The following is a 487587-nucleotide window of genomic DNA, read 5'->3' as shown; positions in this document are numbered from 1 at the left end:
GATAGTGAATTACGGGCAATTTTGTTTTTCACTATTGCAACGCTACCTGTTCCCCATAGGACAAAATGGGGAGTTTGTTTATAATATGTTATATACCTAACTGACCCGGGGAATTAGGTAGGGAAATACATTTTAGTATTCCTAAACTCAGAATCTAAAGCTGCATCTTTTAGTGAAGGTGATTTTTACATTCTGTGTTTGAAAACACCACTTTTAGAAAGCAGGTATTTTCTTGCTCAGTCATCCCGTGTGCCTCTGCTGGAATGTGGATTGCCTGTCTGGGTTTTGGATGACAGAAGGCTGGGGGGCCAGAGGGGCTCCAGATAGTCTAGGTGGGTCAGGAAAGGACTGAATAGACCTGGGCTGCAATTGGGGAAGGAGGAGGAGATTTCCTTGCACCTCAAAGCGCCTGGTCTGCCTCTGACAATGCCGTCTCCACCTCCTGGCAGGAAGTCACACCAGAGAAGGCAGAACTGGTTCTGGCTGGGCACAGACACACTCTGCCTAAGAGATCAAAGGATTTGGGATATAAATATTGGGGCCAGACCCCTGAACTTTAGAACTCTTTTGACAAATAAGACTGCCAAAAAAAGAGCCGGAGAAGCTGTGAGGGGGAACTACTACTTTGCTGTGTGCTTTGCTGTGTTGGGCTGCAGTGGCTGCTTCTGTCTTGGGCAGTGAAAGGACTGGACTGAACTTTCTGCAATCTAATTTGTGAGTTTCTCATAGGGCTTGAGGTAGAGATTGCCCCCTGTTCAAGAAATCTCAGGAGCAGCAAAGACTTCATGAACATCCATAATCTTGATTTTCTTAGCATTCTGAAAACAATGCTTAAGAAATAAACAGCCAGCATTTATTTTGCAACAGCAGTCACATAATTATATTTCCACTGACCCTTATCATGTGGATGAAGATTAAATAGAATTCAGTTTGAGAAATTGTCAAGTTATATCTACAGAGAATCTTTTAGTTACTCATATCTTGGGGATGAATATTCTGTAGAATTTAACTCTAGTATATATCCAGTTATTCCTACCAACAACCTATTATATTACTTTAGATGACTGTGACTTAGACAGATGTTTTCTTTGCAATATTTGTGACATGAACAGAACAATTGATTCATTAGCCCTGAAGAAGGGACTGCTGTTGTGAAATACATGTTGGCTGTTTGTGAAGAACTGTTTTGATGAAGTTATAAAAATCAAGATTAAAATGTATTGACATTCATGAATAAAAAGGACTTTTTATTAAAAAAAAGAAATGACAAGAATCATGATTATGTTGTTTCCACCTCTTGGGGAACGAATGATGGGCTGGTTTACTGAAACTGTAAAAAATCTGCTGGGCAGGTAACCAGCACGTCTGGGAGGATAAGCGCCGGAGAATAATCTTGCTTACCAGTTTAGTGTTCACGCTTCCTAATATAGAAACAAAAGTGCTACAACTATGAGCATTTGACATTATATAGGGTAAAATAATTATGCTGAAGAATGTGTTCGAGGTTTAGATGAACGTTCCTGTTTGAAAGGGAGAAAGGTAAAGAGCAGCAATTGGGAAAGATCTTTTTTGGGAGCAGAATGTACTCTAAGTCTGTTTTGATCTTTGTCAGGAGGGTCTTAAACATTAGTATTGGAGGGAAGCTGGGGCAAAGGCACACAAGGGTTTAGCTTAGCATTCCAAAATAAGCAATGTGTTCTATGCTGCTAAATAGGATGGTTTTATAATCTTGAATGTGCAGTTCCCAGCACTTTGTTCACAACATACAGCCCTTTATTTGTAAAACAAAGAGTGCTGGTGCCCAAAGCTTCCCACAGAAGCTTGTGGTCAGTACAATTAAACGATGACATGCCGAATATTAAGGCTGGGCAGGGTTATATCCACCTCTGCCTCTTTAATTCACCACCAGACACTACCTGCCCATTTATCTTATTTTTGCTGGTTTCTGCTTTCACCCTTTGTGACAGTGTTTCCATCTTTCTATTCCTCCATTATTATTCTTTCTCTGTTTTCCCGTCTTTTGCTCTAGGGGTAGGTCTGTTCCAAAAAAATAAGTGCCTACACCCAAAAATTAGTGGCAGTGGCCCCCATCGGCTCAAATTAGCAGTAGTGACTGGCATTACTCATGGTGGTGGGGGGTGATGGGGTTTGCGAGGGGGGGTTGCGCGGGGCAAGGGGGGTCACGGGGGGGGGGGGTAATTTAATAATTACAAAAAATGTTTTACTGTCCTTCCCACCGGCTGGGTCCCGCATTTCCTCTGCTCCTGCTCTCCTATCTCCGGCAGGAACAGGAAGCAGGCAGCCAGGCTCCCAACCCTAAGCCAATCACAATGCTGCAAGAAGCACTGTGATTGGTTGGGACGTCGCTCACCCACTGGCTAATGGCCCGGCCATGTTCTCCATGCAGCCTACATGGAGAAGGGCAGAGTGTACATGACTGGTTTGGTTGGTCCCAGAGGGCTGACCAAACCAGTCATACGCACCCAGGAGTGGGCACACCACTCTTCCCCTGCCCATCCCCGCCCACCCGCAACCAAACCCTTCCGCTTTCTCGCAGTGCGAGAAGCAGCAACATAAAATGGTAGTTATTATCATTTCATGTTTCTGTTTCTCGCACTGCAAGAAAGCAGTGGGGCGATGCTCCTCTGCCCAAGTGGAGGAGCCGCCCCAAATTAGGCACTGACAGCATTAATTCCTGACCTGCTAGGAGCTTATTCCCGGGAAACTCTCTATTCCCATTTATATAAGAATAGGACTATGCTTTGCTTGCCCTACAGCACCCATTAGCCACTGTTCCTCCTAATGTTTAATGTAAATTGCAGTTTGATATTGCTATTCGACCGTGGAATATTTTAAGTCGTAAATGTTTATGCTCTGCCTGCCTCACAGTAATTGTTCAAATTTGGGGTAAATTAATTTGCATATGATAGTGGTACAATTATTTCCATTTATCTGTATCCTATATACATTATGCACTTTTTACAGCATTTTACATACCATGGCCGCTGCCACAATGTCTCAACCACTTTTTTTTTTTTTTTTTTTTTTTTTTTTAAATGAGTTGGCAAAATCCGCCCTTCCATGGAATCAATGGGTGCGATTTTTTGAACCCTACGTGATTACCATTGGAATCTGTAAAGTTTTCACCCCTATGGAAACAGCACAAATTGCTCTACAATGTATGAATGGAAGGAAGAAAAGTGTAAAACACTTCACCTTTCCTGAGTGAAGTGGAAGAGGATGGAGAAGCAGCACAATTAGATATTTTTCGGGTCATATCTATGGTGCAAATCTTTTCAGTAGCAAGTTTTAATGCATGACCGTGAGAGCAAACATTGCAACACATCAACAACAGAATAACCCCCCTCCCCTCCCCGCCTCAGGAATACTCCCTATAGAATTCCTATGCTATGTGGCACAAAGTGTATCCAATGAAGACTTCATAGGTGTCCCTGGTGTGTTGCGTGGGTTCATCTATATCTATCAGCTGCACGAGTCTCAAGTATTTGCAGCAAGTCAGCTCCTGGAACTCCTTAGAAAGGAGAGCCAGGTAAGGGTGCCGAAGCTCCCTTAAGGAAGCACTCAGAGCAGAAGGGTTAAGGTGAGCTTTTCCATTCCCAGAACATGCCAGAGCCGGCGACACCATCCATGGTGTGTTGGAAGTGCATCAGAACCCCAATAAGTGAGGATATTTTGAAGGGCCGCCCCCAATGCCAAGCCTATCTGTTGGCCTCTACAAGACTTAAGCATGAAGGTAAGAACATTAGGGAGTCCCAGGATGACATACGCTGGAAATTGGGGTGATTGAGTGTCAAGGTGAGTCTCAAAATTGTTGTCCAGTATTGTGTAAGTTTAGGGCATTCCCAAAGTAGATGAACTAGTGTTCCGGGGTAAGATACCAGTATGTGGCGGTTTTTGTAGCTGTCTATATACTATCTGCATTGTGCGCTGTATGTCGTGATCTGTAGTACACATCCTCCTATTCAATAGTTGTGAGTGGCCCCCCCAATTCTAGCTCCCAGCGCTTCTGTCCCGGCGTCTTAGGCGCAGAGGATGTGTGTTCTAGCATGCCATATAGGTTGGTAATACGGGGTTTATCGCTAGTTTTTGTGAGGAGTCATTTTTCAAGTGCAGTAAGTGGCCACTGTGCCCCCAACACGCACATCTGGATGTATCACCCAGTGTCTAATTTGCAGATATCGCGTCCTCTCCAACTCCAGGAGCGCTCAGTCCTCCTGCAAGCTCTCAAGGAAGAGTGGGCCCTCCTTGTCGAAGAAATGTCTGATAGAACAACAGTCGGCACTCTGCCAGTGGCGAAATGTAGCCTGGCCTAGGCCCGCGTAAATGCTGCATTGTTAACAATTGAGGTCAGCAGGTAGGGGACTGTGGAGAGTCCCTTGTGTAAGGCAAGGGCGATCCCACACTCCCAGACAGGATTTAGTGTATTGGGGCGGGTGGGTGCACTTGTCAGTGCCACTCAGTCTGCATGAGCGTGCCTCCTTGCATAGTCCAGTTTGAACCAGCTCTGGGAGCCATTGGCTCCTACTCTGGCGCAAAACTGGACAAAGGACATGGGAGTATCCTTCCCCCTGTCCAAACCCTCCCCTGAATCGTCCCAACCCTTTCCTTAGGGTACTTAAGGGCTAACATGGGTGTAGGTCGCTAGATTCGTCGTAGGACATGATTCAATTCAGACACCACTTCAACTTCTACCATCTGGGCACTCTGCACTTTGCTGGACTTTGTTTGGGCTCGAATTCATCTCCCTTCCAGTCTGCTGAATCCTCTGTACCTGTGCACCATAGAGGAACATTCCAAGGCCTGTGGGCATACAAGCCACCTGAAGGAATCTCCCTTGGAGTGAAGGAGTCACGTCCCTGCATCTGCAGGCACCGCAACTAAGCTGACCTGTCTGGTGATCCAGAGCTCCCACGGACTCTGAAAGGCACAGCAACACAGGTGGTGGTTCTCCATATCTCTTGAGGTCAGTATCCCTCATATGAGTCGCAGAAACCGAACCGCTGTGCAACGCGTCGACTTGCGGTTGCAAAGGCCTGTGGGTCCTGTTAAGAGTCACCTTTGTTTCTTTTGGGCTCCCCTGATTGTTTGGGGCCTGCCATGACTCCCCTGCTTGTGGTGAGTACCCTGGACCTTGCTGGTCCCGACATTGCACCTTCTTCGACATCCACATTGTTTGCAGTTGCCAAGGCTTGTTGCTGCTCCCGACGGACACTGACCCCTCAACTCTCGACATCCAACGTGGGACAGCTCATGCATGGCTCCTGGCCTTCCACAGTGTCGCCTGGTCTCTACAGCTGCAGAGTCAAGTTCACCATCAATTCTCCTGCATCTCCCAACATCGGTGGGCATTCGTCTTCCAGGTCTTTGGGTCACTCCTGAGTGAAATAGACTCTGTTCCCTCTGCTTGTAGGTACTCTTCAACTTGAATCCATCTTCGGATTCCACCGTAAACTTTCTCCTTCTACAGCAGCGGCATTTCCCTGAAATCCTACACTGGGTTAGACAGCGGCTTCCTACACCACTTCACACCTATGCACCCAGCTTCCCTGGTGTAGGTAACGTGGGTACTAGGGTAACCATGGGTGGGGTGGCTCTGCAACCTTCTGTCTTCCACTGGGTTTGTTCAGGGTCCACTGGGAAGGGTCCTTAATCTTTAAAATTGCAACCTCGACTTACATATTGAGTTGTACGGAGAACATGGTCGTATTTACACACCGCACATGATCTGCGTGGGGTTCCTAGTCACTCACCTTGGGAGGTTCCTTGGGTCCCCAACACTTCCACGTCCTCTAGGCATTGTCCTGACATGAGTCGTGGTTCTTAGACCACTTTCTTAGGGTATGGTTTGACACCCCCTGGGGTCCACTGTGTAGTCTGTGCTATTTACGGGATTTCTGGGCAAAGTATTCTATGCATTGTGCATAATCTCCAGGTAGGAGATATTTGTATGTGTTAGTGAGTATTTTAAAATGAATACAAATTTTTATAAATACATTGTGTGGTTCTTTTTCACTTAATCTATACCTATAAGATTGCATTCTCGTAAAACAAGCTTCTTTACACTCCTTCTGGACTAAGCCTGACGGCTGCTCTCCACAGCTACCACTTAGAGAGCTTTCTGCGGTTGCCTAAGACCTCCTAAATCACCATAAGGGTTGTCTGGACTTGTGCAGGGTGTCCACTTGCATAAGTGTATATCATATACCAGCCCAGCCTCTCGCACCATATGTGCTAGGAGGACATTTGTTGCTAGGCCAGAATTAAGACCAGGACCTTATGAGCTTGTCCTCCCAGGCACATTCTCAGTACCCCAACATGACATCACTGTAACAAAGAGACCTGAGAGCTGCCAGGCTGACCCTCCAAATTCAGCTGGAAAAGTTCTAGCAGTAGAGGGATGGTAAGTGTATATTAGTATGTATCATTTAAGTGCATTTGCATTTTGCCAGTGATGTCCTTTCGTGTGCTTACTATGAGCTTTGATATAACTTTCCATATTATATTTAACAAGTAGTTTTTTTTCTGGAAGGAAAGTTTGTGGAGGTAAGCTTTGCTAACATGCATGTTTATCAAGTTTGGATTGACTAATCAGCTGATCTTGGCAGAATGGAAACCCTGATATTCAATTCAGTACTACTTCTCTTTTGCCAGTTCGTGTACCTGTACTTTACATCTTAAAGAAGATTTAATTGTTACCTTTTACCTTCAAATATCCCAAAATTAATTATTCGTTTGTGAAATAGTTGTTTCAAAACACATAAACCAATTCAACATCATTTGCAATGCTTGTTTCCAAGTTTTAAAACTCCACTCTCACGTTAGCAATGTGTTAATAACCTACATTTTCAACCTTTTAAAGTGGATTGTTTACAGAAAACAGTTCTTAATTCAATCCTTTCTCCTCCTTTAAATGGTGGGTTCCACAGAACATTTGTGATTCTTCTTGTTTAACTATTTATAATTACTAAAATGTAAATATGAAACCATAGTATAGAGAGACTCCACAATGTCAGCACTATGAGGAACAAATCCCTTTTAGCAAAAGCTATGCAAATATACATTATTGACCCAAGAATTTAGGTCTCTCTTTGTTTTCACATTACTTCTCAGTGCCTCAGGCTTGGCAAAGAAGATCCCAGCAGGACTCAGGGTAAGAAACAAGAAACCTTGATTGGGAGGTGGGCATGAAGCCTTTCAAACACCAGTGAGGAGGAGGAAGCAAGAAACAGCAGGGATGGTGCGTCCACCCATTGAGTAACAAGATCTGTTGCCAAGAGACTCTGAGCACAGGCTGAAAAGCCAACTGGGGGAGCAGAAGAAATGGACACCAGTGGCCAGGAGGAGGTAAATTGTGGGTCTCCTCTTGGCCTTGAGCAAGACCAACTTGTGGTGTCCCAAGAGCAGGCCCACACAACATCTGGTCCTGGACACAGCCTCTCTGTATCTCCAAAGACCTCCATTTCATCTGGGCCTCCAGCTGCACCCTGTGCCCAGGCGGTAGCACCCCCTTCTCATAGAGCACCCAGAACAACTAGAGTTGAGGGACACCTCTGCCCGACACCCCACACACTCTTGTGCAACCCACTGTCTTTCCTCGAGTATGTGTCCTTGGTTGCTCAAAGTGATCAGCGACTTAGCTGGGATTCCTTTTTCTCTTTGGATGGTGGTCTGCATGCTTATTCCTGAGTGGGTTTCATGCAGGCTGAAGAAGTTGAAGAGGAAAACAGATCCTCTGGTGTGACCAGTGCATATATTGTTGGACATGAATGGGTGTCAGTTGTATTGGATTGGTTACACATGTATGTAATTCTTCTATTCCCTTCCATGCAGAGGTCTCCACTCTGGTAGGAGAGGTTTGTCAATGTGTGCAGAGGTCTCAGCTATCATAGTTGGAGGTTCTGCAAAGTTTGTGGAATGTAAAATACATTCATAAATCCACTAGCAGTAAGTATACAGTCGCATTTTATGTTTATAAGACTCCACCCCCTTAATTCTGGAGTTGGAGACATGCAAAGTTACTACAAAGTGGAATAGCAAACTTACATGTGTAAGTAAATTACTCTCAAGTGTAAGTTGCTATTGTGAATAAACCCCTAAATATTTACCCAGTGCATTAAATGGCACACAAAACATAAATGGGCGTTCTCTACTTCATCCCCTATAATAGCATAGAGACTATCCTACAGTATGTTTTTGCTGCTTGCTCTCACCTTTACTCATAAAATGGGCAATCCATGTTTTAGAGAATCCTCTCACCATTTCTATAACAACAAACATATTTTGTGTTTGAGAACCCCCACCTACCTGGCCACAAAAAAATCTAAACAGAAACTTCTTATTTCAGAGGTGAAAGCAAAAAAGTGCTCCTTTTGTGTCTCTAGGGTATCCTTCCACTAGCTTGTAGCAGAGTCTCAGCCCGATAGTGGTGCGAATGCCTCCTGCAGATTTTGCTTGGTTGTCCATATGTCCATACACTGGTTCACTGCACAAATTACGCATACATACAAATTAAACACACACGATGTGGCTGACATAACCTAAAGTTTCCTTGACTTTTCCTTACAAATGATTTTTTTTCAACAATCGAATTCCTTTTCTTCATCTAACAGGGTCATGGTATTGAGATATCAGCATTCATGGGCAATGCCACATTTTGGTTCTTTATTTGTGTCTTGACTTGGAACGTCACTGGAGTTACAAGGAAAGTAGTAACACCAACAAAGTTACCTCCTAATGAAGAGCTATCTCCTTTTTACATTTCCTCAGGGTCACAATGAATTGTTAAATCCATAATTTGGTTACAATCCATAGGAGCACTAGTAGCCTCAGGAGCAAAAGCAAACATGGATAGCTGCCTAGGAGAGTAAATTCTGTCACATGCATTTATTCGCCTTTGCAACTTGGAGAAAGGGATTAGTCAGATATGTTGCTTTGTTAGATTCCCCCCTCTGCTTTGTTTGGCCAAACCAGCTCCTCATATACACTAATTTCGCATATGCTAATGGGGGACACTTGGGCCCATATTAGTGATAGAGCGCACTGTCTTTGTTTGTGCCACGGCGCACCTTTAAACAACTGAGCTGGGGGCAAACAGGGGCAATGCACCCTACTGCAATGAATGTGCTGCCCCGGGGCACTGCATTCAGTAAAATACAGAGCAGCTGTTTCAAAGCTGCTCCATGTTTCACCGTGCAGGTGGCAACCCACTTGAACTTTGAAGAGGAGATAGAGATCTCCTTGCAGGCAGATGCCGTGAGTGACTACACCAGCCTGCAAGTGGATTTCTGGGGTGGGTTCACCTTTTTGTGGCACACTATCAGTGCACCTCCTAAGGGCCTCTATGACCCAGTCAATAATACAGCGTAAAGTCAAAGTGATTCCCTCATTTTCATGCAGCTACGCCCCCTTGCAAATGACTGAAATACCTCTGAAGCTAGAGCTGGCACTATATGTGCTCCAGCCCTATCAGTATTACAGAAGGGGGCTGCGAAGCACCTGCAGCCCCATCTGTAATCCCATAGTGCACCCCTCCCACCCCCCAGAGTAAAAAGCATGCACACATGCCTGTTGCGCCCCCGGGCCCTACCTCTATTATGGCCCCTGTGTGGCTCATCACTTTCAGCGCCTACCTCATCTCTTGTAATTACATCTCTTCTGTGTGTAAATAGCATAAGTATGGCACAGGCATTTACATCACAGTTCAGTACCAAAAAATGACAAATATGTGAACCTGGCCCCAATTCCTTTGCTAAACACACATACAATTGCAGAGAAAATATAAAAAATCTTTTCACGCAACCACCAATCATCACTGAATGAGCATTCGTCCTCTTCTGGCTCCAGAAGTCCCCACTTATTTAAATAATGAAACTGTTGACACAAATTTGTACCATAAACTTTTTTGAAATATTTTTACTGAAGACATAGTCATACAAAATTAGAACACATATTTGCACATATAAATATCGCATTAAACAAGACATTGTTTGCATCAAAGAAAACAAAGACTCCTCTAAGAACCAGACTGGATGATAAACATAATCATATAAAATGCAAGCCCATGTAACTCCAGCTTGTGTTTTATTACAACTGACCTAAGGCTTAATCTAATAGTGGAATCAAATGAAAATAGAGGAATACACATAAGTTAGTTTGTTTCTTGTCTCCAGTGAGGCTTCTTAACCCTTATGAAACCCTGATCTACATTTGGACCTATAACCCTTGTGCTGCGTATCAAAGGTTTGTTTCTGACCAGTGTCAAATGGACGCCACTCATTTTTTTCTTCTTTACATTTTACGGCTTATCAAATTCACTTTATATTTGATTGACAGTGTGATCGGTGTTGTTTTTTTTTAATAATATCGCACTTGTGCGAATATTTTCCGATTGTATTGTAGTCTTCCATAAATATAAAACTTCCGTTTTTGTTTGGCCTTTCCATAATATGCTCCACTTTCATGAGCTATACCATCAGTCGCTGTAACATCAGTCGGAGATCATGGTTTTTCTGTAGCTCGGCCTAGTTTAGAATTCAAAATACAACGTGCACGCAGCGCAGGCTGTTGGGTATGAGGAGGCGCGCGCGCAGTGTGATGGTGCCTTTAGTAAGGGTGGGCGGAATTTGCGAAAATGCCTTTCGCAAAATTTCGCAAAATGGCAAAAAATCTCCGCTAACACGCGAAATTTCGCATGCTCGCGGAGATTTTTGGGCAGATTAATGCGTTACTGAATTTGACCTTCAACTCGGGCACCTGCTTTATTTATATCTGTAAGTGCTTCCTGTTGAGGTTTAATTTTTGTGACAGGAGCATCGTGCCAGAAGGAATCCTGCCCTGCATATTTATCCAAGAAGATGCCACCGTTTTGTGCAATACCTCTACTCAACTGGAGTACTTTCCACTGGCTAATCAGTAAGTGCTACCTCGGTGGGTAAATGTATAGTGCTTTTCCTACACTACAGCTGCGTAAAGGGCCAGAAGAGTTGTCTCCAGCGACCATCTGTGTCTGTAACTTTGGCCACCGCGCCGATGGGCGCCGGGGTCCCTCGAGTGAGCTGTCCATCATAGTGGGGAAAGGGCGGGAAGACGTTGCACACCGCTGGTGTATGGGCTGGGGCCAAACGGGCGGGGCTTCTATGCATTTCACATGCCTCTTGTTTATAAAGGTCAGAGACCGACCAGAGCAGCAGAACAGAACCTCCTGGTGTCAGGAACTACACTGGGATTGCGCTCGAGAAACTCATGGATGCACAGAGCTCCATCAAGGATTACAGCAAATTGTTGACGGTAGATATGGGGAGAAAGCACAACTGCCTAGCCTCCACCATGCTCACGAATCTTTTGTGCTGATTAATGCGTTACTGAATTTGAGCTTCAACTTGGGCACCTGCTTTATTTATATCTGTAAGTGCTTCCTGTTGAGGTTTAATGACGGGAGCATCGTGCCAGAATGAATCCTGCCCTGCATATTTCCGTTCCGCCGCGGATCGCGGAAGTTTCGACATTTTCGCGTTCCGCGTGGAACGCGAAAATGTCGAAATTTCGCAAGTTCCGCGAGCAGAAAGGAATTTGTCGCCCACACTTAGCCTTTAGCAAAGGAGACAGAGCGGGTAAGTTCCATGTTCTTTCCACTTGATGGCTCGAATAAGCCACTCGCCATTGAATGAGTTCCTGGCCGTTTATATAATTTGTTTCCTTTTTTTTTAATAAATAAAACTGAAACTTTGCCTCAATTTATCTGGACACCATAACTGAATGTATTTTTCAATCTGAAATGTAACACTTTCATGCAATAACATCATCCAGTTATCATCAATTTTATTCAAATTATTCACAAATATTTTTGTACATTGAAAACTATTTTCGATGCGTTCGCTCTAAAACATATCTTTTAGATTGCTCAAAATCTTCGTTGCCTTGGGAAAGACATTACTAATTTGTATTTGTGATGCTTGCCGTAAAATAGAGACCCTGTTGGAAAGCGTGTTGAGGGCCCCTAGCAGGGCCCCCTTTCCTTTGCGGCCTCTGGTTGGGGGCCGTGCCCCCATTAATCCCTGCACCAAAGTGCCTGCCACGGGGTGCAGGGATTAATACAACCTCACACTTCCCTATGGGAGCATGTACTACGGCCAGTTTACGGCCGTAAAACATCCTTCCAAAGGGTAATGTGGGGATGCGACCGCAAAGGTGCGGTCACATCATAATTAGGCAGTTGGGATCGCCGACCGGAGGTTGATTGGTTCTGTTTCCGCCAAGGTGTCGGTCGCAGGAAACTCCGACCAACATCGTAATAGGCCCCTTAATGTGCTCACTAAAGGTTTTGCAAGAATAGGCACCTTCTAAGTCGATATAAGACTTTTTTTGCTTTAAACATATCTGGGGGAACCACTGTAAACATTTACTAGAATTATTGTTCAAGGCAGAACACAAAGTAAAAGCCAGGGAAGTGTGTATTTTTTATATAGCATGATATGGTGAAGTACATTTGGGCTCATCAAAATAGCATAAAATCTACTGCTTTTACGCAGTGCTTCCTACCACTTTCCTGTAGTGTCAAATGCCCTCATTACCAGTTGCACGGAACTGGTGGGGTGCAGACTCCACACAAGAAATTAACATTACAATGTAAAAACTGCCAGTATCATGCATTTATGGGTTCTTCCACCAGAATGGTAAATAACTGCACCTATCCGGTTTTACAAGGTGGAACTCAGCAGTCTTCCCTGTTCTGGGGTTTGTTCTGATCAAGTGCTAAATATGAGCTGGGAGGCAGGGTTGGGTGAGAGTGGACAGAGGGCGGTTGAGAGCTTAAGGTAGAAAAGGGGAAAAAGGTGCCACTGCGAGGAGCATTACTTGTTCCCACCATGCTAAAAAAATACACACACACACAGAGGCACAGAGGAGGATAGACGCTTGGTTGCTGCTACAGGCAAAGCCTCATGTGATTTTACTGCCAAATTAATTATTATTGGGTCTGGTGTTTCCACATACAGGAACATCATCACGACAAGAGGTATCCTATGCAGGGGCGGCTCCTCCATTAGGGCGGAGGAGCGTCACCCCACTTCTTTCTCGTAGTGCGAGAAACATAAAATGTTAAAACTACTATTTTATGTTTCTGTTTCTCGCACTGCAAGAAAGCAGAAGGGTTTGGTTGGGGGCGGGCAGGTGGGCTGGTCTGCTCTAGGGCAGGGGAGGAGTGGCTTGCCCACTGCTGAGGGCACTGATTGTTTTGACTGATAGTCATGCGCACTCTGCCTTTCTCCATGTAGGCTCCCCATAGGCATCTGGCTGGTCGGCGTCCCAACCAATCACAACGCTGCCATTGCAGCGTTGTGATTGGCTTTGGGAAGGGAGTCGTCCTGCTTCCTGAGGCAGGAGAGCAGGAAAATGTGGGACCCGTGGACAGGTGTGTTTTTTTACTTGATTAACCCCCCGTGACCCTCCTGCGCGAACAAACTCCCCCTTTCTCCACACCCACGATTAATGCCAGCTGCTACTGATCCTACCCAGAGATATTGCTCTGCCTGACTCCTAATGAAAGGCTAAGTGCTGTAAATAACAGGACTTAATAAAACTTGATTTAACAGTACTAAGTTTACAGACTTCAGAAGAATGGAAATTTAAGTTGTCCATGCCGAGACATCTTGTCAAAGGTGAAAATAAGAAATACTCCCTTGAGTGACAATTTGGAGTTAGATTCGACACCAGGTTTGTTTTTTACAACAGTGATGGTGGCCAATACTTGTGTGGGTGAGGATGTCATGATCATAAAGCCCTGTCAATTATGTCTTTCTCCTGGTTACTTATAGTTTTTGAAGCACATAGATGTGCCTTTCGCAGGGAGGTAAACCTTGAAAATAATCTACACTTATACCGAGACCTCCTCTACGTGATTTTGAGGGGGATCTGCAAGTCTGTTCCCAAACTTGTGTCCAGTGTATTTCAAACCTTTGGGAATGTCCCTGCAATACTTAGTGGATGTTGACTAAATGTGCCATGCCATTCCAGGGTTACACATGCTTTATTAGAGATATTTTCCAGGAGCAAGTGACACATACTGCGGAATTATTTTTTGCGATTTAGTGATATTTATCTATAAACTGTTCCCTGAACATGATAGATTCTGATATATATCGATATCTCTATCTATCTCTCTATGTATCTATGTATCTATATATATATTTATATTTAACAGTTAGCATATCCAGTTTAAAAGGATACCATATATGTATGCATTTTGACACAATGTAAATTCACTGTGAAATTAATAGAAACCCATTTTTTAGAACCCAGAAAATTGAAAACCCCATTTGACGTAGAAACGCAATGACCGAAATAATTGTGGACCTCAGAGCAAATTCCCATTATGGGACACATTATTAAAATAAATTGGAAAAAATAGGTAAGGCATGTTTACATAGGCCGCAAAGAGAATGGGTTAAGAAAACAAATGAGCATATGGAAGGGCCTCTTCAAAAAAGTAGAGCATGCGTAGGCGCAAAATATTTTTTTTTACACCTGAGTGAAATTTAGGGATGAGGCATGTATTTACAAAATGGGGGGGAATGAGGGGATAGGTTTGAGGTAGAAGAAGCATGTGTTTGAAAAAGCAATTGAAAGAGGGAAGAGGATCACTTGTAGGGGTAGGGGGGCACTCCCTGCCAGAACAGCAATTTAATAAGAAAAGTGAAATGTCACCCAAGGATAAGACATTGAAAGTTACAGGGTAAAGGGATAACATATCAATGCAATCCTTGTAGAGAAACCAACAGAGTGACCCATGGTTGGGCATTTACACATTATAGAAAGACATTATAGAAATGTACGTGTACTTAATGGGAAATGCCATTCATCTTCAATACATTTTATTAAACAATTGGGACGAGATGGTTTATCATTACTGGAATTCTATGAGTTGGTTTTTCAAACACAGCCAAATATTTCACATGGTTAGGGTATGACATTACACACGTGGTAATACAATAGGAGAAAAAACTCATGTATGCAGTCATCACAATAAACCTACAAAGATGTCGATTCGTCCACATCATTGAGGTGTGCAATCTTTGCTATATTTTTTCTGATAATATTCCAGCACACAGCAGACCGTGATGCGCCCACTCCGGTTGTTAGAGACAATTCGCTGCTAATTTCTTCAACGCTGGAAATGTTAATGAAATTGGAGGAATGTCACATGGTGCTCACTTTGATGGGAAACAACCAAAGAGCCAATATATAGCCAATATTCTGTAACATGATTGAAGCAATCTGCTTTAATTCTTAAAAAGCTAATTCAAAGTGCAAAATCTTCAGGTCAATATATTATCTTCAGAATAAGCTTTAATTAAGGTTTGAATCACACACAAAAAATTGCACCTAAAAGGAGTACTGCACACTCGAAAAATACAGAAATGCAATTTCTACATGTATTTAATTTGTAAAATGACACCAGTGTTATTAACTGTATGCAGTCTACATACTACTTATACAAAATATGTAAACATGTTGCTTATAGCTACATGCAATTGTCAATATTAATTGAATTAAACATGTCCTAAATCACTGACAAATTAAATTTAACAAGATAATGGTCTTAACCAAATACTTACACATTTGATGTTGTTGTGAGTGCCAGTTCTGTAATTCGTGTAACAATGAGCATCCCTAAAACTTAACCAAATGTTCAAACACTAACTTAGACAATACAGAGATGAGTGAATATCCCCCGCTGCAGTGACCCAAGCTGCAAAAATATAGGCCATCAGGGGGCATGGCTACTCAAAGACCAGCATGGCCACATTCTAGCCAAAGTGCATGCCCGTGTTGCCTAATCTGGTCATACATACTTTTATGTAGAGTCGGGGGCTGCTGTATGGAATGGTAGGTGACTCGTGAGATAGAGAGAAGACAAGATGGTTATATTACTCAGTTCCTAGGAGGACTTTCTGGGAAAGAAGAGATGCCTCCTCTGGTCCCCTGCAGGTCTCAGTGCGCCTGCAAGAACGCTTACTAGAGAACAATAAGCGCATTGCAATGCAGGTGTGTGGAATCTCCTGACGCAACCGTCTGAGAGCAATGCGTTGAAGGATGTGTATCTGGTAATAACAACCAAAAGTAACCAGGGTCAAAAAAGCAGGAGCTAAATATTGCAATGAACACGCTTAAAACGAAAAAGCACACTTGTGAATAATACCATCGATATTGAATCCCATCAGCCACTATGAATAGCGTTTATCATCATCTAGGATTCAGCCATACACACAACTCTGGTGCTAGAGACACATGTGGTGTATGGGACCAAGAGAAGGCAATCAAGTTCATGGAATTCGCAAACCTTGGTAAGACATGATGTCGCTAACAAAGGATTGAAAGTGGCAGATGGTATTATAGCAGTGCAAAAACAATCAAAGAGTGCAAAAGTTAAAAAAAACTACTGGGTCAGTCCCATAAGTTTATTCATTCCTGACCGAGTGGTGTGGTTAAAAAACAGTGCAAGAAACAGTTTGAAATAATAACTGCTATTGTCCTAAAGGTGGTCTACATGTTTCAGCCATAGTGATTAAATATCAATCAGGCTTTCGTCAGGACCAGATCTCAAAGCTACTGCTGCATGGTGTGAAAATCCAAAATGAAAAGGAAAAAATACGACCTACTTGGATGGAGGTATTAGGACACTCCCGAATATACGTGGAGTGCTTAGCAAATCCTGAAATAAAGAGAAAATATCACTAACAGAAATTGTGATGGAAAACAACAGCGTGGTTCACAGACTTTTTCTCAATGTTAATATGAAAACACTGTTAGCGTGCAAAAGCTCATATATTGGTTTCACTAAATAAAGTCAAAACAATCAATGTAATAAACCAGTTGAAATTTCAAACTTGATGTCACCAACAAAAAACCCAAATTTGGTTGAAAGCTTACCCCTCAGTGTAGGGGGTCACGCCTCACCCCACCTGGCATCCGCTCAGATGAAAGAGGCCCCGCTCTGTATCAAAATAAACGGGTATGGTAATGTATAAACCAAGCAAAAGTTGCTGGTCAACTAAAATCGCTACGCTGTTATCCTAACGATAGGAGCATGGCAGGGAACAGACAAGTGTCTAATGAGTAGAAATTGGTCTTGGCTATGAGTGTAATAAGCCAAATTGCGGGAGCGCTCGTCAATTATCGCAACCCATAGAAGCACCGCTAAATGTGCCTCAAGTTGAGTGATTTAAAACTCAATGTGGAATAAGGAGCGGTCAATAAGAATAGATGCTATGTAGACAGTGTGAACTTATTAAGCAAGAGCAAAACACACACAACGCATCCATTGAGCGCTTACCTATCCGTCGGTACCTCCGGCTGAAATGAGCTGGACGGGGAGGCACCAGCGCTGGTGTCGTGCGCACGTAAATAGACGCGCGTCTCTGTAACGTAGGCAACAGAATCTGCAGGGGCTTCTGGTACTTGAAGTAGTATAACAGAAGTAGATCCCAAGTCAAATAGAAAGGTGCGATAGTATTAAAAGCTCGTAAAGTACGAGAATTAATACTGGACTGTGAACAGGGACTTTTAATACTTAGAAATAAGCCACAAGAGAGAAAACCTCGGTTCAGTTGCAACAACGACAATATCCTTCACATCTTGTGAAGAAAGCAATGAAGAGAGCACTGAATAACAATCGTGATGCCTTGTTGGAGCCTCCTGTAACTAAGACACCCTTGTCTAGACTCACGTTTGTGCATACTTTTTGTACTCAGACAAATAAGATTCAAAGAAGCATACGTAGACATTGGTCGAATTTGAATATCGGCAAAGGCACTCTTCCTAGTCCTCTTTTTTCTTACAAAAGAGGTACTAATCTTAGAGATACACTTGTGCACACTCGACCAAAAACTATCCCATCTGTTAGAACTAACACACTATGGGACTTACCGAAGGTGCAGGGACATTTCCCCTGCGGTACTTGCACTGCCTGCCCACAGACTGCACCCACTAAAGAGATTGACATCGGGACACAGAGACCTTGGACTCTAACCAAACATACTAATTGCAACTCAGAACGAGTTATATATCTGATCACTTGCCCCTGCTCATTGAGGTATGTCGGTATGACGACTCGTAAGATAAAGCTTCGCATCAATGAACACAAGAGTACCATCCGCTGTAAAAAACAAGCCACCAAATTGACTCAACATTTCCTTAATCTGCAGCATAAAGCAGAGGAACTTCAATGGACGGTGTTAGAACAGCCGTTCATTCCCCCACACGTCAGCGACATTGCCCGATTCCTTTTCAAAAAAGAACAGAAATGGATTTATTTACTTCATAGTGATACACAAGGGCTAAACGATGATATACCGTGGACTAGTTTGTGAAACTTGTGAGTCACACTTTTGTATTCCTGGAACTGTTGACACCACCAAAGATTGCCTCTGTATTTAAGTGTTTTGACAGAGAGACTTTCACATGCACCAGTCAGCTTTGCGTTTGCTTTTCAAACATAGACATAGGTCCTCATCGATCTACATGCTCTGTCACCTAGCACTCTCACTATCTAAAGAGATACACACTAGGTACACTGTTGAGTTCATTCCGGCCCGCAATGACATCTCTATACTCTGCAGGTTTTCTCTCTTGTGGCTTATTTCTAAGTATTAAAAGTCCCTGTTCACAGTCCAGTATTAATTCTCGTACTTTACGAGCTTTTAATACTATCGCACCTTTCTATTTGACTTGGGATCTACTTCTGTTATACTACTTCAAGTACCAGAAGCCCCTGCAGATTCTGTTGCCTACGTTACAGAGACGCGCGTCTATTTACGTGCGCACGACACCAGCGCCGGTGCCTCCCCGTCCAGCTCATTTCAGCCGGAGGTACCGACGGATAGGTAAGCGCTCAATGGATGCGTTGTGTGTGTTTTGCTCTTGCTTAATAAGTTCACACTGTCTACATAGCATCTAATCTTATTGACCGCTCCTTATTCCACATTGAGTTTTAAATCACTCAACTTGAGGCACATTTAGCGGTGCTTCTATGGGTTGCGATAATTGACGAGCGCTCCCGCAATTTGGCTTATTACACTCATAGCCAAGACCAATTTCTACTCATTAGACACTTGTCTGTTCCCTGCCATGCTCCTATCGTTAGGATAACAGCGTAGCGATTTTAGTTGACCAGCAACTTTTGCTTGGTTTATACATTACCATACCCGTTTATTTTGATACAGAGCGGGGCCTCTTTCATCTGAGCGGATGCCAGGTGGGGTGAGGCGTGACCCCCTACACTGAGGGGTAAGCTTTCAACCAAATTTGGGTTTTTTGTTGGTGACATCAAGTTTGAAATTTCAACTGGTTCATTACATTGATTGTTTTGACTTTATTTAGTGAAACCAATATATGAGCTTTTGCACGCTAACAGTGTTTTCATATTAACATTGAGAAAAAGTCTGTGAACCACGCTGTTGTTTTCCATCACAATTTCTGTTAGTGATATTTTCTCTTTATTTCAGGATTTGCTAAGCACTCCACGTATATTCGGGAGTGTCCTAATACCTCCATCCAAGTAGGTCGTATTTTTTCCTTTTCATTTTGGATTTTCACACCATGCAGCAGTAGCTTTGAGATCTGGTCCTGACGAAAGCCTGATTGATATTTAATCACTATGGCTGAAACATGTAGACCACCTTTAGGACAATAGCAGTTATTATTTCAAACTGTTTCTTGCACTGTTTTTTAACCACACCACTCGGTCAGGAATGAATAAACTTATGGGACTGACCCAGTAGTTGTTTTTAACTTTTGCACTCTTTGATTGTTTTTGCACTGCTATAATACCATCTGCCACTTTCAATCCTTTGTTAGCGACATCATGTCTTACCAAGGTTTGCGAATTCCATGAACTTGATTGCCTTCTCTTGGTCCCATACACCACATGTGTCTCTAGCACCAGAGTTGTGTGTATGGCTGAATCCTAGATGATGATAAACGCTATTCATAGTGGCTGATGGGATTCAATATCAATGGTATTATTCACAAGTGTGCTTTTTCGTTTTAAGCGTGTTCATTGCAATATTTAGCTCCTGCTTTTTTGACCCTGGTTACTTTTGGTTGTTATTGTATGTAGGGTTAAGGGATTAGTAACCTTTGGGTCGGTAAATATAATTCCCTTTGGCCCCCCTTTCAAAATTTGTTGTTGTAACTGTGTATCTGGTAAGCCACAAGCATGGCATATGGTCCAGACCGCAGAGGAGTGGCAACTGATTTGGGACATTGGACAATGAGGTGGAAACTGGATGACCCAACAATGATGTGCCTCAAAGTGCTAAGCAGGAAACTAAATAAACAAGATATATTATCTGAAGGGTGAACTGGTAGAGAGTTGGACTAAATACTGTTATTCAAATGCATGGAGCACAGAGCACATAAAGAGGAGCCAATCTTGTGGCTCCACCTAATGTAAAATACTGGTGATCCTCAAAAGAACACGATTATTGATGACGGCTACCTCTCCGAACCTTTTTGGGGTTTGAAAGGAAGATTGAGCTGATTTCTTGCTGGAACTTCTCTGCTGGTCACTCGACATAATAAAAAACAATGGGAAAAGATACATATACATAGCAATAGACAACATTGAACAGACTGGAGAAGCATGCTTTCTCAGAAATACAAAGGAGAAGTGAGTAACGACACATTCCTTGGACAGGAAGCAAGGGACCAACAAAATGAGTCCTCACTGAGAGATGTGCTTCAGACGGTTACCTCCTCCTGGACAGTGCTAGATCGTAAATAGACACACAATCACTGAGGTGACCTGTTATGGGCAGATTTTAAGCAAATAAATAAGAGAATGAGATCTATTGAGATGGGACTCTGAAAAGGTGTACCTAATTCAATGAAAGGGCTTTGTGAAACAGCTGATGAGTGATACCCAGGGCTGGACTTGCCTTAGCGGGCACCGGGCGTTTCCTTGGTGGGCCGGAAGGATGGGGTCTGGTTTTGGACCGGTGGGGGCCGGTTTCGGCCCCTTGTAATAAAAGGCCATGCAGCAGCGCCACAGCAGCGGTGTTCCCACCAGGACCCCCAACCGGTTGGACCTAATTGCAGGGGCTGGTGTGTGATCCCCATCTGCCATGGGATACCCCAGTTATGCAGTAGGACATGTAGGGCTGCAGAAAGTAGATCTAAGAGCAATAAAGTTCACTTTTATTGGAATTTCAAAAAATGTGGAAGATCCATGTAGTGGCAGCATTAGGGCATTCATCCCTTTCAACTGAAAGGAGCTGAGGCTCCCTGGAGGGCACATTATCCATAATGGAGAGTCCTTGCAGCTCCCGTTGAAGGCAAGCTGGGAGCAGTCACAGTATAATTTTGATCTACCCCAGGCGCTTTCATGGCTAGCAATTCATGCTTTGTTTATCTAGTTGCATGGCAGCAGTGGTATGGGTTGTTGTGCCAGTAGGAAAAATGCCCCCCTACTGAACAAGCATTTGCAATGCAATCAGTCTCGCCATCATGCATTTAGCTATGCAGCACATTAGCCTGGGTGCTGAAACATCTACTGTTCTTTAACATGGAGGGAAAGTAAGCACCAAACTGCGTGACATGCCAGGTATGGGAACACATGGAGAGCAATTTTGCCTTTCAGCGGGACACGGCATAGTCCAAAGCTCTGTTTTTAATATGAAAGCAGGGCCTTCGGTGGTCATATATCTGAAAATACAGGATTTGAAAAAAATATTATTGTCTACGGGTGCTCCTGGAAGACAATTTCTATGGACTGGTATCTAGAGAATGCTTAAGTGATTCTGGTATTGTACTGACCTGTGCTGATCGTTTTCTATCAAAAAAATTAAATAGAGGCAGTTGCCAGAAATTTTTTAAAAAGAAAGTCATTCAGCAGAAAGCAATTCTGGTATTTTACTGACCTCTGCTGGTCGTTTTCTATCAAGACAGTTAAATAGAGGCAGTTGAACAGAAAAAAAGTCCCTAAGCAGAAGCAGACAAGTCCTAGGGCTGATCTCCGCAGCCCACAAAGTACATACACATTTAAGTATATACTAAAGAATATAGTAAAGTATATACTAAAGTATATACAAGAGGTCTTGAATGCTCGACCTAAAAATGACCATAGTTTGAATGCAGAGGGTCCGAATGCTACTGTACCTGCTGCCATAATTATAGCTGTTCCCCTTATTTATTTTCCTGTTCATATTTGCTTTGATGCTATATCATATCTTTTTACAGATATTTTCATTGGTCTGCAATTATAATGTAGGCCCAATATATCACGGAGGTCTGTGAGCTGAAACAGGACTCTTTACCTGCAGCCAGCTCTGCATCTGTTCATCAGATGACAGTCTCCGGGTGACATGGGCCTATTCTATATGATTATTCAAAGGTGACTATGTCCTGGAATTTACACAAGCAGCCCAAAAACACAGCATTGATGTTGTATAAAATTGACTGCCGAGGGCTAATCTCAAGTACATGATGCTATTTCTTGCGGCATTGAGGCTAGTTAGGTACATAGATCCTGGATGGACCACATTAACCATGTGGAGTTAATGCCCAAGGAATGTGGATTAACTGTGTGGACCCAGTTTGTCCTCATGGAATTCCCAATTCCATGGGGATTAACACACACATTTACCCCCTGTTTTGAACATATGAGAACTGTTAGCAGCGGTGCCAGTGTGGGCTTCGGGGTGGGTGATGGGGACTAGAGGATGGGGTGGGTGGGTTGCAGTGGGAAGGATGTTGCCTGGCAGTGCTCCCCCCAGGCCTTAGAGAGGGTTCGGTGGCAGCCAGGGCTGGAATACAGTTGCAGCCCAATCCCAAAGCGACATTACCAGCTGAATTTTCCAGCTAGTAAAATTGTGTCTGGTGTTCCTGCACCCTGACAATCTGGGAACCAGAACACTGGGCCACTGGGACGCGCTAGAGGCAGCACTTAGGTATTGTTTAGCATCGAGCGCCTGGCAAAGGGCTCCACTCTACTCTCTGCCTCCTCCCCACTGATGCACGCATGCTAACGCTGCATCATCGGTAACTTAGCGACCGCCTGTGGACTTAATGAATGTTTGGCAGTGCTAACTGTTTTTAATTGCTCTAAAGTCACGTTTATTTAAAAAAAACACTAAATTTTGCATTCACCATTGCTTTTTATGTACTCACCACGCTAGTCAGGGTCAAGGGTCACACGAAGGAGTGCCTCCCCGGTCCACCACGGAAAGTTCTGATTGAGTGAAGGGAGTGTTGCGCTACTGGAAGTGACGCGTAGTCACCAGATCAGCTGGTTGCTGCCCGAAACTACAAAGTTGGATGCCCTGGTCGATGCCCAGCAGACGCGCTAGAGGCAGCACTTAGGTATTGTTTAGCATCGAGCGCCTGGCAAAGGGCTCCACTCTACTCTCTGCCTCCTCCCCACCGATGCACGCACGCTAACGCTGCATCATCGGTAACTTAGCGACCGCCTGTGGACTTAATGAATGTTTGGCAGTGTTAACTGTTCTTAATTGCTCTAAAGTCATTCTTCTTCGATCCATCGTAATTCAGACATTCAGAACTTAAACGATGTAGAGTAGTATCTTGTATGGCATAATAACCGGCAGATGGATTGAAGAAGAATGCCTCATTTCTGATATATTTTAATCTAGAGATATTCTCTCTCACCAAATATAAGTGAGTGGTTAAGTTTATATAAATTATCCGAGTGGGATTGTTCAGCCTGAGAGAGCTCTACATATGCTCTACACTATTGAGGCCAATTGTTGACCGACTATTCAGGAGCCCTGACGAAGTTCCCCCTGGCAAAGAATTGGGAACGAAACGCGTTGGCTGTGTGCCAGTTTTGAACAATTTGTTGAATAAAAGGACTTTTTGTATGGAATAAGCGATTCACTTCACTGACTCTGAAACGAGTGCACCTTCCAATTATTTTGTTTTGGCTAATATCTAACTATCGACCAATCTCATTACTCCCTCTTCATTGCAAATTGTTGGAAAAACATATCAACACTCACTTTTCTGCATTCATTGAATCCTCCGGCTGTCTTGACCACTCACAGTCAGGATTCTGCCCTCGACATAGTACAGAATCAGCCCTGGTTAATGTCATAGATAACGTCAGAATGCAGGCGGACGCAGGCCGAGCAGTAATTCTTATACTGCTCGACCGGTCCGCAGCATTCAACACCATCTCGCACCAGATTTTGCTGGAAAGACTGCAAACTATAGGCATACAGGACACCGCACTAGACTGGCTGCGGGACTTCCTCAAAGGAAGAACCCAAACAGTAAACTTAGGACCGTTCAAATCCAAGACCACATCGGTAACCAAGGGCGTACCACAAGGCTCCTGTCTCAGCCCCTCTCTATTCAATGTATATGTCGCCCCACTTGCTGCACTCCTGAGAAACATAGGGTTCACTCCAATCTCCTATGCAGATGACACTCAACTTCTCCTAACCTTTGACAAAGACTCTCCCAACATTAAAATATTTTTTCGGAAGGCATGAAAACTATAACATCATGGATGAGCAACAACTTCCTGCAGCTTAACGCAGGAAAAACTGAGATAATGCTCTTCAAGGACGCAGTTACAAGCTGGGCTCCGAGCTGGTGGCCAGAAGAATTAGGCTCGCCTCCATCCCCAAAATTAGTGATTAAAAACCTAGGGGTCCTAATAGAGAGCAAACTCAACCTGGACGAACATATAATTGCTACCAAACGAGCATGCTTTCATGCCCTTGGCTTACTCCGCAAGGTCTTTCACTTCCTCCCCGCTTCCACTCGGAAAACACTGGTACACGCTTTAGTACTCAGCTGTCTGGACTTCAGCAATGCTCTGCTAATCGCTGCCAGAGAATCCTCCTTGAACAGCTTACAGGTGGTCCAGAACACAGCAGCTCGTCTGGTAGCCAGTGCACTTTACCGAACCCCCTCCCTTCCCCTTCTCCGTAAACTACACTGGTTACCAATACGCAAAAGAATTCAATTCAAAATCTGCTGCATGGTGTTCAAAGGCCTAAACCAAATGGGACCGTCATATCTGGCAGATAAACTAGTCAGACACCGCCTTCACATACCTCCTTACCATTCCACAGATAAAACAAACCAGACTAAGAGGCAAACCATTCTCCTACCTAGCCCCTCAACTTTGGAACTAACTACCTTTGGACATTCACCTCTGCAATAACTACCTGACCTTTAGGAAAAACTCAAAACATCATTTTTCTAAACACTTAAATCATCACCTCTAGCCGTCCTCAGCGCAGAGATACCCCATCTGGGGTGATTCATGTGCTCTACAAATGACATAAATAAATAAATAAATAACTAAATGAACTACATTCCTGTAGGCCTAGACCACACTGATTGTAATTAAGGCCAAGGCACAAAATAAATGCAGGATCAAGAGGGTGGCAAGTTTGATGAACAGATGGGGGCGCTAGAGGGCGCACAAGCAGAATGGCCGCACTGATGTGAGGCTCCTGCTGCCTGGAAGAATAATCCTTCATTTATCCTCCTAAATCTACCGCTCCTATGGCGAAAACCGCGTTAGGCTGCTGCTGTTGCTGGAGTGGTCTCCCGGTGGACGTTTGAAGCCTGTGTGATCGGAGGCGGGGAAGATATTGCCGTCTGAAGTCGGACCCGACGCTGGGCTATGAGGTGGTGGAGCGAGGTGTTGGGTGTGCAATCCACGCCAGCCCGGGGCGCACCACGAGGCTTGCGGGCCCAGACAGCGGTCCGGAGCTGAGGCACCCTGAAGGAGGAGTTGCTGCGAGAAGCGGAGGACTCGGAGATAGCACGGGACGCTGTACGGGTTGCAGTCCTCTCCCCACCCCCCGTGCCTATGTGTGCAGATCTGCCGGATGCAACGGCCCGGTGTGGCGAACGACCCCGGGATTGAACCTATGGCAGCTTGCTGACTGCTGCAGGACTCGGAGAAGCGGAGTTTGGCAGCTGGGGTGAACTGGGTACAGAGTGAAGGCGCCTCCCCCCCCCACCCCTCCATGTTGAGGTCGAGACCGGACGGAGTGCTTCAGGGCGCATCATCGAGTCGGTGTGGTGGCTGAGGCCTACAAGCTCTGAGACCCCGGGAGAGCCCGCCGTGTGGCTAGGCCATCAGTGGACGAACCGGCGGGTGGCCTGGCATAGCGGAGAGCCGAGGTGACCGGATGTGAGGGAGGCCGGATGCCATATCATACTGCGAAGCACTGAGGAGGGAGTACACGCCTCCACTTGCGGTGCAGTAAGGAGGCATACAGAGGAGTCGGTGGGGCGTATGCTATGTTTCTGGGACCCCTGCGCATCGCAAGTGTATGGAGGTGATACTACTATGGCCGTGTGACTGTTTGGAACGTGGGGGACCCTGGAGGGCTGGCCCATTGCGCCTTCTGGTGGGTGCTGTTCGGTTGCTGCCGGTCCGGCTGCCCCTTGGATGGTGAGGCTCCGTGGCTGCTGCGAGGCTACAATAGTGGGCGAGCGTCCATTGGGGGATCGCAGCGGTGGCTGTCTCCCCCCCCCTGCCTTCACTTCCGGTCTGCGGATACTGGACGGGCGCTTGCTAGAAGCTGCTGGCTCCTGCGGTGGTGGCGCTTTGCTCCAACTGTAATCACTGACCCTGATTCAACTTGTGCGGTACTTGTGGCTCGCCCCTCTGTCTGCTGCTGTGGGCACACGTTATCAGCTCCCGATGGGTAAATAAGACAGCCGACAGCCTAAGCTGTCCTTTGAGGTCCCTGCGGCTAAGAAGGGTGCCCGTAATGCCCAGGATGCGGGTAGATCTAATGACTCGCCGGACGATGGGGCAAGTACTGACCCTCCGACAGCGGACTTGCGGCAGCTGATGCAAGAAATGAGGCAGGGCTTTGCTACTGTCGTGGATAAAGTGGATCGGCTGTCGTCTAGAGTGGACGCATTTGCGCAGAAACTAGACTTACATGAGGAACGTCTTACCGAAGCGGAACGGAGGATATCTGATCACGAGGACACCACTGCATCACATGATGCGCAGCTCACGAGGATGGATAACGTATTAAGGGTCATAGCTGCAAAGAACGAGGAGTTGGAAGCCCGCAGCCGGCGTAACAACATACGCGTGGTTGGTGTGCCGGAGTCCACCAATACCGGGCGCATGGAAGACTACATAGAAAGGATACTCCTAGCCTCAGTGGGGGGTGAAGCGTTGTCCAAGCAGTTCATCGTTGAGAGAGCGCACCGCGGCCCAAGCCTGGCGCTCCACCTCGGCCCATAATTGCCCGACTTTTGAATTACCGCGACCGGGATGCAGCGCTGCGTGCCGCGCGCACGAATAAGTCACTATCATGTGAGGGGGTCAGCTTCACTATCTACCCGGACTTTACACCTATCGTACAGGAACAGAGGCGTAAATTTCTCGAGGTCAAAAAGAAACTGCGGGCCCTGCAAATTGACTATGCACTATTATACCCGGCAAAACTGAGAATCACGCACCAGGCGAAACAGCATTTCTTCACCAACCCGCAACAAGTAGAAGATTTTTTGAAGACCCTTAGGGCTGCGCGGACTGTGAGACATGACGGTGATGCAGATGACCCTGTGGATAATAACTAGTTGGGGAGCCGAACACTTTTGTTAGTTGCCCGCTGCACTGGCAGTCTGGGGCAATGTTGGCAACGCAGCAACGCACCTGATGGATACGCAGCAATGCCGGCGCCTCTATGCATGAGACTGCTATGGCCGGATCTAGGACGGTGGTCGGTAACGTATTCCAGGCACCTCTCCCCCCCCCCCCCGCTTCTCTCCCCCGCTGGTGGGATGGGACGGGCGGTGGGGAGTGGCTACGGGTGCCCTCTTGATGTACCTTATGGGGTGTACCCCACTGAACACATTGACTCTATTGCTCACGTTGAGCTGGTTGAGGGGGTTTTTGGGTGGGGGGTAGGGTTGGGATGCTGGCAAGTTGGGGAAGCTTCAGTGGGTGGGGGGTGGGTGCGGGATCTTAATGGTGTTTCATGTCTCCGTCGGTTTTTTTGGACTCTCTGGGATACCCTCATTTAGATTGGTGACAAGACTCTGTCATGTACATGTATTACAGATAATATTTGTAGGAGTATACTCGAGTTACTTTAACTGGAGAGGGGTTCTAGATGTGTCTTGGGTAATGGCAAGACTTGTAGTATGCTGGGAGATCATCTTGGTACAGATATGCAGGACTCTTGGTACTGTGTCTTATCTGAGGATGTCGATCTCAAGGAGTGTTGGGTGTGATGTGTTGATGGATGCAGGGGGCTTTATGAGGGTCTCGTGGGTTGGGGAGTGGGGGAGGGTTTTTTTTTGCAATGTTATTAATATGTTTAGCACCACGTATTTTACAGTATTCCTATATTGGGAGTTTGCGTGTCTGTATGCTGGGGAACTGCAGGGAGAGCACCTTCTAGAACTTGAGATGCATACACACATCTGCAGGAGATTGGGCGGCACTACATACAGGGCTGCGGGACATGGAGTGCGCTGTTGCATTAGACGACGAGCACTGCCGAGCTCTCGCATGTACACACAGGCTAACGAGATGCCGGGTGAAATAATGGTGAAATGTGATTCCTTTTGCTGCGGACATGGGTAGAGCAGTCACTGATTTAAATATATTGACTTGGAACATGCGAGGTTTTGGGGACCCCAGGAAAAAGAGGCAGATACTCTCTTATCTGGATCGCCATAATGTCCACATAGCTTTCCTTCAGGAGACGCATATGCGACCGCAGGCTAATCACACATTTGCTTGTCGCTGGGTGACGTGTGCATTGTTTTCTTCCTACTCCTCATACTCTAGGGGTACGGCGATTTTGGTGAAAAGAGGGGTGCCCTTGGTTATGGAGGGAACGTACAGCGATGTTGTGGGGTAGGTTGGGTGGTGTAGCGGTTGCCCTGATTTGCTGTTATGGCCCCAACGTAGATGACCCGCAGTACTTCGCGAACCTCAATGCGACCATCGTGGGCTTAGGCCCGAGGCGCCTCATCTGGGGGGGGGGACTGCAATACCACACTTGATCCACAAAAAGACAGATCTCATCCGGCCCCGCATCACTGCACCAGAGCGCGCACGATGTTTTCTGAAATACTAGCTGAGCACACACTGATCGACACGTGGAGATGCCTCCATCCCGATACTCGAGAGGGCACGCATTTCACGGCACAGGCCAGATCCTGGGCCCGGCTGGATTATGTCTTCATTTCACCCCCCTTCTATACAGCGCTGACCAAAGCGGAGCATCTACCCAGAACCCTGTCAGATCACTCGCCAGTCCGCGTCACACTGCGAGCGGCTGACCTTGGCCCCCCAATGACAGCCTGGCGTATGCAGCCACGGATGCTGCTCGATGTGGTGTTTCAGGAAGAACTGCGGGAAGAGTGTCTAGATTTTTTTAAACGTAATAAAGACTCGGTAAGGGCAGTGGAAACTATATGGGATGCATTTAAAGTGACTCTAAGGGGCATCTGCATCGCCAAAGGCTCCGGTGTGCTGAAAAGTATAATAGCACGCTTGCAAACGCTGGAAACAGAGCTTAAGTCATTGGAGGCGTCATTGGCTGACGTACCTAATGACTCTACACTAGCACTTATACGCGAAAAGCTGACGGAATACACAAGCGAGGCCACTAGGGAAATAAAGTTTAGAGGTAAACACTGGGTTGCCAGATGCTATGGGGAGGGTGAGCGGCCGGGGAAAGCTCTGGCGGCGACGATCCGGTTGACACGGCCTCCCACCACTGTTTTCGAAATCACGGATGCGGAAGGGAGAGTCTATAGAGACACCACGAATATCCTTAATGCATTTGTGGAGCATTATCATCAACTATATATGTCAACTAGGACGGGGGATTTGCAATTACAGGAGTACCTGGAGGATGTATCCCTGGGGTGGCTTAGTGATGCCCAAAGGGAGTTCCTGAGCACCCCCTTTACATTGGACGAAGTGCGAGAGGCAATCATGCACATGCGATCGGGCAAGGCGACGGGCCTAGACGGGATACCAATAGAATTCTATAAGACTTACATAGAGTTTATGGCTCCTGTCTTGCGCGAGGTGTACGAGGATGCCCTGGAGATGGGCCACCTGCCCCCATCTATGCGTATGGCCCTCATTACGTCATTACTTAAACCCGGGAAACCTGCAGATAACTGACTCCTATAGACCCCTCTCATTGCTCAATTGTGATGTGAAGATACTGGCGAAATTAATTGCTACTCGTATCAGCCTGCTCCTCCCTAACCTGGTTTTACCCGATCAGGCGGGGTTTGTACCCGGCAGGGCGACTTCCCATAACCTGCGCACTTTTTTCTCGATCCTCAATTCCGTACACGAGGACCTACCTATGGCTGCCGTTTTTTTGGATGCCTCGAAAGCTTTTGACTCCCTCGAATGGGATTATGTCTTTAAAATATTGGAACGTATGGGGTTTCCACTCATCTTCATCTCGTGGATCAGACTTCTGTATACGTCGCCCAGGGCCACGGTGCTGATCAATGGCACTCTTTCCGCGGCATTCCCTATCTCCAGAGGTACCCGACAGGGTTGTCCCTTATCGCCCCTTCTATTCGCTATAGCCATGGAGCCGCTTGCAGCAAAACTTCGGCAACATCATAAAGACAAGGCATTGAGATGCTTTCAAAGGCAGATTTTAATCTCTATGTACGCTGATGATATTACTCTGTATATACGAGACCCCAGCAATAATCTCAACCCGATTCTCAGAGAGTTCATCCGATTTGGTGAGCTCTCAGGGATTCTGATTAATTGGAACAAATCGCGGATCTTCCCTCTTACGGCAGCTACTGAGCGTTTCGAGCTGGACTACCCCCTCGCCTGGAGTGAGGGAGACTTTAAATACCTGGGTATCCACATAGAACGGGGCAAAGATGAATTAATGAGAGCCAACTATGGAACGACGATGACTCGTATCTCTGACTGCATTACCAGATGGATAACGCTCCCCCTCTCGATGGCGGGACGAGCCTCATTGATTAAAATGGTAATCTTACCTCAGTTGCTGTATTTGTTTTTAAATATACCCTTTCCTCCGGGCGGTTACTTCTTTCGACACCTCCGTACAGAGCTCATCAGACTGGTTTGGGGTGGGAAGTCGCCTAGACTCAAGTGGGAAGTCCTCACTAGGCCCTACACTCAGGGCGGGTTTGGCGTACCTAATTTTGAGCTATACTTCCAGGCGGCACAGGCCCACTACGCATATTTCTGGATACACCAACCGAGATATATGCCCCAGCTTGCTGCTGAGCATTGGCTTGCGCACCCGGTCCCCATAGAGGGTGCCTTGTATATCCCGCTGCGGGGAGCGGATGTAATGGCCACAACGGTGGCGAGTACAGTGGCGGCGTGGAATCGAATAGTTGCCAAGTTAAAGAGTGCTATGCTGTATGCGCCGCTTCTGCCCCTGGTCTATCATCCAAGCATGCCCCTGTTGCAGGAAGGGGGGTTTCGGAAGTGGTCTGGCTCTCTAAACGTTAAGACGTGGGGAGACCTATACCACAATGGAACGTTCCGCACAATAGAGCACTTATGTGGCGTCACCCAACCATCGCCTCTGGAGGTTTTCTTATACCTCAGACTCCGGCAGGGGATTAAGGCATTAACGCCTGACTTCCCGAATGAGCCCCAAGCTGTGGCTCCCTTACAGCGTATCCTTACAGACGAGGCCCCTGCAAAGCTGGTCTCTAGGATCTATAGATCGGTACACACACTTGTAATTGCCCCGCCACTGGCGGCCCGGGGGAACTGGGACCAGGAATTGCAGGCTCCCCTAACAGACAAGCAATGGGAGTTCTGCCTGCAGCAGATGGAACGAATTTCCGCAAGTAGTAGACTCAGAATAATACATTATAAATATATCCACAGAGTGTACTACACCCCGGCCCGGCTTTATAGATATCGCCTTCGTGAAGATGACAGATGCGATAAGTGTCGCGCCCCTATGGCGGATTTTCTTCATCTGGCGTGGGCATGCGAGGCAGTGAGCCATTATTGGAGTGAGGTCTTTGAGGCTCTCTCCATAATGATTAATTCAGAGATTGTACCCTCACCTGTCCTTGCCCTCCTGGGGTATGTAGAGCCGATACAAGCTGCATACCGTAAATTCGTGGCACTCGCCTTCCTACTTGCCAAACGGCGAGTCGCATGTAGATGGGGTAGGGGGAGGGCCCCCAAGTTTAAGGACTGGCTACAGGATCTTACTTATTGTCAGGAACAACTTCATACATACTCTGAACTCTTACCACCTACATCGAGGCCTGCAGATATATGGGCTCCGTTGCACTGCTACTTATTAAGGGCGGGGAATACTGGTGAGGCTGGGTCGCCTACATAATTTCATGCTGTAGGGGTTCACTGATGACGGCGATCCAGAGGGGAGAGTGCCCCTCCCCCTCCCAATTACAATGAGACACTCCGGGTGCTTCGTGCCTTGAGATTGCACCGTGGTCCTCCCTGTGCTGCATGGTATGATATTTCTGATAGGGGGGGGCTGGGTGAGGATGGCCTTGGGAATGTCACAAGATGACAGTACAGATTTGTTTTATGGATAGGGTCCGCATTATCGTTGCCTACCTACTATTATATCCTATGTACGTTATATTGCTCTTTGATGTGAGGTGAGCCCAATGCCTGCCATATATACGGTGCTGTATGTTCATGTTCTAAATAATTAAAATAAAGTTTAAAAAAAAAAAAAAAAAAAAAAAAAAAAAAAGTTTGATGAACAGATTGATACCACCAGTGAATGACAAGACTTCAACAGTCGCATAGCAATGACAGATACATGGGGATGCGAAGGTACACTGGTGATAGCACTGTATCTGCCACCCAGACTACAACATGGGGCTTTAGATAAAGTGGAGGTCCACAATGCTGGAGGTGCCGGTTGAGATGTTTATTTATTTGTCCCCAGAATGGTGGTCCATTCATGTACTGATACCTTTCTAGAAGCCCATGAGACCATGCTCTGCTACTAGTGACATTAGGGGACCAAAGTGAGTCACGTGTGCAATTATGCAAGTTAAAATGTAGTGGAAGAATAGTTTGGACAAACGTTAAAGGACATACTAACTGATAATAAAGGATCTCCCTCACCAGGTAGACTCTGCAGATGCCCCAGAGCACTGCCAGGCTAAGAGGGAGTCCAGCATTCTGCATTGTAAACTAGTGTTGTTAAACTGAACCTTTTAAAACATATTAATACCAATGGGCCCTGAACTGCCCTCAGCTTCACTGCAGGCTCCAATAAGACTATAATGCAACTGCTGCCTTGGGCGTGTCATTTGTAAATTGCAACCCCCGTGTCCATACCTGTGGCGATTAGGCTCAGAAAGAAAGAAAACCAGCATTGGCAATGCAAATAGGTCTCAACCACAAGACAAGAGCTATCAGCATTGTCAATGTTTAGCCATGTTGTACTGCAGTGCAGCTGCGGTGCAGCATGGCTTAAACAAAAAAGCATTTGCAAAGCCAATAGGTCTTGTTTACAAGATGTAGTGGCTTTGGCTATGTTTTTAGCCATGTTGTACAGCTGCCCAGCTGCTTTGCACCATGGCTCAGAGTAAAAGAAAAAAGTGCTATGATGTGGCCAGGGTTCGATGTGATTTCTTCACAGAGAAACAATTTCATGGAATACCATTACTGAGTCCTTTCTACCCCAATAATACACCCTCCCTGAACCATAACATCACTCACTACCCCTAACTTCACCCATACCTGGACCCTAAAAACTCCATTCTATGCTGAAAGCCCACCAGTCACATACCCCTTAAAACACCCAAACTTCAGTCCTCCCTGAATGCTATGGGCCTTGAACAACAGCCATGCATGACCCATAAGAACTCCTCATCACCTAAACTACTCAGCCTTGAACCCTAAAAAACCTCTCCTACATCTAAACTCGAATCATCTTTCAATCCTTAAAACATCTCACCACCCTATACTCTACCCCATCCTAAACCCTAAAAACTCTTCACCACTCCAGCCGCTACCCATAAATAAATCTTAAAAAGCATCACCAGCCCTAAACTCTGCCCATCCATAAAACTTAAAACCCCTCAACACCCTTACACGTCATCCATCCCAAAAACCTAAAAAGGCCTCACACACCTAAACACCACTGATCCGTGAACCCTAAAATCCCCTCACCACCCCTGCACTCCACCCACCTCTGAACCCTAAAAAACCTTTTCTATGCTCAAACTCCAGTTGTTCCTGATCTCTAAAATCCCTTCATCTCTGTAAACATTACCCATACCTGAACCCAAAGAAAACCACAGTGGTCCTCAATTCAACCCAAGTTTAATGTAATTTTGGATTTTTTCTTAACATTATCTTTCCTTTAACATGTTTCCTTTAATTTTAGATTTTTTTTGTATTTCCTTAAAATAGTCTTTCCTCAAAATAGTTTTTCCATGATTTGGTTTCTTCGAATGTGGTTTCTCAGTTTTCGTTTTCCATTATTTAATACACATCATGCGGTCAGTATTCATGGTGTGAGAGTTTTTTTATTTTTACTTTCAGCCATGTTGCAGAGCAGCCATACTGCTGTACAACATGAGTATGGAAACATTGACAAAGAAAAAAAAAGTAATATGACACAACCAGCGCTGGTAGCATTATAGTACTTTTTTTTTTACTTTCAGGCACTCTATGCTGCTGTACAAAATGGCAAAAAACTTTGACAAAGCCAATATCTCGCCTAGACAAGACCTATTGGCTTTGTCAATGCTTTTCCCTTTAAAAAAATATATACATTGTTTTTGATTGCCGCGCTGTTGTACAGGATGACTAAACAGTGACAAAGCCAATAGCTCTTGTGTTTTAGGTAAGGCCTATTAGCTTTGCCAATGCATGTTAATGTTTCTGAAAGTCATTGGTAGATTAGCATGTCCAGACCCACTATCCATCGAATTAGAAATACATATGCGGTAAATATTTTTGGAGTACAGATATCCTTACCCAAAGTACCGCTTCTTGTCATCGAAACCCAAGGATTTTCCAGAAATTCCAGACTGTTTTTTCAGGAATTTGGGAAGTCGCCGTTCCAGCAAAAGAATTGTAGCAGCAATCTGCATAAAAAAACAAAGCATGCATGTATTCAAGGCTGCTTCAGGATCATTTTTAGTTAACTTTCAGTCATAAATCTGAGAGTGATATAAGGGGTTTTAGACAGAATATTCATAGGTTATGATTAACAAAGACTTTCTAGGAAAGAAGGAGTATCAGGTCCAAAAAAACTTTTCTAATGAATCATAAAAGTAAAAGTAATATGTAAGAGCATAATTATCGGGGCCCAAAGTTTTGCTCAAATGTCCACAGTCAGTGCCATGGAATGTCAGAGTGACGAATACCAAGGTTGCCTACTCTTGATTCCACCTCATGCCGCTTTCTTCCCCCACCAGACAGTCCCTTCCCCTTTATCACATTCTTGTAGGTGTTTTTATTCTTGCTTTCTTGCTGGCAACAAGAAAGGAAGTGGCATACTAAACAAAATACACAAAACCATGCCACCTTCAAAATGGCACTCATCCAGTACCACTGCCTCCTGAGAGAAACAAAGAAGAATGCTCTAGCAGACTGCACAGAAGCCAGCACAAACCACAGCAAGGAACTCTTTGCCATCGTGAAGGAGTTCTCCAGCCCTGCAGTCACTGAGAATGAAATCACCCCATCCAAAGAGCTGTGTGAAACCCTAGCATGGTGACCCCCCTCAATCTAGATTCCGAGCCAATTATAGCACGAGACAGCCTGATCGCAGCACTTGATGACATCAGCCCCCCCTAGACAGCAGCAAAACAGCAGCCCTAATCCTACTGGACTTGTCAGCGATCCTTCCCGATTGTCTCCCACCACATCTTGATCAACAGGATCCACCAAATCAGAATACAGGAAAACACCCATGAATGGATCGCCACATACCTCACCCGAGGAACCCAGAGAATCCCCCTCCCGCCATTCCCCTCGGAACCCAAAAAGATAATCTGCAGCATTCCACAAGGTCATCCCTCAGCCCCACCCTCTACAAAACACGTTCATGACTCACCTTGCCAACACCATCTGATCACATGGACTGAACATCATCTCCTATGTCGATGACACCTAGCTCATCCTCTCGCTGTCAGAAGACCCCTCTGTCACCAGAGCCACCTTCCACAGATGTACTTTGAGTGTCACCAACTGGATAAAGGACAACTGTCTTAAGCGCAACATGGACAAAATGGAAGTCCTCATCTTTGGGAAAACCACCTTGCTATGCATCGACATTTGGTGGCCTTCTGAACTCAGCCCTTCCCCTTCCCCGCCAAACCACGCCCGCAACCTCAGCATCATCTTGGATAGGAAGATATCTGTGCAGAAACAGATAAATGCATTCTCATCTGCCTGCTTCAACCTTCTACGCATGCTCTGTAATAATTTCAGGTGGCTCCCAATCAACACCAGAAGGATCATCACTCAGGCTCGTGTCACAAGCAGGCTGTACTGCAGGAAAACTCTCTACGTAGGAATCACTGCATGCCTCCCGAAGAGACTACAGATAAAATAAAACTCACCAGCAAGACTCATCCTCCCCAGACAGACGCCCCTCACCCCACACCTCAAGAAGCTACACTGGCTCCTGATCCAGTAGAGAAGCCAGTTCAAGATGCTGACCCATGCATAAAAAGCCCTGCACAACGAAGGACCAGCATAAATCATCAAATTAATGACCTTCCACCAACCGACCAGACACCTGTGATACACCTCCCTTTTCTTCGCAGACACCTGCGATCCGCCTCTCTCTTCTTTCTAGTAGACACTCCCCAGATCTGCAGAGCCAAAAGCGGAGGGCACAAATTCCCTCGCCTGGCAGCCAAAGCCTGCACGACCTTCCCCTGCACCTTAGGAATGCCGCATCGCTTCAAGGTTTCAGGAAATGACTCAAGATTTGGCTGTTCGAATGAACAGAGCACTACAAAGCATCTAGCAACCCCAGTGCCTTCAGACCCCCATGGGTGATTTGTCATGCTTTATAGATCCTGATTTATCACTGTTTTTCCATCTTTCTCTTTCTTTCCCACTTTTAGTCAGAGTTTAATTTTGAAAAATGAGTGCTGGTGCCCAAAAATGAGTGCCGGTGTGTCCCAAGTGAAGCACTGTACAGACACATACTCAAGCCACCGACTGTTTATGGCAATATGAAATCCACATGGATTTAAATAAATGGTCATATTTTTTTTTAAAGGGTTGGCCTATTGGTGATGCTTCGCAGGTGGGATATCTTTATCTTTCAATTAATTTTACTTAAAAATGTAACATGTTTTCCAATACACACCTACATTACTATGCAATTTGGCTACATTTTGATAATCCCTTTTATCTGAAAGATACCTGCTTTGTACGAACACAGATATCTCATTTGCTTTTCACATATAATTCTTAGCAACATACATCATCAAAATATTTTCAATCAATTAAATACATTACAATTATTTCTTTTCAATCTGTTCCGCTTGTATCCCTGTTTAACACTATTCTTACACACTCCTAAAATCTCTTCCACACACTTACATTGAGGCCATTTTGCCATCATCACTGTTATATAATTTTTTAGTTTGCAGAAGTTGCAAATTTCTTTTTCAATAATGTTTTTGAAAAGTGGACATCCCATACAGAGTGTCCGAGGAGAGCGGGGGGGGGGGTGGAATGGGGGAAGCAAGAATGTAAATTTGCTTGACCACTCGCAATGTAAGAATGTTTTGGGTAGTCATAAAGATTTAGGCATATGTGCAATAGGTACGATATGCACAAACAGGTTTATTAAAATGCCCATAAATCACCATGGCCTGTAAATACTGACTTCACCAGGCTACCATGCCTGTGAGGACAGCAAATTGTTGTGAGTCGTATTTTGCGAACTACTTGTTTAATATGCATGAAGTAGGTCGAATTGCAATCCACTAAGAATTGGTATAGAACATCGGTTGGTTCGTAAAATACCATTAGATGTACTAAATGACTATGTGCAAATTGCAACCACTTTTAAACAATACAATGTCAGTACAACTGGCCCCTAGTTGTTGGGCAGGGCAGTAGCAGCAGGATTGGAGTCCCAATGTACATCATCACACAAACTGTTAAAGGATTCTGACAAAGCTCTCCTTACAGTCCCTCGGATCGGGAAATCCTGTTCAGGAGGTAGATCCTTCTCATACCTTGCCCCCTTGTATTGGAACCTGCTACCCACCTACATCTGGGAATGTACCGATCACCTTCTGAAGACTGAGCTGCTTCTGGTCTATGTGTTCCAACTTTGCCTGGGTCGTATGCTGTGCCCAGATGACCCTCCCGGGGGCATTTGTATGCATTCTAAGTTAAATTAACATAACGTTCAACACAACCATGTTATTTAATATGTTATCATTGCTCGATGTTTCCTTACCGCACATCAATAGCATGGAACAGAGTGCCGAAAGTATCTTTAACAGGGACGAGATAAGTCACCACCAGGTACATTGAGCATGACATGTAACTTTGTTGTCAACTGAAGTGCATCAATATTTCTAGTAGGTATCAGTGGCCTTTATCTGTAGGGTTTCTCTGGGAAACATCTCCATGGTCCAGAGTCAGAGGGACCAGCATGCTGGGGAACAGTATGAACACTGTGGTCTGAACCACAAGTGTTTTGACTCCACAAGCCCTACTACACATACCTTAACCACGAATGTGCATGGTTAAGGTAATGCGCAGTAGGGCTTGCAGACGGATGGAAGAGATCGCGGTGAGGTAAATGGGGCTGTGGGGTGGGTCGGGTAATTTGGTGGGCTGGGGGGTGGGTCAGGGTTATTTTAAATGGGCCTGGGGGGTCGGGTTGTTTTGTGGGGTGGGGTTGTTTTGCGTGGGGCTGGGGGGTGGGTCAAGATACTTTTGTAGGCTGGGGGATCTCAGGTTGTTTTGTGGGCTGGGGTGAGTCGGGGTTTTTCAAAGTGGGGCAGGTGGTAGGTTGGGGTACTTTTGTGGGCTAGGTGGGGTTGGGTTGGTTTGTAGGCTGGGAGGTGAGTCGGGAATGTTCTGTGGGCTGGGGGTGGGTCGAGAATGTTTTGTGGGCTGGGGGTGGGTTGGGAATGTTTTGTAGGCAGGGGGTGAGTCGGGGGTGGTGTAGCTACTGACGGATGTAAGCAGGAAGAGATCCGCGGTGAGGTGAGTGGGGCTGGGGGGATGGGTCGGGGTACTTTTCTGGGCTGGCGGGGTCGGGGTAGTTTTGTAGGCTGAGGGTTTGGTTGGGGATAGTTTTGTGGCCTGAGGGGTCAGGGTAGTTTTCTGGGCTGGGTATGGGTGGGGTTGTTTTGAGGGGGGATGGGGGGTGGGTCAGGATACTTGTATAGACTGGGGGGTCTGGGGTTGTTTTGTGGGCTGGGGGTGGGTCGGGGTTATTTAAAGTGGGGCAGGGGTAGATCAGGGTAGTTTTGTGGGCTAGGTGGGGTTGGGGTTGTATTGTGGGCTGGGAGGTGGGTTAGGAATGTTTTGTGGGCTGACAGGTGGGTCGAGAATGTTTTGTTGGCTGGAGGTGGGTCGGGAATGTTTTGTAGTCTGGGGGTGGGTCAGGGGTAGTGTAGCTACGGACAACGGAATCAGGAGGCAGGAAGAGATCTGTGGTGAGGTGAGGGGGCGGGATTGGGGTACTTTTGTGGTCTGGGGGTTAGGGTACTTTTGTAGGCTGGGGGGTTGGTCAGGGGGTAGTTTTGTGGCCTGGGGGGTCGGAGTAGATTTCTGGGCTGGGGGTGAGTCAGGGGTAGTTTTCTGGGCTGGGGGAATCGGGGCTAGTCTTCAGGACTGGGGTGTTGGTGGTAGTTTTTAGGGCTGGGGGAGTTGGAGGTAGTTTTCAGGGCTGAGGGGATTGGAGCTAGTTTTCAGGGCTGGGGGGTGGGGCTAGTTGTCAGGACTAGAGGGATGGGGCAAGGTTTCAGGGCTGGGGTCAGGGGTAGTTTTCAGGGCTGGGGGGTCAGGGGTAGTTGTCAGGGCTGGGGGAGTGTTGAGGTCGTTTTTTTAAAATTGGGGGTTAAGGTATTAGGCCTCAGAGCAGAAGGAGGGGAATGGGTAGTTTTTAGGGCTTAGGGGAGGACGGGCAGTTTTTAGGACTGGGTCAGGGCTGGCCAGGGTCAGGTTAAAGGACAGGGTTAAGGGACAGGGTTTTAGGCAATACGGCAGGGGGAGGACACAGTGTGGGGGTTGAGAGGGGGTAGGCTTATTTGTAATTCAGGGCTGGGGGGAGGGGGTCGTTTGTACCCTAGGGCGGTGGGGAGGGGGGGTGGTGACCTTAGCCACGCTTACCCCTTTACAATGCATGCCTTTACCATGAACATTTGTGGTAAAAGCATGCGTGGTAAAGCAATGCGTGGTTAAGACGCGGTTGCTATTCAGACCACGTGGTTTAGGAATGCGGGGTTGTGAAACTTATTGTTCTGTCATACAACCCAGCATGTCTCATGCTGGACTGGATGTGACTTCACCTTCCACTGTGCCCCAGCATCAATCAGTCTCCTTAGGTTTGATGCGGATAAAGCCACACCTTTCCCTGTCCACAGTGCTGTCCTGGAGGTCAACAGCCATGAGATTCCATGCCAGTCTAGTAGCTGCACTCAAACCAAGTCCAGATGTTCTCAGGTGAGCCAAAATGCCAGCAGTGTTCTTAGAGGAACATTCTCAATCATGCCAGGAAGAGCATCTTGTATTTTAGCCCCATCTCCCAGTTCATTCTTGGCCACATTGAGTGTGCATCTTTGCTTCTTACTGCGTGGTTAAAATCAGGGAGAAAACAGAATCTTAGCTTTATCATGGGATAAGGAAAGCAGTGATCTTGCAGTCTGCAGGATTACATCCCTATCGCTGTAGCTTAGGAGTCATGTCATTATTGTGCTGGGGAATCTCCAGGTTTTGGCAAAGGGGACAGTGCCCTGTGATTCTCTTCCACAGAGAGAAAGGCAGAGTGGCCTTTGGGTTTGAGTACACAGGGTATCACGTCTTCAGCAGAATTGTTTACGCTTGGGTCTTTTTTTCCTCTGGGACACCTACTGAGCGTGCTTTATTGCTCCGAGAACAGCCTTCTTCATCTTCAACTTTTGATGCTAGGAATCTGGACTCACCTCGCAAGCACATAAGAGCATTTTTGACAGTTGAGTTGTCATATCATCTGATGGCGATTGTGCTTTTCTTTCCCACTGTGTCCACACATTAATACAACTCTGGAAGTCTGCTTGTTACGGATTTATTTCTATGCAAACAGTGCCCACCTATTGTTATGGGGTTGTCTTTGTATCTTGTGCCGCTAATAATGATTCAAGGAGTGAGGGTGCAGATTCTAGAGCTGCCCATTTTTCTGCCCACCTTTTGGTATGTGCAACTTATCAATACAACCTAGTTCAGTGGGTGAACTACTGTTGAATCTGTAGGTATGTCACTGTTTTGGAGACACCATGTGACAGAGCCCCCTCAAAAGCCAATCAACAATTCATTGTAGCACAAAAGGGTGCAGACAAGTGCAGAAGCAGGAGTAAGCACAACAGCCTTTTTGGGAGCAATGTATCCACAGGGGATCCTCTGCGGCAAGCATAGGTGGGTCCTGCTTTGGCTAGGGGCATAGTCCACCTAGCAGGGTGGCAGATTTTTCCCAGGTGCTTTGTTAAGTCCACATTAGTTGGCACAGTAGTGCAACAAGTGGGCCAGCTCCGGCTACATCGCAAGTTCTGAATCCACATAGGGCCAAATTAGTCATCAGGCAGTTTCCCCCAGGCCCACAAGACCACCCAGATCATTTATGGCCTCCCCGTCTGTCCACCAGAGGAGGCCAATATGAGCAGGCACAAAACATCTCTTCCACAGCACTGTCTACAAGTCAGGTCACTGTAGAGCCACCGATCTGGCCTCATCAACTGGCCCTGAACAATATATACAGGCCAGGACCTGAGTCTCCATCATCAGTGAGGTGGTCTCCTCTAGTGCAGCCATGTCCCCATGACAGCTGTCTGGGTCATGCCCACCCAATTAGTATGGATCGGTGTTCAGGTCGCCTGTGCCCAGAGTTCGCAGTGAGAGGAGGGGAAGAGGGCAGCACTATCATAGGCATCATTCATCTTCATCCGAATGTGGTGATCAGCCTTGAGCAGCTCAAGTTGTGTCCCAGTAGCCTGCATGTTTCCCCTGATCTCCTGGGGGGCAAAGAGTGACAGGATGATAGAGATGGTCATGGCCCATTCCGGCGAAATACCCCCTACAATGGCACCATCACTGTCAGAATTCAAGGTTTGTCCCTGTTGCCATGCCTTTGTGATCTAATTTCAATTTTGCTACTACTGAGCAGTCTATAACTTTAAGAAAAAGCTCCACCCCTAAAATGGGCACCTTCTTGTTTTCTTGGCCGGATTTGGGGGTTTCTAATTATTGCTCTTGTCCATTGGCTCAAATAGTACAATTCTTTTCTCACGGCTGTTCTTTACTATGAAAAAATACATCAGTGTTCTAGTACCAGGCCTTTCGTACCTGTGTTTTCCATAACTCCTCCCTTTCTTCCGCCACTCTCCAGTACGTGTCATCCATCATGGCAATGAGGATGTTCAGTAGCAGCAGGTAGACCAGTATCATGTAAAGGCTGTACACGATGTAGGTGATGGTCGGGGAAGCGACGTCACTGGGCACAGGCAGATCAATCAAGCCCATCATCAGTTCAACCACAGTGTACAGCGTCATCGAGTAGTTCTCAAAGTACAAGTACTGCGATAGGTCCAGTGTCTGAAATATCATGTAAAAGGCTGTTGGGAGAGAAAAAACAAATAAACAAGATGGAAAGAGCAAATAAACAAGATGGATAAAGCAAATAAACAAGATAAGCATTGCTAAACACTGACTTGCTAAAAAGAATTGTATGCGTTTCCTATCTTCTCCCTTATTTCCATTGGTCGCAAATGTTGCTCTTCAAGTCAGTATCCAGCTAGCGTTTCATTACTTACTAATAATCACCCAGTATTATAGAAGTGCATGCGATTACAAGGACCCCTAATTTCTACTCATTTTTATAAATTCACATGCAAGGACAGGCATTCTGTTTGTTTTAACATTCATTTAAAAGTGGAAGGAGCGCACTCTAATTAGTTCCATTACAAAATCCCGGTAATCGACGCATTCCTTTAAAGTCGTAGAGGCAGGATCTGTTTTGCATAGTTCATTGAAAAGTTTTGTTTACCGCTAGGATTCATTCATGGAAAGAAGGGCGGGCATATTAACGTTCTGTCCACTTGTTTACAGATGACAGTGCTAACAGTGAGGGCTCTTTCCAGGTTAGTTCATTTGCTCAACATGTAGGGAACACTTTATGCGTTCATTTATTCTTTCTTTCATATCCATAAAGTGGTAACAAATATTTCTTACTGCCACAATCGAAAACAAGCATTGGTAAAGCCAGTATATCTCGAGCTGGCTGACACCCTTTCGGCTGTCAGTGCTACTATTGCTTTGTCAGGTTTTTGCAAAACTTTGTTGTTGGGAAAACTGAAAACACCGCCTGAAAATTTTTATTTTTTTAATCTCGAAAAGCACACATTGCCATAGCAGTCCCTGGCATCAAAGGGAACTACTTTGAGTGTGGATGCGCTTCTTGTGAAAGGCAAGTATGCCCCCACTCACAGTCAAGTTAGTCAGTGGCTGACTGGGATGGACCCTTTGCCCTCACTGTATAGTGGGTGGAAGAAAAATTTGAATGACTCATTAACAGACCAATGGATGGAGAGTGCCGGTTGAAAGCCGATCTAGGCAAGTAAATTATACATATGTGTTCAGTAAAAAACAAAAGGCCGTGGCTAACGCCAGATCTAAACACCTTGACTTTTTGAGTGAAGCAAACATTGGACACGGACTATTCTCACTCACGAATACTTAGGCAGTAAGGGTATGCCATTTATTTCTATAAAGCACTTTACACCCAGGTGGGTTTCATGGCGCTGATAGACGATACAAGTACTAAGAAGCAGAAACAGGCAAAAAATAATTGCAACAGAGGTCAAATGAAAAGTTTGTAGGGCTAAGTGAGACGGGAGGTCAGGCAAACATCCATCCGAGTGTTCTTAAACCAAAGTTAAAAAATAGGTTATGTGGGCTGCTGAGTAAGGGCACACCATGGATGGTAGATGTGGTGCAAAAAAGTCAGAAAGGCTGTGATTAAACCGAATACAGACCACTGGGGGAAGCATTTTGCTTTCCAGTGACGTGAAAAGTACAGTTGTCTTTACCTAGTTTTAGATGTCCAACAATAAGCAATCCTGAATGTTTCTTTGTTTATGATGACAACTTGGGTTTTGAGACGTATCGTGACATCATTCACCGAATGGTCCCTGTAAATGTCACATAGGCAATTCAGATAACCCTAAAAAAAGTGTGTTTCCATCATCTAGTCCCATATCTGCCAGTGCAGTAACTCCTCAGAATTTTCCCTTCTACGTTAAATGCCAGTTAAATGTTAAAAAATCAACTCTAAGGTGAACATGATAGAGGACAGTCTTTACATTGTGCTCCATTAGTGTTCCATGTTATACAAATTTAAGTTAGGTTACATACTACTGGGTGACTCAGCAATCTTTAAAGTAGGTGGTCAGAACATGTGCAAGGTCTCTCGAGAGACACACTGAGGATTAAGTCCGGAGAGAACGTGGGAGCTTGAGATATCTAAGTAAGTCCACAGATAATTGCAGTATTGACTCAATGGTTATGTCCAAGCAGTTCCTTTGATTGTTTACCACACTGTCTCATGTGTTTGATTATGTAAATAACTAATATAAATTATTTGAATAAAAAAATAAATATTGACAACAGGTTGTAGATGCGCTGCTTTTACCATTTCCACCCTCAAAAATGATTTTTGAGATAAAACAGTGCTCAGCCCCTTTGCCACTAATTAAAAAAATAACTACACATATGACAAGTAGATTGCTTTAGTGTGGTAATCGTTCGCCTGTGAGAATACACACAGAATTGCTGGCTGGATACTATGCAGCTAAAAATTCACTTCAGTTGAACCCAGTAAATTGAGAGATGCTCAGTTCTTGGACATTGTGGGCCCGATTCACAGAACTAACAAGACAAAATCCTAAACTTACTACCATTTTGGTATTCACAGAAGGCACTTACTCATTTCGGTATTCACAGAAGTTAGGAGTCCTAACTTTAGGACTCCTAAATGCCTTCTGGCCTTCTGTGAATACCAAAAGTCTTAAAGTTAGGATTTTTCTCAGTTTAGGAGTAGTAAAGTTAGGACTCCTAACTTTAGGACTCCTAAACTGAGAAAAATCCTAACTTTAAGACTTTCGGTATTCACAGAAGGCATTTAGGAGTCCTAAAGTTTGGACTCCTAACTTCTGTGAATACCGAAATGAGTAAGTGCCTTCTATGAATACAAAAATGAGCAAGTGTCTTCTGTGAATACCAAAATGAGTAAGTGCCTTCTGTGAATACCAAAATGGCAGTACGTTTTTGCCTTAAGTTAGTTCTGTGAATCGGGCCCACAGTTACCATTTTCAGTTGGAAAAATACATGCTGGCGTGGGCTTTTCAGTCTTAAAACCTTTCAAGAGAATTCCTCTGTACACGGCCTTCCCACATTGGGCAGAAGGGGTGATTGCACAATATCTATCAAGAACACACCTTGCAAATGGAGAAGCTGCTGCCTAACTGCTTAGTTTGAAACTGGGGAACTAGATTAGAGTCCCTGCATTGACTCAACATACTGTGACATTTGACAAATCACTTTGTGCCATATTTATCAAGGTTTTGCATCTCCTTTGCGCCGCGCAATGGGGACGCAAAACCTAACTGAGATTCATCAAGCCACGCAAGTCCAACTTGAGTGGCCCTGCTTGGCTTGATAAATCTGGGGTAAGGCTAGGCCGAGCAAATCACTGCCTTGCGTATCTCTGCCCTAGGGAAGCATTCCATGGATGAAGCATGGGTGTTACCACGCACCCACCCACAGGTTTTGGCGCATTCACAGATTTACCATAAGTGGTAGACATCGGGATGCGTCAAAATGTTATGCCTCCCCAGCTGAGGCGTACAATGAGAAATATCTTTATTTCTCCTTCTTTTTCCTTTTCCTACGTGTGCTGCATTCGCAGCACAGATAGAAAGAGGAAAATGCCTCCCACGTGTCCCTTCCTACACAAAAACAATTCTGTCTACAAGTAGGCACCCTCGAAGCATGACGCAAGGGTGCCTGCATTGGCGCTAGGCAGCCAAAAGTGCACCAGTGCTAGGAAAAGACAGGAATTTGCCGTATAATGTTAAATACAGCACTTTCCTGGCCTTTCACGCAGCGCAGCTAGGAGGCTTGCCGCGCTGCTCAGCAAGGTGGCTTGCTGCGCTGCGCTGCCTGAACAAATGATAAATATGAGCCCTAAACTCTCCATGCATAAAAAAAAAAACTCTAATGCTCATATAAATCGTACTTCGGCCTTTTGTAAAAGGTTGCACTGTATAAGACTGTAAAAAAAAGAAAAAGAACTAAAAACTTGGTCTGCCTCAAGAAAAAAATGATGCTAGAGAATACAGAATGCGCAACCCACAAAAAAACATATCCTTCAGTATACCAGCCCTGCTGCAGAAAACATTTATCTCAAGTGTTGATAAATGTGCACTGGTTGCCAGCGAGGTAGACAACACATTTAACTCACAAAGATGTTACTATGAAGAGTAATCCTGGTTTACTCCTGAATTCCAAGTGTAGGCCAGGAATACTCTTGACTTTAATGTGGCTTGCTTTATTCTTTTAAATTGGGCATTTTCATATGAACATTGTATACATTTAAGTCACACAATTGATAATATGATTTTTTTTTAAAACGCGATTAAGTAGCCATTATTGGTAACACTAAAAGTAGGGGTTCTACTTGTCCTATGAAAATATTCACAATAAAGATCGAGGCATAAAAAGTAGAAAAATGAAAAAGCTAGTTACAATTAACATGTGATGCAATGTCATAAATTTGTTGTAGAAAACATGCAAACCCACACAGAGGCATAGAAGCCTTTGATCGTTCAGAATTATTTTTACAGAGCGGGATTTGAAGAACCTGGGGGTAAAAAGCAATGGGATAAATACAAAAGCCTAGATTAGAAGCGTTGTGCCGCATTGCACAACTCTATGCTGAAACCGCAAGTCTTTTTAAATTGATGAGCTGAGCACCACGCTAACGACCTTGAAATATGTTAGCCAATGGCACCAATAATCTTTTAGAAAACATCCATTCAGTGGATTACACGTCATCACGATGGTAAACGAGAGGAACCTTTCAGTTGAATATTTTTTTTTGCTGTTTTTTTTATTTCTTAAAATTGTTTCGTTACATTAGTTTGGAATTTTATTCGGGACCAACAAAATACATTTTGAATTGAACATAACACTTACCAGACGCAAAACCAACGACGCATATAAATACTAAAGTACACCACTGCAAAAGATCAGCAAAGATGATCTATAGAAAATAGGAAAATAAAAAAATAGATTAGTTGTATTCTGTCAAACAATCAATGATCTTCAGAGGCCACTTACAAGCAAGAATTCCTGAAAAGTGCATTCCACTTGAGCATGTGCACTCAAAACATTTCCCAGTACAGAGACATCACCAAGGAAAGATAAAACAATTGGCCATGCATTCATATGAGTTAAAGGGCTTGGTAATTGATGGGTGAGATTGTGTGTTTGTGTCAGGTTTAATGGTCGTGCGATTCACTGAATGCATGTGGTCTGTGAGTTGGTACATGTGGATAATGGTGAAAACACGGAGGGGGAAGCATTTCTCACTGATTCAGAGTGTATACTCAGGGCCGGACTGGGATCGCAAACCAGCCCTGGCAATTACGTCCGACCGCCCCAGAGGGAGTGAGGGGTGTGGCGGGAACACCGCTGCTGCACTTTGGTTGCATGGGGCTCATTTTGCAGCACCGATGCAAAACCGGCCCCCACAAAAAAGATGGACCCCCACAGGTACAAAACCGGCATCCACCCTTCCGGCCTACCGGGAAAGAGCTGGGTGCCCGCTACGGCCAGTCCAGCCCTGTGTATGCTGTCTGCAACTTATCTACAGCAACAGGAGTTAGTAAAAGAAGGGTGCATAGCTTCATTCTGCACCCCTTGGTGCTTTCAGGGTCAGCACCATGAATGGGTGGGTAGGTGCAGGGCAGACTTGTGCCTCTGTCCCTAAGACACTGAACTGTCTAAAAGGTACACACTTCACTCTGCACAGGACTGTATCCATGAATCATAATACAAGCATTAGCAATGCCAATAGGTTTGCCTTTAATTGAATGTATGGTAATGTGAAGCATTGCTAGTAGATAGTATGGGAATGGATATGTATTTGTATGGAAGTAAATAACTGTGAAATATTATTGGTGTAGGTTAAAAGGTCAATGGACAATTGCACGGTCCAGCCAGACCTAAATGTAAGGCAGTGACTGTCCTCCTCCTCTCTGAGCTGCTGCCAGAGAAAAAGACCATGAATTACCTGATTTTTCTACAACACTTTAACAACATTACAGTGTCTAATGGGTGCCCCTAAAAGTTCAAGTTCAGGCACTTGGATAAATAAATATTATGCTCACACCTGTATGGAAAGTAAGCACTTTTTTGTGTGGAACAACATCTGCTTAATCAAAACATGTGCTCCTGGCTCCGAACATGTGGCAGAGCCATATCTCTTCTCCTGGTGATTCTGACAGTGCTGTCTGGCAACCGCTGCTTTGTCAAGCCAGACCATAACAATGTCAGTGGCCAATTAGTCCTTGTGGGTAGGGATTCTAGTGAGTCAGCCCATTGATAAAGCTGAACATTTTAGACAATTTTAACCTTACACAGATGTTAAAATGTACCTTAACAATAACATAGAGAATGCTTAATTTTTTTTTTCAAAAGTAGGAATATGTGCATTTCTTAAATATATAAAAACAAACGTGCAGATTTTTATTCGGCAGAAAGCTCCCCTTTTCATCGTCCTTACACGACTAGGCCTCATTTTTACTTTCCTTCTCCTTATTTCTCTCGCTTCTCATTCCCTTTAATAAAACAATTCCTTTGGGAACTACTGATTTATTCTAGTATTTAACTGTAGTACGTGCCATTGTCAGAAAATGTGCAGTTTCAGGAAAATGTATTTCTTTCTTTCCTCACACCATATGATTTAATCGTATTAAATCAAGATAACTGCTAATGTACTGTAATAAATACAAATGTTTAATAGCATTAAGACTTGTTGAAGAAAACGTTTCATATGATCGAACCAGGACATTGCGAATAGAAAACGTGGGACTTTGAATAACTAACAGAATAGGCTTATTGAAGGTTCTTGTGAGACCCTTCTCCAAAAGAATCTACAGTGTAAAGCATGAAGCAGTCACCAGGTAACTTTATGTCAACTCAGATGCTTTCGGTGGGAACTGAGAGAAGAGGCAACGGATCATCGGAAGATCCTTCTGCATTGGCTTGAAATTACTTGAGCACCCGTTTTTGCAACATATGTATGTGCTTTCTATATAGTACGTGTTCCTAGCTAGAAAGTGAATGCATTCTATGCACACCTACCCTGCCATGCACTTTAGCACCTTGTTGTGCTATCCTGGATTACTGTAAGCTACTGCTAACAGTGATTTCTTGTTTTCTTACCCCTGTGAGGAGTCTTTCTATCTTTATGCTAAATCATCGCTACTGCTGTGATTCATTTCCTTTTAACTCAGATTAACGGTTACTAATGCAACTGTGGGGAACTCTGTGTCATGCTTCACGGTCCAGCCCTTGGGTGCAGTGGGTATTTAAACGTCGAAGGGCGTACAGACGCCGCTTCGCGTTCTAGCTCTGAGCCCCAGTTCCGTCTTTCTCTTTGTTGCCTGACTTCCGGTTTCCTGTATTTCCTGTTTGCCAGTGTGAAGCCGTGGACGAGTTGCTTCGGACGCGTCCCGGCTCCGGGATTACTCCAGCCATCCCCGCTGGCGTATCGTAGAGGCGCTCCTTCCATTCTGAGCGGCCAAGCTTGTGGACGCATCTTCCACCACGGCGTCCCAGCATATTTTTGCCTTCCCAAGTAAGGTCTAACTGTTAATCAGTTGTGCGGGGTTATCCCGTCACCCGTCTCTCCTTTCCTCGGAGGTTGAGGTGGGCTGTTTGCTATTTCTCGTTAGCCGACAATTGTTGATTCCCTTCGGCTAAAGTCGTGTTATGTTATATGTAAGCCTGTTAGGCTCGACCCTTGCTTATAAGGCTTGTGTTGTGTCATGTTGTGTGTCAGCCTGTTATTCCAGACCCAGGCTTGTATTGTGTTTATGTCTCCTGTTGGAGTGACTCCACGTCCTGTGCCTTAGTTGGAGTCAGACCCGGTGTCCTCACACCCTTTCTCGCATCACGAGCCTCCTTGGCGCATCCACTACTTGTCCCTACCCTATGTTTTCTTACTCCCGCATCAGGCTGTCTAGGGTGATTGTTGCGAGGACCATTGAGCAGACGTTTAGGTTTTCCATCTACCCACTTTAAAGTCACGGTACGAGACCTTCCTACACTTTGTATACGTATATGAGGAATCACACCTTTACCTCTTTTATATTGCCTATCTTTATCGTTCTCAGACTAAAAAGTGACTTACACATTGTACATCTGAGTCCTCCTCTGAGAACCGATCATAAGGGGGTCCTACAGAGGTATACCTACTTATTCCTGTAGGCCATATCCAGGAGGCTGACCCTAATAGCCGGTAGGTGTGTGGATGGGAATGAAGTAAGAGATAGTTGCAGGGTAATGCTGTAGTTGTATTCATTTACCTGCCTTTGTATTACAGTGGAGAGGCTCGTTTATTCCTTCCTAATAAGAACAAACACCTGTCTGCTGTCTCGGCTGCCAGAATCATCCTTCAAGACCTGCCTGTGTTTCCCCATCTATCCTTGTTTTGTTTCCCTGTTTTCCCCAGCGTGTCCTTCGTACTCTAGTGTTTGATAGAGTCGGAGGATCGTGGGGGACGACTGTGGACTTTCTCCAAGGTTCCAGGCGTTCCTGCAGAACATTCGCAATCATTACACTCTGAAGAGTTTACCAGAACTGTTCTTAATGAGGAGTTTGATGTCTTGCAACTATTAGCTTGATGCTCTAACACCCTTGCTCTTTTCCCCAAAAAAATCTTAATAGGTTTCATTCCAGGTTAGGTTCTTTTAGATTAAGCTAGGGACTGTTTCCTTTATGGAACATTTTTTTATTTTCCAAGCTCCCGCTAACCAAATTTTTCTTGACATTTCTGTAACTGGATATATCAGATTAATCTGAATAAAACACAAAAACTATTGCTAACCCCTTAAGGATAAATAAAGCTTTTAAAACTTTACCAAACCTCTCATCATTGACTGAACTCTTAACTGCTGTAAGATGATGAATTTTGATCTGTGCTCCATTCTAACATAGTGGCAAAGATTTGTCGATCGAGGGAGAGAGTTGGCGTGGAATTGGAGATCTCTGTTGTAAATTAAGGGTTAAACTGTCTATAAATTTCCAAGCTATCACCATCAATTCCCACAGCAAAGCTTGATAATGGACTTGACTCTAGGTCCAGGCTAAGACTCTTTACTTCTAGCTTCAATCTACCTTTTTTTTAATGTAAAAATCTGCAGTCACTTGTAAGAAATTGTGTTAGTGGTGGGGGGGGGAACGATGCTTAAGCAGCAACCACAATCCATGTCAAGGTGAAGTCACAAGCAAACCCCAAATTAACCTCTGCTCAACACTTTGGTAGATTGACACAGAGCAGTCAGGCTTAACTTAGAGGCAATGTGTAGAGTATTTATGCAGCATTAATCAGTAATAAATTAACAACACTGCACAAAAGAATTCCCACATCAATTTAGAAAACTAGATAAAAATGTAATAAGTAAATCAAGGCCACAACAAAAAAAATCCAATCTGTGGAACTGGCGATATGCAAGTTGAACGATTTCAGTGAAAAAAGCCCAAAAAATACCAAGCACCACAATCCTGGTTGCAAAGAGATGCATAATCCCAGGTTGAAGATGCGTTCCGCAGCAGAGGAGATGCGAGTTCTGGAGGAGGAGATGTGTCGTGCAGCGGCGGTTCTGGGGAGCTGCAAAGTGTGATGTAATGTCCTTGTATGGCGATGAATTGCCCAGCGGGCGTTCTGGTGGCTGCGTCAGGTGAGATGAAGTCCTTGTGTGGAGATGCATTGCACAGTGGTGATTACGATGGGCTGCAATGGGTGATGTGAGGTCCTTGCATCAGGGAAGTTCACATACCTGAGGCGATGCGTTGTTTCCAAGGGTGATGTATCGAGCAGCAGAGGTGGTGTGCAGTTTCTGCGGGAGATGCGTTAGTTCTGCTGAATCCACAGATGGGCTGGCAGAGCATCTTCAGGCCCACTTTCAAGGGTCCAGGACAGGTTGGCAACACTTGGGAGGACAGGACTCTCAGATGGCAGAGTCTAGATGCTGGGCTCAAGGTTCTTGGAATCCTAGTCTGTCCCTGACACTTCTAATCAGGTTTGCCAGCCAACTAGCCATTGAAGTCACTCTGGGGTCCTGAGTTAAGAGATGCAGGCCCAGTCCTTCTCGTCCAGGAATGAGGGCAGCAGATCAGCACAGCAGGGCAGCCGTCCAGCAGAGTGCAGTTCTTTCAGCAGCACAGCAGTCCTCCTTCCTTTCAGAATCCACAGGACAAGAGGTGTACTGAAGAGTTGGGGTCTGAAGTCCAATATTTATACGTGGTGCCCACTTTGATGTAGGATCAACTTATAGAGGTTTCTATGCCCCAAGGTGCTTGGAATTTTTTGCCTTCCTGCGATTGCCCCAGATTGTCTGGGATCACAATAGAATAGTGTCAACCCCCTTTGTGACTGTGCTCAGGTATGGCCTTTGTGATGTGGAAGTTTGGTAGGTGACAGCTCCTCCCCCTCATTATCTCAGGGTGACTCATCCTGCAAACACCAAGCTTCCCTTTGTGTCACTGTCTGGGAGCAATACAGAAAGACTGACTACCAGCTACACCTAGTCATGTGACCCAGGATACAGGCAGCAGACACCAAATGGCTGGGACAGGAAAATGGCAACTTTTTTTAAAGTGGCCTTGGCGGAATTGTTATCAAAAATCCAACCTTACCATTAAAGAGGGCTTATAAATACATTTGCAATGACACCAACCTCAATATTTCTACCAGCTTCCAATTGAAAGTTATCCCTTATTAAATCTTATAAGGAAACCCATTGTTATCCTATGGGAGAGATAGGACTTGCAATAGTGAAAAAGGAATTTAAGAGTTTTTCACTACCAGGACATGTAAAATGAAGACGTTCATGTCAAACCTTTTAAATACACTGCATTCTGCGTTCTGGGTTGTCCAGGGCCTACCCTGGGGTGGGTGACTCATATGTATTAAAAAGGAAGGCTTGGGCCTGGAAAAATGTTTATTTTCCCAGGTTGAAATGGAAGTTTAAATCTGCAAACACAGGTTGCAATAGCAGGCCTAAGACATCTTTACAGGGCTACTTAAGTGGGTGGCAGAGTCAATGCTGCAGGCCCACTAGTAGCATTTAATATACATAAATGTAAATGTCAAGGTACTTATAGAGCGCACTGCTACCAGACGGCCTCCTTGCGGTGTCGCCTTTTGCGGTTTCCTGGCGCTGATACTCATACCGCTGTGGAACCCCTCCTGGCTTTCCCTGTGAAGTGTCCACTCCTGGGCACCCCCAGGGTGAAGCCAGGCATCCTTAGCGCTGTTGGGGCCGGTGTGGAGGCTAAGCAAGCTATTGCCCAGAGTTGCAGCGTGGGGCCCGTGATTAGAATAGGCACAGAGGCGAGAATAGACAGGTCCGAGGAAATTGAGCCCGAGCTCCACCGAGGCCCTTCAGTAACTGAAAACATCATCACCGCATCCCAAGAACTCTACAACACCCCGCAAATGTCTTACAAGACATGATCTCCACCATTTACAAACACTTCGAGCCCCAATCTAATGCCTTCGATATTGTTAGCCTCGAGGCTCCCACGGATGCAAACTCTAACCAATGAAGCACTGCCTGGGACCAGCTCACCAGTCAAAGCACCACAGCCATTATACACTTTGTCCTCTCAGAAGCACCCATGGACCCCTACAACATGTTCAACCTCATGGAAACATGCAGAAGTCAAAGCCCTCATCAAGAAACCATCCCCTGACCTCAACTAGCTCAAGAACTACCAGCCCATCTCTCTGCTCCCCTTCCTTGCCAAAGTCCTCGAAAAGACCATCAAACACCAACTCACAGAATACCTGGAGTACAACAATCTTCTGAACTCATCCCAATCCAGATTCCATACAAACCACAGCACCAAAACTGCCCTGACTGCAGCCACTGATGACATCAGAAACCTCCTAGACCAAGTGAGAGGCCGCCCTGATCCTCCTTGACCTCTCAGCAGCCTTCAACGCTGTGTCCCATCACACCCTGATCAAGAGGCTTAGTTAGATCTTAATCTAGGAGGATGCCCTCAAAATGGATTTCATCCTTTTTCACTGGAAAAACCCAGAGAATCTGCCTACCACCTTTCACTTCGAAAGCCAATAACATCATGAGTGGTGTCCCTCAAGGTTCACCCCTCAATCCTACTCTGTTCAATGCCTACATCACCCCCCTGGACAACATCATCAGAACCCACGGACTGAACATCATATCCTACGCAGATGACCCCCAACTCATCCTCTCTCTATCCAATGACCTGTCCACCACGGGGCCAACATCCGCCTGTGCATGACCATTGTCGCCATCTGAACTCCCACCAACTCCCACAGGCGATGCCCGGCACATCTGCATTGTCCTGGTTAGCAAACTTACCAGGAAAATCCAGATCAACTCAGTCTTTCCCCCTACTTCCTCAGTTTTTGCATACTCCGGAAGGTCTTTAAATTGCTTCAAGTTAGCACCAGATGTACCGTCACTTATACCCTCTTAATTAGCCACTTGGATTACGGCAACGCAATGGACAGAGGAATCACCACACGCCTCCTGAACAGATTATAGACCACTCAGAGCTCAGCAGCCAGACTCACCCTCGACCTCCCCAAATGGACCCACACCTCAAGAAGCTCCACTGACACCCCGTCCATAAGAGATGCTCACTCAAGCCTACAAGACCTTACACAATCAAGGACCAGCATGCATCAACCACCAACTGAGCTTCCACCAGCCCTCCAGTCAGCTATGCTCCGCCTCCCTCTACTTCGCTCACACCTCTCATCTGCTCAAGCAACAGTTGAGGATCACCCTTCTCCTACCTCGCTGCGAAGTCCTGGAACGGCCTTCCCCTCTACCTCCAGACCTCACCCACTCTTCAGGAATTCAAAAAGGGACTCAAGGCCTGGCTGGTAAACTGATTCCACCCAAGCAGCATGGCTCTCAGCACCTGGATACCCTAACGGGTGATTAGCAGTGCTATAGAAATCTGTTTGATTGATTGATTGATTGAGCTTGGCTTCTTGTTTTAAAAAAAAAGAAAGGTTTTCCATATATTTTTCAAATACTGGTGCTTTGCAAAGTATTTTGCATAAAACATTCCGTATACAAATAATTCCAACAATGCAGATGTACTGGCATCGTTCATCTGAGAAGAGGAAGAGCTGCAAGAGCTTGGCAAGGTTTTGAAACTATTACCTGTATCTCACTTACAAGGTTTCATCCCACTGCGGTTTAAACTCTAGATTGATTTATGCATTCGGTCTTAGTACTAAAGAGTCCTTAACTTGCTGACGCTTATGTTCTATATAACTACAGGTAAGACTATAGTCAAAGTTCTCTTTTTAAAGAATATTGTTTTATCCTCTTATTGAATCATAAGTAATGTCCAGTGTTTGAAACACTCACTTCAGATGTTTATATGCATCCTGCAGTTATAGTTTCACGTCCAGCAGGGTTGACTCTTTTCTTCGTTCCTCTAAAGTTAATACACTAAGTGCCAATGATTTGCTTAACAGTAATATCTATTATTGTATTTCTTATAAGTAGGAAACACCTGGCATAAAGTGATATTATTTCTATATTAGAGTTCCGCGTGACTGTTCATAAAAAAAGCAATTTACAGTGTAATCAAGATCTCTATAATTCTAACTGTGCTGTCAAGAAATACTATTTTCTATACTTTAAATATATCACTTCTATTTTATTACACTCTTATTCAAATTCCTGATACATTTCAAAGTTAGTCTTGCCAGACAATTATAGGGTCCTTATTCACAAGACCACAATGAAAAGCCATGTTGTTGCTCCTCTTGGATTAGTACCATCCTTGAAGTGAATTTCTCAGTTTTTGGAAGCCCCGAAGAATTCCAGGAACATAAGGAAATCTATGGTAGAGATAGAGTTCCTGGATTACTCATACGCATAAAACAAACTTAAGAAACTGTAAATAGACGCACAACTCTGCGTGATTGTTAGCTATTCTGTGTTCAATGTAAGGATTGTCCGCCCCCTCTTCCACAATTTGAGAGTTTGTACATATTCACTCAATTTATCAGGGCTGCCTGGCAGGTCCCTCACAAAAAGCCCACTTTCACATCCCTAATTCTAAATTTGCAAATGTGGACTATCCGTTTTACTGGCAGATTTTTCACTTTCAAAAATGCACTGTTGAATTCAAATTTCCAGACAACCGGATTCTCTGAATCGGGTTGTGGAAGATCTCATTTGTGTATCAATGTTTACTACAGGAAGGCGAAAACCATTGGAGATCTACCTCTGATGTAAAACCGTTTAGTACCAGAAAGGGCTGAATCCAGCTGCTCTACAGCATCTGACAAGATAGGTTTTTGAACATAGTTTAGGGGCACATCCATTTAGAGGTACACCTTGGTGGGGGAAGGATGCCCCTCCACAGTATACAATAGGTCATACATCCCCCCCCCAGTGTACAAAAGATAATCCACTCACTAATCAATATCTTTGTGTGTGAGTGAATACCCACTATTATGTATTTTAGAATGAGTTTGCTGTGTCTTGGTATACCTCTTATTGTTACTTCTGCCCTACTCCTGAATTCAAAGAGTAAGGCAAGAACACTTATAGATTACCACTAGAATTCATGTATAAAGCCAGGAGTACTGCAAGAGAAAGGGCCACATGTACAAAGGGTTTTAGAGTTCACAAACTATCCAAATCCTTAATCAGAGGGTTTGTGACTGTTAAACCCTTTTTCCTATGTACTAAACACATTTAGCATTCACAAAAGCGTTTATGAATTGCTAAATGTGTTTACAAATGGATACCGATTTGGTATTAGGAAGGGGTGTGTTGTTGGCGTCCCTTACAAATACTGAATCAGTATGCTATGGGTAAATGTTTTGCAACCGTAATGCCACCTGAATGTTTTTCTACTGGCACCACCGCTATTTTGATGTCCCTCATGGTACAAAAATATGCAAAATAACCTAAGCCGAAATTTTTATCCTTTTTCTGTACATACTTCAAACATCAAATATGAATAAAAAGAACTTTTGAAATTTGTTCTACAGAGGTGTTACTGATCCTTGACTAATAATTATTGTAAACAAAGGAAGAACAGTCATATTACAAATGAATACCCACAATTTTAATTAGTCATATTTAGTATCACGTCCCATCCTTTTCAGACTCCTAAGATCTCTTGGAAAGGCAGTAACCCTAAATTAAACTAAACCCGCTTGCAAAACATTGATATTTTACCAACACCTCAAAGGAGGCAGTAACCAAATCGCAAAGGGGGTGGGTTCCCTTCCCCAATGGAAATGTACAAACAAGCATTGGCATAGCCAATAGGTGTCGCCTTTGGGACCTTATAAGTGTTTAGCCATGCTAGAGTTGCATAACTAAACACTTATAAGGTCCCAAAAGCGAGACCTATTGGCTATGCCAATGCTTGTTTTAACTGCTGCAATCTATTGAAGTGTCACATCAAAGCGGCAGTGCGGCCGCGAAAGTGATCGCAATCGCGATCAAACATCAAAGCGGCCGCGAAAGTGAAAGTAATCGCGGTAAAGCCCCGCGCACTGCACTTGGAGCCCTCACAAAATGTCTCACCAGACCAGCGCAAGCGCTGGGTCAGGCGAGACCTAAAAACGATTGTTGAAAAATATGAAGTGGCCCAGGAAATCACTACCAACTGTTTGACAAACTTAAAAAAAAAATCCTTCTTAAAAGTAGCTCTGTTTCCTTTGATAAAAACTGACAGCATTTAAAATTAAAGGTTTGCTTTATTTAACTGCTATCAGACATGTTGGTCTGCTGACACAAATTAGATTTTTAAGAATCCAACTATTAGTACATAGGTTGTTATTAAAAATCTTTACCAGTTGCAAAAATACTTAGCAGCCAGATATTCGTACATCTAGCCCCTATGTCACACCCAGTCAAATCAGGCACGATAATGCGCCAGCGCCAAAACGATGGGCTTGATTGCCCCATCTGGTACTAATCTCTAGGCAGCTATGCATGTTACAGGGTTCGGGTGAAAGCGAGTATCTGTGTGTGCATATCATCTAAGCATAACCAGTGCTTAAGCTGAGCCGGTGGTTTCTGGTGCTCAGCACCTGAACTTAATTGTCAGCCCCGGGGCCTGTGACAGCCTGCCACAAGGTGGCACTGTCTGGCTAATTTATAGCTGCCCACAACAACAGTTAGATATTAACTCAATATACGTTAAAATGAATATTACCTGCCACCCAAGCCATTCTTGTAGCTTTGGGGGCCTTAAAAAGTCTGAATTGTCACACATGTAGGACTTTCATGGTTAGTAGTTGTGTTGTTACTGTTATCATTGGCAGGACTGGCAGGGGAAATTTGTGGCACAAGGTGCAGTGGCCTCCTGACGAGAGCCTTGGCACTTAGGTTTTTGCAAACTAAGCACTGAGCATAACATGAGGTAAAATGACAGAGACTGAATGATGTCTCTGGGGCGTCACTAGGCAGGAAAACGCTAAGTGGTCTTGTCTTCCTCCATCATCTATTTCTGTCTCTATATATGATAAAATCAATGTGTGCCATCAAAGACAGATAAAGGCAGTGTAGGCCAGACCTACAAAACCCATGGAAATCTATGCAGGCATAAGAGGATGCCGAGGAACGGGGGACATTTCTGACTCTGGAGAATTCAATAAAGCCTCAAATATGCTTGTTGGACATTAAAGAATTTCGAAGATTTGCAGGCGTATGTCTCTTTACCCTACTGGTATGCTTTCAGATTTCCTGCTAAGATGAACATTTGTTGAGAAGTGTTAGTGGAAAAGCGCACACGCGCCTTTATTTCGATTGCCCCTTTTTCCATCAGATGGAAAGTATTTTTCCATGCGGATTAATGTCATTCCATATGCCAACTTTCTTACTCGCGAATCCTTGTGATTCGCAATTAGGGAATCGCAAAATGCTAGTTACATACATCTGGCCCTTTGACTGTATTTTCTCTGTCTTGCTTGCTCCAATATAAAGCCAGGAGTGCTCCTAAATTACTATTGGAATTCAGTAGTAAGTTGTGAGTACTACAAGAGTGAGAAAGCGCCTATGCATAGCCAACTTTGCGAGTCAGAACCTGTGACACACATCCAGGATGTGAGACATCTCCCAACTACATCATTGGAATAACTGCTGAACATCTGGAACTTCCAAGTTAATTCTTTGCAGACACGTTTGGAATTTACTAGAGCATACTCTGCAAATCCTGATTAGTTGAACCTGAATGTAAGAATTCTATGTTAAATCCCATCTTTTCTGTGCTCATACCTTTCACATATGTATGCTAATCATTACGGGCCAGATTCACAGACTGCATTTTGTAGTACAATAATAGGGCTCCCGGTTTTATGGTATTTATTTTTTTAACATTTCCATCTGCATTTAGCCATATTTATTTTTTAGACATCTTATTGGTATTTGTCCATATTTATTTTGTGTTTTAAGACTAAATGGAGTCATAAGATTGTATATTTCCACATTTATTTAACTTATAAACATGCACTCATACATTTACGCCTGCCACATTTTACAAAGTTAAGAAGCCCAATATAGCAATAAAAAATATAGCAATACATATATGTTAGCATAGGCCTATATTTAGGAGAATCTCAAACACTTTTTAGGTCTCGCCTGAGCCAGCGCATGCGCTGGTCTGGCGAGACATATTGAGAGGGCTCCAAAAAGTGCTACCAGGCCAGCCTAGAGCTACAGTGCATGTGCGCGGGCGCGCGCGCCGCGTTTTACCACGATTACTTTCACTTTCGCAGCCGCACGGCCGCTGTGATGTTTGATCGCGATCACTTTCACTTTCGCGGCCCCACGGCCCCTTGGCATAGTCAATAGGTCTGGCTTTTGGGACCTTATAAGTGTTTAGTTATGCAACTGTTGCATGGCTAAACACTTATAAGGTCCCAAAGGCGAGACCTATTGGCTATGCCAATGCTTGTTTTACTGCCCATGCTGTCCGTCTGCTCAGCTGCTGTCCTGGAAAGCATGAAAGCCAGCACCGAGAGTCACCCACAAGAAGCAACATTTTCTGTATTTTTTCCACTTTTAAAATGAAATATAGACAGAAAACACATTGTTTTCTGTCTGTGTTTATCTGTAAAATTCAGTAAAAACTGAAAACTGGGAGCCTTATACATAAAGTAGCACAACAGCAGCACGACTCACGTGCTCCACTATGCAATTCATAAACCCACTGCCAGAGTTCTCTGGCTCTCTTCTGTGAGAAAATCTCCGCCTCGGTGGCGGAGGTCTCTGCACATGTCCGTATACTACTTAGCATTAAACGTAAGAAGGACTGGGGCGGGTGGGAAAAGGTGGAATAAGTACTCAAAATAGGGTTTTATCAAGCGAAATATACGGAGGATGTTTGGGAGGGACATGTTCATACAAAACACATACCCAGAAAAAAGTAATAATGGTTCTAATTACAAAAACATACACTTCCATAGTTACTTTAGCCCTAAAAGTGGACAAAACGGGCTTATATATACTCCAGCCTTGGAGAACGCCAAGCATAATACATGGACAGCCACTGGTACTGCAATACACTCCTACATTGTTAAAATAAATGATGAGAAGCTGGCCACGAGTGGGGGCTTAAGAGACAGTGGAAACAGTGGAGTGTTAGAGCTTCTTAAAACACAATAGTTTTCAAACTAAACAAGTTTTAAGGCGGGGGATGGGGAGAGGAGAGAGAGGGAGAGAGAGAGAGAGAGAGAGAGAGAGTTTTTATCACTGTGGGTATGTAAAAATCCAGGGTGAAATCCGACAGATATGCTTCACCTTACCGGGCTGAAAGCACCTGTACCCAACTATATACTTCAGAATAAATTTTTCGGGGGGGGGGGGCTAACACCCCAAACACCCCTCCTGAAGCTAGGCCCAGTATGGCACACTGCCTGTTAAACTAACTACTGCTGCTTATCTTTAACTATTGCTAATATCCCTTCATAGATGTAAAGTTTAAGGTGTTCAATGAATCATTTGTTTTTAGGTTCAAAAGAATGTTCTGCTATAGGATTTTATCAAACACAGAATTATCTCACACATTTATTTGCAAGACGTTTAATGATTTTGCAGCATTTGTAACATCCCACTTACAGCACTCTTTCCAAGTTTAAATGTGGCAGCCTTCTCTTCCACAGAACCAGTCTAGAAGAATGGTTGTAACCCACACAGATTTGTTTTTGTGTTCTAAGAAGGGCATGCAACATGGCACTCACCTTTTGTATCATGATTGAAAACTGGCCCAGCATCCTGAATCCTCTGGCGAAATAAATGCAGTTGCACCACCCTATAATCAGGGCGATGGAAAGCGGGATATCTACTGCTTCACACTGAATGCAGCGCAGTATCACAACAGTGAAGATCAAAATGGAATACAGCACCCTGGAAAAGTTAAGATAGAATTCTGTTAACTCTTACATTTAGTTTTTCAACAATGCATACATGAGTTCAAAAACAACAGACAAGAAGCACATAATGTTCAGGTTCTCAGAATGCATGAGTGCACTAGATGTGTCATATGGGAAACATCCTTTAGGACAAAGCCACTACCACGCTGTGCCTTCACAGCGCCAGCAACAGAACGAGCGCGTCTTAGGCCCGCATTCGTTCTACACGCAAGTCGTTACTATGACCTGCCTTGGAGGGAGGCATTGGTGGAATGGGGTTGGAATTAAAGTCCAACACCGTCCCTGCTGTTGCGCAGAACTGGAGTTGGAATAGTAAATTAAACTATTACGAAATCCAGCACCCCCCTGAGGCAAGTTGTTGTAATGACTTGCGTGCAGAACGAATACGTGCTAAAGAGGCGTCGTTCTAATGACAGCGTTACCAAGGCATGCTTGACAAACGCATGCGAAATTCCATCATACATTTGTGTCATATACTTGCATTATATGCAGGGTCACTGCACATTCCATGTACTTATTGATTTGTTAAGCTTGCCACATAATTCACCATCTGCTACATAACTTTCAGGTTTCAACCAAAAATGATTTTACGTCAAACAAAAAGTATCCTAGGTTAATAACAACATGGCATAAAAAGCCCAACACAGCTCCTAACATGTTGCAAAAGTTAACTGATTAACTTCTATTTGTTCATTATTTTATGCATGAATTAAATATGGGGAGATATTGCCCAGATGGTGTTATTAGTATTGTTAATGAGTGATCCAGTTATCCGTTATATGGTTTAGTGGTTTCGCAATTCACCAAAAGGGTGAAATATTTAGCACACTTTTAGCTGGCGGTTACCTCACTGATGTTATCACTCATAACATGAATCATCGTCTGAACAAAACACACGTGGTGTGTTTTTTTTTTAGCATAATCCATCCCCAGGCAGTACACTGTGAATTAAAGCCAAAAGCAGTGACTAATATGACAGCGTTTATGTACTGATGAATGTGCTGGTTCTAGATTAATGTATACAGTGCTGAAACAGGTTAGTCAGTCTTTACTAGTGTGTAAAAGTATAAGGTTTTAAATTTGTGATTTGCATTGCATGCATGCTTTCTTTAATTATGATATTTACCTGTCTTCAATCATAATTGCACTTTGTTTTTATCCGTACCCTTTTGTAGGAACGTGCCCTTTTTAGGTCTCGCCTACGCTGAGCGCATGCGCTGCATAGGAAAAATACCTTTTGTAATCGACACAGCTTTGCAGGAAAAAACGTGCACACGTTGCATTGCTTTCAATGGCAACGCGTGCATGTTTGGCGATTCCCTTGCGGGAGCGAGCTCTGGCGCCATGTGTTAGCAATCATCGCTCCTGGCGCTGCTCGCCCCCGCAAGGGAAACGCTTTCACTTTTGCCGCCACTTGTGTTTTTTTACTTTTAGCGCGAGGCGCACACGCTTGTACTTTAGCTGTCTGACCCCGCTCCTCACTCTTCCCTCAGTTTCCTGCTCTCCCCACTCTTATCTTTCCGTTTCTCACTCCTAATTCTATCTTTGTCTTCACTCTCGCCATTCCTCCACCTCTCTCCAGCCGCTCTCCCCCTGTAGCCCTCTGTCTCTCAGGCTCTCTTAGAGTGCCCCCTGTACTCAGTCAGAAGGCCAGCTCTCTGCCAGGGCTGTGTTAGCGCACAGCCAGGAGCAGCGTTACTCCCGGCTCAAGTCTGCGCTAACGCAAGAGAACAGTCTCGTTTTTCTGCCGGTTTGTGCGTTATGCGAGCTGACACTCTCCCCGCTGCATTTTGATTAAGGATGACAGTTTATATAAACCTTAAGGTTGGGCCATTCATTCCCACTGACAGCTCATAAAAGGCACCTACCCCTGCAGAAATAACTCGTGATGCATTAGTGCTAGGCGAGCTGTCACAGGAGGCGCTACATCGCATCACTCAAGATTTTCGTTTCCATACCGACTTTGTCCTTTTGTGTCTTAAATCAGACAGGCTGTCATAACCAGCATCGTTCCCTTCCCGGTTCCTCCTGTTGTTGCCACAGAAAGAAATATTAGCATAATCCTCAGATACAACAGAATATCTTTTCACCGGGGAACAGATGAGGGAAGATTGAGCTCTCATCACAGACTTGTCTCGAATAGTCTGGAATGGTACACTCAAACGGGGTGATAACACTGTGGGATCCCCCCCCAGGAGGCGAGGTCTGCAGTGTTTCTAGCCTCATGCACCCAGTGCTCCGCAGTGCCACCTGTCGGTGAGGTGCAGGTCTACCAGACCCGGGGCCTCGTGATGAGATTGCATGAATTAATGAATGAATGAAAAAAATATTTAATAAAGCGCACTGTGGCCAAGCGGCTTCCTGGCACTGAGAGCTCTGACCATCAGTCACAAGAGACAGCCCAAGGGATTTAACAGAAATACGCCTGAGAGAACAGAAGGGTTTTCAGCGCTTTGCGAAAATGGGAATAGATGGGGATAGAACGCATGGATAGGGGAAGACTGTTCCAGAAACGGGGGGCCAAAACAGAAAATCGGGTACCTCCCGTTCTGGACTTATGGAAGCGGGGAACATTGAGGAGGGCCAAAGTGGAGGAACGAAGAGTGCGGGTGGGGATGTGAGAAGAAATAAGAGAACAGATAAAAGCCGGGGCAGAGCGGGCATAAGCCCGAAAAACAAGACAACCCAATTTAAAAAGAGATCTCTGATGAACAGGAAGCCAGTGAAGGGATTTGAGTTCAGGGGTGATGTGATGAGTTTTGGGAAGGTGGAGGATGAGACGGGCAGCCTGGTTCTGAATAGCTTGTAGGCAACGTGTTTCATAGGCTGGAATGCCCACATACAGGCTGTTCCCGTAATCAAGGCGGGAAGTGATCAGGGCCATGATGATGATTTTGAGGGCATCAGAGGAGAAAAAGCGAGAGATTTTTCGGATGAGCCGAAGAGATAAAAAGCAAGAAGATACAACAGAACTAATTTGGGCGTGCATGGAGAGGTCGTGGCTAACCCTAATACCCAGGGTCTTAACAGAAGAGACAGGTGCAGGAGAGGGACCAAAGGTAGGGGGCCAGAAGGCAGAAGACCAAGGACTAGATGAGCCGCCCGTCAAGACCAGCTCGGTCTTGTCCGGGTTGAGTTTAAGATGATTAAAGCTCATCCACTCGGAAATGAAGACCAAGGTGGAGCGAAACTTAGAAAGGGACAAAGAAGAGGAGGGAAGATCAAAGACGAGTTGGAGGTCATCTGCGTAATTATACACAGAGACCCCCAGATCGAGAAGAGAAGTAATAAGAGGATATATGTAAAGATTGAAAAGAAGAGGGAAAAGAGAAGAACCTTGAGGGACCCCACAGGAAACCAGGCGGATGGGGGCAGAAAAACCGGACAGATGAACCGCTTGAGAACGTCCCGTAAGAAAGGACGCGAGCCAGGAGAAAGCGGAGCCCTGGATGCCCGCTGCGCTGACACGGTCGAGGAGAATGGAATGGTCAACCGCGTCAAACGCAGCGGACCGATCGAGGAGGACCAAAGCTTGAGCAAGAGAGGAGTCGGCCTTTGATTTCAGCTCATCAAGAACTGCGAGGACCACCGACTCCGTGGAGTGGCCCGGGCGGAAGCCCGCTTGATGGGAAGCCAAGAGATGGTTCTCCTCGATGTAAGTGGAAAGGCAGGAGGTGACATGACTTTCCAGAATCTTGCCAAGGTAGGGGAGAAGGGAAACGGGCCTAAAATTAGAAGGAAGGGAGGAATCTAGACCAGGCTTTTTGAGGATGGGCAAGACAATAGCGGATTTAAAAGATGAGGGGACTAAGCCCAGAGAAAGGGAGGCATTGAGAAGGGAACGAGGGGGAGTGGGGCAATTAGTGAATAGCGCTCTCAAAATGCGTGCCGGGGCACAGTCGGCCGGAGAGCCAGACTTAATATTAGTGAGCAAAGTAAGAAATGAATCTAGAGAAATTGGAGAAAAAGAGTCGAAAAAAGAAGAAGGCACAGGAGGAGCAGGAGAAGAGGAAGGAGGGGGTACAGAGGGAATGTTGGATTTGATCTTAACGATCTTCTTAATGAAGAAATCGTTAAGTGAGGAGCAGAGGTCCTGAGAGGGGATGAGACTAGAATTGGTGCGATCTGAGATCGCCAAGTCATGAACCAAAGAGAAAATCTCCTTGGATTTATTGGCAGAAAGAGCAACTTTCTCAGATAAATACTTGGTTTTGGCCGAAAGAACGGCTCTCTTGTATTCATGTAGGAGACGTTTATATCATTGCAGACATGGATTGGCTAGTTTTGCTTCGCCTCTAGTGCACTCGCTAATTTTGGGTTACTTTATCTGCTCTTCTGTTAAAGGCCTATGCATAGTTAAAGTTTTAGAACCATGGCCTAACTGAACCACAATGTACGAGGCTGGCTGTTGATGCCTACTATTATCTTGCTTTAAAAGTATCGTACACTTTATACAGCGAATACTGGTGTCTATTCTGTGTGTGCTCTATACCCCCGATACACTTCAGGAATAAAGTTGGGAAAAAAAGAAACATGGTCTCCAAACCACTAAAATAATAGTTTGCTTATAAAGGGGAACTACTATGCCACATGTTCTTATTGTTCATTAAATTTTGTTTTTTAAATTGGAGTGTGGTGGTGATGCTCCTGTGTTGGCACGAGTCCACGATTTTACCACACAGCTTAGCATAGGAGTCGGAGGCTAGCCTCAGTAGATCTCTGGCTCACAGAGCACTTCCATCCATCCATCCATCCTCGTATGCTCCTGTGCAGGAATCTAATGACGTTAGAAAAGTTAATTCTGTGCAACACTGTGGATCCAGACGGTTTTTGTTCGTGTCAAGCAAATAGCTCATAATGGAAGGTTCTTTACAAACGCACAGAACATATCTCATGCTCGGATAAAAGGGGCCCCAGCTCTTGGTCGAACTTGAAAGCCAAGTGCATATGGCAGGAATGGCTGCAGAACCAGGACTTATGGGAGGGCATCTCTGTTTAGTTTAACTCTCCATGCAGACAATCTGCCCACTCTGGAGGCTGCCATACTTAGTAACATAATGGACAGCTAATCTAATCAAAGGCCATGTTTCCTATTTTTCCTGGTTTTTAATAGCTGTACAGAGGAAAATAGATTGTTTATTGTCTCTTTATGTGAAAACTTAATTAAAACAAGCATTGGCATAGCCAATAGGTCTCGCCTTTGGGACCTTTTAAGTGTTTAGCCATGTGAGGAAATATGAATTTTGTGATCAGTTATGTCCCCTATCGTAGACCCCAACGGCTCCATGTACATGCTATAAGTAAATGTATGTTCCCTCCTGCTCCAGTTTTGAAGACGCAAATATATGTGCGTCCACCATCAACATGTCCTCTTTCAGATCCGCCATGAATGGGTCAGATATTCCATTCCTAAGTATGAAAGGCCACCGACTTTATATGGTTCACTTTCCACATTTTACAGATTCAGGCGAGTAGGCCCGAATTCTGTCATCAAGCCTTTTCCTGCCTTCTGCCTCTGAAAGCTCCAGTCTGAGCCTGCATCTGTGACCATAAACTTTGTCCTACTCCCTGCGCGGCTAACGGTGCCTGATCCAGCCTATTGCCTGCCAAAAACTGTATTTCACCTTCGAGATTATCTCCTTCGCTCCTCATCCGATGCATTCCTGTCTAGTAGTTTAGGTAAACATTCCTCCAGCTACCGTGCAAAGGGGCCAGGCCTCGCTGTCCTCATGCAAGTAATTCATAGCCCCGTTACCATGGAATATTCCTACCCCCTCGCATCTCATGTAGACACTTAGACGCTTGTACACGCAATAACAGTCAGTATAGAATAGATTCTATCCTAGAGACCTTTCCTTTTGGATAACACAGTTCTTTAAACATAGGATATTAGATATGATTTGGGATTAGGTTGACATAACCCCAGACTTCTGTCTCCACATGTAGAGCTAAATGTCAAGTCCCCTTCACCCTCTAGTTGCACGTCAATCACACGTCATGCGGCTGCGCGCGCATCTCTGCCGAATATTTCTGCTGACATTGCAGGATTCTTTTATGGATCCACCCACTTATGACATCATGTTTAATGACGTATTTTAGTTACACCCATGTTTACGCCTCTATTAGTTACGTATGTACAGTTTATCTGAATTATCAGCTGTCACGCCTCTTGTATCTGTTTCACTGTAAAGTATTTTCTATAAAACTGCCTATCTGCCAATAATATATGCCCCCTTCCTTCCTGAACTTTCGTGGTGATGGAATAGAAGGCCCACAATTCGAATTGTATTCCTTTGTATAGGAATAAAGCCTTTTTAAACCTCTAATACCACGGATTCTGCCTCTTATTTTTACTGAGTTATTCTCACGAAGACTTTACCGCATAAAAAATAGTACCGGTAACGAAATATTTACCACATAAATTGGCGCCCGAACAGGGACACTTTCTCATCTCACGCGCCGGCGGTGCGTTGCAGGCCCGGTCTTCTGCCACAGCTGAACGGACAAAAACGCGTACCCGCAGGATTTCCTGTATCTCCCTCCGGCCAAGCGGGAGCGACTGAGGCTGCGATCAACACCCAGACGAGGCGGTGAGAAGTGCGAAGTATCCCGACCAGAGCCTAGCTGAGAGAGCAAGATCCGAGGTATACAGAGTCCCACCGAGTTCCGAAGTTCCGAGTTCAGTCGAGTCGAGTCCAGTCCGGTCCAGTTTCAGTTCCGTTCCGAGGCCTTCCGTTCCGAGCTACCCGGTGAGTACCATTACCGGGGAGGCATTTTACGTGCACATAGTCTGTGCCAGTCAAGACGGGTTTGGGTACACAAATCCGGTCTGCACTGTTTCAGCAGTGTATCTGTACTGTTTAGCAGTATATATAGTATGTCTTGCATATAAATAAGTATTATCTAGTGTCAGTATTATGTCAGTAACTAGTTTTCTATTAGTTATCATTGTTCGTTAAAACTGTTAAATGTTAAAATGTTTTAATACGTTCTATATATTGTGGTGTGAATGACTGTTCATTATTGTGTTCATCGTATAAAGTGTGTTCTAGAAACAAGATCTAAAAATGCCGCTCTTTTCGAAACTAAGACAGATCAAAACTAGAAAAGGTGTACTCGAAGAAGCTGTTCCCATTCCACCTAGGGATACTCCAGGATACTTTATGTATCATAAGCATGGTCTAGATGCCGTATTATTTCTTGATTTATGGGTGGACTAAACAAAAGAATTACCAGAGAACCAGAGATGGCCCGCAGCAGGGACCTGGGATGCAGATTGCATCATGAGAGTAGAAGAAGAATTATGGAAAAAGAAAGCCAGACAGTCACAGAAAGATGCCATTGAATTATGGCGTAAAGAATCATACAGACGTACAGAAAAAGCACACAGACAGGAAGAGAAAGGTAGAGAGAATTCAAATAAAACCCGAGAAAATCTATTACTTGAGGAAGGTACCCGAGTAAACTCAGAACAAATAGATAGACAAAGAAACACTCTTATGAATGGTATGTATCCTCTTCTGGCCGAAGGGTTACCTAAGGCTACCCCGGAAATACCAAAAGATTTAACTCCTCCATTGCTCCCGATAAAAGCACATCCCAAAACACATCCCAAAACAGCAAAGGACGTTTTCCTTTCCTCCTATTTAGATGACGTAGCTCCCGAGTATGCTAATGCCATACCGCACATACCGCGTGCCGATGGTGTTCCACACCAAGAGCATCCGTCTGTATCCCCGCAATTACAAACTCCTACACAAGTTCCCACAGGTCCGTCCGTTTCTACAGTTTTTCCCGCATCTACAATCTCTATCCTACGCCCAACGAATCCTTTCGTGCCTAGCACCTCAGACGGTGCTACAGGAGGTACGACAGACATGTTTGCCACCCCGCCGCGAAATAAACAGACTCTTAGAGATTTAGCACTCCAACGTACACCCCAATTAGCGACATCCGACATGTTTAAAGAACAACTTGTGGATTGTATATACGACCCAGTACCAGGTAGACAGGATAAATTGCTCATATCATCACTACGTATAAGACGAGCTACATTATATTTAATGACAATACCAGGAATGGGTGATCACCTAGACGAAATATATCGCTTTGTCCACACAGGGCGAGGTCCAGAAAGTATTAACGAAGCTATGGAATATCAGAAAGTGGATGTCCAAAGACAACTACTACGTTTTTTCATAAATTGTGTAATTAGGAATCAAGACAGGCCCGGGGCAGATCACGATACCATGCAAAGACTTGTCAAATGGGGTCAGAACATATCAGAAGAGAAACACGATAGACAGGCGTGTATAATTGCCATGAGTCGAAAGATCCGCAAGGAAGTAGAACGAATACATAAAGAAAGACGAGAAACAGACAGAGTGGAATCAGAAGAGGAGGAGGAGCAAGAATCAGAACAAGTCGAGACAATAGCTTATGTAGGTAGAGGAAGACCCCATAATAATAATACTAGAGACTTTAACGACCCGATACGTCCAATACGTCCAGAATATAATAGACATTTTCCAAACCCTATGTTAAATACAAAATCCCCCGAACACCTATTCCAAGCCGTTGATAAATTACTCCGAGATCGAAGAGGGTACCATATGCTCGATTCCATGGACGAACAAGAATTAGCTAGGTCAGCAGTACGATGGGCTGACAGTCCCAGCGACTACAATGATGATGTACTTGCACACACGTTTCTGAATCTTGACCCGTACGAACAGCGTTTAGCTAGTATATACATGATTCAACACCTCCTTATATTGTATAAAAGCCAACACTCCGATCCAGGACCCTTACCTGACATATTGACAGAACTGCTCACGAATATATGGAGAGGGTCAAGTACTGATTTGATTAAAGAAATTCTAGAAATTCGAAACCAATATTTAAATTTCGTATGCCCAGAACACGTTCCAGTTCCCATTATGGGAAGAAAAATGTATCACATAGATAGACAGAACCCGTTACGCGAAGTGCACCCAATTAGAGGTGCCGGTGATAATTTTACACGCGTATTTGTGTACACGCCTATAACTAAATTAGAATTATTAGAAATGAAGAAAGTAGTACCCAGCCATGACAAGGACCCAGCAGGTTTCCACCGTGAAATAAAAGACATGTTACTCATGGGAGAGTATACCTATCCCGACATTATGAAAATATTAAAAGTCCTATTACCCGCCGGTGTTTATGAGAAACTCAAAGAAAAGGAATGGGAGGTGGGAGACCAAAAGATAGATTGGACAGCATTAGAAAACGAAGAAAGGGCCCGAGCTGCAGGAGCAGGGCTTGGGGAAAAGACTACAGCACTAGCAGGACTACTAGTACAGGTACTGCCACGTTTATTAACTACGAAAAAGGAAGACTGGGGTGCAATCTCAGCCTGTAAACAAAAGCCAGACGAAGACACTAGTGATTTCTATTCCCGATTTGAAAAATGTTTTGGTATAAATAGTGGCATAAAAGCCAGTAGTGAGTCATATCCACATCTGTTCGTGACAAAATTAGTTGAAAATTCTCTGCTACAAGTTAAGAATAGAGTATTGAAATTCGAAAGTACCTGGCAAGGTAATACCCCATCACAGATGTTACAGATGTTACAATATCATCACAATAGAATTAGAGAAGAACAAGAACACGAACAAAGACGTATGAAAGATACAAAAATGAAAATGCTTGTTGCTCAGTCAGTCCCAGCCGATGGTCATCATAAGGGTAATTCCGCAGGTCCTACGAAAGGGACATGCAACTATTGTAAACAACCAGGTCATTATATACACGATTGTCCAGTCCTGAAACATAATATTGCTACAGGTAAAACTCAGGAGAGACCACGTCCACCTAGACAGGATCAGAATCAACAACAAATCCCTCAGCATGCACAACCTAGGTTAGCTCCGCAACAATTAGCTCCGCAACAGGGAGCTCCACAACAGACCATAGCACCACCACAAGTGCAGCCTGTTTCTGCAACACAAGCAACAACACAACAGATGTATCAGTATGCACAAGCAGATTATCCCGATTATCAGCGATACACATGAAATAGCCTAAAGAGGGAAGTTGGCTTACCCCTTATAGAGGTTCCTGTAGACCAAGAGGGACCTTATGTACATAGTGAACTATTAGGGGAAGACAGAAAGTTTTTACTTGATACAGGGGCAAGCAGAACAACTATAAGACGCAGTGAAGTTCCAGGGGCACCCCTCTCAGGCTCACAAAATATTTCCCTTGGATTCTCAGGAAAACCTATAATAAATGACGTGACACAACCTCTTCCACTTACGATTGGTCCATTGACACGTACTACAGATTTATTGCTTACTAAATCATGTCCAGAAAACTTGTTAGGTATAAAAACATTGAAAGCTCTAGGAGCTATAATATGTTGTTCTCCGGAAGGAGTACGACTATTTCTACGTGACTTCAAAGGTCACTACGTGTCCAGAGACATGGATCACCGACTGCAGAATTTACCTACACATTTATGGGCACAAGGCCCCACTGAGGTTGGTTGCATGAATATTACACCATATCGTGTCACACTAAAAACAGGAGTAATACTACCACGAATACGACAATACAAGTTACCACCCGATGCTGTTGTGGCTTTGCTGCAAATCATTGACGAGCTCATTGTACAAGGAGTGGCTGTCGAAACCGACTCCAATGTGTGTAATTCCCCGATAATTCCGATTCTTAAAAGAACGGATCCAAAAGCACCACCAGTATATCGATTAGTTATTGATCTGCGCGAATTAAATAAATGTATTGTACCACAATACCCCGTGGTCCCAGATATCTCTTCATTACTAACAACTATTGACTCAGAAGCAACGTTCTTCACTGTAATTGATCTCAAGAATGCTTTCTTTAGTGTCCCAATCGATCCGGAAAGTCAATATTTGTTCGGATTCAGTTTAAATGGACGAAGTTTTAAATTCACACGCGCACCTCAAGGATTTACAGAAAGCCCCAGCATCTATAGCCAAGCACTGAAACGAGAACTTGACAGTATCCACATGCCAGTTAACACTGCCTTGCTTCAATATGTCGATGATCTGCTGATCACCGCCCGAAGCGAACGTGAATGTGAAAAAGCGTCACTGACGGTTTTGAAATTTCTGGCCGACAAGGGGCACAAGGTGTCCCCTTCTAAGCTGCAATTCTGTGTCCAGCGAGTTGTTTACCTTGGGCACTCGCTGTCCAAGGAGGGAAGGCAGCTTACATCCGACCGCATCCAGTTAATCGCTAACATGCCACCACCCAAGACACAAAAGGAGGTACGGGCTTTTATAGGCCTCACTTCATACTGTAGGCAGTGGATCCCTCAATATGCATTTCTAGCAAAACCACTCATCCAGTTGACAACACAGGAGGCAGCCACATCGACTGTCCTCCCTTGGACTCAAGAACATACACACGCCTTTGAAAGTTTAAAGAAAGCTTTATGCCAAGCACCTGTTTTAGCAACACCATGTTACAGCAAACAGTTTACACTCTTTGTTACAGAACGCGAAGGTACTGCTTTGTCAGTACTCACTCAGGAACAAGCAGGATCACACAAACCATGTGCTTATTTCTCTAGTACATTAGATCCAGTAGCTCAGGCTCTTCCTGCGTGCCTGAAATCGGTGGCAGCAACAGCTTTAGCAATCAGACAAAGCGATGCCATAGTATTAGGACATCAATTGACAGTACAAGTACCACATGCAGTAGAGGTTCTCTTGAACCGCACACAAACACAACACTTGACTATAGCGAGACTCACCGGTTACGAACTGACATTGTTTCAGCCACACATAGAAATCAGACGTTGCAATACGTTAAATCCTGCCACACTGTTACCAGTGAGCGGAACAGATCCATTGGCACATGATTGTGTCGAAGTCATTACTATCACGACGAAACCCAGACAAGACTTGACAGATATCCCTTTGTCAGATCCAGACTTGACATTGTATGTAGATGGGTCATGTATGAGAACAAGTACAGGAGAGTTAGTGGCTGCTTACGCAGTCACAACAGACACTGAAGTCATTGAAACAAATCGTATTAACACTTTGTCAGCTCAAGCAGCAGAGCTCATCGCTCTGACACAAGCCTGTATTCAAACCAAAAATAAGAAAGTCAACATATACACAGATTCACGTTATGCATTCGGAGTCGTCCATGACTTCGGCGTACTGTGGCGAGAGAGAGGTTATTTAACTTCTCACGGTGCCCACATCCAACACGGACCCCTCATTCAAACCCTATTAGACGCGATTCATCTACCTACTGCAATATCGATTATGAAATGCAAAGCCCATACAAAAGTTACCGATAGCATTTCTCAGGGTAATGACCTAGCTGACAGAACAGCTAAACAGACTGCTCAGAATCAGACTCTCACAACTGACATGACAAAGACAATAGTTCCGACACTAACACATTGCATGACCGTTAAGGATCCCGCCCTTGATGTAATTGACATACAGACACATGCTACACCAGAAGAAATAAAGAAATGGACTGAATTAGGAGGGATCCAAACGGATCAAGGATGGATGACGAAGGAAAAATCTATATGGTTTCTTCCCGACTCAATGGTTCAAGTTATCATTAACACAATACATAGCCCAGCACACCTAGGAGAGAAAGCTATGCTAGACAGCATTCAACACATTTGGTTCAACAAGCACTTGCGAGCAGCAGCTAAACAAAAAGTTCGTACCTGTATGATATGTTGTCAGTTTAATCCAGGTAAAAGCATCCCCGTAGAGCAGGGTGGATTTCAACCTCCTAATCATGCTTTTGAAGTCCTCCAGATGGATTATATCCAGATGGAACGATGTCGAGGATTCAAATATGTTCTCGTAGTTGTCTGTGCTCTTTCCCGTTGGACAGAAGCATACCCGGTTTCAGATTACACTGCCCCGACTACTGCCAAACAGTTAGTTCGAGAATTCTTCCCACGGTACGGTTTACCACGTGTTGTCTACTCAGATAACGGCCAGCCGTTCTCATCCGAACTAATGAAACACGTTTCCCTTTTGTTAGGCTATCAATGGAAATTCCACTGTGTCCGGCATCCCGAGGCCGCAGGTCTTGTGGAACGCCATAATCAAACTCTGAAAATTAGATTGTCCAAAATATGTAGGGAAAAAGGTGTCGACTGGATAGTAGCCTTACCAGTTGCGCTCTTTTACATGAGAATGGTAGCACATTCTCGAACTGGGCTATCCCCGTACGAGGTGATCTTCGGTAGACCACCAAATATGTGGGGGACGCCTATACCTCGCAAAATAACTGATGTTGACTGTAATATGCTGACAGATTACCTGGCTTCCTTGATGTCTGCACTACAATCTTGTCGTTCACAGGTAAGCGCAGCTTTTCCCGATAATACTGAGGTGAAGCCCCATGACGTGGTTCCTGGTGACCTGGTTTTGGTCAGGAATTTCGACCGGAAGACCCAACTGGATCCTAGGTGGAAGTCGCCTAAGTTGGTTCTACTGACTACAAGGACTGCCGTGAAGATTGAGGGTCGCAAAGGGTGGTTGCACTCGAGTCATATCAAAAAATTTTATGGACTACCAACCAGTGTGATTACTCAACCCTGTATTCCCTCACAGACAGACTCAAAGCTCCCCTTGGTTGAATTAACCAAACCAGAACTTTACAAACTAAAATTGAGGTCTAGTAAGTCAGACAATTTGATTGTTTAAGTCCTCTCCAAGGTGAATCGGTTGAATTTGTCTCTGACATGTATCCTCTAGACCGGAATAGAGAAAGAAATCATCAGATGCAGCTCAAAAAGCATGCGTATTGTAAATCACTTCGTAGTCACTGCACAGTAACATTATTAATTTTGTTTTTTCTAAGTCTTCTGATCATTATTTTTAGCATACTATTGCATATGTATTACCCTATTCTTAAGCGTGCTTACAACATAACTGCAGAACATTCTTTTAGCGAATTACCTCCGCATGAGTTGTCATATAGATTTGCGCTGCGCAACAACACATTCATTAGTATGTTACATCATTCCCATCAGACCAGCAATGCCACAAATTGTTGGATATGTGGCCGACTCCCTCCCTATCAAAACTATAAGGGAGTTTTGCCCCTCTTTCCATATCCGTTCACACACAATGGCTCCTGTGGAGCATGGTTTAGTTTGATTAATTCCCTAGATTCAAATTCCGCAGTTTATCAAGACAACTGGGTTTGGGGGAAACCTGAACATAGTTTTACTTAAAGTCTGCTACCCTAACAAGGAGGGACTCCCCAAAAGAACAGGAACTGATCTAGAAAATGAAGTATATGGATTAGGTAATTTTACACTTAACCTCATGATCCTGAACGTTGAATCTGAAGCTACACCAATCTTGCCCGCCATGTCAGTATTCCCAGTAAAAGGGGAATTATGTATAAGAAAGAATGGTTCCATACACATGGGCCACAGTAAATGCACCACTGTAATAAAATTCAGTGATCAAGGCAAGTCTACATTTAGAGCTTCCCATCATTCCTACTTCATATGTGGCCAGACCGCATATATATGTCTACCTCTAGATTGGGATGGTACTTGTTACATAGCATTCCTTCTGCCACCTGTTTTCCTAGCTCCTCCTGATTATCATAGAAATACTCATTTAGTACACAATAGACAACAGAGAGATCTCCCAATTGTCGATTACACTGAAACAGCATGGGAAAAATACACAGATTTCAATAAAGGATTCTTTCCCTATATAGGCACAGTCACTAATAGTAAGCTGATATGTAGATTAACCAGAACCCTTGATGCAGTAGTGAATGAGACTATTTCCGCCTTAGGCAATTTAACAGAAGAGCAGTCTGCTATGCGGATTGTTGTGCTTCAAAATCGTCTTGTCCTTGACGTCATCCTGGCCGATAGGGGCGGAGCTTGTAGGGTCATCGGATCAAGTTGTTGCATTTTCATACCAGAAAATTCGCCGTCAGTATATAAAGCCATAACCCGCCTTCATAAGATTATAAGCCAGATACACCAGAGTCCAGGCACCTGGACTTGGTCCGGTTGGTTCTGGGGCGTGTTGTCAGCCTGGGGATGGAGAATTCTATCCTTCCTAGGTATTGGCTTTCTCATACTATTCAGTTGCTGCTTATGTCTACAATGCGGGCCAGCGATTTGTGGTCTGTGTGCCACATCGTGTATCCCACATCCACGTTTTCATTCAAGATCCCGGAAGAAGAAAGAAGAACAAATGATGCTATATGAACAGATCGATGGATTAATGAAGATCGATATCTCCTGAGGGTCCGTAGGGGACAAGGAGGGAATGAGGAAATATGAATTTTGTGATCAGTTATGTCCCCTATCGTAGACCCCAACGGCTCCATGTACATGCTATAAGTACATGTATGTTCCCTCCTGCTCCAGTTTTGAAGACGCAAATATATGTGCGTCCACCATCAACATGTCCTCTTTCAGATCCGCCATGAATGGGTCAGATATTCCATTCCTAAGTATGAAAGGCCACCGACTTTATATGGTTCACTTTCCACATTTTACAGATTCAGGCGAGTAGGCCCGAATTCTGTCATCAAGCCTTTTCCTGCCTTCTGCCTCTGAAAGCTCCAGTCTGAGCCTGCATCTGTGACCATGAACTTTGTCCTACTCCCTGCGCGGCTAACGGTGCCTGATCCAGCCTATTGCCTGCCAAAAACTGTATTTCACCTTCGAGATTATCTCCTTCGCTCCTCATCCGATGCATTCCTGTCTAGTAGTTTAGGTAAACATTCCTCCAGCTACCGTGCAAAGGGGCCAGGCCTCGCTGTCCTCATGCAAGTAATTCATAGCCCCGTTACCATGGAATATTCCTACCCCCTCGCATCTCATGTAGACACTTAGACGCTTGTACACGCAATAACAGTCAGTATAGAATAGATTCTATCCTAGAGACCTTTCCTTTTGGATAACACAGTTCTTTAAACATAGGATATTAGATATGATTTGGGATTAGGTTGACATAACCCCAGACTTCTGTCTCCACATGTAGAGCTAAATGTCAAGTCCCCTTCACCCTCTAGTTGCACGTCAATCACACGTCATGCGGCTGCGCGCGCATCTCTGCCGAATATTTCTGCTGACATTGCAGGATTCTTTTATGGATCCACCCACTTATGACATCATGTTTAATGACGTATTTTAGTTACACCCATGTTTACGCCTCTATTAGTTACGTATGTACAGTTTATCTGAATTATCAGCTGTCACGCCTCTTGTATCTGTTTCACTGTAAAGTATTTTCTATAAAACTGCCTATCTGCCAATAATATATGCCCCCTTCCTTCCTGAACTTTCGTGGTGATGGAATAGAAGGCCCACAATTCGAATTGTATTCCTTTGTATAGGAATAAAGCCTTTTTAAACCTCTAATACCACGGATTCTGCCTCTTATTTTTACTGAGTTATTCTCACTAAGACTTTACCGCATAAAAAATAGTACCGGTAACGAAATATTTACCACACATGCAACAGTTGATATTGTTGCACCAAGGATATAGTGCTGCATAACTAAATACTTATAAGGTCCCAAAGGAGAGTGCCACCCATCTTCCCCCAACTTATGGACATTGGCATCTATTTGATTAACTATAGTATTATGTCCCGACCCACTATGTGCTGGCATGAACTGTGGTCCACAGATGAATTGCAATCATTTAGATTCGCGTTTAAGGTGCTTCTAAAACTTCTGGGTTGTGAGAAGATTCCCTGGTTTGCCTATATTGAGTTAGGTTTGCCTTTTTTCTGGGATACCCCGGATACAGTTAAGCTACTTCCTCACTGCTTGATCAAAGACAGCCTAAAGGAGCATCTGAAGCTGAGGGAACTGAAATGAGTAAAGACGGGGAGCCTGACAGACTCATTTTTGGATATTAAGTTCACCCCTACGTACGAACTGTTTTTTGACATCTTCCCAGAATGTACCTCTGCAAATATATTTAAAATGGAGGTATGGGGTTTTGCCTGTGAACCTTTTCTGTGCGAATTGGGATGTGGAGTTCTGGCAAGTCTCCATCCTGGAACTCAGCTGAAGAAACTCTGCATCACTTTGCCTTTTTCGGTCCTGCTTAGGCCAAGCCACGAAAACAATGGTTAAAAACTGTGTGTAAACTCCTGGGTTTTCGACAATATGAGCCTGCATAACACATTTTGCATTTTGACATGAGAGAAGTGATTGTCATTGCAATTACAACATTTTTGCATGCTGCTTGGTTCACCTGCATTCTTAGCGGTAAATGTTGAAGCGTTGATATGTTTTGTTAGCAATTTCCTAATTGGTATGACCTCTTAAGTATAGCTCTATTTAGGGGTGGGTGGTAAACTCTGCTCCACTAGTAGAGTTTTTCCATTCCGCGCTCCGCTTGGAGCACGGATTTCCTTAAAACTCCACCAACTGCTGGTGGAGCAGTGTTTACCAGTGCGCGCTCACCCCTACTACTGTTAGGGACCGCCAGAAGCCAAACTGCAATTGCCCAGAAGTGAAAGCATGATGAAAAGTCCTCAGAGACGTTCATGCTAGAGTAAGCCACAACGTCACTGCTTTGAGCCACATCATTGCGCATGCTTCCACTGAAGACTGAGCAGTGATGTTGTGCCTGACTCTAATATAAACGTCTCTGAGGACTTATCATCATGCTCTCACTTCTGCGCAGTTGCAGTTTGGGCTCTCTAACAGTAGTCGACAGGAGGAAGAAAGACTCAAGGCTACGGTTCTCTGTGATCGGGGAAGCTGCTAGGGTTGAATACGTATGGGGTGCTGCTGAAATTTCAATCATGGCTAAATAACTGAAATTAAACATGCACAGCCGAGGATCGCACACCTGCAGCAGAAGTAAAGTTTAGATATTGCTTTCTGGCTGCCAAAAGCACTGCAAACCGTAACCTGTGTGTTTTTATCCCATTCTACTGTGTGGTCACCGAGAGCAGCTGAAAACCAAAAGGACTTCTATGCTGCGGGCTGATTGTTACATGTTTGTTGTTATTGTGGTATCTGCTGTCTAGTGTCTGAATCCTTTTCACAGAAGTATCTTAACAGTATGTAAGCAGTGTGTGTTGTAGATTGTTGATATATTATTTAAGTGCAGTGGTTAAATGTGCATTATTTGGCGGTGTGCGCCTTCTTTCTGAAGGTGTTGGTGCGTGTTTACAGCCGCGCGCGCATTTGTAATCCTGAACATACTGCCTGGTTTGGAGATTGTAGTCGCCTAGTCCCCTTCTCTACTGGCAGAGTCAAGGCAGGAGACACAGGCTTGGAAATATACCCCGATTAATCACCAGGAGTTCAGAGTGAGCCGCACATTTCCAACCTTCACTTTACGCTGTCCCCAGAAGCCCAACGGTGTTTCCAGAATCCACACTTAGTGCCTTCAATAAACCCCATTCCCTTAAAATTTTGCGTTGCAATTTCCAAGAAAAGTACCAGGCAGTGAGAAGCTTCACGATATTGTATGGCACGATGATTACTTAGAATACGTGCACGTTTGTCCTCCACATTCCTTCCCTCCTGCCTGGTAGTTCGAACTTTTTCTATACCTGCACCATTTAAAGTTGGAGTAGGCTGCTTTCAAGTGCGTTTAATGCAGAGCAGATACGATAGCGAGGCCCAGGAAATCAGCAAGCTTCGCCCTGGGATAGAGTATTTTCAAGAGGGGAAGGAGGGATTAGATTTTGGGTGAGCTGGACTTCACATACAGGATATTTAGTGATCCACTGTGTCTGTTTGCTCGGAGCTGTCCCCCACACAGAGTGGGCCTCCTGGTTCACAGGCAGAGGAGGTTTTCGCAAGAATGGCTCCTCCTTTTCTCCGTGCATGAGTCCCTTGCTGTGGCGGCGTTGACATCCTTGCACGCCTCTGAAGCCTGTCAACAAAATACCCTAAGATATACACTTCTCCCCTACAGACAGGCATTGAGCTTTGCTGTGGAAACCAATAGATTCATTAGCAAGTGTGCTGTTGTCAACTGGAAGTTTTATGTGAGATATGATTTCAAACTATCTCCCCTTTTATGCTACCAATCCAGTTTCCATAGGAGAGTGCAGAGCTCACGTTCAACATCGTCAGACTCTTCAACTGTCCATGTCAAGGGACTTCCGGTTTCTTAACTGAGCCACCTCCAGTCCACTCATTCAAATCAAATCAATGCATCGCTTCTGAAACGTTCAAAAGAGGACATGAGGAAGATGTCTATCTGAGGTGGCCACTGGCTGCCTTGCTTAGTTTTTGACACTTATTATTTACACAAAGGAAAGCCCAGGTAAGCAAAGGCATAAACATGACCTTTTTGAAGCCATGATCTGTGATCCTTTTAAGCAAGGGCGTCCCCTATTGGCACCTCAATGATACATTTCAAACATTAATTGGAATCTGCAGAAGAAACAACAAATGTCTCAATCCCTTCCGCTTGAAGGTTGCCTACTCATCCTGCTCATGAAACTCTGCGGATTTGGTGGAGTTTTCCAGTAAGAGGTGGGTCCCGTGCTCCCCATGCCACTGGAGTCAAGCTAGCCTGGCTGATAAGGGGTAATACCCCGAAACTGGTCCAAGGATGCTTGTTTCTGGTCCAGGGAGGACCAAAAGGAGGTGCGCCAGGTAAGGAAGTCCAGTCAATCTTGCTTTTTCAAAACCTTTATTTGCGTTTTTTTAATCAATTATCATTCCTTATTTACATATATTGCTCAGCCAACGGGTTTCGTCCATAAACTGTAGGAACTTCATCAGGGCTTGATCATCTATGTCAGTAAGTTCAGTCTAAACAGAAAACTCAACGTATCCTATTACTTCCTTTACAGTATCGATTTGCACACATCGATACGGTAAAGGAATGAGTAGGATAAGTATCAGTGTATCTGGACACGGGCACGGTGATGCCTTGGGAAAATCCCTAATCTATCAGCATACTGAGCTGGAATAAGGATATTGAGTTTTCTGTTTAGACTGAACTTACTGACATAGATGATCAAGCCCTGATGAAGTTCCTACTGTTTATGGAACGAAACGCGTTGGCTGAGCAGTATGTGTAAATGAGGAATTATAATCAATGGAAAAAGTGCAAATAAAGGTTTTGAAAAAACAAGATTGACTGGACTTCCCTACCTGGCGCACCTTCTTTTGCTTTATAGAATGAAAGTGGACTCAACTTAGTGGATCACAACATAGAAGTGGAGAGAGTATTTATCAATGGCAAAGGAAATACCAACACAGTGGGCATGGAGCAGGAATCATTCAACAATGAGTCCCCTGTGGCTACCATTCCAAAGATGCAAAAACCTCCTGAGAACAGTGATTGCATCAAACATATGTATCTGTGAGGGAATTAGAAGCAAGAGAGGCTAACAGACAGAGAAAAAAAGACTATAACAATTGAATAGGAAATGGAGCAGAAGACATTATAAAGCTCAGGGGCCCTGTGTAGTCATAGTGATAGCCTTGTAGCCCCTGACTAAGGGAAGCTGAAAAAATAAAGCATTTGTTAACAAATAAGATGATACTTTGCTTAATTGAGGTGAATCAATGTCGCTCAATGTTGAGAGATTATATCCTTTTAGCCATGATTTGACCTGACTTGAGGGTGTTTATACATGCTTTTATGGCCTATATTCGCCGAATAAAGACTGACTGATATACTTTTTAAATTATCGTTTTACTTATAAAGAGAAAAAACACTACTGGGATTCCCTTAAGCTAGGAGATCAAAAAGAAAACACAGAAGGACAACACCATTTATAAAATGATAAAGTTTTGAGTGCATTCGGTATTTGTGGAAATAATAATGTCTAGGTTGGGTGGCACAGACTGCATTCTTATGGGACTTGATGCTATGACTTTGCAGCTGGGCGATCCATAGAAATTCTAAGAAACTTCTGTTGGTGGCTGGTACGTCTTTCCTGTGGGAGCCCACCTCTTCTCCCACTGCCCTCCTGAAAATAAAGGATAAGGGGAAAACACATATGTAAAATACTGGCATTAAGTTTGTCCAGTCTTTCTCCTGTTTTGACTCTCATAAAGCAGCATTTATATTGGTTGTCTCTCTCTTTACCCTATTTATTCATGTCCCTTAAACCCCTTCGATATTTTTAAGAGACCAAGGGGCATGTTATCAAGGACGGCGTTAAAAATTATCGCCGGTTTAGCGGCAGAAAACTGCCGCTAAAGCGGCGATAATGGGCTTGATAGTATGCCCTTGAGAATTCCAATAGAAGTCCATGTTCTGATGTGAACATGGGCTTCTACTGGGATTCTCCAGAGCATATTATCAAGCCCATTATCGCCGCTTTAGCGGCAGTTTTCTGCCGCTAAACCAGCGATAATTTTAACGCTGTCCTTGATAATTTGCCCCCTCAGTTTCTCCGACATTTGTTGTGTCTTACCCCCTCCTGTTGATTGTAAATGGGCCCCTGTTCTCCTTGAATACTTTTCTCTCACCTTCTCCCCTCAGTATTTTCAAGGCTTCTTTAAGGTTTCTCCCCTCCTTTCAAGTTGGTTCCTTGCCCCAGGTTTTGTTTGAGAGCTCCACTACCCCACACCACCCCCTTTTATTCCTGGGTCTATTTCCCATGGCAGGACTGAGAAGTCAAAAAGTGGGACCATAGTTCCTTCCTCTTCCTCGGTTGTGCACATTTGGACCGTAAGCTTCCTTCTTCAGGCCTGCATTGGTTTCTGTAGTTGGTTAGCGTCTTTTGGTGGGTTGCTCCTGTGCGGCAGATTCTGGGTTCCGGGCAGCCTTCTCCTCTGCCTCTTCTGGATTCACCCCCTGTTCTCATAGAAATTGATTTTTATAGTCTTTTTTTCTCTGATTGTTCATCCCCTCCTTCTCCATTGTTTCCTCTCAGCAGTCTTTTTCCCTTTTTGACAACCTGCCTTATTTACCCTTTTCAGGTGATGTCTGCAGAGGAAGGCAGAATGGCATCTTGGGACTTCAGGTAAGTCTTTGTCAAACCATATTATTATTGTAAGGTTGTAAGCCCGAATCTCTTGAAACCAGTGAGGAGTCTCTTGGAATCTAGATGTACAATTAGCATCTGATGTGATAAGCAAGCCAAGGGCGTAATCTCTGAATGATTTAGCAGGATTACAAGGATCCAAAAATTACAACAACAGCAATGATGGATTGTAAGGTCTAGATTGACTGAGCTGATCAGAGAAAATTGAAAGGCTCTAAGGTAGTTAGAGTGCAGTAAAGACTCAAACATCTAGAAGGTGAACTTAAAGGAGAAAAAGCTCAGGGTCTTCCAGTAATCTATATTTGAGCTTTAGAAGGAGGCAGAAACACCAGAAAGTGCCTAGCACAATGGGTACCACCACTAGAAAGGGGACAGCAAGATAGTGTAGAGTGCCTTCTCACCTTGGTAAAATGGTTGCAGAAACAAGTCACAGAATAATTCAAAAACATCTGAGTTATGTCATTCACATCTGTATAGAGCCACGTTCTTTACATGGGCGACCTTACTGCACATCTAACAAGTCCATCAATTGGACTGAAGGAGCCATTGTTTGATAGAGCGTGCTGTTTAGTTTTGAGTGGTTAGAATAACATTTGACGTGTTATGATTCGAAGTGGTTTGTGAGAGTCAATGTGGAAGTAAAGTAAAGTTTGTCCAATATAGGTTACATGTGTATGCGTGTTATGAGGAGATCTTGGCCCATGTTTCTTAGGGCTAGCAAATACAGTCCAAGACTCCAACTCCAAACCAGTAACAAATTCCATGTGTGGGTTAGACCATTGTCCTAATCTATAACAAAGGCAAAAGATATGTCAGTCATTAAATGTATTTAGGGTAGGGCATTGGGGCTTGTTACAATTAGAGACGTGGAAAGAGAATTCAGTTTTATGAAATGAAATATAGTATGTCCAGTGATGTAGCAAAAAGATCATGGGTCCTGAAGCAAGCAAGAAAACTAAGTCCCAATCCCTTAGCTTGGTAGCATAAAATCACCTATAGTTCGGGTGCAGTGGACACCCCAGACCCGTAGGCCCTGGTGGCACTATGCTTGCTGCACTCTAGTTAGTCATGCACCTGTTAATGTCCTAATTATTGGGATAATCATGGCATTGTGCTTTAAGGCTACTGTATGCTGCGGTCTCCAGGGTGAGGTCACCCCAAGGTTCTCTCAGTAGTCTAAGGTGTAAGACAAGGCTGTGTCTTGGTACTAAAACTTTTTAACATCACTATAAATGGTGTATAGGAAAAATATTTGAACATACAAATTGATGCTATATCGCTAGAACGGAAGCCGAACCCCATTTTGTTTCTTTTTCCAAAGAGGCTGTGTTAGTTATTCAAGCAAATATGGGCCTCCAATATATTTAAAATTATTTTTTAGAGTCCTGCAAATCAAAAGAGTTGACTTTGAGTTCAACAAAAACAAAGCTGATGACAATAAACGCCAGCACAAATCATAAACCGTCAAGTGCTGTACACAGAAGTGAAATCAGAAAGAGTCCTGTACTATGATTATTTAGATGTCCTATTTAATTGAAAAGGAGGATGAAAGTTAAAAAAGAAGAGTAAACGCATAGGTTTATAGGTAGAGTTCACGTGAAGTAGGACACAAGGCGGAATGGTTGAATGATCCACTTCAGAAGGCTATGAAGTGTGATATTCAATAGGAGTGTGAGGGCATGAAAGTGCAGCCAAATGGGTAGGGACGATTTAAGACATGGACAAAGTAAGCAATTGTCCATGTCCCCACCTTTCAAATACCCCAGGAGAGTTAACATGAAATTAAATATTACTTTCCTTCATGGAGCTTGAATTAGAAGAACTTGGGTAAAAAAGTGGAACTTGTTAAGATCATGGGCTGCCGAACTATTTCTTGCCCAGGGCCGCCTACATCATTAAGAGAACACTGCAGTGGCCAAAGTTGCTGACTTCGAACTAGGTTTGAATCCTGAAGATCCTTTGATTTGGAGCAAATCACTTAATCTCACTGTCCCTAAATAAAGTGCATAATGAAGACTGGTGCTAATGTGAATAGATGAAGGAGCCAACCTTTGGTGGCATTGTAAGACAGTTCAGAGCCCATAAGTGGAACCTTATAGACGTACACCTTAATCTCCATAGTGGTATATACAGTAAAAGCCTTGTTGGTATAGAAGGCACGTTGGGGGATCTACAGGAATATCAGTCAACAGAATAATACCCTTTATTTTTATTTATCTGCAAAGTGGTTTGAGATGCTGCCATTTAGTTCTTGTTTTGCTTGTTTGCATTTTGAAAGTTTGAGGTTTAATAATCTCACAAGTCCAAATGGCTGGAGATGATCTCTTGGATGGACTTTAGTAGGCTATCAGGTCATCGTCCTGTATTTTAATCATCATTAGGAGCTGCTCTTCCTTTTTTAGAGTTTTTATTCTATTTTAGCCGACCACCCTCATGTCTTTTACCCCTTGATGTAATCTTAGGCAAAGAATGGTTTACATTCATTGGATTGTTTCCCCTGCAGCACAAAGCACGAGCACGGAGTAGTGAGTGGCACCAGCTGCGTGCAGAGGCAGCGAGCAGAAGCAGTCCCGTGCCATCAGCGCTCCTCTAGCCCTTATGGTCCCTAGGGCCCCAACGGCCTGAACCTGAGCGGCCCCAACGGGAGCAGATCTCACCTGCAGGAGTGCTTTTGGAGTCTTTTTGGAGTCTCGCTGAGCCTGTCGCTGAGTTGCCTGAGTCGGTCGGAGCCGCCATGCCTGCCGTGAGTGGCGGTGAGTGCAGCAGCCATAGCGGGAGCGAGGGCAGGTGTAGGCACAGTGGGAGAGTCCTTGGCGCACAGGACGGTGGCAACGGTGGCCAAATAGTGTAGCCAGTGACCCGCTTGCGTGCCTCACGCGCTAACTCGTCTTGCCTTTGCTTCCCCACGCACCTGCTCCACAGGGGGCTTTGGCTACTACCATCGTACACCTACAGCCTTAGCCCTAGCAGTGCTTACAGTGCCTACAGAGACAGTGAGGAGGCCAACAGTTGACGGCAGAGGACGTGTTGCAGTAGTGCAGCAGTGGGGTTGCATTGTTGCACTGAGGAGACGGCGGTGACCTCTGCAGCAACAATGAAGCGCAGCTAGAAGAGCGGTCAGGAGTGACTCAGTACTACGTACAGACGAGAGCACAACATAGTACAATTCACATAAGTTATTGTACATCTTGCCACGTGCTCTCTGCCCTGCTCTGCTCAGTCGCTGGTCTTTACTCCCAGCACAGGTTTTGCTGGGAAAAAAGTTGGGACTAAGCCACGATTAAGCCAGGATTAAGTTGGGACTGCAACAGGTAGTCGCTGTACGCAGAAGCACCACTGCACAACAGCATATACTGTTAAGCCTCAACTAAGAACTTGAAAAAACAAATCAAACTGTAATTACAGTCAGCCAGCCATGGAGGATGAGATCAGGCAAAGTCAGACGAACCCCAAAGCAGCCCCAACACCCCCAAAAACTTAAATGGTGCAGAAAATTTCTAGTGCCAACCAAGGGGACAAAAACAAAAAACAAAATTTAACCCTAAAATGGAATAGCAACAACCTACAGAGCCCACTAATCTCTCCAATCACAACCTTTACAGGAATCAGGAGGGGAGAGGCACAACAGAAATAAACAAGGCCTTCTTGTTCCTGAAAAACCCTGATGCCACACTTTTTTCAACTCCACGAGCCCTGCTAGGTCTGCCTGCCCCTCTAACTCCTCAAAGAGCGATCCAAACAAAAGGATCAAACGTCATTCCAGCTGCTCAGACATCCTTGGGACTAATAGTCCCCACTCTGGATCAAACGGACCCAAGTGGTCAAGACCTAAATCAGGACCCTAGTAAAAATAAAAGACAGTCATACAAGGAAATGGAAGAGAACAACCCGACGAAAGAAACTACCTCGGCAGGGGTTGGCAGAGGGGAAAAAAAAGCACCAGCAAACCAGACGGAGATATTCGCAGAGGGCCTGGGAAACCTGAAGGCAATAGCTACGACTCCTCCTGTCAAAGGCAGCAATTGGAGTAAGGAAGGAGAGAAGCAAGGCGTGAGGTCCAGCACACCAGTATCATACACGATCCAGAAAACCGCTTCAAGTATTACTCTAAAACCCACATCCCCCTGTACACTTATAAAGCCACCTGTTCCTAATCTAGCACTGAGAATTGAAGGCCAGATACACAGGACAAGTGCAGTCCAAGCTAATGACTTGGAAGACTTAGACAATTCATGGTTGAAGCTCCTAAGCTCCACATCAAGCCCAACATCAAACAAGGAGACACCACAAGATCCAACCAAAACTGAGATATTAGAGGCCAACAAATCCCCCCAGCAAAACGAAGGGAAGCAGACCAACCTGGTGGAAAATCCGGATAAAAATCTGGACAAAATCGGAACGGTAATGACATCAACCCAGAACACCAGTCAAATAGCTTCTAGTAATAGCTTGTCAAATGTCAATGTTCTAAATAAAATACTGTGCTCAAATGTGCCCATTTCCAAACAGAGGGTGAACCAGATTTCTGATACTGTGCAAAAATGGCTCCTCACTGCCATAGATGCTTGTCTTCCTCTCTCAAAATATAGGGTCAATAACCACCGCCCTCCAGCACCTTGGTTTACTGACACCTTAAAAGTCGAGAAAGCCAAATGTAAAGTGCTGGAACGCAGATGGAGAAACAAGTATGCTTTCGAATCTAAAATTATATATAAAAAGGATAAAAAAACATACCATAGTCTCTGCAAATCAGCCTGTGCTGAGTATGTTTCCACTACCATTTTGGATGCTCTAAACTGTTCCAAAACCCTTTTTAATATGGTAAAAGAGCTCGCTGGCGCTACCGCCTTGGCCAGGCCCCCCCTCTTAATAAACAGAAATGTGATGATCTAGCTCTTTTTTTTATCCAGAAAGTCGAAAAAATCTACTTGGATATTGCTAGTGTACAGGGCAATAACCCTCCTTTGCCGCAATTTACCAATTCTCTATTAACTGCTCACGTACTACCTCCAACGGACTTTATTCATCCTGACCAGGTTACGCCATTTTGTACCCATTTAAATAACTTAAACACCTGGCTCCTACTTAATGTGGCCTCTTTTAAAAGACTTTTAGAAAGTATCAAATCTGGATCTCCTAAAGAACCCCTGCCAGTCTCTGTGCTAAAGCAACTTGAACCATCATCCCTGCTTGCCATCATGGACCTACTAATATGTCCTTGCAGGAAGCCATAGTTCCATCAGACTGGAAGCACACTATGGTGATCCCTCTTTTAAAAAAGGCTAATGCCAATCCTGAGATACTTTCAAACTACCGGCCCATTTCGTTATTATCGTTTTTTTCTAAGATCTTGGAGAAACATATTCACATTCAACTTTCTACCTTTGTTGAATCCAGTAAGCTCCTCCACTCGTCACAATCTGGCTTTCGAGCTGGTTTCTCCACAGAGACCACGTTATTAGGGGTACAACAGCACAGCAACAGCACAATCAAAATACACGCTTGAACAAAGTCTCTGCGCCTTTGTCCCAATTATATACAAGCTGAGCCTCCTTCCAACTCTTTTAGAACAAATTATAGCACTCAGACAATTAAGTCTGCCACACTCCAAGCCCAAAGAAGCTGAAAGTAAACCACAACCAGCCTCCCTCAAACAGGTGGACAAGGAAAAACAAAAAACGATAAGCATGGAAAAAGCAGGCCCCACTGTAAACTTGCCTGTTCTACTCAATCCAACCAAACTAACAAGAAGACAAAAAAACGTGAAAGGAAAGCAAGGAACAATCAGCAGGCAACATGGAGCATGGAATCAAAGTGTTTCCTATATACAGTACAACTAGAAAAGCAGATTACACATTAAACACTACAAGATCGTCAGACGGCTCAATGGACATATTAACTGAGGCCCCAAAAAAGTGGTCCCTATTTATATCAGGAAGGGAGGAACAAGTCCCCAAGGAACAAAGAGACTCTAATGCGAGTAGCATAGTAGAGCCCACACAAAATGAAAAGGAAAAAGCAGCAAGGACCAGGAAGAGTATAGAACTTGTAGTTCAGAAAAAAAAAAACATCAAGCCTACAGAGCAGTATCCATATAGAGAGTGAAGAGGAACCAAGCCCATTTAAAGGCCCTACAGGAAATCATCAAAGAAGTGAACACCATGATTGTCCACAACTTACTGGGAAAAGGCAACAAGAAGAAACAAATGAATGGCAAATCAAAAAACTCACGCCGCATGGGCTCAAACCTTGCCCTAAACAGGAGAAGCGGAAGGAAGGGACAAAAGGTACGTTATTTGGAAAAGAAGGCTTAAACTCACAACAAAGCAAGAAACAAAGCGAGGCACCAGGGAACAATGACCAGAGCCAGTCGGAACGAACGGGAAACAATCAAGAGAAAATTGCAAATATCAAACAAAGCCTCAATGACTATGTGGGAAAAATCCAGCGAGGCAAGGACACCAAGACCATCCCAAATAAGAACGCCAAGAGCCCACCTCCTAGCTCAGCCACAAAGACCGTTTTACCACACGGAGGCCTTAGAGTCAGCATAAATAATAAGGGGGAAGCCGCCCTTTGGGATGGTGCACATGCAACCTTTGGAAAGGAACTAACACCCCAAAGTAATTTCCTCGGCGTAACTGGGAAAGAGAACAACCAGGCCAGCAGGCCACCACTAACAATTACACTACAAGAAGTCGAAATGAGCAATAAGCCTAATGGCGGCAAGTGTAGAATACAAATATCTACCCTGACAGTAACAAACCAAGAAGTCAGTAACAGCAGCAGAACAGGGAAGTATGGACAACAACTACAACAACTACTATTAACACCAGAGTATGATTCCCAGGGGTTGCATGACACCTTAAATAGGGGCAACATACTCAAACTGATTGCAACTATCCCCGGGCTAAAACATCTAAATTTAGCCCACCTACTTTCAGTGGAATTCTGCAAGGCAGGACACAACAAGACCATGGAGCAAACTCTCACGACATGCAAACGGAGGAGATCGTTCAGCTAATTATGACCTTTAAACAACAATTTGACACATGGGGCTTAAGGCTCTCGAGACCAGTCAAACCACGGTACCCAGGCCCACTAATGGATACATCGGTGGAGAAGGGAAACGTGGGGTATACCCCGGCGACAAAAGAACAGGTTCATTTAGTCCTCCAGAATGCAAGGGGGCACAGCCCACCAACAGTAAGTTGTAGCATGGAAAAATCCGGGGAGGAAGCAAGTACTGAACCCGTCATGGATCACTGGAGCTGGCTAGCAGGTACGCTGAACAACCTTGACAACAGACAAAGAACAACAGCCAAGACACCTTTCCCCTTATCTCATGGAATATAGCCAGAGCCAAGAAATGGCTAGAAGACGGCTGGCCCCTTCAAAATTGGGCATCACGTGACATAATCGCCTTACAGTAGACCACAATGATTGTAACAAATACAGTCTAAAGCCCATATGCTAGAACATGTACAATGTCAAATTAAACTATAACAATAATAAAATGATTACACGCGAAGCCTTTTGCCACGTAGGAATCTTTACACAGTATTTTGTGACCAAAACAGCGGTTCACAACCGGCACTTTGGGAGAGTTATTTACTTTCTATATATTTTTTAAAAAACGGGAACCATACGGCCGGCAAGTTATTGGATATTTAGAAATATGGTGTGTTTGCACATGTAGGCACGAAGACGATGAATGGTCCTTAAACATAAGGCGATTACTAACGTGTGTAATGAGATTTTAACCAACCCAATGGCAAAGATTAATCGACTATATTAATATATTTGGAAACCGCATTATATGATATAAGGAGTGATTAACAACGGCAACCAACCAGTACCTATAACAAGAGGGACGTTATTGTAGTCTTGATAAAGATGGAGTATTAGTTAAAACCATCGAAACGCGTCGACGCTATCTTTGACACAATCCGTATGAATAGCTTTTCTTTGAGACACATTACGATTAGATTGTTCTTAAGAAAAGTTTCTTGAAATTTTAAAAACGGATGTGTTACAATAATGACAAAATAAAATGTCTGTTTCTGTCTCTCTGTTAAGTGTATGGGTTCAGAATAGGAATCAGATAAAATTGTTTTATTGTGATGATTATATCCTATATTGGTATTGTTGTGCATTAATTTTCTAACTTCATAGGTTTGTATAATGTGATATGTAACGGTGGGATTATACTTGCTTTGGTGTTAACAAAACCCAAAAATTTTATATTGTCATTTTATATAAAAAAAAAAAAAAAATTTTTTAAATCATTTTAATATTGTTATAGTTTAATTTGACATTGTACATGTTATAGCATATGGGCTTTAGACTGTATTTGTTACAATCATTGTGGTATCTATTTTAGTTCTCTACCAGGGAATTCATCTTTTTATTTTATACAAAAATGAAAAGTCCCCATACAATCAATACCTAAAAAAAGCATTAGGTGAGCTTTGGGAAACCAACCTACCCTACTCAGCCTTTAAGCAAACTATAAATAAATCAGCAAAATTTCATTCGCTGCTAGTTGATAAAAATACTTTCAGTACGAGAAAACACTCTTGAATGGTAATGACTAACTAGAAGACACTCTCCCCAGCACCATATTTAATTATCACGTTCTCGGCCTACAGAAAGCTACAACTAATGGCCTTGCGCCCAGGCAAACTGCCGTCCATTGCGGACGAGCCATCTTGGGTCTACAAAGGGTCGAAAGAATGTAGACTATGTGGGAGCAGCAAAGAGGACCTTGTCCACCTAGTCTGCCTTCTGTCTAAATGATCACAAGCACAGGCCACTTTATTAAAACATAGCAAAACCAAAGGGAATGATGGACGGAGTGTTGAACATTGCAAGCACTCACCCCCAATCAACTGATCTGGGTTTAATACATCACCGTTCTTTAGCCCACTCTGCCACCCCAGTTCAGACATGGCCATCTGCAAATCAGTCTGACCCTGTGCCTCATGGGAACAGTCCAGCCCGAACTGCCAAGCCATGTCTTCCCTGGACCGGAGACAAGCTTCCTAGGACTGGTTTCTGGCATTTCAGCCGTCTTCAGCCAGGCTTGCTTGAATCCATTGGCAAAGTGAGCAAGGGACTCACGTCTGAGCATACCCTGACCCATGAGTGTTCCCATGAGGGACAGGGTCAGACTGATTTGCATATGGCCATGTCTGAACTGGGGTGACAGAGTGGGCTAAAGAACGGTGATGGATCAAACCCAGATCTGTTGACTGGGTGTGAGTGTTTGATTGGTTCTGATGCTCCGTCCATCGCCACCCCCTTTTGTACCGCTTTGTCCACCATAAGTTGGCAGGGTATGCTCAGACGTGAGTCCCTTGCTCACTTTGCCACTGGATTCAAGCAAGCCTGGCTGAAGACGGCTGAAATGCCAGAAACCAGTCCTAGGAAGCTTGTTTCCGGTCCAGGGAAGGCATGGCTTGGCAGTTCGGGCTGGACTGTTCCCATGAGGGACAGTGTCAGACTGATTTGCATATGGCCATGTCTGAACTGGGGTGGCAGAGTGGGCTAAAGAACGGTGATGGATCAAACCCAGATCTGTTGACTGGGTGTGAGTGTTTGATTGGTTCTGATGCTCCGTTCATCACCACCCCCTTTTGTACCACTTTATTAAAACATGCCATGAACATTAGAGGTATAAGGACTTGCAGATGGGCAATTATAGCGGGCTTCGATCCAACAGACACTTCTTTGAACTGCCAACTAATAAAGTTCCTCCCCATTCATGCTCAAGCATTAAAAACAGAATCTTGTGCATTGTTCCCGAACACCAAATAAGACGGACTGGTCAGTGGCAGATCGTGTTTTCCGAACACAAGGGAGAACAATGTAAGAACACTGGGAGGAATATTTTTTAATTTTCATATAGCGGACTACGTGTCAAACAATGCTCCGGATTCACTTACTGCACACTACGTACTTTGAAAACGTCTGCATTTTATTAATAATTAAATCGACTGAACTATGATATTTCTATATAAACTTGAGTGTAATAATTGTTAAACAAAAGATTTTTATGACTTTTAGGAGAACAAAACTTTTATTGCAGTTCTACATTTTAGTAACTGTATTGTTATGGTCTTAATTAACTGAAACAATAAAAAAAAATGACCTTTTTTTTTTTACCATTCATAGTGTCAGTTGCAGAAGTCAGAAAACTCAAATTATAATACATAACCATCGGATGATGGAGATAGCGTCAAAATATTATCAAATAATGACTCTTTCCCACATCATCCACTTAATAAAACAAAACTAAAACAACAACAATCAATAAGGAGTAAGGAGCCACAATGCAGCCAGCTCTAGGATCATTTCAAATTCAAATAATTAACCACTCCCTTTATTTCAAAACCCTGCATTGCTCCTACTATTGGGTAACATCCCCCAAACAACCTGCTGGTCTAAGAGGGTCAAGGTATTGTTACTCATGTGTGGTATTTTGCAACTCAGTATCCAACTTTTGAAGTTTTTTTGGCTTTGTACAAAAGATAACATTTACATAACCTGATCATTTAACGTACATTAGTAAAGAAAATGGTCCTCCTACAGATATATGTCCAATGTAGTGTTTTGGTCCAATTTTGATGAGATGGGGAATCTGAAAACAAGCAAGATATTTTGTTAAGATATCAGTGTGAAACGTTTCTGACAATGACAGATCTGGCTTTGTACCTTCAATATTCTTTTAATCAAGTATTTACCTCACAGAATAGTATTATGACAGCTCCAACTATAGTTATCAATTCTCCAGTTAGTCTCAAATAGTCTTCTTTTGTTACATATGACGCCTAGAAAAAATGTTGCATATCATGGTCAATATGGCAAAAATTACTTAAGGCTGAATCTTAAACAATACCCCACTTAAACTAGATATTACAGCTGAAAAAAGGTCTCCAGACTAAAACATAAGAAATAAACTGACATCAGTCTAGATGGTGAACCAACCACTGGAATATGTGTCAAAAGTTACTGTTTCTAATATATATCATTAGTAAATTTCCTTGATGATACAGAAGTCATGTTACAAGGTTTGTATGCTGTGCAATGTCCTTCATTTTCAATGGCACCTAGGAGCTGACTGGATGATTATAGAATAGTGATGAGTTGGCTCAAAGTGAGGGTGCTCCCATAGGTTGTGTGACCCACAGCGTTCAACCTGTATCTATTTTCTTCTATCCCTGGGTAGGTTGTGCTGCCCTGTCATGTGAGCACAGACCTCTAGTGTTTTAAATTTTGTTTTTTACATGTCATATTGACATTTGAATTCTGATATGTTCATCCCCCCCGTGATGGCGGACTTCTGTTGGTGTATTATCAGTACCAAACAAATCAGTGAGTTGGCAGAAATTAATGTCCACACCTGTGAAAATATAAGATGCCTATGTATTTTCAGTGGTAATTGGTGTGCGCGTCAGCATCATCAAACACCTTGATTGTATGATCACCGATATTATGTTTTGTTGAGTTGGCTGCATGTGACTTTTTATTGAGTTGCTTGAATGCTCCAATTGGGGTGCTGTGTGTATGGGCTGACCAAGAGCAGGCCTCTTGGTTGTCTTTATCCTCCATAGTCAGGCAGTGATGGTAAGTGACCAATATTAGCACCATAAGTAAGTGTGACAAATTGTTGCTTAGGGCCCCTGCAATTTTAGCCCACTCAGGTAATTGTATATACTCATCAGCATATTCAGAATTTTTAGATAGATAAGTAAAACTATTTAAAAAGCTTTAAGTAGATGAAATGGAAGCAAAATAATGCAAAGATAAGAGATCCATTTTTTATAGGATGGTGAATGATAGAGCAAATGTACACCTGAGATAGCAGGAATGAAAGCAACATAAAATGCCTGAATGAACAGAGGAAAGTAATTACAAAAATGTACACAAAGTAAAAGATGTAGCTTCAAGACTGTGGTTATGTGGGATATGCACAATATCCCACATGGGCTATATTGTCCTTAAGTGATGCCGATCTCCATATTTTAACTAACGATTTCAGCGAAGTCTGAACTTAAATGGCAATAAGTATTTTAATCTCAATGGCCTACTTCAGCCAATGTTGGGGGTATAGAAAACATGTAACCATCGCTGAACCATTGACGTCATGACCTCTAAGAAGCTTTCGCAAACTGACAAACAGATAGAGGATTGACCCAATTACTTTTCTCAGTAGAAAGATACCAATCCTGCAATTTTGATACTCCCAACTTTAGAAAGTATTTTACTGTACATTTATCTTAATGCTTGTAGAATGTCTCATTGGGTAAATATTTGGCACTGGCATCTAGAATACCATGCAGTTCATTATTATAAATCCCATCATGGTCTTCAATCCTTCTGAGGTGGTTAAAATAAATACTATCCATTTGGGTAACAGTAACACCTGTCCTTTACAGTTCTTAGAAACGGCAGAAGTGCAATTTAAAGGTCTATATATAAAAACAGGCTATTATTAGGGTTATGTTATTGCCTGGCAAGGATAAAAGCTAGCAGGAAACGTATTATTGGACATCGTACAGAAACAATGATGATACAATCAAAAAGGCTGAGATTTACTAAATGAAAATTGTGATGGACCTAACAGTGGCAGATAGCCCTGAGACGCAAGTGGAGGGTTGTCCACGAAAGGCTGAATTTATGGACCAATCAGGATGGAAATGGTGCTTCCAGACTAATTTAAGATCAGAGGAACAAGATGGTATTGGTGGTGATGGTATTGGTGGAATTATACTTTTCATATTAAGGGATCAGGGAGATTAAACAGGGGTTTACTAATACAGATACTGCTTACTAGGTAAAAAATCACTTACACTTGAACAATAATGTTTTGCAGCCATTGTCATTTAACGTTTGCCAAATCCTGAGCACCAAAGGGAAAAACAACAATCTTATGGCTTAGAAATTCTACTAGACTGTCTAGAGCTCATTAGCTCTATGTAGAGGATGAACCACCTGACTCAGGCTTAGGTGCAGGATCTGGGTGGGATGGTGAAACATGGTAGGTTTGGGTTTGTACCTTGAGTTTGGGGTAGTGCAGCTCCTAAATGGTTACATTTTACAGCAAAAAGGTTTTAATGTGTTACATTTTCCTTTCCTAGGTTGAGCCTAGCGGCAGCATGCACACGCTTCTCGCGCTGCAAGACTGCTGTAGTAGAGTATGGAAGAGAAGCCAGCGCCCACTCTCTGCCCATATTTTTCATTGGCTTGTGTTATTGTCTTTCGTAAATGCTGCCTTCGGATTCATTAATAGGCTTGTTAGTCCCTCCTTAGTACGTCTGTGTCTTCATTTGTAACCTCCCATGGCTACTGGCTCCTTTACTTCAGTTCTTACACAGGACCTGTTATTTAGTCTGTAAGCACTATTTACTTTATTGAATTTCTCTTATTATAGGCCAGACATGCGCTGATTCAGCTGAAACCACTTGTGTTTTTTAAGCAGCATAGCTGTCCCCATAACACTATTTAGAAATGATTTGCAAATGAAGTCATGTGAATTCCAGGTAGCACATAATCGTGTGCTAATGGGATGAAGCTGACAACAGCACATCTGTGTCACGTGTCATCTGCACTAAGGCCACCTGACAGGGTTTCATTAACAACACCACCACCAATACCACCACCTCCACCACCACCACCAATACCATCACCACCAATACCACCACCAATACCACCACCAATACCAATACCACCAATAGCAATACCTACAATACTACCACCACCAATACCACCACCACCACCAATACCACCACCATCAATACAACCACCACCAATACAACCACCACCAATCCAATACCACCACCACCAATACCACCAGCACCAATACCACCACCAATACCTGCACCAACACTACCACCACTAACAATGCCACCACTATCACCACCACCATTACCACCATCACCAATACCACTACCACCAATACCACTACCACCAATATCACCACCACCACTCCTACCAATATCACTACCACCACCACCAATACCACCACCACCACCAATACCACCCCCACCACCTATACCACCACCACTATCACCACCACCAATACCACAACCACCAATTCCACCACCAATACCACCACCAATGCCACCACCACCAACACCACCACCACCAATACCACCACCACAAACACCAATACCACCACCACCACCAATACCACCACTGCCTATATCACCACCACCAATACCACCACCAATACCAATACCACCACCACCACCACCAATACCACCACCACCAATACCAATACCACCACCACAAATACCAATATCACTACCAATACCACCACTGCCTATATCACCACCACCAATACCACCACCAATAATACCACCAATACCACCACCAATACCATCACCACCAATACCACCACCACCAATATCACCACCACTAATACCACCTCCCCCAATACCACCTCCCCCAATACCACCTCCACCAATACCACCACCACCAATACCACCACCACCAATGCTCCACCACAAATACCACCAATAGCAATACCACCACCAATACCACCACCACCACCAATACCATCACCACCACCAATAACATCACCACCAATACAACCACAATACCACCACCACCACCAATATCACCACCACCAATATCACCAAAACCAATACTACCACCACCAATACCACCACTGTTAGACCTGTCAGCCCTAGTGTGGTCTTACCCCATTTGTTTCCCTTTTCGCCTCATTTTTGCCACCATCTTTTTGTTGGACCTAGGCCTCTGGGCGCCTTACCACTGCCAAACAGTGCTGAGGGGCAGGTGCTCTCCCCTAATAATATGGCTGCCACAGGCCCCTGCTACTGCGGAGTGGCCATTGTACATACAAGCACCAGTAGTTAGGATCAGGCTGGGATATACTGTTACTGTATCCTTGCCGTCCCGCCTTTTTGTCACATAGACAGACATGGTAGAAGCCCCTGGAACCTTCCAGCCCAGGGGAGTTATACTTTGCCGCCTTTCAGGAGGGTCACCTGACCTAGGGGTATAAGAGGAAAGGAGGGAAACCTAACTAGTCAGTTGGGGCACCACTGGACCTGGGGGAACCTCTGCCGGAGTATAGGCTGTTAGGCCTAGGGGGGAACCTACACTACTGAGTCTGACTGAGCTTAGGCCCTGCTGTATCCAAGATAGCTGAGGGGCTCTGCCAGCCTGCTGACCTTGCCCAGTGAGTGGGAAACCCAGGAGACCAACTCCAGTGTTCCGCAGGATACCATCCTGCCTCTTGTGCCTGCCAATCCAACCCCCTACCGTTTCTCCCAAGATACTGCAACCAAAAAAACCGCAACCAAGATGTCACTACCACCTGCGCTGGGACTGAAGCGCTGAGGACCCTGTGAGCGCTGCTGCTACTGGGGGATCACCAGGTAAAGCGCTGTGCTTCTAAGTGCTGGGCTTCGATAACCTGCGCCCTGCTACAAGCGCTGTGCTCCCTTAGCGCTGCACTACCCGAATTGGCTGCCCACGCGGCTGCTGGCCTGAGCGAACTGCCCACCCTGCTGTGCGCTGTGCAGCGCGCTCCTGCTGTGTCCCGGAATCACCGCCGCAGCCCCTGCGCTTGGAAGTGTGTAAGCGCTGTGTCCAAAAATCACCGCCGTGGCCCCCGCGCTAAGAGATAACAAAGCGCTCTGCCCAGGATCACCACTGCGGCCTCTGTGCCTTGTACTGAGAAGCGATGTGTGCGAAACTCACCGCCGCGACCTCGGGGTCGCTGCAGAAAGAAGCGCTGTGTCGCGATCACCGCTGCAGCCCGGGCGCCGCTAAGCCAGGAGAAGCTGAGGCCCGAATCACCGCCGCAGCCCAGGCGCCGCGTAAATCAAAGCCGCAGTGATTGAATCCAGGCTGCGCTAGGCCTGCTGCGTGGAAAGGAGGCGTTGCCCAGCAACCAGGGCACCGGCAGCATCATCGGCCGCGCCCCCCTCAGGTTGCTGTGATTGGCTCCCGGGTCTCGAGGCCTACGGAGGCCCTGGGCCTGCTGCCGGCCACACCTGCAAGGATCTGCGAGGCTCCGGGTGGATCGAGGAGTGTCTTTCCGCCCCCTCTACAAGGGAAGCTGTAACTTTGCCAGCTTTAGCAGCGCACCGATCCGCCTCCCCCGGCCGAAGCCCCACGTGCAGAGAGGAGCGTCCTGACCGGGGAGGAGGCGTCCAGCGATATTTGTGGCTGCAACTTCCCCCGCAAAGACCAAGTGGTTAGTGGGGAAACGAGGGGACGGCGCCCCGTTTCAACATCGCGCTGAGTGTGACTGAGGGGGGCAGATGCCTAAAGTGTGCTTCCTCTGACTGCTCCCTCTCTGATTGAATGTAGAAGGCCGGTAGAGATCTGGCCTGATCACCGATTGCATCCCCATTACGAGTTAATCTTTGTGCTACATAGCGGAGGGCGCTGTGTGACCTGCCCTACCCAGGAAGTATTGCCAAAAGTGAGTTCATGCCTACCAAGTGTTCTTGGTGTTGAATGCCCACACAAGGGATGGTACACTATTGAAAGTGCCTTAAGAAATGTTCTCATGTCATTTGCAAACCTGCCTGAAGCTATTTGTTGAATTGAATGTACCTGAATGCATTGAAGCCTATGTGTTTAACCTGCACTGCATTACCTACAGTGATACTTGCAGTGAGAAGGTTGTTACTCCTGCCTTTTTACCTGCAGGAAGTTCTGCTGTTCTGATGTACTTGAAGGAATTTACTAATGTTTTGAAGTGAAGTGAATTTACTGTTGCTCTGAGATTATCTGCCCTATCGACTGCTCTGACTTGAATTAGATAAAGAGTCTTGTTTTATAAAACAGCCTGGTGTGGTGTCTCTTCATTGCGTGCACATTACTGAGTCAGTGTGAGTGTGTGCTGCACAACTGCTTAACACATTGCCTTCGGGTGCCTTCCTGCCTTGCGCCAAGCTACCGTGTCAGAATCGATGACCCCGGTTCTAACAACCACCATCAATACCACCACCACCAATATCACCACCACCAATACCACCACTACAAATACTACCAATACCACCAATAGCAATACCACCACCACCACCAATACCCCACCACCAATACCATCACCTCCACCAATACCATCACCACCACCAATACCACCACCACCAATACCACCACCAATCCTACCTCCACCAATACTACCACCACCAATACCACCACCTCCACCAATACCACCACCAATATCAGCACCACTAATACCACCACTAACAATACCACCAATACCACCACTAACAATACCACCAATACCACCACCGGAAATACCACCACCGGAAATACCACCACTGCCAATACCATCACCAATACCACCACATTACCACCACCAATACCACCCCCAACAATAACACCAATACCGATACCATCATCAATACCAATACCACCACCAATACCACCTCCACCACCAATAAAACCAACACCAATACCCCCACCACAAATACCACCACCAATACCACCACAACCACCAATATCTCCAATAGCACCACCAATACCACCACGATCACCAATACCATCACCACCAATACCAGTACCACCACCACCAATACCAATAACGCCACTAATACTACCACCACCAATACCACCACCATCAATACCACCAATGCCACCACCAATACCACCACCCTCAATACCACCAATACCACCACCACCAATACCATCACCACCAATTCCACCACCACCAATACTAATGCCACCACCAGCAATACCACCACCACCAATACCAATACAACCACCTCAGCAACTCTCGCTCACTAGTAATAGCAGGGGCACTGTACGAGGCCGGAGCTGCAGCAGAAACCATTCCTCCCTCCATGCCTGCCATAAAGCACAACCCGCCCTGAACCAGGGGGTGAAGCCAGGGCCCTACTACAGCTGGAGTGTTTTAGGCTAAAGATAGCAATGACTTCAATTAGGCCAAAGATAGCAATGACTTCACACTGCAGTCGTAAATTGCCCCCCCCGCTGAGCCTCGAAAGTGTAATCACAGAGTGAAATGTGTTGGAGCATATTGTTAGTGTTTATAGCTCGGATCAAACCTAACTCTCACTTCACACATTGTGTCTATGTAATTTACAACACTTACACATCTTCATCACTGCACTATGTATCACTACTTTGAAGACGTCGCAGGCCGGTCTCTTCCTCTGACTTTTACAATCTAACAAGCAGAAAGCTCTTTATTGCAGTGCAATAGGTCTCGCATTTGCGAGAGTTGAAGCTATTAGTATTGTAAATGACAATGCCTTTTATTTATGTTTTAAAATCCAAAACATACATAAAAGGCATTGTCATTTACAATGTCAATAGCTCAAACTTGCATGAATGCGAGACTTATTGCATTGCAAATGCTTGTTTAAATCCTCACTGCCATTCCTAATGCATGTGGCACTGAAGCTACATTTGTCTCAAATATGCTCGCTGGTCTTTAACTAAGTGATGAAAAGCATATGTAAAAAGCCATTTCCCTATCAAGCCAACTTAGATAAAGTTGTTTTTATTATACATTCCATATCAACCTTTTGCCCGGTGTCACATGACTAAAGGTGGGCATTAGAAAAAATTCCATTGTTCTAATTTCAACATAAAAGATGAGGTTTTGCTAATGGGGTTGGTGCTTGTTCTTTCAACAAATGTTTTGAGGACATTCTCAGGAGTAGAACAAGATTAAGAAGTTTCCAAAAGAGAGCCCAGACAAGGGACTAAACGTTCATCCAGACCAACATTGATGGGATAGTCAAAGTCATGAAAGCATCCAGAAGGGAGACATACCAGTCATTTGCCTACATTTATCTGCATTAGGGTTCAATTTGATCCCTTTGATTAACTCTCCTCTGATCTTGCTAAAGAATTTAATTTAGAATTGAGGATCAGACCGGAAGGTGTTAAAAGACTGTCCGAGTCGATGTTTACTCCTCTAGGTGAAGTTGATACCATCACCTATGGTTGTTTAATGCTTCTGAGCAAAGACTAAATCTGCAAGGATAACACATGCCAGCATGCAGAGAAAATTAGGTAACATTGAAAATTTTCCTTTTACCACAAAAAAACAATATTCTGAAGTTTGACAGGGAAAGAGGACACATTTTTAAGGATATCAACATCAAAAAGATCCTAAATTGAAATATGGTTTGTGCTAAATAAACATGAGTAGCACAGAGATGCTATAAATGCATGTACCTTCCCAGAATGGTACAGCAGGCTAATATTTAGAAGTGAATTGGATAATAAAGGAAAATATAATCTATTAATGTATGAACCTTCCCAGCATGCTACAGAGGGCTGATGTGTAGAAGTGAACTGGATAACAAAGGAAAATAAAATCTAGTAAAATGTAATTATTCAAAAGTTCTACTATCAAGATCGTGGGCAATGAAAGTATAACTGGTTTTAGGAATAAAACACATACAGATATGATTTATATAAAGCTAATTGATGGAATGCACTTGAAACACAGAAACATGTTTTGCATAATATCCTATCCACCTCAGAAACTGTTTCAATGATATGTAACCCATTATAATATTACACATTCTGAAAGTACACATGCCGACCTGTACATTTCCATATTTTCTTCTAACATCATAGGTTACTGTTGCCTCTCACTATTACACTCTTCTTTTCATTTTTTTAAAATAGATTAGCTAAAAATAATCCCTATTATCATCTCTAGAGTTTCTATTAAAATATATACCATTGTTTCAATATCTTCCTGCAAAGTAAAAAAAATAAATAAATGTAACTTTCCAAAAAGATCAAATCCCGACACATAAAATAATGTTAAGATGACCACCACTTAGAATGCATCTACTCACTGCAAGGGGTTTGAGTTTCATGATAGTCATGTTATCGCTTTCTTCTGGAGGTATTGGTTCCAATGGGCGGTACATGCTGATAGTAGTAAATATCACAATGTACATAATGTAGCAGCACATCCACACCATGAAGTTTTTGTACCCAAAAGATCTCCATTTCTCATTCAACAATTCCTTCACTGGAGTGACACTGAGAAGTTTCCGGACCTTTAAACAAGAGAAAAGTACTTACAATAATGCAGATTCATCAATGTATGCAAGGCCAAACATTACAAACAGTAGAGTAGTGAATTCTATCATCAACAGCTAAAAACTTGGCTGTAAAAATGGCAAAATATTTGTCAGTTTCTAGCTTGACATACACATACACACACACACACACACACACCCCACACACACCCCATCCGCAGGTCCACCAAGCACTATTCTGCACTCAGGATGGGTGCCGCTCCATGTTGTGGAGGTGGGCCCACATGCTTATCATGCTCCAAGCATCCCTAAGGAAATCACGGACACGGTGTAATCATTTTATTTCAAGCTGACAAGTTTCGGCGTTGGCCTTTATCAATACTTGTTTGAAATGCATTAACACAGCAGGTAGTGAATCGTAAATTCAGCTGGGACACTCCCATTTGTGAAATGTTCATGAGGCAAGAAGGACTCCTACCATCCTGGTGGTAATCCTACGGTTCTGGCGGACATATTTAAAGGTTTTTCCTGTTCATAAAAAATCACTACCTGCTGTGTTAATGCATTCCAAACAAGCATTGATTAAGGTCAACCCCGAAACACGGCTGCTTGAAATAAAATGATTACACCATGCCCCGTGAGTCCCCAGTGATTAGTGATTTCCTTAGGGTTGTTTGGAGCGTGATATATATATATATATATATATATATATATATACACACACACACACACACACACACACACAAACACACACAAAATAGGCGTTCGCCACTAGAGGTTATAGATAGGTTTGGGGTTCCATAAGAAATGCCTTTGACAAACCTTCACAAAGCTTTCCATAAAGTTTCACTGCTTTGGCTAATTTCTTCGTGGAAGGTTTTGGGGTGATCCATCAAGGGGAGGCAGAGAAAAAGGGGATTTGCCCAAAACGTAAAATCCCCATACATTTTCCATAGACTTTTTTGGAATGCAGTATTCCGAAAACTACTGAACGAAGTTACAGCAAATTTGACAGGAGGCTAGATCTTGGTCCGTAAAGCATGCTTTTTGCGATTTGGTGTAAATACATTAAGTCATTTTTTGAGAAATTAAGGTACAAAAGTATTTATTTATCTGGTCGGTTGGGTTTGAGGGACTCTTGAGAGAGTCCAGCTAGCTCAACCTTAAGAGATAGAGCATTCTAATTGGCCTTGGTGGCTTTTTTTTCCTTGGGCCACTTCAATCCAGGAGAGTGAGGCTACTGCATGGAGCAAACATTCTGACTGGCTGAAAACAACAAGAAAGAAAATGTTGTGGCAGCAAGTACAAGACAATTGGGACTTAGTCCCCTGTCCTGTAAATGGTGAAAAAATAGACATAAGGAGGCAGGGTAGGGATACCTTACTACCTTAGACCTTGTGGGTGGGGTCCCAGAGGTAACACCCCAGGGCTAAAATGTATAAATTCCCACTATGCCGCTGTACTTCCACAGCAGAGAAAAAAATGTCTGCCCTAATTTAAAATAAATAAATAAACATGATCCGCAGGTTGGTCAATGCATTTAATAATTTAGGGAAGGGGCCGTGCATGCAGCCACCCTTCCTGAGCTAATTATGACCTTAGGACACCATCCTTTGGCACCCGTTGCAATATTGGAAAGGGAGGGGGCACCCAGCCACCCTAGCCAGGCCAATCATGTTCCCGGGGCCTACATCCCCCAAGGCCCAATAAAAATTTGAAAGGGTATGGGGCACACGGACCTCCTCTGCGTGCCACTTAAGACCCCAGGCACCTCATCCCCTAGGGCCGGTTTTACTGTGGTGTCCTGGGGAATCCACCCCTGGGACACTCTTTCCCTGGCTGCAAGACTACAGGTAGGGAAAATCTGTTTGCCAATACCCAGGCTTCCGCCTGGTGGGAGCTTGAAAAAACAGCTGCTTCCACTATGAGGGAGGTATATGAGGAGAGCCGGCGGGGCCACGGGGGCCCTGGGGCCACTCCTGGGTGGCTTCCAATATAGTGTTTTGTTGGTGTCCCAGCTAGGCACAGGGGCACCGACCCAAGGCCCCAGGGATGTCTCTAGGGACAGTATTGGCTCAGCGAGGGAGTGAACACACCACATTCCCCTTGAAATACTGAAAATCCCCGGGGTATGGAGTAATCAAGGCATTTATTGGCTCGAGTAGGGGGTTCTCATCCCCTCCCCCTAATAAAATAGAAAGGGGGTGGAGCATGCAGTCCCCAGGGCATATAGTGGCCAGGGAGGGGGGCTGTGTACCCCGCCTCACCTAATAAAAAAGAAAGGCCCCAGGGAGGGGGTCCCTGGGGCATTAAAGGTTTTGGGAGAGGGGCCATATGCTCCCCTCCCCAATAATTATAAAAAAGGGTGGGGCCACTCATCTATTATTCATTGTTCTTTCAAGGAGCACCCCATAATGCCCAGTGAGGGCTTTCTTGTTTATAACATGTTGAGATTGGTGGCACCACCGAGACTTTTCTATGTTGCAGGGGGCTGCAAGGAGTGTAGTAGCCCACCTGCAACATAAAAAAGTAAGTCTCCTGAGTCACTAAACTATGACCCCAAGAGAACTTACCATATAGCTTAAAGCGCTCCTAGCTGGAGCACTATGCTCTTCAGCTGAAGAGCAAGGCCCTCTTATGGTTGTTTTCATGATTGCATTTTGTGGGCTGAATTTTTTTTAAAGAAAGACTCAGACATGCTGGTTTTATTAAAAAAATGTGTCTCAGATTCTTTCATTTAACTTGTTTCAGCCCACAAAATGCAATATTAAAAATGTGTTAAAAGAAATGCTGAAAGACATGTTTATTTTTATTGCAACTTTAGTAAACCTTTTTATGATAATCACTGTTATTAAACATCCTCTTGTGTGAATTACTGAAATATACATTAGATTGAAAATATTGGTGATTTTTTGGGGGGAAAGATGAGAGATTGGCTTTACATGTATGGCTACTTTTTATATTTTGGTGTTGTGACTTTTTGACAAAGATAGTAAGTTTGCCTGAGAGTGGCCAGGACCTGGGAGACCAACCACGTGCTGCTCATGCCAGACGGCCTTGCGTTGCATGGGGTTGGCTGCTCGCAAAGGGTTGGCAGCAAGGCCTAACTGCCGTTCAAGCCCTGCAGCCAACCCCACCACCATGCACGGCAGGGTGCTGGCTTTATGTATCAAATATCACTTTATGTAAGAAAAAGATACTACAAATTAACTAAAAAAAAAACAAAGTTTAAAGTACTGTTACAGTTAGAAATTATAATTATATCTTAACATTTAAAAAAAAATCTTAGACATCCACTGAAAAAAACAAAGTTTAAAGTAATGTTATTTTTCTGTGAAAGTGTCAGTGAAAGTCTAACATTTTAAACTAAAAAACACAACAATCCACCACTTGTAGTTATCTTCAGTAACTATAACTCATGCCCTAAAGTAACTATAATTCTCGCCCTCGCCATGCACTGCTAATTAGCGCACACATCACTCATGACATGTTCTATGACTCCACTGATGACATCACTGCAATATCTGAAATGACTTCATTAATGACAAGGCTGTGAATGCGGGGATGCGTGTTATAGTTACTTAAGGGCACAAGTTAACTGTAACTGGTGAATTTCAGTGTTTTGTTTTTAGTTCAAAATGTTATACTGTCACTGAAATTTTCACCTAACCATAACTTTATTTTAACCTTTGATATTCTGCAGTGAATATTTATATATATATATATATATATACACACACACACACACGCATGCGCAGCACATATATAAACACACACAAAATGTAGAGAGCGAAAGCTAGAAATGAAACAAAAAAAGTAGGGAGGTTAGAAAAAGAAATAAAGTACGGAAGAAAGAATGTGTCATGAGTCTTGGATGTTCTGCCAGGGACTTGTGACAAGGCACACAAAAGGTAAAGAATGTTGGTAACCAGTCTACTCAAGATCACACAAGAACTTACAAAGCTCATTAGAGCAGAAAGTCAAGTGGTACTATAGCAAAAACAAATATCCAAGGTGTGCAAGACACATAGATAACAACAATAATAATGATGGGGGAAATCAGTTGAGATCTCCTCACCATAACCTTTCCTTCCCACAATAGCTTTTACAGATACTGATACATCCAACTAGCTAAATGTAGGACAATAAGCAAGGTCTGTGGAACTGATGTCTTAGTTATAAAATCTAACAAATACAATAATCACAGATCACAAACACCTCCTAGTTTGGCATCTTTGCCCAACAATCTTGGTAAATATATCACATTGGGTACAGGGTAATAAAACAAACAGGGAAAGGAAGCAAGTACATTGGGAGCTGGGAACTAAGCAAGCAAGTAAAAAAAGACACGGACTTGAAAAGGATGAACTGCAAAACAGTGCAGGTTCAGGAAACAAAGATGCACTGAAAGACAGTACTGTTCGACTGATAGCGATACATTGTTAAACAGTGCAAATCAGCAAGCATAGGTTTTAAAAGACCACACTAATGATCCCATGCCTCGGATGTGATAAAGCTAGTGCCTGCCAACCACAGGTGTCCTAATTCCTTCAACAACCTTTGGCCTGCAATGGTGTTGGCAGAGCAACTAACGGGATTCTAGGAAATGCCATGGCAGTTTAAGTATGTGGGCTGTTACAGGAACCATCATAGATCTATAAAGTAAGTTACGTATAATTATTTGTGGAAAAAAAAGGAATCCCTTTGTGCATATGCCACATGGTCAGAAAGCCTGGGAAATGTGGTGTTTGGTAGAAAAAGCCAAAACATTAATCAAAAATAAAGGCAAGTAAGGAATATTGCCCAAAAGGATACAGATCTAGCACAAGGTCAGAGCGATTATTCCAGCTTTGGAAAGATCACCAAGTATACCCCTAATGGTAGGCATGACAGCCAATGGAGCGAATCAGGACAGAAACAGAAAAATAAAAACAAGCATTGGCAAAGCTAATAGGTCTCGCCTATTCAAGAGCTATTGGCTTTGTCCATTTCTTTCAGCAATGTTGTACAGTAGCGCAGCTGTGCAGTATGGTGGATGCTGTGCAGCATGACTGAAAGTTTTTTCCTAACTTGCAGCTGCCCTGCTGTACAACATGGCTAAAAGTACACTTCTACTGTCTATAAGCACTGTAAATAATATCAGATGTTACGATTACCCAGTGTAACACTACTGATTTTATGTGATGGAAAACTGAATAGGCCTTCTTGGAATTAAAACACAGCACAGCTTGTTTCAATAGAGAGTGTTTAGCTCATTAAGCCTCTGCTGATCATCTTCCCAGCTTACAAGCACCCAACATGCACAGAAGATCGCATGAAGTGCAGCGCTTAATTTGAGCCTGTGGTGTCCGGTGCTCAGCACTGCAACTTAATTGCCAACACTGGTGCTTCGTGGCGGTCTGGCTAATTTGAAGAAGACCGTTATTATTTCATTCAATATATATTAAAAATGACTATCACCTGCCACCCAAGCCATTCTAATAGCTTTTGGGAGCCTGGAATAGTCTGAAATGTCACACTTGTAGGAGTGTGATGGTTAGTAGCTGTGTTTTAGCTTTCGTTGAAAGCATGGCACGGGCATGTGTGATGATAACTTCAGTGGCCTCCTGACGAGAGCCCTGGCACTTCTTTTTTTTTTTTTTTTTTACAAATCAAGCACTGATGAGATTAAAGCCACCGGTTGTTTTTCTGATTGCACCTTGCAACTGGGACCACATCCCACTCGGCATCCTTCAAATAGAACTATTTCTCCGTACACAAAGACCAGACTGCACCGGTGAGTCCCCTTCTCCCTAAATGCCCCCTATACACCCTGTACCTGTTGATCCCAGCAATAACAAGTAACGTAGGCCCCCTGTATCACAGTGCCTGCCCCACCCCAAACCTAATGCACTCAGGGCTTGACCCTAAAATGGCCGCCAAAAAGACTACTGCATCATAGAGACTGCAAAGACACCCTACATCTCAGAGAGACACACTCATCTATGCCCACCTCCGATGCGCCCCACCAACCTCACTATAATGCAATCGCTGGCCCGCCTATGCGCTACCTCTTTCCACTCAGATACCTCAGCTCTACTTCTTTCTACTGAACCCCACCGACGAGTCACTGACCAACCCTAAAAAAACAAAACAAAAAAAACGGTCTGGTCCACCCAACTCTGCGGCCACACTCATTAATCTCTAATCGTTTGTGACGTTAGCCCACCGCATCCCTTGCTCGCTGCACCTATCTACTTATGCAGCCTGACCACCCGGGGATAACCCAAAGAACTCTGGTGGGTTACGTAACTCGTAATTCAACGGCTAGACAACAGCAACAATCTCGCACCCCTCCAGAAACAAAACTACACAAGCCCCACCGCTCTTACTCTCTTCCTGTCCCCTGAGACCGCATGCTGGCAGCCAACCAACCAACCCATAAAGAAGCGGTCTGACCTCGCTATCAGTCCCATCCTTCACTATAACCCACCCGACCCCGGTGCTAGCGTATCACACCTAGCCCAAAAGGAACTAGCCCCACCGCCAACTTAGATAAAATGCCTTCTACAACGCCAACCCCCTCACCTCGACCTACGTAGAACCGCACGGCCCGAACTCCTTCTCGATCAGTCTCCCCCTCAACCTCTCACCCAAAGCGAAAAAAAACACGCACTGATCAGGCAATTCCCAGAGTCACTATTTGCTGACATATATCACTGCTCCTCCAAAGGTCAAGTAAAAATGGACCTCATTTTTCACACGGAAAGGCCCGACAAGTGGAACTCCATCCTTAGATCAGAACTCCACATTACCAAAACCACCAATACACCCCATAGCTGCAAACTATCATTCTCTATCCCAAACCGCACAATGCGATGTGGGAACACCTCTGTGACCATCTACTCCAGCGGCACAGTCCTGATTCAAGCTAACAATGTCAACCTTGAGGGATTTGACTTCCTCTTCCCTCACTGAGGACTAATGCCATTCACACACATCCCCCCCTCCCATCGCTCCCCTACTTCCCGGACAACCAGTCTCCCCAGTGGAACACCCACACCATTTATGCGCCCAATATCACAAACCCCCCGCTCCATCTCGAGCCACCACCAGCACCTCTAGCACCAAGAAAAAGGCTCCCCCTCCCTTGCCGGTCTGTTCCCTCGAACAGCCCCCCGCGCATAACCACCTTTAAGCAATACCGTTAAACCTCAATACTCCGTCTAAGTCTTCCACCCACCTTCCTATACCCACCTGCAAAAAAAAAGCAATTACCACAACACGACCCCACCCACCACGTGCCTAATCCCATAGCCCTAACTGATAACACAACAACTACCAGAAGACAACACAACATCGTCAGGCCTTCTCCCCTCCAGGAAGAACCCACCCAGAATCCACCCCCCCAACCCCCTCCCCCCAAGAAGAGGAAGGGCGCCGGCTCTCCCTGCTTGAAAGCCAAGTGACTATTATAATACAGGGCTTTAACGAAATCCTAAACAACCTTGCTACACTCCACAATTCTCTATAAACCCCCACTGTACCCCCACCATCGCCAACCACACACACCAAAGGCTCCTCAAGGTTCCGTGACCCATTTGGACCTCATCCCCCCTCTCGAGCCATACACCGAGGCCTAATAGAACTATGGAAGTCCTCTGATGAAGCGAACAAGCTGGCCTCCTCGTATACCACCCCCTCTACTCACATCCCTCAATCCTCGATTCAGGTAATCACTGGATTCAGAAGAGATCACTTCACTCTGAAACCCCGTCCCTCATCAACATCACTACTGCTCCCCTTGGAAACGAACCAAAAAAAACGACACCCCCTACCAAATGCATGCTCATAAACTGCAGATCAGCCATAGAGCCACAGAGCTAGCTGAATCCTTCCTCAACCATGATATAGACATAGCCTTCATCACCGAGACCTGGCTAAATTTCAGCTCTCCTCCAACCATGGATACTCTCATACCCCCGGACTTCTCTATCATCAACAAAGATAGAAAAGACCAAAAAGGTGGGGGTTTAGCAATCGTTCACAACAACAACTTATCCATGACCGAAAGTGATACCTTCAACTATAACTCCTTTGAATGCCTAACCACCAACATTAACTCCAGCAACAACAAATTACTACACTGCCATCTCCTATGCCATCTCCTATACCATCCCCCAGGCAACACCCCCACGTTCACTGAACACCTGTTAGACCTGGTTGCTCACTGCTCTCTCAGAGACAACAACAACCTAATTCTGGGTGACCTCAACCTGCACTGGAATGATAAAAACAGCTCACCAATACAAAACCTGAACAAGCTATTACATACCAACAACCTTACCCAGCACTGCTTAGAAGAAACCCATAACAATGGGGCAACCCTGGATGCCATCATCGCCCAACGTGACGTAATCACAATAGACCACATCCTACCGGTCAACTGGTCATAGCACCACTTAATCCTATTCAACATCACGCAACCGATCATGTGCCAACCTCCCACCCAAGACCCCCCCACATGGACAACAAACCTAACACAGATCAACATAGTCGACTTAGAACAAAAAATAAAAACACCCTCCTGCCCATCTCCCCAGACGGTCTCTCCACAACAGAACTCACATCCCACTACAACACAACTATGTCGTCCATCTTAGACCAACTAGCCCCCTGAAACTGAAAAAAATCCAGGAACATCCCCTCCAGATCCGGGTTCAACAAGGACATTAACTACGAAAGGAGACAACTTAGAGTTACAGAACGTCTATGGAGAAATAATCCCTCCTCTAGCCTCTGCGAGAAACTCAAAACAGCAAGAAGGAATTACAAAAAACATATCAACAGTGAAAAAAACAACTTTTTCTGCACCGTTCTTGACAATGCGAAAAACAGGCCAAAAGAGCTCTTTAACATCATCAGGCAACAAACTTCCAAGACCTCTGCAGTCCAGGCCTCCAAAGAACTGTGTGACAACTTCGACAATTTTTTCAAACACGAAATCACCAAGATTGAGCTATCACTTGACATCAACCTCAATCCCTCCTGCAAAAACTTATCCCCAACAGTTGAAGCCACCACAAGCTTCCTCCCCACAAAAGCATGGATATCCTTCGACCCCGTACCTGAAGCTGAGATTCTCAAACTAATCTCCTCCTCCAAGCCCTCATCCTCGACCCTGTAACTACCCAATTGACCCAAAAACTAAAACTCTCCCTTGCACCACTATGGTGCGAAATCATAAACGGCTCCTTGAAAACCGGCATCATACCAGACTGCCTCAAAGTTGGCCAAGTCACACCACTACTGAAAAAGCCAGGCCTAGACACCAACGACCTGAACAACTTATGACCTGTTTCCAACCTCCCCTTCCTAGCCAAATTCCTCGAAAAGTACGTTCTCCTACAACTGAATCAGCACATTGACAACATCAACCTGCTAGACCTCCACCAGTCGGGCTTCGGAAAAGGCTGTAGCACCGAAACCGCGATCCTTAACATCGTGGATGACATCCTCAAGTCCCTTGATACTGACCAATGCTGCCTACTCATCCTCCTAGACCTATCGGCAGCCTTTGACACGGTTGATCACAATCTTCTTATCAAGGCTCTCAAAGACAGAGTAGGTGCGGACGAGGTGGTCCTACAATGGTTCTCCTCCTTCTTTCACAACCGCTCCCAGAGGATAAAAATCAAAACCTTTACGTCCGACCTACACCCTGTCAACAGAGGTGTCCCCAAGGCTCAGTGCTCTCCCCTCAACTGTTCAACATATACATGGAACCCCTCACCACCGTTCTGAAAAAAGCCAACATCACATTCCACCTATATGCAGATGACACCCAGATCTACTTGGAAACCTCCTCCATTAACGACATTCTAAGACTCAACAACACTCTTAGAGAAGTTTAACAATGGCTATCAACTAACCACCTTAAACTCAATCAAGACAAAACCAAAATCCTCCTCATCTCCAATAAAGAAGAAAACCCTCAAATCGCAGAGAGGCTGAAAGCAATCAATGCTCTCAACGGTAATCTCACCCTGGCTAACTCAGTAAAATCGCTAGGAATCACCCTCGACCAAAAACTAAGCATGACCAAACACATTAAGATCTCCGAAAAGGGGGCCTTCCTCAATCTGAAGCTTCTCAACAAAATTAAACCCTTCATCCCGCCCATGGACCTCAAACAAGCCACCCAATCGCTGGTGTTATCTAGACTTGACTATGGGAATGCAGTCCTCTCCGGTACAGCTCGTTCTCACTTAGCGCCACTCAAAACAACTCTCAATGCTGCTGCCAGAATGGTCACCAGAGTAAAAAATATATGACCACTTATCTCCCACACTCAGAGAACTAAAATGGCTCCCAGTCGAAATGTGTGCCAGCTTTAGAACTGCCTGCCTCATGCACAAAGCCCTGCACAAAGGGAAACCGGAATACCTGACCTCCAAACTCAAGAAAGCCGGCCAGACAAGAAACCTCAAGAGCTCCAACACACTATTTCTCATCCCTTGAAAGTACGCAAACAAAAAACCGCATCACGATCCTTCGCTGGAAATGCACCCAAAATCTGGAACTTCATCCCAGCCGATATCAGGACTATCTCTTCCTTTATAAAATTCAAAAGACTGCTAAAAGTCCTCTACCTCAACCGCGCCTTCCCGAACTTAGAACCAAAATGCACAAGCCTGCACTCTGCAGCCACCAGGCAATGTTCCACCACTAGGGGCGTGGCTTAGCTCTGCATCAAAATGTTGGGTTCTAATTCTGATATGCCGGGCAAAGCAAACATTCTGCTATTAATCCCTCTCTACAGCTCGATATTTGGCAGCATCAGGACATGTACAGCCTGCCAGAAATCCTGCACTCAGCGGTTGTGACTGGGGCTCGCCACAGCGCCTGAGCGGTAAACGTCAGAAGAGGACAACCCGTGCCACCCATGATCCCCGGCTTCTGTGGTCAGTGTTTTTGTATTCCCTCGATAGCGGGGGTGATGCACTACACTATATCGGATGGGGACCGCTGTGATTGGAGGCGGGGGCCACTGGTGGGCACTGGACGTGCCCGGGATGGGCAGTGGTGCCTTTCGGCAGCCCTGTGCATTCTGGGAGAAGTTACGGCCTGCTGACACAGTCTCCAAGACAGTAGACAACGATCCGCATATTCCTTGGAGTGCTGTGCACCTTCCATGGCTGACGCTGGTATGTGGAGGTACCTTGTCTGCTCTTCCTTCTCTCCTCTTGCCCAGTGAGTGCAGTGAATTCAATGTTGTTCTGCCACTGCAAACTTTAGAGGCCTCACCATAGTGTAGATAACTGGGATTGCTATTCTGGCATTGGTAATGCAACACACTGCACACCTGTTGATCTATTTCTTCCTTCATCAGTGTTGTGGGTTGTAAGGAGAGGTGAGGATTGACTTCCCTACAATCTGATGTGCGCACACAGATTCTATCATCTTGGGTCTCCCCTGCCTGGTTGCTATTGCTGCCCCCCTCTTCTTTTGATATATTGGCTATCTGACTCTTCACTTTTAATAATGGGCAAAACAGATGCTAAACAGCTGTGTCTGGCTTTTAAGGTTCAGAGGCAGACATGGCAGCCTGCGACATCTGACAAACAATCGGGTGGTGAGTGAGACATGAGGAGTGATTACCCCAGCCGAGGATATTAAAGCTTTCTTGCTGGATTTGAGAAAGAGCCTCAGAGCCATTGATCACATATTAGTATTACTTACTTGGCACATGGATGACATGAAAGATCGTATAGATAAGCAATACAGGAGACTGGCTAATGCCAAGCAGCGTATTTCTGATTTTGAAGCTGTGCACATGGAACAGGCCAAAACCTTAGAGGCATTGAGGGGGGAGCAACCTAGAGTGCATCTAAAGAATGAAGATTTGGAAGCAAGTTCCAGGCAAAATAATGTCCAAATTCTTAGTATTCCTGAAACCACCGGAATGGGGTGCACTGAAGATTACATAGAGAAGCTACTCATTGCCCTGTTTGCCGCTGACCTCTTCTCTCAGTCCTTTGTGATTGAGCAGGCACATCGATCATTAGCACCTCGGCCGGTCCCAGGAGCCTCCCCTAGGTTCATTATTGAGAAATTCTTAAATTATAGGGACAGGTATCAGGTGCTTCGCTTGGCTCATGAGGCAAAGGAGGTACGTCATGAGGGTATGCACCTTTTCTTCTTTCCTGACTTCACACACTTCGTACAGGATGCTCGTAGAAAGTTTCTTTTGGTTAAAAAGAAACTTCAGGAGTGTGGCATAGCTTATGCCATGCTATATCCAGCTAAATTGCACTTCTACTGTAAAGGAAAGCCAAAGATCTTCACTGAATTCACTGCAACACTGGCTTTCCCACAGACACATCCTCTCTCACAAGGAACCTCCCCCTCTCATGACAATGTCGATAACAGTTCACCAGTAGATGAGGTGGAGTGACTGTTTACATTTGTCACTTTTTCCCATACATGCTGTAAATGCCTGGACTATTATTCTCCTCCATGATACTTGTACACGCCTGGGTTGTCTTCCATGCCTGATGATGCACTATCATTGATTACCTGTCACTTACTACCTTATTGTGTTGGTCATCTTGACTTATTTATGTATGTTACCGCTGAGTAATAATGCTTACACTATGTGTTTCGATTACTTTTTCAAGGAATAGAAAGAGAATAGGATTTCTAAAATTATCTGTATATCCCCAAAGCATTAGCACTGTGGAGAACTGCAAGTCCTTTTGATCGCAACGGGCAGTTTTGAAAATAGACAAACAGTAGAGAATAAAGATCTATAAAGTACATTGGTGGACACTATTAAGTTCAAAAGCAGATGTTAGTAGTGAATGTAGTACGTTTGTGGTACAACCCGCTGGGGTAATCAGACCACTTTACATGGGCTAGCATGAAAACTGTGGTAATCAAAGATTGCCTACTAACCATCAGAACTAAATTAACATTAATATTACCACCTCATACACCATCCTCGCCAAGCTCATAAGTTCAAGGTCAGCAACAGGTAACACTCTCTGCTTGAAAATAAATGTTATTCCATCTAGGGCAACATCTTCTAGGAGATGCACAAAGCTGGCTCTCACGTTTTTTCAGCTTTGTTCAGATGTGACACTTGTCTCCACGTGGGCACTGCTTGTGAAGTCATTCGGTGCAATAAAGTCCTAAGACTTTGGAAGGTTTAGGCTAGAGACCTTGATTTAGTGGGCACTATATGCACATTGTGTGCAATTTTAAAGGGCTGTGTCTTGTGGGCTTGGGCTTACCCAAGCATACGAGGGGTACTTTGGGGGAGACGAGGTATTGGAAAAAGCCAAAGGATTGACTTTTTTTTTTTAAGTAGGTAGCTCCCCTATCCACCTCACTGTACCCAGTCCTTCTGAAGTATGTGCCACACCACTGCAGGCATTAATTCAACTTTAGGGTCAGTATTGAGTTATGGATCTGGAAATTGTATATGCCTTTCTTGTACAAAAAAAGCGATAGGTTTTAATGGCATCATCCCTTGTTTCATTTGCCCTAGTATTTCTCTTTATGAAAGTATAGTTATTGTCTTTTTTTTAGAATGTCTAGAGATCCACTGACCAGAAGTTTTATTCTGATGATATGTTAAAACGAATAGTGCTGTGGGCTGTTCTCTTTTCTTACAATCCTCATATTCATATAAATCCTAAATTTTAGAAAGTCATCGTTGATTCCAAGCAATGAAAAAGCACAGAGGCTTTCACAATAACTACTATCTAATAGAATTTCTCGACACTGTATTATAGTTTTCACTACAAGGTAGTGTCACAAAATTAAAATGTATTCCTGTAAACCCAACATGGAGTCAAGCCAAGACATCTAAAATTGCAATGTTCTGTCTATAAATGTAATTGCCCATGATGCTTCACAAGCACTTTGCAGAAAGTATTTTTGCTGTATGTCACTTGTAGTGCTGCTTTGAACCCGTTGGCCACAGTGAATAGAGGCGAAGTAATCAATTCTAAACAAAGGTCCAAGTTTATAATTATCTGGATCTCTGCAAAAAAATAAAAATTCAAATTAACAAGTAGGGGCATGTTAAATAGAGAAAAACATTCATCTGAAACAGGTCTGGTTTTGGCACCAATTCTTAATTTGTCAGCAGTGCCTTAAACAAGACCAAATTATTTATTCTGCAGTTGTCTCCAGTCAAGCTGAACATTCTGATTTATGTAAATGGAATAGGATAGGACAGGCTGGCCACTTGGTTAAAAAGCTTTTTAGATGCCCTTCTACGAGAACAACAAACAAAAGCATCTAATCTGAACACCTGTTAATCAAAGATAAACTTTATTTGATGAATGAAGCTCCTCATAAAGGGCACATTAATTATTAACTCATTGTGCGAGCTACGTGTTATCAATACTTAACATTTTCTCCAAATTAAGCGTTGGAATAGATTCTTTTAAGACCCCCAGCACTTCAAAATACTTTTTCTTTTCCCACAATAACGTAAACTTATGTAAGTTAATCAAGGTCACTTAGTGGAAAGAATGAAAGACAAGGGAGTTATTGAATGTAACAATCTACTGATCTAAGAAGTTTACTTCCTCTTTGCAATGGCACCCTCCAGGCCATACTTATATTACAGTTATAACGCATGAAAGCATGACCTTTACGGGGAGATTTACCTAGATTGTACGCCGTGTTTGCGTCATAAACGTGAAGCAAAACGGCGCAAAATCTTATTTTCCTAATTTACTTGGAAAATGGAAATAACGTAAAAGTAATGTGAAGCAGCGCATTACTTTGTGCCATGGGGGCGTACCAAGGGTAGTGTATGGGCGTTCCCATGCAACCACCCACGGTTTCTCACGCTAAACCCAATATCCTAAATACAGTAGATTGGGTTTAGCGTGAAAAAATTGTGCCATTTTACACTAGGCGCAAGAAAGGAGAAATGCTTTTATTACGCCTTCCTTTTCCGGATTTGCATGCGTGCTGCACTGTGCAGCACGCATACAAAGTGGGAAAAGCTTTCCCTCATGTCTAGGCATAATATTTTGTACAGGAAGGGTACCCTTCCTGTATAAACCTATGCTAGACTCACACACACACCCTAGCACCATGGTTGTAATCAGCGCCGGCGCAAGGGAAAGAGGAGGAGAGAGACTTATCTTTGAAAATATGGCGCTATCATGCTCCCTTCCGGTCGCACAGCGCAGCACAGCCCTGCGGGAGGCTGCACTGCGTTGCGTGGAGATTTGGTAAATCTTCTGCTTAGTGTTTACAGTGATAATAGCATTGCATTCCCTCCTTTGTTTATTTTTCATAGTAGGAGGAGTATGGAAAATGGCGTTTATTTGAATACATAGATAGGAGAGGAAAATTATTCCATGCCTGTAAACAAAACTTATTACTGCAGTCAAAATATGTGAAGGTTCGATAATTAATAACGATGTCTGTACGACTTTTTGTTACAATAAGTGAGAACCCCCCATTTCCTATCAAATTACTTTCTTTCATGGATCTCCTTTGAAACACTGTAATGCAGTCAAAGTTCACTCGTGTGATATAACAGATTCCACCACTTCTCTACACTTGATGGATTAGAATTAATTTGACCTAATGCAATACACACTCATTGCAGTAGTAATAAACACAAAAATATATTCTTAATGGGTTTTCATCATCTGTACCAAGCATAATGCTCTTAGTAATTAAAACTATATCTAGTTCTAATAAATACAAAATACCAGCCATGACCTAATTCCAAAATTATTTCAAATGTATACAGTCTATAAACATATATAATTCATCATTTATATGATCAAATATAGGGCATTTAAATTTATTTCTAATACAGCATATTGGTTCTTTTAAACTGTTGTACATGTAACCCATTAGCACTAAATGTACTATATCTGATATCCAATTATGTAATATTCTTATCCTTGCATACATCCCTGAAATTAAATTTTAAAAAGATATCTAAAGTGTAAACAGTACCTGAGGGTGTCAAGTTGATAGCATTCAGAGGACATCAGAAAAATGCCAGGAGCACTTAAAGATGGAAAAAGTGTTGCGAACTAAGGCAAAAAGAATAAAGTTTTAAGAACCTTATGAAAGATAAGGGAGTTATCCATACCTGATATATGAAAGGGTAAAGTATTCAAAAGTTTGCAAATAGTATGGCCAAAGGAACGTCCAGCCCTTCTAGCTCTACGAATTTTAGGGACCACCACCCATCTCCTAAATGCAGACTGCAGCAGCCTTTGAGGCATACACCATCTGAGGTGAATTTTAAAAACCTGGGTCCAGTGTTATGTAGCACCTTATGGCCACGCACAAGACCTTGAACACTACGGGGCATATTTACAATAACTGGTGCATCCCTGCATATCAGCAGGGATGCGCAAGTGATTGTGCGTCACGGCTCCGCCACCATGGATGCGCCGTATTTACAATGCGGCGCACTATAGGGCAAAAACGGACAGATGCGTGACGCATCTGTGCCGTAAAGGCAGCGCATTGCTGGAGTTGCGTCGCAAGCGCGACACAGCTCCAGCAAGGCTCTGGGGAATATATGTCGTTACTACGCATTCCGTTGCAACGCATGCCTTTACCACGCATGCGTTACAACGGAATGTGTTTTCCACGCTTTCCCCTTACCCCGATTTTACCTTTACTCCGCTTTTTCTTTTTTGGGGGGGAGACCCCCCAAGCCCCCTTTCTTCTTTTTTTTTTCCTTTTTCCGCAGGTCTCTGCCGACACTGAAAACGGACTGATGCTTTTTTTTGGATTAGGATGACGTTGTTCCGGGATCACGTTGCTTGCGTGGTGAAGATGGTCGTTGAAGCATTACGCGTTGTGAAGACGTTTACGAGGTAAGTGTATCGTTGTAAACGTATTGCGTAGAAAATGCTTCGTGGTAAAGGCTGTTTCCCGGCTCTGGGGTGCCCTATTATTACAATGCTGCGTCAATCCTTACGCCTGCTTCAAGCAGGCGCAGGGTTTTGACGCAGCATGGACTCAAAAGTGACTGAGTGAAATCTTGTAGATTTCACCCAGCCACTTTTAGGACGCGTTCCTGCGACGGAACACCCTTCCCCCCTGCACAGGAACGCCTACTTCTGGTGCAGGGCTTTACAACGTGATGCATCTCCCAGATGCGTCACGTTGTAAATACCCCGCAGCATGGTGCTGGTTTTGTGCCGCCGCTGCGTTACAAAAGTGACGCAACGGCGGCGTAAAAGAGGCGCAAGGGGCTTGTAAATCTGCCCCTACGTGTTTCCTGAATGGAGCCAGTGAAGGGACTGTAAGCCCTCGGACACAGAGAGATGTTTAGGAATGTCCAGGATAAGACATGCTTTGGCATTCTGAGTAACCTGAAGTTTGTCAAGTGACGCCTCATTAATGTTCAGGTAAAGTACCTTACAGTAATCTAGGCATGATTATACCAGTCCCATGACCACCGATTTGTGCAGTTCTTCCGGAATGAACATAAATATTTTTTTCAGAGTTCTGATAATAGGGAAGCATGTGCCAGCTGTGCAACTCACCTGTGTATCAAATGACAAAGTGTCCTTGAAGATGACCCCCAAATTATTAGCCGCCTCTACAGGGGTTGGAAGGTGTCAACAGGATGTCGGCCACAAGGTCCTACACCAAATAAACTGATGTGGTCCAAATACCAGCACCTCTGTTTTTTCTGCATTAAGTTTGAGGGAATTCTCTCTCATCCGACTACTGATTTTGGATATACATTCTTGAACCTGCTTACCACAGAAATATTATTATCGATGGCTGAAACAATAATCTGGGTTTCGTCTGCATCCGACTACACTTGGAAGCTGAAGGAGCTAATCAATGATGCCAGGGAGGAAACTACAGATTGAAGAGAGTGGGGCTGAGTGAGGAGCCTACGACAATCCACACAGAAGAGTAAGGCTCTTATTTACAAGTCCCTTGCGCTGCTGGTGCGTCACTTTTAATATGTGAAAAAGTGACGCACCGGCGGCACAAGGGGATTGTAAATACGACTCTAAAAGCTTTAGTCCTACACTACCCACAGCTTACCACTTGCAATCTATCAACCAGGAAAGACTACAGTCAGCTCAGACCCTTGCCTGCCACGTTTAGTTGAGAAAGTTGTTGTATCAGAACCACTTGTGAAATCGTATCAAAGCCACGGACAGGTCAAGCATGACCAAAACCTCAGGTCCTCCGCAATCGAAGTGTCTCATGATACTGTCAGACGCCACCAGTGTGGATACCATGCTGTGAGCGTGCTCCTGATCCCAGCCTGGGAAGGATCAATGAGATAATGTGCATCGATGAACTCCATAAGTCACTGGTTCAGATGGTTTTCCAGTATTTTAGAGGAGTAGACAATAAGGAAACAGGTGGATATTTTTAAATTCCTCCAGATTAAGATTAGGCTTCTTGAGCAAAGGAGTAACAATTGCTTCCTTCCATAAACTGGGAACTGTCCTGCATCTAGTACTTGGTTGAGGATCAGAGTGAGATATTCAGCTATCATATCAGGGGTTAACTGCAGAATTCTGGGCTGGCAGGGGTCTAGCAAGGAGCCCGATTGAATGCTCAACAGAAGTTGAACATTGAATTGGGCTGCCTAGTTTCTCGGACCATTTGATACATACATTATCCAAGTCACTATCTGCATTATTGACATAGATATAAAACTCGCAAATCTCTACAGCCATTAGTGTTTTATATAATAGTTCAAACAATTTTTATTTAGTCTGACCTAATTCTTTTTTATTTAATCTTACAGCTGCAGACATTTAAAAAAAAAAAGTAACCTGTAACTCAGAAAAATATTTTAAAACCTCATTCTCCTATAACAGTCCAAAAATTGTGAGGCAGGATCAGGCCCATAATAGAAATATGTGCTCATTAAATATTCTGGGAAATGACGGATTATCCCGAAGTGGTGGGTAGCAATTGAATGGTGAAATACCTAAAAGGTTAACCCAGTTATCCCAAGTGGTCATAACCACTTGTTTAACTTTGAATCAAACTCTCTTGAAGTAATTTGGGTAAACATGAGCTAACAAGAATTCCCTTACATTGGATCTGATTCCCAGCTGGAGCATCCTAGAAAACCGGTGACATATTCCAATGATTAGTGTAGACATTTGTTGAGCCATAGTGACTCAATGGTAAATTTTGAAAAATAGAAGTGCTGACCTCCCTCTGAGAATATTCAGTTTCATTACCTATCGCAGTCAGAAGAATAGATCGAAATAAGTAAAGGAATATGGACAAAGTACTAATTTTTATGATACTACGATTCGAGCTATAAAGAATATTCAGCCCATTGTTCTAGCAAAGTTTCATGATATATTTTAAACAACCTCAGTTATTTTGCTGCTGATCTTGTTCCCAGATATGTCACTTCATGTACAATCCTTGAGTCAATAGTCGTTAGCATATAGTTAGAGATGATTTGTATCTTGTCTGAGTATAATTTTTATGCAGATACCTCCTCAAATGTATCTGCCTCAGGTTCTATTGCACCAATAGCTGCTAGTGTGTTGTAAGAGTAATTTGCAACATTATCCTTGTACGTTGAGATCTTCAAACGGATATTTTTTATTATAACACAAACTATGTTGGTATGTCTCTTGAGGATTTGTAAATTTGGGCCGAAACATAGCACAAACAGTAGTGGAAACACTGGACATGACTTGTTTCCTATGTTATAGGGGCGTACTAGAGTTGTTCCCATGGCTACCGCCACGGCCGTTGGCTGTGTATATAGTACTTGAATTTCATCAACATATCCTTTGCTGAACCCCAACTTCTTCATTACCTGCCATAGAGATTGCCAAGACACCCACATTCAAAGGCTTTTTCAGCATCCAGCATTATAATTACTGCAAGTTTGTATAGAATTTAAACTGAATCAAATATAGCTTAAGCGTTATCAATATGCAAAACAGCGTTGCATCCAGGAATAAAGCCATGTTGTTCTGGGCTGACTAGCTGTCCTATTGCAGACTTAGCAAGCCCTATGCATAGTTCTTAACATCAGTATTGATCAGTGTATACTCCATTATCTGCCCTCTGCCTGCCAGATATACAGTAAGCACAAGATGATGGACGGAGTGCTGAAACTTTTCAACCACTCACCCCCAGTCGCAGAGCTATGTATAATCAAATGTTCTTTAGCTCACTGTGCCACCCCTGTTTGGACCCAGCCATATGAAAATCAGTCTTGACCCTGCTCCTCATGGGAATAGTCCAGCTCGAACTGCCAGGCCAGGTTCTCCCTGGACCGGAAACAAGCATCCTGGGACCGGTTTCAGGGTTTCACCCCTCACCTGCCAGGCTAGCTTGAATCATGTGCACAGAGAGCAAGGGATCCAAGTCTGGACATACCCTTGGCCACTTAGGACGAACATAGTAAACACAACAAGAGGATGGACGTAGTACTAAACATTTCAACCATTCACCCCAAGTCACAGAACTGGGATTAATCCATTGTTCTTTAGCTCACTATGCGACCCTGTTTGGACCCAGCCATATGCAAATTAGCCTTGCCCCTGCTCCTCATGGATACAGTCCAGCCAGAACTGCCCGGCCAGGTCCTCCCTGGACAGGAAACAAGCATCCTGGGACCGGTTTGGGGTTTTTACCCCTCATCAGCTAGGCTAGCTTCAATCCAGTGGCACAGCAAGCCAGGGACCCATGTCTGGGCATACCTTTGGCCACTTAGGGCAAACATAGTAAACACAACAAGATGATGGAGTGCTGAAACTTTTCAACTACTCACCACCAGTCACAAATCTGGGTTTAATCCATCGTTCTTTAGTTCACTATGCCACCCCAGTTTGGGCAAGCCTTATGCAAATCAGGCTTGACCTTCCTCCTCATGGGAATAGCCCAGCCCAAACTGCCAGTCCAGGTCCTCCCTGGACAAGAAACAAGCATCCTGGGACCAGTTTAGGGGTTTCTCCCCTCATCAGCCAGGCTAGCTTGAATCCAGTGGCGCAGCGAGCAAGGAACCCATGTCTCGGCATATCCTTGGCCACTTAGGGCAAAAATAGTATATACAACAGGATGATCGACGGAGTGCTGAAACTTTACAACCACTCACCCAAGTCACAGATCTGGGTTTAATCCATAGTTCTTTAGCTAACTATGCCACCCCAGTTCAGATCCAGCCATATGCAAATCAATCTTGATCTTGCTCCTCTTGGGAGCAGTCCAGCTTGAACTGCCAGGCCAGGTCCTCCCTGGACTGGAAACAAGCATCCTGGGACCAGTTTTGTGGTTTTACCCCTCATCTGCCAGGCTAGCCTGAATCCAGTGGCATAGCAAGCTAGCGCCCACGTCTGAGTATACCCTTGACCACGTAGGGCAAACATAGTAAAAACAACAAGATGATGGAAGGAGTGCTGAAACTTTTCAACCACTCACCCTGAGTCACTGATTTGGGTTTCATCCATCATTCATTAGCTCACTATGCCACCCCAGTTTGGACCCAGCCATATGCAAATCAGTCTTGACCCTGCTCCTCATAGATACAGTCCAGCCAGAGCTGCATGGCCGGGTCCCTCCTGGGACAGGAAATAAGCATCCTGGGACTAGTTTTGGGGTTTCACCCTTCATCAGCCAGGCTAGCTTGAATACAGTGGCACAGCGAGCAAGGGACCCATGTCTGAGCATACCATTGGCCACTTAGAGCGAACAAAGTAAACACAACATGATGATCGATGGAGTGCTGAAACTTTTCAACCACTTACCCCCAGGCACAGAGCTAGGTTTAATCCAATGTTCTTTAGCTCACTGTGCCACCCCTGTTTGGACCCAGCTATATTGAAATCAGTCTTGACCCTGCTCCTCATGGGAACAGTCGAGGCGGAACTGTCTGGCCAGGTCCTCCCTGGACCGGAAACAAGCACCCTGGGACCAGTTTCCGGGTTTCACCCCTCATCAGCCAGGCTAGCTTGAACCCAGTTGTACACCCAGCAAGGACACAGGTCTGGGCATACCCTTGGTCACTTAGGGTGAACATAGAAACACAACAAGATAGTGGACGGAGTGCTGAAACTTTTCAACCACTCACCCCCAATCGCAGATCTGCGTTTAATCCATCGTTCTTTAGCTCACAATGCCACCCCAGTTTGGACCAGCCATATGCAAGCAGCAGCATCTCGCTCCCTAAGGTGACATCCGATTTTATGCCTGCAGTCTATTATCTGTCTTCATATATAGAGTCTGCTATAAACAGAATTCCCAGAAGAGATTACATGAAGTGTTTCTAATGATCATAACTGGGTTAAATCTATTCTATTGCTCTCTGTGCTGGTACTCTTACAACTACTTACATATTGACCAGTCAACACAAACATATGACTTTAGAGTATGCCAAGCCACAATTATGGAAGTACTATTCAAGTTCTTTCCCAACTATTTGTGTATAATATGTAGCGTATAATGAGAATAGGATGAATTTTTCAGAAGGACTTGATCAAAAGTTTATCTCACAGAACCATCTTTATGCCCTCCTAAATCTATCTCTACTAGACAGGGGTTGTGCTTAGATAAAATCATGAGGATATCTCAATGTTAGTTTTAGCAATCACGCTAGTTTACACAAATGTAATATCAATAGTGCCTATGATCAGGTGAGAAATAGGTAAACCCTTTTTCGGCCCCTTTATTGACAAACAGAGGTCTCTAAGACTATACACTTGTATATGCCGCTGAATGGAACTAAAAACCTGGTTTATTCTAGATGCTGCTGATTTATTCAAGAAGTCTATCCTACAGCTCATAATGCTCATCTGCCCTGACCTTCACTGCTTGCTGGGGGACTCTAAGTCCCAGGACACCTTGCTCCCAGGAGGAAGGAGCCAGTCGTCGCTGCGCTTAAAAAGCACCATCTTTCCTGTACGCTCTCCAGAACACCCTGGATCCAGTTCCGATGTCCTACTTTAAGGAAATTGAAAGTCTCCAACGGAGCCTTCTCTGGGATGGTAGACCCCGGATCGCATACACAAAGCTGACCCTGCACTGGTATGATGGGGGTATTGGTCTCCCCGACCTTAAAAAGTACTACTGGGCATCCCAGCTGGCGGCGATCAACCACAGGATCTACTGCAGCCCGGAGGATCCCGGGTACGCCATGGATAGGTGGTTGCTTCCAGGGGGCGACTATACTAGGGCTCTCTATGCCAAGCCCGGCAGGTTCCCACTGACTGGCCCCACTGCACATGCAGTCCAGGTGTGGCACGTCGTCAATAAACATTTGGGTTGGGACGGTAAGCTTACGCTGGCCACGCCGCTATGGAGCTCGGAGAAGCTGGGGAGCCTCTGGAAATCCAAAGGCTTTGATAAGTGGGATCTCATCGGGATCACACGGATCAAAGATGTGTGGGAGAGGGACACGATCTTACCATTTGCATCCCTTAAAAAACAGTACAGCATGACGGACACTGAATATTATCGGTATCTCCAGATTCATCACGCGTTGCTGGCGCAGGTCCCTAGCGATGATGCACTGCCTGAGGCCTTCCCGCTTCAGACCAGGGTGTTGGACGGGCACATCCCAGAGAGGACTATCTCCCTAATCTATAGGAAGTTAATCAATAATATGGAGGCCCCCCTGCAGTTGCTTAAGAGCAAGTGGAATAGTGAAGGCCTGGAATTGGACGATGAAGACTGGCAGGAAGCGGTCTCCTCCCCGCGGGTGGTGGCAGCCCCAGCCAGGCTTAGATTAGTGCAGCTAAAACTATTACATAGGACTTATGTAACGGGCCCCGGGTTGGTACGCATGGGACAGGCGGAGAGTGGAGAGTGTAGGAGGGGATGTGGGGACACTGGGACCTTCATGCCCATACTGTGGAACTGTCAGCGGATAGAGGCGTATTGGAGGGATATACATTATACCATGCGTACAGTATTAGGGGTGGAGATGCAGCCAGAGGCGCGACGGTGCTTGCTGAATGTCTGGGAGCCGACTGACCTCAACGCATGGGCTACACTGGCGTTCATGATTGCTAAGAGAAACATTGCGCAATTGTGGGGTGCAGTCCAGCCGCCCCTCCTGGAAAGATGGAAGGAGGATTTAGATTGGTGCATGTTTAGGGAAAAGTCAGTGTTTATTGCCAGGGGATGTCCCGGGAAGTGGAAAAGGGTGTGGGGAGCCTGGAACAAATACAGAGGGGATGTGTGTCCCCCACCCAGCCAGCAGGCGGAGGACGAGGCTTGTGTGACTCCCTAGCCGCAGAAAAACATTGCTTGTACGATATACTGTAATAAGAATTTATTGCCGGAAACCGTGAATGAAGTCGCCTGCTAAGATGTACTTGATGTATCTCAGTCGAATTGGTTTAATAAAAAGAATTTACAAAAAAAAAAAAGCATAATCATTCACCGCAGCGCGGGACGCGCCCGGGCACAGCCCGGGCCAAGGGCAGGCCCGTCCTTGCCAGGAAGAGGCAGGGCCACCCAAATTACATCCCCCAAGCTTTGAAAGTCGACCATCTATATAACTCAAAGGCCAATACAGCTAATGAGTCTCGGAACCCAAAGTCTAACATATCCAAAGTTCCCTTTAATCCAGCTACCCCTCGAGCCCTCATAGATCATGCTCGACCCTCCAGTACATTAATGAGAACACGCCCTCCAGCGAAATTTCTCCGGCAGAGCTATTATCCACGCACCTTCCCCCTGCCGCATAGCCCAAACATTTTCATGGTGAACATCCCTAGGCTCGGCCCAAGGAATGTCCCCGAAAGGGACGATTCCCTAACAAATAAAGTCATACACTGGATTCGCCACATCAGGGGCTGACGTTCAGTGATATGCGAGGACATTATCAGGGCCCGAAGAAGCTCGTCCCCTGCGCAACTACACGACTGCATCAAACTCACTTTGTCCACTGCCGATCTGCCAGAGAATCTTCTTGCATTGGATTATCAAACCTGCCCCCCTGACACCTCACCCATACAGTTTAGACGAGCACAAACAATCTTAGGGGGTGGGACACTTGCTGCCCTAGAGGGAGAGGCATCCCTAGAAGCAGTCAACTGACTACAATATTATCCCCAACCACACAAGGATCAAAGCACTATTCCCCCAAGCATCATGTGTAGCCCTCACAACTTTTCATCTCCCCCAGATGAACATGAACTACTGATAGATAATTCGGGGATGAAGGGCCCAGGCAACCACTCCGATACAGCTCAGAGGACTCAGGAGGCAGGACCTTGCATACCCCCAGATCTCACCGCAATGCCCTATCCCCTAGCGTCTCCCAGCCAACAAACATCGAGCAGCAATATTAATTCTGCCTTGGCCCCAAACCTCCATCAGTTGAAGATGATATCATGGAATGTGGTAGAATTTAATTATAAATTGCTACTCCCTCACTGGAATGAACTGATAGAGGGATTTGATATCTGTATCTTCCAGGAGACCTGGAGTTTGGTCCCACCATACAAATTCGGCTATGTTTGCTTTTGCTCTCCAGCTACTACAATGGGGAGAGGGTGTCCGTCAGGGGGACTGATTATTTGGGTGAATATTGCCCTGGGCTGCCGAATCACCATGCAGCCAATCCTGAGCCCCAATATCCTGAGTCTTACCATCAAGGGCCCCAGGGGAGGGGGCTCTTTAGACCCGTTTAATGTCTATATCAGAGGGACTAAGGGGGGGGGGGCAATCCATCGCCCACTGTTACTCTATTAGAACAAATCCTATATCGCTGCTCGCCCCACGCAAGAATTGGGGTCGCAGGGGATTTCAATTGTACCTTTGAGCCCTGGAGCTCAGAAGGCACGCTGGGGCTTGAGGGAGATGATAGAAATTGGGCTGTCCCCCCGCTCAACATACCCCCTGTCAAAAGATGGACCCACCTAGCAATCCAACTTAATGCGCTCACCATGGAGTTTGGCCTAAGGGCAGCCAATGGTAGAACTCCTTCAGACATCCAGGGAGCAATCACCTTTAACAGAGTTAGCAGCCCTTCACGCATTGACTACATCTTAATTGACGTAAAGCTCTGGGGCAAAATGACTGACATGTTTGTGGGTACCACGACCGACAGCGACCACAACCCCCTCTGTATGACTATGAAGACACTGTGGGATGTACCATGTCACCCTCAGACCATTCGAGCCCCAATCTCTACCACTGATATAATTCCCTCCAATAGCAAAAAGTACCTGAGGTGGCGCGAGGTTTCCTTGCAAGAAAATAAAATAGCGGGCATCCGGGAAGTCCTTTCCATGAACACTTTAGAGCTCCAGGCCGTAGTCGCGGACAAGGCGACTGGGCAGCAGTCCCTATCATCCACTCACGCACAATAGAACAGTTCAGCTCTTACTTTCAAGCACCTAGCAAGCACAGCAAACCGTCCATGCCTCAAAAAAGTCAGCACCCATGGTACACCAAGGACTGCAGGCTTAAAAGTCAGGCCCTAGCAATCAGAAGTAAGAACTGTCCTTTGGTCAAGACAGCAAGAAAGGACTATAGTGCTGCCCTGCGACAAGCAAAGATCGAGTGGGATGAATCACACTGGCAGGAATTGAAGAATGCCAGCCTCGCAAAGAACACCAACCAATTTTGGACATTAGTGAACCGGGGCAATAGCAAGGAATTAGGCACTTCTCCCAATCACATCACAAGCCAAGATTGGCATGACCATTTTGAGAAACTGTATTCTGCTACAGAGGACGGATGTCTGGAGGAGTCAAGCGGCCCCATAGACATCCCTCCAGCAGGAAATGCTGGGGAACCCTTCTCTTTGGCTGAAATAGAAGTAGCGATAAAGAGGATCGTCCCCGCCAAAGCTCCCGGACCAGACGGCCTCCCCGGAGATTTATTTCTCACTGACCCCAGTAGTTGGTCACGGTACATCCAGCTACTGATTAATGCTATAGCCTGTGGTTGCCCAGTGCCAGAATCCTGGAAAGGCACAGAGGTGGTCCTGATCTACAAAAAGGGTGCCAGAGAAGACCCTTCAAACTACAGGACAATAAGTCTGATCGACGCAATGCAAAAGGTGTTAGGTAGGGTGCTCCTACAGAGTATCCAAACGTGGTCAGAAGAGGAAGATGTCCTCTCCCAATACCAGACTGGCTTTAGGGCCAGTACTGGCATGATCAACCATGTATTTAGGCTACTCCTTATATACTGGAAAGTTGTGGTAATTGGCAAGGGCAGTCTCTACCTTGCATTGATTGACTCGAAGACTGCCTTCGATCTGGTACCTAGGATCAGGCTGTGGCAGACCCTTAAAGATATGGGCATCCCTTCCCTAATCCTTAATCTATTGATCCGCCCTCATGAGGGAAACTGCTCAGGTGAGATGGGGGACCCTACGCCAGGTGACGGAACAGATTCCTGTTGGCAGAGGAGTCCGCCGGGGTTGCGTCATGGCCCCCACCCTGTTCTCTTTATATGTGAATGGGGTGGTGAGTTTCCTTCAAGAAGATCCTGCTGATGCCCCAAGCCTATTTGCTGATGACACCTTGCTTGTGTATAAGACTCCAGCCGGGCTACAAAAACTAATGAACAGATATCAATCTTTTTGTGACTCTGGGGGTTTAGTCATCAACACCTCTAAAACAAAGCTCATGGTCTTCAACCCCCACAAATCCTTTAGGAATAACTATGTTGAATGGCAGCCTCTTGGAGAGAGTCAATACCTTCGACTATCTTGGCATCAATCTCTCAGATAAAATGCTCTGGTGGTCCCATTTAGCCAAAATGCTTATGAACCGCAAACGTGTGGTCAGGGCACTAAACAAAGAACATCGTTCCTCGTATAGTAGGCCAGTGGCCCAGGCCCTCGTAGTCTACGATGCTAAGGCAGTTAGCCCAGCTCTGTATGGAGCCGAGCTATGGGGGTTGACAATGTAGATGACATCAGAAGATCTGAGCGCAAGATTTTGAGGGACTTGGTGATGCTCCCCCGTAACATCCCACTAACAACCCCAATGCAAGACATGGGCAGGCAGCCGTTTAGAGATATTGCTAAGCTATGCCCATTGCTCTTCTGGCACACCTAAGGCGTACCCAGAGCTCACCAAATATGCTGCAGCGCTAACAGGGGTGATGAACCTAGATGTGGATCACAGGGTCAAATGGATATCAAACGTTAGAAAAACGATGACATTACTGGGCCTTAAAGATTCATGGGATACCCAAAAAACCCCAAGCAAGGTAGAGATCAAGCGCAAATACTGGGATTGGATGCACAGCCAGGAACTCAGCAGGCCCAACGCGGGGAGGCTAACGGAAGAATTCCTTCATTACAAGACAAGAAGCCTCAAGCCTTACCTGGATATAATCCAGGTCCCACGAGATAGGGCTTTGTGTATCCAATTTAGGCTTGGCACACTCCCAGTCCATGCACTAACATCAAAGGGGTGTTCACCCAAGCATACAATAGAAGGTTGCCCCTACTGCAGAGCCCTGTTGGAGTGTGTTGCCCATGTTATGTTTGCCTGGCCAGCCTACAACATGGCGAGGTCTAGATGTTTAAAACCGATATGCAGAAACATGGGCATCCACAACCATCGGGCTGCTTTGCGCATTCTGAAAACCGACCCAAGTGTACTCTTTGTCTGTGGGGTGGCTACGTTTCTAAGCTATGATTTGATTGTCAGGCAAAAAGCCTTGCGAGGGGTGTTTAATGTTACGCTTAGGGTGACACTGGAGGCCCCCGGGTTGCTCTGCATATACCGAAACCTGAATAAAGAGCTTTCTACTTGTGGGGTAACTAAATCTTAAGCTATCCCTAAACAGTCAGGCAAAAAGCCTTGTGAGGGAAGCCTTAATACTGTAGGCCACACCAGGACATCACCTTAACCCAAGAAAGCCTTTTAGAATATAAAAGCACTGGCACTTCATATAAGCCCGCTGGGTTGCATTGTCATATTTTTTTTATTTTTTTTAAATATCCGTTTTTAATCCATGTATTATTTTAGGTAAGAATTTGTATAATCTCATCTGTACAGCTTTTTAGATAACTGTTTTTATGTTTTGTGGTGCAACATCAAGTCTAAAAATACCGTGTAAGCACGCTCTCCAGTTCAATTATGTATCAACCGAATATTTGTATCAATTTATTCCTTTTTATTCACTGTAAAAACGTTGCACAAGGCTTTTATGATACAAGTTATCGAAATAAAGCAACTGATGATGATTAAAATCTATTAATGCTGTGGAAGAGAATCAAATATATAAGGGTTAGGAGTTATGGTCCATAAACCAGATAAATAGTACACGTCTGCTGTTTTAGCATGATTTGAATTATGACCCTTTATCCATGCCTTTTGATGACATTTCTTTACAGTTGTATACCTCCAGTTTCAAGGTCTGATATTGCAACCTCCATTGTGGATACCTGTTGGGTAGTGCAAGACAGTAAATTGTAATTTATCTGCTTCACTAAATTGCTGTCTTTGTATATGATATGTGCTTCTATCTTATGTATTATCCGTGGTTAATACATAGTTAATATTTCACAAACCAACCTGTGTTTGTAGGGGTTATTCAAACCACACACATTGTTAATTATTATAGAATAGACAATCTATATCAACACATAACATCTGTGCATTTTTATTCTCTGGTGACTGCATTTGTCTAAGTATAGTAAAACAATCATATATCTGAATTCTATCTTCACCTCTGTGTTTTATCTTCATCTTCTACCTCTTTTCTCTTTTCCACACCGTTCACCCTCGCCCCACCTTTGTGGGCTCTACTAATATATCTGATTTTCTGCTGAGTGTAGTGAGCCCAAACCCCTCAGGAAAAATCAACCTATTTGCTTTTGTGGTAGGACAGCACTATATGGCCATAGCACCTCAGTACCCCTGTCAGTCCATATATGTTTTATAAATCAGAATATTTATATAACTCCGTAGACTCAATGCATATCCTCCCTGTAGACCTTGCTAACATCATTCCTACATGAACCATGTGCCATCAATAATAATCTATACTGCCGCCCCTTGAGTTGATTACAAGATCACTCCACATCATATTACATCACCCAAAGTGTGACTTGAGCCCCCAGCGAGAGCGTTCAAATTGCGATTCTGCAGAGTGTGAGTATTTGGATTGGATTTTGACTTGCTAGACCATTGTGAGATCAGATATTTAGCCACATGCTTCTCATTGCATACATTAGTTTTACCATCCCCGATTATGGTTAGCCCTGATGGTTCTCCCAAGTGGTGTTATACATTTCCGCAGCTTCCACCAGTGTTTAATTGTCGAATGGCTAATGTCAGATCTTACAAATAAATTGATGTTACCAACTGTGATGGGCGTATTTAGTTTTGTTCTGACAAATATTACTAGTCTTAGAAATACATTTTGCACACTATAATCCTTGGTTGTCTCTCGTATGACCGAGCTCTACGAAAAGGAAAACAATGTGCTCAATGAATTCATGAATCCCAATCCCAGTCTGGTAGGTCCAGAAATGTTTGCTGAAACACACCCACTACAAAAGTGTGTGTCTTTGTAGACCCTCCTTGGTTCAAAGGATGCATAGATTGGCCCAATCCTGTCAGTTCTCTACAACTTCAATTTTGCCTTTCACAATGTGACTATGTTCTTCCACGCAGTCTTAACTTTTTTTAGACTGTCTCTTTATTCTCAGCCATTCATTGCTACAACTCTGTAATTCAAAAAAGAATTGTACCTACACCATCAGCAATAACATGCATAGCTTTCAGAGTTTTGGCATGATCAAGTTTCACCTTGGTGCACTTGGATTGTTTCCACTCTGTCTTTTTATAATATGAAATATTTGCACAAGATTATGCTCTTGATTATTGAGTGTAGTACCCTGTGGATTTAGTGGCAGCATTGATGGCTCACTATGTGCCACTTCTTTTACTTTCGCAGCCTGCACACCCTGCAGAATCTCCCGTTCAGCAACATTCTACACATTTGATCCAGGTGTTTTGGATCCTTTATTCTTGCCATGGTACTTCTCATCCTGTGAACATCTGTTGCTCTCCAACCTTTGTAAACATTGTTTAGGATCAGAAAGATAAATCCCGTGTTACGATGTACATCTTGGTTACTGAGGTTGTGGTTCAAATGTTTAAAACACCATTGATCAAGGACACTCTTTGCTTTATCGAACTTTGAATATGCCACTTGTGTGACCTGTATAGCAAAAACAGTCAACATTTGGTTTAGTTAGCAGCTTATGTCACCTGTTGGTTGCTCCTCATCTCTGTCATTACATCTTATGCCTAATTTCAACAATGTTCTTTTTTTTTTTGCATTAGTACATTTATCAATATTATTTAGTTCTTTGCAGACACTAATTTGACAACTTTGCAAGTTTACTGCATTTCTGTTCTGATTGGTAAAAATACAATTACTTGGTGTCATAAGTCTAGGTCATGTCCAGGCATGCAAGCTGCCTACTTTGTGTTCCTTCCAATATTACCATTACAGGTACTCAGTTCCATATTGAGTTAATCCCATCCTTATTAATTCCTTTATCACTGCTACTCACAGCTGGAGGACGGGCATTTGCATCTGGCATATCTCTCTGAGTCGTATGAACCATAGTGGGTTTGCTATATAAACACTATGGGCCCTATTTCGATGTCGGACGATACTGGGACCGACCGACCTCCTCTTGGCAGTCCCAACCCAGCAATTAAGATGCGACTGAAAACTGTTCGGTCACAGTCCTATTCTTTACAATGGGGGTATGCATGCCAACTGGAATGCATGCTCTCATGTAAAAAGAAGAGGTGCTGTTGATCCCTGCACACCGTGGCAGGCACCTCAAGGTGCCTGCCACGGGGTGCAGGGATCAACAGGGGGACACCATAGGTGCCCACTCGGCCACCATCTGGAGGCCTTGCACCCATGGGGCCCTGCTGGAGTACCCCCAAAGTGGACTTCCAACAGTCTTTCTGTGTCAGTAAGGCCAGCACAGAAAGGCTGTCGGAATCCGACATTGTAATCCCTCGAACGGAAAGAGCCGCCCTTGGGATTGAAGGAGGCTTACTGAATGGCAGACGGGCTCACCGAGCCCATCGGAAGCCATTTGGAAATCCAGTTTGGATTAATTTCCGATCGATTCGATCCAAATGGGCCAGTCAGAAGGAATCCAAACTGCTGATTACGATGCAGTAGGAATGGCTTCGACGAAGGGTCCGAGCCGTTCCCTACGGCATTGTAATCGGCCCCTATGTCGTCTACCTTTTACGTCAGCGACCCTAGGGTGCAAGCACAGTATTTCCCACCATTATTAGAGATATATTGCTCCTTGGTATCACTCCTCCAGTGATTATATTTGGATTCGGACATATGCAGCGAGCGGTTGGGGCAGGCCCTCCTCTCAGGCAAACCCTAATTATAACCCTCTGTTGGCACACAACCCTTCTTGATGGCCCCTTGGCATGTCCTTGGGATCAGGGTGTGCCCATCATGCCTGTTTTTGTGGGTACTGTTTTTTTCAGGAGTCGGCGACTGAGAAATAAAAAGCATGCCTTTCTTATGGAAACTCTGACATGACTAAACTACACAGTGAAGACAGCCACTTTGTAATATACATCTAACTCACACATTATTTAAATCACTAGTATGGTCAGCTAAGTTGTTGCATCCCATTTTAGTTTCACCAGGAAAATTAGTTTATGTCTACAACAGAAATTGCTGAATGGATCTACACTAAACTTTGCATTAAAGTAGAGCTTTACTCAGAAAACGTGCTTTTGGTTTATTTATGTAAATTCCTTCAGTAGCATTTGAGGTATTAGCATTAAAAAAGATACTGATGGCACTTTAGAGGGTTAACACTTTTTTTATAGCTTCACATACTGAAGGTTGAGTAGTCAATTAAATGTTGCAGGAACACTGAGATGGCATTATACAACCACATGAAACATAGTATCCGTTATGTATTTTTTATATTACTGGTTTATTTATTTTATGTCAGTTAGCTTGAAAATGCTGTTTTCTGTAAAAGGCAGCTAACAATTGACATTGATTGGATGTTTAGTGTTTGTTTATCTTTCTTTAATAAATTGTTGATTTAAAAAAATGGGTTTTGGTGAGCACCAGTTGATTTATGAGATTTGGTGGCAGCAGTGTTTAATGAGCTGTTATGAATTTGTCGCATTTTCCATCTAATTTGCCACATAATTTGCAGTTGTCAAAATAAATGTTGTGTCTCAGTCAAGGGAATGGAATGAATACTGCAAGAGAATATGCCACAATATTTTCAATTCTTACTGCATAATTTTTGATTATCTTGCTGCGTATTTTGGTCCTCTATGCTGCATAACTCTAGCAGCCCTGAAAATAGAAAAGCTCTGGAGAGTGGTTTGGGGCTGCCACCTTTTCCATGTTGCATGGTTACATGTTTAATACCACTGCACTTTATGCAATAAAAGCACCCAAACGTAAAATGTTTGGGTGCTTTTACTGCAAAAAGCTGACAAATTTCAAGCACTTTTCATCTTCGAATTCGGTGAACCACGAGAAACTCTAATTGTGTTTTTTCAGTAAATAGAAAACAATCTGAAATGATTTCTTAGTAATGAGTGACATATTGGCTTCATCCTCATGCAAACAGTCTTTAAAAGACTGCAAAGCTTTAACGCTGCCAATGAGTGTGGGATTATGTGGTAAATTCTGAATCCACAGAATTGTATAATCCTTCTATTTACTCATAACACCAAATCGTATAGTCCAGTATTTCACTGACCATTTAAAAAAACCGTTTACCTATTATGTATTGGGGGGGAGGGGTGGGTGGATTGATGGGTGGATGGGTGTGTGTGTGTGTGTGTGTGTGTGGGTGTGTGCGCGCGTGTGTGTGTGTGTATGTGTGTGTATATATATATGGCGGAGAAACACTGAAAAAACAAAGGTTAAAGGCATGTTATAGTTAGCTGAAAATGTGAGTTAAAACATACCATTTTTAACAAACTATAATTGGTGACTCAAATTCACCAGTTATAGTTATCTCAAGTAGCTATAACTTGTGCCCTAAAGTAATTATACCTCACGGACCCGCTATGTGCAGTCTTTTCATCAATTGTGTAATTTCACATGTTGCAGTCATGTTATCAATGATGTCATAGATCGTGTAATGTGTGATGTAATGGGAAATGAAATGAAAATTAATTTATAGAGCACTCTACTACCCTGGGGTTGCTAGGCGTGAGATGTGAGTGGTAATTAGGAGTGCATGGCAAGGGTGCGAATCATTGTTACTTTAGGGTTATAGCTGCTTGAGGAAACTATAACGGGTGAATTCCAGTTTTTTTTTAGTTCAAAACTTTACGTTCAAACTAAAATTTTCATCTATCCATACATTCCTATAACCTTTGTTTTTTATCCAGTACATTTTTAAGGTTGTTTTTTTTCAAATGTAAAGTAAGATAGAATTACAATTCCTAACAATAACGTCACTTTAAGTATTGTTTTTTTCAGTGAATTTGGTGGTTTTTTTTCAACAGAAAGTAATATTTTATTACCAAACTTAAAGCCAACCCAAAACTGCCTTTGGCCGTTCACTGTGTAGGGTTGAATGCATGGCCCTTCGTCCAAGCCCTCACAAATAATTAACCTCATGCCGCAGGGCCAGCTCCCAGTGAGCACCCTACCCCCGCTGTGCACGGCCTTCAGGAGTGCGCAGCATGGGGTTGGCCACCCAACCCCTTACAAGTACCCCTGCGCCAAACGCAGCATGAGGTTGGTCTTGGCTGTCCCAGCCACAATCAGGCAGACTTACTGACTTTGTCAAAGAGTCACAACACCCAAAAAATAAAAAAGGGCCTACTGGCTTTAATAAGGGGGTGAGTATATATATATATATATATATACTTCCTGGAGGAGAAGTGTATGGTGTTGCATATATATATATATATATATATATTCATTCACCAAATATGCCCTGCATATGAAGACGCACTCCTCCAGCCAGTGATTTGACAAAACCTTTATTTCAAAGGGAACAGGGTTACTTTTCCGTTTGTTTCCGTCCCGCTGCCTGACGCGTTTCAGAGCAATAGTGCTCCTTCCTCAGAGGCAGTTTGCTGGCACACCTCATTCGTGGCATCCACACAGTTCCCTGCTGCATTCCTCATTTTTATCGGCCTCCGGTGTGCCGACCCGTCTTTTTTAACAGTTTTGTTCAGGTGCAGCATGGTACTTGTGGTTTATTTATCACGCCAAAATTATTACCTCCAGTGGTTTGTGTGTCTTAGCAAACATTGAAGAGACCAATGACAGCCCTCCAGTGGGCTACAGGAAAGGAAACCTGTTCCATCAATTTTAAAACCAGCTGCGCCGTCACAGATTACTGAAGGGTTCAGGTAGGACGATCCCTCATTGAATTCAGAGGGCGGTGCGAACTCCGACGGCTGAGCCTGCCGTATGTAAATGTTCACCAAATATGCCCTGCATATGAAGACGCACTCCTCCAGCCAGTGATTTGACAAAACCTTTATTTCAAAGGGAACAGGGTTACTTTTCTGTTTGTTTCCGTCCCGCTGCCTGACGCGTTTCAGAGCAATAGTGCTCCTTCCTCAGAGGCAGTTTGCTGGCACACCTCATTCGTGGCATCCACACAGTTCCCTGCTGCATTCCTCATTTTCCTGTAGCCCACTGGAGGGCTGTCATTGGTCTCTTCAATGTTTGCTAAGACACACAAACCACTGGAGGTAATAATTTTGGCGTGATAAATAAACCACAAGTACCATGCTGCACCGGAACAAAACTGTTAAAAAAGACGGGTCGGCACACCGGAGGCCGATAGAAATGAGGAATGCAGCAGGGAACTGTGTGGATGCCACGAATGAGGTGTGCCAGCAAACTGCCTCTGAGGAAGGAGCACTATTGCTCTGAAACGCGTCAGGCAGCGGGACGGAAACAAACAGAAAAGTAACCCTGTTCCCTTTGAAATAAAGGTTTTGTCAAATCACTGGCTGGAGGAGTGCGTCCTCATATGCAGGGCATATTTGGTGAATATATATATATATATATATATATATATATATATATATATATATATGAAGCTCGATGGGGAGTGTCCCTCGGACGAACCGCACTCGAGCAGCGAGAGGCTCCCCCAAAGCCAAATCACAGGTATGAACAGTCAAGGTCACCAATAATGTTCCATTCGGCCACACACCAGACGCGTTTCAAGTTCACCTCTTTATCAACAGCATGCAGCAGGAAAGCGCTAAGATGGCTCCACCTACCAATTAATTATGCGCGATCACCTGCCTAAATAGGCAACTCTGAATGAGAAGGTGTTGCATCATGGGAGATGAAGTCTTTATTTACAGCATGAATTGCAGCGCTTCAATAATAAATGGTAAAAAGGCTCTGCATGAGCCCCGGTGCTTCCTTGCTGTTCTCATCCTCTTTTCGCTGCCCCACAATGTAGCTCTGACATCCAAGAGCTGCGTGGCCTCCCAGTTAGGGGTGGTGCAGGTTCAGCGGCAGGACGGCCGCTAATTATATGAAGCTCGATGGGGAGTGTCCCTGGGACGAACCGCACTCGAGCAGCGAGAGGCTCCCCCAAAGCCAAATCACAGGTATGAACAGTCAAGGTCACCAATAATGTTCCATTCGGCCACACACCAGACGCGTTTCAAGTTCACCTCTTTATCAACAGCATGCAGCCGGAAAGCGCTAAGATGGCTCCACCTACCAATTAATTATGCGCGATCACCTGCCTAAATAGTCAACTCTGAATGAGAAGGTGTTGCATCATGGGAGATGAAGTCTTTATTTACAGCATGAATTGCAGCGCTTCAATAATAAATGGTAAAAAGGCTCTGCATGAGCCCCGGTGCTTCCTTGCTGTTCTCATCCTCTTTTCGCTGCCCCACAATGTAGCTCTGACATCCAAGAGCTGCGTGGCCTCCCAGTTAGGGGTGGTGCAGGTTCAGCGGCAGGACGGCCGCTAATTATATGAAGCTCGATGGGGAGTGTCCCTCAGACGAACCGCACTCGAGCAGCGAGAGGCTCCCCCAAAGCCAAATCACAGGTATGAACAGTCAAGGTCACCAATAATGTTCCATTCGGCCACACACCAGACGCGTTTCAAGTTCACCTCTTTATCAACAGCATGCAGCCGGAAAGCGCTAAGATGGCTCCACCTACCAATTAATTATGCGCGATCACCTGCCTAAATAGGCAACTCTGAATGAGAAGGGGTTGCATCATGGGAGATGAAGTCTTTATTTACAGCATGAATTGCAGCGCTTCAATAATAAATGGTAAAAAGGCTCTGCATGAGCCCCGGTGCTTCCTTGCTGTTCTCATCCTCTTTTCGCTGCCCCACAATGTAGCTCTGACATCCAAGAGCTGCGTGGCCTCCCAGTTAGGGGTGGTGCAGGTTCAGCGGCAGGACGGCCGCTAATTATATGAAGCTCGATGGGGAGTGTCCCTCGGACGAACCGCACTCGAGCAGCGAGAGGCTCCCCCAAAGCCAAATCACAGGTATGAACAGTCAAGGTCACCAATAATGTTCCATTCGGCCACACACCAGACGCGTTTCAAGTTCACCTCTTTATCAACAGCATGCAGCCGGAAAGCGCTAAGATGGCTCCACCTACCAATTAATTATGCGCGATCACCTGCCTAAATAGGCAACTCTGAATGAGAAGGTGTTGCATCATGGAAGATGAAGTCTTTATTTACAGCATGAATTGCAGCGCTTCAATAATAAATGGTAAAAAGGCTCTGCATGAGCCCCGGTGCTTCCTTGCTGTTCTCATCCTCTTTTCGCTGCCCCACAATGTAGCTCTGACATCCAAGAGCTGCGTGGCCTCCCAGTTAGGGGTGGTGCAGGTTCAGCGGCAGGACGGCCGCTAATTATATGAAGCTCGATGGGGAGTGTCCCTCGGACGAACCGCACTCGAGCAGCGAGAGGCTCCCCCAAAGCCAAATCACAGGTATGAACAGTCAAGGTCACCAATAATGTTCCATTCGGCCACACACCAGACGCGTTTCAAGTTCACCTCTTTATCAACAGCATGCAGCCGGAAAGCGCTAAGATGGCTCCACCTACCAATTAATTATGCGCGATCACCTGCCTAAATAGGCAACTCTGAATGAGAAGGTGTTGCATCATGGGAGATGAAGTCTTTATTTACAGCATGAATTGCAGCGCTTCAATAATAAATGGTAAAAAGGCTCTGCATGAGCCCCGGTGCTTCCTTGCTGTTCTCATCCTCTTTTCGCTGCCCCACAATGTAGCTCTGACATCCAAGAGCTGCGTGGCCTCCCAGTTAGGGGTGGTGCAGGTTCAGCGGCAGGACGGCCGCTAATTATATGAAGCTCGATGGGGAGTGTCCCTCGGACGAACCGCACTCGAGCAGCGAGAGGCTCCCCCAAAGCCAAATCACAGGTATGAACAGTCAAGGTCACCAATAATGTTCCATTCGGCCACACACCAGACGCGTTTCAAGTTCACCTCTTTATCAACAGAATGCAGCCGGAAAGCGCTAAGATGGCTCCACCTACCAATTAATTATGCGCGATCACCTGCCTAAATAGGCAACTCTGAATGAGAATGTGTTGCATCATGGGAGATGAAGTCTTTATTTACAGCATGAATTGCAGCGCTTCAATAATAAATATATATATATATATATATAAGATCTACCATCTTTGTCCAAAAATCACCAATATTTTTAAGCAAATGTATATTTTAGTAAATCACACACTCAATGTTTAATAACCGTGATTATTATTTTAAAAAAAAAAGTTTTAATTAAGAAAAATATCAACATGTTTGTAGGATTTTCTTGTAACACAGATTTTATAGTCACATTTTATGGGCCAATTAATGTTAAAAGAAAGACAGACATTTTGAAGAAAGAAAATCAACCTGACTCTGAGTCTTTCTTTTTACACAGTTCAGCCAACACAATTCAACCTTAAACACAATCATTAGGAAACCATGCACTCCAGCTATAGAGCTTAAAGATCCAGCTAAAAGTGTGTTTTTTTTAAATATGGTAATTTCTCCTGGGGTCATGGATTTAATGACCCAGAAGACTTACTGGCTTTAAAAAAAATATATTGCTAGGAGGCGGCTTCACTCCCTGCATCCCCCACAACATAAAAAAGTGCTTGGTGATACCCCCTTTCCTTCTAGTAACATCACCAAGCTAAAAAAAAATAGAAATAGTACTCACAGGGCATTATGGGGAGTGCCTTCAATGAGCAGTGAATAATAAATGGACACCTGCTGCCTCTCATTTGTTATTCATTTTTTGGGGGGTTTCTAATATTTTTGTGGGTGTCCAGGTGCTCACCCAGGACACCTGCACGTTTAATTTAAGTTGGGATCCGCCAGGGGAGTTCCAGGGCCCCCGAAGCACCAGTCGGTTCCCCAGCTGACAACATTGTGTCTGCCGGCAGGAGCCGGCATGCTTGTTATTAAGTGGATGCTCAACTGACGCACCCACAGCTCCATAGTTAGTTGTTGGCTGTGGGGGTGTTCCAGGGCCGATGTGGCCTCATCCGGCTCCCCTTGCAGGAGCTGTCCACTTTATAAGTGATGGTGGGTTCACCGGTGCCCACCTGGGGCACCCACTATCAAGGTGTCATTGGAGGCCATGGTTGGGGCTCCAAGGCCCCTGTAGCCCCAGCCAGCTCCCCTTGTGGGAGATGAACATTTTAAGTGTTGGTAGGTGCCCCGGTGTTCACCCAGGGAACCCACAATGCAGTAGCCAGTGGAGTCTGCAGGGGAAGTCCCAAGGCCCCCCTACACCCTGTGGCCCCTGTTGACACCCCAGCTAGGCTATACTTGGTGCTGGCAGAAACAGGCACCCACCTTCATGGGATCAGCATCTTGTAACTGCTCCCACCAGAAGGGAGCAAATTGAGTTACCACGCCCGCACTTTCCAAGTCAGGGAACTACAGTGTCCCAGGGGTGGACTCCCTTGGACACTGTACAGTATCAGGTCCCTGGGGATGGGGTCCCCGGGGCTGGTGCTGACACAGGGAGGGAGGCTCGTTGTCCCCCATTAAAAGCAAATATGGCCCGATGGATTAGGGCACATGAGTGGCTCTGGGAGGGGTGGGCATGCCTATCTCCCCTTAAACAAATTGGCTCCATGGGATTGGATCACCAGTAATGTAAAGGGTTTGGGAGGAGGTGGCCACATGCCCCCTTTCAATTTAAAAATAATCCAGCCGTTTGGGATGGGGTCCAGGGGGCTCTGTGAGGGAAGCTGATTGCCCCCTCCCCATTAAAAAGGAAACAGCCCTTGGTAATGGGGTCCCTGGTGCCGTATTCTGCTCAGGAATGGGGGACATGCATGCCATCCCGGGGGTCATTTAAGCAATAAAAATATGGCACCTGCCATTTTGTGGTTTTTTTTTTGCAGTGATCTATTTTGGACTACCTTGTAATCGCAGCATAAACACATGTAAAAAAAAATTGGGACCCTTTTTATGGTCCCTCACACAAGGCCTGGGGGTAGGGTATTGTTTTTCATTCAATTTTAGTACAAGTGACTAACACCTGGAAGTCCAGTAATGACTGTGCCAACAGTTCCTTTAATGTTGCGGACAGCCAATCAGAGTGCTCACTCCCGTGGGACCTTTACTCCTGCGGGAGATATATAAATATATATTCAGATTACACATTCCCATCTTTTGGAGGTAGTAATTTTCTCTACGCTCTGTCATACTTCTAAATTGAGTCCTTTTTGAACACTACTGCTTGTGAAATCTTTATACCAAGACAAGGGATATATGCTAACAGATCTAGAATGTTATCATGTGATTGCCAATTTGAACATATAGCATGGAAATATTTGTAAATTTCTATCTGACCAGCTTTCGTACAGCAAACAATGCCAATGCTCTCACTTTGTAAATTTTCCAACCTGCACATCAGAAGTGGCCATATATGAAATAGCTACCTGTGGTTTTCTACTAGAAGTGATGATGTCCAACACGGAATTCGGATCTGACAAGGTGTCAATGTGTGTTAGGTCATATATGCAATAGGAAATGGTTCCCATTTTCCAGTAGACCTTCTTTTGCCTTTTCACAAAGTAATTAAACATCTGTGAAAAAAAAATAATTGCACATGATTAGATTATTGTATAAACCTCCCACTAAGACTGTTGAATATCTTCTAACTGGTGCATAAGAAAATCATATTCTGCACTGAGCAGTGCCTCCTCAAATGGGCTGTCTTAGTTCTACAAAGAAAAACACAGCATCCTTGGACAACACTGTACTCTAAACAGTCACTAGTCAATGAATCAATGACACAAGCTCCTGCCACAAAATACCACACCAGCGGATCTTAATCTTTTCACTTCTGTGCACCTTAACTGAATCATTACTAGAATCCAGTAACGGAAATAAAGTGCTAGAGAGACAATCTGAGCTCGATTATCAAGTAACTAAATCATGTAAGACTGAAAAAACTGAAGCAGCTGCTGTAGTGCTTGTAGACAGTGAATAATGTGAGTGGTAGTGAGACTCCTTATTCTTATGAAAATGCACACCAGTTGTAGTAATGAGGAAATAGGGTACTAGAGACACACCCTGAGTTCTGTTAGGAAGTAACTGAACAAGGCAAGGGTAGCAATTTCACAACTGATCTCTGACCTTCACTTGCCCCTAACCTCAGACCATACTAGATATTGCCCTCCTCTACCTTTCCAAACCACTTCGGTAACTTTTTCAATTATCTTTATGTGACTCAATTTCCATCTACTCCCACCACTGTCTGGTGTTCAGGAGCATTACATTTAGTACCAGTTACTTACTCTATGGGTTTTATGTCATCATACTACTCAAGAATCAATGTCTTATCAGCACTCACCACTCCAATAGAAAACCTTTGGGAATATATATCCTCTCCACCATATCCACCCTTGCCCAAGCATTAATGCATCTTTCTCAAAACATGGTCCACCACGTGCTTTTTACGGAACTTTGTAAGGATGCCAACTTCGCTACATAAATTAATATGTTATAGAACTATCCCTCAAAAGGATCCACCATGAATTTTCCAGCTCCCCATCTCACTGTACATATTCATTAAGAAAGTACTATTATAACTTTGTTTTCAACAACTTAGTAGCCTGCTCTACAACTTTCTGCTTGCTCTCAAGAGTTTGTAGAGAACACTCTTTCAAGACTGCTCTCAGACTGTCTCTCTCTTGTCTACAAGAGGAAATTGTCCTCTCTGCCACCTTTACATGATTAATCAGAACCATCCATGATTCTTTTTGTTTTTTTCTGACATTTCATACCTATAGCTATAAGTCACTTCATAGCAAGTAGGCTCCACGTACCGATTGTGATTGTGCAAATATCCACTCCTCTGGGTCTCCTTGGGCACACTCATGCTGTCCTGTCAATGGCTATAACCATTCAATCATTGCAAACAGCATGCAGTCTCGCTGTTCTTTCATGTGTTAATCAACATACCCAAATCAGACAGCTACCCTAAGTTAACTTCTATTCAGTAAATCAGACTTTTTCATGTCTACCTTGCTGTGCTTACATTTGATAAGTATATATTGCATGTTCAGTTTAATTATTAATGCTTCTCTATGTGCTGGTCTGTAATTCTGAAGTTATTATTGGAAATCAATTATTTGTAGTTATTTTTTTGTTTGAATTTGTTTATTGCTTTTCACATTATATGTAGTACACATCCATTCAGGAGTTACATTACTGTGCAGGGGTATCTTGCCCCTCTTCCATTTTTTCTCTTGTTTTTAGATCAATAGACAGGTCGTACATATCAATATGTATCCATAGAAACAAAATTCTTTTTTCTTTTTTTTTTTTATAACAGCTTGCAACAGAACATTAATGCAACAAGGATGTAGAACACATTTTTCTCCTATCATGTAGAGAATGTAAGGTCTTTCAGATGGGGCATCGTTCTGAACTATGCTTCCCTGACTATTTGTTGTTGGTCTGCGCGCATGTGCAGTGGACACAGCTGTGCTGCATGTCTCTGCCAAACTACTCACTAACTTATAAATGGTTATTCTGCGTCATGTTGTTGGACCTGGATGTCTGTCAACGGGGATCAATTATTTGTAGTTATGCCAGTTTATCTTTACTTCTTGTACACCATATACTTGTATAGCGCTGTCACCTTAACGTAACGTTTAATGTTGCTGTAACGTAATTGCTTGTGATGGATCTGTACTCTGGACACAATGTTTTATCCTGGCAACTTTCTTTAATAACTAAGCTTAGTGCAATTTATTTTGTGGTCTAACTTATTTTATGTCATCTCTTTCATTTTTTAAAAATCTTTTATGAATTGTAAATTTAAATAAACAAATCCAAATATGTGTGGAGTTCAATAACTTAAAAGCAAATGTAGAAACGTTCCCATTGCTCCCCTCAGAGATCATCAACTATGTTCACATAACATCAATTGAAATTAAATGACAAACACAATCAACTATGTCACGTGAGCTTGCTGCCCTACTAAACAATCTTGTCTCATTAGTGAAACACTTAAAGGAGCTTGCAGCAATACACGATACAGTGACATTTTTCAGTTTATCATACATTATTTAATTGCAAGAACGAACGGATGTTGGACACTCACAGTGATATCTCCTTCGTGAGCTGCTGTCTTCAGTGGGGTGAAGCCATCATTGTTTTTAAGCCTTTCCACAATCTGGCAAGTCTTTTCTGGCACAAGTCCTATTATCAAGTCATACATGCGGCAGACAATTTTTTTATCTGGCTGCAGAGTCAGTACATGGAACACAGTGTTTCCTACAATTATTGAAAAAAAAGCAATTCTGAGCAAACATCTAAATTCATTTGTGATATATATTTCACTGCAAATGCAAGATGAACTGTAAACATATGTAATTACTTGATGTACATAACCATGTGATTCCTTATTAAAAGTTTTCTTTTTTAGTGTGATATGTGTATGGCCATTGGAGTGGAGGTGGGAGATGTGTAGGAAGGAAATTACTAGTCCCATTCCCATATTCTGTGAAAGCACTATTGATATTTTCTTAGCCCCGCCAATCGTGCCTCTTTTGTGTGAGGACTGGCTGAGGGACTCCCTTGGCAACCTAAACGCTCCTTAGTATGTACCCTTGAGGGTACGGTACCAATATATTGTGCAGTAAATAGTGCCTCTCTAAATGTCCGTCCTAAATATTGTGTGCAAAAATATTACTCAACACGGAAAAGCAAGCACACTACCATACTCTGTTTGTCTGCCAGTGATGTCCTTCACATGTCAGTAAGTTAGAAGCTATGAATTGAATGTCGCATGTCACAACCCACATGCGATACTGGTACTGAAGAAAGCCATGCTGACCCAAAGGGCATTTAGACATTATGGCTGAAACATGTTGACCAAGACCGAGAATGTGAGAGTTTGTTGCTTTCTCGAAGCACATCTACCACTGCTTTCAAAATTGCCCTAGGTTAGCACTATTAAACAGGCCTTATTGGGTGGTAACATGGAGTCCATTTTAAATCACCTCTTTTTTTCTCTTAAGAATCATCAAACAAAACTGCTGTGCCGTAATCAGGCAAGGTAGCACACCCTTGATTTGCTAAGTGTTTCAGGTGGGACCTCAGTGATGAAGCATGCCACCAACTACTTTGGTGGGTGAGGGGTCTTTTAGGAAAACTTAAACTTTTTTTCACACGGATGTGTGAATGACATCTCAAGCACACACACACACACATAATATGGTAATGTGTTCACTATTCTTTTTTGTTTGTATTTATGAGAGAAGGTGAGCGGGCTCTCTTCTCACTCTCTTTTGTTGTTATCCTGCTGCACAAATATTTCCCCATTGGTGGTAATAATCAAAACTCTGCACCCAATTGACCATATAATTGTAAACAATATTTAAGACATTCTGATTAAGTCACTCAATATTTTTCTCAATGATATTATGCCATACCACCTCCTTGAGTCGCTTGCCCATTTTACTCATATTTGCCAAATTTATTTATATTATTTATTGGTTTTGAACACCACTTGTACCTTAGGTGGTTGATTTGAAGTACTAATAGAGAGAGGACTGCAGGAGGGAGATGGAGCAGCATAGATGGAAGGCAAACAGATTTCAGACCACATGCTTGGCAAGAGATGTAGGTCTTCAAATAATTGTGCTACATTCTAAAGGCCACAAACGTGAGAGACATACGTCAGGTATACAGTTACTCATGATTTTAAGAAGCTAACCACAGACACCTGATTAGATGATATGGGCAAATAAATTGAGGCAAATACTTGTGTGATGTGCTGTATCTTGTGCACAAGATCCAAGGGGCTTTGAATTTGATCATCTACTTGACATCACTGTAGGTGCATCAATGAAGGGAAGATGTGGGCAGTTCTTTTAAAGATGAGGAACTCTTTTGTGTCTAATTTTTGATTTTGTCAGGAAGATCCCTTTTGGCTTCATTGCAGGAGTCAATGTGTTGTGGAAATATGGATTTTTATGGTCGGTTATGTCCCCTATCTTGGACCCCAACGGTTTCATGTATAAGTCACAAGTACATGTATGTTCCCTCCAGTTCCAGTTATGAAGACGCAAATACATGTGCGTCCACCGTCAACATGTCCTCTTTCAGATCCGCCATGAATGGGCCGGATATTCTATTCCTAAGTATGAAAGGCCACCGGCTTTATATGGTTCATTTATCCCATTTTACAGTCCAGGCGAGTAGGCCCTGATTCTGCCACCAAGCCTTTTCTTGCCTTCTGCCTCTGAAAGCTCCAGTCTGAGCCTGCATCTGTGACCATGAACTTTGTCTTACTCCCTGCGCGGCTAACGGTGCCTGATCCAGCCCGTCGCCTGCCAAAAACTGTATTTCACCTTCGAGATTATCTCCTTCGCTCCTCATCCGATGCATTCCTGTCTAGTAGTTTAGGTAAACATTCCTCCAGCTACCGTGCAAAGGGCCAGGCCTCGCTGCCCTCATGCAAGTAATTCATAGCCCTGTTACCATGGAATATTCCTACCCCCTCGCATCTAGTGTAGACACTTAGACGCTTGTACACGCACTAACAGTCAGTATAGTCAGTATAGAATAAGATTCTATCCTAAGAGACCTCTCTTTTTGGATAACACAGTTCTTTAAACATAGGATATTAGATATGATTTGGGATTAGGTTGACATAACCCCAGACTTTTGTCTCCACATGTAGAGCTAAATGTCAAGTCCCTTTCTCCCCCTAGTTGCACGTCAAATCACACGTCATGCTGCTGCGCGCGCATCTCTGCCAAGTATTTTTGCTGACATTGCAAAATTCTTTCATGGAACCACCCATTTGTGACATCATACCTAATGACGTTCTTTAGTTACGCCCAGTTACACCCATTTTAGTTACGCATGTATGCCTTTATCTCTGTTATCAACTGTTACGCCTCCTGCATCTGTTTCACTGTAATGCCTCTTCTATAAAAATGATTACCTGTCAATAATGTATTGTTCCTTCCTTCCTGAACTTTCGTGGTGATGGAATAGAAGGCCCATAATTCGAATTATGTTCCTTTGTATAGGAATAAAGCCCGTTCCGAATCTCTAATACCACGGATTCTGCCTCTTATTTTATTGAGCTATTCTTATTAATTTTCCGCATTAAATTAAGTACCGGTAATTAAATTATTTACCACATATATGGCGCCCGAACAGGGACACTTTCTCATCTCACGCGCCGGAGGTGCGTTGCAGGCCCGGTCTCCTGCCACAGCTGGAAGGACAACAACGCGTACCCACAGGATTTCCTGTATCTCCCTCCTGCCGAGCGGGGGTAACTGAGGCTGCGATCAACACCCAGACGAGGCGGTGAGAAGTGCGAAGTATCCCGACCAGAGCCTAGCTGAGAGAGCAAGATCCGAGGTATACAGAGGCCCACCAAGTTCCGAAGTTCCGAAGTTTCGAGTCGAGTCCAGTCCGGTCCAAGTTCAGTTCAAGTTCAGTTCCGAGGCCTTCCGTTCCGAGCTACCCGGTGAGTACCATTGCCGGGGAGGCGTTCTGACGTGCACATAGGTTGTGCCGGTCAAGACGGGTTTGGGTACACAAATCCGGTCTGCACTGTTTCAGCAGTGTATCTGTACTGTTTAGCAGTATATCTAGTATGTCTAGTATATAATTCAGAATACCTAGTTAGTGCCGAGTATTATGCTTAGTGACTAGATCCCTAAATGGCCATCATTGTTGTTCATTAAATGTTAAATGTTAAATGTTTTAAATACGTTCTGCATATTGTGGTGTGAATGACTGTTCATTATTGTGTTTTGTTGTATTAAACGTGTTCAAAATTAGGTATCAGATCAGTTCTCAATATGCCGCTCTTTTCGAAATTAAGACAGATCAAAACTAGAAAAGGGGTACTCGAAGAAGCTGTTCCCATTCCTCCTAGGGACACTCCAGGGTACTTCATGTATCATAAACATGGCCTAGACGCCATATTATTTCTTGATTTATGGGTAGACTACACCAAGGAATTACCAGAAAGTCAGAGGTGGCCCGCAACTGGGACCTGGGATGCAGATTGCATCATGAAAGTAGAGGAAGAATTATGGAAAAAGAAAGCTAGACAATCACAGAAAGATGCCATTGAATTATGGCGTAAAGAATCGTATAGACGTACAGAAAAAGCACGCAGACAGGAAGAGAAGAGTAAGGAGAATTCAAATAAAGTCCGAGAAAATCTATTAATTGAAGAAGGTACCCGAGCAAAATCAGAACAAGTAGACAGACAAAGAAATGCCCTTATGAATGGTATGTATCCTCTTCTGGCCGAAGGGTTACCTAAGGCTACTCTGGAGATACCCAAAGACTTGCCACCTCCATTGTTTCCGATAAAAGCACATCCCAAAGGGCATCCCAGAACCGCAGAAGATGTTTTCCTTTCCTCTTATTTAGACGACGCAGCTCCCGAGTATGCTAATACTGCACCACATAGACCGCCTGCTGAGGGGGTTCAACGCCAAGACCCTCCGTCTGTACCTCCGCAACAACAAACTCCGACACAAGTTCCGGCAAGCACATCTGTTTCTACAGCTGTACCCACACCTATGGTTGCTATATCACGTTCAACGAATCCTTTCACATCCAGCACCCCAGGCGGTGCTACAGGAGGTACAACAAACATTTTTTCCACGCCACCCAGAGTAAATAAACTTTCCTTTCAAGAATTAGCCCACCAACGTACGCCCAAACTAGTAACTCCCGACATGCTTAAGGAACTTCTAGTAGATTGTAGATATGACCCTGTGCCCGGCAAAGAGGATGAAATGCTGCTGGCATCATTACGTATCCGACGAGCTGCAATATATTTAGGGAGGCTACCAGGAATGACTACACATTTAGAAAATATATATCACTTTGTCCAGTCAGGGCGAGATTCAGAAAGTATTAATAGAGCCATGGAGTACCAGAAAGTGGAGATACAGGGGGAACTGTTACGTTTCCTCATAAATTGTGTGATCAGAAATCAAGACCGACCAGGGGTAAATCCGGAAGAAATGCGAATTCTTAAAACATGGAGTCGGAATATATCAGAGGGGAGACATGATAAACTACTAAGTATAGTAGCTATGTGCCGAAAGATCCGCAAAGAAGTAGAACGAATACACGAAGAAAGATTAGCGGTAGACCAGCCTGAACAAAACGAGGAGGAGGAAGAATTAGAACTGCCCACAGGACAGTTAGAAACCATGGCCTATGTAGGTAGAGGAAGATCTTGTAATAATACTAGATGCTTTACTGATCCGATACGTCCGATACGTCCAGTTAATAACAGAGATTTCCAAACCCCTATAATAAATATAAGGTCCCCCGAACATTCGTTCCAAGCCGCTGACAAATTACTCCGAGAACGAAGGGGTTATCATATACTAGATTCTATGGACGAACAAGAATTAGCCAGGTCAGCCGTTCACTGGGTTGACAGTCCCGGAAAATATAGTGATGATACACTAGCGCACACGTTTTTGAACCTCACCCCAGATGAACAGCGTTTAGCTGGTATCTACATGATTCAACAACTCCTTATATTATATAAAAGCCAACACTCCGATCCTGGTCCCTTACCTGATATATTAACTGAATTACTCACGAATAAATGGAGAGGTTCAGGTACTGAGTTAATTAGAGAAATACTAGAATCCAGAAAGCAATACATTCTTTTTGTATGCCCCGAACATGTCTCACTGCCCATCAAGGAAAGAACGACGTATTATATGGATAGACAGAATCCCTTACGCGAAGTACACCCGATAAAAGGTGATGACAATCAGTTTAAACGTGTGTTTGTATACACACCCATATCTAAAATGGAACTATTAGAAATGAAGAAAGTGGTACCCAGTCATGACAAAGACATGTTGCTCATGGGAGAGTATACCTATCCCGACATTATGAAAATATTAAAGGTATTAATGCCTGCGGGCATTTATGAAAAACTCAAAGAAAAGGATTGGGAGGTGGGAGACCAAAAGATAGATTGGACAGCATTAGAAAACGAAGAAACAGCTCGAGGTCCAGGTTTAGGGCTTGGGGAAAAGACCAAAATACTACCAGGTTTATTAGTACAGGTACTGCCACGTTTATTAACTACGAAAAAGGAAGACTGGGGTGCAATCTCAGCCTGTAAACAAAAGCAAGATGAAGACACTAGTGATTTTTATGCCCGATTCGAAAAATGTTTTGGTATAAATAGTGGAATAAAAGCAAGTAGCGAATCGTATCCACATCTGTTTGTGACAAAATTAGTTGAAAATGCTCTGCCCCAAGTTAAGAATAGAGTATTGAAATTCGAGAGTACCTGGCAAGGTAACACTCCGTCACAAATGTTACAAATGCTACAGTACCATCACAATAGAATTAGAGAGGAACAAGAACATGAACAAAGACGCATGAAAGACACGAAAATGAAAATGCTAGTTTCCCAGACAGTTCCAGCTGACGGTCATAAAAAGGGTATGACACAGTCCAGTGTTTCAGCAGGTTCTGTAAAAGGGACATGCAACTATTGTAAACAGCCAGGTCATTATGTACATGATTGTCCAGTTTTAAAACATAATATCGCCATAGGTAATACAAAAGAAAGACCACGGCCACTTAGACAGGATCAGAACCAACAAGGAGCCCCGCAGCATGCACAGGCCATGCCAGCTCCGCAACAGTCTATGCCAGCTCCACCACCGCAGCCTATTGCTGCCACACCAACAACGACACGACAGATGTACCAGACTGCACAGTATGACTACCCTGATTATCAACGATACTCATGAAACAGCCTAGAGAGGGAAGTTGGCTTACCCCTTATCGAGGTCCCTGTAGATCAAGAAGGACCTTATGTACACAGTGAACTATTAGGCCAGGATAGAAAATTTTTACTTGATATAGGGGCAAGCCGAACAACCATAAAACGTAGTGAAGTTCCAGGGGCACCCCTCTCAGGCTCACAGAATATTTCCCTTGGTTTTTCAGGAAAACCTATCATTAACGAAGTATCACAGCCTCTTCCACTTACGATTGGTCCCTTGACACGAACTACAGATTTATTGCTTACTAAATCATGTCCAGAAAACCTGTTAGGTATAAAAACACTGAAAGCTCTAGGAGCTATAATATGTTGTTCTCCGGAAGGAGTAAGATTGTTTTTACGTGATTTCAAAGGGCACTATGTGTCCCGAGACATGGATCACCGACTGCAGACTTTACCCACACATTTATGGGCACAAGGCCCTACAGATGTTGGTTGCATGAACATTACACCATATCGAGTCACACTAAAGACAGGAGTGGTACTACCACGAATGCGACAATACAAGTTACCCCCAGATGCTGTAGTGGCTTTACTGCAAATCGTTGACGAGCTTATTACCCAAGGAGTGGTTGTGGAAACCGACTCCAATGTATGTAATTCCCCGATAATTCCGATTCTTAAACGAACTGATCCAAAAGCCCCGCCAGTATATCGATTGGTTATTGATCTGCGCGAATTAAATAAATGTATTGTACCACAATACCCCGTAGTTCCAGACATTTCTTCATTACTGACAGCCATTGATTCCGAAGCAACATTCTTTACTGTAATTGATCTCAAGAATGCCTTTTTCAGCGTCCCAATAGATCCGGAAAGCCAATACTTGTTCGGATTTAGTTTAAATGGACGAAGCTTTAAATTCACACGCGCACCTCAAGGATTCACAGAAAGCCCCAGCATCTATAGCCAAGCACTGAAACGAGAACTTGACAGTATCCACATGCCAGTCAACACTGCACTGCTTCAATATGTCGATGATCTGCTGATCACCGCTAGAAGCGAACCTGAATGTGAAAAAGCCTCACTGACGGTTTTACAATTTTTGGCCGAAAAGGGGCACAAGGTGTCCCCTTCTAAGCTGCAATTCTGTGTTCAGCGAGTTGTTTACCTTGGGCACTCGCTGTCCAAGGAGGGAAGGCAGCTTACACCAGATCGCATCCAGTTAATTGCTAACATGCCAATACCCAAGACACAAAAGGAGGTACGGGCTTTTATAGGCCTCACTTCATATTGTAGGCAGTGGATCCCTCAGTATGCATTTCTAGCAAAACCACTCATTCAGTTGACAACACAGGAGGCGGCCACATCGACTGTCCTCCCTTGGACTCAGGAACATACACAAGCTTTTGAAAGCCTAAAGAAAGCTTTATGTCAAGCACCTGTCTTAGCAACACCATGTTACAATAAACATTTCACGCTCTTTGTTACAGAACGCGAAGGTACTGCTTTGTCAGTACTCACACAGGAACAAGCAGGATCACACAAACCATGTGCTTATTTTTCTAGTACATTAGATCCCGTAGCTCAGGCTCTGCCTGCGTGCCTGAAATCAGTGTCAGCGACAGCTTTAGCAATCAGACAAAGCGATGCCATAGTGTTAGGACACCAACTGACAGTACAAGTACCACACGCAGTAGAAGTTCTCTTGAACCGCACACAGACACAACACTTGACTATAGCGAGACTCACCGGTTACGAACTGACATTGTTTCAGCCACACATAGAAATCAGACGTTGTAATACGTTAAATCCTGCCACACTGTTACCAGTGAGCGGAACAGACCCATTAGCACATGATTGTATTGAAGTTATTACTATCACGACGAAACCCAGACAAGACTTGACAGACGTCCCATTGTCAGATCCAGACCTGACGTTGTATGTAGATGGTTCATGTATGAGAACAAGTACAGGAGAGCTAGTGGCCGCGTATGCAGTCACAACAGACACTGAAGTCATTGAAACAAATTGCATAAACACCTTGTCAGCTCAAGCAGCAGAGCTCATCGCTCTGACACAAGCCTGTATTCAAGCCACAAATAAGAAAGTCAACATATACACTGATTCACGTTATGCATTCGGAGTTGTACATGACTTCGGCGTGCTGTGGCGAGAGAGAGGTTATTTAACTTCTCACGGTGCCCACATTCAGCACGGACCCCTCATTCATGCCTTATTAGATGCAATACATCTACCTACTGCAATATCAATTATGAAATGTAAAGCTCATACGAAAGTTACTGATATCATTTCCCAAGGCAATGATCTAGCTGACAGAACAGCTAAACAGACTGCTCAAACTCACATGTCTGACATGACAAAGACAATAGTTCTGACACCAACACATTGCATGACGGTTAAGGATCCCGCTCTTGACGTAATTGACATACAGACACATGCTACACCAGATGAAATAAAGAAATGGACTGAATTAGGAGGGATCCAAACAGATCAGGGATGGATGACGAAGGAAAAATCTATATGGTTTCTTCCCGACTCAATGGTCCAAGTCATCATTAACACTATACATAGTCCAGCGCACCTAGGAGAAAAGGCTATGCTAGACAGCATTCAACACATTTGGTTCAACAAACATTTACGAGCAGCAGCTAAACAAAAAGTTCGTACCTGTATGATCTGTTGTCAGTTTAACCCAGGTAAAAGCATTCCCGTTGAACAGGGTGGATTTCAGCCTCCTGATCACCCTTTTGAAGTCCTCCAGATGGATTATATCCAGATGGAACGATGTCGAGGATTCAAATATGTTCTTGTAGTTGTTTGTGCTCTTTCCCGTTGGACAGAAGCCTACCCGGTTTCAGATTACACTGCCCCGACTACTGCCAAACAGTTAGTTCGAGAATTCTTCCCACGGTACGGTTTACCACGTGTTGTCTACTCAGATAACGGCCAGCCGTTCTCATCCGAACTAATGAAACACGTTTCACTTTTGTTAGGCTATCAATGGAGATTTCACTGTGTCCGACACCCCGAGGCAGCAGGTCTCGTGGAACGACATAATCAAACTCTGAAAATTAGATTGTCCAAAATATGTAGACAGAAAGGTGTCGATTGGGTAGTAGCCTTACCAGTTGCACTCTTTTACATGAGAATGGTAGCACATTCTCGAACAGGGCTATCCCCGTATGAGGTGATCTTCGGTAGACCACCAAATATGTGGGGGACGCCTATACCACGCAAAATAACTGATGTTGACTGTAATATGCTGACAGATTACCTGGCTTCCTTGATGTCTGCACTACAATCTTGTCGTTCACAGGTAGCTGCAGCTTTTCCCGACAACACCGAGGTGAAACCCCATGACGTAGTTCCCGGGGACCTGGTGTTAGTGCGTAATTTTGACCGGAAGACTCAGCTGGATCCTAGGTGGAAATCGCCTCAACTTATACTGCTCACCACGAGGACAGCCGTGAAGCTCGAAGGTCGCAAAGGTTGGATACACTCGAGTCATATCAAGAAATTTTATGGACTACCATCCGATATAGAGACTAAACCCTGTATTTCCTCAAAGACAGACTCAAAGCTCCCTTTGGTTGAGCAATCGAACTCAGAACTATATAGACTAAAATTGAGGTCCAGTCAGTCAGACAATTTGATTGTTTAAGTCCTCTCCAAGGTGAATCGGTTGAATTTGTCTCTGACATGTATCCTCTGGACCGGAATAGAGAAAGAAATAATCAAATGCTGTTGAAAAGGCATGCGTACTGTAAATCACTGCGTAGTCATTGCACAGTGACGTTATTAATTTTGTTTTTCTTAAGTCTTTTAATAATCACTGCAAGTATATTGTTGCACATATATTATCCTATTTCTAAACATGCTTATAATATAACTGCAGAACATTCTTTTAGTGAATTTCCTCCGCATGAGTTGTCATATAGATTTGCGCTGCGCAATAACACTTTTATTAGTATGTTACATCATTCCCATCAGACTAGCAATGCTACAAATTGTTGGATATGTGGCCGACTCCCTCCCTATCAGAACTATAAGGGAGTTTTGCCCCTCTTTCCATATCCGTTCACACACAATGGCTCCTGTGGAGCATGGTTTAGTTTGATCAATTCCCTAGACTCGAATTCCGCAGTTTATCAAGACAACTGGGTATGGGGAAACCTGAACTTAGTTTTGCTTAAGGTCTGCTACCCTAACAAGGAGGGACTTCCCAAAAGAACAGGAACTGATCTAGAAAATGAAGTATACGGATTAGGTAATGTCAGTATTCCCAGTAAAAGGGGAACTATGTATAAGAAAGAATGGCTCCATACACATGGGCCATAGTAAATGCACCACTGTGATAAAATTCAGTGATCAAGGCAAGTCTACATTTAGAGCTTCTCGTCATTCCTACTTTATATGTGGCCAGACCGCATATATACGCCTACCTCTAGATTGGGATGGTACCTGTTACATAGCATTCCTCCTACCACCTGTTTTTCTAGCTCCTCCTGATTATCATAGAAATACTCATTTAGTACACAATAGACAGCAGAGAGATCTCCCAATCGTCGATTATACTGAAACAGCATGGGAAAAATACACAGATTTCAATAAAGGTTTCTTCCCCTACATAGGTACAGTCACTAATAGTAAGTTGATACGTAGATTAACCAGAACCCTTGAAGCAGTAGTGAACGAAACTATTTCCGCCTTAGGCAATTTAACAGAAGAGCAGTCTGCTATGCGGATTGTTGTGCTTCAAAATGGTCTTGTCCTTGACGTCATCCTGGCCGATAGGGGCGGAGCTTGTAGGGTCATCGGATCAAGTTGTTGCATTTTCATACCAGAAAACTCGCCGTCAGTATATAAAGCCATAACCCGCCTTCATAAGATTGTAAGCCAGATACACCAGAGTCCAGGCACCTGGACTTGGTCCGGTTGGTTCTGGGGCGTGTTGTCAGCCTGGGGATGGAGAATGCTCTCCTTCCTAGGTATTGGCTTTCTCATACTATTCAGTTGCTGCTTATGTCTACAATGTGGGCCAGCGATTTGTGGTCTGTGTGCCACCTCGTGTATCCCACATCCAAGTTTTCGTTCAAGATCCCGGAAGAAGAAAGAAGAGCAAATGATGTTATATGAACAGATCGATGGATTGATGAAGATTGATATCTCCTAAGGGCAAGTAGGGGACAAGGAGGGAATGTGGAAATATGGATTTTTATGGTCGGTTATGTCCCCTATCTTGGACCCCAACGGTTTCATGTATAAGTCACAAGTACATGTATGTTCCCTCCAGTTCCAGTTATGAAGACGCAAATACATGTGCGTCCACTGTCAACATGTCCTCTTTCAGATCCGCCATGAATGGGCCGGATATTCTATTCCTAAGTATGAAAGGCCACCGGCTTTATATGGTTCATTTATCCCATTTTACAGTCCAGGCGAGTAGGCCCTGATTCTGCCACCAAGCCTTTTCTTGCCTTCTGCCTCTGAAAGCTCCAGTCTGAGCCTGCATCTGTGACCATGAACTTTGTCTTACTCCCTGCGCGGCTAACGGTGCCTGATCCAGCCCGTCGCCTGCCAAAAACTGTATTTCACCTTCGAGATTATCTCCTTCGCTCCTCATCCGATGCATTCCTGTCTAGTAGTTTAGGTAAACATTCCTCCAGCTACCGTGCAAAGGGCCAGGCCTCGCTGCCCTCATGCAAGTAATTCATAGCCCTGTTACCATGGAATATTCCTACCCCCTCGCATCTAGTGTAGACACTTAGACGCTTGTACACGCACTAACAGTCAGTATAGTGAGTATAGAATAAGATTCTATCCTAAGAGACCTCTCTTTTTGGATAACACAGTTCTTTAAACATAGGATATTAGATATGATTTGGGATTAGGTTGACATAACCCCAGACTTTTGTCTCCACATGTAGAGCTAAATGTCAAGTCCCTTTCTCCCCCTAGTTGCACGTCAAATCACACGTCATGCTGCTGCGCGCGCATCTCTGCCAAGTATTTTTGCTGACATTGCGAAATTCTTTCATGGAACCACCCATTTGTGACATCATACCTAATGACGTTCTTTAGTTACGCCCAGTTACACCCATTTTAGTTACGCATGTATGCCTTTATCTCTGTTATCAACTGTTACGCCTCCTGCATCTGTTTCACTGTAATGCCTCTTCTATAAAAATGATTACCTGTCAATAATGTATTGTTCCTTCCTTCCTGAACTTTCGTGGTGATGGAATAGAAGGCCCATAATTCGAATTATGTTCCTTTGTATAGGAATAAAGCCCGTTCCGAATCTCTAATACCACGGATTCTGCCTCTTATTTTATTGAGCTATTCTTATTAATTTTCCGCATCAAATTAAGTACCGGTAATTAAATTATTTACCACAGTGTGATGGGCAACTTGAAGAACAAGGCTTATTTGTGGTGAGAGAGCAGAAGGTCATGATCGTTCGAACAAGGAAAAGGTGGAAAAAACTTTGTTTATTTGCAGAATAACTGGCACCTGTGAATCCAGGATGACTCCAGATTTTAGATTGAGCTGGAGGGCAGTGTTGTAAGGATCAGAAAAGCAATACTTATATAGACCTACACAAATACCCACAAGCAATGCTGAAACCTAACTAACTAATTTCAGGATTTTGTGTTAGTTGATTCCACTAACAAGGAAGGTTTTATGGAATTCGCCACAAGTCTTATGCCTTGAAAAAGTCCAGTGTAACAGACGAAACATGTGTTCATTGTAGCTGTCATTTTTAGGACTACCAATGAACTTTACCTTTTCCAATCAAAGAGAAATCGCTCATCCATAATAAAGAAGCAAAAATGAAACCACAATCAAATATTTGGACGAATGTAATTCATACAACTATTCTGAATACTTGTCAGCTATATAGGACTTATGAATGATGTGCTACAAGTTTATCTTGTTAGGAGTTATCCCTTTGTTTAGGTCTTCTGTGCCACTTTTGGTAGCAAAATGAATTGTTTGTGAGCACCCACCAGCTTTATGGTAACAATTATGTTTACTAATCACTAGATACAAATGTGCAACACTATTATACTTACCACTACAATTGTACTAGTTACAAAAACAAGTAGTACAGGAAGAGAGACTGATCTTTGGTTCATACCCTCTTAGATGCCAGTGTTCAGGTATTTTTCATGCTTTGCCATTGCTTCCATGGGTTGTCCTTCATGTCCAGTCCATTTTGTGGATTTTTCAATTGCATCACTTGCATTCCTGTAAAGCTTTTGTGATGGGGCAGGAAGTAGTTCTTTTGTTGAAGTGCAGATTATTATTAAGAGCCAGTGTGGTGTTCCCACAGGCATAATATAGGCTCCCACAGTCACCCCGGTGTGAGGGGGCCCGAACTCCAGGGCCCCCTCAGCAATGTGCTAGGTGGTGGGTAAGAGAGGGAGAGCACCTAAGTGTACTTTGCAGGGGGCCCCCTCAAGTTTTGTTATGCCACTGGGTGTTCTTTGATGAATTTACTTTACTAACAAGATGAAATTTTCATTGCTAAACTGTGGTATTCTTGTTTAAGACGTAGATGCTGTTAGTCGGGTTTGGGGTCTAATCTTGGCATAAAGAAACAGTGCTAATAACTGATGACTCTTGTATTTTCAAAAGTGTTACATTAGTTCTGGTAACCTAGCAGACACATCGTGGTCCTTCTCTTCCTAGAATGCCACACTAACTCAATGCAGACTGTGAAATTACTAAGATGATTAACATAGGCATTGGAGCTGTTGTCCTAGAAACAAGAGCTGAATCTTGATTCCAGTCTCAGTGTGGGTACACTGCACCTGCTCGGACTCACCAATGACATTTCATTTGAAATAAAGTGATGCGTTACCAAGAAAAGTAGACTTCTGTGAGATCAGAACTGCACTAAAATAGTTTCGTTTACAATCTTCCCAGCCTTAAGCTATACCTTTCCCCACTTACAGAAAAGTCAGGTCCCTGAAATACTATGCAACAAATCTCCTGCATTGAATTACAAATGCGTATAGCCCTATTTAGGTTAACTTAATCAAGGACTGGCCATTCTCATCCTTCAGCTGTCCTAGAGAAGTAGGAATGACACAGAGAAGGCTCTGGCCATATTTGATAACAGCATATCATTCAGCAGCCACCAGGTGTCCCAATATCTCATCATAACCAATTTGTCTTCAACACGTCTTCTTCACTACAAACTCCTATCAAGAACATTCAGAGTTATGGAACCCTGCTTGAACACTCTCTGGAGCCACACCTAATAGAACTAATTTTTGCTGAATGTGAAAGTCCATATGAAATATTTTTGATGGTATTTAGATAGATAGATTTGGACAGATATTGTGTCAAAAATATCAAAGACAAAAATATTGTGATCGTAAGTTTCTATAGGTAAGTAAAGTTTTACTATATATAACTCCACATATATGTACCTTGAGGATATAGACATATATATATATATTCACAGAAAAAACCATAGGTTTCAGGGGTGTTATAGTTAGCTGGACATTTCACTCATACAAAACCATAGAAATTCCCCTGTTAGTGTTAGTTCAGCTAACTATAACTCGCGCCCCCGCAATGCACTGCTGATGACGTCACATATTACATCACTCATGACATGGTCAGTGACATCACTGATGACATCTCAAATGACATCACTGGTGACATCATCCATGTGATAATTTGATGCATCTTCTCACACCCTAATATAAGCTTTGATACACCCACTCTAAATTACAGACTGCCATTCTCAAAACCATAGACACTCTAACACCAATAACTACATACCCACTTACTGATTCTTAGGTCTACATACCCATTCACTCACTCACCTGTACAGTCACTCATACTTATGTTCACTCAGTACAGGACTATCATATGCACTCAAACACCACCACTCATCCACAGAGGTACTTACACACCTACTCAGTCATGCAAATAATTAATCACACTGCCATTTACTCACCTATACAGTTATACACACACCAGCTCAATTACTCATACAAATACTAGCACATTCTTACGCTCTTATACAATCAATGATACAAGCACACACTCATCCATACAGCCACTCTCACAATCACACTCACTTATAGCCATTTATGTACTCCAACATACATATATACTGCCTTTCACATATGTAACTACTCACACATGTACCACTGAAATATACATTCACTCACTAACACAACCATACACACACTCACCCACCCATACAGTCCATCACAGATGCACTCTTGAAACCATGCACCCAGTGAATCACCCAGTCACACATCTATGCACACACCCCACCCACACAAACACTCAGGCACCCATACAAATACTTGGACAACTAATCTATAACCCCTATAGACACTCTTGTAGCTATTTGCAAACCCATGCAGCCGCTTACACACCAACAGACAGACGGATACAGACATTCACACAGTTTAGTCACTAACCCATGCATTCAGTAAGATACGTTTAATCACTCACTTATAGAGTCAGTCACGCACCAACAAAATCATCCATTCACACACTTATACACCCACTCATTCTTCAGTATGCCTTTCCCTATATATAATAAACATATTTAAACTTTACAGAAACACACAGACACTGGAGGATGTCATCAGTGATGTCATCAGTGATGTAATTTGAGATGTCATCAGTGATGTCACTGACCATGTCATGAGTGATGTAATATGTGACGTCATCAACAGTGCATTGCGGGGGGCACGAGTTATAGTTAGCTAAACTAACTATAACGTGGGAATTTCTATGGTTTTGTACGAGTGAAATGTCCAGCTAACTATAACACCCCTGAAACCTATATTTTTTTCTGTGAATTTCTAAGGTTTTTTAAATGCTAATTCCTAACTATAACGTGCCTGAAACCTATGGTTTTTTAAGTGAATTTCAAAGGTTTTTTAAATGCTAATTTCTAACTATGCCTACAGAAATAGGACATGTGAAGAAAGAAGAAAAAACACACATAAAGAAGAAAAAGAAATGCAGAAAGAAGCTACAGAAGTCCTCAAAGACAAAGAAAAGTGGCGGAAGAAGGAAGACGTGTAGAAAGAACAAACAGAGGAGGAGAAAAAGTCTTTGATGCAAAATCATCCTGTACCCTCAACTTTTTCAGATGGGTACTGGTGGTAACTGACTCTGACTAACCAGTCCTAGAGCAAGTGCTATGCAAAAAGACACTTATAATACAGTTAAAACACCTACATACACTAGGGAACACTATGCGTTGGGGTACCCCTGTTATTAGCATGACCTCCTCTGTAAGCCCCTAGTATATAATAGGGCAGGGGGATTAAAACTACCTCTTAAAACGCGCCACAGGGCGCGTTTGCACACTGGTGAAGGGGGAAGGGGCTGAGCTGACGTGTGAAAACACGCCCTATGGCTGTTTTAATTTGGGGGATAAAGTCCCCTTGAATCCTGAGTGTCCCTTGGTTACAACCAGCCCATCAGGTATCTCTAGTTAGCACCACAGAGCTGCCTTGCAGAGAAAATGGGCACGGCCTGGACCACCTCTCTGCAACGCAGCACAGTGCTGCTTACTGGAAGCACCTGGTGGACTAGTTGGCCCCTATGGGCCCTCAGGATTGAAGGGAATTATTTCCCCAACTTAAAACGTGCCATAGGGCGTGTTTGCACACGTCACCTCAGGCCCCGTCCCCTCCCTTCACCACTGTGTAAACCCATCCTGTGGCCGTTCTAAGATGAAAAATTAAGTCCCCTTGAATCCTAAGGGTCCCTAGGGTCAAACTACCCCACTAGGTACCTCCAGTAAGCGCCACAGAGCTGCGTTCCAGAGAGGTGTAAAAAGGGGCTTGGCCTCTGAACACCTGTCTGCAACGCAGCTCCCTGGCTCACACTGGAGATACCTGTTGGGCTAGTTAGCCCTTAGGGACCCTCAGTATTAAAAGAGAGTTAATCCCCCAACTTAAAACGCGCCACGTTTGCACAGTGGTGAAGGAAGGAGACGTGGCCTGAAGTGACATGTCTGCAAACACACCCTGTGGGGCGGTTTAAGTTGGGGAATTAATTCCTCCTCAATCCTGAGGGTCCCTGGGGGCCAACTAGCCCACCAGGTACCTCCAGTATGCGCCAGAGAGCTGCCTTGCAGAGAGGTGTTCAGAGGCCATGCCCCTTTTTACAACACTCTGCAACGCAGCTCCGTGGCGCTTACTGGAGGTACCTGATGTGCTAGTTGGCCCCCAGGGACCATCCGGATTGAAGAAGAATTTATTCCTGAACTTAAAACGCGCCACAGGGCGTGTTTGCACACATATCACCTCAGGCCCCGCCCCCTCCCTTCACCACTGAGCAACGCGCCCCGTGGCACGTTTTAAGTTGGGGGATTACCCCCGCTTGAATCCTGAGGGTCCCTGGGGTGGAAGTACCCCACCAGCTACCTCCATTAAGCACCACAGAGCTGCGTTGCAGAGAGGTGTAAAAAGGGGCAGGGCCTCAGAACACCTCTCTGCAACGCAGCCCCCTGGCGCATACTGGAGGTTCCTGTTGGGCTATTTGGCCCCCAGGGACCCCCAGTATTCAAGGGGAAATTGTTCCCCATCTGCAAACGCACCAGGGGGCGCGTTTGCAGAGTGCTGAAAGGGGGGCTGAATAGCCCCCCTTCTTTTTCTAATTTTTTGGCCTTGGGGACCCCATCCCCCAGGGCCTGCCCCCATTTTTTTTTTTATTTAAAATTTGGGAAGGGGGCCGCGTGGCCCCCCTTCCGAGGCCTTAATCAGCCCCGGGGACCCCATTCCCCGGGGCATGGCTTTTTAAAAAAAAAAAAAAATTTGGGAGGGGGGCTGCGTTGCCCCCTCCTCTGGCCACTAAAAGCCCCGGAGACCCCATCCCCCGGGGCGCGCCTTTTTAATTTGTTGTTTTTTGGGGGGAGGGGGGCCATGTGGCCCCCCTCCTGGGCCACTAATAGCCCCAGGGACCCCATCACCCGGGGCTGGCCCTCTCCGTTGTGGGCCGTGGGGGTCCCCAATCCCCCCACGGTCCCGCCGGCTCCCCGCCTCCTGCGGGAGCCGGCATTGCTTTTCCACATGGGGAGCTGCTAAGATGCAGCTCCCTGTATGAAAAAGCAATTTGGTTTGAATTTTGAAAGAGAGAGCAGGTTTCCCTGCTCTCTCTTCCAAAACTGCGGCTCCCGCCCTGCTATAGCAAACTACAGTGTCCAGGGGGTAGGCACCCCGGGACACTGCAGGAGCCGGCCCTGGGGGGTGGCGGTCGCCAGGGCCATCATTGGCTCTGGGGGGGCCGCGCGGCCTCCCTCCCACCAATTTTGAAAGCCCCAGGGGGTGGTGGTCCCCGGGGTTGGGGGGTCCGTCACAGACCCCCAATTTACATATTTAGAGCCCCGGGGAGGTGGCGGTCCCCGGGGCATGTGGGGGGCTTGAGCCCCCCCACTCAGGGTATTTATTTTGTTTAAATACACAAGCCACGGGGGTGGCGGTGCCCGTGGCTGCGGGGGTGCCTATCAGCCTCCCCAGCCATTAATCTTTGAAGCCCCGGGGGTGGCGGTCCCTGGGGCTGGAGGGGCAGAGAACCCCCCCACATATTTACATAAAGTCCCAGGGTGGCGGTCCCCGGGGCTGGGGGGCCCGCGCTTCGTTTTTTTTATTTTTATGTTAATCGCCAGGATCCGCGCACTCAGCGCGGATTTTGCAGATATTTTAAAAAAAGAAGAAGAAAAATGTGGGCCCTGGGGGTCCTTGTGGGACCCCCGAGCAGGCCTAGGGGGTCAGGGTGTTTCTACCCAGCCCCTTTTTGCGTTCTGCGCGTTTTTTTCTTAGATTTCTTGTGCCTCGGTTCTATTATTGACACGATATTCTGTCCACATGATATTTGTGTTTCCGATATTATGTGAGTGATTCATTTTTGATCGGCCAACCTCCCATGCGGACCACCTATAGTTTTTCATGCTTTGACAAAGGCTGCACACCATTCAGAGCTAAATGTCCTACGTTGTCAATCATTAATTCTAACATTTATCAGTAAATTAACATGAAATATTTCCCACTAATAACTTGGATTTCAAAGGTTCCATAAAGATTTTGTGGAAGGCTGTCAAGACATTTTAAAGATATTTAGGGATTTATTGAGCCATGTACCTCACAGGAGTAACCCTCAAAATACATGTTCACTATGGCACATGCTACCAAAAGGTAAAACAAGGATGCCTTAAAGGAGATCTATAGTTTATTGATTGGCGTTGTACCTGGCAAAGGAGTTATGAAAACATTGCCATATTACATATAAATGTCTTTAGCCATGTTTACAAATGCACTGAAAAGTTTTTCTCTTACTGACAGGCCAACTGCAACAATTGAACCCATTCAAACATTGACCACCAGCATAATAGGCATAGTAGGGATAATAAGGGTTGAGTGCATGCATCTATAAGCATTTGTAGAGTGCCCATCTATGTAGAGAACAATGTAGTGTTGAACAAGGTCAGGATCCCTGTGGTACAATTCAGAACTGTTTACAACAAAGCACAGGTTGCAGAGAGGTCAAGTAGGATCAAAATGCAGTAGTCATAAGGGGCGGGCGGACCTTGGATTCTCCACGGCTGAAGTATCGGAGCTAGGCAAAGCCCCGGCTCCGAGGCCTGTGAGGCCGGCGGGCGGACCGGCGGAGAGCTAATTAACGCCATGCTGTTTTAGGAGGGACAGGCGCTGGGGGATAGGCTGGCTAAAGATTGTTGTGCAGTATTGGGGGAAGGAGGGTGCAGCTACTCCTGCCTATGCCAGGGAGGCAAAGGTTTCACCGGGCCCCATCTGCCTGCTAGGGGGTTCACCCATAAGGTATCCAAGGACTAAATGGAAAGAGCCTGAAAAGTACCGCTGCCCACCAAGGAAAGTGACAACGTTTTGTCTTGAGGCTCCGGCACGAAGTGCACGAGGGGTAATTCAGGCTGCAAAGAATACACCCCTGTGGTTGGTGAGCCTGGGCGGAGGAGGCTTTGAGGGTAGCTCATCGTAGCCCCCACGATGCAACGCGGGATCCCCCCAGATCTGCCTGTCGGTCGTGGACCGGGGCCTGGGAGCACTGCGGCTGGCGAGGAGCTGTCCTGGAGTTGGAGCACAGCCGGAGCCCACGTGACACCCCAGACCAGAGGTATCCCCTGGGGTGGAAGGAGGGGGCGCCGGACCTGGTGAGCAACGTCGCAGCCCAAAAAATGAGAAGCACCGAGATAGGGCTGCTGGCAGAGGACGGATACTGAAGTGGTCCCGCGCTGCCAGAGAAACGCAAGGGGTGGAGAATTTCGGCATGAAAACCCGGCACCTGGGACAGGAGCGGAAGGGAGGTATCGTCAGCGGGAACTCCAGCTTCTCTAGCTGATCCCTCGAGGAATCTGCGGGAACCATTTGTGGCGGCCTTAGAAACTCGCCGGAGGCACAGGCTGTCGACGCGCCTAAATGGCGACGGTAGGGAAAGGTCCTAAGGCCAACGCGCAGAAACAGCTTGCCAAATTTGCCTGGTCCAAGGCGGGAGATAAAAGTGAATTACCACTGATGGAGAAAGATGATGGGGGAGCTGCCTCTAAGCAAGACTCGGAACCGACCTTACACGACGTTATGGCAGCGATCGGTGGAGTGCGGGCCTCGCTGGAATCAGTTACGGTGGAAGCTTCTCTTATCAGGGCTGACTTCCGGAAGATGGATGAAAAGGTGAAAGAACTGAAGGTAGTCACCGGCGCATTGCAGGCGGATACATCTGAACTTCAGGCCCAGATTGTCGAATTGCAAAAGAGTCAGGAGAGGATAGTGCAGCAACTTGGCGACTATGAAGGCAGGGCGCGTCACAATAATATTCGCATCCTAGGCGTTCCGGAATGGGCGGAGGGACCGGCAGTGGACCTATACGTGGAGGACTTGCTCACTAAGCACCTCAAGCCTAAAACTTTGCCCAGCTACTTCTCCATTGAAAGAGCCCACAGATTGCCAGGTGGAAGGCCAAAACCAGGAGCACCCCCGAGGCCACTCATCGCCCGTGTATTTAACTTTCCGGATGGAGATATTATCCTGCAGACTGCAAGATCTAGTCCCCCACTAATAGTAGAGAACTATGAGGTGACATTCTTTCCTGACTTTACGGCCAAGGTCCAAGCTCAGAGTCGCAGTTTCCAGGCGGTAAAGAGGGAATTGCGGGACCGAGAAGTGAAATATGCAATGCTTTTCCCAGCAAAGCTGAGGGTGGAATCGGATGGGAAATCATGGTTTTTTGACTCACCGGAGGCTGTCTGGGAATGGATGGAAGGCTGGAACAAAGTGGGTGGGCAAAGACGAGAGTGAGCGGGTAGACCTGGCCTGCAGAGAAGCACCACGGCGGAGGTTCGGAGCACTGGCTCAGCGGCAGAGGGCAGCCAGATCACGGAAAGAGGCTGAAAACCCCTATGACTAATGTGAAGAACTGGCACCCTGTTGGAAGCGCAAGTATGGGGGGGTGACAAGATTTGATCTACCCATCGGTGCCTGACATTGGAGTGGGGATAGGGCTGATCAGGCCAAGATGGGTGGGTTAATCGAAGGTGATTGAGAGAACACTGGGCTATTTGACATAAGTGGATGGCTTAATGTACAACCATTGTGATCTGTTTAAGCGGGGAGGTGGGCTGACTAACCTCATGCATCTTAAGCATTTCTGGGGGGGAGAGAGGCACTCTGCCGTGTTTGGGAGTGGGTAGTTTTAGATCCACGGGCAGGGAGGCAGGGAGGGGGGAGGGAACCAAAAGGTCAAGAAGTTGGGGACATTTGTGTGTTGAGCGTTTAATTGGTATGCATTACAATTCACAGATTAAATTGTGTAAAATAGCCATATTGTACACAGGACCTAAGTTGTTGGATGGGCAGGTACAGATTTTGTATCCGAATATGATACTCCTTAGTTATGGAAATGGTATGAGGGGTGTGTATGGGGGGGATAGAGATAGAGTGCTTTCGGTACTGGCCTGGAATGTCAATGGTGTTGGTGACAAAATTAAGAGAGGAATACTGCAACAGTATTTAAAGCGCCATTCACCGGATGTGGTCTTATTGCAAGAAACGCATCTTGTGGGCCGGAAATCCAAGGCCCTCACCAGGTGGGGATACACACTTCTGGCTCATGCGGACTACACCACGGGTTCGAGGGGAACGGCTGTACTGGTTAGGAAGAGTGTACCTCTCATTATTCACAAGACATGGGCAGACCCAGGAGGGCGATTCGCAGGGGTAGAGGCCCAATGGGATGGAAGGGACATCAATATACTCTCAGTATATCTGCCGCCCGCTCTGGGTAGGATGACATTAGAGGACCTGGGAAGTAGGCTGGCGGGACTCTGGGAGGGCACACTGATCATGGGAGGAGACTACAACATGACGATGGACGACACTATAGATCGTCACCCGCCGAGGTCTAGAGCTACCTCTAGTGTTCTCATGGCTGATTTCACAACGGCAATGGCGCTGACAAATGTGGGTCGAGAGCTTCAACCCACTGGCAGACAATTCACATATTTTTCTAATGTCCACCAGAGTCTATCAAGCATCGATTACTTCCTTACACATGTCCTCGGTTGGTAATTTCGCCTAGTATAAAGTCTTACCCAGAGGTATATCAGACCACTCCCCTGTCTGGGTGGAATATACACATTGGGAAAGACAGGCACGCACTACTATCGTTCTTAAACCGTGGCTCTTACATATACCAGATATTAGGGAGGAGCTACGTAAGCAATCAACTAATTATTTCACCGAAAATGTAGGCTCGGTCGATTCTGCACAAACAATCTGGGAAGCTTACAAAGTGGTTTTGAAGGGGCAAGCTTTGTCATTGAAAACGGGCTATCTAGCTAAAAAACGTGAGCTCCTGACCCAGGTTGAGTCGGACCTCCTTGAATTGGAACGAGAGCACTCACAAAATCCCTCACTGGAGACGAGCCATAGGCTCTTAATGAAGCAAGATGAATACAGGATCAAAACCAGAGAACACATGATGGCTAAGAACCGTGCCACCCAACATAGACTTTATGAACTAGGTGATGGAGCGGGCAGGACATTGGTGTGGCTAGAGAGGCGAGAGCAGGGTTCCAGATGATGCATGCACTGATGACTCAGGGGGGTGAAACAGTGATGCATCCGTAGGACATAGCTGAGGAATTCGCTGCTCATTTGGAGAGGGTCTACTCCCCTCGTCCCATTACACGGCTGAAGAGTCCGTCAGCTCCTCCGTGACAGTACTATACCGATTCTCACGGATGTAGAAAGGAAGTCCTTGGAGGCAGACCTCTTGATCGAAGAAATAAGCAAGGCCGTGGGGCAGATTAAATCCGGGAAGGCTATGGGGCCTAATGGCATACCAGAGGAGTTCTTGAAAGCTACCGCCTCTCTGACTGTGCCACATTTAAAAGCTATGTATGAAGAAAGTCTGAAGGTGGGGAAGCTACCACTAGACCAGAGGCTGGCCACCATTGTGGTTATCCACAAACAGGGAAAACCAGCAGATAGATGCGGCTCCTATCGGCCAATTTCACTGATTAATGTGGTGACAAAAGTGCTGGCAAAAGTTCTGGTGACTAGGCTGGCAACGGTTATTTCATCATTGATCCATCCGGACCAATCGGGCTTTATGCCGGGAAGGTATATGGCCCTTAATATACGACGTCTACATAATGTGATGGCCCGTAGGAACTACATTGAGGAGGATGCGGCGGTGTCATCCCTGTACGCTCAATGGCATTTGATTCTATAGAATGGCCATATCTATTTGAAGTCCTGGAAAAGGTGAGACTGGGCCCGAAATTCATAGCATGGGTAAAGCTTCTATACACGGATGTGCTGGGACAAGTGAGGGTTAACAGTTATACATCCCAAACATTACAGTTAAGGAGAGGTACTAGGCAAGGCTGCCCGCTCTCTTCGCTGATATTCTCCCTTCTGTTGCGGCCTGGGTTCGCGGAGATGTGATGGTGAGGGGGCTGCGGTGGGCGGACGGAGTAGAAGATCACATCTCTTTATACGCAGACGACATACTGTTATACTTAGCCTCCCCGTATAAATCAATAAGCGTAGTCCTTGACATCTTCACGAATTTCGGTAAATACTCGGGGTATGCGATCAATTGGCACAAGTTGGTACTGTTTATGCTGACTTCCGTCTGAATGCACGGTGGCGGTGGCTGAGGAGGGGGTTTCAATATCTCGGGGTTTTATCACATCAGACCCGATCTGTTTCTACAGATCCAATCTGACCACCCCCCTTGGCTCGGTTACGAGCAGATGTGAAGCATTGGAGAACTCTGCCTTTAACACAGGTGGGGCGAGCTGCGCTCTTTAAAATGCTGGTCCTCCCTCGTTTTCTTTACATACTCCAAAACTGTCCACACAGAGTCCCAGACTCGTACTTTAGGGCGTTCGAAGGTGAAATCCGAACGCTGTTGTGGGATGGGAAGGCCCCCAGGATAGCACTGACGAAACTGACCAAAGGCTGGTATGATGGAGGCAATTCTACTACTGGGCGGCGCAGCTAGTGACTGTTAACCATTGGATATATCGCTCACCTGGCGACCCAGCATATGCTCTGGATCGCTACCAAACTGATTGTTCTGGATATCTAGGGGCCCTATATACCAGTGATACGAAAAATAGGGGAATTTTTTTTGGACCAACTCAGCATACACTGGAGATATGGCGCATAGCCAACGCTAGACTGGGATGGGAAGGAGTCCTCTCACAGGCGACGCCGTTATGGTACACCCAGAAATTGGGCATGTTATGTTATCAGCCCGGTTTCGACAAATGGGACCTCATTGGTATCTCCGCGGTGAAGGATTTGGTGAAGAAGGAGCCATGCTTACGTTCGGGGACCTTCAGAGGCAATATCATCTGGCCCAAGGGGAACAGTACAGATATTTACAAATCAGTCATGCGATACGGGCGGCCTTTCCGTCTCTCAAACATATACCACACTCGTCCCCACTAGAAGACCGCTTGTTGGACGGGCCCCTCGTCTCAAAGGCAATATCCCTGACTTACAAGAAGCTAAGTAATAATTTACCAAACACCTTTCCAAAACTCATAGAGCGATGGCAGGATGACTTAGGCCCGATAGATGATGAAGACTGACAGACGGCTCTCATGTCCCCCCCCAAGAGGCGGCCATCACCCTTAGATTTCGGCTGATCAAGCTTAGGGTACTTCACCGATCATAAATCACAGGGGTAGTTCTGGCGAAAATAGGTGCTAGACCTGACGATCTCTGTGTGAGGGGATGCGGACAGCAGGCCACATTCTATCATACGTTATGGAGTTACCCAAAGATTCGTGCCCTATGGGAGGGAGCGTCAACCCATATGCAGACGGCTTTAAGGAAAGAAATAGTATTGAAGCCACAACTGGGTATATTAAACATATGGGAGGCGACTGCCCTCACGGATGTTGAACAGCAATTCACAACACTGGGGTACACATTGGTTAAACGAGAACTGGCGAGAAGTTAGGGGGGAACAGACCCACCGTTCGTCACCCTATGGGCTAGGGAAATGGACAGATGTATGCTTGCAGAAACTGAGGTTTTTAAGATGAGCGGGTGCCCCAAAAAATGGGATAAGAAGTGGTTGCAATGGAATAAGTATAGAGGAGAGCCATGTGTGTCGCCTACAATTGAACTGGAGTTGAATAGACGTGTTGAACAAGAAAGTGTTACTTAATTGCACTGTACATCTATGACTGCCCAGCTGCAATGTTGTGTATCCTGAACATGTCGTCCAACCTTGTATATGTGGCTGTAATTAAAAACCAATAAACAAATTTTTTTTAAAAAGGCAGGAGCAATTATTGCTGGCAATCGGGTAGTCATAGACTTTCTGGAGGGTGTGAATCGCTGTGGAGCAGCAAGATCTAGAGCCAGATTGGTGTTTTTTTTAACAGCTTAGTAATGTTGTTCTTATGTTAATGAAGACAGCCTGTTGTGTTGGAGGGTGATAGTACACTAATTGAGTAGGCCTTCTGTGACAGGATTGGCTGTTTCAGCAGGAGGCGAATTTGTCATGTTTTGAGAGTGCTGAAGTTTGCTTGTCTGAAGAAGCTGTTGGTGATCTTGAGGAGATGTTTGTGGACATCTCCATGGGGGTATTTCATAATGGATGATGGAAGAATGGCATATTTTTAAGTGGTGGCTTTGAGACAGTTGGAGGTGTTAGTGGGGTTGGTGTTTGAGAGGAGGTATAAGGAAAGTGGCTTTTGGGTGAAGCGGTATGAGGATTGGAACGAGTACGATTGGCTGTTTCATGGTGTCATGGTTGGTTCAGATATTAATGTCTTCCCAGCAAAGACATGATTAATAGCATGACATTAGTCAATTGCATATTTGATAGGTGGGTCCAGCATGGAATTGAAGGAGTGCTTAACTGCTACCAAGAGGGGTTTACATCTGTTGTTTGTCTTAGAAATGGTGGTCTTGTATAAGGTGACTTTGACTGTGGTGATAAGGAAGTTGAATGTAGATCTGAGTGTATTGGGTTTGTGGAGGTTGTCAGAGGCTTTGACCCATTTCCACTTGTTTTCTTGCCTTTGCATGAATTGTTGATCTCTGAGAGTGTTTGTGAATACCATGATTCTGATGCTTTGGTTGTTTGCCTTATTGTGTATTGAGTTGTGCATTTAGACCTACCTGGATTTTCGGCACAGTTGTATATGTCAAGAATTATGTTGGCATCTGAGGTAGGCTGTACTGAGTTGGAAAGCCTGACGAGTCTATGGGAAAGATCAATGAAAGAGAGGTCAGTTTGTGTTTATCTTTTTAGTTGAAGTTGGTGCATTGGTGTGCCATGATGGGTAAAGAAAGGGATGGTGAGACTATCTTTACTGTTCCGCTGTATCGGGATTTTCATTGGATGTATAGAGGTTGAATTAGTTTAATTATGATAGACAGAAGCAAGTTGGTAGCCATTAAATTGTACAGTTCCAGATCCCAACCTCTTCCTTGTGGAATGCCGCATGGCATCATCCATGTCTCCCCTCTTTTCAATATATTTGCGTCCTTGCATCATCATTTTCAACTCTCATCATGTCCATTTTTGGAAGCACGAAGATAATATTCATATACACCTACAATGTAGGAGGGATGCAGGTCTAAATTACCATCAAAGGTAACTTGTAATTGCATTCTTTGTTTTGTGGTCAACAATGGATCCATGACTAGCACCAGCTCTGCCAGCAAGTGTGAGTCTCACGGCGGGCCATAAAGTGCAATGGGATGTGCAATTATATTACCTCATGATTTTTCCCTACTTCTTATCTACTATTTCTTGCATTGTTCCTTATTACGTCCTGTGTTATCGGCATGAACTCAACCTCCCCTCGAGTGGGATTATTGCAACAGCACAAATCTCAGCTTCCAAAGGTTCTCATATTCAAGCTGCAGCAGATATAGTGTAAAAGGATGTCTGGTTTTAAAAATTGGTTAGTTAGAACGTATTGCAACAACTCTCCATTCGCTGTAATGCTTAGCAGTACCGAACCTGAAACAATTAAAATTTCTATTTATTGCTTATGAGGCATTCCTTAGAGCAGGTTCTAACTTCATAATTGAAAACACAAGCATTTTGCCTCAACCTTTACTTTACATTCACAGCTTCTGGAGCTTGTACCTGTCTCTGGATGAACCAGACTATGTGTAACTGCTTTTTCTAGTGGGCCTCAGTCCTAGAAAAATGTCATTCTCAAATCACTTTGTAACATTATTTACTTCACTTCAGGACTGTTGAAGGACCAAAGTCAAAAAAGTGACTTGGAGTGTTTGTGAAATGCAAATGAGAATAGACCTTGTACTATCACAACAGCAATCGGCAGAGATACAGCTCTGTGCACAGCTCCTGTTGTGAAAGGCCAATGAAACACTGCATTCCACACTGCATAGCTGTTTAGGACCCTTGGCTGCTTAACGGAGACGAGTTCCTGCTCACTTTTATGTACTGACAATGTGAATTCACGCTGCAGCTTCGCTGCTAAAGAGATGATCAGGGGTCCAGGTGCGATAGATTGACTTGAGTGCCAAAGTCGGTCTGATGGATCAGAACTATGAAAAACGGTTGTGACCCATGTTCCAGTCCAGTTCCTGTACTGTAGACTCCAATTCACCCTTATTAAACCACCCTCATAAGAAAACTTCAGAAAACAGATTTGTGTGCATTATTTCATCACCTGGACAGGTCTTGAGGTGCAAATGTGAATTCAACATTTGTTATGAACATTGGAAAACCTGTCCAGACCATGTGTGGTGAATCTAAGTGTCATTGGTAGATACAGGAGAAAGTACTAATCAATATTAGACATTTTAAGTTTCAGGTTGAAGTTATTGTTTCATATCACAACTATGATTGAAAAAAGATTTCAGAAGAACTGATATTATGTTCCTGGGCAAAGCAATGGTACATGGCAGTAACGACTGCTTTCGGTTAGAGACCTGGGACAAGCAACAAGAGGTATCAATTTTGAGCCGTCTTTGATTACCACAATATCACTAACATTTACTGAGAAATACTATAGTTAGATAAGTCGTCATCAATTCAAGAGAGAGACTCAAAAGGTGCTGCTGGGATTGCCATGATCAACTAATTCACACTCAGGGAAACATTCTGGAGGTAAACTCTCCAGTGAATCGAAAGGTACTTCCTAATGAACAGATACATACAATATGAAGTACATTAATTGAGAACACAATTACCTAAGGAGTCTTGTGCATCCACCCGTGCGTTCTGCTGAAGGAGAACTTTTGTTATTTCTTCATTTCCAACACATGCTGCAAATGACAGTGGAAACTCCCCTGTTTGAAATAAAAGGTAAATGATTTATCAGATTGGAAACTCAATTTAATAATACAATGCCACTTTTTTCAAAATATAAATCAATATACAACATAATGTTCCTTTTCTTGTAAAACAATGTTTTATTATATTGTGAAACATCTATATATTATACCAAGTTACGTAAGGTATGAATGGTTCTTCGTTCCCAATTACAATGGCATACATATATGGCAAAGGAATACCTAATCTCAAATGGCCTCATGCATGGTATAAGGAAAGAAAGACGCACCAATACAGAATAGGAAATACTTTTCCAATCAAAAAGGATACACACACACACACAGATGTACTTCAGTAAAAGGTAGCAAAAGGCAAGCATAAGTTCATTTCAGGGTAAAAAGGTGGAGGCAACATTCTCATTAAGATAGGGACATTCCCTGTGTGGGTAAAAAAGTTAACTATGTTAATGTGCAATTCCTCAGGATTTATTTATAGATGGGTTCCATATAATAGTACATTTTTATGAGTCAATGCTGTAAATTGTTATATTCTTGGAAATCAATGACTGATGTACACATTTTTCAAATACTCAGGGGATTCTTTGTGTACACAAGCTACTTAGACGATGAACTAGTCACGAAATTTCGAAGTGAAAATTCATTTTTGCAATTCACAAAATATTTTTACATTTGTAAATCTATTTACTCACCCATAATATTACACCACTATTTGGTAATATTACTTGATTTCAAATATGCTCTCAGGGATAGGAAAGTGTCAATCTCTGAATGCCTTGTTTTGGCATTCACAAACTCATGAGCTTGTGGGTATTAACAAACTTTTAATTGGCACCTTCTCTTTTTTTTTTTAAATGTTCTCCTGTCAAGGGGAGAAGACAATTCATATCAGGGTGGAGTCGCTTAATTTTAGCTCCACCCTTACACGTCACAGAAACATTGTTTTTACATATACTCTGTATGCCGAACTTTATTAGTGTGAATTGAAGCATTCAAATGTACTCCAGAAGTGTATTCACTGTAGAAAACTAGATCTGAACGTGTGCACATTAATGTTTAGTTTAATCATGAAAATGTGTAGTTCTCATTTATACTTATGTCTCAAGTTTTATTGCATTTATTTAAAGTCTACTGAACACATTAATCTTTTGCAGTTATTTTGAAGTTATATAATGCACACAATCATGCATTTGAAGCGCACATTGAAAATGTTTAACTAAAGTTTGTTTGACTAGGCCTCTATTTCTTAACATGAAATGTATTTTTCCTAGCTCTCCATGTTCTTTTCCTTTGCAGGTGCGTTTTTGTGATTTCATAGCTAGAGAGCGGAGTACTGTGTATAAGAGATAGTAAGGTCTGAGATGAGAAATCTTGGAAAGAAATGGACAATTTAATGAGCAGTAGAAGCCTCCTATTCATCACGTATCCTGAACAAGGGTGCCCAAGGTCAACTTGGTCGTTTGAGCTCTGAGGGATGGGAAAATCAACTGATGTTGCAGATGCACACTGTGAGAAATAGAAGAAATTGGGTTTTTGGTGATGTGTAAAGAAATATGGATACTCCTGGAACTTTTTGGTTTTAATTAGTGTTCACTCTATTAGAATGTAAAACAGATTTCTTTGGACTGTGAGAGGTACAGACCTCTTCATTTCCTTTTGTCCTTACAAGTGTGTCGCTTGATGCTAAACACAGATTTCCCTTTTTAGAAAACTTCTGTTGGTGTTTTTACTCATGCTGATATCTCCCTTCCTCTATTCCCAAATCCTTTGAGACCTTTTATTCTAAACCATCCTCATTCTAGACTTAGAACCTGATTAGATGACTTTAGACCTTATTCAAGCTTAGAAAGGAGAAGCGAAGTTTCTTAAAGGAACACTGATTTGAAATATTTGACCTCTGTATTAATCTGACTTTTATTGCATGCTTTATGCTATTGAGTCGGAATTTGTTTCAACGCTTTAATTTGCTTGTCATAATTTGTTACATTTATCGCACGTTCTTGATTTTTGATTTCATTGGAATGATTATTAGCTTGTAATAAACCTACTTAATTTTAGTTACCTATTCCTAGTCCTTATTGTGTGGTCAAATTGGATAAACAAACTTTAAGTTGTTGAATTGAATTTCGACTCCCTTTTGCCTCTCAGCCAACCAGAAAGATATATCAGGTGAGAAATGGTAACCACTTCCTGCACGCTTCCAAAGGCTATGATTGTGGAACTACCTCCTCAAAATTGACTGGGTGTAGGGCAGGGGGTCTTTCCAAGGAAGAACATATTTTCCCCATGAAATAAAAAAAGAAAAAGTTAGCATGCAGGAATCCACTTTAGGTAAGCATTTACACATGACCTGGTTACTTTCCGGCAAGCTTAATAACTCAGAGTCCTGTTCTTCCTCACCATAATCCAAACCAGGTTATGTTTTGCCTCACCCAGGAGACATATATTACATGTCAAAGCCCCGAGTAATTGAAAACCTTGAGTATATTTAATTGGGCCCTAATTGAGCCCCACCCACAGAAAACCTAATTAAATGTGACAATGACCATAATAACCTCCTGTACTACCCAACAAAGCAACTGGCCTGCTGTTCCCTCCCACTTGGGAAATGAGAGGAGGAAATATGGACTGTGACAAGGATGACAAGAATGACCAGGACTAAGAGTAATGCAGCTAACCAGTAGGTGACCAGGTGATTACCTTCTCATCTGCAGTTCGAGTCCTTGCAAAGTGAGGATGTACCCAATCATTATAAAGGAATACGGAGTGAAGACACAAAAATAGCAGAAGCCAATCGATGCAACGTCAATGTTGTTTTAGTTAAACATAGAAAGATATATTTAAGAGCCCACATAAACCAAACCTCTACAGATGCCGACTTGATACATTTTCAGGAAGAACAAACTTTTCTGGTGGATCTACCCTGAACTGAACCTGGTAGAGTTGCCCTTCTAGGCCGATCAGTCCAATAGATAGCCAACTTCCCCCAACTGTTATTCCATGGGTGATGAAAATAGCATTGTTCTAATGAAAATAAGCTTTTCAAAATAGAAAAAGTGAGACTCTTTGAACATCTAATGACCGCAGTCTCAGCCCCAGAGCCAAGAAAAGAAAGTAATGAAAAATTTAAAACTGAAATCTGGAAATGTGAAAGTCTGAAGAGATCTTGGGAAGGAACTCTCTAGAACCAAAGGGGGTTCCAAAAAAGGACAGGGTAATAAATTACCAGCTTTTGGAAAGAAAACCTCCTCAGAAGCCAAGGGATCCACCGAAGACAGTTCTAGGTCTCAAAAGACCTGGATAACTCCCCACAAGCTTCACATATTAGATGAAGCAAGACCTAAAAAAAAATCCATTTGTAACAATTTTTATAATCTTCCCCAGAACGCAAGTTGTTTGAAACCCCGAACATAAAGTCCAGGATTCAAAATAGGCCCACTGGTGAGCAAAACCTTTAAGGGTACTTAGTCACCTGGTTTCCTGAATAGAAAGAGTGACTTTCCTGAAACAAACAGGCTTCAAAGTTTAGTCTTTCAATCTGCAAACCTTCTCCCTGAGACATTGTCTAAAAGGAAAGGAGATATTTGAGGAGAAGGACAGAGTGGCAATCTCCACAAAGGAGATTTGCACTTCGTGGAACCATAGACCCTGAGGCTACCAGTGAGCTACCAAAAGAAACTCTGCCCTATTGCTCTGAAATTTCCAAAGCAACGACCTCAGGAAGAGAAAGGGTGACAAAAATGCAGAAGCCTCTTTGGCCAGATCAGATACAGGGTGACAACCAGGCCCTGGGAGAAGGTTCCAGGGAACACAACTGAAGGAATAGTGCATCCCCTGTTAGGACAGAGACATGTCCAGTCAACGGACACAGTAACTTTCTGTGATGGTCCAGAAGTGGACTGGGCAGAGACCAAGATAAATTGAAGATGGGCAGACCTGACTTAAGAGATCTGGATGCTCTTTCTCCATCCCTAGAAGGCAGACTTCTGACATGGACTGAAGAAGATTTAGTGCAAAGAGCTTAGATCTTATTATACTTAAGTGAAGAAGAAGGGAGTTCTGAGAAATATCCACTGTCCAGGATCGCATTCAAATGTAACAACTATTGAGGAACTAGACACCACAGCTGAAGCAAAGGCATATAAAGGACATGGAGATGTGTGACAGACAGTAGACTTCATAAGTGTTGGGACATACATTCTGCCGCTGACTGCTTCTCCTAAGACAAGTTTTTAAAATCTTTCAGCAGAGATTGTATTGTGTATTTTATAAACTTGTTGGGTCTCTTTTACACCATGTTCGGGGTCCATATAGTAGGTAGAGCTACTAGGTCATAACTGTAGTGATTGAGGTTGTTTGCTTCTAGTGCCCTGAGATTTGTCCTACAATAGCTCTGCAAAATTGGTTCAAGTACACCCTGACTTCACTTGACGCTCAGGATAGTGAGCATAAGCAGTCCAAAACATTCCTCATAGATAGTGTGGGTGGTAGAGACTCTGAAGTCAAGCAGTCAAAGAATAGACCCAATAAGCAAATGTCCAGCCCATAGAGAAGTACTTTAATCACACCATAATTCAATACTAAACATCATAACCCATGCAGCAAGACAGGGAAGGGATAACATGGATCCTACATTGGGTACCACAAAAGATAAGCTCTAGAGACTTTATATTCCGGCACAGGTGAAGACATATTGCTGTGAAATTGAGCAGCTTTCCTGAGTTCTCCAACAAGGAAGTTAGCCCATTTACTATGACTCTGAAGTTATCTTAAGCAGGTTGCAATATATCTCACAAAAATATTTTAGTCATGTTCCCAATTCAATATTGTGCCAGGCACTGGTGTTACCCAAAGGGAAGCAAACTCAGGATCTCAAAGTGTAGATTTTCAGTCCACAACCGCATGGGGCAAGCAGTCTCACTCACAGTGACATGGGCTCATTCAGGTGGCCATACCTTCTTCTCTCCACTTTGGACAGATGAAACCTGTAGAAGCACAATAGTAAGCACTCTGATTGGGCAGGTTGAACACTCAATGCTGAGTGAATCATTTCTTCTGTCAAGGATGCAGGGTTGCAGTCTTTGAAGTGCAGCAAAGGTAGAGTCAGCCCAGTTATTATGGTCTGGGTCATCTCTGGAGTAGGCACACTGGAAATTTGTAGACTCATATTAGCTTCTAACACAATATAAATGTATGGTGACAGTGGTATACAGAACTGTGTACTCAGTATCCCAAAATTATTGGCTCTGGCACATATGCAGACTTTGCAGGACTAAAACCTTAGATTCCTGTCTTTGGAGAAGTCATCCTTAATGGAAGAGGAAACCTCACACACATATTAGTGTCATGCTTAATCATAAGAGTCCTCTCCCCACCCCATTAGGACAGTCCAACCTGGGCGGACTCAACCGCCTCGAAGACTGACTGGAGAGGAGGGAGTTCTTGAATAAATCTTACTGGACAACACCATATAACTAGGGACCCAGATGGATATTTAAAAATACCTTATTGTCCCTGGGGAATTTCTACCTGTATTAGTGGAACACTAGGTAAGGTTAAAAAATGTATGGTTTGGGTAATAGAGTTTATTGACTCATACCCAAGCATTTGCAAACAGGTTTCTGCTCACTATTGGCAGCCTTTAAGGTCTGGGGCATTCATCAGGGCATGTGGATCCCTATGGGTGAAAAGTTCCTAAACGCTTTTCTTTTTGAACTTGTGAGGTTGTTTCACAGAGAATTCCTTACTTAGGTCCTACCATGCTTTCCTACCTGTTAGTCTTTGCAAACTATATTAGAAAAATACAAAAAATAGAAAGACAACAAAACAGGGTACAAGTATTACCTGATTCTACATATAGGCCCACATGCATCAAGCTAATTTGCAATCGCAAATGTTGCGAATCGCTAAAAAATGACGTTTGCGATCGCAATAGAGCTTCTTCCAATGCATGAATCAAATTCGCAGAAACCCGTAGAATTAGCAATTTAGCGATTTCTTAAACTCCTAATCCGTAATAGCGATTCTGTATTACGGAATCACAAATAAGAAATCCCAAAGTCACATGGAACAAGAATTCGCAAATACAGAATAAGCCAAGAATCGCAAATTGCACCTCCTAAATAAGAAGAAACCATATCAGGTGGTTAAAATTACACATTCAACAAGTCAGGTGTAAAACATCAGCAAAGTACTTAAACAGTCCCAGAATGCATCAGAGTGTCCCACAATGGCAGCGCTCTACGTCATAGCGAGGAGGATGAGACTGAGAGCAGCAGCAGAGAGAAGAAGGATACAGGAGAGAATCTTCAGAGTGCGCGTTACTTTGCTAGGGCAGACAGAGGAAGAGATTTATGACATGTGTAGGCTGAATGCTGCCACAATCTTAGAGCTCATAGCTGAGTTAGACCCAATACTGCAGCGTCAACTCACATGACACATGCCATCCCCACCCATGTGCAGGTCCTATGCTCACTGCATCTCCTAGCCCCAGGGATCTTCCAGGGAGTAATTGCAACAGCTGGCGGTGTCTCACAAAGTACTCTATCGTGCTTCTTCAATGCATTCCTAAATGCCATATTGCAGAGGATACACCACCACATCAGGTTCCCCACAACACCACAGGAATTGCTGCAAACCAAATTAGATTTTTATCAGGTTGCACAATTTCCACATGTCATTGGTTGCATTGATGGTACGCATGTACCCATATGTCCCCCCTCAGTGAATGAACATATCTACCCGAACCGAAAATCATACCATTCACTGAACATCCAAGTAATGTAAAAATTATCACAGATACACTGGCAAGTTACCCTGGCAGTGCCCGTGACTCCTACATCTTCAGGCATAGTGGCATACATAGATGTCTGCTTGCAGGTGAATTTGGAGAAGGATATTTGCTGGGTAAACACATGTCATATTGTCTTGCACACCTGTCCGCCATGGTGACACATAGCAGTACTTAATGTATGTCTCTTGTTAACATCCTGTAGGTGATAGTGCATACGCTGTGAGGTCCTTCATCTTTACTACCTATCTGAATCCTACAACACGAAAGGAGCAGCGATACAATCACGCACACATCGCAACGCGAAATGTGATTGAGAGGACATTTGGTGTATTCAAATCCAGGTTCCGCATCCTCAACAAAACCGGTGGGGCTTTACGGTATAGGCCGGAAACATGCTGTAAAATCGTCGCTACATGTCCTATGTTGCACAACCTTGCTACCAATAAGGACATTGCCCTGGATGACTCTGATAGCGAGCCAGAACTAGACATACTGCCAAAACAACCACACCAAGCAGCACGCAGTCCAGACGTAGCAGAGGGGAGGCGGAGACGTGCAGAAATCACACAATATTACTTCTAAGGTGAGTAATCAAGACACAACACAGATTTTGCGTAAAGATTTATTCTGCTCGGTGGGTAGTTGTGTAGATGCACACATTCCATTGTCAGACGAGTGCAGTGTGGGTGCAGACAATTAGACAGTCATAGTCTTGGCACTGCAACATTTTTGGGAGATGGAGTAATTATTCTGGTTACAGGTGCCAGTCGCTACTTCCTCCTGGCACGCCCTCCTGTGGCCCTGTTTGTAGGCTCTGCTACCCCTGTCATGGACCCCTCTGTGCAGGCCTGACTCCTGGTACTGCGCCTCCTGTCTTGTGACACAGGTACCAGTAGGCTGCTCTGGCTGGAGCCCTCCTCACTGTACCCCCTGCACGCATGAGGCTGCCACTAGCTGCTGAAGTTTGTAGTCTTTCCACAGCAGTGGTGCCCTGGATGAGACCCCTGGCAACATCCCCGCAGCAGTGGGCCATCTTCACTTGCATGCTGACTGCACGCCTTGAAAGCTGAGCCGTGGTGTGACTCAGCCTATTGATGGCCCGAGTGTAACTTGGCATGCGTGCTGTGGAAGTCTGATGCCTCCTGCCATTTGTGACATGCTCTGTCTGAATGACCCTGCACATGTCCTCAATAGCACTCGCAACACGGTCAAGTCTAGCATTGATCGCCCTGTGCCCTTCCACTACAGCAGCAGTTAGCTCCTTCAGGCAGTCATGTATACCACCCATGTGTCTTGACATTGTTCCCAGTTGGCCCTGCATGTGACGGATGTTCTTTCCTTGCAGGAGCTGGACCCTCAACATCTTGGACTCCAGGACACTTGCTTTGCCCTCGCCATTGTCATCAGCAGGCGTGGTGATTGACCTTGGCCTGTGCCTGCGGAACTGCATGGGACTGAGCTGCATTGTTGGCTCTGGTGGTGGTGGTAGGGTATGCGCAGGCTGCTGTGTGTGGGATGCTGTGTTGCTGTCCTCATCACTCTCCAAGTCAGGGAGTGGTAGTACTCTTCTCCTGCGGTGAGTGGGAGCAGGTATGGGTGGGGATGGTGGTATTTCTAGTCCCTCATCCTGTTGTTCCACGTCTCCCTCGGACTCATGGTCGTCTGCCACATCACTGTCCTGCACTGCATCTGTGATAGGAACAGTGCAAGTTCAGTTAGTTTTTGTTTGCACTTGTTTGTAAATTTGCGTCTGCGCATTTATATTAAATCTAATTCTGTCATGTGGAACGTCTACTCTTGTCACTTCCATGCTGTACTGTGCTGCACTTGTGCTTTGTTGCTCCCTCCATGCCTTGCCCTTACATTTGTCTGCATACAACTCCCAGAATGCATTAGGGGGTTGCTTGTAAAAGGTGGACTGGACTCAGGTGTGCTACACTACCCAGGGTATGCATTTGGGGCAGTTTGTGATTACATTTGACAAATGAACATGTTTAGCTGTGCTCTTAGCTTGGGAGGTGCCCGCATGTCCTGAGGTGTCAATCTGTATTACACCAACAACTGCCTCTGCCTGCAAAGTGGATTCTACGAGGTCCTCCAGTGTGGTGTCAGGGCACACACTAGATGTTCCACCTCCTGTTTTCTTAGCTGCGGCTAGCCTTTCTGCCACCCTCTCTTTGGCACGGCTGCGAAGGTCATACCACCTCTTCTGCAGGTTCTGTATGTCACGGTGTGTCACCCCCACAGCATTTACCTTTGCTTGTATGCCAAGCCAAATCTTCCACTTCACTGACTCTGCAACATGCAGCAGGGATTGTCTCCCAAAGAGCTGGTCATGTCTCTGGACAACTTCCTCAGTAAGGATTTCAAGTTCCTAATCACTAAACTTGATTTTTCTCTTCCTGCCTTCTCCTTGTTTGTGTGCCTTTTCAGTGGCCGTGGTGGGTTTTTCTCACAGCTCCTGTTCAGCAACACTTCCTCCAGGGTGTGCTCCACCAGTGTTCCTCCTCCTCTCACTGTGTACAGGTGTGTTGATTAAGTGAATGACTTCCTGGTTTGTGATGTCTTCACAATGCAGCAATATGGGTAATTCGCAATTTCCGAATCTGTAGTTGCGAATTCGCTATTGCAGATTCGGTAAACACGGAAACGGTAAGGATATTTGCAAATTTGACCGATTCGCAAATATTTTCTGATTTAATTGCTGCAATGGATTTTGCGATTCCATAATAGAGATTCCTTATTTTTCGCTATTATGGAATCGCAAATTCAATTGTTGATGCATGTGGGCCATAGACAGTAATATGGTCATTAAATGACTCAGGACATCTAAGGTCGTGGTAGTGCAAGTGCTCTTTTTTATATATTTTTTTTTTTATACAAAAGGAAACGTATGTTACAAAAACACAACAAAGAAAAATCCTATGTGGTCTATGGTGCTATGGCATTCAGCCCGTGTTGATCTACAACATTAACTTTTAGCATCGTGGACTATACATAAGATTATTAATGTAGACGTCCCTTACCCTCAAGTATTGGGGATACCAAAGTCATGATCACAGAGAAGGTGGGGTCCTTCATAGTCACACACTGACAGAAGGAAAACCACAATAAGGAAACAATAGAAGTCATTAAGGCAGGGGAAATTCATCACTCTTATTACAATGTATGTGACTCATGTCCTGACTCTGAATAATGGACTCTATTTTCTGGCATTGTTAATTTCTTAAAAGGATATGCTATGGGTTTTGTACATTTATTCTGTGTATAATCCCTTTTATTAGTACTACATATGTAATTCGTTCAAGCAGGACTATTCTTAAGATCATTAAAAAGACTCCATTAGTTTATCAGTTTGTTTTTCCTCTATGCCAGTTCTTAAGTCACTTAAGTATCTCTTAGCTCACTGTTGCAGATGACTTAGTCATGTCAAAGGTCACCGCATGGGAAACCAACAGTGCATCAAGAGATTGCTCATAACAGCTATCTTGGTTGCACATGGATGCCAGGAGACCATAGGATACACTCCGGGCACACTCCCACAGCAGTCAGCTTTTCCTGGATCGTGCCTCACTCTGGACTTGGTAGCTTGGCGTCTCCACCTAGGCATACAACTCCTGCGAGACAAGTCGCTCCTTCTCAGCAAGCAGCCGGGCAGGCTCTTGGCCCACAGCTCTCCAGCTTAAATGGGAAGATTTGAGGTGATGTTACCTCACTTTCTGAACTGTCGTACAGCTCTGGATCACAGCAGCTCTCCAAGTACTCTGTGAGCACACAGCTCCTTGGTCAGAGAAGAAGCTTGGATTTAGAATGAAGAGGTAAAGTTTGGGTCACACTTTTACATATGATTTGCACACAGGGGATGTCTTTATCCATGGCGTCAATTGGGGGATCATCCAATTATATGATAATTTCCTGAGAAGATAGTCCAGCTATTAGGTAATGTTCTTTAACTTTAGAATGACATTTTCTGCAAAATTAGAGCAGAGATAATATCTTGGCAAGAATCATGGAAAATACTGGACATTGGACTACTTTGCATTAGTTGGAAAGCACCTTACAGACAGCCCCATAAAAAAGGTAGTCTTCCAGGTTCCTTTCTGTAATACTACTGTAAGAAATTATCCTCATCAGATGGAGGACTTGGGCCCAAGGAGGCAAGGTTTGATCTAAGATGCTACAGCATCTGTGTCAAATCAGCCCCCTATACATACCAAACTCCCCATATCTTGTATTTCTTCAGTGCCAGTGTCTCGATCTGAATCGGGCAGTTCAGCCCCCCATGATGCTTGGAGGGCGTTAGAACACTAGGGCATTTAAAGGGTCATTGACAGCTTAATCAATAAACTACTTAAAGAATTCCCTAGAAGGAAATTTCTGTGAGGGCCTGCAGCAGCCTTTTCTGGGGCTGAAGACTAAGATCCTCAGAACAAGGCTTCTTTTATTAGAGCTTTTCTTCCTCTCTGCTATATTGCACTCAGAATGCAAAATGTTCATCAAACAGCATAATCTGGCATATAAATCGATCATTTGTTCATTTCTTCAGAGCACAAACATTGGATCTCCTGCAAGACTGTCACCATCTTTAGTTCTGGGATCTGCAGCAGCTAGTTTCTAACCTAGGAGAGTCATGATGGAAGAACTTAGAGCTGCCTCTCTGCCATTCAGCAGGAAGTGACCACACACATCTTTCTAGGTGCACAAAAAGCATGTGGACCCATTTTATCAGGTAAAGAGACTGGGATAGGGATCAAGGAAATAGGACATTATTCAAACCATTTTGCTAGTGATTGGATTGGTAAAATCTGTCTTCAGTGGTGACACATGCTTGCTTTATAGGGTCGGGGACAAGGAAGGCAGTCAAGAAAGTATTGTGTAGTTTCACACCATGTACAATTACGCAAGTAAAACTACTTACACTTGTGAGCACTCCTGGTAAGCTACAATTGTGGCAGGGAATCTATGAAAATTCCAAAAAATAAGAAAACTACTTCCAAAAGCAAATGTAAACCTAGGGGCGGGAATTGGGCCCTAAGTGTGTACACAAATCAATACGCTGATGTCAAGAGGTGTACTGAAGTGCTCCTCCAGAGTAATTATTTAACAGAGGAAACAAAGCCACATTTGCAAACAAGCCCCACCGAAGTCACATGGTGGCAACAAAGGCGCTAGATATGGAACACCTGTGGGAGAGTCTGGCTTCAGTTATTAACATAAAACAATCACTGGGTTGGTGGCGTTTGTGTGGGGTGTGTCTGAAGTGTTTTGGCAAGTTTCCAAAAGGTGACTTTCAAGAACTGTAATTCTAACAGTCGGTAGCGATTAACAATTCGGTGAAACACGAGGAGGCCAGGTGTCCAGGCAAAACCCAGCTGTTTGAAGTAATAACAGCTTAAAACGTACACAAACAGCACGTTCCTCGGTGGGACGTGTTCGAGGATTCAATTGGCAGGCTTGCAAGAAGTCAAGTGAGTACACGACATTGCATTCGCACGGAAACACAGCCGGGCATGATTGTAACACACACAAACTCAGGGATAAGGACAAATCTTATCATAGCACACGCGCATGTACTCAAGTTAAGTACTCCCCATATCTTGTATTTCTTCAGTGCCAGGGTTGTGGAGTTTTTTTTTACTAGCAGAAAAGGATTTGATTTAAAGTTATGTGCCAATGGAATCAATGGCCCACCACTTCCTAATAGAATGTCGCAAAACCTAGTTTGTGTGTCGGTAATAGGTTACCGACTCGCAAAATAGGGTTTCTACATTGCACAGACCTATTGTGAGAACTTGTTACTTTACTGTTTGAGCTACAACATATTATGACGACATGCTCTGTTGATACACTCTACCAATAGTTTCAGCCTTAATGGAAGAAACAATTGAACAAGAGAACTTAGAAATGTATGTCCAGCTGAAAGCCTCATGGTCTGTGACTGTACGGTCCCAGACTATTAAGTTCTGAAGAACATTAATCAATGAGGTGGGTCTCAAGGGTACTCCAAATGGAGCTCTAATTCACCATAAATCGGAGAGAGAGAGGTAAGTGATTTCTCAACTGAGGGCCAAAAGTTATACGTCTCCATCCTGACAGAGCTCTCCAAGGGTGAAACAACTTGAACATAAACAAGGCTCCTCAGAGTAAAGCATAAGCATGTAAATTAGGTCCCTGACCATGAGCATAGATGAGAAAGACATAGGCCCATAAACTCAATGTGCTGAGCCACATACAGACAATGGTCTGTGTAGAGATATCATCAAATTTCACAATGTTCTACCAATGGTACCATAAACAGTTGTTTTGTGGTCATTGCTACATATGCACTACTTATGAATTGACTGGGCCAAGGGGTCGTAAACTTTGAATCTGGATGCATTCCCACACTAATCTCGGATTATTCTGAGGTTCCCCCGCTGTCCCTGAATGGGGAATAACTGCACAGACTGGTAGATACTGGGTCCTTTACTGGCCAGTTTTTCCTGATCCAGGCAAAACAATGGTGAGGGTTGTGAGGGGAAAAAAGGCTCGCTTGCGCCTGTCCAGGGGAAGCATTTTCTACTCCCCTATGTTGCTGCAGGGTTCAGACGGGAGCTGGGCTGTACTTAAGGACCACTTCCACCGCTACTGCAGCAGCAAAGACAGGCTCGGGATCTTCATGACCTGAATTACTGGGTACCGAGTTTGTGAGTTCACTAACTCTGGGCCTAAAGAAACTTGTAATTACAATTTGAGGAATTTCACCCAGAGTTACTACTTTAGGTAAAATGCCACAACTCGTAACAAGGGCGATAGTGTTTTATTTTCTGTGATATTTCATAAAGTGCGCACCTGATTCCAAGAAATGATTTACAGACAATTTTGTAACAGAAGGAGCTTCTCAAACATGAGGGGTGTTCACAGAAAACTTTGGGGTACGGGATCCAAAATGAAACTAGATTACAGAAACCAGGATGTGGCGGGAATAGTAGTGATACAAAGTAAATGAGACCGGGATACACAACACATTGTGCAGGTTTTTTAGTTTATAAAACCACATGTATGTACGTTGCAACATATTTTGAAATACCGTATGATAAAGCAATATATGTAGAATCACACAACTTTGGTCAAGTGTCAAAGTCAGGACTAGAACCCAGATCTCAGTTTACACGGTTAGCAACATAGCCACCAGCCCTTATTCTCTTGACTTCAAGACCTCATACTCACATTCATTTGTTTCAGGATGAGATGCTGCTGCCATCTGTAATTAAAAGTGCTCAAGATATCAGAAAGAGCTACCGCAGGTGGAAATAAGGTAAACTGATATAGGTGACTTACTATTTTTCCAACCAATGTCCCAGAATAATCTTGAAGTCAATGGTTATACCAACAAAAAGTGCTACCTTGAGACTCCTATTCAAAATTGGCTATTCAGAATTTGATTGCATTCTTCTCTTTTGCCAAGGTCCATAACACCACTGTTGATGTATCCATCCAGTCCTCTACATGGGTGACACATTTCACCAAGGCCTTTGAACCCAATTCCATAGCGAATGAGGACAGGTTTGCAGCGGACACTATTCTTACTTTTGGTGATGGAGACCAATTGAAGTTCACACTAGATGAGGAGGACATATTGGCAGTAAGACGGTGCCCCAATAATAAAGCTCCGGGACCGGATGGGGTCCTTATCCACCTCTTCAAATATAATATTGATCTATGGGACCCACTCTTGGTCAATGTCCTTAATAGTTCCATTGTGTATGCCCCCCCCCCCCCAAGTCTTCTTCTAATGCAGTCATAGTCCCAACAGTTGCGTAACATTGCCCACACAGTGCAGGGGCCGTCTAGCTCCTGGGGGCCCCCTCCAGCACTGAGCATGGGCGACGAGCACCTGGCCTGAGAGCTTCTACTCAAACACATTCTCTTCCATGGCATATACTCTGTCACCGAGCTCAGAAACATCCTACTATATTTCCTATAAGTCGTGTTTCAAATCAGCTGTAACTAAAATTATCTCTTCTTTGAGCTCTTTGAAGACTTGTATCATGAAACCTTTGGTGATTGTGTTGTCTGATCCCGTGTGAAGCAGCCTGATCCAATAGCAGCATCCTTTAGCGTGAAGCGAGCCCGACCCACCACCTATTTCTTAGTCACTCACTGTCAAACATATCTTTAATGTTACAATCTTTCCATCTTCTTTCTCTGCGTCAGACTTGCAAGGAGTGGAACCTCTGCCTTCGGACACCACTGGTTTTGTCTGGGGACAATAGGTACTGCTCAACCCAGCTGAAGGGTCGTCTTTGCATTTTACAGACCTTATCTATAATTCGTAAACCAGTTAAAATCAGAAGAAAAGGAAGAAAGTAAATAGGATGGAGGTAATGTAAAGGCTTACTGCAATGGTGTATACAAAACAGAGCAGTATGGGGTGGGTAGCTCTAGATGTTTGCGAGCACACTCCCTCTGTTCCACGCCCACGGCCACCACTTTATGAGGGGGTGTCATAGCTGCTGATCTGCCATTCTGCCTAATTCATTACACAGGCCAATTCAGATGGCTAGGGCACTCCGCTTGCTCCCACCTGCAGGGCAGGCTTTAGGGAAGTGTGATGGGGCAGTTGCACCATGCGCTGGACTTCGGTGGGGGATAGTTTATTTAAAAATAACTTATGGGTGTAAAAGCACCTGCTGCAGAGTTCATTGTGTATCCAGTCGTTTCACAGCAACAATAAAAATGTTAAGATAACTCTGGTGATTAATGTTCCTACTAGAGAGAGATCAGATTTTTTTTCTAGTGGCTGTTTGGACGCATCATAAAGTGGCGCAGAGGGTTAATGTGCCTGCTGCAAAGAAGGTGTATCATGGAGATCACAGAACTGAGTTTGAGTGAAGTACCAGTAGTGCAATAAAAAAATGAAATGTCTGGGAGAGAGGGGCAGTGTTGGAGGGTGGTAGTGAGCGAATCCATGGAGAAGGCAGTGGCATAACAATAGCCCCCACAGCCCCAGTGCTGTGGGGGAGAAGGCCTCGAACTCCTGGGGGCCCCCTCCATCACTGTGCAGATGTGGCAGGCCCCTGTCCTGGGAGCTCATGACCAGGTCCGGAGCGTGGGGAGGCCCTCCATGTACTTTGCAGGGGGCCGCCTCAAGTTTTGTTACGCCACTGGGTCTCTATTTTTAAAAAGGAGGATGGAGGGGACACCTGCTGTTACCGCCTGATATCACTTATTGATTCGACTGCAAAAGTGATTTTGCTGAAATGACTCAAGAGTTGAGCAGAAGAGAAAAACATTCTGACACCAGCCCAATATGGGTTTAGTCTGGGGACTAGAGACCAGTGCATCTATCTCCATCTCTTGATTTGTAATTACGTCCAGATCAAAGAAGGGTGCCATTGTCTTGCATTCATGGGTCTAAATTCAGTATTCAATAATGTCGACGGGCCAATTATGGTAAAAAATGGTCGACATGGGTGCTAAACATAGGCTAATAAATATTTTATCCAAAGTGCATTAGCATGTAGTGGGTAGTGTGAGATTTGGGCCCAATGGAGAATGTACACCCCTCCCCCCTATTACGATATGGAGGCGTGTAAGGCAAGGCTTTGTACTTGCCCTATTCCTGTTTAGCCTCTATATTCATGACCTGTAGACCTATCTCTCAGGGGTGTAGACTGACCCACTCAGGGCTGGCCATAGAGGTCTGCCAGTCTTTATGTACAACGATGATTGGGCACTCATGTCTCAAACTGGGGTGGGTCTACAAAGGCTCTTAGACAGATTTGTGGGGTACATGGATGGACTGGGTCTCCAAACAAGGAAGTCTTAATTGTGTATAATGGCTTGTGGTCGAACAAGGCGAGGGTTTTTTAGATCAGTGATACCAAACTAGACAGTTCCAGTTTTCACCTATCTCGGGATCTCCCTTTGATAACAGGTGCACATGGAAACACCCCACTAAAGTACACCTTGAGCTGAATAGGGCAGCCATATTTAGTTTACCCAGAGGTTAGGGTCCTCTCCTTTTGAGGTAATACATCTATAAAGGCAGGTGCATCTTGGCTGCCTCGTTCGGTGCAAGCATCTGGGGCCTCTGCGACTCGACATCATTGCAGATTGGTGAAAACAGTTTCCTGCGTAAAGTTTTACGCTTACCCTGGAGTGTACCTGCCATCATATGCCACAATGAGCTAGGCTTATACTAAGCAGGGACACAATTAAGATATCCCCGATGCTATTATGGGTTTCTATCCGGTGCCACTCATAAACATCACTCAATAAAGCAGTGATTACAGATTGTCTGGCCCTAGACAAGGTTGGTCAAATTCAATGGCTAGAACCTCAATTGCCTGCAATGATATTTTTGACAATCCACAGATTTAAGAAAGGCAGGCTAAATTACTAGTAAGAAATGAACTGTTAGCCTTTATGACAGCCAATTGATAGGATTTGGAGAGTGGCAAGTGGTAGGTAGAGGCTTAGGCCTCTCTGAGGACGACCATCACCATAACCATACCTTCTTGTCATTCCCAGCTCACAGAGAAATATCCTAGTGAGATTTCGCCTCAGTATGTCCTACTTTTTAGTTTCCTATCTCTCTCAGGTTTACTGCGAAAAAGATATGCAGCCTGCCCGCATGAATCCAACGTGATCCAATCACAGCTGCACTTTGTTTTGTAAACCTTATAGGGACTCTGGTAAAGCTATAATGGTTCCACTACTTCGAACCCTTAACATCCTTTCTTGCAGATCCAACTTCTACAAACCGAACTCATCCCACCTACAGTTTACAGGTTTATTGCAGCCTCTGTTAGAATGCGCAGACTAGTTGGGAAATGAACATTGCCAACTACAACCTATGTCTTCCGGCTGTTAGGGGCTTCCTAGCAAGAGACTATACAAACGCTTCATCTTTTTTAGCTTTCGTATGATGTGAAATTTTATGTGATGCATTGATACGTTTTGCATTTTCATTGATGACATGTTGGTGCCACGATAATCTTTCCGTGTGTCTTAAAAGTGCTTGTAAACATAGAGAAACTTAAATCACAGGACTGGGGTAGCTGCCTAACTGTTGTGTGAAGCAAATTATGCAGAAGTCATTCCACAGACATATACAGTGGCTGGTACCATTTGTTTCTTATTTAATGGCACTTATGCACTTTAAAGTCCTTTGTTACTGTTCCGTCACTTTGGGGTATCGGTATGACTCCTAACTGAATTAACTTAATGTACGGACTCCTTTGAGTCAGTGTAATGATGTGGCACATGCAGATTCGTTTAAACTTTCAATGATTTCAATAAGTGTGATTTTAACATTTTTTTCAATGTATGGTATTATGTGCTTTTATGAGATTTATTTTTGTAAAACCGAATAAAGATGTTCATAGTCATACTCATAGACATTATTAAGTGAAAGACAACAGCCAACAATAAATCAAATCTAATAAGTTACAACCTTGAGTTAACTGAGACCAGTGAGGAGCTACACTTGTTAAGAAAATATTTGAAAAACAAAAAGGGAATAGTAACCTTGAAAATCTTGTGGATTCGTTCCCATTTCAGCTTCCAAAACTGGAGACTATAGGGACATTCAAATAACATATGTTTTCACCATTTCCAATGATCGCAGTTCAGTGCAGAAGCCTCCATTGCGTGTGCACTGGGTCTGCACATCTCACTGCAGCAGCTCCATACCTCTTCACCATTATATAAGGTGATGACGTCACAGATACTCCATTACTTGCTCCACTTCCTAACCTGTAGAGCAAATGTTGTTCCACCAGGGCATCCATGATGCGTTACCACTCCACCCACACATTCTCAGTCTTGTCTTACTCACAATAGGGGTCTTCTTGTCTCTGGACTCTGCTGTCCCCTGACATACGACACTACATTACGCCCTTTTCTGAGGGATACATATGACCCAGCCTAGTCAAGTAAATTGATTTCTCCGTTCAATGACTGAGACAAACATCACTGTGTACACTGATGCTTCTGTCATGTTAGCACACGGTATCTTGGATTACACCATTGGATCTTGGTGAAGTTAAACCCACCTGCTGCAGTTTAGGGGTGCCTTTCCAGGAATTGTAACGTGGACAGGACATCCTGTAGCAATAAATCTTCTGGAGGCCTCACACCATCCTTGCGCAGATAACAGGTCAGGGGAGTCTACAATGTGAGGGGAGTCTACAATGTGAGGGGAGTCTACAATGTGAGGGGAGTCTACAATGTGAGGGGAGTCTACAATGTGAGGGGCAAGCAAGTGCTGCTGCGGCATGGCACCTTCAAAAGGTGGGCGGGCAGGGGACAGGGAGGGGAGCTGGAGCTGGGACTAAGAACTTGACCAGTTGATGGAGCATTGGAGTAGGGGACAAGAACTACTGACGAGCAGTGGTGGCAGCTCACATGTTGCCCTAAGTGGCAGCAGGAATAGATTCCTCTTCACGTCAAGGCCGATGAAGCTGTTGCTTTTTTTTCTGAAAACTTTGTGAGTTTTGCATTTTGTGAAATTGCAAAATAAAAAATAAATAAATACAGGAGGCGTGAAGTTGTGAGTTGCCTGGCTTTGCAACTTCAAAATATTCTTACACTAACGATGCCCTGTAGGAGTGGGGAAGCGAGTCACAACAGTACCCAAATCTTTAAAAAACAAAGCAACGGTACAGTACTTTTCCTTTTCCCTCTCAGTTACCCATACAGAACTGGCTTACCTTCATTGTCATAAATGGGACCACCCCATACTAGTATCCTTAATGAGAAGTCTCTATACCACATTTCAAACCTTTAAGTGCATCTGATCCAGACACTTAAACAGGGTTAGATGAACTATTCTTTCTATGTAGCCCTCAGAAACATTTACATTATGCAGGCATGAACAAGACTACACATGTGCTACTGATGGAACACAGTACAATATTTGAATATAAGGCTTACCATAATAGCATACACTTTCTTTTCCGGGCATAAAACATGTACCAGATGCCTGTGCATGGACATCAGCACCACGGTCTAGCAATTTATTCACAGTCTCTAGATCATGCTTCAGGATGGCAATATGGAGGGCAGTTTCACCTGGAACATATTAGCATGTATAGTTACTTTCATTTCCATGGTGCAAGTACACATTTAACGACACAATAACCCGTAATGGAATACAGGTTGCACATCATGCAGATCAGGCGCCTAGATGATTTTCCATGTTGCAATTATTTAAGTAATCAGTGTGTGCTGTGTCTGATTTTATCTCAGCCTCCTGACTTCCCTGTCACTGCTTTGCTGAGAAACACCAGTTAGAATTAGGATTCAAAAGCGAGGATGAGCTGTACTAAACCTGCCAGACAAATCTCTGCAGTGGATGTCCTGGTACAGAATTTTTGGGGCACCAGGCAAAACATATTTTGGGGCCACCTATTCATAATTGTACTGCTCATTTTCTGCAAAGTGAATTTGGTATGATACCAAACAAACTACTAGGAACTGGGTTATCATATAAAACGGTGAAATGTTTTTTTCCGGGGCCCCCAAAGTAGTAACGGCCGGTGTTGTCGAAAAGTTGCGAGGGGGGTAGTCGGGGGATAACGGATGATAAATCACAAAATAAAAAAAGAATTACAAAAAATGACTTACCTGTAGCTGGTCGCATCACACTCTCTGCTCCTCTCCTCTACAGGCACAGGCTCCCAGACCCCATTGCGGCTCATCCTGACGCTGCTCGCATGCTGCTGGAAGCAGCAGCAGAATTGGGCCGAGTGCTCTGAATTTGTGCTCCCAGTGAGACAGAAGGCATGTGTCTGCAGTCTCCAACCCGGCAACACAGTTCAGAGGCTGAAGACAGCTTCAGTGCGTATGACGGTTTGGCCGGCCTGAGGCGGCAGGCCAAACCGTCATGCGCACTGGTCACAGTACACTTACCGCTCCTCCTACAGCCTGTCATCCTCAAGGCCCTGCCCCCAAAGACTCGGCTGAAAAGGAAAAATAAACGATAATAACATGTTCTTTTTATCGTTTTAATTTTCCTTTCCTGCTGCTGTTTTGAGGCAGCTGGTAGGGGGGGGGGAATGCTCCTCCTCCACAGTGGAGGAGCTGCAGCTACCCTAAAATCCTTAAGATGCCACTGGGAAAAGCAAGAGAGACTCAAAGGAAGAACGAGGCAGAGGGGAGAGAGACTGAGATATGGAAATAGAGAGAGTTGAGCTGGATAATGAGAATGTTTACATTCCCAGGGGCCTCTTTGAAGGTGGGGACCCTGGGCAGTTGCCCACTTGGCCTATGCCTTAAAAGGTCTCTGACAGAATGTTCCAGGGCAGGACATCATGTATGAGGAAAGCCTGGGTGAATGTGCTGGAACCCCTCTGCTTGCAGGTTTGATGTGCAGAGTCGGGGAACTGGCAGCAGGAGTTTGGGACTTCGGGCCCCAGGAGCTCAGGTAAAAGTGGCGTGCAGCCCCGGCCGCAGGGACAGGGTTCGTTCGGTTGATGACAGTAAGGTCAGGGTTTCCAGGGATGAGTGTGGTCTACACTCTGTCTAAAGAGACCAGGAACAGGGGACAGTAGACGGCTGCTGAGCCCTTCCTGAAAGGTCCTTTTCAGAACCATGAATAGTTTCCCACTGCTGGAAAGGAGTGCTGAATCGTCACTCTTTTTTTCAAACTTGCTTTGCGAAGCTGGCAAGTTAAAAAAATAAATAAATTATTGTGTATTGGCGAGTCCCAGAACTTTGAAAACGTGCACACCCTTAGTGACAAGGTGACCTTGCTCCTCTCTAGCTCTTGATACCAGTCTTTACTTTTAATGTAATTATAGCACAGCATGGCTTTACTAAGCATGCTGTGTTGAGAGGGTGGCCACAGAGAAGTTTGCATGCCATTTGTCATCCTACCAACAGATGGCGTGACGGATAGAAATATGCGAGATGCTAGGCAATAGGCAGCACTCAGAGGCTCATGGGGCATTTACTGCTTTGTGAAATGCAGCTGAATGTGGCAGTCAGGAAGGCTGTTTTGTGTAATGCTATAATTTGGTACCTTTGTCCCCCCACACTCCAGTTCAGGAGATTGCGATAACTGCAGCCTAAGCGCTGGTGGCGCCCAGTGCACAGTATTTTTTGGCGCACCCCCCATATGACCTCCACCTCGCATTCCCTCACTACCACTTGGGGAAAAGTGCCCCTCAGCTCTCCATAGCCCCTCTTTCAAATACATTTCATTTGTTTTAAAGCGCTGGCAAAAGTTTGCTTTACTAATCCACATGTAAAACAGATCTGTTCTTTGTAGCAGGCGTGTTAACCCTCTGCGCTACTTTATGGCGCGTCAAAACTGCCCCTAGACAAAAACCCCCGTCGCTCTCTCTAGCAGGAACATTAATCACATGAGTTATCTTGACATTTTTACTGCTGCCTGAAAGCTTGACACACAAGTACTCTGTAGTAGGTGCCTTTAAATTGATTGCTTTTCCTAAACACAGCGCCCCTCCCTGAGGTCAGTGCCCCACCCCTTTTCCAGGTCAGCGCCCAGTGCAGGCGCACCAGTCACACCGCCCTAAAGCCGGCCCTGCTCGGTATTACAATGCTCAACAGCAATTATTGGTGCATCCCAACACAACATCCATGCATGTCATGGTTCTCACTTGGAGCCAATATTACCACACATTAACAGACAAATAGTTTATGACTGATTCACAAAGGTTTTGCTGTCACTCTCTCCTGCAGTTTTCAATGCAAAAACATTTGTGAATGCGGCACACTGCATTTTAACAGTGTACACACTTGCATCGCGGTTGTTGAAAGGAGGAGACTGACAATTACATGCACTATTGTAAATCAATGAGAGAGAATACAATTCCGCAGCTAAAGCAAAAGAAGGTGCCCAGATTAGAATATGAGTCAATGACCATAAGGACTGGACACCGCGAGATGGCAACCGATTTTAAAGTTATTTTGAGACTATAAACATGATTAAAATTATAGGCCTCTTCAGACTTTGCCCTTGTGAATTACACTGCATAAAGGTAAAGTATCTGGAGAAATAAGTAAGTTTACTTCATGCATCAACTAACTCATTAGGCTAGTTAAGTAATCTGGGTCTTAGTCAAGCAAATCAGTTGATATGTTCAGAAAGTAAACACATTATCTATTGCTCCAGAGATTTGCTCATTTCTGCTCTCCTGCATGGTTGTAAAATGGTTAATTTCAATTCATTCTTTTATGATAAGCTGGTGTATTATATTGATGGTGTGACACCCAGCTCTATAGAATTAATCCGGCATTCATTCATGCTCAGTTACTACACAGCTAAAGTTCTCAGTCTTTCCTAATGACGCTGGCACCTCATTTATCAGTCAGACTTGCAGGGGCACTCAGACTGGGATGATTTACTCAGTTCAGGGAGAAAATGTTGGAAAAGTTGCCTTGAACTGGTGGGTGGACCACAAATTAAGCAGGAAACACCAAGTCCCATGTTCACTGTCTACTTGAAACACACCTCAATCAATAAATCAATTAATCAAACAAACAAACATTTGTATAGCACAGCACTGTCACCCCTAGGGGTATCTGGGCGCTAGGACATGGCACGATTCATGTCAAACTACACGTGCACAAGACCTGCACTTTCCTGCAGATCCCGAGGGCTTGAGGTACTCAAGCCATATTAAGTCGTTATATCAGCGGTTCCCAAATGTTTTAAACCCAAGTCTCACTTTCTAGAACAGAGATACTCAAAGTACGGCCCGTGGACCGCATGCGGCCCGCATGACTTTTAATTGCAGCCCACCTGGTGAACAGCAGCCCTGGGCTGCTCTTCACATGGCAGATCAGGAACATTCAGAAAGCTGAGAGACGTGCATACTTAATTTGCAATTAACTAAACTAAAGGTAAAGAATCAAATAATGTTTCCAATGCATCTTATCTTTAGCATGCATCTGCTTCACGTCCTCCTACGCCCACCTTTCAACACCCCGACCCCCGCCCTGCGGGCATTGGTGCGGCCCTCGGGACGACACAGACAGTACTTTGTGGCCCCCGGGAAATGTTTCTGAGTACCCATGTTCTAGAAAAAGCTTTTATGACCCACCTAGCTTTAGTGGAGGTGAGGCGGGTGATTTGTTTATTTTAACTAGAGCACTGTAGCACAGTGTCATTTACAGACAGCACATTTCCCATTGGAATGGCCATTAAATTGTCACAGGCATACAGTTGACTGATAAAACTATATTGCAGACAAATGATAATGTGTGGATATCAGGTTTCAGTGACTAGTCATCATGTGTGCGCCACCAAGTAAAGTCTTGATTCGTTTTGATCCTATTAAAATCTTTGTTTACTTTACACTTCAAAATTACAAAAAAATGAGCTTCCTTTTTGCTCTTGTAACTGCTGAATGTGTACAGTTAATTTGCATTTTGGTGTGGGTTACAAAAAAACAACTTCGGTGTGTTTTAAATGCGGTTTACAGGACAGGGATTCTGTACAGCATACAATGCACAACATGTGGTGAATTAAATGTCACTGTAATAGCGTTTTTGCTTGCTGTCAATTGCACTTGTAATACATTTTGAAATTCTGGTTTGTACAGGATGGTTCTGCAGTGCTTAATTTTAAATATTAGGACCGTGCAGCATCGATGAATAAAGTTCTGGGTCAAAAGCCGAGTTAGTAGGATTAGCACACTCGGTAAGGCTTAAGGATGCTTCTCAAGTGAGGCAGGAAGGCAGTCTGGTGGGAGCAGAGTTCTGATATGTCTGGGGCAGGTGAGGCCTGTTATGTTTAACAAAGTAAAATCAATATGCTGTGGAATCCTGATTTATTTATTTCTGTTTTAGGCCTGTAGGGGCCTAAGCCATCAGCACTTCAGAATTCCAAGCGTAAAATACTAAGCTTCTGAAGTGTCACTTTTTTTTGGAGAATGATTAAAAAAAGAAAATGTGGCGCTGTAAGTGTATTAATACGTATGCATTTATTATGAGGAAACATTGAAGAGAGGTGATTATATTCTCTTTATTGTTAAATTTTTGTGTGAGAAAATACTTTGTTCATGCAGTATTCTCAAAAATAAAACATTAATTCACACGTGTCTAGGAGAGTTGATGTCTAAATACAGGTGTCCAGTATTCGTGTATAATGAACAAAATGGAAAAGTGGAGAAAAGGGAAATAATTTGAGTGTGTGTGCGTGTGTGTGTGCGTGTGTATGAGAGAGAGCTGGGTGTGGCTATACTGACTATTTAGATGTTATATGGCCTTCTGTTTCAAGATTCGTTTTTTGCTACAAAGTGTGAATGAATGAATGAATGATTACGGTCTTATATAGCGCATAGCTACCCGGAGGCATCCCAGCGCTTCAACTCGACTAGATCTTGGAAGAATCAGGCAAACAGGAAGGTTTTCAACCTCTTCCTAAACCTAAGGTGGTTAACTTCCATTCTGATAGGATCGGGAAGGTTGTTCCAAAGGGTGGCGGCTTGAAGAGAAAAACGCCTGCCTCCCATTCTCACTCTCCTGGTTTTAGGGATTGCAAGCAGCTTCTTGTTATCAGATCTTAGGGCACGTCCAGGATGATATAAGTGGAACATTGATTGAGTCAAGGATGGTCCTATTTTATTAATTGCTTTATGGACCGTAATCAAAGCTTTAAACTCTACTCTCTGCTGTACAGGCAGCCAGTGGAGTTGACGCAACGCCGGCTTAGCCGAAGTCCGGCAAGGGACATTCAGCAGCATTCGAGCAGCGCAGTTCTGCACTGTCTGCAAGGTTTTAATAGTTGCTTGTGTGGTGCCTAAATACAATGCATTCGAATAGTCCAGGCGTGAAAGAATCAACGCCTGCACTAGTATTCTCCTGGCCTCACACGGAAGAAGCTTACTTATCTTCCTAAGTAGTCTAATGATGGCATAGCAAGTTCCTGCCACCTTGCGAGCCTGAACACCAAAGTTTAGGGCTGGGTCCAACCAGACCCCTAAGCTCTTAATTTGTTCTTTAGGTGAAGGCGGAAGGCCAAGATTAGACGGCCACCAGCCCTCTACCGTATTAGATGGTTTATACCCCAGCAACATCACCTCCGTTTTTGCTCCATTCAGCTTTAAGAACGATCGATCCATCCATTCTTGTACTTTGTTGAGACATAAGGAAAGATTCTCAAATGGAGCATCCTGGGAGGCCAGGGAGATGATAAGCTGCGTATCGTCTGCGTACGTTACCAGCTGTACTCCCCAGGGCAGCACCACCTCAGCCAAGGGACTCATATAAATGTTAAATAGGGTAGGGCTGAGGGTTGAACCCTGGGGAACACCGCACTGCAGACGCATTTGGGGGGAGCAGGCATCGTCCTCAAAGACCGCAAAGGTCCTATCGGACAGCAAAGAGCGCAGCCATTTTAGTGCGCCTCCCCCGACACCTACTTCCATCAGTCTGTGAATCAAGATGGAATGATTCACGGTGTCGAAGGCGGCGCTAAGATCTAATAACAGAATGGCTGCGCTGTTTCCATTGTCCACAATCTTCCTAGCTTCCTCCACAACAGTAATTAGGGCTGTTTCCGTGCCCTGCTTAGCTCTAAATCCTGTCTGAGTGATATGGAGGGAATTGCTGTTTTCAAGGTAAGATCCCAACAGCGAGTTGACGTGCTTCTCCGCGAGCTTACTGATAGTTGGCAGTGAGGAGATAGGGCGATAATTGGCCCAATCTTCCGGGTTTAGGTTTGGCTTCTTCAATAGTGCCTTCACTTTTGCCTGCTTCCAGGAAGGGGGAACCGTGCCTGATGCCAGTGAGGCATTAATCATCTCTTGAATAACCGGGGCCACAGTATCTGACACCAAGTTCAGAATGGTAGGGGGGGCGGGGTCCGCCGGAGAGCCTGATTTCAGATTTTTCAGGAGGGACATAGTTGTAGGACCATCTAGCCGGGAGAATTCATCCAATCCGGGGTTACCGGTGTCCATTGGAAGGGGCAGGATCGATTCACTGGGCATAAGTTTAAATGAAGAAAAGAGGTTATCCACCTTATTGGAAAAGAATTGTGCTAATTCATTGCAGCGCAAGTTTGCCAACCCAGGGTCATTAATCGGAGCAGGGGGAGTAACCAAGGATTTAAAGATTTTGAAAATTTCCCTGGGGTCATTGGAGGCCAAATCAATTTTTTCCTGATAGTAGGTTGACTGGGCAGATTTACTTCCTTGTTTGTATTTCTTCAGGGCCAATTTATAGGTGTCATTACTAACTTCTGAGTAGTTTTTCCGCCATTGTCTCTCCTGTTGCTTACATTGGCGTATAGGGGCTTTCAATTCTAGAGAATACCATGGTTTTTAGGTCTCGCGAGCCAAAGGCTCAAAGAGACATTTTATATGTGGGATTTTCAAAGTGCTACCCACAGTTTTGGCTGGCCTAAACCTTGAGTGCACGATCACATGCACGTGCACAGCTGCTCCCACTCCCCCCTCCCTTCTCTATAGCTTTGGCTCCTTTGAAGCACTTCAAAGGGTCCGCTCCCCCGCCCCCAAGCGCTCGTTGTTTCTCCTTTCAAGTCTCGTAAAATAAAATGGAGTAATGTCGGTGTTTTAGAAGTGGCACGTGAGCAGATTTGGGAAATATTTTATTTTACTGAGGAAACAGTGTAATTTGAAGAACTCCATTACCTTTGGCTGCATTTCTTGCCATTAAAACTTTGGCGGTTTGAGAAGTACCTTACAGCTATCCAATTAGGCCATCAACACCAGGGCTGGGAAAATTTTAATAACGTTATCGTAATTCGAATAATTTTGAAAATTAGGCATTCTGAAGGTTACACAAAATTCCCGAAATGACACCATTACGCTAAACCACGTATTTATAAGTCATTCGCATTAATAATTTCCAGAGAACGCATTCTCGGTAAAAAATACCACAAATGCATGCGAACAACAGAATGGGAACAGCTGCTGTTCACGCTGCTTTTGCCACTATTGTTTTAGGTCGCAATACATCCTTGCATCACAACTTGACACAAGGAGTGATTTCAAACTCAAATATAGTGCTAAATGATGGATTTCCATTTTTCACACGGAGTAAATTTTGGAGAAAATTCACATAATTAAGGCACACCACACGTTACACCCTCCTAATCAACGCCCAAATATTTTTATATTTCTCCAGAATGTTGTCATTTGTTGGTGATCATAATACTTCATCAAAGACGAAGTCCACAACATGCTTTGGCGGTCCGGCTTTGGGCATGGGCAGCTGGGCGCAGGCCGTCATTCTTCTGAAGGGCTCGAGCTGCGCGCGCGGAGCTGTGCGCATTAAGGACATGCAAACAGCAGCGCCCCTCCTACCTTGCACCAGCCTTGTCGGTGTCCCCTGGTTTCTCTGTCAGATTTGGCTGTTTAAAGTCGTCATTCGTTATTGTGGCGATGTTTTTAACACCCCTTCCTTGCCCTCCCTCCACCCTCTCACCCCTGCTGACAAAGCACCAACAACACCCGCCTCAGCGTAAGGCTGCTAAGCTATGGGTGATTTAGGCGACCTGTGGGGGGTGCAGCGATGCTTGGGTTCAGGCCATTCACCGCCCAGCCGGGGCGCTGTCCAGTGAGCACAGAAAGGGGCCCCCTGCTGCTTCCATTTATCTACTAGCATCAGTAAGGGCGCCACCGTTCTCTATCTCTGAGCACCAGGCCTGGAGGTTCACCGGACCTCCGTGTTCGTTAGTCAGCAGGCGCTAAAAGCACAGGCCCCTCCCTGGCCCCCTTCGTAGGCTGAACCATGACTCCCTGTGGTGGGTGTCTCCATTGGGTCGCTTTAACAAGGCACTAAAAACGGCCGATTACAAAACCTACTCGGGTTCTGTGAATGTCTGAAAGTGTCAAAAGTCGCCTTTTACACCTACTTGAAGGCTCCGCCCTTCTTTTGCGCAGCTGTACTCCAATGTCAGCTATCAGCCAACACCCGCTGCGTCAATGTCCCAGCTTAAGACGGGGGAGGGGCTCTGATTTCTAAGCACAGCTCAATCAAGCCCGACTAACTCAATTCAAGGTTTTGTTTCACGTCCAGACTCCGAGGTCATTTCTTCTTTCAATCAAATATCCAAATTGCTCATGGGGCTAGAGATATACTTATTGCATAACCAGTATAAATGGTACTGGCTTAGTGGCTCGTGAAGGATGGAAGGAGGAGTCGGATCTGCCAGGGACCCGCAGACAACTGCATATACACTCAGCAGAGAGCACGACTAACTCGCTGAGCCATTCTGCACCCACCGGGCTCCTCAGACTTCCTTGGGTTGATCTCTTTCCACTGTTTAACTCTCTTTAACCTCCTATGTGCAACTGAAGCGACATGGAGAGGGTAACACGAGAATCTACAAACAGTTCTTTTACATTCCTACTGATGTTTTATTCCATGTGCCAAGAATCCTGCAACCAGTTAGCATACATGCCAACATTTCAGTGGAGCAAAGTGGAATATTTAAAAAAAAACAAGCATTTGCAATGCAATAGGTCTCGCATTTACACGAGTTTAAGCAATTGGCAATGTAAATGACAATGCCTTTTATTTATGTTCAAAAAACAAAAATAAAAGGCATTGTCATTTTCATTGCCAATAGCTCAAACTCGCGTAAATGCGAGACCTATTGCATTGCAAATGCTTGTTTATTATTGCCACTTCTGTGAGAAAGTTCGCTTTTGGGGAGGGTGGCATCCAGAGAGGACGTTACCCATTGGTTGAATTGTGTATCAGCTACCAAAGGGTCCTGGGTGAGTGTTGGTAGTGTTTCCATCAGTTTCTTCCTCCAACTCTCAGTTGGAAGTTTGGACCAAACCCGTATGGACCTCTTCGTCATGTTGGAGGGTCCAGGCAATACTGATGGGGCAAAGGAGAGGAGCAGCAATTTATGATCGGTCCAGGGAGTATCAATTAATTTCTCAAAGCTAAGAGTATCCAGATTGATATAACAATGGTCAAGGGTATGTCCAGCTCTATGGGTAGGGCCTACCACTAATTGCCTCAACTGGAGCACTTCCAATCCTGCATTCAGACTGATGCAAGCTGGTGAGTGTGCCTCGTCTGAGTGGATGTTGAAATCACCCAGTAACGTGAAATTAGCAGTGGTACTAGCGTAATTAATAGCGCTAATAGAGAGGTCCTCGCAGAATTGGCCATAGGGACCTGGTGGCCTATAGAGCAGGAGGCCCGACAAGGTGCAAGTGGAGGAGAAGGAAATAGCAAATGTTAAGCTTTTCGCACCTTTTATAGCTGCATTTTCAACCCTGCATCCCAGTGTGGATTTAAAAATAATGGCAATCCCTCCCCCCCTACCCTCTGGGAGGTCGTGTCTCAAGATAGAATAGTTGTGGGGTAATGCTCGAACGAGATCTGAGTCTGAGCTATCGCTCAGCCATGTTTCCGTCAAAAATAACACATCTAGATCTCGTTCCTCTAAGAGCAGGGAAATCTCGGTGGCATGCCTTGGTAATGAGCGACAATTTAATAATGCAAGATGATACAGACACAGCCTGTCTCGAGTGCTGATGAAATTCTCAAGGGTGAAGTTGTAATTACATCCGGTACAGGGTGAAATATTCCTTATATGTGTTCGCAATTTACTACAGAGCAGGCTGTCCGTACCTCTGAGTCTAAGTAGCTCATCCCGGCTGTACCTAATCAGAGGACAGAGGCGGTCTGTTCTGGCAGGAGCCCTGGCCCCTGGGCCCGTCCTGGCCCGGACGGGCCCAGACGGGCTTTCCTTAGGCGCTCCTTTGGCGCGAGGATGGCGCGTCCGCTGCGCGGAGGCATACCCGTATGCTTAAATACTAGCCCCGAGTGCCTTGCAGTGCCTCAACAACTAGTACTGCACCCAGCCTGGGAGATACCTCCCTAAGATGGCCGCCGCGTTCCTTCCCCTCGCCTCCTAAGATCGAGGCCGGACTGAGCCCTTAATCAGCTGAGTCTCGCGTGAGGGTGAGGTCGAGGTAATTTAAAGTGCCAAAAAGCAAAAATAAGCATTAACGCAGGTTAAAACGAATTATTTTAAAAATGGCGCTGAGAGCAGAATTTAGTCTAAATGCAATCACAATATCAAGTGTGTGTGTGTGCAACTCCCGGCATCCGCCTCAGGAGAAATAGCGAGTCTCAGTGTCAGTGTGTTTTAAACGTGGTTTAGAGGACAGAGATTCAGTGCAGCTTTCAAACAGATAGACACAATGTAAACCGTGTTTCAAAAGCCAATGGGGTATTAAAGGCGTCGGTTTTAAACAAAGGGGCTTGGCCGTGGCGGCAATCTTTATTAAGGGCTTGTTCATAAGATTTGTGCAGGTGGGGGTCTGTGGGCCAATGCCACTGCTATCAATGGTTGATAATTTTTGTTAAAGAAGGAAAATTGATTATGTTGTTGAATCCTGATATTGTTTTGCATGCTGTGATGTTAAACATGGCAAATTGAATATCCTATTGAATTCTGATGTAGTATTGTGTACTGTGATGTCAAACAAGGCATACTGAATTTGTTGTTGAATTCCGATATTATTTTGTATACTGTGAAATTAAACATGGCAAATTGAATATGTTGTGAAATGCTGATATCGTTTTGTATGCTGCGAAGGGGTTGGGGTGGCTGAGGATTCTAGGGGTCTAACAGGAAAGGGACTGGGAGTTCGAACCAACAGTTCTCGGTTAAGATTCCAGTGGGCCTAGCAAACCTTCATCCTTCCCAGCATAATAGGCTTCTGATGTGTTAACTTTTGACAGGGTTGGTTAAGAAAAGAAAAAAAACAGCATTGTAAGTGTAGATGATTGCTGTAGCATCTTTCAATTAAATCTGTTTCTTGTTTGTGGTGCAGCCTGTACAACCCTCAGATTGGGACATTACGGAACTGCTTACCTGCACAATAGGTACAGATGTATGTTTAGGTCTGCGTAGCTCTGATTCCATTACAAGCCTTATTTGTCCTTATTATCCTGCACGCCCCACTTTGTGTCTAGCTCTGCCATGCTACCTTTCAAGCCTTATTCTTGAACCATCCAGCACGCCCCTACCATCTGTCTAGCTCTCGCATGCTCTTTCAACCCTTCTGCATCAAGCATGACAGACACCATTTCCCTTCCTCCTATGGTGCCACTTGTGTCATAGAGTGCGTGCATGCGGCATGTTCTAAAGTAAAATGAATGAGTATATAGGTCTAGAAAAGTAAAACATATCACAGATTTTAAAAGGCGATCTATTGTTCCTGTGTGCTTTTACAGGCAACGATACACCTGTTGGTGCACAGATTGTGGTGCTATATGAAATGTTTACCTCACAGAAGGAGGTACACGCGTCTCCCAGTTTAGATGGAATTCAGTGTAATCTCCCGCTTGCAGGTACATAACACCGGTCTTGTTACCTAAAGTTGTGTAAAGGTGCTCATGTGCATCTTAGACTCCCTAGACTCGCCATCCCCCTACCCCCCCCCCCCCCCCCCAAGGAATCTCACCACTGAACAACTGCCTAACAGTGGGAATGTAATGTTGATTCCTTTCTTCACTGCCACCCAGCTTGCGCTGGGATCCCAGAACTATGCTGTGCCTGTTCATAAAACAGCCCCAAACATCAGTAGTATTACACAGAAGAGCTTGCAGAGGATTGAACCTCTGTTAAAAAAAGAAAACCTGAGGATCCTGTAGACGGCCCCTCCACAAAGAAGGTTGTTCCTCAAAAGGGCACATAAGGTGTGTACTATGAACTATAGCATACTAAACATCCTAACATGTATTTTTTCTTATGGACCACATTCCTGCATCAGCTGAAGGGGTCTTCTGACAATGTAAAGAGTTATTTAGTTTTCTTTTTATAACGGTGTGACTACAAAGGCATTGAATGTCTTTTACTAATGTGTATTTTCTGATCTTTTAATCCCTAGATTGATTGCACAAGCCCTGCGGGGCTGAAACTCTACATAAACATGGTCAACAGTCGGCAGTTCATCTAAAGGACAGAGAGACAGCACTTCAGCCCCAATATTCAACACTTACAACGTTGAAATTGCACAGAAACAGGGTCAAAGGAATGTTTTACCGCAAAAGGCCATAACGTCAGCACATCCCCCGGAGGAACCAAAACCTACAACCTGTGAGGGACCCTGTGTCAAAACAGATCAAGTACTTACTTTTTAACGAATCCGTTTGAGACATAAGATACTCAACCCCCTGCACTGCCTCCCTTGGTACATCGAATGGAACTGTTTATGATTGGGGATGTAGCTTCCCTTAGCGGCCATGAGCCAGCACCAAACACACAATTGGACCTTTCCTTAAAAAAGAAACCCCAATGACTTCCTCAACATCCTGTCCCATTAGACCTAATCCTAAACCATAACCCCACCGACCAGGTCCACATAAATAATACCACACATAATCCTCCAGCCCCTAAGAGACCGAATGAAGCTTTAAACCGTGTAGGGTCTCCAGAATCACCCCTAAATGTCTTCAGTCTTCATCAACCTATGGTGTTGAAGCACATGAGGCGTCTGAGATGGCTGTTACAGTCGCAGGGCTCTTCAGAGATCTTAGCAAAGTGCAACGGCTTTCTAAAATGCTCCCCAAAGCATCAATCCCAGCCACTCTGTCTTTTAACGCAGGAGGCTAATCAGAGGCTAGCTCACAATCCTGGAAAGGTCCAAGGTGGTGTAGATCTTACCAACTGGGATAAGATTCTGCATCTTTACTAGCATGCTTTGTCCCCAGTTACACCCCCACACACATACTCCCCAACTAGCCCTGCATCAGTTGTAAACCCCGCCACAACCACCTCTTCGATCCACAACACTAGTACAGAACGACCTTGGTGTCTTAATCAAAGCTTTGAACTAGAGATCCTCCCAGCGTCATCCCTATGTACAGGGGCCGATAATCACTTGTGGTGTTCAGAGGGTGGTTGAGAGTTTCTTGAGCAGACATTGGGAGGACAACAGGAGTGTGCCAGGGGTGGTGAGAAGGGAGTGGTACTCAGTGAGATTCAGGGTAATATACACCCGAACCCTGCTCACAACAGTAACGCCCCACAATACAGGGTTTTGGACATGAAAAATTAGATGGGTGTCTGCATTAAAGAATTGCACGCAGGTCAAAGTAAACTAAAATCAGTCTGTAACACTAAAGCCATTAACTGTGGAAGAAGCAGGCATGCAGGGGTAATGAAGACTACACAGACGCTGCAAAAACATTGTTCTAAATTCCAAGAAAAACAGCCAGGTCACAATTGAACAATATTTCATGCTGACACCAGAGATACAGAGCCCCAGCGCTCCAGGGCACAGTTTTGTTTAACAGGTGAAGACAAGCAGCACATAATAAAAAGAAGGTGCAGTAGATTATTTCTAAAGCTCAGAGGTTCCTAGGTGCTATCTTGTAAAAACAAAACGGACCACATACTAGAACTGGTCTAAAACACAGAAATATCAAGCTAAAATGCAGCGGTGGAGACCGCAAAATACTAAAGGATGGTGACACGGCGATAGCTGGGACTTCAAGGAGTACTCCTGAGACTGTACAAACTGGTACGGGAACAGTGTCTAAAAAAAGGGTGGGGTGGCAAAAAACAAAAGTGGGCTACTAGTGCCAATCAGCGTTGGCTTTTAATTAATACATTAAGGAAAGCCAGAGTCATTGTCACAAGGTGGAATAAAAACGTTGCTCATCAGAACCATATTGAGCCTCCCCTAAATGATTCGGCTGAGATCGGCGTCTCCCATCCAGATCTCCATTCTCAGGATTATGAGTCAGTGTTTTTAGAGAGCGCCAGAAGGTACCAGAGAGATGTAGAGAGATTTCGAGCAACTGAGCATTATGAAGAGTTCCACCTTGCTACCTTGGAACGCATAAGATCTGCGGATCATTTTTTTTTTTTTACTTATTCACCAAGCCATACAAACTCTTATCGAGCATTTGTTGCAAGGTGTTGGGCCAAATTATTTTTTCCAGCTCCACTTCCACGGTCAGGGTGTTGACAGTCCTTTGTTTGCAAGCCATTCCTCATAGGACGTATTTGACGCTGTGGAATTTTTAGAAAACCTTGTTACACTTTTACAAAGTAAAGCAAAAATCACAGCTTTCTGCACCTTCAGAAATGTCGCCGTCGTTGCCTGGTGGTGAGAGGGGTGTGTGTACAGAACCTTAAAAATCACCCTTTACAACAGTCATTGAAAAAAGCATCAGTGGTTGCTCATCTTTAGCAGCGGTGAGAACAACGTGTGTCTGGCGGAAAGCATTGCGGTGCTACTCGCAGATTGCTGTCATACTATCTAGATCTGTCTATCATATATGGGGGTGATCTTGTCAAGGAAAAAGGGGGCAGGATCAATAAAACGAATTATACAACAATAAGAACCCCTATGCCATAAATGTATGTGTTACTTTGTGGACAGTATAGCCTGAATACGTCCAGACATGCAATTTATTTCTCTGTTTACTGTCTAAGTGTGTTTCCTCTCCTTCCACTCTATCCTTCTTTTTTGTTTTTGATCTGTGTTTATCACTCATCTCAAACCAACATCTATGTAAACAAACATATATAGGAAAACTATTGATTGATATTTTTTGGTCCAAATAGACATTAAAAATGTATAAATGTATATTGTGTAAACATTGAACACATAATATGGGTTAAACATACATTTTCTGACATCTCAATTCCATAAATATTTAAGATATCAAAACATAATTTAAACATACACTTTACCTCAAGAAAATGTTGTACATGAGCCCAACTACATATTCGCCCAGCATCTAACTTCAGATGACTCCTGAGAGTTTGCTGGGCCATCATGCATGAGTGATTTCCTCAACACTTTCATGCAGACAAAATTCAAGGGGATATACGCTGATGGCTCCGAACTCTAAAGCTTATGACTCATTCTTCATTTTACAAAATATGATTCATGAAAAAGGTTCCTGTAGATCTCATCATGCAGTGTTTCAAACTTTGAATTTTCTGCCGATAAAATTGAGTATGTTGCCAAAAGCCTTCTGTTTTCAAGGGTCTAAAGGTTATGTCCTACAGTTTTTGAATACTTGGGCAAATTATGTGGGACCCATGCTTCCGCCCGACAGTTACGGCGTAGAGTATATGATGTCCGTCGAGAAAGAGTTCTTTGAAATGGTATCAAAATAACTGTGAAAAGACCTCCCATTTGCAAGGTGAGTTAAATGCTTACTGTCAGGAAGATGTATTGATTGTGAGGAAAGCTTGCAATCTCTTTAGAGATGGGGTTGTAAAGATGACGATGCAAGAAAAGGTTTTGAACCCCGAAGGTATCAAAATGTGTGGAGTACATAGACCCTTTTCAGCATGTGATGCTTGCTTCCATCTGCATGTCTATCTACAAACACATGCTTTTACAGGCTGAAAGCATAGTGCTGGTGCCCCCAGATCTCTATAACGATAGACAAAAGACTTATTCTATACCCTCTATTCAGTGGCTCATGTACATCTCTGAAAAGGAAAACATTTATCCAACACGCTTTAAAGGGCGGTGAATATCGGGTGGGGACACATTTCTAAATGGTTGCGTACAATTAATGGTGTGCCTACAGCCTTTGAAAACAGTGTCTGTTTTTACCACAGTTGTCTGCAGTGCTACAAACCCATGAGTTCAACTCCCAGTTGGGCATCCATTTTGAGCAACTGCACAGGCGTACTCTGTTAAATGTGCAATATGTTGAGAACAGCAGATTTGTTCTGAAATCCCTTTGGGAGCATGAGTGACTAGATATGTCAAAATCTGATGTGAAACTATGCTCCTTCATTAAGAGCAGGGAAATTACCAGAACCTCTTGAACACCACAATGACTTATATGGGGGAATACTAGAGCTATACAAGTGGATGGGTGAGGGTGAGAAAATCCATTACTAAGAGTTTACCAGTTGTATCTGTACGTTAAAAAGATGAAGCTGTACCACCTAGGGTACCCGTGCATCATATATAGGGACTTTAAAGACATCGACCAGTACTTTGGGGTGAATAATGTCTATCCTCCCAGGAGTCTTTATTTCCCTGTTCTGCCACACAGAGTCAAGAGTAAACTAATGTTTCCCCTGTGTCGAACATGCACAGAAGACAATCTGAATAACGTGTGTAAAGACTCTGATTTAGAAAGGGCAATCAAGGGTACCTGGTGTAGCATTGCCCTGGAGAAAGGTTACAGACATGGAAAAATACACAAAATATGGCACTTTGAACAGACTACAACCAAGCTCCTTTCTGGGTAAATTAACTTATTTCTCAGAGGTAAGCAAGAAACGTGTCTGGCTTTCCAAATTAGTGTATTAGGCCACACAGCAAAAATATATCGACATTTACTATGCTCATGAGGGTATACAGTTAAGGTCAGAACACATTGAAGTCAATCCTGCCGGACGGCAGTTAGCTAAGCTGTGCCTCAATTCTCTGTAGGGAAAATTCACCCAACAAACAAACTTGTCAAACACTAATATCACAGATCATGATAAAAAGTATACATATCTTTTTGGCATGTGTTAGGAGGTGTTCATCTGCGAGTTTATTGATGATGAAATCACGTCTTTGTGCTGGAAGTACACAAAAGAGTATCCAACAACTTGTGACAATATAAACACCTTTATAGTGTGTTTCACAATAGCGCACACTCGCTTGGACCTTTACAGCTTCCTGGATAAGCTTCAACACAGATTGCTCTAAGACGATACAGACTCTGTTACTTTAATTAGCAAGCCCGGGGATTCAGCTTGAGGATTATTAGGGGGATTTGACTAGTGAGCTAGATTCTCAAGAACACATAGTACAGCATGTTTCTTCAGGTCCATAGACATGCTTTTTGCCAGCTGTTAAAGTCAAAGGGATCACCCTAAATGCTAATAATACCATCAAAATCAATTTTGATTGCCTAAAGGATTAGTTGAAAGAATATTCCACAGGGGTGACCTCCAAAATGGAAAAACAAATATGGTCCATCAACCTAGCATCGCCAGGTCTAGGAAACGGTGGGAAATTACAACCGCTGCTTTGCATGAAAGGTTTGCACGTTGTATTCAATTAAAGGGTACTGATTGATGACCACAAAACACTGCCCTACGGGTACTGAGAGGAATAATATCCCAGATCCGGCTATGGACACCAGGCTGCAGCACCCGTTCCAATGCAAATTAGCAGGCTCCTCAAATTGCGGGAAAAGCTATTTTATAAAAAGAGCTTTTAGAAAATGCTCCTGGTGTTATAACCTGTACTCCTACCAACATTGTATGGCAGTATTCGTGTTGGCAAGATCTTTATACAGAACTTTGCCAAAAGTTCCCACACATTAAATTTATAGAAGGCATACCGGATAGTCTGAACAATGATTAATTGCTACCCCCGAGCCGCATCAACATAGTAATTGTAGATTATCTCATGAGCGAAGACGGGGATCACCCTGAGATGGAGAAAGCCTCCACTCAATATTCTCACCATCATAAGCTAAGCATATGCTACATAGTGCAGAATTTGTTTTACAAAGGTAATAGCAGTAGCTCTATAGCTCTCAACGCCTCTTCTCTGGTTTTATGAAAAAAACTGAGACAAACAGCAGATATCCGTTATAGCTTAACAAGTGTACCCCAGAAACTCAAAGTTTTGCTTGGAAGCCTTTAACAATGCTACTGAGAAGCCCCATGGTTACCTGCTGGAAAACACTCTAGAAGACCACAGACTGCATACAGGTATATTTCCACTGATCTCCCTGTTGCTTATATGCTTAAAACCATACCTAAAACCTATAAAAAGAATCGCTAAAGATACACCAATAACATGTACATTTTAGAACTTATAGTAAAAGGTTTCAACCATGTCAGCGCATCTATGTCCAAATCTGGCCCTTCTAAAAATGCTACTCACAGCCAGCCCCCAACAAATGTGCAGATATTTATATAGCGCAAATCACCAACCGGTCTCTAAGCGCTTGCTTAGGGAACCCGTTCTGGTATTCCCCTGTGAGATAACCCAGCAGGGCATCCACAAGGTGAAAGCCAGGCATCCCGCCGCGAGGGGCCATTGTGGAGATTAAGCAAGCTATTGCCCAGAGTCGCAGAGTGTGAACCCATGAATCGAGTATGCACTGGAGCGAGAATTATCGAGTCCATGGACAATTTATGGACTCAAGACCCAGCTGAGCCGGGAATTGAACCCTGGTCCCGGGCTGACCTCTGCTTCCAGGTCTGCCTACTCTAACCAGTGAGCCACACTTCTCCACAAAGAAAGGCGATCCTGTGTTGGGCTTTGGATGCTTTAGTGGCTGCAATTTCAGAGATCACGCTAAACACCCTGAAAGGCAATGTCCCTATGTAAGAGCGTCAGTTCTAAGTTTAAAAAAAGCTTAGAAGCCTCATCAAGAAGCTCAGAAATAAATGTGCTTCCTTAATTTCTAAAACGAAATTGGTGAGACAGTCAGGAGGGTTTATAGGCTCTTTACTGAGCATTGCAATGCCTTTAATCACCAGCCCATTAAATTCAAACTGACTGAATGTACATGGTACCACAACATCTGCTAGAAGAGTTGGGGTCACCCGCGAACGATGAATGGGACATTAGGAAAAATGAAACAGCACCTGGATTGCGGAGATTAAAGCTATTTTGAATTGAACCAACTTAAAACCTTATGACAAAGCCACCTTGTTCCCAAACGCTCTTTAAAACTTAAAATAATATTATTGGCAAGTTCTGGATGAAAGAAATAAGTTGACTCTATACACCCAGGACTCTGACAATACCCAGCCGCCAGAGGCTCAAGAACCACGCCCAACCGCAGGCCCATTTGTTGAATATCTTTTAAAAAATGTATGTCAAAGGTACAGAGGCACCACCCAAATGTTGCTAAGTAAAATGACTGCTGCTAAAGATCTTACCTCCTGGAACTAAAAAGGTGAAGTCCTCTACAGAGGTCATCCCTTTGTGGGGTCCCACATGTACGACCTAGTCAAAGGCCTCACCCACCCCAAATTTAATCGCAGCAGACAGCACCTCGCAGATGGGAGCAGTTTCTCTGTGCCTCTGCAGAACTAAACATTCCTTCTGTGCTTGTAGGTATAGTTGAACACCGGCAACAACTTGAAAGCTTAAAGGATCGGCCTATGCACCTCCAGGGACCACTATAGCTTTTGTTTATCACACCTGCACAAAGACGCCCACGTCATCCTGCTTTCCCCAGCAGGCTCTACCTCTGGAACCTAAAAAGACTTTATTCAGAATAAAGATGTGGTTACCTGTCTAAAGCATCTTTGAAATGTGTCTTCAACATCTGTTTATTTAGCACCTGTGTATGTTTGCATAGATATGTTACTTGCCGTTTTACATTTTTTAATTTCTGTAGTAAATGTTAAGTGTCCTTGTAGTATGAAAACTGGTTTGTGAATAAAACCCTTTTTAACTTTTCGCCACTTCTTTGATATCTTTTAAAAACACGTGTATGTTTAAATGGAAATAAACAAACCACAGCAGATGATCAGATTTAACAGAATAGGCACCCCACACTGGATTACACTTTTGACAAACTGTGAAAGCTGATTTAGCCGTGCTTGTTGAAGACCCAGTGTTTTCTTTCATATATTTCATAACAAGACAGTCGTTGTTGGCGAGGTTGCTCGAATATAGATTTAAGAAATTTCTAAACGTAACACCCTCTGACATTTTACTAATAACATACATACAATGCTCACTGCAAGTAAAGGACAGTGTATCCTGTACCTGTATTTTGTTATATTCTACTCTTTTAGCAGCTTTTTTCAAATATGCAAATGTTGGTTTTGTATAGGTACGGTGCGTGGGGAAGGCAGCAGTTCTGCCAAACTCCATAAACGCGTCTTTTTCTAAAAACAGAGCTCCCCTTGTGAGCTCCTTCCTTATAGTTGTTCTGTGTTAAACACAATTGTGCTAGGCCTTTCTATTCCAATTTCATCTGGTAACCTATCAATTAAAAATACTCCTAAAATGTATTTATTGGCGTATCTATGTTTGCTTAAGAAACACCAAATCTGAAATGTGTCCATTTTACAATGTTTTAAAAATTATCAAACAAAATCTGGTGGGCTTGATGATTTAAATGATGCTGTCAAACACTGAGAATACAGCCATATTCACATTCGCCGCCAGGGGTTGCTAAAAATGTACTTCAACGTTTAGATTTTCATTTTTGATCAGGTCGCCGTCTTCCATATCGGGGCTCAAATCAAATGCGAACAGCGTGAATGCCTATAAACTTCTCTCGACATGCCAACCCCAGAGTCCCTCAGGTGTTTTCCTGTTTTTGAAACCAGTGCTAGATAGTCCCTAACAAAATTATTGTCTTCAAAGCTGGGTTTGTATGGTTTTGCAGGAATCACAGCACTCTTGTGGAACCATGCCGTGTAGGTGATGTGGTAGTTTTTTTTATATTGAAAGGGTTAGCTGTGTACAGGCCGCTAAAAGCAGCATAATCGACAATCCCTATGATAATGAGTTTCAGTAGTTGTCCCAAAAATACATTTTCTTGTTGGGTTAACTTCGTACCTGCGGTAATGCTGAATATCTTCAAAGATACTCTTTTAACAGTGTACTTGACATTCGATAGCTGTAAAACGTCTGCTTGTGCCAATCTGAAGCTAGATGACACTTTCACTCTCTTTACAAATAAACTAGCGGCCAGTATAACAAGTTTATACCACTCCACTTCACCGCTCATGAGACAGAACGGATCTTTGTTGCGAGTAAGTTTGGTCTTAAGATCGATACCATCGATGAGCAGCTTATCTTGAAAAAAGGTAGGAATGTAAACGGCCGAGGAGGTGAAACAGTTTACTTCGGCTGCGAAGCTCGCTCTCTTTACAAAACCTTTATTGGGACCATCCAGCGCTTTAAAATGTGCATATGTATACTTGTAGAAGAGCCCTGCTGAAAGCTGGGTGTCCAGGGTGCCCCTACTGTAATTGAGAATACTTTTGATGTAGGTGTACATGTTATCACTTTGCCTGATGAGATTATCGCCGAGGGCAATTTCTACTTGGTTAAACATGGTTGCTAAGCAATGCACAAACGCCATGGCTGCTGTTGTTGAGTTAAAAAAAATATTTACTAAGGCAGTTGTTTTCTTGTTCTTTTAGGCTCTATTCCGGCTTGCTGATCTTCTTTTGTGAGACCTTTGGAGTGCATCTCCTGTTTTTTATAGGGAGTGGGCGGACCATTCTGCCTTGATTCTTTTCACTTCCTTTTAGCTGTGGCGTTACACCTGTACACAAGCCCAGCTCCTTCTGGGTTAATTTTTTCAGCTTCAGCCGACATCACAGACCCTAGCACATCCTGGGCAATGTTTGCAGTGTCCGCTTTAACTTTGGGTTTTGCAGTTTCAAGAAAGGCATAGCTCTACTAAACAAACTACGAAAAAAAACTCCCAGCCCCTCTTTGTGCATAACTGGGTCACCTTGAAAGAATGAGGGTACGCCATATCCGGCCTGGAGTCGGTAATAGTCCATGTACAGAGCGGGGTCACCGTATGTTTTCATGAACACCATGATGACGTCTTTAATATTCGCTGTCACTTTGCTGCTTTAAATGGAGCTTGACAATCACTTCCCCGTATTAAAAGGACACCGGTTCAGACTGGTCATCGAATATCATGATGGAGATAGAATCAAAGGTTTATTTAGAAATCGGCACGTAGTCGGGCTTGATATATTGAATATTTACCAGCGTGTTATTTTCACCCTTCACCTGTACCCACCTTAACAAGGGAGAATACCCATCTCCAACCCTCTGTGGCTCCATATTATCATTATACATGAACAGCATAGAGAGCCCTCCATTGAGATCAGAACATGTAGAGTCTGGCCCCACCATGCATTTTATATCTTGTACAGTCCCTAAAACCCTGCTTCATTTAGTGGTGCAAATAAACTCTACCGAGTCTTGGCATTCTAATAAACACCTTCCTTCTGACATCATCTAAATATAACTGAATATTCGAATATGTGTCGATGCAGGCTAGGGATTTGCTGATGGCCTTGTAGTATCTGGGAGCAAATCCTACATGACGATATACAAAATTCTGGTCACGCTTCATAGTAAACGTGGTCTCTGCCCTGGTAAACGAATCCCATGTACGAGGTTATTGGATTTCAGTTAGGAAAGCCTCCCACTCCCCTTTTACGTCTACTGGTTCAGATGTTTCACTGTAAAATTAAAAATGTGATTGTTGGGCAACATGTCCTTTGATGCGTTGGAAGGTAAGGTGAGAGGAAATGACTCTGTATCTATATTTTTGTTTCGTCTTCTTGGGCGCGAGCTCTATACTCACACAGCCTTTAGAGAGCTAGCCTGCACCCAACTGTTAAATTTCTTGGGCCACCACCTCCATTTGACTAAAGCTTGCTTCTTAGCCCCTCTAACTTTCCATTTCAGAATTTTTTCAACCCTGCGAACCCGTTGTGGTTTGGCCGGCACCTTTTGTAACTCTTCATCATAAGAGCTGCCCGTAACCTCCTCACTGTTATAATCATTTAAGCAGTAAATATATTTACCTTTTTCAAGCTCAACTTGTGCCACTATAAATATTTCAGCGCTAAACGTCTACTGGTAGCCTTTTGTAAAGTCACCTTTCAACTTAGACACTCTAACATGATCACCTTCTTTTAAAAAAAGGTTTCTTTACTTTGACTACGAACTGATTGGCGTACACGGTTCTCCACACCGCTAAAGAATTTTGTGGCATTACCGCTATTGGCGCTGTTTTGATGGTTCTGTGGTAGCTGGCATTATAAACACCCATAAACGTCTGTAATGCGTCCACATAACGGTATGTGTTGTAAGCTGTGAAATATCTCCACATCTTAGATTTTGAAGTTCGGTTAAAATGTTCTATCAGCACACCTTTGACCTCTGTGTGCATTATAAAATAATTAATCAAGCGTTGTTTTAATAAGTTCTGAAAATGGTTTGTTGCTAAATTATTTTCCAGCGTCTGTCTGCAGTTTCAGAGGGGTTTGACCTTTGCTTAATATGGCTTTAAAGGCCACTGGTACGCTAATTTCAGTCTCATTGTTTAGAGCTTCTGCAAAGGCTTACTTGGACAATACGTCTATGACCGTTAATAAGTATTGTGCTCCTTTATTGTGTCTGGAGAGACCTTGAAGACCGATGAGGTCTGCCTGCCATTGATAATCTATTTGCGCATTAACAATGGTGAGACTTCTCTTGAAACGCTCCAGAGCAGGCTTATCAAGTGAATATGCCTCTTCCCCAGACAGCCATTCCGCCACTAGCTTTCTACTTATCAGCTCTCACTTTGCCACTGGATTCAAGCAAGCCTGGCTGAAGACGGCTGAAATGCCAGAAACCGGTCCTAGGAAGCTTGCTTCCGGTCCAGGGAAGACATGGCTTGGCAGTTCGGGCTGGACTGTTCCCATGAGGCACAGGGTCAGACTGATTTGCATATGGCCATGTCTGAACTGGGGTGGCAGAGTGGGCTAAAGAACGGTGATGGATTAAACCCAGATCAGTTGACTGGGGGTCAGTGCTTGCAATGTTCAACACTCCGTCCATCATTTCCTTTGGTTTTGCTTTGTTCGCCATAAGTTGGCAGGGTATGCTCAGACGTGAGTCCCTTGCTCACTTTGCCACTGGATTCAAGCAAGCCTGGCTGAAGACGGCTGAAATGCCAGAAACCGGTCCTAGGAAGCTTGTTTCCGGTCCAGGGAAGACATGGCTTGGCAGTTCGGGCTGGACTGTTCTCATGAGGCACAGGGTCAGACTGATTTGCATATAGCCATGTCTGAACTGGGGTGGCAGAGTGGGCTAAAGAACGGTGATGGATTAAACCCAGATCAGTTGACTGGGGGTGAGTGCTTGCAATGTTCAACACTCCGTCCATCATTTCCTTTGGTTTTGCGTAGTATTAAACCCTTCAAATGGTACTAGTACATGTTCCAATATTCAGTTGATGAAAAGAAGGTGCACCAGGGATGGAGTCAGAGTCATCAAATTAGTCTAACAGTTTCCTTTATTGTAGGAAAATTCTTAAAAATTGGACATATGCCAACACGTTTCGTTCCCTTGAGGGAATTTCATCAGGGCTTAAAGTGTATTGTGAAAAATATTGCCTTTTCTCTTATATGTAATCCTTTACAGGAAGTAGCCTCTCAGGCATAGGTCCACAGTAAACTGATACAATCTCCTGACGAATCAGGTGGGAGGATATTTCTCCCTTCGGAAACGTTGGAAATATAAAGGGGATCCCCCACAGTCAGGGTCAATAGTATCCCAGTTAATCTCCTTGATAAGAAAGGTCTGTATTTCCCGCAAGTCAAAGTTCGGAAATCAAGCTCAATGTATGTGCATACAGTTTAAAGAAGCAAAATAAAATATTGTACTCACTTCTGAGCACACTGCTTGTTCAAAAACACCTCTGAGCTCTTGAGAGTTATTCAGATACAGCGACTTGTAACCACTGTCAGAGCTTGCTCCTGGCTCTCGCATGATGACAACATCAGAAGACGACCGGGCCGGTGACCCCATATCTTCCCAAACAGGCAAATTAGGAGTTGTTATAGATCGTTCTGCTTCATCCATCTTTGCCAAATTGTTTCGAGCCAATGCCTCATTACTGGAGGCCACTCTGCTACTTGATCCCTTAACAAGGGATATAAGTTGTGGCAAATTGTTGAGACTAAGATCTGCAAACCTCCAGCACAATTCTTCATTAAAACCTGTGACATCATGACCAGCGTCTTTAGAACTGGTCTACGGCAAAGCCTGGGCCATTGGCATAGGTGTCACGCTGCAGTAATATTTATCAATGGTGTTCACTCCGTTTGCATCGGGCATCTTTTTGGTGATGTAGTTGTACCTCTTCATAATGGAGATGGTTTTTTTTCCAGGAAGAGAGCAGGGAGCTTCTTATACGTATTCCCTTTACGAAAAGGGGGCATACTATTCTACATCACATCCTAGTCACATGGTCTTCAGGGGGTCGCAACAAGCCTGAGCATGTTTAGACAGCAAAAGGGGGCGTCCGCTCCTACATCACATCTTAGTCACATGGTCTTGAGGGGTCAGCTGAATAAAAAGATGTCACAACCAGGGTCATGTGCTTTTCCTGGTCAGGGTTCACTCGTGGCATCACTGCCATCACATGACCACTCAACCTGACTAAGGTGATGTCACACCCCATGTGACCACAACACAGGTCATGTGACTAAGGTGATGTCACACCCCATATGACCACACCACAGGTCACGTGGCTAAGGTGATGTTACACCCCACGGGTCACATGACTAAGGTGATGTCACACCCCACATGACCACCCCACAGGTCACATGACCCACACAGTTATGTGACCCGGATATGGTGTCACATCTGGTGCGGGACCCCAGGGGGCTGGAAGTCCCAGCCACATAAGTGACATCACTTCCGGGGCAGGAAATAACCATCTCAAATTATAACTGTAATTGCACTGTGCATTTTAAGTTCTTTCTCCAGCTAGTGCTGTAAGATACCCATATGTGGAATTCCTAGACTCCCCAGATGGCATTGCGGACCCTTTTAGAGCCCATTCAAGGTCTGTTATTTTTTTAGGTTTTTGTCACTTGGATTTAGGTCTAGTAGGAGGGCACCTTTGGTGTCAAACGGGTATCTACATTTTAAGCCTATTTCATACACATTGTAACAACTCCTTATCACGGTCTATGTGTTTTTCAAATCTGTACTGTACACTTTTATGGTTCAGATGAACAGAAATAAAGTTATTTGATGATAATACCTCTATATATGTCACAATCCATTGGTTCATTAATTAAAGGAGGCACCATGTCCATAATTACTTCTGCAACTTCCAAGTTGTTGTTAAGTAGAGCAATGTGCAGAATAGTTTCTCCTAGGCTCCCTGTAAGGAAATAAAGAGGTAATGAGAAATCTACTCACTTGATCCATCGTGCAATCACAAAACAAATTCACAGACACCAATTGAAATATTTATAGAATCAAAGCTAATTTAAAATTAGAATTGCATAACGTGAGTGAATGAATGAATGACCAAGTGTGCTGCTAGTTGACACTCATCCATTGCTATTACCCACTTAATGTCATGTAGAAGTGTTTGGTGATCAATGGCATGTGACTCAGGACTGCCGCAATGCATCACGGGTGGGCTATATGGTTAGTTTTGCAGTGAGCTAAAGTTGCGCGAGGTTTCTGGAAGCTCGGTCAAGTTTATGCCCAATTATGCTTTGTAAGTGATTTTTGACTTAACATGAATATCAAAAATCAATTAGTCTAAAAACAAAAAAGATTGTGTCCAACACAAGCATTTTTACTGTTTTAAAGAAGTCGAACTTATGCATTAAAGAACTAATTTCTAAAATTAAAAATAAATGAAATGTGAATGACATCGCATTTGTAACTTGGTATTTAACAAACGGCTGGGATACGGAATTGATTGCAAATGGCCAAATAGAATATAGAAATAGAATTATCTGAATCACTGAATGCAACCTATGCACGCTTGTAGAGAAAGGACCAAAGATGACTTCGACTCAACCATTGAAAACCACCCAGAAACCGTTGCAAAGGATTGTCAGATGCTCAAAAGAACAACAAACGTGATGTCCAATCACAACCTTTTTGGTAGTGGCAGTGCAAAAACTGAAGGACCAACACACCCAACCACTGAAAGCAAATAATAGTGACCAGGTAACTGTAAGAGGAAACCATCAACTAAGGTGATTGTGCAATAAGTTGCAACTTGTGTGATCTTGCTTCCAATTTCACAGCCCATTCCTTATTCTGTGGGTATGTTAGGCTACAAAACCAGAACGGCCCACTAGTCCAGCCAACGAATGTTCCCAGAGCAGTCGAAAGTCTTGTGAACCCCATGAACTGTAATTGTAACAATCACTAACCAATCACAGACAGACCATAAAGCCTTACCCACCCAGCGAAGGCCAAAAACATCACGTGGATTCTGCCAACTAGCTTTAGTGCCTCGGAATGCACTACAAAACCACTGCTGAGGAAAGTCAAGTAACGCAGGTTTACCAGTAAAAGAACAGCTCCTTGCAGTGCCCCTCCTCAACAAACCTACAACAAAACACAATGATCCACCAACACTATCACTTTAAGTGCCACAGGCTTCCCTACAGAGCACGAATGGGTGGCTCCTAGTCCATAAACAGAAGCCTCATCACCACTGCGAAAACACACAAGCAAATGTCACAGAAGCCACTCCAAGAAAAACTCAATCCAGTAGTATTAAATTATATGTCTCAAGCCTCAGAGATTCACCAATATCCAGCGCAACCATCAATAAATTGTTAATGGATAAGATAAATGAGATAAGACACCACATCAGTAGAACCACAACAACCACAAACATTCCCCCAATCACAGCACACAGAATTCAGACATGGGATATCATCAGACCAACATAGATGAGGATAACATTATGCCATCCAATATTTTTCCATCGACATAGAAGCACTCACTCCTCTCCTCAGCGTGTCAATCTGTCGTGCAAGCCATGATGTTTCTGCAGATTGCACATGTTGGACCCTACACCCTGTCCTTTCTAAAGCAATCTATTTCCATCCAGGTCTATGTCTGTTTTCCATAAAGCTCCAAAATAACTCAGATTAATACAATGAATTGCCCAATTTTTCTAACAACAAGACAAATGCGCCTTTGATGAAATTTTCCTGATTTAACACAAACCTTTTTAACATCCTCAGATTCTTCAGCAACAATAAACCACAGGAAATAGTTAACCTGAGATATCAAACAAGCATACCAGAAGGTTCTGCAGGGCCCAGGCCAACACATTCAGGAGAGGTTCCCATAGTTCGAAAAGTTATTTCTACGTTTAACAAGCATTTGCAATGCAGTCGGTCTCACCTTTGGGACCTTATATGTATTTAACTATGCAGCACATTAGCCTGGGTGCTGAAACATCTACTGTTCTTTAACATGGAGGGAAAGTAAGCACAAAACTGCGTGACACGCCAGGTATAGGAACACATGGAGAGAAATATTGCTTTCAACGAGAAATGGTATAGTGGTCATATCACTGAAAATACAAGTTTTGAAAAAAATATTATTGTCTTCGGGTGCTCATGGATGATAATTTCTATAGACTGGAATCTAGAGAATGCTAAAGTGATTCTGACCTCTACTGGTCGTTTTCTATAAAGACAGCTAAATAGAGGTAGTTGAACAGAAAAAAGTCCCTAAGCAGAAGCAGACAAGTCCTAGGGCTGATCTCCAGAGCCCACAAAGTACATACACATATAAGTATATACTAAAGTATATACAAGAGGTCTCGAATGCTCGACCTAAAAATACATGTCATACAGGGAAAGACATGGCACAGCAATTATAGCCTCTAGTGCCTTCCAATGGTATTATCTGTTTTGTCATTAATAAACAAGCATTTGGAATGCAATAGGTCTCGCACTTCCGAGAGTTTAAGCTATTAGCATTGTAGATGACAAAAACCAACACATAAATAAAAGACATTGTCATTTACAATGCCATTAGCTCAAACTCGCGTAAATGCGAGACCTTTTGCATTGCCAATGCTTGTTCATCTTTGCCAGATATTTAATATTTTATACAATTGAAAGCTGCTGCTTTGCTTCTAACGTTTAACATTCAATAATAAGCATAAAAGAAGCACCTTGCACAAGTAAAGAGACACAAATTATAAAGGACGCACAATAGCCGACAAAGAAACAAAAACACGGTGGTTCAAGAGTTACACACAAAAGGCACATGATAAAACACAGTATCTCTCGAAGTACACCTGAAATGCTGAAGTCGTGTACTCGTGTCAAAAGTTTCAACAGATGAGATGTATTGCAAAATGTAGGCTCAGAAAAAGAGGTGAGGGCTGTCAACAGGGAAGACTCTATGGGAAACGTGAAAGTCTGGGCTAATTTACGAGTCAAAGCTGCAGACAGTTACAGGTTTCTCCTTCGAAGTTAAGCATACTTTAAAATTCCATGTAGTGAATTTGAAATATTCTCAACACAGACTGCTTTAAGGACAGATAAAAATTAAATTCAAAGACACTAATACTGATTAGCTTCAGTGAGCAAACATAGAACTAGCCGAAAAGGATTAGAGACAAGACGAAAGTGTAAGGGTGCTTCTTGACTTGGATTGTGCTAGAACCACCAGTACACGTTTGTGGGCGTTTGAGGTATTGTAGGGTGTGGCATCAGGCATTTTGAAAGGTGACACTTGTAGAGCACGGGTTCTAAAGACTTAAACTGACCCAAACATTTTTTGTTTTGTACAAGCTGCGTCACCGCCTTTGCGGGTTGTCTATGGCCTCGCCTTTAGTGGCAGAATTTGAGAATTAAACATAAATGCAGAAAACAGTTCCCTTTGTGCGTTACTGGGTATAATAAAAACATGCGTGCATGACATTACATATACTATATCCTTTCATTATATCTATTAAAGTGACAAGTGCTACATTCCATATGTGATTACTCTTGAATACATTGCACACAGGGCCAGACTGGCCGTAGCGGGCACCGGGTGTTCCACCGGTAGGCCGCCAGGGTGTTGTCTGTTTTGGGCCCCTGGCGGTCGTTTTTGTTATGGGGGGGGGGGGGCAATATCGGCCCCTTTAACAAAAGCGGCCGAAACCGGCCATAGCAAACAGCTCGGCCGCACCCCCTCTCCCCACCAGAGTGGCTGGCCGAGCAATTTGGCAGGGCTGGTTTTTGTTCCCAGTCCGGCCCTGATTGCACAACCTCTTGTTGCATAATGCCAATGAGGAACATGACACCTCATGTAGATCAGTTCCCATTAAAGTGCCGCATATTATCTCTGGAACATGGTCAGACATCCCCTGTTGATGCAGCACGTTCTTTATCAAAAGCATTATGGTCCACAGTGTTATGTGGTTGACATCCGCTAATTCAGACGGTGGCAAACTTTCTAATCCCTTTTCTGTTATGTAGGCACTGATAAATGTGTGTAAAGAACATGCACCCAGGTGGGCCAAGGATAGGAATGAAGTTACACGTGCTGACTTTGGTTACGGGGGCAAATACCATGATCCTGATCTAAAGTGCCATATGCTTAATGGGACCAGGTGGTCAAATTAAAGTGTCCCGTGCACTGTGCAGTATTGTTTTCACTATACAGACACTGATATATGTATATGAGGGACACCTTCGAGGAGAGTGAAGATAGAAATAAAGTGCCACATGCTTTCTTTGATTATGGAAACAGGTTCCTCAGGCCGACATAAAATAGCGTATACATTGTTGAATGGGATTATCTCATTGGTACCCTGCGATATATGGGGGATGCCCCCTGGTTTCCTCAAATGGATAAAACTCCTTTAGTGTCAACCTACAGCCACGGCTCTCCCTAACGGGAAGCGCTCCCCCCGTTTGCAATCACAAGAGGAACACGGCAAGGCTGCCTGTTGTCTCCGATATTATTTGCCTTAGCTATAGAACCACTTGCAGCAAAACTGAGACAATTCCATAAGGAGCGAGCACTAGCATATCGCACCAGACACCTTTTAATATCACTCTACGCAGATGATGTCACTCTCTATCTTAAACATCCGCAGGATAACCTAAACCCACTTCTACGTGAAGTTACTGAATTTGGGGAATACTTAGGCATACACATTAATTGGACTAAGTCAGCCATATTCCTACTCACTGAAAGGCCATACCATACACACTTGACTATCCCCTAGAATGGTGTAACAAAGAGATAAAATACCTAGGGATTAAGGTCAGTAGGGACAAAAACGAGCTGATGCGCACCAATTACGGAAAGACCCTAGAAATCGTCATGGACTCCTTCACACGGTGGATAGCAATGCCGATGTCCGTGGCAGGGCGGATTTCGCTAGTAAAAATGGTTATATTGCCCGAGCTGCTCTATCTATTTACAAACATCCCAAATAACCCGGGGAAATTGTTTTTCTGGGCTCTGAGAAGACAAACAATCTGGCTAGTATGGGGAGGAAGACAAGCTAGATTTAAGTGGGAAACATTGACTCTTCCATTTTCACAAGGAGGGTTCAAAGTACCAGATTTCGAACTCTACTATTATTGTGCACAAGCACATAATACCACGTTCTGGTTCCACCCTCCTCCTTTTAGGCCACACTTAGCTGTAGAGATGGGTTACACGGACCCTAATCCCCTGTCGGGCCTCATCTCCATGCACCATAAAAAACGCAATGCAAATGCCACCACAGTCACATGCACCAACTCAGCCTGGAGGTACATAGCTACTAGACTGGATAGGCAGATGTTATACTCTCCCCAATTACCCCTGGTCCTCCACTCGGATTTACAGGTCACCTACGAGTGGCAATGCAGCCAAATGCTAAAAAAACTCCAAATAGAGACGTGGGGTGATCTGTACGTTGATGGGACATTTCTGACGAGGGAACAATTCTTCCGTGAGAGGGTACCCACAACTATGGAACTCTTTATGTTTGTTAAACTTACGCCACGCCAGAGTTCCTGCATGAACCACCAGTGGTTCCACCATTACATTAAATATTACAAGCCAAACCACCCCAACATGTAACTTCGCTAATTTATCATAACACGCAAAAAGCAACTGAAACTTGCAAATTAGCATCACATGCTGAATGGGTGATGGACCTTGGTACGCTAATATCTGAGAAGCAGTAGGAATTCTGCTGTAAGCAAATTGAGGCCATCACAGCCAATAGTAGGCTGCGTCTGATCCATTGTAAGTTTTTACATAGGTTATACTATACCCCTGTCAAACTGCAAAACTTCCGACTTAGGGATAACGACAAATGTGTCAGGTGCTGCAGAGACGGGGCTGGATTTATGCATCTAGCATGGGAGTGTCCAGCGAAATATCAATACTGGCAACATGTATTTGAAGCTATGTGACAGATGGGTGGTACGGCACTCCAGATGTCCCCAGATATCGCCATACTAGGGTACATCGATGAAGTAGAAACTGTACACAAGAAATATCTAGGGTTGGGGTTCCTGATCGCAAAACGCAAAGTAGCCTGCAGATGGGGTAGAGGGCGGGCCCCTAAATTCAAAGAATGGTTGCAATATCTCATAACATGGCAGCAACAGTCATTTACGTATGCAGAACTGCTCCCGCCTACTTCCAGGCTAAAAGACATACGGGATCCCCTGAAAACATACCTTCGGTCCTCATCAGTTGACACAGAAGGTACCACAAGCAGACAAGATGAAACAGGGTCTTAAAGGCTCAAAGGATAACAGTTGAGGCTGAGCCTCCCCCCTATCGCATACTAAAGGTATACATGGGCCCCCGTTACCGAACATACAATGGTACAAGGCGAGGCTGGTGGTGTAGGAATTTTAACCATCATACGTGTACAATATACATTATCTTATGACTTCGAAAAGATTTAGTATTAACACTGATGGCAATCTGGACGATACAAAAGTGTAACACACAATGCTTAGAAATGTAATCATTTAATGCTGTGACTAGGCGCCGAAAGTACTGTTCAATGCTCTGTAAGATTGGGGAGTCTTGCTGCTTCTTTGTGTTTTTTTTGTCAGAAAAAGTAAAATAAAACAATTAAAAAATAGAAAAAAAAGATTAACGTATGCATTTTTGGACCATGTGATTCGGTTAAAGCGTCACGTGCTCTGTGCAACAATGTTATTAACAGGCTTAAAGATAAGGTGGCACATTCTGATAGTGACCGCAAAAGAAATGTTGCGGTCCCAATACAGAATGGCATATGCTTGATAAGATTATATGTATAAAATATATATGTGTGTGTGTATATATATATAATTTATTTTTGTGCCTAAGGCAGGGGTTAATTTCACGTTCATATGTACTTCTAAACATGAAAATATTTGATTTTCGCCTCCACTTTCAAAGCTAGCACAAATGCTGCGCCTCCTCGCAACCGGTCCTCTCAGTGAACTCTTTGCAGACATATCATTTGCTCTAATGGTAATCGATTTACCTTTTACGAAAGGATCCAATTTTTCACTTTGCAGTAATGACCGCATTCCAGTAGCCTCATTAGTTCTTGCAGCTTTAAATAAAATACTGCCAATGAAAAGCATTACACATTACACAGGGGCATTTAAGAGCATGAACATTAAACAGACAGGAAATGATGTCATGAACTTTGAGACACAAATATCATAAGTTAAATGGACAGGTGCTGCTTGCATGCAAACGTACTAGATTTCCCTAATAATATTTTTCAGATTAACTTCAGAATTTATAACTGAAGTTAACGCATGTACTACTCAATAAAAAGTGCTCCATGTAAAGCTATTATAATATAAATTGACATGCATTTGGAAATCTTGAGTTAATATACAATCTGTTATACATTTCCACCAAACAAAAATAACCTATCCTGAAGTGCGAAACCAATCAAACTTGAAGCTTGCAGTTTATAAACTTCTTAAATACACTGGGTCTCTAAAACAGTCTCACATTATTGAGTCCTTGGGAGAAATGTACTTGTGGATCGACTCCAAAAATAAATAAATGTTCCTTGATAATGTGAAGACTTTTTCATATTCAATTTATTTCAGAAGAGATGAGGTTTAAGGGCCAGAGCTGCCGACCCTGGGAATGTGGAATAAGGTTTGAGTACAGGTGTCAGCTCCACATCTTGGGATTCTGGCCAAATCACCTAATCTCCCATGTGTAAGAAAATGAATCTGACGTCCAGTAATATAGTTTGAGGTTGTATGATAGAGGCAAGCATGGCAAAGTCACATGCGCCTCTACAACGCTGTCCCAACAATGAATGCGTATGAACAACACAATTCTTTAGCACACATACCTTTACGACACAATTTCATGGTAAAGGCATGCTTGATAAAGGGATGTGTGCACCCCGCCCTGCACCTTAGTAAAAACTACCCCAACCCCCCTGAGCCCTAAAAATGACCCCAACCCCCGGAGCCCTAAACACTACCCCGATCCATAAACACTAGCCCGACCTGACAAGCCCTAATCACTTCCCTAACTCCCAGCCCTAAAAACTGCCCCTACCCCAAGAGCCCTAAACACTACCCCGGCCACCCCCCAAGCCCTAAAAACAACTCAACTCCCCTGAGCCCTAATTACTACCCCGAACCCTAAAAACTACCCGACCACCTCGACGCCCCTGAGCCCTACACACTACCCCTACCGCTCGTGTCCTAAACCCTACCCCGACCCAAGCCCTAAAAACTACCCGAGCCCCCCTGAGTCCTAAAAACTACCCGACCCCTCCAAGCCCTAAAAACTACCCCAACCCATAAAAATTACACCTACCCCCGCAAAACCCAGTCCTACTTACACAACCGCATCCTTTCCCAATCCTTTCTCTTCCTGTGCCCATCCATCCCAGCATCTAGACCGCGCACTGCTTTAACCATGCATATGTGTGATTAAGGCAATCGTGGTTCAGCTCTCGTTATAAAAGCTGTTCCCATAATCTGGTGATCATGTAAAACACTCTGATGCCCCCTTAGGCCATCCTGACCCTATATATAAATGGAAAAAAAGCTTTTATTGAGAACTGGTTTTGAAACATATGGAGCCGGAGCTACCACATGCAAACTCACCAAGAAGACGTTATTGAGTGTAGAAATACCTCCCCTTCATAGCTGCCAAGTTTTCAGATTGCTTATGTGTGACATTTTCATGGTTTCAGTGTACTTAGGAGTGACATTCTACAGTCCAATGAGTGACACTTATCTTTTAGTCTTTGTATAGAATTTAAGACTTGCATAGTCAATGTGGTTTCTTAGTTGCAGGATGGGACCTCGTAACACTATAAATAGACAATCCATAATGCTCTATTGTGGAAACCAGGATTCAGTTCTGTCTCTCTCTATGAAGACGGAGACAGACAGACAGACACACGCACACACACTGCATTAACCAATTGAGTTTTCACAGTATAAAAGAGAGAGCGTATTTTCCACCACTGATTACTTGAAGTTGCATTTATCTTTCATTCAAAGGTGTGTGCATCATTTTATATGTAGTTACCTGAAGGCGAAAGACCAATAATCTTACAGAAATAACTCATTTGTGCTTTTTAACTATGTGTTTGCCCCACCCACCATCACTCTCTGATACTACCCACCCTTGCACTAATTTCAGAGCTCTCATGCTGGACTCACCTGTGCCTACCAGAAGTGACTGCCAAGGCAGGATGAGGCTAAGCCAGCAGAGAGCACATTGCACTGCAGGCCATTTTCTTGCTCTGCTGGCAGGCTTTGGTGGAATTAAGGTCACACCGCCATCAGCACTGTTGGGAGGGGCCTGTGGCAGATGCCAGGCAGGCTGGTTGGCACTTTTAAAGTGGGTGCTCAGCTGCCAGCATCAGACTAGACTACAGAGACCCCAATACACATCTGGAGGCAAGATGGTAGATAAGGCCTCTAAAACATGTTGACTTTTAAGTCAACGGCCTCCAGCGCCCCAAGCCCCAAACCCTAGGATCTGGAGGGGCTGGCTGGAGAGAATAAAAACCATGTAATCCAGCTTTTGGAGAAATCATACTAAGCCGCTTCTACTGCCCATCAGCATGACCATCTGCACCAGTGCCACACAGAGCATAGTGGTCCCATGGTGCCACCATGTCCGGCAGGCATGGCTGCAAAACACAAATTTTGTGATGTTGCTATGTGTGCCCTAAGTGGCTAAGGGTATGTCCAGACATGGGTCCGGTGCTCGCTATGCCACTGGATTCAAGCTTTCATGGCTGATGAGTGGTGATACCCCGAAAAGGGTCCCAGGATGCTTGTTCTGGTCCAGGGAGGACCTGGCTTTGCCTTTGGGTCTAGACTGTTCCCATGGGTAGCAGGGTCAAGACTGATTTGCGTATGGCTGGGTCTAAACTGGGTGATGTGACAAGCAAAATAATGATGGATTAAACCTAGATCTGTGACTGGTAGTGATCATTTGAAAAGTTTCAACACTCCGTACATTTTTTTATTTTGTGATGTTGCAAAGCACAAACTGCCTGGCTGTGCCAACCATTAGGCGCCACATGCCGGTAAACAAAAAGTCACCCCGTGGGGCTGTGTCCAGGATCATCTTCTTTTTACTTAGAGTGACACCAGATTGACGTGTCCCAGAGATGCCGGGCCACTTATTTATATACTGAAAACGTGCTGCTGGAGCATTTTACTGTTGGATACATTGTTACTAGCCCAGAAGAGCTCTCCTGTACCTGTCCAGCAGAGACCATGAGGAGCTGATAATGATAATGGTGGTTCGGCAAGCTGAAGTGCACTGGCTGCCTTATGTGGATGTGGAGTGGCACATCATAATGTTGATCCCAGAAGATGAAAAAAGTGTGACTATTGTGTTTTAATTTGTTGATGTGGACACCAGCACTAAAATGCGTTAGTCTAATCACTGAGGTGTGGTAGTTACCAGACGGGAGTGGTGTAATGCAAAGTGGTGAGCTCCTGTAGAGTATGATGGTGGGCCCCAGAGTCTACCACATCTCACAGATATTCATTGGACTGGGGGTGAATGGGAGGGTTAGAGTGCCACCTGGGCCACAGGAGATGCCTTGGCCAGCGCGGGTTAATTAGAGCTGGTTCTTCTCTCTTACCGGCTCCTTTTCTTCGGCAGCATTTCTTCTGACCTGGATTCTTTCTTATTCTGCCTGAATGATTCCTTTCTCTGGGAGTATTTTGGGAAGGGCAGAGACTACGGAAGTAGCACAGCTTCCTCGAGGTCGGTCTACTCACGACAGAGCTGTGCTCTGATACCAGTGGCACGAGAATCGTCCTGGCTGTGAGGCCTGACTCAGAGGGACTCCCTGGGCTATGGAGCTCCAGAGGGTGTGTCTGTCGCCCTGACAGGATGGCGCAGAGGCAGCTTTGTGCTGCATGCTTTCGGCCATTTCTTTGTGGATTACGGGAGTGCTGTGCCTCTCTGACTCTGCGGTGCATGACAGCCAGCTGGGATGCGGTGATCCTTTCTGATGGCAAAACAGTCACTACAGGTAGGACAATCTGTGTTACACAATGTATAGTTGTGCTGTACTTTTGTGATTGGTTGTTTCCTGACCTATGGCCTGGGCCTGTTCTCATCAGTTGTTGGTTTTCCTTTGTGCCCTCTGATTGGTTTTCAGGGACCATATCAATGCTTGGGCCAGTATTTAAGCTACCTGCATGCTGGGTTTTCGAAATTCATTGGTAACCATGGAAGGCAACCGTGCAGAGAAAAGATGGCAAATTGAGTCGGATTCAGGGAGTGAGCTGGAGGCGGGGCAGGCTACCCAGTCTGTTGGTGGCGCCAGCTTGCTTTCAGCTACAGAGGTGCATGCCATGATCAATGCGGCGGGTGCCAAGGCATGGGCAGCCAAGAAAAAGTCTAAAGCTAAGCATTTGGACAAGCCCGGAGAGTCTCACTCAGACTCTGATTCGTCTTCCTCTATGCCTGAGGCTGCGGGTGGAAAGTATATTTCCCGTGAGGAGTTGTCTCTTATATTGGACCGCATAAGGGCTAATCTTGGTTTAGAGCCATCTGCAGTGCCTGAGCAGGGGGAAATGTTTCGCCAGTATTCCAATCCTGCTGGAGTGGCTTTGCCTCTGAACCCTCTGTTTAAGGAGTCTATTTTTCAAAGGGGGGGAAGGATCCTGACCATTTCCAGGTCCACAGATTCATGATGAAGGCTTATGTCCTAGAACAGGGGGGGGGAATTGCCACATTCGGTGAAGGTGGATACTATCCAGGCTTCACGGACGGGGCATTCTTCCTTGACTGCTCCCCGTTGGATCAAGTGGATAGGAAGATTGATGGGAGTTTGAAGAAATCTTTTTCAACTGCTAATTAGGCTTTGAGAGCAGTGTCTCATGCAGCCCTGACTTTTCAGTCTTTGGTTAAGGATTTTGAGATTTTGTCTGATGCCCTGCAGGAGGGCTCGGACATTTCTGATCACTTGGTGAGCATGGAGCTGGAGGCTAAGCTGCTGTCTGATATTTCGGCAGATGTGATTAAAACAGCATCGGGGGCATCCAGTGCTACGGTTATGGCTCGGAGGCATTTGTGCTTGCAGGATTGGAAAGCTGATTTTGCAAACAAGATTGCTTTCTTAAAGTTGCTGTTTGATGGGCGCTAGCTGTTCGGTGAAAGACTGGCTGATGTTATTAAGAAAGCCTCTAAGGATAAGGTGCATACGTGGTCCTTTAGTTCCCCTGCTTCTAAATCTTCTGGGTCCTGGAATAGGTCTGCCTTGGACAGTAACACGGAGTCAAAATTCTATGCGTCAAGGAAGAGGAAATATCAACTGAGAAAGGGGAAAGGTCAGGCTTTCCTGCCAAGGCTGGATATTCTGAGCAGCAGTCCTGCCTATACTGTGGGTGGTCAGATTATGCACTTTTCCCAGGTCTGGGTGAACTCCATTTCAGATCTCTGGGTAGTGAACATTGTGCAGAACTGTTATTGTATAGAGTTCAATACTTGGCCTCCAGTCTCAGGTTGCATTCACGCACACGTCCCTCGGAGGCCGGAAAAAAGGAAGGCACTGCTCGATGGTGTCGCAGCTTTACTTTCCAAATGGGCGATTATTCCAGTTCCTCCTTGGGAGCGAGGACAAGGAATATATTCTGCCCTGTTTCTGGTTCAGAAGTCTTCAGGAGATTATTGACCAGTGCTGGACTTGAAAAAACTCAATGGGTGGGTTAAGACCATTCATTTCAGGATGGTATCCCTTCAACAACTGATTCCACTAGTGGCCCAAGGGTATTTCATCACAATTATAGACTTACAGGATGCGTATCTCCATGTTCCGGTACACAAGGACTTTCAGTGATTCCTCCGCTTGCGGTAGGGGGCCGTCACTTCCAATTCTGGGTGCTTCCAGTTGGACCAAAATCAGCGCCTCCAGTGTTGACCAAGGTTCTGGTTCCTTTGGTAGACCTGCTTCATCCCCGGGAAAAGCAGTTCAGCCTTATCTGGACAAATGGATTGTGGTTGCACCTTGCTTTCTGCAAGCGGAAACTCATGTTCAGATGGTTCTGCAGTTGTTAGAGGGACATGGGTTTCTGATCAATTGGAAGAAGTCCAACCTGGTTCAGTCCCAGGATCAGATGTATTTTGGGGCTCGTTTCTGGACTTTGGAAGGGAAAGTGTTGTTGCCCAACCCCCGGGTGTTGACCCTTCAGTCCCATATCTTGGAGCTCATGTCAATGTCTCATCCTCCTCTGTCCCTCCGGATGAGGGTTCAAGGGGATTTGGCAGCTTCTCTGTTTGTGGTTCCGTGGGCAAGGTGGCATTTAAACTTCCTGATGCATTTTCTCTTAGCTCATTGGAATCCGCAGTCTCAGGATATGACTCAGGTGGTGCCATTGACTGAGGTCATTCGTCACGAGCTATGACGGTGGCTGCAGCTGGGGAACTTGGAGAAGGGGGTCTCTCTGTATCATGTGGATCCAGTAGTCGTAACTACCGATGCCAGTGAGGCAGGTTGGGGAGCTTATTTGGGGTCCTACCAGGTCCTGGGGTTCTGGTCTCCAGTCCAATTGGAGGGAGCCTCAAGCAGTGAGGCTGGGTCTTCAGCATTTTTCAGATCTTGTTCGGGGAAGGTTAGTGTTGGGACGTACGAACAACATGACTACCAACAATCGGCAGGGAGGACGAGAGCCTTGTCTTGATCAGTAATCTCAGATCTGATTTTTGATTGGGCACAGGAGACGGTTCTTTCCCTGAAGGCAGTGTACATTCCGGGGTATCTTAATGTGTAAGCAGATCAGTTAAGCAGGGTGATTCTGTCCTCCCAGGATTATTGTCTGGCTCCCCAGGTCTTTGCCCAGATTAGCATTCAGTGGGGGGACCCTTTTCTGGATCTTTTTGCTTCTGCACAGAATTCTCTTCTTCCCTGCTTCTGTTCAAAGGGGCAGGGAGTTGGGGGCTTGGGCCGTGGAGGCGACCTCATGCCTATGGCCAAGGAGGTTACTGTGTGGTTTTCCCATGTTCCCTCTCTTACGGCTGTTTTCTTATTCGGGTTCCAAGGGAGAGGGCTTTTGTGATGCTGGTTGCTCCGCTATGGGTCTGCTCTTCTTGTTTTTTCCTGCTAGTGGAGATGAGGGTGGGCCAGGAGTGGGTGTTTCCGCTAGATCCATCTCTCTGAGGTACCAGGTTCTTCCCTTGAAATCCCTGGGTAGGCTCCGGTTGGTGGCCTGGCACTTGAACAGGAAGGTTTAAGGGCGCAGGAGGTGTCGGATTCTGTGGTGCTCTCTATTCAGGCCTGTAGGAGACTGTCTACCTGGACTTCCTATGCTGGTCATTGGGCTACGTTTGGACAGTGGTGTGAAGGGCATGATTGTGGGCCTTTGCATGCTCCTCTTGTTCTGGCTCTAGAGTTCCTGAAGGATAGGTTTGCTCTAGGTTTAAGTGTTTCTACTTTAAAGTTTAAATGGGCTGCCTTTCGTGCTTTCCGTGATCCCTGGAATAATCTGAACGACTCTTTGGGGTTGGTGGTTAAACTCTTTAAGGGGTTTGGGAATTTGCGGGTTCGTCCTGTATGGATTTGTCCTTCCTGGGAAGTATCCTCCCTTCAAGCCTCTGGAGACGGTGGATCTCCAGATTTTGACTCTGAAGGTTTTTTCTTGGTGGCGATTACCTCTGGTAGGCGCCTGGGGGAATTGGGTTCTTTGTCCTGCAGGGCTCCTTGTCTTTAAATTTTTGAGGATCGGTTGGTTTTGCGGTCGGGGCCTGGGTTTGTGCCTAAGGTCAATTCCGCTTTTTATTTGCAGCAGGAAGTCAGCCTCCTGGAGTTCTTTCCGGAGTTTCAAACGTTTCTTTATTCTTAAGTACAAGAGTAAGCAGAGAAGCGTCCCATCCACAGGAAATCCAGAAGCAACTGCCCACTGGAGAACCCTGCAGCTAGGGAACCAAAACATTCTTAATTCTAGAATTACACATAAGGCATAGTAGATGCCATAGTAGGTGGATACCACACACCTTCCCCCAAACATAACAATAAGAACAAAATAAGATAAACTTTACTTGCTGACATAGTCAAACAGTTTAGCAAGAACAGAACAGGTGCGAGAACTCCTACGCAGAGGAGAAACATTTTGGGAGTGGAACGTGCAAGAGCAACTCTATTGAGATTCCAAATGCGCCCATCATCAAGTTTAACAGCATTCAGAAACAACTTACTGACTTTCAGAGGAACAGAGAACTTATTTCCCCCACTTTTCTGTGTGGATAGAACTCTCACAAAATCACCTACATTGACTAACGTGTGAGCGACAGCATGCCTGGTGTCAAAGTTTGCTTTCATTTTTTCATGCTTAGCATTCTGACGAATCCTCCACTGAGGATCCTCAGGAACACTAATGTCAGCTCCACACCCTCTCATCCAGGATTGAAATAAGAGTGTGTTAGGTGTACGTCCCCTGAACATTTCGAAAGGAATTTATTCTGTCGTAGAATGAGGAGTGAGGCGATAAGCCACAACTCTCTCAATGATAGCATCTCTCCAATCACGACCTTGCTCTTTGGCCAATTGAATGGATTCTTTTGGGACCCGATTGAATCTCTCAACCATTCCGATAAATTCCAGATGGTAAAGAGAACATTTCTTATGAACAATACCTCTCTTTAGTAGAAAGTCTTCCATTTCCTTTGAGACCAGTTGTGCACCATTATCAGTTAGAAGAGTCTCAGGAAGACCTTCCCTGTAAAATATATTCTCAAGAAATGTTACTACATCTTTGGTCTCAATACTTTGGGTGATCTTGACCTCTGGCCACCGGGAATACATGTCCATTAGAACCAAAACATAGGACTGTCCAGACCTGGAGGAAACTGGTCCCAAGAGGTCAAGAGCAATATTCTGCCAACATCTAGAGGGAGGATTGCGAATAACCATCGGTTGGCTTCTGGTTTTGCACACTTTATCAGACAACATGCATTCAGAACAGTCTCTGATCAACCGTTCCACCAAGATATCCACTCCTGGCCACCAGAAGTGCATACAAACTCTCTCTTTTGTTTTTGATATACCTTGGTGACCTTCATGAGCCAAACAAATAATTTTCTCATGAAGTGAAGAAGGTGGAACCAGACGTGAACCCCTCCACAAGAGATCGTTAAGCAAAGAGAGTTCATGTTGGACATTCCAAAATTGCTTTGCATCTTCAGAAAGAAATCTAATTCCATTCCAGCTATTAGATGTATTCTTACATACTTCAAGCAAAACTATGTCATTCCTCAGAGACTCTCGCTAATCTAATTCAGATACGATTCCTTCAACAATCTCACACACTTTGAAGTTGTCAATCTCCCAAAAATCATCAGAATCAGGTTTTTCATAACCAGGAGGGATCAGTCTAGATAGACAGTCAGCCACCTTATTTTCCACTGGGATGTATTTGACAAGTAAGTCAAAATCTTGAAGTGCAATAATCCACTTACAGATTCTCGAGGAAACTGCATTGAGATCTTTCTTGTAAAATAAATCTTTAAGAGGTTTGTGATCGGAATGTACCACAAAAGAAGAACCCCATAAGAATTTCTTTAGTTTTTTGATAGCCCAATAAATACAAAGGGCCTCTTTTTCAATCATGGAATATTGTAACTCCGGCCCTGCAAGAGCCCTGGAAAGGAACATTATAGTTTCTTCTTTGCCATCTTTAACTTGTTTGAGGACAGCCCCTAGACCCTTGGAACTTGCATCGGTGGTAAGAATAGAATTTGAAGAGGTGTCAAAACTCTGCAAGGAAAGAGCAAATTTGAGAGCTTTCTTGACCACCTCAAATTCTACTTGGCACTGAGTTGACCCCAAAAAATGTTATGCCTTTTTTAAGAAGAGATCTGAGAGTATGAGTACGGCGTGCAAAGTGTGGCATGAACTTATTATAATACTCGGCCATGCCTAAGAATGTTACAAGTTCCTCACGGGACTGGGGAACAGGCAATTTGTCTATGGTTTTCACCAAACGTTCTCTGGGACTTACACCATCACAAGTCAGCCGATGTCCAAGAAAATCTACCTTGGCAAGGTTACATTTGCATTTATTCACACAAAGAGTTAAACCCCTACTGCGGAATCGCTCTAAAACTTCTCTCAACCTCACGTCATACTCTGATTGTGAGGAACCATGAATTAATACATCGTCTTGATAGATTTTGACTCCCTTTATTCCCTTCAACACGTCCTCCATAACTCTCTGAAAGACAGAGGCTGCGGAGAGTACGCCAAAAGGGAGACGTGTGAATTTGAAAGTGCCAAATGGGGTAATGAAGGCAGTCAGATCCATGGAGTCAGTATCTATTCTGACCTGATGATATGCGGCCCGTAAATCAAGTGTCGAGAAGATACAAGAACCTTTCAATTGCGAGAGCATTTCGGAGATGTTTGGGAGTGGATACTTGTCTGCAATGACTGCGCGGTTAAATGCGCGCAAGTCAACACACAAGTACACCTCTCCTGAGGCCTTGCGAGCGAGGACAACCAGAGCCAACCATTGGCTGGCTTCAGACTCAGCAATAATACCATCACACCTTAGTTTTTCAAGCTCTAAGCACATGGATTCCCTCATAGCTAAGGGAACATTACGGACATTACAAGAGACTGGTACAGAGTCCGGTTTCAGAATAATCTTGTGGACATAATCAGAGGCAACCTAATCTTTCATTGAAGACTTCGTTGAACTCACATTGTAACTTTAAATCACTTTCACATTTAAGTGGAACTTCATCCATAACTACACTTTCAATGCTTTTTGATGGTAAATCGCTCAAAACGATACATGATGTCTGCTCCAGGAACCAGTAAGACACCAAGATCAGCCTGGTGAAACCAACTGATAATGCTGTCACCTCTGCAGGAAATGTAAATCTTCCCTGCAGTTAAACGTCCTTTATATTCAATACTACCAATAAAATAGCCAAAGAGCTTTATGGGTTGGCCTCCATAAGCCAAAGGCTTGATATCAGGCTTGTGCACCTTCACCTTTCCAAGTAACTTTGAATCAAAGAAAACCTTTGGTATAAGAGAGATCTTAGCACCAGAATCAAAGAGCATACTAATTGTACAATCATGAACAAGGACTGAGTCAACAGGACCTTTACACTTGTTAGGAACATCAGAAGATATAACCTCCCCACAATGCAAGTTCTCTTGATCATATTCGGATTCGTCACTCTCAAAGAAAACTTCCTTAACTCGCTTGTTTGACTTGAGTTTCCTGGCTCTACATGCCTTTGAAAAGTGGTCAGTTTTGCCACAGTTGAGACATTTTGACGAAAGAGCAGGGCAGGATTTATCATTGGCAAGATGACCATGTTGATCACAACGAAAGCATTCAAACTTGGTATCCTCCCTCCACCTGGATGAAGACGCAAAGTAATTGTAAGGGTGGTTGTTCTTATCCGAATCCTTTTGTTTCAAAGCATATTTTTGCGGTTGTTTGTCAATGGAATGTACCTTTTCGTGCAGTTCATCTTTACTATGGACATTCTCGTTCTCCTTTTCTTTAATAATTTCAACACAAGCTAAAGAATGTTCAATTCTTTTGGCTAAAACAATTACTTCATTGTGATTAGGATCATCTTTTTGCCAGAGTTCGTCTTTAATTTTTCCGACGTTACAGCCTAGCACGAATTGATCACGTATCCGTTCTTCCAGTGAGTTTCCAAACTTGCAAGTGTCATGATTCCGTGAGCCGTACCGCTACCCGAGGAGAAACGGGTTCGCGGTCTAGATCTTCAGAGACGGAAGCGGAAGGCTGAAAAACACACTTCCGGGCGGACACGCTTAACAGCCGGGAACTCCGGCTGCCCAACGCTTTGGATTCTCGCCAATGCCGCAGAAGGAGAGACGCCGCTCCAGACCACTCCGACAAGCCACGGACGAGGAGACGCTGTCTCGTACTCCTGCCCGCACAGGTACTGTTTCCAGCATAGGTGCACAGAGGCCACCCGGACGACTGTCTCTGCCGTCTCGCACCAGTGGTGCGCCCGTTACTCCGCGTCCATTTCTCCAGCCACTGCACACCGGCGTGTGTACGGTGGGTTGAGCACCTCACCCTTTATGTTATTATTTGCGCAGGAGCGCTGGTTAGATGATTTTGGTTTGCATCCCTAACTGGCCGGATTAGAACCCCGTGCAGATGTTAGCAAGCTTGTGAGCCTTTGGGGGATTCCCTTTCCCTCTCCTTGCAACAACACACAGGAGTGTGTGTGATAGCTGCATAGGGGGGGCCGTCTTAATATTTGCGCAGGAGCGCTGGTTTTGTCTTATTTGATTTTGGTTCACACTAACTGCAGTGCTTCACGTTCACCAGTCCGGAGGCCCACTAACAGTTCTGGGACTGGGATCTGGAAACTTTCCACGGAGGTTGCCACGCGACGTTGCACAAGGTAATCCCGTGGTCAGTGGGCTGGTACGACACAGAGTGGGTGTACGGTGGCATTTCAACAAGGTAATCGTGTCCCCTTCTTTCCCCACACAGCTCGGTGTCTAAGGCGCCTTCTGACTCGCTCCTATCTGACTTCTACCCCTGGTACCCCCTTGTCCTAGTCAGTACTCACCCCCTGCTAGGGTGAGGTGGGAAACGGGGGTGGTGGTTCTTGTCGCCTCTGCAGGATCACCCCTCAAGCAGAAGGTAAGACTTGGGGGACTCTGACAGAATCCAAAGCCCACGGAATTTCTCCTGCCCGGGCGACATGGGTGACCCCGAGATCACGCTTCAGGACATCGCAGCCATCTTGGCCACCATGCAGGCGGAAAACCGCAGTCTGCGCCAATACATCACTGCATTGCAGACACAAGTTGCGGATACCGGAACAGGGCCTTGGGGACAGTACCCTACGGCTAGGGTACTGCGAGAAGGCTTATTGAAACCTGCCACGTTTCAACCCGGTGGTTCTACTACTACTCCCATGCAAGACACCTCCATCCAGGTGATAGCCCCGCATACCGTACAGCTGGCTCCTCCTGAGCGCTTTTATGGTGATAGCACAAAGTATAGCGTTTTCATTCACCAGTGTCATCTGCACTTTATGGCACGTGCCACCGCCTTCCCGGACGTCGCTTCAAAAATCGCCTTTATCCTCTCCTATATGGGAGGTGATTCCTCCTTGTGGTCCATACCCTTGGTGGAAAATGACGACCCGGTCTTGTACAGCCTACCAGCCTTCAAAGACACCATGTGAAGGAAGTTCGCCCGCCACACCTTTGTACAGGCCGCGGATAACGAACTGCTCGGATTAAAACAGGGAACCACGGACTTGCTGCACTATATCACCACCTTCAGTAGGCTGGTGATTGAAGCCTGTTGGCCCGAGTCCAAGAAGGTGTCGGTGTTTTACAGGGGTTTGCGGGACGAGATGAAAGACCTCCTGTCCCAGATCCCGGATCCACCAGAAGACATCGGCCCTTTTATTGATTTGGTGGTGAAGTTAAACTTCAGGCTGCAGGAACGGAAGACTGACCGACACAGAGGCGGGGATCCCCGAGTTTTACCGCTGAAAGAGAAGACCACAGATGACTCAGTATCCAACCCTGACTCACCAGAACCGATGCAGATCGGAGGAATCCGGGGACCACTTACCAAGGAGGAACGGGAGAAGAGAAGGCGACAGAACCAGTGTCTGTATTGTGGCAAAAGCGGACATTTCGTGAAGGAGTGCCCGGTGAAGCCGTCAAAACCGAGGGGGAAGAGACCCTTTGCGCTTCCTGTATCCAGGGGTGACTGGTTGGGAAACGAGGAAACCCAGTAAACGGTGGGGTCCGGCTACTGGGTTCGTCATTCATCAGGATACCAACCCCGGGTAACGGCGTCGGTTGCCATCATCTTGGAGTAGAAGTAACCTTACAGACACGGTCGGGCCTGGTGTGGCAGGTAATAGCCCTTATCGATTCTGGAGCCACAGGCAATTTTATAGACAACCAGTATATGTCGAGCCTAGGTATGGCCATTGTACCAAAGAAAACACCGGAGGCAGTTAAAGCCGTGGATGGGACGGATCTTACTTCAGGTCTCATCCGTTTCCAGACCGAACTCCTCGAGATGTCGTTTAAGAACCACCACACGGAATCCATCACCTTTGATGCCATTGACGCACCTCAATTCCGTTTGATATTGGGACTTCCATGGTTGGTGGAACATAATCCATGGATCGACTGGGTGTCCAGGGTGGTGCGATTGGATTCGGATCACTGCACGTCTATCTGTTATCCCCGGCCGTATACCCCCGGATCATCAGGAATACACGCCCATGTGTTGCCCCTTACCAAAACCATCTTGACCATACACGGAAAGGTACCTGATGCTTATCTGGACCTGACCGCGGTGTTTGATAAAAAGGGGGCAAATACCTTACCTCCGCATCGCAGCTTCGATTGCAGAATAGACCTGATCCCAGGCTCTAAACTACCCTGTAGTCGCATCTACTCGCTCACCGAAAAGGAAAACGAATATCTCCGTATATATCTGGACGAGTACTTACGCAATGGGTTCATCCGCCACTCTAGATCGCCGGTGTCGTCTCCTCTCTTTTTCTTGGCAAAGAAGGAAGGAGACCTAAGAACGTGCATCGACTTCAGAGCGATGAACGCCATAACAGTAAAAAACAGGTACCCGTTGCCTCTGATCACGAACCTGCTGGATCAGGTGAAAGACGCCAGCATATATACCAAGCTGGACCTCCGGGGGGCCCACCATCTCATCAGAGTCCGAAAGGGGGATGAGTGGAAGACCGCATTCCGGACCCGGTACGGTCTCTACGAGTACCAGGTCATGCCTTTCGGACTCTGCAACACCCCGGCGGCTTTCCAGTATTTTATCGACGAAGTACTGAGGGAATTCATCGACCTGTTTTGCGTTTTCTATATTGACGACATTTTGATCTTCTCCAAAAACCAAGAAGAACACATCCAACACGTGCGCACCGTTTTACAACGATTGCTACACCATGGGTTATACGTCAAGGTGGAAAAGAGTGTCTTTCACACCACCGCCGTTGAATTCCTGGGACACATCATCACTCCCGAGGGGGTCACCATGGATACTAAGAAAACCGCAGCTATACAGCAATGGCCATCCCCTACTTCTGTGAAACAAGTACAACGATTCCTGGGGTTTGCGAATTATTACCGTCGTTTTATTGCTGGTTTCTCTAGGATCGTCACCCCCATCACCCGCCTTCTGCGCAAAGGGGTCCGCTTTGCGTGGGACCACGACGCCGAACGAGCCTTCCGAGCCTTCCGAGCCTTCCGAGCCTTGAAGACACGGTTTACTACGGCCCCTATCTTGCTTCATCCAAACCCGGAACGGCCTTTTATTGTGGAGGCCGACGCCTCCCAAGACGCCCTGGGTGGGGTGTTATCCCAAAGAGATGCCAACACGGGCTTGATGCACCCAGTGGCGTTCTACTCCAGGAAACTACAGCCAGCAGAGCAGAACTACACGATCTCAGACCGTGAGTTACTAGCCATAAAGGCCGTCTTCGAGGAATGGCGTCACCACCTCAAGGATGCGAAACATCCAATAACCATATATACAGACCATAGGAACCTCCAGTTCCTTCGTTCAGCACGGGCCCTGACCGCTCGGCAGTTGCGTTGGACCTTATTCTTTAATGAATACGAGTTTCACATCACGTACCGACCCGGCAAGGACAACGCCAAGGCCGACGCCCTGTCACGACTCACGGAGACCGACGATACCACACCCAAAGTCTTTCCTGCTCCGATCATTCCGAATCATTGTTTCCTGGGGCTCGTTCTGTCTTTTGGCTTTTTGACTCAGCTGCACGACGGCTTACAACAGAGAGTCGCCTCGTCTTGGATAGGGGAGCTTAAGGGTCTCACCACTAGGGATGGGTTCATATACCAGGGAGACCGTTATTTTCTGCCTCTACCGAACCACCAACAACGAGCTCTGTACATGTGCCATGATCACCCACTATCCAGTCACCCTGGCTGTCAGAAGACGATGGACCTACTGTTGAGGCATTTCTGGTGGCCTACCATGAACGCTGACGTCCACGCCTATATTGCACGGTGTGCCGTCTGCGCTCAGGGGAAAGGTTCATCTCAACCCTCGGCGGGATTGTTGCATCCAATCCCTGTGCCTCCATACCCCTGGCATACCATCTCCATGGACTTTGTGGTGGAACTACCCAGAACGAAGACAGGATACACCACCATCCTCACCATTGTGGATCATCTCTCCAAGATGGCCCATTTCGTTCCGTTGGAGAAACTGCCCTCAGCAGCTGCCTTGGCTGGTATCGTCATGCGCAACGTGGTACGCTTACATGGTATCCCGTCGGTTGTGATCACGGACAGGGGCTCCCAGTTCGTGCCCAAATTTTGGAATGAAGTTTGTCGCATCCTGCGCATGGAAGTGCGCTTATCCACGGCGTATCACCCTCAAACCGATGGACAGGCGGAGAGGACTAACCAGACCATGGAGCAGTACCTCCGATGTTTACTACTGTCCGTGGAGAACGATTGGTCAGAAGTCCTTTGGCTGGTGGAATACGCCTACAATAACAGCAAACATACCGCAATCGGCATGTCCCCGTTCTTTTGTCTCCAGGGGCGTCATCCCCGGACAATCCCTTGGGAGGAACCTTTGACCAGTCCTCTACCCACTGTACAGGCGTACCATGGGTTCCTTCGCGATCTATGGCAGCAGGCCCGATTTGAGTTGGCCAAAGCCAAGGAATCTTACAAGCTGTTCGCGGACAGGCACAGACAGGCTGAGCCGCAGTACAGGGTAGGTGACAGGGTGTGGGTATCGCTACAGCACATCAATGCTCACGGCTCCAAAAAACTACTGCCCCGGTACGTGGGTCCCTACGTCATATCGAAGGTGATCAACCGTGTTGCCATGAAGCTGTCTCTGCCCCCTCAGTTGAAATGCCACCCTGTTTTTCACGTTTCCCTCCTACGTGCCACTCACCCTGATTGTGTGGCCTCCGCTCCTCCTCCTCCTGTTCTTCATGGGGACCACATCGAGTTCGAGGTCCGGGCCATTCTGGGCTCCCGAAGGTCCCGGGGCCGGCTCTACTACCTGGTGGACTAGAGAGGTTATGGTCCGGAGGAGAGGTCGTGGGAGCCATTGTCGCATGTCCGCCACGCTTCCCGGCTGGTTCGGGCCTTCCACTTGGGTCATCCCGGCTGTCCTCGGCCCGCCACCCCGGTGTGACCTGCCGGCTGCCGGGTGGGGGTCCTGTTTGGTGGTGGGTGCTGTCATGATTCCGTGAGCCGTACCGCTACCCGAGGAGAAACGGGTTAGCGGTCTAGATCTTCAGAGATGGAAGCGGAAGGCTGAAAAACACACTTCCGGGCGGACGAGCTTAACAGCCGGGAACTCCGGCTGCCCAACGCTTTGGTTTCTCGCCAACGCCGCAGAAGGAGAGACGCTGCTCCAGACCACTCCGACAAGCCACGGACGAGGAGACGCTGTCTCGTACTCCTGCCCGCACAGGTACTGTTTCCAGCATAGGTGCACAGAGGCCACCCGGACGACTGTCTCTGCCGTCTCGCACCAGTGGTGCGCACGTTACTCTGCGTCCATTTCTCCAGCCACTGCACACCAGCGTGTGTACGGTGGGTTGAGCACCTCACCCTTTATGTTATTATTTGCGCAGGAGCGCTGGTTAGATGATTTTGGTTTGCATCCCTAACTGGCCGGATTAGAACCCCGTGCAGACGTTAGCAAGCTTGTGAGCCTTTGGGGGATTCCCTTTCCCTCTCCTTGCAACAACACACAGGAGTGTGTGGGATAGCTGCATAGGGGGGGCCGTCTTATTATTTGCGCAGGAGCGCTGGTTTTGTCTTATTTGATTTTGGTTAACACTAACTGCAGTGCTTCACGTTCACCAGTCCAGAGGCCCACTAACAGTTCTGGGACTGGGATCTGGAAACTTTCCACGGAGGTTGCCACGCGACGATGCACAAGGTAATCCCGTGGTCAGTGGGCTGGTACGACACAGAGTGGGTGTACGGTGGCATTTCAACAAGGTAATCGTGTCCCCTTCTTTCCCCACACAGCTCGGTGTCTAAGGCGCCTTCTGACTCGCTCCTATCTGACTTCTACCCATGGTACCCCCTTGTCCTAGTCAGTACTCACCTCCTGCTAGGGTGAGGTGGGAAACGGGGGTGGTGGTTCTTGTCGCCTCTGCAGGATCACCCCTCAAGCGGAAGGTAAGACTTGGGGGACTCTGACAGCAAGTAGCACCCAATTTACGCAAGGCTGTGATGTAAGTTTCCACAGATTCATCAGTTAATTGTACGCGTCTCCCGAAGTGGTAGCATTCCAGGATGGTACTGAGTTTAGGTAGGTAGTGTTTGTCTAACTTCTTAAGACCATTTTCATATTCATGGAGATTATCAGCTTCCTCATCGTTTAAATCTGGGAGATGTTCGAAAACGTCGTGGACCTCTGAGCCAAGACAATGTACTAAAAGTGCAAATTTTCGCTCTGCACTCAAAGACACGCCACACTCCCTAGCGTAATTGAGGAATACTTTTTTCCATTTAGACCATTGTATAGGTGGCTCACCAGGATTTGATAAAAAGAAGGGTGCAGAGGTTACATTTTGCATATTTGTTAATAAATTAAGTAAAACCTTGTTGATGTATAAGTGGATCCTAAACCTGAAAATTAGAAATTCAATGTACAATACAGAAAATGGCTTTAAGTAATGAGCAATTCAAGCAATGAATCATGAAAGTTTCAACAGAGTGAACATAAGTTAATAAAAGAAAAATATAGGCTTAACGTAAATTATCTTTAAAATTGCTGTGTTTGTCAGCGTAGCTTGACAAACAACTGTGATGAAGATTGTATTTTTCTTGTAGGAAGCTGTGTTTTTCAGCGCGATGTGACAAACGAGAGGTTGAGTTGTGTTTGTCAACGTATTAAAATGCTAATCAATTAATAAACTTTGTTCTTCAATGTGCTGTGTTTGTCAGCGAAGGATGACAAACGTGAATAAATTAAGCGCTGTTTAATTGTAGCAGGGTTTCCGCTTGACTTTGGCAGTATACGTCATTGAAATAAAGTCCGACGAGTTGCTAGGAGACTAGGCAGACACAGTCAATGACGTGCTGATGCGTAGCAGAGATGCTAGTCAGAGGCATCAATGTGTTGGCATGGAGACGAGCGTCAAAGACGTTCCGACGTGCTTGAGTGGAACGAAGCAGCGCGAGCACAGCGCATGAGGATTTCAAAACGCGCAGGTGAGCGAGCGCTTAAAGTCACTTTTAAGTTTATAAATAGAGAAATATTAAACAATCCACTGCCTTTAAAAAAAAAAACGCTTAATGAAGGAGATAGCCTTGCTGGAGCGCTAACATGTTTAGATGAAGATTAATGTAGAAATGGTGATAGCGGGCATAACGAACGCGCCTTTAGGAATGAAAGCGCCAGTACAGTACCTTGTTATCGGTGAGGTTTGTCGCAAGTTGTCACAATCACAACATGTTAGGACGCTTAAGAGGTACACTTCACCAAGTAAAAGTAGGATGTTTGAGGTTCCACGAGGCTTTTGGAAATTCTCGTCAGCTTACAAGCGCGTGGTGAAACTTCAACTCCCGGTCGTCGCCAGTGTAATGAGGTACAACAGAGAGGAGTGACGAGTTTCAAACGTTTCTTTATTCTTAAGTACAAGAGTAAGCAGAGAAGGGTCCCATGCACAGGAGATCCAGAAGCAACTACCCACGGGAGAACCCTGCAGCTAGGGAACCAAAACATTCTTCATTCTAGATCTACACATCAGGCTTAGTAGATGCCATAGTAGGTGGATACCACACATCCTCCTGGAGTTCTTTACGGATCCTCACTCTCCAGAGGAGGTTGAGTGGCAGGCATGTGCTGGATGTTCGGCGTGCTGTCCTGATTTATCTAGAGTTCAGGAATTTCCGGATGGTGCCCTCTCCATTGGTTAAATTTGGTCTGGTTAAGAAGGGTTTGAAGCCTTCTTTGCAAACTTTGTCTAGATGGATCAAGTCTATGGTGACTTTGGCCTCCAAGCAGGTTGGTCTTCCGTCTCCTTTGGGTCTCCAGGGGAGGTCCACCAGGGGGATGTTGGCATCCTTGGCTGAGAATCAGGGTGCTTCTTTGTCTAAGATTTGTAGGACTGCCACTTGGGCCATGACTAACACCTTTATTTCTCACTAGCGGGTGGTTAAGGGTTCGGATGTGGGGGAGGTTTTTGGCTCGAAAGTTCTGTCCTCTACATTATAGCTGGGCTATCTATGCTTGTTTGTTTGACAATAAAATGTGCCTTTTTTGGTTCTGGCTGTGCAGCCTTTAGTGCAGTTGTCCTGGTTTTTGTTTTGGCGTGGTATGTCTCACTGTGTAATGAAAATGAGTGAGAGGGATGAGGAGGTAATGCTTCTATTACTTAACGGTAATTGCATTACTCTGAGTCCTACTCTTGCTCATTCCCATTACTGCCCTCCGTCCCAGTTGTCAGGCTAAATGTGTCTATGGTGGCTTGGGATGAACAGGAGATGTGAGGGGGCGTGAACATTTTATAAGGGAAGGGGGTTTGTCTACGAGGCACAGGGGCCTCACTGTGTAAAGGAAATGAGCGAGAGTAGGACTCAGAGTAATGAAGTTACCGGTAAGTAATGGAAGCATTCCTCAACCATTTAGCCACACATAGCCTCGGGCACATGCAACAACTGAACTTTAAAAACACTCACAAACTGTAACAACACGCAATGTTTATCTTAACAAAACAACGTAGAGAGCTAAAACACAGCACAACTATACATAGCAAACATGGTAGAAACATACCTCAGGGGTGGGGGGGCAAGTTCTACATTTGAGACACATACCCACGATACTATAACTACAAAATAGATTACAAAAAGGAGTGCACCTGCAACACTCAGATCCCATGACTAGATAAGCACAGGTATCAACATTAACTCAAAGCACATGGAGAACATGCAACACGACTTCAGTCTAATAGAAAAGCACCACATTATATGCATGTGAAAACTTAGGAAGAGGAGGACAGTGCACAGGAAAAGGATGTTGCCAACAAAAAGTATGTTCCTGAGCAACATCAGCCCAGAATGCATTTAGAATTACCAAGGACACAAATCACAAATCTCCACACCTGGTCCTGTCCCACATTTCACCCAAGAACAATCAGCTTCACACTGTGGCCGCAGACCCATATAGCGATGCCCACTTGGTCACTACAGAAAGCACAGAGGATTACTGGTGGCAGAATCAGTATCTCACAACCGTTCACCTGCAAAAGCAATATGGCAAGTCACTGATGCATTTAAAACTCATGCAGCATGCCACAACTGCTTCAACCAGACACCAATGCAAAAACAACAATGGATGGACAGAATGCAGAACAATGTCATACATTCACCCCAGTACAGAGATCTGGGCCTAAATCCATCGTTTTTTTGCTCACCATGCCATTCCAGTTTGAACCCAGCCATATGCAAATCAGTCTTGACCCTGTGCCTCATGGGATCATTCCAGCCCGAACTGCCAAGCCAGGTCCTCCCTGGACTGGAAACAAGCATCCTAGGACCGGTTTCGGGGTTTCACCCCTCTTCAGCCTGGATAGCTTGATTCCAGTGGCATGGAGAGCACAGGACTCACGTCTGAGCATACCCGTCCCACTCGGGGTGACAAATGCAAAAACAACAATTGATGGACAGAATGCAGAACAATGTCATACATTCACCCCAGTACAGTTGGCAGGGTATGCTCAGACGTGAGTCCCTTGCTCACTTTGCCACTGGATTCAAGCAAGCCTGGCTGAAGACTGCTGAAATGCCAGAAACCGGTCCTAGGAAGCTTGTTTCCGGTCCAGGGAAGACATGGCTTGGCAGTTCGGGCTGGACTGTTCCCATGAGGCACAGGGTCAGACTGATTTGCATATGGCCATGTCTGAACTGGGGTGGCAGAGTGGGCTAAAGAACGGTGATGGATTAAACCCAGATCAGTTGACTGGGGGTGAGTGCTTGCAATGTTCAACACTCCGTCCATCATTTCCTTTGGTTTTTGCTTTGTTCGCCATAAGTTGGCAGGGTATGCTCAGACGTGAGTCCCTTGCTCACTTTGCCACTGGATTCAAGCAAGCCTGGCTGAAGACGGCTGAAATGCCAGAAACCAGTCCTAGGAAGCTTGTTTCCGGTCCAGGGAAGACATGGCTTGGCAGTTCGGGCTGGACTGTTCCCATGAGGCACAGGGTCAGACTGATTTGCATATGGCCATGTCTGAACTGGGGTGGCAGAGTGGGCTAAAGAACGGTGATGGATTAAACCCAGATCAGTTGACTGGGGGTGAGTGCTTGCAATGTTCAACACTCCGTCCATCATTTCCTTTGGTTTTTGCTTTGTTCACCATAAGTTGGCAGGGTATGCTCAGACGTGAGTCCCTTGCTCACTTTGCCACTGGATTCAAGCAAGCCTGGCTGAAGACGGCTGAAATGCCAGAAACCGGTCCTAGGAAGCTTGTTTCCGGTCCAGGGAAGACATGGCTTGGCAGTTCGGGCTGGACTGTTCCCATGAGGCACAGGGTCAGACTGATTTGCATATGGCCATGTCTGAACTGGGGTGGCAGAGTGGGCTAAAGAACGGTGATGGATTAAACCCAGATCAGTTGACTGGGGGTGAGTGCTTGCAATGTTCAACACTCCGTCCATCATTTCCTTTGGTTTTTGCTCAACCAGACACCAAAGCAAATGTGACAAGCACAGATTACAAGCACAGAGAGAGCCTCTCCTATAAAAAACCGCCATCAAAAAGACCCACTGATGTCCCTTCACCTGTGGCTGTTTCACCTGCAAAGAATACTTCATACACAACAGTTGGTACAAGATTTTAATACATGCCTGATCATAGACTCAAAACACTCCCTGGGTTGCTGGCATTACACTGCCACTCCGACTGCTAATAGACTCACAACAACAATACACAGATAGTGTAAATGTTTTATTCTTTGTGAGAGGACCATACAGGTCCCACCTCACCAAGCTAATACATGGTACTCTAAACACTTAGGGCCATATGTAGGAAGCCCAATACCGGTCGGTAACGGCCGATTTTCGGTAAAAATCCCGTTACCGCCCGGTATTCAGGCTTTTGGTATGTAGGGGACACATTTCAGGATTCGGTAATTTACCGAATCGGTAAAATTACCGATTCGGTAATTTTACCGATTCGGTAAATACCGAATCCTGAAATGAGATGTAGGGGGAGTGGTGTGGGTGTTGTGGGGATTCGTTATTTACCACCAACTAAAAGTTGGTGGTAAATGACGAATGGCTTTGGAAAAGCATTGTTTTGCACTTAGAAGTGTGCAATGTGGCAGACATACATGCCCTTAGGGCATGTATGTGTGCCACATGTGCACACATGCAGGAATCAGGGGTGCAACAGGGTGTCACTGTGACACCCTGCCACCCTTGATTGTGATCCCCCCATTACCGAATCGGTATTTACCGATTCGGTAATGGTAACTGGCTTCCCATTGATTCCTATGGGCCTCCTGGCCCATAGGAATCAATGGGAAGCCAGTTACCATTACCGAATCGGTAAATACCGATTCTAAAATACCGACCCATTCCGAATCGGTAAATATTACCGATGGATTACCTATATAGCATTTACCACTTCATAAATACAGAATTGGTAAAATTAGGTATTTATGAAGTGGTAAATGTTAGGCCACCTACATATGGCCCTTAGTGCTCTATCTTTCCACCGTATGTGACAGTGGATGCACTGCGAAGACATGGCCGATGACAACCTATCAGAAGACAACTACCAGGAAACAGGAAGGGAGCATTCCCAGACATGATGTACCATTTAACAGGCTGTTCAAGTGGTCAGACATCAATTCATGTGTCTGTATCAAGGCATATGTTTCAGCCGAGCTGAAACACTTAACTGACAGTACATTCAATAGAGATGCTTTATTCAATACAACATAAGCCTTAACAGAAATCTCCAACCACAGGGATCAAGCAACTACCCTGAAACCGGCTGGTGGCACTAGCCCTGGGTAGACACTGCTGTCACAAACACAGATAAGGACTGCACAGACACCAAAAGCTTCTAGAGGTGTGCAGGGAGAATGTGAACCCTTTGCAAGTTTGTGGCTAGTGCCATGAGATCTACACCCATGTCCATGTCTCCTACCATGGACCTCGAATACCACAGCTAGCACATTACACCACACACTACAGCTAGCATGGAGGTGGAAATGGTGAAAGGGACAACTGCAGTGGCCAAATGGCTAACCTACAGCATTAGGCACAAGGGCAGATATTTTTGGTTGTGAGGGTAATGTTTGCAGGTGATGACCTATGCAAACTTGAGGAAGGAGAATCTGTAATAACCAGTGAAAAAGAATCCTGTAAAGCCACATAAGTACTAACCTGTGCAAATGTGGAATGTCACTGTATTCTTCAAATCACAAACTGACCATTACTGCGGTCATCAATAACATTTTCAATTGTGGGCATCTGCCAAAAGGGCCAGGAATAGACATCTGATGCTTTTAGTGCATCACTTAGTTATAGATTTCCAGCAACATCACTATACTTTGTCTTGTATTTCCAGCATGTGTGTGGTTGCGTATGTGGTTGTGGGAGCTGGCACCGTAATCTTTGCCACCATGTCATGCTGTGACGCAAGCAATGGTTCCACTCCTGCTGCGTCTTTTCCTGGCACACCTTTTGCCCAACATGTAGCTCAGGCTGCTGGTTGGCTATTGTAATGATCAACATCTCCAGAATCATAGTTTAATTTTGAGTGGCTGCGAACAGTGTTGGGCCATTGGAGACCCACCAACAATTGTGTCATGATCTATGGCTCACCCGCAACATACTTGCATTGGACTCTCTTGTTCCCTGGCAACTCTGCCCTCCATACAGATAAGTCATGGGTGTCTGTCCCACAGCATCATTTGGATTACCCTGAGATTTTGATTGATGGCTGAGAGCCAGCTTGGTTCCCCAACCATGCTAGGCATTGGGCATACATTGAGAAGGATGATTATTTGATAATGAACTTTGTGATTTGAGGCTGACATCTCAATTAACATGATGCGGGAGGGAACAGAGAGCTGCCTAATACAGGCAATGGTTGATTAGAACAGTAGGAAACTCATGCACCTTTCAGACACATCAACTCTGTGGTCTTGGAAGCATTTGTATGTAGTAAACTATGGCGTCAGAATAAAGGGGAGTGAAGAAGGTAGTTGACATGAGACCTAGCAACATATAGAATTCTGAAAGATGTGAGCTGCTTGAGATACCTTCTGAATATATTAATGGAATGACATGAGCTGTACTTCCTTCTCTCACTGTTCTGTTGCAATTAGGGGTGAGAGTAACAAGTGAGTGTTGTCTTTGCTGGAGGTGGTATCTGACAGGAGATTAGCAGAGTATCACAGTTTATCAACAGAACTATTTTGCATCACACATATGTCAAGCACTGCAGACTTTGTAAGCCTGGAATCTGATGCCCTTTGCCACACTGGTGTGGAACCACAACCTTCAAACTAATGTGGACATACACAGGCATAAAGTATGACACTGCAGCCTTCATGTGCACTGTGGAATACCCCTACTATGAATCAACTAGTGAAGCAGGGGTATCCACCAACCACTACATCTGCACCATGTACCTCAAATGACACAGATGGCTATGGCATATAGAAAGGAACAACCCTTGATTGTTCTGTACTTATGTGCACCTGTCATGTGGGGCTCAGTTCATTTTAGCTCCTACTCTATAATATCACAAGCAATACCCCAAGGACGTTACTGCAATCATTCTCCATGACAGTGTAGAGTTAATGGCACTCATTCATCTGCTAAGCAGCCACTGAGGTTTAGATATAGGATGTGTGCATCTTAGCCTACTGAGGCACGCACATAGACAAGGAGGAGGATCCTCACACCTTGAACTACGCACTGTTGCCTCTTTGATCATTCCTAACTTCTCCTGTAGCTACTGTTTCGCTCTCTGCCATCGGCCCTCCACCCCACCCCTGGTTTCACCAGGGGGAATAGAAAGGGCATTCAGTGGGTTTCCTGTGTGTCCGCAGGCTGCAGCCCACTGGTGTATCCGGTGACCTTCGGGGCTTTCGCAGCTGGGAGCCCGAACTCAGATGTCCTTAAACTGCTGCTGGTGGCTTTTGGAAGCAGTTGAGGACTCGAGGAGTGGCCCCTGTAAGCCCAGTGTGTTGTTTTTGTGGTTCTGAGTGGCCCCATATGGCAGACAGCAAGCAGTGAGCTGTGGAGGGGTTGGGAGCAAGGAGAAGGAAGTAAGTAGAAGTGACCAACCACAGAGGAGTTAAACAAAGCCCAGATGCCAGCTTTATTCCTCAAGTGAGCTAGGAGATGTGCAGAACCGGGTTATTTGAAACCCACATCACACATCACTTTGTTGCGGCTACCCGGCTGGCTTGGGATTCGGTCCCCCAGCATGCTATTATGTCTTTTGCCAGATGCAAGACTGCATGAAAGTACATGGAGATTTCCCTCCTGCTCGCCATTGGCCTTGGAGTATTGGGGTATTGGTGCTTCGAAGGCTGAGTGCCTGCTGTGTGCTGGGGAGACCAAGTCTGCAGGCCCCCTCGATGGTGCGGAGATGGCCAGTATTAGGCTGGTGTGGCTTGTGCATTAGGGGTCTACTGCCTGCCCACACACATATTATTCACTTCGTGTGCTCTCTTGTGTGTCCCTGCTTCGCCCTCCAGTAAGGGGGGTTAACATCAACTTGTGGAGTTGCAGGGAGGAGGAAAAGTGGGAAAGCAGGCATCGGGTGTTCCTGGCATCTGTGGGCAAGTGGACATCTGAGGACAATTTAGTTTTTATAAGGTAACTTAGAAGATGCCTTCCAGGTGTCTGTGCTCTGGTCATTCAATTGCCTCTTCAAGCCCAACTGTTAACCGCATTAGCTCTCCTAAACTTTTTAAAACTATAAAAACTATTCAGCGAAAGAAGCCTCAGTACCAATTGTCCCATTTGTCTCTCTTGAAGTCCCATCCTTCTTTGTTGTCCCTGTTTTCAAAGCGGGGGAGGGGGGCAGGAAATAAGGAGTCACAGATGTCTTCAGGCATAAACAAAGAAGATGAGTTTAGTTTAGTTACGGTGCTGTTCCAGGACACAGTCTCATGTCAAATTATAGCCTTATAGCCCACCATAGCGGGCTATACCGGCTATTAAAGGCCCGCTCCAGCATTAAACAAGGGAGCGGGACTTTAATAGCCGGTATAGCCCAGCTACGAAAGGCTATAAGGCTATTAGAACATTCTGCCAATAGAGGGCAGAATGTTCTAACAAATAAAACAAAGGCCTTAAAAGGGGGTTTAAATCCCTCGGGCTCTGAGAGGCCTTTGTGAAAACATTGGAATGTTGCTTTGCCGGTCTTTACCGGCCGCAGTAGCACGGAGCACTTCATTGTCTTCAATTGAGTGCTCCACATTCCAATGTTCTAATAATAGCTTTCATCCATAACCCAGTGCAGCCCATTCCCCAAAGTCAGTCCAGCAAGTTATGCTGCTCAGGGGAAGCAGTGGAAGAAATGGACACAGAGGACACAAAGGCTGTTTCTGAGACGAATATTGTCAGTATCAAGTTAAATTTGGAGTCTGGGTCTAAGAGTCTTGTGGCCCTATCTGGTGGCTAAAATGTTGCTCCTGTGTCAGGAATGTTGTTGTCTAAAGAGGACATATATTTTACAATGGACTTCTTCCAGTTCTGACCTGTTTTTATGGGTTTACATTAATATGCTAAAAACCGCTATGGACTGAGGCGGTAATCCTATGAGGCCCCCTTGGAGACTGTGTCTGGCTTTTGTTGCACTTTGTCACCTTTTACGTTTAAACGAGCTGTGTGACCAATGTATTGTGAATCAACTGATGTTTTAAAAAGAAAAGAAATCCCTATTGTGTAAATTTTTTTAAATTATTATAATTATCTACAGTATCTTGTTATGGTTTTAACTAACTTAAAGAATAAAGTATTTTTGAACTTTGACTCTCAAGTGAATCATGGTGAACCCTATGGCGATATGTGTAGAGGTGTCCCAGATGTATTGGAGAACAATTCTCTGCCGGACATTGCCACTCTAAGAGAGAAAGCGAATTAAGGAGGCTAACCTAAAATCGTCAATTGATGTGGACATAGTCTTAAGTCCACCTTTGGACTGCGTACCTAGTTGTCCTCCATTACTGGCTTTGTACAGCAGCATGCTAATGTTGAGGGTCTCTCTTTTAGATTAAATGGATTCGTTGAATTGTGATCTGTCCACATCAATCAGGGGCTCAAGTCCTTGTGCAGTCATTTAATTTGGAAATCGAGGGGACATGTGGGGAGAGGGCCCACTCTGACATGCTATTTTCTGTAGAGAAGATCCTTTCCTTGATTTTGGCCTTGTTGGATCAACCAGTTGCCAATTCTAATCATGCGATGAATGTCTTGCCCCCCATTTTAAGGAGGGTGCAGCACCTCTCTTCGTTTGGTTTACGTCCAGGGAAGGAAGAAATGGGCACTGAAATGAGATCTCAGGCTTCCCGGATTACTACAGTGGCATTAAATGGGGTGGCAGAAGTTGGAATTCAGGTCAGGGACTATGATGGGCCTGGGGCCACTCCTCTTAGGCAATCCAATTGTATATTTGAGGCCATTAAGGAGAGTGTCACTATGCCCTGCTCTTTCTTCCCAAACCATGTATCAGGAGATCAACGCCAGGCAGACCAAGGGGGCAAATGTATCTGTATCTGAGAACACTCTTCCGATTTATTCGATATTTAAAAAAGGGGTTACCCTTACCCCTGGGGATATAGTTTCACGAGATGACCCTCCTGGTGCTAAACTATCAAGGGCTAAACAAGATGGTGCTTCTTATGTGAAGGGAGCCTCCTTCCCCAGGTTGTAATGGGACAAAATGCCAGAAGGAGAAAAAGAAAGGCTCCTATTATCCACCCTCAAAAAGTAGAAGCCTCAAAGAAGGTTGTTCCTCTCATAGGTCGGAAATTTGAATCCCCGGAAGTAAATAGTATGTTCCCTTATCTTATTATATCAGAAGTTCCAATTTTAAGCCGCCACCAACAGGAGAAGAGGCTTACGGATATGGGGATAACTGTTCATAATAACTGTGGTGGTTTGACATGGGAATAGTGAAGGATGACGCTGGGGATGAGATTGTATAATAGGTGAGTACAGATGTAGAGGATAATGAAGTTCCCCAAGTGCCCGGGTGGATTGCTGAAAGGTTTCCTCCAGTCTCCTCTTGTGGGGATACTTTCCCTGTATGGACTGATCTCAAACATGTGAGGACTCTCAATGGGGAGGCCCTCTGTTTTTTTCACCAGCCCAAAGGCTTAAATCGGGAGCTGGGCCAAGGCAGAGTAGTAATATAGCCGAAGGACTTGGGTCTGGCCATTTTTCTAATACCTTGAATTTTGTCTCTCTGTTTCATTGGGAATTGGGCCTACTAAATAGAAGCTCCATCCTGAAGCTCTTATTAGATTTTGAGAATGTTTAGAGATATTGATCTGGTGCTCTTGGATTCCTAAGCACACTTCAGAATTCTAGAGTCACATTTAGTTCTAGGATTGCTGTGATGCTAATCCTGGCTAATGTGGCCTATTTACGGAAAAAAGGTATTGATGTTTTCCTGTTTGAAGAGACCATTGACGCTAAGTTAGATAGTCACAGGGTGGGCATTCAGGGCCCCATCAGAGATGTATGCAATAGTAGGGGGGTTGTAAATCCGAACTATATCATAATCTCTATTAGAGTGATAAATATTGTGGGACATGAAGACCAGATGGTCAGGTAATTTTGAAAGGGAGATGAGTTAGTCCCCTGGAGTTGGGCAACAGGTGCACTGAATGCTTCCAAAGAAAACATAAAACTTCCAATTTTGCAGAGGTAGCCAGTTAGGTAAAATTATTTCCTGTAAGATGGTAGGTTTAGGACAGTCTATTTCCAAGCTAAACTTTTTTATGTGTTTTCACCCAATGATAATTTGTTTACAGAAAACTGGGATTTGTTCCGATTTTAAATATGAGAATTATTTTATATTTTAGTGTGCAGCAAAACCTACAGTAAAAGGTCACGCCAGTGGAGGTATTGCTATTTTTCTTAGTAACAGTACAAATTGAAATCCTATGGAGTTTTTCCATTCCTCAAATTTTTATATTTGTATAAAGTTAGCCCTGTGCAATGCAAAAGGAGAATCGTATTCATCTTTTCTTCTGGTAAATGTCTCTATTCCCCCGGGAAGATATCTGACTCTTTAGTTGAGTCTATGTTTTGTTTTGTGCATAGTATTAGCATCTCTGAAGAATGCACACTGATGATTATGGTGGCAGATTTTAATGCTAAAATCTCGAATTTTTCCTCTTTGACCTTTGGAAACCTGGAGTTGGATGAGGTGTGGAGTATCCCAGAGGCAATTTTACCTGGTAATATTAGATCAGAAAGGCAGGGTCTATGCTTTTTGGATTTGAGAGACAAAGACCTTGTTGCTTTAAATGGCAGATTCCCAGACGATTTTCCGGCCTCCTTCACTTTCCACTCCTCTCGAGGGCAATCATTAATTGATTATATAGCGGTTTCCTACCAAATGTTTGACGCTTGCACACAGTTTGAGGTTTGGAGGACGGATTTGAGTGATCACAGTATCCTCTCGGAGGCTATTGATTTTGAACTGAAGGTGATCAAGTCCTGGAATTCCAGAAATGATATGATTGTCTATAACCAAATAAATGGGCATACTTTTTGGTCAAATAATAACATGCTGAATTTGGCCGGAAATGCTAAAGCAGCGAGTTTAGGCCCTATAAGAGAGAACCACATTGCCTGGTTCAGAAAAGCAGGTGTCTCTGTTTCAATCTTGTGGGAGTAAGAAACGAGCCACCATTGTTAAACCCTTGGTGGTCACCCCTTGGGAGGTAACAAAGGCAAATCGTAATCTAAATTACCTAGTAAGGGAACAATTTCAGTAGCCAACGCTACTGAGGCAAAGGGGAATCAACAGGTTGAAGCAGGTGAGAATGAGACTGAAGTTGTCTGAACGTAGGAGCGAGGAGGAACAGAAATGGATTAAGCTGAGAGAAGATGCGGTTTCTGGCGACGTGCATAAATATTGGTCCTTGATAGGCAAATATTGTGATTCTTGAGTTAAGGCTGAGGCCATTTTAATATATCCGACGCAGAGTGGACCCAATATATCTCGCAGCCATATGCATCTAATTCTAGTTGCGGGTTTCTGTTGGAGTTGAACGATGAGTCTCTGTCATTGCTTGTATATGGCCCTCTTTCCTGTGACTCAGACACCCTCATGAATAGACAAATGTACTTTTTTGTGTAATACTCTTAACTTACTCCTAAATTCTAAGAGTGATCTGGGAGTAAGTTAGGAGCACAACACCAGTAAGTCCCAGCTAAACATTTGTGAATAAGACACAAAGAGCATCCCTGCGTGTTGTCCTAGCAACAATACTTGAAGGCAAATTCATATGGTACTCCTTCCCATTTGTTGATTGATTATTTCTTAGGGGAGATGGAGTGACTCTTCAAGCGGTGCTGCAGTAGGTTTTTTCCAGAGACAGCACCCTATGGGGGTCTGCACAACTTCATAGAGCTTTTATCCAATAGAGTCGTTGGCATCATGGTCAGAGGATGGAGACCGTGTAGTCGCGTCCGCACGGATCCCTCCCCCTCACCTCCTCTGCCGTGGATATGCAATAACGCAGGAGTTGGAAGTCCTCCACAAACAAACGATGCTGCCTGGCCGCACGGCGCATCAATGGTGGGAGCGTCCCGGTTTGAGATTTCTCCCGGAGTTGCTGCTCGCCGTGTTGAGTTTGGAAGCAGTCACCGGGTAGTATTGTAGCAAACGATTTAGATTCATTGGGATTCAGAAGAGGCCCTAAATCAGCCCTGAAACCGCAGGTGGCGAGTGGTACTGGAATTGGGACGGCAGCAGGAAAAAGCAAACTCCCTGGGAAGAAAGGGAGCACCGGTGAGGAGTGTAAAAAGGATGATCCTGGGGCTAGCGGAACCAAAAGCAGCCGTAAACCATTAGATTTTTTTTTAAACGTGGGCCGAGGTGCAGTTATGGAAGCAGGAGCACGCGCCCTTGGGTCAGGAGAGGTATCCTGTGGAACTCATATAGCGCATGGCGATACGGTAGAGAGCAGATTGCCAAACAGCGGAGGATTAATGGAGTCAACAAATGTGAGTATGCTTAATCTAGCCCTTACCCCCACTGTAATGGACAGGGTAAATTTGGATGGGGGTTCGACTCGAGTATGTATCTCTAGGTGCCATGATAAAACTATGGTCATGTCAGTATCAGAAGCCATAGACTATGTTGCAGGAAAAGGTGGGCTAGAGAAAGGAGTCCAGATTGACACCAGGTCAAAAGTAGCAGTTTCCCACCACCGAATGCTATTCGAAAGAAAGGAAAAGCATCTAAAATCAGAACCCTAAGAGGTGTCAGGTCTAAGTCAGATGGCCACACAAAAGTCACTGAAATGGTGCAGCATTTCCTCTCACTGTCTTATCTATCTGATTGGTCTTCAGAAGATTTGGAATTAAAAAATGACCCTAAGGATAGCCCGACAAGCTTTTCCAGTGGGTCAAGTGACTGTGGCAATGGGGGTGGAAGACAATGGATTAAAACATCTGTCAAACATACAAACACACTCAAAAGAGGAGCAAACCACACTGCTCCTATGTGGGACTACTCAGCGATGCCCAGTCCAGAAGGAGCATCCCTAGCGGTAATATTAGCGCAGTGGCTCAACCTGATGTGATTACCCTGGAGACTATATACCAAGGAGTTATGGCCCATCGCAATGAGACTAGATTAGATTCTCAGAGGATGCTGGCGGCCAACAGGAAGCTTCAAGGGTTCGTTCGTAAGGTGGCGAAGACCTGCACTGAGTTTGCAAGTTTTTGGTTCTGGCTGTGCAGACTTTAGTGCAGTTGTCCTGGTTTTTGTTTTGGCGTGGTATGTCTCACTGTGTAATGAAAATGAGTGAGAGGGATGAGGAGGTAATGCTTCTATTACTTAACGGTAATTGCATTACTCTGAGTCCTACTCTTGCTCATTCCCATTACTGCCCTCCGTCCCAGTTGTCAGGCTAAATGTGTCTATGGTGGCTTGGGATGAACAGGAGATGTGAGGGGGCGTGAACATTTTATAAGGGAAGGGGGTTTGTCTACAAGGCACAGGGGCCTCACTGTGGAAAGGAAATGAGCGAGAGTAGGACTCAGAGTAATGAAGTTACCGGTAAGTAATGGAAGCATTCCTCAACCATTTAAGCACACATAGCCTCGGGCACATGCAACAACTGAACTTTAAAAACACTCACAAACTGTGACAACACGCAATGTTTATCTTAACAAAACAACGTAGAGAGCTAAAACACAGCACAACTATACATAGCAAACATGGTGGAAACATACCTCAGGGGTGGTGGGGGCAAGATCTACATTTGAGACACATACCCACGATACTATAACTACAAAACAGATTACAAAAAGGAGTGCACCTGCAACACTCAGTTCCCATGACTAGAAAAGCACAGGTATCAACATTAACTTAAAGCACATGGAGAACATGCAACAAGACTTCAGTCTAATAGAAATGCACCACATTATATGCATGTGAAAACTTAGGAAGTGGAGGACAGTGCACAGGAAAATGATGTTGCCAACAAAAAGTATGTTCCTGAGCAACATCAGCCCAGAATGCATTTAGAATTACCAAGGACACAAATCACAAATCTCCACACCTGGTCCTGTCCCACATTACACCCAAGAACAATCTGCTTCACACTGTGTCCGCAGACCCATATAGCGATGCCCACTTGGTCACTACAGAAAGCACAGAGGATTACTGGTGGCAGAATCAGTATCTCACAACCGTTCACCTGCAAAAGCAGTATGGCAAGTCACTGATGCATTTAAAACTCATGCAGCATGCCACAGCTGCTTCAACCAGACACCAAAGCAAATGTGACAAGCACAGATTACAAGCACAGAGAGAGCCTCTCCTATAAAAAACCGCCATCAAGAAGACCCACTGATGTCCCTTCACCTGTGGCTGTTTCACCTGCAAAGAATACTTCATACGCAACAGTTGGTACGAGATTTTAATACATGCCTGATCATAGACTCAAAACACTCACAGATAGTGTAACTGTTTTATTCTTTGTGAGAGGACCATACAGGTCCCACCTCACCAAGCTAATACATGGTACTCTAAACACTTAGTGCTCTATCTTTCCACCGTATGCGACAGTGGATGCACTGCGAAGACATGGCCGATGACAACTTATCAGAAGACAACTACCAGGAAACAGGAAGGGAGCATTCCCAGACATGATGTACCATTTAACAGGCTGCTCAAGTGGTCAGACATCAATTCATGTGTCTGTATCAAGGCATATGTTTCAGCCGAGCTGAAACACTTAACTGACAGTACATTCAATAGAGATGCTTTATTCAATACAACATAAGCCTTAACAGAAATCTCCAACCACAGGGATCAAGCAACTACCCTGAAACCGGCTGGTGGCACTAGCCCTGGGTAGACACTGCTGTCACAAACACAGATAAGGACTGCACAGACACCAAAAGCTTCTAGAGGTGTGCAGGGAGAATGTGAACCCTTTGCAAGTTTGTGGCTAGTGCCATGAGATCTACACCCATGTCCATGTCTCCTACCATGGACCTCGAATACCACAGCTAGCACATTACACCACACACTACAGATAGCATGGAGGTGGAAATGGTGAAAGGGACAACTGCAGTGGCCAAATGGCTAACCTACAGCATTGGGCACAAGGGCAGATATTTTTGGTTGTGAGGGTAATGTTTGCAGGTGATGACCTATGCAAACTTGAGGAAGGAGAATCTGTAATAACCAGTGAAAAAGAATCCTGTAAAGCCACATAAGTACTAACCTGTGCAAATGTGGAATGTCACTGTATTCTTCAAATCACAAACTGGCCATTACTGCGGTCATCAATAACATTTTCAATTGTGGGCATCTGCCAAAAGGGCCAGGAATAGACATCTGATGCTTTTAGTGCATCACTTAGTTATAGATTTCCAGCAACATCACTATACTTTGTCTTGTATTTCCAGCATGTGTGTGGTTGCGTATGTGGTTGTGGGAGCTGGCACCGTAATCTTTGCCACCATGTCATGCTGTGACGCAAGCAATGGTTCCACTCCTGCTGCGTCTTTTCCTGGCACACCTTTTGCCCAACATGTAGCTCAGGCTGCTGGTTGGCTAATGTAATGATCAACATCTCCAGAATCATAGTTTAATTTTGAGTGGCTGCGAACAGTGTTGGGTCATTGGAGACCCACCAACAATTGTGTCATGATCTATGGCTCACTCGCAACATACTTGCATTGGACTCTCTTGTTCCCTAGCAACTCTGCCCTCCATCCAGATAAGTCATGGGTGTCTGTCCCACAGCATCATTTGGATTACCCTGAGATTTTGATTGATGGCTGAGAGCCAGCTTGGTTCCCCAACCATGCTAGGCATTGGGCATACATTGAGAAGGATGATTATTTGATAAAGAACTTTGTGATTTGAGGCTGACACCTCAATTAACAAGATGCGGGAGGGAACAGAGAGCTGCCTAATACAGGCAATGGTTGATTAGAACAGTAGGAAACTCATGCACCTTTCAGACACATCAACTCTGTGGTCTTGGAAGCATTTGTATGTAGTAAACTATGGCGTCAGATTAAAGGGGAGTGGAGAAGGTAGTTGACATGAGACCTAGCAACATATACAATTCTGAAAGATGTGAGCTGCTTGAGATACCTTCCGAATATATTAATGGAATGACATGAGCTGTACTGCCTTCTCTCACTGTTCTGTTGCAATTAGGGGTGAGAGTAACAAGTGAGTGTTGTCTTTGCTGGAGGTGGTATCTGACAGGAGATTAGCAGAGTATCACAGTTTATCAACAGAACTATTTTGCATCACACATATGTCAAGCACTGCAGACTTTGTAAGCCTGGAATCTGATGCCCTTTGCCACACTGGTGTGGAACCACAACCTTCAAACTAATGTGGACATACACAGGCATAAAGTATGACACTGCAGCCTTCATGTGCACTGTGGAATACCCCTACTATGAATCAACTAGTGAAGCAGGGGTATCCACCAACCACTACATCTGCACCATGTACCTCAAATGACACAGATGGCTATGGCATATAGAAAGGAACAACCCTTGATTGTTCTGTACTTATGTGCACCTGTCATGTGGGGCTCAGTTCATTTTAGCTCCTACTCTATAATATCACAAGCAATACCCCAAGGACGTTACTGCAATCATTCTCCATGACAGTGTAGAGTTAATGGCACTCATTCATCTGCTAAGCAGCCACTGAGGTTTAGATATAGGATGTGTGCATCTTAGCCTGCTGAGGCACGCACATAGCGGGCTATACCGGCTATTAAAGGCCCGCTCCAGCATTAAACAAGGGAGCGGGACTTTAATAGCCGGTATAGCCCAGCTACGAAAGGCAATAAGGCTATTAGAACATTCTGCCAATAGAGGGCAGAATGTTCTAACAAATAAAACAAAGGCCTTAAAAGGGGGTTTAAATCCCTCGGGCTCTGAGAGGCCTTTGTGAAAACATTGGAATGTTGCTTTGCCGGTCTTTACCGGCCGCAGTAGCACGGAGCACTTCATTGTCTTTAATTGAATGGTCCACATTCCAATGTTCTAATAATAGCTTTCATCCATAACCCAGTGCAGCCCATTCCCCAAAAACAGTCCAGCAAGTTATGCTGCTCAGGGGAAGCAGTGGAAGAAATGGACACAGAGGACACAAAGGCTGTTTCTGAGACGAATATTGTCAGTATCCAGTTAAATTTGGAGTCTGGGTCTAAGAGTCTTGTGGCCCTATCTGGTGGCTAAAATGTTGCTCCTGTGTCAGGAATGTTGTTGTCTAAAGAGGACATATATTTTACAATGGACTTCTTCCAGTTCGGACCTGTTTTTATGGGTTTACATTAATATGCTAAAAACCGCTATGGACTGAGGCGGTAATCCTATGAGGCCCCCTTGGAGACTGTGTCTGGCTTTTGTTGCACTTTGTCACCTTTTACGTTTAAACGAGCTGTGTGACCAATGTATTGTGAATCAACTGATGTTTTAAAAAGAAAAGAAATCCCTATTGTGTAAATTTTTAAAAATTATTATAATTATCCACAGTATCTTGTTATGGTTTTAACTAACTTAAAGAATAAAGTATTTTTGAACTTTGACTCTCAAGTGAATCATGGTGAACCCTATGGCGAGATGTGTAGAGGTGTCCCAGATGTATTGGAGAACAATTCTCTGCCGGACATTGCCACTCTAAGAGAGAAAGCGAATTAAGGAGGCTAACCTAAAATCGTCAATTGATGTGGACATAGTCTTAAGTCCACCTTTGGACTGCGTACCTAGTTGTCCTCCATTACTGGCTTTGTACAGCAGCATGCTAATGTTGAGGGTCTCTCTTTTAGATTAAATGGATTCGTTGAATTGTGATCTGTCCACATCAATCAGGGGCTCAAGTCCTTGTGCAGTCATTTAATTTGGAAATCGAGGGGACATGTTGGGGGAGGGCCCACTCTGACATGCTATTTTCTGTAGAGAAGATCCTTTCCTTGATTTTGGCCTTGTTGGATCAACCAGTTGCCAATTCTGATCATGCGTTGAATGTCTTGCCCCCCATTTTAAGGAGGGTGCATTACCTCACTTCGTTTGGTTTACGTCCAGGGAAGGAACAAATGGGCACTGAAATGAGATCTCAGGCTTCCCGGATTACTACAGTGGCATTAAATGGGGTGGCAGAAGTTGGAATTCAGGTCAGGGACTATGATGGGCCTGGGGCCACTCCTCTTAGGCAATCCAATTGTATATTTGAGGCCATTAAGGAGAGTGTCACTATGCCCTGCTCTTCCTTCCCAAACCATTTATCAGGAGATCAACGCCAGGCAGACCAAGGGGGCAAATGTATCTGTATCTGAGAACACTCTTCCAATTTATTCGATATTTAAAAAAGGGGTTACCCTTACCCCTGGGGATATAGTTTCACGAGATGACCCTCCTGGTGCTAAACTATCAAGGGCTAAACAAGATGGTGCTTCTTCTGTGAAGGGAGCCTCCTCCCCCAGGTTGTAATGGGGCAAAATGCCAGAAGGAGAAAAAGAAAGGCTCCTAATATCCAGCCTCAAACAGTAGAAGCCTCAAAGAAGGTCGTTCCTCTCATAGGTCGGAAATTTGAATCCCCGGAAGTAAATAGTATGTTCCCTTATCTTATTATATCAGAAGTTCCAATTTTAAGCCGCCACCAACAGGAGAAGAGGCTTACGGATATGGGGATAACTGTTCATAATAACTGTGGTGGTTTGACATGGGAATAGTGAAGGATGACGCTGGGGATGAGATTGTATAATAGGTGAGTACAGATGTAGAGGATAATGAAGTTCCCCAAGTGGTCGGGTGGATTGCTGAAAGGTTTCCTCCAGTCTCCTCTTGTGGGGATACTTTCCCAGTATGGACTGATCTCAAACATGTGAGGACTCTCAATGGGGAGGCCTTCTGTTTTTTTCACCAGCCCAAAGGCTTAAATCGGGAGCTGGGCCAAGGCAGAGTAGTAATCTAGCCGAAGGACTTGGGTCTGGCCATTTTTCTAATACCTTGAATTTTGTCTCTCTGTTTCATAGGGAATTGGGCCTACTAAATAGAAGCTCCATCCTGAAGCTCTTATTAGATATTGAGAATGTTTAGAGATATTGATCTGGTGCTCTTGGATTCCTAAGCACACTTCAGAATTCTAGAGTCACATTTAGTTCTAGGATTGCTGTGATGCTAATCCTGGCTAATGTGACCTATTTACGGAAAAAAGGTATTGATGTTTTCCTGTTTGAAGAGACCATTGACGCTAAGTTAGATAGTCACAGGGTGGGCATTCAGGGCCCCATCAGAGATGTATGCAATAGTAGGGGGGTTGTAAGTCCGAACGATATCATAATCTCTATTAGAGTGATAAATATTGTGGGACATGAAGACCAGATGGTCAGGTAATTTTGAAAGGGAGATGAGTTAGTCCCCTGGAGTTGGGCAACAGGTGCACTGAATGCTTCCAAAGAAAACATAAAACTTCCAATTTTGCAGAGGTAGCCAGTTAGGTAAAATTATTTCCTGGAAGATGGTAGGTTTAGGACAGTCTATTTCCAAGCTAAACTTTTTTATGTGTTTTCACCCAATGATAATTTGCTTACAGAAAACTGGGATTTTTTCCGATTTTAAATATGAGAATTATTTTATATTTTAGTGTGCAGCAAAACCTACAGTAAAAGGTCACGCCATCGGAGGTATTGCTATTTTTCTTAGTAACAGTACAAATTGAAATCCTATGGAGTTTGTCCATTCCTCAAATTTTTATATTTGTATAAAGTTAGCCCTGTGCAATGCAAAAGGAGGATCGTATTCATCTTTTCTTCTGGTAAATGTTTCTATTCCCCCTGGGAAGTCATCTGACTCTTTAGTTGAGTCTATGTTTTGTGCATAGTATTAGCATCTCTGAAGAATGCACACTGATGATTATGGTGGCAGAGTTTAATGCTAAAATCTCGAATTTTTCCTCTTTGACCTTTGGAAACCTGGAGTTGGATGAGGTGTGGAGTATCCCAGAGGCAATTTTACCTGGTAATATTATATCAGAAAGGCAGGGTCTATGCTTTTTGGATTTGAGAGACAAAGACCTTGTTGCTTTAAATGGCAGATTCCCAGACGATTTTCCGGCCTCCTTCACTTTCCACTCCTCTCGAGGGCAATCATTAATTCATTATATAGCAGTTTCCTACCAAATGTTTGACGCTTGCACACAGTTTGAGGTTTGGAGGACGGATTTGAGTGATCACAGTATCCTCTCGGAGGCTATTGATTTTGAACTGAAGGTGATCAAGTCCTGGAATTCCAGAAATGATATGATTGTCTATAACAAAATAAATGGGCATACTTTTTGGTCAAATAATAACATGCTGAATTTGGCCAGATATGCTAAAGCAGCGAGTTTAGGCCCTACAAGAGAGAACCACAGAAAAGCAGATGTCTCTGTTTCAATCTTGTGGGAGTAAGAAACGAGCCACCATTGTTAAACCCTTGGTGGTCACCCCTTGGGAGGTAACAAAGGCAAATCGTAATCTAAATTACCTAGTAAGGGAACAATTTCAGTAGCCAACGCTACTGAGGCAAAGGGGAATCAACAGGTTGAAGCAGGTGAGAATGAGACTGAAGTTGTCTGAACGTAGGAGGGAGGAGGAACAGAAATGGATTAAGCTGAGAGAAGATGCGGTTTCTGGCGACATGCATAAATATTGGTCCTTGATAGGCAAATATTGTGATTCTTGAGTTAAGGCTGAGGCCATTTTAATATCCGACGCAGAGTGGACCCAATATATCTCGCAGCCATATGCATCTAATTCTAGTTGCGGGTTTCTGTTGGAGTTGAACGATGAGTCTCTGTCATTGCTTGTATATGGCCCTCTTTCCTGTGACTCAGACACCCTCATGAATAGACAAATGTACTTTTTTGTGTAATACTCTTAACTTACTCCTAAATTCTAAGAGTGATCTGGGAGAACGTTAGGAGCACAACACCAGTAAGTCCCAGCTAAACATTTGTGAATAAGACACAAAGAGCATCCCTGCTTGTTGTCCTAGCAACAATACTTGAAGGCAAGTTCATATGGTACTCCTTCCCATTTGTTGATTGATTATTTCTTAGGGGAGATGGAGTGACTCTTCAAGCGGTGCTGCAGTAGGTTTTCTCCAGAGACAGCACCCTATGGGGGTCTGCACAACTTCATAGAGCTTTTATCCAATAGGGTCGTTGGCATCATGGTCAGAGGATGGAGACCGTGTAGTCGCGTCCGCACGGATCCCTCCCCCTCACCTCCTCTGCCGTGGATATGCAATAACGAAGGAGTTGGAAGTCCTCCATAAACAAACGATGCTGCCTGGCCGCACGGCGCATCAATGGTGGGAGCGTCCCGGTTTGAGATTTCTCCCGGAGTTGCTGCTCGCCGTGTTGAGTTTGGAGGAAGTCACCGGGTGGTATTGTAGCAAACGATTTAGATTCATTGGGATTCAGAAGAGGCCCTAAATCAGCCCTGAAACCGCAGGTGGCGAGGGGTACTGGAATTGGGACGGCAGCAGGAAAAAGCAAACTCCCTGGGAAGAAAGGGAGCACCGGTGAGGAGTGTAAAAAGGATGATCCTGGGGCTAGCGGAACCAAAAGCAGCCGTAAACCATTAGATTTTTTTTTAAACGTGGCCTGAGGTGCAGTTATGGAAGCAGGAGCACGCGCCCTTGGGTCAGGAGAGGTATCCTGTGGAACTCATATAGCGCATGGCGATACGGTAGAGAGCAGATTGCCAAACAGCGGAGGATTAATGGAGTCAACAAATGTGAGTATGCTTAATCTAGCCCTTGCCCCCACTGTAATGGACAGGGTAAATTTGGATGGGGGTTCGACTCGAGTATGTATCTCTAGGTGCCCTGATCAAACTATGGTCATGTCAGTATCAGAAGCCATAGACTATGTTGCAGGAACTGGTGGGCTAGAGAAAGGAGTCCAGATTGACACCAGGTCAAAAGTAGCCAGTTTTCCACCACCGAATGCTATTCGAAAGAAAGGAAAAGCATCCAAAATCAGAACCCTAAGAGGTGTCAGGTCTAAGTCAGATGGCCACACAAAAGTCACTGAAATGGTGGAGCATTTCCTCTCACTGTCTTATCTATCTGATTGGTCTTCAGAAGATTTGGAATTGAAAAATGACCCTAAGGATAGCCCGACAAGCTGTTCCAGTGGGTCAAGTGACTGTGGCAATGGGGGTGGAAGACAATGGATTAAAACATCTGTCAAACATACAAACACACTCAAAAGAGGAGCAAACCATACTGCTCCTATGTGGGACTACTCAGCGATGCCCAGTCCAGAAGGAGCATCCCTAGCGGTAATATTAGCGCAGTGGCTCAACCTGATGCGATTACCCTGGAGACTATATACCAAGGAGTTATGGCCCATCGCAATGAGACTAGATTAGATTCTCAGAGGATGCTGGCGGCCAACAGGAAGCTTCAAGGGTTCGTTCGTTTCGTAAGGTGGCGAAGACCTGCACTGAGTTTGCAAGTAAAATGTCTGAAATGGGAAGGCGGGTGGTCGTCTTAGAAACAGAAACCGTAACTAACAAACAGATGGGAGAAGATCATCAGGCATGCTTGGTGGACACTCAGTGGAAGCTTGAAGAATTTGAGAACAGGTTAAGACAAAATAAACCCAGAGTTCTGGGAGTGGAGGAAGGGCTAGAAAAAGATGATACCAGAAGCTTTATCGTCAATATGTTTAAAAGAGTTTTCCCGGAATTACAAAAGTGGAACTGGGAAACAGAGATCCAGCAGGCACACTGTTGGACCTAACGTCCTTTGGGTAGCTTGGCTCAGGCCAAAAGGCTTTTATTCCAGTAAGGCATATCGTGCTTGCATCACACCCAACTCACAACCTAACGCAACACCACTTAAAAATGACGCTACAACGAATTTTGATGAAGTTTAGAAGTCGTCTTTATCTTTCCCTCTTCAACATGACTAATCAGTTTCTTTTCATCCAGCACATTTCAGGGTAAAACATTTCATTACATTTGACTTGACAGTAACATTCCCCTCGTGTTTTACTTTAGCACAGCAGATACTTAAACACTCCCTGAGACTTCCACCCTGCCTTGACTCTGGAGTGCAAATTCAAATCCTCACAGACTGCGCTCCAAAGAACATTTACATAATACACGACTTCAGATGTTCATCTCAGTCTATACGGCGCTCTTCTGATAGATGGTTTCCCTAACTGCTATACTTTCTAAACCTTATACCGTCATTAATAATCAGCCCTTTACATATTGAGGTACTAAGTTGGAGATCAACAATGCTGCTGGCAGTCAATTAGGCACATCTAGGCAATTTACTTGCAGGTTACTTTCTAACCAATACGGATCCATTACAGTTAAGCAGTGCATATAACTTATTCTGTTGCTAGACTTCAGACTGCTACCTCCTGCGCTATGCTTGAAATCGTCAATGTGTTAACTTCAGTCACACGTGGGGAATTTTGCCAAAGTGCCGGTATTAATAACTTGAACCGGTATTTCTCCAAGGGACCAGTAACTGGGTTTCACAGGTCTTCCTTTGGCCTAAAACGTGTACTCTCCAGAACCTTCCCCCTGTTATCATGCCCAGCTTACTGTGTACACCTGGAATCCTCCTCACGAAGCGGTGCTCACTTGTTGGCCAAGAGGGAGACTTCCTTAGGGGGTTGAGGACAGTGCACACCCACCGACCACCGACCATAAGGGCTTCCCCGTGGGGTGATTTCCTCAGTTGGCGGGGTCCTCGCTCTTCCGCTAACTTCCCCGCTGCCGCTCCACTCTTTAGCGGACTCCCAGGCCAGGCTCCTACTCGATTCCGCTCCACTTCCTCAGTCAAGCGCACCCGCAGCCGCCAGTAGCAGCACGGCTTGCGGGGGCGCGGCCTCCACCCTCGGCTGGCAGCAGGGGGGCGGCGCTTCGGCGTCTGCCCTGCTCACGTGACTCCAGGACGTCGGCTTACAGGCCGGTCCCGTCCCGTGCTTCCTGGATGCAACTTTCTCCTCAGCTGACAGACGCGATGCTCGCTGGCTACACCGAGGAGTTCTGACACCTCCCCAGACCTCCCGGCGATCTTAGGCCACTCCCTGGGGATCTCAGGCAATCCTACAAACCCGGAGCTGTGGCGGTGAGTGTACCAGGTAGAGATCAGTGGCAGGGGGGCAGAAATTAAGGGCTCAAGGCTCACATTAGAGCAGTTGAGTAGGCCCGCCAGTCTTTGGATTATTGGGCACGATCCCTTCCCCTAAAGCCAGGCAAGGTGGACAGTCGCTAGGGCCAATTGGGTTCAAAATCCCAGGCAACAACAAGGATGAGGGCAAGGTAGTCCCAGACGGCGATTCTTCCCCTTGGTCCTACTTCAGGGTTTCTGACCACGCTGAGGGCCCCAAGATGACGATGACCCCCAGTCATTAGCTGTGTTCAGGGACCGGTCAGAAGGTTGAGGGTGGTGTCAGCTGATGCGGGAAGTCGCGCAGACCCGAAGACCTGTCAATTCCCTATCTAGCGCAGCCACCTCCCCACTCAGGTGCCTTACTCCTGACTTCCTCACAGCTCAACTAAGTCCTAAAATGGCCGACCCCCCCCTCACCTCTATTTATAACCTGGGGCCTGACTGGCCAGAGTGGCCCAGAAGGTTCCGGAACCTCTCATGGCAGTCTATGGCCCAGGTTCTGAGGCGACAGTTGGAACCACCATTTTGTGAAACTACCCTCCCTCTTTCTTCATTTCTTCATGGAAGCACCTTGCGCCTCTCCCTCGGATAGTGAGAGTGGGACGCCCAGAGCCTCTACACCAACACCAAAAAGAAGTTAGTGGACAGGAAAAAAAATGAGGGAGTAAAGGGAAAAAAATAGAATGAGGAGGGAACAGCCAAAGGGCTGACAGGTCTAACACGCGTCCCCCCCATCTGAAAGTGGGGAGATCTACCCAATCCCTTGGGAGTTCTCTTCACTAAGGCGGAAATACCTGGAGAGACCGTCAGCATTGGCGTGGTCCACTCCTGGGCGATGTTCCACCCTAAAGTCCATTCCCTGTAGGGAGATGGACCACCTCAATAACTTGGGATTCTCGCCCCTCATTTGCATCAGCCACCTGAGGGGCCGGTGGTCGGTCTGAACCAGGAAGTGCGAGCCAAACATGTATGGCCGCAGCTTCTTCAGAGCCCACACCACCGCAAAAGTCTCCCTCTCAATCGCACTCCACCTCTGTTCCCGGGGGAGTAGTCTCCTGGACAGGAAAACCACAGGTTGGTCCAGACCCTCCTCATTGAGTTGCGACAGCACTGCCCCGATACCATGCTCCGACGCATCCGTTTGGACGATGAACTCCTTGGAGAAGTCAGGGGCACTGAGGACAGGCGCCGCACATATCGCCTTTTTCAAGGTGTCAAAGGCTTGTTGACACCCCTCGGTCCAGACTACCCGTCGAGGGTGCTTTTTAGAAGTGAGCTCAGTCAAGGGAGGCACGATAGTACCATACCCCTTGACGAAGCGTCGATAGTAGCCAGTGAGGCCCAGAAAGGCTCGGACCTCCGTCTGAGTCTTGGGGGGTTCCCAGGCCATGATGGTTTCAATCTTGGCCTGGAGGGGTTGCACCTTGCCCCGACCCACCAAGTGACCGAGGTACACTACCGACCCCTGCCCGATCTGGCACTTACTGGCCTTGATCGTCAGACCCGCTTGCTGCAAAGCCTGAAGGACAGCCTGAAGGTGACACAAATGGTCCTCCCAGCTGCTGCTGAAGACAGCGATGTCATCCAGGTACGCAATCGAAAAGGCCTCCATCCCGGAGAGGACCTGGTTCACCAGCCGCTGAAAAGTGGCAGGGGCGTTCTTGAGCCCAAAGGGCATCACACAGAACTAGTAGTGACCCTCGGGTGTGGAGAAGGCTGACCTTTCCTTTGCTCCGTCTGTCAGGGAGATCTGCCAGTACCCGGATGTAAGGTCAAAGGTACTTAGATATTGGGCAGCTCCCAACCGGTCTATGAGCTCATCCGCCCTTGGGATAGGATGAGCATCGGTCTTTGTCACAGAATTCAGTCCCCTGTAATCCACACAGAACCGGAGTTCTGGGGTGGTGCCCGGCGGGGCAGCTTTGGGTATTAGTACCACCGGACTGGCCCAGGGACTGCTTGAAGGTTCAATCACCCCCAACTCTAGCATCTTGGTGACTTCTCCATGGATGCCAGCCTTCTCCTTATCCGATAAACGGTAGGACTTGGACTTCACAGGTGGGCTGTCCCCTGTGTCCACATCATGGGTACACAGATGATTCCTTCCCGGGATAAGGGAGAACAAGGAGGCATACTGCTCCAAAACTTGGCGGCAGTCCCTCCGCTGTTCGGGAGTTAGGGATGGTGAGAGGATCACTCCCTCCACCGACCCATCCTTTTCCTGGGACGCAAAAAGATCAGGAAGAGGCTCACTTTCCTCTTCCTCTGATCCATCAGTCACCATCATCAACGTGACCTCTGGTCTCTCTTGGTGGGGTTTGAGGCGGTTGACATGGAGCACTCGATGGGGCTGCCTGGGGGTCTTAAGGTCCACCACATATGTGACCTTACCCTTCTTTTCAATCACCTCAAAGGGGCCTGACCAGCGATCCTGGAGGGCACTAAGCTCTCCAGGCTCCATAACCCACACCTTCTGGCCAGGCTCCAGCTCCACCGGGTGAGCATTTCGGTCATACCATTCCTTCATGACCGTCTGGCTGGCTTCTAGATTTTCGGAAGTCTGTTTCCACAACTGAGCCATTTGGCTACGAAAGGCCAGCATGTAGCTTACCACATCTGGGGGAAGTTTTCTGGGAGTCTTTTCCCATCCATCCTTCACCAGGCTGAGGGGTCCACGCACAGGGTGTCCGTACAACAGCTCGAAGGGGCTGAAGCCCACTCCCTTCTGTGGTACCTTCCTGTGGGAAAACAGCAAACAAGGTAGGAGGACGTCCCATTTCCTCCGCAGGCTCTCGGGCAGACTCCTGATCATGCCCTTTAAGGTCTTGTTAAACCTTTCCACCAGACCATTGGTCTGGGGGTGATAAGGGGTGGAGAACCGGTAAGTGACTCCACACTCTTTCCACATAGCCCGCATGTATGCCGACATGAAGTTGGTACCTCTGTCCGACACAACTTCCTTGGGGAACCCCATCCGGGTGAAAATCCCCATCAGAGCCCGTGCCACCGCAGGTGCAGTAATGGTCCTCAGAGGGATAGCTTCTGGGTACCGGGTGGCATGATCCACCAGAACCAGGATGAACCTGTGACCGGCAGACGTTGGTGGATCTAATGGCCCAACAATGTCGATGCCCACCCTTTCAAAGGGGATGCCAAAGACAGGCAGTGGTTCCAGGGGAGCCTTCAGCTTCACCCCTGTTTTCCCACTAGCTTGGCAGGTTACACACGTCCTACAAAAAGTGTTGGACGTAATCCTCATCTGAGGCCAGTAGAAATGAGGAACAAGTTGAGCAAAAGTCTTATCCTGTCCCAAGTGTCCTGCCAAGGGTATTTCGTGAGCCAATCCCAACAGGAAGGCTCGGTAACGCTGGGGAACTACCAAGGCCCGGGATGACCCATGCACCGGAGCCTTGGGTTCGCTATAGAGGAGACCATCTTCCCAATATATGTGGAAGTTCCCCGAATCGTTACCCGCTGCCTGGGCTTCGGCCTGTCGCCGCAAACCCTCAAGGGTAGGGCACTCCTTCTGGGCCCAACAAAGCTCCTCCCTAGTAGGTCCTCCCTCCACCTGCCATTCTGCAGGGGTAGGTAAGCCCTCCAGGGAAGTCACATCCTCCTCTGTAGACTCCGGGACCACTTCAGTCGCCCCATCCACCTTCTGAGGTTCAGATGCCGGGGCAGGCTTCCCCTGTCGCCGTTTACCCTTTCTGGCAGCTGGTTGGGCCTTTGTCCCAGGCTCCAACCTCTGTGAACTCCCTCTTCGGGCAGTCACGAACCGTGTGTTGGCACAAGTCCACTCAGGTGTCCCCAACATCTCCATGTGAGCCTTGAACTCGACCTCCTTCCATGCCGTGTGTTCAAGGTCATTTCCCAGCAGACAGTCGACCGGCATGGCAGGGCTTACCGCAACTCGTAGAGGACCCGCAACCCCTCCCCACTCAAAGGGAATCTGGGCCACCGGATAGTGACCCTCTCGGTTGTCAGCCATCACAACTGGGTGGACTACGTTGGGTACTACCTGCTCCGGGACACCAGCTGACTCCTTACCATAGTCATGCTGGCTCCTGTGTCCCTCAGAGCCTCCACCCTCTGGGCATTGATGGTGACCCATTGCCTGTACTTAGTAGTATTCGAGAGCACATGGGTCTTAGGAACCATCTCACAATCCCCTAGGGACACTAAGGTTAGCCCTGCCCACTCACCTCCCTTATCTAGGGGCAACTCCTCCCCGAGCACTACACTCGCCACCCCAGGGGTCTTTCCTCCAAGGGGAGGGTGTGGTCTCTTGGGACACTTGGCATCCCCCTTGTAATGCCCAATCTCGCCACACTCATAACAACGGACAACCCTAGGCTGCTGACCACGGTCAGGATAAGGGGGTTTGTGGGGGCCAACCTTAGGAGGGAATCCTAATCCCTTTCCTTGCGAACTCTTTTGGGGGCCTTTAGGGAACTTCTTCTTTTTGTCTCCCCCCTCTTTCTTCTGGGAGGGCGCCCTGACCAGCCCCTTGGAAATTCCCTCCAGTCCCTTTTGAGGATACCCGGGTACTGGCCCAGATATCTGCCTCCTCTGCAAGCTTCCTGGGATTAGTTAGCTTGCTGTCCACCAGGTGTTGACGCAGCTCCGGAAAACTTTTCTCGAGGAGGTGCTCCCGTAAAACCAGGTTATACAACCCCTCGTAGTCTTTCACCTCACTGCCCTGTACCCAGCCCTCCAAGGCCTTCTTGGCGTAGTCCAGGAAGTCCACCCAATTTTGGGTGGCCAGCTTTTGACTACCCCGAAATCTCTGCCTGTATTTCTCAGGGGTCAGCCCAAACTTCCTAATTAGGGCGACCTTCATGGTGGGGTAATCGGTCTGTTCTCGCTGTTCCAGAGCTAAAAGGGCATCCCTCCCCACCGGAGGCATAAACCTATATAGACCACCCCCCCACTGAACTTCGGGGATCCCATGGGCTCGTAAGGAGACCTCATAGGCAGCCAACCATTTAGCAATGTCATCCCCGACACCATAGCTGGCGACTACGTCCTTTGGCAGATAGGGTCTGGGCTCTCTGGTGATCTCTCTATGTACGCTGCCACCAATGGGACTGCTGGGGGTTCCAAGCTGTAAGGCCTTGAGATCAAATTCCTTTAAATGGAGCTCATGGAGGAACCTCCTCTACTCCCTTTCTTTCTCCAAGCTGGCTAGATCCATTTTGAACTGCCTCTCTTCCCTCCTGTCAACTAAATCAGCTGAAGACAGGCTCCCCCCCGAAGTGCTACTACCCGCTCTTGAAGGGGCACTAGGTCCTACATCCATGGTGCCGCTCTCAGGGGGAAAAAGTGATTCTGTCCCTTCCGTAGTGTCCGGTCCTGGCCCCTCCCCTTTTCTACTAGGGTGGGCCATAACCCAGGCTCTCAAGCTAGTTTGGAGTTCTATTTTCTTCGCCCCCGGCTTGAAGAATACCCCCCTCTCCTGGCAGAATTCCTTTAGCTGGGTTACAGTATACTCTTCCAGCCTACCCAACTCAAACTCCACCCTGCCAGGTGGGCCCCAACACTGCAGAGAAGAACTTCACGATAGGAGACCCTTCCTTTAAGAAGAAGTACACCACAGGACAGAACAATTTCGAAAAATTCCAATTAGGGAGACAACCTGGAGAAAACTCCAATAAAAACAACAATCAGGTGTAGGTTGTGGCGCGCGCTAAACTGCTAATGAATGGATGCAAGCACAGACTCAGTATCCCACCGCTGAACACCAACTTGTTGGACCTAACGTCCTTGGGGTAGCTTGGCTCAGGCCAAAAGGCTTTTATTCCAGTAAGGCATATCGTGCTTGCATCACAGCCAACTCACAACCTAACGCAACACCACTTAAAAATTACGCTACACCGAATTTTGATGAAGTTTAGAAGAAGTCTTTATCTTTCCCTCTTCAACATGACTAATCAGTTTCTTTTCATCCAGCACATTTCAGGGTAAAACATTTCATTACATTTGACTTGACAGTAACATTCCCCTCGTGTTTTACTTTAGCACAGCAGATACTTAAACACTCCCTGAGGCTTCCACCCTGCCTTGACTCTGGAGTGCAAATTCAAATCCTCACAGACTGCGCTCCAAAGAACATTTACATAATACACGACTTCAGATGTTCATCTCAGTCTATACGGCGCTCTTCTGATAGATGGTTTACCTAACTGCTATACTTTCTAAACCTTATACCGTCATTAATAATCAGCCCTTTACATATTGAGGTACTAAGTTGGAGATCAACAATGCTGCTGGCAGTCAATTAGGCACATCTAGGCAATTTACTTGCAGGTTACTTTCTCACCAATACGGATCCATTACAGTTAAGCAGTGCATATAACTTATTCTGTTGCTAGACTTCAGACTGCTACCTCCTGCGCTATGCTTGAAATCGTCAATGTGTTAACTTCAGTCACACGTGGGGAATTTTCCCAAAGTGCCTGTATTGATAACTTGAACCGGTATTTCTCCAAGGGACCAGTAACTGGGTTTCACAGGTCATCCTTTGGCCTTAAACGTGTACTCTCCAGAACCTTCCCCCTGTTATCATGCCCAGCTTACTGTGTACACCTGGAATCCTCCTCACGAAGCGGTGCTCACTTGTTGGCCAAGAGGGAGACTTCCTTAGGGGGGTTGAGGACAGTGCACACCCACCGACCACCTCCCATAAGGGCTTCCCCGTGGGGTGATTTCCTCAGTTGCCGGGGTCCTCGCTCTTCCGCTAACTTCCCCGCTGCCGCTCCACTCTTTAGCGGACTCCCAGGGCAGGCGCCGACTCGATTCCGCTCCACTTCCTCAGTCAAGCGCACCTGCAGCCGCCAGTAGCAGCGCGGCTTGCGGGGGCGTGGTCTCCACCCTCGGCTGGCAGCAGGGGGGCGGCGCTTCGGCGCCTGCCCTGCTCACGTGACTCCAGGACGTCGGCTTCAAGGCCGGTCCCGTCCCGTGCTTCCTGGATGCAACTTTCTCCTCAGCTGACAGACGCGATGCTCGCTGGCTACACCGAGGAGTCCCGACACCTCCCCAGACCTCCCGGCGATCTTAGACCACTCCCTGGGGATCTCAGGCAATCCTACAAACCCGGAGCTGCGGCGGTGAGTGTACCAGGTAGAGATCAGTGGCAGGGGGGCGGAAATTAAGGGCGCAAGGCTCACATTAGAGCAGTTGAGTAGGCCCGCCAGTCTTTGGATTATTGGGCACGATCCCTTCCCCTAAAGCCAGGCAAGGTGGACAGTCGCTAGGGCCAATTGGGTTCAAAATCCCAGGCAACAACAAGGATGAGGGCAAGGTAGTCCCAGACGGCGATTCTTCCCCTTGGTCCTACTTCAGGGTTTCTGACCACGCTGAGGGCCCCAAGATGACGATGACCCCCAGAGTCATTAGCTGTGTTCAGGGACCGGTCAGAAGGTTGAGGGTGGTGTCAGCTGATGCGGGAAGTCGCGCAGACCCGAAGACCTGTCAATTCCCTATCTAGCGCGGCTACCTCCCCACTCAGGTGCCTTACTCCTGACTTCCTCACAGCTCAACTAAGTCCTAAAATGGCCGACCCCCCCTCACCTCTATTTATAACCTGGGGCCTGACTGGCCAGAGTGGCCCAGAAGGTTCCGGAACCTCTCATGGCAGTCTATGGCCCAGGTTCTGAGGCGACAGTTGGAACCACCATTTTGTGAAACTACCCTCCCTCTTTCTTCATTTCTTCATGGAAGCACCTTGCGCCTCTCCCTCAGATAGTGAGAGTGGGACGCCCAGAGCCTCTACACCAACACCAAAAAGAAGATAGTGGACAGGAAAACAAATGAGGGGGGTAAAGGGAAAAAAATAGAATGAGGAGGGAACAGCCAAAGGGCTGACAGGTCTAACACACACAGATTCCCTTTTAAGCAGCATCGGCACCAGAACTCAGAAGGGAGCAGACCTAGGGCTATCTTGGTGTACATTGGAAACTATCTTCTGCGTCAAGTTATCTCTGATAAAGCTCAACCAGGTGCAAAACGGGTGGTTGACGACTCTTCCTTTTTAGTGTGACAGGACCTTTGCCACGCTACAGTGGAGAGATGGTGGCGGCTTTGACAGCTAATACAACCCATAAAGTCTTAGGGGGCACAGGCGTATCTACTCATCCCGGGCGTTAGAACTGGGGGTCTCTAGTTGGCTGAGGTAGGTACCTTAGTCCAAATAGGGACCCTTGTTTCTAGTCAGGGAAAGGAGGGACACACTCTTAGATAACCCCTGCTCACCCTCCGGTAGCTTGGCACGAGCAGCCAGGCTTATCTCCAAGGCAATGTGTAAAGTATTTGCAACCACACTCCCAGTAACACAGTAATAACACCACAAATGGACACCACACTGATTTTATAAAAATAGCGGTATCTTTATTAAAAGAAATATGATGAGACCAAACAATAGAAATCCAACATATGCGTATTCATAATATTCCACTTTTCCGGTTATAAGGCCAGCAATCACTTGTAGGTTCTTGCAGTAGTAATGAGCAGTTCACAATGATCTAATGCAGTCCTAATGCAATGCTATGCAGTTCGTAATGCAGTTTGTAATGTAGAAATAAGCCAGTCCTTAATGCAAGTACTAATGCAGTTCGTAACGCAGGAATAATGAAGTTCGTAATGCAAGAATAATGCAGTTCTTAATGCAAGAATAATGCAGTTCTTAGTGCAAGAATAATGCAGTTCTTAGTGCAAGAATAATGCTATAAGCCAATCTAGACCGGTCAGCTCAGGCACCACTAGGCCCCAACAACAGAGACAACGGTCGTAAACTTAACGGGGCGGCCCGGGTTCTGCTGGGCAGGTACGGGCCGCTCGGGGACTCAGCGCGTCTAGTGCGGTGCAGCGGGAGAGAGATCGGAGCACTCCTGTACTCATCCTACATGGTTCCCCAGGTCACACACGCTTGCGGCTCCCGACCTGAGTCCAAGCCTTACCTGGGGGGTGCGCTGCCTCGCTCTCTCTCTCCCCGCTCGTCGGATGTCCTGCTGGGTAGTCCCGATGACGTGGCAACTCTTTTGCTAGGCGAAGCTGTAGCCAGGCGGGTTACGGCGCTGCTTTCTCCTTTGTTGACGAGCTTGGGCAGATTCCTCTGGGCGAGCAATGATCAGGATCCCTTTCACCTTGCAGCTTCTTTAGTTCAAGAAATCCTTTAGCGTGCGATCCTTACTCACAGCCTCAGTTATGATGACGGCTCGGGCCACAAACTGCAATGCAGCAGCGCGGAAGATGTTTCACGCTGCGGGGGCAATGCGGTCACGGGGCACCTCGTAAACAGCACCACAGACCACACGGCAGTCTCAGGCGTGCAAAAGCACACGCACCAAGTGTCGCTGAGACATGGTTGGAAACTTTGATGTTCCTGAGTTTCCACAACAGAGGACCAGCTCTCCTTGGGCCCTTGGAGACAAGTTACTTCAGGACACAGCACACAGCAAAGTCCTTTCAAGCCGGGGGACACAGCACACAGCAAGGCCCCTTGTCCTCTCCTTAGTCAAATCAGCAAACTGCAGGCCAGCCCCAGAACACACAGCAAGGGCAGTCCTTCTCTTAAGTCTCTTCAGCTGTTCTTCTTTGGCAGAGGTTCCTCTTGATCACAAAGTATTTTCAATCCTTTTTCAGTCTTGAGTTCGGGGGTTTCAGCTCTCACATTTATACCCCTAATTGCCTTTGAAGTCTTTGTGTTCAGGGGGCTCTGAGCCCGGTCCAAACCAGTTCTGGGTGTCTTCCTGCCAGTGCACACCCTCTTCTTTTGATAGTGAGGGTCCGGGCCGCAGACGCTCCGCAGGAGGTGGAGCCATCCTTTTGTGGCAGCAGCACAGCCCTCTTCACATCCAGGGGGCTACTCCTCCCACCACACCAAATGCAGGCCAGCCTGTTGCTGTCTCACCTTCTCAGGACACCTCCCCGGACCCTGCCACATCCAAACCCAGACAGTCAATACACAACCAGGCAGAGGCACGCAGGATGGTTAGTACAAGAAACCAGTCACTTCTAAAAGCGTGGTTTCTAAACACACAATTTAAAAACCATCTTCACAAAAAGATGTGTTATTAAATTCTGAGTTCTGGCACACTAAACTCCATCTCTCCATCTTATGCCGCTGGGAAGATATGCTGGAAGCATGGTACACAGCATTCCCCATTTTGTCCTATGGGCAAGATGGCCTTGCAACAGTGAAACACGAAATTGGCAATATTTCACTGTCAGGACATGGTACACACCTCAGTACATGTCCTACCTTTCACATACACTGTACCCTGCCCTAGGGGTTCCTTGGGCCTACTATAGGAGTGTCTGATGTGCATAAAAAAGGGAAGGGTAAAGCCTGGCAAGTGGGTGCACTCGTCAGGGCAACAAGGCAGTTAACAAACTGCGTGCAGGCACTGCAGTGAAAGGCATGAGGTCTCTTTTTAGGGCTACTTATGTGGGTGGCACAATTAGTGCTGCAGGCCCACTAGTAGCATTTGCATTACTAGCCCTGGCACACATAGTGCGCTTTACTAGGAACTTTACTAGTAAGACAAACATACCAATTATGGACAACCAGTTACCATAACACTTTACACAGAGAGCATATGCACTGTAGCACTGATCAGCAGTAGTAAAGTGCCCCGAGTCCTAAAACCAACAAAAACAGGTCAGAAACAATACAGGAGGAAGGTAAAAAGTTCAGGGATGACCCTGCAAAAAGGGCCAAGTCCAACATAACCCCCTTACAGCCAAAACACAGGGTAGACCGATCACTACCTTGATGAGCTTCCCTGCTTTGGGCGATAGAACACGGACCCTGGCCCGCAACTGCAGGGGCATATTCCAGTTCTACGCCAATCTGAACCCAGTTGGATCCATCTGTCCATACTATCAGGGCTCCCTAAGCTAACCCAGGGAGGACCCATCTCCTTACCTGGGGACCCCATCTGTGCAGTGCCTAAACTTTCTTTGCTCACAGATGTGTCCACACTGGTGGACAGTACCCACATGGCCACCCTCGAGGTGCGACTCCAGCCCCCCTCCCAGGGGCAACTCTGTCCACCAGGACAACCAGCCAAAGTGGCCACTGACAGCTGTCAGTGATGAGAGCCGGGCCTCATGCCTTTCAGGCCTCTCTAACCTCTGTGGTGTCAGAAAGCAGGGGGCAGTAGCCCCAATGTGCCTGGCACCTTTCCTCCACTCTCCCTTCTGCCAAGTCAGGTATGGCATCCTGACACTGGCCCGCCAACCCAGGGTCTGTACCCTCCGGCTGGACAAGAGACTGGGGTGGGCTCTCCAACAACCTGCCTTCCTATCTGGACCCATGCACCCTCCCCACTGGAGCGGTGCTACCAGACACCAGAACTGGTGGGATGCTGGTTACAGCAGTCCCCCTCAGTTCACCTGACACTTTGGGATCCCCCTCAGGAAGTGGCCTCCCGGTACAGACTAGGCTCCCCTCCTGGTGTTCCCTTACGGAACCAACCAGGTCCTGGGACTGGGTATCGGGCACCTTGGGACACAACCCCCTACCACTCCTTTTCCTCTGAGACAGGACGTGGGACCCTCCACCCCTCCCACTACATTGGGACCTATCTGGGCTACCACAAACCTCCCCTACCTCACTTGGTTGGGGAAAACCTGAATCACTTCCAAAAGCTTCCTCAGACCCTTGGGAATCCACCCAAAGGTCTGCCTCCTGCGCAAGATCCCTGAAATCCGAGAACTTGCACCCCACTGGGTGTTGGCATAGCTCTGGAAAACAGGGACTTAAAATATGCTCTCCAACAAATGAATCACACAGCCCCCCACAGTTGTCAACCAAGCTATCCTTTGCCTCACCCTCCAGTGCCTTTCACAAGTACCCCACACCACTCTCCTGAGATTGTCAAGACAGTGTCTGACTGTCTCCGTCACTCAATCTAAACTCTTCTGGGCGGTCTCCACACTCACACACCAAGTTTTCTACCATGGGGGAACCCCTCCCCCTGCACCTCTCATCTAGGGGCAGTAGTCTGTCCCTCCCACCACTAGGAATATGATCCCTGGTGTCAGTTCCCCAATCTACTTCAGGGACACTGCACACCACTGGAGCTACCTCATAAACCTGAACCCCCTGGTGTATGTTAACCCCCTCCCTCAAGTAAGGCGCCACCTCTCTGGGTGTATGTACTTTTCTCTCAGCACTAGACACTACATTTTTGCTGCCACTATCTGAGCTGGACTTCACCTCCAACCCAACATGTGTAGAGTGGAGATCACGATTCTTGGGTATGTACAATATGGAGAAAAATCTCTACTAACAAAAAGGGAGGAGGGCACGGAAGCAGGGTAGATTGATTTGGGCTTCAGTGGAGGAATGGATGGAAGTGATGAGTAGTGATGTAGCAACTAACTCGGGAATAACGGACGAATAGGGCTTAAACAAGACATGTATCCAGAGCTTTGAAGGGTTTAAGTGGTTATGCATATGCAAAAGTCACGTTAAAGCTTCAGATGGTATACAACGGGCCCGCATTTTATGTATCGGAGTGTTTTTCATGCACTTAACAGTAGAGTTTAGCTCTACGGGGCTATTATGCCATTGTGAAATGCTACTGTCTGCTGCTACTCTAACCTCTTAAAAAAGTTAGATAACGCTTAGCGAGCCAGTGGCAATCACTATTTGCAATTTATTGTCCTTCAAGCACTTTATATTAGGAGGATTTAAACTGGGGGGCTGCTATATCACTATTATATTGCCTTATGAGTATAGTACTGTATGTCGCCATGAGATGGCGACATATAGTACTATACCCCTTTTATCGTATGTTTTGATACTGAGCTGTGTTTTTTTATATGATGGTGTTTTATCTTAACTTTGGAGTTGTATTTTATTGCAATATGGGATATGAAATGATTATTAATGACTTCTGAATATTTTTTATAAATAATATTGTGAGTGAATTGTTACCCATACTTTAAACATATTACAAATATAAAAATAAAGGTTTGTTGTAATCACATTGGCCAGACACTGCTTTCTATATACGCTGACATCCATATACCAAATAGTCTTACTCATGTAGTAATTCTGGCTCACTACTGAATTCCTGGAATACTCTTGGCTTACTCCTGCCTTACTCCTGCAATTCAGGAGTAAGCCAGGAGTACTAAAAGAGCAGGTCACTGCAATAACTTTGCGAATCAAGCCCATTGTTTCGTAGCCAATTGGTTGTTCCAATTTGAAATTCAGAAAACAGACAAACAACAGCTCCTTTTATGAATTTTACAGTGGCAGGCTTTCAACAACATCGCTCCACTGAGCCTAAGACTTTTAACACCAATTTAAATCTCAAATTCTCATCTTGTATTTCTAATTTGAAATCATTCAGGGAAGTAAACTAGGAGTACTTCTCTCTGCTGTCGCACAATAAAATTGTACATTGTGTTACATTAAATAATAGTACTACTGTACATTGTTTTTGTATAGTGCTTCATACTGCACACTTCTTTCATTTCTAAGCCCTGCAAATAACAGAGGTTACTATTACTCAATTTATGGTACTTAATTTTTGATACTCAATTCCCCTACCTTTAATGGAGGGCTATGTTGACTTTGCCAGGATTCAAACTTGCTAATGCCTTTGATAGAGCGTCATGCGATTCTGAAATTTGTAGGGGTGCATCATATTCACCGTTAGTCAGCACCCGCATATTAATCGATGTGTGCTAAGAAGTGCCATAGAAATGTATTGCTGTAATTGTTTAACGTAGAGGTGATTAGAAATGTAATAATGCTTTCCGTGAAGAGTAAAGTTGCAAACTATCGTGAATGTATTTAGTAAATGCATAGTGATTAGTTTCGTGCAATGCAATGTCCTAGGTTAAACGTGTGCCATGTTAAAGTTACATGTGTAGGTTGCTTATTCACATATATGAGAATAATGAGCTAATGCTTAGAGTGTGAATTAGTAATGTGTTTAACAGTGTAAAGGCCTGATCACCTATACTTTAGAAGAGAAGGGCCTGTTCATTTTCTTATGTTAGCTAACGTTGTAGGCCAAAAATGATTTCCCTTGGTAAAGGCTTTAGGTTGCAGGGAGATGTAGAATCTTGGAGACTTGAAATGTGTTTCTCGTTCCCATGTTTCTGTTGCAGGTGCAAGGACATTTAGCTCATTGGTGAGACTAGGTCTTTGTTTTAGGAGTTAGGATGCTGCAGAAGCCAACAGGGGAGTGCATTGGATTGTGGAGATTATACTTTCAGCGGAGAAGGTGCCTGGGACCCAAGGTCAAGCTAACCGTCGTTAGATGCCTTACAAGTTTGACGGAAAACTACTGGGAGAAGACCTGGCTGAAGAGGTGTGCCGAAGGGCGTGTTCTACGATTTTGGGGTTTTGTATTAGGGACAGTGCCCGTGGGTTGAGCAGTTGAGGTTTAGACGGGAAGCTAGAAAGAGCATCTTAGATCGAGCTCTGCCTAAGTGAATGTACTTCTTAGGAAGTCTTCACTTCTGACACCTTTAATTTCCTTGCCTGGGAAGGGCATGCTAAGTAGGGATGTCACATTAGAGTTAGTGTAGGGATAGATTAACGCTTTTCCTTTTTAGACTAATGATTCCTAATTTGGATATTGGCTTAACCATTGCTTTCTTGATGATCTTGGAGTCAGTGATTCTTTTTGTCTTGAGTTGGATGAGAATCCTCCGTAGACTTGCTTTTGTATTAGTGCCCATTTATCTTCTAAACCTTGTATTGAGGTGTTTGTAGTTTGGTTGTAATAAAATCTTATAAATTTTAGATTCGGAGTCCATGGTCCTTTCCAAATGAAATCTAATTTTGGTGATTATGTTCTGATAATCATATTTCCTCCCCTCTACGCTATTCAGCAGATAAAAAGATCCTGGCGACCTGAGAGGATTCTTGGAGATAACTAGGTAGGCAAGAATCCGGCCCCATCACCTTTCACCCCATACTTTCAACTACTACAGGTACTAATGATAAATTGTCTTTTCATACCACTTCAACCTGGTGTTTTCACATTTTAAACTACTGTAAATAGCAGGTGGTACATTCACCCAGTCAAATGATACTCAATAGTGGCTTCTGGTGCTCAGCACCAGCACTTAATCATCAGCACCAGTGTGCTTCATGAGCACCAATTAAGGACATTTATGGTAGGCATGGGAAGATTAAGTGATTTACCCAGAATCACAGGATGTTGAGCGGGTGCTGAGACTCGAACCTGGTTCCCAAGCTCTGAGGTCGTCAGCTTTGGCCATTACTCCACATCCTCTCCCCATTTTCATGGTTTGTAGTTGGTTCTGTTTTGGCGGCACTAGCAGGGGAATGGGCTGGGGCAAGCTGCCTCCTGACGAGAGCTTAGGTACTTAATTTTACAAATGAACAACTGTTCAAAACACTGCTCACCAAGAGCGTACATCCATCTCCAACATTCTGGAAATTCAAGCAACTGCTATCATTGAAAGTAAAATCAACACAACAGATCTTCCCCTGTTCCATACAAACTATGTACAATAACAAAATAACACAAAAGGTGATATCCTAAAAAGGTTGAAGAACAGGATAAAATATATATTATATATACACATATAACACTAAATGTTTAACATTGCAAGATAATAACTAAGACATTACAAATTATTCACTAAAGAGTAAAAATAAAAACATAGACTCAATGATCAACACCTCAAAATACTATTCACCACTACTTTCTCTGCTCAACCATCCTCTTCCTCACAGACATATTCGGACATCCATTTGGGTCTTTTCCTAGCTCTCTTATTCACATCAGAACTGCAATTACGTCCAGAGTCTTTATTAAGATATACATCTGATACACACCCTTCCTCATTCACAGGCAACTCATTGACCATCTCCTCACATCCACTGGATTGAACCTCTGAAATGCCAATTCTACCAGTGTCATCTGCAATCATCTTCATACTCACATTCAATGCTTTGTAATTAACAAGTGTTTAATTTTACCATCTCCTCCAACAAGGAATTTGTTTACTCCATGTCACAGTGATTACCCATATTGCCACTACAAACATACAATTTTTTGTCACCTTTCACAACAGAACTCTTTAAGTTCTATACCTTCCCTTCACTTAGTAAAACTGCATTCCTCAAAATGTCAATGGCCTTTAAGGATTCTGAAAATTGACTCTCTCCTTTTCTTACTTTCCATGCTTTTTACAGTGACAAACATTCCAACCTCAATTGTAGGTTCTTCCAATGATCCCCACTTAGAATCATAATACTTCTTGTATTTCTTAGGAGTATTTACAATTCTTGTTCTCACATTAATGGAAATACTACATCCCATGTTGATTTTACTACCCATTCCAGGTTGTTTTCGGATCTTGGTTGTCTGTATCTCATTATCTCATAAGGAGAACATCCAGTCATATCATTTTCTGTGGTCCCATACATCCACACTGTTCTCAAAACATCTAATTCCCAATCTCTATTATCTCTCAAGGCTAACTGAATGGCTGCTTTTAACACCCTGTTGAACCTCTCGATCATACCATTCCCTCTAGGATTGTATACAGAAGTGGTACGATGTTTGACCCTAATCCTATTAAAGTACACCTTAGCTTTGACAGATACAAATTTTACCCCATTCCCATTGATGACCAGCAGAGGTGACCCTTCACTAACAAACACCTAGTCCAGGAATTCCATCATATATCCATCTCCAATTCCCTGTGGCAACTCTTCGATTCCAGCACCAACATTCCGGAATCTGAAGAAGCTGCTATCAGTTAAAGTAGAATCCACACAACTGGGTGGCTTGCAACTTTTGCTATTTCCACAATGAGGTGTTATATGCAGGCTTTTAACTTCACATTGGAAACAAGCATTAGAAATGTATGTTTCACCTTTGAGACCTATTGGTTTTACCAATGGTTATAGCCATGCTGCACAGCTTCCCTTATGCTGTGCAAAACATGGCTTAAAATAAAGTAAAAACCCTTTGAAGCAGACAGCCATGTCTTTTTGAAGGCGCATGCGCCAAGCATGCAGACACCTGCAAAATTACATAAGCTACTTTTTTCTCATTGTTTATCGACCCACGTTGGATCATTAATCAAAGAAGAAAGAAAAGTAGCGTGGGTGCATGGAAGGAACAAAGGTGGCAGAAGCAACTCAGACAAAGGGCAGAATAATGGGGGGAGGGTGTGTGGATGCAATATAAGGGGGAGAAGGAAGCAACATGGAGCGGGAGAAAGCAACGCATGGGTGCAGCTGTGTGGGAAGCAACCCATAGGGTGTGGGGAGGAAAGCACAGCATCTTGCAACACACAGCGCATGCTCGGTAGCAGAACACAAAATGATGGGGTCCCCCTGCAGAATGGGCTCAATGAGAGCACCCTGGACAGTTGGGCCTCCCCTACACCGCAGGGGCCTGCTTGGTAAAGCAAAGTGACTTTCCAGAGCGTTGAACTATTTCTTATTTCAGGCCATTGCATCCCTTGCACGCATACTGCAAGGCATGCAATGGCATGGCTTAGAGGGTGAGGGGGCCCACCTTCAAAACAAGAAACCCTGAGGGCTATACGCACAGGGGTGGGGCTGTGGAGGTCTCAGTTACACCCCTGCCCATGCGCTGTGTAGTGTGTGAGATCTAGAAAGTAGCCTGATGTACAAGGTATATTTCTTTTATTTTTCTTCCCATGGGGAAAAATATTTTTCCTCCATAAAGGAACCCTTTCACCTAAGCCCTTGCAGGAGATCTACAACTTTGTTACTGGACACAGCTGTGGCGTAAAAATAGTAAAACCAATTACAGTTGACAGTTATCGTTTTGCGTATTCAGCCATAAATGTATGTGTACAGCCTTAAGCCGCTTTGTTATTCTAGCTAGATATGCTTAAATCGATAGTATCAAATATCAGAAAAAATACTGTTTGTAACAATTTCAGATTCTTACTTAATTCATACTAAGCCGTGGCTCCTAAAAATGTTTTCCTTTTTTTAATGTATTTTATTAAAAAAAAAATTAAATGTCATTTACATAATTCTTTCTATCAAGTTACCTTGAGTCTTGCATAATGGTAATATGTGTGCTTCTTCAAGAGGCATTCACAACCTAAGAAAATACAAAAGACATTCGTTTTTACAATCATTCTTTTTTACCTTGGACCAGCATCTTGTTTCCAATGGGCCCACAAACACAGGTAGCTGTTATTCCGATACAAGATGTAGTCTACCAGTATATTCTAATTACCAGTGGCATATACACATTATAGTTTCAAAGTGAATAATATATAACGTGCATCAACTGAAATATCCCCCGGCTAAATAACTTTAAAAAAACAATCTGTGCAGAGCTGAGAAAAGTACTGATGGAGGAAAATGATTCACAAATGTTAATCAGCCCAACATGAACTATGAGGGCCTCCTTCTTAAAGACATTAGTATATCTGCGTAACGTTTACACATTGTAGGATTTTACAGGTTACGTCTGGAAACCAGTGCCACTCAGGTTTTTCAGGCGTAATACTGGAAAGGTTTTGTAAACTTTTTTTTAAAAGCAAAACATTTTTTGACATGGTTTATAGTGTCACATGTAAAAAAATAGCACATCAAATGCATTTACTTTTTTTTTTTAAGTTTAGAAAGCTTTATTGAACAAAAAGAGGAAACATGGTACAAAAATATAATACTAAGAATAAATTACTTATCCACCTAGTAACATATAAAACTACTTATGAAGAAAAAGAGAAAAATCTAATACAGCATAAATGTCTAGATTGCAACCACTATAAAAGGAAAACATAAGCGCAGAGTACCATTCTTGAAATAGCATTTTTGATTTAGCTTTTTTGGGTGAGAAAGATAGAAAAAGGGAAGAAGATATAGAAGAAAGAAAGAGAAAGAGAGAGAAAATAAAAGGGAGAGGAGAGAGGGAAAGTAAAGAGTAGAAAAAGGATATCATCAATTGTATATTGTAAAAATTGGTAAAGTTTTCCAGTGACTCAAAATATACAGAATAAAGAAACACAATAATGAATAAAAAATCCTAACTATGCAAAACATATATGTAGGAATAAGCAGAGCAATTCAAGGTGGTTGAAAAACAAAATTACTGGCATTGGCATGTAGTGCAGGAGAAGAAACATAGGGCCATATGTATCAAGCAAAATTGCGATCGCAACCGCCGAAATTTGCAGAATTTCGGCATTTGCGATCGCAATTTTGCTAAGTGGTATGTATGAAGGCAAATCTGCGTGCAAAATAACGAATCAGAAAATTTGCGATTCCTTATTTTGCAATTGCATTTAAGGAATCTCAAATTTTGCGATTCCTTAAATGCAATGTAAGAAGCACCAAGAAAGTGCAATTTGGCCTTAAGGAATCGCAAATTACCACCAACTTCAAGTTGGTGGCAATTTGCGATTTCTTTGAAAAATTCACTTTTTTGCATTTTTCAAAGTGCAATGTGAAGCACATATATGCCCTTAGGGCATGTATGTGCGCCACATGTGCACCCATGCTTATTTCAGGGGTGCTTTTAATTTAAAGAACAATGGTCCTTAGCATAAATTGAATTGGAAAAGAACTGTTGCAGCATAGACTACAATGAGACCTATGTGTGTTCTTCCTAAGTCCAGCCGGACAAAGGAACATTTATTCTAAAGTTTTAATAGAAATAAGGAAATGAAGAGTAATCAAACAAGGGCACAATCCTGTACCAAGTTTTCAAAAAAGGAGACAAGAAAGTCAGATTAAAGTGGAAGAAAATAACAGGCAAAAGGTTTTAGGAGCAAACAAGGGGGCTTACAAAACAATAATCAACTTAAGTAAGCACAACCCAGCAGATACCACAAAACATTTTCGCAGTGGATAAAATTGTGGTACTGTAATAGAAAGTCAACGACGTTTCGATCCCTAGCTCCTAATACAGTGGGATCATCATCAGGACTAAAATTTGAGAAGGAGTTGCCTGGTATAAATTGGCAATGCCTGTTGACATAAATTTGGGAAGAAGGGGGAGAAGAAAACAGACAAAACAATTTGTTCAGCAGTTCAATTTTGACGTACATAAAAACAACAACAGTTGTGAGGTCCAAGGACGTGCCTCATGCATATGGTGAATGTTGGCGCTTTTAGAACGGTTCATGAGCGCGGGTGTGGAGGGAACATCCATTAGGTAGTGCTGGGCGCCGCCGCTGAAAAAGCTTGGAATACGAGGCTGAAACTCAGGTGAGTCGTGGAGGTAGTGGTTCGCGTGCGTGGCCAGGTTGCGTTCATGTGGCTAGATGCTGATCATGCGCTGAGCATCTTAGGTGAAATCATGCCATCAGGAGAAGTTGATTAAGGCTTGGCCGGAGAAGTTAAAGTTGTTGACTTGTAAGGTGAAAATTCTAATGCGAAAGGGTGCCTTACATACAACACGCAGTTAAATTAAAACAATTTACCTAAGAGTGTCGGCGAGAGAAACTAGTTTACACTCGCGGCAGGGCTTGATTGAGCAGGGCGATCAATTGCTGTAGGCGGACACTGTGAATGGGAAGGAAGAGGGACGTTTGAGGGATGTGGCACAGGGGGAGATGCAAGAGCCGTGAGTGGGAGGTCTGACGGCTTACCGTTGGAACAACAAGGATTATGTTCCGATGGGGCGGTTAGTAGGACGCGATCATCCACGTGAGAGATGGGCGATAGCAACAATGGCTGCGTCTTGTTTGAAGTTACAGAGCTGAAATTAGGGGGGGAAAAGAGCGAGGTAATAGTGAGGGACGGGAGATAAAACCGTGGTGTTAGGCCAGGAAATTAAATGAGACAGGCTTACCTGCTATGGTTGGCTCTGTGGGAAAAGGTGAGAGAACGTCCAGAGGATACAGCGAACGGCAGCTACAATGGCTGTCCGTTAGTAGATACGAGCTGAATTGGAAAGGAGGAGCTCGTTAGAGGACGTTTAGGGATGGGATAATAACGAGTGTATTTTCTCATGTGAGCGCTTACCTCAACGGAGTCTCAATGGGACGTGTGTGGGCGTCCGATGTGGCCTTCGATGTGGACTGGGCTCGGAGGCATTGGTGCGGTTTAAAACACCGCGAGAGAGTGAAGATAGTAGTAGGACTGCGCGTAGGACCGTGTGAGGGAGTGGAAATAGTGGTAGGACTGTGCCAGGAAGTAAAACGATAGCGGGGGACATTGTGAAGTGGGGAAAAGTGAATGTGACTGTTTAAAACAATGCGGTTATACTTATTATAATCAACATGAGTTAATTACATAAACAGGTGATTAAGAATAGAAACCAAATTGAATTGACAGCAAGATTATTCGGTTGGGCTACCTCTGTAGCTAGGATGAAAGGCGATTAACAAGAGCGCCAAATTAGAACATCATGAGCAACCATGAAAAACCTTGAATAAACAAGTACAGGCGGAATTTTTGAGCAAATTTAAAAAGTATAAGAAGTGTGATTGCTGGAAGGGAAAGTTCATTAATATTTGAAAGGTTCTTAAAGCAGTGTTGTCCAATCTTCTGTCCTGTTCAGGCCATTGCGAATTGAGTCATAGGTGATGATAGATTTAAGTTCTTCTCGGTTCAGTAGTTGGGCAATGTTGCCTCCACGCTGTGGTAGTTTCAGAACTTTTAAAACTGTCCAGCGAATTTCATCTTCATTGTGATTGGCCTCTGTGAAGTGCTCGACCAGCGGCGCATTTGGAGTCCTGCATCGTATTCTGCTTCTGTGTTGGCAGATTCTTGTCTTTACTTTCTGTGTGGTTTGCCCAATGTAGATTTTCTGACATGGGCAATAGATGAGGTAGATTACATTTGATGTATTACAGTTAGAGAAAGAGTGGCAAAGTGAAGTAATGTTATTGAAAGTGAAACTTTTACCCTCAATGGTAAATGCACAAATATTACAACAACCGCATTTGAAATGACCAATGATGGGGGAAAGGCCCCAAACAACATCAAGAGTAGAAGCATTGACAGGAGAAGGCAAAGAAGCTCGGATAAGATGATCCTTCAAATTTTTGTTCTTTTTAAATGCGAACAAAGGTTTCTCTAGTGCTAGATTACCTACATTCAAGATTGGCCAATGATGGAGTATCATCTTCCTCAATTTGTTTGAGACTGGAGAGAATGTTGTCACACATGCTATTCTTTGTGTTTCTTTTTTGGGTTTGGGGGTCAGCAGGATTTCCCTTGGGCAATACCATGCGCGTTTTGAAGCATTTTTCACTATTTTTCTAGGGTAACCTCTAGCTTTCAATTTTGCCGAAAGATAGTTTGTGTGACAACATTCTCTCCAGTCTCAAACAAATTGAGGGAGATGATACTCCATCATTGGCCAATCTTGAATGTAGGTAATCTAGCACTAGAGAAACCTTTGTTCGCATTTAAAAAGAACAAAAATTTGAAGGATCATCTTATCCGAGCTTCTTTGCCTTCTCCTGTCAATGCTTCTACTCTTGATGTTGTTTGGGGCCTTTCCCCCATCATTGGTCATTTCAAATGCGGTTGTTGTAATGTTTGTGCATTAACCATTGAGGGTAAAAGTTTCACTTTCAATAACATTACTTCACTTTGCCACTCTTTCTCTAACTGTAATACATCAAATGTAATCTACCTCATCTATTGCCCATGTCAGAAAATCTACATTGGGCAAACCACACAGAAAGTAAAGACAAGAATCTGCCAACACAGAAGCAGAATACGATGCAGGACTCCAAATGCGCCTCTGGTCGAGCACTTCACAGAGGCCAATCACAATGAAGATGAAATTCGCTGGACAGTTTTAAAAGTTCTGAAACTACCACAGCGTGGAGGCAACATTGCCCAACTACTGAACCGAGAAGAACTTAAATCTATCATCACCTATGACTCAATTCGCAATGGCCTGAACAGGACAGAAGATTGGACAACACTGCTTTAAGAACCTTTCAAATATTAATGAACTTTCCCTTCCAGCAATCACACTTCTTATACTTTTTAAATTTGCTCAAAAATTCCGGCTGTACTTGTTTATTCAAGGTTTTTCATGGTTGCTCATGATGTCCTAATTTGGCGCTCTTGTTAATCGCCTTTCATCCTAGCTACAGAGGTAGCCCAACCGAATAATCTTGCTGTCAATTCAATTTGGTTTCTATTCTTAATCACCTGTTTATGTAATTAACTCATGTTGATTATAATAAGTATAACCGCATTGTTTTAAACAGTCACATTCACTTTTCCCCACTTCACAATGTCCCCCGCTATCGTTTTACTTCCTGGCACAGTCCTACCACTATTTCCACTCCCTCACACGGTCCTACGCGCAGTCCTACTACTATCTTCACTCTCTCGCGGTGTTTTAAACCGCACCAATGCCTCCGAGCCCAGTCCACATCGAAGGCCACATCGGACGCCCACACACGTCCCATTGAGACTCCGTTGAGGTAAGCGCTCACATGAGAAAATACACTCGTTATTATCCCATCCCTAAACGTCCTCTAACGAGCTCCTCCTTTCCAATTCAGCTCGTATCTACTAACGGACAGCCATTGTAGCTGCCGTTCGCTGTATCCTCTGGACGTTCTCTCACCTTTTCCCACAGAGCCAACCATAGCAGGTAAGCCTGTCTCATTTAATTTCCTGGCCTAACACCACGGTTTTATCTCCCGTCCCTCACTATTACCTCGCTCTTTTCCCCCCCTAATTTCAGCTCTGTAACTTCAAACAAGACGCAGCCATTGTTGCTATCGCCCATCTCTCACGTGGATGATCGCGTCCTACTAACCGCCCCATCGGAACATAATCCTTGTTGTTCCAACGGTAAGCCGTCAGACCTCCCACTCACGGCTCTTGCATCTCCCCCTGTGCCACATCCCTCAAACGTCCCTCTTCCTTCCCATTCACAGTGTCCGCCTACAGCAATTGATCGCCCTGCTCAATCAAGCCCTGCCGCGAGTGTAAACTAGTTTCTCTCCCCGACACTCTTAGGTAAATTGTTTTAATTTAACTGCATGTTGTATGTAAGGCACCCTTTCGCATTAGAATTTTCACCTTACAAGTCAACAACTTTAACTTCTCCGGCCAAGCCTTAATCAACTTCTCCTGATGGCATGATTTCACCTAAGATGCTCAGCGCACGATCAGCATCTAGCCACATGAACGCAACCTGGCCACGCACGCGAACCACTACCTCCACGACTCACCTGAGTTTCAGCCTCGTAATCCAAGCTTTTTCAGCGGCGGCGCCCAGCACTACCTAATGGATGTTCCCTCCACACCCGCGCTCATGAACCGTTCTAAAAGCGCCAACATTCACCATATGCATGAGGCACGTCCTTGGACCTCACAACTGTTGTTGTTTTTATGTACGTCAAAATTGAACTGCTGAACAAATTGTTTTGTCTGTTTTTTTCTCCCCCTTCTTCCCAAATTTATGTCAACAGGCATTTCCAATTTATACCAGGCAACTCCTTCTCAAATTTTAGTCCTGATGATGATCCCACTGTATTAGGAGCTAGGGATCGAAACGTCGTCGACTTTCTATTACAGTACCACAATTTTATCCACTGCGAAAATGTTTTGTGGTTTCTGCTGGGTTGTGCTTACTTAAGTTGATTATTGTTTTGTAAGCCCCCTTGTTTGCTCCTAAAACCTTTTGCCTGTTATTTTCTTCCACTTTAATCTGACTTTCTTGTCTCCTTTTTTGAAAACTTGGTACAGGATTGTGCCCTTGTTTGATTACTCTTCATTTCCTTATTTCTATTAAAACTTTAGAATAAATGTTCCTTTGTCCGGCTGGACTTAGGAAGAACACACATAGGTCTCATTGTAGTCTATGCTGCAACAGTTCTTTTCCAATTCAATTTATGCTAAGGACCATTGTTCTTTAAATTACATGATATACCCGTGGTCCTAAGCTACCTTTATCGGGTCCCCCTTGTTAACTATATCGTATTTCAGGGGTGCAACAGGGTGTCCTTTTGACACCCTTGCACCCTTGAAATTGCATTCTCAATTTGCGATTCTCTAATTGCTAATCGCAAATTGAGAATGTCTTCCCATTCATTCCTATGGGCCTCTAGGTCCATAGGAATGAATGGGGAGGTATTCCTTAATTGCGAATCGCAATGTGTGATTCGCAATTAAGGAATATGTAGGATTCGCAACATGTATTGCAAATCCTACATACATAGCATTTTCCGATTCTCAAATAGCGATTTGCAAAAAATTGCTATGTGAGAATCGCAAAAGAGGATTTTGATACATATGGCCCATAGTTAGTGAGAGGGGACCAAAAGGCCTTTTTACGGATAAGCTGCTGAGATGTGGTTACAAAGGCTCTGTCTAGCCTATGATGCTGACACCAAGCTGAGAAGGAGACTTTGGAGGCATCCTTCCAATTCGAGGTTATGACCTGAAAGGCAATAGCAGTGGCTAAATCTATAAAAGTGCCAAGTTTTCAGACACCCATCCCGCATGTGAAAGAACTACCCAAAAAGATTGAAGTGATATCAAAGGGAAAATGAATAGAACAAATTGAGGCAATTGACTTGCAAACTTTTGTCCAAAAAATTGAAATGTTAGGGCAAAGGAAAAAGGAATGCAAATAAGTACCAGGAGTGTGCTGGCACAACCTGCAATTAGGAGATAGGGCAGGATTAAATTTGGATATAGCCAAAGGGGTGAAAAAAATCTCTGATAAAAATGAAAAAGTATTTAAGTAGTACTAGCATTGCATGAAGTGTGATGTATCCGGGTCCAGACGGAATTCCATGTATGTATAGGAAAAGTTTGTTGCAGATCTGTTTCCCATAAAAGTTCAATCCTACTTTTGGGACGGGGAGATAAGGGGGAAAAAAAGGAGTTTGTAGATGTGAGAAGCCCTAGCTTCAGGAGAAAAAGATAGCGATTGAGCAGAAGAATCAAAAGCAGAAGAAGAAGCATCCGATAGAAGTGAGAGCTGCTGGGTTACAGTCAGTTTCAAAGACTACAATTTTGAAAGAGATGTAACCGGTAAGGTGTATTTAGAAGTTCCTGGAAAGATAAAAACTGCTTGTTATGCAATAAGTGTCTAACCTATAACACACCTTTGATAATCCAGTCTTTACAAAAAATAGTACGATTGGAAAGTTTAATAGATTTGTTGTGCCAAATTGAAGAGTCTAGAAATAACTGAAGCGGAGAGAGTGAATTATTACGAATCGGATAGAGAATAGATATAAGGTATGAAATAGTAGGGGATTTAAAGGAGCGAGGAGGATGAACAAAGTTATCTAACGAAGAGAAGGTGAAAGGATAAATAATTGATTCCTCTAATTTATGCCATACTGACAAGGGAGGATTGTCAATTGAAGAAAAATAGGGCATGACTTGACGAAGTAAAAAAGCGGAATGATATTGGTGAAAATTAGGAAAATTAACTCCACCTCTGTCTTTAGGAGCGGAGAGAGCAGAAAGAGAGATACGAGCTTTCCGATTGTTCCAAAGGAATTTACTCATTATACTGTCAAAGGTTTTTGAAATTTTTTGAAGGGAGTCGTATTGGTAACATGGAAAGATAAAAATTGATTACCGGCAACATCATCTTGGAAGTATCCAACCTACCCCACCAGGATAAGAATAAAGGAGACCACTTCTCCGTCATGGCGGTAATTTGAGATAAAACTTCATCCAAGTTCAATTGAACAGTTTGAGCTATGGATGCGGAGTATTTAATCCCTAGAGAGGTGATGCAATTAGTATTCCACTTAAAATCCATACCCTCAAACATACTTCTATGACAATATTTACTGAGCGGAAGAATCTCAGATTTGGGAAAATGTAACTTGTATCCAGAGATGGCAGCATATGAAGACAGAAGATCAACAAAAGCGGGCAGAGAAGTAGAGGGTTTAGAAACATATAAAAGAATATCATCTGCGTAGGCGGTGAACTTTCTTTCAATAGAATTATGAGTAAAGCCGCGGAAAGTAGAAGAATTTCTGAGAGAATAGAGGAAAGGTTCAAGAGACAATATAAAAAGCCAAGGAGACAAGGGGCAACCTTGGCGAGTACCTCGTTGGAGAGTAAAATATGGAGATTGAGCGCCGTTAACAAAAACCTAAGTGGTGGGCGAAGAATACAACAGACTAATAAGAGAAAGAATAGCAGGACCGAATCCATGCCATTTAAGGACACGCATCATGAAAACCCAGTGAACACGGTCAAAAGCTTTCTCCACATCTAGAGTGATGGCTGCAAAAGAGGTAGAGCTCTTGGAAGCAACATGTACAATGTTTTAAAAAGTTCTTGAGTTGTCCGCAAAGGTTCTGCCTTTAACAAAACTTGTTTGTTCATATCCAATTAAATCAGGAATGACCTTGTTAATACGAAGAGCAAGGACTTTGGCAAAAATCTTGCAATCTAAATTAATCAAAGAAATAGGACGATAATTAGCACAAGAAGAGGGGTCCTTGCCTTTCTTGGAATTAAACATATCATTGTCTCCAAGAAAGAGCCACGGGCTTCCTTACAAGACAAGAAATATTGGAATAGAGATAAAAGGTGAGGGAGTAAAAACTGGGAAAAACAAGAATAAAATTCAGCAGTAAAGCCATCTGGACCAGGAGATTTGTCCTTTGGTAACAAGAGCAGAGCGGACTTCAGTTCAGAGAGAGAGAGAGAGAGAGAGAGAGGTCTTCTTCTAAAATTGAGCAGTCGGGAAATTCAGAGGAGCGCGGAGGAAGATTTCTGGAGAAAGAGTCCAACTCCAGCTCAGAGGAGGAGGATTCTGGAGTGTACAATGTCTTATAAAAGTCTGTAAAACAGTTTAAGATTGTCATCTTTAAAATGATCCATGCATCTACCAAACCCCTTGAGTGAATTGTAGTAAAAAAGGATTTTTGCATTTTGTTGGGAATGTATCTAGCCTTGGATTTCCCATCTATGAAAGGATCCATAATCTGATTACAATCCCCACCCACCACTAAATTAACCTCAGGATAAGAGTGAAGTGTGTGTGACATATCCTTCCAAAATTGTACATTTACACCAGTAGGGCCATAGATATTTAGCAAAGAGATGGGGGACCATTTATAAGGAGATGTAATAAAAGCCATCTACCTTCTGCATCCTTCTCCTCCTTCTCCACAACAAGGGAACGTGATTTATGAATTGGAGTAATTACTCCGTTTTTCCTATCTTTGGATGTCGAACAAAAGACATGGCCAACCCATTGCTTTTGAAGGGAATTAATCTCGTTTTCATGAACATGAGTCTCTTGAAGCATAGCTATTTTACAATGCAGCCTAGACAAGTGAGTGCGTAGTCCCTTAACATTCCATGAAATAATGCAGACATTTTCAGTCATGATAATCGGAAAAAAAACAATCATACAACAAATTAGGCATTGGGTAACTTTAAGCAATAACTGTAACAGATGGTGAAGCTGAAAATAAAAATGATTACAAGATAAACATGGAAAGATAAAGAATAGAAAATACCAAGGAAAACGGAATGAAGAGTAACGAGGAAAGAAAATAGAAAAATGGTAAAAAAGGAATCGAAAAAGGATGTTAATAGCAACACATATTGCATTACACAGTGAGGAGAATCTAGAGTCAGAGGACAGTAAAGAAAAACTAGAATGGAAAACCATGAAGAAGAAAAAGAAAAAAAGAGAGAGGAAAGAGAGAAAAGTGATAGACAAGTGAAAGTTGATGAAAAGCCGAAAGACTTTAGTCAAGAATGACAAGGTATGAATAAAAAGTAGAGAAATAAGCATGAGGAAGCGGGAAGCCGCGAAGGAAAGAAAGACGTCCAAATCAGCCAAAGCAGCGAGAACGGTCAGAACCAGAGAATAGAAAGGAAGAAGAGCAAAAGCTCAATATAACAGAGAGCCTATAAGAGATTATAGACACCAGGGACAGCCACAAAAAACACATATCTAGGCAATATGCGCAAAACAAACATATAATGTAATAAAAAAGGAGAGAACAAGCACTAAACACTTACCAACATGAGGGCAACCGTAGACAACTAGGGATGAGGTAGGATCGTAAGGAGAAAGCAAACATTCGGGATAAGGGTTGTACAAGAGGAAAATACTTCTGTGAAAAGAGACGAAGAAAAAAGAGTGATGAGAGATGCTCAGTCTATAAGACATCGTCCCACATTAAGCTAAAGAACAACAACAACGAACCAAAACAGACAAAAAATTAACAAGCAATGGGCACTGAATAACAGAAAACCAGCAACATTAAACTTGAGAACAGAGGCAAAAGATTGCTAGAGATGTTCACGCCACTCCAAAATCCATTTTGTCTGCTTTATGACGAGAAATAAATTGGCGTAAGTCTTCAGGGCGATCAAAGGAGTAGGACCTCTCCTTATAACTAACTTTGAAGAAACAAGGATGTACCAGACCATATCTAGTGTTCATGGAGCGGAGAGCCAGACGAAGAGACAGAAATTCCTTGCGACGAGCTGCAGTAGCACGGGCAACAACCTGAGAGAAGTAAACCTTGTGACCAGACCATAGTATCTGCTTGCTTTGTTTAGCCGCCGAAAGTACCAATAACAGGTCAGTATATTCCAAAAACAGTACAATGATCCCTCTCGGATGGTTGGAAGGTGACGAAGCAGATGAACCTCCAAAATTGGGACCAATGCGATGAGCACGTTGCAGATTAAGAGTATAACCATACTGCAGTCCAACCATTTTAGGGATGTGAGTTTTTAAGAAGGCCAGCATGTCTGACCCTTCCTTGCCCTCAGGAATGCCAAAAATACATAGATTATTGCGATTTTCTAAATCTTTTGTTTGTGACTTAAGAAGAGCAATCTCTTTAGACATTGCCGCAACCTGAGGTAACACATCTTGAACATCACTGACCTTCTGTTCCACCACCGACATTCTGGAATGAAGGTTTGACCATTTTTCATCCAATTTTTGAAGAGTGGCATTGGTATCAATAACAAAAGGTTTAATCAACTTTATCTCCTCCATAAGATCTTCCAACGTGATAGGTAGTGGAGATTTGGTAGGAGAATTGGGCTCTTTCTTATGGCGCTTAGGAGGAGCGGTAGAGTTAGAGTCCTTACGAAGAGACGACATATTAGTGGTGCTTTTCTGCCCAAAGGGTGAAGCAGGATCCATGTGGGTGAGAAAACTACACACTGAGCAACACTTAAGCAGGAAGAGCCTAGTTCACTTCACCTACTATAAGATTGAGCTACAGGTCAGTGCCAGGGCTTAAGAGAGACCTCTGCATGAAAAACAATGACCACAAGTAGAAAGGAAGGCCCACGCAGCATGACAAACAAAAGAACAGTCTTGTCTTGTAGTTGTAATCACCAAAAACGTCATAAGCATGAGAGGTTGTGCAATGAAGCACAAAAATAGAATCAATGAAGCTCCATTGCCTGAGGAGCAGCTGATACTTGTGAAAAAAAACCTTTAAGCGCACAATTTTGCTTAAAGGATGTCAAACCTGCACATTTGGGGAATTAATCACTCAGACGACAAACGGAGACGTGGTAGGCACAGCTCCAAAAGCATGACAAACAAAAGGCAAAAGAGGCTCCTCACTGTGAAGCATCTGGTAAAATTACAGTCTCCTCAGCACATAAAACGATTTAAAATGTGCTAATCTCCATAATACTGCAGATTGCTTTAATCACAACATGAGGGATGAAAAAAACATGTAAAACCTGCGCCGCACCTCCAGCGACACGGGCAAGCCCAGAGATCACTAAGGTAGCACTCCGTCGGATGCAAAATGGCGGGGGCTGCCGATATTTCTTGAGGAAAGCGGAGCGCGGCGGAAAAACGGACACTTGGTAGCTTCGAGATAAAAAAAAGACAAGCATTGGCATAGCCAATAGGTCTCGCCTTTGGGACCTTATAAGTGTTTAGCCATGCAACAGTTAATGTTGTTGCAGTAAGGATATTGTGCTGCATAACTAAATACTTATAAGGTCCCAAAGCGAGAGCTATTGGCTATTCCAATGTTTGTTTCCCCTTTGATATGAGCGGTGCCCTCAGCAAAATCTTCTCGAGACAGTAGATAACCGTGGTAATGCTTACTGGTTGGTGTCATCATTCTTTGCCAAATGTTTTCTTACAGATGCCTCATTCGATCTGCACACAAGGATCATTACACACCAGACAGGGACTCCATTACCAGAAAGAAACGAGAGCAAACATGCTTGTTATCTGGGGCTCCAACTACCAGCCCCAAATCCTTTTGTTGGAAATGCTGCCACAGTAGAGGACAGCATGGCCTGCACAAAGTAACCCCCCCCCACCCCCCCCACTGCTCAGTCACCCTGCTCTCTCTGCTTCAACAAGTAATTTGCCTAATATTCATTAGACTAGACTCAGAAAGTTAAACTTGTTAATGGGGAAAGTTTCAGCCAAATTCGCAATGGGAAGTCCTTACTACAGACGCTAACAAGTGCAAAGAGAAAGTGAAAGGAAAGAGAGAAAAAGATATGAGACGAGAGAGAGGAACAGGCAGAAGAAAGAGACAGATGCGTGAGAGGAGTGAAAATAAAGCGGACGAGGAGGGAGTGGGAGAAGAGAGGGGGAGGTGATAGAAAGTGAAAGGAAAGAGAGAAAAAGATAAGAGACAAGAGAGAGGAACAGGCAGAAGAAAGAGACAGATGCACGAGAGGAATGAAAATAAAGCTGACGAGGAGGGAGTGGGAGAAGGGAGGGGGGAGGGGAGGGGATTCACGCTCTGTAAGGCTGTAAGGCTTAATGAGCCATTACAAAAAGTCAGATGGCCTGTGCACGTTCACGCGCACATGCACGCAAGCTTGAGGCCAGCAAAAGCCTCTGGTAGCACTTTGGAAACACCCTTACTAAAAGTCGAGCAAGCAGCGCATGCGCTGCTCTAGGCTCGACCTAAAAAACGGCTACCTGTCCCCCCGCGCTCGCTCTCCAATTTCCGGCTGTTCCATTCCTCCGAGACCGAACATGAGGCTCCGGTGCTAGCAAAGGTTCTGCCCGAAGCGCGGAGCCTCAGCTGACTGCGGCCATCTTGATGGTGGCCCAAGCCACGCCCCCCAAAAATGCATTTACTTTTAATTGTATCTTTTGTCCACAAGGAAAATAAGTTTCACGTCAAGAAAGCTTCTCCTCCTCCAGTGATTTTTGTGGAGGGGAGTGTCCCTTCCTCTTCCCACCAATGAAAATGTCACAGATTTTGGAGGAATTATGCATTCCAACGTGGAATATACTTTCACCCATTTACAGAGGGGGACTCGGTAGTAAAATGCTTTGTGAACACTCACAAATGTGTAGGTTCATGGGTATTTATCAGACTGAAACATGCAAATATCTTTAAGAATGAATTAAATCCTGTGGGTTTATTGGAGCACATGCAAAACCCTTTCCCAGCCCCCCTCCCTTCAAGCTCTTGGGACATTATCAAGACCTAATGCATTATATCTCCTCAGATCTAATTGTGAGAGCTACTAGGCAGTAAGGGAATTTCCCACTTCTGCAGTCAGATTTTTTTTCTTATTCTTTTAATTTTTATTTTTACTCAATCTAAATATCCTATCAGTTTTAACTCATTTTCAACCTTTCCTTTTCTCCACAAACAGTACTTACTAGACCTGATAGCTCAAATTCTATTCAATTTTTATATTTGTCAAATTGCACTTTTCATAATATTAATATTTGGTTCCCATTATTTCCTCAATTCCATTAATAAGCCATTAGAATTCATGTTTTACTCATTGCTTACTTCTGGAGTTCATGAGTAAGTCAGAAATACTACAAGCATGAATCACAACAAAATCTTACTGAATCGGGCTCTATGTTTGGGATATGTATTGCAGGGTGTATTGCATAACTCCTATCCCTTTTTTAAACAAGTTTTTATTTAACATTTTCACAAGTAGCAGATGGACATAAAAGTGCATTTACATCACTCCTATCTCTTAATTGAGGAAACCAGTGTCATGTCGGAAAAAAGTAATTCATGCCAAGTTGTGAAAATAAAAAGAGGTTCTCGAAGTTTTCACAGGATCTGAACTGGTGCATCACATAGTGCTTGCCTTACATCCCAGAAAGCTGGAACCCTGGATACATTACACCAGGCACCATCAGCTGAAGGACGTTTCCACATATTGAAAGCAAACCTCACTTAGAAAAAGCAGGTTGGAGCTGGTCATAAGCAAGCAGGAATTTTTTGCCTTGTTTTTCAACAAGCAGGTTCTACTTTTCATGCAAGTGAATACGAAATCACTAAAATGTGTTCCATTTTGAAACAGTGCGAGATAGCTCAACTGGAATCCTGTCAGCCAGTGCAAGATCCAGTTGAGCAATTAAAAATGGTTTATTGGATCTAGTTCCTGATTTATGAGATTTTGTGCTTTAAGTAAACTGCAACGAAAATTCCAGTTATTTGCAGTTCTACTTTGGAACTTGTCATTAGTGTCTGATGCGGTCAGTTGTTTTCTGATGATATATGCTTTCAAGCAACAAATATATTGCAACAATTGCATCCCTCAAGTAGACCTAATAGAAACATTGATCAACTGGTCAACTGAAATTTTCATCAATGTACCTTTAAGCTGTAGGTATTAGACAAATAGGGCCTTATTAAGATGTTGGTGGACCCTTGTGGAATCGGGACCAACCGACTTCTGGTTGGCGGTCCTGACTGGAGTATTACAATGCGACCGCACATGGCGCGGTCGCATACTCCAATTTCCCTATGGGAGCTTGTGCTTTGGCCATCAACCGGCAGTAGCTTTAGCTCCCATAGAGAAAAGGGAGAATCTGTACATACCTGCACCACATGGCAGGCACCTCCAGGTACCTGCCACATGGTGCAGGGTATAACAGGGGTTGCACCATAGATGCCCCCTTTGCCCCCAACTGGAGGCCGCAGGGAATAGGGGGCCCTGCTAGGGGCCCCCAAAGTTGCTTTCCAACAGGCTTTACATGTCGGAAAGCCCAAAATGGAAAACCTTTTGGAAACCAACATCGCAATCCTGACTATGAAAAAGCCGTCCATAGGGATGACGGTGGGGCCACTGACTGGATGACGGGCTCCTTGAGCTCATTGTAATCCAGCCAGAATGACCACCTGGTATCACTTTCGACCACCTGCATTGTAAAGAAGTAGTCGGAAGTGAAACCGAAGATGTGACTTGGAGTGGTCGGAGGCTTTCCGAGTCACATCGTAATGAGGCCCATTGTGTTGAATTAGCCTTTTTTTAAGATAGAGATACAGAAAGTATGCTGTTTCTAATTACAAGACAAGGGACAACTAGGGGAACCGGTTTTGCGTGGTCATGAGAATCAGAAGGATGGGGATTCCTCCTCTTGGAATTTGGGGCCCTCACACACACGGCTGGGTGTCATGCTTCATCATAGGGCTGCTCCTCGTCAGGTCGGCGCTGCAATACCAGATTGATTGACTACCAGGCAAGAAACATGTTGACCACACAATAGAGCAACCCTTCCCGAGACATAACCTAAGACATGCGCCTTTGTTTCCTTCAGGTTGGGAGACCTATTGATCAAAATTGTTTTCGTTTGTACTTCCAAACCTGTTTTAAACTTCCTTCAGGTTGCACACCTCCACTCACTCATCTACACTGGTTAGACCCCTCACCCACACGGCAGCTAATGGCAATTTGGAATAAAAGATCTCCATCAAAGAGCCCCTCATAGGGAAGCCGTCAGGTTTTGCAGCGCTGACCTGACAAGGAGCAGCCCTATGAAGAAGCATGACACCCAGCCAGGTGTGTGAGGGCCCCAAATTCCAAGAGGAGAAATCCCCGTCCTCCTACTTCTCATGACCACGCAATACCGGTTTCCCTAGTTTTCCCTTGTGTAGTAATTAGGAACAGCATACTTTCTGTATCTTTACTAAGTTTGGGCACGTATGCTGGACCTGTCCAAAAAGCTCAGAGCTCCTCCTTTGTGATTGGCTTTTTTTTTTTAAGACATCATCCATCATAGTGTCTGTTTTCTGCCTCTAAAGACCATTAAGATTCAAGGTCCTTGCCAGAGCTGAGCTGTTGCCTCATCTGTGGTGAACCAGTTTGGCATATCTATAATGAGCCAGTCCACAGAGCAGCCTTGTCCTGTGCGATGTGTGCTGCAGTTCAATGTTTGATTGTGCAGGAGCTTCTTAACCCCTTGAGTGCCTCGCCCTTTCCCCGCCCTGTGCCGGCCCTTTCATTAGCGGGCGGGGTTCATGACGAGATAGTCTCGTCATGGGCACAGCGCAACCGCGGCCCATGACGAGACCATCTCGTCATGGGCACTCAAGAGGTTAATATAAATGAGCATTTTAGTGCTAGTATAGCACAGTCCTTCAGTTGCATTCCCCACTTCCCAGCAGTGATCCTGTTTTCATACTGTGATATCCAGCTTTCAAATAAGAGGGCCTATTCCAATACATATTATAATAATCTTTTTAATGCAAGCTGATACAATGAAAATAGGAATGACATTAAACTATTTTCTATGCAGGAAAATAAAAGCACCTAAAATATTGTTAACATCAAAAACTCAAGTAGTGCGATTCGGTAAGATTTTCATGTAAAGCACTCCCTTGCAGCTCATGGCTAGGTCTTTGCTATATAAATACTCCATATAAAAATATAAAAATAAGATAATTAATAGGGCCTGCATTTATTTTAAAAAATGGACTAATGCAAACAGTAAAAATCTGAGAATGTAAAACAATTTTAAAGACTCTTTACACATCTAAAAGCACGTTTGAAGACATTTGCTACATCATAATAAGTTAAGTTGGCATTAATCAAGAGTCTAAAATTAATGTACTAAACGTGTTAACTTAACTTCAAATATTCTTTTCAAACCAGTGATATGAACGAAGATTTTGAAATATTACTGACATACCTGGTGTTCTCCTCCCAATAAGGAAGCTACGATGCAACGCAAATCACATGCAGCACGACAGGTCAGATTCAGGATGGAGTGGGGCTCTTAAGACTGAAATTGTCCTGTGTTTGACCTACAAAATACAATAAAACATCTCTACGAACCGCAGGCTGAATTTTAAGGAGGGTAGCAGGAGAAAATAGAGCATTCTTCATATACATAACATTGTATAGGAGAGAAGCACTGTGCTTCGAAAGAGAGCCCATGAAAATGTGTACCCACTTATGTGTTCACTGTCAGGATGGTGTGTTGACTACTGAGACCAAACTGGCAGGAGAACAATTGTTGATACTGGCTCTTTGCCCTTATAGCTGTTGTAGGAGGGTGGCAATTGGCCAAGAAGCTTCCAAATTGGTGTGCACCACTCCTGCTCAACTTGTCATTCTGAGAGGGAAGCCACCCGGAGATAAAGGAGATTTTAATACCCTCAATGTCTGTTTGACTTACATTATAATGTAGACATTTTGTCTTAAACCTTGCTAGAGTTGGATCTTATAGTTGGTCGTGGACAGTTTTCAAAGGATAATGTCCAATTTCACAATCAATAATGTTAAAATAATGTATTGTGCACTACTATAGTTTTGCTGTTTTGGGTCACTTCTTGCCTGGTAGAACTCCTTCTTGAACAATCACATTCAGGAAGACTCCTTTGTATGTGACATCACTTCCACTGACTGCTGTAAGCAGGGAGCAGCTCTCACCAATCCACTTTAGTATCCTCGCATGCGGGAAGCATGTTATTTCATGTACCCCAAGTATGCAGACAACACTCTGATCTAACTTAATTTAGAGCAAGGATAGAATTTTCAGCCGTGCCAACTGTGTGGTAGACATCGAAAAGGATCAAGGCTGCAACACTACCTGAATCTAAGACTTCACAGAGGTCATCTAGGACCATCTAAGACCACCACCAGTACACATTCTGTATTGCAGGGACTATGAAAGCCCACATATGCTGAACTCTTACAACAAATGAGTAATTGGTGTGGTTGCACCGGATTGCATGATTTTAGCAAGGCTGGAAAAGCAGAGAAAAGGGGCATAATTTACAAAACTTTAGAGTATGGGGTATGTTTCTATGTGTGAAAGACTGAAGTAAATTGCCGAGTTTTGGAGAAAATGCAGTAAATCTGAAAAGCGGCTTGTTCAGCGCAAGCGTTATCCTGGCCAGGCGAGAAGGTCAAGAGATTCTGGCACTCACCAACAGAAACAAACCATATGATGGTTTGAAAATACATGGTTGTGTTAGGTTTTTCATAAAAGCCAGGGGTGATCCCTGCAACCAAAACACAGGCAACCTCGCATTTTTCTTTCAGCTTCTTTCCAAATTTCTGAAATTTACTGAGGGGCGCCCAGAACCCATCGAAAACCCAATTATGTCTGCTAACCCCCAGACTCAAGAGCCCCAAGGGAGCAACATTAGGGGCAAGCCTTAGCAGTAATAAGTTGCTGCACAAGGGAAACTGGATAGAATTATGTTGATATGGGAAAGATTTGCTAATAACGAGACAAAGGTCATAAGCAATGAAATCTCACAGCCAGCAAATCAGAGATGAAGGTCTGGCATCCATGAAAAGAAATGTTATGATTTTAAAAATATATTGTTGAGGTATGTTTCCAAACAGCCAGTGGGTTATACCAGTGACCAAAAAACAGGGAGGCTAAAGGAGCGTTACACTTACAGTTGCTTTCCAAATGTTCAAAAGGCACTGCACAAAGTGTATCGCCTGTGGACATCCTGCTTTAACACATAGAAAACCCATACATGTCTGGTACCCCATCCTAAGGAAACACAGAACAATAATGTTGGGAGTCAAGCCTTGGTAGGGATATGATCCTGTGTAATGGAAAGTGGAGTGAATTGCCATGTTTTGGATAAAATGCTGAATATCTGATAAAAGTTATGTTCAGCATGGTATACTGGTCAGCCAGTGTAGACAAGGGAGATCTGGCTTGCACAAATGAGATCTTTAGTCATAAGAATTAGAAAATATATAGTTGTTATGCTTTCCACATAGTGCTGTCAAAGAACAACGCAACATAATCTGTGATTCGTTTATATTGTGATCTGTGCTAGATTTCATAATTGATTGGGCAGAAGTCATTTCCTAGGATAACCCACACATATTTGGTATTTGTAAGAAACTGAGTTATTCGTTAAGGGGGTGGAAGCACCACTCGGGCAACAACCTCAATCCTTGTCAGGGTAAACCACAAAAGTCACTACATTAACTTGTGTCCTAACCCTTTGGTAGAATAGCACAAAGCAGTCAGGCTTAACTTAGAGACACTGTGTTAAATATTTATGTAGCACAAAAACAGTAATAAAATGAAAACACAACACAATAAAAATCTCGAACCAATTTAGAAAAAGAGGATACATTGTAATAAGTAAAATGGTACCAAAACAACAAAACTCCAGTCAGTTGAACTGGAGATTTAATAGTACCAAAAGGTGCAAAGCTCCAACTGAGGCATCTACTCACGCTGAGCCTGGACAAAGTCAGACGTTTAGGCCACCCGCGATGGAGTGTAGGGCATAGGACCAAGTTTGTACCGCTGGGAGTTGTGCCTTATGTCCCTAGTGCAAGGTCTGTACAGCAGCTACTTTGTGAGGTTTTGCATCACTCTGCATCAGTTCCAATGAAACTTTCAGCTGTGTGTTGAGGCTATGCGTCGCTTGGCATCAGTTTCAATGAACCTTTCTGCTGTGCGGTGAGGCTCTGCAGGACTTGGTGTTGTTTTGCAGCAGATTTGATGGAACCTTCAGTTAGGCAAGGTGGGATTCTCTCTGACGCCAGCTAAGGGCCAAGTACCTGGGAAGTTACGTCTAGGGGATTAAGGGCTTACTTCAGCAAGGTCAGCAGTGCTTAGGGAGGTCCAATTGCAGGTCCAGTGCAGAAGGTCAGCTGCGCAGCTACAGGGCATTGTGTGCCTGTAACTCAGGACAGGAGGCCAGCGAACTGACCCTTGGAGTCATTCAGGTTAGCCTGGGATGAAGGGAGAAGGTACTGTCTTCCTTCTCAGGGAGCAGGGAAGGTCTGAAGCAGAAGGGCAGTCCTCTGGGTAACATGACGGGCCTCAAGCAGCAGAGCAGTCCTCTGGTGACAAAGGCAGTCCTCCTTCTGTAGTGTCCAGAAGTCCAGGAGTGTACTGAAGAGTGGTTCAAGAGATCCAATATTTACACCTGGTGCCATCCATTAAAATGGGGGAACCCTCTAGGCTAACCCCACATCAGGCTCTTGAGAATTCTTTCCCTGCCAAGGCTGCAAGAATACTGGAGCGACAAAAGGTGAGTGTCGGGTTCCTTTGCGTGTGCTGGAGGCAAGCCTTTTGAAATGTAGGTGGGGCAAGGAATTACCCCACACACCTCAACAATGCAGGATGGCCCATCCAGCCTACATCAAGTACCTCTTTGTCTCATTGTCTGGAGGGAATACACAAAGCCCAACAGCTAAGATATTCATAGTCGTGTGACTCAGGACACTGGAAGCAGGCCCAAATGGTGAGGACAAGAAAATGCCAGCTTTCTAAAAGTAGCATTTTCAGAATTGTGACTGAAAAGACAACTTGACAATTAAAGAGGATTTAAAATTACAATTCATATTAGCCCAAACTGGACATCCCCATCTGTTCACAATCAAAAGGTAGCTCTAATTAAATGTAATAAGGTAACCCCATGTTACCCAACAGGAGAGATAGGCTGACTGTAGTGAAAAACGAATTTAAGATGTGTTTCACCACCAGGACATGTAAAACTTAGGAACACAAGTCCTGCTTTTTACATACAAAGCGCCCTCTGGTTCTTTAAGGCCTACCTTTAGGGTGACTTGTATGCATTAAAAAAGAATGTTTAGGACTTGCAAATGGTTTCTTCCATAAGCTCAAAATTGCAGTTTAGCATTGCACTACAGGCTGCAGTGGCAGGTGTGAGACATGTATTAAAAGGTCATTTTAGTGGGTTGCACTGGGTACATGTAGCACCATTTACTAGGGACTTACACATAAATTAAATGTGCCAATCAGGTTTAGGCCAATTGTACCATGCTTTATGGAAAGAGCACAACCACTTTATCATTGGTCAGCCGGTAGTAAAGTGCACGGAGTCATAATGCCAACAAGAACGGAATTCAGAAGGCAGGAGGGGAGAAGGCAAAAGGTTCCGCGGTGACCATGCAGATAGGGCCACGTCCAACAGTATTGCTGCACTCCAGACATTCAAGGCTACATTCCTTGGTTAGCGTTTTGGGATTAATGATTGATCACGTTGAAAATGCAACAGAATATTCAATAAATTTGTGACAAAAAATGAAAATAGCTCCATATTTTTCAGTGTATCAATATAATATATAGAAGTTGCAATAAGATAGTGATGCCAGGTTTGCACCAACACATAGCCCTGAATGTATCAAAAGCACATATTGTTTGCATGGGTGCAGAGAGAGAGCAAAAAAGTACGCGTTTTAACAACCTAATACTGAATGTTTGGATAAAGCTCCGACACAAGTAAACACCCATGCAGTGAAAGGGTTATTTGCAGTGCTCTAACATTCATTCCAATATACATGTGGGTGACAGTCACTGCAAAAATAGTAAACACAAAATAAGGAGGATATCATAGCAAAAATGGTAAAGAAACTAAATATAGACAAAAGCTTACTGATGGTTGTGTTTTTGATTCGTAATACTAATAAAATGCATTAATCTTGAGGTTTATTTATTTCAATGAAAGAACAAATTATTTTTTCTAGAGTAGCCTAATAAACACCAACAACAGACTTAATATGTCTGTCTGTTAAAGATGCATATTTTCAAAGAGGAAATTAATGGGTGGGCAGGGATAGCAGGTCCCTGGAGATAGAGCCCCGCAACAGGTTTTTGCTCTAGGCTGCCTACAACGTCTGTCTGGCCTGTGCTTGAGTAACACTTGTTAAAGGAGTTCTCAAGGAACACATGTGCTTCTGCTGTTGTCCAATATGTTGCATACTGCTGGGAACAAAATACAGCTTACCCCCAATTCATTGGTGTTTCCCTGCATGAACTGATCTCAGCATTGCTGAGTAATTATAGGCATATAGACATATATAGATTAGGTTTACCATTTTCATGATGTCTAGGCATTGATAGTAAGTTATCTAACTCATTGATACTCAATCTATTGACCTCAGAAGGATGAGAGGCTGATTGTACCTACCAGGCTTAGAACCTGTGACATTTAGGATAAACATTAATACCTACCAATGATGGACTATTTCACCCGCTAAGACGGAAAGAAAGAAGGTAAAAAAGCAAAGAAAAAGAAAGAAAAAAATGAAAAGGAAATGAAGTAAACAAGAAAGGAAACCCGGAATAAAAAAAGAGATAAAGTAAAGAATAATGAGAGAGGAAGGAAATGTAAGTGAGGACATTAAAAGGTGATAAGAAAGACAGATCACTACAAACAGAGCAAAGAAAGGGAAAGGTGGAAGGGAAAGAAGGATAAGGAAATAGAAAGAAAAAAGAAAAAAGAAAAAGTAATTTTAAATAATAAGAAGCGCCTAAGATAGGAAGAGGAGATGGGCAAACAATTCATCTAGAAAGTGGGCAAAACTGAAAAAAATATGGGGCAAGGACATAAAGGAGCTAAAAAATTAAATACCTCAAATGTAACAAATGTGATAATGGAAATGATGAATTGGGAAAGTAAAAGATGGGAAGGTAGAAAAGGCTGAAGAAAAAATGGAAGGGAAATGAAATGATAGAAAACAGCAGAACGTGTAAATGAGCAAAGTATCAAAAGAAAAGATAAGAATGAAGGAAATACAGTTAAGGAAGAGTTACAAAACGTAGGAAAAAGAAAGTTATGTAGGAAAAAGGAAGTAAAGAAGGAATGGGGTGAAATCACAAGAAAGCAAAGTGGAACACCAATATAAACACGATGCCAGAAGACAGAAAATCTAGGTGGAGGACTGGGAGAAAGAACAAGTAGATGTGAGAATGATAAAAAGACAATAAGAAGACTGAAGAGAAAAGCTTTCAAAATAGAGGTGAAAGAAACTGAAGAAATTAGGGGTTTGAACTACAGCACATTGGAGATGGAACCGAAACTACAAGGTTTAGGTGACATTGACAGTGGTAGAGACTAGATCAGCATATTCCACATTAAATTGGCCCTAGCACAAAGCATACCTAAGCATTATAATCCCTGCTTGGTATGCTGTGGAAGTTGCATGAACTATACAGAGGTCAATGATATCTACCTACAATAATATTAACTCCATTACATTATCCACTACTACATTAAGGTAGGAATTTAATTATCAATCTTCCCTCTACATTTACCTCAGCCAAACTTAGGTTATGAATAAGTTTGATTGATGTAGTGGGTACAATATTGTTGTCATGTGATATAACACATGCAATATAATCAGTGTATCTCTCTGTGGGTGTTCTAGGCATTGTGGTGGCTCTGATAAGAGGAGACTTCCATTGGCATATTGTAGGAATCCTAGACTTTATATTGACAATCGCAGGATAACATTGAGGCCCTTGGCATCAGATGTCTAAGGCTTGAATACTGTCTGCATCCTTGTGATTGCTGTGGCTATCAAAGGGATTGCTGTGACCACCACTGACATGCATGGCTTCTGTTCCATATCTAGGCACCAGGAGGGTGCCTAGCTCTAACATATGACGGGCATTTCTCTCATGTGACTGTGATACATGAAAATGCGGGTCAAGCTCAGTACTCCCAGGTCGCTCTGGGACAGTAGAACATGCGTGTACGTGGTGAAAATGTCAAGTTGGTGTTTGGGACAAAACTAGTGGTTTCAATGAAATAAGAGGCTGTTGTTTTGATGACTAACTTACTTTAAAACGTGAACCCTATTTTCGAATTGGCATTGGGTTTATTTATCCAAAGGGGAAACAAGATGCACTTGGGAACACATTTGTTCTTATTTCAGAATCCCTCTAGTGCTTGGGGACAAAGTTATTGCCCTTCTATATTACATTACAAGTGGGCATTTGAAGCAAAGCCAAGCTGCAGACATTTACTGTTGGTGATATCCCTTGATACCATAGGAAGACGTAATTGTACTGTAATTGCATGTGTGTAGCGCCACTGCCCCTTATGAGGTTCTGAAGCACTTTACAGTGAGGAGCACTCTACTCTGGAACCAGGGTTAGTGGTTACTCCAGTGGTAACTGTGATCAGTCGTGTTCTCAGGGAAAGCATTCCATATATTCACTTTTTGTGGTAGATTAAGTTAATAGGAGTTGGGTGCGACCATTAGTACGGTCTATGCGAGTTAATTCGAACTGTTTGTGGGATGAACAGATAGGGTAGAGAAGATGCAGTATTGTAAAGCTGCCGAAATATGGGCGCAAAGGAGGAGGAAATGTGATCTATGAAATAAGGTGTCGTCAATATGTTGAAATATAATTATAATGAGTAACACGACTAAGAGTGTGGTATACCCCGCGAGAGTGAGCGTGCAGAGGACAGAAAGTAAGGGAAGGGAACAATCGGTAGTTTTAAGTCAAAGTCAGCTCTTCATGCAGGGTTTTTAGGAATATAGTGGAAGGATAAAGCATGCAAACTGAGGACATAAAGCTATGGAAAGGAACAACAATCATGAGGTAGTGCTATAGTAAGTACTGTTGCTACATCATGGTACCAGACTATAGAAAGCTGAAGCGCTACTGAACAAAGAGGTGCAAGCCTTTTAGGACTTGAACCACTCCACGTGTCCTCCTCCCCCAACAAACAACCCACAAAAATAAAGAAAAAGCCAGACCCGTCCTCTTTTCCCCGAGTGTCCCAGTGCTTATGTATGTCCAGTTAACGCTGGGTATGCGCATAGATAACTGGACTGCAGAACACGTTCATTTTCCCCATGGTTGACGTGGTTAAAAAAAAATAATTCTAAACTCAATTCGAGTTATAGCTTTTTACACAGAAATTGATAAAGCTTGCTGCGCAGACGATCTATATATATAATGTTTTCGAACACTGCACCTCCTGCTATTTTTGTGTGTGTGTAATACGACAGTTGTATACGAGAAAACCAATGAAAATATATATATTTTTAAAAAGATCATGTTTGCTGCGATACACCAAAGCTGACAGAATGCACACACCACACACAAAAACGATTAAATAAAATACCCCAACCCCAAACGTTGTTTTTCTTCATAAAATGTACATAAAAATGCAAAAACGGTTACCGATATAGTTACTTCTGAATTACAAATTAACAATATAAAAAGAAGGCATAAGAATTTGACAGCTTTCTGTAATATCTATCCCCTTGAACTTCAATATGAAGAAACAAACCTTGATAAATGTAGGCAGCGCTTCCTTGTGATAAATTCTTGTCCTGCGCGAGCGGTTCCTCTCTTCTGGGGACGGTGTGACCAGCAAGTCCTTGTGCAAGGGCAGATTAGATCAACCAGGCTGTGTTCACAAAACAAAAAACCGGTTTATATGAAGTAGGCAACGACAGCAAAGTTTTCAAGGCAGACTCTGCCGAGGAAATCCGCACTGTATATTTCAAACAGAAACATTATTTGTAACTGTGTGCACTTTAAGACGCCATCCTATACCAAGTATGGCAGCCGTGCAGCAGAAAATCTTCACGCCTGTTACGTATTACGCAATAGGAGGAACGTGTCACTTCAAGTCGCCAATAATAGTATTTTCGCAATTTCACATTAATTATGAACTACGACAGGTGTGTTTTTTTTTCAGAGTTCCCCGAGGAATTTCCTATGTCCTGATAAAAGTCGATCTCTAGTGATACAACTAATGTTTAAAGTTAACTGCATGAATATTATTTGAATCTTGTGGAAGACCGCCTCCCAGACCTCATGTTATGGCCGTTTTTTAGGTCAATTCTACCAGACAGGTTGCGGAAGACATATTGTGGGCTTACCAAGAACATAGAAGGGCTTGGAGCCAGTTAATTCCTTACAATGGGTTGGCTTTCCTGTCACTATCATTTGCCTGCTTCTAATTTGTGTCCAGTTTGAAAATCTTGTACTTGGCCCTCCTATGGAGCACAGCCTATATACCATCTCTTTGATTGGCAGGCTTTCATCCTTTCATGCTTTTCAGCATTAACTTAAGCGGACAGGACACTGCATCATGGCGAGGAACCTTGCCTCTGCAGCTGTGTCTCATGTACTGTTCCCCAGTGCTGCTGCACTGTTTACAGCCCTTGCCCACTTAGCATGAGCACATTACCCTGTACAGTGCCCCTGGTGTGTGTGTGTGTAATGTGTACAGGGCAACAGTGCAAGTATCAGAACTGTACACAGTGCTCTGGTGCCCCTGCCATGTGTACATTGCCCCATATGGTGTGCATACCCTTAGCATGTGTATACTGCCTCGGTGCCAGTGCAATGGTCATGCACAGTGCCCCTTCCATGGATGAAGTGGCATGTGCGGTGCACTTGACCATGCCAATAGTGCACCAGCATCAGTGAGATGATTATGTAGGCATACAGTGCTCCGTCCAGTGTCCGTGCGCCTGCAATGTTTGCAGTATCCTGATACCTAGTGCCTTGTGTATCGTACTCTGGTGCTGCTGTGTTTTTACAGACGCACAACATCTTCCACGTGTACAGTGCACAAGTGCGTTGTGCCCGTTTTGTGTACAGTATCTGGGCACTGCTGCTTTGTTTATAGTGCTCTGTTATTCTCTGTCATGTGTACAGTGCCCCAAATCGAAGAAGTCAGCCAGTGTCTGTACTCTGGAGAGGTTTTCTGTGTAGAAACAATAGGTGTCTGTGGAATAACTGAAGACAGACAGAAAAGAAGAGAAATAATATGTCTGGACCGGACACTGAGAGAAAATATTTACTCCTGCTCAGCAGTAACAATACATTTATTTTGTACAGCTTTTCTAACTCCTGTTCTTACACCGCAATTAAAGTGAAGTGTAACTCAACCGGAGATGAGGTGTGACATACACAACAAACAGACTGAGTACCCTGAGTATGTATATCTGTGTATTATCTACTGGCGGTCGCCAGTAGATAGTTATAGTTAGGACCTTGTTTCTATTCAAAAAGCGTTTTTTTCTTTTCCCTATAACTTTGGCGCCGGTTGACTTATCTTCGCAAAATTCTCAAAACCTTGGTCCCGCTCCGGTCAGTTCCAATCCTGTGAGTTTCGGGGTGATTCGCCAAGCGGGGGCCGAGAAAAAAGGGGGGTCCCAAAACGTGTTTTCTCCATGTTAATTCCCATAGGACATTTTAGACACGACTACAGCCCGAACTGCTGAACGGATTTACACCAAAATTGGCAAGGAGGTAGCCCTTGGTTCAGAAAGAGACCTTTTTTTTTTTTTAAAATGGTGTAAATCCGTTCAGTAGTTTCAGAGAAATTCAAAAAATAGAGGTCGGAAAATAATTTTTCCCATAGGAAACTTTAGACACGGTTACAGCCAAAACTGCAGAACGGAATTACGCCAAATTTGGTAGTGCTTGATTCAGAAAGCGCCCTTTTTTAAATGGTGTACATCTGTTTGGTAGTTTGAGATATTAAAGAAAAAAAACCTTTATATATCTGGGCAGGACCCAACTACACAATTACGAGCTTGGCTCTAATTGGCTGCCAACACTTCAATCCAGGAAGTGTTGGCAACCGTCTTGGTGCAATGCTTTTTAGGTCTCGCCTAGCGACGCAGCGCATGCGCTGCACACTAAACAAACACCACTGCACTGCCCTAAACCCTGAAACACCACCCCCCTGCATGACCCCCTACACTGCCCGAACACCACTGCACTAAACCCTGAAACACCACCCTCAGCATGACCCCCTACACTGCCCGAACACCACTGCTCTGCCCTAAACCCTGAAACACCACCCCCAGCATGACCCGAAACACTGCCCGAACACCACTGAACTGCCCTAAACCCTGAAACTCCATCCCCAGCATGACCCCCTACACTGCTCGAACACCACTGCACTGCCCTATACCCTGAAACACTACCCCCAGCAAGACCCCTTACACTGCCCGAACACCACTGCACTAAACCCTGAAACTCCACCCCCAGCAAGACCCCCCACACTGCCCAAACACCACTGCCCTGACCTAAACCGTGAAACACCAGCCCCAGCACGACCCCCTACACTGTCCGAACACCACTGTACTGCCCTAAACCCTGAAACACCACCCCCAGCACGACCCCCTACACTGCCCGAACACCACTGCACTGCCCTAAACCCTGAAACACCACCCCCTGCACGACCCCCTACACTGCCCGAACACCACTGCACTGCCCTAAACCCTGAAACACCCCCCCTGCAAGACCCCCTACACGGCCCGAACACCACTGCACTGTCCTAAACTCTAAAACACTACCACCAGCACGACCCCCTACATTACCCAAACACCACTGCACTACCCTAAACCCTAAAATACTACCCCCAGCACGACCCCCTACACTACACAAACACCACTGCACTAAACCCTAGAACACTACCCCCAGCACGACCCCCTACACTACACAAACACCACTGCACTACCCTAAACCCTAAATCTACCCCAACCACGACCCCCTAAACTACACAAACATCACTGCACTACCCTAAACCCTCACCTGGAGGAGGGTGTCCACCTGACTAGACCAAAAAATCTTGCAAAACAGATCGAGCAAAATGGCCATCCCTCCTAACCTCCAAATCCAATAATAATCAAATAGTTTTTAGTGAAAATTATATTGAAAATAATACTTTAAAAATACTTTTATTAATAAATTTAGACGAACACTTAAAGGAAAACTTTTATTTATAATTAATTTAAAGATATTTCATACTTTACAAATTACACCTAAGTCGCGACCCCAGCGCAACTGTTCAAAATGGCTACCGGAATGCACGCACCCATCGTGTAGGGTGCGCGAAGGGTGCGCAACTTCTGTATAGTATTTTTTTTTTTAAAGAATGAATATAGTTATCCTAACTAAAAATTATTCAATTTTTTTTTTAAATATATCAACGAAAAGGCTCCTCACCACTCCAGAGAGACCGAACGGACACAACAGGGGACCAGTAAGAACAACTTTATAATATATATATATAAAATAAAAAAAACATATGATTGAGGTACATTAGACTTACAAATTTTCACTTAAAAAACCTTTGAAATTCACTGGAAAAACCAAAGGTTTCAGGAACGTTATAGTAAGAAATTAACATTTAAAAAAACATAGAAATTAACTGAAAAAACCATAGGTTTCAGGAACGGTATAGTTAGTTGGACATATCACTCGTACAAAACCATAGAAATTCCCCTGTTATAATTAGTTCAGCTAACTATAACTCGCGCCCCCGTAATGCACTGCTGATGACGTCACATATTACATCATTCATGCCATGGTCAGTGACATCACTGATGACATCACTGATGACATCTCAAATGACATCACTGATGACATCACAAACACTGGTCTGTTGCTAGAATTCGCTCTTTATTGTGGGATCAGTAGATTCTTACGATCAATTTCATCCGGTGTTTCAACTGCGGATTTGGGTATCTGAACTGGATATTTTCTTTCTTTGAACTTCATTAAGATCTTGTCCATGTTATTATCGTACAAGTCAGGAATCGAAGAAATTCTTTTGATTCTCAATAGTTGTGAGTAAGGCAGATGTCTTTTTAAGGCCATTTGATGGCAGCTAATAAAATGGAGAGTGTTGTTCCTGTCAGTGCTTTTTGTGAACACATCAGTTTCAATTGTACTACCATGTCTGGTAACTAGTACATCAAGGTATCTGATCTTCTCCATACTTGTGGCATAGGTAAACTGAATGTGATCATCGATATTATTGATATATTCAATGAATTCTGGTATTTCATTCAGAACACCTTTCCAAATAAGAAAGATGTCGTCAATGTAACGCCAATATTTCAAGATTATCTCTGACCACCGGGGGTTGAGGAGAACGTTGTCATATTCAAGCTGGTACATGAACAGGTTAGCGTAGCTGGGGGCTGCGCAATTGCCCATAGAAGTGCCTGACAGTTGTAAAAAGAACTCATCATTCCATCACAAGTAACTGTGGTATAAAGGATATTGAAGCAGTTCTAACAGAAAGATTTTTAAATCCTGTTTCATGTCTTGGTCAATCAAAAATGACTCAATTGATTCCATGCCTCAGTCATGTGGAATTGACGTGTATAATGAACACACGTCGATGGTGCACAAGGTCATTTCTGTTTCGGCATCCAACGACACATTGTTGAGTTTGTTTAAGAAATCTGTCGTGTCACGTAAGTAAGTTATCTTCTGTTTAACAATCGGTTGTAAATGTCTATCCAAATATTTACCAGTAGGTCCGTGGATTGATTTTTTTGTAGATACCATTGAGCGGAATGGGGGTTCGGATAAAAATATCTGATTAAAAATATCTGATCAAACTATTTTGCCAGGTTATGGAAGGGACGTATTATGACACGGAACTGTTTTAAGTAGATGGTTGACGTGTTTTTCATGTATTCTTTCCTGTTTTTACACAATTAATCTATGATGTAACTCAGGTGTATTGTTGTTTTCAATCTTTGGTGGTATTTGTCTGCACAGATGCAGCGGAAACACTGGGAATGAAAAATGAGAAACGCAAAAACCAACAAAGAATAATCATGCTGATGATGTATATTTCTGAAAATTTTGAACCATCATTAATGAGTTATTTCATTGAATTGAATTCAAGTTATGCCCATGTAATGTATTCACCATCTATCCAATGATGATATTGAGCTGGCAAACAGAGGCAGGTTAAAATGGCCAACATAGAAACCTTGAATGAGCCACCATGATAGTAGTCCCTTTTTTATATTTTTATGTTTGTATTTTTCAATGGATTTTGAGTAAACAAATGAAATTGCTTGATATTTAATTTAAACGTGGACTAATGTTGCGTTATCTAACATTGACGAAGGCCAGGTGGCGGAAACACGTTTGTGTTAGCTTACTACAATGGAATAAGCTGCAAAAAACATTATATTCCGTATCAGCCTGAGCGCGCACCCTTGTTTGTCCTTGGACATTGGTTTTTGGTGATATATACATATATATTACCTACTGGCGGTCACCAGTAGGTAGTTATAGTTAGGACCTAGTTTCCATAGCAAAAGCGTTTTTTATTTTCCCAATAACATTTCATATTCAGGCTCCCTTTAGCCGGTGGGACTGACGAGCCCATGGCTACGCACCTGCGCGCCTTGAGTGGTACTTTACCTGAGAATACTTTTTATGGCAGCCTACGCAGCAACCCTACACACATACCTACTCCCTGCTGACGAGAGGCAACTACCTCGAAACACGTGTCCAGGGATGGCTAACGCGACACTCATTGTCACTTTAAACTTTGGCATAAGCGTACTCGCCGACGCTACTTCATGGACCACAATGCTTTGGGCTAACACGCTGGTAGGACGAGCAGAGTGCGGCCCATCGGACTTTTGTTTATATTCAGGCTCCCTTGAGCCGGTGGGGCTGACGAGCCCATGGCTACGCACCTGCGCGCCTTGAGTGGTACTCTACCTGAGAATACTTTTTATGGCAGCCTACGCAGCAACCCTACACACATACCTACTCCCTGCTGACAAGAGGCAACTACCTCGAAACACGTGTCCAGGGATGGCTAACGCGACACTCATTGTCACTTTAAACTTTGGCATAAGCGTACTCGCCGACGCTACTTCATGGACCACAATGCTTTGGGCTAACACGCTGGTAGGACGAGCAGAGTGCGGCCCATCGGACTTTTGTTTATATTCAGGCTCCCTTGAGCCGGTGGGGCTGACGAGCCCATGGCTACGCACCTGCGCGCCTTGAGTGGTACTCTACCTGAGAATACTTTTTATGGCAGCCTACGCAGCAACCCTACACACATACCTACTCCCTGCTGACAAGAGGCAACTACCTCGAAACACGTGTCCAGGGATGGCTAACGCGACACTCATTTTCACTTTAAACATTGGCATAGGCGTACTCGCCAACGCTACTTCATGGACCACAATGCTTTGGGGTCACACGCTGGTAGGACGAGCAGAGTGCGGCCAATCGGACTTTTGTTTATATTCAGGCTCCCTTGAGCCGGTGGGGCTGACGAGCCCATGGCTACGCACCTGCGCGCCTTGAGTGGTACTTTACCTGAGAATACTTTTTATGGCAGCCTACGCAGCAACCCTACACACATACCTACTCCCTGCTGACGAGAGGCAACTACCTCGAAACACGTGTCCAGGGATGGCTAACGCGACACTCATTTTCACTTTAAACTTTGGCATAGGTGTACTCGCCGACGCTACTTCATGGACCACAATGCTTTGGGGTAACACGCTGGTAGGACGAGCAGAGTGCGGCCAATTGGACTTTAACTTTGGTGCAAACTCTCCCGAGCACGAGCTTCACTGTGATTGGCTGTCAGCACTCCAAACCAGGAAGTGTTGGCAGCCATCTTGTGACTCGGTAGAACCGAGTCACAAGTAAACAGTGAAGAAAATTTTTGAAAACAAGAAAAGGGGGCTGGGTAGAAACACCCTGACCCCCTAGGCCTGTCAGGGGGTCCCACAAGGACCCCCAGGACCTAAAAAAGCCTTTTTTAAATAATTTCGGTGAAATTCACGTTGGGGTCAAAAATCCCGCCGAAATTCTTTAAAAAAATGAAGGCATTTAAATGAGGTCCTTGGGTGGGCCATGTCCCGGGGGCATTGCCAAATGAATATTAGCAGGGGCCCGCTGGGCCCTGCAGCCCCGGGGACCGCCACCTCCCGGGGCTTTAATAAACAAACGCGGGGGCATGCGGCCCCCCTCACAGCCCGGGGACCGCCACCTCCCCGGGGCAGGTAACTAAAATGTGTGGGGGGGGTCCCAATCCCCCATGTTGCCCCGGGGACCGCCACCTCCCCGGGGCTCTTTTTTAAATAAAACCTGTGGGAGGAGGGGCTTGAGCCCCCCCACCCCCCTGGGGACCACAATCTCCCCGGGGCACTAAATTGGTAAAGGCTGATGTCTGTTACGGACCACTGAGCCCCAGGGGCCACCACCTCCCCGGGGCTTTACAATGGTAGGGAAGGGGGCCGCGCAGCCCCCTTCATGGAGCCCTGCATGGCCCTGGGGACAGCCACCCCCCAGGGCCGGCTCCTGTAGTGCCCCGGGGTGCCCACCCCGGGACACTGCTGTTGGCTATGGCAGGGCGAGAGCTGCCTGCCGTATCAAACTCTGGTTTGGATTTTGGAAGCGAGAGCAGGTTTCATGCCCTCCTTCCAAAATCCAAAGCAGATTGCTTTTCCACAAGGGGAGCTGCATGTTAGCAGCTCCCCTTGTGGAAAAGCAATGCCGGCTCCCGCAGAAGGCGGGGAGCCTGCAGGACCGTGGGGGCATTGGGGCTCCCCCCACAGTCCCCAACAGAGTGGCCAGGCCCCAGGGGATTGGGTCCCCGGGGCTAGAATTGGCCCAGGTGTTTTTTTTCAGTGAATTTCTAAGGTTTTTAAAATGCTAATTTCTATCTATAACGTTTTTAAAACCTATGGTTTTTTCAGTGAATTTCTAAGGTTTTTGAAATGCTAATTTTAACCATAACTTTTTAAAACCTATGTTTTTTCAGGGAATTTCGAAGGTTTTATAAATAATAATTTCTAACTACAATGTCCCTGAAACCTATATTGTTTTTAAATAAAAAATTTTTTTAAACATGCATACTTTTTGTAATGAAAAACTAACTGTAACAGTAGTGTGTTATAAGTTATAATTTAACACTGTTTAAAATGTATTTAGCACTAATTAACATCTAAGTGTGGAAAAAGTGTGACGCAGCAGCTATGATACCTGACTTCGAACAACAGCGTTCACAGTTCGATTCCAGGCTCCGGCGGCACGTTAGCCCACCACTATGTCACTGTGTGCAATACCTTGCTTAATCTTCCCGATGCCCCCGAGCGCTGGGACACCTCTCTGGAGGTAGCTGTACGCTTTACAAATACTGACATTTTTTAAATTTAAAACCATAGTGATGAGAAATATTAGCACGTATTTTTTTCTCTTCTATTCTGAACGATATTTGTTTTATATCTTCTATTTACAATTACGGCAATTAATAGATGTTTTTAGTCACGAGAAAGGAAATGACACGGTTTGCTGGGTAACAGTTTTTAAGCTCTCCAATGTATGTACATATTAAGGAGCTTATACTTGTGAGGATCGAAATAGAAACCTTTACCGCTTCACATTTTGTAACTTTTCCCAACACGTGCACAAGTTAAACAGTCAAAATGTGAGCACGTGTCAACTGTAAAACGTGACATCTGAATAGGCGGAGACGCATGTTCCTTCCATAGACTACTACATATCCAAAAAGTATATAAACCACACCCGTTTATCGATTAGTTTTGTTTTTGCAAGTTTTTTACGTGTGTCTATTCTGTGATGCAGGTTCTGTTTCCTAGCGTGGGATTCTTCTTTTGCAACAACAAAACATATTACGGAGTTGTAAATTGTTGGATTATGGCATAGCAGATATTTATAATACGTAGCTATTTGTGATTATTTAAAGATTTGTATTTAGAAAAAAGTGTTATTGATTGTTTTTGCCATTTATATGTAACGTCATCAGCTTGTATTCAGAAACCGCCAGAATAGAGAAAACACTGTTCCTTTTCTCGCTCCTATGAGCTCATATAGTGTGACTTTGTATATTATAATATTGACACTATACTTGACCTCAGAGGTGTTGGTGACCTGTGGGCGCGAAGACTAAAGATTTATATGGACCGTCAGCAGCTTCTGCTTCTTACTCTGATTACCCCCTGAGATCATATAGTGTGAATATGTATATTGTAATATTCACATTCATACTGACCTCAGTGGAGTTCATGACCCGTCAACGCGAAGACGAAAGATTTCGAAGTCCCGGAGAAAAGAAGCTTTGAACATTTTCAAAGCTGGAAAATATTTAGTTAATCATCTTGTTTTGTTTTATTTTCCTTTTCCTATTGTCTGGTATCAGTGACACTCTGTATATTGTAGTAAAGTGTTATTTTTTCAGACAACAAGAGTTGGAGATTTGTTGGCGCCCGAAGTAAACCATCTGAAATACACTTACTGACCTTTATAACTTACTTGGTCAGATATTTTTTGGAATTGCACTTTAAAAAAAGATTGTTTGCATAGATACTTTCTTACTGAATGCCATTGATAAACCCTACATTTCTGAATGATAGTTTGGTATTTCTCTTTTTCTCTGTTGTGGTTCCTATTCTCCTTCTCCCTATAGAATATATACCATTTGTAGTGTATATTATACTACTATTGTATATGTTCTTAAAGGAGTAGGTGATCTCTTAGCGGAGCAGTGAGCGACCTCTAAGCACTACGACAGAACTTTCCTGAGTTCTACAGAATAGAAATTGTAAAAATGTTGATTCTTTTTGTTGTGGTCCTCGTTCTTGTTCTTCTGTGGAATACTATAAACTCACCCTGTATATTTTAATACTGTAACTATAGTAGTTCAAAGGGGTTGAAGATCTATCTGTGTGAGAAATTTACAACATATACTACAGTTATTTCCGTTGATAACTTATTACCTCACAGTTTGTAACGCTGCTAATGTTTTATAAAATAGTAGTTGCTAAAAAAAAAAAAATTGTATACATAGTGCTTCATTTAATATTTTGATAAAGCGTACATTTCTATGTAATGACGTCATTTGTGTTTAACTGTTTTTTTACTACTTATTGTTGTTGTGACCTGAGATGATGTAGTGCTGGAGTGTTTCTTGTAGCACGCTCATGTTGCCACACTGTTCGTGTGATCAAGATATTAGATTGTCGAAACGCGTAACAAGCAATAAAGAGTTTCCTGCTTGGCACTTAAGACTTTGAGAGTGTGTTTTATGTGATGAAATTGTTGGAGTATTATAGCCGGATTTGGGCGTACTGGCATTATGCACCACCTGACTACGGGCTTGTTCCCGGAATGACCCTTCTTCGTGGTTTCGTAATATATATATATTAAAGCACTGAGTCTTTGATGCCCTATTTAATGTTTAAACCCTCAGACGAATCCCTAGTGGGGCTAGCTGGTACCCGATCAATTTAATTATACGCTCCAGCGCACCTCTTTATTTTTCCTGAACTTTTTGTGCTAGTAAATTGGGGAACAATAAAGTTCTGTACATTGTGAATGAAAAAACACTGATTTTGCTCCGCTTGCCGGGTGACATAAAATAATTGCTCTGTACCAACCACTCGTACATCATCTAAAGTGTTAACAATAGCAATAGTGCATCAGTAGCTTTTAATATCAGTATGATTTAAATACTGTGTTTCATTACACTATGTTGCAATGTTTGCCTGCTATACAGAAGTCTGTTTTCACTTTCTTTCTTTTATGTCACAAGTCACATGTGGTTTATTTAAGGCATTGCCAAACAGAACCTCAACACTTGTGAACAAGGAAACCTGGTTTCCGAAACGCGTCGAGTCGTGCTGTTGCCAAATAAAGTCTGCTTACAGCCTTGGAGTGCCGTGGATCATTGTTTGTGGCATGGGAATAATGGACATTGGATGTTATGGGTATCGCTGGCCCGCCGTCACTAGAGGCTCAGGTTGAAGCGAAAAATCATTGTGGAATATATATATACATATATAGGCACGCAGTATTCCTCAGTTTTGCGCAAACAAGAATACACGAACTCCTCTTCGTCGGTGAACACTCTTTATTTCAAAAAGCATAAGAGTCTCCCTTCTGTCATGACGCGTTTCGCCACCGGAGTGGCTTGATCACATGTATATATTATCTACTGGCGGTCGCCAGTAGATAGTTATAGTTAGGACCATGTTTCCATAGGAAATCTCAAAATTCTATTTTGAATAACTTTGGCGCCGGTTGACGAAACCTCGCGAAATTTTCAAAACTAATGGGGCGCTCCGTTCAGCTCCTACCCTGAAAGTCTCGGGGTGATTCGTCAAGTGGGGGCCGAGAAAAAAGGGGGGTCCCAAAACTCGTTTTCCCCATGTATTTTTCCATAGGACATTTAGACACAGCTACAGCCCGAACGGCTGAACAGAATTACTTGAAATTTGGCAGAGAGGTAGCCATAAGGCCAAGGAAGTGCCTTTTGCAGGTCTGGTGTAAATCTGTTCAGTATTTCCTGAGAAAATAGCATTTAAAAGCATATCAATATCTATACGCGCGCAGCGTGCGCGCACTGAGCAAGCCCCGTGCGCGCACCCTGCCGTGCGCAAGCGTAATTCTGATTGGTTGTTACATGTTAGTAAACATTCGAATCGGTCGAAATCAGGAAGTGTCGGCCGCCATTTTGTCTGTCACACTAAAAAGAAAAGGTGGAGACCGTGAAAAGGGGGCAGGGTAGGGAGTTCTAGACCCCCTAGCCATTGTCAGGGGGGCACAGTAGGACCACGAAGGGCAAAAAAAAAAGATTTACATTTTTAAAAAAACATCGCGAAGTGCGCGCACTCTACGCGTACCCGAAAAAACCTTTAAAACATCACGACGTGCGCGCACCCAGCGCGCACCCAAAAAAAAACATTAAAAAAAATAGAAATAAAAATCACATTTAAGTGTTTAGATATTAGGTGGCTCTAAAAAGAGCCCTTGTGTTCATTGAGTGTTTTTCGGTACCTACAAGTAAGTACCGATGCAGAGTCTAAAGTTCAAGAGGAAGACTCTGTTCCCTTCATCTTTGAAATGTACACCGTCTCCTCTATAAATGTCTTGCATGTTGTAACGCAAGTTGTTGTGGTATATAGAACCCATACCATAGTCTCTGAGGAAAGCAGAAACAGACTTATTGACGTGCTTTCTTGCTTTGTCAATCTGTGGACAAAATTGGTTGGACCAGTTCCACTTTTGCCTTTGGCATATGTTAGAATATACAAAGGCAGATTGAGGAAAAAGCGACATCAATTGCACAAAGGTATCCTTAATAAGCATTTCCAGACCTACCCCAGTTAACGTGACTAGGTCATTTCCACCACAGTGCACAATAATAAGGTTAGGCTGTGGGAGATGTAGAAAGGTTTTCACCAAAGGCATTAATTGGTGCCACTTTAACCCTCTCTGACCAATCCATTTAATGTCTACATTTGGCAAAGCAAGGTCTCTCACCATACCTCTTTTTTCTGCAAATTTTTCACTCCAGAAGACATAGCTATGACCTACAATCCACACTGTGAACATCTTTCAAGGAGATCTGGATGCACTCAGAAGGTGTCTTTCAGTAGAATGGCAATATGAAAAGAAACACAGTTGAAAAATGGAGGCATACATACTTTTTTTTTATAAAAAGAACTCATTGGCTGATTTAAACCATTTTACAGTTAAAACTAGGCTGTATGTTTACATTTTTAAAAGCATGTTTTGGATTGGTACAGAAAAATGTGTTCCCACTGAACATTACTTTGGATTTGCTGTTAGGTTTGAAAAGTCAAGCACTCTTGCTCTTTTAATTTGAAACAATGTCTGCTGAACTTCTGACCTCTCTGCTCACACCTGTGTTCCATGAGCTGTTGCTATGGTAGCAGGCAGAAGTCATGTTGGGGGAAGGGATGATTTGCAAAGGGGTTGAAAGTTGCAACCAATAGAAATGTGTGATTCCATTTGAAAAAATGTGGGAAGGACTGTGATTTTACATTAACATGTATATGTGGGAAAAAAGAGAGGGAAAAATTGCCATTTACTGGTTGTGGAGAGAGGAGAGAGGTGTATAGCTCTGAGATTCTGGCTCTGATAATCTGCTGTTTGAGTCCCACATTTCTTTCTCAACTAATTAATTTTAAAGGTGAGTTATGAGTTTGAGAGGGGAAGTATGTGGTGTATTTTGATATAAATAATAAAATTGTCATTCTTGTTTTAAAGTTGTGTTTTACATTTTGTGATTTAGGAGAAATTTAACTGTCTTGAACTAGTAAGATATTATGGAGTATGTCTTCACTGTAAGTTAAGGTGTAGTGGTATTAGTGAGGAATATTGTTTTGTGACTAGAATTACATCATGAGTCTGTCTGCACACAAGATTTGTTGACAGAGATTTAATTTGTGTTGCTTTTGTTCTGTTAGCCTTGCACTCGCAGAAAAGGGGTAGTTTGTTATGTTAAAGTGTGATGGTTAGCATTCAGCAGAAATCATTTACTGATCAGTGAGAGGCAAATGCAAACACATTTGAAAATAGTATGGTACATATTCCTACCACTTTAAAAGTTGTGTTTTACATTTTATGTTAAGGAAGATATTTAAGTGGCTTGAACATGTTATATATTATGGAGTATGTCTTCATTATAAGTTAATGTGTACTGGTATCACTCAGGAATACTGTTTTCTACCTAGAATCATACCATGAGACAGTGAGCACATAGGAAATGTAAAGAGAGATTTCATTCCGGTTGGTCTTGCTCTATTACCCTTGCACTCGCAGGAAAGGGGCAGCTTGTTTTTTGTAACACTCTAGTCTAATCAGTCACCCTCTAACACATGGTCATGGACTCAAGGAGCTGTTAGGACATGTGCTCCTTTGTGCTTGTCTAAACTAGAAGGAACATGTGTCAGTCTGTTACAGTAATTATCACTTGCTCTACCCCAGTAGTAAATGTGCTTTCAAATTGCCAAAGGAAATATTGCTTTCTGCCTAGAATGAGACCATGAGTCAATGTGCATACAGGAATTGTTGTTAGCGTTTTAATTTGTGTTGCTGTTGTTCTGTAAAACTTGCACATTCAGGAAAGGCTCAGCTTGTTTTCTTCCAATGTGTTGGTTAGCCCTCAGCAGAAATCAGTATCTCAAAAATGTGAGGCAAATGCAAACACATTTGAAAATAGCATGGTAGATTTTTCATCAATTCTTGCAATGGCTGAGGTGGTTCCTACATGTTGAAAACTCCAATTAACCCTTACCACACATGTACTCTTACACACATGTCTGTACTCTTCATGCAGTTGTGGGAGTCTCCATGCAGATGTCTCTTGCAGCTGACAATACACAGTCTCCAGAAACACACTCTTTGCACACACGCAGCAGCTTCTGCTACACTCCCATGTGTATTAGTCAGCTCTGTGTGCTGTTTCAGATAGCAGTGTGTAACGCAAACAGATTCTAAATCACCAAGGCTCATTTCCTTTGCTCTGGTCTAATCAGTCACCCTCTAACACATGGTCATGGACTCAAGGAGCTGATAGGACATGTGCTCCTTTGTGCCTGTCTAAACTAGAAGGAAAATGTGTCAGTCTGTTACAGTAATTATCACTTGCTCTACCCCAGTAGTAAATGTGCTTTCAAATTGACAAAGGAAATATTGCTTTCTGCCTAGAATGAGACCATGAGTCTGTGTGCATACAGGAATTGTTGTTAGTGTTTTAATTTGTGTTGCTGTTGTTCTGTAAAACTTGCACATTCAGGAAAGGCCCAGCTTGTTTTCTTCCAATGTGTTGGTTAGCACTCAGCAGAAATCAGTATCTCAAAAATGTGAGGCAAATGCAAACACATTTGAAAATAGCATGGTAGATTTTTCATCAATTCTTGCAATGGCTGAGGTGGTTCCTACATGTTGAAAACTCCAATTAACCCTTACCACACATGTACTCTTACACACATGTCTGTACTCTTCATGCAGTTGTGGGAGTCTCCATGCAGATGTCTCTTGCAGCTGACAATACACAGTCTCCAGAAACACACTCTTTGCACACACGCAGCAGCTTCTGCTACACTCCCATGTGTATTAGTCAGCTCTGTGTGCTGTTTCAGATAGCAGTGTGTAACGCAAACAGATTCTAAATCACCAAGGCTCATTTCCTTTGCTCTGGTCTAATCAGTCACCCTCTAACACATGGTCATGGACTCAAGGAGCTGATAGGACATGTGCTCCTTTGTGCCTGTCTAAACTAGAAGGAAAATGTGTCAGTCTGTTACAGTAATTATCACTTGCTCTACCCCAGTAGTAAATGTGCTTTCAAATTGACAAAGGAAATATTGCTTTCTGCCTAGAATGAGACCATGAGTCTGTGTGCATACAGGAATTGTTGTTAGTGTTTTAATTTGTGTTGCTGTTGTTCTGTAAAACTTGCACATTCAGGAAAGGCCCAGCTTGTTTTCTTCCAATGTGTTGGTTAGCACTCAGCAGAAATCAGTATCTCAAAAATGTGAGGCAAATGCAAACACATTTGAAAATAGCATGGTAGATTTTTCATCAATTCTTGCAATGGCTGAGGTGGTTCCTACATGTTGAAAACTCCAATTAACCCTTACCACACATGTACTCTTACACACATGTCTGTACTCTTCATGCAGTTGTGGGAGTCTCCATGCAGATGTCTCTTGCAGCTGACAATACACAGTCTCCAGAAACACACTCTTTGCACACACGCAGCAGCTTCTGCTACACTCCCATGTGTATTAGTCAGCTCTGTGTGCTGTTTCAGATAGCAGTGTGTAACGCAAACAGATTCTAAATCACCAAGGCTCATTTCCTTTGCTCTAGTCTAATCAGTCACCCTCTAACACATGGTCATGGACTCAAGGAGCTGTTAGGACATGTGCTCCTTTGTGCCTGTCTAAACTAGAAGGAACATGTGTCAGTCTGTTACAGTAATTATCACTTGCTCTACCCCAGTAGTAAATGTGCTTTGAAATTGCCAATGGAAATATCGCTTTCTGCCTCGAATCAGACCATGAGTCTGTGTGCACACAGGAATTGTTGTCAGAGATTTAATTGATGTTTCTTCTATTTTGTAAGAGTTTGACTCGTAGGAAAGGATCAGCTCATGTGATAGGATTTGAAAAGTTTTTAAAAAGAAAATGTAATGAATTGAAATTACATAAAGGTATTTTTTTTTTTAGTTTTTTGCAGGTATTGGTGAGCAACAGTGAAAAAATATAAAGATACCTATAAAGTCAAGAAAAAGAAAAGAAAAGAAACAACAACTATATTTGAAGACGACTGATAAAAAAAATAAATAGGAGGCGAAGCACGTGTTGGAAAACAGAAAAAGTCTTCTGGTAAGCAAACTAAAGAATTTTTTAAAAATATCTTCAAAAAAAAAAATGATCGAAAGATACATTCAAACAGTGTTTCAAGTACAAAACAAAATGCAAATATAGACTCAGAAGTTAGGAAGAGTGACTTTAGACGGAAAATAGATTTTAAAAACATTCGTCGAAAAATGTTTCAGAGAAGAGTGATGTTAAATTTGCTGAAGGATGTGAAAAAATATAAGAAAAAACAAAATTTTATAAGAAAAAGAAATGTATTGAAAGTATTGCTACCATGGCATTAGAAATAAAAAAAAACTATTCATTTTAATTTTGAACAGGATGCGTAGATTAGATAAATTAGTGAATGCAATGAAGTCACAAAGCAAAAGGAAAAGAGAAGTAAAAAAAAAAACGTTTGTAAAGTGTTCTTAGGAGAATGGAAACATAGTTCAAGTACTGAACCATTTTTTAATGAAGAGAGTTATTTTCAAAGTAATAGTTTGTTGCATGCAGTTGACACCAATGGTAGAGCTTATGAAGTTAAGGATGGTTGTGTAATGGAAAAGGAGAAAATGGTTCCAAGAAATGAGGAACAAGTGATGGCTGATGAGGTTATGAGAAGACGTCCTAAAGCCCCAGTGTACACTTGGAATTGTAGTAGTATTTGTACTGTGCGTCAGGAATCTATTGATAAATTACGCGACTTTCTAAGAGAATATAGTAAAGAGTGTTAAACAGAAAATTAAGGTGCTTCAAAGACTAGATCCATGCAGAGTGAGAGAGAATACTGGTTTGCAAGGACATTCTCTGGCTTGTCTATCTAGGAAAGTGTGTCAAAGTGTTTTTCACCATTTTAGGATGCTGGCTGTTCATCATACTGAAATGAGAAAGTTTGTGAGAACATTGTATTTTGCTAAAAGTCCAGCACTAAAGTTAAATGAGTTGAATAGTGCTCTGTTCCGTGGATCTGTATCAGATGTAGTGAAGGTTACTGATGAGATTCAGTTTTGTTACTTTGGTCCAGAACAAGAAAGTGCAGAAAATGACACAGTTATTGATGAAAATGTGGAAGAGAATGTAATACTCACTGTTAGTAAAAATTTTGATGATGAAATGACAAAATTTGCTATCATCTCTAATGAAAGACCAAATATTACTTGTATATGTTGCCGGAGAAGCCATTACAAAAATCAAACAAGGAATGTTGATCTGTATAAAAAAAGTGAAAATGAAGATAATTATAAGTGGAAAGATTTTGCCACATATATATTTCTGGAAAATTGTTTTGATTTGGGTGAAGATCAGCGTATTTGTAAATACTGTTATAACAAGTTAGAAGAAAATAGAATGCCAGCTAGAGCTGTACATAATAATTTAGAATTGGTTGATATTCCTCCAGAATTTTCTGATTTAAATACGTATGAGTCTATACTCATTCAATGTGTCCATCCGTTTCATACCATAGTGCGTATGGAGCCAAAAACTGGTAAATTACCTCCTTCGGATTTACAAAGAGGTTTAAAAGGAAGAGTTGTGTATTTGCCATTGGATTTGAAAAAAAATATGGAAACAATTGATGCAGATACTTTGGAAACTGAACCATTAGTTATTCTGGTTAATGGTGTACCTACGAAGAATAAGAAAATTTGGCAGGAGCTGGTGGATGTACGAAAAGTGCAAAGAGCAAATTTGTATTTGAAAAAAAATAATAAATGGTATGAAGCCATTTATATGGATGAAGATGAAGAAGAAATACTAGAAGACACAGGAATACCAACTGGGCAACTTGAAAAAGTGGGTAAGTCAAAAGAAGAAGAAATTTATGAACATTTCAGCATACATCCTCTACATTCTAAAGAAGTTATGGGAAACACTATTGATCTGTTTCAGATGAAGAAAGCACAAGGAACTCCCATGAGTGTATGGGAGGAGAGCTTGGAAGCTCGTTGTTTTCCCCAGCTGTTTCCTACAGGAGAAGGACGATATGATGAACGTCCAGTACAGATTCCTGCTTCTGAGTATCGGACTACAAGACTATATGCAGAAGATCCGAGATTTCGTCAAAGTATTCCTTATTTGTTCCATCTTTTATTTGAAAGTGACTTGTCAGCACTGTCTTATGCAGTAAATCACATTTTGAAAACTGGAGTACATCTACGTAATGTGACTGCAAAGGATTTTATGAACAAAGTGCAACAGCGAGATGATCATTTGGAATCTCAATTGATCAATTTGATGGCTTGTCAGCGTGGGACGAATGAATATTGGTACCGACGCCATGGAGAATTGAAATGTATGTTACAGAATTTAGGAACTCCTACATGGTTCCTTACCCTAAGCTGTGCTGAGTACGCTTGGGATGATCTTCTGGATTTTCTAAGAGAGGCAAATTCAAATATTGAAAACATCCAATACAAGACAGCAGGAGAATTGTGCTCATTGGATCCGGTTAATGTTTGCAGATATTTCAATCATAGATTTGAAGCTATGATGTCCTTCATCTGCAATAAAAATAATCCACCTCTTGGAGAAGTTGTCGATTTCTTTTGGAGAAAAGAGTACCAGGCAAGAGGTGCTCCTCATATTCATATGCTGTTGTGGATCAAGGATGCCCCAAAGTTTGGAACAGATACTGATGAAGCAGTGTTATCTTTCATTGAAGAATATGCAACATGTGCTATACCTAAAAGCACAGAAGAGAAAAATTTAAAAGAGCAAGTTTTACGTTTCCAAAGTCATCGGTGTGGAAAATACTGTCGACGGAAGTACAAGAGTAAAGATAAATTCTACACAAAATTTCGATTTGGATTTCCACGTCCTGTTCTTTCAAAAGGAAGAGTAAACAGTTTTATGTCAGCTGTGCAACATACCATTACAAGAAAATCACCTAAAAATACCTACAACCTAAGAAGAAAAGAAGAGTCAAAATATATAAATGACTACAACCCAGTCATTTTATCCATGTGGAATGCTAACATGGATATTCAGTATGTAGCTGGCAATTCTATTGCTGTTGCTCGGTATGTCATATCTTACATCACTAAATCTGAGAAAACGGAATTGAAGGAAATGTGGGAAGAGATTTCTCACGAGAAGACTGTCAGTAAGAAGCTATACAGTTTCAGTTTAAAGATCTTATCGCATCGAGAAATTGGATCCTACGAATGCTCAGATAGGTTATCATCTGCAAGTCTGTACTCAAAATCTAGAAGAATAATTTGGGCAAGTTTAGGCCTTGCAGGAATGCGAAATCGGGTACTGAAATCTATTCGAGAAATTGAATATTTAGCAGAGTTCGAACCAGAAAGTACAGACATTTTAAGAACAAACATGTTGGACACATATTACCCACAAAGAAGTCATCACCTTGAGAACATGTGTCTCTATGAAGTGCTGCAGAACTTTATTTTTAAACGGAATGTCACAGAAGATATCAACAATGGAAAATATAAAGTCATTGGTGAGGAAGGATGTTTGGTGAAGCAAACAAAAGGAAGTTTGATAAATCACCGGAAGCTGAGTTGCGACACTCCTGATAAAAAGGAATTTTACTACTTGGCACTTTTGCAGCTGTTTAAACCATGGCGTTCAGAGGAGGAACTACTTGGAGAATTTCAGAGCTATGAAGATTCCTTCAATGCTAGCAAAGACAGCGTCGAATGCAGTTCTTTCACAACTTATGTTCAAATGTTAAATGAAGAAATTGAACAAGAAGCAACAATTGCAGCTGAAGTAGCTAGAGACAGTTCTCAAGACAGTCAAAGTTCTGGGACATTCAGTCAAGATCCTCCAGGACAACCGATCATCGAAAATGAAGCAGCAATAGCTATGAACGAAGTGGAAACAGCTATGAATCAAGCTCAGTAAGATTTAGTAGACTTAACATATTTGGAGGAGCAACTGAATGAAGAACAAAAACAAATTTATGAAGAAGTCAGAGAAAAAATTGATCACGGATTACTACATGAAAATAAAGAGTGCTCATGCACATCTTTTGAACCAATGAGAGTGTATGTAAGTGGACAAGCAGGAACTGGAAAAAGTTTCTTAATTAATGTAATTAGAAGCTACCTACAGAAGAAAATGGATTTCATTTTGTCTTGTGTTGTTACTGCTCCAACTGGGTTAGCAGCGTATAACATCAAAGGAGTTACCTTACATCGTTTGCTAATGTTACCAGTAGAGCATGAGAACAAAATACAGTACCACAAACTAGCAGGAGAAGCATGCTTGGAAGTTTCAAGAGTATTGAAGAAATTGAAAGTACTGATTATTGATGAGGTAAGCATGGTATCAAACTTAATGCTTGCCTTTGTGCATTTAAGAATGCAGCAAATTCTGAAGACAGACTTTGACGTCCTATTTGGAGGAAAACACGTCATAGTTTTTGGAGATCTTTTGCAACTTACTCCAGTTAAAGGACAACCGGTATTCCATACACTAACACATGAAGACACAAAAAAGTCACTAGGAAGTATAGGCAATGTAAATATTTGGACATATTTTGAGTATAAGGAACTCATTACCAATACGAGGCAAGCCAATGATGAGGACTATGCAAGTATTCTGAAAGATATAATGATTGGACTACTCACAGAACATGGCAGAAAAGCATTACAGAGCCGATTGCTGAGTAATTTGTTTCCAACAGAACAAATAGTTCCAGAGAAAATATACAAGGAAATTGCAGAAAAAAATACTGTAATCTGCTTAATGCCAACACTACATGAATGCTCTGTATTCAATCAAGAACTTTTGAAATTGGAAAATGAAGAGATCATAAAACTGGAAGCTGTGGATAAAATAGAACATGAACGAATAACTGTTATATTGACAGGCAAATTAGGTACTAAATTGGATTCTCTGGAGAAAAACATTTCAAAAACAGCTGGTTTGGAAAAGAATCTTTATGTGTGTATGAACTGTAGAGAAATTTTAAGACGGAATTTGGATGTAGAGAAAGGTTTAGTGAATGGAGCTATAGGAAGAGTTGTGGGTTTTATTAATTACCAGAAAAAAGTTGGAATTGAATGTTTAAAAATAAAATTTGATCAGATACAAGAGGTTAAAGACATTTGTCGTTGTTCAGTTCGTTTCTTGCTTGTGAAAGACTTATATGTGCATAGGAAGCAGTTTCCGTTTTCTCTAGCATATGCTGTAACTATTCACAAATCTCAAGGATTAACTGTTGATAGTGCTTTTGTAAACATTGGATCTAGTGTGTTTAAAGAATGTATGGCATATGTTGCTTTGTCACGCGTGAAAAAATTATCTGGTTTATTCATGATAGACTTTGATGACTCAAAAGTAAGTGCTGATGCAAACTGTGTAAAGGAGTATAATAGATTAAGAAGAAGCTATGCTCCTCATTTAGGTCAGTATCCTGTGTTTGAAAAACGTGTTGTTTGTCGGAAAAGGAGATTTGAGGATATCTGTAATGAGGGTGTACAGAAGAGAAAACAAAAAGATATTGATGTGACTGCAAGCAAAAAGAAAAAGGACAATGCTGAAGAGGTTGTTGGTTGTCATTTTGAAAATAGCTCTGGTGTCAACTGCTACGCAAATGTAGTGCTGAATGTTGTATTTTATCTTGAATTTTTGCAAGAGCAGATAACACTAAATCATGAAAAAAGATTCTGTTCTTTGCTGAATCTCCTCTATGAGAAGCTGAGTAATGATAAAACTAAAATAGAAAGTGCTTCTGATGTTAGAAATCTTTTAGATGTATGTTCTGAACGTACACAGTTTACACAAAATGTCCAGCAAGATGCACAGGAATTCTTGATGTATATCCTGCTGGTACTGGAAGATGAAGGGGTAGAAGTAGAAAATGTATTTGGTGTCTCTTATAAATGGGAACATTCTTGTGATAACTGTATGAACACAAGCAGTAGTAATGTTGATTCTGAAAGGTTCATATATTTTAGTAAATTAGTTAAAGATGCTAATCACAACATGGAATATTCTCAATGTAAATCAGACAAGTTGTCAACGTTATTTTTAAAGAAATATGGACAGTATGTAATTTTAATGATGCAACGTTGTAGAGCTGATGGTTCTAAATTGGACACTTTAATAAAGAAGTTTACCGGACAACAATTATCAATATCTGGAAAAACTTTTGTTGCAGTTGCAATAATTTTTCATGATGGACCTTCTATAATTCTGGTCATTACACAGTTTATCTTAAATGTGAAAAAGGATGGACACTGTGTAATGATTCTCAATTGATTTTCAAGCAACGTTTGCCTTATGATTTACCCAATTGTTACCTAATTTTTCTGAAACTCAAATTTTAAATACTAACATCATCATTGGAAGAAAGCATTATTAAAATTTAAAAGGATTTAAATTGGATATTTCGCTCAAAAGAGATTTTAAACTTATCATTTGGCCGTAAGGAAAGGTAAAACAAACAATTGTGGACTTCTTTGACAGATATTATTTTGGAAAATGTTCTTTTGCAACAAGGTTTACAGACGTTATTTTTTGGAAATTGTTATTCTTCTTAAAAGGTATTTTTAACATTTCTATTAAAGTATGTTTTAGTGAGGATACATTTGGGGCTTTTTTAAACAATCTTTCAGATTGTTTTTTTTTTTGCCCGCTGTTAAATGATGAATACAATTGATTTCACTATTTTCAGTTAAAATCAAAACATTCTGAAAACAGCAAAAAAAAGGGCAAAAAATTGCTTTGCTAAATACGACAAAACATGTACTGTTTAATAAAATGTATTGTTGAATATTAATACTTTTTTCTTTTTTTCAGAACTAGAAAGAAAATTTAGAAGATGTTATTCAGTTATCTTTCAATTAAATAAAAACATTTAATTCTAAATTATTTATTTTGATGGTCAGGTAAGTTTAACATATCTGTATGTGTCACTGGTTTCGTTTCATGCTTCCTTTTCTTCACCTCTCCTTACTCTACTTTTCTCATTTCTCTTCTCACTCTCTCTTCCTGCTTTACTTCTCTTTTGTAACTTCCACACTCCTTCTATACTACTCCCCTACCTTTATTACATCCATCACTAATTTTTCATCATGTTTCTGAGCTGCCAAAGATGTGCTCGGCTGAGCTGCTGCAGATGTCGTCGGCTGAGCAGGTGGAGGGTTTGCTCCAGAAGCTCGATGAAAAGTCACTGGATGCATTACCTCAACGTGCCTCGTCATAGTATGAATACTAAAAGAATACTTCTTGTTAGGATTCCCACGTGACAAGACGCGCTGACACAGTTTGCAGGTGACCTTTGGTGCATTCACCTTCTTTTGTCCCTCTGGAAAAGTGAAAAACTGCCATATAAAGGAGTCTTTCTGCTTCCTCTGCCTCTGTCTCTCAAGAGTGTCCTGCTCACTCTCAGAAGATGGCTGCTGCTCTGCCATTGTATCTCAACACACAGATAGCTCCTTCTCCTAGGGAATCAGAACTAACAATGAGGGGGGTGGGTGTGATTTTGGAAGAATCTGGAACTGAAAGTACTTTGAACCAACGAAAAGTGATGTTTCTGGATCACATGACTTGCCATGAGGGGATTGGGTGTGGTGTTGAAACAATCTGAAACTGAAAGTAATGAAAACCAATTAGAAGTGTTGTTTTATTCATCACATACCCCGAGGTGCGCGCACCGAGCAAGCTCCCTGCTCGCACGGTACAATTACGCATGCGCGAACGCGTATGCGTGCATGCGCTTACGTACTATGCGCGTACGTAACGCGCATACGCAGCATGCGCGTATGCGTAAACGTCAGCGCGCGTACTCTACGCGTATACGGAAGTGTACCGCGTGGAGTACGTACGACGCACGTAAGCATGCGTACGCACGCATGCGTACTAGGTGCGCGCTCCGAGTGCGCAGTAAAACGTATGTATGCGTACGTAAATAACGTACGCCGGAATTCATGAAAAATGTACGCAAACGTACTAGGTGCGCGCTCCGAGCGCGCATTAAAACGTATGTATGCGTACGTAAATAACGTACGCCGGAATTCATGAAAAATGTACGCAAACGTACTAGGTGCGCGCTCTGAGCGCGCACCCCAAGAATTGATATAAAAAAAAAAAGTGGACATAACTTAATAGAAGATATTAACTATGCTGTTCAACTTTATCTTAATTAAAACTTTTAAAAAAAAATGAGCCACACCAAATTGAAGGATACAGAAAATATATAAATGTATACATAAGGAAGTTTTTGAAAAAGAAATATTTAAAAAATATAATTAAAAAATACAAAAATTAGCATTTAAAAAACCTTTGAAATTCACTAAAAAAACCATAGGTTTCACACACGTTATAGTTAGGAATTAGCATTTAAAAAACCTTGCAAATTCACTGAAAAAACCATAGGTTTCACACACGTTATAGTTAGGAATTAGCATTTAAAAAACCTTGAGATGTCATCAGTGATGTCATCAGTGATGTCACTGACCATGTCATGAGTGATGTAATATGTGACGTCATCAGCAGTGGATTGCGGGCGCGTGAGTTATAGTGAGCTGAACTAACTATAACCGGGGAATTTCATTGGTTTTTTACGAGTAAAATGTCCAGCTAACTATAACGTGTGTGAAACCTATGGTTTTTTCAGTGAATTTGCAAGGTTTTTTAAATGCTGATTCCTAACTATAACGTGTGTGAAACCTATGGTTTTTTCAGTGAATTTGCAAGGTTTTTTAAATGCTAATTCCTAACTATAACGTGTGTGAAACCTATGGTTTTTTCAGTGACTATATATATATATATATACACACACACACACACACACATCACCAGATACGCTACCAATAGTGATCACAACCTACAGGGATTTTTTCCCTGTGGACACTGTAAAGCGTGCAAACACAGCACGTTTTGCAAAGAAGTCACTATAGGCTCATGCAAAAAGGTCATCACACAATTCCTTACTTGCAGCACCACTTTTGTGATGTATGCAATTGCGTGTCCATGCCAACAGTGGTATATTGTCAGTACTATTTTGATGGCCAAAAAACGTATACTTGAACATATGCGGGCCATAACCAACAAGGACCCCAAATATCCGGTAGCCCGACACTTTCAAGCCAAACACTTTTCCGACTCTTCAGTCCTCAACTTTTGCATTCTGGAACAAATTAACATAAATCCCAGGGGATTGGACAGAACACTTAGATTAAGACAGAAAGAGTCCAAATATATAGTCGACTTTCAAACCAAGATGCTGGGGTGGTTGAACCAGGACAAGGAATTAGCCATTCACCTGAAAGAACTATAGTCACTCACCTGGGCTTATCCTTGTATTTTTCCTCTTGTGTACTGACTGTGATCTGTTCCCCCTTTGCCTATGATGTCAAGTTACGACTTGTTTTTCCTCCTTAGTGCATCTAGATAGGCAACATCTTATTTGTTTACTTGATCCCTAATTTTATTTAGGGTCCAGTTTTTTCTAACCTGTTTTTTTCTTTTCTGATTTGCAGGAGGAAAGGAGGGGGCCCATTTCACCAGATTTCACCTGACACCACAAGCATGGGCCGCCTAACCTTTTCTTCGATTATCACTTTTTCTGGCTAATTGCGTCACATGGTAATTTCGCTGAAGTGGTGGTAGGTGGGGCTCTGCCTTGTATAATTTTTTTCTGCCATGTCTGCTATGGTACCCCCACACACCCTCCAGACATTTGGTCCACTTTACTCTTTTCCTATCTGACACTTGCGGATCTCACTACAGCACCCAAAATTTACACCAGGGCACTGGCCCGTGATATCTTTGACATCTTGCTGAGGTGTGACCTCTTGTTAGGGTCATCATTGCCGTTCGGGAGGGGATGGACACATGCAACTTTGCACATGCCCACATGGACTCGATCCCACTCCCTCACTGAGTCACTTTGGTTGACCTCATGCCAGGACACTTATCCCACTCTGCGTAGTTGTACAGACAGGGGTGCATGTCATGCCACTGTGAGATCTTCTAGATTAAGTTTTTAGCTTAGAGTCGCATCGCACTGTGCGTTTACGTTCCATTCTGACTTTACTTATGTGTTTGATTACACTGCATTTCGCAAGCTAAATGTTTATAATGTTAGATGTATGTTGCATATGTACCATCATTACAATGACAGTTGACCATTCCAACATGGCTGCCATTTTCACTCGTTACACCACTTCCTGCATAACGTTCCCATGTGCTGTTATTTAAGCCAATCATGTATTTTTGCACTTTACATGTGACCAAGACTCCGGCAGTAGTCGAAACGCGTCATGTAAATTAAATGCTTTTGCAAGTTACTTTGTCCCGGATCCCTTTCATCCTGAGAGCGCACGTACTCTGGACCTTTTTAGGATGGATGGATATATATATATATATATATATATATATATATATATATATATTAAGGTCCACAAGTGTCCACAAACGGAGCGCACTCCACACCGAGTAACCAAAGTTAAATCTGATGGCAGGTAGGCTGGCACGTACTGTTGCAATTAATTGATGCCTAACGCGTTTCAAGCTCATTAGCTCTTGATCACAGGCAAGCAGCATCCAAAATGAAATGTGCGGCTGCTGGTCGGCATTTTTAAATTCATTTTAATTTCCCGCAGGTGAGTTGGAAAGTTCACACAATTGCACCATGGGACTGGTAGTCCATTTGCATATTAACATTCGTCATGTGATGCCACTTCAAATTCTTCTAAATAATACCTGAAATAGGTCAAACAGTTCATGACCCAGTGTCCCTGCATATAACATCTCTCAGTGTTCCCCAGCGCCTCGTTGTCCACGAAGCTGGGGCCCGCCATACATCCAGGGCGGTGGTGCAGCTCCAACGGCTGGACTGCCGTTCATCATTAAGGTCCACAAGTGTCCACAAACGGAGCGCACTCCACACCGAGTAACCAAAGTTAAATCTCATGGCAGGTAGGCTGGCACGTACTGTTGCAATTAATTGATGCCTAACGCGTTTCAAGCTCATTAACTCTTGATCACAGGCAAGCAGCATCCAAAATGAAATGTGCGGCTGCTGGTCGGCATTTTTAAATTCATTTTAATTTCCCGCAGGTGAGTTGGGAAGTTCACACAAGTGCACCATGGGACTGGTAGTCCATTTGCATATTAACATTCGTCATGTGATGCCACTTCAAATTCTTTTAAATAATACCTGAAATAGGTCAAACAGTTCATGACCCAGTGTCCCTGCATATAACATCTCTCAGTGTTCCCCAGCGCCTCGTTGTCCACGAAGCTGGGGCCTGCCATACATCCAGGGCGGTGGTGCAGCTCCAACGGCTGGACTGCCGTTCAACATTAAGGTCCACAAGTGTCCACAAACGGAGCGCACTCCACACCGAGTAACCAAAGTTAAATGTGATGGCAGGTAGGCTGGCACGTACTGTTGCAATTAATTGATGCCTAACGCGTTTCAAGCTCATTAGCTCTTGATCACAGGCAAGCAGCATCCAAAATGAAATGTGCGGCTGCTGGTCGGCATTTTTAAATTCATTTTAATTTCCCGCAGGTGAGTTGGAAAGTTCACACAATTGCACCATGGGACTGGTAGCCCATTTGCATATTAACATTCGTCATGTGATGCCACTTCAAATTCTTTTAAATAATACCTGAAATAGGTCAAACACCACCGCCCTGGATGTATGGCGGGCCCCAGCTTTGTGGACGACGAGGCGCTGGGGAACACTGAGAGATGTTATATGCAGGGACACTGGGTCATGAACTGTTTGACCTATTTCAGGTATTATTTAAAAGAATTTGAAGTGGCATCACATGACGAATGTTAATATGCAAATGGACTACCAGTCCCATGGTGCAATTGTGTGAACTTTCCAACTCACCTGCGGGAAATTAAAATGAATTTAAAAATGCCGACCAGCAGCCGCACATTTCATTTTGGATGCTGCTTGCCTGTGATCAAGAGCTAATGAGCTTGAAACGCGTTAGGCATCAATTAATTGCAACAGTACGTGCCAGCCTACCTGCCATCAGATTTAACTTTGGTTACTCGGTGTGGAGTGCGCTCCGTTTGTGGACACTTGTGGACCTTATTGTTGAACGGCAGTCCAGCCGTTGGAGCTGCACCACCGCCCTGGATGTATGGCGGGCCCCAGCTTCGTGGACAACGAAGCGCTGGGGAACACTGAGAGATGTTATATGCAGAGACACTGGGTCATGAACTGTTTGACCTATTTCAGGTATTATTTAAAAGAATTTGAAGTGGCATCACATGACAAATGTTAATATGCAAATGGACTACCAGTCCCATGGTGCAATTGTGTGAACTTTCCAACTCACCTGCGGGAAATTAAAATGAATTTAAAAATGCCGACCAGCAGCCGCACATTTCATTTTGGATGCTGCTTGCCTGTGATCAAGAGCTAATGAGCTTGAAACGCATTAGGCATCAATTAATTGCAACAGTACGTGCCAGCCTACCTGCCATCAGATTTAACTTTGGTTACTCGGTGTGGAGTGAGCTCCGTTTGTGGACACTTGTGGACCTTATATATATATATATATAAAACAATATTGAATGTTACAGGAAAATCTCTCCTTCAAAATTTAAAGACACACAGAAACTGCTATTTTCACAACTGTTGGCATGGAAAAGTTTGGGTCTACTAAGTTGGGAGGAGTATAAATATCTCAAAAAGCAGCACCCGACTATCCCAGTGATATACTTTATACCAAAGATTCATAAAAACATCAGTAAGCCACCGGGTCGACCTATAATATCAGCCTGTGATGGTCTGTTGGAGAATCTTTCCAAGTACATTGATTTTTGCCTGCAAGACTTCATGAAGGGTCTTAAATCATTTGTGCAGGACACTTGTGATTTCCGGAGGAAAATCCAAAATATTTTATGGAAACCTACTTATCTATTGATTGCGCTTGATGTTTCATCCTTGTATACGTGCATCAAAAATAATGATGGGATGCGGGCAGTTGAATATTACTTAATGAATAGATCGATTGTTTTCTCTCAACATTCTAGAATGTTATTGAAAATGTTGCTGTTCTGCTTGGAAAACAATTTATTTTTGTTTGATGGTAAAATGTACTAGCAGATTCAGGGTGTTGCTATGGGGGCCAGCTTTTCTCCCAGCTATGCCTGTTTGTTTATGGGATGGTGGGAGGAGCTGGTCCTCATGCAACAACATGAATCTACATACAGCACCAATGTCGTAACTTGGTTACGTTATATTGATGATCTATTCTTAATATGGGATGGTAATGTTGACAGCGCATCTACTTTTATTGACTCACTAAATGATAATGCAGTCAATCTACATTTGACTTCTGATATCAGCAAAGATTTGGTCTCATTTTTAGATGTAAGGATTCAAGTAATCAATAACCAATTGTCAACAACCCTTTTCAGAAAACCAACAGCAGGTAACACATTGCTACATGCATCAAGTGCACATCCGCCGCATCTCATCAAGAGTATTCCTTATGTTGAGATGCTACGTATTAGGCGAATATACAGTGAGGAAGATGACTGTAAACATAAACAGATGGAAAGTTGTGAGAGGTTCCTGGCCAGGGGCTATATAGCAGAGATAAATGATGCAGCAATTGCCAAAACAAAAACCATGGCACGAGGAGAGTTGTTGAAATATAGAGAGAAAAACCTAAATGTCACTGAGGAACCTACTAGATTAATATTGTCTTTCTCACGACAAGAAAAACAGATCAGGGCAATTGTAAGACAAAATTGGCCAATCGTGAGAGATGACCCTGTGATAGGGAAATTATTGCCATATAATCCAGCTGTTTCTTTTAGGAAGGCAAACATCATGGGTATGTCCCTCACAAGAAGCAATCTAGAAACACAAAATAAGGGTTCCTGTTATCTGCACGTAAAGGATTCTATAAATGTTCGGTATGTAAGGCCTGCCAATATGGTGTTAATACTACTACATACACAATGGCATTCAACACTAGAATATGTAGTATCAAACAACATCTTATGTGCAAATCAGAATTTGCCATTTATGTATTAACTTGCAGCTGCAATCTCAAATACATTGGCAGCACAAAATTGGCAGCACACAAGAGGATCCTGCAACATATTCGTGCTATCGTCAACAATGATGATAGCTATCCAGTGGCCAGACATTTCAAGATCTGTCACAATAGCGATCCTAAACATCTGAAATATTTTATTGTAGAATCGATAGCCCCCCAAAAAAGAGGAGACAGGGAATTAAAATTAAGGAGACTTGAAACAACTTACATACTACAATTTGATTCCAAACAACCCAGGGGCCTTAATACTAGTGAAGATTTACATACATTCTTATGATAAATATGGATAATACTGCTGTAATTGGAACTAGTGAATAAAATGGAATACTCTGACCTATAAGATATGACTTTCACCAGATTCGGTTAGAAACAAAATTTTCTCTGATTTAATATGATATAAAAAAAATATTTTTATTGGTATTTTTTAGGAAATTTATGTATTTATGATATTTATGGTTGGATTTTAGAAAACATATTTAGAAAGTATATTTAATACTTCTATTTATTCATTTGTTTATCTGAGGGACCAACTATATCTAATTTATGACATAAATGTAATTTATCCTTTGCACTTATGCACTTTAAATATCATGCACCTTATTTACCTTATTCCTTGGTCTATTAAATCTGATTTAAGGGCAGATTTAAGGATTTGATTCGTGAAATAGCTGTAGGCATTATGTGCTCCTCGAACAAAATATTTTAGGCTAAATGCTATACTGGAACCTGAAACTGTTAAGTGTTTATATTCAATTTGATTATACATATAGAAATTTAATTATTTGCACAATAAGAAAAATATGCACTTTATATGGTTTTTATTTGGACATGGTCATATGTGGTGATGTGATTCGAGCATTATAAGCCGATATTAATATGCATTACTAACATATATTTGTACATTTATGAATCCGTCTCTCTCCCCTTTTTTGTATTTTTATCAGCCATTTAACAACATTTACGTAGTTAATTTTGATGGACTGATTTACATACAAGTTAAAAAAGTATTTTTTCCATGTCCATTGAATGGCCAATTTGCACTTGCACTTTAAAAGGCGATGTTAAAAGACAAGGAGTTGTCATGTGATCAAGGGCGGGATCGCCCGAAACGCGTTATGGCAGAGCTGGCAACTGAATAAATAAATATAGCATGGAATCCGGGTCCACGCTCGTTTTTCCTGGAAAGGTGGATGTGGTGAGCGAGTTCAAGGATATATATATCTATATTCACTTAAAAAACCATAGGTTTCACACATGTTATAGTTAGCTGGACATTTCCCTCATAAAAAAACAATGAAATTCCCCCGTTATAGTTAGTGCAGGCAACTATAACTCACGCGACCGCAATCCTCTGCTGATGACGTCAGATATTATATCACTGTATTTAGACACCTATTTACCCATGTCTTCTTCCATTAATCTTTAGCTATACATATATTACAAATATTTATTTTTCAGAAAGACACATATGTAATCAGTGATGTAATATCTGACATCATCAGCAGAGGATTGCGGTCGCGTGAGTTATAGTTGCCTGCACTAACTATAATGGGGGAATTTCATTGGTTTTTTACGAGGGAAATGTCCAGCTGACTATAACATGTGTGAAACCTATGGTTTTTTTAAGTGAATTTGCAAGGTTTTTTAAATGCTAATTCCTAACTATAACGTGTGTGAAACCTATGGGTTTTGAAGTGAATTTGTACGGTTTTTTAAATGCTAAGTCATGTATTTATTAATATTTTTTTTTTCAGGTTTTTCACCGTGCGCGCACCGTGCGCGATTCCCAACTATAACGTGTGTGAAACCTATGTTTTTTTATGTGAATTTGTATGTTTTTTTAAATGCTAAGTTATGTATTTATTAATATTTTATTTTCAGTTTTTTCACCGTGCGCGCACCGTGAGTGCCCGGTGCGCTTCGCGCACCGTGCATGCGCTGTGGGCACTCGGTGCGCTGCGCGCACCGAGCACCCACGATGCGTTGTGCGTGCCGTGCGCGCACCCCGCGACTGCCAGTAGATAATTTATATATATATATATATATATAAAAGCAAGAACAAAGCCGCACTCTTCCTAGATATGATCATAGTAATTTTAATGACCTCCTCTCCACCAACGCGTTTCGTTGAGTGCTCCCCCGCAAGGGCGCTTTGTATATTTTATATATATATATATATATATATATATATATATATATATATATATATATATATATATCTTACCTCCTGGCAGTCGCGTGTAGGTAGTTATAGTTAGGGCCTAGTTTCCATAGGTAAAGCGTTTTTTGATTTGCCAATATCTTTGGCGCCCTTTGACGAATCTTCGCAAATTTTTCAAAACTAATGGAGCACTTCGGTCAGCTCCTGTCTTGAAAGTTTTGGGGTGATTCGTGATGCGGGGGCTGAGCAAAAAGGGGGGTCAGAAAACGCATTTTCTCCATGTTAATTTCAATAGGCAAATTTAGACAAAGCTACAGCCCGAAATGCCGAACGGCATTACACCAAATTTGGCAAAAGGGTACCTCCCCGGGGTATTTAGTAATAATGAGCGGGGGACCTCGTAGGACCCCCCCCTAAGTCCCGGGGACCGCCACCTGCCAGTGGCTTAAATAATATAAAAGAAAGTGTGGGGGGCTCCTGCCCCTCCCCACACTGCCCCGGGGACCACCACCTCCCAGGGGCTTAAATCAGTTGGGAGGGTGCCACGCAGCCCCCTCTAGGAGCCCTCCACGGCCCTGGGGACCACCACCCCCCAGGGCTGGCTCTAGCAATGTCCCGGGGTGCCCACCCCTGGGACATTGCAGTTTGCAATGGCAGGGCGGGAGCACTGCTCTTGCCCTGCCATTGCAAACTCCTACTTCGCTTCATGGATGCGAGAGCAGAAAACCTGCTCTCGCTTTCATGAAGCGAAGCAGATTGCTTTTGGACAAGGGGAGCTGCATGTCAGCAGCTCCTCTTGTCCAAAAGCAATGCCGGCTCCTGCAGGAGGCGGGGAGCCGGCTGGGACTGCGGGGGCATTGGGACTCCCCCCACGGTCTCTAACATAAGGCCAGGCCCCGGGGGATGGGGTCTCCGGGGCCATAATTGGCCTCAGGAGGGGGTCCACGCGGCCCGTCTCCAAAATAAAAATAATTAAAAATCAAGGCTGGCCAAGCCCCGGGGCCAATTGGCCTCAGGAGAGGGACCACACGACCCCCTTCTAAAATAATTTAAAATAAAAAAAATCAAGGCTTGCCAGACCCCAGGGGAGGGGGTCCCCAGGGCCATGATTGGCCCAGGGGAGGGGGGCCATGCAGCCCCCCTCCCAAATATTTAATTATTTTAAAAAAAAACTAAAACGAAGGGAATTCCCCTGGGGATGGGGTCCCCGGGGCAATAAAGGCCTCAGGAGGGGGGCCGCGCGACCTCAGGCCACTCTCAGCAATCCAGCTGTGTGGGGCTGACTGGAGGTACCTGGTGGGCTAGTTGGCCTCCAGGGACCCTCAGGAGTCAAGGTGACTTCTTCCCCAACCAAAAGCACACCAGCAGGTGCATTGGCCCGTAAGGACCCCAAGCAGCAAAGTGGACTTTAATCCCCAGACAAGAGCGCGCCAGGGTGCATGTTTGCAGAGTGGTGGGGAAAGGGGGCAAGGCCTGCTATAAGAACTTAGCAATGCTGCTGTGTGGGACTTACTGGAGGTAATAGGAGGGGTAGTTGGCTCCCAAGGATGTCCTTGGGGGCCAACTACCTCTCCTGTTCCTGCTACTAAGTCGCACACAGTGGAATGCTAAGAGGTGTTTGGAAGCCACACACCCCTTTCTCCACCACTCAGCCAACACACCTCCTGGCATAGTGCTGGTTGGGGGATGAAGTCCACTTTACTCCTGAGGGGCTTTGGGGGCCAAGAAGCCCTCTTGGTTCCCTCTTGGTTCCTTCTGCAAGTCCTATGCAACGGAATTCCTGAGCGCGGCTGCCTAATCTGCAGATTTGAACAAAAAAAGCCTTGTTTCTAGCTCAAACGGCTCAAACATTACCAAAAATGTAGCAACAAGTGTTACAAAGTGGTGGAAGGTCCTTTGCAAACCTAGTACAGGTACTAATGGTGTGGAAGCCAGTCTTGCTTCTTTCTGCACCCCTCTTGCCTCCTTCTGCATTTCTGTTACTTCTTTCTGCACCTTTCTTTCTTTTTCTGCACCCCTCTTGCTTCTTTCTGTACCCCTATTGCCTCTTTCGCAAACCGTCTTCCCCCTTTTTTCATCCGTTACTTCTTTATGCTCTTCGCTTGCCTCTTTCTCCGCCCCATCTATCTTTCTGCACCTCTTAGGCTTCTTTCTGCACCCCTCTTGCCTATTTCTGCACCTCTGTTCCTTCTTTCTGCACTTCTTTTGTTTCTTACTGCACATCTCTTGCTTCTTTCGGCACTCCTCTTCTCTCTTTTTGCACCCTTCTTGCTTTTTCTGCCCCTCTGTTCCATCTTTCTGCTCTTCTTTTGTTTCTTTCTGCAACTCTTGCTTTTTTCTGAACTTCTCTTGCCTCGTTCTCCACCCCTCATCCCTCTTTATGCACCTCTGTTGCTTCTTTCTGCACTTCTCTTGCTTCTTTCAGCACCTCTGTCCCTTCTTTATGCACCCCCTCTTCCCACACCCCTCTTGCTTCTTTCTGCACATCTGTTCCTTCTTTCTGCACTTCTTTTGTTTCTTCCTGCAGCTCTCTTGCTTCTTTCTGCAGCCCCTTGCCTCTTTCTCCACCCCTCTTTCTTCACCCCTGTTGCATCTTTCTGCACCTCTGTTACTTGTTTCTGCACTTCTTATGTTTCTTGCTGCACATCTCTTGCTTCTTTCTGCACCCTTCATGCCTCTTTCTGCACCCCTCATTCCTCTTTTTGCACCCCACCTGCCACTTTCTGCACCTCTGTTGCTTCATTCGGCACTACTCTTGCTTCTTTCTGCACCTCTCTTGCTTCTTTCTGCACCACTCGTGCTTCTTTCGGCACCCCTCTTCCCGCAACCCTCTTGCCTCTGTCAGCACCTCTGTTCCTTCTTTATGCTCTTTCTTTTGTTTCTTTCTGCACCTCTTGCTTCTTTTTGCACCACTCTTGCCACTTTCTCCAGCCCTGCTTCCCATTTTTGCATCTGTTGCTTCTTTCTGCTCTTCTCTTGCCTCTTTCTCTACCCCTCACCCCTCTTTCTGCACCTCTGTTGCTTCTTTCTGCACCTCTGTCCCTTCGTTTCTGCAACCATTGTGCCTCTTTCTGCATCCATTTTCCCTCTTTATGCTCCCCTCTTGCCTCTTTCTGCAACTCTCTTGCTTCTTTCTTTATCCCTCTTGCCTCTTTCTCTACCCCAAATCCCCCTTACTGCATCTCTGTTGCTTCTTTATGCACATATCTTGCCTCTTTCTGGACCTCTCTTGCTTCTTTCTGCACCCCAAGTGCCTCTTTCTGCACCCCTCTTCCCTCTTTCTCCACTCCGCCTGCCTCTTTCTGTACCTCTCTTCTTTCTGCACCCCTCTTCCCTCTTTCTCCACTCCGCCTGCCTCTTTCTGTACCTCTCTTCTTTCTGCACCCCAAGTGCCTCTTTCTGCACCCCTCTTCCCTCTTTCTCCACTCCGCCTGCCTCTTTCTGTACCTCTCTTCTTTCTGCATCCCTCTTGCCTCTTTCTCCACGCCTCTTGCCTCTTTCTCCACGCCTCTTGCCTTTCTCCACACATCTTCCCCCTTTTTAATCTGTTGCTTCTTTCATCACCTCACTTGCCTCTTTCTCCACCCCTCATCAGTCTTTCAGCACCTCTGTTGCTTCTTTCTGTACTTCTCCTGCTTATTTCTGCACCTCTCTTACTTGTCTCTACACCCCTCTTCCCGCACCCCTCTTCCCTTTTTTCACCCCTTTTGCCTCTTTCTGCACCTCTGTTCCTTCTTTCTGTACTTCTTTTGTTTCTTTCTGTACCTCTCCTGCTTCTTTCTGCAGCCACCTGGTGGGCTAGTTGGACCCCAGGGACCCTCAGGATTCAAGTGGACTTAATCCCCCAACTCACAACGCGCCAGGGGACGCGTTTGCAGAGTGGTGGAGAAAGGGGCATGGCCTTTGTCTACCTCTCACCAATCCCACTGCATGGGGCTTACTGGAGGTAAAAGGTAGGCTAGTTGGCCCCTAAAGGACCCCCAGCAGTGAAGGGGACTTCAATCCCAATCCAAGAGCGTGCCAGGGAGCACGTTTGTAGAGTGGTGGACAAAGTGGGCGTGGCCTGGTACGAGTACTTACCAGTGCTGCTGTGTGGGACTGACTGGTGGTAATAGTTTGGGAAGTTGCCCCCCAAGGATGTCCTTGGGGGCCACTACCCCTCTTGTTACCTCCAGTAAGTCCCACACAGTGGGACTGCTAAGACGTCTTCGGAGGCCATGGCCCCCTTTCCCTACCACTCTGCAAATGAGCTTCGTGGCAGACTACGGGATGGGGGATGAAGTCCAATTTAGTCCTGAGGGAGTTTGGGGGCCAAGAATCCCTCCTGGTACCTTCTGTAAATCCTACGCAGCGGAATTCCTGAGCATTGGTTGGACGCCCAGCACCCTTTCTCTGCCACTCTGCAAACGCAACTACTAGTACAAGTAGCATATTTCTGCACCTCTGACATAGAGGTAGTTTTAACCCCCCTGCCCCATTATGTACTAGGGCCTTACAGAGGAGGTCATGCTAATCACAGGGGTACCCCAACGCATAGTGTTCCCTAGTGTATGTAGGTGTTTTCACTGTATTCTAAGTGTCTTTTAGCATAGCACTGGCTCTAGGCCTTGTTAGTCAGAGTCAGTTACCACAAGGACCCATCTGAAACCGGTGGGCACAGGATGATTTTGCAACAAGGCCTCTTTCTGTTCCTCTGTTGGTTATTTCTGCATATTTCTTGCATCTTCCTGCACTTTTCTTCGTCTTTGTGGACTTCTGTTGCTTCTTTCTGCATTTCTTTTGTTTCTTTCTGTGCGTTTTTTCTTTCTTCTTCACATGTCCTACCTCTGCAGGCATAGTTTGAAACTAGTATATAAAAAACCTTTGTAATTCACTTAAAAAACATAGGTTTGAGGCATGTTATAGTTAGAAATTAGCTTTTAAAAAACCTTTGAAATTCACTGAAAAAACCATAGGTTTCAGGCATGTTATAGTTAGAAATTAGCATTTAAAAAACCTTAGAAATTCACTGAAAAAACCATAGGTTTCAGGAACGTTAGAGTTAGCTGGACATTTCACTCGTACAAAACCATAGAAATTCCGGCGTTATAGTTAGTTCAGCTAACTATAACTCGCGCCCCCGCAATGCACTGCACATATTACATCACTCATGACATGGTCAGAGACCTCACTCATGACATCTCAAAGGACATCACTGATGACATCATCCAGTGACTGTGTGTTTCTGTAAAGTTTAAATATGTTTAATATATATAGGGAAATGCGTATTGAAGAATGAGTGGGTGTATAAGTGTCTGAATGGATGATTTAGTAGGTGCGTGACTGACTCTATAAGTGAGTGATTAAACGTATCTTACTGAATGCATAGGTTAGTGAGTAAACTGTGTGAATGTCTGTATCCGTCTGTCTGTTGGTGTGTAAGCAGCTGCATGGGTTTGCGAATAGCTACATGAGTTTCTATATGGGTTATTGATTGGTTGAGTATCTGTATGGGTGCCTGAGTGTTTGTGTGGGTGGGGTGTGTGTGACTGTGTATAGATGTGTGAGTGGGTGATTCACTGGGTGCATGGTTTCAAGAGTGCATCTGTGATAGACTGTATGGGTGGGTGAGTGTGTGTATGGGTGTGTTAGTGAGTGAATGTACATCTCAGTGGTGCATGTGTGAGTAACTACATATGTGAAAGGCAGTATATATGTGTGTTGGAGTATATAAATGGCTATAAGTGAGTGTGTGATTGTGAGAGTGGCTGTATGAATGAGTGTGCTTGTATCAGTGATTGTATAAGAGCATACAAATGTGCTAGTGTTTGTATGAGTAATTGAGCTGGTGTGTGTATAACTGTATAGGTGAGTAAATGGCAGTGTGATTAATTATTTACATGACTGACTAGGTGTGTAAGTACCTCTATGGATGAGTGGCGGTGTGTGAGTGTCTATATACGTGTACGAGTGCATATGATAGTCCTGTACTGTGTGACCATAAGTATGAGTGACTGTACAGGTGAGTGAGTGGATGTGTGTGTAAACCTAAGAATCAGTGAGTGGGTATGTAGTTATTGGTGTTGGAGTGTCTATGGTTTTGAGAATGGCTGTCTGTAATTTAGAGTGGGTGTATCAAAGGTTATATTAGCGTGTGAGAAGATGCATCAATTTATCACATGGATGATGTCATCAGTGACGTCACTGACCATGTCATGAGTGATGTAATATGTGACGTCATCAGCAGTGCATTGCGGGGGCGCGAGTTATAGTTAGCTGAACAATCAATAACGGGGGAATTTTCCTGGTTTTGTACGAGTGAAATGTCCAACTAACTATAACTTTCCCTAAAACCTATGATTTTTTTAAATGATTTTCTAAGGTTTTTTAAATGTTAATTTCTAACTATAACATGCCTGAAACCTATGGTTTTTTCAGTGAATTTCAAAGGTTTTTTAAATGCTAATTTCTAACTATAACGTGCCTGAAACCTACGTTTTTATACGTGAATATATATTTATTTAACATTCTTGAACTTTTTAGAAACACTCAGTCGCTGGAGGATTTCATCAGTGAAGTCATCAGTGATGTCATTTGAGATGTGATGAGTGATGTAATATGTGACGTCACCAGCAGTGCACAGAGGGGTGTGAGTTATAGTTAGCTCTACTAACTTTAACAGCCAAATTTCTCTGGTTTTATACGAGTAAAATGTCCAACTAACTAGAACGTCCCTGAAACCTGTGTTTTTTTTGTCAGTGAATATATCTCTCCTTGTTTGCGGGGTCGTGGGAGACCTGAATACAATAAATTGGCCTTATTCCTACCGGCCATGTGTATATTAGCAGACAATTAGACCAACTCGACGAGTTTCGGGACCAACTCCCTTGTTCACGAGTACTATGGTAACATCTCATTTGCATTTAAATAAACATGTCCTCTGTTCATAACAAAACGTGAAGAAAGACTTAAATAGCCAGAGTTACTTCACTCTACCAATACAAAACTTGTATTGGCATGTTACATGAATGAATTGTTCTAAATTTGATTTCTTGAAATAAAATGACTTCGGTTATAAAAATAATTTAAGAACCCGCATATACGAATTTAACAATGCGAAAAACCTACTGTTATAGAAAACAGACTGTAAAGATTGATTTTCCATTGATCGGCTAGAAATATGAACAATTGTCTCATCACCATTCCAGAATCGTCAAATTCTTTAGATAGATACCATACTTAATTCGGGCATGTATGTTTCCTGTCACCATTTTACTAGGATCAGTGTAAATATTGTTTCTATGAGTGAACTTCAATTCTGCCCAAGTGGGCATATAATTCATCCAATAATTAACACCACCTATCTCATTACTATACACAATTTTGTACAGGTAGAGTGAAGTAACTCTGGCTATTTAAGTCTTTCTTCACGTTTTGTTATGAACAGACCACATGTTCAAGCTAGCCTGGCTGATGAAGGGTGATGCCCTGAAACAGGTCCCAGGATGCTTGTTTCCTGTCCAGGGAGGCCCTGATTTGGCAGTTAGGGCTTGACTATTCCCACAAGGAACAGGGTCAAGACTCATTTGCATATGGCTGGGTCCAAACTGGGGTGGTGTGGTGAGCAAACGAATGATGGATTTAACCCAGATACTTGTGACTGGGGGTGAATGTTTGCATTGTCCAGCATTCCGTCCATCAATTGTTTCTTTTGCATATGTCGCCCTAAGTGGGAAGGGAATGCTCAGACGTGGATCGCGTGCTCACTACACCACTGGATTCAAGCTAGCCTGGCTGATGAAGGGTGATGCCCTGAAACCGGTCCCAGGATGGTTGTTTCCTGTCCAGGGAGGTCCTGGCTTGGCAGATAGGGCTGGACTGTTCCCACAAGGAACAGGGTTAAGACTAATTTGCATATGGCTGGGTCCAAACTGGGGTGGTGTGGTGAGCAAAAGAATGATGGATTTAACCCAGATCCTTGTGACTGGGGAGAATGTTTGCATTGTCCAGCACTCCGTCCATCAATTGTTTCTTTTGCATATGAAAATGTATCTATATAAAGCAGCACGGTACCTTTGTGGTACTTACGTGCAGTATCGCAAGCTCAAAATATGTGTGCAGTGTGGGTAGACAGCACATGGGGGGTTGGGCACAGGTCAGGCTGCAGGAAGTGTATGGTGGGTGGTTGTTAGTGGGGCCTGGCTGATTTAGGTGTGAGTGGCAGCGGTGTTGGGAGCCCACAGGGTGAGGGTGGGGCTATGGTTACAGGGCCTGGGTGAGAAAAAAAAGAGTGCTCACTGACAAAAGATTGAGACGGGAAATATCGTGGGACATAAATATCCAACACAAAAATATATTTTTCCTATACTTCTAAATTACAAAAATATGGAAATCAAAATATCGATATAAACTAATACAGAAGACAAACATTGTTTACCACACACAAACATATATATATATATATTCAAAATTAATAAACACGAATATATTAATATTTGACAATATAATTGAAATTAAATAGATTTAAATAATTACAAACTATATATTTATATATATGTAAATGTCAAACTTATTAAAAAAAATATATCAATATATGTATTGTTATATAAACATATAATTTAAGTCTATTACAATAATTGAAATTTATATGATAGGTTACTAAAGTTTTGTAAACTTTGACACACACATATATATATATATATATACACACACACACACACACACACACACACACACACACACGCACACACACACGCGCGCACACACACGCGCACACACACGCGCACACACACACACACACAATGGTAACAAATTAACTGAAAATAATTTAAAAGAAACAAATGTGAATATACCTAAAAACGTTAATATAAAATATTACATTTTAATAAAAAGATATCAAATATTACAAACATTACTAAATAAATATTGTATAATGTTTAATACACACAAACATACTAATATAAATGTAAATATAAACATAAGTATAAAATTGTTGGAATAATACATATACTGTTCTAACCCCAATCTGTGCAACAGTAGGGAAACGGACTCAGAAGGGTAAAATTTAATATTCCCACTTCAGTCTGTGCAACAGTAGGGAAAGTGTTGGACCTAGAAGGAGTACAAATTACTATTCCCACTCCAGTCAGCCCAACAGTAGGGAAAGGGTTGGACTCAGGAGGAGTAACATTTACAATTTCCACCCCTTTGTGTGCAACCATAGGGAAAGCGTTGGACGCAGGAGGGGTACAAATTACTATTCCCACTCCACTCGGTGCAACAGTGGGGAAAGTGGTGGATTGCAGACAGATCAAATTACTATTCCCACTCCAGTTGGTGCAAAAGTAGGGAAAGAGTTGGACTCAGGTGGGGCAAAATTTACTATTCTCACTCCAGGCTGTGCAACAGTAGAGAGAGAGTAGTTGATGTCAAACAAATAACTACATTAAACAACAAGAAACTGAAAAATGTAATAATAAAATACATATAAATTAAAAAATTACAAATGTATTACAATGTTTAATAAATATTTTAAATTACAGCAAATATTCATAGGATTAAAGTGACACTATATTCTCATAATAATAACAAATATGTAATTTGCAATTAAAAACAAAACATAAAAAGCAACACTTTAAAAAACAAACTATTTTTACATTTATAGCTTAAATAACTTCCTACCTTATACCTCTACAAACTCAACACACCTACAACATTCCCTAAAAATTAGATTTGAATATTTTACATAAGCAAACATTTAATTAACTAAAAATAACATTATATTTAATTTTCATTCCCAAGTAAACACTCACCTAATATAGAACTAATAAATAATATTTTTTTACAAAATGTACTTATCAATTAAACAATAATTTAATTATATTTAACTTACCACCCCTTACCCCCACAACCCCAGTAACCCACACCTTATATTTAATTAACAATTAAATAATTATTAATAATTATTATTATTAATTTCCTTCACACCATTTACCCCTAGACAACACTCCCAAAGTATAAATACAAAATTAACTTACACCTTTTACATAATTATCAATTAAACAATTAATGTTTAAAAATTAATTATACATTAATTATAATTAATTTACTTCCCATGCTATACTCCTATAAACCCCACAACCTGCTAAGGCATTAAAAATGACATTAAGCTAATAAATGAAATTTAAAAACTATAAAAAAAAATACAAACTATATTAAAAACATTAACAATTATAAAAACAACTCATAAAATATACAATCAAATTATATACAGAAATACATAAAAATAATTTAACAATATTAACAATGATATTTTTGTAAACGATATTAACAGATATTTTTAACATCAATATTACTTACCTTAAAATCGATCTTCTTGTCAACAATCTTTGTGAACACGATATTTTTGCATCACAATATTTCAAACTCTATTTTTGCCTCAATATTTTTTTTCGGTATTTTGTCTGAATACTAAAAAGGAGAGGAGTCAAAACGCGATTTACATATGCAATATCCATAGAGAAATGGCACCATTCATTTACACCATGGGGGTGGGTGGTGGGGGTTGGCCACCCACAGGGGATTAGGTATGCTAATAGTATCTTAAGTTACGGGGGAAAAAAACCTCTTCAAATGCGCTGAAAGAATACAAAGGTTAAATTAACGTTATAGTTAGGTGAGAGGGTCAGTTAAAACAAAAGTTATACTAAAATCAAAAAATAAATATTCACCAGTTCTAATTTACTGAGTTAAGAACTTGTGCATGCACCATGCTCTGCTTATGACCTCACAGATTGCAACAATAAGGACATGTTCGATGACATAATTAATGAGAAACTAATAACATCTCAAAATTGCATCATTGGTGACAGCACTGGGCATGGTGGTTGCTCTTAAAGCTGCATTACGTGGCCGGAGGGGTGTAAATAAAATAGTCTGACACTTTGGGCCTGATTTGGATGTCAGTCAGAGGCTTTTTGACCGACATCCAAGGTTTAAACTCTGACTGCCTCATTACAAAGACGGTGGTTGGAGTTTAAACCGGCCGGCTTCTGACGGGCTCAAGGAGCCTGTTGAAATGCGCTTTTCAATGAGCACACCGGTGCAGGGGTTACCCTTCTCTGTCCACAGGTCCTTAGACCAACAAAATAGAGATTGGCACTGAAGCTGGAATTCAAGCAACAAGTTTATTAATCACTAATGAGTGGGACTACGTCCACACAGCACCTTCAAGTGCTGCCTGAGGTAGTACATTGAAGTCACAGAACACAGGCCTTATATACAGAGTTTGTTGCAGAGTAAGCATGTAGTTACAAATAGAAGGTCCAAGCATACACAGGAATAACTACCAACAAACATGGACCAGCAAAGTGGGAGGGGAGCAGGAGTGCTTATGGCAGCACTAAGAGATTGACAGTTGAGTCTGAGACCAGGTGTTCTGGCAGGTACAAACTCTTTAGTATGCATATTGCTTTTAGCTGAGTCAGGAAGTCAACTAAAATAGACAGCATAGGCAGGGAAAAAGACTAGCAGCAGGGATGGGAGAATTACAAAGCCAACAAAATGGATGCCATAACCAAGATGGCTTCAGCTCATGCTAACAGAAATTATTTCAGATTTCCACAAGCCTGTTGGCCAGTCGGAAGCCGCACACAATCCCTAACGAACAGCGTTTCCGCCACCAGGATTATGATGTCGGTTTCAGACAGGCTTTCCATGTCGGGCTTTCCGACATGGAGAACCTGTCGGAAAGCGACAGTAGGGGCCCCTAGAACGGACCCCTTCCCTCCACGGCCTACGGTTGTGGGCCTGGCGGGCACTGAAATCCCGGCACTGTGTGACAGGCACCGTGAGGTGCCTGCTACACGGTGCAGGAATTTACACAAACTCCCATTTCTCTATGAGAGATTGTGCTGCGGGCGGATTCCGCCCCCGCCGCACAAGGTCCCATAGAGAAACTGGAGTTTGCAATTGACCCATGTGCAGTTGCATCGTAATACAGTATTCGTAACCGCCGACCTACGGTCGCCCGCTTCCCACGCCAAGATGTGTCGGTCGTTGACAACTCTGACTGACACTGTAATAGGGCCCTTAATGATGTTTAAATAGAAATGCTTAATTTAAAGGTTTATTGACAAACATTGTAACACTTTTTATTGGAATTAATGTCTTTGAATATGGCTTTAATGTTGAATCCTAATATGTGAATAGTCTTTTATGAAGGTAGGGACCGGTTGAATAGGCCATACTTTATATATTGATGTATTAACCTCTTGACAAAGCCAGTAGGCCTGCCTTATTTATAATGGCACCACATTATATTGATTTGTTTTATCTGGTAAAGGTGGTGGGATTGTTATCATAGGGGTCATGACACACTGGGGGCCAGATGTGATATGAGGGTGCCACTGAAGGTATTTAAATGTACAGAATGTATATATTTGTAATTTAATGTTTAGTATTTATTAATAATGTGTGTGTGTGTATATAACAAATGTACTTTTAATTTATTAAAACAAAAAGCACTGACTGGACAATAATTTACTGATTGTTGGTGTTCCATGCCAACGTATGGGGATTACTAGTCCACACCACCCCGCCTGGGTGGTGTGGACTAGTGTCATTGTCAATGTACCATGCACTATCATTTATTCTAAACCCCTTCATTCCTTATCTGTTTGATTCCAATATAATTTTAAAAAGCATATACACCTGCCTACATTATTTATTCGATTTTTATCCAATAATTTGCGTTCTTTAGTATTTATTATAACTAATAATTTGTGCTCTTTTGTAGTAAGAATAATTAAGTTGAGATGTCACTCTCAGACATCACCCAATAATCAAAATATTCCCATCATTCCTGATGCCAAAGGAATCCCTTGTTCATCCTTTTATCTACATTATCATAGCTATCTAAGCTCACAAGGGAATACTGGGTTGCCCTTTTGTGGACTAGAACTTTCTAAAAGTGGCATTGCAAAATTGCAATTTAAAATCAGACTTCACCATAAGAAAGTATGTCAAATTGTGATTCCAGAGACACCAAACATGAACTGGTTACCTATTTCCATTTGAAAATGACACTTATGAAATGTAATAAGGTAACTCCTACGTTATCCTACGGTAGAGGTAGGCCTTGTAGTAGTGAAAAACAAACTTTAGAGGTTTTCACTACCAGTAGTAAAATGTAAAAGAATATGTCCTTTTTACCACCAGCTTTCCCTCTCACTGGGTGCCCCGCTGGGCCCTAAGTGAATAATACATCCTCCTTTTCACATGGTTATTGAGCACTTTACCGCCTGGCATTATTGGGATATTACTTTTCATGTGTCCCCCATCAGTAGGTCCTGTTGAGACCCCCCCCATTTTTCAAGGGGTTGAAACGCTGTAGACTATTTGAACAAATGAACCATTCACAGCCTCTGTAATATGAACTGTAGGCTTTATCTTAATAATCTGTATTATATAATGGTTGCTTAGTTGTATTTAGAAACCTTGCTGTCAGCCCCAATTTGCCACTTTTTAGGTCTCGCCTGGCGAAAGCAGTGCATGCGTTGCTCTCGCTATTGCGAGTACCTTTTGGAATCAACTCTGCCGAGGGCTTTCATGCACGCGTCTGCATGGACAAACATGGCTGCTCTTGCCATTTGTCCATAGCAAACAGCATGCGCATGCCCGTAGGGACTGTGAACAGTCCGACGCCATTTTCATGTCGATCGCTTTCACTTTCGCGATCGCTTTCACGGCCGCAGTCCCGCACCATTTTGTTGTCGATCGTTTTCACTTTCGCGATCGCTTTCACGACGAGGCGCAAATTAAGGACTTCAATTACAAATAGTCAAACACTTTTAAATGTGAGCCTTGAGACACAGATGTGCTTGTCACTGTGTATGCAAAACTGTTGGAAGCAAGGTGTGCATGTCACCGAGAAAACAGGCAAGCCAAACACATGAAATGGAAAGATGCTTTCTAAAGAAATAGTATTGCCACTTAAGCACCGGCGATACGAGGAAATCCGGGCGTTCCCAACTGCCCTACTGAAAGAGCCAATAACCGGGAAAGTGAACGGTTTGCGAGCGTGTGTTAGGACTATTCAAATGCCCAAACCGAGATACCCGCCGAGGCGTCCTCTGTGCGATGACGTCATGAAGGGTTGTACTCTGACCTCCGCGTTACGCTCAGGAATGCGTGAGCTGTCCAAACAGCTCGTAGCACCACAGCAACCCCCCTGTCGCTGAGCCTAGCAATGCTCCTCAACGCCGTGATGAGCTCATCAAGAATAGTGACCCCCACCACTCTAGCGTTACTCACGGCCAGCAGCTGCCTCCTGTGAACCTGCCAGGACATCACCAACGAGGAACCTTTTGAAACTGACTAAAATGAAAAGTCGTGGTTGGTGGGTGTATAGCATGGGAATCCCCTCATTGTCAAGTTATAGTAAGGGACACCGAAGACAGGTAAGTGTTCATGGAAGGTTATTCCAAAAACTAGCTCCCACAACTAGGAGTGTTCGGCATCTGCGAGGTACATCAGCAGCTGACTAACGTCGCAATGGACCTCACAGAAACCATTCCACCCCAGAACACGAAATGCACATCAAGCACAAAGAAGGTCCCCTCGGGCACAGAAGTCACACAAGGGAATACAACGCCACGAAGACGCTCAATACTATACCATTTTACCCCCCTCTTTTTTTTCCCCCTTACATATATATCAGGATCACATTGCAGTAAAAACCTAAAAAAAAACAACTAAGAAAGCTTAAAACTAAACAGACTAACCCACATTGCACGTCAGAGTTGAAGTTAAACAACATTAATTTAACACAAGAAATTTCATACCAACAACTAGTGAACAAAAAAAAATGACTCCACCAGCTACAGTTGTAGAGAGGTTAAAAGCATATAAGGTCAAAACAAATTAGACCTCGCAGCTACCATTTCACCCCAGAACATGGAATGCACATCTAGCACAAACAAGGTAACGTCATGCACAGAAATGACAGGTGGGCATACAACGCCACATAACGAGGACGCTCAATACTACACAGACCCTATTGGTTTTGCCAAAACTTGTTTGTGTCCACAAGCAATTAATTTGGAAGAGAAGACACAATTCGCCATTTTCTGTTCATTTTCCCTGCAAGACCACTAAAGAAAAAGACACGTTAACAGCTGTGGAGAGGCTGCAGCCGCCCCGACGCTGTGTCATACAGGAACCCCAGCCCGGCTGGCCTCCCTTGAGCATAGCCCCATGAGAAGGCAGTGGCGCACCTCACAGGATCCCAGACCTGCCATCGCCGTGTCTCTCTCTGTGCCGGAGCAGAACCCCGCCACTCCCCATACACCATGGAGCCAGGGCTGTAACTCAGAAGCGTCCTGGTTTGCTGCATCATCGTGTTCAGATTAAGCGTGGGCAAAGCACTACGCTACGCTTGCCTAGTTTGTGAAGTTTGCGCTACTTCGCACTATGCGAATTGCATGTAGCACAGTGGAAACACACGTAGCGTAGCATAGTGCAGCGGTCATTTTTTGCTTGCTCGCGGTCCTCAACGTCAAGCTGGCGACCGCGAGCAAGCAAAATGACATCCTGGCGAGACTTTTTCCTTGTTCGCGATCTGCAACATCAAGTTGCCGATAGCGAGTGTGGAAAATAAACCTCCCGGCGAGATTCTCAACGCAGGGAGGTCAGGTTTCTCATTGGGAGTGGTCGCGTATGCTCGCGACAGCTCGCGATGAGAAACTACCAGTCCGCATTGAGAAAGCTGCTGCTCGAGTAAAAATCTACTCGAGCGGCAGAAAACGACAGCTCGCACTGTGCAAGTTGCTGTTTTCAATGATTGCACAGTGTGGACAAGCATCCAGCACTGTGCAATCATCACGAACAGGGTACTATGCAGTTCGCGTAGTGCTACGCGTAGTGCGAAATGCACTTCGCGTAGCGCTATTTCGCAAACTACGCCCAGGTTTAGTTCAGATCAGGTAAGGAAAACCGCTTCTAACATGACATGCATGAGCTGGGAACTTATGAACAGGCACGTGCTTTCCCGTGTGTGCGGGCGAAAGGGGTTCCAAGACAGTTTCACAAAGTTTGAGGAATGCGATATCGACACACACAGAGGGGAGGTGCAGTGAGGCTGCGGACAGCTGTGCGGGCTGCTGATATGTGCTATGGTCACTGCTGGCGTGTGTCCTGCTCCCTGCAAATGGGTGCCCTGTTGATGAATGTCCTACTGAGGTGTTCCTTGCTTCCTGGTGCTGTGTGATTGCTCCTTGGAAGAGTGTGCCCTGCTCCCTGCTGGTGTATTTCCATCTCCCTGCTGTGTGCCATGCTCCCTAATGTTGTACGCCCCGCTTCTTGCAGTGGTGTGCCCTGCTCCCTTGTGTGCACTGCTGGTGTGTGCCCTGCTCCCTGCTGTTGTGTGCATTTCTCCCTGCCGCCCTGTACTTCTCCCCGCTGATGTGTTCTCTGTTTTGGGTGCTCTACTTTCTGCTTTGTGTTCCCTGATTCCTGCTTTGTATTCTCTGCACCCTGCTGGTGTGAGACTCGCTCCGTGCTTTGTGTGTTATGCTCCCTGCCTTGTTTTCCCAGTGTCCTACAGGTTGAGTGACCTTTGACCTGTTGAGATGTAATGTATGCAGGCCCTCAGGAGGTCACCGTTGCTGGCTTTCTACTGTCTCCGCGCGCCCTCAGGAGCTGTAACAGGAGTCTCTTGTAAAATGCCAGGAAAGATAGAATTCCAATGAAATGTCACATAATGCACAGAGGCTAATATCTGTTTTCCTGATATTTCTTCCCTGGTTTATACTTTTAAATGCATCAAGGAACCGAGTCATGGCCGTTTTAAAAAATAATTGACTGCGCCTCCCGTTTAAGTTTAGATCATTTACGGTAAAGACTCGAATCTTCTAATGAATGTTTTGTGGGCGTGTCCAGAAGATGTTTTAACAATTATTTAAATACCAATTTTTCTTAGTGGTATATGCTGAAAAACACGTTGGGCTCTTGTGGAATCGTAAGTGAAAACGTTGTTACACTTTACCTTACATACATGTTATGGTCCAGGTTATATCAAGTTGCAATAACAGTGGTCGAGGTGTTACAGGATTGTTTTACACCTTAATGCAGTTACTGGATCTGTCTGAGTGTAAGGTCGACCCCACTTTTATCCGAAGGGTGCAGGTGTTATAAAATGTAGGCCTGGGCTAAAATTCCGTTCCTTTCGCGGAAATTGCGAGAATTTGGCATTTTCGCGTTCCGCGGAAAGCGCGAAAATGTCAAAATTTCCGCATTCCGCAGCTTAGCGATAAGTTGTTTCTTGCTCATGCTGTAAAATAATACATTCTCGCGTGCGCGCGATCGCCTTACCTGAATCCCCGCGTTCGCCGACAAGTTTTCCCGATCCGGTCGCATTCTCCACGAGATGTTGGATTGTTGGTAGCCATTTGCGCTGTCTCGCGACAGTTCGCGCCCGCAGTAACGTCATGCGTCGCGCGATCACGTCTTTCTTCTCGCGATCATGCACCGCGAGACAAGTGAAAACAAGATGGCCGTGCCCGCGAGCAACCGCATGGGTAAGTTGGCGAGCCGCGACCACGCAGATAATACCGCGAACGGGCGGGAAAAAACTTCCGCTACTTCGCGATATTTCCGCGTGTTTGCGGAGATTTTTAACATTTTCGCGATAATTTGCGAAAGTGAATTTCGCAAATTCCGCCCACCCCTAATAAAATGCAAAGGTCAGACTGTAAATACGTATATCCTCGTGGAGAAACGTGGAGTCGATCGTGCTCTATTGGGGAAAAAGGTGCCGATAATAAATCAATATATTGCACTATCACTGCTAAGTATTAATAGTGCACGCAGTATTTCGACGATGGAGGATGAGAGGGCGAGTTGGTCCAGCAGAGATTCAAATTCCTGAGCTGTAGAACGCACCGCTTTCCTCCAGCAAACCTTTAACCTCCACCGTCACCCCAGCTGCTGTCAAAGATTAAAAGTCCTAGCTGAAGTGAACTGAGTATCACATTTTAAAACTCTACTACCGTGAAGAGGAAAAAGTAACCACCAACCTGCCATGAGGAATAAAATCGTTACTGTATTTTTGAGAGATGTAAGCTTCCGGATAATGTTACCTTCTTCCACTTTTGCGCCTATCGGCTTTTACTTTAACCATAAGTTGTCTCTTTTAAACCGGATCCTATTGCCACTTTTGGCATGTTAAAGCTATTGTGACATCACTCATTAGATGTCCCAGTAAATACAGTTCTTGGACATATGCTAGCCAAGTTCAGGACGAGTGACCAAAGGCTGGAATTAAAGACTGGCCCTTCTACATAGTTCAGACCACCGTCCCTGATGGATCAGAATCTGCCAGTAGCCTGGTCAGGGGAAAGTGGGGACCCAGGCCCTGTATTCTACACTGCTATGCCTTTATTTGGGAAACTCGCGTGTTGTGCGTAGGAAAGGAAAGGTTTCCTTGAAACTGCAAGGAGGCAAAACTCACTCTCATCCTGAAGAAAATATAGGAAACAGCAAAAACATGTCTTTTCCAAATATGAGGTCTCTGATACTAGAGAGAGGGGTTCCCGAGCCAAACTGCAAACAGTGCCTTGGTGCAAGCAAGGAAAAACAAGCATTAAAAATGCAATAGGTCTCGCCTTTTATTAACTTAAAGCCATTTGCTTTGCTATACAATACCATTAGCAAAGCAAATGGCTTTAACTTAATTAAAGGCGAGACCTATTGCATTTTCAATGCTTGTTGTTTGTTGGTTCTATGTTCAATTGGGACACTGAGCACAATTGATCTGCCTTTTTCATATATATTACTTCAAATATACCGGATTATTTGTATACACAGTTTGGTCTTCTCATTTCATTGTGTCTGAAGGTTTCTTCCTTAGCATCCTTTTGCCTATAGTAACTGCCATTGTGCATATACACTATCAAGTATTCTTCATATTGTCCGCAGGAACCACTGTTTTTCTATGTACACTATATACCCTGGTACTGTGAGGGTAGGGTCACCCTTGTCCCTTGAACACGGCAGGCCCACTAGTAGCACTTAATTTACAGGACTTGGGCACAGATGGTGGCACTTTACTACGGACTTACAAGTAAATGAAATATGCCAATTGGGTACAAGCCAATTCAACATGTTTGAAGGAGAAAGCACAAACACTTGCCACTGGTTAGCAATGGTAGAGTGTGCAGAGTCCTAAGGCCAGCAACTAGACAACCTCATAAGAGTAATTATTCGGACACAGGTGGGTAAGCCTCTGCTGCACACATTTTTAATCCTGTGCACAATCCCTCTATGTAGAGAGCACTCCCTCTAGACATCCTAGGCCCCCCCTTAGGTGGTAGAGCCCCTACTATGCACAGCCTTCACCCTGCACCAAACACTTTGCAGATAGCCGACCTCGGTCCCATCCTAGTCGCCAAAATTATGTTGTAAAGAACATCACAACCACTAAGTTAATGAGCAATGTGGTTTGTTAAGAGTAGAGATAGAGCATGAATTTTCTCCGTGCCAGCTACTTGCAACTGTCAAAGATTGAATTTCACGGCACCCATGACAACCACAGAACTTTACTGCATTCTAAAGTTCCTTAATGGAGACCAATAGTACTATATAACTATACAAGGAATCATATGTGTAAAGTACATTGCAACACAGACCTACTGTTGCAAACAAAAAGTCATCAATAAATGTTTTAGCAGTTCGGGCTGGACTGTTCCCATGAGGAGCAGGGTCAAGACTGATTTGCATATGGCTGGGTCCAAAATGAAAGGGGAAGGGGTCACCACAATGCATTTTTTTTTATGTTGGGAGCTGGGTCCAAACTGAGGTGGTAGGGTGAAAAAAAGAACAATAAGGTAGGATGTAGAATGAGCACCAGTGGTTACGTGTTTTAATTGGAAACTAACTGAATTTATGACTCTAGGTTTTTTTCAAACTGTATTTTAAATTTGCCTAAGCGTGTTTTATCTCGAGCCAATCGTTTTTATGTTGGGGATGTTTGTGTGGAAGCAATTGGGCTTCTAGGCTTTTTTTAGCCCTTCCGGTCCCGGCACACAGTGGTTTTTGCCAGTGAGCGGTCTAGCTTCTCGTGACTCAGCTGCTAAACAGCAAGGCTGATTGGTGGGTGGTGTGGTAACTTAAGGAGGCTGTAGCGGATGTGTATCAGATGCGCTCAGCAGGCGCGCCCAAGGCAAGCCCATCTGCGCCTGTCCGCGTCTGACCGGGTCCAGGGGCCAGGACCCCTGGCCAAAGGCTAGTCTATCCAGCAGAGAAATTGTGGAAGTTGAGAGGTAAGGTATGGACAGCCTACAGACGTTGCATAAGGAGGTGATAGGGAGGTTAAGGGTGGATGATTTAATAATTGGTGATGGGGGGGGGGGGCAGAGAGGAGACAAACGGGACTGGAGAGTAAGGGGTGCGGGGCTGGTAATTTAAACCTGATGGCAGGAAGGCCCAGAGAAGGGCTTAAGGGCCTTGGTATTGGGTTGTTGCAGAAACACAGCCTGGAAGTCTTCTCGCTGCTGCAAGAAGAGCCAGACATTTTAGAGGTAATGGAAACTTGGTTAGAGGATGGCTCAGGGCCTGAGATAGTGGCGGCTCTACCTCCAGATTACGATATCCTGGTACATAATCGGCAGGGCGGGAAGGGTGGGTGGCGGTGTTTAGCCAGAGGCATTTGACTGCAGAGGGGGTTGGAGCAGAAAGTTTGAATGGGGCAAAGGTCCTAGGGGTGAAAATAAGACTAAAATCCTCCTGTATGGTTGTGGTGGTAGTCTATCGCCCTCCCCGGCCTACTCCATTGTTTAATGACCTGTGTATGGAAGTGGTCAATGATTTGTGCTCTAGATACCAACAGATTATGGTGGAGTGGGACTTTATCTTTCATTGGGACCAGGAACCAAGAGAGCCTCTGGCGAGTAGGTTCGGAGAGGGGATTACTATGCTGGGGCTACAACAGCTAGTGGAGACCCCTACCCACGATAATGGCCATACTTTGGATCCAATCTGGACAACTCAGCCATCTGCAAAGATAGCAGGGATTGAACCCTGCAGCTAGTCAGATCATTGTCTGATCAGGATCCCAATCCCACTGCCCAGTTGCCCAATGTACCAACAATAAAATTGGCAGACGGTACGAAACTGGGACAAAATAGAGGGAACCAGGTTTGGGGAGGCACTAAAAGAGGCAATGCATCCAGGGAGACATATTGAGGACATAGATCAGGAGAGCGTGAGATTTACAGGAAGGATGCAAGAAGCCATAGATAAGATGGCCCCTGTATGGAGAGAGTAAGGAACAGAGGTAAGGGGGCCCCCGGTTCACCTCGGAGCTAAGAGAAAGGAAACAAAAATTATGCCAATATGAAAGGAAATGGCGAAAGCAGTATGAGCCGGAGGCCTTAAGGGAATATGAAGCAATGCTAGCCATATATAAAAAGGCAATCACTGCAGCAAAAGCGGAATTCTAGGAGCTAAGGATTATAGAGGCAAATGATAGGCAAAAAGAGACTTTTAAGGTATTGAGGGAACTAAGTCAATGGAAGCAGTGGAAGGCAATTGCAGATCTGTAATAAGATGCAGAAGTTCATCTTAAAGAAAGTTAGCAATATCTTAATTGAAGGAAGTAACACCCAAATCTGTCCATGTCCTATGATAGTGGTGGAGGCGCCTGACTTTCAGGATGAGAAGCTTTCAGTGTACCCACCACTTGTTGTTGACGCCTCAGCACGTTTAATGGCAATAGTTAAAACACTCACCAGAAGATCCCAGCCCACCTAAGGATTTCAAAATGGAATTCCTTGTGGTGGGGGTGGAACTGCTCTTCCTTTTAAATTTCTCTCTGGCAACCGGGAGGTTCCGCTTAGCTTTAAGGAGGCCATGGTAACCCCACTACCGAAGAAAGCAGGGGCAGATCCCAAAAACTCAAAGAACTATCACCCAATATCTAGACTGCCTTTTCTAGCGAAGATTGTGGATCAGCATGTGCTCAGAATCCGGTCTGTATTCATAGAAGAACATCAGTTGCTTCATACTTGGGAGGCTGGCTTCAGGGCACATCACAGCACGGAATTGGTGATGCTCTCGGTTAGCAGCTGATAAGAATAAGCCTTCAGAGCGGATCTTATTGGACCTCACAGCCGTGCTAGACACTGTGGATCATCAAACGTTGATGGACCGTATTCGGAAGCAGGGAATCACAGGACTGGCCTTTCAGTGGATCTCCTCCTTCCTGAAGGATCAGTCTCAAAAGGTCCAGCTGGGTGGTTATGTGTCTAGGAAAGAAGCACTTTCATGTGGAGTTCCCCAGGGCTTCGCTTTATCACCACTGCTTTTTAATATTTACCTCCAGCCACTGGTGGGTGGCACTGGCACAAATGGACTGTCAACTGTTTAATTACGCGGATGATTCTCAATAGAAACTTCGGATTGATAACTCTAAGCAAGCACAGTCGAGTGCACTGAACATACTTAGGCTTACGATGAACTGGATGACAGCTAACTCGCTTAAAGTGAACACAGATAATACAGAGGTTCTAGCATTCACCACAGGTGGTAATCCCTGGACAAATTATTTTTGGCCACAGGAGTTAAAATGCCACAACGATGCCTGTTGTGAAGAGTCTGAGTATTAAGTTGGACAATAAGTTGGCACTTTCTCAACAATGCGAACTGTGGTGGCGGCACTGATTGCGTCACGACTGGACTCTGGAAACGCGCTATATATTGGACTCCCAGACAAGTTGATTGGTAAGCTCCAAGTAATGAATGATGCAGCAAGATTTAATTTCAAGCTTCCATGGCGGTCACATGCGATACCATTGCTGCAACTATTGCATTGGCTTCCAATCAAGCAGAGGATTAGGTTTAAGGGCTTATATATTGCACAGAAGACCCTGTATGGGACAGTACCAATCTATATTAAGGACCGTCTAAGGAGATATGTTCTGGGATGGTGCCTACGGTCGTCCGAGGCAAACTTGTTTACCTGTCCACGGTTTGACAAATCGACTATGGGTGGACGGGCGTTTTCACAACTGATACCTCAGTTGTGGAACAGACTGGTGGAAAGTTTGCGAAGGGAAATTATCTTCCTTCCATTCAGGAAGAAACTAAAAACTTTTTTGTTCAAGCAGGCCTTTCTTTGGGCAAGATAAGCTTTGATCAAATTGGCATTATGACAAGTAATAACTGGTGTTAGGCTGAAACTTTCACACAAGCTATGAGACCGTTGGTAATTAGGCGCTATACAAGTGACATTTAACATTTAACAATGTAGTGTTACCCTGAGCAATTGCCAGTAGTTAGACTTATTGTTAGCAGCCTCCCAACCATGTTTGTGTGTTTGTCTTCTCAGCCAGCACCCATTGTGGTGTTGGCGGGAGCAGGCTCCATGACTTGACTCCAGCACGGGCAGGAGCAGTTTCTTTTTCTGCTCCAGACTGATCTGGATCAAAGTTGTGCTTCCTGCCTGGCAGAGCGCAAGTAGTGGATGCCCACTCTCTCCTGGGCAGAAAACAGCCATATCCTGGGGGATCTGGTCCCCCAGGACACGGTGAAATGTGCCCGCTTTGGATAGTTTCATGAAGATTCGACAAATGGCGCCAAAGTGATGAGCAAATCAAAAAAAGCTTTTCCTATAGAAAAGGGGTCTTAACTACCTATCTACCCAGTGACAACCACCACTGGGTGATATCTTCAATATATACACACATTAATTTTAGATCGACAGATAGAAGGCACAGAGGGCCACACACAGTACCGCAGTCACTAACACATAGAAACACACTAAGTGAGCAACTCACAGAGACACAGTGGAACATCCACTTGCAAACAGTGTGACACACAAGCACTGTCGTGTATAACCACACTGTCGCATGCACAAAACAAACATACACACTGGCATGCACACATGCTAATTTCAGACTGAGGAATGGTGTGCCCTGTATTCTGCATTTTGAGAGTCATTCGGCACACACAACTGAAGACCTTTTGCCCTAACTTACAGAGAGTGGCAGCTCCCTCCCATATGATGATCTGCCAATAACCCTTCAAGAGTGGGGGTGGGTGCATTTATAATTATCTCACCTCCAAACACCCCACCTTATTGGGTGGGTTGGGTCTCAATCACAATATGGACTGAATAGCAGCAGTCTCCAGGCCTCCAGCTGCCTAATAAGAGCTGCCTCAAGCCCAACAGGGCACAGCTGGGACCTGCACCGCCAGCTCAGCATCAATGGCTCCCCTACTCACCTAGGCCAGTCAGCTACAGTGAGCAAGTTAGCAACCAGATGGTGTGATGTTGGCCACTTTTGTTAGGCAATCTGAATAAGAAGCTGAGGAGGGGTGAGAGCACCATAAAAGCCACCATGCTGGGCCACTGCAGACAGATTTGGGGCTTTCCTGTTAGAGGGGCAGGGAAGGATGAATGCACATGTTAGAATTGTTTCTGTGCATCTGGTTTGTGCTTTCATGGATAGGTGTGCCCAGTATCTGCAGTTCTTTAAACTGAAAGTGACAATTTCACTTCTTCTCAGCTTTTAATGTGAAAGTATCTGAACCTCTCAAGAGCAGACAGATACTCTGGGGTAGAGTGTCAGCACTTTTATATCCATCTCCTCTTGTGTTTTGTGTATGCCTCTATGTTTCCCCATATTTTGTAGTTTCCCAGAAGATCCTAAGATAAATCTACATGAAATTAATGTAAGTCAAACTTACGAATTCAAGGTTACATAGACTTGCATGCGGCCCAGAGCTTGCACCTTGGATGTCTGGCGTCCTGAAATATTGGAGTCTTGGAAGCGACTTGGCATGCTACTACCTTGGGTTGACTGCTGATTTTGCTACCTGAGCCAGCTCATTGCCATCTTCTTTTTTCCAGCTCTACTGAGCCGGTGTGGTGACCATGGCTCTGGGATTAGGTAGAGGTGGCAGTGGTGAATTTAGGTGCTTGGCAGTGGTAGCACCTAAGTGAAGGAGGATCCCAGTGTAGCTGGTGGGTGCGCGCTCACAGCTAGCAAACATTTTGCATGGAGTTGCACAGTGATAGAGCTGCAGTTCGAGGTGAAATTTGCCAGATGCTTAGTACTATTGGTATTTTTGAATTTAAGCATATCCATTAAGAGGGGCCCACTTATAAAAGAGGGTGGGGGCAAAATAAAAGTGTGCATTTGTCAATAGGTTTGTCACTGTGTGATGAATTTGCACAAACTTTGGCAGCACATAGGAATGATTCGTTTTCTATTGGTATGACAAGTATTGTGGTAAGCAAAAATGGGATTATTATTGGGAGGCAGTGGGTATGAAAACTGTTAATTTGCTTAAAACTTCGGTGCCGTTTGATCAATCTGTGTTAAGAGTGACAAGCAGTAAGCACATGCTACCCCGTGCTGGTTTCATGAAAATTCACGGGGAGAAGAAAAATATATTTGATATACTGGTAACTTTGCCACTGTTTCCTAGATCAGCACAAATTCTAGCATAGACTTACCATGTTTAACCTACTTTTAGTATTTTGAAATTTATAGAAACACACCAAAGGGAGGGGGTGCAGAGGTAAAAAGGGGTGGGACACATGGTTGCATACGGACAGAGGTGTGATGGGAAGACTACTCTGGGATGCTCTATGGCGCCAAAATATGCTAGGCCCAGAAAAGCATATACAAGTGACATACTCAGTACATTCATGAAAACATTGGATGCATTGGATAAAAAACTAGGATTCACAACCAATCCATCACTAATTATTTCCCTTCACCAGACTTTACACCGGCAACAAAGGGGTACATTTCAGATACTAAGAAAGGAGACTTTCTAACATTATGATATTTGCTTTCAAAAATGAATATGAATTCCTTTCCACAATGTAAGGTAGATTTTAGACTCGTCAAATAAGACAGATTAACGTGCAACAGCACCATATGACCTGCCAACCCTTTGAGGGAGCAGCATTTGAAAAATATATAATGACATGTTCTGAATCCAATTCAGTTACCTCAAATTCATGCAAACGCCTGAAGATTGGGTGGCAGAGAGGGGGAAAAAAATGGGGATTCCAGAAAACATGGGAGAAACACTGGGTAGGATAATAGCAATCAAGGATGAGAAAAGTTGTAGGATGATATAAGAGGTGGTTATTAGAAAGAAAGCCACGGAGCAGGCTACAAAGTGATGAACAATTTATACCTAACTCTTGAAGCCTAAAAGAAATACAGCCAAACACAAGTGGGTTGTGTTTGGAGACGTGGAGACAAAGACTATCCAGTCTACGCATATGTTGGTCATGTATTAAATTGAAATATTTCTGGAAGGAAATAATTAGTCTGGCTAAGCAAATCATTGGATACCCTGTACAAGACCTTCAGAAGTGATACTGTTGGGACTTCGGGTGACATCAGTGAAACACATGGTTGAAGAGAGTAGAATACCAGTGAACAATATGGCAACAGCTGCCACTAATCGCTGCTGACTTGAAAAAACACAAACCCTCTTATGCTGAATAGATGGCATGTCAAACTTTGGACCATGGTGGTTACAGAAAAATAATGTACAACTTAATTGACCAATGTAAAGTCTTTCAGGAGGTTGGCAACCCTTATTTGATTACCTTTTCGTTACTGAAGCTTGCTTGACCAGACTGCACAGACTGAGGACCTTTGACCTGAACTATTGACTCCATGTATGTGTATGTGAACTGAATGCATAGATATATAATGTTGATCTGGAGCTGGTGGGGGCACCCATACGTTATACCTCATGATGGCCTGTGTGTATTAAGGATGGGTTGTTGGGGGGTGGTGGGATTATGTTAAAAAGAAGCTGGGAAAACAGGTTGCACACCTTAATGTTGGGAAATTCACATGCTGGAAATGCCTAGTCTCTTCTTAATAAAAGCAGTTTTTGGTACAAAAAGGGTGGGGGCAAACAGCATTTCTTACCATTGGAACTGTGTGATTAATCTGCACAAAATATGATAGAAGCTTGGTGTGTCATTGGCCTGTCAGGTTTTGTGCCAATTCATCGGCGGAGGCAAGACATTTTCAGTTTCTAATAACTATAACACTGTTTGATGAATTGGCAATACATGGGGAATGCTACACCCAGTGCAGGCATTTCAGATCCTATGAGTGGGGGGGGGGGGGAAGAGTTTTAGGGGGGTGTCAAACATTCTTGTTTACTACTAACTTTGTCACTGTCTGATGGATCTGCACAAAATTTGGCAGAGACTAAGCAAGTGTATCCTATTCTTGCTATTCTCAATTTCGTGCAGGCCGAACAAGGGGGAACTGTTTTCAAGGGAAAGATGAAAGGCATTCATTTGCTATTTACTGCCCACTGTTAATTCATACACATTTTGGCAGATGTTTAGTTTAATACTGGTTATCTATGGTTCGAAGCAGATCCATTGGGATGAAGATAGCAGTAGGGCACTTAGAGTATCATTCACTAATGTCTGTTCATTGAATCTGCAAGAAATTTGGCAGCTAGCAGATTAAGCCAAGTCCAAGGTCAGACATTCCCTGAAATCATACCCTGCTTCAAATAACGTAAGGTGGTTGTGCACATGGCCTGGTCAAAGGCAGCACACAGCGCAGAATTGGTACATGTTAGACCATGCATAGTTTGGATTAGGCAGCCATGGCTGTTTGGGTGCAGGGCATGGCACTGCAACCAAAGGAAGTGCGCAGCTTGTGGCTCGGCAACTATAGTTGATTGGGAGCAGGGCCTGGCTGCAGGTCACACTGAGCATTGCACACATCCAGCTTGCAGGGACGTTCTAGTTAGGAAAGAGCATTAAGAAAACTGGATAAATTGACTGATAAAACCAAAGGTTACAGGGACGTTATAGTTAGGTTCAGACTTTACATACCCCAAACCATAGAAATTCAGCAGTTCGTTATCTTAAGTGACTATAAATTGTGCCCTAAGGTAACTATAACTCATGCCCTCGCCATGCACTGCTAATTACCCCACATATTACATCACTCACGACATCATCTATGATACCACTGCAACATTTGCAGTCAAATTATTGATGAGAAAACGGTGCATGGTGGGAGGGGCGAGCCATAGTTACATGAGCTAACTTATAACTACTGCATTTCTATGGTTTTGTGTGTAAAATCTGAACCCATCTAGAAAGTCCCCGCAACCTTTGGTTCTTTCATTGAACTATATATATATATATATATATATATATATATATATATATATATATATATATATATATATATATATATATATATATATATATATATATATATATATATATATATATATATATATATATTCTTACTTGCCTTGAAAGTGGGCTCGTTCAAGACACAACTTCACCTGAAATTTAAATAGAAACATTATCCACTGGGGGATCGGAATAGAGAGGGACACAAAACAGCAAGAACCAAGATGCACTTCTACAACCCATCTGGGCGCCCACAAAAACGGTAGTTAATTGACTTGTTGTTAAATCTCTGCCCCTCATGCGATGTTACCGGCTCACCTCTGACGAAGATCAATGATGACCGAAATATATTAGGACTTTTGAGCTGTATAATTAAAGGATTTTAAAAGTTGTGGAGTGCTGCTGCCTCTCTGATGCAAGGGAGGCTTGGAAATGAAAATGATATATATATATATATATATATATCTCAATAAAAATTCACAGAAAAAAAACAAAGGTTACAGGGACGTTATAGTTAGGTTCCGATAGAACACTCAAAACCATCGAAATTCAGCAGTTATAGTTCTACTTATCTCAAAAACCTATAACTCGTGCCCGCCATTCAGTTTTCAATAATTTTAGTGGAATGTTACATTGATATTATCAATGATATCATAGAAGATGGCATGACTGATGTGGGATAATTAGCAGTGCATGGAGAGGGCGCAAGTCATTGTTACCTTAGGGCACAAGTTTCTATAGTTTTGTGTCTATTTGTTGGGGGCTGCAGGGGAGTCCCAAGGCCCCTGCAGCCCCATCCGCTCCCCGCCTCTAGCATGAGCCAGCATTGCTCTTGCATGCAGGGAGCAGCTAAAATGCGGGTGTGAGCAATAATTTCTTCTTTTTCCCTACCCGTTTCAGACCGGGCAGGGAATCGGATGAAAAGTCCACTTTTAAAGGGCAGAAGCATTCTTCATGCTCCTGCCCACAGGGAGCCAGCTTATGGTGGGAGCTTTGATATAGTTCCTGCCAAGCTAGAACAAACAGGTTTCCCTGCCCATACCAGTGCGGGCAAGGAAAGTGCTTTGCCCCCGGATGTGGGCACCCCAGGACATAGCAAGTCAGCCTTTGGGGATGGGTCCCCAGGTTTATTAATGTCTCACTCACTATTGAAAGCATGTCTGGGCCCTAGGTCCCAAACACTATTGGGGGAGAGGGGTTCAGCTGCCCATTATACAATAATTCCCCTGGTACATGGCCCGCCCAAGGGGGCTAAACCAGCGTGGAAAACCATTTTTTTTTTTAAATAGTTCATGGGGATTCTCCATGAATCTGCTTGAAAATGAAATATTGTAAACATTTGTGAGACCCCAGCACCAGACCTAGGGGGGTCAAGTGTATTCCTACCCTGCACCCTTGTCTTTTTTTAATGTTTTTTTCTTGGGACTCAGCTGAGTCTTAATCCCAAGATAGCTGCCACCACTGGTTGAAGTGGTGACAGACAATCAGATCTCAGCATGAGATCTGTCAGATCACTGACCCTCTACGTCTCTAGATATACATAAATATTTTTTCTTCAATAACTCCAAAACTACTGAACGGATTTACACCAAATTACATGAGATCTTTCTGGACCAAGATCTAACTTTCTGCCAAATTTGGTGTAATTCTGTTTAGGCTGTAGATGTGTCTAAAATCCCTATCAGAAATTGCATGGGGGAAAAACACGTTTTGGGACCCCCTTTTTCTTGGCCGCTGCTTGACGAATCACCACATCACTTTACAGACAGCAGCCGAAGTGAGTAGCAAACTAGTTTTCAACGTTGAGAAGATTTGTCAAACAGCATCAAAATTATTAACAAAACATAAAAAACTTCTAATGAAGGTTGTAGGTCCTAACTATTACTATATTTACATACACACAGATTATATATATATATATATATATATATATATATATATATACACACACACACACACACACACACACACATCTAAAGGGTCGATTAGGAATATTTCTCAGCAACATAAACACACTGATGTGAAGGACGTTTATGCTTCTTACATTTCAAAGCTGAAACTAGCCGCACCAAGACATAACTTTACGGCAAACAAAATATGCAGTTTTATCCAGCTGCCCAGGAGACAACAACATATCTCAATAAATGTTATCTTTCAATGTAAAGGAGCCAGCAGGTGTGTAATTGTGACTGGGCAAGGAAGTGAAAGAGGATGCCACTCCACGCCCATTCCAAGTACAGGGATTAATAACGTAGGAGTAAGTGTGCAGCCATGACAGAGGCAGTGGGCACTGTACTCCATTTAATATTTATGGGCCATGGTGCTTTATTTATTTTTTAGCACGGACAAACGTTGAGGAACATTTTGATGCCTCGGGAGGAGGGGGGGGGGGGCCTTAGCTAGATAAGAACAAGCTATGTCAGATTTTCCAAGCAGCAAAATTCACCTCCACTTCAAGCATCACAGAATATTATGCACTCTACATAAGATCATAAAGGACTTCAAGAACGGAGAAGTGTGTCCCAGGGATGTTCTGTAGATGCTGGTCACTCACTTATAATTGTATCCCTACTGCAAAACCGTTCCATCACCTCATCACAAAGGAAAGTACTCACAAAGGGAAGTTTTGTTATTTAAGAAAATTGTAGTGAATTGAACTACTGATGCCAACATATGTGCCTTTCACTCTTTGGGAGAGTGGAAGCCCAAAGGAGTATGCTTCTTTGGCAAGGTGATTTTATGAGCTTTCTCAGACTACCTAACATGCTTGCCTTGACTAATCAGGCTAAGCGTATGAATGCCTAAAAATAAAAAATAAAAAACAATCTATAGTCAAAGATGGATAGGCATCAGTGAATGAACCAGTACAGATTTTCTCACCACCAAGATGAAGAGGCCAGTTCACTTTCATGGCAAAACATGAACTGCACAATGATCAAATGGGGACTTTCATCTCAACTTTAACAAAGTGTGGTTTAAATTCTAATACTAACCACCGGTACATCAACCATTTACACTCCCAGAGATAAGCCACAGCTGAACAGATCAGACTCCAGAGAATGATAAATGATGGTCAACTAGTTCATTCCCCTATTGATCCTAAGCCAAGAAGGCAATAAGATGAACTGGCTGGAAGTACACACTGCGAATCCAGTTCCATACAATAAACACAAAACCTATAGCTCCAGAGGTGGCAGGAACTGTATTACAAAACTTAAAACATTCACCGATTGATGGTGCTTAAAGTGAGAGTAAAGCTTAGTACCGGTAGTGGACTAAAAGTGCATCAGGAAACTGGAGTAGTTGAAAAAAGTATAGGCATGTTTGTTATCGCCCGTTTCTTTTACAATATTTAAAGGACTCAGTGGTTAAAATAAGAAAGCCCAATACACTGAGTGTGGATTCATGCATAAATTCATGGGAGAAGATTGGTTATTGCAGATAGTCGCAGTTTGAATTTGAGCAAATTAAGTCACAGAAATGCACTGCCAATGTGGAAGTATCAGCTCTAACACACTGTGAAAGTTAGCATGGATTTCAAACTGTGGTAAAAATGTATGTAGCTGCTAAGTACATTGTTATTAGCTGGCCAATACTGGCTAACAGGCTGGCATCGCATACAAACCAGTGGTACTATTAACTGGTTAAAAAGAAAACCAGAAGTCATATATAAAAAGAAGTGACCTGCAATTCTAGTTTTATTGATTGCAACCAAAGTCATATTCAAGCCTCAAGTAATTACATTCTGTAAATGAGACATAAAAATACAGACTAATTTACCAAAATATTTTTTATATTCTGGAGATTATGTACATATTATACATTTTACAGTGATAAACATGTTTATACATTATGCAACTGTTATTTAAGGAAATCTCAAAACGCAGACAGCAATAAGTCTACAAAATGTAATCAATGCAAAAATCTGCATTTCTTATAAACAGGAATAAAACTACATATCATTCATGTACAGAAAACTTAGGGGGCGAGCAATTCTGCTTTGAGAAATGAACTCCAAGAAAGGCAATTCACTGGATTCTAGTACCTGTTTCTAAGTTTTATTTGATCTTTACTGAGGACCTGGCCTTTATCTCCCCTCAAAGAGAAACAAGTTAAACAAAGTTTCAAAAGAGCCCCACTCGGGGCTACATATTTCACATCCTATGTTAGAGATAAATTAATGTAGTGCATATCATGGACCTGTTTGTAGGTTGTCAGGAGTTAGAGAGGTAGCGAGAAAGATTAAGGAAAAACAGACTTTACAAGAACATGCACAATTTGGTAACATCACTGGTTAGGGAATGGCTTCAGAGACCTTAGCGACTAAGATCAAGGCATTCCAGGAAACACAAAAGACACACACATTCTAAGTACATAGAGGCTGGGGAAGATATCATGTGACTAAAATGAAAAACAAATGATGTAAAAAGAACCAAAGTACTTGTGAAAAACATTTTGCCACTGACATAGATGGGTTATTGGAGTCTAAAAAAACATTCTGCCACATTATTGCCATTGTCAATGGTTCTTGGTGTCTGCTGATAGATTCCAATGTGTGACTTACTATTTCCAGCCCTGGGCTGCATATGTAAACTCATCTTGTCTACAGATAGTGGAAATAGAAGAGGGAATCGTGCAACAGCATGGAGCTGAAAAATGGCAAGGACATAGTGGTGTCAAGTACTTCAGGAGTTTGAAAGGCAACTGCTTCATTCAGCATACAGGCTGCAGCGAGAAGGAATGAAGGGGGTAAACAAGAAAAGTGTGAAAGCCATGGGCTATAGAAAGGTTTCAGCATCATTTCGCCTTTTAAGTTTTTGTCTTAACACATTTGTTAAGACAGATTTTGTAAGAACAGCAATAGTTTAAATCATATAGACCATGGAAAGTCTCATGGCTTGACTTTTTTCAGTAGGCTATTTCTTAACGTGGCTGTATAGAGACCACCTTAAAAGAGTGGCAACATTGCTGTAGGATTTTTCATTAATGGTCAAAGTAATGGGATACCATGGGCAGACCAGAAGCCCTGGAAGTCTTTGGTTAATGGAGGAAGCATTACTTAGAACCACAAAGTAAATACAAATTAGCCTTAGATATACAGAGAACACAAGGAAAAGATGGGCCATGACAATCTTACCAAAGCAATTTCACCATAAATGTTCTACTGAACTAGAGACATACCTTGCTCATTAATGTTTCACCAAAGTGCAACAAAACAAAAGTCAATCATGTTGACTCTGGCTTCTCTAAACAAGACTAAATAAAATGGAAGTAATTTTGCAGGAAGAGTGCGGAGGGATCACTGCCCTCTTTGTTTGGAAGTGAGAACCTATTGTGCAGCTGGGACAGGGATTTTTGTAAAACTTATCATTAATGTACAGACATTCATGTAAAAGATCAGTCGGAAGACAAATGTACATGGACTATAAATGTTGTGCCTTCAATCTCATCATATAAACAGTACAACGGCTGCTTGAGGCAATGCTCTAAAACATTGGAAGGCACTGAAGTGCACTGCACCAACAATTGAAATATTTCGGATATGAAAACAAATGCAAGGCCAGGGTGTGTATCTATGAATACAAACTTTTAAAAGAAGCATTATAAGATGTCCATGTGCTGAAAATCTAGAATTTTAGGAACTATGCTGGAAAGCGGACTAACGCAGTTTTGGTAGACTAGTGTCAACATCCTATTAATAATCAACAATTTGAAAGGTAGAACGTCATGATTAGCATTCTTGCCCAAATAACTAATACATTTAATATTTTGCATCCTCAGTGGTGAATGAAGCAGGTATGTAAACCTGCTATAGTTACCTGCTATAGTTTCTCAATATGAAATGCAGTGATCACAGGAGAAACACTAGTTTAGATATCATCCAGGGGTGTAAGACAGGACCTTGCAGCCCCTGCGATGAAGGAAGGGGGGGGGGGGGGGGGGGCAATCCATCATCGGAGTTCTCACTCATGGGAGCTTGCTTAAAAGGAACTATTGAACTGTCACCAAAAACAGTATAAAAGTATTCCTCAAGACAAAACATTCAGGTTAACACAAATGCTTCCTAGTAGGAAACACATTTGGTTAGACAGCACAATAGGCCAATCAGAACAAAAAATATAAAGAAAGAGAATGCAAGACAACATCATTACTAAGTTACTGGGACATGGCTTTGATATGTTGTACACACACATTTGAGGTGTTGAAATATGATCAATGATGAAACCTATACAGAAAAGTGCTTCTTGCAAAATCTGAGCTTTTGGAGAAAGATTTGCTCTTTGCTGCCTATTTGTAGTTCTAAAAATGTTTTTGTTGCATCAAGAATACACTATACATAAGACTAAAGCATATTAGCCACATAAGTGTAAGTGCAGCACTCAATATGAATATATTATTCCAGAAAAGGAGGAAAAGATTCAGGCATAATCAATGTACCCAATTGTCATGGCAGAAGAACTACCTGAATACATGCAAAAAGATGTCTGTATGAAGAATGCGAATAGGACATTCATATCAAGAAGAAAATAAGGACATTACTGAACATAATGCAAGGCACAGGACTCCTTCAAAATTCCCATCTGCAAGACAAGAAAATTAACCTAAATGTTTATCTGTGATAATGATCTACATGAATCAACATTTCACTCCCCATCGTTTACCCTATGTTAAAAATGTAGGCGAGGGGGTAGCGGTCAGGATGATTTTTTCAGCAATACTGCCCTATTCTAAAAGTGTCCAGTTACTGCCTGCAAAATCAAAGGCTTACTCTTGTTGCACATATTGCATCAGGGAGAGATATGGGTTTCTGATTCCCTTGTGTTTACTTGGTTACAACCTTGATCAACTAACCACTGCATAAGATGCGATACCAAATTATGATCAGTTTTTTGATTTAGAATTAATCAACCTTTACAGGTCTAGTGGTGAACTGAGAACATACGTATCCCACATTTGCACCCAAATAATATGGTCCATTATAGGCTTCTGAAGATGGGAATTTGAATGGTCTTGGTGATCCATCTTCTGACGCACCCACTTCTCAGCATTTGCCATGGTCCTTCATATTAATCAGTCTGTCTGGCACATAGGCAGATATCATGTTGTCTTACAATATCGGAGAGCAGACAGCTCCCGGGGGCTTTTGGTTGAGAAATTGTGAGGCTGAAGACCATCTTCTTGGAAGTGGCTACTGCACAATATTAGCACCTATTATGAGGACATTATAAAAGGGGTCACTGAACCTCAAAAGGAAATTCAGTCAATACATGCCAAAAAAGGTTCGAAGTCAAGCACAAAAGAATATTGCAATGTCACGGTTTTGTTGGAAGCAAAATGAAACTCAAGGAGGGCCCGATGGTAATACAAAAAAAATGGGGCCCATGCATTTAGGCAGCTTTTGGCAAGCAATATGAGAAAGCTTCTGGTTTAATGCCAAAGGGAACCTAGAACACAATCATTGAGCAGGACCATATGGACAGAAGCTTATAAAACCCTCAGATAAACTTGAATAACAATTCTACTTTGCACCTGTAGAATAATTCACCTTGAACACTGCATTTATTTAAATGAGGATATGCCTGATATTGGTTAACCTTGACCAGATTTTAGGGGCTTTAATGACAGCACCAGAGGCAGTACTGTCTCTGGTTTATTACTCAAGCACGTACCACCAGCTGACCTTCACTCCCCAAGTATCCCAATTCAAGAGTTTGGCACTGAAATCTGAGAAGAAAGACATTCTGAAAAATATGCACTACCACTACAGTACTCCTGTGGTATGCCACAGACCGGTTTGTCCTACCAGGGCATTCTTATACGTAGCCAATCTGCTTCTTGCAGCTTGCAGGAAGTTTGCTGTTACTAAACATGCTCTTTTGAACAACACAAGCAATATAGGTTATGCAATTCAAATGAAAAGTTAGAATGTTAAACCTAACTGTGCACATATATTTAACTTGTGGTTTCCAGTTAATGATCATCTGACAGGTAGACTTTAGACTAGGCAGATCTTGAGTGTCCTTTCAAACAGCACAACTGAGTTATGACGCAAACTGCAAATGGCACTAACTGCTTCGTGCTTCATGACAGTCCATCCATTCAGACTTCGTCAAGAGTATGGCTGCAAGTTATTGAGAACTGCATTGTATGAACTTATTCAGTTTCTCCTCTTCGGAAACCGCTCTAAATTTGAAATTAGTGTGCTGCTAACTTAAAATGTAAACAACCATCAAATAAGGACAGCATGATTACAGGAAAAAGTCCCTTTCTTTACATGCAGTTTCTATATAAAAGAACCTGGTATCTAGTATAAAAAGAGATCTGAATCTGCATAAAGCATACATCTGAATTGTATAAACCAGACAAAAAGTCCAACTTCAATTCATGAATTGAAGATCTTAAGGTCAGTAGGTAAAATCTAGACTGGCATCTTCATAAGTTCATTTGGACGTGGTTCATCACTCAAAATATCACATTTCCGCTCTGCGATTAGTTTTTCCAACTGCAGCTCCTTCGTCTTCACCTTCCTCATAGTTTTCATCATGTTCATCTTTCCCGTTGTCATCATGGTGTGCTTCTTGCTCTTGGCCTACTCCGTCATTCTTTTCATCAGCCTCAAAACAGAAACAGCAATGTTAGTGAAAGTTGACGGTACTGAAGCACACCAAGATATCCCAAGCAACAAGGAAGTGTCTCCCTCTTTAATAACATTAAGAGGTGTAAAGCATCAAACATACTTAATCATACCTTGTCGATTGGATATATTTTACTTGTATTAAAATAAAACACACAAAATGTTACATGGCCCGTTACTTGAAAGGCTTATGTGCTTATGTTATTGGGAACACTTCTTGCAGCTCTCAAATGAAGGTCAAATACAACTACCAATAAATAAGGCCCTAAAACGCATTCAGGAAACATTTTCAGATTAGCAAGCATGTGGGGCATGTGAATATTGGATTGTCTTTTCTACCGGTCATGTGATTTTTGGATTTTCTATCTTTAGATACATTTGCCATCTTGACAACCCTTCCACATTTAGCAGATATTGATAAAAAAATGACTTGACTGTAAATCAAGATTAAGGAGTATGATTTAACAATCCAAACTTGAATGACTAAGAGGTTGCTAGAAGGACCAGACTAGGAAAGGTTCAATCACAATGCAATCAGAGGTCTCTTCATCTAGTTTGTTTCTGCTGGTAATGCCCAGTTCTCGCAAGTGCCTGTTCAGCACAGGACCCTGCAGCTTTCCTTGCTCCAGTTTCAGGGACAATCTTCACTCTGCCTGCTATTGGTACTGAAGGGGATATTCTGCTACTGCACCTCTCCTGTTTGGTGGCTCCTTCTGAGGACCATGCCATTCTAATGAGTCTATGCCATCTGATCTTCTGACATTACTTGTCCGCCTGCATGAGAACAACTACGCGAGAGACAGATGGGGGGCTCAGGGCGAGGTCACAGAACCATTCCCGGTTGAGCGTGGTGTTCGCCAGAGGTGTGTTCTGGCCCCCACCCTGTTTTCCTTATACATAAATAGAATAGTGGAACATCTTGGTAGCTCCCCCACTGACGCCCCCATATTGGCTGAAGTCCGCGTGCCTGTTCTCATGTTCGCAGACGACACCTTAATTGTTTCACGGACCCCGAGCGGCCTACAGAAGGCCGTTAATGCATTTGGGGAGTTCTGCCACCAGCGTGGTCTGGAGATTAACATCTCAAAGACAAAGTTCATGTCATTGAACCAGACTAACTCTTTTAAGGGTAAAATCTTACTCAATGGTCTACCTCTTGAGCGGGTTGATTCCTTTGTTTATCTTGGCCTTTTATTACAAACGAATATGGGATGGAATCGACATTTGGATATGGCCTTACTAAAATTTCATCAACTTGCAGGAGTCCTATCCCTTAAACATAGGTCTTCCTTAACTAGGCCAATCACTCCCGCCCTTGAGGTGTATAATATGAAAGTTGTCAACACAGCCCTCTATGGATCAGAACTGCCTGGTAAGAGCAGAGAATTATTTTCTGCGTAAATTGGTAGGTGTGCCTCAAAGTACTCCAACAATCCCGCTTCTGTTGGACTTGGGTAGAAAGAACATATCTGACCTGGCCAGACTGCGTCCATTACTGTATTGGCGACGCATCTGGACGACCCCAGAATTAACACATTATGCTCGGGGCCTTAAGGATGTGATACTGGCCGACCAATTCCACAAAATCCAGTGGTTAAAAGAAATTAGGTCACTATTGATAAAGTTAGACCTGAGTATCCTATGGTATAAGCTGGACGTATCAAATTTCCCATCAAAAAAACATAAAAGAAAAATATTGGGAAATGATCCAGACAGTCTCATAGAATTAACTTCTCAACGAATCTAACTGGTCGTTTTCTGGATCATAAATCACGCCCAAATGTGAACCATATTGGGACATCATTGAGAGGCCGTTAGATCGGAAGTTATATTTTCAATTTAGAGCTGGCTCCCTTCCAGTTAAGGCATTTACAAGTAACTGGTCTCTAACTAAAGATGACAGATGCCATAACTGTTTAGATTTGTGTGAATCTGTAGCCCATGTCCTTTTTGCATGCCCTATCTATGCTGCCCCTCGTCGTAGGTGGCTTAGACCCATTTGTCTTATGCTGGCAACCCGAAATTGTAAAGAGGCATTAAGGATATTGAGCTCTGATTGTTCACCTTATATAGCGGTGGCTGTGGCAAAGTTCCTAAGCTGGTCTTGGATAATACGCACTCGAATGCTTACCCAATATGCTGTCAATTAGTATCTTTCGTGAGAGTAGATTCATTTTATGTTTAGTGAAATATCAGCTAATTTTATTGTTTTTATCACATTCGACAGAAATTAATTGGATTTAATGGATTCTTAAAGTTTGTAAATAGTTTTATGATATTTATTGTGTTCCTTTTTATGTACCAATGTGCTTTTAAGACATACTGTCGAATAAAGCTTTTTGAATTGAATTGATTCTAGTCCTTCCGGGGACATTGTGGTTTCTTTAAAAGATAATCCTTTCCTCGAATAGTCAAAAGTAGCAGCTAACACTCCTTGCATCCAGCCCTCAACACAAATGAATTGCAATTTAAAATCTCAAAATGGCCCTGTTTGGTACTGACTCATCTTCCTGATGCTCAGAGTGTGACCAACTATGGATCTGTTTTCTTATGAGGTATGTAAATCAGATTATGACCACTGTATTCACACAACTAAATGTGGAACATAAAATGGACAAATTGGCATTGTTAGATGTAGTGTATTTGTAAGTAATACAATGTTATTGGAAGTTTAAAAAAGAAAAGAAGAATTGCAGATGTAGGACTATCAGAATAGGGTGCCTACTCAACAACACAAGTCTAGGATGTTTTAGAAGCCACAATCATTTGAAAATTGAACTTAGTCAAAGTTTTACCTAGATGAACCTGCAACAATAGGGTAATAAAGCTAAAGTCACCAAGCTATACGATTCCAGGATTAGACAAATTGTGCAACTGGTGACAGCCAGGTTTTTTATTTATTTTTTACCTTGACCTCTAAGTAATGTGCAGACCTTTTCCAATCCGATGCATACATTTCCTTGTGGTACGATTTCCAACTTTCCTTTGTATATCCATATATTCTTAAGAAAGCGATTAGTGTCCGAAATCTAAGATCTCAAGTGCAAATTACAAGACTGAGCGTCTTGAAGATGGGATGTATTAGCTGCCTTAATGTTGTGACACGAAGTATGGGTAAAGTTGCGGTTTTCCGTGAGGGTGGATGGACACGTCTAGTAGAAGAGCACAATGGCTGTCTCACCCATATTGCGCAAAGTGAATCACCATCATGAATGCCAGACTGCATATAGAATTCATGCTAATGGGGGACAAGCATATGCAAATATCCTTTACCAGCTGATTAACAGGGTATTGCTCATAGGCTGCTGGGGAGGGTACCTCATTTTCAGGTTTGGGAATTTTGTGTTCAGACGAGGCAAACAGATCTACTGTTTGTCTGCCAAATCTTTGGAAGTAATAATTCAAAACCTAGGAGTTGATCTCCAACTTGTGAGGTTGCTGTTGGATGCTCCAGAAGAATACTGCAAAGTTGTTGTGCGTCCATCTAGGTGCTCTGTTAGCAGGCATGCTGGATAGCGAATTGGCTAATAACGGATTGTTTGAGCAATTTTTAATAGCTTGATTGATCCATGAAACTTGGAGAGCCCCCTGCAAGTTACATGGACGGGGGGGACCCGATGCTCTGGACCCATTCAAGCCTGCCGCCTGTGCACAGTGCTGGAGGTGGCCCACTGGAACTCGGGGGGGGGGGGGAGGGGGGAGTACCTATTGTTATTCCACTGCTCTCTTCTTCTCGTTTCTGGATGAAATGCATGGTGGTCATGTGTGTTCCGATGAGAAACACCTTATGTAAAATTTGCTTGAAAAGCTCTGAGGACTAACTCTACTGCCATAATTCCCAACTCACTGTAGCGTGAGGAACGCTACTGCAAGGACCCCTTGCAATTTGGTTGCGAGATCTACGGGACCTTCTCAACCCATGAGGGTGGAGGTTGTATTGCTGGTCATCAGCTGTGGTGGTTCAAGGAATGACCGGTCCAACAAAACGTTCTTCGCATTCCATTCTGCAGTTTCTACGGAACACAGGGCTCTACCAAGGCTAGATCCTCTCAATTCCCAGAGTCGGTCGTGACCAGACTGCAAAGGTGCTCTTTGAAGGGGGCGCTTGTTGTAACATTGCACTTGGGACTAAAGCACCATCATCCCAGCATTTTTATTATTACTCTCACTGTCGCAACATCTGAGAAAGGGGTAGAAGCATATGAAATGCCATCACTCTCTGGGCTGTGGTGAACTTTGTCTGTGATTGAATTGACTGTGGCACTTAGGAACAATAGAGTTTGTTAAAGACAAATGTTCATCTTTGCATTGATCCCAAGATATAAATCAATGCAAAATGGTTTGTTGGGATTGGGTGAGGCACTGTGCATGACTAGCTCCCTTTACTTGCCAGTTATCCAGGTACCAAAAGAAATTAAAGTTAATCTGCCAGAGGTGTGCTACCCAAACAAATGATGGACAGAATGCTGAATAAATCACACATTCAACCCCAGTCAAAAGATCTGGGTTAAATCCATCGTTCTTCTGCTCACTACGCCACCCCAGTTTGGATCCAGCTATATGCAAATCAGTCTTGACCCTGTGTCTCATGGGAACAGTCCAGCCCGAACTGCCAAGACAGGTCCTCCCTGGACCAGAAACAAGCATCCTGGGAGGTGTGCTGCCAGCATGGCTAGACATTTTGTGAACAATCCGACGTGACCCCAGATGGCAACACTATGATCTAGTGTTGAACTTCACTTACTATAATCCTGACATACAGATGGTGACCTGGTAGATGAAATGAAGGCTTCTTTAAGATTTAGAGAGGCCATATGGTATCCCAAAGCGAACAATAGGAGGACATTGTGCTGTGTTGGCATTTTGAAATGGGTCGACGTAAAGTAGCAGGTAAGCGCTCGTAGACTGACAATGGGCCACAGTGCTTCCTCGTACTTGGGGATTAGGAATTAGAAAGCGTAGAATACAAGCCCTTGCTGATAGTTGGCACAACAGCCATCATTCCTTTAACGACCAGTGCATTTACTTCCTCCAAGTGTACCATGCACAATTTAAGGTTGTCAGGTTCAGATGTTTGGAGAGGTGGTGTGAAGTTCTATGCATTAACTTTGGGTGATGGTGGGGAGCACCCACTGGTCTGAGATTTCCTCTTATTGATGGAGGTATAAGGTTGGTTGATCAGAGAGGGGAAGGATGGGTATGTCAATGCTCGTTAACACAAGTGCCTCTGCCCTCTGTTTTTTGAGCATCCCATGCCCCAGAATCTGCCGGTTGTGTGCTGCCCTGGTTTCTTGCTGCTAGGCTTCCTGAAAGGATGGCTGTGGCTTTTACTTCTGTGTAGGCACAGTGAACAGTGCTTCTGAAGCGACAAGGATTTGTGCTTTATCAAACCCCGATCTCTGCTGGTCTTGCAGGAAACCCACGACTGCTACATGTTGAATGTCAAAATCTATACAGTAACATACAAATCTTTTATATTTCGCTGCGTACAAGCCCTTGCTGTATCTATATCTTTTTTGATCTTTCCCAACATTATGGACAACTATACCCAAGCATTATAGTGTAACAAAGTCTCATTCAGGTGCTTAGATGGTTTATCCACTGCATTAAGGGCACACCTGAGGATTGCGTTGGAGATCACTTTCCCATCTTCTACAATCGTCTTTGTAATCTTGCTGAGCATCTCGAGGAGACAATTTGATAAGTTGTTTCACCTACTTCCAGTGGGAGCGTGCATACTGGTGACAAGTTTTTCCAACTGTATCAATCCTCATGCTCTCCATGTCAGGAAGTGGAATGACCTCTGTGCCATGCATACAAGTTATTTTCCTTGCAGTGTGCATAACAAGATAGTTAAGTGGTGCAAACCCCCAAATTTACATTTTTTTCGTGGTCTGCTGACTTACATCTCCTTTTCACTCTGGGAGGAATACTCGTTTTTACAGGGTCTTTGAAGATTTCTGTTGACTGCGAGCCTAGATTTGAGCAAGTGGTAGGCTGCTGCTTTTATTAATACAGGACAATAAGATGAGCGGTAATCTTGTAGAAAAGCCTTAAGCAGGTAGGGGTCTAAGGAAGAATTATTCAGTCCTATAAACATGCTAGGAATCATCTTGTTAGTACGGTGGCTCTAGGCCTTGGTCTAGGCGCAGTTGATCCACAGAATGGTCTTTATCGTGGTTGGTACAGCTCTGGGATTTGTGAGGTGAGATGGTGTTCTTCCTTCTCTTAGGAATGTAGAAGGCTCCAATTGCTAACTCCAGTGTGACTTTTCTTCTTGTGAGGTGCTGTGTAGTGGAAAGGGGAGGTGTCCATACCCCAATGACTGGGCACTGTTAACTGCAAATGAATGGCCTAAAATAAATATCTTGTTATTTAAAAGGCAGGCTGATGCTATGTATGTAGAAAGCCATCTAATTTTCTTTTAATGAAAGGTGTAGAACCCAGTGCTCAGAAGTCGCAAATATTAACTGAGATTCTAAATGCCAATACGCTGTTGCAGTGGCACTGCTGGCTAACTACATGTGGCACTATTTCATCTTGGATACATGAAGGTTGTGATTATCCAGCAGCAATCCTGTGAATTTGTCTTTCTTTTTGTTATTTTATTTTAAAAAATATATCTCACCAGAATTCTGCACATACGCGGAGAGGTTCTATGGTATTGTAAGAATATGAATGAAGATCCCATGATGGGAGCACCTAAGGTATTTCACTGTGTAGCACACCAAATCTTTCTAAATGTACCTCGATCAAATGTTACAGATTGGCCATCAGAGGAAATGCTAAACTGGGAATTTTCAAATGTACTTTCTACAATCATTTAATTGTGGCACAAAGAGGTGGATCAACTGATTAGTGTGCAAAGATGAACTACAAGTTTTCATGTAAGAGGTAGGATCAGACATGATGTTCAGTGAAGATGAAAACTGGAGTTTACCCTGCAGTGCTACTCTAAGTAGCCTGCTTTAAAGACATTTTTACGGTCTACTGTAATTTTTCCCTACAGCTGTGCGCATGTAAAAACATTTTTGTTTTCTCTGGACACTAGCAGCTGGCACACCTGCCACATGCTTGAGAAAAGAGTAGTGGGAGAAAAACAGCTAGACTGATAGGGACAAAAGGAGGGGAAAAAATGTAAAGAGACTGTAGGTGTAGTTAACTGCTGGAGTACATCTCCTTGACCAAATAAAAAGGGTTCTGCTTTTCTTTTTCTAATACACTGCTTGACATTGCCCACCTTCTGTGCAAATGGAAATGCAGGTAGAATCGCACTTGTGCACATATAGCAGCAGGGTTTTGTAAAGAGGTAGCGATTAGATGATAAGAGTCAATGAGATCCCCACTGCACTGAATCAGATCGATTTGAGCAAAAGTGCGTGGCATGGCAACAGCATTAACTTGATAATAAATAATGAATGTGTCTAGAGTACTAACTTATGTCAGCCAGCATTATTATATAAAAGTAACCTCTTTACCACTAAAACAGTTACATTAATGTTACACGTCACCAAACATGGAAAAGTAACCACCTTAACCTAAAGTGACCGGATTTCATTTAATGGAAAAATAACATGGGTAAGGCAGTTCCATGTAGCGTATAGGTTTACCTCTCAGAGACACAACTCCCCTAAATAACTTATTTGCTTGGTAACAGCAGGTTTCCTCAGCTATAAGAGCACAAAAGGGCCTTACGGTTGCTGCCTACTGGCTTATTCACTCCTAGTTCTAGGAAATGTCCACACTTATGTAAGGAACTGTGGGTCATCCTGCTCTAGATAAATGCAGGAGGTGGGTTTAGCTCAAGTGGCAGAAGTGGGAAGAGATGGGGTGGTCATTTAGAAGCCTACAGCGAAAGGTTACCGTCCCTGATAGGGATATTTGCCAATTAAGCAAAACCTGGACTACCCAGATTACTGTTGGATGGCAGGTGGAGAGGAATGCTGCGAAGCTGTCCTTCCAGAGCTTGATCATGGAGTGAACTGACAGACTGGTCTCATAGAGAAATGACAGACTCCAGAGAGGGAAACAAACGGTGAAGCCCATCAAAACAATGGATTCTGGAAAGAAAAACTATCCGAATATGGATTACTGTTGGTGATAATGGTTGCCACATAATACATATGTAATTAACTTGGAATGCCAAGAATGACTAAAGAAGATAAGAAAAGGCAAATGTAGGCCAGGAGATTTCTAAATTGAGAAAGACTCTTCAAAAGAGCTCAATAGCAAAACTCAGAACTGTTTTTTCCTTTACTGCACTCAAGTTGCCAACATTCTGGCCTCTTGGCGGAGAGGAGTATTTTTTTTAAAATAAAAGACAAAAACTAGAGCCTTGGGTAGAATGCTACCAGGTTCAGCAGCTGCCGGGCAGAGAGGGGCATCCCTCGGTTATGCACGAGAAAGTGCAGGCAGAAGAATTACTCCATCACCTTCAAAAGAACCATCTGATAGATCTGGGACAGAAATCTAAGAATGAGCCTGAGGACTGCAGGAAGTAAGTGGTCCCCAAGATGTAAAGTTATTTTCCCATCAAGGAAACAAAGATCTCTTAGTCTGGCCAATGTGGAAAATACAAACATTTCAAAAGTTAAGAAAGTGCATAAGCCAAGGTCTTAAGGCTTCAGCTCATGCAGGACATAGGACTGCCTGCTCAACTCATCAACATACCTTTTCTGGACTGCCAGAATGTGAGTAGTGTACAGGTGAATGCCCTAGCCTGGAGCAGGAGGCAGCTAAAAGACTCTAAAAAAAAAAAAAAAATGGCCAGGGAAAAGAGCCTCTGATTTTTCGTTTTATAAAATCCAATTGATGGTGTTGAGCACAGAAAACAACCTCTTCTCACTCACTAGACAGACCAGGGCTTTCAGCTTTAGTAATTTCAGAGCCAACCTATTTATGCGAAGCAGTCCGTACTGGCAGCAATAAGTACCACTGAATCTAGTGTCTCTGGTCCCACTAAGAGACCAGACCTAATCAGGAACACTGCATGTTTTTGGAAACGGAAAGGAACTACAGGGACACAAAGTTAAACGCAAAGCTCTCACAAACTGAAAAACTGCTGTAAAGTGGGGAAAGAAAGCAGAGGCAAGGCCAGAATATCTTCCCAGCTCTCAGGCTGATTAGCATACGTGTTTACTGCACCCTCTGCTACAGAACATGAAAGGAATTGAGCAGGTTCACAAACAGCACTGCGGATTGTGTCTGATGGAAAAACAGGCCACTGCCTGAATAGATGAAGCCATCATTATCCAAATGAAGTCCAATGTGTACTCTTCTCTCAGAGGTGCAAGCCTAGGTCTTTTTGCTTTAAATTCGGTATCGGATAGAGTTTGAGCATATTTGCCAACTATTTGTTAGGGGAGAGGTGTGGTGCAGCAGCCAGGGCAGCTGACTCCGGAGCACAGGGCTCACGGTTCGATCCCCGGCTCCAGCGGCAACTCAGCCCAGCACCATGTGACTCTGGACAATAGCTCTGGACAATAGCTCGCTTAAATTTCTCCGACGGCCCCCAGCGCCTTGAGACCCTTCGGGATGATTTGTTTGCGCTTTACAAATACCGGGTTATTTATTATTATGTTGTAACGATACCATTTTTGAGCATGTATATCTTATAGCATTGTTGTTAAAATGTCACAAATTTGCTGTCTCCAAAGTTACATCCCTTTAAAGAAAACCAAAATATAAAAAAAATAATAAAAAAAAATGTTGTAGTGCTTTTACTGCAGGAAATAAGATGTAAGGCCTGACAAAGAATGGCAAGGGGATGGTGCAAGATTAACCGCGAGGGGAAATAATGGAAACAACACAAGAACATATGCCCCATAGGTGGGCCTGTGAGGTAATGAATAAGAATCTCATGCATCTGCAACCATTTATGAAATGCGAGTTGGCCCAGGAATGCGAAACTAGAGAGCCGATACCTCCAGCCGATGAACTGCCAATTCTGTGAACTGGAAGCATTTCTTGACTCAGCATAACAAGAGGAAAAGAAGCTTGAACCCAAGTGCTGCCCATTGTAGAGGAAACATGTAAAACACGGTCTCCAGATCATCATGGGAATGTTTCAACCTTTCAGATCAAAATAACCAGCAGACCACTTCACTACCTACAGATTAGTCCAACAGAACGGACTACCAAGGAAATAGGAATATGCAAAAAAGAAAATATGTCAAAGTATCTTGGTAGATACATGAAGAATTGATGAAAGGGCAAACAAATTGTTGGGATGGAAAGGTCTTCAAAATGGTAATGGACAGGTACCACTGCCAGAGTACCCAACTGTACGGCTGCTGGGATACCAAACACTGATTGTTACTGTCACAGGTAAACAAAGATCATGCATGTGCACCATGGCTTTGGCCTGTCTCACGGATTGCGGTCTTGTGAGGACAAGGAGGGGCACCCAAAGAGCTACCCACACAGAGGTGAAAGGCTACTGCTTTAACCAGGAGTTAAGCAACACCAACATGGTGGTGGCAGTATACTGTTTAGTAATCAATAGGATTAAACAGGTCTTTATTAACCTAGGTCACTGGAGTGAGGCCTACAGACTTATTCACCATTTAAAAAAAATATTCTGCTGCTGTGTGCTTAATACAGTACAGGTATAAAACCGTGCTGAGCAGTGCGTGCATTGTGAGTGCATGTACGGGGTGTATATATCCTTGTGAGAAGTACATTACATGAGAGATGTAGTGCTGTGTAGTGTGTGCATGGTGAATACATGTACTGGGTGTATGTGTACCTATGAAAAGTACATTAAGGGTATAATATTGTGCAGCAAGCACATGAGGAATGTGTGTGATGATGGACTGTGGGCCTGCAAGTGGCACCTAATGGCACAATACAGAAAGGCTACTGTACTGAGTAGTGTGCACAAAGGAAATATTTGTGCTGGCACAGAACATGGAGGTAACAGGCCTGCCAGGTAAAGACGTGAGGTAGAGGAATCCGTCTCAGACAGATTTATGAATTGATACATTCCTGTGAACTGCGTGGAACACACTGGAAAAAAGAGCACGAGACATCCCCTGTACACTTCAAAGGGTGCGCTTTGATTTCAGGGAGAGATCATAAGGAAGTGGCCTGGACATATCTAAGGAAGGACATGGGGCTGGTAAGAGAATCATAAAGAGTAGGGCCGGGAGCACAGAACAAAACTTTTGATGCACATATCACTGTGGCCGACATCCATGTGTAAACCCAGGTCACTCGTATGACCTGTGTTTTTTGGGCTATCTGCTTCGGAGTCTCACCTGCTGTAACAGTCTTTTCAAGAGGAAGAGGAGAAGTCTACACTTCAAAAGAAGTAGAACCCCAACATAAAGCTTCAATTACTCAGACCCTACATCACATTTGGTGTCTGGACAAGGACTTTAAGAAGGGGAGGCTCAGACCTCAAAATGTGTAATCTACCAAGCAGGGACAAGGGCTGTGTGAGGAGGGGAATCTCTGCAAGACTCGTGCCTGTGACCAGGACTGGGGGCCAGGGTCTGCTAGTCTCCTTGCTGGGTGAGGAGACATCACCCAGGGAAACCAAGATCACCTTCTCTGGAGCCTAGAGCAGCATTGCCTGCCTGTTTGCCAAGATCAGTGTGTCCTGTGACAAGGGGAGAGCGTTGGAAGGAGTGAGAGCCAGTGGGGAGCTCGGTCTCATGGTGTTCCAGTTTAACGAGATGGCTGCTGCACAGAGTGGGTTGTTGCTTGGGTGCAGAATCAAGTTGGTGACCCCTGTATGCCAGGGAGGGCTTCCGTGAGAACAGCTATGAGCAGAGTGCTGGGAGGGCAGAGTAAAAGTTTGTACTGCATCATTACAGCGACCCCATATGCCAGGGGGGCATGCTGTACAAAATACTGCGAGATAACGAGGGACGAAGCCTATATAGAACCTTAGCTGTGAACTTGTATGCCAGATAGGGTCGCAGTGGTACAGGCTACTATGCGGTGAGAGCTGGCGTCTCGGTAGGTAGTGTTGTGAGAACTCTGTATGCAAGGATGGGCTACCGGTATCAAGAGTGCTTTGAGGTTCGGGCGGCCGCCCAAGAGCTGTGAAGTCTTGTGACCCATAAGTCACAAGGAAGGATCGAAGACTACACTGGGCCCGCCCCATGAACTGAGGAGGACACCGTGGGTGCATCGCTACATCCCTCAGACCCTGATTGGGAGCACTGGAATCCAGCCAGTCCTCTCCATGGACCTTACCAAGCAGAAGTAGAGCCAGAGCATCTCCAATTGGGGCTGGTCTTGACAATGTAAGTTCACAAGAGGGCCTACATTTTTTGGGTGCCTCTGCGTTTCCCAAGTCCAACCAACTTTCCAAATAGGACTGGAGCCTTTGAGAGTGTCTGCAGATGGGGTACCCGCTGAGACCCTGCATGCATCCTCGCTGTTGGAATGGGTAAGATTGGTTACGGACCTATCTGGCCCTGGGTAACTCGCTGCAGAACTAAGACACTTTTGACTACTTTCTAAGTGTCAGAGTGGACTCCTGAGTTAAGGCTTACTAGTGAGTATTCCCTGGATGCGGCCACCAATGAGTGTGGAATTACTCCAACCACATTACGGAGAGCTGATGGAACAGAGATTTGCCAGTGAAACACTAGAACCCTGACAGCAAGGGGAAAAGTGTTACTGTTTATCCATGTCATACATTTCTGTGAATGCTTAGAGTTAGAAATAAATTAGGGATTTTTATTATAAAAATAAGTATTTGACTGGCCATTGTTTTATTGACACTGCTGTGTGCTCTCGTGTTCACTAATTTGTATTCATACTTCTCCTCTAAGGGAGCCTTTGACTGCTGATCCACAACTAGCACTGAGAGTGAAGTGCAGAACAGGTACATGACCCAGCTGCTCAGAAAACACAGTAGATCGGGCCCTGGGACATTAGGAGTAAAAGGCCTCAACCATCATGGTTGGACAAAATAACCCCTGCATGGCCATCTGAAAGGGGTTCTGACACAAACCTTTTACATTTTGGAAGTAAGCTGTCTTTTTTTTTTTTAAAAGATGAAGACTTCAGACAATAACAATGGAATAGAAAATCTACAGACATTACTGGTTTGTGTAGAGCTGTATTTCCTGTGATTTTTTTTTCCGCTTGATGACAGAATACTCACGTTTTCATCATTTTCACCATATGGCCCTTCTGCATTCATTTCCTCTTGTCTTTTCTTCTCTTCTGTTACATCCTCCTGTACCTATAACATGGATAATGATTAAAATTATCGAAATGCATTTATGACATTACATTAACCGTTGTTCGTAGTTTAAAAAAATAAAAATCATGTTTTAAAGCATTTCCTAATCTTCTGTGCCTCAAGTGAGTTGCTGTGGTTTGATTCTCCAGCAAGCCAGCTATGCAGACTGTTAGCTTATACATTACTGTCTTAGACTGCCCACAAGAGAAACTGAAACTGTTACAAACCATGTAAAATTATGCTCAGAGATCGGATTTGGGAAGTCCCACACTGTCAATATGCTATGCATCGACAGATAGTATACCACGCGTACTGCTGCTTTAAGAGCACTCTACACACATATTGCATGACATTGTGTGCCTTTTAGAATAGGTGTTCACCTTCCTGAAATGTTTTGGGAGTCTTGACAGTGCGTGACCTAATGCAGGAATAGTGTACTCATTACCGGGGTTGCTACCATTCATTTGTCCTGATGAAGACTGCGATAAAGTGGTTACAGGGGGTTGAAATGTCAACGTCTTGAACTGTTAACTATCATTTATTGTGGACTTATGTACAGCACACTTAATAATATGGGAGCTCTGTATGGTCAACATTGTACTACCAAAAAGTTGACTGGTTCCACCATTTATCACCTTTGTCGCATCTGAGCTGCACTGCATCGTTGTTTTGGTGCACCTTTTGTCGAATACTCATGTATCTTTGAAACAAGTACGCCATATATATATATATATATATGTTAGCCTTAAGGTTCTCTCAGTGTGTGTTAAATATTGGTCATACACAAATGATCAACTGCTTTGTTTACCACGTGAACTCCGGAGATTAAGAGTATTATTTCTCATTGTACATTAACTTACTTCTTCTTCACCTTCTTCTTGATATTGTTCGTCAAGGTTATCCTCTTGTTGATCAGGATTTCCTGCCATCTGAACAAAAATACAAAAAAGAAACATTTTCTGAAAACAACAATTTCACTTTTTTGGGCGCAATTATTTCTGAGTATCACAGTCTCTGCGTTGCCAAACGTCTAAAAACAACCGCAATGATGAAATTAATGATTTAATGGAGAGCCACATGCTATAATCCAGGAAAAATAAATGGTTAAACGTCTACAGCAGCTTTCTTCCATACACAACCAGTAACCATCCTACTTAAATAGTAGAAATCAGGGATACATCTGACTGCGAAGCCGACAAGGGACTGCAGTCAGCATCTAATCCCAAACTACTTTCAAGAATGTTTTCTTACCCGGTGAGAAAAGTGATGAATTCCACCTAAGAGACTAAGTCCCACTGGCCATGCAGAAAATAAAAGCGAAGAAGTCTGCCAATAAACAAACCTGGCATCCTGTAGAGTAATGGAGATCTAGATAACAGGACAATTGGCATTTATCTTATCTAAAAGTCAAATCCCTTATTAGCACGTGTTTACATATAGCAAACTATGCCTCTGTGCGCGCCATATTAATGTTTGTATTGATTTATAGGTAGGTTTCCTTCTAGCATTAAATACCCTGCCTTCTGGGCAGTTACAATCATGGTGATACAGATAAGAACGCAGATGGATAAAAGGTAAATGCTGCATTGCAGGGAATAAACTTCCTAGAGAAGGTGAGCCGGACCTCCCATATCCAAGTGTTACCATTCCCAGAAGATGGTCCTTCCTTTTACTGTTTTGGTGGTCCCAGACAGAAAACTAAATACGATGCTGATATTTAATGGGTTGAACTACTACTTTTCAAGACAAATGAGGATAACTGTATACGCCTCCCCTGAATGCAAGGTAAAGGCTGACCAGGCTTCTCTATAGACCAACAGTCCCAAGGCCTGCTCCCCAAGAAGCAATACAAATATGGTCCAAGACACTGGAATGGAAAGGTCTACCTATTGTGCCTCTGCCATTTCAACCTAGAAGGCAGGATCAGTCTAGGGAACAGGTCTTTAACAGTGGACAGAGAAAGTAAAACACAGGCTTTCCTGGATCTTCAAGTTATCCTGAGTAACTTAATAAACTTCCTTCCCAAGACAAATAACTCATGTCCTGAGGTGTCCCCTATCCTAAGGTAGGCAATATAACAACCATGAAACAAAACTGAACTAAGGGAGTAAGGAGTTGCCCAAAGAAGGCACGGGTGTGCAAGTCCTTCCCAGAACTAAGCCCTTTGCGGTGCCAGAGTGTCCACTCACAGAGGTGAAAGAAGCAGAATAAACCCACTGATGCTTTCAACACCACAGAAAAGTGAAACAGAGGTGATTTGGTAAAACCTGGTAGATGAATCCTGATAAATTACTGACTGCATAGCAGTCAGCGTCACTATGCATGGTAATGTGTTTGACTTGATATGTTTGTCCCAACATGAGTTGTGAGTGATCAGAACATGACACAAAAACACTAACAGCATTATTGCTAGTTGTTCATTAACTATTGTGCGTCGGGTCAGGCGATTACACTTTTTTTTTTTTAAAGAGAAAAAGCTTATGCATACTATGTATTTACCCTAAATCTGACCCACTTCCATCTTTCTTGGAGTACCACTGACTGCAGGTATTCATCCATTTACAGCAACTCAGGCATCTAAATGACTGATGGGCTGCACTTCCACATGTCTCTAAACAACATTTTTAATGGATGTATAAAAAATATTTGGGCCAACGCACTGGACGGAATAAAATGGTACAAAAATACAGCATAAAATGCGATAAAAAAAAAGAAAAGAATGCAACCGCAAAAACACCAAGTATTTGATGAAGAACACAGACGATGACCCTTTAGAAGACAATGGAGTGAATGCTAGCAGAGCTAGAAACTGCAGAAAGGGAGAGTACATTACAGTGTTATGGAGCGAGCAGAGAAATAACGGGATTGAGCATAAAGTGGATTAGGAGCGGTAAATCAAATTACATATAGGAGTGTAATTAGTTTTTAAAACTTAGAGACCACAAATGAGAGTTGAAAAGTGGTCCTGGTGAAAAGAGTCAAAAGTCTGGATGAGGTGGTCAGCTTCCAATGCACTCCTGGCCAATAGTAAAAGAGAAAGATGGGCCAAGTAAGGTTTGCTGAAAATGGATAAAATGATTCAAAGAGCTGGGTAAATGCAAACAGAGGAACTGACTAAAGACATGGACAAGACTGTGCAAGAGTGAAGGTAAATGAAATAGATCTGTGCGGTAGAAAGGTGATCAGTGCACAGTAAGTGCTTGCAGGTGAGAACCTCAGAAGGACAAGTACGCTTAAAACATTAGCAGAGGAGGAGCAAAAATTGGAATAAAAGACCAGGGATGGCTAGAGGGAGAAGAACAACACAGTTAAAAAATTTCAAAAGTGAAAACGCAACAAAACCTGATGGTTATAAAGGAGAAAGAAAGAAAGAGTTAGGTGTATGTGATGTGAGAAGATAATGAAGAAGAAAGGTATTTAAATGCTTAGGAACATTTAAGCCCGAATCTATGAGAAACAAGAAGGCAGATGAGAGAACAGGTGCCACATCTTCCATAATCTCTCACTCATAGGGAGACTGTTAATGGCACGCGTAAGCAACAAGATGGGGACTTCGAACAAAGAACAAATAGTAGGAGGGAATAAAAGCAGTGTAGAGAATCAGAAAAGTAGTAGAACAATAACTCCATGGTTAAAACAGAATGAAAAGACCCTACAGGCGAAAGAAGAAAATAAAATAGAAGACATTGGAGCAGTAATGAAAAGGTGGGGTGGTGGAGAAAGTGGTTGCAGAAGAGGCAAAAGATAGGGAACAGTGAAGGAGAAGGGGGAAAAAGACAGAAAACATGTTTGACAGCCCCTGGAATGTGGAGAAATAAGATAGAGGATGTGGAAGAACAGGAAAAGATATAAACAAGATGGGAGTCCACAATACAAATCAGGTGTCAACATTAAGCATATAATAGAGACGAACAGTAAAGACAAAATGGTGAGATGTAGAATTGAGAAGAAGGTTTAAGTCGCCATGAAGAGCAAAGAAATCAAATGATTAACAGGCCAGGACCTTGCAAAATAAAAAGAAAGGGGCGGGACCATAGCAAGTCAAAACAGTGGTTAAAATAAACGCAGTGATAATCTAATGAGGAGCAAACAGTAAGAAAAGGAATGACTGAGATCCTATCCAAGAAGAATGGTAAAACAGAGGACAAGTAGCCACAGCACCACATTACCAGTAGTACAGGGAGAATGAGAAAAGGAGAGGAAGAAGCTGAGAAAAGCAGCAGAAGTAGACTTAACAAGTGGGAGATCCAGGTTTCAGTGATGCATAAAAATTGACAATTGAGCTTAAAGAAGATGTGAGATGTGTGATCTGCTTTATACATAATCGAGTGATCATTCCAGAAAACACGGCAACGAGACTGAGGTGAGAAGCAGATACACTGATAGCTTGGAGCGTTAATACACCGCAACCTTGAAAGGGCAAATTACAGACACTGAGGATGAGTAGAAACCTGTTAAAGTGTTAGACATGATAAAGATAGGGAAAAGGCTTGAATGACAGAAAATAGTACAGAAAAGCATTTTGTTGCAGTCAATTTCCAATCATTTCCCAAACATGCCTGGTATTTCGCTTAAAATTGGATAGTTCATTTTATTTAAACTAATGTAACAGAACATACGCATATGTAGCTGTAGATGTCCAATCTATCAAAAAATGAATCTTATGAAAAAGGAAGTTGTGCTTGTGCTTAATAGAGAATTAAAGCAACTATCCCAAGAAATCAATATCTACCACTAAATGTTCCTCCACTTCTGGATTGTCTGGTTTCTGCGGAGACTGCTTTTGTTGTTCGATATTTTCAGACTGATTCTCGTCTCCATCTTGTCCTGCTTCTTCAAACTCATCCTCTCCTTGATTGTTGGGATCATCTGCAGGATTAACATCTTCCACTGCAGTTTTCTGTTAAAGACAGATTAAAAAGGTTTACTGCTGAGCAGACTACCCTCCCAATTGAATGGACTGTCCACAAATCATTGAGGTCCTCACAGCCAGAACAAATTGCTTCCTTCGATAATTACGCTATAAAGCTGGAACAAACTCAAAGACTAGTACTGTACAACTCAAAAGACCAATGAGGTCTCAAAGGCTATGTGCAGCAAGGAGGAAGCTTGTTTTAGTGGCGAAGAACCTGTTTTAGGCTGACTATGTGGAACACGCTTTTGGTTCCTCAATTATCAGACAGTGGCCAGACCAACCAGTCCCCCAAGGTTTCAATCACAGAGCTATGCATAAGGAGGGTGTATAGGAATGGGCAAATACTGTCTTGGAAGTATAAAACAAGAAGTGAGAAAACCAACGGGTCTTTGACGTAAGTGCATTCACATTTTTATGCTCTTCAAAAGCTGCAATCCTGCACAAGCTGTAGTACTCAGATCATTACTAGAACCACCGAGCTAGACCTGTGCTTTCTGTAGCAAGGTGCACGTCTTATGCCATAATTAAAGATCCCATAGAACTAACGTGCCCTCTTTCACAAAACCACCACCTCAGGGCAGCAGTAACATATAGGCACTGTAGAGACGGAGGTAGCTTTAGTATGGTAGATTAGGTAAGGTGGCTAGGTAAGTTACTGTAGGTATAAAAGCAAATGGTTACGGTACTTGGGCATCGTACGTATGTATTATAGGTTAGGTATGATACAGGCTGACTTTATTGTAGGTTAGTTATGGTATGTATGGTGGATTTGGTAAAGTAGATTATGTATGGTGGCAAAGTAATGTAAGTAGATTTGGTAGGTAAGGTGGATAGACTGGTATGGTAGATTAGGTATTGGCATGGCAAGTCACATATGGATAAGAAGTTGAACATTTTTGCCTGAAGAAGAAAAGTTTGAACATTTATTTAGATTTTTTGGTTTTTATAACATTGTTAACAAGTGCTTTGTTATATATCGGAGGTTGGAAATTGTTTACAATTCACAGCTTGAAATATAAAAAAAAATCCAGACCTGTAGGATAATAAAAACAACTGTTATATATAAAAGTAATACTGATTTTAAATGAACCCCTTTGGTGATCACTCTCTATTAGAAGAATTAAGCTGTACATTCAAATAACAGTGTTACGAAATCGAGGCAGAAGTTGAAGTTTGCTATGGTAGTGCTCAAATGGAACTTGTAATGATTAAGAAAATAGTGTAATCTTGTTCCATCTAGGTTTACATTGGAACTCCTGGAATCAGCTGAGCTGTGGCGCTAGATATGTGAGTGTGTCCCAGGGCTGATGCCAATAAATAACTTTAAAATCAAGGGAGAGGATGTAGCCTTACGGCTAGAGGGGTCAACCTTGAAGCTGGGGAACCGGGTTCTAATCTCGGCAACGACGCTCAACATCCTGTGATTCTGGGCAAATCACTTAATCTCCCGGTGCAGAACAAAAAAATGAATGTGTCCTCATGTAACGAAACTGGTGCTCATGTAAAGCGCTCCGATACCCGATGTATCGGGTCTAGTTCGCGCTATATAAAACTCTTAAAAAAAAAAAAAGTGTCCGAGGACTTCGAAGCCACAATTACACAGTAAAGTAAATATTTCACAGTAGATAAATGTGACAATGGGTCAGTATTTTTACAGAGTCGTAAAAGTCTGTCATACACATTTACTTTGTTAACAATAGAGTTGTGTACATCAAAGTGTGTGGTACCACGTCAGCTAGTAAAACAAATGAACCAGCAAGTGTGATTAGTGGATAGCATTGTGACAGTATACCCTGACAGGTTTAGGCATTCACACAGCAAGTGGAAGAGCCACAAGTCAGCAAGTGAATGCCAACAAAGGGAATACAACAAAGGGAACACTTTAGGGCTCATTTTCACGCTACAAATTGCAGTTTTAATAATAGACTACTTGATCCCATCACCAAGATCTCATGGAAAGCATAACCGTCCTAAAAATGCTACGGTCATGATCATAGCCCATCCAAGCAATGGCAAATTAGAATAAACACAAGATGACTGACCCAAAGCACACTCTGCCTCTTTTTCTTTTTGATGCCAACAGGCCTTGTCGTAATATACAGCTTAAGTTTTCTGCAGAGAGACCTCACAAAAGGCCCTTAGTAAACAGGCAATACAATGCTTTAAATACCTTCATCGGGCACGATTCAGAGAGGTCTGCTAATCATCATGAGTGCAAATTGCACATGCACTAATTACTGCACCCCAATGCCAAAACCCCTAATTACTGCTACAGTAGGGAGTGGTAATTAGTGGGTGCACCATTGCAACTGACTACAAGTTGCACCTCTGCAAAGGGGAATTACACGCAATTTGCATCAAACTACCAGAAGGGGCAAACTTCTCAGTCAGATGCAAACTGAACGCGACTTGTAATCGAAGGTGATTTCGCGTCTTTGGACATTCAGATTGAGATTGCCAGGCACTCCCTCAGTCCTTGAGCAGCATCAAGAACTGCTTAGGGAGGGCTAAGTAATCTCTCTAAAAAGCAGAGGCGCCAATTTATTTTTCAGATTTCAGTTAAGTGTTTTCACAATGTTGCCCTCTTCTGAGATCCAGGGACATGCTCAAAAGAAAGGAGAACCAAACACCACCTTTATTCATTCGGTTTTCAACTCTGACAAAAGCAAACTCCTTTAGCGCACACATGGGCAGAAAGGCTCCCGCCAACCCTATTTCACATGATGCCCCCAATCGTTAGCCGAGGTATAGATTCGGTTTTGCGGCGAGCCCATCAAGTCAATCTCCTCTACAGACAGATGTTTCATAAACTAAGAATAATGTTGTTTGCACTGCTAGCTTAACACTGTCAGTCTGGGCAATCGTGGTCATGACACAATGCTTAATCTACAACACATATTTACTACACTCTGCAAGGGGGAGGGGGACTGCAGACATTGCACTAACAGTAAAGTATTTAAAAGTTAACATTTACTCACTCTCAAATCTGCCTCCATTTGCCAACAATCTCAGTTTTTACGCATATACTAAAAATGTTCATTTGTGTTCCAACTTGCATTACTAAAGCAATTGGGTTTGGCAGACATCTTTTTCCGAGTATAGTGTACATTCTGTAGAATGCAATTAGAGTAAATACTGATTCACCCTGTTGCTCTTGCCTTGGACACCCAGTGTTTAAGGACAGCAAATTTTTGTGGAAGGATCCATCTCGCTCTGTGGGGCTTTGGGTTTCTTGGAATGGATTTCAGAGTTGGGCGTAGCAATCCTTCGCGCGAGGAAGGCAGGTGAGCTTCCAGGTTCATGTTGGAACACATTTTTTAACATTTATCTTTAGATACATTTTCTCAGAAAGTTCACTGTTAAAATCCTATCACAAGCACCTAGAAATTCCTTAGATTTGTAAATGTTTTTAGCACCACTTGATCTCTCATCCGGTTACTACTATACACCCACACAAAAGAAATGTATACAAAATATGTAGGCTTGAAGGAATTATATTGTTTCCAAGGTGTTAGGCAAACAAGCCAGTAACTAAGCACCAACCGCAATATCCTGAACATACAAAAAAAAAAAGCAAAAAAAGAACTCGCCCATAGGATTTTAGCAAGTCCACCTTCGAGAGAACCTTTTCCCTTTGCGGCACTGAGGTATGTTAAGGCATCTTCATGAGCATCCACAAAACTAGTGCTCCGTATTTTTACTTACAACTGTTCCCTGACTTTATGTACGAGTAACAGCTTACCATTCCTTTGTAGAAAAATACACGTTCCACAACTAAAGCCTACCACGGGATTGATACACATGTGAACTAGACTCCAGAAACCATTCAAAAATCCACCTGTACAACTTTCATGTGAATTTCAGGTGTTTTAGTCATGTTTTTCTCTTTTAATTCAGCTTTTGCTCTACTTCGATGACATTTTTATTCAACAATAAAACACAATTCAAAATGCATTTTGGGCTGTGGACCAATAAGCTGGTGAGCGTCATTTACCAGTATTGGACCAAATACAAGCTGGCCAAAGCTGTATCCCTTCGGGAACAATCCTCGAACCTGAAGACAAGTGGTCCGAAGTTTCTGCACTCTGGATTATTGGACGCGGGGGATACCGGACCTGATCTTACTATCTGGAAATGCCAGCTGGAAATAAAACCAGGTTCTGGCAAGGCTGCAGGCGCAAGTGCAGCCTGGCCGCTGTTTGACCCACTCCTACATAACAGGGGGAGCTTGGAGTACATTCCCCAACCAAGCCACTGCTTACCCAGCTCTCCGACACTCACCAACCCTGGCCACACAATCCTTACCGCCCCTGCCACCAATGTACCACCTGCTAGGTACACGTGGTAAATAAAAGCAAAAGGTTCACAGGAATCAGGAATGAACCTGTGAATTTAGAACTGGAACTTCATGGTTCTTCATGGCTGTTCCCCCTTCCCACGATAAAACTTGCAATTGCACCATGCCAGCATACAATTGCTGGCTGGATTCAGCATTTCTGGCACCGGTACTTTTAGCACCTATGCGCCATGCAACTCCTAATTGGTACAGGAGGGTGGAGTGGGAATGAGGGGCAAGTTAAAAGTTATCAGGAAGAGTTTGCGTATCCCTAGATTACAGCTTAGCCTTACACTGCTGGGTGTAAGTGATGCACTATAGGGTTAGGTCTTGTAGCACTCCGATTTGGAGAAGGCGAAAAAACATTTCACTGTGATTTATTTGATGTACTTTTATTCCAATATAGCTGAAGGAGATATTTTTGCAGTTTAAAATTAATAAAGTCTTGTATTTTAAATAAACACATGTTTTCCTCTGGCCTCGGAGTGTGGTGCTTTGTCAAGGCATAATTCTAGTTCTATATATTTTAGAGTAAAGTAGTTTGAAAAAGGAACAGAAACCCTAGATCCTTTCAGTGGCTTTGGCTCATACAGAACGAAATGTGTGCGGTCCTTGAGTGGCATCACACTAGGACTGCGCGCAGACAGCGCCTAACCCTAAAGTACACTGTTCATCACTGGGTGGGAGAGGGTCAATCCCAGAAGTGCACGCTCATCCCTCCAACTAAAAATGGAGTCGCTTACGACTTTGGCCTTTTCCAGGCAAAAATTCAACAATAGACACCAATCCAACATGTGTGCGCGAGGGGGAGTCAATGTGTTGGTGTGAAAAAACAATCCACAACATAGCGCTGGTCTGAACCGATTACTAAGAACATGCACAACAGGACTGAAAAAAGGGCAGACAAAACGATTCACCTAACAAAGGTTATAATTTGGTTCAATTGAGCAGCAAGATGAGTGGAGTGATATCTTTCCAACGCAGAACAAAATGGATTGCCAATCATTCAAGCCAAGGTAGATTGGTAAGTGGAGGTGATGTTCCTTTGTTAGTCTTTAGCCCTTTAAGGGGGTCTGGAGGATTGTAGAATGTGTGTGAAGGGAGTTGAAGGCGGCTTGCCAGGGGTTGGATGCTTTTTTCTCATCTCCCATAAATCTCTTATTCACCATTGAAAGAGTACCTCATGTTAAAACTGGCGTCAAGAAGAACCAAGGTTTTAATTGCCTATACCTTGTGCTCTTCAGTCTTTAGGAGGAGCCCTCAATTGGGAAAGTTAATGGGCGTCACCTGGACAGAAGGGTACGGTCAGGACCATACTGGCCATGGGTCAATTCCTGTGCTTGCTGGATAACTTTTTTTTTTTTTTAACATAAACTTTGTTGAATTTTTCATAATGGTATAGAAGATATTGATTTCTAAACATAGTAGTACATATAATTGTGTGTTGAACTTAGCATATTAGCTACTAGTATTTACAGCTGAAGGTGTGTCGAATCATGTATCAATAATGATCATGGACAAAAAATCCATTATTAGTATGTCAAATCTCGCCCAACCGGATCCCTAACCAAAACTTATAACCACTGCGCGTCACTTGAGGCTCAATCATATAAAAAGAAGGGGGTGGGGGGGGGGGGGGGGACCGTTGTGTTTATATAGGTGTTGTGTCATGTGTTTATATTGCTAGGGAAATCTGGTGATAACGGGAGCAATATCATCATTTTAAACAGGTGAGGGTCATTATTAAACCAATGGATATCTGCTGATTGGGAACCAAGTGCCCGCCCAGGGTTCAATGCCAGTGCTTTAAAGCTTTCTAATAAAAAAAAATCCCAATCCATGGAGATTGGGGTTTTACAAAGTCCCCTATATTCCTCTCTCCTAAGGGCCACGCTTTCAGCAAGGCCCCACTGGCAGAGGTCTTCATGCATGCTGCACAGCTTTAGTAGTATGCATTTCCCTTCGTTCTCTTTGTTGACCATTTCGGTCAGGCCCATCTCCTACCTATTAATCTATGGACCCAATCCTTGCTGTGCGCTTGCTGTGTTTCCAATCAGCGTGGCACCCAAGCACAATGGACCTTCAATGTGCGAGGCCTTTTTCCTCACTTGCCTGCTGTGCAATTGCTGGCGGCCCGACTGGGCACTGCATACCTGGTCCCAGCTCAGGTGCTCATTGCAGTGTTTCGCTTGTACAGTCGCATATGGTCTTCAGCCCAGCAGGATCAGACATGTCTTAGAAGGAGCTGTACTCAGAGTCTGGCCTGCTGATCAGCCAGCTGGGGAGATTTGCATAAACACTGAAAAGGGACTACCATAGCCTTCTATGAAAAATCTGTAATAGGAATGAGACTGCCTCATTCAACTAAGGTCCATGCTGTGTTGCCTGTAGGATTTATATGCCAACCTGAAATTACTGTGCCTGTAAACAGACGATCCTGCATGTACAGGAAAGTCTGCCATCAACGTTGGAGGGCTATTTAATCCATGTAGTGACAGTGGATTGTGACACTGCCAGGACTATGATTAATACTTTCATAATTTTTTTTTTGTATTACTCCATAGGAGACTGCGCTGCCAATAGTGGCCACTTTTAACTTTTCTTTTTTTATTTATAAAATGGAACATACTATTTATCATTTACATTGAATATCTTTGTGCTATTACCACAGTGACCATGGCTATGGAAGTTGTGGCAGATTCCATATGTTTTTGCTACGTCCAGGTGTACCATCAATGACTTCGGAGGACTGGCAGGAATAGTTTAAAACGGATTTTGAAGGAGGTGATCCATTAGTGACACAAAGAACACTTGGCATGTTGCAGCATTGCTTGGGTGTTGAGGGCAGCAGAATTTCTGATTAAATCTTTCATTTTTCTATTGAGAACAGGACAATGCTTCAGATAAAGAAAATATAATTTAAGGGTGGGGAGTACTTTACGCCATCTACACAACAAACACATACTACTTTGCAATGTGCAACATTAAGCATCTGGAACCACACCTACCAGATGTTTAATACTGCAGTATTTAGGCCCTGTGTCAACAGGCACCACTGGAACTATTTCTGAAAACTAGAGGCCCAGTTAATTCTGGGTGATGTGGCAAGTGTATCGCAGAATGTTTTCTTACACAGAATAGCAGGACAGTGTCAAAAATTAAAAATCTTCCGATTTTCCATGAAGGATGGCTCCAGTATTGGTCCCGGGGTCTGCTGGCATCCTGGAAAAGCTATCAATCCTTCACATTTCTGAAAAAATGATGCGCGAGGGATTGTAGGATGTTGTAAAAGGAGTGCATGCCACCTCTTTGCTTTCCCACGAACGCCCTATAAATGTCCAAGTATGGGTGAGAAACTTAATTTCCTCATATTTATGTGACAGAAACTTTCTGAACCTGCAGCCAACATCAACCTGCAATCCCACACTTCTTTCGAGGAAAACAAGACCCCAAATTTGTGGGTGAACCTATTGTGCTAGACGGGTTGGTCAAAGTAGCATTAATACAGTTTTCAGGTGGTTACAGTTTGGTCTCAATCCTATGATATTGATAAGGCCCTTTCACATGTGGGGGTACTGTTTTTCTTGGGAGACGTGTGAATGCAGAATGATAAGAAGTTTGCTAATAACTGGAGTGATCTAGATTTTAACCACATAAAAACGCTGGAAAGGAAAATGTTACTTACCCTGTAAGCATCTGTTTGTGGCATGTGCTACTGTAGATTCCGATACTTTGCATACTTGTGCCATCTAGTGTTGGGCTTGGACATGTACAACTTGCTTTTCTTTGTAGGAAGTCTTTTTGTTCACATCTAGTGGTATAGCGCATGGGCATCAGCTCCATTGTTAAGATTGTTTTTTCCTGAACGGAGGGCGAGATTGAAGATGGAGCATACAGAACACAAAAAAAGATGACCATGCAAAGCAGAGAACATAAGAATGATAGTGAAAGAATAGAATCTGCAACAATCTCAGCAAACAAGGGAGATGGGTGGGTGCTTGGGAATTTACAGCACTACATGTCACAAACAGATGCTTACAGGGTGTGTAACATTTTCCGTTCATGGCATGTACCTGTAGATACACATGCTGTGCATCGACTGCAAAGTAGTCCTAAAAGCAGTGACTTAGTCCGAGGATGTTGCAGAAGACTGAAAACATGTATGTAGGACAGCCTGGCCAACTCTAGCTTGCTGTCTCGCCAGAAAATCGTAGCTGCTTTGCAGATGTCAGCTAATGGTATGTTACTCAAGAAAGCCCCTTTTTTGAGTAAAATGAGGTCTAGGAGGGCAGGAAGGGTTCTCCTAGCTTTGGCATTACAAGTTTGTATGTATTTGACTAACCAACGCCTGCTTTGGAAAGAGCACTTCCCTGGTGAGACTTGGAGTAGGACACAAACAGGTTTTGGGTCTTACAAAATTGTTTTGTTCTATCAATATAGTACATGAGTGCTCTTTTGTCACCAAGAGTATGCAGAGCTCGTTGTGCTACAGATTGTAGATGTGGGAAGAATGGCAGTTCATCTGCTTAAGGTAGAAACTTCTGATCACCTTCGAAAGGATTTTTGGATTGGTTCCGAGGACGGACCACATTTGAAAGGATTTTTGGATTGGTTCCAAGGACGAAACGATCTTAGTTTAACTGGAAAATGGCTCTTCTAAAGTGGGAGCGTGTATTTCACGGAATCATCTAAAGGAAATGATGGCCACAAGAAAAGCCGCATTCCAGGACAGAAATTGCAGTGGGCAAGAGTGAAGGGGTTCAAAAGGAGGACTCATGAGAACAATGCTTAAGATGCAAACCAAGGGAGGGGGTGACCTGGGTGGAATAACTCTTTAAAGGGTTTCCATTGAAGCTATAAAAACGGCTATTTTGAATAAGAAGACATGTTGCCTGCTCTGTAGGTAGGCAGCTATGATAGCCAAGAGTACTGTGATCAATGTATAGGCTAGGCCTGATTTCTGCAAGCGCAGAATGTAACAAACAGTATCCTGAACCGGTGCAGAGCGCGAATTAATGTGTTTTTCAGGCAGTACTGTTTGAAATGTTTCCAGCTGGCTGTGTAACAGGCCCTTGTGTTAGGCCTGCGCTCCTCTTTAAGAATAGACATACTCTTCTGGTAGGTTGAGGTAACCAAATTCTAAGACCTCAGGAGCCACATCACAAGGCTGAGTTCCTGAGGGGTGGATGCCTGAGAGCGCTGTGGTTTTGGGTAAGAAGTTGTGGCTTGCTGGGGAGCTTCCCATGTGGGACTATAGAGAGTTATAGCACTGTGGATTACCATGGCTGGCGTGCCCAGGTCGGTGCCACTAGAATGAGCGTGCGGGATGTCTGTGTCAGTCTCCTCACCATGAACGGTAGGAGTGGAAGAGGTGGAAAAGTATAAGCAAATATCCCTGACCAACTCATCCATATTGCATTGCCTATGGACTGTGGTAGTCTGGCGGTGAAGCTTGGGCCGTTTGAGTTTTCTGTGGGGGTGAACAGTTCTATTTGGAAGAGCCCCCAGTGATTAAAGTATGGGAGTTGGACCTGGGGGTTGTGTACTTGTTAATGCGTCCTGCTGAGCAGGTCCGCTATCTCATGGTCCACTCCAGGAAATAAGCTATTTGAGTAGGGGTATTCTGTTGTGTATTGCGCACCGCCAGATCCTCTAGGCTACACTGGACAACTGTGGTAAATGTGTGTCCCCTTGTTTCTTTATGGAGAACAAGGCAGTTGTGTTCTCTGTGTGTATCAGGATGTCTTGTTCTGAATGATGGGGAGAAAATTACGGAGAGCAAGATGGATCGCCAGCAACTCCAGGTGATTGATATGAAGAAGTCACGGGGTAGGGTGCCTATAAACAGTAAGATGTTTGACATGAGCTCCCCAACCTGTGTGTGAGGTCTCCGTTGTGATGGTCTCTTGCGAAACTGGGTCAAGGAAAGGTCACCCCAGTAACAAAATTATTAAATTCCACCACTGCAGACAGCAATGTGTGTGGCCCCAAACCAACACTAGTTCTTGTAGATGACAGTCCACTTAAGACCATTGATAATTACTAAGTGCTCCCGTAATGGACGCATGTAGAGCCTGGCATGAGGCATAGCTATGCAGAATGCTGTCATGCCTAGTAGATGAATCACAGTTCTGTTACACCTGTGGCTCTAGCTGAAAAAGAGGAAGCAAGTTCTAGAAGGCTTATACTCTGGCTGGTTTCGGGTAAGCGCTTCCTACCTGCGTTTCTAGGACTGCGCCAAGGAAAGGCTGTATATGAAAGGGTTGAAGGTGGGAATTGGTCAGATTGATAGTGAAACCCAGACTGTGCAAGGTGTTGATTGCGGTCTGGGCGTGCTCTAGACAGAGCTTTTGTGTGTCGATCTTCATCAGCGAGTCACCTCAGTAAGGGAACACAGTGATGCCGCTCCTCCTGAATAGAGTGGCCACCACAGCCAGATACCTGGTGTAGACTTTTGGTGCAGTGGTAGCCCTGAAGGGGAGCACTTTGAATTGATAATGTTGTCCACCTACCATAAACCTCAAATGTGCTGAGTGGATGAGTATGCGAACGAAGGCATCCTTCAGATCCAGGGAAGTCATGAAGTCGCCTTTCTGCCAGAGTAGTATAACGTCCTGTAGAGTCACCATATGGCAGTGCTACGACAGACTATTTGTTGAGAGGCCTGAGATAGAGGATGGGCCAGAGGGAGCCATCCTTTCCGATAAGTAAAGGGAGTACACACCCTTTCCGCGGTGTTGGTGAAGAAAAGGCTCTATGGGCACCTTGTCATGAAGGGCTTGTACCTCCTCGTGAATGAGGTGCAGATGTTCTTGGGACACTCTGTTGTCGAAGGGGGGGGATGTTTGGTGGCGTTTGTGTTGTCTCTAGACAATACCTCTCTAGTATAATATCTACAAACCATCAGTCAATCAGTGGAGTAGAAACCCCTGTAATCTTCCCCCGACAGGTGTTTTGTGATGGAGGGAAGCAGTAAGATGTCACTGTTTTGAGGGATGGCTCCTTTAGTGGCAGCATCCTTTTCTCAACCTCTTGGGTTATTGCTCCTAAACCCACCTCCATAGTAACCCAGCAAGGGGGACTGCTGTAATAGCTTTGTGAAGGAAGAAGAGATTTCTTGAGTGAGGGGCCTTAAATGCGTCAAAAAACAATGCGTGTCGAAAGAAACCCCAGGGCTGGGTCTGTGTTTATAGTGCACCCATGGCTTAAGCAGTCTGTGTCCTTTTTGATTTTCTAAAGCATCGCCTCTACCTGTAGGCCAAAGAGAGGCTGGCCATCAAAAGGGACATTAAGCAGGTGCTGCTGCACTTCTGGCTTAAATCTTGAAACACAGCCAGGCAGGACGTTGCAGCAGAATGCTAGTACTAATGGCATGATCTGCTGTATCTGCGGCATCCAGAGGGCAGCAGATGTCGTTAGCAGAAGGGACAATCATCTCTAACATTAACTGCTGCCCTTTCTTACGGTACTGCGATAGAAGGTGCTCTTCCAGGTCTGCCATTTAGACCCAGTGTGCACGGTCATACCGGAAGAGCAAGCCAACTGAATTTGCAATTCTCTAATGGGACGGGAACTGCACAGCTCTCTCTAACCACTTGCATCAATTTCCTTACTCTCCTGGTCAGAAAGGTGCATTGCCTGTTCCCCGACAACTAAGAAATTATAGGGTAGTTTGCCACGAATGTATGGAGGGCCATTAAGGGAGGCATTATACTTCCTATCCCCCCTAGGTGTGATCACCCTCACCTTGAAGGAGTCCTGGAGATCTATTTTTGAGTGAACAGAAGGTTTGGGTTCCCTATATTCTGCTTTACTTTAATGCCATTTTACATGGCATGGAGATCCTCCCAACCTGGCGGGGTGCAGAAATCATTCCTATCCATAAGAAGGCTTCCCCACTCGACCCGGCTAATTACCACCCTATTAGCCTCATCGACACCTTGCAGAAACTGTTTGCCCGCCTTTTATTATCAAGGTTGCAGTGCTGGATGGACGAACATCACATCCTAACCTCCCTTCAAGCGGGCTTTCGTGCCAAGGTTTCCACAATCGATCAATTGTTCAGACTCCAGCTGGTCTACTGGAAGACGGTGACCATGGGGGCTGGTAGTCTTTACTTGATCTTTGTGGATCTTCGATCTGCATTTACCTTGGTACAGAGGGATAAGCTCTGGGCGTTACTGTTCTAGATGGCCGCTCCGGTATATCTGTGCCATTTGTTCAAACGTCTGCACCAAGGCACTTTTGCAAGGGTGAGGTATGGGAGGAACGGGGAGCTTTCGGATATCTTTGCGGTGGAAAGGGGTGCGAGGCAGTGGTGCGTGCTGGCCCCTACGCTCTTTTCCTTGTTCCTTAACGGTTTGATCGAACATCTAATGGGAGCAAGGGATCTAGATTCTCCTAGTTTAGCAGCCCGCAAGATACCAGCCCTGATGTACGCTGGTGATACCCTTTTGTTATCAAAATCCCGTATGGGTATTCAGCGAACACTGGAGGCGTTTTGCTCCTTTTGTAGATCGAGAAATCTGGAGATTAATCTCTCCAAAACCAAATGTTTTTTAATGCAAAATCATCTAATTGCCCCCACCTCCATTTGGAGGGTTCCGTGTTGGAAAGTCTCCACTTTCGACTGCTTAGGGGTAACACTCAACGACAGGATGGAATGGGTGCCGCACATGGCTAAGGCAAATATGAAGCTTGCTCAATCGTCTGGCGGTATACTAAAGGTTTATAATGAGTGTTCATTTAAATCCTTGGGTCCGCCAGTGGAAATTTATAAAGCACAGGCCAGAGGTGGGGCGCTCTATGGAGTAGAGCTATGGGGCCATGTCAGCGCCACCTCCCTGTCTACTACTGAGAATAGTTTCATCAGGCGCCTATTGAGACTACCCCAGAGCACACCCCTGATCCCTTTACGGTTAGATCTAGGTTTGGCCCCCATACAGGAGATCACCTCAAATCGCACTTTGCTGTACTGGAGGCGACTCTGGTCTACCCCAGAGCTTCTGAGTTTTAGGGAGGACCTAAGGGATTTTTTTACCATAAGGGGTCTGGGAAAAATCCCCTGGCTAAAATACGTTAAGCAGCTCTGTTATGCATTGGGTAGGGGAGACATGTGGCTTTTCCCCGAGGAAACTTGTGCTCTGATCACCAAGAGGTCGTTGGTCGCCGCACTCAAGCAATATCGAATGGTTCTAATCCATTTTTCGGTAGGTTGACCAATAGATTTCTGGAGGTCAAGGAAAACTATTTATTTGAGAAACTCCTGGACGATATCCAGCCCTTACTGGCAAAGAAGTTATATGTCCAATTTAGACATGGAACACTTCCAGTGCGGGCTGTGACAAACAAGTGGTCTAATGTTCCCCATGTACCGAGCTCTTGTCCTGGGTGTGAAAATGGAGAGGAGACAGATCAGCACGTTCTGCTCTTCTGCCCTTTCTACTCTAAGGCCAGAGCTAAATGTATCGTCCCACTATGTAAGACTTGGGGTCTCAGGGATTATAGGGAGGTATTTCGAATTTTGAAATATGATACTACCCCCTTGATTGTGTTTACTACCTCCAGATACCTCTTCTCTGTGGTGCGCAAGAGGCGTCAAAATTAAAAAAAAGTTAAATTGTCTGAATTGAGCTTTTGACTGACTGACTGGTATCCTGTCAGGTGACTACATAACCAAATGTTGCAGCCATCCCCCATGGAAAGAGAGAAGTAATTGTGCGTTTTAGGTGTAGGTTTGATGTTTGCAGGGCTTTCTGGGTCGGGAAACCTTGTGGAATCCTTGCAAACCACAAACACCTGTTTTCCCTGGAGTTCTAGTTTTCAAAAATGCACTCGGTTGCCAGGGTTCCATGGGTGCCAGCAACCTAGAGCCAGAATACTGGTGTGATCAACCATTACAACTGAGAGAGCACTACTAAGCTGAATTTTGTTGTCTGAAGGGCATTGCCTAGGACTAGGTGCTGTCTGAACGAGGCCCAATTATTACAGCCATTCCTTAAGGCAAGTGACAGAAAAGTGGGAGTTCTTTGGGGATAGTTCTGACTTATGGCCAGCACATAGGTGATAACCTTATTTTCTGCTCTGCCTGGAACCCACCTCATTTCTCTCTTTGACTCTGGTGAGCTTTCGATCCGCCTAGCTTGACCAAACTGGAGGTATACACCTTACTTTTTCTCCCCAATGGAGACAGTAAGAATATCTGAAGCCCGGGGAATTTGGGGGTCGGGGTATCAATGTTAGGATGGTCAGGCACACAACTTTATGCAATGATATTTGGCTTTGGGCTTCAGGAGGGGCACAAACCGTATCTTGGGCTAGGTGGTGTGGTGACAGACAACGACTATGTTTCCTGGTGAATTAGAGAGACACCCCAAAACTAACCCTACTTAGAAGGGAGTTTGTGAATAGCCCACCCCCCCGCTGGTCACCTCACCCAGGGGGATTGAAAGACTATCTAGAATCTAAGAGTTTCGAGCCAGACCCATGACAGATGACCTATGCCCATCTCATTCTCCCCCCCCCCCCCCCCCCCCCCCCAATGTCTCTAGTGTGTAGTGGGCGTTCTGAAGGTGGGACAGCATTAGTCCATGCTGAGGGATCTCCTCCATCTATCATCTACTCTGGTGTTCCAGTGGAGTGGATTTCTGCTCACTGATTGCTTTTTTGTGGCGATCCATTAGAAGGAATCCATCTGTAAAGAGCACTTGTAACTTTAACAGAGACACCAAGATGGATTTCAAAATTAGTAACACTTTTGACAGAAGACAAATGGTCAATAGTAACCCTACAGGCCAATCATTGTTTCCTGCAATTCCAAATGAAGTTGCTTTGACAGCACTGCCATACCTTTTTTTTTTTTTTTTAAATTTTAATCAGACCAGTCTGCATCATATTGGGGTGATGCGGAAATGCAGTCCGGATGGCAATTAAAGATTTTTTTACTTACAATATCGAGAAACTGAACGGGCTTTGCTTTTGAATTGCTGATTTTCAATGTAGCAATGACGTTCTTTGAGAGAGTGCCTCATATTGAACAGTCCTGGATGAATGAATACCTATATCGAGGGCTATGTCCAGCCCTGGTTCGGTTAAATATATCCAAATTCCACAAAAGGCAAGCTTTGGAATACACTGCATGCTTTAATAACACTGTCCATTGGAGTTTTTACACGTTGAAGCAAGCTTGGTAAAATTTGAAGGGATCTACAAAATCGGAACATCCTTGACTAGGGAACAGTGAATTAAAATTGCGACAGACAGAAGCCTAAGTCATCACATATCTGTGAACTCTACATTTCAGGGGACTCCATATTGTCAAAAGGTCAAAGCACTTCCTATATTGGGTCACATTTCTTTTAACATTTCTCAGACTCCTATATTAATGGGAGCAAAACAGTAAGATACTATATTGCATACACTGGATATGTTTGACTACTTAGCCATGTCGTAGAGATGTCATTTAGGAGTGTTATTAACTAGGGGACAGGTGTAGGGAATTTTGATTTGCATAAAGTAGTTACAAACTTTGCACCAACTCTGTGCTAATGGAAAGGAATTTTCAGCAAAATGTCCAATGTTCTATTATGTTGGTTCACAAAGTTCTGAATCCTATATTGATGAGGTAGGTCGTAAATTGTGAATCGACGCACTATGATTGGATACAATCACCGGGATAGTGGCCTGCTGGGGTCAGCAGCCCACCATGTCGGAGAGCATTTTTAATAAAAATGCTTTAATGCAGTCCATTTTTCTTAAAGGAAAAGGACTTTAAAAAAAAAAAAGCTTAAGCGTTGACAGTGGTCTCATGGACCACTGTCCACTTCCAATAAAACTTTTTTGTTTCTGTTTTTTGTTTTACACTCAGAGGAAGCAGTCCCAAGGGAATCCCCTGCCTCGTTACAAATGGGTTACCACCTCAACTAGAAAGTCTAAGTTTACAATGCTTTTTGACCAGATCAGTAGAAATAGACTGATACACTCCATTATGAATCACTATCTAGCCCTAAACATGCACATTCCAAATAGCAATTAGTTATGGGTTTCTAAACCTATATTGCGATTCGATAACCTGTAACTAAATCACAAAATGGGTTTAAGCACATAAAGACATTTTATGGTTGCAAACCCTGTGACTTTTCTGAACTTCAGACTTTGCAACTTCAAAATGGCTTTGTAGATCAGGTCCTTATTAACATCTGCAACTTAGATGATAGAATGATGAATTCTATTTACAAAGATGTATGAAAATAAATTATTTCCATCTATGCGCATTGTTAAATCTTTTTGTAAACTAATTAATGTACACATTTGGTTGTTATATTATGTTATATACATGAACCTAATTTTGTTTTACCAAGTATAACTGCTACATCGGACTTAAATTAATCCTTCCAAGAATATGCACAGGACGCAGGTGTTCAGCGATATGCCCTCTGAAAGTTTGGGGTAGTGGGACAAACTGTAATGCTAGCCCTCCACCCTGGAGTCTGCTACAGTGTTTAATGTATTCTCTGTGTGGTTTAAAGAAAAGTTAGCATATTTTTATAGGCTTAATAGTAAGTTAATAAAGCTTAATGGAGACTTAATAAAGCCTCAAGATTAATATTTCAAATGAAACAGGTATATCATTCATATTTCACCATAGTTTCATGCTCATATCGACACATAGGTTGGAACACAAATTATTAGGATCACTTATGGTAAAAGTGCGTATGTATGTATTGTGATTGGAGCGAGATGCGAGACAGCACAGTGAAACAGCACAGTTCTAGGGGCTATATGACGTAAAGTAGGAAGAAACAAGTTACTTACCTGTAACTTTGGTTCTTCAGTATTGGTAACTTTCATAGATTCCCTTAGCTTGTATCATTCCCAGTCGTCGGAATGGGCGTCTCGGTAAACCAAATAACATAGCAGTAGGTACAAAAGAGAAAGAAAAAGGCCTAGGCCTCATTCCCTTTTGTAACATATCCACCTCTTTTTGTAAAAGAGACCAAAATAAAGCAACAGCTTATCAGATTAGCCTCACCCCACAGAACCCTCCTGAGAGAACCTCAGGGCCTCCGATTTTCGTAGCCGTTGTGTAACCGTACAACCAAAACCTGCAGAGGGCTGAGCTTTCCCAGGGGAGGAGTGTGGGCGCACGGGAATCTATGAAAGTAACCAATACTGGAGAACCAAAGTTACAGGTAAGTAACTTGTTTCTTACTCCAGTATTGGAACTTTCATAGATTCCCATAGCTTGTATTAGAGTAGCTAGCAGTCAGAAGCACAGTTTGCTCCCTTAGTGACATCTCTTCCTCTATTCTCCCTTTTCGTTTTTTTTTTTTTTTTTTTTTTTTTTTTTTTAAGTAAAACATCAAACAATGCAATCACATAAAGAACACATAGCAAAATGTGCAAATAAGAAAGGAAGGAGGGAAGAAAGGAAAGCTCACCACTCAATGGAAGAGGTTCCTCAGGACTGCCTGGCCTACAGCCGTGTCTTCTTGTGCCAAGGTCTCCAGGCAGTAATGTCTTGTGAAGGTGTGCGTGCTGCTCCAAGTTGCAGCCCTGCAGATGTCTTTAATCTGGACCCCCGCAAAGAGAGCCATAGAGGAAGCCATGGACCTTGTCGAGTGTGCTATAATTCTGCCCTCTAGAGGCTTGTCCGCTGCAGAATGACAGAACTGTATAGCACTGGAGATCCATCGAGCAATACCCTGCTTGGACAGGGGTAAGCCGTTGCGGGGAGCACTGAATGCAATGAACAAATGAGAAGATTTTCGAAATTCTTTAGTACGGCCCAGTTAAAATTTCAAGCACCGCTGCACGTCCAGCGAAGGAAGTGCCCTTTCTGCCGGCGTAGATGGCGGAGGAGAGAAAGCCTTGAGAATCACCGGCTCATTTAAATGAAAATCCGAAGGCACCTTTGGTATGAACTTTGGATTAGTCCTTAGAATCAATATATTTCTTTTGAATTGGAGGAAAGGTTTCTGGATTGTGAGAGCTTGTAATTCTCCAATACGTCTTGCCGAAGTGAGAGCAAGAAGGAGCACCCATTTCCATGAGAGGAATTTCAAATCTGCTTGATGAACCGGTTCAAAGGGATGCTTAATCAGCTGGGTGAGAACCAAGTTCAAATGCCATGTGGGAGGCGGAGGCCGCACTGGAGGAAAGACTCGAAATAGGCCTTTGAGAAACCGTTTGACAATTCTGGATGCCCAGATGCAGTGCGTCTGTAGCAAGAAACTGTAGCCAAGTGAACCTTTCTGGACGAATGAGCCAGGCCTGCCTTAGCCAAGGACAGGAAATAAGGAAGAACTTGATGAGGCCGAGACAAGAAAGGGTCCACACCTTGCTGTTGGCACCAGATGCAAAATCGTTTCCATTTTAGACGGTAAGTCTTGTTAGTGGAAGGAGCTCTAGCCTGAGAGAGAACATCTCTTATCTCTTCTGAGAGATCTATGAATTCTCCCTGCTCAGGAGCCATGCTGAGAGGTGTAAGAAACGAGGATCTGGATGCCAGATCTGGCCCTGGGACATCATGAGAAGATTCGGGATCGCCCGTAGAGGATGTGGAGGGGGTCAGAGAAAGGAGGTGAAGCTCCGTGAACCAAAACTGTCTCGGCCAAGCTGGGGCTATTAGGATCATCTTGCATGGCTCCGTTTTGATCTTCCTGAGTATCCTCGGTATTAACAGAATGGGGGGGAAAGGCGTACACAAATGCTCTTGACAAAGCTATCGAAAGCGCATTCCCCAGCGAACCGCAATCGTGTAGTTTTCTTGCATAAAACTGGCATTTTCTGTTCACCAGGGTAGCAAAGAGATCCATCGAGGGTTTGCCCCACCAGTGGAAAATGTCCTCCAAGACCATCTGGTTTAGTTCCCACTCGTGGCTGACTGACAAAAGCCTACTGAGCCTGTCCGCCTTTTCGTTTAGCACTCCCGGTAGGTGTTCTGCCTTGAGCGATATTCCGTGTAGGATCGCCCACTCCCAAATTTTTGGGGCCTCCTGTGACAATGGAAGAGATCTGGTACCCCCTTCCTTGTTGATGTAGTGCATGGCCATGGTGTTGTCCATGCGGACGAGAACCACCGAACCCTGCAAACGAGGAAGAAATGCTTGCAGTGCCAGAAGAATCGCTCTGAGCTCCAGGAGGTTGATGTGAAGAAGGCCGTGCCAGGGCAACCAATGTCCGCTTACATGTAAGTCTTGAAGCACCGCACCCCAGCCTTCCAGTGAGGCATCTGTTACAACTGGAGGAGCCGGATTGCTTACTAAGGATAGACCTTGGGATAAATTCTCTTCTTTTGTCCACCACAAGGCGGCTTCTTTCATTGCCGCAGTAATCACCACCTCGTCGAAGGAGCCGTGTACTGTTGCCATTGCATGTCTAGTTGCTCCTGAAGAGATCACATCCGCAATCTGTAGTGGGGTATCAGAGGGATGCATGAAGAGATCACTCCTAGAAGGGATTTGTCATGGCGTACTGAAAGACACTTTATTTTTCTCAACAGATGAGCCAAGGACCTCAGTTTCTCTTGCCTTTCGAAGGATGGAGAAGCCTTGTTGAGAGATGTGTCCAAGATAGCCCCTAGGAATCGTGCTTTCCTGGACGGACAGAGAGAAGACTTCTTCCTGTTAAGAGTCAGACCCAGATTGCTTTACAGAGTCACACATGCCTTGACGGTCTCCTCCGCTGTCCGCCTGGACAGAGCCTTCATCAACCAGTCGTCCAGGCAGGGGAAGATTTGAAAATGGTGTTTCCTGAGGAAAGCTGCCACCGGTGCCAGCACTTTGGTAAAGATCCTCGGGGCAGAGCGAAGTCCAAAGGGTAAAACTTTGAATTGGAAGTGGCTCTTGGCTACTGTGAATCGTAGAAACCTCCTGTGGGCTGGATGAATGGGTATGTGAAAATACGCATCCTCGAGATCGAGAGTGGCCATGAAATCTCCCGCGTTGAGGAGACGCAAGATATCCTGGAGAGAGACCATCTGAAAGGACTGACTGATGAGATAGGTGTTTAGCTCCCGGAGATCTAATATGGGGCGCCATTTCTCCAGTGTCTTCTTGACCAGGAAAAACCTGGAGTAGAAACCGTCCCCTCTCTGAGACAGGGGAACCGGCTCCACTGCTCCCCTGAGGAGCATCTGATGAACTTCGAGCTATAAGAGACGCAGATGTTTTGAAGGCATAGCGACAGGGGGCTTGGAAGGTGGCATATGAAGAAACTCCAGCGTATGGCCATCTCGAATGATGTTGAGCACCCAACGGTCTGATGTTATCCATTTCCAGTTGTGGAGGTATTGAGACACCCTGCCTCCCACAGATGTTAACGGGGAGGTGGGTACAGTAGGCAGAGCCAGAACGCCGCTATTGTCTCTTGGAAGTGTCACGTCCCTGGCGATTTTGTTTTCCTCTAGTGTTGGACCTAGATAAACAAGAGGCCTGGCCTTGTCTTTGTTGGTACATTGGTCGATATGACTGAGACATTGAACCATAAGAAAAGTACCGTTGTTGTTGGTACGAACCTCTGTAGGATGTGGTACTCTTCCCCCTGGCCCCACGGAAAGGAACCGTCCGATACTGAAGATTTCCTAGAGATCTTGCCGTCTCCGTATCTTTTTTAATGTCTTGGAGGGCATCGTCGATATGTTTGCCAAATAATGCCTCACCATCAAACGGGAGGTCCAGAATTTTGTTCTGGACCTCCAGCCGGAACCATGGCGCCCAGAGCCAGCCCTGGCGACGAAGAACAGCTGCGCCTGCCAGTGAACGGAAAGCTGTTGTGTCAATATCCATGGCACAGTCGATCACTTCCGCAGAAGTAGCCTCTCCCTCCTGTAGAATCTTCTTGGCCTCCGCCTTGGACTCCTGTGGGAGCTGATCCAAATATGGTGAGAGGTCGCACCACATTTGGCGATCATACCTACCAAGGATCGCCAACGCATTTGCTGCCCGTACCAAAAGACTTGCCATAGAGGAAAACCTTTTCCCCGCATTATCAAGGCGCCTGCCTTCTTTATCGGGATGAGTTGTCAGGGGTGCAGAAGGATTGCGTGACTTTCTTTGCGCCGCCTGCGATATTACCGAATCCGGCTTCGGTTGACCTATCAAGGACGCTGGACTATCCTCAGGCGCCTTGTATTTCTCCAGGCATGGCAAAACTGGAATAACAGTAGCCGGGTTTTTCATTGCCTTCAAACCCTCGTCCCAGACATGGCTGACAATGGGAATGGAACGGACCACTTTCCTGTAGGGCTCCTTAAAATCATAAAGGAAGCATTCCGTTTGAACTGAAGTCATAGGAAGTTTGAATCTACTGGAGGCTCTTTCCAACAGTTTGTGAAATCCCCCAATGTCTGCCGGGGGAGAATCCACTGGATCCAGAGTAGGTGACGCTGGATCCTGGATTGAAGACAAAGGGGAGGGGATTAGGAATCTAGGGTTTTTTATATTAAGGTCCAGCATACGTACCCAAGTAATTAAGTATAAACAACAAAGTATGCAGTTCCTAACTAAAGAGGCAAAACAAAGACAAAATTCTAACTGTAATAAGGAATACCAGTGAACGACAGGAGAGTGATCTCCTCTTTTTTGGAATAAGGCCCTCACACACCTGACAAGAAGGTGTCTTGCTTCATCATCGGGCCTGCTCCTACTCGGGCCGGCGCTGCAATGCCCGATCAGGCGCCCGTGATGGGGCCTACTTATCGGAGATCTTTTTTCCAAAGCCGTTAGGTAAGATGTAAGTGAGGGTCTTAGTGTAGGTGAATGAGTGAGTATGTGAAGTGATTTAAAATAGGGAAAAAAATCCAATCAAAACTATTTTAATGTATATGGTTCTTCCCCCTAATTAAAAAATATGAAAAAATCGCGTATGTACACACAATGTTGTGTTTTTATACGCTAGTTTTTGTGGTCAACATGTTTCATGGCTATTTTATCAAGTAGATGGCAATTCTTCAGGACCTAAACAGTAATCCTACCTACACACATTTTTTGGTGGTGGACACAAAACACGAAGTGAGAAGTGACCACCCTTACAGCACCCTAAAAAAAGTGTGAGGGTACCTCTGGTATAATCAAATTTAAATGTAACCCTTGTAATCCTCGGCGGCGGGTGGTATGCAAACCTAGGTACACAAACGGTGTTCGATCTTTGACGAATTTGGGACTACAAGACGACACCGTAACACACAAGACCCGCATGGTGCTTAATAGCACCTTACAGTAGGGCACTAGAACTCAGTGTCCGCGGCGACCGGTACCGACTTGGCCCGGATCATTAGAGACAAGGGTTACATTTAAATTTGATTATACCAGAGGTACCCTCACACTTTTTTTAGGGTGCTGTAAGGGTGGTCACTTCTCACTTCATGTGTTTTGTGTCCACCACCAAAAAATGTGTGTAGGTAGGATTACTGTTTAGGTCCTGAAGAATTGCCATCTACTTGATAAAATAGGCATGAAACATGTTGACCACAAAAACTAGCGTATAAAAACACAACATTGTGTGTACATATGCGATTTTTTCATATTTTTTAATTAGGGGAAGAACCATATACATTAAAATAGTTTTGATTGGATTTTTTTCCCTATTTTAAATCACTTCACATACTCACTCATTCACCTACACTAAGACCCTCACTTACATCTTACCTAACGGCTTTGGAAAAAAGATCTCCGATAAGTAGGCCCCATCACGGGCGCCTGATCGGGCATTGCAGCGCTGGCCCGAGTAGGAGCAGGCCCGATGATGAAGCAAGACACCTTCTTGTCAGGTGTGTGAGGGCCTTATTCCAAAAAAGAGGAGATCACTTTCCTGTCGTTCACTGGTATTCCTTATTACAGTTAGAATTTTGTCTTTGTTTTGCCTCTTTAGTTAGGAACTGCATACTTTGTTGTTTATGCTGGATCCTGGATCACATAATCCTCCCCCTCTACACACTGGTTAGACCTGTTGCCATTGGTCCTGATCCTCGTCCGAGGTATCATCCTGAACATCTTGGACCACTGGAGGTATACCTGGGCTGGATACCTGCGGCTGTGAAACCATCTGGGATGGTTCTCCCGGAGAAAACAATGCAGAAGCCGATGGTGTAGGCACAGCATGTATTGCAGAGAAAGTCGAAGATGGATGAGGAGTAGCTTGAGAAAACCTCTTCCTGTAATCCTGCAACATGCCCTGGAAATCTGCCGGAGTGAAGAAGGGACTGAAACCATCTCCTGGCCTGCGCTTTCCTGACGATGATAGGATTGCTGGTATGAGTACTCATGAGTGTACTCGCCCTCAGAATCAGTGTCCTGACATTTTACCAACAATTGTGAGGGGTTATTGGCATAGCTACATGAATCCTGATCATCCCCGTCAGAGTCTCTTCTTCTTCAAGCAACAGTGCAGGAGGCAAGGGGGTAACCCTCCTTGTAGACGTCATATCAGGTGTTATTCTCTTTAAGGAAATAGTAATCTTCTCTGTCGACGGTACCGTCAGCGATGGGGACGGAAGATCCACCGTCGACGGTTGAATCATCGACGAAGAGATGGGAGTCGTCGACTCTGCCGTCGACGAGACCGTCGACACTCCTGCCGCCGTCGTCATCGTAGTTGCTCTCGTGGACGACACCGACGTCGACACACTCGTTGTCGTCGTAACCGTCGTCGACCCTCCCGTCGACACGGACGTCGATATGTGGCTAGAAGGTACTGTCGACGAGCCCGTCGACGGTGTAACTTTTTTCACCTGGGATTTTGAAGCCTTCGTCGACGGAGTCTTCTGCAGCGTCGTCGCCGATCTGGAATCTTTCTCTGACTTCTCAGATGTTAGAGAAGAGGGCTTTTTAAAAGTTTTAGCAGACTCCACCACTGCTACAGCTGCAGAAAGTCCTTCCCTCTCCTTTGCACCATGGTGAGGAGATTTACTCGGTCTCCGGCTCTCACGGGGGGTCTTTTTTGAGGCCTTAACAGGACGTTCTGAGAATGGTGAAGGGGAAGTCCTAACCCTTTTCACTGACCTTCGAGATGAGCTGCCAGATGATGAGTCCTCACTGTCACTTGACAGATTTTCCTTCCTCGACTTTAGCTTTTGGAGCCAAGTGAGGAGGCGACCCTCACGGTCTCGGAGGGTTTTCGTAGAGAAGGTGTGGCAGATCTTGCAGTCCGCTGCCTTATGATCTGGGTACAGGCAATAAATGCAGTCCTTAAGACCTGTCCTCCACATACAGCCTCTTCTTGCCACAGGTGGAACAAGCCATGAAAAGGGCTTTCTTCTCCTTGTCAGACATTTCTAAATGAAAAATCCAACAATTCTGAAGAAAAATCTTTGAAAAAAGTAGTCAACTAGAGTTGAAGTGAGCAGAGCTCAAAGGAGACTCCCTTAGCACAAAGTGCGGTAGAAAATCTGAGGCTCTGAGGTTCTCTCAGGAGGGTTCTGTGGGGTGAGGCTAATCTGATTGGCTGTTGCTTTATTTTGGTCTCTTTTACAAAAAGAGGTGGATATGCCACAAAAGGTAATGAGGCCTACGCCTTTTTCTTTCTCTTTTGTACCTACTGCTATGTTATTTGGTTTACCGAGACTCCCATTCCGACGACGGGGAATGATCCAAGCTATGAGAATCTATGAAAGTTCCAATACTGGAGTAAGTAGACTGGCATACCGCTGGGCACAAGTCATCCACCCCATTATGTAACTGTTGGAGCTTCCAGCTTTTGGTCAGAAACAGAAGGATGCACCAGTAAGTGCTGATTGATTTGCAAATAAACAGGCCCTCCTGGGAATGAATACTCAAGCAAATAAGGTAACTCTTACCACCAGAATCCAATGAAAATTTGGTATTACGCTACCAGAGGTTCCAAAACTGCCAAGATAAATGAAGCCATTTGCTGAGCGCCTCTTAAGCAATGCATGCATGTGGAGGGAATACCAGGGATCAAATACATTCAGTCATTTTTCTTGTTCAACTGAGCAGATGGATTCTTATAACCCTCATAGGGACTCTGCACTTATGCTCAGGGTGAATCGAATGAGAATGCCATTAAAAAAAAGGCTACATGTTTGGTCTTGCTGTTTTTAGGGAAGGCACAAACATACGCAGAGAGACTTGTCGGTTGTGGTAGGGGTGGGTGGAGATGGACAGGAAACTCATCTGGATTTCTGTATTTATCTTCACTGCAGACACCTATGGTGCACTCAAGGGAATATGTTGGTCTGCCAATTATACTATCAGTAAACTGGTGGCATCACAGAAGATGGTACCATAATGGGTCATCTTAGTTTTCTCCCATCTGTCACATGCCAGTGCTTTATAAATGTTTCAATTTATAAGTCAAAAGTATGAACACACAAAAACGCCTCCTTTTATGCATCTTTGGTGGTGCAATCTTGATTAAATTAGGTGACTGTTGGTGTGAATGACAAGAATTCTTACTTTTCCTCAGTGCTCTTTGGTGTCTCAGGTGAGGAGATTTAGCGAAGTTCATCACAGGTCATAAGACCGGCATTACTTTCCGCACTTCTGTGGCCAGGGGCCCCTGGTGTGCCTACAACAGCTGTGTTTCAATATGCTGTCTTTGACTAGAATTAGATGCTTTCAGCCAAGGCCTGTTGCCAGAAGAGTTTAACTTTTTTTCCTTCAATTAACCTTCCCATTCATAATAGGTGTCACATAGTATGGTTGTGGAGACTTGAAATCTCTTCTATAGCACCATTGGTGAACCTGTGACATTTTACACAGGTGTTTTTCTAGTGTTCCCTTCGAACGATCTATATGCAGAAACTAGACTTTTCCTTGCACATAAGGCGCCATGCAGTTTTCTATCTGGGTCCTATTTTAGCAAGTCCCAGATTAAAGATGGGGGATCTCCAGTGCATACTTGATGTCAATATATCCATCAGTGACATCAACCAATTTCCCCATCTTGGCTTAAAAGTCATCATAAATTCACCATGGAGGAAAAGGAGTTGGAAATGTGGATCAACTGGCTAGATCACTGATTTTGTTTTCAAGACTGTGCATCAATGTTCAGCACACATAGAACGTTGTTGTCCAGTAGCATAATGCTGACCATTTGGATGTCTTTATGGGATGTATCATATTTCACCCTTCCCCTGCTCATATCTACCCTGCCCGATAGCTCTTGTTTTCGTATTGGGGTGGACTAGCTTGTTAAAGTTTAAATATCCACTAACTTTTCTTAACTCTGCTAACAAGGCTTGCAGCAACATTTTGAGAATTTTGTAGTGGTTAATAAATTTCAGGCAGTCTGTGTCAATCATTTTGGAAAATGGTTCCATCACATCATCAGGGGTAGTAAGCTATATATAATTACAAACCTCTTTCCCTCTTCTATCACGCCACCTACTCTTCTCTATCCCAAATAACTGAATAATACATCCACCACTCAAATTACTTCATATTTCACTTTACTCATTTTCAACACTAATCCTTTATGGGTTCCGGAGTAGCGTGCTACTCACCAGAAAAGCCCTTCTACACCCATCAGGGGTAACAGATGCAATATGAATGCAAACCTCTCTTCCCCTTCTATCCCTCCGTTATCCTGCTCACTCCAAATAACTGACTAATACCCACCACTCAAATTACATTCATATTTCACCATACTAATTCACCACTAATCCTTTATGGGTTTCTGGAGTAGCATGCTTCAACACCCCATCAGGTGTAACAGGTGCTATATAAATACAAACCTTTTTTTCCTCTACTATCCTTCTGCTATCCTTCCGAATCCAAATAACTGACTAACCTATCCACCACTTAAAATGTACTCGCATGTTTCACTATACTAATTCAATAACTAATCCTCTATGGGTCCCGGAGTAGCGAGCTACTCGCCGAAAAAGTGGTTTGATGCCTCGTAAGGGGTATTAAGCGCTATACAAATGCAAATACAATGCAATACATTGGAATGGATATGTGGTTCCTGGAAGAAAAGCTAATGAGGTTCGGGATGGAAAGAAACTGCGGTATCGATGAAAAAAAGCAGGAAAACTGAAAGTTGATTCTGGACATATATTGGAAAGAAAAGATTAACTGGCAGTTATCAGTGCAGAAACAACATAGATAACCGAAGGCAAACCGAGGAAATGAGTGTTACAAGTAATTTAGTTCACCAAAAGATTGAAACCTGAAGATGCTAAACTACCAACCCCAGAGGACAGCAATCACAGGATAACGAAGGTGAAAGATAACAATTTGAAAAGAGACCAATATTCGTTTTAAGGCATATGACTGAAACAAAGCTTAAGCATAATAGTAAATTAAAGAGTCAAAAGAACAGAGGAGCTACAGAGAGACTATGAATAGGAAAAGAGGTCCGATCATTGTTGAAGTGCAAAAGCTGTGAAAATGGAATAGGGCACCGCCTTTAGATAACAGAGAAAAGTTCTGAATTAAAGGGCCTAAAAGAAGGATATAAAGTTTGAGCTGAGAGCATACAAAATGTGCAAAAATATCTACGAGAGAAGTCGAAGATGGACTGGATGACGGATAATAATGAGATGTCGGTTGAGAGATTGTTTTTTTTAGATGTATAAAAGCTGCGTTAAAAGGAGGACAGCGCATTCTAGGAGCTAGAAGAAACTGAGGAATTGAACTAAGACCAGAATAGGAGCCATAGATTTCCATTATACTAGACTGAGATGGGGGAGGGGTCGGGCAGAGGAGAGACAGAGGTGGTGTTAAATGGAGGAACAAGGAATAGCTGAGGGCAAAACATTTTCATATTGCAAGAGAACTAGAATGATAAAGAGGAGAGCAAGGATCGAGACAGAAGAGCAGTAGGACAGCAAATGAAGAAACGTTGATGGTGAATGGCAGTAGAGGAAAATGACTGAGATGGGAAGGAGGAAGATTGGGAAGCCGAGTTAAAGTAACCCAATTTTAATTTTTAGATTGAAAAAACAAGAGTTGTTTTATTAGTAGATGCTGTAGCTTAAGAATTTAAAATGGACCTTTAAGCAAGAAGCTGCGCACAAAGAAGGAATACAGGAAGCAGGTTGAATTATTTTGAATATCAAGAAGCTTAACTGTTGCAGTGTTGTATACTCTTTATTCAACCACTGACTATCAAGTTGGCTAAACAGAAATTAGTAAAATTATTGAATATGCTACTTACCAGTATGCATCTGTTCTTGGCATGTAGGGCTGCTGACATTCATATCTGTGCATAGATCGCCGCCTAGTGTTGGGTCCGGATGTTTGCACGTTGTTGTCCTGGAAGAGACTTCGAAGTATCACGAGATAGGTGACTCCTGCCCTGGACCACAGTGCGCATGGGCATCCTCTCCATCCTTAAGATTGTTTTTCGCCATTGTGGCAGTGATGGAGTAGATACAGTAAGTGATGACCATGCTATACAGTAATTCTGAGGGCTGCAGCTGCTACAGGCGCTGGGGAGGAGGGTGGGCGATATGAATGTCAGCAGCCCTACATGCCAAGAACAGATGCATACTGGTAAGTAGCATATTCAGTTCGAGGCATGTGGGCTGCTGAATTCATATCTGTGCATAGAATACATAGCAGTACCTCCTATTAGCGGCGGCTACCAGTGCCAGCTGCAGCAGTCTGAAAAAGAGTTTTGAGAACAGCCTGTCCTACAGCTGCCTGCTGTTTTGAGTGTACATCTACACAGTAGTGTTTGGTAAATGTATGTATAGTGGACCATGTGGCTGCTCTACATATTTCCTGTAAAGGAATGTTTCCCAGGAAAGCCATGGACGCCCCTAACTTTCGTGTTGAGTGGGCTCGTGGGGAATCGTTAATGTGCGTTTAGCCTTTTGATAGCAAATTTGAATACATTTAACAATCCATCTGGCTATATCTGCTTTGGAAATGGCGTTTCCCTTGTGTTGTGGAGAAAAGGCAACGAAAAGTTGTTTTGTCTTCCTAAAGTCCTTAGTTCTGTCTATATAGTACATGAGGGCCCTCTTTACATCTAGTGTATGGAGCATTCTCTCAGCGACATTTTGTGGATTTTGAAAGAAAACAGGCAGTTCAATAGTTTGATTTATGTGGAACTGCGATATTACTTTAGGCATGAATTTGGGGTTGGTACGTAGTACGACCCTGTTTGCGTGAACCTGTATGAATGGCTCTTGAATGGTTAGTGCCTGGAGTTCACTAACTCTTCTTAACGAAGTGATTGCTACTAGGAAAGATACTTTCCAGGTGAGGAATTGAATCTCACATGAGTGGAGAGGTTCGAAGGGTGGACCCATCAGTCTGGTGAGGACCAAGTTGAGGTTCTTGGTGGGTGTCTTGGGGGAATTACTCGTTTAAGTCCCTCCAAGAAGGCTTTGATGGCAGGCACTCTGAATAAAGAGAGGTGCTGCCTGTTTTGGAGATAGGCTGCTATTGCGGTTAAATGGATACGTATTGAGGTGTATGCCAGATTGCATCGGTATAGGTGTAAGAGGTAACAGATTATGTTTTGAATGGATGCGTCTAGCGGGTTAATGTCATTGTTGTTGCAGTAAATGACAAACCTCTTCCATTTAGCCGCATAGCAAGCTCTGGTAGTGGGTCTCCTGGCCTCCTTGATGATCTCCATACAGTCAGGTGGCAGGTTTAGGTAGCCAAACTCTAAGACTTCAGGAGCCAGATTGCCAGGTTCAGCTGTTGCGGATCTGGGTGCTGAATTTCGCCATGGTTCTGCGTTAAGAGTGCAGGTTTGATCCGCAGCCTTTGATGCGGCACCACGGAAAGTTCTAGAAAGGTGGTGTACCATGGCTGGCGCGCCCATGTGGGAGCAACTAGGATGAGTGTCAGTGAGTGCTGTTGCAGTTTGCGTGCCACCAGCGGTATTAATGGCGCTGGGGGAAAAGCGTACGCAAATCTGCCGGACCAGTTCATCCATATCGCATTGCCCTGCGACTGTGGATGTGGGAACCTGGCGGCAAAGCTTCGGCATTTTGCGTTTTCGTTTGTGGCGAATAGGTCTAGCTCTGGATGACCCCACTGTTGGAAGTACGGTTGGAGAACGGACAGATGTAGCTCCCACTCGTGCATCTGGTGGCTGAGTCTGCTGAGCAGATCCGCCATCTGGTTGTCCTTGCCGGGGAGGTGTTCCGCCATGAGGAATATGTTCCTCTGAATGGCCCACTTCCACATGCTCTGAGCCAGATGAGACAACTGTGGAGAGTGTGTTCCTCCCTGCTTCTGTATGTAGTACATGGCAGTCATGTTGTCCGTCCGGATCAACACTACTTTGCTGCACAAGTGTACTTTGAATGCCTTCATGGCTAGGAAGATTGCCATCAGTTCCAGAAGGTTGATGTGCATCTTCTTTTGTTGTGTCGTCCATAGTCCCTGCACTGTGTAATTGAGTACATGAGCTCCCCATCCCTGGAGAGAGGCGTCCGCCGTCAGTATTATTTGTGGAACAGGCTCTTGGAACGGTCGGCCCTTGCAAAGGTTTTGTGGATTCCACCAATGCAGAGAGTTGTATGCCCGACCGCTCACCAACACTAGGTCTTTTAATTGCCCGTGAGCCTGATTCCATTGACGTGCCAAGCACTCCTGAAGCGGACGCATATGTAGTCTCGCGTGCGGGACTATGAAAATGCAGGAGGCCATCATGCCTATCAACTGCATGAACACTCGCGCAGGAAGGGAGTGTTGAGGTTTGAACTTTGAGATCAGCAGTTGCATGCTGTTGATCCTCACCAAATTTGGCTGAGCTGTGGCCGCCAGAGTGTTTATGGTCGCGCCCAGGTACTGTCGTACGTGTGCGGGTTGGAGATGTGATTTTGGGTAATTTAGTGAGAATCCCAGATTGTGAAGAAGGTGAATGGTGAGGGACAGGTGGCTGGCGCATTGCTGGGCTGACTTTGCTTGAACAAGCCAGTCGTCCAGGTAAGGGTAGACGTGAATGTGTTGTCTCCGTAGATGTGCAGCCACTGTAGCTAGGCACTTGGTGAAAACCCTGGGTGCGGTTGTCACTCCGAAGGGGAGAACTTTGAATTGATAGTGCTGTTCCTGAATAGTGAACCTGAGATATTTCCTGTGTGATGGGTGTATGGGTATGTGGAAGTACGCATCTTTGAGGTCTAGTGTGGCTAGGAAGTCTCCCTGGCTGAGCAGCGGGAGAACCTGCTGTAGGGTGAGCATATGGAAATGCTCTGAGAGAATGTAGTGGTTGAGGGGACCCGTCCTTTTTTGGGATTAAGAAGTACAGAGAGTACACCCCTGTCCCCTGCTGGTTGACGGGCACGACTTCTATTGCACCTTTTTGCAGCATACTTAGCACTTCCTGCTGCAATAATGCCAAGTGCTCCACGGACATAGGACGGTGTTTTGGCGGTATGTTGGGTGGAGTGGACGTTAATTCGAGACAGTAACCGTGCTGGATAATGTCCCTGACCCACCTGTCTGTGGTGATGGTTTTCCACGCTGACAGGAACCGTTGGAGTCTCCCCCCGACAGGTGTTATGGGGTCGGGGGGCAGGGAGAGGGCGTTACTGTTTGTTTTTGGGGGAGGACCTGGTGTTGCCGTAACCACGTCCCCTGCCCTTGGTGCTGGAGCCACGATATCCACCTCTGTTGGTTTTATCGTAGGTACTCTGTGTGCCCCCTTTAGTGTATTGCTGCTGTGACCCCTGGCCTCTAGCTGCTCCTCTATTCCCGGGGCGACGAAAGGAGCCACTACGAAATTGCTGCGTCTGCAGAGCCCCCATTGATTTCGCAGTGTCAGTGTCTTTTTTAATTTTTTTCGAGGGTAGTGTCAACTTCGGGGCCGAATAAGTAGTCGGGGTTGACTGGCTGATTTAGGATGTTGTTTTGAATCTCTGGTTTGAATCCTGAGATTCTCAACCATGCGTGTCGTCGTAACATGACGCTGGTGTTGATTGCCCTTGCTGCTGTGTCGGCAGCATCCAGGGCGCACTTAATGGATGCATTGGTAAGGAGTTGTACCTCTCTGATGAGGAGCTCTGCTGCCTCTTTGTATTCATCTGGCAAATGCTGGAGTAGTGATTCTAGCGTGTCGTAGTGTGAACGATCATAACGGGCCAGGAGTGCCTGTGTATTGGCAATGCGCCAGATGTTTGCTGCTTGCGCTGCAATTCTTTTGCCTGATGTCTCCAGCACTTTGGACTCCTTGTCTGGGGGAGGAGCATCACCTGTCGTTTGCGAATGGGCTCGTTTGCGAGCGTTAGCAACCACCATGGAGTCCAGAGGTAACTGACCTCTAATGTACATAGGGTCTCCGGGCGCAGGCTTGTATTTTTTTTCAATCCTGGGGTTTAGCACCCGTGCCCTAGTTGTTTCCTTGAAAGTGTCCTTTGCAGGTTTGAGGACACCTTTTAACATGGGCAGAGTTTTGACAGTTCTTTCGGAGGAGGCAAAAGTGTCCACTAAGAAGTCTTCTTCAACGGTGTCAGAATGGAGTTGTACTCCATGATTGGCGGCAGCCCGTTCTATGAGGGCATTGAAGGCAGCAGTGTCCTCTGTGGGAGATGTTTTGGTGCTGTAAAGCTGCGTGTCCTGGGTATCTGGCGCGGTACCCTGGTCTGTAGGGTCATCCCATGCCTGATCTGGGTCCTGCTGCTCATCAGGATCGACATGCCCAGGGTAGGTGGTATCATCTCCCATGTAGTCCTCCACTGCGTCCGTTTTTGAAGGCGTAGGAGAAAAGGACTGGGGATCGTGATAGGAGGGTTGCAAGCGTTCATACAGAACTGGTTCCGACCCCGCTGGCAATTTGTGCTTGAGAGGTATTTTGTAGGAGTCCAATCCCCTCTCTGGCGTGATTTTCCGTTTGCGGAGCATCAGTCTACCGGTGTCGGCGTCAATGAATTGTGGCTGTGAAGGCTCAGAATCTGTGTGTCCAGTAGACAGGGACTGTGTCTTGCGGACATGTGTTCGGATCTCGAACATCTTCGGCGCCGTGGACGGCGGCAAACCAAAAGTGATGGTGGTTGGCGCCGATGGTGCTTTTGGAGCCTTGTGCGGGTCGGGGCCCGACGTGGATCGGAGGGCTGCCCGTTCCCTGATGCGTTGCAAGGAAGCCGCGACTTGTCGCACCGAGAACGCCGAAGGTTCTTTGGAGCCGGTCGGCACCGTGGAGGTAGGCGTTGACTGCTTTGGAGCCACGGGGTCGTCGATCCGAAGACAGGCATCAACGGTCGTGGGAGTCGACGATTTGGCGGGTGCCGCTGTCTTCGACGTGGACTCAGATGGAGCGGCCAGTTTGACTTTGGTGGTCGGGCCTCCTGCATCGGTGCCAGAGGCCGAGTCGCTTTGGGGGGACCGAGGGCCTTTTTCTTCGGGTCGGTACCGATATCCGCTGCAGCGAGTTCGGCGCCGAAATCCCTTTTACTGCGTTCGGAGCCGACGGCCTTCGCTGGCATCGAAGGAGTGGAGGGCTTCGAGGCCTTAGAGCCGATTACAGCCAGTTTCACTTTTGGTTTCGGTGGAACTGGTGCGACGATTGGTTTCGGTTTCGTTGAAGGGAATCTAGTCGTCTTTGTTAATAATGGCTCGTGCGGGATGTTCGAGGCCGGGCCCGAAGGCGGGGCCGAAGAACTTTGAGATCGATCTCAGGTAAGGCCCGGAGGCGATCCCTCGACCTGAGCCGTAGAATGACGCACTTTGACGGCCTCCGTATCGACCGGTGGGCCTGGCTCTTCGCTAGAGCTATCTTCTTCGGCCCGAAAGGCCTCATCGTAGTCTCCTACCTCGTCGATGACTTCTTCCCTTTGAAAAAGCACCTCATCGTCGTCTTCCGATCGGGAATCGTGTTCGGAAGCGGGGATGGAGTTTACTTCTTCCACGCTCTCTGCGTCCTCGGTGCTGAAGATGTTGGCTGGGGCAGGCGCCGACTGCTGCGCTTCTAATCTCGCCTCCCGTCGATTCCGGAGAGTCTTCTTCGATCGGAATCGGGCACAGGCCATACATTTCGACTCATCGCGATCCGGTGAGAGACATTTGTTGCATACCGGGTGGACGTCGATGTGGGGGTATTTTGCGTGGCATAAAGGACACCGTTTGAATGGAGTCCTCGATTCCATCGTCGATGTAAGTTCGATGTTCGGACCAAACGGATCCGAAAGGCTGGAAGAAGGTTGTAAACTAGTAAAGAAAGCAGTCGATACCGAACGGGAACAGTACCGACGAAAGCTAAAGGCCTTTTGGCCTTAACTGAATTTTCCTAACTTGAGCTAAGATAAGCACATCCGAACCCAATGGCGGAAAAAAACAATCTAAGGATGGAGATGATGCCCATGCGCACTGTGGTCCAGGGGAGGAGTCACCTATCTCGTGATACTTCGAAGACTCTTCCAGGATAACAACGTGCAAACATCCGGACCCAACACTAGGCGGCGATCTATGCACAGATATGAATTCAGCAGCCCACATGCCTCGAACATTAATAATCCTGGAAAATGTTGCCCTGGGGAAGACTAAGAGAACATCATGAACAGAAAATTGTAACTCTCCCCAGAGACTTATAAACTCACCACACTATAATGTATAAAAGCACCCTAGAATATAAGCCAAGTAGGCGCAATTATAGAAATTGGTAAATAACAAAGATGTCACACTCAGTCAGTCTGCTCATTGTCTGTGTCTGAGAGAATCAGCCTACCCCATTGCAATAGAGTAGAAGTAGTTGAAAAGGTCAACCAACACCTCCACTCATAAATCATTAAAGAGTGCATACAGATTACTTGCCACAGATTATGGCTCAATAAAAGGGGAAAAACTCCAACTGCTCTGCAATAAGACACTAATGAATGTAGAGCAGCTTCTCCCGGCCCCACCTTCTTCTATATGTACATGACCACCCCCCTAACCCCAGGCCGACACAGTCAGATCGCATGGACTAAATATCATCTCCTACACCGACAACACCCAACTCATCCTCTTGCTGTCAGAAAACCCCTCCACCACCAGAGCCAACTTCCACAGATATATGATGAATGTCGCCGACTGGAAGAAGGACAACTGTCTCAAGCTCAACATTGACAAGATCGAAGTTCTCATCTTTGGGAACACCTCGCCATGGAATGACGCATAGTGGCCGACTGAACTCTGCCCATCCCACGCCCGACAGACCCCGCCCCCAACCTCGGAATTGTCTTGAGCAGCAAACTATCTATAATGAAACAGGTAAAGACAGTCTCAGCCAGCTGCTTCTACACCCTAAGCATTCTCCAAAACATCTTCAAGTGGCTCCCAGTCAACACCAGAAAGACAGTCACGCAGGCCCTCATCACCAGCAGGCTGGACTACGGGTACACACTCTATGTAGGAATCACCGTACGCTTCCTAAAGTGACTGCAGACAGTACAAAACTCAGCAGCAAGACTAATCCTTGACGTCCCCAGGCAGACCCACATCACTCAGCACTTCAAGAAGCTACATTGGGTCCCGATCCAGAAGAGATGCCAGTTCAAGATGTTAACCCATGGATACACTGCCCTACACAACAAAGGACTAGCATACATCAACAGACCCATGACTATCCACCAGCTGACCAGACACCTACGTTGCGGCTACCTCTTCCTCACAGACACCCTTCCGGATCCACCGAAGCAACAGCGGAGGATGCTCCTTCTCACACCTGGTGGCCAAAGCTTAGAAGAGTTCCTCCCTGTAATTCAGGACCACCCCATCAAGCCAGGAATTCAGGAAAGGACTCAAGACCTGGCTGAGGACTCAAGACCCGACTGTTCGAATGAACAATCACCATGAAGCAGTTAGCTACTCCGCCTTAAGACCCTTATGGGTTATGTGCCCGCTCTATCAATCCCTGACTGATTGTGTCTTCGTATTTACAAAATCCATTTGGAGAATAGGACAATCATTATCCAATTCTAAACTCGGCCACCTGCGATTGCATTTATGAGGTCCCCTGGGTTCCTCTGATGCCACAAATTTGTTGGCAACAAAAACATTTTTTTTTTTGAGTTTTGGAAAATTCAGATATAAATAAAAATCTATTGTTCTATAGTTGAATTGATTATAAGAACAAAATCACACTGTGCAAAGTAACAAAAACATTTTACAACTACTAACAACTTTGTTATGCGAAAAATAAATGTACTGGCTAAACACAAGACAAATATTCCCAAATATAAGGAATGTGTGAAGCTTTTAAAAATGTAATACAAATGCAACAATGGCTATATTTGCTAATGAAAGGTGGAAATGCAACAAATTGCAAAACAAAGGGGTGGCACTATAGGGGCTTCATGCAATTATATGAATTTGGGATAAATATTTACCTCCTCTGGATCATGCTCTGCATTCTCGTCGGGTTCCTGTGGCTCATTTGCATTATTTTCTTCATCTAATTCTTCCCCTTCATCTTGATGTTGATTGTCCTTTTCATAGGCTGTCATTCAGTGTTAACAAAAAAAGAAAATAAATTCTACTAGATTGTGTAATTACTTAACCATGTCAAAAGAAAAATCTAGGCATGTCCACAATAAAACTATTCCAAGTTCACTTTATGAAACAAAATAGATCACTTGAAAACGTGAACACGTTATGAAACGTAAAATGTTTCACACCTATATTGTAAGGAATACAAGTTTTTATCTAGGTTTCATAATGCGGTTTCTAAGCTCGGGGAAAAAAAGGTAGTGGTACTCACTTTATTGACCTAGAAAAGATGGCAGACAGATCTGTGCCAGGATTGAATTTAACACCTCCAGGTCCCAGCAGATATCAGTACTCAGCGTTTAATTTATTGTGCGATGCTCTCCTCTAAATGCGACTTTCTAAAGGTATAGGAGAACCCGGATTCGAAAAATGAACATCTTAGAGGAAAATATTCTATTACAACTGGCGAACACATTCACATCTTTGGCTAGACTAGTGGTATTTGAGAGGCTATAATGACTTAGCTGTTCAAGGAAAATGGCATGATGCTAGAAAAAACTGCGGATAAAAAGAAGACCACATTCCTTACACTTTTTTCTCCTGTGTTTTATGTAAAATATGCCCTAGTATGGTTTGCTGGGGAAGAACACTATACTGCTCGCCCATGTTAGCGATGGATTCAGTGAAACATTAACTTTTTCACTATGACCACCGTGACCTAAATTGTGCTCCTAAATAGTACCCCATTGCTTTAAAATAGAAGTTTAAGTATTTTTGACAAAATATAAACAGTGGTCTGCACTTTCAAATAAATATGCATTTACCTCTTTCAAAATAGTCAAGAGGCTGCGTAAAAAAATTATCCCTTTAAGACTAGATACAAATAGGCATATTAACATAAACTCACAAACCAGGCAGAAGGAGCACTGTAATTTAGTTAATGAATCGGAGTATACATTACCTAGTCAGCCTAAAATAAAGGCAAAGTACAAAGTCACACAAGACTTAGGTTCATCATGTGTTCCAAGGAAAGCATATCAAGAAACCTTTTGTGTTCTTTCTTTCTCTTGTCATTTTCAAAAGGAACAAGGACACAGCCAACGTGTTTTGTCCCAAACCATGTGGACTTCTTCTGGGCGCAAGAGTGGTCAACTGAAAGTGCAACGTATAAATTGAACCACTCGTATGTGTTCAACACATACGTGTGGTTCACAACATGTTTCTATGCGTAACACATGGAGTGGTATTTGTAAACACGCACTTTATAAATTGCATTTTCAAACGTTTTGACAACATTTACCACCTCTACATGTACAGTGGCACAGTACATGAGTTTGTCTAACGAGAAGAACACAGCTAGAGACTCTATGGGCTTAGGACCTCCTCTTATGCCCTCAAGTAGTCCCCATGGTTCAGGTCGAAAAGCGTTGGCTGTGTCCTTGTTCCTTTTGAAAATGACAAAAGAAAGAACACTTAGAAAAGATGCATCTTGATATGCTTTGCTTGAAACTCAAGATGAATTATGGTCCTGTGCGACTTTGTACTTTGCCTTTATTTTAGGCTGAGTAGGCAACATAAACTTTATATATTCATTATCTAAATTACAGTGCTCCTTCTGCCTGGTTTGAAAGTATTCCAGATATTAGGGCCTTTTTAAACAGTGGGCCCTGGGAGCGAGCAGTTTGTTACTGTGGGAACTAAACATTGTGCGGTAATAGTTACCCATTATCATTATAGATGTGTTTTATTAACATAAAAACTCAGTTTTGAGGAAAACGTGGGAATGCACTATCAATATGGAAGCGCGTATGGGCTTTAGGTACAGGAGTAAATATGATGATTAACTTTCTAATTCAAGTGTGTCTCCACATTTTCAGACTCAGAGACAATTGTCCAACAAGTTGAGAGGACAGGGAGGCGGTGCCATTGGATTCCATTCCTACCAGTCAAGTGAAGAAGTTTGATACAAGAAAAGGTTTTCTTAGTTTAGTAATTTTTCTACTCTTACTCCTTAGCTTCCTCCATTAACTTGGGTAAGAAGTTCCACCTATGAATCTCACTGAAAAAAGTGTAAATTCTATATAAAGCTGTTATTTCTAAGGCAAATCCAAAGGTGCATGGGCGCTCCTTTTTAATGCCCTGCCTGTGACAAGAGAAATGACTGCTGCGATCTTGGGTCCCTAGATACATAACATTCAGAAAGTAGGCAGAGTGGATTGTTGTTGGAAGTAAGAGTTGTTATAAACTAAACAGACTTAGTAACTAAGACACTAAAGGTTTCAGCAAACCTTACATTCATATAAGGTCATTTCAAACATGTGGACAGATTCGAAGGTAAGAAAGTAAAAAGAATTTGTTCATCAGTAAGCCCCTACCACATTTTGCAAAGAGAATTTTATGGAACTTGCTGTGAAATTTAGGAAACTTCACTTGAACCCAGGTATTATGGGTTAGGATTAAAATTCAGTAGCTTAAGTGGCTGACTTGTAGTTTTAGACACATGTCAATGAAAAGCAAATTTAGTTGCCCTAGGTCTGGTGAAGTGTGCAAAGATGTCTTTGAGAAGGAAAAGCCAGTAGAAAAACAGACATTTGAATAAAATGGACACTTGTTAAATGAATTAATAATATGCATGCTTGCATGGACAAATAATCTCAGTTTATTGTAGAGGCTAAGACAAATAATCTCTACAATAGGTTGAGATTGCGTTCTGCTGCCTACGATGTCTGGGGGATAAATTACTGCACATGGAAACTTGTGCTCTAACATAACAAAAGTGATCCAAGGATCTGTGCTGTTGCATTAACCGCACAACCTCTGAGACCCAGCCAAGGTCGATGGAAGGAGTAAAAATGGGGCAATTAAGAAGGTAGCAACAGCGGAGAGTAGGTCACAGATCAAAAAGGAAGTTCAACTCAGATATGACTATATTTCTGCTTGTATTCAGCATTACTCAGACTATTCTGAAGAGTTGGTGGTTGACCAAGTTCCCAGGGCTACATTTAGAATGTCTCGAAGCCCAAGTTTTGATTGTCTGGAGGTATTTGCTGCTTGAATTTCTGTTGGCAAATTATGAACGTGTTGCCAGAACCAAGTTTCCAGGTCAATGAACAGTGAGGTCAGATAATTCATAATCTACAACCTGGCGGTTATGTGACACACATCATAAAAAACCTTCCACATCAACAAACCTACTCTAAACCAAAATCAAAATCTTTTCTTGAATTTGTTTATTTCTTTATCGAGAGAAAAGGTCAGGCTTCCTATCCTAAGTCTTTACAATACGCAATTCTGAACCACCATGTGTTTCCAAGTTTTGCAATATTGCTTTCTCAAGTTTTCTAGTGATATAATTCATACTTATTTCCTCCTTTTCTGTTGCAGCAAATTCAACTATATTTATTCAGTTGCCCATTAAATGTCTTTGCATTATTCACGGGTATCAGATCCAAAGACGGATCAAGGATACACTTTGGAACAGATACTCAGCTGTTCAGAATGTAATGGCAGGGGTGTGGAATTTATTACAAGATCTACTTGATGGGACAGACTGCTTCATAGATCTACTTGTCCTTTGAACAAATATACTTGTCCCTTTGGTGCCATGTAGTGCAGCCACAAATTATGTCAGCAATCTCATTATATAAGAGCTCTGATAATAGCCTCTCTGATTATGGCAGGGCTAGTACTATAGTAGGGCTTGAATACTAGCAATTTCCTTATTTTGCCTCCTTTTTGCAGATCTACATGCTGGAGGTAGCCGAGAGCAATACGTTCCAAGGTTAGAACGCCCTTTTGAATCTGTACAAATCTACTAACTTGCCTGTGTTAAGGGTTTTCACCAGCTCTTCTCCAATCTTTTCCCATGTTGAGAAAAGTTGGAAATTTACTCATGAGAAGGGTAAGAGGTAAAACTTCTTCCAGGGTTATGAAAAAAGTGGTTGGAGGGAAAGTGAAATTGTAAACTTTCAACACAATTTCGCATGAGCAAATTACACATGCATATTTGCTAGTGCTAAAATACAGTTCACAAATATTTTCTAGGAGTATGATTCCTGGTCAAAATCTGTAAATTCGTGTGAATGCATGAAATACGTAAATCTGCACTAATGAAATATGCCATGGGTGCACTTTTATGACTTTCTTCAAGAATTGAGCCCCTATTTAGGCTGGGGTTAACAAATACCTATTGTTTTTGCTAAAATTCTATCTCTCTTTCTATCCATCCATCAGCTGGCTTCACTGAGAATGACTGCAATCTGCTCTTTCACAAGGAGCATATCGGCACACAAAGTAGTTTTGTTCAGTGCCAAGAACTACTGGGGCAATGTGTGCTTTTTGACGTAAAAAAAAATATTTAGCGGTTTACAAATGTTTACAAATGGTGAGGGCTCAGCATCTCCCAAAACAATAAAGTCTAACAAAAGCCATGTCAAAACAAGACATATTGACAAAACCAAAAGACTGACCACCGATGTCAACCTATCGGCTTTGCAAATACTTGTTTATTTTCATGATTTCCGGTTGTTGAAACCGGTTACATTGACTTCTCATTATGAATATATTTTTTTAAATACCAGCATACATCTACACATTTTACAAAATGATGTTTGAGATATGGTACCTAGAATTTCACAGTAGTTTTAGCAAAACATTTTTTTTCCTAGTTACATTCTTTTGTGAACAATTTACTTTGAAAGCAAAGAATCATCAATATTGCTTTCAGGCTTCTGCAGACATTTGCATCTAATCTGACAGCATTCTAGGAGCATTACACTTAGCCTAATATTGTTAAGCTTTGCATATGTGTGTACACATGTTTTTACTGGAACCACTGTCAGTAGTGTAGTCCATGTTTACAACATTTATTTAGAACGCTCACCCTAATAATAAACGCTTTGCATTAATGAACCATAAATACAAGTTTGAAAAGCATTAACATGGACACAGATATTAGTTCAGCTGCAGACAATTCCTATACCTGCTCCATAATGTGGTTCTGTAACTTGTCAGCCAAAGGGTTTGTGATGCAGGATTTTGGGCCTACTTGTCCCAAGGACAAAATAAAAACTTGTTGTCCATGGCCCCAAACAATACGTCATGGGCGTCAGGCTACAGAAATTCCACACACCCTGTAGTGAGACATTAACTACTTACAGGGCCTCCTTCCAACTCTTTAAGAAAGGTAAAACCATCCCTTTCGAAGAAAAACTTCAGACTGGTGGTTTAATCTTTGGTGGTTTCCAATTTAAATATATATATTTTTTTTAAAACAGTAAAACACTAAAAACACAAAATACCCACCAAGCAGAAGTGCTTTAGAGAACTGCCAACAAACCTTAATCAAATAGCATGTCGCTATTAGTTCTTAGGCTCTGTAAAGCCAACCCCAGCTCCAAATGGCTAAAGGTGGGTTGTACCTCAACCCCAGTGGGTTGGACACATGCCCTGGTTAGATGCCATGCAATGCGGTCAACCACCACTGTGCACTGACAAATGTTGTATCAGTGGTGGATTGCTGCCCACAATGTGATAGCAGCAGTGCCTCGCAGAAGGCCAAGACTCACAATCAAATGTTGAACACACAAGAGTTGGCCACCATCTGTGGGATGGCTGCATGCCATGGGTAGGGAGCCCTGTGGCCAACCCCACAGTCATCTATCTGAATTAGGAGTTGGTTCCAAGCAGTGGTTTGAAGGTAACGCCTGGCCACAAACCCATGTTCTGAGGGTAACCAGTACTGTGCACAACAGAGGTCCTGCACAGTAGGGAAGGAAATCATTTTAAAGATAATGAAAGTAATATATCTTAATAAAAATCTTTTTTTTTTAAAGAAATTGACTGAAAAAACTACAGTTTATGTGTAGTTATGTTAAGGAACGGTTGTAATACCCACCTTTACATAGGATTAAAAAATAAAAACTGCAATTCACTCAAAAATCACAACATTATGATTACACAACTACAAAGCAAAACTTTAAAAACCATGAAATTCACCAACATCTAAGCAAAATATAACTCGCACACCAAATACGTGTGATATATAAAAATAATAGTTCAGAGGCAGCTAGCCAATAAGAATGCATACATAGATTTATGAACCCACAATGAAGGACAGGAGAAATAGCTCCCTAGTCCAATGGTGGGCATTAATGTTTTTAATTGGGTTTAAAAATCCTCAAAGGATTCATATATCCTTGGCGGATCCATGAATGAACGGTCCAAATGGCTTTAAAATGTAACCTCTTCTTGCCAAGACCGAACAATTTAAATGCAAATTTCACAAAAACTACCAACACACTTGAACCAAACCAACAAGGTCACTTTGAGCAAATTTTTATTTGCAGGTCAGGTTTAGTGTAATTCCATTCAGACCATTTTTTCCCAGATATGGAGGAGCAAAGAATCCTGTGAAAGTGAAAACGGGAAATTTTCATTGGGAACACCCTTTATTTTTACACCCTTGCTTGATGGATCTGTACGAATCGTGAGTTGTCAATCCATTTTTTTCTTCTCGTAAAGTTTACAGTAGATTCATCCAATTTTGTCGGGTTTTAAATAACAAAATTGCCTTTTCAACGGAAATTACCGTCCCCATAACTACAGAGGCACTATTGCTGCATATTATATATATATATATATATATATATGTACACACACACATAAACACATTGATTTTATCCAAAAACACAGTTAAAGTGAAGAATGGTTCCTGCTATCAGATAACTAACTCATCAAAATAAAACAATTTTAGATCCTTTCGAGAGTACAAAGCTGATTGACAAATGGCAATACAACTTTATTTCTTGCACAAATCTTTGACAAATGATCCTGTTCTTCACAGAAAGAAAACGTAAGGGCTACAGGTTCCTGGTCCTTGTGAGCAATACTGTACATCCCTGCTTTTGAAAACAGATTGGAAGGCATGAAAGAACAAGTTACTTACCTTCAGTAATGATATGTCTGTAAGAAACATAGGTTAGCCATCAGTGTCGCCTGGTGACATTTGAAAGTGATGGGATGTAAAATTATTGTCATACTGCACCGTAGCGAGCGAGCCCGAACAACCTAAGGAGGGGGTTCGGGGGGGGTAATACCCTCCGAAAAAATTTTGAAAAAAAGAGTGGACAAATGGTGCATGTTCAAGGAAATTTGAGAAAGCAAGAAGGTTAATAAAGGAATTGTGAAAGTGCAGTTTTTACATTAATAAAGAGATGTCATAACATAGGTAGCTGCTTATTCAGTATAACCACAGAGCTTCATAAGAGACTTCGAGATGCAATGCATCGCTGAGTAATATCAAAGGAAGCATTTTTTATTAGCCACAGTGCTGAACCAAGACTCCAAGAGGCAATATGGAACCATAAAAAACATGAAAAAGGATCAAGGTGCTGGAAAACAGCCTTGAACATAAGCTTCCCAGCCCAGGACATAAGCTCAGCAGCACCCACAGGTTTAATGGGCATACCTGCCTCGCCCAGGGAACTGGAAACCAAACACAGGGGAGTATTACATGTTTAACACACCAGAAACCAGCTCCCTACCTTCAGTCTTCATACTGAACAAATCAAAGATTTACCCCCAGTCACAGATCTCGGTTAAATCCATCTTTTTTTGCATGCCAGAACGTTTATGATCTGGAACAGGCCACTTGAATAAAACAGGTCCATTTCACAAAACATAACACATCCCTTGCACCTGCCTTGCAGGTTAAACATATGGCTCACTATACATCATTGCACATCTAAAAACCAGCCTCAAAAACACGACAAGGCAAAATTACAAATTATACGGAGAAAAAAGCTCAATCTTGCTTATAATAGGGGCACATGACAACAGTAATCGCCATATCCGGTTGCTGATGCCTGCTCTAGAAAGTAGACTAGGTTCACTAAGTGTGACTAGGTGCCAAAGAGATCAAAGAAATTAGCAACATCCACAAAAAGGATTTCCATACAGGTAAAACAGATGAATAAAAGTACAAAGAAAACATGGAAGCAATAAGGTCACCAAACACCACAAATCATCTGCATAAAAAGACCAATACAACAGGTGCACAGTAAAGCCTTTCTAATGTATTGAAGTGAAGAAGTGTCCAATTTGCCGTGGACTATTATTCTAATACCAGGGGCAGCATCAGAAACAGCATGGCTGAGACATGTGGATGTTGTATTTTGGAAGGGCCAGTCTTGCTTCTGGTGACTAGGGCCACCTGACAGATTTAAAACCTATTCAACAGGCTAATGTATAACAAGTACTTGTACGTTAGGCAGCAATGTTCAAACAAAGTGCAGAGGGAAATATTGTAAATTAAAATCAACATGAGTGGAGTGAGGGAATTTCAGCTTGCATGAGATGAGGCAAGGGAATTTCAGCAAGCCTGAGATAAGGCAGGCAAAGCATGAATCCATCCATTTTTTGCCAAAGCCATTCATAGAGTGCTGGGCCACTTTGTCCAACTCGTCGTGAATACTTGAACCCTCAGCACGCACAGACCAAGAGGGCCTGTTACATGGGAACAAGACACCTAGCCCTACCAAGAACTTATTAGTGGACCAGCATCAGTAGCATATCCTTCCACTGAATACCAGTGCGGCATCTGCCACAGGAGAAGCTGTTAAAATTCTCTACATTAAACATGGTAAATTCAGCTCTGTAAACACTTCGCTCCGTCTAAGCTTCCTTGCAGCACATGTTATGGTCTTCGGACTTCGTTATATTTCCACGAGCCCCAGTTCTGTCACACATAGTTCTCCGCTGGCATACAGTTCTTACAACAGGCACATTTGAATCCTATGTTTTTGTGGTCAGTGAGAGGCATCTGTATCATTAAGGGAGTGCTGCCACAAGAAGGTTCTGGATTGCAATGCGAAGCTGAGCAGCGCTATGTCTCAGAATTCCCAGTGGGCTGCAATAGTGACGCGAGGCGCCTCGCATTGGCGATTCGAAATATGATAAGATAGTGGCAAACTGAAGAGAGCAGGGAATTTAGAGCACTGCTGCTACATAAAATGAAGTTATTAGAGACAACATTTCTCCCCAAAGATAGTTCCTACTCTCCTCCCCCAACTATTGCTGTGGGCCGCAACGCAAGGCATCTGGTGGAAATCCCTTCCAAAGGTCACTATGCAACCCCACCCCCCTGAAAAAATTAAATAGCCTACAATTCTGGGATCTGTTCCTTTCCGAATGTTTAACAATTGTTCATTGCCTTTTAAGATTCCTATTATCCACGAATGTTACTGCAGCATTCTTGTTAAGGGTGCAAGAAAGTTAAAAAAAAAATATGCCTGCTGGATTGTGATGACAGGATTATTACATAAACCAATTATATTTTTTCATCTTCTTTTACTTAATTAAAACAAAAGGCCTCACTACCTTTTTCGGCATTCACCACTTAGAAGCGGGATAGCACAGATAATTAACTTAACCTTATCACTTAACCATCCTGGGTCATTCGTGTGAGGCGCAGCATCACAGCTGAGAATCAATGCAGTAATACAAACATTTTAAGGCAGTTAGAGATTGAATAATCCCAACTGCAAATGGGCGGTCTTTTACGCTGGAAAAATGGGCTCTCGCGCGTCTTCCATTTTGGCAGCATAACTATTTAATCGTTGCTAATTAATACATTATCGATAATTTGAACATGCAAGTACAAAATGACATGTCAAAGAAATCGTATATTGGCGTGCTTGAATGGTGATCCGTTTGGGATTATATATTAATCACACATTCATAACATAAAATACATTACAGGATTTTTATTAATATTTTATTTTTCATCTGACCTTCGATCGACCCCTTCTTGCCTATTTTAAAATAACAAAACACCAACTCATTTTCGCTGGAATAATCAGACAGTCGATTTTCACAGCCAGGGCCCCAAAGAAATTGAGCTATCTCAAAATATATTGTCCAAAGATACGCAGCGTCTTCGCCCTTAGAAAATGCTTCTTCGCATAACACAACACAATTTCTCTGGGAGCTGAGGCGCGATTTACAATGATTACTGCCTCCCCTCCCAAAAAATATCCGTAAACTAAAAAACGAGGTTGCCAAACTAGCATTTTTAAATCTTTCACTTTCGCCAAGTCAGCCACTAAATCATATGGGACCATTATCAGCAAATTCCCTCCGACAGTCCCCACGCCTGCTGAGGTAATGCAGCTGACAAACTTGGATGAGCCATGCCCGTGCATATTATGCTCACGTAGTGTGTACATCTGGGTACCCTTTACGGTGATGCAGCAAACAGGCAATCATTTATTCCACTCTAATTAGCACAGAAGGTGACAGACAATGCGAGAAACGTGGAAACAAGTTGCCATGTGTTCCAGTCGCGGCTCGCGGGAGGTGGGGTGTCACGGGGGTGGGGGATGATGCGCGGGGTGAGGGCGAGCTTTAAAATAAAATAAAAAAATCCTACTCGACCAGGTCCAAGCCGCGCCGCCTCGGGTCGTTGGCGCCTAACTCCGGAACAATGGGCATGTGCAAGCCAGTGCAAACAAGTGCGCATGACTGGGCACGGCGGAAAAATTCGCCGACCTGCCCCTCTCATGCACACTTGTGCATTGTGCTGCTGCATGCCCCTGGTGACGGTCTGACTGACAATGCATGTCAGTCAACATGACGCCGGAGCGCCCACCCCCTTCAGACTCTGAAGGGGTGGGCGGTCCGATGTCATGCTGACTGACACGATTGTTAGTTGTTATCCCTCGGCGTCTCTGAACTTAAGGAAACTGAGAGTTTACTTAAATTCAGAGACGCCGAGGGAGCTGCGGGCGGGTGGGGGGGGGGATGGGGGCTACGCCCCAATGGATGCACCGTCCCTGTTAGCTATAGATTCCTTACCTTAGGATTACCCCCAGGCGTCAGACTGGATCCGGAATTTTTTTCGACATCAGTACCTCTGCGCGTAGAAAGGCGGCATCGGTCGGCACTGCGTTCGTCATTGGCATTGTGGTCGCCGGGATGACGTCGTGGTAGCTACTTGGACGCCGCCCTCGCGCATGGACATCAGTTCTGTACACAAATTTCCGCACCAGAAAAGCAGAGCCATGCAAGATACTGACCACTGGTGCACAAAACTAGGGCCCTGAAAGTATGTCCTGAACCCTAGAAATCAGTTCGCAGTTCGGGGAGGATGGGTGGGGCGGTAAGGAATATATAACTAACCTATGTTTCTTACAGATATATCATTACCGAAGTTGAGTAACTTGTTCAACTGAAAAAAACAGTTATAGATTTCTTACCTTAGAATAGATACCCCCAGCAATACCAACCCCTGAGGTGGGTCTGCGAACCAAGATCACACCAGACAGTCCCAGAGAACAGAACGGCCAAAGAAGCCATCTTTCCGGACTCGACTGTCCAGGCAGTAGCATTTGGTGAACGTGTGCAGTGATGCCCACGTAGCTGCCCGACAGATGTCATTCAGAGGAACTCCTCCTCCCAAAGCAGTAGTGGCGGCCGTCGCCCTGGTGGAATGGGCACGTAGCCCCACTGGAGGCTCCTTCTTAGCCAAAGAATAGCAGGCTTTTATACACCAAACGACCCATCTAGAGATGGTCCGCTTGTATACGTCCCGACCTATCTTGGCACCCACGCAACCAACAACAGTTGGTCATCCACCCGGAACTGTTTTGTGTGATCCAGATAGAAGGAAAGCACACTGTTTGGGTCCAGACGGTGGAGCCTCTCTTCCTCTTTAGAAGGATGCGGAAAGAAGGTGGGCAAAGTGATGGTTTGCCCAATGTGAAAAGAAGTGACCACCTTGGGAAGAAAGGATGGACGAGTTCGTAGGACAACTTTGTCCGGATGTACAGCCAGAAAAGGAGGCTTGGATGAAAGCCTGGAGCTCACTCACTCTTCTGGCAGATGTGATGGCTACCAGGAAAGCAGTTTTAAGAGTTAAAAGTCGTAAAGGACAGTTGTGAAGCGTCTCAAAGGGAGCGCACATCAAATAGGTTAAGACCAGATTCAAGTCCCACTGAGGCATAATGAAGGAAATAGGAGGGAAGAGATGAGTTATGCCTTTTAAGAAACGATTTACAACCGGGGACTTGAAGAGAGAAGGCTGATCAGGAAGCCTTAGAAAGGTAGAAATGGCATAAATATAGCCCTTGATAGTGCCCAGAGCAGAGCCCTGCTGGGCTAAAGAGAGGAGGAACAAGATAACCTCAGAAAGAGGCAGAAAGGAGATCCACAGCCTTTGCTGTGCAACATGCCACAAATTTGTTACATCGGCAGGCGTATACTGTCTTAGTCAAGGGACGCCTGGCTGCCAAGATTACTTCACATACTTTGGGAGGCAAGTAAACTGCCGCCGCTCAATCTCCACGCAAGGAGGGGGGAGGCTGGACGGGTCGGGGAGAGGACCGTCCCCTGCTGATCCTCCGGAAGAGGCCGTCTGATCAGAGGATTGATGGGCATGTTGAGCAGCTTGGGATACCAGACTCTTGGTGCCCAATCTGGAGCCACAAGAATGAATTGGGCCCGGTCGCGCTTGATCTTCAGCATTCTGGGCAGAAGTGGTTTAGGCGGAAAGGCGTACAACAGACCGCAACTCCACTCGTGGCGAAAAGCGTCGCCTAGCGAGTGCCGCCTTGCAAATTCCAACACGCAGGATTGCTGACATTGTGCGTTCTCTTTGGTGGCGAATAGATCTAACCACAGCTGAAAGACCTTGCACTACCTCAGAGTGAAGACACCATTCGTGATCCATCATGCACCTGCGGCGGAGTTCGTCTGCCCTGGCATTCAGTGAACCTGCCAGTTGTTGAACCACCAGTGATATGCCCTGATGTTCCAGCCATGTCCAGAGGCGGAGGGCCTCCTGACATAGGGTCCCACAACCCACCTGCCTTGTTTGTTGCAGTACCACATGGCAGTGGTGTTGTCCGTGAACACCTGCACTACTCTTCCCCGGAAAGAGGGAAGGAATGCTTTGAGAGCAAGACGAATCGCCCGAAGCTCCAGAAGGTTGATGTGGAGCTCGAACTCCGCTGGAGACCAGAGGCCTCTGATCTCCGCTTCTCCCATGTGGCCACCCCATTCCAGAAGGGATGCGTCCGTCACCACTGTGTGGTCTGGTTGGGGAAGGGAGAGGGATCTGCCGTTGACCCAATCCTGGTTCGTGAACCACCACTGCAATTGTCGTGCAGTGCCCTCCGAGATCTGGATGCAATCGGACAGATTCCCGATGCTGCACCCACTGGAACTTCAGGTCCCAATGCAGAGCCCGCATATGCCACCTGGCATGATCGACCAGCAGGAGGCCATGAGGCCCAGCATCCTCAGGGCCATTCTGAATGAAACCCAAGATAGAGGCTGAAAGTTCGGAATCATAGCCCGAATATCCCGGACTCGCTGTTCGGGAGGATAAACCGGAAACCGCGCTGTGACCAGAACCGCTCCGATGAAGAGGAGCTTCTGAGAGGGGATCAGATGTGACTTCAGCACATTGATGGAGAACCCCAGCGAATGCAAGAGGTAGGCAGTAGTCTGGAGGTGGGCGACGATATCCTGTGGCGATCCCACCTTCAACAGCCAGTCGTCGAGATAGGGGAAGACTGGAACCCCTGATCTGCGCAGATGAGCTGCGACCACCACCTTCACTTTTGTGAATACCCGAGGGGCGCTGGTAAGGCCAAAGAGGAGCACGGTAAACAGAAAGTGCTCGTGGCCTACCGTGAACCGCAGGTAACACCGGTGGGCCGGGGATGTGAAAGTAAGCGTCCTGCAAGTCCAACGCTACCAACCAGTCTCCAGGGTTGAGGGCAGACCAGAACTGAGCGAGCATCAACATCTTGAACTTCTCCTTCCAGAGGAAGCGGTTGACGTCCCTGAGATCCAAGATAGGACGCAGGCCCTTTTCCTTCTTGGGTACCAGAAAGTAGCGAGATTAACAACCACAACCTACTTCTGGGGCAGGAACGGGCTTGATGGCTCCCTTTGCCAAAAGAGCCATAATTTCCTGTTGGAGAAGGCCCAAATGATCCTCCGACATACGATGGTACCAAGGTGGCATGGCAGGAGGGGTAGTCTCGAAGGGTAGGTAGTAGCCCCTTCGGACGATCTGCAAAACCCACCTGTCCAACGTGATGGTGCACCAGTGGGGGAGGTGATGGCAGATCCTGCCACCCACTAGCGTATGATGGGCCTGTCAGACTAGGAAGGTTTAGAGGCTGCTGCAGAGGGGGGATTGGTGGACTGGCCCGCCCGCTGGCCCCCTGAACCATGACGGTGGTTTCCACATCCTCAGCAGCGCGAAGGTTGGGAAGCTTGCATCGGCACGTGGCTCTGGGCAGGACGTAGTGGGGCACCTTTTCCATAGCCACGAAAGGGGCGAAATGCAGACTGCGCAGGGCGGCTGGAGAGGCACAAGGACTTGGCCATAGCCAGTGAGTCCTTGAAACGTTCTAGAGCGCTGTCCGCTTTGTCGCCAAAAAGGCGACGGCCATCAAAAGGCATGTTAATGAGAGTATTCTGGACATCCCCCGAAAAGCCAGTCAATCTCATCCAGGTGTAGCGTCGGCCACCAGCTGCTGTGTGTGCCCCCTCGCCTTGCCCTCTGCCTCGCTGCCTGCCTCGCTGCCGGCTGACGCCGCTGGCGTCTGTTTTTGCTTGTTTTGTCTAGCATTTGTGCTTGTTTGAACTGCATTTTCCTCCCGTGTTAGCAGCTTTTGTCTGACTTTTGTGCCTGTATTTTTTCTAGTCAGTTTCTGCATTTTCCTCCCGTGTTAGCAGCTTTTGTCTGACTTTTGTGCTTGTTTTGTCTAGCATTTGTGCTTGTTTGAACTGCATTTTCCTCCCGTGTTAGCAGCTTTTGTCTGACTTTTGTGCCTGTATTTTTTTCTAGTCAGTTTCAGCCCTTTGCGTTCTCCTGCCTGTCTGCCCGCCTACCTCGCCGCCCTCCGCCTTCCCTCCCCGCTTCCCGCCACCACCGCTGACCACGCCCCTTTTTCCTTTCTGTTCCCTCCCCGCTCCCGCCTCCCAGCTGCCCCGCCCACCCGCGCACTTCGCCTTATATGGCGACCGTGCGAACGCGCAGCGGTCACGCGCAGCGGGCGCGCCGATTGTGCGCCGAAGGCGCGCCAAAGGTAAGCCCGTCTGCGCACGTCCGCGACCGGACCGCGCCCAGCGCCAGGACCCCTGGCCAACGAAGATCCCGACCGACCCGCCTGACGTACTCCGCCGCCACCCTCACCGCACTCAACACCGGCCGACTCCCAGAATGCCATCAAGCCACTCCACGACGTACCCACGGACCTTTCAGCTGCCACGCCTGCAAGTTCACCTGCATCCGGACCAGCCTCGCACCAGCACCCACCAAGTCGAACACCAGCAGCACCCACCTCAAGTGCATCCTGCTCAACACCCGCTCCGTCCACAGACACGCCATCGAACTCTGGAACCTTCTAGACGCCACAGCCCCTGACGTCGCCTTCCTCACGGAGACCTGGATGAACGCCTCTTCAGCTCCCGACATCGCCATCGCTATCCCAGAGGGCTACAAGGTCGTCCGGAGGGACCGAAACGCCAACCAGATGGGAGGAGGCATCGCCATCATCCACAGGAACACCATCCGTCTCACGACCAGCACCGACAACACCCTGACCAGCGCCGAACACCTGCATTTCCAGATCCACACCAACCCGAACACCACCCTCAGAGGCACCCTGATCTACCGACCCCCTGGACCACGCACACAATTCAGCGAGGACATCGCCGACTTCGTCAGCCCGCATGCCCTCCCCTCCGCCGACTACATCCTCCTGGGAGACCTCAACTTCCATCTGGAGAACAACAACGACCGCAACACCAGCACCCTGCTCGACAACCTCGCCAACCTGGGACTCAAGCAACTGGTGTCCACCCCCACCCACCTCGCCGGACACACACTCGACGCAGTCTTCTCATCCAGCACAGACATAGACTTCAGCCACGCCACAGAGCTTCAATGGACGGACCACAGCTGCGTCCACTTCACCTTCAAGAGAACGACGACCCACCAACACCAGCAACAGGCAGCCCGCAGAAGCTGGAACAAGATCACAGCAGACCAGCTCGCCACCTCCCTGAACCAGCACCCTCCTGCCAGCTCAGCGAACCCCAGCCAAGCCGCCGACAACCTCACGAAGTGGATCAGCAACTGCGCGGACGAACTCGCCCCACTGAGGACCCCGCCTAGCAGACCCGGCAGCAAGAAGGCCCCATGGTTCACCGACGAACTCAAGAGCTCCAAGAAGAACTGCCGAGCCCTCGAGAAAGTCTGGAGAAGGGAACCGACACCAGACAACAGGACCTCCTTCAAACTTGCCACCCGGAAACACCACCAGCTGATCCGCGCCGCCAAGAAAACAGCATTCAAAGACCGGTTGGACAACAACGCACACAACTGCAAGGAACTCTTCAACATCGTGAAAGAGCTTTCCAACCCCAGCGCAGGAAACAACGACATCACCCCATCGCAAGACCTCTGCAACTCCCTCGCTTCATACTTCCACAACAAGATCGCGGACATACATAACAGCTTCAACAACCAACCAACGCACACCATGACCGAACAACCACCCCCCACCACCACCCTCCACGCCTGGACCCCGATCAGCACCGAAGACACCATCCGCACGATGAACTCCATCCACTCCGGATCACCGACCGACCCCTGCCCTCACCACGTCTTCAACAAGGCCGACGCTGTCATCGCACCCCACCTGCGAGACATCATCAACACTTCCTTCGACACCACCATCTTCCCTGAGAGCTGGAAGCACGCCGAACTCAGCGCCCTACTAAAGAAACCTACAGCGGACCCCACCGACCTCAAGAATTACCGCCCCATCTCGCTCCTCCCGTTTCCAGCCAAAGTCATCGAGAAGACCGTCAACAAGCAGATGGCCGCCTTCCTCGAGACAAACGGATCCCTCGACCCCTCACAGTCCGGCTTCCGAGCCAATCACAGCACCGAGACCACCCTCATCGCCGCCACCGATGACATCCGAGCCCTGATGGACAATGGAGAAACAGCGGCCCTCATCCTCCTAGACCTCTCTGCGGCATTCGACACGGTCTGCCACCGCACCCTAGTACGGCGCATCAGCAACATCGGAATCCAGGACAAGGCGCTGGACTGGATCATCTCCTTCCTCGACGGAAGAACACAGAGAGTCCGCCTACCACCGTACAAGTCAGAGGCCTCCGAAGTCACCTGCGGCGTCCCTCAAGGATCATCTCTGAGCCCCACCCTCTTCAACGTCTACATGAGCCCCCTCGCGGCCATCGTACGCAAACACAACCTCAGCATAATCTCCTACGCCGACGACACCCAACTGATCCTCTCCCTGACCAACGACCCCGCCGCCGCCAGATCCAACCTGCACGAAGGGATGAAAGAGGTAGCCGAGTGGATGACGACCAGCCGCCTGAAACTGAACTCGGACAAGACGGAGGTCCTCATCCTGGGCTCCTCACCCTCCGCCTGGGACGACTCCTGGTGGCCTCCCGCCCTGGGCACCGCACCCAAACCGACAGACCATGCACGCAACCTGGGCTTCCTCCTGGACTCCTCCCTCTCCATGACCAGGCAAGTCAACAACGTCTCCTCGGTGTGCTTCAACATCCTACGCATGCTACGGAAGATCTTCTGGTGGATCCCCACCGAGACCAGGAAGACCGTCACCCAGGCCCTCGTCACCAGCCGACTGGACTACGGCAACGCCCTCTACGCCGGTACCACCGCCAAGCTCCAGAAGAGACTCCAGCGGATCCAGAACGCCTCAGCCAGACTCATCCTCGACATCCCACGAACCAGCCACATCTCCGGACATCTGAGAGACCTTCACTGGCTCCCCGTCAACAACAGAATCACCTTCCGCCTCCTCACCCACGCACACAAAGCCCTACACGACCAAGGCCCGAGCTACCTCAACAGCCGAGTCAACTTCCACGCTCCCAAACGCCACCTCCGATCAGCCAACCACGCCCTCGCCGCCGTCCCCCGCATCCGAAGAGCGACTACAGGAGGAAGGTCCTTCTCCTACCTGGCCGCCAAGACCTGGAACTCCCTCCCTACCGACCTGCGCCTGACCCAAGACCACCTCTCCTTCAGAGCAGTAGCGGCACCCCCCCCCCTCCCCCCCCCCCCCAGCGCCTTGAGACCCTACGGGTATGTAGCGCGCTTTACAAGTGTCACTGATTGATTGATTGATTGAAGGGCTACCGACGTGGAAATTGTCCTGACTAGAGAGTCGGCGGTATCCAGCCCACAACGGATAGTAAACTTGGCTGCATCCCTCCCGGCGGCAACAGCCTGGGAGAGTAGTGTCCGGGCATCCTCCGGGTACTGAGGCAGCACTTGCGCAACCGTGTCCCACACAGAGTGGGAATAATTGCCCAATAGACATGCGGTGTTTACTGACCACAGTCCCAAGCTGGCGGAAGAAAAAAATCTTCTTTCCAAGATGATCCACGTTCTTGGATTCCCTATCTGGTGGAGCGTTAGGGAATGCGCCCTTGGAAGTAGAGGCTTGGACCACAAAGCCCTCACGGGTGGGGTGTTGGGAGAGAAAAGCAGGGTCGCTGGAGGCTTGGCAATGGAGTCGGGCGATCATCCTATCCACGGGGGCCCCCCGTGTTGGGCCTGAACCAGGTGCCCAAAAGGATGTCAGTGAGGGCCTCATTAAACTGAAGCAGGGGCTCCGAAGAACTCGCTTGCAGTTGAAGCACCTCTGTCAGGAGGTTAGTCCTGACTGCCACGGTAGGAAGCTCGGCTGCCTTATGCAACACCACTGCGTATGATGCTCCCTCCTCCGTAGCCACGGTAGGAGGAGACAACATGCCAAGGTCAGGAGATGTATCAAGACCACTAGCATCCCCCAGGTCCTCTCTCCAGTCCGGGTCATACTCCAACTGGTCGGTCAGAGGGTCACCTGACCCCTCCCAGTCCTCCTCCTCGTCCTCTGGGTGCCAATCTGGACTAAAAGGGACCCAGGAGTGAACAGGGGCACATAAACCCCACTCTGCAATGGATCCGGTGTCCACATCAGGATGAAGGCCGGGGTAGGTGCCAGCCGGGGGCCCGACCGGCGTCGAATGCGGGCGCGGTGCCGGAGGAAGCATCGCAATAAGGTCAACTGGCGCTGATCCAGATCCAGGCCTGGATCCAAGGGAGGCCAGAGCCCCCGGCGGAGAACGCCTAGGCCCCCAATAGAGTCCGCGGGGCCCGAAGACACGCTGGCGGGTTCGGGCTGTCCAAAGATGGCGTGCATCGCCTCGTAGAACTTACGAAGCTGGTCAGGAGTCGCTCCGGGTCCCGGGAAGGGAGGGAAACTCTGAGTCAGCTCTTCAGGCTCCACATGCGTCCCTCGTCGCGTCAGCCAACTGATGGGGAGAAGTCGAAGAGCGACGATGCTTCTTTGACTTTTTATTACTTGACCCAGAGTGAGAAGACTTCGAAGACTTGGTGATGGCTCTGCAACTGGTCCCTTGACCTCCCTCGCGACCTCGAACAGCGCGGAGCAGACTGCTGGCGCTCAAGAAGCTTTCGGGACCGCTCCCGCAAAGCCTTCGGAGTCATGGACCGGCAGTCGGAGCGCGACTTGGGGTAGTGGTCGCGCTCCAGGCAAAAGAGGCACATGCGGTGCGGCTCTGTCACAGACATCAGTCGGATACAGGAACCGCAAGACTTGAAGCCGGGCATCCCTACATGCCCCAGGAGTCATGAGGACTCAAAAAGATGTCGACAAAAGTCGTCAAAAAGTCAGTAAAAAAAATGATTGGAGGTACCACTCTCTCCGGATCAATGCTAGCTGGCACGGAAAGAGAAAGATCTGAGATCAGCGCACGAGGGGAGCGTCTATGTAGCTACCGCAACGTCATCCTGGCGACCACAACACCAACTTTCGCCATGCAGTGACGAAAAGGTTTCCGGATCCAGTCTGACGTCTGGGGGTAATTCTAAGGTAAGGAATCTATAACCAACTGTTTCTTTCGGATTGTTATTGTGGGACACACTGCAATGCTGCTTATAGAAAGAAGACAAACTGGTCTTACCTCCCTCTTGGATAACCGGTTCTTCGTCCCCTTGTACTATATCATGGTCCATGTGTTCATAGTGTGCTTGCTGTCTGAAATGTACAATTTTAAAATATATCTATTGGTTCATTTATTTAAAAGTTTCAAATGCCTGAAAATGGTTATTCATTGTATTTAAAAACGTACGTTTTGAAGCTTTACAGACAAATTTGGATATTTCAAATATTTTTCAAACAAACTGTTTGGCATGAACAGAAAAAAACTTCTTTTTTTCGTAACCACACTTCTTCCTATATTTCTTTTTGATGAGGGATCCATTATTACTCTCTTTATGTGACCCACTTCCAGAAAACAAACAAGGGCAGCAACATCACACACCTTTCTGTCATACTAGTTGTAACAGCTATTAGATCTTTGGATGGTCGAATAGTCTTTTAGATCTTCTGACTCAGGGTATAACAATTGTTATAAGAGTGGTTCTGCACTTGTGTGTATACCTCTGGTCCGGGGCCTTTAACAGTCGTTAATGCCCAAAGAAACAATAATGCAAGGACTTCCAATCCAGTGAGAAAAGTATGAAGGTGAAGGAGCATCGCCCATGCCCATCCCGTGCTTTAGGTCAAAGAGCAATTTGTGAGTCCATGTCCAATCTATAAAAGAACCTAGACATCAGGACAAAGCGGAGACCTCCTAGGAAAGGAGCCTGTCATGCAGCAAATATGCTTGAGGATTAGGAGTATGTAACACAGTGAGAATTACATTTGAAATTAGAGATGAAGAACTTGCAAAATAAATTCTTTTAGATGAGAAAGGGCTGTAATTAGGTCAAGGTTTATAAAATTGTACTCCATATAAGGCTGAGATTGAGAATCATGAAAAACACAGAAGGTGATGGGAGGAATGATTGCACTTTGTCTAACTACTGGCGATCGCTCAGGGTAATATCCCAACACATCATTCTTCAGCTCACCATGCCACCTTGGTTTAGACCCAGCCATATGCAAATCAGTCTTGACCCTGGCTCTTCATGGGAACAGTCCAGTCTGAGCTGCCAAGCCAGGTCCTCCCTGAACCGGAACACAAGCATTCTGGAGTTTTCAGAGTATCACCCCTCATCAGCCAGGCTGGCTTGGTTCCAGTGACACAGTGAGCATAGGACCCACGTCTGGACATACCCATGCCACTCAGGGTGGTACATGAAAAACACAAAAAGGTTCCCATGGGGAGCAGAGTCAAGACTGATTTGCATATGGCTGGTTGAAAACTGGGGTGGCATGGTGAGCAAAAGAACAATGGATTTAACCGAGATCTATGATTAGGGTTGAATGTTTGCCAATGTTCAGTAATTACATTCTCATCTTTTTGTGTTGCTATAGTCACCCTAACTGGGAAGGGTATGCCCAGACGTGGGTCCTATGCTCTCTGTGCCACCGTATTCAAGCAAGCATGGCTGATGAGGGACGATACCCCGAAACCGGACCCAGAATGTTTGTTTCCAGTCCAGGGAGGACCTGTCCTGGCAGTTCGGGAGGACTGTTCTCATGGGGAGCAGGGTCAAGACGGATTTGCTTATGGCTAGGTCCAAACTGGGGTGGCAAGGTGAGCAAAAGAACGATGGATTTAACCAGATCTGTGATTAGGGGGTGAATGTTTCTCAACGTTCAGCATTCCATCACTTCATCTTTTTGTGCTGAGATTGGGGATCGTCAGAAGTAACAGATGTTGCATACTGAGCCAATAAGTTTGCAGAGGATAAAATAAAGACAAATCATACTGAGATGCAGTAAAGAGGCTGATCAACACCTTATGAACCTATATGTATTCTCTGTCTGTTGCTTTGACGTGGTTAGGCAGCCATCTTCAGTCAGACCTACAAATGCATTGGAGGCAGGCTAGAAAATAATTTCCCATGTTAACTAGATTTCAATGCCATTGCCTAAAAGGAAGCCCCCAATAGCTATTAGTTGAAATAGAGGTAGAACTGGACACTGTGGTGAAGCGACAAGCCCGGATCCCTGTCTGAGGCAGTGGTCACTCCAATGCATCCGTCGAGTGAGCACCCCTTCCCCAGATCAGTACCTCCCCTTTGCTGCAGACATCAGTGACTGGAGATGCAGCAAGACCCAGAGGTCTTGCTATTGGCTGCTATGGGGGTCCTAGCTGAATTGACACTTGCGCCAGCCTACCAGGCACAGTACTGAGCACAGTTTCTTGGGCCTGTGTAATGCCTGCTCACCAGAGGACGCAGAACTTGCAAGAACTGTTTGCTGGTGAGTGATGCTCACCTTCCTTTATGCTAATTTTACTAGGACCCATGTTGACTGTACGTTATGACTGAAAGGCACCACTGTCCCATTTGCAAAATACTCTGCTGCTGCACTAATGAGAGCTTCCCACCCTGTGATGGAAGATTATGCCACCTCTGGGACTTGGTATTTGGAGTCCAAGATCCTTCCTCTTCTTGTAACAAATGCATCTGTGGAGCAACAACACAGCTGGATTACAATCTGTACTCTCCACAATGGGTGCCAAAAGCTGCCTGTGATCCCTCATAACAGTCTCATTAGACTCAAATAATTACATAGCCATATCTGATCCGATACCCATATCCCATATATGCCCAAGGGACAGATTGGAGGACTGTGCAGCCATAGCTTTATAGCTGTCGATCGTGCCTTCTTTCAGTTTTGAACAGGCAGAACATATTAGCCCTCTGTCCTTTTATGGTGACTTAACACATAACCTCATTGAAAGAGGACTTCCGTATCTCTGCTTCTCTTCGTCAATACCTGTAACATTAATTTATCCTCCGATCTGCGTCACCAGTAAGCGCACAAATTAAGTGTGTCACATTTCTGTGCTCCTCCAACCAATGCCTGGGTCAGACAACATACAGCTTGACCGTCACTACAACATGGGAAAATTGAGCCGCCCATTATATGCGGTACCGGTGTATCTCCACGCTGTAATTTATGGGACTGAACGTTCTGGATCGGCGAGCCGCCCAAGAGTAATCGCACTCTTGTAGCAGAGAAATGAGGATCCACAATTGGAGAGTCGAACATCCCAACATTTTAGATCGTGCTGCATGTCATCATTTATCTTAACTGGAGCTTCAGAGAACTATCGTTATTGGTCCAAGGAACAGTCATATTACGCAAAGTATTTGGTCATTTCTGTCCAAATTACATTTACAAGCTCTAGTTATAAGGATTTTCATCAAACATGGCTTCCTGATTAAGGCTCAAAGCCGAAACGCGTGTAGGACCCGACTGATCTTAGCCATGATTATATTGATTGTACTCTTAGATTGAAACAGAGACTACATTCCTATTGGTGAAAAATTATCCTCAGTAAACTGTTATATATTCCATATTAGGCCATAATTTGAATCATGTATAACATTAATCATGACTGATCTGTAATGAAAAGATTGGACTAACAGTAGTTTATCCCAAAATAGAACACGTTATGAATTTTTGTACTAAATCACATTGTTAGATAAATAGTGTATGAAGAGAGAGTGAATAGGACTTGGTTAAAACAATAACACCAATGGAATGAAATTAGATGTGCGGTATCCAATTTTTTTAACATGAATAATGAAATATAAGTACTAATTTTATAAAACAAAATGATGGAAAAAAATGAAAAAATATTTATTATGTTGAATAAAAAGAAAAACTATTTTGTACAATAGTAGCATTTGGTATATATTACATTAATGGAGAAATCTCTGTGGTCCACTTAGTATTTCATTTCCTAAATGTTTTGTATTGAATTGTAATTTTTCCCCCAATTTAGGAATAATTTTCATTTTCAGAGGTACCCCTCTTTTTGCTCATAATTATTGGACCACATACACGTCCCTCTTGTAATGCAGCAGTGTCATATAATCTGTTTTCTGTTCCTTCTACTGTGGACAAGCCTGAAAATAAACAAGCGTTTGCAAAGTGCTTGCCTTTGAAAACCTACTGGCTTTGCCAAAGTTTTTTTTTTTTTTTTAATCAATGCAGTCTATATAAAAAGGAGCAAGAGGATTAAACTGGAATATAATTATCCCTAGGCCTGGAATGGGACGCATTTAAAGTGGTGCTACGGGGCTTATGCATCGCTAAAAGGACAGGTATGCGGAAAACGCTGTTGCAAGATATAGAAAAGGGGGAGCAGCGGTTGCGACGGGCAGAGATAGCTTGCCTGGAGAATCCTGGACTACGAAATGAGGTTTTGACAGCAAGGGAGGCGGTGGCGACGCAAGTAGAACGACTACGCTGCTTTGACCAGAAGGAATACTTAGTCCGTGTGCATGCGGAGAGAGATAAGACGGGCTTCCTCTTGGCATGGCTAGCGAATCCGGCTCCGCGGGGTACGCCTATTTTAGCTTTAACTACCTCGTCAGGGGAGCCGGAGTACACCCAGCGAGGGATTAACGAAATGTTCCTAACATATTATGCAGCACTCTATGAGAGTAAGCTGCAGGGCGCAACTGATGGGTTGAATGAGTTTTTAGCTGAGGTACGACTGCCACGTCTTGAGGAGGACCAGGGGAAGCTGTTAGGGCAGGAAATCATGGAGGGAGAAATACGCAGTGCAATAAAGCATATGGCGCGTAAAAAAATCCCAGGGTCAGACGGATTGCCAATAGAATTTTACTCGGCGTATGTGGACACGTTGACCCTGAGGGTCGTTGGGTCACGCGGTATATCTTATCTTTTATAGTACTACAACAGAATATGCGACTTGAGCTGCTCACGACTGAGGAACGGACGATGAGGCTGTGCTGGAACCGGAGTAAATGTAGGGCTGGTTTCGCTCGTCCGTATGCCCCGGAGATACCGCTGGGTATGTGCACTGCATTCCCTCACGGAGGGGACTGGACAGCGCTGGCAAATTGGGAGGTCCTGGGGATACAGGTGCTGGGGGATTTATACGAGAATGAGACCTTGTTGTCTTTCCAGGACTTACAGCATAGGTATGACCTTCCACGAGGAGACTACTTGTTGCATTCAGCGCTTATTGCCGCAATCCAACGCTATTGGAGGGCAGGTTTGTCAGAGCCACGAACCTCAATGGCGTGCCAATATGTAGTAATGGCCGCGGGGACATTTAAGGCAATAACGGGTTTATACCGTCGAATGTTATCAGAGAATTTGGAACCATTGCGAGCGCTGCAGGGTAAATGGGAAGCGGATCTTGGCAGGGAAATCCCTGAGAAGACATGGGCTCAACTGGTTTAGAGAGCATGGAAAAGTACGAGAAATGCCCGGTTTCAACTGATACAGTTTTATGTTCTGCACAGAGCGTATCTAACACCCGCGAAGCTTAATCAGTATTTCGAGGCGGCGGCGTCTGTGCCCGCGCTGTGCTCTAGAGGGAGCGGACTTCCTGCATATGATGTGGGGGTACACGGAGTTGAGAACCTATTGGGAGGAGGTGTTGGACATCTTGAATACTATTACTGATAGGACGGTAGCATTAGAGCCGGGTACTTGCCTACTTCAATGGTTTCCGCACACTGCCAGAACGAAAGTGACTAGCAAATTCTTAGACTTGGGGCTGGTATTGGCTAAACGGGAGCTTACTATGCATTGGAAATCATGCCAGGGTCCTAAGGTGGGGAGATGGCGGGCAGAATTGCTCAAATGGGCGCGGAGTGAGGGCATACTTAGATTGCAACAAGCCTCACGTATGAATAACGACAAAGCGTATGAGACAGCAAGGGCATGGGTGGCCTTAGTGGCAGCACTCCAGACACCGGATACAGACTCAGAGGAGGACATGCTTGAAGAGGGACGGGGAACCCCAGTTCACATGATTGAATAGATTGACCAACTGGCTATTGGCTAATAGCAACAGTTATTGTGTATGATATCGCAACCTCCAGTACTGTACTCCCCCTGCTAAACAAGGTTGTCAAGCTGCTCCGGGAATTCTGTTAAGGCGCACTGGTGGAAGGGGAGGGAGGGGGGAGAGTTTGGAAAGCAACAGCATGAACTATAATATGTTGGATAAGCTGCTGCATTATTGAAGCTGCATGTAGAGGTATTATTGGAAATCTAATAAAAATATATATTTTTTAAAATGGAATATAATTATGTACCACAAATTGAATGACATTTGACAAATTGTTCCCACTAGCTAGCCATGAATGTGGCAAAGGATTTGTGACTGAAAATGCTTGGCAACCGAATGGAGCTCAGTAAATCCATCTCATGCTAAGCCACTGTCAGTCTTACCTACTCAGTTTGACCTCACTCTCTCACGCAACAATCTTACAGTCACATGTGGCACCCACAAATCCCTTGAGGAATAGAAGACACAATACACTCCTTTTCAAACACAGAAGCCCATTAGCATGCATTTTAACTCAGATTTAAAGAAATTGAATATAACCTTAGGCGTTGTTTGTGAAGCTGCTCTTGAAATTCGTTATGTCTCTGCAGAACACGTTCTCTTTCTTGAATTTGCTGCTGCCTTAATATCTGGTCTTGTAGACGCTGCTTATGTAGAGATTCCTGATGATCCTTTAATAGTTGGGATTCTGCAGCTCTCTGAGCCGCCAATTTTTGCTGCTCCAATTGTTCCTCATAGGCAGATCTATATTTCACATGCGGCTTCGTCAAACGATCTCCCTGTCCAAAAAGAGAATACTGATGAAATATAAGGGTAAAGCATAGGTGCTTTACACCACTGAATTAAAAGAATTCTGCAAAATATAAATTGGATATTTCATTAGACGATGGAAAGTATGTTACAAATTATGAACAAGAGACTGAGGATAAAGAAAATTAGGAACCTCTACATATAGTTACAAACAATCCTCATATTGACATTTATTTTGCAATCCAACAAAGCTTTTTTATCATAGAACAAATGCATCTGAATGTAAATGTGAAAGATTTCAACAATTATATAGGTTGCAGAGTGAAAAATCAAGACATTTAAACATCCCCCCTCCACTCAAGTCTGACCTTGGAAGTGCTAAATGGACACATATGGAAGATGTTCGCCCTAAGTCGAGGAACACGACAAGGTTGTCTGTCAGCAATATTATTTGCATTGATCCTTGAACCCTTGGCAATCTGGATATGAGGAGATCCGCTGATCCGAGGGCTACACTGGAGAGACGGCTGGAAGATAAAATCTCCTTGTATGCAGACGATGTGCTACTATATGTAGCGTCGCTATGGTCCTCCACTAACCGGGTACTCCCGATCTGTACTAATTTCGAAAATACTCCGGATACACCATTAACTGGTCTAAATCTGTAATCTATCTCCTGCATGGCCCAGTCAAAGTCCTACCAGCCAAGGCCAAGCTACAATAGTGACGGAGGGATTCAGATACCTAAGGATATCAGTCACTGCTAGCCCTGAACTAATCTAGAAGGAGATGTGCGTCACTGGAGATTGTTGCCACTGTCCCTACTGGGACGTGCGGCCTTATTCAAAATGATATGCAAACAAATGATGCTGAAATAAATCATACATTCACCCCCAGTCAAGAGATCTGGGTTAAATCCATCGGTCTTTTGCTCACCATGCCACCCCAGTTTAGACCCAGCCATATGCAAATCAGTCTTGACCCTGTGCCTCATGGGAACAGTCCAGACCGAACTGCCAAGCCAGGTCCTCCCTGGACTGGAAACAAGCATCCTGTAACCAGTTTCTGGGTATTACCCTTCATCAGCCAGGCTAGCTTGAATCCAGTGGCACAGTGAGCAAGGGACTCACGTCTGGGCTGTTCCCATGAGGGACAGGGCCAAGATTGATTTGCATATGGCTGGGTCTAAACTGGGGTGGCATGGTGAGCAAAAGAACAATGGATTCTACCCAGATCACTTGACTGGGGGTGAATGTATGATTTATTCAGCATTCCGTCCATCATTTGTTTGAGTAGCATTATTCAAAATGATGGCACTGCAACGTTCCCTATATGCCTTGCAAAACACACACTGTACAAGGTCCCCTAAGGGTACTTCAAAACAATAGAGGGGGGAAGTAAGGACCCTACTCTAGGACTGATGGCCACCTCGCATTGCAGCTCAAACCTGTCAGGGGATGGTATGACGGAGGGATCGCTCTACCCAAGATCCGGGCATATTACTGGGCGGCAGAGTTACAATGAAAAGAAAGAGTATGCAGTTCCTAAGCAAGACTGGGAGTGTGGGTGCAAGGAAGAGACCGTAAGAAAGGGGAATTCCTCTATTCGGAACTAGGGTCCTCACACACCCAGCAAGCTAGGTGTCATGCTTCATCATATGGACCTGCTCCTCGTCGGGCCGGCGCTGCAATGCCCGACGGGCACCCTAAAAAGGGGCTCTTTGGCGGAGATCTTTAGTTCCTGGCCGTATGATGCAGTGTGTGTGAGAGGAACCTAGTGGTGTAGATGTGAGTGCAGGTAAGTGGATTAAAACAAGTTGGAGAGTCCAGAAATATAATTTTATTAAGGGTGGCTCTCCACCGGATTAAAAATGAAAACAGAATGGCAGCTGGCTGATATTATGATTCAGCTTGGCTAAGCTCTTCTGTGGTGGTCGACATGTTTCTTGCCCGGTGGTCCTATTGATCCGTGGCAATTCCTCAGGACCTATTGAACTGTCAAATAATCTACACAAAGTGCTAAGTACAACTGTTACCTGCCACCTGTTATATGGAAAACGATCTCGCCATATGCCTAAGGGAACCTAGAAAGAAAGGAAAGTTTTAAGAAAGGCATCCCAAGCAAAGGCAGTGATTAAAATAAGTACTGTACAGGTCGATCTCACATAGTGGTGATTACCCCCTTGACCAAATGGCACAAGTAACCGTCCTTTGTCACCAAGTGTCAACAAACCCTGTACAGTGAGTAGGAGTTCTCCTACGAAAGTGAAATTAAAAACAATTTAAAAACAGAAGACTGGAAGTGTTGTGCTCCCTATAAGGAAGTTATATGAAGTGACTACAAGTATCTCCATAGTGGAGTCATGGGGCACTCACCTCTTCTGGTGTAATACCCTGCTCCTATCCGTGGCCGTGGCGCCACCGGGACACCAAGATTCTGGTGTCCTAGTAAGGAACAAAATGGTGCATGAAATAACAAAATAACTAGCCCAACAAGTATCGTCAGCATATTAAAACCAAATCGCCCGTGTGCGATCCCGTCATATGAGCTGCTGTGATGCGAGTGTTAAACCACAAGGGATAATAAGATGATTAAAAAGCACCACGAAGCAAACTAAGAAAGAAGAAGTCACAGGAGTTGTGAATGCCAACCCGTTCAAGGTATCAGCCAGTCAGAAGTGCATAATTACCAAATAAAGGTCCCACCACAATCGCTCGCTCCATGCGTGGAGTCCAGGGCAAGCCCGGTTTGCCGTAAATAGTAACCGACAAAAAACCCTGGGTTGCCACCTACTCCCACCGAGTGCCGAGCAAAGTGCGCCAGCGGACCGATAGATGTTAAGCTCGTGCGGACTTACTGTAGGAGAAAATGGAAAACTGAAGCACCGGCCCAGCATTTTTGGAACTTAAGGTGCGCTCACTCACAGATGCATGTGCACATTTGACCAGACAAATGCTGTCACTCAAAGGGAAAGAGAGCCAATGGCTGAAGTGGGCTGGCATTTTCCTATGCGGTCATGGATGGAAGCAGAGTGCAAATACAAATGACATACATATATACACACACACACATACAATATATATATTACCTACTGGCAGTCACCAGTAGGTAGTTCTAGTTAGGACCCATTATCCATAGGAACTTTTCATCGCAGCTACAGCCCGAATTGCTGACCAGAATTACACCAAATTTGGCAAAAAGGTAGCCCTTGGTTCAGAATCGTGCCTTTTGGTTAAATGGTGTAAATCCGTTCAGTAGTTCCTGAGAAAATCAAAAGTAAAATCACATATCTGGGCGGAGCCTAACCACACATCTCATCGTGAGATCTGATTGGCTGTCAGCACTTCACCAGAGAAGTGTTGGCAGCCATCTTGGGACCAATATACATGATAGCACCTCATTAAAAAGCATTGCAGTTAATAGAAGGTTTTAAGACTTTAGTTACATTATAAATCATTTATTGATGGTATCATACTAATTTTAGGAATTGTGGTGTGTTCTAAGGTGATTTTACCATGTGAAAAAGCCTTCTGCTGGGATATCATGAATCATGTTTGAGAGAAAACTATTTTCTCATGCTTTTCCCACAGAGGTTTGGAAGGTGATCTATAAGCTAAACTGAGAGCATATTTTCTGTAAATTCACATTATCTTTCTCAGTCATGTGAGAATGAAGTCTGACATTCTCAGTAAAACATGTACATCCAACAAGGGCAGAGACTGTCAGTTGATTCCTTTGTGTTCTACTGCAGCTTCCCAGAGTGTTCTAAAGAACAACTAGAGCACTAACAGTCCTAATTATGACAAACGTATGGCACACCTGAAGCCATCTTGATCGGAATACAGTGGTAACTCTTAAAACATTTACTTTAAAAAGGAACAAAATGAGGGGGTTCATTTTGCCATAGAAAGAATGATTAGTGCTGCAGAAAGAAAAATGAGGGCACATTTTGAGTGACTTCTCAAATCCCCTTCTAATTGATTAAAAAATTCTGACATGCAGACTGAAACATGCACTTTCAATACCAGCAGCAGACTTCCCTGGTGAGCAGTAGCTTTACTACAGTGATCTAATGAGCAGCTAGAGTGCTAACATTCTGAATTTGTGGCAAATGGGTGACACATCATAATGCCTTCTTGATGGAATCAAAGTAAAAAACTGAAAGTATTTCCTACTGGGGAGACTGTAGTAAATGAGGAAATTAGGAAACTTCATAACAAATAAGTCTCCCAAGATGGCCACCAGAGACAAAAGAGCCCAAATGTAGCACAAATATCACCCAGATGTAGCCCAAGTATAGCCCCATGACAGAATGTCCCAGAGCGTTCTAAAGAACAACTAGAGCACTAACAGTCTTACTTATGACAAAAGTATGGCACACCTGAAGCCATCTTGATTGGAATAAAGTGGTAACACTTAAAACATTTAATTTGCAAAGGAACAAAATAAGGGGTTTATTTTGCCATCGAAATTATGATTAGTGCTGCAGAAAGAAAAATTAGGGCACATTTTGACTTCTCAAATTCTCTTCTATATCATTAAAAAATTCAGACATGCAGACTGAAACATGCACTTTCAATACCAGCAGCAGACTTCCGTGGTGAGCAGTAGCTTTACTACGGTGATCTAATGAGCGACTAGAGTGCTAACATTCAGAAATTATGGCAAATGTGTGACATATCTGAATGCCTTCTTGATGGAATCAAAGTAAAAAACTGAAAGCATTTCCTGAGGAGACTGCAGTAAATGAGGAAATTAGGAAACTTCATAACCAATAAATCTCCCAAGATGGCCACCAGAGACAAAAGAGCCCAAATGCAGCACAAATTTCACTCAGATGTAGCCCACAAGCAGCCCAATGACAGAAGTGTGCAAAACACTTATTTTTTGTGTTTTTGCAGTTTTATATAGTGCGGACTTATCAGGTATTGGAGTGCTTTACATGAGCATTGGTTACATCACACAAGAACAAATTCATTTTGGTTGTAGACATGGGGAGATTAAATGATTTGACCAGAATCACAGAATGTCGAGCTGAAGCAGAAACAACAACCTGGTTTCCCAGTTGCAAAGTCTGCAGCTCTGGAAGTAACACCACATCATCTCCCCTAGGTGGAACATTTAATCAAATGGTCAGCTGGATAAAAAAACAAAGATAACATAATTTAAAAGTGCTTTGTTGCTATTTGAAAACTCAGAAAATATGTCCTCATTTTAGTTTTTTAGAGCACTTACCATACTTTTGATGCAAATAAGACACTCTCATAGATGTAATTTCTAAAGGAAATGCTCTAGGTATTACAGTTTTGATTATATCAAGATGACGTCAGGCGTTCCACACTTTTGTAATAAATATAGAATGTTAGCAATCTAGTTGTTCATTAGGATACTGTTGAGAGGCAGAGGCTAGGGGCACGGACTCTGAAAATTGAAGGCAGGTAGGGGGGTGCAGAGGCAACAATTTGACCACACTGGGCAGGCAGGAAGGGCAGTGACAGCACAACAGACTATAGAGGGCACTGGAAAGGGGGGCAGGGGCAACAAACCAACAATACAGGACTGGCAAGAGAGGCTGTGGCAATATAATAGTCCATTGTGGGCAGAAGGAAGAGGCAGTGGTAGTACAACCATACATGCCAACAGACCCGATTCAGCCAAGAAACGTCCAATGTTTTTAAGCTCAAATGGGCTTTATTTGATCTGTCTCCTATCTACAATCTCCTCTTTTTCAATGCAACTCAAAGGGGAAAATCAATACCCCAGTTTTTTTTTTCAAAATCTCCCTCTTACCAAGTTCAAAATGTCCGCAAGTATGGTGCATTGGATCATGGAAAGTAGGAGGAATTGGGATAGGCACATGGACTCGGATAACAGAAAAAAGGAGGGACATGGAGAGGTGCACCAAACTGACCCTACAGGGGAAGCATCAGGGTTTGCAGCAGCACAATACACCACACAGGGCATGCAGGACGGGAGTGCAGCACAACAATCCATAGAAAGCAATAGGGAGGGGACAGGACCATGCACATGGACAACAGAGAACAGAGGGAAAGAGGCAATGGTAGCTAGCTGACCATAATGGACAGACAGGAGAGAAAGCTGCAGCATAACAGACCATAAAGGGCAGGAGGGACGGATCAGGGGCATTACAATGGAACAGACAGGAGGGAGGGAATATGGGTCTGCACATGGAAACAGAGGGCTGGGGGCAAGGGGGCAGAGCAGAAGCAGCAAGATGACCATGGAGGTCAGGCAGGATGGGCACTAGAAGCAAGACACACCATGGAGAGCAACAGTGAGACTATGATGGCATACACACAGACCATGGAGGGAAGGTGGGAGGGGGTCAGGGGCAGCTAGCTGACCACACAGGGAAGGTGGGAGGGGCCGTGGCAGCACAGAAGACCATGCATGGCAAGCGGGAGGGTTAGTGGGTGCACAATGGCTATGATGGGCAAGAAGGAGGGTGCAGGGGCATGCACAAAGGACCATGGAGGATTGAAGGGAGGGTCAGGACCTGGGCACAGACAAGAGAGTTCACGGGAAGGGGCCTCACAACAGACCACGCGGGGCAGGCAGGAGGAGCAGTTGCAGCACAACAGACCAGGGAGGGCAGAAGAGTGTGGCAGTAAAATGGATCATGGAGGACAGGAGGAAGGGGATAGGAGCATGGAATGTGGATAGGCAGGGTGGAGGTGGCAGGGACAGGTTACAGTCATCTGACAATGCTAGGCAGGTGGGAGGGGAGTGGCAGCTCAGCAGAACACCCAGAGTAGATAGGAGTGGCAGGTCCATAGAACATGGTGGGCAAAAAGGATGGAGCAGGGGCATGCACAAAGACATTGGAGGGCAGGGGGGAGGAGAATAGGGGCAGCAAGCTAAGCACAGAGGCTAAGCAGGAGGTCAATGATGGGGCATAGAATTGGGCAATGGAGGGCAGGAGGAGTGGACTGGTAAATCATGCTAAATGGAGGGCAGTGGCAGCACATCAGACCATGCATGGCAGGAGGGAGGAGGCTAGTCCATGGATTCAGACAACAGAGGATAGGGAGGAGGTGGATGGGGCAGCAAGTTACTGTTCAGAGAAGGCGGGTATTAGGAACTTTATCGTTTTTAAAATGTGTGTCTGTGTGAACTACTTAAAATATGAACAAGTAAGCAGGATAATCTCACTTTCATTCAGGAAGAAGAGGACGTTTGTGACTGTGATTCCGGGCTCACTTGGCAGAAACACCCCCTGACCCTCCACCCCCCATCGCAAAATGTAATGCCCGTGAAAAGGGTAGGTGAACGCAGTGTTATATAGAATATAGTCCTGAGAGCACGATTGAAAATGAAAAAGAAATATAGTGTATGGTATAAACTATGCACCAAAAAGTGTGATAAAGATGAACCGGGGCATGAAATATAATATGCAATACATTGTGCGCAATGACAGATCCATTGGAGAGCGTGAGATAGCACAGGCACTAGCGCTTGCTATGCGATATGCACCTTGGAGTGTAATATGCACAGGGCAGTGTTGTGTAACCCAACTAGTCTCTACAGTTGTAATATAAAATATGTGCTGGGGAGTGTAACGTTGCATATGCACTGTGACAAAGATATGGATCCCAGATTGTAATATGTATGGCATAGCACTGTGCGTTATAACATAGGCATCGAGGAAGACACGTTAGATGGGGCAATATGACACGTTAGATGGGGCAATATAACACGTGCGAAGGCAAGTGTGGCATGACATTCACGGGGTGGTGTTACAGTGCACATGGGCTAGATAGTGTCATAGCATACGCACTAGCTGGTGGAATACAACACAGAGGTGTGAGGCACTCTGCGGGCACTGGTGGGTGTAACACAGCATTGGGCTCAGCCAGGAGCACGCTGTGACTCTCAAGTGAGGTTCGTCTCCTTTCCAGAGAGTAAAATATAAAGTATTACACATCCGGCGGTGGATGTGTGTTTTATTAACCATGAGGGGAGTTTCTTGCATAGTTTGGTCGAATCCCCTTTGAATGGCTAGGTGTGCGTGTGTATTAAATGTGCCCGTCAATAGCTACCCATGTTTGTATAAATAAACGACAAGGGTGTCTACTTGGAGAGTATCCACCGGCGGGGGCGCCGGGATTAGGCACGGTAGGGCGTCAGACACGTCAGAGTTTCACTAGTGGTTTAAATACATTCCACGTGGATTCATTGTATGCATAGTCGCCTTTTAATGAATATCATGCAAATCGTCATGGTGATAGGTACGTACGGTTTGTCCAGCATGTCCTAGGTGTTTCTATAAATATATATTAAAAAAAATGATAAAAAATAAAGGCCGGCCCCAGGGGATGGCGAGTTGTAAGTTGGGGTATTAATTCCCCTTCAATACTGAGGGTTCCTGCGGGCCAACTAGCCCAACAGGTATCTCCAGTATGCGCCAGGGAGCTGCGTTGCAGACAGATGTTCTGAGGCCACGCCCCTCTTTACACCTTTCTGCAACGCAGCTCTGTGGCGCTTACTGGACGTACCTAGTGAGCTATTTTGCCGCTAGGGACCCTCAGGATTCAAGGGGACTTAATCTCCCAACTTAAAATGGCCACAGGGCATGTTTACACAGTGGGGAAGGGAGGGGATGGGGCCGGAGGTGACGTGTGCAAACACGCCCTGTGGCGCGTTTTAAGAGGTAGTTTTAATCCCCCTGCCCTATTATATACTAGGGGCTTACAGAGGAGGTAATGCTAATCACAGGGGGACCCCAACGCATAGTGTTCCCTAGTGTATGTAGGTGTTTTCACTGTATTCTAAGTGTCTTTTAACAGAGCACTGGCTCTAGGACTGGTTAGTCAGACTCCGTTACCACCAGTATCCGTGTAAAAAAGGTGAGGGTACAGGATGATTTTGCAACAAGGCTTCTTTATGCTCTTCTGTTTGTTCTTTCTGCACGTTATCCTTCTTCCTGCACTTTTCTTCGTCTTTGAGGACTTCTGTTGCTTCTTTCTGCATTTCTTTTTTTTCTTTCTGTGCGTTTTTTCTTCTTTCTTCACATGTCCTATCTCTGTAGGCATAGTTAGAAATTAGCATTTAAAAAACCTTTGAAATTCACTGAAAAAACCATAGGTTTCAGGGGCGTTATAGTTAGCTGGACATTTCACTTGTACAAAACCATTGAAATTCCCCCGTTATAGTTAGTTCAGCCAACTATAACTCGCGCGCCCGCAATGCACTGCTGATGACGTCACATATTACATCACTCATGACATGGTCAGTGACATCACTGATGACATCTCAAATGACATCACTGATGACATCACTGATGACATCATCCTTGTGATAGAGTGGCAGACCTCTCACCCTAATATAACCTTTGATACACACATTCAAAAATAGAAACTAACATTTTCAAAACAATGGACATACCAATACCAGTTATAACAACTATTCAGTAATTCTAAGATCCACATACACATCCACTCATTCACCAACAGTCCTATACAGTCACTCATACATGTACTCACTCATCATATGTACTCATACACCTATACATCCTGTTACACAATGCCACTCATCCATAGAGTTACTCACACACAGTCACTCATGCTAATAAAGGATCAAACATCCATTTACTTGCATATACAGTTATACACACACCACCACACGTACTTCTACAGAAACTTACACATACTTAGTCTTTTAAACAATCACTTATAGAAACACATACTTATTCATACAGGAACTCTTTCAATCTCTCACTCTCGCATATACTCACTTATATACACCAATAGTAACATATACTAGTTTAAAACATATGTAGTTACTCATAAGGACACTATTGAGACAGTCATTCACTAGCACACCCATACACACACTCATCCACCCATACAGTCCTGCACACATGCTGTCTTCAACACAGACAGTGAGTCACTCATTCATGCATCTATGCACTACATAATACCCCCCACCGAACCATAGACACTGATACTCAAAAACCAACTAATAACCTAGACACTCATGTAGCTACTCACCAACCCATGCAGCCACTTCTACACAAAGTGAGAGACTTATACAGATATTTATATATTCAAACATTACTAATCCATGTATTCACTAAGATACACTTTATCAGTCAGTTATACAATCAATTTTTCAAAAACAAAAATCATCCATTTAGACACTTATATACCCATTTATTCTTCAATCGACCTTGAGATATACATATATAAAACATTTAATTGTCAGAAAAAAACACATTTACTGGATGTTGTCATCAGTGATGTCATCAGTGATGCCATCGGAGAGGTCATTGGAGAGGTCATTGGAGAGGTCATGAGTGATGTCACTGACAATGTCATGAGTGATGTAATATGTGACGTCATCAGCAGTGCATTGCGGGCACGCGAGTTATAGTTAGCTGAACTAACTATAACAGGGGAATTTAAATAGTTTTGTACGAGTGAAAAGTCCAGCTAACTATAACGCCCCTGAAACCTATGGTTTTTTCAGTGAATTTCTAAGGTTTTTTAAATGCTAATTCCTAACTATAACGTGCCTGAAACCTATGGTTTTTTCAGTGAATATATATATATATATATATATATATATATATATATATATATATATATATATATATATATATATATATATTCACACACACATATATATATATATATATATATATATTCACTTAAAAAACCATAGGTTTCACACATGTTATAGTTAGCTGGACATTTCACTCGTAAAAAACCAATGAAATTCCCCCGTTATAGTTACTGCAGGCAACTATAACTCACGCGACCGCAATCCTCTGCTGATGACGTCAGATATTACATCACTGTATTTAGACACTTATTTACCCATGTGTTCTTCCATTAATCTTTAGCTATACATATATTACAAATATTTATTTTTCATAAAGACACATATGTCATCAGTGATGTAATATCTGACGTCATCAGCAGAGGATTGCGGTTGCGTGAGTTATAGTTGCCTGCAGTAACTATAACGGGGGAATTTCATTGTTTTTTTACGAGTGAAATGTCCAGCTAACTATAACATGTGTGAAACCTATGGTTTTTAAGTGAATTTGCAAGGTTTTTTAAATGCTAATTCGTAACTATAACGTGTGTGAAACATATGGTTTTTTCTGTGAATTTGTACCGTTTTTTAAATTAGTAAGTTATGTATTTATAAAAAAATTTTTTTATTTTTTTTTAAATCGCGAGGTGCGCGCACGGTGCGCGACCTGTGGGCGCTCGTGTGCTTCGCGCACTGAGCACCCACGGTTCGCAGTGCGTGCCGTGCGCGCAGGGTGCGCGCACCTCGCGATTTAAAAAAAAAAAAATTGTTTTTTTCTCCCTTGGGGGTCCTTCTTTGACCCCCTGACCAAGGCTAGGGGGTCAGGAACTGTCCACTCTGCCCCCTTTTCACGTTCTCCACCTTTTTTTTTTCACCCCCTCAGACTGCGAGAGACAAAATGGCGGCCGACACTTCCTGGTTTCGACCGATTCGAATGTTGACCGACATCTAACAACCAATCAGAATTGCGCTCGCGCACGGCAGGGTGCGCGCACAGTGCGCGCACGGTGCGCGTGTATAGATATTGATATGCTTTAAATGCTATTTTCTCAGGAAATACTGAACAGATTTACACCAGACCTGCAAAAGGCACTTCCTTGACCTTATGGCTACCTCTCTGCCAAATTTCAAGTAATTCTGTTCAGCCGTTCGGGCTGTAGCTGTGTCTAAAGGTCCTATGGAAAAATGCATGGGGAAAACGCGTTTTGGGACCCCCCCCCCTTTTTTCTCGGCCCCCGCTTGACGAATCACCCCGAGACTTTCAGGGTAGGAGCTGAGCGGAGCGCCCCATTAGTTTTGAAAATTTCGCGAGGATTCGTCAACCGGCGCCAAAGTTATTCAAAATAGAATTTTGAGATTTCCTATGGAAACTAGGTTGTAACTATAACTATCTACTGGCGACCGCCAGTAGATCATACATACATATATACACACACACACACACACACACACACACACACACATCTCAAAACAATACCCTTTCAGGCAAAGACTGACACATAAATTATGTAAAAAAGAAGAAGAGAACTCTTGGCAGTTCTAAAGTTTAGGTGGAAAGCAGCTCCAGTATAGAGCACTCGACACCAGCGACACTCTAGATCTGCTCACCTCAAATGTCTGCTTTTCTATCAAAGTCTTTAAGCATAGGATTAGCACAGTGCCATCCACGCTGAGATAGAAAAAGACAACGTATTTTGCCATTTCTACATCAAAGTCTTTAAGCATAGCACTAGCACAGTGCTGTCCATGCAGAGCTGTAAAATGGTTGGTCATCAAAGAACACTTGCAGGCGTACCTTCTGTATTGCCTAGCCCACTTGCGTAATCTAAACTTAAGCACACCACTTACTTACACAGAAACTCCAACACTCCTCTGGAGGTAAAATGAGCTTTATTAGTATTGTAGACAAGGGCAATAAGTCACTGAAGCTAGTAAGTTCTTAGGCACCAAGTGAAAGGCAATAAACCATGAATACACCACACTATATATATATATTGTAATACATACAAATATGAGATCTTGAATATAGATATATAAACAGTTAATGTACAAAGCACCTCACCAGTTGCGTCTGCACCGGAGTATTCAACATCCCTGGCCAAGCACCGAAAACACCAAGTCGGGAACCCTGTAGAGACTGGGGCACAGGAAGTAATCTCTCCGGGCACCAAAGTCGTCCCGCGAGTGCATCCACTCCAAGACTGAGTTCCTGAGCTCCACCTCACAGACACCGCCTTTTATAGTTAAATCAACACGTTCGAGAACCCTCTAGTAGGCGTTCTCGCCCATCTATCCATCATAGGTGCTGGCCGTATCTCTGCGTCAGATCCACCCATACAGACCTGGCCAGATTCTGCTTGGGTGCGCCAAGGCAAAAGACATTCCTTTCCCTGTCTCCAGCCTTGCAGAGCCTTGCACAGCGCATCCTCCCTCTATCCTAGAGATAAGCATAGAATGCACAAAAACAAGCTCAAGGTACAAAATAACCTCACGAGGTATGTCTCGCAGCAGCTCGTACTGGTTTATGTGAAAAACATGTTTATGTTACTGCTGAAGTGTAACTACAGGTCAAAGCAGCACAAGATGGAAATGCAGTGCAACAAAATGGAAGATCAGAGCACCACATGGAATCGAGGTCAATATGTAGTTTAGCACGTGTAAAATGGCGAATGCAGTACACCTTCCTGAAGGATTGGTGGAGTTCATGGGTAGTACAAAACTGGTCTTCTCTGGGGGTAGGGACAAATCCCAAACATATTTGTAGGACACTGGTCTCAATGGTCAATAGGGGTCTATCCGATAGGAAGCGGATACCTGCTGACCTTTGCTGAACACTTTCAAAGACCTATGGAACAGCATGATGGTGTTTTAAAGTATTATTTTTCTGTTTACTTCCTTCCTCCTCTCCACAGGTTTTACCCAAAAGGTATACTATATATCTAGGTGACCTTTTAAGGGAATGGTACTAGACACTTGCACGGACCACCCCTTTGTGAGTAGATAAGAAGAATTGGTCCTAAAGAAATGCAATGATCGTGCAGATAGTAAAGGACATGAAACATGTTGACCCACATTCTTACCCATCACGTGCCAGAGTGGACCATTCCATCCACATCTCACCCAAACCTATGTTTTTAGCCATAACATAGGAACCCAAAGATTAAATTGGTTCTATTGGGCTCCTATAGTTATTTTTATACCACACTTACTCCACTCTACTCATTATACCCCATGCTCATCGTAAGCAAAAAGAAAAGAACTCCAGCAAAGAGCTCCCCTGCGGGGCCCATTGGACATTGCAGCGCCAGTCCAACGAGGAGCTGTCCGATGATGAAGCATGACATCCCTTGGGGTGTGCGAGGGCCCTTGCTCCTATACGTAGAACTCCCCCTCGTTTTCTCTCGGTAAAACCAAGAACAGCATTCTTTCTTTTGACTAAGTACACAGTAACAACGCCCCGCTAGGACTACTTGGCCACTTCTTGCAAAACATCTAACAAGACTCCAAAGGCCCAAATCATTACAGGGCAGCTGATATTTGGTCTAAAGTTCTGCATGGAATAGACTTCTAAGTCTTTGATGTGAACTACTATACTGTCAATGGCCTTGCAATAGACACTCACTCCAAGGGATATATGCCTTGATAGTCAACTAGATGCCAAAATCCACCTCCTCGACCCACTGTCCCTCTGTAAAATGAAGTAGAAGCCATTCAGAGGAAGTTTCCCTCCATACCCAAATCCCTACTCTATGAAACATTTCCACTTCTTTTTAACCAGAAGTGGACTACATGGAGTTCACAAAATGTACATATTCTACTCAGCATAGGTGCTTCAGACACGCACCCACTAGACACTCACAGACGAACCTGCTGACCACATGTCTCTCCCTCCTTCCTTTTAAACTCTGAAACAGCCTGACAGTACTTTCTGGTGCTTCTAAAGTGTTGACAATAAATACAATGAAAAATATAGGACCCACCGATTTTGAGATTGTAAAGAAGTGTCTTTAAATAATCTTTCAAAATTGAATGCATATTTCTGTAAGACATGCTTGCCTAGCTTCAGAGCCAAGCTTGACATGACATAACATAACTACCGCATCTCTCTGGCCCCCGCATACCACATTCAGTACTTCCAACGTATGGCAGCCTCTTCCCACGCACATCTCCGCCCACACATCCAGCTTGCAAACACCCCTTAACGAGGTAAATGTAACAATACCACATTAATGGCAACTGCTTTTACATAAATATCAAAAAACAGTGCACATACCTCAATATCAAAATGATCTGCCCTTATATTGGTCTCTTCCTCTCTCTCATCGCCTCTTTCTGGTTCTTCAACATGATTATTCTCTTCTTGATGGTTGTTCTGCTCCTGTTCTTTCCAATGGCTCTCTTCCTGATCCTCTTCTAATCGTTCAGCCTTCCCAACTTGCTCCATTTCCTCCTCTTCTAATTCCTTTTTATGCTCATCCCCCACATCCTCCATTTGATGTGCTGTGGGTTCTGCGGTTTCTGGCGGCTGACTGTTCTGTTCATTTGAATGGTGAATATCAGTCTCTTGTTTGTCCTCAGGAAAAGTCTCCACTTCATCCGCTCTTTGCACATTTGCCTCTTCAGTCTTTAGTTCTTCTTTCAAAGGACTAACATTATTCTGTGGAATATTTAAATATCAGTTCACATGCTTTGCAATAAGTCTGTTTCACTGCTTAACGCATTGTGTTTTTTAAAAAATTGAACAAACATGGATGGACTAATCTTAAAGAAATGCTTCTCAAACTTCAATAGCTCTCTCCCACTATCGCTGGTTGCAGTAGAATTGAAATGAGACCGAAAAGTGCTTCTAGATCAATATAATCAGTGGTTTGTTCAGCTTTTACCTCACAAATAAGCATGCTTCACATGCAATGACACACACCACCTTTGTTCTGTGGTGCACACATGCCAAATAACTTTTGAAGTGCTTCGATAACAAAAGAAACACTTCCTATAATGCTGTGGCTTATAGGAAAGCTGTAACGATGAGCATTACTGTGACACATACAGAGAAATTATAGAATGTTGCATACATACAGCAATAAAATACAAAAAACACAGCGGCACACCTGTCTAAATATTAATGCGGAAGTCATGATTTTTCTGAACGGTTTCTTGTATATTTAACTTTTGTATGTCCCTGAGCACTGATTAAGCGCATTCTAGGCTTGAGAACCCCACCAAGTGGGAAAATGAGTAGGGAAGTGAGCAAGGGTCTACTACTGCCGCCTCCTTATGTCAGATCTGTACAGGAGCACCCATGGCATGTAATGAGCATGGCAGAGTTCATGCAAGGCATGGTCACCGTCAGCATGTTGGCTGCCCGATCAAAAAGTGATCATCATTGGCAAAGTATTGCACTCTTCCATGTCGGTGCCCTTAAGGTTTTGCAGAGTTAAGAACAATGGTTCAAGGATGGCCCAAAAGGGTCCAATAGAAAAGGTGACCCAGGCAGGGTCACTTGTTTTTTAAGATAAGTGAAATCAATTCCGTAGGGAGCAGGAGACAAAGTACGTAAAGGGTCATGTAGGTCAAAAGATAGCAGGTATTTATTTAAACAAAGTCAATTTTAGAATGCTCACAAAATAAGAAAAGCGTGGTGTGAAATAGTGATAGTAGTTTTAAAAAGACATCGCATTGACAACAATATAGTAGTTGAATTCCATAATTGATCTTTACAAGTTATAAAGAATTCATGTTGTGGGGTGGTCGACGGCGTTTCGAACCCAATTATTGGGGTTCATCTTCAGGACAGTGGTGAGCATGCTGAAATTAAAGAGGGGGGAAGGGGGATGGGAACACATTTGTTTAAGACCCTGTGTATATGTAAACAAACACATTACTGCATACATTCTAGTAAATACAACAATAGCTCCCTAGAAGGAAAAAAGGAAAATAATTCTTACATTTGGTAGGCATTATAATCATGCATTTGAAACAAATTATCAAGAATTAGTGCTTGGAGTCCATAAAAAATGACAAAAAATTGAGTCAAAAGGCGAGAGGGCAAAATTGCAAAAGTAGGTATTTGTTTAAATTAAATTAAGGGATGACAACGTATGGCGCTAGATTTTACCAGCTAAGACATGGCATTTCAAAAAGAGTAACAGGTGGTGCTGAATTGAATGAAGTCCGGTGCTGGGAGCAGTCACAAAAAGCAGCTAATTAAATAAACTTGGTTTACTACTGGCAGTGAATCCGAAGCAAGCACACTATAAAAAATGAAGGCACAGGGGTGACTTGCTTAATTCTATTCGAAAAAGCTGTCAGTGTTACAGGGATAAGTGAGGGAAAAAGGGGGCTGAATTAATCTGTCTAACATGGATGAAACGGGGAGCACATGTGAAAGCATTCCGGCAAAGAACCATGAAGTGTCTAAGGTCAAATGAGGGGCAAAACACTTACTCGCAGAGCACATCACCTATGGAGCTCATATTTCACATCTCTCTACATTTCAGAATTACATTCTCCAGGCGGATCTATGTACTGCCAAGCTGCTTGTTTTCAAATAATTAAGTAAGTTTCTCACTTGTGTTTAAATCCCTCACACCCATCCCATTATTCATTTCCCAACTACAGTTAATTTTTCCACACTCTGGCTCTCATTCAATACAGCCTTTGAAGCCCCTGCCTCCCACTTTGGAGACTCTAGGAACTTTACGGGCAGTTTAACTTCAAAATAGTAAGTGTTTTGCCCCTCATTTGACCTTAGACACTTCATGGTTCTTTGCCGGAATGCTTTCACATGTGCTCCCTGTTTCATCCATGTTAGACAGATTAATTCAGCCCCCTTTTTCCCTCACTTATCCCTGTAACACTGACAGCTTTTTCGAATAGAATTAAGCAAGTCACCCCTGTGCCTTCATTTTTTATAGTGTGCTTGCTTCGGATTCACTGCCAGTAGTAAACCAAGTTTATTTAATTAGCTGCTTTTTGTGACTGCTCCCAGCACCGGACTTCATTCAATTCAGCACCACCTGTTACTCTTTTTGA

General features: G+C 44.1%; 2 protein-coding genes across 3 annotated transcripts in view; both read right to left on the bottom strand.

Moving 5' to 3' along the window:
- Positions 1 to 14915: 14915 nt before the first annotated feature.
- On the bottom strand, positions 14916 to 318991 carry LOC146785832 (transient receptor potential cation channel subfamily V member 6-like). The gene is made up of 18 exons (XM_085635166.1): positions 318904 to 318991; positions 310545 to 310659; positions 303662 to 303756; positions 292756 to 292808; positions 230810 to 230895; positions 223589 to 223711; positions 196793 to 196930; positions 176980 to 177078; positions 147569 to 147741; positions 144894 to 145040; positions 103800 to 104006; positions 94710 to 94796; positions 94530 to 94606; positions 61782 to 61947; positions 47465 to 47531; positions 42557 to 42825; positions 35003 to 35112; positions 14916 to 15184 (listed from the first exon to the last, which is right to left on the bottom strand). Exons 4-18 carry the CDS (start codon positions 292767 to 292769, stop codon positions 15046 to 15048), a joined length of 1902 nt encoding a protein of 633 aa, XP_085491292.1. The 5' UTR covers positions 292770 to 292808; positions 303662 to 303756; positions 310545 to 310659; positions 318904 to 318991; the 3' UTR covers positions 14916 to 15045.
- A 64608-nt stretch (positions 318992 to 383599) lies between these two features.
- Positions 383600 to 487587, bottom strand: part of GOLIM4 (golgi integral membrane protein 4) — a 311354-nt gene continuing 207366 nt past the window's right edge. For both annotated transcript variants that reach the window (XM_085635164.1, XM_085635165.1), the window contains 8 exons: positions 484829 to 485212; positions 469786 to 470024; positions 463411 to 463484; positions 443253 to 443362; positions 406501 to 406668; positions 402629 to 402697; positions 401688 to 401768; positions 383600 to 388544 (listed from right to left, as the gene is read on the bottom strand). In XM_085635164.1, the coding sequence (XP_085491290.1) occupies positions 388401 to 388544; positions 401688 to 401768; positions 402629 to 402697; positions 406501 to 406668; positions 443253 to 443362; positions 463411 to 463484; positions 469786 to 470024; positions 484829 to 485212 (1269 nt within the window). In that variant the 3' untranslated portion in view covers positions 383600 to 388400. The remainder of the gene's footprint in view (positions 388545 to 401687; positions 401769 to 402628; positions 402698 to 406500; positions 406669 to 443252; positions 443363 to 463410; positions 463485 to 469785; positions 470025 to 484828; positions 485213 to 487587) is intronic.

Source organism: Triturus cristatus, chromosome 11 (genome assembly GCF_964204655.1).
Source record: "Triturus cristatus chromosome 11, aTriCri1.1, whole genome shotgun sequence".
NCBI lineage: Eukaryota > Metazoa > Chordata > Amphibia > Caudata > Salamandridae > Triturus > Triturus cristatus.
The sequence above is the reverse complement of the archived record's forward strand: the minus strand, read 5'-3'. Positions and strand labels throughout refer to the sequence as shown.

Excerpts from the sequence above, each read along its gene's own strand:
- LOC146785832 (XM_085635166.1), bottom strand. Across the intron at positions 145,041-147,568 it reads CTCACGAAGGAGATATCACT|ATGTTTAATTACTTTGTGAA; the intron begins GTGAGTGTCCAA and ends TTTTTTTCACAG. Across the intron at positions 15,185-35,002 it reads GACAAGAAGCGGTACTTTGG|CGTTGAAGAAATTAGCAGCG; the intron begins GTAAGGATATCT and ends TAACATTTCCAG.